The following is a 576,716-nucleotide window of genomic DNA, read 5'->3' as shown; positions in this document are numbered from 1 at the left end:
ATTTTCAGACTGCTGCATATTTTTGTGTTCAAAATAATGGACAAGTGTAGACATTGTCAGGGCAAGTTTGATAAGGAGCAGTTGGGCTTTTGGTGCATACACAAGCATGTGGCTTTGTTTTTTGACAACCAGAAAGCTGTTGAGGCTAATGAAGAGCAGATACATCTTCCTATAGTTCTGCTTTTTCAGCATGGGCAGACATGACATCAAATTTGGAAGAGGAGGGAGCTGAATTCTTCATTTCCCATTAATCTTGGCATCAACTCTATGCCTCACAGTACAATACATTATCTGCCATACATCCAACACAGGTAGAGAAGTACATTAGCTTGATGTTTCCGCTAAAATGAGTAGTAGTAACATGGTTAAAGTGTTGTCGTGAGGCTTCCGAGGACACCCCTTTGAGAAGAATTTGTCATTTAAGAACACTCTGTTTCAGGCTACATGAAGACTCATGCAGGCTGCACTTCATCATTGTATGTTCCTTTCCCTTTGTGAAGGTTTTCTTTGAAATCAACACGTTAGAGAATTAATTTATGGTTTTCCAGTGAGAACTTGCATTTTAGAACATTATTATGCAGCACATTCAAAGGAAAGACAACTTTACATGGCCACATTAATTTACATGGTCACATAATCTCTTTATAAACTCAGTATATATTATTGTTATATCCACCATGGTTTACTATTAACTGAGGGCTAGGATGGAAAAATACAGTATCAACATTATATCTATACACTAGCCTTCTTCAGACTTAACAGCAGTTACAAAACATATACCAGAGAACGATCTATTTACAACATTTACAACATTAATCAGGACAGTAGAGATAAAAAACTCAAACAATTATTCATGTCTTTCTCCTTTGCTCCCCAGAGACTTCAAATGCATATATTTTGGTTACTTATTTAATGTTGACAAGGACAAATTAGTTAGCACTGTTGTTTGAATTAAGAGACCTAACTTCTACTGCTAAGTTATGGCAGTTTTATAATTAATTTGATTTCAACGCTTGATCACTGTCTTGACTACTGGAACAGGAAATGGCTCTCAAGTGGTGTTCAGGTGGGAATATAAATGAATACATACTTTTGCCTATAAGATTGGCTAAATCTTTCAGTAGGAAACTTTAGATTATAATTAATATAATACTTTTGTAACACTTCCTAGCAAATTAATAGCTTAAAAGTCTGGAAACATAAGAATCTATCATAATATCACCCTCCAGATGGATGAAGTCTTCAGGCTTTAATCTCCTTTCACTTACAGAATCATAGAATCATAGGGTTAGAGGGGACTGCAAGGATCATCTAGTCTAACCTCCTGCCAAGATGTAGGATTTGTTGTGTCTTATACTGATGTATGTCAGTTTAAGTCAGTGGAGTAAAAGAGGCATGAGAGAGGAGAGTCAGGCCCTTCATCTGCTTAATTCTCTAGTCTTACACTTTTTGCTAAAATGTCACCCCATCAACCTAAATGTCCCACCCACAAAGATGAATATGATAGAGTGCTGAATGATATAACTGTAAAAAAAGCCTACATAAAATGAGAGAATTTGGCTTTTAACCAACTTCCCAACAAAGCAAAAATATGTAATTTTCATATTACCGCAGATTTGACAATTTTCTATGAGCAAAACATTTTTATTGTATCCTTTCCTGAGTAATTTCTCAAGGCAGAACAATGGTTCTTTCCTTGAAGAACTTAGCTTTACAAAACATTAACATTTGGATTTTAATAAAAAGAGACTTGTGGAGCGCATTAGAACGTAATACTGTCCACTAACCAAGTAATAATTCTAGCAGCAGCAAGAATCCTAGAAGTGGGGCAAAATAGTTGCTAATGACTCTTCTCTAAAGGTTTCTTTTCTCAATGATTACCAAACCTACTGCATGCCATACTAGCCAACTGATCAGTGGTACTCAACTGAGAAAGCCAGCAAAACTTTTTGGTTTGAGCTAGAAGCCAATAGATGAGTTGTCAACCATTTTAGTAGGATCTTGGAATTCTCAAAGGAGGTGAGGCCCTTCTTGAGGTAAAAAGGAGGAGGACTGGTCTCCTCTCCTCACCTACCAGAGTCAGGTGAGTTGGTGGAGCCTGTCTTCACCACCAAGACACACAGAATAAGGGAGTCCAACACATTCATGTCTTGCCTGGAAGTGCAGGGAGGACATGAGGCCTTTAAATACAGGGTCAGAATTAGAAGCAACAAACCAGAAGGATCTGCCTTTGGTAGATATCTGGCCTGGAAATGTAGTACTCATTGAATAGACACCTACTATTGTGTGTTAACTGGTGGTGTTTGAAGGATAGTATTTTACTGTTATGACTTTGTATGGCGAACCCTGCGTGCCTTTTGTTAATATTTTTATAAATAATTTGCTTTTTTTAATGCTACTTTTAAAGTATCTGAATTGCTACTTTCTGTAGATACCCCAGCTCTGCCTGGTATTGCCCTGTAATATCACAGCCCCCACACACACACACATGTTTGCACTTTCTAGTCCCAATTTGGTAATTGCAATAACAGCAAGACCTCAGCAAGTAGTGGAGTTCCTTACTGGGGATGGGCAAAATGAAAACTAGCCTCCCTCTTTAGCTCAATTTGAATATTTCTCCTGGTGTGGACCTGAGTCTGCAGTGTGAGCTAGACCCAAAGTCCTAGTACAATGTTGCAATTCCCCCAAGATCTCTTCTACTCGGTTCCCCAGGAACTCAGTTTGACTCCAGTCTCATCACTCAGGTTTTTTATTTGGTGTACAGAAAAGCTACGCTTAAGAGATCAGACTCAAGCATAAGGGGTGGTTATAAGTCATGCCACAGCAAACCTCTTTCTTTATGTACCTTTACACATTACATTGCATTTACTATACACTGCAGTCCACGTTTTGGGATTGGCTTGGTCACTTTGCAGCAATCAAGCACCGTACAGCATGCTCTGTCCATGCACTGTCCATGCACAACTTACTCTGTACCTCATCTTATGTTCCAGGCTTATTTTATCAATTGTTATTCTGTCCATTGTAAATGGTTTCCTGGGCATCCCCCCCGCATATCTTTGCTAGTACAGACATTCTGTTTCCAGCAGGCTGATCCATTTACCTCCCTGTTTCTGTCTCCCAAGAAATGAAGCCTCACCTATGTCCAATTACTAATGTTACACCAGGCCTACATGCCACGGCTTTTGTTTTTCTTTTTTACATTAGCATTTGTTTTATTTGCATTCAGAGGAGTGCGGTTAATTTTTTTTTAAGTTTGCTACCCAGCAACATATTTATCAAGACCACAATAGTTGTAATTAATTATTAATACTAGGCTTCAAGTACAAACCTCCTCTGGTCTAGCCCACCAGGGTATAATCCCACATTATAAACTTGCTCTGCTTTTTAAGTATTCTTCGGTGGTTTCAACTTTGCTTTTTATCACACTACAAAAAAACTACAAAATATAAAAGATCCTGACCTGTAAGATGAGGTAAAGAGTAAGTCATGCGTGGACAGAGCATGCTGTACAGAGATTGATTCCTGCTAAGTGACCAAGCCAATCCCAAAACGTGTAGCACAACATATCGTAAATGCAATGTAATGTGTCAATGTACACAAAGGGAAAGGCTTGCTGTGTAACTCTGGATGTGTGGTATGCCTTATATCCACCCCTGTACTTGAGTCTAATCAACTAAGTGTAGCTCTGCTGTATGCCAAATAAAGGACTGCAGTTGAACTGAATTCTTGAGGAACCAAATAGAAGAGGTCTCAGGGGAACCCCAGCATAGTCTTGACCAGTGGTTCTCAAACCAGGGTATGCATACCCTTGGGGGTACGCAGAGGTCTTCTGGAAGTACATCAATTCATCTGGATATTTTCCTTCTTTTACAACAGGCCACATAAAAAGTCAGTATAAACTAAAATTTCATATACACTGAAATGTAAGGACAATATTAATATTCCAATTGGCTTATTTTATAATGATATGGTAAAAATGAGAAAGTGAACAATTTTTCAGTAATAATGTGCTGTGACACTTTTGCATTTTTATGTCTGATTTTGTAAGCGAGTAGTTTTTAAGTTTTTAAGTGAGGTGAAACTTGGGATACGCAAGACAAATCAGACTCCTGGAAGGGGTACAGTCATCTGGAAAGGCTCAGAAGCACCAGCCTTGATTATGTTATAAGATAAGCAACTTTCTTCTCTCAATGTTTCCCAGTAGGTTCTAGGCCAGGGCCAAGAAGAAGAACATCCCTTTTGGAGTTTCCCTCCAACCCATGTCAGTTTCTCTTATCTCCTGTCTCTCATGTGGCACTGGTCTCTCCAGGGGCTTCAAGGGGAGAGGATTTAGTTCATCTGGAGGCTTGACATAGTGACTGTGTCCATATCTACTGCAGTGACATTACAGATCACTATGTGCTTGTGTTTTCTTTACTCTCTTGTAGAGCTCTGGTGTCTGGGAGACCCTGCTCTGGCTATCTTTGAACTGTAACACCAACCCTGAGCCACCCCAGACTTAATACAATAAATATAGCACGTGTGCTAACTATTTTGACAGCGCTGAACTGCCTAATAATCTTGTTCTTTCTTTGTTTCTTTTTGCAGGAGCTGAGGAAGAGTGCCCAGGCTTGATTTCATGCTTTGACTACTATAATATCGTTCCTCGTGCTGATTTTGGGTTTGGTTGCTTGGTTTTGGTTTAAGTTCACTCGTAAAGTTATTTATTAACCATGTATTGTGTTCAACCTGTTATGTCATGTGTCAGCAGAGCAAAACCCAGCCCCAGGGTAAATGGCAGGTGCAAATTACTTCTGTCAGGGAGTAGGAAAGGAATTGTGACTGAGTTAATTCCTTCCCGAGGCACCTCCTAGAGCCATACACCTATATACCGCCCTTGACACAAAGTATTGAGAAAAGTCTGAGTCTAAGTGAATGATGCTGCATGTTATTTAGTGTCCTTTGGGAGCCACTCTTCCTATCAGTTCTGCACTGGGTTCTGAATAAAGGATATGGCAGGGATCTGTCTTTCCCTACAACTTTTCCTTAAAGTTTTGGAGGATATGAAGCTCACCCTTTAAAGATGAGCTTCTGCAGGTGTGTTTCTGGTCACCCAATGCATTATTTCCACTAGCAGAAACACATTCACTTCCTGGAGCATAGTATTATGTGCTGAGAGAGGAATGCTTCCTGTTGCAGGTCACCCTTCAAACACTGTGTTTGCATAAAGAACAAGTGGGGTGGTGGGGTGAAGGGGGAGGGAGGAAACATGTAAGGAAAGTACTTTTGTGTTTGTTAACTTGGCCAAAAGCCATTTCCCCAGCATCCGGATTTCTCTCGCATAGCTCTTTCATTCCAGGCTAGTGGTGCAATTTTTCTTTTCTAACCTGTCATGGAAGAGAATTGTTTTTGCTTAGCTTTTTTTTAACATTACTCATGAGATAAGCTGATCAGACAGGAATATCCCAACCCCATATGCAGTATTGCATTATTGACTGGAGGGGGGGATTACCGTCTTCTGATATGGCTGGAGGCTGGGTACCAGACTTGATGAATCAGTGATCTAAACTGGTATGGAAAATCATATGTCTCTTTATCTAATCTTCACCTGCTTGGTGAGGGGACTACAATAAAGTAAAAATCTAACAGAGGAGAGAAAAAGAGACTTTAAAATGGTCCTTTTCATTAGAGCCAAGAGGATAAGCCTGCTGCATTAAAAAAAATATCAGTGATATGTCCTGAAGTGTTCAAAAAACATTGCACACACTGATGTAGTTGTGTTGAACCAATGAAGCTCTAACATAAGGGAAAGGGTGGCTGAAAGAGAAATCCATGCCCTAAGGCTCCAAACCTAACAATGAATTCCTGGTCACCACAAAACTAATCAATGCCTATGCAGGAGGATGAGATTGCTACAATGTCTAAAAAGGATGAAACACTGTAAAAAGAAGAGCCAAAATTTCTGTATAGGCAATTATAAAGTATGGGTGAAATCATAGGCCAAATCTGAGTAATGCTGATTTGCACCAGCTAAAGCTCTGGCCTCATGTTGTCTAATGTTGAGACCACTCAAATGTTGTGGGTTTGAAAGTTAAACAAATATTATTGGGAACATATTTCATATAAGATAGACTTTAAAAATTGATCTTAGTGCAAAAACACTAAGGGACTGCAGTAAAAATGGCAGAAAGGAAAAGAAAAATACATAGGCCACGTATTGCTGCCAGCCTGTAACAGGGTCAGAGAGATATTCTAACCAAATACACAACACACACGCTTCCTGGTAACTAGAAAACTCTGTTTTATTTGACTCACCCTTGGGAAAGAAACCTAGTGTTAATATACAAGAAATATAATTTTTCAGATTCAAAGTAGTTTTTGGAACACCACATATACTCCCCCAAAAAGACTGCAAGGTTCACAACTCAAATAAGTGTACATGTCACACAACCCCAAGAGTTATTTTTACTCAATGTTAGGAAACTCAGCAGTTGCAACACCATATGTAGTTTTTAAAGGCCTGGTCCTGCAATTCAATCCAAGTGGGTGTCCCTTTGTGTGTATGTGTGACAGCCTCCATCTTGGTTAACACATTCGGGAGTGAACTAGGCACCTCCATAGCTAAAAGCATGAGTTTATGCAGTGTGAGGAAAAGAGCCAAGGCTTATAAATGGAGCTGAAATAGACTCATATCCACTGTGAATCAGGCACAGAGAGGGACTTGTAACACACACTCAGTGGGTTACACAGGCCAAGCCCCATTAACTTTAAGTCAGGCTCTGCAGAGGCACCAAGGTGCCACCCACGTGGATCCAACTGCAGAACTGGGGACTAACACTTGTGACTGGTTAGAGATTAAACAAAAAGACAGCATATTATAAATGTGCCCCCCCCACACACACACACACCCAGTCATCTCAGAAGGAAAGCCGTCAAGAGGTAGTGTTCCTGGAAATGTGTTCGAACATTTAAAGCGCTTTGGCAGAGTGTATGAATCCTTTGTGAAAGTTCCCGTTAAGGAAAAAATGTTTTCCAACTATTTTAATGTTGCAAAAAAATATATTGTATAATACAGAGTATGTCAAAGCATTAGAAAATATGTAATGTAAGATCAAATATAAAGCCTACTGTTAAACATAGTGTTTAGACTGCTCAATCAAGCCCTCAGATCAGGAAATTCCAAGAGTTAATGGGCCAGGGTCATCCCTTGTAGCACTCCATTGAAGCTGTTTTGCATTCACATAACTCAGCCACATAGCACACAAGGAAGCATTTCTATTCCAGTTTAATGTATCAATGTTTGTGTTATTTAATGCATGTTATGAAATATACAGGATGTGCCATACGTGTAAGTTTGCACTGTAGTAGAATTATTGAGCTAAATCATCCTTGTTGTAAAGTGTTAGGTGTTTAACAAGCCAACTGAACTAAAGGAAAGATGGTCCTGAGACTGAGGAATTGGGCTGTAATTCAGGAGACCTATGTTCAGCTCCCGTCTCTTCTACAGACTTTGTGTATGACCTTTGGCAGGCCACTTAGAGTAGGTCTGCATTTACTGTAGCGTGTAGAGTGCAGATACTGCATACGCAGCTAGCACAGGTATAAACAGCAGTGTAGATGCTTTTCAGAGTAGCAGCCGTGTTAGTCTGTATTCGCAAAAAGAAAAGGAGTACTTGTGGCACCTTAGAGACTAACCAATTTATTTGAGCATGAGCTTTCGTGAGCTACGGCTCACTTCATCGGATGCATACTGTGGAAAATACAGAAGATGTTCTTATACATACAAACCATGAAAAAATGGGTGTTTACCACTACAAAAGGTTTTCTCTCCATCAGTGTAGATGCTGAGGCACTGCATGGTAGAATAGAGTACCCTATATGCCTGAATCTTAGGGTACATACCCTGCCTTTCCCAAGCAGTGTCTCCCAAATCTGCACTGCTATTTTTAGCAGTGTAATGTCCCTCTGCTTCCCCACTGCCAGAGTCTTTAATTTATTGGGGGAAAGGCTCCAGCAGCTCCTCCCTCCCAGGCCCTTTCCCCAACGCAGTGAGAGGCTCCAGCAGCATGGAGTTGCTGGAGACTTTCCCCACTGCCACCTCCCTGCTGAAGTCACATGCAACTACATATCACAGTGGGTGAAGATACGGCATGCCTTTCACTGCAGCATTTAACTACACATACCCATATCCTGGGAGGACAATATGAGGGGGAAAGGAGCCCAGGAGAACTAAAGAAGCCTTATTAAGGTTGCAGGAACAAACCAGCCCAATGTGCAGAAAGAATAGCAAATATGGCAGGTGACCAGCATGGCTTAACAGAGAAATCTTTGGTGAGCTTAAACACAAAAAGGAAGCTTACAAGCAGTGGAAACTTGGCCAGATGACTAGGGAGGAGTACAAAAATATTGCTCGAGCATGCAGGGGTGTAATCAGGAAGGCCAAAGCACAATCAGAATTGCAGATAGCAAGGAATGTGAAGGGTAACAAGAAGGGTTTCTACAGGTGTGTTAGCAACAAGAAGGTCAGGGAAAGTGAGGGACTCCTACTGAATGGGGGAGGCAACCTAGTGACAGATGATGTGGAAAAAGCTGAAGTATTCAATACTTTTTTGTCTCATCTTCACAGACAAAGTCAGCTCCCAGACTGCTGTACTGGGCAGCATGGTATGGGGAGGAGGTGAGCAGCCCTGGGTAGTAAAAGAACAGGTTAAGGACTATTTAGAAAAGCAGGACATGCACAAGTTCATGGGGCTGGATGCACTGCATCTGAGGATGCTGAGGGAGTTGGCTGATGTGATTTCAGAGCCATTGGCCATTATTTTTGAAAACTCGTGGTGATTGGGTGAGGTCCTCGATGACTGGAAAAAGGCTAATGTAGTGCCCATCTTTAAAAAAGGGAAGGAGGAGAAACTGGGGAACGAGAGACCTGTCAGCCTCACCTCAGTCCCTGGAAATATCATGGAGCAGGTCCTCAAGAAGTCCATTTTGAAGCACTTGGAGGAGAGGAGGGTGATCAAGAACAGTCAACATGGATTCAACAAGGGCAAGTCATGCCTGACCAACCTGACTGTCTTCTACAATTAGATAACTGACTCTGTGGATATGAAGAAAGCAGTGGACATGATATACCTTGACTTTAGCAAAGCTTTTGATAGTCTCCCACAGTATTCTTGCCAGCAAGTTAAAGTATGGATTGGGTGAATGGACTATAAGGTGAATAGCTAGATTGTCTGGCTCAATGGGTAGTGATCAACAGCTCGATGTCTAGTTGGCAGCTGGTATCAAGCATAGTGCCCCAGGGGTCGGTCCTGGGGCCGTTTTTGTTCAACATCTTTATTAATGATCTGGATAATGGGATGGTTTGCAGCCTCAGCAAGTTCGTAGATGACACTAAGCTGGGTGGGAGAGGTAGATACGCTGGAGGGTACTGTTAGGGTCCAGAGTGACCTAGACAAATTGGAGGATTGAGCCAAAAGAAATCTGATGAGTTCAACAAGGACAAGTGCAGAATCCTGCACTTAGGACGGAAGAATCCCATGCACCGCTACAGGCTGGGGACCGACTGGCTAAGTGGCAGTTCTGCAGAAAAGGACCGGGGAATTACAGTGGACAGGAAGCTGGATATGAGCCAGCAGTGTGCCCTTGTTGCCAAGAAGGCTAATGGCATATTGAGCTGCATTAATGGCAGCATTGCCAGCAGATCAAGGGAAGTGATGATTCTCCTCTATTCAGCACTGGTGAGGCCACATCTGGAGTATTGCGTCCAGTGGTTCTCAACCAGGGCTACGCATACCCATGGGGGTACCCAGAGGTCTTCCAGGGGATATGTCAACTCATCTAGATATTTGCCTAGTTATACAACAGGCTACATAAAAAGCACTAGCAAAGTCAGTACAAACTAAAATTTCATACAGACAATGACTTGTCTATATACTTGCTCTACATATTATACACTGAAATGTAAGTACAAAATTGATATTCCAGTGGATGTATTTTATACATATATCATAAAAATGAGAAAGTACGCATTTTTTTCAGTAACAGTGTGCTGAAAGTCTTGTGTGCTGAAAGGGGTACAGTTGTCTGGAAAGGTTGAGAGCCACTGCCCTACACACTGCCGCAAGTGTAAACAAGGTCTTAATCTCTATGCCTCAGTTCCCCATTTGTGAAAATCAATCAATGGGCATTTATCACTGACTTCAATGGAAGCAGAGTTAGGCCATGGCTGAATGCTTTTGCAAATCCCACCTATAATATTTATACATTTAATACCAAACTAATTTATTTCCATTTGAATTGTTTTTCTTTCCTCCGCAATGAGGACAATGAAACAAGCTAAGTTTGAAGCTGGCTTCAGCCACATTTTTATTTATTTGAGTGCGTATATTTAAATCAGATCAAAAGAGAATGTGTATGGTTTTTTTCACTCTGTCATAACATAAAAATAGCTGAAAAGATGTTTGTTCAAAATTCAAAAAAGAATCATCAATCATGGAAAATGTCAACTTGGAAAGAAATTGAGATAGTTAAGACCATCTCTAAAAGGAGGATTGAAATGGAGCTGGAACTCAATGGGGAAAACTCCTATGCTCAGATCTTCAAAGATATTTTTAATGAATGGGAGTTAGGTGCCTAAATACCCTTGAAGATGTGGGTCCTACTGACTTCTGTTGGCCAAGAATATTACCCATCACTCTCTGTAGAGTTTGCCACTCTGGCTGCTGTGGGTATGTTTACACTGCAGTAAAACACCTGTGGCTGGCCCATCTTAGCTGACTCAGGCTTGCAGGGCTTGGGCTGTGGGTCAGTAAAACTGCAGGGTAGACGTTCAGTCAGCCTGAGCCCTAATCAGCTGAGATGGGCCAGCCGCGGTGTTTTATTGCAGTGTAGACATACCCTGTATCACACTTACAGCTGCTTGGTTGGGGGGAAGAGGGGGAGACAGAAGTATATTTTCCCAAAACATTGAAAGAAATGAAAAATTCTCATTTCATTTGAAACTTTCTGTGACTTGTTTATTCAGGAAATTTTTAAAAAAGGTGTGTGTGGGGGGGAAACAAAGCGAAACACCACATTCTCTTGCTTTTTTATTCCCCGTCTCTCTTCCCCCCCCCCCATGGAAAAAAAATAGTGAAAGTGAATTTTCCCCCCAACTTAAACAAAATAAAATTTCTTTTAAAAAAAATCAAAATTTATCAAAGCACCCAAGAAATTTAGAAGTTGACAAGTTTTGTAACTCTTTTGCCTTCTCTTGTAGCCTGCTTTCCTTCTAAATTTGTCTTTTACCTTCCCCCCTCCCAAAAAAAATTAATCAGAGCTAGTTAAAATGGCCAGTGTCCATTATGTTTAAAAAATTCCCAACACCACAAAAGCTTCGTTGCCTATTTTTAGTGAGGGAAAAGCTGAAATTGCAACAGTATCAGAAGTACCACAAAATCTTAGAAACACTGATGTAACGCCAACTTTGGTTGACTTACATCTGGAATAAATTTGGCCCATTATTTCTGATTCCTTTTAGCCCACTCTTTGCTAGAGTATAACATTACCATCTTCCTCACAGGTACAATACATTGCTAAAGAATTTGAATATTTAGCGGCACCCAGATAGTTCTAAACCAATGTAGGCCTCACACCTCTGAACTGCAGAATACATATTATGTATTCAAGGGCTATATATTGCCTTTGATCCAGGATCTCAGTCCCAAATGTAATATACTGTAATGTATTGTAACATTATGTAGTGGACATTGCATCATTTTGTGGCAAAGGGCATGCATGTCCACGATGTGTTTTTGCAGCTGGGGTTTAGTCAGGTAGTGACTAAAGTCATCCCACTGCTACCTAAAATTATAGCACAGTTTAGCTGTCATATTGTGCCCCAGTCAAAAAATGTGTGCATGCCTGGTCCTTGATTTATTGGCATGTGCATTATATTAATCCAATGACTGATATCTATTGCATATTTTGTACAAGCCATTTCTATTCCAGGGTAATCATGGAATGCAAAGTGCTGTAAAACAAATGAAAACAAAATTGTACCCATTTTTCTCAGCCCCGAAGAATAAAGGTTTAAAAGATGGTGCCCAGTTAGATGTCATATTTTGCATTTTATTCATGCTTAGAGATCTTTTCCATCTGGATAAATAAGTGTGAAGAATATTTGTGAGCAAGACTGTATCAGTCACATATGAAAATAACTCGCCAAATTCTGCCCTCTATTCGAGCAATGCAGCAGCACTGACTTGCTTGGGAATTTAATGGATACATTGTAATTGAGGAGAAAATCTGGCACAGCATATCAGGCTCATTGCAGTCCATTCCTTGCTTTGCAGACCCAATTTGCCTCCACAGTATGTCACAAATCCACATAAGGCTCCTTAGTGCTACATTTTGTGCATGAATCTTGGATTTAGCTGACGGATGTGAAAAGAACACATGTATCCAGACACCTCCCTAGTGAATACACATGAGCAGATGCTGAAGAGCACACGTATTCCAGCTGAGGTCAGCAGTCATTTAGGCTTGAAATTAAAAACTAGACTCAAACAAGAAAAATTAGACATCAGTCAAAGAAACTGAGTTTTGAAACTAAGAATTATGAGTTGGCCGTTCCTCATCTCTAAAAGGTCAGCTACAAATAACATTGGTATTTTCAGGATTTAGAATCATTCCGCTTCTAAAATAACCTTAACTTGGCCTTTTATTCTTTTTCCCTTTTAGCAGAGTCTGCTGTACTTATGGGTTGATTAAAGATGCCCCGAAATGCATTGTTCCAAGATGCCTGAGATACCAGATGTCTCCCACCGCTACTGACTCTTCTGACATCATTAACATCTAGAATTAGAGCATGCTACAGTCTAACTTTCCTGCACGATTTGTAAGATACACATTTGAGAGTAGTTTGCCTTCATACAGACACAAAATCCACTGTTCAGGTTCACATCTCATTCCAAACTTACAGGCATTGCCCTTGAGATCACAAGAGCTTGCTCAACCAAAAAAGGGACTCTTCTGTGTGCACCGGTATCCCACCCCCTAACTCTGATGTTCTTTGCTAATTGCTGTTTTACCCTACTTACACTTAGTACATTGGGTCCCAATCCTGCAACTGCCTCTGCATGGAGAGACCGCTGCACACCCATTGCAGTCAACCTGCGGAGCCCCACTGAAGTCAATAGGGCTTTGTGTGGGGCAGGAGCATATCCACATGAAATATCCTGCAGACTTAGGGCCTTACAGTGCAATTATTAAACAGCAGCCCTCTGAAGTTTGCAGATGAAACTACCCGGTTGAGAGGTGGCTGATGCTGAGGAAGCTATGTGACATCTGTCCTTTGTTAATGGCCTGTTGATAATACTTTTTCATATGTAACAGCTCAAATGATGTTCTTGTGCCTGACCTTTCTATGTTCTTATATGCTCCCCCCCACTGTCGTATCCCTTCACATCAGTGATAAGAACTCTTGAGATTTTTATCTCAAGTCTTATCATAATACTTGAAGTTTTACTTAAAGCCTGAGCTCCTGAAACCTAGTGATTGTATGAGAATCTCACATTCCATTTTAAAAATAAAATTAATAATAAATTAATAAGAGTTGCAAGGTATTTATGTGTCAGATATGCAAAACATTTGTATGCCCCTTCATGCTTCAGTCACCATTCCAGAGGACATGCTTCCATGCTGATGATGCTCATTAAAAAAAATAATGCATTAAATAAATTTGTGCCTGAACTCCTTGGGGGAGAACTGTATGTCTCCTGTTCTGTTTTATCCACATTCTGCCATATATATCATGCCATAGCAGTCTCGGCTGATGACTCAGCCAGCACTTGTTCATTTTAAGAACACTTTCACAGCAGATTTGGCAAAACACAAAGAAGGTACCAATGTGAGATTTCTAAAAATAGCTACAGCACTCAACCCAAGGTTTAAGAATCTGAAGGGCCGTCCAAAATCTGAGAGAGATGAGGTGTGGAGCATGCTTTCAGAAGACTTAAAAGAGCAACTCTCACATGTGGAAACTACAGAACCCAAACCACCAAAAAAGAAAATCAACCTTCTGCTGGTGGCATCTGGCTCAGACGATGAAAATGAACATGCGTTGGTCCCCTCTGCTTTGGATAGTTATCGAGCAGAACCCATCATCAGCATGGACACATGTCCTCTGGAATGGTGATTAAAGCATGAAGGGACATATGAATCTTTAGTTTAGCTGGCACATAAATATCTTGCAGCACTGGCTACAACAGTGCCATGTGAATGCCTGTTCTCACTTTGAGGTGACATTGTAAACAAGAAGTGGGCAGCATTGTCTCCTGCAAATTGTAACCAAACTTGTTTGTCTGAGCGACTGGCTGAAGAAGGACTGAGTGGACTTGCAGGCTCTAAAATTTTACATTGTTTTATTTTTGAATGCAGTTTGTTTTTTGTTAACATAATTCTACATGTGTAAGTTCAACTTTCATGATAAAGAGATTGCACTAAGTACTTGTATTAGGTCAATTGAAAAATACTATTTCTTTTGTTTTTTAACAGTGCAAATACTTGTAATCAAAAATAAAGTGAGCACTATACACTTTGTATTCTGTGTTGTAATTGAAATCAATATATTTGAAAATGTAGAAAACGTGCAAAAATATTCAAATAAGTGGTATGCTATTATTGTTTAATAGTGCAATTAATTATATGATTAATTGTGATTAATGTTTTTAATTGCTTGACAGCCTTATTTTTAAGACAATTCTACTGTGTGGCGGGGTGCTTTTTTGTGGTTTTTGAGCACTTGGGGTTGGCAACACTGGCCATTGCATTGGAAATGCCTGAAGATGAAATTGGCAAGATATAAGATAAGAAATAGCAAATAATAAATCAGTTCCCAAACAGTAAATTGAGGGTATTCCAGGAGGAAGCAAGTTGGGCCTAGCAGAATGAATATGCCTTTGTGCTCACACCTCCGTATTCTGTATCAATAAAGAACATAGCATCAGGAGAATTTCCTCTTGAAATATGGGATATAACTATTCAGATCATATGTAAAACACAAATAAGAAAGTTCCTAATAATGTGGGAAATTAAAGAAGGTGATAATACACCAGGCCATTTTCTGCAAGACTCAGACAGACGTGAGTGCTAGGTCATAGGTAATTTAATTAGATTGTCCTAGATCCATAAAGGTACATAGGTGCCTATATCCCAGACTTAGTCTGGGGTTTAGGCACCTAACTCCCAGTTTTAGGGTCCACTGTAGTTCACAAAAGCTTATGGTCAAATAAATTTGTTAGTCTCTAAGGTGCCACAAGTACTCCTTTTCTTTTTGTGATCCACAAAACTCCCACCTAACCCTGTAGGTACCTCAACTCACTCAGTACCACAGTTTTCAGGGCAAATGTCCCCTACATTTCTGCCTCTGGGCACATGCACTGTTGCCTCACTCTAGGCATCCAGGAGTCTCTCTCACTCTTAAGCCCCACAGTGACCCATGAACGGAGGGAAGATAGATGTATGCCCAATATAGATGTGTGAGGTCCAATCTGGTAGGCATGCTGAGTGGCCACGTACTGAATTGGATCTCATTCAAAATCTGGAATGAGGAAGAGCCACCATCCACCTTATAACTTTTAGTCTAGTGGTTAGAGCACTCACCTGGTGTGCAGGAAATGCAGGTTTAATTCTCCGTTCAGAAGAGAGGGGATTTGAACAGGAGCCTCCCATACCTCTTAGAAGCATGTTCTAGCCACTAAGTTATGGGACAATCTGATATAGAGGTCCCTCATTCTCTCCTGCTGAAGATATTCTACTTTCGATAGCTAATTAAATAGTGATTGGGGCAGGGGACTAGATACTGAGAGTCCCATGTGGGTGACCTAACCACAAGACTATGAAGTCATTCTCACACTCTATTTCACACAATGACTCTTTAATTACCTGAGAGATGGGAGACACCTCTTCAAATCACTTCTGCCCCTCAGGCAAACAGGGGAATTGAACATAGGTCTCCCACATCCCAGCTAATTAAAAAGTCACTGGGACAGGAAAGAGTGAGAATGACTCTGAAGTTCAGCATTTAGAGTAGCAGACTTCTTTTTCCAAAGAAGTCAAGTCCTTTACAATTGCTATCCATCCCCACCGGAAGCAGGGGAGTTGCACAACGAGTGAAGAGTAATAAATCTCTCTGCCATAACAACAGCAAAGGGAACAAACTTAGTTTGAATGTCATCCAAAGCTATATACAAAATGCAGACTTCAGGGACAGCAGGAATATCCGTATGGAAATAATCCCCAGCATGTTGTGCCAGAAGCCTGACAACTGAGGACTGGAGGAAAAGACCAAAACATGTGCAAAAGTTTGAACCAGATTTATGAGGAAGTGTTTTGATAATCCAAAAGCCACAAACTCGTATGCAATATCCCAGTTCTCTTACTTTCTATCATCTAGGGCAATATTATCTGGCTAAAATGGGTAAGAGTGGTCTCATCTCATCCTTCATCTGTCAGTTGGTCTTGTGACAGAGCCATTTTAGTCCACATGTTTTAATGTCCATTAAAGCAACACTGTCAAGTAGGTGAGCACCCAAATATAAATTCTGGAAAAGGAAAATAAATTTTTAAAAGGTATTCTACAAAAGCTAATCTGAAAATGTTGAAATGTTGTTATGATCCTTTAAATTTCTATAAAAAGGTTTTTGGGTTTTTTTAATTTATATAGGGGTGTAGATTTTCCACACCCCTGAGTAACATTGTTATACCAACATAAGTTGGTAGTGCAGACCAAGCCATAGTTACTCTGCAGCGCCAGAAAGTATGAATCTGATTATGTCATTGTTACTCATACGGCTACTCAGAGAGGAAGGTGGTACTCAACATAGATGGCAAAATCTGGCCTTATAAAGCAAAACTAAGTGGTGTTACTCACATTACTGAGTGAAAGGCAAAAAGTCAGCACCGAAATGGTGAATAGTAAAGTTAGGTTTTGGTGGGGGTTAAAATTATTTTTGTTTTAATAGTTGTTTTAATTAACTCAGAGGGTTTCTTTATTTTGGGGCTTTCTTTTGTAGATACAATGTGGGATCTTAATGCTCCTTTAAGCTATGGCTTTTGGCATGAGGTGATTACTAAGATTAATGTTACAACATTCCTTTATGCTTTCATTATCATTGCCCAATCCAAATTTTCAGTTTTCCAGAAGGTTCCAAGTCCTTAAGGAAAACAGAATTTGATATACACTTTAACTGATGGGCTAAAGGTGAGTAGGTGCATATGGGAAAACATAATCACAGCTTACACTTAGGCCATTATTTAAAAGTACCACCCCCCTCCCCTGTACAAAACCATATATGCTATTAAAAACATTGTTTTGACACAATTCAAGGAAATATGGATTCTTCTGTCTAGGTTGAGACTTTTAAAGCAGCCTAAGGGTTTAGACATATATCTTTCTTCCATTAAAATTAAAATAAAAAATATGGGCCAGATTCTCAGTTGGCCAAAAGTAATATAGGTTCCCTGAAGTAAATTGAGCTACATTGATTTAAACCAGCTGAGAATCTGTGTGTGTGTCTAAATCTCCAATATTGCTTTGGAAAAACTCAGCGCTAGCTCTTTTTGGTGGAAAGGTATTGGTCAGTAACTCTGAATTAAGTCCTTTTAGTCTTAATAGCATTTCACTCATTTTGGGCCCCATGCTGTAAGCTCAGAACATGTGAAATGCCCCCTCACACCAGTGAAAGTTCCACAAATGAAGAGCTTGCAAGATTGAGTCCTTTGTGGATACAAGATAAAATATAATTTCAAAGATGCATGAAACTGGCAATACTGACATGTAGATCTGGTAAAACATTTTCCAACTTAACTTTTGTTCATTGGAAAATGCTGTTTTGTTGAAATAAAGACTTTCTATGGGAACTCGAACATGTTAATTTCAACAAAATATCATTTTGATGTATAAAATGTTCCATTTCAACATTATCGGAATTGAACATTTCAATTTTTTGTATTAAAATGACTTTTTAAATTGCATATTGTAAACTGTAATAAAAATTAAAAAGTCAAAATCAAAACATTTTTATTTTATCAAAATGAAATGTTTAAATTGACTCAGAACATTTTTTTAAAAAGTTGATTTCACAGAAACTGACCAAATTTTGGTTTTGTTCTGATTTGTAAGAAAAATTACAGAATTTCTGGTTCCCACACAGCTCTACTGCCATAGTTTTCTTCAGTTTATCCTTCAAGAGCATATTTCAACTAAAAATGGAAGAAAAGAAAAGTACAAATCCATTCTTTTCTCTGCATTTGCAAGAGCCACCAGTCACACAATCAAATAATAACAGAATTGTATAAAATCCAACAATTCACTTTCGAGTGTCATGCAGATATTTTCTTCCATGTCAGTCTTGGTAGGTTTGAATTTTAAGCCCAAATAATCACCACAAAATTCAGTAAAAAAATGCCAAATTTCACTTCCCAAAGATTTGCATCATCTGATGCTAACCATAAAACAATCCTGGTTTGATCAAAAGGTTTATGAACCTCAGTGAACTTTGTGAGTTTTGAAACTATTGAAAAATTAAACCAGAAAATATTTTCATGATTTCTTCATGAACATTTCTGGATGTTCTAGTCATTTGTTTGCTTTCATAAACTAGTAACTTTCTTGTATAAAATTTTTCAAAGAATGATGTCAAACACTTTAAAGAGTTTGAAGAGACCAAATATAAAGTTCTCTTCCCATCTACACCTGCTGCTTTATTTTTATAGAAACTCCTGTCTGCTCTTCCTATTTGAAGGAAAAGAATAATATCTGATATTTTACATAATTGAACTGCCGATAGGACAACTGCCAGACACTGAATCAGAAGTTTCAGAGACTGTAGAGTTTTCTCTCTGTCACTGACCCGAAGCCTTGTCTACATTCGAACGGGTTTGCTAGTTGTCATAAATATAAAGGGAAGGGTAAACCCCTCTGAAATCCCTCCTGGCCAGGGGAAAGCTCCTCTCACCTGTAAAGGGTTAAGAAGCTAAAGGTAACCTCGCTGGCACCTGATCAAAATGACCAATGAGGAGACAAGATACTTTCAAAAGCTGGGAGGAGGGAGAGAAACAAAGGGTCTGTGTGTCTGTCTATATGCTGGTTTCTGCCGGGGATAGACCAGGAATGGAGTCTTAGAACTTTTAGTAAGTAATCTAGCTAGGTATGTGTTAGATTATGATTTCTTTAAATGGCTGAGAAAAGAATTGTGCTGAATAGAATAACTATTTCTGTCTGTGTATCTTTTTTGTAACTTAAGGTTTTGCCTAGAGGGGTTCTCTATGTTTTGGAATCTAATTACCCTGTAAGATATCTACCATCCTGATTTTACAGGGGGGATTTCTTTATTTCTATTTACTTCTATTTTTTATTAAAAGTCTTCTTGTAAGAAAACTGAATGCTTTTTCATTGTTCTCAGATCCAAGGGTTTGGGTCTGTGGTCACCTATGCAAATTGGTGAGGCTTTTTACCAAACCTTGTCCAGGAAGCGGGGTGCAAGGTTTTGGGAAGTATTTTGGGGGGAAAGACACGTCCAAACAGTTCTTCCCCAGTAACCAGTATTAGTTTGGTGGTGGTAGCGGCCAATCCAAGGACAACGGGTGGAATATTTTGTACCTTGGGGAAGTTTTGACCTAAGCTGGTAAAGATAAGCTTAGGAGGTTTTTCATGCAGGTCCCCACATCTGTACCCTAGAGTTCAGAGTGGGGGAGGAACCTTGACACTAGTATAACTACACTAGCAAATCCTCCTTGCGCACACACAACTCAGACCACCAAAAGGTCAGTCTTTTGCCTGTATAACTTATACCAGTTCCCTAAACAAAGTCAGCTATAACAGTATAAAATACTCTTGTGTGCATTTTTTTCCTAATTGACATAGCTATGCTGGCAAAACTTTTTAAGTGCAGACCAGGCTGGAGGTTGTTGTCCAGAAATACTGTTCATCGTTTCAAGAAAGAGGGATGTCATAGATGGGATCAGGGGATTTGGTAACTATTTCTAAGGCTTTATTTGGATAAACACATCTCAGGTTAGTAAACTGAGCTAAAATACTCTTTGAGCTTTACTTGAAACATTTCACTGTGGTGTTGGAAATCCAGACATCTCCTGGAGTGTACAAAAACTAGAAAATGAGAAACAATATATTAAAACCTAGCTTTTATATAGTGGCTTTTCAGTAATAGATCTCAAAGCACTTCACAATCTTTATTTTATCCTCCCAATGCTCCTGAGTGGTAGGGAAGTACTATTATCCCCATTTTACAGACTAGTGGGAACTGGGGCACAGATATACTAAGGATTTGCCCATGGTCACACAGGAAGTCTATAGCTGAGCAGACTTGAATTGAAAGAGGGTTTTCCAAGTTCTAGGCTAATGCTCTAACCCAGTTGTTCTCAGTCACGGCCTGTGGGCTGCTTGTGACCCAATCAGCACACAGCTGTGGCCCATGTGACAGCCTCATGGCCATACAAGTAGTATATATATTGTGTGGATGGGGCCCACGTAACACATGGAGAGCTGCATATGTGGCCCACAATGGCAAATAGTTTGAGAGCCACTGTTCTAACCCCGGCCATCCTACCAGGCCAGTACAGCCATTGTCTGCATTGAGCTCAATGCCAAACTGAAACAAAAATGTAGAAGATATATTTTTTCCACATTTAATCACCTGCAGTACCACACACCTGAGACATTTGTTTTTTTTAAACACACATGGAGTCATAGTATGCTTTGTGAGACCCACTTGTGCAGCTTCATTGACTCCAGTGTTGTGACACTAATGTCACTGAAAGCAGAAATAGGCTCGTTTTAACAGAGTCCTTTTATAGACACAAGTGTTCACCTTGAATGATCTGTTACAATATGTGTTAGCTACTTATGCTAAACAATCTCTGCTACCTTGTATTTAGCTGTGACACTCTGAATACCTTGTCCAGACCTGAAGAAGAGTCCTGTGTAGCTCAAAAGCTTGTCTCTTTCAGCAACAGAAGTTGGTCCAATAAAAGATATTACCTCACCCACCTTGTCTCTCTGATGCAACACAAAAGTATACATCAAAAAGTCTATGATTATACAACTGCCATCTTAAGTATCTGATATGAATTTCAAAAGGAATTTATTGAAAACTACTCTATCCATATAATGGATTTTATTGTATTCCTCCAATATAATACAAGGGGAGAAGGGTTAACATAACAGATGATATAAATCATCAACACAACATCTTCCACTACTGGCTATGTACCTGTATATCTGGAAAGCCTTGATGCAGAGTTTATCTAATAAAATCAGGGAATGGTCAAGCCAAACCACTGTAGATGAAATATAAATGCCAGAACAAAGTGTGTGTTTGAAAGGGGTATCAAGCCAACCATGTTTAATACCTGTGTGAGAATTAGTCATATGCTTATGGTACTTCTCCTCAAGTGTTATATTGCCCTCTTTGTAGATGTGATCACAGGAAAACATCTATAGAATCAGATCTTCATGCTCTTTGGGGACTATGTAACAGTGAAAGCAAGGGGCACAGACTTTGCAAAGTAATTTCTAAACCAGCCACACTTTACTCACAGACAAACCACAAGAGATAAACAGATCTATTTAAAAGTAACAATCACCTGCATAATCCCCAAGGAGCTGACCTTGGTTCCTGGGTCTCTGTGCGCTAATAGCTCAGGGAGAGGCACTCTGTCCTGGCGGGAAAAGGGGATTAAGAGCAGACTCAGAGTCTGCTAGGTAACTAACAGGGAGAGAGGAGAGATACTATTTCAACCACCCTGTTGGCTGGGGTGGATAGCAGGTGAGCCTACTTAGGGAAGGAGCAATGTCTGAGGAAAAGGAGGGGGATAGAGTCAAACGATTGACAAGTAAAAGCCCAGGAAGAAAATCTAGCCTGACCAATAGGAAGTTCTCAGTGAGATGCCTGTCCTTGGGAGCATTGTGAGAGGGGAGAAGCTATTATGCGGGAGTTTGGAGCCAGCCAGTGCAAGGGAAGAACCTGCTGTTTCATGAGCTCCTGAGTCCCAGGCCTGCATGCAGATTCCCACTGAGACCTTGCCTCTGGGTACCTGGAAGCCATATCCCTAAGCTTGATCCTTTCCCTGTTCAAGGTAATTCCCAGTGGATAGAAATCTGGTGCGGAAATTCTCTACCCACTCAGGCTGCGCTAACCCTTCAGCTCCCTGGAAAAAAACAGTTACCACTTGGCAAGTGCTGCTCTTGCTGCTAGTACAGGGCTGTCTGCCTGCTATGACACACACATTTGTGACTGTATCTGAGCACTAGGGAAGGAGACTCAAATTAGGATTTTTATTAGAGTTGTTATAACTTGTACCTGAGACCTGCATCCCTTTGTGGTGAGGGAAAATCTTGGGAACAGAAACACCCCGATTCCTGTATGAAGAGGGTGTCTGCAAACTGCAATTGTCAGCCCCTCTGCAGCAGCTGAGAATTGGGGATTCGTCTCTGAAGCTGAGGGTCATTCGTGGAGTTGTGAATGCACCATCCTTTAGTTAGATAGTCTGAGAGACCCCCTATTCCCTGAACTGTTTCCTTAAGACAGGGAATAAGGGTTTGGGGATTTTGTTACCTGCTGCCTATTAAACCCATGGAGGGACTTACCACCTTATCCCACGTGTGAGACTTTGGGGCTGTACTGACCCAAGTCAGCCAAGCTGCTTTTTGCTGCTACTGCAGATATCATTGTCACAGGTCATCAAGGCCCCTACAAATGGGACACTAAATCTTACTTTTGTTTGATCAGGTCACTTGACTGGGAAAATTCAAGGGTATTGTCAGAGAGAGCACCAGTTACCCTGAGAAGAATGTTTAACCTGTTATGTTATATTTACTTTCTGTTTAATATAATTACTCTGTTGAATATATAATGTGTGTTTGTGTTATTTCTTGGGAGTCTCCCACTACCAGCAAGTAAGTGGGGGGTGAGCCTGTGGTTAAAATTTTCCTTCCAACCTGCCCTGATGATGCTGCCAGGAAGGAGTGAGGGGGGTGCAGGCCTGCTTCAAGTCCCTTATCAGGTGATCCATAGCTCAGTTACATGCCCACCTGCCAGGGCTGGTTTCTCTAGGTTGCAGATATGTCACATGTTTCTGTTTGAATGGAAGGCAATCTAGTTGAATAGAACTTGATTGCTGTCCATGGTTAGGCCTCTGATAGCTGCAAGAACTTCTCCTGACATCTCCCGGGAGGTTTTAGCACAAGCTGGAGGCTAAAAGACAAAAGTGCTGGCATAGAATAGTTTTACAATCAAAATGAAATTCACAAAACCAAATGGAGTTTGCAGATTGATATAGATACATGCAGATCTGTGCTGAACTACCACAGGAATTACTTCCTTGTATTTTTATTTCTAATAATCTCTCTTGGGCAGGGATCAGCTTGACATCTGTGGCCCCAGTTCAGCAAGGTACTTTAGTGCATTCTTAACTTTAAGCACTTGAGTAGTCCCCTTGAGATGAATAAGATTACTAACATGCTTGAAGCTAGGCATGTGCAGAAGTGCATTGCTGGACTGGGGCCTGTTTCTTTAAAGAGTCAAGAAAAATAATTACTTTTAACTTAACCAGCATGATGTGCACACATGTCTAACAGTGTCACCATGGGATCTTATTGCTGTAACCCTTGTCTTTCCTTGCCCCCACTCTTTAACCCATTTGCTGCATCATATCTAAATTTAAAAGGGCAACAGAGACTTTTTCTATCTGAGTTCCACAAGCAACTGTTGGGACCCCCTGATAAGAGTTTACAATAGTCATAACAGTAGCATTGTTGATGGTTAATTAATAAGTAAGAAGTCTAGAAAAGGGTTGTGTACTAGCATTCAGCAAGTACTAGTGGTGTAGCTCCTGTTTAAGTTGATAGAAATTCAACTGGAAGGGTATGAGATGCTCCCTTGCTTGCACCCCTAAATTCCGTAAATGTAACTTGACAAAATTCACCAGCTATCAGCTTCAACTCAGCAGGCTTTCTCCACCTCGTCAAACAAACTACTCATCTTTGCTTTCAAGGCCTGCACAGCCTATCTACTCTCTCATTCACTATCAAGAATTATTATTTAATTACTTAATTATTAACACCTAGAGGATCATCGGGTGATAAGTATCAGAGGAGTAGCCATGTTAGTCTGGATCTGTGAAGGCGACAAAGAGTCGTGTGGCACCTTATAGACTAACAGACGTATTGGAGCATAAGCTTTCGTGGATGAATACCCACTTCTTCGGATGCATGAGATGATAAGGTTGATAAGTAACAGCCCACATGGATTTGTTAAGAACAAATCACGCCAAAACAACCTACTTACCTTCTTTAACAGGGTTACTGAATGGGAGGAAGCACTAGACATGAGCTATCTTGATTTTAGTAAGGCTTTTGACACTGTCCCACCTAACATTCTCATAAGCAAACTAGGGAAATGTGATCTAGATGAAATTAATATAAGGCAAAACTGGTTGAAAGACCATACTTAAAGAGTAGTTGTCAATGGCCCACTTGTTAAATTTTCAAACACTCACCTTCACACTTTCTACTGCTCCTCAATGCTGCCCTTCTCACTTGGGAGGAGCTCTCTGTAAACATCTACACAGACACCTCATTGTCCTCATTCACATCTCTTTAACTTTACTTTGCCACAATACCTACAAAAAAAAAATTGAAAACACTTAGGACAGCTGATGGGCTGAGACCACAGCCTCTCTCTTTGACTAGTATTGTCTCATTGTTTCCTTTTGCTTCCATTTGTACCTACCAGTTGTGTCCTATCTTCCACTTAGATCAGGGATCGGCAAGCTTTGGCACGCGGCCCACCAGGCTAAGCTGCCTGGTGGGCCAGGCCGGTTTGTCCACCTGCTGCATCTGCAAGTTCGGCCGATTGCAGCTCCCACTGGCCACGGTTTGCCATTCCAGGCCAATGGTGGGCTGCGGGAAGTGGCGTGGGCCGAGGGACGTGCTGGCCGCCACTTCCCGCAGCCCCATTGGCCTGGAACGGCGAACCATGGCCAGTGGAAGCTGCGATTGGCTGAACCTGCGGACGCAGAAGGTAAACAAACTGGCCTGACCCACCAGGGAGCTTACCCTGTTGGGCCGCGTGCCAAAGGTTGCCGATCCCTTACTTAGATGGTAAGGTCTTTGGAGCAGAAACTGTCTTTTTGTTTGTGTTTGTACAGCACCTAACACAATTCTATTACTGGGGCATCTAGGCACAGTACAAATAACGTAGAAGAAGAATTCAGCAAAAGGCTACTGGATAGATATTTTTAATTTGCTCATAAATAATTAATAAATTTCTATTCTTATTCCTTATTCCCCTTCTTTCCACAGAGTAAGTGTTAATAAATTCCACAATTCTTAAGGGTGTGTATGTCTAGTTTTCATTATTCTCTAAAAGCCATCACATCATTTACATGCTTTATATTAACTCTTTTATTTCTGGTTTTCCATAAATAATGAAAATTGGTTTAAGACAGTGAAACTCACATTCTGTATTTGTCTAGTCAAAATCAGAGAAACAACTAATAATAGGGCTGTCTTTTAGTCATTAAAATTCTCCCAAGCCAAAAATAACTACTTGTTATCAACACTTTGATGAATCCAACCAATTGTTAATTTATAGAGCTGTCTGTTTTTGAATGGATTTACGCATGGAAATGCTTTAAAAATTTATGTGTTACAGAAATATTGTACATAAACTCTTTATTTGCAGAATGCTGTGTCCTTTATGGTGCATGTGTACCAGATGCTGGGGAAATGTAAGTTTTATTGTTGTTAATTTAAGTGATGCTCAATGAATTCTTAAGGACCTTTTCCTAGGATAAAATATTTACCTTGCAATGCAAGGATACCCCAAAAACAAAACAAACTCTCTATCTATGGAGCTGGACAACGATTTTAACAGGTCAAGGTAAAGCTTATGGGAGGGATCCTAGGGTTTTCCTTGATCAGCTAACACTTTAAAACAACAACTTCCTTTTTTTGAAAGGAAAAAAAAAATACATTTTCCACCAGTTGGATTGACAGTCCTGGAGACAACACCTCAATGCATGAAAGGACAGTTCAGTACCCAGCCCAAATCTTTCTTGGTTCATGCCCAGTAACTCCATGGCCTCCCAGCAGACCCTTACAGAATTAGTTTCAACTAGTGCCACATGTGATGGTGATTTTTGTGCTATGGATTCTTGTACCTGTACTAAGGCTATTTTAAAACTAAAAGTCACTCCAAGAATCAAAGGAGGCAAGATCCTTGCTATCAAGGCTGAATCCCCACTCTGTCACACCGAGTGCAGACTTGGGGGCCCTCAAGGATTTTAAAAATTAATACTTGCAACTCCAGGCTTGTATTACACTCCCAAGGTTACAGCTTTTCTCTGACCTTGGCTTGGTAAACGCTGCCACCACCCAAATGCAAAAAAAAAAAATCCTTTGAACCCAGGAAGTAGCATTTGGGAATTCCTCTCTGTGGGGTACCTCAAGCCCTTTCACCCCCTCCCCTTCCCCTTCCAGGGAAGAGCTGAGAAAGAAAACAAAGGAAATTAGCTATGGCTACCAGCTAATCAAACAACATGCACAAACCTCTTAGGACACCAAAAATCCAATCCTGTTCTTAAAAAAGGTAAATGTTATTACAAACATAAAAGAAAAAATTACATCTGGAACTTAAGCTTTTGCTAGATTTTAAAAGAGCAATTCCAAAAATCAAGCACACAAAATAGCTTTCTTGAGGGTTCAGCTTAAATGTTACAAGCAAACAAAAACATCAGGGGTTAGCACAGAGGGGATCCACAACCCAAAATAAAAAACAAACCTGATTGTGTCTAACTAAACATTCCCTTTCCAAATTATTTCTTGTAGGTATGGAAGATGAATTTTCATACCTGGTTCAAGCCTTACACAGCATTGCTGCTCCGTCCCAGCAGCCCAGAGAACAACAGACAAAGGGAAAGTTTCTTTCCCAATTTTAAAAATTTCTACATTCCCATTAAGAAAAGGAGTACTTGTGGCACCTTAGAGACTAACCAATTTATTTGAGCATGAGCTTTCGTGAGCTACAGCTCACTTCATCAGATGTTTACCGTGGAAACTGCAGCAGACTTTATATACACACAGAGAATATGAAACAATACCTCCTCCCACCCCACTGTCCTGCTGGTAATAGCTTATCTAAAGTGATCAACAGGTGGGCCATTTCCAGCACAAATCCAGGTTTTCTCACCCTCCACCCCCCACACAAATTCACTCTCCTGCTGGTGCTAGCCCATCCAAAGTGACAACTCTTTACATAATCAAGTCGGGCTATTTCCTGCATAGATCAAGGTTTTCTCACATCCCCCCCACCCCCATACACACACAAACTCACTCTCCTGCTGGTAATAGCTCATCTAAACTGACCACTCTCCAAGTTTAAATCCAAGTTAAACCAGAACATCTGGGGGGGGCCCGACTTGATTATGTAAAGAGTTGTCACTTTGGATGGGCTAGCACCAGCAGGAGAGTGAATTTGTGTGCGGGGTGGAGGGTGAGAAAACCTGGATTTGTGCTGGAAATGGCCCACCTGTTGATCACTTTAGATAAGCTATTACCAGCAGGACAGTGGGGTGGGAGGAGGTATTGTTTCATATTCTCTGTGTGTATATAAAGTCTGCTGCAGTTTCCACGGTAAACATCTGATGAAGTGAGCTGTAGCTCACGAAAGCTCATGCTCAAATAAATTGGTTAGTCTCTAAGGTGCCACAAGTCCTCCTTTTCTTTTTGCGAATACAGACTAACACGGCTGTTCCTCTGAAACCTACATTCCCATTGGCTCTTTTGGTCAGGTGCCCACGCTTTTTCTTTTACCTGTGAGTTTGTTAACCCTTTACAAGTAAAGCAAGCAGAGAACAGACCAAGAGGGATTTTACAGCTAACTGACTGGCTGGGTGTCCATCAAAGGAAGCCACTCTTCTTCCCCCCCCCCCCCACCTATGTATCACACTTGCACATCACAATAGCATATACATCATACTTTCCCTTCCACTGCCCCTATTTTAATTGCTCAAAACTCCACCACTAGCCTGGTATTCCAGATGTGCCCTCTGCATGATCCACCATTAGAAAGTGTCAGGGAATAATACCCAAAGAGCTAAAAATGTTAAGCCTTTCCCAGCAGATTTTCCACATGCAGCCCAGCCCTTGAAAACATTTATCTATGTACATCTCAATACAGATCAAAAATGGTAAAATCACCTGAGAAACAGCTATCATCTGTTTATTTCCATCTATTTTCCAGAATTAATCCTTGTGAGGTTTACAAGATGTCATTACTTCATGACACAAACCTGCTAATTGCAGATTTAAGTCTTGAAGGAAGGCAAAATAAAAAAGAGGGAGTGGGGGACAACTGACAACAAATTAGGATATTTCTCAACATTCCCCCTCCCCCTCCAATGGGGCCCTTGAAGATGTTCACACAAGGCCTCAAAATGGCTGAAGCCAGTGCTGGATCAGATTAGTAACAATAACATAATCTTAGAATAATAACAGTGGCGAGAGCTGTAACTCAACATGTGCCCATATCTTTGAAAGTGCCACTATGAAAGGGCCCTTAAAAAATAATAAGACCTTGGGTTAAGACAAGGTTTTCTTTTTAAAATAAATAAGTTACCAAAACAAAATTGTCATTTGATAATATCAAAGGGATAACTTATTGCCCAAAAGCATAATAATTTTGAAAATATGTTACTAAAATGCAGATGACGGTCAGTAAATATACTTCATTTTTACAGGGGTGGGAATTCTACTTCATAGTTGGCTCAAAACACACTGTGTACTGTTTGCTTCCTCAGTGTTCTTGAGCAATAGTAATCATATGCCAGGGCACAACCAGAAGTTCCCTAAGAAGGGAGGGCCCAGGGAGAAGACCCCTCTCCAGTAGGGTCCTCTGTCCTGAGGCAGAGATGATAAAGGGGTGCAGGTTGTCGTGTGGGACTGGCACATAGCTCATAGAGGACAGAGCCAGCTGCCAGCTGCTAAGACTGCCAAGCCCAACCCCCTAGTGCCAGGGAAGCTTGCAGCCTGGAGAGCTCAGGAGGAGGTCAAGTGCAGACCTGCAGCCCCCAGCATCCTGACTCCCTGTGGAAAGACCCAACATCCAGGTTGCAGCCCCTCCCTCCCCCACTTGCTGCCAATCTGGAGCAGGCGGTTCAGGAAAGTGCTGGGGTTTCCCCTCTCAGCCCCAAGTGCCAGGACTCCAGCATGGGCTCCTCCATTGGGTGAAGAGCCAAGTGACGCAGCCTGTTACCACCTGTGCAAGCAGTGAGTTCCCAGCCACAGTGCCACCCTGCACTTCTGTCTCGGGCCTGGCCAGGAAGTGAGGTGTTGGCTGTTGTGTCTCCACCCAGAGCCAGCCAAGGGAGGATCCTGTGCCCTCCACCTCATTGCACCGCTGACCATATGCAAGTGAGGAAGCTCTAAGTGAGGAAGCTGAGAGGCTGAAATAAGTTCTGAGTTCATGCTTTACCTCCCACTAAGTAAACAGGAGCTTTTCTGAACAGCTAACATCATCTCCCTTCAGATCGTTGGTTTCCAAGGAAAAAATATAACACTTATTAAGTGTAGGGCTGTGGTAGCAAGATTTCAAGAAGAGGATGATATTGTGGCTAAAACACAGAGCTGGGAGGTAGGAGACCTGATTGAAATCCTCGACCCATTGAAATGGCAAAACTCCCAGTTACTTCGATGAGCCAGGATTTCTTCCCTGGGTTTCTACTCCCTGCTCTGCCCTGTCTTGTGCAGCTTCCAGCAAGTCACTTAATTTCTCTGTTGCCTATCTGTAAAGGGGGGATAATAATACTAATTCTGACCTACCACACAAGAGTGTCAAGGTGCTCAATTAATTCCTATTGGTAGTGTATTGAGATCCTTACACACAGGTACTATACCAGGTGTCAGACATTCCAAATGTAGTTTACATTCCAAATGCATATATATTCACTTGTCTTTTCTTTGAACGTCAAGATTTATTGTCACTCAAGGAAAATATGGCTCTGGCCAATATTTGCCTTTTTGGTTAATAAATCACAATATTTACCCTCAAGAGAAGTCAAGGGACTATCTACTTGCTATGTTTCTATGGTTCTTTGGCACTTCTTTCAGCTATATATTGCAATTCTGCTGTGAAATCATGATATACCTCATTTACTTTGTGCAGTCCAAACAAAAAGTGAATATGCAAGGAAAATTACTCACCAGTAACTGTTGCTCTTCAAGAGTAGCCTCTGCACACTCATAGATTCTAAGGCCAGAAGGGACCATTGTGATCATCTTGGCTGACCTCTGTTTAGGCCACAGAATTTCCCGCAAAATATTTCTAAAGCATATATTTTAGAAAAACATCCAATCTTGATTTTTAAATTATTGTCAGTGATGGAGAATCCACACCATCCTTGGTAAATTGTACCACTGTTAATTATTGGTTGGTGGAGGGTTGGAAAGAAATTTTCCACCACATCAAATTGGCAGAGACTCTGGGGGGGTTTCACCTTCCTCTGCAGCATGGGGCACAGGTGACTTGCTGGTATGAATTGTAACTTGAAGTCTTTAAGCCATGATTTAAGGACTTCAGTAAGTCAGTAAGAGGTTATGGATCTTTACAGGAAGGGGTAAGTGAGGTTCTGTCACTTGCAATGTGCAGGAAGTCAGACTAGATGATCACAATCATAGAATCATAGAAGATTAGGGTTGAAAGAGACTTCAGAAGGTCATCTAGTCCAACCCCCTGCTCAAAGCAGGACCAAGTCCACCTAAATCATCCCAGCCCAGGGCTTTGTCAAGCTGGGCCTTAAAAAAAACAGTAAGGATGGAGATTCCACCACCTCACTAGGTAACCCATTCCAGTGCTTTACCGCCCTCCTAGTGAAATAGTTTTTCCTAATATCCAACCTAGAAATCCCCACTGCAACTTGAGACCATTGCTTCTTGTTCTGTCATCTGCCACCACTGAGAGCAGTCTAGTTCCATCCTCTTTGGAACTCCCATTCAGGTGGGGATCCTTCAGATGGTCCCTTATGGCCTTAAAGTCTATGAGTCTACTCTCACTGTTTAAAAGTATGCCTTATTTCCACTCTGAATTTGTGTAGCTTCAACCTCCAGCCATTGGATCATGTTACACCTTTCTCTACCAGACTGAAGATAACATTATTAAATATTTGTTCCCCAAGTAGGTACTTACAGGCTGTAACCACTGGTTAACCTTCTCTTTGTTAAGCTAAATAGATTGAGCTTCTTGGGTCTATCTCTATAAGGCATGTTTTCTAATCCTTTAATCATTCTTGTGGCTCTTCTCTGAGCCCCAATTTATCAACATCCTTCTTGGGGTGTGTGTAGCTTATCATTCCTGGCACTTTATCTCCTGGACTCTTCATCAATGCTGTGTCTATTGGGGCTGCACAAGGATGGATATATAAAGGATGTGCCACTCCTTAAACCCTCATTTCCTCCTTTTCCACAGCTGATGACACATGAACCTCCATGGTCTCTGGGATTTTGTGGCATAACGTAATTCTCTTCAGCTCAGTGCACCTAATACACTCAGAGTCCTTAGAGCTCAGCTTAGTCCAGAACACTGTCTGGACTTTTAAAAGGCCTTAGAAGATATACTTTCTGTTCTTCCACCTTCTTCCTGCACATTAGATATTTCATCTGCCTTGGGGAGACACATTAAATAAATCAGTGCTCAGTTTGCTGGGTATTTACCTCTTGGACCTAGCAGAACAGAACTATCCTACAGGAGAAGCCATAAAAGGCTGAGCCAGGGACTTCAGAGTATAACTTAGGCTTCTCTTCTGCAAAGGACCCAGAATGGCTGTCCTCAACACCCAAACCTCCCTCTTCTGCTAGCTGTAGAGAAGGAAATGAGGCAGATAGGCTTGCCCCTCTCTTATATAACCTGAATGGCACCATGAGGTGGTACTCAGGCAGCCCCAAAAGACAGGACTTTCCAGAAAATTTCAGATGATCAGGTGCCATGAGTGGAAATGTACAGCGGACCCAAACAAGAGTATTCTAATTGAATTTATTGCATTAGTATTTTATCAAGTTTAATTGAACTTCTGATTATACTGGGCCTGTTTTAATCAACAGTTCTGCTCTCTGACTCTATCCAACAACAACAAAATTAAGGAATATCATATTCCCCTTAAATCTCTCATCAAGAGCACTGACTCCTGTCTTAATAAACTTTTGTTAAGAACACAAGTTCTCAAGATCTCAAAAGCTCTCCTTTCCGGTGTACCTTGAACTAATTAGCAACTTAGCAGGAGTAGAAGGAAAAAAGTTCACTTCAGGCACTTTGGTAGACAGAGACAAAGAACAAAGTTTCTTCGCATGTATTAACACATTAAATAATAGAATTAATGACCTGAAGCTAAGTCAGGACCCGGGATGATTTTATGGAGTCAGTATTTAATTTGAAAACATTTATACATTGAAAATATTTAATTAAGCTAACAGGGGTCCAAGGTAACGTGGCTTTTCTGAAAGGAAAACAAGATTACAGATGAATATTTTTAAAGCATGCATTACAGTCAGCCACATGCTATATCACCACTGGAACTGAAGGGGGTTCTACATTTGTTTCCTTTGGGAATTTTGAGGGAACCTTCCCCTGCTAATATTCCCTTTTTTAAATACACACACAAACACATTTCCTTCTTCCTTGTTCTCAGGGATGTGCAGAATGTAAATGGCACTGGCTGTGAGGAATGTCCAGTTCTCCTTAATCATAAGCCTGCAAACAGGCTGAAGCAGATCCTGTGTGGGCCAGATCCTTAGCTGATGTAAATGAACATAGTCCTAATGGGTTTTAATAGATTTATGCTGATTTATAACAGTTGGGGTTATGGCCCTGTGATTCTCCATGCCCCATATTACATCTGCCACTCTTCTAACTAGGAAAGGCTGGATGCAATTCCCAACAGAGCCCATGGACACACCTCTTTGTGGTGTTCTCAGGTAGAACTGAACAAAAGGGACAATTACATTCACAACAAAATTGGAGGGGGAAGGGGATCATCATTTCATTCTGGTCCATTTCATATCCCATCTCCTTGGTTGACCTGAGTTAGGGTTAGGTTTTGGCTGGCAGTCCTGACCCTGACAACCTATGTCAGACAATAAATTAATTCTGTAGCAAACCAGTACCCATCCATAACACAGAATCATACAATAGAAATTGCCTTCTCAGAGCAGACTATTGGTCTATCTAGGCTGATGTTCCTGCTTCTAGTGAGGTAGAAGGTTGGCTTACCTAGAGGAAGCAGGGCTATTGCAAGAAATATATAACATGATAGTTCATTTATTCATTATTTTTAATATATTACATATACAGATGATGAATTAAAACTCAGAAATCAGCATCCACCCAGTCACCATCACCCGCAATGTGTTGTCAACTACAATGGAAAAAATAATCAAAGGAACAAACCTGTAGAAGGGTTTTCATGTGTGATTAATATCCAGATGCCACAAAAAAGCACCTCAAGTTGTTAAATGGATACAATCGTCTTTTAGTTTTGAAGATTAATCTTTCAAACAAGGCAGTTTGTACATGAACTCTTTCCTGCAAAATCTTCCAGAATCAAAGAGTTATTCTCTGAGCTGATAAAAAATGACAAATGTGATTGTTTATAACCAGCCCAAGAGAATTCACGCCTCCCTTTGTTAGCTGGAATACTTTAATATACCTTTACTTTATATCCCTCTTAATTGTAAGGATGTCAACCATCTCCCTATATCCCCTGCCTTGTAGAACTCTCCAGATCCATTTTTATATAGAATGAAAGCAGCTAAAGGAAAGAATCAGCACCAAGTATTTCAGTGTCAAATGCTCCTCTCATATACTTGAGTGGATCTTTTTTCAGTATGACATTTTAAGGGATAAAACATCACATATTCTCATTAATAATGTATGCTGCTACTTCACTATTCTTAATGTATCTTTTCTCAGCCTTGGGGTCATGGGCCTAATGGTATTCCTTACATAAGTGAAAGTATCAATGGGACATTTTAATGGATAAGGGGAGTGGACCGGGTCAATCAGTACTTTCAAGCTGACCCCCTTATATGTCACAGGTTCGGCACATCCCTATCCCCACTTTCACATCACAATTGTACTGGTAGTAGCCCACTTGATGAGCAAACCTCACAGTATTTTGAGGCTCTACAGGGATCTTTAGCTTAAGTAAAAGAAGCATTGCTGCAGAGTAAATGGGGAAGCTAGAAACACAAAACAGTAAAGTTCAGAGAGAGAGAGAGAAATAGAGGCAACCAGCTTAACCATAAAAGTTATTTATTGAATAACAGTGATAACTACACAAGGAGAGCCTAAACCAACATAACAGTTACATTATTAAAGGTTAATATGTGAGGTAGAAAAGAAAACAGAGAGAGAGAGAGGAAGGGATCTTACCCACTCCATGAGGCTTGAACTGGTCGGGGTTCCCAGGTGATGGTGGTAGCTCAGGGTCCTGACTGCTGGAGACAGGCAGAGCCCCCAGTATGATCAGTCAGGAGATGGAGTCCCAGTGGAACTGATACAGAGTTTCGGTCCATGCATCAGAACTCTTACTTGGGCATAGGTAGGGGTTTTTGTAGAGGCACAACATTGGTTCAAGGGAGAACACTAGGTTTGTTTATGGGTAAACTGATGACTCCAGGGTTTTCTTTAGGCTAGACAATAGGAGCTGATCACTCTTGGCTATTGGTGGTGTTTTCTTCCAAGGAGCTCACAATGCATTTAGGCTGCTTCAATATTTTGAATATCAATCAAGGATTCATTACTAGAATTGGTCTGATAACTGCTGAGCTGGGTGTGTGCAGGCATAGGTTCATTAACATCTGAAGCAGAGATCCCCCATGATGCATTGCTTCCCTGCTTTTCTGGTCCCAGAGTTCAGTGCGGTTGTCTGTTCTCCATTCTCTATGCTAATGGAGATGTCTCTGTCAAGGTTCCTCCCCCACTCTGAACTCTAGGGTACAGATGTGGGGACCTGCATGAAAAACCTCCTAAGCTTATCTTTACCAGCTTAGGTCAAAACTTCCCCACGGTACAAAATATTACACCCGTTATCCTTGGAATGGCCGCTACCACCACCAAACTAATACTGGTTACTGGGGAAGAGCTGTTTGGACGCGTCTTTCCCCCCAAAATACTTCCCAAAACCTTGCACCCCACTTCCTGGACAAGGTTTGGTAAAAAGCCTCACCAATTTGCATAGGTGACCACAGACCCAAACCCTTGGATCTGAGAACAATGAAAAAGCATTCAGTTTTCTTACAAGAAGACTTTTAATAAAAAATAGAAGTAAATAGAAATAAAGAAATCCCCCCTGTAAAATCAGGATGGTAGATATCTTACAGGGTAATTAGATTCCAAAACATAGAGAACCCCTCTAGGCAAAACCTTAAGTTACAAAAAAGATACACAGACAGAAATAGTTATTCTATTCAGCACAATTCTTTTCTCAGCCATTTAAAGAAATCATAATCTAACACATACCTAGCTAGATTACTTACTAAAAGTTCTAAGACTCCATTCCTGTTCTGTCCCTGGCAAGAAGCAGCATACAGACAGACCCAGACCCTTTGTTTCTCTCCCTCCTCCCAGCTTTTGAAAGTATCTTGTCTCCTCATTGGTCATTTTGGTCAGGTGCCAGCGAGGTTACCTTTAGCTTCTTAACCCTTTACAGGTGAGAGGAGCTTTCCCCTGGCCAGGAGGGATTTCAAAGGGGTTTACCCTTCCCTTTATATTTATGACAGTCTCCCTGTCCCATCTTTCGTGTAGATGAGGCTAGGGGGTGTGGCCTCTGTTCTCCATTCTGTATGCTAATGGAGATGCCTTAATCTTGTCACCCTTGTCAGGAGGGGTTTAGGTGTGCCTCCCAATGCCCTTCACCGCTCTCTGCAAGTCTTTTCTCTATTCGGTTTTGGTTCAAGCAGAGACTGGTTGCGGGGGTGGGTGTTTCATGAGTCAGATAGGTTAGATACTGTGCCCTGGTTCCCCAAGAATACAGAGCTGACTAATATTAGGTCACACAGGAAGTTTGTGGCAGAGCTGGGACCTGAACAGAGATGTACTGAGTTCCAGCCTTAATCACCAGCTCTTCCTTTCTTGCTGATCTCTGTAAGACTGGAATAATCTCCCCAGGACAGTAGTAAAAGCTTCGTTGCTTGGGTCATTTATTAAAATGGACTGAAGAATTCAGAGAACGAGTCTGAAATGTCACTGAGGGTTGAACTGGCTGGGGAATAGGATTTTTCCAACTCTTATTTCTGTAAGATGGAAAATGTGAGTGCAAAACAAGAGATAAACATAGTTATTGTGTAATTTTTGTACATATCTTAACACAGGAGGAGAATATAAGGTCTCTTCATATAGTTCTTAGAAAATATTGCAACTATTTGCCTGAAAGTAGCTTTTTTATAGAAATCCATACTTATCCAGGGAGATACTAGTGCCAAAATGGGGTAATGTGATTTAAAAACAATCAAAAATTTAGAATTATTTTCACCTTACATAGCTCTCTTTCAGCACATTAATTCTACTTGTAAATTTGCACTAATATGCCATAAATAAAGTGCTTACAGTGTACTCTAACCATTCGCCAATCATGGTCAGATAGCATTGAGATTCTGGGTAGGCTCTTTTGACTTGGGTTTGAATCCAAATGACAGAAAATTATTTGGGTGTAACACAGTTAAATCCATCCAAACATAATGCCCACTTAATCAGCTCCAGCAAGGCAGGAGGGAGTTAGCTCTATTGGACTAAAATAGGATTTGATCTGTTGTAAAGCCAATGTAATCAATAGTTTAAGTACTGAAATATTACAAAACTAAGACTTTCCCACTGACTTTTTAATATGGATTGTCAGACATGAAGACAGCAAAGTGAAAAAGAGCAAGTCACAATATTTGACTGTTAAATAGTTTTAAAAAATACTGTCTCTAGGGTTGCAATTTTGATTGGACATATGCCTGGAGGTTTTATCACATGACATAATCTTTAATTAAAGATTAACCTTTAACTCCTAGAGACTCCAGGACAGTGTTGGAGGGTTGATAACCCTAGCTAGATGACCTCCTGAGGTCCCTTCCAACTCTGATATTCTATGAAACAGCTGTCTCTCTCCATAGACTCATAGCTTCTAAGGCCAGAAGAGACCATCATGATCATCTAGTCCATCCTCCTGCACACTGCAGGCCACAGAGCCTCACCCATCCACTCTTGTAATAGACCCCTAACCTCTGGCTGAGTTCCTGAAGTCCTCAAATCATAACTTAAAGACTTTAAGTTACAGAGAATCCACCATTTACTCTAGTTCAAACCAGCAACTGACCCATGCCCCATGCTGCAGAGGAAAGGGGAAAAAAACAGAGTCTCTGCCAATCTTACCTGGGGGAAAATTCCTTCCCAACCGCAAATACGCAATCAGTTCAACCTCAAACATATTAGACACCTGAAAAAGACTTCTCCGCAATAACTCGGAGCCCTCCCCATCTAGTGTCCCATCTCTGGTCTTTGGAGATATTTGCAAAAAGCAATCGCAGATTGTAGGAAGTCTCATCATGCCACCCCCCCCCCCCATTAAAACTTTTCATGATCAGTCTGGAAACTAGTTAGTCTTTTTGTCCCCATTACTTCCCTTGAAAGACTGTTCCAGAACTTCACTCCTCTGATGGTTATTAATCTTTGTCTAATTTCTAGCCGAAACTTACTGATGGCCAGTTTATATCCATTTGTTCTTGTGCCAACACTGTTTGTGTTAAAGGCTGAGATAGTTGTAACTTGCACTTGACACACATGTATGTGGCTCTGCCAGCAGGGCTTGTCTGCAGTGTCATGTTGCTAGAAGGCATGGACCTGGAAATGAATGAGTAGAGAGAAGGTGCATGTCACATAATCGAATAAGAAATTATACCATGGCCTATTTTAAGCAGAAAATCCAAATGATTTCTATCAGGCACTAAATTAACCCAGTGGGGATTTCGGAGTGTTCCATGCAGGAGATTTCTTTATTCATGAGGATAATTGGATATTGGAGAAACCATCATTAATCGTTTCGTGATTTGTAAATGACAGCTCATATGAAAAGGGTTATTGGGGTGTTTGTGTATCTTTATCAAGGCAATTACCCAATTACTTAACTGCAGTAATGTTTTGAAACCCAGTTTTAGGACAGATTTGAGATTCTAAACCAACAGAAGTTTGACTAGTCAAGCAGGAATGATGCTGGCTGCATTGTTCAAAAAGCCTCTCCTGTCACTCAGAATAACGCTGGCCAGCTAAAGGGACATGGGAGAAATAATACCAGGAGAGAAGTATTGAGGGGGGGGATAAAAGAACCGTCCACCTTTAAGAAGAAAATGTGAAAATTAGCCTTGAGTTATAGTCCTCTGGGAATTAAAAAGGGTGTGAATTTTACATCTGCTGAATTTTTCAAGCACTCTTTCCTTTCTGGTGGCAAAAATACATAATTCAAAGACAAAAAAAAATTCTGCTGCTGTAAAAAAGTTCGCAAGTTGTGGGTAATTGCATTAGCACACTGAGAAAAGGGAAAGTATGCAAAAAATCCTGATTGGCATTTCTCTGTTTAAAAGGAATTATTTTCCAATACCTGAGCATGCCCAGAGGAGCTAGTCTCTGAGCAGCTGTGAAACAGAACCTTTTTACTTCAGGGTTAGTGCAGGGAGCTCATTAGCACAGCCTCAACCCTCAGCTAAACAGCCTTGTTTGCATATTGAAGCAATAGAATGTGAAGGTGTTAAAAAGGAAGAATTGCAGCCGCTACTCCTGACTGACATGTCTATCTGGGCTCTTGTGTTTACAAGAGAATAACGAAGCTGCCCCAAAGCCCCTACTGGGCCTGATTATTATGCAGAGGCTTCTTAGATTATGTATAATTGATATCCATTTTCCCTCCAGCTAACCAATGGCAGCTCTCGGGAGTAATGCTAATTTTCCTGCATCTTACCAACCAAGCAAACACTGAAAATTGTTATCTTTTTCTATGCTTAATAATTTTTTAAAGACCAAAAATTGACATTTACGGTTTTCAGCAGCACAAATGACTGTACTCTTGGTGAGGGTTTACTGCTTAATAACAACCACTGAATCAAACAGTAGAGATACAGTCAAGGCTGCTGTTAGCATAGTAGTATGTTTATTTATAGTTATATACACTACATATACACACGGCATAGTGTGTGTGTGTAGTTCCCACCTTTTCATGGCTAAGAAATATGGGCGCAACAACTGGGATGAGTAATTAAAGCTTATTTGCTACCATTTCTTTAAAAGATCTGCAAAGTGAATTATGCAGGCAAGGACATTCATTCTACTATACTGATTGTTCTCATTTTTATACTTGTCAGTGGTACCTGCAAAGTTATGGTTTAGCTAAACCACACACAGGTGTTAAAAATAAATTGAGAAGTGCAGTGAATAGAATTTTGTAAGACTCAAATTGTCCACTGCTTATTCAAACAAAAATTCCCACTGAAGTTTTTCTTGACTAAGAAACAGCCAAATTTGGCTCTTAGATTACAAATACGTTCTGTTACCATGTTTTTTTGTTTAGATCATTTTCTAATTTTAAAAATTGTTAATAAATAGGATGTTCTTGAAAGTGAAATACTAATATCTTGGGCCAGGGATAAGACAAGTGAGCAAGGTCTGTGTAAGCCTGCTAATGTACTTCAATACTGACCTTCAGCCACTCTGCTATTTTGGCCCTGGATAGCTCTTGAGCACTGTCAGGCTGTGTCTACACTACAAAGTTTGGTCAACGCAACTTACATCTGCTTACAGCCACTGACTTTTGTAGCTCACTCGGGCACAAGCACATTTGGCTTCTTGCATCAGTGCTGTGTGCTCTCATCAGGAGCGGTTGCATGGATAGAAGATGTGATGCACCCTGAGTAGATATCCTAGTGTGTGCCATGCTGCTGTATGTTGCAATGCCTTGTGGGACCTTGTTACAGTGTTTTGTGGGATACCAGCAATTCACTCAGGAATTTCTGGGAACTAGGGCTGAAGTTCCCACAATGTCACTTTCTCTGTCCCACATTGCATATTCCATCCCATAATTTGCATGCCATTTTTAAAATTCCCACAGTCCCAGGCATTGCTTTTTGCTCTCCGCCATCTCTCTGAAGCATGGACCATGCACAGCTTAGCCCAATAAAACATACATGTTTAGATATTTTAAAACATATAAAAATGTTTGCTGATCCTGTAGTTGTCATACGTCGTGGAGGTAAAAGTCAATGTTCATTTCCTAGAGTGCAGTGGGAGGGGTCAGGGTTCGTGCCATACAGCCGTTTGTATAGGGAGAAGCAACCATGGAGTTTTCTGTGGAATGGAAAGGCTGATCTCTTTGGACATTTAGCACACATTCTTATCATTCTAATCCCTATTTTAACAATACTATATATATTTAACAATACTGGCAGACCAGTTATGTATGTATCAGGGTTCCCTTGAGGCATGGGGACCTTGGCATGAGCTGGCACCTGGTCTGCCAACATCACAGTGCATTCCAAAACATTAATTTTAATTCCCAGTGATGGTTTTTAAAGTAAAGTGAGGAATCTAAAGTTGATGCCTTTGTTCTTGAAATACATAGATGGGTGTCATTTTAAAATAGGGAAGAGAGAGGGGTGAGGAGGGGAGATTTCAGGAATGAAAAGGGAAACAAACATGCTTATCAGAAATAATTCATCAATACACTTACCTGCATTCCCTTCCTCTTCAACAGGAGGCTCATCTGTGCTCACCTGGCAGGACTGTTATGACTCCAGTGGAGTTTCAAAGAGCTCCAGGGTCACCACATGTTTTGTGTCCCCCTCCTGCTTCTTGTTGGGCAGGGGGTTCCAAACCCTGCTCTCATGAAGTGTCCACAGTCACATGCAGTTTGTTGGTGGGGTCCCTCCCAAGTATGTCCTGCAGTTCATTGTAGAAGTGGTAGGTCGGGGCAGCCCCAGAAATACTGTTGCCCCCCACCCTTGCCTTCTGATTTGATTGCTGAAGTTCCTTGGCTTTCACCCAGCATTGCTGCTTATCCTTGTCATGCTCCAGGTTTATCATCCCTGCATGTAGATATCTATATTCCTTCCATTTTTCCTTAATTGGGCTTGCACAGCCTTTTCGCTCCACAGGCCAAGGAGATCCAGGACTTCTGTCCTGCTCCAGCCAGGAATGCATCTAGGTGTAGCTCCTATTCTGCACTGAGACAGCTTGCTCAATTTCCTTACAAAGGTGGATGGGTAGATGTCCTCACCAAGGTGGGCAACCACAAAAAGGTATTTCAAAAATATACTGGGAGGTGTTTTTTTAAGTGTGTGTGTGGGAGGGGTGGTTTTCACTGTTCGTGAACTAGGGGCAGTGGAGTGTCAAGGACAGAGCATTGTGGGACAGCTGTTGGAGGACTGTCGGGATTGACACAGGTAATGTAACATCTACATGCGCATTAAATCAATAGAAGTACATTGACTTTGGCTCTGTTTAATTCAGGGAAGTGGTGTTATTGCATCAATGTAACAGGGTGCCTATATTGATAGGAGACAAATTTTGGTTTAGGGAAGTTGAAACAAGTCAACGTAGATCAGCTTGACTTCGTAATGTAGACCAGGCCTTAATTGTGTGGAGATTTTTAGTAACAGACAAATACCTCCTAGAACAAGGATAAGATCACTAAACTCATATGCACATGACACCCATCTCTTCCGAGGTGAAGAACTACTTCTCTAATCCATTGTACCACCTAATTGCTGACTGACTTTCAATTCTAATCTTCTCTCAAAGAAAAATGCATGGGGCTGAACCAGGGGGATGTAGAAAAGGTGATAGTTCCCAAAGTAGGTGTACTAAATATGAACCATTAAAAATTATAAGCATTATCAGCAGACTAAGCCCCAAAATAAATATGCCTAACATACCAAAAGTCTATATGATGCATCTGTCTACTAAAGATCCAGTACAAGACTAGATAATGATAAGGCGGGAGTATCAAAACTTTACCTATCTGACTGCTGCATTGCCAACCTCCCAGAAACCCAAGGGCTGTCCTACACTACGAAAAACTAAGCAGATTGCCGCTACTTCCTTACTGTAATAAAGAGATTCAGAAGATACAGATGCCAGCATGCAATCTTTCATTATTACCAAAGTGGTCTCTACTTATATCAAACTAGAGCATTGCATGTCAGGACCTGTGGTCACTATTGGCTGTATTAAAGATGAGAGGCCAGATAAGTCAATATGGGACTCCATGTCTGGCCAATGAACCATGTCCTTGCAATAATGTCTTTATCACATGAGCAATCTAAGGAACATCCATTGCATCCCAAATGGAAATAATCCTCTATTGTCCACGTAGCCAGGCTGGGCAACCCAATGGGTATTTTTCATCTCTAAATTCTATATATGTTTCAGTGATCTGCAGAATAGTCAATGATGTTCTTCTGAGGGCTGGTGAGTCACATAGCACTGATTCTCTTCCTTGTTTCCAGGTAACAAACTTCATTATGAAATCCCTGCAAGCTCTATGGACACTTTTCAAAGACACCATAACAGAGGCCCAACTTAAATGTATACCCCAAATTAAAAAAACACAATAAAAGAACTAAAGAAGAGCCACCGTGGCTTAACAACCATGTAAAAGAATCAGGGAGAGATAAAAAGGCATCTTTTAAAAAGTGGAAGTCAAATCCTAGTGAGGTAAATAGAAAGGAGCATAAACACTGCCAAAGTACATGTAAAAATGTAATAAGAAAAGCCAAAAAGGAGTTTGAAGAACAGCTAGCCAAAAACTCAAAAGGTAATAATAAAATGTTTTTAAGTACATCAGAAGCAGGAAGCCTGCTAAACAACCAGTGGGGGCCCTGGACAATCGAGATACAAAAGGAGCACTTAAAGACGATAAAGTCATCGCAGAGAAACTAAATGAATTCTTTGCTTCAGTCTTCACGGCTGAGGATGTAAGCTAAGCCATCTTTTGTAGGTGACAAATCGGAGGAACTGTCACAGATTGAAGTATCACTAGAGGAGGTTTTGGAGTTAATTGAGAAACTTAACAGTAACAAGTCATCAGGACCAGAGGGCAGTCACCCAAGAGTTCTGAAAGAATTCAAATGTGAAATTGCTGAACTATTAACTATGGTTTGTAACCTGTTCTTTAAATCAGCTACTGTACCCAATGACTGGAAGATAGCTAATGTAACACCAGTATTTAAGAAAGGCTCTAGAAGTGATCCTGGCAATTACAGACCGGTAAGTCTAATGTCAGTACCGGGCAAATTAGTTGAAACAATAGTAAAGAATAAAATTGTCACTCACATAGAAGAACATAAATTGTTGCACAGAAGTCAACATGGTTTCTGAAAAGGGAGATTATGTCTTACTAATCTCTTAGAGTTCTTTGAGGGGGTGAACAAACATGTGGACAAGGGGGATCCAGTGGACATAGTGTATTTAGATTTCCAGAAAGCCTTTGACAAGGTCCCTCACCAAAGGATCTTATGTAAATGAAGTTGTCATGGGATAAAAGGGGAGATCGTTTCATGCACTGAGAACTGGTTGAAAGACAGGGAACAAAGGGCAGGAATATATGGTAAATTTTCAGAATGGAGAGGGGTAACTAGTGGTGTTGCCCAAGGGTCAGTCCTAAGACCAATCCTATTCAACTTATTCATAAATGATCTGGAGAAAGGGGTAAACAGTGAGGTGGCAAAGTTTGCAGACGATACTAAACTGCTCAAGATAGTTAAGACCAAAGCAGACTGTGAAGAACTGCAAAAAGATTTCACAAAACTAAGTGATTGGGCAACAAAATGGCACATGAAATTTAATGTGGATAAATGTAAAGTAATACACATTGGAAAAACCCTAACTATACATACAATATGATGGGGGCTAATTCAGCTACAACTAATCAAGAGAAAGATCTTGGAGTCATCGTGGATAGTTCTCTGAAGATGTCCACGCGGTTTGCAGCAGCAGTCAAAAGAGCAAATGGGATATTAGGAATCATTAAAAAAGGGTTCAGAATAACAGCCGTGTTAGTCTGTATTCGCAAAAAGAAAAGGAGTACTTGTGGCACCTTAGAGACTAACCAATTTATTTGAACATAAGCTTTCGTGAGCTACAGCTCACTTTATCGGATGCATACTGTGGAAAGTGTAGAAGATTGAAGTGAGCTGTAGCTCACGAAAGCTTATGCTCAAATAAATTGGTTAGTCTCTAAGGTGCCACAAGTACTCCTTTTCTTTTTATTAAAAAAGGGTTCAGCGTAGCAGCCGTGTTAGTCTGTATCTGCAAAAGGAACAGGAGTACTTGTGGCACCTTAGAGACTAACAAATTTATTTGAGCATAAGCTTTCATGAGCTATAGCTCACTTCATCGGATGTATGCAGTGGAAAATACAGTAGGGGGATTTTATATACACAGAGAACATGAAACAATGGGTGTTACCATACACACTGTAACGAGAGTGATCAGGTGAGGTGAACTATCACCAGCAGGAGGGGGGGGAAACCTTTTGCAATGGTAATCAAGGTGGGCCATTTCCAGCAGTTGACAAGAATGTGTGAGGAACAATGAGAGGGGAGGGGGTAATAAACATAGGGAAATAGTTTTACTTTGTGTAATGACACATCCACTCCCAGTCTTTATTCAAGCTTAATTTAATGGTGTCCAGTTTGCAAATTAATTCCAATTCAGCAGTCTCTCATTGGAGTCTGTTTTTGAAGTGTTTTTGTTGTAATATTGCCACTTTTAGGTCTGTAATCGAGTGACCAGAGAGATTGAAGTGCTCTCTGACTGGTTTTTGAATGTTATAATTCTTGACATCTGATTTGTGTCCATTTATTCTTTTATGTAGAGACTCCTGTTTGGCCAATGTACATGGCAGAGGGGCATTGCTGGCACATGATGGCATATATCACATTGGTAGATGCGCAGGTGAACGAGCCTCTGATAGTGTGGCTGACATGATTAGGCACTACGATGGTGTCCCCTGAATATCTTAGATATGTGGACACAGTTGACAATGAGAAAAGGAGTACTTGTGGCACCTTAGAGACTAACCAATTTATTTGAGCATGAGCTTTCGTGAGCTACATGCTCAAATAAATTGGTTAGTCTCTAAGGTGCCACAAGTACTCCTTTTCTTTTTGCGAATACAGACTAACACGGCTGTTCCTCTGAAACAGTTGACAATGGGCTTTGTTGCAAGGATAGGTTCCTGGGTTAGTGTTTTTGTTGTGTGGTGTGTGGTTGCTGGTGAGTATTTGCTTCAGGTTGGGGGGCTGTCTGTAAGCAAGAACTGGCCTGTCTCCGAAGATCCATGAGAGTGATGGGTCGCCCTTCAGGATAGGTTGTAGATCCTTGATGATGCGCTGGAGAGGTTTTAGTTGGGGGCTGAAGGTGACGGCTAGTGGCGTTGTTATTTTCTTTGTTGGGCCTGTCCTGTAGTAGGTAACTTCTGGGTACTCTTCTGGCTCTGTCAATCTGTTTCTTCACTTCAGCAGGTGGGTATTGCAGTTGTAAGAACACTTGATAGAGATCTTGTAGGTGTTTGTCTCTGTCTGAGGGGTTGGAGCAAATGTGGCTGTATTGTACACCAGCAACCACACACCGCACAACAAAAACACTAACCCAGGAGCCTATCCTTGCAACCTGTTGCCAACTCTGTCCACATATCTATTCAGGGGACACCATCATAGGGCCTAATCACGTCAGCCACACTATCAGAGGCTCATTCACCTGCACATCTACCAATGTGATATTTGCCATCATGTGTCAACAATGCCCCTCTGCCACGTACATTGGCCAAACTGGACAGTCTCTACATAAAAGAATAAATGGACACAAATCAGACATCAAGAATTATAACATTCATAAACCAGTCGGAGAACACTTCAATCTCTCTGGTCCCTCGATTACAGACCTAAAAGTGGCAATTCTTCAACAAAAAACTTCAAAAACAGACTCCAATGAGAGACTACTGAATTGGAATTAATTCGCAAACTCGACATCATTAAATTAGGCTTGAATAAAGACTGGAGTGGATGTGTCATTACACAAAGTAAAACTATTTCCCCATGTTTATTTCCCCCCCCTACTATTCCTCACACATTCTTGTCAACTGCTGGAAATGGCCCACCTTGATTATCACTCTAAAAGGGTTTTTTTCTCTCTCTCTCTCCTGCTGGTAATAGCTCACCTTACCTGATCACTCTCGTTACAGTGTGTATGGTAACACCCATTGTTTCATGTTCTCTGTGTATATAAAATCCCCCTACTGTATTTTCCACTGCATGCAGCCAATGAAGTGAGCTGTAGCTCACGAAAGCTTATGCTCAAATAAATTTGTTAGTCTCTATGGAGCCACAAGTACTCCTTTTCTTTTTATTAAAAAAGGGGTAAGGAATAAGACAGAGGATATCTTATTGCCCTTGTATAAATCCAGGGTACGCCCACATCTTGAGTACTGTGAACAGATGTGGTCCCCTCATCTCAAAAAAGATATACTGCCATTAGAAAAGGTTCAGAAAAGGGCAACTAAAATGATTAGGGGTTTGGAACGGGTCCCATATGAGGAGAGATTAAAGAGGCTAGGACTTTTCAGCTTGGAAAAGAAGAGACTAAGGGGGGATATGATAGAGGTATATAAAATCATGAGTGGTGTGGTGAAAGTGAATAAGGAAAAGTTATTTACTTGTTCCCATAATATAAGAACTAGGGGCCACCAAATGAAATTAATGGGTAGCAGATTTAAAACAAATAAAAGGAAGTTCTTCTTCACTCATCACACAGTCAATCTGTGGAACTTGCCTGAGAAGGTTGTGAAGGCTAGGACTATAACAGGGTTTAAAAGAGAACTGGATAAATTCATGGAGGTTACGTCCATGAATGGCTATTAGCCAGGATGGGTAAGGAATGGTGTCCCTAGCCTCTGTTTGTCAGAGGGTGGAGATGGATGGCAGGAGAGAGATCACTAGATCATTACCTGTTAGGTTCACTCCCTCTGGGGCTCCTGGCATTGGCCACTGTTGGTAGGATTCTGGGCTGGATGGAACCTTTGGTCTGACCCAGTATAGTCATTCTTGTGGTCTTATGTTATTAAAAGCTAGAAACACCTTAATTAAATATTAATTTATCATTACTATTTATTATATTATTACTTTTCCAGGTAAAGAAAGGCTGAGCTTGCCATAGGGATATTATTAGCTCTCCAACAGTAGGGGTGATCAGCTGCATGCCCATGAATGGGAGGGGACACAGGCTATATTAAGATGTGGCCCCTGTTGTAAAAAAGTTTGAAAACTCCCGGTATAAACCAAAAACCTCTAGAAATTTCTCTGTAGTTGGCTATGTTTGAAATGTTCATACTTTCCATACATTGTACAGATGAGAAATGATGCTCTAAGTCTGTCTAGTCAGTCACAGCAACTACTTGAAAGTAATTTGTCGTATTTCTCCCTCATCCCTTGCCTCAGAAAAACCACAGTAATGGAACATACACACCCTCTCTGTTTCAGCAAGTAACTGAAAGAGCCCATGTCACCAGGGCCATTTGTAGGGGTAAGCATAGTCGCCTAGCTTCCAACTTCTGAGGGCACACTCTGCCATGTGGCTTTCATGTAGTTATTTCTTTGCCCCACTGTGGTTGGCCAGCTGTTTTTGCATTATTTGTGGGGTGGGGGGAAGAGAAGGGGAAGGACTTGGCCACTTGGGGATATTTAGACAGCAAAACGGTTAGGTCTGCTCCTGCATGCCACTTATCTGGAAGGGGTTACCTTTGTTTTTCTAAGCAATGAAATGTCTCTATCAGCTATGAGACTCCAATACATCCAGCTTTCCTTAGTTAAGGAGCCGGAGCACTCACAGGTGTGACTGGTTTCGCAGGAGGTTTTTCTTTGGGTACCTCTACACTACGAGCACTACAGCAGCACACCTGCAGCTACGCCGCTGTAGAGCAGACATGTGGTACACTGACAAAAAGGGGTTTCCCGGCATTGTAGTAAAACCACCTCCCTGAGAAGTAGAGTGATAGAAGACTTCTTCTGGCAACCTAATTGTGTTTACAGTGGAGGTTAGATTGACCTAACTACATTGCACAGGGTGTTAAATTTTTCACAGCCGTGAGCAACGTTGCTAGGTTGACCTACATTTTAGATGTAGACCAGGCCTTTATTACAAATCTTCTCATGCACCTTAAAATAGCTGAAAGAGGAGTAAAAAGCGTACATGCCACATGTCATTATGAACTAATTTCTATAGTAACATCATTCATATGCATAGTGAAAAAATGTATCCCAGAACATAAAGAAATGTGATGTAAAAATCACTTTGGGGTCAACTTTGTCCACGGGGTGCATGTAGCTTGTGTCTGTTGTCATTTGTTTTCTGTGCGTGACATCTTTAAATAGAGAGGGGCTGCCCTTCCTGCTGCAGCAGCTGCTTTTGTTTTGTACTGAGATGCAGCCTGCTGCTAAGGAGAGATACCCGCAGTGGGCTCGATTCTGCATCATTACATTCCATGGGAGTTGTCTTTAAAAAGGAATTTCCTTTAATGGGTGTGGGATCAGTGGTCTCTCATGGAGACCTTACTTTTGTTCTTTCTTCTTTAGTTCTGTGAATATGAAATAATGACAGAAAGCTACCTTTGCCCCATCTCCTCCTGGGATGTGCTATGTCTCTCTGGAGACGCAGCCCAGAATCTTGCCTTCAAACTAAAACTTCAGAACTGTGATATAAAGAATACTGCATGATTTGCTTTATTATGAAAAACACTCTCCCAGTGTCCCTTAACCAGATGTGTGTGAAGTGACATGCTGAAAGGGCTGAGATACATTCGTCATGAGAAACAGTTGTGATAAAGGGGAGATGGTGTTAGTAATCAGTGAACTTCCAAAGGTGACAGAGAGCAGCGGATTTGCCCTCCCAGAAGAGACAGCAGCTCCATCAACAAATTTGAGAAACATCCGTCAGGGTTTGCTCCAGAGATGCATCCAGAAGTTCAGATGGTTATGTGAACTTCTTTGGTCTAAAAATCTTGCTTAAAACCTCATGAGAGAATGTTTCTATTTGCTTCTGGTTTAGACCAATTTGTACATGCAGTACCTCTAGAATAGATTTCTCTCACTGCATTTGGTATTTTCCCTTCCAACCCCAGTCAAAACCAAAGAAGAATGAGGACACACATGAAAGTGACCTCCCTTTTCACTTCTCACAAAAGTGTTAACTAATGTGACACTCTTCTCAGGGCAGCCCAGAAGCGTAAGCCAATGTATTACCCCTCTGCCTCAGCAAGAGAGAGCTTTGCTGGAGATTAGACTGTGTGTCAGCTCCCGGACACATCACTCTGCATGCCCCACCAGCATGCCAGTCTGAACGGTGCCTTGCAGATAAAAATCAGTGAACTCCAGTTCCCAAGTTCCCCAGATGTCTCTCTGCCGCGTTGAGTCCCTCCCACTGTGACATTCACAGAACTAATTAAGTTCCCTGCCTCCAAAGAGACTGTGAGCACACCAGCCTGTTAGGTTAGCCGAGGATGCACACATCACTTTAATACACCACACAGAAATAGTTTGGTAATAAAGCAAGAATAAGTTTATTAATAAAGAGCACAGATTTAATTGATACTAAGCAAAAAGAAAAGAGACAGATATGGTTACTAACAAAACAAAATACAACACACTGTCAAGTGTCTAAAGCTTGACAGAGGGCAATATGGTGTCAGGTAATTTCTCACTTATAGTCAGTTCCCAAAGACGTCAAACCACATGGTTGAAGGATCCACCTTTCACAGACTCCAAGAGGTCTGGCCTCTTTTGTCCCTTAAGTGATGGATAACTAAAATGTCTCTTTGCTCCTCAAAGTCCATTGTCTTTGCCACAAGTGCTAGGAAGACTTCCTGAGGGTGCAGACTCTGTCCTCCAATGTGCTTACTAAGCTGTTTTCCACTTGTTAGCTTAATTGCTTTGTTTACCTTATATGCAAATGTCCTTTCGTTGTCCTCTGCCTGCAATTAAGCTGATCAGACAGGTAAATCCACATTCCTTTGTCTAGGGAAGGTTTGATTTATGTACATATTAAGAATGTATTTCCAGTACACATCTATAATTTTCTATACACAACCCATCCATACACCACACAATGATATTCATGACCAGTGCTTTACTAATTTACATATGGTATCTTACAAGAGACCTTTCAGATCCACATTAAGACAACAGTGCATTGCAGCTAGGGAGTGTCAGGCCTGATATGAGTTACAGTATAGTGAGCTCTCTGCCAGTTGGCATTGAGGGGCTTTTAGGGTCACAACTAAACTTTTTAGACCTTAACCAATGGGTCAGCTTCAGTTTAGTTTGAACATTGGGCAAAACACTTGAAGTCAGTTCATATTTCATCCAAATTAGTTTGCACAACCCTAAAACAAATGTACTGTGAGCCTTTTGAAAGCAATCCAACTTTAGCATTCTCTCTTATATGTGTTAATTGAATAGTAATTGCACTGTATGCATCACCACAGATGGGGTTAAAAAATAAAAAAAAAATTGATCCAAATGTGATTTCCACCATCTTGGCCAACACACTGGAGATCCAACAGGGGGTGTCCTGAATTAATAGCATAAAAGTCTCTACCACTTGAGCTAAAGAGCCAGGAGCTCTCACATGCCAACATCAGCTATAGCTCAAGCATAACACACACAGTTTGACCAGTTACATACTTCTGGCCAAAGGAAGGTTACATACTTCTGGCCAGAGGAAGGTCAGTCTGAGCATGTGAAATTCCAGACAAGCTCCCACTTATATGACAGCTGCCCTCTTGGACAACACACCAGGGACTGATTGGAGAACCTCCCAGGCAGAAAACCTGTACCTCTGCACTGGCCTGTTGAGAGAAATGTGGGGAACCGGTATACCAGCTTTCCTGGACCCCACCCTCTTCCCATTTCTTTATTTACCCACATGTTGCAGATGTTTTGGAGGCCCCCCGAGCTCAGGGGACTAGTATAATTGTCCCTCCTTTCTCCCCTTCTCATCAGCCCTGCCTCTACAGCTTGAGCTAAAGAGCTGGGCTGTATAAATGGCAGCTTTAACAGACTCACCCCCTCTGTGGATTGGACAGAGAGGAGGATGCATAACATATACTGATAAGTGGATTACACAAACACCTTTGAAATCTGGGGAAGTTCAGATCTGGATTTGCACCCCAAGCCCTCCTATTATGGCTACTTTCATCCAACAAATCATTTGACGAGATTTGTACACAAAGAATTAATCCACACAACACTCCTGTTAGTACAATAGCTGATGACTGCTATACCTATTTTACAGGTGGGTAAACAGAGATCATATTGTGCACTGAATCTAGATATCTTAATTCCCACTCCCCTATGCTAAAGCCTCCTGCCTCTCCACTAATCCCACTCATTTTATTGGCAGTTTTGTAGATAGAAGATTCAGAAAACATTCCAAGGTGTTTCATCCCATCCATTAGTCAGCGGGGGGTGGGGAATAAACAAAAAAACCCACCTCTTCCTATCTGCAAACCTATGAATATCTACAAGTTTAAAAGTAAGTTTCATTCACCAAATCAGTTCTGGCCATTTCTGCTACATACTTTTATTCTGTGCTCATCAGTTTCTATATGGTAGTTAGTAACAGGGGTCTTTTGAGTTGCTGCTTCCATGATTACACACCGACGACACATGGCTCACAAATGAACCAACAGCATGAAAATGACTGCAGGACATGATTATAGTAAGGAATAATTGAAGGCACTTAAACCTATGGGACAGAATAAATTGTAGCCTGCCACTCATGTAGTGCTCTGTATATCTTCATTACCGTTCAGTGGAAATGCCACATGCAGAAACAAAAAGTTTACTATGAACACTAGAAATTCTCACTAGCAATAAGGCAATATAGTCCAGCTGTATAAAGAATAATTGCTTGAATGAATATTTAATGGCTGCTTAAAGAGGATCGCACAGGGAGTGAGGAGAACAAAGTTTGCCCTTCAAAGACTGTTCCGGTGTAAGGTCACTGCAATTTGTTTTGCAACTCTAATGGAATCGAGTATAAACTCCCTTTTTACTTTATAAGGTTTGCCTCACTTTAATTCCTTGCAGCTACCAGACTGACAACTGTGAAAACACATGATATTTCAAGTATCCTACAAAAACAGTCCCTGCATAGCCACACAAATACTGAGAGAGTCTTTGGTGCCTCAGCAAGTCCTCTTATTCCATGTTGCCTTGAAAAGGAGACCTTAACAAAATCAGAATGCAATAGAGACTAATGCCCAGGAACTACTGCAGCTATTCATTCTCTGTACATTGATCTGAGCGGTCACTGATCTCAGTGTCTTGCAAAGTTTTATTCAAAACCAGTTGGAAGTAGGAGAAACTCAAGGATAATAAAAGGTGAATCAAGAGTAATTCTGTCACCTGTCCAAACTCAAATTTCAGGGTCTAAGAACCTCTTATGCCTGCATGGACTCAAATCTCAAAATCCTTTGACAGTATGGAGACCAATCTCTTATTTATTTATTTATGGATGTATTAGTTTGGGGAAAGTCCTTTGCTGTCTTTCCTGTCTACCACTAGATTTTCAATCTTTCACCTGAATAGCTATGTGCATTCAACACCATGCAGACGAAGGCCACTTCCAAAGCAGAGAGCACTTTACCTGGGCTGCTTTGTGGCTCAAGATCCCTTTTTCAGGCAGCACCTCATTGCTGCAACAAACAAACCACAAACATGCTGGTTTGGTAATGAAGTGATCTGGATTTTCAGGACTGCTTGGGGCATTATACGTATTACCTGAAAGAAAAATGAGATGTGTGCTTAGCACCAGAAAATGTGCACTGCATTGCTGTCACAGTGCAGTTTTACTCTGGCATAAACTAAGCTAAATGATTACCAAGGGATTGGTAAATCTCAAAAGGTTTGGAGGTTCATTTGGGTTTGGTGTGGATGATTATCTAAACAATTGTGCTAGAAATCTAGTGAGGACAGGCAGACTTCCCAGTAAAGCTGCATGGATCTTAGAGGGTGCAGGAGGGGCTGTTTTCCATGAGTTTGGGGAAATAGTCTGCAAGGATCGGCACAAGGCTCATTCCTGACGGTTAGCGCTCGGGTTTGGATTCATATATAAACTGAACAGCCCCATCTCCTTTACCCCTCTCCCAACCAACCCCCAAGACCATCGTGACTGGCCACACTTTTTATCATTTTTAGAAGGAACGTTGTTACAGGGTCATTCAGCTTGCTTGAATTCAGTAAAATTACATCCCATACACTAACGATTGTTCTTCCTTTGTTTAGGCATAGATGGCTGTTATATAAAATAAGATGAGACTTCAGTGGGGAAGAGGTAGAATGGATAGCTGCTCTTGGCTCTGTGACCTGGTCTACACTAGGGAAATTAGGTCAGTAAAACTATGTCAAGGGGGTGTGAAAAATCCAAACACCCTGAAGTGATGCAGTTAAATCTACCTAGCCCCCAGTGTAGACAGTGCTAGGTCAACAGGAGAATTCTTCCATCAGTCTAGCTACCACCTCTCAGGGAAGTGGATTACCTACATCAACAGGAGAACCCCTCCCATTGACACAATAAATGTGTTCACTGAAGTACTACAACAGCACAGCTGCACCGCTGCATCTTAAGTGTAGACATACCTCTAGTTACAGCAGATTTTTTCCAGTGTAATTCCACTGGAGTCACTTGAGTTTCTCCTGATTTACACTGGTGTAGCTGAGAGAAGAATCCAGTTCAAAGCTTCCCTGTGATCTCAAATCCTCTCCACATACACAGATTTTGGGCTCAGGAAACAAAACCTTGACACTTTACTGGTCACATACTGGAAACAGCAGGAGAGTGAGTTTGTGGGGGGGGGGGGGGCGAAGGGTGAGAAAACCTGGATTTGTGCTGGAAATGGCCCAACTTGATTATCATACACATTGTAAGGAGAGCGATCACTTTAGATAAGCTATTACCAGCAGGAGAGTGGGGTGGGAGGAGGTATTGTTTCATGGTCTCTGTGTATATAATGTCTTCTGCAGTTTCCACAGTATGCATCCAATGAAGTGAGCTGTAGCTCACGAAAGCTTATGCTCAAATAAATTGGTTAGTCTCTAAGGTGCCACAAGTTCTCCTTTTCTTCTCTTCTTGTAGTCATGGATGCCTGTGCAAAGTGAGTATAAAATGTTACCATTCTGATTCGGTGCATTTAACACTCACTTCAGACAGGTGTAAATAACTATCTAAGGTACAAGACAGTGGAGGATCAGGCCCCAGATGAATGCGGGCTGGTTTAAATTAACAGTAGTTAGAAAAGTGAGGGTTAAGGTTAAAGCATTTCCCCTGCCATCACCCTCCACAGCTTTGTAGAGTTCACAAGGCACTATTAAAGTAGTTAGGGCAGTAGTGCCCAAACTTTCCCTCTCTCTCGCTCCCCCTTACCAGTAATGGAATGTGTCCATGCACCCCTGGGCCAGGAACGGATTCACGGCCAGACTAGAAGATGCGGTCTGGGCCGAGAGCAGGGGGCCCGAGAGCAGGGGCCAAGCCACAGCTAGGAATGAGGTCACAGCCAGGGCCTGGGGCCAGGAGCAGAGCCGGGGCCAGGAGCAGAGCCGGGGCCAGGAGCAGAGCCGGGGCTGCAGCTGCAAATGGGAGCTGGGGCTGGGGCTGGGGCCAGAGCAGAGCTGGGGGCAGAGGAGGGCTGGGTGGCGCTCTCTCACTGCCCCCACAGTGGGGGCTGGACCGGGCCCTTCCATGCCCCCCAGATTTTCCTCCATGCCCCCCTAGAGGGGTGCACCCCACAGTTTGGGGACCACCGAGTTAGACTGTGAGCTCTTTAGGTCTTTTTGTTCTGTGTTCGTACAACACCTAATACAATGCTGTCCTAGTCACTACCATAATTCACATAATAAATAACAATAATAAATTAAGACAGAGTGTTCCCCCTAAAACTGCTCTTGTGTCTAGATATTCTAGCTCCTACAGTCTTCCTTATGGGCTTTCGCCCTGTTCAGAGCCCTCCCCACTAATGGCAGCCATGGAGTAAGTTAAAGGAAGTCTGCAAGGAAGATTAAAATCAATAAGTATCCTTCATAATAAAAAAAGAATAATTATTAATTAACAATCAAATCAAATCAGAAGCTGCCATGTTGAGACTCTGACTGGGCAGAGAAAGGACTCCGGGAATTTATGAATATATGTGAGGGCAGGGAAGTTCAATGGCAGTATAATGTACATTCTGTTACTGTTGTCTGTTGTTTTTGGTTAATTTCCCAGTGGAGAAATATTTACCCCTTTCACCACCTTAGCTCCCTGGGAATTAATGCCAAATACTCATTTATAGAACATAGATTATTTTTTCAATATTGTGGTAGTCCTTCAGACCTGTGACAGTGTTTATATTATAATAGCACCTAGAAGCCCCAACTAAGATTGGGGGTTCATTGTGCTATGCTCTGTCCACACATACAAACACTCTTATCCCCAAAGAGATTAACTCTAAATTGACAAAACAGGCAAAGAATGAGAGAAAAGAACTTCAGTTCCCCATGTTGTCCAAAGATATATAGGAAGAGTGGCAGATTCAGGAATACAGCTCAGGTCCCCAATTCCCTGTTCACTGCCTTCGCCCTTCCTTTCTTACATCCTCTTCCTCTGTTACAGAATATTGTATAAAAATCCTTATATTACATACATGACCAAGATAACAATCACATACACTGATATGCTATCATATTCCGCTAAACACAGATAAAAGTGCAAGCTGTGGAATAGATTAAATTTTATAGTGTGCTTGTGAATGTGCTTCTGATCACCTACAGTAATGTGCCTCATTGTTTCCATTGTAGCTAGATAATGTGAGCCCCTTGGTGTGTGCCATTGTCTCTGCAGGAGTCCAACATCAAGATGAGTCTATAACAGTGATCTTAGAAAATGAATTTTGTATAGTATTTTTCATGCAAAATGTATTCCAAAATGCTGTACAGATTTGAATAATGCAATTAATTCTCTACTAGCAAAGAGGAAGTTATGCATATGGGAGGAAACATGTTTTCAGATGTTCTAATGAGTTAGAGATTTTTTTTAAGGTATCAGAAGCTACAGGGTAAAAGGCTTTCACAACAAAGTAGAAAAGATTGTATGAAGAGACAGAGGAAAAAAATCAGCATTAGATGGACTGACAGAATAAGGAGAGGGAGAAGGGCAGAAAAGGTACATGAAGGGTTTGGAGCAAGTTCATAGGTTAGGTTCATTCTCATGGTGTCACTTAGACAGCATAGAGACCACTAAATGCATTATGTGCCTCCATGATGTTCTGTCCTGAGCCAAATCTGACACATTACTGGATAGGATGTCTGTGAAGGGCAGGTGTCAACACCACCCAACCATTGTGGTTTAGGTCTTTTGAGGGGGTTTTTCCATCTTGCTTTCATTGGGTTAAAATTGATTCTTGCAGGGAAGCTGGCAGGTATTCGGAGCAGATGACCACACCACCCCAGAGAATGTTGGGAGACTGGCTGTGAGAGAAGGACCTGTTTAGTTAGAAAATGGATCTCTCCACTAGACTTGTCTATTAAGAATTTTAAAGACAGAATGAGTCCTGAAATAAATAGGGAGACAGCTGATGGTTTTTGAGAATAGTGGTGATATGATCCCACTTCTTAGTAGGTGTATGAAGGCAGGGAGCAGCAATCTGTGCATGCTAACAGAGAGCTGAAACTTGGGGAGACCATAAGGATGTGAACTGCAAGAGTCAAGGCAAGAGGATGTTAAGCCACAGGGACACTGTCATATAGCAGGAGGAGCAAAGGACAAGGCATCCATAGCAATAGTGGCTGAACTGTGCAAATAGACAGAAATGGAGCTAGTGGCAGTTGACCAGAGGATGCAGGGAGGGGAGTAGCCAGAGACAAGAAAGGACTGCAAATAGGTTCTGGGTAGACTACACCAGGGCCAAAACAAAACAAAAAGCCCCAAAGGATATCCTAAAACTCTCATAGATTAAATATAGATGTGTCAGAATTTAAGTTGTAAATGCATCCGCAGCACAATAAAGGGAAGTGCTAAATATGTCATGGAAAAAACACATGAATTACTGCAATGAGGGAGCAAGCAAAGATCAGTCTCAAAGCAGAAGATGCACAAACAAGCCAAACTGAAGGCTACCCAGCAACCTCCAGCATGGAGCTACAGTGTACATTCTTCCCAGGAGTCATTTGTACCTAACTGAAGGATGACGCCCATCTCGCCTCCCACTCACCGTGGAAAAACTCTCGCAGGGGCAGGACAGCTACTCACCACCACCCTACTCATGAATGTGTTTTAAAGGCATAATGTAGCCCATAATTTGGGCACCAAGACTTATTTTTGTTTCAGAACAGAAATTTGTGTAATGGTTTGAAATTTATCCTGGGGCTGGTTGTGACACTTCCCAGGTGTACGCAGGGTTGTGAGGCACCTTGCCAACACCTGCCCTTAGCATGAGAAAAACTTCTCTGTGCCTCCTGAGGGTCAGTTTCCCCAACTCCACCAGTCTCTGGCAACACAAGCACTGCCTTCCAGGACCTCCGTAGGCCGCGCTCACTTTACACAAGTTAATGATAGAAACACACCAACCTCCGAGCCCTCCAAGAGTCCACCTGCAGCGTTCAGCCCCTGTTCCTTTGGCACGCACAGAATTCATAGCTTTGCTACTCTGAAAAGAATAGTATACACCAACTTACCAGTTTCACCTCAGGATCACCACTCTGCTCAGCACCAGCACTCAGATATGTTTTTAATAAAAACAGGAAGACGTTTATTTAACCAAGAACAGAGATTCAAGTAATAGCAAGTAGATAGAAGTATTGGAAACAAAGGATTACATACTAAATTAAAATCATAACACAGCCTAGATGCTGATATTGCTCACTAGCATTTTTCAGCCAATTGTGATCCCTTTTTCATGGGCCAAGTCACACTTTCAACCCCCTGCTTGTCCCCTCAGTAAAATGATACAGAATGTAGTTCTGTACCTACAGTTATAGTCCACAAATCCATTGTCTACACTTGCAAACAGGGCTCCCTCATGATGGTTTATTTCTTCCTGTAAATTCCCCTCTATGGAAGATTTCACAGTCCCTTCATTAGCATTCAGATCAGACAGTAAATGAGTATCCATTGTGAACCATACCATACTCAGTTTAGAATCATAGAATCATAGAATATAAGGGTTGGAAGGGACCCCAGAAGGTCATCTAGTCCAACCCCCTGCTTGAAGCAGGACCAAATCCCAGTTAAATCATCCCAGCCAGGGCTTTGTCAAGCCTGACCTTAAAAACCTCTAAGGAAGGAGATTCTACCACCTCCCTAGGTAACGCATTCCCGTGTTTCACCACCCTCTTAGTGAAAAAGTTTTTCCTAATATCCAATCTAAACCTCCCCCACTGCAACTTGTCTGGTTTACATGTAGCCAGACAAACAAACATGTCTTGCCTGAAAGAAACCTGTATCTCACCTTAGCCCCAAGTCACAGACTTTAAGAATACATTTTTTAGTATACACACATAACTCCTTACCTATTATCCACACATATATTTCACCATGATTACAAGGACCAGCGTGACACAGGCTTTCAGTAGAAACCTTACATGACACTCTTTGGTGAGTTACTACGTAGATACCAAACCCAGGAAATCTCTGTAACTCAGAAGCTCCCAAGCTGTGGGTCATGACCCCAAATGGGATCATGCCATCAGCAGATGGGGTAGCGGCAATCCCTAGTGTATGAAGGATGTTATTTTGCTCCTTCTAGCATGACCTCACATGTATGGTGCATGCAAGGTCATGATGCATGGAGGATGCCATTTTGCTCCACTGTATGACATCCTCCATGCAGTGTGACTTCATAAAAGTGATGTCATGCTGTGTGGAGGACACCATTTTGTAGAGTAAAATGGCATCCCTCATCAGGTGTGACCTGACATATACAGTGCATGTGACATCATGCTGTGCAAAGGACACCATTTTGCTCTTCAAAATATTGTCCTCCGTGCTGTCTGGGGTCCAGTGAAGAAATAATTAATTAAAATGGGGTCATGCCAGCAAAAAGCTTAGAAGCCCCTGCTGTAACCCTTATGCACCCCTGCGCCCTCTTCAAGTTGGCACCAAGAAAACCCTGGGTCATTCCTGTGGAATACAGGAACTTTTGTGATGACCACTTATACGGCTGGAATGTTATTGAAATCCTGTAATTTGATGTATTCTTATGGTTCAGTTATTATTTGATACAACTCTTCTCTGCCTTTTGATGTCTAAAAAGTTAAATTAATTTTAAAGAGCCTCCTTCTGACATGCATGAGACATGCATGGCTGGGCTTGTATTCTCTTACCATTTGTATCCCTTTAATGATTTCAGCCTTCAAGGGGGCTAACAGCATTTCTTCATTTGATCAGTAGCATGAACAGTTGCTTCAAGCTGTAGCTTGCAGAGTGGAAGGGATGGGTTGTTGGCCCAGGGAGTCCTGCCATTGGGGCAACTGCAGCACTACCCCATTTACAAAAATAAGTAGGAGTGAAGAAGTCTCCATCCCAGTTTTATGTGCCCTTGAGAGTTCTTTACTGATTCAGAATAGCTCTAAATTCAGATGGTGGCTCCACGCATATGTTCCAAAGCAGTGGCTTCATTGGTGAGCTCCCTTGTTATGGCAGAGCACTGCGGGGCATTCTAAGGTGATGTCTACACTGCAGCCAGATAGATGCTCCAGCAATCGATGCACCAGGGGTTGATTTAGTGGGTCTAGTGAAGACCCACCAAATCGACTTCAGATCACTTTCTGGTTGACCCCGATACTCCACCCCGAACGAGAAGAGTAAGGTAAGTCAATGGGAGAGTGTCTCCCATTGCCCCAGCATGGTGTAGACATGACAGTAAGTCAACCTAAGCTACATCGACTCCAGCTACGTTGTTCACGTAGCTGGAGTAGCGTAACTTAGGTCAACTTACTGCGGTAGTGTAGACATAGCCTAAGTAATCATCATGTCTTGAGACACTTTAGAGTGCCTCACTCAAAACTGTGACCAACAGTCACCCTTAGGAAAGTCTTCAGTTAAATTTTCATTGGTTGTCCCAAAACTTTGCCTCATGTCATTTTGAAGGGAAACCCATGAAAGGAGGGAGGGAAATCTTTGTAAAATCATAAATGCAGGAATGATAATTGTGCTGAGAATATTACCAGTGTTTGAGAACAAGGCTAATCTTCCCCAAGTTTACACTCGGTATGAAAGTGAGATCATGTCATCTACTGTGCAACAGTGTTGCCTTAGACCATCCTCTCTTCCTATTACTTTTCATTTAAATCAGGTTGGTAGGGACTTTAAATGGACTGAATAAACATATCTGAGTGAGAGACGCACAGATATGTGTGTGGAAAACTGAGCTTCTGCAACAGTGTACAACAAGGTAATAGGCACCTAGGTTTCTCCACACATTTAAGCTTGCTTTTTGGGTTAGAATTGTCATTCGCTCATTAGGGTGAGACCACTAAAGTAAACATGAGCAAATCTGTCACACACGGGATGACCAAATAAAATCGAACTTTAACTGGACAATTTTTTCCGTTCCCTGCCCCTACTCTCCAGTCTTTCAAACTGCCATCTTTTCCCTCTAATGAAAATTCCAACTCCCCCGCCCCCCCCCCCCCCGTGCCCATCTAGTGAGTTGTCCTACCCTACCCAGAGCTCTTTTACTTTTCAACATAGATGGTGCAGCATTGACTTCTGGGCTTCTGCTGCCCATCCTTCCACTGAGATCAGATTTCTCCTAAGCTTTCAGCATTTTCTTCATTTTAGGGCACTCTAAATAAGATTGTGAGCACACTGAAAATATCCACAAACTAAAACCATCAGATGAGACAACATCACTAACAAAATTTTACAGGTATTTAGTACCTTACCTCAGGTGGGATGCTAAAATGCTTTACAAACTATATGCATGAAATACCATTGAAATACAAGCAACCTCTCTGTGCAGGGGTGGGGGTAGCAACCAAATGGCACACAGCCTGCTCCACAACTGTGAGAAAGAATAGACTTTTGGCAAGTCTTTAATCCTGTGGGAAGTGTCATGAGATCTTTCATGTTCACCCACAGTAGATGGGTCTTAAGACTTCATTTGAAAGACTAGCAGCCACTGAACTACTGGGTAGAAAATTGATGTACTTCCAAAGGATAAAGGGTTGCCTTGAGCCTACCAGTTTGTTTAATCTGAGTTCAGACTGTCTTAGTATACTAAAAACAGTGCTTACACTACAGTGACAGTTGCACTGTGGACACCTGGTTTTAGTCTGTACTCATCTACTGGATCATTGTATGACCTCAGGTAAGCCAAATAACCCCCCTGCATACGCATGTGCAAAACTTGGATAATAACAATTATGCACCTTTGTAAAGCTCTAAGACTTTTGAATGAAAATCATGATGTAAATACGAAATATTCTTATTGGACGCAGGCTGCATCGGGGTTGGGAGACATAGTAAGAAAAGGGTGAAGAGATAGGGCTTAGGGCTTCCATTCTAAACTATTCTGGGTAAAGGAAAACTGATCAGAACCTGTAATTGTTTCATGCTTTTTTAGGTCACCCACTGTGGTCTCATCACAAGGAACAAAACAAAAAAAACCTGTTTCGTTACCTCCCCTAAACCTTTAGAAGTGCTTGTGTTGGACAGCTGGGTGTTCCACAATTGATAAGTCTCTGCAACATTGTGCAAAATCCTTTACAGTCCATCAGAAAAAAATGAATAATTTCTCACTAAGATTTAAGCCAGTCCTCAGGTTACAGAATAAGCCATGTGTACATTTTAATGCAAGTCTGCCGGGGATGATTATTACCCTAGCAACTATGTTCATTGAATGGGGGGGGAAGGGGAACTCCATTAAATTCCTTGGAAGTTTTTTTCTGATATTTGTAATTGTTCTTTACACTTCCTGTTGTCTCACACTGTGATCTTCCCAACTTGTTTTGTATGTGTGCCAAGCTGTTATATGCCTCAGGCAGTTAATATCATACCACATTAAACAGTACAGAAAGAAATACAGAGAGACTATCTCAGATATTCACATAATATTTCCACTTCTCTCAGAAATTTTATTGTCAAACCCTTTCCTTTGAGGAAGTCTCAAACTAAACTCATTTTGTTGTATTTATTAGGAAAGCCCAACACCACAGACACCTATCCAGAGTGTCAATCCATCGGTGATCTTCCTGATAACACCATCCTGGCCACTATGGATGTAGAAGCCCTCTACACCAACATTCCACACAAAGATGGACTACAAGCCGTCAGGAACACTATCCCCGATAATGTCACGGCTAACCTGGTGGCTGAACTTTGTGACTTTGTCCTTACCCATAACTATTTCACATTTGGGGACAATGTATACCTTCAGATCAGCGGCACTGCTATGGGTACCCGCATGGCCCCACAGTATGCCAACATTTTTATGGCTGATTTAGAACAACGCTTCCTCAGCTCTCGTCCCCTAAAGCCCCTACTCTACTTGCGCTATATTGATGACATCTTCATCATCTGGACCCATGGAAAAGAAGCCCTTGAGGAATTCCACCATGATTTCACCAATTTCCATCCCACCACCAACCTCAGCCTGGTCCAGTCCACACAAGAGATCCACTTCCTGGACACTACAGTGCTAATAAACAATGGTCACATAAACACCACCCTATACCGGAAACCTACTGACCGCTATTCCTACCTGCATGCCTCCAGCTTTCACCCTGACCACACCACACGATCCGTCGTCTACAGCCAAGCTCTGCGATACAACCGCATTTGCTTCAACCCCTCAGACAGAGACAAACACCTACAAGATCTCTGTCAAGCTTTCTTACAACTACAATACCCACCTGCGGAAGTAAAGAAACAGATTGATAGAGCCAGAAGAGTTCCCAGAAGTTACCTACTACAGGACAGGCCTAACAAAGAAAATAACAGAACGCCACTAGCCGTCACCTTCAGCCCCCAACTAAAACCCCTCCAACGCATTATTAAGGATCTACAACCTATCCTAAAGGATGACCCAACACCCTCACAAATCTTGGGAGACAGGCCAGTCCTTGCCTACAGACAGCCCCGCAACCTGAAGCAAATACTCACCAACAACCACATACCACACAACAGAACCACTAACCCAGGAACTTATCCTTGCAACAAAGCCCGTTGCCAATTGTGCCCACATATCTATTCAGGGGACACCATCACAGGGCCTAATAACATCAGCCACACTATCAAAGGCTCGTTCACCTGCACATCCACCAATGTGATATATGCCATCATGTGCCAGCAATGCCCCTCTGCCATGTACATTGGTCAAACTGGACAGTCTCTACGTAAAAGAATAAATGGACACAAATCAGATGTCAAGAATTCTAACATTCATAAACCAGTCGGAGAACACTTCAATCTCTCTGGTCACGCAATCACAGACATGAAGGTCGCTATCTTAAAACAAAAAAACTTCAAATCCAGACTCCAGCGAGAAACTGCTGAATTGGAATTCATTTGCAAATTGGATACTATTAATTTAGGCTTAAATAGAGACTGGGAGTGGCTAAGTCATTATGCAAGGTAGCCTATTTCCCCTTGTTTTTTCCTACCCCCCCCCCCCCCAGATGTTCTGGTTTAACTTGGATTTAAACTTGGAGAGTGGTCAGTTTGGATGAGCTATTACCAGCAGGAGAGTGAGTTTGTGTGTGTATGGGGGTGGGGAGGATGTGAGAAAACCTGGATTTGTGCTGGAAATGGCCCACCTTGATTATCATGCACATTGTAGGGAGAGTGGTCACTTTGGATGAGCTATTACCAGCAGGATAGTGAGTTTGTGTGTGTGGTTTTTGGGAGGGGGGTGAGAGAACCTGGATTTGTGCAGGAAATGGCCCAACTTGATTATCATACACATTGTGTAAAGAGTTGTCACTTTGGATGGGCTATCATCAGCAGGAGAGTGAATTTGTGTGGGGGGGTGGAGGGTGAGAAAACCTGGATTTGTGCTGGAAATGGCCCAACCTGATGATCATTTTAGATAAGCTATTACCAGCAGGACAGTGGGGTGGGAGGAGGTATTGTTTCATATTCTCTGTGTGTATATAAAGTCTGCTGCAGTTTCCACGGTATGCATCCGATGATGTGAGCTGTAGCTCACGAAAGCTCATGCTCAAATAAATTGGTTAGTCTCTAAGGTGCCACAAGTACTCCTTTTCTTTTTGCGAATACAGACTAACACGGCTGTTACTCTGAAACCTATCCAGAGTAGCTCTTTATCAGGTCATTTGTAAGTGATTACTGCTATTTCACTAGTTAATCAACTTGGTAATTAGCAAACTTGCTAGGGGGTAGAGCGAAGTGTATGTCTGCATAGGATTCTATGTACTGTAATGCTCTCAGGCCTGGTCTACACAACAGAGTTAGCCCTGGTCTACACTGGGGCGGGGTGGGGGGAGTCAATGTAAGGTATGCAACTTCAGCTATGAGAATAGCGTAGCTGAAATCAACATACCTAAATCGACTTACAGCGGCGTCTTCACGGCAGTGAGTCAACAGCTGCCGCTCCCCCATCGACTCCGCTTGCTCCTCTCGTGGCACTGGAGTTCCTGAGTTGATGGGAGAGTGCTTGGGGATCAATTTATCTGGTCTAGACTAGACATGATAAATTGACCCCGATATATCAATCACTACCCGCCGATCCAGCAAGTAGTGTAGACCTACCCTTAGTTCGATGCAAAAGAGCTAACTACATCGACTTAACTATAGAAGTGTCTACACTAAAATTTCACTCCTGCGGAGGCAACTGCCCAGCTATGCTGTCTTAATAACTCCACCTCCACGAGTAGCATAGAGTCAATGTAGTTAGGACGACGCAGACAGTATAATCTGCGTCGTCCTAACTACAGTATAGTTACTGCGTCAGTATAATCTGTAGACAGTGCATTGCTTATGTCAACTGTTACTGGCTTTCAAAAGCTGTCCCACAATGCCCCACACTGACAGTATAATCAACTCAAGCTCCTGATGAGGATGTGCACCGCCAATACACAAAGCAAAGTGTAGACATGCACAAGTGATGTCATTACTATAGCAGCTGTGTGCCAACTTAAGTTAGGTTGATTAATTTTGTAGTGTAGTCTGAATTTTAGATTTAGCTGTTGCCACTAGTATCCAGAAACATTGTAAGAAGCTTTTGTATTGACATAAAGGAACATGTTTTATTCTGGTTCTATCCCATGTTTGAGGATCTGGGCCTACTACGGCCCAATTCAACTCATCAAAAATCAATGGAAAGACTCCTTCACTCACTTCAGTGGAAGCTGGGTCAAGCTTTTAAATCTACATTTGTTTCATTTCCAAGCACCTAGCATACTTTTGTAGGTAGACACAGTATAAATAAAATTCATTCTGGTTATATTACTGTATGTGGCCCTTCACTCATTGGACACACTTGTTTGTCGATAGAAAACAGAGCCAACAGATGTCTCCAACTTTGGAAAAATTCCAGAGTGGCAAAGTTACAGAGTTTTGTTTTTCCTTTTGCCACGCTGCAGCTTTTCCAAAGATTGTGAAGTTTTAGAAAGTTAAAAAATAACAAAAGAAAAAAAGAAATAAAAATGAAGAGGGTCTGTGATAATAAAGGCGGGGTGGGGGGAAGTAGCTCCCTTTGATGGACACCCAGCCAGCCAGTTAAAATCCCTCTTGGTAGCTGTTCTCTACTTGCTTTCCCTGTAAAGGGTTAAAAAGTCCCCCGGGGGGGGAAAAAAGTGGGCACCTGACCAAAACAGCCAATGGGAAAGCTAGAACTTTTTAAAATTGGGAAAGAAACTTTCCCTTTGTCTCTTGTTCTCTGGGCTGCAGGGACACAGAGCAGCAATACTATAAGCAGGAATGCTGTGTAAGGTTTGAATCAGGTATGAAAAAGTATCTTCCATACCTAGAAGAAATTATTTGGATAGCGAATGTTTAGTTAGACACAATCAGGTTTATTTCTTATTTTGGCTTGTGGATCTCCTCTGTGCTAACCCCTGATACTTTTGTTTGCTTGTAACCTTTAAGCTGAACCCCCAAGAATGCTAGTTTGGGTGCTTAATTTTTGGAATTGCTCTTTTAAAAATCTAGCAAAAGCCTAAATTCCAGATGTATTTTTTTTCCTTTTTGTTTTTAATAAAATTTACCTTTTTAAATAACAGGATTGGATTTTTGGTGTCCTAAGAGGTTTGTGCACAGGTTGTTTGATTAGCTGGTAGCACAGCTAATTTCCTTTGTTTTCTTTCTCCGCTCTTCTTCGGGGGTGGGGGGGGGGCTGAAAGGGCTTGAGGGTACCTCACAGGGAGGAATTCCCAAGTGTTCCTTCCTGGGTTCAAGGGGTTGGGTTTTTTTGGATTTGGGTGGTGGCAGTGTTTACCAAGCCAAGGTTAGAGAAAACCTGTAACCTTGGGAGTTTAATACAAGCCTGGAGTGGCAAGTATTAATTTTTAGAATCCTTCCAGACCCCCACCTTCTGTACTCAAAGTGACAGAGTGGGGATTCAGCCTTGACAGGGTCAGGGGGAGAAAGCCCTTGGACATCATCCTTTTTATGGCATTCAGTGGCAGAAAGGAATAAAGAGGGGAAGGGAGAGAAACAGGAAAATACAAAGTCAATGAAAATGCAAACATTTCAGGGTCTGAGTAAAAAACATGGAACATTATGAAAAATCAAAAGCTCTTGCAGAATGTTTCTGGTTTTAAAAGAGAGGCCATTTTTCCATCAAAAAAAGTTTTCAGCAAAAAGTCTCCAGGTGTAGGCCAACTCATGTGAACTAGTCTGGCACGACTGAAGTCAATGCATAAGGGATGGTGGGTGTCCTTTTGCAAATGTTTTTCCAGCACCATGATACATTTGAGAAGCAAATTCCGCAGGCATGGGGAAGGGATCAGGAGAGTGACCCTCAGGATGCCAGCAAACCTAAGAGGGGGCAGCAAGAGGCCAACACCATTAAATAATAATGAGCCAAATCCTGCAGTCTTGATTCAGGTAGAACTTCCATTACTTTCAGCAAGAGTTTTGCCTAAGTAAGAACTGCAAGGTTTGGCCAATATACAACAATTAGCACTTCTATTGTGCTTTACATCTTCAAAGCTTTCTAATTAATCCTCACCACATCCCTATACAATAAGTGAGAAAGTATTTTCATATCATTTCAAAGGTGGAGAAACAGACCCCAAGTGCTTGCCTCAGGCGCCACAATACAGGTACAGTAGTTGTCGAGCCGGTGGTTAGGGTACTAGCCTGGGACTCTGGGTGCAGTTCCTTGTTCATCCACACACTTCCTGTTAGGGCCTAAGCGACTCTCTCTCAAGGTCAAGCTCCTATTCATTTCAGGAGTTAGGAGACTAAATACCTTTGAGACGCCAGTTAATCTCTCTCTGCATCAGTTCCCGACTTGTAAAATGGGCATAACAGCACTTCCCTACTGCACACATGTGTTGTGAAGACAAATTCATAGACTGTGAGGCATTCAGATACTACATTAATGGAGGCCATAAGTACCATAGACAGAGCATCACATTCTGTGCTCAAACGAGGGTGACCACTAGATGTCCCAATTTCATAGGGGCTGTCCCAATATTCAGGACTTTTTCTTGTATAGGCGCCTATTACCTCCTACCTGTGTCCAGATTTTTCACACGTGCTATCTGGTCACCCTCTGGTCATCAAAGACCATTCCATACTGTACTTTCCTCACCACATTAACTGGTGTGATACATTTCTGTTGAAATTTTAAGTCATTTTTAAACATCCTATAACATGTACAGTAAAGTACCAAGTTTCGTGTGACTTATTTATTGGGTGTCCAAAGGAAGGTACCTTAAATGAGGTTTGATTTTCAGAGGGTAGGTGTTCAGCACTTTCTGACAATCAGGCCCCTTTAAGGCATCCTATGTTGGTAACCCAAAATGAAAGCATCCAAAAATCAACTCATCACTCTTGGCCTAGAAGGCTCATTTTTGCAATTACAGGAATAAAAGCTGGAAGCTGTACACTTTTGTGATGTCACTTTTTCAAGAGCAGAAAAGCTTGCCTTTCTTTTCTGCCACTCGGAGCATACAGGAATTTCAGACTTGATCCTGCTACAACAGTGGAGTTGCAATAAAATGGAACAACTTTGTCCAACCTGACAAACTTGGGAAGCCTAACAGCAGCGGGAGATAGAAGGTTTCTGTTGCCTTTCTTCCTGTTTTGCTTTGTTGATCATTTTTTCCTCTGGATATTGCAAACGAACATGGTAAAAGGAGATAGGGGCTTGAATTCACAAGATATGAGGCTTTTATCTTAAAGAAGCTAAAACTCAGTGCATCCAGAGCTCTGATGAGCACAGACAGAATACCTAGCTCGGTCTGGGGAAGTGATGTCACATTAATAACTGGCAACAATGATACTTCAGAAAAAAATTCAGAAATGCCTCCTGGACATTAAATCAAGGGATATGTTTTCATGTTAACTGCCTCTAAGCAACCTGGGGTAATAAACTACTGTATATGCAAGACTTCCAGATCGCTTACAGTGCAAGTGCTTCAGAAAATAGGGGCTTTCCAAGTACCTGGAAAGACTTGTCTGCCGGATTGTCTGTCTACAGTTTTTCTTTAAGCTATTTTGAGGATATGATCCCATCCCAGCTATTTAACTCAGGAACCTGTCAATTACATGCAGGCTAATTGAACTCTCAGATACTGCAGGATTGAGAGCCACAAAGCACAGGAACAAAAATGTGGAAAAAAGGCTTTGTGCTGTTATTTCATTCTACAAACCCAATTTGAAAAGGTCAGATTTCAGATTGCAAAACCCCACTGAAGTTTAGCTACAAAACTGGGACAGTCATAAAAATAAAATAAATCCTTTTTCCCCATCCTAAAGGCAAAAGGGAGGGGAGAGGTGGATCATTAATACTGGTTACTTACCAGGCTATAGCAAGGGCTGGCGGGGGAGAGGAATAAAACCTGGGAAAGGAAAAATGAGAGTCATTTTTGCACTGCTGAGCTAGTAATGACGGACTAGCGAATGTCTCCCCGAGAGGGGCTTTGCAGGCTTGCTTACTCTCATTTGATTTTGTTATTGGGAAGAAAATATGGGAGACAAAATAGAGTTGGGGTTAAATAACAATTGGAATAGGCTGCAGAACATCTATAAATAAATTAACTAAATATAACTTACACGGAGAGGGAGAGAGAAAGAGAGAGAACAGTTTTACCCTGGGTCTGATCCAAATTGAAACCTCCCATTGACTTCAATGGGCTTTGGATCCAAACCTAAATGGAGAGTTTCACTATAATAAGAACTACAATTGCCACCCTGATGTGTACTAAACAAATCTAGGAGTTACAGTCTACTTCCTCATGAATGGATTTTCATTACCTCGGCGTTTAATGTTAATGGATTGACTGTATAAAACAAAACTAAAAGCCAGATCCCCAGCCAGTATAAATGGTCACAAATCCACTGAAGTCAAATGGAGCTTATGACAATTTAGACCAGCTGGGGATATGAGTCTGGAAGAAGTTGACTCAATCCTCCAAAAGAGGGACAGAATTTAAAATGCTCCATGCTCTGAAATAAACTGAGAGAGTGTCTGCAAATGGTTAATGGTGTTGGTTTATCACTGACCAACAGTTGCTTGTAAGAAAGAAAGAGCAACCACATGATTTTCAATTATGATTGCCTCGAAATGTAGTCAGAAGTACGTGTGGCACACTCTTTCATATTTAGGGGATAATTGAGTGTTAATTCCACTGACCTTATTTGCAGCACCTCTTCCATCCTGGGAGCATTAGTTACTGTCAGGCAACATACTTTACATAGCTGTCTACTTAATGTTTTTCTTTTGACTGAATTTTTTACCTGAGGCATTTCAGTCATGTAACTTCAGCAATCAATTTTGGCCCAAAGCAGCATAGGCCTCAGTCACCGAGAAGCAAGTATTTGCATGCAAGCTTGCAGTTTAAGCACCAGGGAAAAGAGTGAGTCCACACAGGCTTAAGAAGTAGGAATCTGAGTAGAATCATCACACAGTCAGCTAAATTACTGGGCATGTAATTACCCTTTTTGGGGGTCTGTTAAATTGTTAATCCCTTTGCTGACTGTAATTGCCTTATTGAATCTAAATTAATCCAGTGTTTTACAAAATAATCATGCAATTCTAATGGTTACATACGAGTAATAAAAAATGGAAACTACTTTGTTTGAAACCTAATTTAGATTAGACTCTGCTGGAACAATTAGTCTTGGAAAAGGCATTCTGTGCAGAGCTTTATGGTAGGACTTTGTGGTTTGTTTGTATTTTTTAAATTTTACAATGTGTGAGGACAACAGTTTCTGTTAAAAATAATCCACTAGATTGGTACTACACCCTGAATATGACAAAAGAGTTACTGCCAAATCAGAGCTGGACCCACATCAGGAGAGACAGCTAGGGGTTAGAAATTTGTAGAAAAGTGGTTAACAAGTTAGGAGACAAACCTAAAAAATCCTCCCTTTTTCAGTACAAATCTAGATTCACTCCCAGCCATTCATTTAGAGCTGAATTTCCAAACCAAGCCAAAATCCCTGAGTCTAAAATATATAGTCATTAATACATTCTATAGTACACAGAAACTGCAGCTGGTCCCAGAAGAACATACTCAACTTGAACAAGAACCATAAAATACCCATAGGCAATCAGGTTTTATCTGACCCAGTCTGAGGCAAAAAATGTCAGCCAGGTGTTTGGTACTTAGCTCACTACTAGGAATTACTTCATTATCCTACAGCACTACTGTCATCAGAAAAAGGCCAAAGGGGCTGGAGGGGGGGAGGACATGGAAACAGGAGAAGGAGAACAGATAAAAGTGAAGCTTGAAAAAGAAAAAAAACACGTTGCTTCTTAATTGAGCTTGGAAAGGAAGCAGGAGGAGGAGGAGGATGACATATTTGGCTGTATTGTGATTTATTCCCTCTAGTGATCTATGTCTGCAGTGGCTTGAAGTATGTTGTTTTCCCTAATATGTAATGTATACCTTGTTTATCAAGTGGAATGAACAAGTTTAAGCAACAGGCAAAGCATGATGTCTGATTATAGTCAGAACCATCCTAATTTAATCTGGGTGTTCAATGAGCAAATAAACATTTTCCTAATTGTGTTGCCTGTGAAGATCCTTCACTCAAGGAAGAGTCTACTATGGATGGATTAGCGGAGATAATGGAGTAGAATCATAGAATATCAGGGTTGGAAGGGACCCCAGAAGGTCATCTAGTCCAACCCCCTGCTCGAAGCAGGACCAAGTCCCAGTTAAATCATCCCAGCCAGGGCTTTGTCTAGCCTGACCTTAAAAACCTCTAAGGAAGGAGATTCTACCACCTCCCTAGGTAACGCATTCCAGTGTTTCACCACCCTCTTAGTGAAAAAGTTTTTCCTAATATCCAATCTAAACCTCCCCCACTGCAACTTGAGACCATTACTCCTCGTTCTGTCATCTGCTACCATTGAGAACAGTCTAGAGCCATCCTCTTTGGAACCCCCTTTCAGGTAGTTGAAAGCAGCTATCAAATCCCCCCTCATTCTTCTCTTCTGCAGGCTAAACAATCCCAGCTCCCTCAGCCTCTCCTCATAAGTCATGTGTTCTAGACCCCTAATCATTTTTGTTGCCCTTCACTGGACTCTCTCCAATTTATCCACATCCTTCTTGTAGTGTGGGGCCCAAAACTGGACACAGTACTCCAGATGAGGCCTCACCAATGTCGAATAGAGGGGAACGATCACGTCCCTCGATCTGCTCGCTATGCCCCTACTTATACATCCCAAAATGCCATTGGCCTTCTTGGCAACAAGGGCACACTGCTGACTCATATCCAGCTTCTCGTCCACTGTCACCCCTAGGTCCTTTTCCGCAGACCTGCTGCCTAGCCATTCGGTCCCTAGTCTGTAGCGGTGCATTGGATTCTTCCATCCTAAGTGCAGGACCCTGCACTTATCCTTATTGAACCTCATCAGATTTCTTTTGGCCCAATCCTCCAATTTGTCTAGGTCCTTCTGTATCCTATCCCTCCCCTCCAGCGTATCTACTACTCCTCCCAGTTTAGTATCATCCGCAAATTTGCTGAGAGTGCAATCCACACCATCCTCCAGATCATTTATGAAGATATTGAACAAAACCGGCCCCAGGACCGACCCTTGGGGCACTCCACTTGATACCGGCTGCCAACTAGACATGGAGCCATTGATCACTACCCGTTGAGCCCGACAATCTAGCCAGCTTTCTACCCACCTTATAGTGCATTCATCCAGCCCACACTTCCTTAACTTGCTGACAAGACAAGAATACTGTGGGAGACCGTGTCAAAAGCTCAAAAAGAGTACTTTATATAGCACCTTAAGCACACCTGGTAAAATCCTGGCCCCATTAATTTCACCCATAGCATCACATATGCTGCACCAAGAAGTCAAGCATCATTGACAGAAGACAAGAAGTTTAAGGTGAAATTTAAAGAGAAGGTTGGGAGCGGAGAGTTCCAGATTACAAATGGAAGCATGATCCATATTTTCCTCTGGCCATCACACCCTAGAAACAGAAAAAGAGTGCATGTAAAAACCCGCAGTCACATGCACAAACATGTAAAGTGAGCATTTGTCAAAAGTTCACCTTGGTTTTAGAGGTTCCGGCACCATTCCCCATTTTAAGCATTAGGTTCTATTGCTGGAATCAGTAACACTGCTGACACTGGAATGAGCTTGTTGAGTTTGCCCACTGTAAATATGTGCAGTTACCCTTTTCAAAAGCACAGATACCTTTGAAAACATCGCTCTGTAAATATCTTGAAGAATCATTTACCCACAGCCAAAATGCTGCCATCTCAGGGATGAGGCAAGATGGCTGTTCAACAACAGGCTGCAATGAGATGGCTACATCTACACTGCACATCACTGGCAGCAGCGTTTAGGGCATGTGCAGCTATGCACCACAGTGAAGAGCAGGCTGCTTCCATGCTGTGGTGTGTAGCTACATATGGCAGTGAGAGCTTCTGGAGGGGGAAGCAGGTGGGAAAGGCTCTGGCAGCAGAATAGCAGCATAGATGTGGGAGGCACTACTTAGGCATGTAGAGAGCCAGGTAGGGTACCTACACTGAAGCTTCAGGCATGTCTTTACTCACCTAGAGCGCTGCCTCACCATCTACACTGCTATTTATACCAGGTGTACTGTATGTACTCTACACACCGCCAAAAGAAGTGTGCAGAGTAGACATACCATATATGGTTACCCTTTGGTGATGGTCTCCTAGCCAGTTCTGCCCATGTGACAATACTCAGAGTCAAGCCAATCTGAATTAAGTTTGAGAGGAGGATTACAAGATGAAAGATAAAATAGTTCACCATCATCAAAATACATGACTATAACCCCTTTCCCATCATCCTTGAACTTTATCGTTCTACCAGAAAAGCATCATATCTGTCTGGCCAGATATATACTTTTGAAGTCCATGCATTTTATCACTTTGGGTCCCATTATCTCTTACAGGCCGAATCCTGTGGTCCTTATTCAATTTTTTATTCAATGTTTTCACAGCCAATCTCCCCGACCCCAACCTCTCATGAAGTCAATGGGAGTCATCTTAAGAGATTTAGTGATATTTTTCTCGTAATATTTTTTCTCCATTATTTTACAGAGATTAGAAGATTAAACCTATGTAATGGTAACTGACCATTTTTGGAACATTGGTCCTCTATTAATACATTTGCTTTCCTCCAATCTTCTAGTATCAGGTACCACCCCAAATTCTCTGTGCTTTGTTCTAGTCGATGACTGCTTAGCTCAATGACCTCACAACCACACACACACACAGTATGTAGGGCCTATTTCTTTAAGCAATCTGGATCTGATTCTCCTCTGGATTTCTTGGGGATAGAGCAAAGGAAAAGGGAGGGTTAAAAAGTCTTTTAGCCACATATATGTCACCCCGATTTTGGGCCATCTGGGGGCCAATGTGGCCCCTAGCCTAAATTAGAATGCCCCAAAGGCTCCTCTAGTTTATGGTAGCCTCCCAATGCCAAGTGCCTGTGTCACAGCCCGGAATCTCCATAGCACCATGTGTGACTTAGCTGCCCCTTGCCACCTCCTATGCCTGTAGTTTGCAAGTGAAGTATTAATAGAGCTGTTTATGTTGCATGATGCTGCTCCTGCACTGGGGGGATTCTCACCACCCTTTGTAATGCCTGTATGACCCCTGCATGCTGCCAGAGTAGTGTATAGGGGTCAGGGCAGAGGAAAGAACCTCTTGCTATGTATGTAGATGTACCATTGTGTGGTATTTTAAGAACTGTGTTGGAATTGCAAGCTATCATATTAAGAGGGAGGGAGGCAGGGGAAAGGGTGTTCTGCTCCTCCCTGCAGGCTAGGGGACACTGTAGGGAAGTGTATGATTTGGACCCAGCAGCAGTTACATTGCAGCAAGTGGAATGAGTTGTGCATCTCTGCTTTGTATCTTTCTGTTCTTTTCTTATAATCCCACCCTCATTGCCAGTTTTTTCTGCAATGTTTACACAAAGAAATGAGATAAAATATAAATACTCTTGCTGGAAGGTTGCAACATCACACTATTTTATTTCTTAGAATCCAGAACCCTAACACACAAGAACCAAAAAAACAGAGAGAAACAAACCAGGCTGCTCCCTAAACCAGAGAAGCACAACTCACCCCACTATATTCTAGGCTGGCTGGCTGCAAACTAACTGCTGCTAGACCCAGATCACACACTTCCCTATAGAGGCTCCTAGCCTGCTGCAAGCAGGAGCCCACGCACCTTAAAGTGATAGCTTACAACACCAACACCGTCCACTATGCACCACACATTGAAGTGAACAGGAATTCTGTGCACAGAGCAGAAGGCTTGTAGGACTGGGTTCCAGGACAGTTCAAAGGAAATACCTGAGCTTATCCTCCCTGCTGAAAACAGTGTCCTGGTGTACTTTGCTTTCATAAAATACTTTTCCCCATTCATGAGAACAATAGAGAAAGGCAAAGCCCAATTGCTGTTGAAAGTATCTAATATTTTACTTCTCCCTGTTGTGCTGCACCTACTTGGCCAAATTCTTCCCTAGTAATAACGCCACTAGAGTCAATGGAGTTACGCCAGAGACAAATATGATCCAGTGTACCTTAGTATCAGTGGGAATTTTTGTACCTGTCTTAAAACAAATCCATGTCTGCACATCTCCCCTAATATAGTTGCACTAGCATCAAATACTTTGAAGCACAGCCAATGTACTTATTAAAGACTCACTGAAGAAGAGAGAATAGCACTCTCTCCTACTCTGTAGTATTTAGCACCGTGAGCAAAACACACACCCTACCTAACAAGACATAGCATTTTAAAATGGTTATTTCGTTTGCAGTATTGCTCCAAAATCTTTGTCATCAAAAGGTTTGTTTGGGTTATTTTTAGTTATTTTAAAAAACAGACGTACATATTATTGAGCAGTGATAAGAAGGCACAAAGCCATTATTCTTCCTGCAATTTACCACTGTTCTCCTCCTCCTCTGTTTCCAGCTGCAGGACCCACATGCCAAACTAACTAGGATGACAGAGTCCAGAGCTAATTGTGTTGGCAGCCTTAGAGTTGCCTCTGGGTCTGTCACATTGTCATGGGCTGTCTTGCCTCCCTTGTTCTCCTGAATGTCATTTCTTTTCCTTTCAGCATTAGTTTCCTATAATTTGCCAATATTGTATCTATTCATGAATAACCTCCCAATGAAATCCATCATGAGATACATGTAGCAGGCCATTAAGCAATCAAGGCAAATGGTTTGCCCAAGCTCCTGTATGTTTTTGGAAGTAAATCCCTCAGAAATAGAACTCTGCAGTGCACAGCCTTCTGTCCAGTGAACCCTTCTATTTCAGCCAGAATTGAAATCCACGCTGACTTGACCGAGTAATCAACCTGCTCAGTTGTCAGCAGAGATGTGAAGCAAGTCTAAATAGTACACATGAATCTTTATTCTCTCAGCCATTTCTTAGAACACTAGACTCAGCTCTTAACTGGAAACAAACTACAAAATTCAGATCAGGAGCTAGATTTCAAGTAATCCTTGGGGCTGTTCAGATCCAAATGGTTTGATTTGGCCCATTATAAATATTAGGGCAATTTACAATATTTTGATCTGAATCCTGCCTTGGATTTCATTCCCTAGGGCCCAAAGATCAGGGGTGTATCAGTCACTTAGCCTAACATATATGCTGTTACGTTATACATATGCACCCGTGCTTTCCGCCCAAGGATGTGATCCTTTACCGCCAGACTGTGACTGGTCTTTGCAAAGGTTTGCAGGGTGGGGGAGGGGAATGTAAGGAGGGGGATAGAAGCCTCCCCACCTTTGCATACATTCCCCAAGGGCTGTCAGAGCCAGAATCCTTAAGCTTCAGGGAATACAGGGACACTCCAGGCATGTAAAATTGCCAAAATGGGTAGGGAGGAGCAGGGAAAAGGTAAGGTTTTGGCCCTACCTTCCTTCCCACTCAGTCTGAGGCGTGGGCTGTGTGCACCAGGAGGAGCAGTCCGTGCCATCCCTTATAGTATGACAGAGCATGCACATCAGAGGGACTCTGCCTCCCTGGGGGTATAATCGCTTTCCAAGTTCTATTCAAGTTTCTCCACACTGTTCTAATCCCAGGCTGCACCTTGGATGGTGAGACCCATATCCACAAATGTACTTACGTGCCTAAACCCCAGGTTTAGGTACTCAATTTTTAGACACCACTTCAATCCACAAACCTCCCACGCAGCTGCTGCCTAATGCAGTAGACGGAACTCGCACAGTTTCTAACCGTTTGCAGCAAAAGTTCCACAGGAGCGTAAGTTTCTGCCCATGGGATGCTCGCTGCTGCCTCACTCCCGGTGTCTGGACACCTATCCCCCCTGCCTAACATGCTGGCTTTTGTGGCATTTTTAGGCGCTTCCCTCTCCCCATTCACTGAATAGGAACCTAGGTGCCTAAGTCAGGCAACCTGGCTCATTGTTGTTCCTCTGGGTTTCTAGGTGCCTAAAAGTTAGGCTTGTGACCATGGGCAGCAGGTGAAGCTTCCACTTGGGAAGGCTAGCCCACTGCCCCGCCTCTTCCAGCTGAGGCCCCACCTCTTCTGGCCGAGGCCACGCCCCGCTCACTGCTCTCAGCCCCCTCCATGGCTGAGAGTTTGGCCCCTCCTGGGGCGGGGGAGAGGGCTGAGAGCTTGGTCAGTGCCATGCGCGGGTAAGGGCTCCGAGCCTGGAGGCCCTCCCCCTGGCCAGGGACCGCAGCGGCAGCCCTCTGAGACCAGAGCCCCTTTCCCCTTCTGCCCACAGCTCCGCCTATGGTCTCACCCCATTCTGACTCTTCCCCCATAGTGCTGCCCCTGTTCCCCCTCCACTCCGCCTCTTCCCCCAAGGCCTCACCCCCTTTGTACTTCTTTCTGCCCTCTTCCCCTCCCCCCCAACCCCTGCAGCCCCAAGATTGAAAAAGCTCTGGGACCTCCTTCAGTCCTGGGTCTATGGTGGAGGGGAGATTTTTTTCAGGGTCCCCAAATTTACCGGGGCCCCTGGGTATGGGCTCCATGGGCCCATGCAGTAATCTGCCACTGCTGCTCCCCCGCCCTCACAGCATGAGGTCTGGGGAGGCTTAGTCTCCCCTAGACTCCATTACATGCCGCGCATGCTTGCAACACTCAGGCTAGCTGCGCCACTGTAAGCTCTCTCGTATAGCCGCTCTAAGATGATGGGACCAAGCTCTCCGGTCATCTTAATTAATCCACCCTCAAGGAGTGGTGATAGCTACGTTGGCAGGAGAAGCTCTCCCACCCCTGAGCGACATAAGTTATACAGACAAAAGTGGTCATGTAGACATAGGCACTGAGATGCTAAGGCTAAATCACTTTGTGGATCCAGGCCTAAGTGCCTGTTACGTCATAAGCTTCTCAGGGCAGAGACTGTGCCTTTATATAGGGCTTATATTACACCAAGCAACCTATAGGTGCTTAACAATAATTTAAAAGGAATCTCAAATCTCTTCACAAATGTTAATTCAGGTTCACAGCACCCTTGATACATGCAGCACACAGCAGACATTATTATACCTAAGCAATGGGTAAACAGAAGCACAGAGAGGTAAAGTGACCTGCCCAAGCAGTGGAAGATTTGGAATAGAATTGAAGATTGTTTATTTCCTATCCATTGTTCTAAATGCTAGGCAACGCTCCCTCCCTGTAGTAAAACTGTTAGCGATCACATTAATTAACTGGGGAAGAAAATTTGGTTTATTAGGTTTCCAGAAATTTTATGAGAAATCATCTCCTGCTATGAACGATGCCATCGGCTCAGCTTTTCCAGTATTTCACATGCTTGAGCTAAAAATAGTGCACATAACACATGTAAAGGGACTGCGTTCCATTCCAAGGTGGGAAATAACTGAAGAAGAGTTTCTGTAAACAAGCCCTTCCTGTAGAGTGTTAGGATGATCGGCATGAGGAGCACTTTCTGGATTGCTAATCCCACAAAATTCTCCTTGTTCCTCCCAGATAATAAAGCAAAACAGTATCACAGAAAGCCAGAAACAGGGATAAAGATAACTAATGAGTCCAGTCTACCAAATATCTTCTTAACACTGTTCGAGACCGAGATGTTCACCTCAGTTAGCCTCTTGAGGTAAAAGAATATGCATTCTCCTGCAGCCAAATAACATTCTCATCTCTCTACAACTGATCCTAGTTTAAAAGCATCTCCATTCAGAACTTGAATGAGGATGGAATAAGTTTGGGGGCTTTCACTAAGTACAGCAGGTAACTTTGCAACACTGTGCAATTATTTCAGCTGAGTGAACTGTTTGTGGCCAATTATTTTCTCCACTAATTTAATCTAGGTTTCTGCTTGTAAAATGCCATGGGGTTGCAATTTTTCTTTCATTTTGTTTTTCTTTCGTATTTTTTTGCAAATTATTTTGTGTTTAGTTGTGCCTGGTTATATAAGTATTGCTTCTGTCTCTGACTGGATGAAGGTATTGTTCTAATAAGGAGGAGGGCATGAGGAAGCCAGGGGTCTTTGAATATCCCAGGAAAAACAAACAAAATTAGAAAGTTTTTGGAAACACTTTAGACCATTCTTCTTTCTGGCCAATACAGGTCTTGTCAGAAACATCATTCCTAGAAGAATTAAGCTACTGTCAATTTTATTGTCTAGGAGCAGAGATTACATTTAGTTTCTCTCATTACATCCACATAAAGGAGAAGGAGCATCACCCTAGCTGCAGATGATTGCTGTCATTTAATTGCCACAGTGCCACCGTTCTGGCAAGATTACTACAAATATATCAAACTTGTCCTCCATTCATTTCAAATCAAGTTCAAGGGCACACTGGAACTCTCTATCATAAGAGTCAAGCTCATCTGTGGGGGAGACAGAACTTTCTCCAGGGGTTGTCCAAGACTGTGGAATAAACTCCCCCAGCAACTAAAGATCATCACAAACCACAAAGCTTTCTGCTCCTCATGCAATGTGCATTTCTTTGACCATGCCTTGTATTATACAAACATATAGCAAGAGGTATTATTATATTAAAAACGCACACATCCCTACCACAACAAAAACACTCTACTGCACACGCTTCTCCCTCTGGGGAGAGGATGAGATCAGATACTATGGTAATGAGCATGGTATAAAAACCACATAGAATAGAACAGAGAATGCTGTACCCCTGCTGAACGGTGTCCCATCCTATATCAAATATACCAAGTGCACTGCATTTACAGGAAGCTGGTTTTCTGTCATTACCCAACCATTGCCAGAAAGTAGTTACATGTATGCCTGGATCCAAACTGTGAAGGATGCCCGCAGATCAATTTAATTGCCTTTGTCAGGAGGGTTGTGCACTCTTCCCATTTGGTGTGTCAAATTGTCTGAGGGACTCTGCTTATCCCCTGTCTTTTCTATTAATAAACCTTCCCTGAAAAGGAAAGAGACATTGCGTGCCCGACATGTTTAGGCCTCAAGCAGACATCAAGGACCAGTCTTAACATCAGTACTAGCACAGCTTTGTAGTTACAACATAGCCCATTTGCCATCTGCAAATACTTCAATAAGCACACTTAAAATTAGCTTTCTACAAGCATTCATGCTGGCAAAACTTGATCGCTCTTATGTCTGCAGAAAAAGATGTGCAAATATGGTTGAAGATAACTTGTTTTTAAATGTAAGTGAATACTCATGAAAATATTTTATAGGGCTCCCTTAGGAATTGTGATGTAAAGTCCAAATCAAAAGCAGTTAAGAAGTCCATTTAGAGTCTGCATTACACTTTTTGTACCTCTTATGCAGGTTAGACCAATGGCTGCATAGTACAGATAATACACCCCAAACCAATTCAGAGACATCCAGTCCTTTGTGGCAAGGTCACTTTAGCGTCCTCATTTACAATATGTTATTTGTTTTCCTTCTCCTTTGGGCTTGGGAGGGGAGTGAGAAAGGCTTGTTACAAACTAAAATTGCAAGATGTTATGTAAAAAAATTAAATAAAAGAGCAGATTTGCGGGGAGGGTAAAAACGTTAGTGTTTCAAATCCAAATCAGACCAGCGAATTAAATATTCTCTGATGTTTCTTTACTTGAGATCTCATGTAGAGGTGCAGCATGAGACTAACACCTGTAGTTTAACAAAAGATTGTCATTTGTCTTTACATACCTTTCCTTCTCCATCACAGGTGGATCTCATCTTTTCCAGAGTGACGTTGTTCACACTGAAATTTTCACAAACAAATAAAATAAAGGAAAAGTTTGGTAATTGTTTTGCTGTCTCTCTCTCACACTCATACACACACATACCCTTTTGTTCTGTACACAACAGTTTGGCATGAACAAGATATATGCCTGTGTTTGAACAGGTGGGAAAGCCTTGTGGTTCACAGACACCTGAAAATCAAAATAAAGTTGGGGGGGGCAGTTCTGAAATTCAATTTAGCTAGTGTAATTCTTCCTGCCTTCAGGGAATGTTTGATCACCTGCAAAAAGAAAAAGAGAAATGCACTCATTTGGTCAAAACCCGAAGATACAGTTGCTTAGATGTCTCAGTCCAGAACAGCATCACCCTCTCTGGAAGTGTAAAGAAGACAAGAGAACTTACTGCCGGCCACAGAGCCTGCTTGCAGATCACAGTTGCAGTCTCCTGTACGATAGATTCACTCAGAAATATTTAGGTCAAGGATTTGGGCGCACTTAAGCAACAGTACCATTAACAATTCAAAACACTGCCACCGAAAATTATGCTTGACATTTAGCATATCATCGGGAAATGGGCAGACATGCCTTTATAATGTTAGGCCATAGCATATGATTTGTAATACAGTATCAATTAACCAAATCATCCTTCAGAGCCTTGATCATAGATTTCATACCCTCTGTTTTTATCACTGAAGAAGACATTTTACAAAAAGAAAAGGAGTACTAGTGGCACCTTAGAGACTAAATAAATTGGTTAGTCTCTAAGGTGCCACTAGTACTCCTTTTCTTTTTGCGAATACAGACTAACACGGCTGCTACTCTGAAACCTGACATTTTACAAAGGCTGCCTTGGTCTCATGTTACTTCCGTGTTGCTCAGACAGAAAAGATGTTGGGACAGACTGCTCTGAAAAGAAAATGTGGCCCCACCACAGATGAAGTTCTAGCATACCTGAAGACCTACATGGGATCTTTATTGATTAAGACAACTACAAAATGTAATTAATTTCTGTGTAGAGGAAACTGAACTCAATTAATAAACTGTAAATGCAGTGTATACAGCTAACTTCAGTATAAGATTTATTTATATTATTTGTATCGGTCATCATTAAAATGACAGTGTTTACCCACAATTATCACACACACAAGTATCTGAGATGCTTTTATTCATATATGAGGAAAAGTAAGCCGGCAGGTCTAAATACAAGAAGCAGCTGCAACACCTTAGATGTAGGCAATGCTGACTTTTTAAATGGCAACTACTAACAGCTGAATTATGATGACCTAATCCTGCATTCCTTGCACAGCCAAAACTCCCACTGACTTCAAATGGAGAAAAAGGTTGAAATGGCAGAAAAATAGGAAAATATACGACTAAGAAGCAAGTTTGTCCTATTGAATGTGTGTGATTAGTCTTGAACCATTACTAAGAAGAGACTTACATTTTCTTGCCACCTTTCTCTGAAGAGATTTGATCTTTCCTTGTAGAGCTGAATGGCTTTCCCTTCAAATCCACATTAAATAAAGTTGCAAGGGTTCATCTTAAACATAACTGCAAATGTTTACATGTTTTCCTTTTATATAGCACTTTAAATGCTATGGCACTGAACCTTTTACTCCAGAAGGAAAGCCAAGAAACAGAATGGTGGATTTCAGCTAGTTTTATGTTGAAAACAATTATCAGTAAACCAGAAAGTCTTGAAACTACTTTGGGCTTGATCCTGTCCAGTACAGGCGCATAGTATTGTGCATATATAAGTGCAATGTAAAAAGTACTTAGTAGTGTAGAGAATGCAGGGAAATGTGCAGGGCCAAGGCCACTATGAAAACTTTACCTTTCCAGTGGACTCATCTTAATTTTTCCCACTGGTGCTTCCAGTCCCCAAGCCAATTTCATGAAGACTTTGAAATACCTAGTCCTGGTGCAGTATGTAGCAGAGTGTACAATGTTCTTGCAATCCAGTACACCTCTTCATAGAGGATCCTTATGGATGCAAGTAATGTTAAGAACTAGGCACGCCACTCTCTTGACTGTAATTAAATTCTCAAGCTGCCTGTGTACCCACTTTCCTACTCACACATAAACAGGGTAAAACAAGGCCCAGCGAGAATGGTGTGTCCAAGGAAATACATGGCCTTAACCACAACTGTCATCATGCTAATAACAGGATTGTATTTACTCCCCTCTTTGATCTTATCACTGCTACAAAGCAGGAACAACTTGGTAGCTATGCATCTAACTAAAGCAGGTTCAGGATTTCCTGCAAACTGTTCTGCTCATAATTTGTTACCTTAAACTTGTCTATGCAACACTCTGCACCTAAACTATGTGGGGTTAAGCCCTTCATGGCAATTGCATGAACTTCTCTTGAGTATTACTAACATGGTTATTGGTGCATCGAGTTTTGTATACAGTAGATAAAATAGATCTGAGCACCTCTTCAAAATGGTAAGGAATTTAAATAGATAAATCCCTGGGTCTTGCCCAAAGTCTCTCCTTTCATTATAATTTTAGTGTTGTTTTCAGGCTTAACAATCTCTTCCTTCAGAATCAACTGACCAGTTCAGAAAATAAATTACAGCAGGTAAGCCTGGCTAGCCACAAGGAAATCTGTCTGTTCACCTTTTCCCAAAATATTTTCTTTATGTATAACAATAAACTTTCCACTATTTATTGTTCCCCTTGCATACAGCAATAAGCATGAGCAATTCACTGGATTTTGTTCCCTTACCATACAGGACCAAATTCTGACCTTGGTTACCCCATAAATCTTCACTAACTTCAATGGGCTTACATGGAGTAACCAAGAGCAGAATTTGCCTCATAAAGGAAAAAGTGAGTGCAATCCCAGTCAGCATATGTCCAGACTCTGGTAATACATGCAATAAATTAATCCACACATACAGAATTACAAATAGTAGCGCTGGGTCAATGCCAATATTTCCCATCCAAACTTTTAGACAGTTCAGAACTGGGGCCAAGTGTTGCAGGTGCTCAATCTCTCTAAAACGTGCTGAGCCCAAATCACAGAGTTCAACACGCTCTCCATTCCTCCCTTGAGCTTTGGTGATGTTTCAATACAGAGCTAAAGTTTGCATCTTGTACCTTTTTTTTTTTTAAAAAAAGACTGCATCTTCTGACTCCATTAGAGAAAATACTGCGTAATTTAGTCACACAGACTCAAGTGACTGCATTATACAGCTGTCCTGTCCTATATATATTGTTGTTAGGGCTTGCCTATCCGGGAGAACGTTTGTGCATTTTTCCCTCAGAACATCGCTTCCTATGCATAGCACTGCTTCAGTTATAAATGTCATGGGGTTTTTTGGGGAGGAAGGGAGAAGGTTGGGGTTTTTTTGCAAAACAGTTTTTTACAGAAAAGTTTCCACGGTATACATCTGATGAAGTGAGCTGTAGCTCACGAAAGCTCATGCTCAAATAAATTGGTTAGTCTCTAAGGTGCCACAAGTCCTCCTTTTCTTTTTGCGAATACAGACTAACACGGCTGTTAGAGTGAATTTGTGTGGGGGGGTGGAGGGTGAGAAAACCTGGATTTGTACACAAACACAGTTATCTGCAGGATAACTTCAACTAGGAAAACCTCAGGAGTGATGTAATTACCCAATTAGATACATTACAAAGCTTACACTTGCATAAACCACTTTCCAATGGAAACTAAGTTTTGACATTGACTTCGGTGGAAGCAGGGCTCTATGAATGAGAAAATCCTTACTATGTTATTTATTAACTTGTAACGTTGCATGTCCGAAGGGATGTTAAGCATTAAAGAAGGTGTTCTCATCTCTATGCGAGCCTCGTGTGTGTAATTCCCCACTCTACGCTTAAAAACAAATCTATATGAACACAAGCAACTTCCTCCTAGACAGTTGTTTACTTATTTAAAATGTATGTTTACTTAAAATTTTGCTCCCTGGGATAGCCTCATCATGACATTCATTTAATTTTAGTCAGGATCCTAAGGGATTCGACAGTCAATCTTACACTAGCTACTTCAGTAAAACCAATGTAATTCAGGACACTCAGACTGAAATAGCAGACAACACAGCACAAACGCTTGTTCAGTTCCGTTTACACTGATGAGATAGCTGAAGAGCAGATGGTTCTAGACAATGTCTGTGAATCTAATGGGCAGGTTACTATCTAGCTCTCCATCTGAGGAGATTTTATTTCCCCCAGCAACAATTGGTATCTGGATACCTTCCACACCAAATAGATTAGCAATAGTAAAGTCCCTGTCATAGAGTTGCTGGCTTTTCTCCCAATAAAGCTTTGCATGGGATAGGGTGTTTGTTTGTGGAAATGGGGGAATAGGGGATTGGTTGGTTGTGAGAATGTGCTCCTGGTTACAAGTATATTTAAGGTTTTTTTTAAGCTGCAGCCACAAAAGCCTAATTTAAAAGTGCCTAGTGCTAAAATCAAGAGACTTGTGCAGGCCCGCCGACGGGGGTGGGCTGAGGTGGGGGGACAAAGGGGGCAATTGCCTAAGGGCTCAAGCAATTTAAAAGGGCCTGGGGGCCCCCAGCCACCGCCACCACCAGCAGTGCAGCGGGAAGAAGGCAGGCTTCCCACCCATCCTCACTCTGCGCCACTCCCGGAAGCGGCAGGCATGTCCCTGCAGCCGCTGAGGTGGGGGTCTCTGCATGCTGCACCCACTCCAACACTGACTCCGCAGCTCCCATTGGCCGGGAACTGTAGCCAACAGGAGTTGCAGAGGCGGTGCCAGCGGGCAGTGGCACATGGAGACCCCCCAGTCCCCCCTGCCTAGGAGTTGCTGCCAGAGGGGTGTGCCAGTTGCTTTCAGGAACCGCCCGAGGTAAGCACCGAGCCCCTGACCTCCTCCCGCACCCAAACTCTTTCCCAGAACCTGTACCTCTCACCTCTCCTGTACCCAAACTCCCTCCCAGAGCCCGCACCCCATCCCGCACCCAAACTCCCTCCCAGAGCGTGACCCCGCACGCCCTCCCGCACCCAAAGTCCGTCCCAGAGCCTCACCCCTCCCACAACCAAATTCCCTTCCAGACCCTGCACCCCGCATCCCCTCCTGCACCCCAGCCCCTTGCCCCAGCCTGATGAAAGTGAGTGAGGGTGGGGGACAGCGAGTGACGGAGGGAAGGGGGAAGAGCAGGGGGCAGAAGAGCGGGCCCAGGAGCGCAGCCAGCAGCTCACTGGGCACCAGCCAGCGCAGGTGCAGCAGTGCCGAAATGTCAGGCGGACAGTGTCTGCGTGGGCGTGGCTTGTGCACGCATGGGGGCCCATTGACTGTTGTGCCCTGGGGACCAGAATTGCTGTTGGTGAGTCTGGACTGGTGTGAGCAAAGGACATATTTTGTTCCCCCATTTGGACTCCAGATTTAGTGCTGTCCCATATGTAGAACACCCATATGTAGAACACCAGTTCATTAAATTAAATTAGGCCTTAAAAAGGAAAAAATGGATTTCTGAGTAGAATTTATGCTGTAGAGTCTAACTCCCACTGAGCGCTATTGAAAGGCCTAAAACTATATTTGTCCAGGATTCTCAAACTCTTTCCACAGTGTGGACCACAAATGGATACAAATAGAGTGAGGAAGCACTCCCTCTCTCATATGTGATCAATAGACCATTTCTATTCCTAGTCACAATCCCAGAAGTACAATCCATAACAGCCCTGTAGCTACCGAGGGAATTGTTCACATAGAAAAGTATACTTATATCATGTTTTTTAGTGAGGATGATGTTTTATTGTATATTTCAAATCCTTCAAAACTAATCCCAAAACTATACAAAACAATAAAGTAATATGGCTTGATTTCTGGCTCTGAGAAAAATGACATGAAAACTGTAGCTCCAATGCGATGCTGAACAGCAGGGGTCCAGAAAAAATTGATATCAGGAATAAATTAAAATTGAAGGGATTCAGGCACCTAGAAACAGAAATAAAGCCACATCTAAAAGACTAATTTAATGCAAGCTATTCCAGGGGGGAAAAATGATTATGTAGATGATATGATCCGCCTTTATCTTTATTAGCTTTAGACTAGAAACATTCAACATCAACAAACCTCCCAAGATTATTATTTTTGTATCAATACCTTCCATCACTAACCCCCAGAGAACGCATAGACTGCATTGACAAACACATCCCATGTTCTTTATATGGAACAATAATAAACTAGGAGTAAAACATAAATGCTATTACAAAGGAAAATGGAGGGACAGCCTAGACAAATGTATGGTTTACTACTGAGCAAGCCAAAGAAAGTTTATTTTGAATTGAAATCATGATGAGACCAAATGGTTAGAGGATGTAAAAGGTGACAGATAATAAATTTAATGCCCTGACCTGGCAACTGAAAACATAGACAGACTACTGTGCCCCCTGCTCCCCCAGTACCTCTATTGAAGTCAATGGGACTCCTTGCAATAGCAGTGGTCTGCCAGTGTGCTATCGAATGCAGACTCCAGCCTATTTATTGGCCAGAAAAAAATTACAGAGCAAATAATTTGTGGAGTCCAATGTGTTGGAAAGATGGGAATGAATGAGAAAATGAATAATATTCTTGAGGGATATGTCAAAATTGATCAGTATTCCTAATATATAGACCACCTAGTTTCCATAAAAGGTCTAAGGGGGAAATGGGTACAAAAAGGATTAAAGAAAAAAATGGGCTAAATTCTTTCAATCAATTATAAGAAGAATATAAGTTAGAAAATCAGAACTTATCTATTTTCTGAGCCTTAGGATATTATTTACAAAATCCTGAGGCCCGGAGACAATTTAACCATAATCGGGGAACTATGGACAATATTGTGCCATTAATTTTTAAGCATAACATCTCATTGAGCTCCAGTGGGCCATTCTGCTTAAAAATGTGAAGGCATAATAAGATTCAGTGTAAGGAAATTACACGATAATTACATCTCCAATTTTAAAAAATTAAGTATATCAAATACACTCTGTTTTCTATAGAACAAAAGGGCAATATTTACAATGTGAGATTTGATTGGGGAAAGGACAAGATGACTGGATGACTGGATGATATTATGCTAACCTTTAGTAGGGCATTCAGACCCCATTGGTGATATTATTATGCCCCTGCAGAGAACACAGCAAAATCCACCCATCTATCAATCTAAAGTATTAATAAAATCACTTCTCATTTGTTATCACCATAATAAAATGAGGGACGCCATAGTAGTATGAGGTGTTTTCTGGATATGTCCCAAATCAGAAGAGCATCTAGAAAGATGATGCAGGAGTTATTTTAGAGATAACCCCACCAAATCCTGATGACTATGGTGCTGGGGCAATGTCCAGTTCACTGAATTTAAACAAAGAAATCTGTTTATACCTCTTGACTGCAGCCAGGAAGTGTATTTCACCCTAAGGCTGCGTTCATGCAATTACATCTGTGTGTGGGCCCTTATATGGCACACAAAGCCCCACTGACTTCAGGATCAGGACCTAGGCTGGGAAAAACCAATATCCATTATAGAAATGGGGATCACAAGAATAAGAGAAATGGAGTAATGTATTGCCTGTATTAGATTCACAACTGAACTCTTCAATGAAAGATTACCCAAGGGGAATGAACTGGTTAAAAATAAATTATGTATATAACGTCTATAAGAAAATCATGTCTAGTCTCTATAACCAATAATGTATGCTTCATCAGCTCTTCTGTATTCTGTTATCTTGTATCTGTCACCCTCCCCTTTACTACTTAGATAAGGGAATAACTTTTAGTGTCAATAGTTCTGTTTATCTTTAATAAAAATATTAGTGATTAAATTCTAGCGGTCCATGAAATAATTGATAAGATAACAAAGACATGGATTCCACTATTAGGTATATTAATTTTACTGGATTATTGATTTGTTCTTCATTACTATTGCTTCAGAATATACTGCCTTTACTTCAGCTGTAAATAGCCCAGGAAAACAGCACATACCTTAAAGGGAAACATCCAAAGGAGAAATTCTTTTCCTCCTATCTGAGGCCTTTCCCTAGGGAACAGACCACTTTGGGAGGTGTTATTGCTTCATGCTTGCAGCACTAAAAACAAGAATATAGAAATAATGGGTTGGCTGAGCATATTATGAAAGGATTCCCCCTATTATGGAATTCAGAACAAATGAAAGTCAAGATAAAACAAATTGATGGTTGGGAGCTTGGGGAATTTGTACTAGTTTGGGTATATTAGCTTCCTAGTTCTTAACAGCTGGCTGTCAAATGTCAATCGCCAGGTTGTTTGGGTTTATCTGATTACCCTGTACCCTTACTCCTGTTGTTGATCATTAAAATCATGGGAATGTATTAGCTCAGGCCCAAAATCTATTCTCCTGTGTTTATAAAGATCATAATAATGAAAAAACTTAAGACTTTGCTTTCCTTATTATGTATATACACACATACAATGAAACAAAAGAAACACTAAGTTTGCTTCCTTACTTGTCCTGACAGAATTTGTGCATGCACACTCATTAGAAGTTACTGGCCATTCTTGTGCAGTTTTTAATGCTAGCTGTATGATGAAGCACACCAAATGAACCACAAGTTATTTAAGAAAATTAAATAAGGAAACTTTTGAGGTTGTAGCAGGAAGACAGTCTGAAGAGAGCGCAGTCTGATGTAAATGAATAGACGGCTTCAATGAAAATGAAAGAGGAGAAAACTCCCTCCTGGGGTTCATTATGCCTCTTGAGCTGTTGGTAGTAAAGTTAATTTTTAAATGCTTTGAGGTGATTAAGAACTCAGGCATCACTCTAAATGTAAATAAGTCCTGTTTCATTTCCTCACAGTTAACTCTTGATTGCGGCAGTCACCAGCTACTTAGTCTGCTGCTGATGTATTTAAGATCCACAGTCTAGTTCAGGGGTGGGCAAACTTTTTGGGCCAAGGGCCAGAACTGGCTGGGGAAATTGTATGCAGGGCCAGTGCAGGGGTGCAGGAGGGAGTGCAGAGTGTGGCGGGGGGTGCAGTGTGCAGGAACAGGCTCAGGGCAAGGGATTGGGGCAGAGGAGGGGTGTGGAGTATACGAGGGGGCTCAGGGAAGGGGGTTGAGGTGCAGGGGGGTGCTGAGTGAAGGGGGGGCTTAGAGCAGGGGTCCAGGAGGGGTGTGGACTGTGGGAGGTAGCTCAGGGCAGGTGGTGGGGTGCAGGAGGGGTGCAGGGTGCAGCAGGGGGCTCAGGGCAGGGGCTTGGGGTGCATGGGGCTGTAGGGTGCAGCAGGGGATCAGGGTGCAGGAGGAATGCATGGTGTGGCAGGGAGTTGGGGGGTCGGGGTGCAGGAGGGATTCGGGCTCCGGCCCGGCGCTGCTTACCTAAAGCGGCTCCAAGGTGGTAGCAGCGTGCACCGGGGCCAGGGCAGGTGTCCTGGCCTGCCTGCCCTGGGCCCACGCAGCGCCGCTCCGGGAAGCAGCCGCAACCACATCCCTGGGGGGGAAGGGCGCACAGGGCTCCGTGCGCTGCCCTTCCCACGCCTCCAGGTACCCCTCCCCGTTCCCGGCCAATGGGAGCTGCGGGGGGCGGTGCCTGGAGGCAAGGGCAATGCACGGAACCCTCTGCTCCTCGCCACCCCCGGGCCACAGGGACGTGGTGCCGGCCGCTTGTGAGAGCAGCGCGGGGCCTGCAGCACCACAGGGGGGCAATCCCAAGGGCTTGATCCAAAGCCCTGATGGGCCAGATCCGGCCCGCGGGCCGTAGTTTGCCCACCCCAGTCATAGTTAACCCTTTTGATATGAAGTGAAAATCTACCAAGCCCATTTTAAATGTAGACACTCAGATCTTGACAAATTCACTCACTAGTGAAAACAATTATTTATATTTGCAAATAATAAAAGGACCTAATAAGGAGGGTGTCACATAATTAATTGGTGGGTTTTGGTTCACTAGCTAAAAGAGACATCTTTTTCCACCTCACACTGAATGCAGCTTAAAATCACAAACAGAATAGAAACTTTCAATTTAGTAAGGTGACTTCTTTAAGTTACAGTTTGAAGAAGCATTGCAGTGAGTCAACTCCATCTACTCTCATGTGCATAGTCAATAGAAAATTGCAAAAACTTTTGTATATACATTGCAAGAGGTCAGTCCCATTTCTTGCTGAAAAACCTTTTGTTAATGTTCATTTTTGAGCTCCATACATTCGTCATTGAGGTATAACAGAGAGCTATAACGGGTGTTTAAAGATATTGGACTAGGACCTCAGAAACCTGGGTCCTAATCCCAGATCTGTTACTGGCTTCTGTGGAAAGTTGTAAGTCACTTAGGCAGAAAGTTTCAAAAGTGGCAACTGATTTTGGGTGCTGTGGTTTGTGGGTATCCAAGCTGAGAAAACTTAAGGTATAAACAATTAAGATGCCTCAAGATGGATACCCCAAAAATCAAGGCAGCCACAAAATCTGGCCACTTTTGAAAATGTTGGTTTTAACTCTCTGTAGCTAAAGTCCCCATCTTTAAAATGATGGCAATTATACTTCCCTTCCTTAAAGGAGTGTTCTGAGGGTAAATCCATTACTATTTGTGAGGTGCTCCAATGGAGTCAAAGCTGCTATGTTCTCATCATACACTTTGTGAGTACCCTTCCGGGGAAACTAAAGCAGCAAACAGCAGACCGAATCTGGATAATCCAGATCCTGGTAACAAGTACTGGAGACATAATTTTTAGGTTCTTCACTTGATATTCTTCAACGCAGTGTGGAGGGGCTGTCAGCTGAAAGCACTTAGTACCAGAGAATATTGCCCCCTGTCATGGGGTTGACATTATCCGTCTCCAAAAAATGCAAGTAGCTTCTATCTTTGCCTATAATAAAGGCTATGACATTATTAGCTATTATCTTCATGGGAAATATGACAGAGCCATTTATGTGAAATCTTATATGGATGATGTGGAGGCTGTACCAACTAATTCACCTCAGTGTGACACTGTAAGAGTCAATCAGCCACTGCAAACGTTTATAAACCTCCTGATGAAGCCTGGAACACACCACCTTTACCAGTATTTCAACAACCATCCATCTATGTTTGGGACTTCAATAGCCCTCACACCTCATAAGACTAAAGAGAATCTGACAAAAATGGACTGGATCGCATAGACTGGGCTTCTATAATGACCTATATCTCTTGCTTGATCCTAAGCAGACAGCCACCTTTTTCTCTGCATGGTGGAAGCAGGGCTACTTTCCTGACCAAATTGGGTCACCTCAGGAGGGGACCAGCTATTACCAGCCTTCTCAAAAGGTCTTGGAAACTTCCCTCATAGCCAGCACAGCCCCATTCTTACTAGGACAGGAGTGACAATCCCCTTAAAAACCACTATTCTAGACTGCAGTGGAACTACAGAAGAGCAGACTGGAAACAGATACTCAGAAGTGAGAAATGAGTATATAGTGTGCATGCCACTCAATACCTCAGTAGAAAATGCCTTCACTTGCCTCTCCAAAGCAATTTTTAAATCAGCCACTAAATCCATCCTATGTGGTTACTACAAGACTTATATCCCCCGCATAGATGTGGACTGTGCAAAACTTCTAAAGCCGTATGAAAAAATCTGGTGACTCAGAGATAGCAAACCACCTAATTCACAGCCTCAATGCCCATCATAGGGAACATTAGAAAGACGTTACATCAAATATGGACATGACAAGGTCTACCAGAAAAGCATGGTCACTCATGAGCAGCACAGAAACCACCTAAACATCAGTGTAAAGTGTACCAGAACAGCATCACCACATACGTAACACAGCAAAAGCAAACAGGGATGAGACCTTTGAGGAGTCTGTAAAAAGGGAATGGCACAGATACAGACAGACTGCACCTTGGAGTGAGGAAGACATTGTTCAGCTTTTCTCCACTGAGGACTGGAGAGAGGACTGAGCTGCAAGAAAGCAGAAAAAGCAGGCAGCCTGGACAAGAATTCACCAGAAATGCTATTACACCTTGATAAGAAGATCACAAAATGGCTGTCAATGTTCATATCCCATGTCATCCAAGAGAACAAGATGCCTAGGAGATGACGGAAAGCTAGGCTAATAGCTATACCAAAACCAGGAAAGGACCATTCCCTTCCACCTAGCTACTATCCAATATCACTTCTGAACTATGCTTACAAACTACTTCTGCAAAGAATTATCCCCACAGTAGAGCAGGCAGGTTTCAGGCCTAATAGGAGCACTTGTGATCAAGTTCTTGCTCTTATAGAGAATGTAAGAGAAAGAGAAGTCAAGGGTTGTGTTTCTTGACTAGACAGCACCACATTACACCATCTGACACACTGGCCTGCTGTTCAAGATGCCAAATATGTTACCTCAATAAATTGTTATGGCTACTGAAATGATTCTTCAAAACAGACCATTCTAAACAAAACTAGGCAATAAATCGAGTTCATAGAGGATCCAGAAGAACAGACTCTCCCAGGGATCTGGTCTTGCTCCACCTTTCTTCACGATATTTACAAATGACTAGCCTCCAACTATCTCTAGGCATTCAAGTATGCAGATGACATCTGCTTCGCTTCAAGAGACGAAGACTTAAAAAAGATGGAGAACAGCCTGAACCAAGACACGGCAGCCTTAGTAGCTACTGCAAGAAGTGGAGACTTAATCCTACTATCAAAGACAGTGCTGTCAAGTTTCCATCTCTGTCATGCCAGCGCTTCATGAGAGCTCAACATCTTCTTGAATTGGGAAGAATGATTGGCACATGACCCAAAGCTTATCAAGGTAGCTCAGAAGAGTAAGCGTAGAAATGGTCTCGTAAGTGGGTCAACTTGTGCAACCGGTGCACAGCTCAGCACTTGCTCTCTACTACTCATCTGGAAAATACTGTGGTCCTGTGTGGTAAAATTCTTCCCACACAAAGCTAGTTGATATATAACTGAATCAAAAAATGAGAATACCAGGGGCTATGAGATCAACAAACACCAAGTGGCTACCAGTCCTCTTTAATATCCTGCCTCCTAACATCAGGCATTATATTGCAGCAAAGAACCTCCTTGACAAAATTCAGGAGAACCCACAACTGCCACTTGTCTAAGGCATATGGGAAGCACCTTTCCACTGACTCCTCAGCAAAAGATCAGTCTGGGCTCTGTTACCGATCATCTCTATGATAGATGCTACCACATTGTGGTGAGAAGAATGGGAACAAGCTGCTCCCTCTGTAAGAAAGTCCTTCCTCATCACTTAGCCTGATGACAGACTGCCTAGTTCGAGCTGCCATGCTATCTCTGGAGCAAGCTCAACTGTTTCAAATAAGGGGTGGTGAGGTGCACACCTGGTGCATACCCTGTGACTCAGGAACAGCCCTCTCTCTAACTGTGGTGTAGCTGAGGATGTCAACAGACCAGCACAAGATTTTTGGTTTACTAGCTAAAAACTAACCAAGATTTTGTAGTAGTAGTACAAGAGGACTTTCCAGACTCTATATTGCTGTCCTTGAGGCTATTGAATGGCTAAAAAGTGTGATGCCTACCTAAGTTCTCTTGACACTTTTGACATTTTTTAGCTTGTATCTCTCATTTGATCTCTGTACTTTACATTTTGAACTTTTTCCCATCTTTATTGTACCACTTGTGTGTTCACTATGTGACAGGGTCGAGCCAGATGGCTGTAGGAGAGTAATAGAAGGCAGATATATTAGCCCCAGGCTAAGTAGTTCCCTTTTCCCTGAGTAAGGTAACAGGGAAGGTTCCAGAACAATCAGGAACCTTCTGGAGACAATTAAGACAGGCTGATGAGAACACCTGCAGCCAATCAAGAAGCTGCTAGAATCAATTAAGGCAGGCTAATCAGGGCACTTGGGTTTTAAAAAGGAGCTCACTTCATGGTGTGCGTGTGAGGAGCTGGGAGCAAGAGGCACTAGGAGCTGAGAGTGAGAACACGGACTGTTGGAGGACTGAGGAGTACAAGCATTATCAGACACCAGGAGGAAGGTCCTATGGTGAGGATAAAGAAGGTGTTGGGAGGAGGCCAGGGAGTTGTAGCTGTTGCACAGCTGCTCCAGGAGGCACTCTAGACAGCTGCATTCCACAGGGCCCTGAGCTGGAACCCAGAGTAGAGGGCGGGCCCAGGTTCCCCCCAAATCCTCCCAACTCCTGGTCAGACACAGTAGTCGTCGACCTGGACTGTGGGTTCAGAAAAACGGCCAAGCTGAGGGCTGCCGTGAAGCTCCAAGGCGAGCAAATCCACCAATAAGCACAAGACCCACCAAGGTAGAGCAGGAACTTTGTCACAACTAATAATAGATGCTCCAACACTTTATTTATTTTAGCTTATAATAGGTATTTTTAAAACGTGTCTCTCTCGGGTTCTGTGCGCTACTGATATTAGTTAAAGATACAATCACATAAGAACTAAGCCAGACGTTTCCATACCCCCAAAACCAGAAAATAAACATTCAGAAATAAAACTACAGCTAAACAACACCCTACCTCACCCATAAATACCAGCTGATGTCACAGATTGCCTTCCTCAAAGAGATGGGTATGGCATTGTGGTCTGAAGGTCAACACAGTCAGGTTATTTCAGCCAAAGGGTGGAGTTAGTTTCAAAATTGAGGGGGCCCCAGTGGAACAGTCCTGTTGGTAGCACCCTCTTGTAAATAAAGGGCTGTTCAGCTGAGTCCCTCCAATGTTTGTGGTTGTGATAGACATGGGAGAGACATGATCTCTAAGTAGGTTTCATGCCATCCAGGGCTTTATATATCAAAACTAACCCTTTCAACCCCACTCCAAAAGGCAGCCAATGCAGATCATGGAAAGCAAAGACTCCATATTCACCTGGTGAAATACACTGTTTAAGATGTAAGCCACCATATTCTGCATAACCTTCAGTTTCCAAGTTGGTGTAAGGTGTAGACCCATGTATAACACACTGTAGTAATATAAATTTGAAATGACAAAGGCATGGGTTACACTAGCAATATCTATATCCAGCAACCTCTATTCTTGTGGTTAAGATAATGGTCTGAGACTCAGGAGCTCTGGGTTCAGTTCCTACTCTTCCACAGGCTTCTGTGTGATCTTCAAGTCACAATTTCTCTGTCTCACTTCCCCATCTGTAAAACTGGGATAACAATAACACTACCTTACCTCAAAGGAATAATGTGAAAATAAATCCATAAATACTTGGGAGGCATTCAAATGCTCTTGTGATGGGGACATATAAGTAGAAAGAAAGAAATGGTTGTGATATCCTGGCCTGATGGAGATGAAAAGGGGCTTTCTGAGACATTGCTGCTCTCTGATCATCTAACAGCAGCTGGGGACCCAACAATACCACAAGATTATGAACTCTAGTATCAAACCCTACCACACTTTCAAAGGGGAAGATATAATTTACCTCATATCTTCTGGTTTCCAATTACCACAAACTTATCTACATTAACCTTCAGACAGCTAACCCAAATTTTGACTCGCCACTACCCAAGGCATTCAACAGCACTGACTGGGTCTATAAAAGAAATACAGTCACAGGCACACGGCAGCCAATACTACCTCACTGACCTCCCAATGGCCTCATATGCTCATTGAACAAGAAAAGAGAAAAGATGAAACCTTGTTGAACATCTCATGACAGTGTGTTTGTGGGGTGGGAGGGAATCACCCAATCACTCTCTGGGAGTCCTCTCAAGTGAAGAAAAGAACCACCCAAAAGCAGTCCCATCCATTTTCATTGCATTATGCAGGCAAGTCAATAACATTACATAATGTATGGTATGAGAGGCAGCTGATAGATCTAACAATATCACCAGGAACACCTGATTAGCATCCATTTCCAGAAAATGATCATCTACCATTGACTTCACCACCATTTCTGTGCCAAATCCAAAACCAGACTGACATGGGGCAAGGAAGTCTGAGGTATCTAGGTTCTAAGAAATGTTCTCACCATAAACTTTCCTATACTTGTAACCAGAAACAGGAAATTATATATTAGATAATAGTCAGAATTTCATCGTTTCTTGAGTAAAGGTCACATAACAGTTTCCTTAAGAAAGGCTGGCAACCTGTTCTCCCTAAGAAAAATATTTAAAATCTCCATAAGCAGAAGACCTAGAATCTCGCTTCTGGTCTTCGCCATCCAGGAAAGAGAAGGGCCTGAAGGGCAGGTTTGGAAAAAAGGGTTGACCCCCAAGTAACCAGAAATTTCCTCACAATGGGAAGAACTTGAATCAGCCACCAAATGAAGGCAGTTTAGATTAAGCATGCTGTGCATTATTCAAACAAATCCAATTTTGCAGATGCTATGTTAGAAGCAAAGAAATGTTTCTTTTCCTGCCATACAGCCATTTCATTAAAATCCAAAACTCTTAAAGATGCAATCTGTCAGATTCAGTATAAGACTTCCAGCATTGGCTCTATAATCATCTCTCCCACTTCATCTATTGCAGGTCATCTGAAAACACAAGTGATATGTGAGGACAAAACCAGAAAACAGGACACCTAGGACATGCTATTTCCATGTTTGTGGAGAAAAGATTGTAAAAAACGCTACCACATCTCAAGAGAGTAGTCCAACAAAGGAATAATATTTTCCTTCACGGCCTTTTGGACATTCTCTTGTTCCATTAACTTCTGAGGGTGGACCACTGAAACTCTGTGCCATAGAAACACCTAAATGCAAAAGAAATTTTAAAAAATACTGGGTTTGGTTACAGATTCTCTCCCCCCCCCCATTTCTTAATCCCTGTTATGGCTGCGAATGCAGGGTTTTCTGAAGTAGTTCTGTTTCCTCACAGACTACTGAACTGCTTCATTTTCCCTGGTGACAATTTTAGGCACAGGAAAGGCAGATAAGCTCTGAAGTCAGAGACTCTTCTAACCATACAGTGGCTTTCCTCCATGGCATTCAGCCACAAAGCATTACCATCAGACTCCAATTATGAAATAATGGGAATCCTGGTGCCTGGCTATTGGGTCAGGCATTATCTACTGATTCCAGAGATTTTGCAAAAGACAAGAAGATGAACGATTGGTCTGGGCTGATAGTCTGGGGCACTCTTTGTGCGTTGCCAGCAGGGAGATCAAGTCTGGAGTGCTGGGCAGAGACGGGCTCCATCTTACGAAGAGAGGGAAGAGCATCTTTGCCAGCAGGCTGGCTAACCTAGTCAGGAGGGCTTTAAACTAGGTTCACCGGGGGAAGGAGACCAAAGCCCTGAGGTAAGTGGGAAAGCGGGATACCGGGAGGAAGCACAGGCAGGAATGTCTGTGAGGGGAGGGCTCCTGCCTCATACTGGGAATGAGGGGCGATCAACAGGTTATCTCAAGTGCTTATATACAAATGCACAAAGCCTTGGAAACAAGCAGGGAGAACTGGAGGTCCTGGTGATGTCAAGGAACTATGACGTGATTGGAATAACAGAGACTTGGTGGGATAACTCACATGACTGGAGTACTGTCATGGATGGTTATAAACTGTTCAGGAAGGACAGGCAGGGCAGAAAAGGTGGGGGAGTAGCACTGTATGTAAGGGAGCAGTATGACTGCTCAGAGCTCCGGTACGAAACTGTAGAAAAACCTGAGTGTCTCTGGATTAAGTTTAGAAGTGTGTGCAACAAGTGTGATGTAGTGGTGGGAGTCTGCTATAGACCACCGGACCAGGGGGATGAGGTAGATGAGGCTTTCTTCCGGCAGCTCACGGAAGCGACTAGATCGCATGCCCTGATTCTCATGGGTGACTTTAATTTTCCTGATATCTGCTGGGAGAGCAATACAGCGGTGCATAGACCATCCAGGAAGTTTTTGGAAAGCGTAGGGGACAATTTCCTGGCGCAAGTGCTAGAGGAGCCAACTGGGGGGGGGCGCTTTTCTTGACCTGCTGCTCACAAACCGGGTAGAATTAGTGGGGGAAGCAAAAGTGGATGGGAATCTGGGAGGCAGTGACCATGAGTTGGTTGAGTTCAGGATCCTGACGCAGGGAAGAAAGGTAAGCAGCAGGATACGGACCCTGGACTTCAGGAAAGCAGACTTCGACTCCCTCAGGGAACGGATGGCCAGGATCCCCTGGGGGACTAAATTGAAGAGAGAGGAGAGCTGGCTGTATTCCAGGAGAGCTGGCTGTATTTCAAGGAATCCCTGTTGAGGTTACAGGGACAAACCATCCCAATGAGTCGAAAGAATAGTAAATATGGCAGGCGACCAGCTTGGCTTAACGGTGAAATCCTAGCAGATCTTAAACATAAAAAAGAAGCTTACAAGAAGTGGAAGGTTGGACATATGACCAGGGAAGAGTATAAAAATATTGCTCGGGCATGTAGGAATGATATCAGGAGGGCCAAATCGCACCTGGAGCTGCAGCTAGCAAGAGATGTCAAGAGTAACAAGAAGGGTTTCTTCAGGTATGTTGGCAACAAGAAGAAAGCCAAGGAAAGTGTGGGCCCCTTACTGAATGAGGGAGGCAACCTAGTGACAGAGGATGTGGAAAAAGCTAATGTACTCAATGCTTTTTTTGCCTCTGTTTTCACTAACAAGCTCAGCTCCCAGACTGCTGCGCTGGGCATCACAAAATGGGGAAGAGATGGCCAGCCCTCGGTGGAGATAGAGGTGGTTAGGGACTATTTAGAAAAGCTGGACGTGCACAAGTCCATGGGGCTGGACGAGTTGCATCCAAGAGTGCTGAAGGAATTGGCGGCTGTGATTGCAGAGCCATTGGCCATTATCTTTGAAAACTCGTGGCGAATCGGGGAAGTCCCGGATGACTGGAAAAAGGCTAATGTAGTGCCAATCTTTAAAAAAGGGAAGAAGGAGGATCCTGGGAACTACAGGCCAATCAGCCTCACCTCAGTCCCCGGAAAAATCATGGAGCAGGTCCTCAAAAAATCAATCCTGAAGCACTTACATGAGAGGAAAGTGATCAGGAACAGTCAGCATGGATTCACCAAGGGAAGGTCATGCCTGACTAATCTAATCGCCTTCTATGATGAGATTACTGGTTCTGTGGATGAAGGGAAAGCAGTGGATGTATTGTTTCTTGACTTTAGCAAAGCTTTTGACACGGTCTCCCACAGTATTCTTGTCAGCAAGTTAAGGAAGTATGGGCTGGATGAATGCACTATAAGGTGGGTAGAAAGCTGGCTAGATTGTCGGGCTCAACGGGTAGTGATCAAGGGCTCCATGTCTAGTTGGCAGCCGGTATCAAGTGGAGTGCCCCAAGGGTCGGTCCTGGGGCCGGTTTTGTTCAATATCTTCATAAATGATCTGGAGGATGGTGTGGATTGCACTCTCAGCAAATTTGTGGATGATGCTAAACTGGGAGGAGTGGTAGATACGCTGGAGGGGAGGGATAGGATACAGAAGGACCTAGACAAATTGGAGGATTGGGCCAAAAGAAATCTGATGAGGTTCAATAAGGATAAGTGCAGGGTCCTGCACTTAGGATGGAAGAATCCAATGCACCGCTACAGACTAGGGACCGAATGGCTAGGCAGCAGGTCTGCGGAAAAGGACCTAGGGGTGACAGTGGACGAGAAGCTGGATATGAGTCAGCAGTGTGCCCTTGTTGCCAAGAAGGCCAATGGCATTTTGGGATGTATAAGTAGGGGCATAGCGAGCAGATCGAGGGACGTGATCGTTCCCCTCTATTCGACATTGGTGAGGCCTCATCTGGAGTACTGTGTCCAGTTTTGGGCCCCACACTTCAAGAAGGATGTGGATAAATTGGAGAGAGTCCAGCGAAGGGCAACAAAAATGATTAGGGGTCTAGAACACATGACTTATGAGGAGAGGCTGAGGGAGCTGGGATTGTTTAGCCTGCAGAAGAGAAGAATGAGGGGGGATTTGATAGCTGCTTTCAACTACCTGAAAGGGGGTTCCAAAGAGGATGGCTCTAGACTGTTCTCAATGGTAGCAGATGACAGAACGAGGAGTAATGGTCTCAAGTTGCAGTGGGGGAGGTTTAGATTGGATATTAGGAAAAACTTTTTCACTAAGAGGGTGGTGAAACACTGGAATGCGTTACCTAGGGAGGTGGTAGAATCTCCTTCCTTAGAGGTTTTTAAGGTCAGGCTTGACAAAGCCCTGGCTGGGATGATTTAACTGGGAATTGATCCTGCTTCGAGCAGGGGGTTGGACTAGATGACCTTCTGGGGTCCCTTCCAACCCTGATATTCTATGATTCTATGATTCTATGATTCCAGTAATCCATGGAGGCATTTTCACAAGTAGCCCAGACTGAGGGGTAGAGAAAAATGTTAAGGTGTGTAGGAGTCCAGAGAGCAGAAAGATTGTGCTGCTCCTGAGGAAAGGTCTAGCTATAATGACTCGCCACTAGAACCTGTTGCAGCACTAGTGTTAGCAACTCAAATGACATGGGAATCCATGGGCTGGATGTTGGTCATGAGAAAGGCTGTCCCTTTGAAACAACTGTCCTTTTGCTCAGTGGTGGCCAAAGACTCCTTGGCATTCATGACACATGAAACAATTGGCTGATTCTACATCTCTGTCCATAGGGGCACAACCAGAATTGTCCTAAGAAAGGGGCCCAGAGCTCTCTCTCCACTGCTCTGCACCCAGACCCATGCTCTCTCCCCTTCACTCAGCTCTACATATGCTCCACCTCCTACAGCTCCACCCCCAACCCCACAGTCTTCACCCCACAATGCCCCACCCCCAACCCCAATGTCCTGCACCTAGTCTCCATGTCCAGCCCCAAGCTCTTATCCAGAATGGTGGTCAGGCTGAAGAGCACCACCCGAACCGCAACCAGGCAGTTCTGGGAGCCCCAGACTCCATTGTTCTCCTCCATCTCCACTTCACCAGGAAACACCAAAAGCCTGAATCCAATCCTTCCACCCTCCTGGGGAGTTCCTGGTGCTCCCTGCTCCACTTCACCCTCAGGGCTGGGGATGCCCAGTGCCCATTGGTACCAGAAGAGCTGCAAAGGTGAGCAAAGCTAAGCAGGTACCCAGGATCATAGCACCACTTAAATTTGGCCCAGCTGCCCCTCCGTCATGGTGGAGATTGACAAGGCCACATTTCCAGCTCCAGTTAGAGGGCCCCCCATTGTATCACTGTTTGTCCACTCTATTACAACTGCATGTGTCTGATCAGCCTTTCCTGATGGGGTAGAGAGTGACAGATATTTCATGTCTTCTATATATGTGCTCTTTCTCTTAGGTTTCATTGCCTGACCTGTAGCCAGGCTGTCTGCCATCTGCTTTCAGAGATGAATACCACACTGGTATCATGAGTTGAAAACTGGTAATTACATGGTGCTTAAGAAAGGGGTTAGGCATTTGCTGCTCACTTGCAACATGCATTGTCCTGCTCTGCAGTGACAGTCCTTGCTGGTTGTTACTACACGGGTACAGGAAGCTGCCTCTTTTGTTTACATTTCATTTTCTACTTTATTTTCAAAAGAGAACTGCAGAGCTTTCTAACTTTAGCTACTGAACATTGGGCAGCTGCTTTTTGATTTAATGTCTGTCGTATCTTGGCCCATCTGGCCCTGCATCTTGGGGGTCAGCTCCTTCCTGCGGGTAGGGAAGACAAAATCTTCCTTGGACAGAATAAACACAGTGAGGAACTCCATTAACAACATCAGCACATTTGGAGAGCCTCCTGCAACCTGCCATTGCCGCTCTCTGAATTAGAACTCTCCCCTGCATCACATCATCGGTTGGGGGTACACTTTTCACACTGCACAGGGAGCAATCAGTTGTGTCCAGTTGTGGGAATTGCAATTCCCAAAAGAAAGGCTGTCAGAGACTCCTCCAAACCCAAAGTACCAGGTGTCACACAGCTATCAGATCTACCTTTCTCTTTCACAGAAGGAGAGCAAAGATATCCAAGTGACCACGACAAAACTGGAAATATCTACGGGGAATAAAACAAGCTTGCCAGCTGAATTTCATCCACTACTCAAGTGTCAAAGAGATGGTAATTTTCAAGCTAGTAACAAAGTGGTAAAATCGTTATAAAATAAATCCCCCAAAGTTGTATTTGCTCTTCTCACAGCATTGATGTTTAACCGTTTTAACCCCAACTGTGTGAAAAGGGTGGAAAGGGAGAAATTTCCTGAACTCAGAAGCCAGTAAGGCCTTCAAAAACACCTGGATATCTTAGCTTGGCTCAACACATGCCAGAATCCTCTTATGGTCCCAGAACATCTTAAATTGTTAATACCTTTGCTAGCATAAACTTCCCCCATGCATCTTGAACAAAAGCCTCAGCAGTTCTTCTATACGCCCTTACCTCCATGGTTTTGCCCCCAATTTCCATTCCCTCGCTGAAAAAACAGTTTCTCCTTAAAGTTGTCTCCAGTTCAAATATTTCATTATAGCTTTATCTCCCAAACATCTTACATACAAATGAACATCTGGATTTCTACTGCTTTCCTTCCAGCAGAGAAAGGGTAGTACAATAATATTTGGCTAATGATAATATCTAGCTAATGAGTTGGTCTTCTGCCACATTTTAACTCTTAGCTTTTATGTAGTTCAGCAAAGGAAGATTTTTTTTCCCGTTAGTTTGCAACTTTTCAAACAAATTACAGCAAATATTACTCATGTCTCACTTCCTAAACCTCACACTTGTAACTGGAAAAAGATATGGGGGTGACAGAAGTTGATCTAGTCATTTATCAACGACAGGGAGGTTCAGGCTATTCAGTGGGGGAGTACGTTGAAGCAGGTTCCCTCAATCCTGCAAACAAAAAGTTCTCCGATTGTTCACATTTGCCAAGTAAAGGTTCCCCGGTCAGCTGCCTGCTGACAGCCATTGAAAGGCAGTAGCTGGGGATATTGTACTCTTCACAAGGCATCCTGAGAAAAAAGCTTTGTTACTCCACAGGAAAGTTCATGACATCTGTAAGTAACAACTAAAAGGGCACAGCAAAATCAGTGGGAAGTGTGTATTCAGCCAGGTCTCTAATTTATACAGTTACATAAATATATGATTTATGAAGGGGTTTTTTGGTGCTTGTATCTCCTGCAAACAATAGTTTGATTCAGCAATAATGGTTCATTCTCAGGTTACTGTGCTGTGCTACATGCTAGATCTATTGTGCTAGAGATGTTCTAAAGGATATTGTTAATATAACTTTGAAAGTTAGGCACAAAATGTTCATGCAATTGCTGTGGTTGCATACATTGATCTGTGAGTGAAACTGGCCATTTGATCTTGCAATTACTGCATTTACATTCAAAGCACAGTAACTGCCTACACAAACAAGGGGTAAAATTCAATATGCAAGTTTGCATTCATAAGTGCATATTTCTATTTGAAAATAAGGCCATTCATATATTATTAGGTACATCATTTGGGAATTCTAAACTAACAATTATGATTAGTATTTATTGTACTATAGTAGCACCTCCGAGCCCCAGTCAGGGATCAGGACCCCTTTGTGCTAGGCGCTGTATAAAAAGCGAACACAAAGGTAATCCCTACCCTGTTTATTTGAACTGCTCCCACAATATGAGGAGTTGAAGTCATTCTATCAGGTACCACTGCGACAAACCCCATAGATTACCTATCAGTAAATGTGGCTTTAGAAAGGTAACTTCTGTTACATCATTCTGCAATACAATTGGGGATTCTAAATGTCTGCAGTATTAACAGTGTCCGTACAGATGTAGAGAGGCAAACAAGTGTTCATTATTTTGTAGAGTTGCTCCCATGCCCTCCTGACCCCATACCTCACTGGCATGTGCAGGGTTGGGCTGAAGTTGCTTAGCAGGTCTCTTCCTCCACACTTATCCCTCACTTATGCCTCTACCCCTCGTCCCTCACACATAGGGTGTGTTCCCTTCATCTTTTTTTCTTCTCCATTTGGCTGCTCAGCACTCCCTTTCCTGGCATCCTCTTCCACTGGCTCCCCGAGTATCTCATTGGAGAGGACAGGAGGAGTTAAGGCGAGAAGCCTGATCAGTTGACAAGGGGAAGGAGCAGCAGGAATCCAAGCAACCCACTTCCCCCACCCTTGCTAGACATCACAGATGCAGCAGAGAAGGCTCTGAGTCTAACAGAGGGATAATAGGAGGGAAACATGCAGGGTGGTCAGGGGCTGGGAGAATGGGGCGGGAAGTGAGAGAGTGTCATAGCAGATGAGTGAACAGGGGAAGAATGACATCCCCCAGAGGCTGGAGAGAGCGAGTGGAGTACCAGGGAGGATGACTGCATTAAATACACAAGTAATGTTGGATTTCCAGCATGAGATGGTCACATACAAATTGGCAGGGGGTGACTTTCCCTAATGGCTTAAAAATCAGATGGCATCCCGAAAGCAGTCCAGCACATTTATTTTAAATCTCAAGATTTTTAATGCAATCTCATTATTTTTTATGGGATGGGAGGAAGAGATGGCTGACCTGATTTCTAAAGGTGAGACATTGGCAGCTAATATAAGCAACTAAAAAGACATTGACTGTTGGCCCTTGGGGAGGGACAAGAACTTTGGGGTACTGTTCATGTCTCTCTTTTGCAAATTACTTACAGCAACCTTTCTGTGTCATTTCTTCCCCATCTTTAAAATAAGTATAATAATAGTTACCTCACAGAAGGATTCATTTTAAGAACTGTGTACAGGAGTTTGAAAAATTAAAGTACTGCACACAGTGAGTACAATTTCTTAACAACTGCTAGATACAAAAGTCTGCAGTAATGTCCTGTTCTGGCCCCCACTGGTTCATATCCTGAGACATGCTGAGAGCTCCCATTGAACTTAATAGGATTAACGGGTACGCAGCACCTCTCAGTTTTTGGCTAGAAGGGCCTAGTCCTACAAAGCACTGGGCACCCACATCTTTCACTGGCACTTAGTGGGAACTGAGGGTGGAAGCATCTCACAGAATCTCTCAGCACTTCTGCAGAATCAGGCCCTAGGTCATGTCTGAAAAGGTTTTGGAATTTTTAATTTTCACACTTCTCAAGTTCAGTTTACATTGTCTGGTTTTCTGTCTTTCAAATCAAGTCAAAGTCTTACTTTTGGCTCATAGGGATTTAAGGAGAAACACGACCTTCTTTCATTAAAAGCTGCTCTTTATCAAAGATCGTCTTGATATGTGTTATTCTGGTAACAGGGGGATCATGTAACCAGGAGTGTTTATTTTCTATCAGGCAATTAAGGTTCAGAGATATAGCCGTAATTGTATGGGCTTACTTGCAAAACTATGTGCTCACTTACACCTGAACTCAGATGGGCCTGGGCAGTCTGGCACCAGTTACCAAAGCTATTTGTATATGAACTTATCAAGGGCTCTGTGAGGGCAGAGAGAGACTATTCAATCAGGACCTGCAAACCTTGGCTGTGTAAACAAAAATCTTATCATTTTTAGAAAAACTATTGATTTTTATATCATGTTCCTCTTTCCCCTGACAAATTTGAAAGATGTAACACCGACGACTCTGATTACAGAGAAATGCAATGCAAATTTCTAAAGCAGACTTTTATTTTCTTGTTCTTCTGTGATTTCTTTATCTGCTTAATTTTTTCCATATCAAACAACTGCTCACCTGAAGTCACTTCTCTCTTGTTCTTAGCACCTGTGCAGGATACTCAGATCTAATCTCCTAGGCATGAGACTGGGTGCATTCTCTTTTCTCTGAGTGTGTGTATAAACCTTCAGGGTAGGAATATCAGGATAGAACACAAGCCAGGCCGCGCAATGGCCATCACACACTTGTTTGCTAGGCTAAACAAGCCAAGATCTTTCAGTCTCCTCTCATAAGAGAGGTCCTCCATTCCCCTGATCATGCCAGTAGCCCTTCTCTGAACCTGTTCCAGGTTTCTTGAAAATGAGTGACCAGAACTGTAGACCATATTCCAAATGCGGTTTTACCAGTGCCATGAACAATGGCATTAATGCATCTCTTTATCTACTGGAAATACCTTGCCTGATACATGCAAGGATCACATTTGTTTGTTTGTTTGTTTTTTGAACAGCCTCATTACATTGGTGGCTCATAGTCATTCTGTGATCGACTAATACACCCAGATCTTTCTTCTCCTCCGTCATGACGAGCCTCCAGCTTATAGCAGAAATTTTTATTAGCCCCTAAAAACATGACCGTGCACTTTGTACTATTAAATTTCATCCCATTTCTATTACTCTCATCCTCTAGGTCATCCAGTTCCTGTATAATGTTCCTGTCCTCTATATTGATGATGCCTCTCAATTTTGTGTCATCAGCAAGTTTCATTTGCACGCTCCTACTCTTTGTGCCAAGATCATTAATGAAAATAAACTCCACTAGTAACCTCCCTCCAGCCCGATAGCTATCCTTTCAGCACAACCCATTGTCAACCACAGTTCCTTACCCACTTCATATATCCTGTACTAATCCCTATCTTCTCCAGCTTAACTACTAATTTCCCATGTGGTACCGTGCCAAATGCTTTACTGAAGTCCAGATAAATTAGAACTACTGAATTTCCCTTGTCTAAGAAATCCATTATTTTTTTCAAAAAAGATACCCAGCTAGTGTGGCACAATCTAATTTTGGTAAACCCGTGTTGTGTTTTATCCTGTTTTCCATTTACTGCCATGTCTTTAATCATTCTTTTCTTCAGAATTTGTTCTAAAGTCTGGCATACTATTGAGATCAGCCTAATGAGTCTGTAGTTGCCCAGATCACTTTTCCCCCCTTTCTTATATATATATTTCTTACATTTGCTAGTCTGCTCGTCTCCACTCATACAGTACCATCCCCAGTTGATAGACTTAAAAATCCTCGCTACCAGACTTACAATGTCACGTGCCAGTTCATTCAATATTCTGGGATGGAGATTATCCAGTCCCCCTGATTTGAGCACATTAATCTCAGAGCTTTATTTTCCCTATAGTATGTGTTCATTTCCATTTCTATACACTCATACACATTAGCCATCTTGCCTTCCCCACCCACCATATTGTACACTAACCTTCCTTACTGAAAACTGAGGCAAAGTATTAATTTAATTTTAGTGTCATACCTACATCATCTTTAATGCCTCCCCTGTTCTCACTGCATAACAGACACACTTCTTCTCTTCTTGTTCACTTTTTATTTAGGTAGCTAAAGAACCTTTTATTATTTGTTTGAATTTCCCTTGCAAGCTCTAACTCAGCTTGACTTTTGGCAATTCGCACTTTATCCCTAATTTTTGTTTAACCTCCAAGATGTAGCTTTCTTTGTTGATCAGTCCCTTCTTCCATTCCTTGTAGGCTCTTTGCTTTCTTGCAATATTCTTTTGAGGTGTTGATTCATCCATTTAGGCCTGCAGCCTTTCCCTCCATGTTTTTCCCATTGTTTAGGATGCAAATTCCAGGTAGTTTTTGAACCTTTGACATAAAGAAATTCCCAGCCTCCTCCACATTTAAGTCCCTGAGCTCTTCAGTCCAGTTGACTGCACTTACTAGTTCCTTCATTTTCCTAAAGTCTCCCCTTTTGAAATCAAAAGCCTTAGTTACTGACCTATTTTTATTATCCTTCCATTTAATTTAAACTGAATCAACTCAATCATTTAATCCAAAGTTATTTTCAATGTCCTCACTACTTAATAAAACCAGATTTAGAATCGCATTACTTCTTTTTGGCGCAATGACTATTTCGTGAAGACATCTAACAACTATTACGTCCGGGACCCTATCATTATTAGCAACATGTGATCTGCAATCTATATGTGGTACGTTAAAGTCTCTCATAAGGACACAATTTCTGTTAGTATTTATCTCTTGAATAATACTAAAAAGAGCTCTCTATCTATATACAAATCCAATCCTGGCGGTATATAGCAAACCTCTAACACTCCCCAATAAAACCTCTTATACTGTCCTTCCGCACAGAGATGTTGACACAAATTGATTCTGTTTTATCAGTGCTTTCACTTATTTCTTTACAGTCTACCACATTATTGATGTACAACGCTACTCCACCACCTGTGTCTTTATTTCTCTCTCTCCTGAACAGCACATACCCTTCAAAATCTGTATTCCAGTCATAAGTGCTATTGCACAATATTTCTGTTATGCCTATATCCAGTTTCATGTCCTACATCAGTAATTATAGTTCCTCCAGTTTTGTTTCCCAGGCTCCTCACATTAGCATACAAACATCTCAGTTGTTTCTCTCTGAACTCACCCAATTTCCTAGCCAAATTAGATATAGTCCTTTTGCTATCCATATGCCTATCTTCTGCTGTTCCTTTATCCTTTACTATATCCTTATTTACCTGAGTTTGCTCTTTAAATTAAACCAGAATTAAAACCAGACCTCTCCCAACTTTCCCCCTGCATTTCTTAATTTAATGTTCTTCTTATCAAACCTGCCAGCCTAGTCCCAGAAGGATCAAGCCTTTGACAGCCTTTGGCAGTGAGGACTGCCAGATACTAGAATGAAAGATTAGCAACCTGTCCCAACTGGAATCCCAAATCTAAACACCCCCTAACCGTGGAACTTCCAAAATCTGAAGTTGGCCCTGAATCCAAATGTTGTGATTAGGCCATTTCCCTGCAATGGGCCAAACAACATCCCAGTTCTGAACACCTGAAAGATTTGGATTTGGAATTCAGTTTTAAACTCAAATCAAGTTTTTGTGCCTCAGACCTGCTTCATCTATCTCTTTTTCTTACTGGGTTGCTGAGGTATGCATCTCCTGAATGCACTAGCCCGTAACAGAAGGCTGAGAGAGAGGGAAGCCTGTCTTAGATTCTGCTACGTAAACAAAGCCTTATGGGACAGGGAGAGAGCTACTTAGAGAATAGGATGACTAACAGACTGTTTACAATGCAGTCTACTGTTTGCAAGAATGTAGAATACCAGCGTGACTGCTACTGAGTGGGGCAAGTTCTTCCGGTAAAAACATAATGCCAATTAACATTTATCCTGGGCTGACAAGGCTGTGTCTCGCATGTAGTCGGCTTTACTCTCTGTGAAGCTGCAAGCGCTGGAGGTTGTCCAAGATGAACGAGTTGTCTGATACATAGTTACTCAGTCAATACAACCAGCCTCCTTGTTATATATTCATCCAAGAACTGCTAATTACAAAAAGAATGACTTATACTACAAAACATATTTTTAAAAACCTCTTGAGGAAAGTGATTTTTTCTCTTGTCTGATTGCCCAAGAAAAGACTTAATAGAATAAATATCAGTATTTCCTCCTACACACTGGTTATTCTCAGCCACATCTAATCTCTCACACCTGTTCAGACTCATTAACCCTTAATGTCTGACAAAATTTTTACAGTCTCTCATGAAGGCAGACATTAATTAACTCAATTAACAGTGCAGAGCATGCAGCTGAAAATACAAAGCAGGGTACAATCTAATAGAAATGTCTGGGTGCCAAATTATCCTGAGTTCAAACTACACACTTTTCAAGGACAGATACACAGTTGGCCAATGAAACCCCTTTTTCCCCAGGCTAACAGCCAACTCCTGCTTATCCAAGTTCTTCTACTGACCTCAGACAGAGCTCATGGAGGAAGAACAGCTGGTTGAAGCTGAACCCAAGCAAGATAGAGGTTATGTTGCCGAGCCACAGAAAGCACTTTGAAGAGTTTGCAACCATGGGTCTCCTTCGGTTGAAGGCACACACCCACAATTGGCCAATTTAGTCCATAGCTTAGGAGTGCTGCTGGTTTCATCACTGGTGCTAAGTTATCACATAGCAGCATCTGCGCGTAATGCTTTCTACAATCTCCATTTGGCAAAGAGACTCTATCCCATCCTGGCAAATGACCACCTGGCCTTAGTTATTCACCCGTTCGTCATCTCTCAGCGAGTGAAGCAATATACCTGGCCATGAAGACTTAAGCATTTAAGAACATCTGGTACAGAACACCACAGCACGTCTCCTCAGCAACACTGGCTACCACAAACACATCACATCTGTTCTCTGCTCCCTACACGGTCTTCCCCTAGAATATGAAATCAAGCTCAAGGTGTTGGTCCTTATCTTCAAGGTATTCCCTGGCCTGGGCCCAGGATAGCTAAAGATCATCAGGATGAAGACTGTGGTCAACATCCTTACTTCTCTGGCACAATGAAACTTTCTGTAATAAGGGTAAAGCTCATGTGTGCAGGAGACAGAGCTTCTTTCAGGGGCTGATCTGAGAATGTGGAATTAACCCCCACAGGAATGACGGACCATCACAAACCTCACCACATTCTGCTGTAAGGGCAAGAGACATTTCTTTGACCTTGCCTTCTCTAACAAACATATAGCAACATGTGCATATATTTAAATGCCAAAACAATACACTCCATTGTACACACTTCTTTCCCTGGCGAGAGGATGAGAGAGAGAATGAACCAAATGTCACAGTTGCCTAATGCACTGCTGAAAGGCACTCAGAAATTATGGAGATGAGTGCAATATAAGGATCTTGGTAGAAAAATTGAAGAGAAATTATATTAGCAGGGTCTAGCCCTAGAAGTAAACCATTTATCCAGAAAAGAAACATCTCCTTTGAGAACATGAGAAATGGAATTAGGTTCATCACAAGAATAGTACGGATGTAGTTTGGGTTGTTCATATTTTAACAAATAAATGGCCTGGAAGAGAGGCAGAGTCTAAACTATTAGTCACAGGAGCTCAAATATACCCCAGGGTTGGCCATGGTACAAGAAAATAGACACAGACAGACACATCTAGAGAACTTAGGAAACTTCAAACAAAAATGGAATGATAACTGCCGAATCCAGATTTGTGGGGAGCAGTAGTGAATTGTTACTGATTTAATCAGAATCTTTTTGTAATGATCAAAAGACAATTTAACTGAGTTAGGGAGGTGTGGAGAAGGAAGGGCTTTAAGATGAAAGAGGATTACACAAGGACAACTATTTCTTAAAACCTGCATTTAAAGAGTTCAGGGGCTGATTCTATTTGAATGTCCTCCATTTTCTAGTGTGCTGTTATCTACAATTACTGATCTGTAATTATAGGACTCAGACAGTGGCCCATTTGCAGGAAGCCATGATTAAGTGTTTGTACTAAATTGTCCCCTTCTGTATAAGTTATTATTTTAATAGCAAGTAGCGCTGATTCTCTTTTGACATCTGCACCAGTTTCAGACTCCTGTGGGTTTACTTAGGATTTACACCTTTATAAACAAGAGAACACTCCAACCTGCTGTATTCAAATAATTGTCTGAGATATATTTTTCCTCTAAATACCAATGACATGTTGCATTTCAGAAATGACTAACTTCAGATCCTAATAAAGTTAAATGCTTCAGTTAAAAAGATTGTTTAGCTGCTATAAATACACAAATCAATTTTACTATCATACAGAGAAAGAATTAAGAAATACTAGGGAACTTTAATTTGCATTTTTATTTATATAACATCATAACTGTGAGTGGTGCTTGACAGCACGGCACACAATATAAAGTGTATTGTGGCCAGAGAGGTAAAAATTGGGACCAATTCACACTAAAAGGCTTTCCCTACCCCCATAGTTCATCTCAAATGAAGATAACGAGAACGGAAGTGTGGGGCACCTTATTAAAATAGATCAGCACAGAATTTTTTAAAAAACATGGCTGGCTCTCATGATAAAGGCCATATGTCACTTGCAGCTGCATGTCGAAAAGCAAGACTCCAAAAGCCCCAGTCCCTTAAACATAACAACATCATGCATTTCATTTGGGGGATGACCCCGCGGATCAGATTATCTAAAGAGCTGAGAACTGTTTGCTCTTCACAAAGCAGAACTATAGAAGCAAATTGCATGCCTGCCGCTTGTGTGGGGTAGGGACCATCTTTTTGTTCTGTGTTTGTACAACACCGAACACAATGGGGTTCTGGTCCATGATTAGAGTCCTGGCACTATGGTAATACACATAAAAATAATGCACGTGTAATGCTGAGAAACCCAGGTCGTCGGCAGGTGGGATCGAACCGGGGACCTCTAGCGTTTAGTGCATGAGCCTCTATTGCATGAGCTAAAAGCCAACTGCCTCTTAGCTAAGGCTGTAGAGCAGTCTCTCTCTCTCTCTCTCTCTCTCTCTCTCTCTCTCTCTCTCTCTCTCTCTCTCTCTCTCTCTCTCTCTCTCTCTCTCTCTCTCTCTCTCTCTCTCTCTCTCTCTCTCTCTCTCTCTCTCTCTCTCTCTCTCTCTCTCTCCTCCCCCCCCCCCCCTCCCTCCCTCCCTCCCTCTTAGCTAAGGCTGTAGAGCAGTGTCTCTCTCTCTCTCAAATAGTAAATAGGAAAAAAAAATCCCTGCTACAATAGGTCATCATTTCACCAAGAAAATTAAGGCCTCATTTAATGCTACCTCAGCAGCAGATTTCAACAGGGGAGGGGCTACAGAGAGAAACTAACTAGAATGGAGTGCTCCAGGAGCTAGCCCATATTCCAGCACTAGGAAGCAGAACCAAAAGCTCTTATTAAGGCTGTAACAAAATAAGCCTTGTTTTATTGCTTTGCTTAGTTCAGTCTGCCTACCTTACTGTTGTTCAGACACTGTAGAACTGTATATTAAAGTAAATTTGCAAAAGCCAGTCAGCTGTATTAATATAGAAGGAGAAATATGCAAAACTCTTGATTTTGATTTACAGTACTTTTTTTTTATGTGAATCCTTTCCCACAACACATTCTGATAGATCCCATGCTCAGACGTTATTCCCAACCAAAGCCAAGAGCCAAGTCTCACCACACAGCAGTATACCCACACCCATAACAGAACCCAGGGCTCCCTTTCCTTTGTGTGGGCACATTGGTCTCAGTGCCCCTTCACTCCCAGCATTTTGGGGTGCCATGTTGTCCCACTCCTCACTCCTGTACCCAAACAGGGATATGTGCTGTGTTTATGTGACCTAGGAGTCAATGAAATACACAAGATAATTCCACTAATACATTTCACTTAGAAATGGAACTGGTACTAGTAGAATTTTTGCCAAAGGCAAAAAATAAACCACTTGTTCTGTCCTCCCTAACTGCATAAAGATAGTAATTCTGTCTGTGAAGACACATATTTATATAGACATTATTTATATATATATATATATATATGTATAGTTAGTGAGAGAGAGTCGGCACTAATATATATATATATCAGTGGACCAACAAAATTAGGGACTAGTTCAAAGAATTTGAGCACAAAGTATTCAGTCTAATGTGTTTGTTAATGACAAACAATCAGTAGCTTTGTCAATAACTAGGTCTTGTTCAAATAAACGAAAATGATGGCTATTGCACTGAGGTTTGTGTTGGAAGCTGAAAACAGCCAGGTGAGGTTGGCATCACTGGCAAAACAGAAGAGGCAGTGGCAACCTGGCACGGGGCGAGAGGATAAGTAGGGGGAGTGTTAAAAGGCCTTAAGCACAAGTAGTTTAAACTTAAATTCAAATGAGCAGAAGATATTTTCCAGAAGTCACCCACCCATAATATACATTTTCTAAAAGCTCTGAAAACTGACCTTGGAAACCAAAAGAAATGTATATTTACAGGGACTTAAGGGACTAAAATTAGATTAATTTTCATGTGCAACTTCAATGTCCTTTTTTCTTGCTACGTAGACCTTCTATGAGTTTTCCAGATTCCATTTACAGTGATCTTCCTCATTTATAACCTTCACTGTAGGTAGTTAAATGTGAACAATGACACACAAGAAAAACTAACTCCATATCACTCAGGGGAAAAACATCTCATGGCCCCCTAGCACGGGAGACACTTATAAGGAGTCATTACCATGTGGAAGGTATCTTATTTCATTTCCCCCTCCAGTGCTTTGGCAAATACAGTTTTCCATATTTCAAAGGAAAAATCTAAGAACTCCCAAATTTCGCAGCCAGTAGATCCTGACAGCCTTCTGATAGCTGACTAACGGATGCTGCTGCACTGTTTACATAGCAAGGATGTGGGGGGAAAGGGGCCAGATAAGCAAAAGGATTTCACATCCTTGTGTGGATGAATAGCAAGAGGGGAATGTCCTCTGTTTCAGCAGTCTGCGGAGTTTATTTGAAAACAGAACTTGGTGCAGCATAAGATTTACAGTGGTCTGCTTTATTCCCCTCTAACAACTGCTGTTAATCCAAGGACTGTGTAAATGAGGCAGAGTAAAAGCATGATCCTGCCAGGCCTTGCTCGAGTACACAGTCCTCACTCTCACAAATAGTTCCACTTACGTTAGTGTGAGCATTCACATTACTAAGCTAGCCATGTGAATAAGGGTTTGCAGGATCAGGCCCTAAGACTGTGTCAGTTGTGGTTTAAGATGCCAGACACTGATTGATTACCCAGTCTATCCATTGCTAACAAGCTCTGCTCTGCGTACCAACCATCCATTCCTCATTCTATTAGCTGGGCATTTAGTGAAATTTCATTGAGGCCTTGCAGAACTTTTCTACCTGTTAACAAGAAAAAATTAAATCCTCTGATAAATAGCTACAGGAACTCATTTCCTTGACTCATTAAAAATCACCTGAGTACTTTGTTGTTGCCAATTTAAAATTCCATCTGGACTATTCGAAGGGAATCTAATTTCCTTAGTTTTTCATTTCTGATAAACTCAGGTTTTCCCCAGTTACAGAAACTGAGGGTGTTGTCTGCATAAACAAGGATCCTTTTAGCTCATTTACTTTCAGATGCACAAAACAGAGACAAACCCTGGCAATGGAAGTATGAAGCATATTTCGTGGCAGCTGAAGCTAGGATGCACTCCCCCTGTTCTATGCAGCACTTGAATTATGTCCCCCCTGTTGTGGCCATGAAACATTCATTTAGCACAGGTGAGAAGCAACTATTTTTACATTAGACATTGACCCCGGTGCTCAACTGCTCCTCTTGGCCTGTTGGGAAAACCCTGCTCTGAATTTTAAATGAAGCGGGTTTGGTAGGATTCAGTGCATGAGCTGTTTGTTGCCCTCTCCACCGCACAGACTACAGCAATGCAACAGGTTCTGTGTGTTTGATTTTTCAGGGGAAGGGAGATAAAACCAGACCTTGTTTATTTTTTAAATGGAAAAATAAACGTGGGAACGGATTACTGCTGCTCTCCTTGACAAAGTCCTAGAGATTTTCATACTAAATTAGAACTATTCCATAGGCTCTTTTGAAATATTTTGTAGAATAGAATGCAGAATTATGCCCCTGCTAAAGAATTCTATTAGGTGGCTCAAAAAATACCCTTGTAAAGGTTAGCATTCTCTTTTCAGTGTTATTGGTTATTAGAGTAATTAGACCCTAGTCGTTTGATCCCTATGAAATTCTAAAAGACTTTTCTGTAAGTGGGGAAGAGTTTGGGTTAAAAATGCAAATCCCATCACTTCCATACAAATCCAAGCCCCATCTCTCCCCTTTCGGGCTGGCTATAGGACTTTCCCATAAGGAAATGTTTAAGAAGTGTGGTTTGAACCAAACTAACCTGTACCCAAAAGGGGAAAGATGTCTAGTTCCCATACTGTGGCGATACTAGGCAGAAGAGTGGCTAGTTGCAGAAGTATGCTGCACCCTCCTCAGGGGCATGGCAGCATTGCACCATTCCGCATACGTGAAGTTTGGTTCACTGACTTTTGTGGCCAAGCCCTGAATTAGACCCTCTTCATATTTGCCCACCCCTAGAGTGTTCGTACAGCACCCAGCATAATGGGATCCAAGTCCTTTGGGCACTCCTATAATATTAATAGGTACTACTAATTATTATTATAATAGTGTTATTGTTCCCAAGAATTGCTTCCTTTCTGTCTCCTCTCTACACCAGAAGTCATGCTTTTGCACTGAACACTCTCTCCCCCTTTCATCCTTCCTGCCCAACTTGCCTTAATCTATGAGGGACTCTAAACTGCGCTCACTTTTCCCCTTCCTCATTGCTTCATCCACTCTCCCTCACTGGAGTCAGTCTAGGAAAATACTTCCTTGCAGGTTTATTGATTTAACTTTTCGGCTCTCGTTACATTTCACTCTGCTACAGCTTCATCTGTCATTCTCCCATTCTGCCTGTTTGAGTATTGTACCAACCCAGATACCTACAACTATGGGGTCAGTTCAAAAATTAGACACAGGACAATAGAAACTTTGCAAGAGCATTCTTTGAATAAGCCGTTTTGTTATGAGATTGCAAACTCGAGAGGAGTTTGGGGGCCTACGCTGTAAAAAGCAGTGGAAGAATAAAAGCAACAAGAGGCCTTTGCTGTTTCCATGCCTGTCACCCACGTGCAGATCTCCTTCTCCAAACCCGGCCCCCAGACACCCTCCTGCTTTGTCCTACATCACCACCAAATAAACAGTAGCACAGCTTAGTAGCTAAAGAAAGGAAGAAAGCACTCTCCCCTGCAAAGTACCTCACTTCTTGTGGGACAAGCGTGAGACACTCCAAGAGTTTTTTTTGTCAGCCCCCTTGCTGTACGCTTCAGAAACACAGAACATGAAGGACGATTTCATTGCCTTTTATCGTGGTTTTATAAAGAAAAAAGTTATGAAAAATAAGGAGGGAATACCCAATTCCTCAGCACCAGCCGAGAGGGGGGTGGGTGTATATAGAATTGGCTTTTTTTTTTTTTAACAGGAAAAAACAGAAAATGATTATACCAACCCAGTAGAGTTTGCAGCAAGGCATATACAGCAATCCAGCAGCCACTGGCATTTGGAAAGAGCAAATCGGACTGGGGCTCTTAATTTTGTTTGCTCCTTTGCAGTGGCTACATTACTGGTGCATAGGTCAGTCAGTACCAAAGATCATGCATTTGCCATGTTGCTTTATGCCTCCAGTAACAAGATGATCTGCTTATACTACTAGTGAATTGCAATAGTGTAGAAAGAGTTATATTCACTAGACACTAATATCTACAGTACCTGATTTACTAAGGCAATCACATTAACAACTTTTATACCACCCATGAATATGGCCCATTGCTTTTTGTGTACAAATATTTATTGCTATAATTACACTCTTTACAACGATATCTGAAAACACAAATCTCTTGTATTAGTTTCATAATACAACAGGGATGTAAATAAACTCATGGAAAAAATAATCAGACTTGATTCCTATATATGTGCAGAGTAATATTTTTAGGCCACATATAATAGACAAAAAGAAAAGGAGGACTTGTGGCACCTTAGAGACTAACCAATTTATTTGAGCATGAGCTTTCGTGAGCTACAGCTCACTTCATCGGATGCATGATGTAGCTCGCTCAAATAAATTTGTTAATCTATAAGGTGCCACAAGTACTCCTTTTCTTTTTGTGAATACAGACTAACACGCCTGCTACTCTGAAACATATAATGGACAATAACCGTTGTCTGGAAGCCGACACACACATCCCTAGTGAACTGCAGGATACACACAATAATCTGGTCTGCAGACAGTTCACCAGGGGAGCTAGAACTGGGGTTAGCAACAGTAGCATGCAAGCCAATTGTTCAGAAAGCTTCAGGCAAAGCAAGTCTATGTAAGTACTACACAAATGCTTGTCCTGAAAGACGATAAAACTTAATCTTAGGGATGAGCCAACCTTGAACCCGATTGTTCAACAAATGTTGTTAGGAATTGGCATGCAGTGAGAGCAGCTACACGGTTGAAGCTATAGCTCACGGGAATAGAAGTATGAGTGCAGACTGCAGAGCATTTAATAAGGACCCTGGACCAGCAGCTGAGCCAGCAGGAATCAGTAATAGAGAACTTGGTCCCTCGGTCTCCTTGTTGCCGGTGCACAGATTTTATTAGCAGTGGATGTGGACTAGTTATTACGACTGGCCAAAGCCTGTTTTTCAACCAAAAAAAGGGGAGTTTTCAACAAGACAAAATATTTTCTGCAAAAAATATCTGCTTTAAATGGAAATTTTCAAGTTTTTGTCAAAAAACAGAATTCCCAGAAGCTGAAATATTTAATTTGAAATCTATTTTTTTAAAAATTGGATATGCTGCTGCAGTGCCTCATGGGAGTTGTAGTTTAGTTGTCTCATGTCCCCATTCTCCTCTATGGGCTATGCTCTTCAGCCAAACTACACCTCCCATGAAGCACTATAGCTAGGGACTGCCATGGATCCACAGTACAATAGAGGGTTCCTGATGATGAGAATTGGCTAAGTTAACCAGGACTAAAATAGTTCATGAGCAATATTTGCATTCATGCCGCCTATGTAGTCATAATGACACCTGGGCCCACATTGACCAAGTCAAATGGAATCTTATGTTAAATTTTTGATTATTCTCTTATCCCCAGGACCCAAAAACATCGATTTTTCTGTGTTTAGGTCTGCATGAACAGTTGAAATCCACATGTATATAAGAAGCAGCCTTGCTCAAGTCTGGCAAATAGATCTGAAATTTTGCCAGTTTCAGTTTTGAGAACTTACAAGGCTACAGATGGGAGCATGGGGAAGAAAAGTCTGGAGGAGCTAATATGGGGATGGGCTGTAGCCCAGGCTCCTGCTGCTGCATAGCAGCACTGGCTGTGACTCAGCCCTGCCGGAGCATCACAGCCCAGAGTCAGCTGCAGGGGAAGGAAGGAAAGGGACTTCTTCAGATGAAAAATATTAGTGTTTTAATATTTAAACAAAAAATGTTACTATTTATGTAGTAACATTCTCCTGGAGTTCAACTAGTATTACTGGCCTGATGACTCACACACTAAGTACATGACAAAAACCATATGCACAGCATGTTGTCTTATACAAAATGCCGATGCATAGGGTAGCCATGGTATTTTTCAATCAGCTGTGCCAGCTGTGTAATAGCAGGTGCATTTTTTACCAAAAAAGGAATGTCGTTTTCTACCCTGAACTGCAGCCCTCGACCACGGTATTCACAAATGATGTCACCTTTCAACAGGACTTCACAGCAAGCAGCAGCTCTAAAAATCAACCTAATTCTAATTCCAATCAGTTTGTTTTTATCAGTGTACTATCCCATTGTTCTTTAGACCAAACTCAAAGGGTGCACGGTATTTTGAGGAGACAGCAATTACCAACAGAAAAGGGGACAGAGCTTGGAAGGCAGGAGCACTTGGAGTGCCAGGCCTAACTCTGCCACTGACTTGTTGTAAGACCCTGGGAAAATACTTAGGGTTTGTCAAAAGCGTGTAAATGACTTAGGAACCCCAGTTCCATTTTTAAAAGTGGCTTAGGCTCAGACTGTTAAAGGTAGTTAGGCAGCTAACATCAATTGATTTCAATGAGAGTTAGGCACCTAAATACATTTAAAAATCTAGGCCCAAATCTTGTTGAAAGTCAGTGGAATTTAGGCTTCTTAAGGGCCAGATTCTCAAGGGTATTTAGGCATCTAATGATGCACATAGGTACATAGTGTGGTTTTCAAAATCACTTAACTCCTATTGAAATCAATGGGAAATAAAGTCTGATCTCAGTTACACAGGCATAAATATGGTGTTAAGTGCACTGAAGTAAATACTCACTCCAGAATTACATTGGGGTAAATGATACTCGACTCTGCCCAGAGAATTTTAATATCCCTATTGGTATGCCATTTTAACCATACAGATTTTGGGGTCTCTGAGTGATATTCCTCATCAACCAATATATTCTATACTTTGAGACAAAGAAAAAGACAGAACTGTCCATGTTAAAACCAGTGCTGGAAAACAGAACTTCCTTAGTAATGCTCAGTGTCGGGAATCAAAGCTCAAAGAAACTCCATAGCTAGGTTGTAACTAATCTTCCATTATAAGTTTGAATCCCGCTCTAATGTCCTCTTAAAAATCTACTTTCCATCTGAAATTGCTCATGCATGTTCCATAACCAGAGAAATGCTTGTTTGGTTTGTTTTTTCTGCAAACTCTGATATGAGCTAGACAAGATATCTTACTATAAATTCTGAAAATGTAAAATTAATTGGTATGTATTAATAACCTTAATCCTTTCTTAAAGGATTTATTTTGGTTTTGGTCTGAAAAGCTATAGTTTGTGGAAAACCACTTTAAAAAAATACCTATTAGTTGTAGTTAAAGTTTATAGAAACATTTCTTCATACCGTTGAATGAAAGCTGTTACAGGAGGGCAAAGAATTGTTATTTACTATTAAATATTATTGGGAGAATAAAATAGAAATATAAGACAATATGGTGGAAAGATCTGGTTAGTTATAGGGAAGGGTATAAAAAAAACAGATCTGTACAAATCTCAGCTGGAAGAATATACATTTGTAGCTTCTTTGAAAGAACCATTGTGCTTCAATATCTTATGCTGTAGTCTAATCTTACTTACACTAAAGTAACACTATTGATTTCAGTGGAGTTACTCCTGAGTTACACCAAGATAAGCAAGATCAAAATTAGATCCATACTTTCTACACCATGTAGGTCTGAGTAACTCCTCTGGGTATATTTAGGTTAAGAAGAGAAGGGAAGAGCTCCATAGCCAGTGCACAAAGTGGGATTAACACGTGACAAACCCACTAGCCCAAGGGAGTGCTTAGCTTGAACTATATGGTATGACAGCTACCACTCCTCTGACAAAGCTGCTGCTTGATATTTAGGAATCCTTACAGTTCAGGAATTAGCACATTTCTCTTCCATCGAGAAAATATAAAGCCAGTGCTTAGGTCTGCATTAAAGTGTAGTTGAGATCAGAAATGTATCCATGTAAAAATGGCACCTTCTTACTCATTATATTTGCTTCCTGTGTGTCTGAGTCATATCTGCTTACTTTACTGACAAAATCAAGTTTTCAGTAGTTGGTTGCAAGTTGTCAGTGCTCCAGGGCCAAAAGGTGGATTTTATTCTGCCTCATACATCATCAACAATGTGCTCAGTTAAGTTTAATTTGCAGGCTCTTTGTTACATGTGACAGGGCATGGGACAGAAAGACCTAACTTGATTTTCTGGCGCATCTGCAACACTTTCCCATTAGAAAAGTCATATGAGCATATATGATGTGGAAGTTATTGAAAAATAAATATGGAACTCTGCAATATCATTGTTAGAGTAACTTCAAAGTACAGTCAATGTCAGACAATGCAGCAGGTATTCTTTAGCTGTGCAGAACAGCAAGTTAGTGTGGGGAGTAAGAGTAGGAAAGTTTAGAAGGGCGTTTACAGCACACCCAGATTCATTGTCTGACACCTCTTGCATGTTAGCATTTAAGCTGCGTTTTTAAAATAGATATTCATTTAATTATCATTATTAGCAATGATCTGATTGAATTAAAGCAACATGTAAAGGCCCCAACAGAGATTGGCACCCCATGTGGTAGGTACTGAACACACAGTAAGAGGTAGCCCCTGCTCTGATATGTTCATAATTGAAACAGACAAGACAAAGGGTGGGGAGAAAGAAGTATTATTACTCCAGTTGCACAGGTGGGAAATTGAGGCACAGATGTAAAGTGGCTTGCCCAAAAATCACACGTGAATCTGTGGCAGAGCCAGGCATTGAATCTAGATCACTTAAGTCCCAGTTCAGTGCTCTAATTTCATTCCTCACCAAAGACTGGCACTGGATTAACACGTACTATTAAAGGCATCAATTTTTTCCATTTTTCCTTATTTGTCAAAAACTAGGAGATACATTTTTGGCATCTTTACTTGATGCAGAAAAGCAAAATTTGGCAGACAATACTATTTTACTCACTCTTCAATTCTGCTCCCAAATTCTGCAACATTGACCCTAAATCCTGTGCCAGTAAGACATGTCCACAAGGAATTCATTAGAACCAATGAAATATCATCAGTGGAGGCAGAGAGAGTAGAAGAAACCCCAGTCTAGGATTCTATTTTCATCACATAGTTTCCATTTACTCTAACTGGAATTAATCACCCACCCTGAGAAGGAAGCACACCCCACATTTTTCTTTTGGTTGCAAATGTAATAAGTTAAGTTGATTTGGGTCATGTGAAAAATACTCAGATGACTACCCCAGAAGATGGAAGTGCTCTCAATCCACCGGACAGCAGTGCAAGCTTCCCCACATGCCGTCCAACCTCTGTCTCATGGCCATGGTCTGCAGGGACACATTTCAGGGCTTGTCTACACTGACAATTTACAGCACTGCAACTTTCTCACTCAGGGATGTGAAAAAACCACCCCCCTGAGCGCGGCAGGTTTCAGCGCTGTAAAGTGCCGGTGTAGACAATGCACCAGCGCGAGGTGCTCCCAGTGCAGGTCGCTATGCCCCTCATGGAGGTGGGTTTTTTATAGCTCTGGGAGAGCTCTGCACCACGACTACGCAGCCACATTAAAGCTCTGCCGTGGCAGCGCTTTAACGTTGCTACGGAAAACATGCCCTCCAGTTGAGGACAGTTTCGTTTCCATGCCTTTAGTCTGTCTGCCAACGTTACTGTTCAGTATGGACTCTGGTAGTGGTTTGTAATGTGGACATAGGCCATTAACAGGTCATCAGATGATTCATCAGTTCATAGATTATAGAGGCCAAAGGGGACAATTGTGATCAAATAGTCGGACCTCTTGTATAATGCAGGCCGTCTGACTTTCCTGAATTAATTCCTTCTTGCACTAGAGCAGATCTTTTAGAAAAACCATCCTACCTTGATCCAATCCAATGCTCCAATACAACTGGTGTACAGGTAACTAAAGAATTTCCTCTCTTCCTGTACCTTGGTGCCTTGATTAGATTTGTTCTCAGCATAATGATTTTGTTCTAAATGAGTGTCCTTTGTTCCCTCTTTTCACGCTCCCTTTTGGTTGTTAAATGCACTTCTAACTACTCTAGCCAGCCTGACCCTAGAAGCTTGTCTTCCCTTCTACTGAGATGGACATCATCCAAACTGGCCCCTCTCCATGGGCAGCAGATATCATAGGCTGTGCCTCCCCAAACAGCCATGTGTGACCCTGCCCATGCTCTGCCCCCAGGCCTCCTCCTGCTTCCTGCTCTGACTCTTCCCAGTTCCCCTGTGCTGTGGCCCCAACTCAGGCTGGGAGGGCTGGGGCCACACCACCCACCCTCCCAACAGTCTATTGTGCTATACAAAGCACTCGGGATCTTTATAGGGAAGAAGGCAGCATGCCGCATTTATTTAGAATACAACAGTTAGCATATGCTTTTCAGTCTCACACACACACACACACACACACACACACACACACACACACAGTACTGCCAATTGATATTTATAATTACCAGTCCAGAGTCTGGATCAATCTAGTGGCCAGCCAGATTGGTCGCAGAGGGGAGCAGGGCTCTGTCGGTCGCAATGCGATGCTCCTGGAGTGTGGCAAGACAAATCCAAAGTACAATGGACAAGCACCCTGGTCTTATAGTCTTTTTTTCTCTGTTGAAGTCTATGGATTTTGCTGTGTCAGTTTGTGACCGGTTACTCCTTAAGTGGTGTATCTTTTGTCGTTAACATTCCAAAAACACCTCTGAGAGGGTCATCCTGTCCTGGTTTCGATGTAATCAATTGTCTTTAGGGGTGCCAGCTTCCACCTCAGGGTCATCAATTTGCCCTTCCTCAATCATGGATAAGTTCGTGGTTCTTTGACATCAACAAATCTCAATAAATGTCTTCACTCCTCCTTTCTTGACCATCTGGTTAACAATGGCCTTCACACCTTATCTTTTCCTGATGCATACATTCCCCATTCACACAAACAGTCTTTTTACAAAGACCTTTGAGAATACAAACAGTGTCAGTTTATTCTGAATCTCCTTAACATAGACACAATACAAGATCCTGTCTTTTACTTACTAAACCTTAAAAAAAAAGAAATAAAGAGGGCCCAATTTGTAATGTATATAGGAAAACAGAATCTCATAGTCCCAGAGGGTCATTACTTTTTGCTATTCAAAAAGGGTGGCTAGCAGGATGAAATTAAATCATACATTAGTACCTTTATTCTTATAGTACAATTATAAAATCCTGCTCCTACAACTCCGGGTCTTGCGGCCATGCCACCCGCCCTCCCAACACTCCGGGGGCTGGGGCCACGCCGGTGCAGGGGGCACTCTGAGGCTGGAAGCACTAGCCTGGTGCGACCTGGGGCGGGGTCCAGCAGCCACCGTGGGTGGGCTCTGGGCTCCAGCGGGGGGAGAGGGGGGAGTGGAAGGGGCAGGGCCTCGGTTGGAAGGGGAAGGGATGGGGCTAGCCTCCCCGAGCCGGTGGTCCACACACTGCCCATGCCCCTCTCCCCATAACAGTGAACCAATGTTCCACAAAACAAAAACCTTACACCCCTTACCTAGCCATCTCTACACTGCCAGAATCTTCTGCCTTCTGTCTTTCTTTGCTCATAATTTAGGACAGATCTCTGAAAAGATCACTTGGATGTTCTTCTTCAGCACCCTTCAGAGTTCCCTGTAGCTGTCTATAATCTGCGAGGTACCCCATAAAGCAGTATCTTTAGTACCGATATACACCATCACCAGTAGATCGTTGCCTTTAAACTTCAGAAGCCTATCCGATCTTAGGGTCACATCTCGTATCTTGACTCTAGGAAGACAGAACACTATCCTATTGTCCACCTCTATATGGAAGGATGTTCTGTTCATTCTTCTCAGTATGGAATCCCCAGCAAGGACAATCTGTTTTCCTTGGGTGGATGGATATCTCTTTGTGGGCACATTTGTGGAATCATCTTACAGGATGAGCTGAGCAGCCATCTACTGGCATGTCCCATCCAGCTCTGCATTTCATTCAACCAACTGAATCTTCAGAGATTTTTTCTGCTGTTTCCACACTGAGAATATGGTAATGATTGAATAACTCTAGCTGCATGACAGGTTTCAGAGTAGCAGCCGTGTTAGTCTGTATTCGCAAAAAGAAAAGGAGTACTTGTGGCACCTTAGAGACTAACCAATTTATTTGAGCATAAGCATTCCATGCATCCTATGAAGTGAGCTGTAGCTCACGAAAACTTATGCTCAAATAAATTGGTTAGTCTCTAAGGTGCCACAAGTACTCCTTTTCTTTCTAGCTGCATGGAATTTCTCCTGGTCCTCTTCTCTCTGGTAGTCAACAGCCTGCCCAACCTTGTGTACCTGCAGCCATAGAGAAGGCCACCTGTTCCTCTTGCTTCTTGTGGTTATGAACCACCAAGCCTCCTCTCTCTGGTTCCTTGGTGGCCAATTCCCTTCTTTCTTGAAGCTGGGGTGATGATGTTCCTGAATCTGGTTCTCCTCAGCCTCTGATGCTCAGTACTGTCTGTACTTGTCCATTCATTTACTACTCCTCATTTCATGCGCCTGACTTTCATTCACTGCTCTCATACTCTGCTGAGCCAGAACCATTATGGTGACCTTGAGAGGACAAGCACCGTCTCCCAGTCTCCTAATTCACTCAAATCCATTGTAATTTCCATTTTTTTGACATTTTTCCTGTGGATGCAAATTCTTATCTGCACAGATATTCAAGTCAAACCACACATCTTATTCACTATTAATAATATGTTTCTCTTACTCCTAAAACTGTGATAGTCGGCCTGATTCTGACCACACTTACTTCATTGTAACTCCATTGATTTAAATGGGGTTACTCCTGATTTATGCTGATGTCAGAGCACAATCAGGCCCACAGTGTCTTAGCACAGCTGCTCACCTTAGCTAAAAGTTTCTTTTATGTTGAAAGAGACAGACACTTTGGTTCTGACCTAGATAAGATTCTTTCTTCCCTCCCCCCGCCCAGACAACTATGAAAGTGAGATTGTAAATCTCCTATAGTGAAGAGACTTGGACAAATCAATAATTTATGGAATGATTTTGAGAGACTTTCACCTTGGAGGAAGTACCAGCCCGATCATAATTCTGTAGATCTTGTTTGAAAATGTTTTCCATTACTAATCGAGAGAATTTTTTTCCTTATTATTTATACAAGACTCCTTTGATTTCCTGCGTGTGACACTTCAGAATGAAAATGGTGACTGCATTAATTAAAAGCAAAGATGAGAACTCTTATTCCCCCCCTCATCCTTCACTTAAAATCCAAGTAAAGTGCTGGCAGGCAGAGCTCAGCGTGTAGTGCTCCGCTTCCAGCTACGAACCCGGTTTATAGGTTTCTGTCATTCTCGCTGCTCCTGGCTAAAATCAGTGCTTAGAACAGTAACTTGGAAAGAAAAATGAGCCATTTCAGGCAGTTAAGAACAAAAGGGGGGGGGGGAGGGGGAGACAGGTACAAGTGGCATTTGAATAAGCGCTCCACAAATCTCAGACCAATACTATGTCTGTCAGTACTTTCTGAATGAGACCCTTGCAGTGCAAGTTTCATGCCAAGGTCTTTGAGAAAGAGAAGCAAGTGGGTCTGGGCTTAGTCATCCCCCCATCTACCTTCAGAACTGTGTCTTACAACCCCTCACATGCCTGCAGCCCACTTTTCCCAGTCTCCCATTTTGTCATGCAATCCTGATAATGACTAGTAGCAAGTGACTTGTAGCAGCATGTTAGAACTGCTTGTTTTCTCCTGCAGGACCTTTTGGAGATTAGAGCAGATTATTTATGAGCAGAGATTCCTGACAGCTGCAGCAAAAGTACAAGAGATGCCATTGTTATACAACCATCAACTTACTGCTCCCTGTCCATGTTTTATCTCGCTCCATAGATGGCCAATGATCTCTTGACCTTAGAGAATGGAGACAGAGGTGCTTGCTGTCCCCTCTCACTTTCCCAGGAAAAAGAATCACTAAGTTCTTGCACTTGTACTTCCAGACACTTTCAGGGGGAACCTAGCGTGAGATGTTCCAAAGGTCTGAGGGTCTGTCAGGAGGAAAAGTTACATCACTAATAAAGCCTGGGAAAGCATCCATCTGCAAACAATTCATCGAGGCTGGGTTTTTCAAAGGGGCCTAAGAGAATTAGGAAACCCAGAGTCCATTGACTTTCAATTACAGCCTTGATGAATTCAGCCCTGCTCTTGGTTTGGAATTATCCACCCACACACTTTGGTGCTTACGGATTTGTTTTGTTATTTGAAATTATTCAGTGAATGGTTTATGCAAATATATGTCTGTGGCTTGCTCACAATGTGTTTACCACTACCACTTCAAGTATCCCGTTCCTAATTCACTATTCCTGCTACGTGACTAGTCATCCACATTACATAGTATTATTTCTGCTCCCTGAATGGCTGACTTTCAAGGAATATCTTTCAAGGTGGCTGAGCAGACATCAACAATGCAAATTGACCCTGGTATTTGCCACACTTCATCATCCTCTGACCATTCTTGAAAACAAAAGTTTGCTTGTTCAAATGCTTGCCGAGCACAAATAAAAGCAGTTGTAAATACCACAGAAGAAATCATATGGTTTAAATCAAACAAATGTTTGCTGATCCTTTTTTGCCATCTTCACCCAGCTCTGGCCACTTCCTGATGCAGCAAGCAAACACTCCACTTCAATTCTAAAGACATAACCCGTTGTATCTTCCTCAAACTTCCCCAGGCTTAAATGTGATTGTGATAATGTTTTACGTTCCTGACATATCAGGGCATGACAACAAGCATGACAGCTGGGCTAAGAAAATCCAGAAACGTTATGTTTGACCCTAAAAGCATGTGTTCACTTCAAAAAAATGTTGCATAACTATTGTAATATAAATAATGGGTGTAAGCAAAGGGCCCTAAAGCACACTACAAACTATATACTCTTTATCAGCCCCCAGTGAAAAATGGTCATATCTGGGGCAGAACACAACAGCTACTTAACACAGTACAGCAATGCTACCCAACAGTTTGGAATAGGAAGTGCAACCCTTAGCCCATGTGTTCTTAATAACAGTTAGCACAATTATTTTTGCCCTTACCTCCTATTCATTGCTTTTCCTGCCACAGCCTCATAAACCATCCGACTCTTCAGCACATAGGATCCACACTGATTGTGCATACTTCCCAGATGTCAAAACAGTGTAGATTACACTATTTGACCACTTACGCTCATCCTTTGATCCGTACAAGATTATCTGAACCCTACCTTCAGGTTGAGGAAGTGTTTTGCCTAAGAATCCCCATAAATTTTTAAATATGATCAAGAATTGCCCAGGCGTCTCAGACTTTGCAAGCCACACAGGGATCCTGACAGACACTGTTAGCCATGTTGAGATAGAACCTGCACACTTTACAAGACATTCATGCCCACTGTGTGACTCAGAATGGTGCATGTGGATAACGTGCTCTGAAAGAATGCCTGTGTATTGCACACGTGCATCAGTGTGAAAAACATGGTCATCTGTGTTTCAGTATTTATGGAACGCCTATAAATAGCTCAATATTTGCAACATCAGCCATCTAAAAACCAGGGAATGGTGCTTCTGCTCGTAAAGGGCAGCAGAGTAAATCATTTGAGTTTTGAAAACTAAGCTGTTCTGGAGTTGTGACTAGACAAGAAAATTTAGGATTTATTCCCCCAAATTAATCAAAACAGTTAATCCAATCTGAAATCTCTACATCTGCAAAATGCCTCCAAACCATTACCCTGGGATGAGATTGGCATTTGAAATTTCAGGGGGACTGGTATGATTTTGGTGAAGTATGGGGTGGTGTTAAAAATCTGACATAAGACTGAAGCTAGCTTCAATCTTAACAGGATAGAGACTAGAGCCCCTTCTTAATATTCTATTAAATGTATGTGATTATGACTATAGTATTTCATTGATGGTTTCTGGAGCTGAATGAATATTGCAAATACTTAGAAGATCCTAAATTGCATGTTAGTTCACCTGTACTTGCACCACTTTCTAATTCACTAATCCACAAACTTTCATGCAAATAACTTTTGTTCACATGATTGCGGAAGAGCTTTTATTTGTGCCAATGAGATGACAAATGAGTAATATCTGAATTGCTCACTCAGGGCTTGTCTTCACTACTGTGCTAAATTGACATCAAATGCAGCGATCCCGATTAAGCGCATCTGATGAAGATGTGCTGTGTCCACGGGAGAGCACTCTCCCATCGATGTAATTACTCCACCTAAACGAAAGGCAGAAGCTATGTTGGCGGGAGAGCGTCTCCCACCAACACAGTATGGCGTAGACACTGCTCTAAGTTGGTGCAAGTTACGTCGCTCAGGGGGATGGTTTTTTCACACCCCTGAGTGACGTAACTTACATTGACTTAAGCGGTAGTGTAGACAAGCCCTAAGACATCCTATGTGTATTATTGCCTTTGTGGCCTTAGATGTGATGGGGGTCAGAGGCAGAGAGAGGAGGTACAAGAGCTGAGTTCTAAAACCCCAAAATAAATAAATAAAACGCCTTTCAATCAGGGAACATTAACAATACCATGTGATTTGGGAGCTCCACCCAGAGATTCAATAGTGTTTATGAATATCAAACAAGAGATGGAACACTTGATACTAAGTCCATTATGAAAACAGCCCATCAGGAAACTTGTATGCATGAAAATTTGTCAAACAATTTTGAACAGCGGACACCTTAGTAAAAAGCACAATCTGCGTGGGGAGAGTTCACAAATACAACAGGGCTAACACGTCAATAAATACCTTTTTCCCAACTAATAATTCAACCAGCTGTAGTAATTTCATCTGCATTTTCATCAGTTCTTATGTTTTTCACTTGGGTCATTTCTTACCCATGTGAAAGCTCTGTTTTGCTGTTTGTCTTCAGCCATCTGAGACCTTTACAGAAATTATTAATACTATGAAGGAAGCAGAGGATGATAAAAACAAGAGAAAACTGTTTCTTTCCCTCTGGGCCACATAGGGCTGTTAAAGTCAGCACACACACAGTGTTATTCTTTTTTTAAAAAAAAGCCTATTTAATATTTAGCAGATGTTGGATTCTACCTCAACAGTCAGGTTTGGGAATAAAAATATCCCACAGGGTGCCATATACAGATCCATAGATAGAAATCCAAACTATTGTACAACACCACATTTCTTGCAAAGTGAGGTAGACACAAGGAGCTGTGATTCCCTATATATATATACATACACACAGAGACATGCTCTGAGCTGATGCCTGTCAAACCAACCCTTGGTTAAGTGGCAAACGTAATGCAGCTTCCTCTCCCTAGAGGTAACTGTCCTCATTATTGAGGCGAATGAACCCCTGGGTGTATAATAGAATCTTCTTTAAAATATTCATCATATGACAGCTGATAGTTCAGCCATATTTGACCTGAACACTTCATTTTGGGGAATGCTGGAACTCTGTAGTTAATTAACTTGATATTTTGCTCACCATATATTTTTTTAAACACAGATCATTAAACATTGATGATAGTAGGTAGTTTTTTACTCTCCTAAAGTAACAAGCAGGATGTGCAGACAAGGTTTCCTCTACTGTCGTAATGTCCAGTAGCACATCTGTGCTAGCAGGCTGAAACTTTCCGCTTTCACTCAGCAGGAAAATGCTGATTTCTCCAAGGTGAGTCACATCACCCATCATGGTTCAGCTCCCTTCACACTCTTCAGAATTAACATTACAGTCTCCTACAGCCTTTATGGCATCCGGGCTTGGGCAGGTCACGTAGCCTGGGAAGAAACAGAGGCCAGAATATTTCATCGCTTCTTAGGAAAGAAAAGCTATGAAAAAAAAAGAGTGGGGGTCGGGGGGAGGAATACACACACAGAGTAAGATGGGATGATTTAACTGGGAATTGGTCCTGCTTCGAGCAGGGGGTTGGACTAGATGACCTTCTGGGGTCCCTTCCAACCCTTATATTCTATGATTCTATGATTTTTCTATCATGGGGCAGTGTCTTTTTGGGCAGGAGATTACATTTTATTTCAAAATGTTGCTGTCAACTTGAATTGATTTTTTTCTTCATTTCAAGTTTCCAGTGCAACACCCTTTAACTAATATGTCTTAAAAACAGATTCCTTTTAAAACAGATTTTACTAAGGGTTTTCCGGGCCTTTGTTTTTCTAACAGGGGTCTTCTAGGGAGCCACAACTCTAAACAGACTTGGCCTTCCCTTGCCCCAGCCCCCAGTGCAAGTACCTGCTGCTGCTTCATTTCACTGCTTCTGTTACTGGCACACACCTTGATGTAGAGCACATGGAGTTGTGTGTGAGTGGTGTTGACACACACAGCTCTCCAGGAAGCTTGCACAGTGCCTGCAAACTTCCATGAGATCCGATTTGTCAACACCAAATTCAAATTCACCATCACTGAAGTGATTCCTCAGCTGAGTAAAATTTACTCTCATTTGCCATATTTCATCCCAACAGCAGTAGCACAAGTTTCACCCCAACATCTGTCATCGCAGTCATTGTTTAGTTTTAGTCTTTCACTTGGTCTTAATCACCTGAAATCCTCTGAATCTGCTGATCTCATTATCCAGCTTTAATTAAAATAGATTTGCTGATGAATATTGTCAAGAATGCTACAGTTGGCTAAATTAACACTGGGTTAGGCTTAGCCTTTTTATCAGCTTAACCCTGCAATACTGATTGATGAGCTTTTAAAGGCAGGAATTTCTTTCTTGAGGTCAGGAGTGTAACGGGAAGAGCTGGGAATTTAGAATCTGATACATCAACAAGTATTACTGGAAGAAAGTCTGATACAACCTTACAAACCGCAGGTCAAATTCAGCTCTGGAATAAAACTCCACTGAAAGCAAGGGAGTTTCACCAAAGATGAATTTGGCCCAGTCTGTTTAAGCAGCAGGAGCAAAACTTAGGTTCTTGATCTAAAATTCCTGATATAAGCAACATGTCTAGTTGTTTGACTTATTTATTTACTTTTTTGGCATAAATTCAGTGTTTCTAGACCGCCAGTACTCCTAACGACAAAAATTAATTGCAAGATTCATCACCATATATGTCTAAATGATAGGGATGCTGGAGTGTTTTACAATGAAAACACATCCAATTTTAATGAAGTTCAAAAGAAGAAATATTTATTTATGGAATAAAGTATACAAAGATCTGCTGCTCATAGTTGCTGAAATACTGACAGCTTTTTAAAAAAAAGAGAGAGAGAAAGCAAGAGAAGGAAAGACTTCACATCTTGTAGTCAGATATGGTGAGTGGCTCAATGTTCCAGGCAGACAGGTAGAAAGCTCCTGGGTCTTTTGACACCAGTTGTGAACAGATGATATACAGCTGAAGTCTGAAGAAGCTAGAGGTTGCCTCTGGTGAAAGGGTGGAGATTTTGTGTATCAGCCCATCACAGCTGCAGGGGGAATGCTTCAACATGTCTTGGGAAAGATAGCATATATCTCCCTTTGGGGCTCTGTTTTATTAGCTGTTCAAGTTCAATGACATCATTTTAAAACTCCTGAAGTTGCTGAGGAGCAGACTGTTGGGATCCAAGTTATAAAAGCAGCCAGGAGAGATTTTTCCCCTTTTTTCGGCATATTTAGTAGTTTCTTAGGGTAAAAAGAGCATAAAGATAAAGGTCAACCTTTTCAAAACTGGATGCCTAAAATTAAGCCTGGAATGCATATTTAAGCACCTAATAAATAGAACTACTTGATTTGTAGGGGTGTTGAGCACCCACAGTGGAAAAATAAAAGAAATATGAAAGGGAGAAAAAAATCTCTAGGATGCTCTCGTAGTGCGGTCTCAGCACTGTCCTCACTGCTAGCTTCAGGAGTCCTCAAATGATGCTTTGAATCTGAACTAGCAACACGTATTCAGGATGCTCCTACAGCTGAGGGTGCTCAAGGTTACAATCCAGCCCTTAATTTTAAAGCAATTCATTATCTAACAAAGGAGGAAAGCCACTCTCACAACTCCAACAACTTGAAGTAGGAAAGTAGAGGGGTGGTTTGACCCGGCCCAAGTCCCCATGAGAGGTCCATTTTGAGTTTTCACTGTCCATACAGCTTGATGGATCTATGAATGTGACTACAGGACAGGGTTGCCTGTGATATCAGGAGAAGGGTTTGATGCCACAGGAGGTCAGTCCCATCCTTCAAGGCCAGAAAGGACCACTGTGATTGTCTAGTCTGACCTGAAAAACACAGGCCATAGAACCTTCATAACATAATTCCCACAACATATCTGTTAGAAAAACATCCAATCTGGATTTAAATATTATCAATAATGGAGAATCCACCACAACCCTTGGTAAATTGTTCCAATGGTTAATTCCTCCACTGTGAAAAGTTTATGCCTTATTTCCATTCTGAATTTGTCTAGCTTCAGCTTCCAGCCATTGGATCGTGTTATACCTTTCTCTGCTATGCTGAAGAGCCCATTGTTAAATATTTGTTTAATTAAGTCATTCATTCACATTCCCTTTGTTAAACTAAATAGATTGAGCTCCTTGGGTCTCTCACTATAAGGCAAGTTTTTTAATTCTTTAATCGTTCTTGTGGCTCTTCTCTGAACCCTCTCCAATTTATCAACAGCCTTCTTGCAGTGCTGACACCAGAACTGGAGAAAGTATTCCAGCAATGGCTGCACCAATGCCAAATATTTCCCTGTTTATCCATCCCAGGGTCACATTAGTTGTTTTGGCCACAGTGTCACACTGGGAGCCCATGTTCAGCTGGCCAGACCAGTAATATATACACTTAGTGCTTTAATAAGGCGAATTTTACAAAGCTGAGAAAACCTGAAATTGATAGGGGAAGCCAAGGGACACAAAAATAAATCCATGACCAGCAGAATTAAGGACAATAAAAAGGAGGATTTTTACTGTATTGGGGAAAAAAATAATCCTGACAATAGTATTGGTCCATTACTATATTCCCTTGTTCCACCTTTTCACTACTGGGGCTTGTTTTAAAGAAGAGGATTAGTTTCTTTAAACCGCACAAGCAGCTGTGTGATGGAATGCCAATTTTTTAAAAAGGCTCTATGGACAATCATGGCAATTACAGGCCAGTAAACCTAACTTCAGTACCAAGCAAATTGGGTGAAAGAACAGAATTAACAGACACATAGATGAACATGCTGTGTTGGGAACGAGTCAAAACAGCTTTTATAAAAGGAAATCATGGCTCATCATCTAGTCAAATTCCTTGAGGATGTCAACATGCATGTGAACAAGGGCAATCCAGTTAGAATCATAGAGAATCATAGAATCATAGAATATCAGGGTTGGAAGGGACCCCAGAAGGTCATCTAGTCCAACCCCCTGCTCAAAGCAGGACCAATTCCCAGTTAAATCATCCCAGCCAGGGCTTTGTCAAGCCTGACCTTAAAAACCTCTAAGGAAGGAGATTCTACCACCTCCCTAGGTAACGCATTCCAGTGTTTCACCACCCTCTTAGTGAAAAAGTTTTTCCTAATATCCAATCTAAACCTCCCCCACTGCAACTTGAGACCATTACTCCTCGTTCTGTCATCTGCTACCATTGAGAACAGTCTAGAGCCATCCTCTTTGGAACCCCCTTTCAGGTAGTTGAAAGCAGCTATCAAATGCCCCCTCATTCTTCTCTTCTGCAGGCTAAACAATCCCAGCTCCCTCAGCCTCTCCTCATAACTCATGTGTTCCAGTCCCCTAATCATTTTTGTTGCCCTTCGCTGGACTCTCTCCAATTTATCCACATCCTTCTTGAAGTGTGGGGCCCAAAACTGGACACAGTACTCCAGATGAGGCCTCACCAATGTCGAATAGAGGGGAACGATCACGTCCCTCGATCTGCTCGCTATGCCCCTACTTATACATCCCAAAATGCCATTGGCCTTCTAGGCAACAAGGGCACACTGCTGACTCATATCCAGCTTCTCGTCCACTGTCACCCCTAGGTCCTTTTCCGCAGAACTGCTGCCTAGCCATTCGGTCCCTAGTCTGTAGCTGTGCATTGGGTTCTTCCATCCTAAGTGCAGGACCCTGCACTTATCCTTATTGAACCTCATCAGATTTCTTTTGGCCCAATCCTCCAATTTGTCTAGGTCCTTCTGTATCCTATCCCTCCCCTCCAGCGTATCTACCACTCCTCCCAGTTTAGTATCATCCGCAAATTTGCTGAGAGTGCAATCCACACCATCCTCCAGATCATTTATGAAGATATTGAACAAAACCGGCCCCAGGACCGACCCTTGGGGTACTCCACTTGATACCGGCTGCCAACTAGATATGGAGCCATTGATCACTACCCGTTGAGCCCGACAATCTAGCCAGCTTTCTACCCACCTTGTAGTGCATTCATCCAGCCCATACTTCCTTAACTTGCTGACAAGAATACTGTGGGAGACCGTGTCAAAAGCTTTGCTAAAGTCAAGAAACAATACATCCACTGCTTTCCCTTCATCCACAGAACCAGTAATCTCATCATAGAAGGCGATTAGATTAGTCAGGCATGACCTTCCCTTGGTGAATCCATGCTGGCTGTTCCTGATCACTTTCCTCTCATGCAAGTGCTTCAGGATTGATTCTTTGAGGACCTGCTCCATGATTTTTCCAGGGACTGAAGTGAGGCTGACTGGCCTGTAGTTCCCAGGATCCTCCTTCTTCCCTTTTTTAAAGATTGGCACTACATTAGCCTTTTTCCAGTCATCCGGGACTTCCCCGGTTCGCCACGAGTTTTCAAAGATAATGGCCAATGGCTCTGCAATCACAGCCGCCAGTTCCTTCAGCACTCTCGGATGCAACTCGTCCGGCCCCATGGACTTGTGCACGTCCAGCTTTTCTAAATAGTCCCTAACCACCTCTATCTCCACAGAGGGCTGTCCATCTCTTCCCCATTTTGTGATGTCCAGCGTAGCAGTCTGGGAGCTGACCTTGTTAGTGAAAACAGAGGCAAAAAAAGCATTGAGTACATTAGCTTTTTCCACATCCTCTGTCACTAGTTTGCCTCCCTCATTCAGTAAGGGGCCCACACATTCCTTGGCTTTCTTCTTGTTGCCAACATACCTGAAGAAACCCTTCTTGTTACTCTTGACATCTCTCGCTAGCTGCAGCTCCAGGTGCGATTTGGCCCTCCTGATAACATTCCTACATGCCCGAGCAATATTTTTATACTCTTCCCTGGTCATATGTCCAACCTTCCACTTCTTGTAAGCTTCTTTTTTATGTTTAAGATCCGCTAAGATTTCACCATTAAGCCAAGCTGGTCACCTGCCATATTTACTATTCTTTTGACTCATCGGGATGGTTTGTCCCTGTAACCTCAACAGGGATTCCTTGAAATACAGCCAGCTCTCCTGGACTCCTTTCCCCTTCAAGTTAGTCCCCCAGGGGATCCTGGCCATCCGTTCCCTGAGGGAGTCGAAGTCTGCTTTCCTGAAGTCCAGGGTCCGTATCCTGCTGCTTACCTTTCTTCCCTGTGTCAGGATCCTGAACTCAACCAACTCATGGTCACTGCCTCCCAGATTCCCATCCACTTTTGCTTCCCCCACTAATTCTACCCGGTTTGTGAGCAGCAGGTCAAGAAAAGCGCCCCCCCTAGTTGGCTCCTCTAGCACTTGCGCCAGGAAATTGTCCCCTACACTTTCCAAAAACTTCCTGGATTGTCTATGCACCGCTGTATTGCTCTCCCAGCAGATATCAGGAAAATTAAAGTCACCCATGAGAATCAGGGCATGCGATCCAGTAGCTTCCGTGAGCTGCCGGAAGAAAGCCTCATCTACCTCATCCCCCTGGTCCGGTGGTCTATAGCAGACTCCCACCACTACATCACTCTTGTTGCACACACTTCTAAACTTAATCCAGAGACACTCAGGTTTGATACAGTGTACTTGCACTTTCAGAAAGTCTTTGACAAGGTCCCACGCCAAAGGCTCTTAAGCAAAGTAAGCAGTCATGGGATAAGAGGGAAGGTCCTCTCAGGAATAAGTAACTGGTTAAAAATAGGAAACAAAGGGTAGGAATAAACAGTCAGTTTTCACACTGGAGAGAGATAAATAGGGTGTTTCCCAAGGATCTGTACTGGGACAAGTACTGTTCAACATAAAAAGATTTGGAAATGGGGTGTGAACTGGTGCATCAATACAACAGCACCCCTTTTAGCCAGGCAGGGTCTTGCATCAGAGTTCACTCAGTCCGGCAGGGCGTTCAGTCAAGTCCCCTTGCTTGAGTCCCAATGGAGTGAGTGGGTTTCCCCCTTATCCTTAGAGGGGTCAGCTGGTCCTGGTGCGCAAGGGGTCTGGAAACCCCCTCAATTCTTAAGTCTCTCAGGGATTCTTAACTCTCTCAGGAGTGTTCTTAAGTCTCTCACTGAGTTCCATCTCAGTGTCCTTAAGCCAGACAGGCAGAATCAGGACTCAACTACTCCTGCTGTGCACTGAGCTCCTTCCTGCTTCCCTTGGTTTCTGTAGGTTTTTCAGCCTCTTGGTCCAGTCATCTCTTCTCAGGGTGCTGTCTCTGCATGGCTTCTCAGCAGCTTGCTGGCAGGAGTTCCCTTCTCCAGCCTGCTTGCTGCCCTGCCCCGCCCCTCTGCTTCCCAGCTCTTTTATTCTCCTAGCTGTTGGGAGGCTGCCAATCTGCATTGGCTGGCAGTACCTGCATTAACCCCTTGTTTGCTGGGCCAGCATGAGGTATATACGTCCCATGACAGGAGGTAAACAGTGAAGTGGCAAAGTTTGCAGATAGAAAATTACTCAAAATAGTTAAGTCCATCTTGGATAACTCACTTTTAAGGTGCTGTATGATCACAACACCTCGCTTCGTTCTCCATCCACAGAGTTAAGGACAAGATCGGCCCTTAGTTGTAGTGTTGAAAACATTGCTCTGGTCTTGGAGTACGAGTAGCTTTTCATGGTTGGGAAAGTGCCCGTTATATCTATGGTGTAGATGTAATTAGCTCAGTGTTTAGGAGTTAACTCAAAGCGTTAATGCAAGGCATCCTTATGTGGATTGCTTTCTAAAATATTTACCTGATTTCAAAGTACATTTGACATCTATCACATCAAACCTGCTTGTGCTAATGTACAGTGGGTGGATTACTGACCTTTGCCTGCAAGGGTTTTATTACCACCTGCTTTCTGCTGCCACAGCTATTTCCTTTGACATCCCTGACAAAATCCCATCATCGCTCCTGGGAGAAATCATGGCGTGACCCAAGAAAACTGAAAGGGGGAGTTCAAAAATGACAGCCAGGGAAGTCAAAATTGTCACAGCAGCCAGAGAAGAATATGACAAAGGATGAAGCAATTATCAGAACTCCGCCTTCTTTGTTGTAATGGTACATGCACCTGTTGTTGTTCCATTCTCAGAATTAAAGTCATTGGTTTTTTGTTTTTCTTTACAGCCCATGGAAAGGTTCAGAGCTGCATGCCGCCAGTGACCTCCATCTCATCAACAGCAGAATATGGTGGGTGGACACCCTCACACAGATGTCTGGCCAAGCTGTCAAAAGTTAAAAAGCAGCTGAGAAATTATCTCCAAAGACAGAATGTCTCAGAGCACTGGTTATAGGACACAGAGCTTTTCAGCTATACATTGCCAGCTCAAATTCACTGGTAATCAGCAGTCATTACTAGCTGATGGCTGCTTGACGGCCTATGTGAAATGATCTGGTGATTGCAGTCTACTTCTAGTGAGTATCCATCCCCTTCATAATTACCACCATGTTTGGCATCAATTGGCATTGTTATTGGCTGTCTCATAAGACAGGCCAATGATCCAAAAGAAATGAAGATTTAGTTGCCATTTCACCCCATCGGAAAAGGAGTAGGACTACGGTACGTTGGCAGAGCAGTATGGAAAGGCTTGCACGAACTGCCTCTGTGATGAGCAGAAACACAGGGCTTATGTCTGCGAGTCTGTCCCCTTCCACAAGCATAATATTCATGGAGGTTGGGAGTGGGGGAATGGAGTAGGGTTGCCAACAGTCCCTTATTACAAGGGACATCCCTTATTTTTCCATCTCTGTATAACAAGATCAGGAGTTGCTGAGTGCTGCAAAAAGTAGCAAGAAATCCCCCTGGCAAAAGTAGGTGAGTACTGCTTATTATCGTTAATATTAATAATTAATTAATGATTATTAATTATAATGATGATAATAATATCAGGAGGAAGGGTGTTGTGGGTGCTAAGAAAACAGTCCCTTGTTTTGGAAATACAATGTTGGCAGGATTAAAAGAACACCTCCACATTTCTCAGCTCGTTGTGGGCCCCATCCTGGCTCCCCTTCGCTTCTGTGATGTCCCATCCCTTTAAATGTGTGAGCACTCCTCCTTCCCCAGTGAAAAGCTTCACTTCCTGTTAGTTTCAGTTTTTCTGGCAAACAATAGTCTGCAAGTCTGTGTTTCAATCAGCTTCCTCTGTGTCTGTCTATCTTCTTCTCTTCTGGGTCCACATATAACATATTGGCAATGAGGGATTTAGATCAGACATGCGAAACCCTCAAAAAAAATGCAGAAATCGGGCTTAATTGGCTTGTGAGTTGCTTGTTGGCTAGTTTTTAGCTTGTAGTTTGCTGCTTGTTTGGCTTGTAGCTTGTTGCTTATTTTCTTTTATAGGTTCCCGGCAAGCGGGGAAAGAAGGGAAAAGCAGGGGCAAGGCGGGGAGAGAGTCAGGGTGCACGGTGGGCCCACCACAGTCCAGGACTGCACACCAGGGGGGAGCTAGTCACATCAAGTGTTGGGGTTCTTAGGGATTGGCTTGTTTTGAAATGGGATTAGCTTGATTTTTGGCTCAAAGTCGGGATGCTTATTTACCACATGAAAGTTGGCGGCTGTGATTTATATCCCACAAGCATCCAGGGCTCCTATTGCCTGAACAAGGAGAAGAAAAGGTAAGCAGTTTTTTAAAGGGGGGTAGGGGGGCTGCTGCATTTTGTTTCAAGTACAGCCAGCTAGCCAGAGAGGGGAAGTGTGCAAATAAAGATGGAACAAAGGGAAAGGGTTTTGCAGTTACTACTGGAGCTGTTCATACAAAGCAGTGAGGGGGAAGCAAGCAGCCATCTTGGCCAACCACATGCAAGTGGGCAGAGAAACAGCCTGTAGCCTGCACTGATGGTCTACACCCAGTAGGAGGAGCCCAAGTGCAGCCAAAAGAAGAAGAATTTGGTAGCGTAGACACAGCTAGCAGAGGGAAATTAGGCGCAGGTAGTGTACTGTGAAGGAAAAAAAATTCCCCTGTGGCAGAGAAGCTGTCCAGGAAACAAAAGGTCCAACAGGAGAGCAGTAGAATAGCAACTTTTGGGGCAATGCTGGTGAACTCAATGACAACCACGAATCCTGGGTGATGTACCTTGACCGTTTAGAGCAATTTCAATTTTGCTAACAGTGGTGGGTCTGAAGGCATATATGGAACTGCCACATATGCCAGACTTACTACAGCAATGCAAGAACATTCTTCTCCTACCCCATCAATGATAGCAAAATGATATTGGCTCCACCAGCGACATCAGGAAAGCTGAGTGTCAGTAGCACAGTTTGTTGCTGCTCTCAGGAAGTTGTTAGAGCATTAACAGTTTGGACAAACTTTATGTAATGCCCTGCTTGACCAATTTGTCTACAAAACGATGAAATCTCGAAAAAGTTACTGACTGTATCAGCGCTTACATTCAAGAAGGCTGTTGAAATATCTATCACCATGGAGACCACAGAAAGAATTCCTTGGACTTTAATGTGAACCGAGATGCTGACCTCCTGAATCAGCGAGTCAGAGGACACTGGGAATGTAAGGAATTTCCATGTGGCTGTTGTGCACAGATTATGCAGAGAAGGACTGCTGGGCTTGCCATGTTATCTGCAGGAAGTGCCAGAAGACAGGACACATCACCATGATCTGTCACATAGTTCAGCAACCAGCAACAGAGTAACTATGTGTCCAAGAAGACTCATAGATCCAAGACATAGATCCATGAAGACAGAAGTCGGGAATTCATAATGTGGAAGAAGACAAGAACTGCAGTGACACTGATCAAAACCTACCACCACATATGTTATTGGAAGCTGGAGTAAGAAATTGCATCTGGGTGACACTGGAGTGCCTACAAGAATGGAACTTGATACTGGAGCTGCAGTTTCACTGATTTCTTTATCTATCTATCACCAGACATTGTCACAATTTCCTCTGGAAGAAATGACCATGTATTGAAGACTTCTACCAGAGAAAAGTGAGTCCCAAAAGAGACACCAGGTTCAACTAGATAGACAATTAGTTGCTTTATCCTTGTATGTAATTGAAAGAAAATATCCACCATTATTTGGCAGATCTTGGCTTGGGAAGCTCAAGGTGAATTGGACTGAGAGCAAGGTGATCATGAAATCTTCAAGAAATACTGCACACACACTCCAAAGTTTTTGAAAGAGCTTGGACAGATAAGCAATGTGTCAGTGAAGCTCACGGTCAAGTCTCACAGCCAGCCAAAATATTGCAAGCCTAGGGCTATACCTTATGCTCTGAAACCTCCAGTAGAAGCTGATTTGGACCGTTTACTGAACTCTGGAATCTTGTCACCAGTTTCACACAGTGAGTGGGCTACACCCATCATACCAGTTATCAAGAAGGATGACTCTGTTCAAATTTGTGCAGATTTCTAAGTGACTCTTAATCCAGTTTTATATGCAAGCCAGTATCCACTACCTTGTATTGAATATTTGTTTGCTTCTTTTAATAGAGGACAATAAATTGGATTTGCTCAATGCATACCTACAAATGGAGACTGATCTGGCATCTCACAAATATCTCAAAATCAACATGCAAAAAGGCTTATTTTGTTACAGCAGGCTACATTTCAGTATCATGTCAGCACCTGTCTTGTTCCAGAAAGCCATGAATGAGATTCTGAAGGGATTGAATGGAGTTCCATTCTATTTGGATGACATTCTTGTTACAGGAAAGGATCAAGACGAACAGCTTCAAAATTAGGACATTGTCTTGCAGTGTTTAGAAGACCCTGGACTGAATGTATGTCGAGACAAATATGAGTTTTTCAAACCATCAGCTGAATACCTTGGACATGTAATTGATGCCACAGGCTTAAGGAAATCACCAAAGAAAGAAAAGTGGCTCTTTAAGCATCGCTGCCAGAGAACATGTCACATTTACATTAATTCTTAGGACTGTTCATCTACTCTGGTAAATTTCTGCCTAATCTGGTGGCAGTATTGGCACCTTTAGATAGCCTGTTACAAGCAAAGAAAAAATGGAAATGGACTGAGGACTGTGACTGTGCATTTAAGGAAGCAAAGAAACTGTTGCCATCAGCCGAAGTTCTTATGCACTTTAATTGGCTTGTGATGCTTCACCATATGGAATGGGTGCATTTTTCCGAATGTCATTGAGAAACCAACTGCCATTGCATCACAAACACTCAACACTCCTGAGAAGAACTATGCACAAAACAGAACAAGAAACTCTCAACATTATCTTCAGAATTCACAAGTTCCATACTTATCTGTATGGTGGGTGTTTTATCCTTGCTGATGGATCATCATATTTTACTTTCAATTTTTGGAACAAAACATGGAATTCCATCATTAGCCGCTGCAACAACGGGCATCACTACTTTCACTCATTCCTATACTATTCAACTCAGCATGGCAATGCTGATAGGCTGTCATGCCTAAACTTCCTTCAACCAAAAGAAATTTCAGATGGAGTGTTTTATTTTATTATGGATAGGTTACCCATTACTAGCACATACATCAACAAAGAAATGGCTAAGAATGATGTGCTTTCTCTTGTGAAGGGATTGGTGCTACAAGGTCAGTATTGGGTCCAAATAATAACCAGTTTACATAATTCATGTCACATCAACATCAATTATCTGTGAACCACAGTTGGATCTTATGGGGAAAGTGAGTGATTATTCCAAAATAACTTCAATCTCAGGTTTTGCAAGCTCTTCACAAAGGTCATTTTGGTATTGTATTGATGAAGACCATACTCCAGAGTCATGTCTGGTGGCTGGGGATTGACAAAGACATTGAGAGGAAGGTGAAGTTCTGCACTGCGTCAGCAAATTCAGCACGATCCTGGCCCCGCTCGTCTACACCTTTGGTTATGGCCTCAAAGCTCCGGACACATATTCATGTGGACTTTGCCAGACCTTTGGGAAGTTACATGGTTTTGGTCATAGTCAATGCCCATTCGAAATTACTAGAAGTTTTCAGAATGACTTTTACTATAATTCCCAAAACCATTGGACATCTTTGTACCTTCTTTAGCCAGTTTGGTTTACCATTACAGTCGGTGAGTGATAATAGACCTTAATTCTATTCTGAAGAATTTCAGAGGTTCCTAGCTTTAAATGCAATTCTGTACATACCTTCTGCTCCTTAGCATCCTGCTACAAACAGGCTAGCAGAACGCTTTGTACAGACACTTAAGCATGTCCTAAGAGCTAATAAGTCTATTTTGACTCATCAGCAGAAACTGGACAATTTCTTGTCTATAGGAATACACCATATGCTGCTACCCAGGAATCACATGCAACTCTTATCTTGAAGTGATTTTTGCATACCTGTTGGGACCTGCTGTGTCCTGATATTGCCTCACATGTGGCCAAATCCCAAGCTAGGAAAATTGATGGATGACATGAGATTTGACATTGTTCTTTTCAAGTGGAAGGGTTAGTGTGGATTCACAGCTATGGTTGTGAAGTTAAATTGGTACCCGAAGAACTTGTAAAATGCACGGGACCAGTTTCATTCACTAAAACTGTCCAACCATATTTTATGGAAACTGTCATAAATATAAAGGGAAGGGTAACCACCTTTCTGTATACAGAACTATAAAATCCCTCCTGGCCAGAGGCAACATCCTGTTACCTTTAAAGGGTTAAGAAGCTCAGCTAACCTGGCTGGCACCTGACCCAAAGGACCAATAAGGGGACAAGATACTTTCAAACCTTGGGTGGGCGGGGGGGAAGGCTTTTGGTTTTGCTCTTTGTTTACGTGGTTGTTCTCTTGGGACTGAGAGGCCAGACAGAAATCCATCTTCTCTAACCCATCCTAATCCAAGTCTCCAATATTGCAACCAGTATAGGTAAGCCAGGCAAGGCGGATTAGTTTATCTTTTGTTTTATGTGAATTTTCCCTGTGTTAAGAGGGAGGTTTATTCCCGTCTTCTGTAACTTTAAGGTTTTGCCCAGAGGGGGATCCTCTGTGTTTTGAATCTGAAAACCCTATAAAGTATTTTCCATCCTGATTTTACAGAGATATTTATGACACGCCCCCCCCAAATCACAGATAGGGTGAAACACTGGCTGTGATTTCTTCCTGGAGCTCTATGAGAAAACAGAGTTAATAAGACACATGCATCTCTCAATATACTATTAACTGTATAAAGACTAACAATATTTCCCACATCTTAAGGACGATTTGGACCAGTTGATTCTGGGAAACTTTCACGGGAAAGTCCATCAGCCACTTTGTTAGAAGCTCCTGAAATGTGTTGTATGTCGAAATCAAAATCTTGGAGAGCTAAACTCCACCGAATAAGTTTTTTGTTATTTCCCTTGGCGGTATGAAGCCACTGTAGTGCAGCATGGTCGGTTTGCAGGTGGAAACGCCGTCCCCAAACATATGGGTGTAGCTTTTCGAGAGCGTAGACAATGGCATAACATTCCTTTTCCCTGATTGACGAGTGGCTTTCCCTCTCAGACAGCTTCTTGCTGAGAAACACTACAGGGTGGAACTTTTGATTCAGTCCTTCCTGCATTAAGACTGCTCCCACACCACACTCAGACGCATCTGTGGTTACTAGGAATGGTTTGTTAAAGTCTGGGGCCCTTAGCACAGGGTCAGACATGAGTGTCACTTTAAGCTGGTTAAAGGCCTTCTGACACTCTTCAGTCCACTGAACTGCATTTGGCTTTGTCTTTTTGGTTAGGTCTGTCAGTGGGGCAGCGATTTGGCTGTATTGCGGTACAAATCACCTGTAACATCCAGCCAAGCCTAAGAAGGATTGGACCTGTTTCTTTGACTTTGGGACAGGCCACTTTTGGATAGCATCCACTTTGGCCTGTAGGGGGTTGATAGTTTCTTGACCCACCTGGTGTCCAAGGTAAGTCACTCTGTTGAGGCCTATTTGACACTTCTTAGCCTTAATAGTTAGTCCTGCCTCCTGTATGCGCTCAAAGACTTTTTATAGATGTTCCAGATGTTCTGCCCAGGAATCAGAAAATATGGCCAGATCGTCAAGGTAGGCAACTGCATATTCTCCCAATCCCGCTAGGAGACCATCTACAAGTTTTTGGAAGGTGATGGGTGCATTCCGCAGCCCAAAAGGAAGCACATTAAATTCATACAGGCCTACACGTGTGATGAAGGCTGACCTTTCCTTGGCGGATTCATCTAGTGATACCTGCCAGTACCCCTTGGTCAAGTCCAAGGTAGAGATGAACTGGGCCTGTCCCAGTTTCTCCAATAGTTCATCTGTGCTTTTGGTTCAAAATGATCCCACCGCTCTGCCACCATGTCAGGGTTCCTTCCCCACTCTGAACTCTAGGGTACAGATGTGGGGACCCGCATGAAAGACCCCCTAAGCTTATTCTTACCAGCTTAGGTTAAAAACTTCCCCAAGGTACAAACTTTGCCTTGTCCTTGAACAGTATGCTGCCACCACGAAGCATTTTAAACAAAGAACAGGGAAAGAGACCACTTGGAGACGTCTTCCCCCCAAAATATCCCCCCAAGCCCTACACACCCCCTTTCCTGGGGAGGCTTGAGAACAATATCCTAACCAATTGGTTACAAAATCATTGAAGACCCAAACCCCTGGATCTTGGAACAATGGAAAAATCAGTCAGGTTCTTAAAAGGATTTTATTTAAAAAAAAAAGAAAGGTAAAAATCATCTCTGTAAAATCAGGATGGAAAATACTTTACAGGGTATTCAGATTCAAAACACAGAGGATCCCCCTCTGGGCAAAACCTTAAAGTTACAGAAGACGGGAATAAACCTCCCTCTTAACACAGGGAAAATTCACATAAAACAAAAGATAAACTAATCCGCCTTGCCTGGCTTACCTATACTGGTTGCAATATTGGAGACTTGGATTAGGATGGGTTGGAGAAGATGGATTTCTGTCTGGCCTCTCTCAGTCCCAAGAGAGAACAACCATGTAAACAAAAAGAAAAGGAGTACTTGTGGCACCTTAGAGACTAACCAATTTATTTGAGCATGAGCTTTCATGAGCTACAGCTCACTTCATCAGATGTATACCGTGGAAACTGCAGCAGACTTTATATACACACAGAGAATATGAAACAATACCTCCTCCCACCCCACTGTCCTGCTGGTAATAGCTTATCTAAAGTGATCAACAGGTGGGCCATTTCCAGCACAAATCCAGGTTTTCTCACCCTCCACCCCCCCACACAAATTCACTCTCCTGCTGGTGCTAGCCCATCCAAAGTGACAACTCTTTACATAATCAAGTCGGGCTATTTCCTGCATAGATCCAGGTTTTCTCACATCCCCCCCCCACCCCCATACACACACAAACTCACTCTCCTGCTGGTAATAGCTCATCTGAACTGACCACTCTCCAAGTTTAAATCCAAGTTAAACCAGAACATCTGGGGGGGGGGGGTAGGAAAAAACAAGAGGAAACAGGCTACCTTGCATAATGACTTAGCCACTCCCAGTCTGTAGCTCACGAAAGCTCATGCTCAAATAAATTGGTTAGTCTCTAAGGTGCCACAAGTACTCCTTTTCTTTTTGCGAATACAGACTAACACGGCTGTTCCTCTGAAACATGTAAACAAAGAGCACAAACAAAAGCCTTCCCCCTCCCCAAGATTTGAAAGTATCTTTTCCCCTTATTGGTCCTTTGGGTCAGGTGCCAGCCAGGTTAGCTGAGCTTCTTAACCCTTTAAAGGTAACAGGATGTTGCCTCTGGCCAGGAGGGATTTTATAGGACTGTATACAGAAAGGTGGTTACCCTTCCCTTTATATTTATGACAGAAACATATGGACCAGTTGCAGCCTTGACAAGTACCAGAGTCAGGGGATGTTTCACCAAGACTTTCTATTCCTCCGATCAAATCTCCTTCTGCTACAACTCCTAATTTTGATGACTTGGTGGAAGAAACTTTGCTACCAAATCCAGTTGGTTCCTTACTCCCGACTACTGCTGTTGTTCAGGACACTGTCATCCCCATGTTATCCCAAAAGAGTCCATAAATCAGTTGTGCGTCTGAACTTATAAATTGTTTAGTCAGTGAGTTGCTATGCCAGACCAGAATAATCCCTTTTCAACCTGAGAATCTGAGGTAGTCCACCCTCAATTTTTAGTTAGGTTATATAGTGTTATATGTTAGCTATATAAACAACAATGCATATGTGTTTGGAAAGTATTTTAAAGAAGGGTGGAGGAATGTAATGTCCTGTCCCTTTAAATGAGCACACACTCCCCTCCCCAGTGAAAAGCCTCACTTTTTCTGAAGAACAATAAAGTCCGCACAGCAGACAGCTGTGTTCTATCAGCTCCTTCTGGTCTATCCCCTTCTCTACTGGGTCCAGACTTAACAATCTCCATGAGAGGAAGACAGCCAAAAATGTGGATCTGGCTGGGGAGGTGAGCCAGGGCAATGCCAGCATTAAGTCATGCTCCCTCCGTTCCTGTCAGCCTCTAGGAAATCACTGTGTAGGATCTATATTTGGAGGCGTGGAGACAGTGGGGGTGTGACAACCACCCTCCACAATATGCTTACTATCCCCACTATTGCCAAAGAGTGAATCCAATCAAATCAGTATTTTTGCAGAGGTCTCCCTTCCATGCACAAGAATATCACCATCCCATCCCCACCTGCTGAGTCTTTCATGGACAAATCTCTCTTCCTGACACAATCCCAGTTGAGGGAAGATCATGTCAGCATGGTTCCTATGTAAGAGCTATGGTCTCCAGAGCTCCAAGGAAACAGCAGTGCAGAGGCAAGGGCCTTTGGACAGATGCCCCTTCCCTCCTGTGGCTTTCCCCAGAATCTGGGACTTTAAAGCTTGAACTTTTTGTCTCTTCCACATGTGCATGCACACACAGCATACCAACAGAATTCCAAGAAAACGCCGCTGATTTAAAATTCCATTTCCCTACCCAAGAATAACCTGTATAGTCAAAGAATGGCAATCCATATTATTTTCTCATTTTCCTCTCTTCTGCAGGTTACAAGGCCACTGTGCAACGTGTAGCCGTGTTGCATACCAAACAGAATACAACTAAAAACCACCTCAAAAAGCTATTTGTCTCGACATAATGTTGCTAGAAATCAGAGTTATTTAGAACTGGTCTGCCTAAGCATCCAACATGCTGAATGCCACACCTAAATTTATTTAATATTTAATTTGCTAGGATTAGCAAAGTGGGGGGCATCTCCTCTGGCCTGTCACTGAAGCTACACCTGCTTTTTAGTTAGTTAGTTAGTTAGTTAGTTAGTTAGTTAGTTAGTTAGTTAACCTCCTACAGTCTTTACAAAATGTAATATAGACAGGGCAGTTATCGTCCAAGGGGAGAATGTTATCTCAGTAAAGTCTGAGGCTGTTATTCTGGAGTCTCCTTCTGACTTTAGGATTTCAGATTAGTCTCAGACAAGTCTATTCTCCTATTGATTCTGTGCACAGCACCCAAGAGTTACACATGCATGCTGAGGCTGAGACCAGAACAGCGTCTGACCAGTACATTGCCATTGCAACAGCAGAGAGTGTAACAAAGGCTAGACAGGTAGGGTTACCACCTGGCCAGTATTTGACCCACCTGGAAAAATTTTTTGTGGATTTGCCAGTTGCCAGAAAAAAATTTAATCTGCCAAGATTTTTTTTACTTGGGTCTAGAGATTTGCATTATTATCACAATACACTGGGACATCTAATGTTGAAAGTTTCTGTGTCCAGCTAAAGATTCTGCAGCGTTCCCACTTCCACAGTTTAAAAAAGTGTTGAAAATACAGCAGCTGTCTGCCCACCAACACGCAAGCACACCACATGTGTGCGTGAAAGAGGGTTTGAGTCACACAAGGGTAAGGAGCCGTGCAATGTTATCAGTCTTATCTATATGTGTTATCTCTCTAGATACTACAAATGGCTGTTGAAGGGGGGCGCTGCAGAGTTACCTTGTGGTTGGGGTTGCAGTGGGCTTGCCTTGTGCGGGGGAGGGTTGCCGATTTTTTTGCATTTCAAAGGTGGTAACCCTATATACAGGTTAAGTATATACTGCCAAGTACTGCCAAGTACTGCCAAGAATGACCTTGAGCGGATCACTGCGGACTACGTGGCTCTGGGAAGAAGGATAAAGGAGTTTGAGGCGCAAGTGGTGTTCTCGTCCATCCTCCCCGTGGAAGGAAAAGGCCTGAGTAGGGACTGTCGAATTGTAGAAGTCAACGAATGGCTACGCAGGTGGTGTCGGAGAAAAGGCTTTGGATTCTTTGACCATGGGATGGTGTTCCATGAAGGAGGAGTGCTGGGCAGAGACGGGCTCCACCTTACGAAGAGAGGGAAGAGCATCTCCACAAGCAGGCTGGCTAACCTAGTGAGGAGGGCTTTAAACTAGGTTCACCGGGGGAAGGAGACCAAAGCCCTGAGGTAAGTGGGAAAGCGGGATACCGGGAGGAAGCACAGGCAGGAATGTCTGTGAGGGGAGGGCTCCTGCCTCATACTGAGAATGAGGGGCGATCAGCAGGTTATCTCAAGTGCTTATATACGAATACGAATGCACAAAGCCTTGGAAACAAGCAGGGAGAACTGGAGGTCCTGGTGATGTCAAGGAATTATGATGTGATTGGAATAACAGAGACTTGGTGGGATAACTCACATGACTGGAGTACTGTCATGGATGGTTATAAACTGTTCAGGAAGGACAGGCAGGGCAGAAAAGGTCGGGGAGTAGCACTGTATGTAAGGGAGCAGTATGACTGCTCAGAGCTCCGGTACGAAACTGCAGAAAAACCTGAGTGTCTCTGGATTAAGTTTAGAAGTGTGAGCAACAAGAGTGATGTAGTGGTGGGAGTCTGCTATAGACCACCGGACCAGGGGGATGAGGTGGATGAGGCTTTCTTCCGGCAGCTCGCAGAAGCTACTAGATCGCATGCCCTGGTTCTCATGGGGACTTTAATTTTCCTGATATCTGCTGGGAGAGCAATACAGCGGTGCATAGACAATCCAGGAAGTTTTTGGAAAGCGAAGGGGACAATTTCCTGGTGCAAGTGCTAGAGGAGCCAATTAGGGGGGGAACCTTTCTTAACCTGCTGCTCACAAACCAGGAAGAATTAGTAGGGGAAGCAAAAGTGGATGGGAATCTGGGAGGCAGTGACCATGAGTTGGTTGAGTTCAGGATCCTGACACAGGGAAGAAAGGTAAGCAGCACGATACAGACCCTGGACTTCAGGAAAGCAGACTTCGACTCCCTCAGGGAACGGATGGCCAGGATCCCCTGGGGGACTAAATTGAAGGGGAAAGGAGTCCAGGAGAGCTGGCTGTATTTCAAGGAATCCCTGTTGAGGTTACAGGGACAAACCATCCCGATGTGTCGAAAGAATAGTAAATATGGCAGGCGACCAGCTTGGCTTAACGGTGAAATCCTAGCGGATCTTAAAAATAAAAAAGAAGCTTACAAGAAGTGGAAGGTTGGACATATGACCAGGGAAGAGTATAAAAATATTGCTCGGGCATGTAGCAATGAAATCAGGAGGGCCAAATCGCACCTGGAGCTGCAGCTAGCAAGAGATGTCAAGAAGGGTTTCTTCAGGTATGTTGGCAACAAGAAGAAAGCCAAGGAAAGTGTGGGCCCCTTAATGAATGAGGAAGGCAACCTAGTGACAGAGGATGTGGAAAAAGCTAATGTACTCAATGCTTTCTTTTCCTCTGTCTTCACTAACAAGGTCAGCTCCCAGACTGCTGCGCTGGGCATCACAACATGGGGAATAGATGGCCAGCCCTCTGTGGAGAAAGAGGTGGTTAGGGACTATTTAGAAAAGCTGGACGTGCACAAGTCCATGGGGCCGGACGAGTTGCATCCGAGAGTGCTGAAGGAATTGGCGGCTGTGATTGCAGAGCCATTGGCCATTATCTTTGAAAACTCGTGGCGAACAGGGGAAGTCCCGGATGACTGGAAAAAGGCTAATGTAGTGCCAATCTTTAAAAAAGGGAAGAAGGAGGATCCTGGGAACTACAGGCCAATCAGCCTCACCTCAGTCCCCGGAAAAATCATGGAGCAGGTCCTCAAAGTATCAATCCTGAAGCACTTACATGAGAGGAAATTGATCAGGAACAGTCAGCATGGATTCACCAAGGGAAGGTCATGCCTGACTAAACTAATCGCCTTCTATGATGAGATTACTGGTTCTGTGGATGAAGGGAAAGCAGTGGATGTATTGTTTCTTGAATTTAGCAAAGCTTTTGACACGGTCTCCCACAGTATTCTTGTCAGCAAGTTAAAGAAGTATGGGCTGGATGAACGCACTATAAGGTGGGTAGAAAGTTGGCTAGATTGTCGGGCTCAACAGGTAGTGATCAATGGCTCCATGTCTAGTTGGCAGCCGGTGTCAAGTGGAGTGCCCCAGGGGTCGATCCTGGGGCCGGTTTTGTTCAATATCTTCATAAATGATCTGGAGGATGGTGTGGATTGCACTCTCAGCAAATTTGCGGATGATACTAAACTGGGAGGAGTGGTAGATATGCTGGAGGGCAGGGATAGGATACAGAGGGACCTAGACAAATTGGAGGATTGGGGAAAAGAAAAGAAAGAAATATGATGAGGTTCAAGAAGGATAAGTGCAGGGTCCTGCACTCAGGACAGAAGAACCCAATGCACAGCTACAGACTAGGGACCGAATGGCTAGGCAGCAGTTCTGCGGAAAAGGACCTAGGGGTGACAGTGGACGAGAAGCTGGATATGAGTCAGCAGTGTGCCCTTGTTGCCAAGAAGGCCAATGGCATTTTGGGATGTATAAGTAGGGGCATAGCGAGCAGATCGAAGGACATGATCATCCCCCTCTATTCGGCATTGGTGAGGCCTCATCTGGAGTACTGTGTCCAGTTTTGGGCCCCACACTACAAGAAGGATGTGGATAAATTGGAAAGAGTCCAGCGAAGGGCAACAAAAATGATTAGGGGTCTGGAACACATGACTTATGAGGAGAGGCTGAGGGAACTGGGATTGTTTAGTCTGCAGAAGAGAAGAATGAGGGGGGATTTGATAGCTGCTTTCAACTACCTGAGAGGTGGTTCCAGAGAGGATGGTTCTAGACTATTCTCAGTGGAGGAAGAGGACAGAACAAGGAGTAATGGTCTCAAGTTGCAGTGGGGGAGGTTTAGGTTGGATATTAGGAAAAACTTTTTCACTAGGAGGGTGGTGAAATACTGGAATGCGTTACCTAGGGAGGTGGTGGAATCTCCTTCCTTAGAAGTTTTTAAGGTCGGGCTTGACAAAGCCCTGGCTGGGATAATTGGGAATTGGTCCTGCTTTGAGAGGGGGGTTGGACTAGATGACCTCCTGAGGTCCCTTCCAACCCTGATATTCTATGATTCTATGATAAGTACAAAGCAAAGGGCAAAAATCAATTTCATCCACTAATATTAGCTGAGTGCTGCTATTGAGGACCTGGTTCTGCTACCCTAACATAAACCATTTGCCAATGGACCATTTGTGTTAAAGAATGCTATTCACTCTGAGTAAAGGTGGCTGGATCAGGCCTATAATAAGCATTTAAATTTAGGTTCTAAGCCTGCAACTTCTTAATGAGGGCAGAGTGCTGTACTGAAGTCAATGGGACCACAGGGGTGCAACAGTCAGTTCACATGCAAGAAGTTGCAGGACTGGGGAGGTCAGACTCTTTTGAGAGGACCCTGTGTCTCCGTGGATCCACCCAGACTCTACTGCTTTTAGGGACGAAGCCAAATGCTACTTCTGCCTGGGGCAAACCATGCTCCTTTCCACACACCCCAGTAGATTAATTTATAGCAAATACCTGTCACCGTTGTAAGAGTAGCCCATGCGGAAGATAAAAGAGTCCAGAGCCTAACATAAATAACATCCTCTTATGCCTGTAAAATAAAGTATGTCCCATAATGTGCCTCCAATATATATTGCAAATGGATTGTGTGCTATTTGACGTTCTTCTGATGATATTAGGAATGCGATATTTGATTTATTTGTTGTTTAAAAAAATTAATCGATATAAGTTCTAAAGGAAAACCAAAGAGAAGAAAGAAACAAATCAATCAATGAGAAGGCAGGAAGGAAGGAACCATGGTACAAAGGACACTTCTTCCACCAACACTGGAAATAAAGGGCTAATAGTCAACAGTAAACTACTCATTTGAACTAGATATTTCAGGAGAGTTGTCAGTTTAGCCCTGAAATTAAACAGCACTGATAAGGTGACTTTCAATTTTAGCACATGCACAGGCTTGACCTTTCCTGTTCTTTACCTTTGAAGTATATTAACGTTAATCATAAAATGAATGCTTGCATCACTGACGAGAAATAAAAAATCTGATTCCTGCTAGTCAATTTCAAACTATGGATAACCTGGCTTACTAATGGAAGCCTGCCTTTTAGCCATCCACCAATTAAAATAAATTTTGTCTTCTTAGGTTAGGCCAAACATTAAAAGGTTGGGTTTTGTTTTGTTTTGTTTTTGCAGGGGTTAGGCGTTTTACGAAACTCAACAGGACAAAAGCTTTTGTGAATTATTTTCCAAAGGAAAGGGTTTTTGGGTTTTTGTGTTATTTTGATGGCAAGGAGCAGGAATTTGAAATCTCCTCCACTCTTGGAACCGAAACACAACTGCACAGTGCATGAGTACAGGCAATCGAAATGGATTGTTGCCGCAAGGTTAGTCAAATGTCAAAAAGAACACAAAAAATAAACCTGAGAAGCTCTAACAAAAAATTTGGAGAACAGGTGAATGGAAAAAAGCATGTGGAAGTTATGGTAAGAAGTGATACAGGGTGAGTGAATCAGAGAGAGAAGATTAATGCAGTATACCTGGTTATAGAACTGCCAAATAGCTCTGCATTGGATACACCATAGCAAATGGTAGAAAGCCACGATAGACAATGCAGATTACATTTTTGGGGGGAAATTGCCACAGCATTCCCAGTTACAAAGCTCCTAACATTTGACCATAGCAGTGCTGTAAAGGAAGTTCTATCCCCATTGCTACCACATCCTAGGAAGGAGCGTTCCACTAAAATTATTATCATAGTAGAGCTGGGAGACTTTTTTGGATGAACAGTTTATTCGCTGAAAACTACCGTTTCAGTCAACCCAAAATGATTCATGAATTTGACACGTAGTTTCAGTCATCCATGGAGGTTGCAGTGGTGCTGCCTTCCCCTAACTCCAGTGGTTAGTAAACTCATCTGGGATGTGAAAGATCCAAGTTCATATCCCCTTTCTGAAACAGACTTTCAGTTGACTGAAAATTCAAAAGAAAAAAAGATTTTTGTTCAACCCAACACAAATTTTCTTGAATTTTTCAGAACTGCCACCAGACCAAAAACTCAATTATTTGCCCAGCTCTAACCCAAAACTCAGTAGTGGTTTTGGAACTGAATTTCAGAGCTTCAGTAACCTCAAGGAGCATAAGAATGGTAGCAGACTGAAGCCAAGTTAGCTTGTTTAGGTGCAAATTGGCACTTCTCGTCAAAGATATTGGTCATACACTGCATTTTTAAAAGTCTAGCTCAATAGAGTCGGTGTTGATGAAATGAAAATGAAAAATGAGCTTCCTTTCCATGCACCCAGCCCTCTCATAATTCATGGCCAAGACTATATTGAGACCTTTAGAACTGCCATTGAGAAATCTTATGATGGAGCTGATGATACAGAAGAGGATGGGTCTGCCTGGTCACTTTGGTCAACAAACTGAATTGTGACTCAGCCACAGCGGATTTCTGAGTTAAAGGAAGTGAAAAACAACCCAAACAAAAAGAGAGAGAAGAAAAAGAGAGAAGGAAAAAAAGACCAGTCTATAGTCACAGAGAAGAGAGACAAGATTAGTATAAAGCTAAAGGGCTAGTCTGGCAACGAAGGGAAGACAAAGGAAAAGCCTAAAGTCAAAGGAAAGGAAACTGCACAATAGAAAGCCAGTAGACTGTGAAACAGAATAATCTTTTCATCTTGTAGTAGTGTTCAGGTGGTCTGCCCCTGTTCTAAGGCCTCGATGAAGTTCTCAGTATTAATGAATGTTTCTGAAGCTAAAAGGGGACATGCACCGGCCAGCAATTTACGAGTTAGTTCAGTAGGTCAAACTGCACTCAGAAGACTGTTGCCTCTGTCATTGCTGCGTTATCTGCTAATAAAACACTTCTGTAAGCAAAGTTGCTCCTCTGTGCTCCTTCCTCTTGCCTACACTAAGTGAGCCCTTTGCAAACTCACTCCCCACCTCCAAGAACTAGGAGACTGACACTTCTCAGGGCACCCAGGGCTGTGAGTCCTCTTGTTATCACCTACCTCCAGTGTCAGGGAGTCTTGCTTGTACTAAGTCCCTAACATAACCAGCCTGTCAGCCACTCCAATGCTCTCCTCTGGGCTATACCAGTCCTGCCTTTGCCCTGCAGGATGACAACTGATGCACCCCAGCCGAGTCATTCCAAAGCATCCCCCTGCGGTATCCACTCCCTGATGACTGGATGCCCACAAAAATCCCAGATCTGTTCCCAAAGGAACTGTGTACCCCAGTTTAACCATAGACCCCTCCACTCCTGTACTATGCACAGTGCTTGAGTTCAGTGATAGAACAAAAGGAAATGTATTTAAGAAAGATTCAAATGAAAGAAACAGTGTGAGACATGGGAACAAATGGTTACATATAAAACAAAAACATAACATGCTTTTTAAAGCCTAAATTTAACAAGATACCTTCCTGGCCAAAGAAGCTTGTCTCACCCAAAGTTCTCTCCAGCTTTTTCAGCCAAGCCTGCTTGTGAGCCTTTTTTCCATGAAGCAAACTTGCTGTTTACTTCTTAGGTGAAGGATGCCAGGGTGTTTCTTTGCACCCCTAAATATATGAGAACAGACCTTTGATGTGCACCTCAAGACAGAGTCCCTCACCCCATCCCAGCTGCTTACCTCTTCTTGTTAGTTTCCTTCTCAAGTCTCCACCAGCTCTTCGTTAGCGTTTGGCTTAAAATGCTAATAGTGTGGGCAGTTTGACAATACAATACACAATCTCTCATCCCCTACCTGGAGGAGTTTGTCTCAGGACATGTTACCTTTGAGTGACCTGCTTTTTAACAGACCATAATTTTTAGGATGTATATACACACATAACTCATCATATATTCTCATCACCATGGTTATGAAGATCAGTGTGATAGGCCTTCATTAGCGACCTCACATAACATTCTTTTGGTGAACCCAGGGGATCTCTGTACTTTCTATACCCCAGGGCTCTCTATCAGTTGGCATCCAGAGGTTTTTGAGTCACAGAGACAAAGCTCCCCTACCACCCTCCATGGATGGAACTCTTCTAAGCTTTGTGTATGGTCTTCCCTCAGCTTCGGTTTCCTATTGCTTGCTTCAGAGCTGGCACAGTGAGTGTTGGGGTTCAGAGAGAAATCACTGTGGAAGGAAATACTGGTTCTTCACAAGGTTACTCAAAACTCACTACAGGCAGGAGTCCCTAGCTAGCCCTGAATCCCGGTGCCCAGGAACTTTCCTTCACCTGAGCATAACCCCCTCTGGCTCTCCAGAAATCTATGTCTGATAGGAAACCAGCTTATCCCACCTGGTGATTAAGAATTCATGGTGTCATTTTATTGATCTTTAGCTGGTGTAATGTTTGGGTGGGTTTTTGTTTTGGGAGGTTTCGTTTTTTTCTCTATGAAGGACCGAACCCAGAATAAAAAATGTATCTGGACAGAAGCGCTGACTTTCTGATTTCTCAGAGGGGGCTCTGCCCCAGGTCCCACCCCCACTCTACCCAAGGCCCCACCCCCACCCTGCCTCTTCCTGTCCCCTCCCTCCACCTCTTCCTGCCCCAGCTCCTCCCCCTCACCTCCAGCGCCTCCTGCCCGCCGCTGAACAGCTGATCGCGGCAGGCAGCAGGAGCTGGGAGGGAGGGAAAGGAGCTGATCAGTGGGGCTGCCAGTGGGTTCTGAGCACCCACGGAGTCAGCACCTATGCATCTAGATTCCCGAGCACTGAAAATTATGTAAGCTGATTTTTTTTTTAATGGCTTCCACTGCCTTCCAATGGCACAAAACCCAGGAGGAAATTGGGCATAAAGCAAGGCCAAATTCTCTCCACCTGTGTGGTTAGAGTAAATGCACTACAGAGTTAATTCTTATTTTTTATTAACAAATACTCTTACATTCATTCTCATGTAAAAATTCTTTCCAGGTTCTAAGAGAAGAAGAGACATACATTATCTGTAGCAGCAGTTTTTATCCTAACTTCACTGAGATAACAAGAAAGCAACACACACTGAAGTGTAAGGACTTACTTGGAGATGGGTTCTGAAAGAAATTTGTTCACATTTTCAAGTGGATTTATCTAGCAGTGAAGAGCAGTTTCATTTTGAACTTCAAAAGATAAGAGGTATGTCTACTGATTCAAGTAGAAGACACTCAACTTGAGAGATGTTATAATTGGAGTTGAATTCAATTTAGTACTAAAGATTTTTTTTCCCCAAATACTTTCTACTACACCATTATATTAGATTTATTTATTTTTGGTTGCTGTCTAGTAGAGGCCCATTCCTGAAAACGCTTACTCTGAAGTACCTGGCACGGGCCACTGTCAGAAGACAGGATACTGGGCTAGATGGACCTTTGGTCTGACCCAGTATGGCCATTCTTATGTTACCTTTACTTGCCTGAGTAGTCAGTTTCTTCACAAAGGAAGGTCAATCTCATTATCTCCATTTTACAGATGGAGAAACTGAGGCACAGCACGGTGAAATGACTTTCCTGAGATCATCCAGCAGATCAATGACACAGGCAGGAATGGATCCCACTTCCTCTCACTCCCAAGTCCAGTGTTCTAGCCCTCCAACCACATGGCTTCCCATGTAGTCTATCATCTCTGCATATGCTAAATGGTCTGCGTAACCAGAGCTAGGCACAGGATCCCATGATTTCAGATGCTAGCACTCACCCTACCCCTCTCCAGTGAGCTGCATCTGCCAGATTTTCTGGCCTTTCATGACAGTCATAACTCACCATCTGTGATGCAGCACAGGACTATCTGGTCCAAAACAGGGCTGTCTGAAGAAGTGATAGCTTACTGCCGTGTCATAGCTCAAAGTGAAAGATATTTACATCTGCAGTGCTAATCCCAGCAAAAATATCAGATTTACAGTTAATTACAGGATTTGGTGTTTGACTTGTGGTTTTGTTTTTTCCACAGCCTCTACCAGTGTAGGTGAAAATACAGCAAATGAAGTGGAAGCAAGGTTTAATTCAATGCATTAATTTTGGGGCCCAATTCTCATCTACACTGAGACCTATCCTGGCAGTGTAAAAAGGCCATAAAGGGGTTTAGTATATATGTAATAGTAGGAGTAATAGTATATATGCCAATTGTGGGGGATTTCTGCACCACTGCATGCATGCAGAATTCATGTCCTCTGAAGATTTCTTCACTTCCCCACAGAAAATCACAGGGAAGCTGCAAGAGAGATCACATGCCCCTCCCCAGCACTATGGGCGCACGGTTTCTGGCACCTGGAGCAGCTGGTGGAGAACTAAATCATCAGGCAGGGGATGTCCGTGGGTGTTGTTTGGTGGAGCAGAAGGGGCATTGTCCCCCCCAAACAGAGATAAGGCATGTGGGTGCATGCAGAGTCATATGCCACTGCCCCCCTACCTCCATTTCTGCAAGCGCAGAGCTGTCCAGGGGAGGGAGGGTGCTGCTCTGGCTAGCTGACTCTGCAGCTGGATGCTGCCTCCTCGGTCCTAGTGCCGCCTGGGCTCCCGTTCTGTGTGTGCTGGGGCCAGCCTGTTTTCTGTCCGGGGTAGGGTAGGGCAAGGAGGGTGGGAGCATTAGGGGAAGAAGCAGTGGAGAAGGAAGGGGGATGAGATAAGGCAAGGAGAATGGAATGTAGGAGTAAGAGGAAGGGGGATGGGCAGGGGACAGTGGTTAGAGGAAGGGGGTGGAGCAGGATGGCAGTGGGGAAGGGATGGGGAACAGAAGGGGATAGGAGAATGGGGGGAGCAGGAGCCCAGCATGTGGTTTTCCCTCAGCAGCAGCTGGAGCTCACCCGTTAAGTAGGTCCATTGAACCCCCACCCCAATGAGCCCCCCTCACGTGAACCACCCTGATGAGCCTCCCTCCCCCCAAACCCAGAACTCCACCCTACTGAGCCCCAACCAGCTGCACCCAGATCCCCACCCCACTCCACCAAGCCCACTCCCTCCCAGCCAGACCATCATGCCAAGCCTCATCCCCACACAACCAGATTCCTGCCCCCTGCCGAGCCCCAACCACCTTCAACTGGACCCCCTGCAGAGTCCCATTGCCCTTGGGCCTGGAACCCCCCAATGAGCCCTTGTGCATTCAGATCCCCCGCTGAGCCACCTGCAGCCAGATTGCCCCACACAGAAACCTCTCACCCCACACCAAGCCCCTCCACACTTGCTCCTGCTAGGCTGAGCCTGCCTGCCCGCACCTGGTGCACCTGGCACAGAGGCGCAGGGCCCCGGGATGTTTCTGTGGCAGGCCCATCCCTTGTGCTGTGTCAGAGTTGGGTGCAGCTTCACCACCGAGTCCCTGCCCGGGGAGGGGGATCTGCAGGGTGAGCTCCCACCTGTGCAGCCAGTGGCCTGTGAAGCCCAGTGCCATGCTAGAGTCATTTATTTATTGACAAATAAAATTTGCAGAATTTTACAATATTGTGCACAGAATTTTTTTTTCTTTTTTGGGCACAGAATTCCCGCAGGAGTAATATGAATACCCGGCCATTTATGTCAGTTTCACAGAAACTGTCTGTAAGGGTGTGAGACTCACCCCTGCGGGCCTCCTGCTGGCTGTCCAGGAATTAGCTCTTTTTACCAGCTCCAGAGCGCCCTCTGCCAGTGTCCCTCCCGGACCCCGGTGCCCCTTTATCTGGGGGTTCTGCCCCAGCACTATCCCCCCACTCTCAGGGTCTCCCCTCTCCGGGAAATCCCCAGCCCCCTAATCCCACCTTGCCTCAGCGGCTACTGCCAGTCATCATCTAGCTCCCGCTCCCTGGCGCCAACTGCAGTGTAAGAGCCAGTCATCACAGGCAAGGGGGGTAGGATCTACTGCCTCTACCTAGCCCTGGGCTGCCCCAGAACCTGTTTTGGCTGCGCACAAGGCCCTGCAGCCTGGGGGGTTTACAGGCGGGAGCTCCCCAGCTCCTTTTGCCTTCCCCCCACACTGCTCTACTCAGGTAGCTTGCTCAGTCCCCAGGCAGCCAGGTCCTTCCCTCTCTACAGTCAGAGAGAGACTACCTGAACTCCTGGCTCACAGCCTTTTATAGGGTCCAGCAGCAGCCGTCTCACAGCCCCAGCCCTCTCCCAGGGATGGTTTCAAGCCCTTTCAGCCCCAGAGCGGGTCACCACCCCGCTACACAGTCTTATCAGACTTTTGGCAGAATATCTACTTTTCTCCCATTGTCAACACAAGTACTCCACTGCTGAAGGTGCACCTCAGGCAAATATCATTTAGAGTGAACATCCTATACAGGAACTAAAATTAACAGAACATATCATATATCTTCATTAGAAAACCACAGATTCTATTTAAATGCAGAGATCACCAAAACCAGAACCTTTGCTCTGAATCCTCTTCTTCCTGAACTTCACTAGCTGAAATAAAACAGAATCCAAGACCCAAATCTCACCAGGTTTTGGTTTAGGTTTTGCAAAACCCAAACCTGACTGGCAAGGTTTTTCAAAACCAAAACTCATCCTCCTCAGCCCATTTCTAATTAAATGTAATTACATCCCCTGCAGCTTGAAATAAAGGGTTGCTCAAAATGAAAGCAGCTTCTGTTAAATAGAATTACTTTCCCCTCCAGCTTGTATGATAAAAGTGCAGGGAATCAAGGGAAGCTTCTAAACAAACACAAAGGTAGTTTGTTTTATACTTTGCACTTCTGTAGTGTTTTTCATCCAACATTCCTAAAGAGCAGTACAAATATCAATTAATCAAGGCTCTTGACACACACATGATGGAGGTATTATTATTAATTAATATTATTATTAAGCTACAGCTGAAGAACCTGAAGCATAGGGAAGTAAAGGCCAACACTTTCAAAAATGGCCATTGATTTTAGCTGCCTGTGTTTATGGTTGCCCATCTTGTTCCTGATTTTCAGAAGTGCTGAACACCCTGAAATTCCAGGTAAGTTAGTGGGAGCTTCAGGTATTCAGCGTGTCTAAAAACTAGGAACAATATATTACAGCTGAGCACCCAGACCCAAATTTAGAAGCTACATATGAAAGCATAGTGTGACCTTGACCACATTGCTTGGGCAAACAATTTTGTGATAGAGTCAGGAAAAAGCCTGCAGACCTCTGGACTCCATCCTATGCTTTAACCATGTGACTAGGACATGTTTTCTCTCTTGTAGGTTTCTGGTTTAATCTACCGTACCTTCATCGTGAAGGGCATTCTTCATGCCAAAAGGGCCAAATCTCAGTCCCAAAGCTCGGTCCCACTGAAGTAAATGGGAGTTTTGACTACAATGAGGTCAAGACTTAGGCCTCAATGAAGAAAACAAGCTGGCTTTTTTTATTCTTCAGGTACTGTAATAGTATTTGTCAGATTTCCCTGCAAGACGTCACTCATACATATGAGTCATTTTATAATGAATGCTGCATTGTTGTTGAGCTGGACAGGGATGGTGATTAGTGGTTTTGTAAGTGTTTTGTTTAAGATTTGTGTCACACACACTCAGCTTCTTTTAGGTGTAGGGGACCGTTCTGGAGATCCCTTAATTGTATCTGGAAAAGTAGGAAATATATTAAACCGCAAAACCTTTTATAACCTAACACACAGGTTCTGACTTCAGCCCACAAGAACTTGGAAATGGATTTAGCTATGGAAAAATATTCTGGATTGACAAAACACTATGTTCTGAAACTTATAGATCACTGGCAGCTCTTTAAAAATAATACCCAGACAGTGAATGCAGCATGAGATCCAGCTGAGAATTTTAGCCTCGACTCTAAATTCCTGACTTTTGTGAGATGACATGAAAATCTTGTTTCTTACTTTAAACTATTCATAGTTTAAATCTTCCTTTTGGTACGGTTTAAGCAGAGGTCTTCGGGAGGTACGTCAGCTCGTCTAGATATTTGCTTAGTTTTACAACAGGCTACATAAAAAGCACTAGCGAAGTCAGTACAAACTAAAATTTCATACAGACAATGACTTGTTTATACTGCTCTATATACTATATTATATGGTAACGTAACATGTGTGTATACACACAGTATTAAACATGCTGTTTATGTCATTTATGGATACATGCAAGCATGTTAATGAGATTGAAGTTGTTGTGGTATGTATGCGGTTGCGATTAAAAATGGATGGGTTTTTAAAACGAGGAGCTGGAAGCAGCAATAATTTTGACAGTGAAAATTGTAAGAAATTCAGAATGACTGGCAAAAAAGCTATTGTCGGTTCTGTGAGGAATATATTGCTTTTGGATTCACATCTATAAATAGCGATCCACCCCAAGCTTTGTGTTTCCTGTGTGGAGAAACTGTTGAATAACAGTGTGAAGCCAGAGCATTTGCAATGACATTTGAAGACAAAACAACGTGTGCATGCTTTGCATTCCAGACTTGCTAGCTTAAAATGAAAAAAAGCTTTTGTAAACACCATACCATCTGCAAGTCGTTTTTAAGTGAAGTGAACCTTGGGGTACACAAGACAAATCAGACTCCTGAAAGGGATACAGTAGTCTGGACAAGTTGAGAACCACTGGTTTAAGCAACCTGCCATCAGAACCTGTGCTATATAACCAGTGTTATGAGGCAGCCCTGGATAATGTGGAAGACTAATGCGGGTTGATCACTCCTTTCCCACTGGCTGCGACCCTCTCTTGTTTCCCAGTTACTGATATTGACCTGGCACCCTCTTGCCCAGTGTGAATTGCTACCACACTTGCCACAAAAATCAAGTCTTTCAGTTGATTCTTCCCATTGGCAGTTTTGGCAGAATTTCTGCAGCATTTGTCCTTTCTGGATTGTATAATTTGGGGAACTACTACAGGTCTTCCCTGAACTCATGGTTTTTGTGAAATCAGCCATTTCAATTGCTAGTTACCAGATTGCTTCATTTTTCTGTTCCACCTGAATAACTAACAGTTTATGGCTGACAGTGATGAGATCTTTCATTTCTCCTTTCAAAACAGATTGCATAGCACTTATTTGTAATGGTCTTGGATGCCCTGAGGCTCTTAATTTTTGCTTGTGCTCCATTTCAATGCTACAGGCAGTATTCAATTTTTCCCAATACAATTTCATCAGCTACATTTAAATCCTCTAAGTACAGGTTTTAGGTCAGTTTTAATATTCTCATTGTGCAACCCAGTCCAGATAGACTATAGAAACTGACTTGGACCAATTCAGGCTGATATTTTAATGTAGACTGTCTTCTCTGCCACAAAGATAATTTTTTGATGGCGATCTACTGCACACACAAGGAAATCTGCCTTAGTTAATTTTTGATAGCAATCAATGGCATTTGCTTCAAAATAATGTGTTTGTGGGATCTGCGTTAGTTTGGGCAATGTGAGATCACTCTTGCCCTCCAGGTAACTTCAGAGTTTTAATCCTGGGCTGCCTGCACCAATCACACGGTCTATAACGTCTTTGTCCGACTAACCCTTCTTTAACCCATTTTCAGTTTTGTGTTCCAGACTACTACATTTACTTGTTCTTTTGTGTGACATCACCAATCTGCTCTCTAATTGTGACATCTTTCCTAACTACTGATAGCAGGTGTGGATGGAGCTGAAGCAGTGTTCCATTATTACTTTCAGTCATTGCTCTGATTCCATTTTCAGCAGCTTAGCTCTAAATTGCCCTCTTTTTTGTTGCTGCAGCACTATCTGTTCCATGTTCTTACAAAGTAGCAAAGCTTGTCTCCACTCCGGAGTGAGGTTTTCCTGTTTAACCTTTTCTGACTCTGGTTTGACCTTCCTTTTCTGAATCAGATCCTGGATCATTTGATCATTCAGATGGAGTAACAAGCACATGTCCTCATCCTCCATTGAACAGATACACGCTCTAAATGTGGCAGAATATACTTGATCAACCCTCTGCTGCTTGTGTGCCTTACATTTGCTTGATTGTGCTCTGCAATTTGCATCTGTTCTGTCCTGCTCAGGAGATCCTGCTCTGCTAGGAGAGACAGACAGCTTTCAGTCCCACACAGCAAATTTTCACGCTCTACTATTTTGTAGACTGCTCAACTGCACTCCTACAAAAGGGCCCTGAACAAACAGATCCAGTGAACCTCCTAATCTCTTCCACCCTTCATCATGAGCCTCAGCTTTTCAAAGAGACCATTGGTTATACTGGGATTCAAAGCTCTGGCTTTAGGAGCTTCTTGCGGACAGAGACCTCCTTGGTGCACAGCTACAGGCCAACCTCTTCCTGCAGCAGCAGCCGCCCCATTTTAAACACCTCTGGCCCCTGCAATGGCTCACTCAGTGGGCCCCCCACCCTATTCTTAAAGGGGCCGCTCCCATTTTTTATTATCGCATTTTTTCTGGGAAAGTCCCCTTCTTCACCTCTGTCCCGGATGTCACAGCGTTTTTGGCAAAACTGGGCATTTGTCCCATTTACTCTAGCCCTCGAGGGGCACAGAGGAATGTTCAGGCAAGAGCAAATGGGACAAATGCCCAGTTTTGCCAAAAAAGTTGTGACATCCAGGACGTCAGCTCGGACAAGCAGCAACGCCAGGCGGCTCTGACTGTCAGCCCCTCGCAGAAGGGCTAGGGCAAGCAGTGATGCCTGAACCACCTGAGATTGCCGCTTAACCAGTGTCCTGTTTTCAATTTAGAGAAATATGGTTACCCTATTTATATCTTTAACAAAAACAGATACAATCCTGAATATTCAAAATTCCTACTAAATATAAACAATATGAATCTATTTCTAAAATGCCTATTTCAGCAACCTCCCTTTACACAGCTCTTCTGTTGACTGTCTTCATGGTGCTATGACACACATGTCCCTTTGTAAAGCTGGCCCGGTCTTATAAAAATTAACATAGTTAACTACTAGTGCTCTTTCAGAGCCAGCATGCCTAGCAGTGTAAATCTAGTCACCCATCACATCCTTTGTATGTACTTTTATTTAAGCTGTTTTTAAATATGCACTGTGTACTCCACAGATTATAAGTGTGGTTTGAAACTAATGGACCCTGGCTACCAATTATTCGGAGTGAATTTCATTGTAAGTGTTATGAGGGTGAAAGAGCTGTTATGGCTCAGGAAGCAGGTGTGCACTTAAGACAAACAATCCTGAGTTACAAAATCTGGATGTAGATTTCTCCAGCGATAGTGCTGGATCTGGGAGAGGTTGGCTCAGGCCGGTTGCTAATATAGGCACATAAAAATCATTAGGCAATATCTACCTTTGTAGAAACCAGTGTTTATATTTCATTATTGATGACATTTATTAATTATTCAGCAAATCCACCAATTAAACAATATTATGGATTTATTTTCTCTGGGAATGTAGTAGCACTTATGAAAGATACTGGACTGATGGCCCTGGAGAATGAAGTCCTCTGTGATAGATATGGCATGAGTAGCAGGGTTGCTTCTCCAGTCCCACCAACACAAGTCAGCCCTTATTATCAGAGCCCAGGGGATGGTTTAGGATTATGATTATTCAATACTTGGTCTCTCTGATGAGACTGCTAACACAGGTGTCACCTGAAGCCAAGTGTGATAGTAATTTTGTGGTGTGGGTACCTGTCCAATAGAAGAGGAATGACATGACAAACATTCCACTGCATAGCTGTGAGTTAATAATGATGTTCACAGTGACCGGTGACTTGAACCACATTGGAACCAGTGACATAGATCTCCATATTCCAGTAGTTTATCTATCCATTACCTCTATCTGTTATTCCATCCTTGACTTGAACTCAGCATTTTATTTCACATATATCAGTAAACAGACGGTTAGATGGTACTTTCTATGGATATGTGCGAGATTTGAACTGGTAACTTGATTAAGTTCCTGGAAAGAGTAAATGGCAGGACACTTACCTCCAGAAGGCGAAAACATGACCATGAAGCGAGCACTAGACAGAAGCCAACTTCCCCAGCAACTGCAATGGAATATACAGACAAGCAGCCATAGGTCCGGTCTCCCAAAACTCTCCTTCTTGCAGAATGAATATTGTGGAAACTCCACCTGGACTCAAGTGCACTTTATCCCCAACAGGAGATCATGTAGTCTCAATTTATGGATCAGATAAATATGATTTAGATGAATATCATTTGTAAGGCAGGAAAGGATTGTACCAAATTGTTACCCAGCTGATAAGCATTTACTGTTGTGATGCTCTCCCTCCCGACCTTCGATAGATGATCAAACGTCTTTTTTCAGAGTAACAGCCGTGTTAGTCTGTATTCGCAAAAAGAAAAGGAGTACTTGTGGCACCTTAGAGACTAACCAATTTATTTGAGCATAAGCTTTCGTGAGCTACAGCTCACTTCATCGGATGCATACTGTGGAAACTGCAGAAGACATTATATACACAGAGACCATGAAACAATACCTCCTCCCACCCCACTCTCCTGCTGGTAATAGCTTATCTAAAGTGATCACTCTCCTTACAATGTGTATGAAAATCAAGGTGGGCCATTTCCAGCACAAATCCAGGTTTTCTCCCCTCTCCTCCCCCCCAAAAAAACTCACTCTCCTGCTGGTAATAGCTCATCCAAACTGACCACTCTCCTTAAATGTGTATGATAATCAAGGTGGGCCATTTCCAGCATAAATCCAAGTTTAACCAGAACATCTGGGGGGGGGGGCAGGAAAAAACAAGGGGAAAGAGGCTACCTTGCATAATGACTTAGCCACTCCCAGTCTCTATTTAAGCCTAAATTAATAGTATCCAATTTGCAAATGAATTCCAATTCAGCAGTTTCTCGCTGGAGTCTGGATTTGAAGTTTTTTTGTTTTAAGATAGCGACCTTCATGTCTGTAACTGCGTGACCAGAGAGACTGAAGTGTTCTCCAACTGGTTTATGAATGTTATAATTCTTGACATCTGATTTGTGTCCATTTATTTTTTTGCGTAGAGACTGTCCAGTTTGACCAATGTACATGGCAGAGGGGCATTGCTGGCACATGATGGCATATATCACATTGGTGGATGTGCAGGTGAACGAGCCTCTGATAGTGTGGCTGACGTTATTAGGCCCTGTGATGGTGTCCCCTGAATAGATATGTGGGCACAGTTGGCAACAGGCTTTGTTGCAAGGATAGGTTCCTGGGCTAGTGGTTCTGTTGTGTGGTATGTGGTTGTTCGTGAGTATTTGCTTCAGGTTGGGGGGCTGTCTGTAGGCAAGGACTGGCCTGTCTCCCAAGATTTGTGAGAGTGTTGGGTCATCCTTCAGGATAGGTTAAGAGCCCAATTAAAAGTCTATTGAAGGGAATGAAAAGAATCCCATTGGACTTCAGTGGGCTTTGGATTGGGCCCTTAGCGTCAGAGGGATTGCATGCCAAATTCCAGCCTCAAGCGCTTTGTTCAAGTTGAGTCATTATAATCATGTCACCAATAATAACAGGTTTCTAGCGCTGCGAGAAAAATGGGGCCCAGTCAGCAACACCACAAGGACTTTTATTTTGAATGGCTTCACAAACAGCAAAGTGTTTTACAGCTTCTGTTCAAGGATTCAACCCTGCAGCCCTTATGCTTAGCAGTGCTTACCCCCAGGAGTCAATGGAGCCAATCACATAACTGAGACTGAGCAGGAAGGAGGCCCCTCATGCAGAGTCAGGTCCCAAATGGTTTGCTTCTTTTCCACACCCAAAAAAAAAAAAAAAAAAAATTAATAGACAAAAAACAAATAAATGCTGATTCACAGCAAAAATGGTGATGTTTCTCTGCAAAAAAGTCTATTTTAACAAGGGGCAAATATATGAAAAATATGCACTCTGATTGAAATTCACTATGAAAACACTACTCATTTGAAGCGATGGAGGAACTTTGCTCTTAGCAAATTCTTGTGCAGGGATGGGAAGGAATCCATTAAAGCTTCTATTTTTGCAAGTAAAATGAAAATGACAACTTTGTGCCACTGTAGACCTTGACACACTTCTCCCTGAGGGCCTGATCTAAAGGCCATTGATTCTGTCCATTCAATTCAGTGGACTTTAGATCAGGCTCTTAGACCAACTTTATGTGGTATCATGTGGTGAAACACTGGAATGCGTTACCTAGGGAGGTGGTAGAATCTCCTTCCTTAGAGGTTTTTAAGGTCAGGCTTGACAAAGCCCTGGCTGGGATGATTTAACTGGGATTTGGTCCTGCTTCGAGCAGGGGGTTGGACTAGATGACCTTCTGGGGTCCCTTCCAGCCCTTATATTCTATGATTCTATGTATAAGTTTCAAGGACACTTCTGATTGGCACAAGGGTAGTAAGTAGAATCAGTGCCTACCTGCTTTCTAGCATAAATGCTGTCACACCTTTAAGGAGCTGATCCCATATAATACGGTAAGTTATGTTTTAAATATGATCATAGTTTAGCAAATTCCTACAGCTTGCACATTTCCTTTCCTGTTACTGCCACTTGTCCAAAATATGTACTTAAAAAGGTTTTGATCATATATTTGTAATGTTTGCCTGAGTATTGTAGGCCAGGAGCTCTTATGTTGTAGTCATTCACATTGCAGGGTTTAACTAGAGCAGTTAGATCTCTACTGTAAGAGACCAAAATACAGAGTAAGGAGTCTGAATACTCAAAAGTGACCAGAAAATTTATGAGTTCAAGAAGAGATACTGGATCAAGATGCAATTGTATTTAGCAAGGATTAACTAATAGGTCATCCACATTTTATTATATTATCTAAAATGTATTTAATGAAAAAAAAAAACAGATTCCAAATGACTAACATGCAATAACTGTTTTATTGAAACCAACATAATGGCATATTTGAGAACTTGTTTGAAGTGCTCACTCTGGAACAAGATCATCTCTGAAGACAGAGATGCGCTGCATCCAAGAGTGCTAAAGGAGTTGGCGGATGTGATTGCAGAGCCATTGGCCATTATCTTTGAAAACTCACGGTGATCTGGGGAAGCCCTGGACGACTGGAATAAGGCTAATGTAGTGCCCATCTTTAAAAAAGGGAAGGAGGATGATCCTGGGAACTACAGGCCAGTCAGCCTCACCTCAGTCCCTGGAAAAATCATGGAGCAGGTCCTCAAGGAATCAATTCTGAAGCACTTAGAGGAGAGGAAAGTGATCAGGAACAGTCAGCATGGATTCACCAACAGCAAGTCATACCTGACTAATCTAATTGCCTTCTATGATGAGATAACTGGCTCTGTGGATGAGGGGAAAGCGGTGGACGTGTTGTTCCTTGACTTTAGCAAAGCTTTTGACACGGTCTCCCACAGTATTCTTGCCAGCAAGTTAAAGTAGTATGGGCTGGATGAATAGACTATAAGGTGGATAGAAAGCTGGCTAGATTGTCGGGCTCAACAGGTAGTGATCAATGGCTCCATGTCTAGTTGGCAGCCAGTATCAAGTGGAGTGACCCAAGGGTCGGTCCTCGGGCCAGTTTTGTTCAATTTCTTCATAAATGATCTGGAGGATGGCGTGGACTGCACCCTCAGCAAGTTTGCAGATGACACTAAACTGGGAGGAGAGGTAGATACGCTGGAGGGTAGGGATAGGATACAGGGGGACCCAGACATATTGGAGGGTTGGGCCAAAAGAAATCTGATGAGGTTCAACAAGGATAAGTGCAGAGTCCTGCACTTAGGACAGAAGAATCCCATGCACCGCTACAGACTAGGGACCAAATGGCTAGGCAGCAGTTCTGCGGAAAAGGACCTAGGGGTTACAGTGGACGAGAAGCTGGATATGAGTCAGTAGTATGCCCTTGTTGCCAAGAAGGCCAATGGCATTTTGGGATGTATAAGTAGGGGCATAGCGAGCAGATCGAGGGACATGATCGTCCCCCTCTATTTGACATTGGTGAGGCCTCATCTGGAGTACTGTGTCCAGTTTTGGGCCCCACACTACAAGAAGGATGTGGATAAAGTGGAAAGAGTCCAACGAAGGGCAACAAAAATGATTAGGAGTCTGGAACACATGACTTATGAGGAGAGGCTGAGGGAACTGGGATTGTTTAGTCTGCAGAAGAGAAGAATGAGGGGGGATTTGATAGCTGCTTTCAACTACCTGAGAGGTGGTTCCAGAGAGGATGGTTCTAGACTATTCTCAGTGGTGGAAGAGGACAGGACAAGGAGTAATGGTCTCAAGTTGCAGTGGGGGAGGTTTAGGTTGGATATTAGGAAAAACTTTTTCACAAGGAGGGTGGTGAAACACTGGAATGCGTTACCTAGGGAGGTGGTGGAATCTCCTTCCTTAGATATTTTTAAGGTCAGGCTTGACAAAGCCCTGGCTGGGATGATTTAGTTGGGGATTGGTCCTGCTTTGAGCAGGGGGTTGGACTAGATGACCTCCTGAGGTCCATTCCAACCCTGATATTCTATGACCTGGTTTCAAACCTCTTCCTACTGGTTTAGCCTGCTGTGGCTGGCATTTTTGGACCAATTTAGTATTTGTCCATGTGGAAAAGGAGATGAAATTAAGGAAATATTCTAATCCCCCTTGCTTATATTTAAATATCCTCTTTTAAAGTGCAAAGAGAACATTTTGTTCAATTTATTTTTGAGTATCATTGCTTTACTAATTCTAAGAAAGTTATGAGATGAGATGGGGATGCTGTTAAGTATTGTTTTGCAGAATCCACTGTTGTGCACCTTGTCATTTTCTGTTCTGTGGGACACTTTTAGGACTAGAACTTTGTACTGCCCCCCTCAGGTCTTGCACAGAGTACAGCTAGGACAGGTTAGCCATTGACTTCAATGGCACTTCTCACAGCAGTAGGTGCATAGGGCCAGAATCATAGAATGTCAGGGTTGGAAGGGACCTCAGGAGGTCATCTAGTCCAACCCCCTGCTCAAAAGCAGGACCAATCCCCAATTAAATCATCCCAGCCAGGGCTTTGTCAAGCCTGACCTTAAAAACCTCTAAGGAAGGAGATTCCACCACCTCCCTAGGCAACGCATTCCAGTGTTTCACCACCCTCTTAGTGAAAAAGTTTTTCCTAATATCCAATCTAAACCTCCCCCACTGCAACTTGAGACCATTATTCCTTGTCCTGTCCTCTTCCACCACTGAGAATAGTCTAGAACCATCCTCTCTGGAACCACCTCTCAGGTAGTTGAAAGCAGCTATCAAATCCCCCCTCATTCTTCTCTTCTGCAGGCTAAACAATCCCAGTTCCCTCAGCCTCTCCTCATAAGTCATGTGTTCCAGACTCCTAATCATTTTTGTTGCCCTTCGCTGGACTCTTTCCACTTTATCCACATCCTTCTTGTAGTGTGGGGCCCAAAACTGGACACAGTACTCCAGATGAGGCCTCACCAATGTCAAATAGAGGGGGACGATCACGTCCCTCGATCTGCTCGCTATGCCCCTACTTATACATCCCAAAATGCCATTGGCCTTCTTGGCAACAAGGGCACACTGCTGACTCATATCCAGCTTCTCGTCCACTGTCACCCCTAGGTCCTTTTCCGCAGAACTGCTGCCTAGCCATTCGGTCCCTAGTCTGTAGCTGTGCATTGGGTTCTTCCGTCCTAAGTGCAGGACCCTGCACTTATCCTTATTGAACCTCATCAGATTTCTTTTGGCCCAATCCTCCAATTTGTCTAGGTCCCTCTGTATCCTATCCCTGCCCTCCAGCGTATCTACCACTCCTCCCAGTTTAGTATCAGCTGCAAATTTGCTGAGAGTGCAATCCACACCATCCTCCAGATCATTTATGAAGATATTGAACAAAACCGGCTCCAGGACCGATCCCTGGGGCACTCCATTTGACACCGGCTGCCAACTAGACATGGAGCCATCGACAATCTAGCCAACTTTCTACCCACCTTATAGTGCATTCATCCAGCCCGTACTTCTTTAACTTGCTGACAAGAATACTGTGGGAGACCGTGTCAAAAGCTTTGCTAAAGTCAAGATACAATACATCCACTGCTTTCCCTTCATCCACAGGGAAAGCAGTCAGGTCAGAGTGGACCTACACACCCACGCAAATCACATTGAAATCAACCGAGCTCAGCAGGGATGCAAATGATGTGTTTATAAGACTGGGATCTAAATCAAAGAGAAAAAGTTTGCAGGCTCAGGCCTTGGTTTACAGGTAGGGCAGTTAACAGATTTGGGGGCAGCTTCAAAATTACTATAGATTATTTTCTTCTTTAAATTAAATGGGAATTCCAGTAGAGATGTTAAGGACATTAACATTAGGGCCTAATCTAAAGGAATTACAAACCAGTCAGTTGAACTTCAGCACCCAGAAAGATAATGGAGCAAATAGTCAGGCAATCATTTTGCAAACACCTAGAAGATAAGGTGATAAGCAACAGTCAACATGGATTTGTCAAGAACATATCATGTCAAACCAACCTAATAGCTTTCTTTGACAGGATAGCAAGCCTGGTGGATAGGGAAGAAGCCACAGATGTGGTTTGTTTTGACTTTAGTGAGGCTTTTGATACTGTCTCACATGACCTTCTCATAAACTAACTAGGATGAAGCTACTATAAGGTGGATGCATGACTGGTTGGAAAACCATTCCCAGAGAAAAAGAAAAGGAGGACTTGTGGCACCTTAGAGACTAACAAATTTATTTGAGCATAAGCTTTCATGAGCTACATCTCACTTCGTCAGATGCTTATGCTCAAATAAATTTGTTAGTCTCTAAGGTGCCACAAGTCCTCCTTTCTTTTTGCGGATACAGACTAACACGGCTGCTACTCTGAAACCTGTCATTCCCAGAGAATAATTATCAGTGATTCACAGTCAAGCTGGAAGGGCATACTGAGTGGGGTCCCACAGGGATTGGTCCTGGGTCCGGTTCTGTTAAATTTCTTTAGAAGTGATTTAGATACTGGCATAGAGAGTACACTAACAGAGTTTGTGGATGATACCAAGCTGGGAGAGGTTGCAAGTGCTTTGGAGGATAGAATTAAAATTCAAAATGATCTGGACAAGGTGGAGAAATGGTCTGAAATAAATAAGATGAAATTCAATAAAGACTAATGCAAAGTACTATACTTAGGAAGGAACAGTCAGTTGCACATATACAAAATGGGAAATGATTGCCTAGGAAGGAGTACTGCGAAAAGGGATCTGGGGTTTACAGTGGATCACAAGCTAAATATGAATCAACAGTGTGACACTGTTGCAAAAAAAGCAAACATAGTTCTGGGATGTATCAGCAGGAGTGTTGTAAACAGGACACAACAAGTAATTCTTCCACTCTATTCTGATAAGGCCTCAACTGGAATATTGTGTCCAGTTCTGGGTGCCATATTTCAGGAAGGATGTGGACAAACTGGAGCAAGTCCAGAGGAGAGCAACAAAAATGATTAAAGGTCTAGAAAACAAGGCCTATGAGGGAAGATTGAAAAAATTGGGCTTGTTTAGTCTGCAGAAGGGAAGACTGAGTGGGGACATAATTTTCAAGCACATAAAAGGTTTTTACAAGGAGGAGGGAAAAAATTGTTCTCTTTAACCTCCAAGGATAGCACAAGAAGCAATGGGCTTAAACTGCAGCAAGGGAGGTTTAGACTGGACATTAGGAAAAAATTTCCTAACTATCAGGGTGGTTAAGGACTAGAATAAATTACCTTGGGAGGTTGTGGAATCACCATCATTCTCTAACCTGCTCTTAAAAATCACCAAACACCTGTCAGGGATGGTCTAGATAATACTTACTCCTGCCTTGAGTGTGAGGGACTGGACTAGATAACCTATTGAGATCCCTTCCAGTCCTATAATCTATGAATATTTCAAACACACTTACCATAAATTGCTTGTACCGGAAATGTATTCCTTTTACTGTTTTTCTGATGATTTTTTTCCCATGAAAATTTCTAACATGATACTGCCAAATTATGCATTCATTCCAAACCTGTTTTATCTCTGGATTATATGATCCATTTTAAATCATGGAGTTGGACAAACTCGAAGTTAATTAACTGATTTGTAAAACTGACCTGGACAAGGAACCAAATTTGATCCTTGAGAAGAAAGCGCCTTTTGTGCATATGGAAGGAAAATACCATCATTAATTAGAGCTTCATTCAAGGTCAATTGCATGTACCTGTTTACAGATGACCTGCACAAATCTTTGAAAACCCATTCCAGACTTTTAAAGCTCTTGTGAATACATGATAGGCATCTAGTCTACCTGAAGTAAAAGTAGCCCCAAAAAGTCTCAAGCTTTTCAGAGACTTTAACAAGCTGCTTGTACTTTTTACTGACTTACTGAAGGAAACAGAATGTAGAGGAAAATTCCAGTGAAACTGTATGCAAGCCAAAGGTTTGTTTTTGTTTGTGTGGATTAGCATTCACACATTTCCTGATACTAGACTTCCTATTAGTGATGTCTAACTTTAACCACAGATCCAGAGTTGAGGAATAACTCCCAAAGCCAATTTCCTGATTAAGCTGGGAAAGATCAAAGGTTAATTTCACAGCCTTATGGCTAGACTGCCAACAGCTACCACATAGCCATGTTTTAACTGTAACATGTAAATTTATTACAAATATTAATTAAGGGAGGTAGTGTGATCTAGCAATTACACCAAAATGGTGGAAAACAAGGTTTGTGGGGTTCAAATGTGGGTTTCATTCCCTCTGGGTGAAATGCACCTACATATAGCCTGTGTGAATGATAGGATCACCCACTGGCGTGGTATATGCCAGACCTGAAGCCAGGGTCCCTGACATCCCCTTACACAAGGGTTTGACACCACTGATTGTGCATAGTCACAAGCCAAGTATCCAAGACACCTTCCTCTACACCCAATATCCTGTTGTAGACCTCTTATGCACACTGACTCCATGGGAATAGGAGCAGGCAGTACGAGACAGACAGGTAAGACTACATGTACTAGAAAACCCACTGTCTCGAACTCAAAATATTTTTGAACTTTTGGGGGGGGGGGGGCCTCTTTTTTTAGTTGGTAGTTAAGATGGAGGATGAATATGCAAATAGTACTGAACTAGATACTGCTACAGTACCACCGTCAGCATACACTGACAGCTCTGTCCTTCCATTTAACTGTCATAAAGGACAATCCTCAGGACCGATGCTGTATTGTAAATAAAATAATAAATAGCTGAAAGGTATCAGTGGGCTTGTTGTCAGGAGGACTGTTTTAAAAAGTAAAAAAATAATGTAAAAATAGAGTTTGACACATACTAACAATAGACAGGATACCCAGACTTAAGGCTGACACTCCATGTTCAATTTAAACTGCTCTGCCTTTCCCTCCCCCATCAAGCCTTATCTACACTTGGAGGTTGCACTGATTAGTTTCAGCTAAACTAACTAATTCAGAAACTGGCTTCCCTAAATCAGTGCAACCCTCTCGTATGGATCTTCTTAAATTGGTTCAAGAGTAGAGCTGGTTGGAACCAGTTAAAGTTTAGGTATTTTTGAAATTGCTTTTGTTCTCTTCGGATTTACCAAAATTTCTCAGCAAAACCAGCAATCCTCAAATATTTCTTTTCAAAAACACCAAAATATAATGTTTCTGAAATGAAATGGAAATAGACATTCTTGTCAATTGCTTTTCAGTGATTAGCAACTGTGAAACTGACAAGAATGTCAGTTGCAAAGTTATTGCCCCTGTGTTGGTCCCAGTATAGGAGAGAGATGAGGTAGGTGAGATATCTTATTGGACCAACTTCTTTCTGTTGGTGGAAGATACAAGCTTTCAAACTGTGTACCTCGAGCAGTGTAGCTTGAAAGCTTGTACCATCCACCACCAGAAGCTGGTCCAGTGAAAGATATTTCCTCACCTATCCTGTGTCTCTCAAGAATGCCAATAGCACTTAGCTGCTCTACAGCAGGGAGCCTACCAGCTCCAGGAAAACCAGCTCCAGCCAGGGTTCCCAGGGCTGCTGCTGTGGTGTGGGGAGCCTATTACACAAACCATTATCTGGGGTTGTGTTGGCTAAGTAGAGAAGGAGAACAGATGATTAGAGAGAATTCTGCTTAGGACCAAAATATTCTTTTTATTACTCTTCAGCCTTGTCTGCAATTGTGAACAACTTATACTTTGGAACTGGACCTTGTTTCTGTTCATAAGCGGTCTGCAAAGAAATGATGATTTAATGTGAGCATTATTCATACTTGTTTAATGAACAGTTTTTACAAACATATTTGAGACAGATGAGTTTATCATGAGTGTTCATTTGAATACCGGATATTTGGAATTCACTTTTCAGCCTGTGTGACTGGTCACTGTCACAGTGTGCTCCACTCACCACTTGTCTGGCACCTCCTCCTGGTCACTCTGGAAATTCTCTGAAGGCTGACACCCCTTCCTGGGGTTGCACGCCATCACACCATCTATCTCTCAGGTCTCCAGCTCCTCTCTCATTCCAGGAACCACAGCATCTTCTTTGTGACTCAGCTCTCCAGCTAGGTCACTCAGTGTTCCCACTGCTTCTGGAGTATATCCAAGTCTTTCCATTCAGAGCCACTCTTCAGGGCTGGTAGGGGAACCCAGGCCCATCCTCTACTCCAGATTCCCGTCTAGGGACCCCCACCCCAGAAGCTCTTGACTTTACTGTCCTGGCCCTCACTGCTCCTTCCCCAGAATGCTTCCTATTCTTCTGGTTCCCCCTCCCCCGGCTCCAAACCCTCCTCCCTCTTCCGAGTGAGTGCTGCCGGAGTTTGTTGCCAGCTTCCTGGCTTTATAGGCCTTGCCTTCTCTTGCCCAGCTGAGCCTGCTTGCAATCAATCCTTACTCCCTGGCTCTTCCTCCAGGTGCAGCCTGTGGAGTTAATAGGCTGACCTGGCCACCTTAACCCCTTACAGTCCTGTGTGGGGTGGACACCCCTTCACAGCTACCCAAGCCACATTATGTGATTTCTGTTCCCTGATTTGATGCTCTAACCTTATAAATAGGTGCAATGTTTGAACAACTCACCAAGGCATTGAATCCCTCAGGCCCAGAAATGCACTAGGACAGGAAAAAAATCGAATCAATTTTTGGACATTTAAAAAATCTCTTCCTTCCTTTTTTCCACAGAACGATATTTGTATTTGGCTATGATTGTGGACCCCTGGTTTAAAAATACTTTGTTTCCTTCCTGCCTCAGGAAGAGATCAAACAGATTTATGGACTGCTAGCAGGCTTTACATTCAGTTTTCTCTTGTCACATTCACGGCCTATGCCTGTGCAATGTGTAGTGATGGCTCAATAAGGCCATCCCCTGGTGCTCATCCTCGTGCCTCGGCATCTGGCTGCACAGCAGATATCTTCCTCCATATTCTAGAGCTGGAAGATTATCAAAGTGTCTCCTTTCTGCTGCTGAAGTATCCCTCAGCCTATGTGCTTCTGCCCTCTCTTCCATCTCTACTGCTAGTGCTGATGATCAGGTATCAGACAATGCTGCTGTATTTTTGAAAATCACTCGATTTGTCAGGCTTCTTCTGCCTTACTGCTCCCAAAACCCACACACAAAACCAGTATGTATAAGGTGGCTCGATGAACATTTCTGATACAGATCTGGGCATAATAAAGTGTAACACACTAATAGAGAGAGTGTGTGCTAAATCTCCCTCTAGTGCTCCGCAAAGAGGGTGACAGCCTACCACAACGATCCGCTAACGGAGTTGCTCCTGTAGCCCAAGTGATATCAGAGAATCAGAGAATACCAGGGCTGGAAGGGACCCCAGAAGGTCACCTAGTCCAACCCCCTGCTCGAAGCAGGACCAAGTCCCAGTTAAATCATCCCAGCCAGGGCTTTGTCAAGCCTGACCTTAAAAACCTCTAAGGAAGGAGATTCTACCACCTCCCTAGGTAACGCATTCCAGTGTTTCACCACCCTCTTAGTGAAAAAGTTTTTCCTAATATCCAACCTAAACCTCCCCCACTGCAACTTGAGACCATTACTCCTCGTTCTGTCATCTGCTACCATTGAGAACAGTCTAGAGCCATCCTCTTTGGAACCCCCTTTCAGGTAGTTGAAAGCAGCTATCAAATCCCCCCTCATTCTTCTCTTCTGCAGGCTAAACAATCCCAGCTCCCTCAGCCTCTCCTCATAACTCATGTGTTCCAGACCCCTAATCATTTTTGTTGCCCTTCGCTGGACTCTCTCCAATTTATCCACATCCTTCTTGTAGTGTGGGGCCCAAAACTGGACACAGTACTCCAGATGAGGCCTCACCAATGTCGAATAGAGGGGAACGATCACGTCCCTCGATCTGCTCGCTATGCCCCTACTTATACATCCCAAAATGCCATTGGCCTTCTAGGCAACAAGGGCACACTGCTGACTCATATCCAGCTTCTCGTCCACTGTAACCCCTAGGTCCTTTTCCGCAGAACTGCTGCCTAGCCATTCGGTCCCTAGTCTGTAGCTGTGCATTGGGTTCTTCCGTCCTAAGTGCAGGACCCTGCACTTATCCTTATTGAAACTCATCAGATTTCTTTTGGCCCAATCCTCCAATTTGTCTAGGTCCTTCTGTATCCTATCCCTCCCCTCCAGCGTATCTACCACTCCTCCCAGTTTAGTATCATCCGCAAATTTGCTGAGAGTGCAATCCACACCATCCTCCAGATCATTTATGAAGATATTGAACAAAACCGGCCCCAGGACTGACCCTTGGGGCACTCCACTTGATACCGGCTGCCAACTAGACATGGAGCCATTGATAACTACCCGTTGAGCCCGACAATCTAGCCAGCTTTCTACCCACCTTATAGTGCATTCTTCCAGCCCATACTTCCTTAACTTGCTGACAAGAATACTGTGGGAGACCGTGTCAAAAGCTTTGCTAAAGTCAAGAAACAATACATCCACTGCTTTCCCTTCATCCACAGAACCAGTAATCTCATCACTCTGTGCTTTGCTCGTGAAGGTCCTGGATTTGAGTCATGCCAACATTCTGTGCTGGGAGGTCACAGCATGTGCTCATTCATGTGTAAGCCAGTGGTGTGAGGGCTGGAGGTGAACACACCTGAATGTGCCTGTGGACTCTGGAACTTTGCTGATCTCTAAAAATAAACTGTGAGTAGGGTGCGGCCAGGGGTCCCTCAGTGTGAAGGGACAGTTGTCCATTAGACTTTCACAAGTTGAAAAACCAAGGCAAAGGACACTAGGCAAGATACTGTGGGATGGGTGTCTTACTTATTATTTGCATGCTTTTCAGTTATTATTACTGTGGTCCCAAATTAATGCTGTGTTCCCTCTCCCCTCAATTAAAGAAAAGTTTTCTTTTCATTATACACAGAGTCAGTGCTTGAGAGTGGGCAATCGTTGCCTATTACGAACATTCAGGGTTGGTATTTCATTTTCCTAGGTTTCTGGGTGGGTGTTCGAGCTGGTTTTGTTTTGAAATGTTAAGAGCAACCCTTAGATATTGAATCTGGCTCTTGCTTCTGCAGGCACCAGCTGGCAGAATGCATATAAGAGTTCTTCTCTAAATATTCATGCAAACAAAATCCTGTCACAGGAGCATTCACAAGAGACCAAATGAGTGTGAACATGGTCAGATCATAACACAATTTGGAATTCCCTAACAAGTCTGTTTGATCAGATCAGAATTCCCTAATGTGTTTGTGCATCGTTTTCCCCAATGTTTCTCCAGCTCTAGCTACACCTGGATAAACCCAGTGTTACGCCACGGAAGCCAGTGGCATTACTCCGCATTTACAGTAGTGCATTGATAGAAAATATCTGGCCAAGTTTTGCTAATGAGTGGCTATTTTATCTGTTTAGTGCATGCTGTCTTTTTAATTAAACTAAAACAGAAAAACAAAAGTCCTCCTAAAGAGACCAAAAGAAACACATATGTATTTCTTTCTAAGCATTATGAATATTTTTGATCTATGGATTTCCATAGTGTTTATTTACTTTGTTCAATATTTTGAGTTGCTAGAATACATAATAAACAGTGCAACAAAAAGAAATGGAAAGTAAGTTGTCAGTGAATAATAGCTTTTGTCATTTTCCCCGTATAACACACAGCCTATGAATATACCTACTGTCAATTCACTGCGATGAAATTTGGTCCTAAGCACCACAATGTCCATTTGGATTGATCCCAAAGCCAAGGTTTCAGACAGTACAAGCTTGATATGAATGCTGGTCATATGCAGCGATAAAAAGCAACTGCAAGACCCAACATTCATAATCAACAGCTAGCCACATTGTGGATATTCCTGGACTAAGAAGTAAATAGTCTGTACTCAGTAAACTCAACTCAGCTAACTAGCATGCATGTGAAGGGGATCACTCATTGCTGGTACCGCCTAGTGGTCAGGCAGGTCATAGCAGGCTCTCTTTCTTCCCTGGTGACCCCTGTTGACAGCTGCTCTAGCCCTGCAACAGTTGGCACCTTTCTGTGACTCAGACCTCTGGCCAGGCCATGAATCGGGCCCACCCTTTTCAGGGTATACAGAGAGTCCGATAAAGGATAGCCCTGCTGTCGGGTAAGGGGTCCCAGGCCCCACCAGGCCAAGGTTCCAGAGTCATGGCCCTCCAAGTTATATGATCTTCCAGTCCAGATTCCCCTGTATCTGAGGTAGGTTTTCACCTTCAGCCCCAACCAGATGTTGTACGAGAATCTTGGCTCACCCTCTCCGCCAGGTGCGAATCCAGGGCCGTGTGGTGGGCAGCAAGTTTCTGCATCCCCAAAAAGTGCTGCATCACTGCTCCTCTGGATTGCTTTCTCCCAGTCTCCCTACAGAAAAGGGCAAAGACATAGAAACAAAATAAATTAAAGGACAAAGCCCAGACCATGCAAACATCCAGAGTCCTTTTTTCCCTGAGCAGATCAGGTAGATTCTCAATTGTCAGGAACCCCAGGCAGCTGAACCTCCCATAAAGCTCTCTCTGAATCAGGAGGCCCATAGATCTGTTCACCTCCACAAGCTGCCTGCTAGTGAGCTGCTCCACTTCCCTTTCAAGCTCCTCCTCCAGGCCGTGCATGCTTTTCAGATGTGCTGGGGTGGGGTTGCCTTGGCCCAAAGTAGCTCTTTAACCCCTTCCTTTCCAGGGTGGGGTTTGTACACCCCATCACAAGGTGGGTTTCTTTTTTCTAGTGTCTGAAGTCACTCCATTATTAATAGTGTCTCTAAGTGCTAAGGCTTTTTTTAAAACTCCATATTAATATTTAGCATGGAATCTTGACATGTCACCTCCCTGGTTTTTTCCTCTTGGTTCAACAGTGGTAGATTTTTATTTGCATTTAGGTTATTTGTTGTTTACCAACACTAGCCTTCTTCTTTCAGGTGACAGTAGACTAGGAAATATTGGTGATGAGCTGTTTGCTTAGGAAAGGTGTAGCGTGCTTGACTGTCCACTCATCAATCTCTGTTGTGCTTTTCAGCACAAAATACACAGGAGCATAAATCATATTACTTGCCTCTGGAGGCCATACCTAAATGCTGCTCTCCACTTTCAATGGGCCTCAGTAGTAAGGCAAAGTGAAAGCTCTCTTTGTTACTATAGTCTATGGGATTTGAATGGTGACAAAAACAACAGCAGATTATTGATTTAGAGCAGTTGGGGAATGGAATTCTTCCTCAGACTCCTCCCTGCCATCCAACAATGAAAAATAAAGTTATTTTTGTCAGTCTTAACTAATAGCTAAGCCAATATTTAACGTGCACCCCTAATTTGCATTCAGGCAATTTCCATGTTTTCCCCTAAACCTCTGAGTCTTTTTGCTTCAGCATGAAACCTCACCACTTTTCACTTGATTTCTCAGAGTTGTTAATTGCCTCCAATAGGGTGTTACATCTTAAAGTCTTAAGTGGATTTACTTGGTATCCTTATAATTCAGCAACTCAAGGCTGGGCCAAAATATGTTATCTAAAAATTCAGTGGTTTCAAAATTTGCGAATATTTATTTCTGAGGGAAATATAATTTCTCTTTTTTACTACACCACCACATAAACTCATCAGGAAGATTATGAGTTTGGAATATTCATGACACACTAAATATTTTACACTTTTCCAAAAGACTTTACAAACATTAGGAGTCAGATCCTGCCACCTTTACTCACAATGAATGGTAATGAATAGTGAAATAAATGGAACTACTCAAAGAGCAAGTTATTACTCAACATAAATAAGGGTAGGAAAATCTGGTTCTAAGTCATTAACCATCACAACATCTCATCAAAGCTGTTTTCATTGTATATATTCTACAGATGGAGAAACCAAAGAACAGCCATTAAGGCACTTCTCCAAGGTCACACAACAAAATGGCAGGGCCAAGACAAAAAGCCCAAGAGTCCTGACTTCCGGTCCCCCATTTAGGGTGGATGTAGCTCATTCCCAACAGTTGACATTCAGCCCTTCTTGTCCACTGTTGGGAATGGGCTACATCCACCGTAACTGAATTGGCCTCGTTAGCACTGACCCCCCACTTGGTAAGGCAACTTCCATCTTTTCATGTACTGTATATTTATACCTGCTTACTATATTTTCCACTCCGTGCATCTGATGAAGTAGGTTATATCCCACAAAAGCTTATGACCAGATAAATGTGTTAGTCTCTCAGGTGCCACAAGGACTCCTCATTGTTTTTAATGGCACAAAGGGCATTCAGCCACCAAGCAACCATTGAAAAATCAATGGGAGTTGGGCACTTAACGCCCATTTTTCCTTTGAAAAATCTGCCTCTTACCCTCTACACAATAAGCACAAGTTAGGAATAGTAACAACATTATGGTTTGGACAGGACACCTTTTTATTCATGCATTGGTCAAATATCTGATGACACACCTGTATGCAGAAGACAGAAAAATTAATTAAGAGTGAGTGAATTCACAACATCCAAAAGCTTGAAATATTTCAGCTGTACCCTTCACACAACAAAAGAGCTCGGTATTTACTCAAACTACTCACTTTACAAAGGCATCAAATAGCACTCAATGTAATTAGTCTCTTCTATATTAAACTTTTACCCTACAGAAGAGCAGATACTGAATATGGTACATCTACTTAAATTAGCTAAAGTATTAACAAAAATACTAGCCAAGCCCCTGTAGACTCAAGGTTGAGTTGTAAACTCAAAATGCATTAGCTGTTTACAGAAACTACATATTCACCAGAGCAGTGAGCAAATATAAAAGCTCAAAATATATTTTTATTCCATTCAGAAACCCTCAGTTAGGTTGTTGGAATAGTGTCAAATCATATTTTAGTAGTTTTGAAAGACCAGCATATATTCATGATTTCCACAAACTAGGCAAGTGCTTAAAATATTGGTCTTGCCTGAATTTCCACTGGAAAGTAATTCTCAGAGGAAATTTGTTATGTTACTTCCAATCTGGAGATCTAAACACAGTCTTTCCTCTAGCCTATGGCACAACCCATAGTAATTGGACCATAGGAGAGAGCAATAAAAAAAGTGAAACAAGATTCATGCCAAGCATCACCATTTGCTCAATGGCTTGCTTTATCATACCCTCCCCTCAGGTAAAAAACACCAGGTATAACCAGAATACTAAGTATTAGAACATGTGTATAAAGGTAACTGACAGATGTCATCCTTGGGTCTCCTGATGACTAGATTAGCCATGCAGATGCACTATAATAAGAAGGAGCCACCCACCTGCATGCACTCATTATGATACAGATTATAGTTACTGATCATGCGCTCGGAGAAGATGACAACCAGATCTAGCTAATAATAACTTAGAAATATTTCATGTGACCTGGAATATCTTATGAATATCTTATTTCAGAACCTTCTAAGTGCAATGAGTCTGGGTTGGGTTTTGACCTACTGTAGGATAAGCATGATATAGGTCTTGAGAGTAACTGCTTTATTTCAGATGTGCAAGCTTGATTGCTGTTGATTACCTACTCTCATCTATGATAATTTCCCTTTGACAGTAACACTCTGTATGGTTTTCTGATGGGCTGCAGCTTTTGAGAGTTGTTTTTCTGTTTTGAGAGATGAGGATGTATTCCAATTACCCTGCATCATTAGGGCAGAGGAGTGTATTCATGCCTAATACTGGGGCAGAGGACTCATTCCAAAACTCACTAGAGTAATCATGAAGCAAATTCTTCTTGAAAAGACTGTGGGGGGGGGGGGGGAAGAGGGCATTATTAATTGAGGAAGTTATTTTTTTTCACCTATGAAGGGGGAAAAAAAATCGCTTAAATATATAAAATACTACCAGCTATTGATATCCTGTCTGGCTCGTGTCAGGCTAAAGTGAATTTTTATGGTTCTATTTCTAGCTGCTAAAATTAATGAATTTAGAACCAAAATATCACCAGCTGAGCCTTAAGTATGATGACATGGTGTACCTGACCTTTCAAATAGTAAAGCCATATTTTTTCAGTGTAGTGTTGTCATTAACAATATTGTCTGCCTTTTATAAGTACCTTTCTAATGAGGTTTAACCCCACATAAAAATCCTGTTCCCTTTTTATGTTTTCATTGAACAATGAACAGCAGGTTTGTTCAATTATTATGCATGAACTCTGGAATAGCTTTACAATTAGGTCTGGTGAAAAAATTTTCATCAAAACTGGTTTTCAATGGAAAATTGGATTTTTGATTAATTCTTTTCACTACACGTCTCTGCTTCCTGCAGAAAATATTGACTGTTCAATGAGAAACCAAATACCTAAAAAATAAAAAATAAAAATTGGAAATATTACCACACTGAATCATGGGATCTGTAGTTTGGATGCCTCATGCCCACATTTCCGATATGAACCAGGCTCCCCAGCCCTACTATATCTCCCATGATGTGTCACAGCAGCTCAGCAAGAGGGGAGATCCTGGTGCATCATAGAAGATGTAGTCTAGCCAACAAACCCAGCTTATAAATGAGAATGGAGGCGGGAGGCACCTGAACTATAGTTCCCATGGGGCACCACAGCGGCATTTCCAAATCAAAATGTTCCATTTTATAATTTTCCCAGAAAGGTCAAATTTTCTGCAGAAATTTTTTTTCTAACCAGGTGTATTTACAGTGTTCCTCTGAAGTCCCAGACACCGCAGGGACTGCTAGTCATAATCAAGATGGAAACCAACACACCAAACCACAGTGTCCGTGAATGATTTAATCCACCAGATACTGAGCATTTTGTCAAGTTACTACAATAGCTTCTCCTGGAAAATGGCCACAGTTAAGATCTAACATGTTTTGTTTTTGTTAAATGGAGAAGCCCTTTGGTCGGATTTGTGTATCTCTTGTATTATATTAAAACAGATTATAAAACATTTTTTCTTAAGACAAAGTACCCTAATTCTCCAAAGAGAAGGTGAGGCTTTTGTTTTATTTTCTTGACAGTAAATCTCTGGCCTGTTTCTTAGCAGCCAAATAGCAAAAATAAGGAAATCTTCAGTCAAAATGAATTATGTAGCAGCAGGTTGACGTCATATTAATTACAGAATGGAAATAAGAGCAGAACTGATGATTTCAAAACCCTACACCAATTTGTTGCCCACAGATGTTTTCAAAATAGAGATGGCCAATTTTGGATTTCTTGGTATTAGAGAATGAAGTGGTCTTTAAAAAAAAAAAAAAAAACCCTGAATGTAGTGATTTTGAGAGGTGCTATACAGGCAGTCCTGGAAACTAAGGCCAAATTTTTCAAACTTGAGTGCCTTAAGTTAGGCTCCTAAACCTATATTTATGTTCCCTTAATAAGAGGCCTCAGGTGATGAGCTCCTACGATTGCCCTTGAAGTTAATGGAAGCTGCAGGTGCTCTGTGCCTTTAAAAAATCAGGTCATTTATTTAGGGGGGCTAATTAGAGATGATGGGAACTAACTCTAGGCACTCACATTTGAAAATACTTTTTAGAGGTTTTAATTTTTTTTAAAATGTATTTTTTTATAATTAAACTCTTTCTGTCTTTTGTCACCTGACTGATTTAAATGCATCTATGACCCACAATTCTCATGTCACAACTGGAGTCTGATACTCATCTTTACCTATTTCATTTTAATGCACAAGTTTTCAGCATGCTTTTGTGGGGCTCACCTCCTACATGGAAAGAAGGAAATGCCAGAGATACTCTTCAAGATCACAGCTGTACAGCTTTAAGGCAGCCATTTCACGGACCAAACAAACAAAGAGGGTCATATTCTGCCCTCAGTTACCCCCATGCATTCCACTAACATCAGTGGAGCTGCATGTCCATGAATCAAAGGATAATTTGGCCTCCTATTGCTTGAGCTTTAATGCTAAAACGTTAGTTTTGGTCAGTTATTCTAGTATTTTGGTAGCTATTTTTTTTAAATCTCAGAGTTGATCCACAGGGCATTGTCATTATGTTGCTGTCTCACCTTTCAGCTGATAGACAGATTTCCTGCTGGAGAGACATAATTATTTAACCGGATCCACTCATCCTGCCACTGATTTGTTTAACTTTTGTTCTTGGCAACAAGCAGCAACTTCAGGTAATTGTTTCGTTTCTCATTTGGCTAATTCTTTCAAAACACTTTAGCAAATTGACCCATGTAGTTCACTTCTAGTAAACACAGGATCTCCTGAAAGGATTAACAAAACCAAAGTACCTCAGATTTTTCAGACAACCTTTGTTTTGCTTTGGTTTTGTCCTGTGCATACTTATAGAAAAGGGTCAGGAAACAAGCTGGATTTTGTAATTCGTCATCAGCCAGGAGTTGAAAGCAGATAATGAGAGAATCAAAGTTGAGGGGTTCCTTTTATAGAAGTCACAGATTAAGACAAACAATATTGTACCTCTGTCTTTGGACTAAATAATAAAAGAAAAATTATCAGGCAATGACCTATTTTTACTACAACTGTCTCCTCGCATTAAAGGTTACGTATTGGACACTGATCCATCTGGAAATGGTCTCCCATCTGACAGACTCCATTTTAGCTCTAACTCTCTTCACAAATACATATTTTCAGTGTTCTAACTGGAACTGAAACTTAGTTTTTTCAATTATGTCTATGCTCCACATACAATATGGGTTGGGTTAACTACTTATGCTAAACAATCTGTTCCACCTTGTATTTAGTTGTGACACTCTTACTACCTTTCCCAGACCTGGAAAGAGCTCTGTGTCGCTGAAAAGTTTGTCTCTCTCACCAACAGAAGCAGGTCCAATAAAAGATATTACCTCACCCACCTTGGACCCGTCTACACTGGCAAGTTTCTGCGCAGTAAAGCAGCATTCTGCGCTGTAACTCCCGAGGTGTCTCTCTATGTGACTCTATGTTCCACATGAGAAATCTTCATTACTCTTAATATGTGCCAGTTGTATCTCCATAATACAATCAAGTCTGTAGGATATCATTACATATAACACAACATCCTTCCAATGGTAAAGAAATAACTACATCTGTGTGAATACTGCAATAACTAAGTATTCATGATTATTCACTCAGATCAAAATTGCAGATATCCTTCTAAACTGTGATCTTTTTATTCATTTTCTGCAACCATTCTTCATTTCTGCAAATATGTTCATGTAACCAAAAGTCTTGAGAAAAAGTGTGTTCACATACAGTCTCATGCTGGAAGTGTTTGCACAACCATAATCCAGACCACACCACACGATCCGTTGTCGACTGCCAAGCTCTACGATACAACAGCATTTGCTCCAACCCCTCAGACAGAGACAAACACCAGAAGATCTCTATCAACCATTCTTACAACTACAATACCCACCTGCTGAAGTGAAGAAACAGATTGACAGAGCCAGAAGAGTACCCAGAAGTCACCTACTACAGGATAGGCCCAACAAAGAAAATAACAGAACGCCACTAGCCATCACCTTCAGCCCCCAACTAAAACCTCTCCAATGCATCATCAAGGATCTACAACCTATCCTGAAGGACGACCCATCACTCTCACAGATCTTGGGAGACAGGCCAGTCCTTATTTACAGACAGCCCCCCAACCTGAAGCAAATGCTCACCAGCAACCACACACCACACAACAGAACCACTAACCCAGGAACCTATCCTTGCAACAAAGCCCGTTGCCAACTGTGCCCACATATCTATTCAGGGGACACCATCATAGGGCCTAATCACATCAGCCACACTATCAGAGGCTCATTCACCTGCACATCTACCAATGTGATATATGCCATCATGTGCCAGCAATGCCCCTCTGCCATGTACATTGATCAAACTGGACAGTCTCTACGTAAAAGAATAAATGGACACAAATCAGACGTCAAGAATTATAACATTCAAAAACCAGTTGGAGAACACTTCAATCTCTTTGGTCACTTGATTACAGACCTAAAAGTTGCAATTCTTCAACAACAAAAACTTCAAAACCAGACTCCAACGAGAGACTGCTGAATTGGAATTAATTTGCAAACTGGATACAATTAACTTAGGCTTGAATAGAGACTGGGAGTGGATGGGTCATTACACAAAGTAAAACTATTTCCCCATGTTTATTCCCCTCCTCCACCCCCATTGTTCCTCAGATGGTCTTGTCAGCTGCTGGAAATGGCCCACCTTGATTATCACTACAAAAGGTTTTTTCCCTCCCGCTCTCCTGCTGGTAATAGCTCACCTTAAGTGATCTCTCTCGTTACAGTGTGTTTGGTAACACCCATTGTTTCATGTTCTCTATGTATATAAATCTCCCCACTGTATTTGCCACTGAATGCATCCAATGAAGTGAGCTGTAGCTCACGAAAGCTTATGCTCAAATAAATTTGTTAGTCTCTAAGGTGCCACAAGTACTCCTTTTCTTTTTGGTTTACTGTGTATAGATATTTCCGTCATCTTGAGAGAAAGAAGAAATAATCCCATATACTTTAGGCAGGTAATCATAGAATCATAGAACTGGAAAAGACCTCGAGCGGTCATCTAGTCCAGTCCCCTGCACTTGTGGCAGAACTAATTATCTTCTAGACCATTCCTGACTGGTGTTTGTCTAACCTGCTCTTAAAAATCTCCAGTGCTGCAGCTTCCACAACCTCCCTAGGCAATTCATTCCAGTGCTTAACCACCCTGACAGTTAGGAAGTTTTTCCTAATGTCCAACCTAAACCTCCCTTGCTGCAATTTAAGTCCATTGCTTCTTGTCCTATCCTCAGAGGTTAAGAAAAACAATTTGTCTTCCTCCTCCTTGTAACAACCTTTTACATACTTGAAAACTGTTATCATGTCCCTCTCAGTCTTCTCTTTTCCAGACTAAACAAACCCAATTTTTTTTCAATCTTCCCTCATAGGTCATGTTTTCTAGACCTTTCATCATTTTTGTTGCTCTTCTCTGGACTCTCTCCAATTTGTCCACATCCTTCCTGAAATGTGACGCCCAGAACTGGACACAGTACTCCAGCTGAGGCCTAACCAGAGCAGAGCAGAGCAGAAAAATTACTTCTCGTGTCTTGTTTACAACACTCCTGCTAATACATCACAGAGTGATGTTTGCTTTTTTTGCAACAATGTTACGTTCTTGACTCATATTTAGCTTGTGATCCACTATGACCCCCAGATACCTTTCTGCAATGCTCCTTCCTAGGCAGTCATATCCCCTTTTGTATGTGTGCAACTGATTGTTCCCGCCTAAGTGGAGTACTCTGCATTTGACCTTCTTGACTTTCATCCTAATTACTTCAGACCATTTCTCCAGTTTATCCAGATCATTCTGAATTTTAATCCCATCCTCCAAAGCACTTGCAACACCTCCCAGCTTGGTATCATCCACAAACATTATCAGTGTACTCTCTATGCCATTATCTAAATCATTGACTAACATATTGAACAGAACCAGACCCAGAACTGATCCCTGCAGGACCCCACTCGTTATGCCCTTCCAGCCTGACTGAACCGCTGATAACTACTCTCTGGGAACAGTTTCCCAACCAGTTTTTCATCCACTTTATAGTAGCTCCATCTAGGTTGCATTTCCCTAGTTTGTTTATGAGAAGGTCATGTGAGACAGTATCAAAAGCTTTACTAACATCAAGATATACCACGTCTACCACTTCCCCTCTGTCAAAGAAAGCTATCAGGTTGGTTTGATTTGATTTGTTTTTGACAAATCCATGCTGCTGTTACTTATCACCTTAATATCTTCTAGATGTTTGCAAATTGATTGCTTAATTATTTGCTCCATTATCTTTCTGGGTACAGAAGTTAAGATGACTGGTCTGTAATTTCCTGGTTGTCCTTATTTCCCTTTTTATAGATTGGCACTATATTTGCCCTTTTCCAATCTTCTGGAATCTCTCCCGTTTTCCATGACTTTTCAAAGATAATCGCTAATGGCTTAGATATCTCCTCAGTCAGCTCCTTGTGTGTTCTAGGATGCATTTCATCAGGCCCTGGTGACTCGAAGACATCTAATTTGTCCAAGTAATTTTTAACTTGTTCTTTCCCTATTTTAGCCTCTTCTGATCCTACCTTGTTTTCACTGGCATTCACTACATTAGATGTCCAAACACCACCAACCTACTTTGTGAAAACCGAAACAAAGAAATCATTAAGCACCTCTGCCATTTCCACATTATCTGTTATTTCCCTCCCGACATTTCCCCATTGAGAAACGGGCCTACCCTGTCCTTGGTCTTCCTCTTGCTTCTAATGTATTTGTATTGTTTTCTTGTTACCCTTTATGTCTCTAGCTAGTTTGATCTCATTTTGTGCCTTGGCCTTTCCAATTTTGTCCCTATATACTTGTGTTATTTGTTTATATTCATCTTTTGTAATTTGACCTTCTTTCCACTTTTTGTAGGACTCTTTTTTGATTTTTAGATCATTGAAGATCTCCTGGTAAAGCCAGGGTGGTCTCTTTCCATACTTCCTATCTTTCCTACGCAGTGGGATAGTTTCCTCTTGTGCCCTTAATAATGTCTCTTTGAAAAACTGCCAACTGTCTTCTATTGTTTTTCCTCTTAGACTTGCTTACCATGGGATCTTACCTATCAACTCCCTGAGTTTGCTAAAGTCTGCCTTCTTGAAATTTTGTTTTCTTTATTTTGCTGTTTATTTGCTGATAATCACATATCTAAAATGATTAATAGTTAGTAGCCAAAAACATAGCCAAAGAGAATACTTTTTGAACACCCACAGAGTGAAATATGTTGACATAAAAAGTGTTTGAACAATTTCAGATAACTAAATAGTTCATAAAAATCAGCATGTGTTTTCAGGCTATTTATGAACTGAATAAAGTGCTAAATAAGTTGAATAAATTATTTGCTATTAATCATTTGTCCAGCTCTAAAGGTCCCTAGCTGTTCGCCAGAAGCTGGGAATGGGCAACAGAAGATGGATCACTTGATAATTACCTGTTCTGCTCATTCCCTCTGAAGCACCTGGCATTGGCGACTATTAGAAGACAGGATACTGGGCTAGATGGACCATTGGTCTGACCCAGTAAGGCTGTTCTCATGTGATAGTCTTGCACACTAGTACAGTGGAGACTTGTGAACTTGTTACTGTCTGAACAGGTGGTCACCAGATCTTGAAAAATGAACTGTTTAGCCACTGGGGAGAGTTTGAGAAGCCATGGAAGTGCAGTACTCATATTTCACTTTTTTATGCCCTCTTCATCTTGTCCCCACCTCAAATACTTCAAGTATCATACAGAGTGACCATGCATGAGACTACATTATCTACCATGCTGATAAATTCAATCATTACTATCAGTGTTGTGCTTGCTAGAAGAAAATAGAAGCAATAGCCCCAGCATAGAAAGGGGAAAGGACAAACCTTCGCAGATAGACCAGAACTAATTGTTACTCTCATTTCTGGAGACGTAGTAATTTTCAATGTGTTTATCCAGAACCTAGAACAATGGGGCCCTGACCTAGCTGGCTACACAATATAAGCATTAAATAATAAGAGGTTCACATTTTGGCACAAGTCACAAATAAAAATGAGTTTGATGGCCTCACCCTAAAATATATCACAATATGTCTACCCCCCGTGAGTGGATGTAATAGGGAACAACTGGCAGCCTTTATTCAGAAAGGACTCAATCCTGCAGTGGGGTAGAAGAGGATGCTAAGAGACAGAGATTAGTTGTTGGTAGGTACATAGAACATGGTGTTTTGTGACTAGAGGTGATCAAAAATGGGTGGGAAATGTTCCACCAAAAAAGCGTTAACGTGTTTCTGTCAGACTTTGTCAGGAATTACTCACACAGCTCTCTACTTTGCTCCTTGTGGTCCAGTAATATGAAGTGTGGGCAGATGGGAGCAAGCACATTGTGTTAACAGGCTAGCAGGAACATTGTGCCCAGCAGAGGCCAGGAGGCCTGAAGCCGATGGCTGAGGGAGACAGAAGGTTTCACAGAAGCCTTCAGAGACAGATCACTCAGTGACTGGTTCTGATACCAGTTTCTTCTAAACATGCTCAGATAAGCCCCAACCCCACGATAGCAGAGGAACAATTGCAAATCCTAAAAGCAATCACTGCATAGACCCTTTGCATTCACTGGATTGTATTTAAGCAACTATTCTCAGCTCCTGGGTCGTGCCCCACACACTCACCAGTGCTCTGTTCTGTGTGGACATAGAGGTTGCTCACGTCGCTTAGCAATGTATATGTTTCTCTGAACTATGCTCAAGCTCTCTTCACTGACCCTGAGCAAACCCAGCATGAGGAACACCAGCACTTTGGGAAATCCAAGCCAAAATGTGCAGTACTGAAACACAGCCAGGCTCCAGGCCAAGGCTGGTACATAGAGGCTGGTACATAGGTAACGCTGTGCAGGGGAGCCTGCACAACAATGGCCTACGCTCTCTAAGTTGTTCAACCCAGTGCCAATTGCCCCTTACTTTATAGAGCCACTAAAGTCACACAGGGTTGTTGTTTTTTTTTCCTTTTAACTTTATGTCAGTATATTAAAAATGTGAACATGTGAGGTGAATAACTTTTGACTTCAACTCCCAGATGCAGTGGGATCAATTTCCTAGTTATGTATATATATATAAAATCATTTTCCCCTCAGCAAGAAAACAAATTAATGAGCTGAGCACAGCCATTATAACATCACCACCTCCCTGACACTTATTTATAATGAAGTCAGGACACCAGAACCAGAATGGTTTGCAGTAACAGTTTTCAAGAAAGTATAAACTTGAATTCCCTCCACTTTCAGTCTTCCTGCACAGTTAACAATTACTGAACTTCCAGCCAAAGCTGCCCTGAAGGAGAAAAAGAGCTGAATTGCCAGCACAGAGGCTTAGAAAGCCAGTTAATAATTTAGTAGCAGCAAGCGATCAGGCTATTCCAGTACGAATTCCTTCCTCTCCCCACAGAAATGTCTTCCTCATGAGGGACTTTCTTTGGGAGATTTTTGCTAGAGAGGAACGCAGACAGTTCTGTCTGTAAGCAAATGCAGATTCCAGACTCCAAGAATGAATCTGGAAATAGTGCAGGGTTTTTGGTTTTTTTGTTTTCTTTTTCAAATTTATGGTGCTTACATTTTTCTTTAGGAATATTAAATCTTTTATGCAGCCCCTCTTTAAAAGGTCTCTTTTCTGCTACACTATAGCATTTTATTTATTGTCTCTTTCATTTGAAAATAATCTAGTTCTTGCACCTGTGCAAGTCCATCAAGTATGCTTTGTAAAATACTTAAAGAAAAAAAGTGTAATGAATCTCTTCGGAATCTACAATTTTAGGTTTAGATGGAGAGAGAGAGAAAGTCAGTAACTTGTGCACCCAAATCTTAACCGCACACTTTGGATTTAATCTGATCTAAGAAGAATACACTGGTACTCTTTGTCATGAGTGTGTGTGTATTACTGTGCATTATCATTGCCTGCTGGTTATTCCTGAAATCACTCAGATCTACATAGCTGCCAATGAATGTACGTACAGTGGTATTATTCTTTATTTTCCTGAAAGAAAGGGAATACTAAGCAGATGGAGTTTTGTCAGGGTTTTCTACAGAGGACATCTATTACAGTCCATGTTTAACAATATATTTATTGAAAATTCCAAATGCATCTCTCCAGAGTTTACGTACATGTTCAAAAATAGTTACGTTACAAATCAAAATAGACCAAAAGGAAAAATTAGACTCTGCCTTTTGACCAATCAATTCAGCAACATCATTGCCAGCAGAATTTGGCCAGATGTGAGGTGAAACTCAGTGGTTAAAATCATGATTTTAACCACTGACTCGCATCATTAAGAATATTACACCTGTCTCTTAATCTTACAAAGGCCCTTATTTCCCCTGTATGGACTATTGCCACATATGGGAGAGGAAATTGAACAGGTTTTAACTCACTGAGGTTCCTAGGAATTCTTCCAATGAGAGGTTGCTGGTCCCTTTTCATCCCTATCCCCCGAAGAAGCTTGAGGTTCTCCTCAAGCACCCATGGGACATAGCTTCTCTCTGCCACCTTGCCCAGGCCTGTGGAAACACTGTCCTTACAGGTGCCATGCCTCCAGGGACACCACCTACTGCAGCTGCCTAAGACCGTATTCGCTTTTTCTTGATTCCCCTGGGGGTTTGAAGAGAAGAATCCAGAGGTCCCCAGCTGGCTCCCCTGAACTTCAGTCTGCCATCTCCAGACTCCTCCCGCCATTTCCACATCACTGGAACACCATGGAACTACCACAAAGTGAGATTCCCCAGGCTAAGGTGAAAGAGGTCAATAGGCCACAAGCACGTATCTCCCCCCTTCCATACATGCAGATCCCCCTGCCCCCTGTGCATGGATGCAGCAGGCAGTATGGGGCCCAGCAAGACTTTATATATCCATGTCACTGTAAACAGACTGCACCTGTGTTTACATTACCAACTCACATGTGTCCTGGCTTCTTTAGGGCCATACATTTACTGTGCCACTTCAGTCAAAGAACATACTGGAGACAACCATCCTATGTTGATCCCCAAAGGTGCATGTGCTTCCAAATGGAAAAGTGTTCTCAACATAACTACCGTACCCACCCATTAAGACCTCCTACATCCCAAGCCAGTAGCAGCACTACTACAAGCCATGCAATCACAGGGGGGCCCTCTGGGCATCACCTGCTCCATCCAGCTTTCTGCTGGAGGCTTATTTGTAAGGACAGCACCGCTATCCAGCTCCAGCCCGGCCCCAGGCTCCCAGCAACTCTGGCACCTGTGCTCTGCTGCCTGATTCTGGCTGCAGCGTTCCCATGCCGATCCACCTCTATGCGCTGCCCCTCACCAGCTTGGAGGATGCTCTGCAACTGGGCAGGAAAGGGGCCAGTTGGCAGCCAGAGAGCACAAGGGCCAGCTGGACCAGCTGGACCAGCTGGACCTGGGTGGTGAGGCTACCTTTACAGCGGAGCCCCCAGCAGGGATCAGGAAGGAACAGCTGACACCTGACCGGCCAGACAGAAGGCCCTCGCTGGCAGCTCCAGCCCCTATGCTTCCCTGCCAGGAGGCCTATTTACCTGCCCTGTGCCGGGCCCAGGGGAGTGGGTGGGTGCTCAGAGACAGATCAACACAGGGACATTGCAGTCCAGAACCAGGCAGGGGAGTGCAGGGGCTGGAGCTGCTGGGAGCCCAGGGTTGACCCACAGGCAGAACCACAGCTGTGTAGTGGAGCCAGGCATAGGCAGAGGGAAGCAGAGTTGAGATGGGAGCAGTCTCCCCCTGCTTCCCTGGGCATCTCACAGCTCACCCACAGCCCCCATCTTCCCCCCAGTACTAAACAGAGGCCCCAGAAATGAGCTCTGGACAAACCCCAGCACTGACCCAAATCCCTAGGAGAGTCTGACTTGGGAAGAGCATGGAGCAGTGTGGTCACAAAGGATCACACTTGGTACCAGAGACAAATATTTATATAACCAATACATTGGAGTACACATTTACTACCCTTCACCTTCAAACTACACAAATACAGCAGCCTTGCAAACCCCCATTCTGAGTCTCGTGAACTCGGTCAACTCATATATTCTTTTTCAAAGTAGATACAAAGGATACACTGAGGGCAAGTCTACACTACAGTGCTACATGGCGCAGCTGCACCAATGCAACTGTGCTTCTGTAGCACGTCTAGCGAAGATGCGATGGGAGAACAGTCTCCTGTCAGCATAATTACCTTGTCGAGAAGTGGAAGCTATGTTGGCGGGAGAGTGTCTCCTGCCGACATAGCACCTGTGTGGACAGCACGAAACTTGCATCACTCAGGGGGCGGGGGACTCTTTCACACCTCTGAGCGACCTAAGTTAGATCAGTGTAGGCTGTAGTGTAGACCTGCCCTGAGAGGAACATGGAGAGTTGACAGTGGTACGGCCGCAGAGTTAAGATGGTTTAAGAAATATTAACTGTGAATTTTTGGATTTCTAAAGATAGTTTTTGAACAAACTATATTCAATTAAGGGTCTTCTCCTGAAGTAACAAAATGTTTTGACTCAAAAGGTGACCCGCAAAGTGGGGGAAAATGGATTTCTTGCTACTTTATGCTATACACAGAAGACCTACAAGGGATTTTTTTTTTAAATCAAAAAAGGATTTTGGGGTTTTTTTTGGTGGAGAGTGGGGAGAGAGGGATTGTTTGTTCTTAAACACATTCAGAATTCAAGTCTTTTCTACACCACCACATTCTACAGTGTCTGGAGCACTTGAGAAAGTAGAATATTAGAGGCAAGAGACTGAAAAAGAGAGCAACTGAAGAGATTTTTTATTCAGATTAGCCAAAGCTCTTTGACCAAGATTTTCAAAACTGACCAGTGATCTTGACTGCCAAACTTGAGTTATCTTAAGAAGGACTGATTTCCAAAAGGTACTGAGCACCTTCCCTCTCAAAATCAGGCCTCTATAAGGTATATCTAGTTGGGAACTTAAAAATCACAAGTAATCACCTGTTGAACTCCAGCAACTGAAGAACTCTTGGTTGAAATAAGATCATTGTTAAAGGTTCAAAACTGCCATAAATTCAATTAAGATGTAACAGCTCACAATAAGCATCTCTGAGATTGTCCAGAGATCCTTGATCAAAATTAAGGAAGACTAAACTTGACATTTCTGATATTTCTGTAAGGTTAACAAAACAAAAAACAAAAAACCCTTTCAGGCCTCTTACTACAGCATAAAGAAGCCAAAAAAACCCTACAATTTAAAAGATTCCTTTGCAGGTCACCTTTTACTCAATATTAATGAAGTTTTTTTCTTGTAGTTTACTATCAATTTAATTTACTATATTAACATTGCTACAAATACATTATAATTATTTTACAATAGCATTTTTGCAGAAACAATAGGATTATTTGTGCTACTAGGGTTTCCAACAGTCTCTTATTACAAGGGACGTCCCTGACTTCCTCATCTCTGTACAACAAGATCAGGAGTTGCTGAGTGCTGCAAAAAGCAGCAAGAAATACTCCTGGCGAATGAAGGTGAGTAGTGCTCGTTATCATTTTGCTATTATTTATTTATTTATTTATTTATTTATTGAGGATGATAATAATTAATAATAATAATATCAAAAGGAGGCGTGGGGCTGGGGTGCTAAGGAAACAGTCCCTTATTTTTGAAATAAAATGTTGGTAACCCTACAGAAGTCAATAGGTCTGATAGTCATTTACATTAAGGCCCCCCTACAGCAATGAAAATCAGACCCAGGTGGACTACTCACATGAACAAAAATCAGCAAATACATCAGTCTTTGCAGGAAAAGTATCTTACACATGTAGCATCGAATTCACCATAGGTAAAGTATCACAATATTTATTATAGGCCCCTGCAATATGTACTGTAGTGCACACTCGCTATTGCTATCGTTTATATAGCAGTTTTTACCATCATTGTGGTTTCTGACTTCACTGGGAATTGAGGGCACTCAGCAATTTACCAGGCAAATACAGCCCCTTAAAGTAGTGGTTCTCAACTGGGGGTATGTGTTCCTCTGGGGGTACGCAGAGGTCTTCCAGGGGTTACATCAGCTCATCTAGATATTTGCCTAGTTTTAAACAGGCTATGTAAAAAGCACTAGCAGAGTCAGTACAAACTAAAATTTCATACAAACAATGACTTTTTTGCACTGCTCTGTATACTGAAATGTCACTATAGTATTTATATTCCAATTGATGTATCTTATAATTATATGGTAAAAAAGAGAAAGTCCGCAATTTTTCAGTAAAAGTGTGCTGTAATACATTTGTATTTTTAGGTCTGATTTTGTAAGCAACTAGTTTTTAAGTGAGGTGAAACTTGGGGTATGCAAGACAAATCAAACTCCTGAAAGGGGTACAGAAGTTTGAAAAGGTTGAGAGCCACTGTCTTATAGGATCAGTCCCCTAAATAATGATACTACATATGTTGTTTGACACAGGTTGTTCACACTACAGATCCATTACACAATATAAAACGCCCACCTGTCAAATTACTGTGAATGGTGCCATACCAGTCATCTGTTTGGAAGATAAGAAAATATGCTGTATATATAAATTAAGTCATTAAAAATTGCACCCTTGAATTCCTTTTTCAGATAAAAAAAAAGTGTGAGGATACTGGTTTATCACTTTAACTATGTGTTGCTTTGAACATACCAGTGCTTTAAAGTAAACAGCAATGCCAGTTTGTTATGACTACTAAAAGCAAAACATCTCTCCAAACTAATCTATATGTTGGTGGGAATAGCCTTTGATTCAGTATTGTAATTAGCTATGGATACTGAAGAAAAAAAATACTAGAAGAACATCAGCCATTTCAAATGAAGTTAACAGTCTGGTTAATCAACCCCCAAGGCTGTCAGCCAATACATTCAGTGGTTTTGTTCAGATCACTAAGGGGTTTTTTCTTCTTTAAGTGCCACAAATTCCATCAGCCAACCAAATTTCACAAGATTAAAAAAAGGAGCAAGGACTCCAGCTCCTGCAGTTTTTGGTGGCTGATGTGGAAAGATAGGTGTTGTTTTACTAACAATGGAAGAGCTTTGCTTTCCCATAGCCAAGTTCTTTAGTACTAAAAGGGAAGATCCTTAATAAGGGCCATATTCCGCCGGGCTTTTATGTGGGTGCACAGTAGAAGTGGGGAGGGTGCAAGGAAATTTTCTGCTCTTGCAAGCCTCACAGCAAGATCAGGCAGGACATGTAGTGATCATCTTGTACCTGTTGACCTGGATGCACAAGGGGAGGTGGGCCAAAGTTCTGAATGACACAAGAGGTAGCAAAAAGCTGTAAGGTCTATTCTTTATTGGCTTAGCTTTCAGAGGCACTTACCCCTCACTGCTCGCACTGAAATTAATGAGGGCTGCAGGTGCTCAGACCATAAATGTCCACAGTTGAATCACTTTCCCTGTTTCCTCAAAAGTGCCTTCAGGTCAGCATTTTATTTTTCTAGTATATAGCAGGGAGTTTGGAGATTGCCCTGCTGCTCTGTAATTTGTGTCACGGGAGGACTGATGCTTTGCTGTGAGATTTTTGGATCAGAAGCACTGTGTAATGTGCTTTGGAAACAATTAATTAAGCCTCTTAACATCCCTATGAGGTAAGCAAGTGCCGCTGAATCCCTTTCATCCTTTTGATAAATTGAGGGATGTAGACAATAAGTGATTTGCTCAAGTTCACACAGAAAGTCTGTGGAAGAGGAAAAAACAGAATCCAGGTATCCAGACTCTGAATCGCCTGTTCTAAACACTGGACCTCACTACAGACAACACAGCCAGCTTAATCCTCAGGAGGTTAAAAAAGCAAGTTGCCTATGAAAGGCCATGTGAGTGCTTTAATATTATACCATTGGAACAAAATATATGAAGGAACTGTGATATCATCATACTATAAAAGCCATTCATCTCTAGAGTCACTGTGGAGAGTATCAACATCATGTCACAACACAAAGCATTGTTTTATGCTGGTGGGTGTAACCAAATTGGAGATACTGAATCTAAGGATTGCCTTTTAAAATAAAGTGCTTCTGCATGGATCCAGAACATGTATTTAGCAGGCAATAGAGATCATGTGACATCACTAGACTACAAAATGTTCTTTAGATTTTAGTTTATGAATTGTGAAGAGAAGGAATTTGGGTTACCGGTGAATAGCAGAAGACTCTGCCAGGCTCCTTAGATGACTGGGGAGATTTCAGATGGAAGCTCAAAAAGACGGAAAGATCTTCTTCTTTCTACAGTGCTAACTACTCCTGATGAGGATTAGAGGCAATTAGGCGAAGTTGTGCATGCTTCAAAATCAAAGTTTTCATCCTCTGGACTTCACAGCTGTTATGCATCCTGATGTCTGTAAAACATAAAAGTAAAGCAACAGAGATTTTTTTCTCGCCCGTTATTATTAGACACAGAAAGATTTTACCTATGACAAATTCAGCTATTTTGAATTTGTTAAACAATATCAAGAAGCAGCTGTATGCTTCTGGGAATATGCCCATTTTCAAAAGACTGATACTAAATGCATGTCCTTTTCAGTGTCTCTGATCGGGAGCCCACTTCCAGCATGGCGAGGAAGGATAAAATGGAATTATGCCAAATGTACCAACATAAAACCTCTGAATTCATAGCAGACAATTAAAATGAATGGGGAAAGGGACCATTTCCATCTTAAATGGCAGCAAAGGAAAAGCTTGAAGAAACAAAACCCACCACCTTGTACACCAAAGATCTTTCAATCACAAGTCAGTGCACAGCCTGCATAATATCTAGGGACGTGTGACCAAACAAAAATATGCCTTGTAAATGGTGTTTTGAAAAATTGATAAGTTCTTGGCTCCATTCCAAGTCTGTTTTTGACAGTCATTCATTTAGGATTAAAATGAAAGTTGTAACGCCTTCAGTCATAAAACACTTTCGACCTAAAATACACATTATTCGATACCAACATTTTAAATTACATTATTTACCAGGGATGGTTGTGTTTATAAGTCCATTACAGCTCTGAAGATTCTGCAGGAGGTTTTGATTCAATTTTCGTACATTTTAATTTTTGACATTGACATGTGAAGAGGTTGAGATTGAGAAGCATGAGTATATAGCCCTCCCTGCCTTCAAAATGCATAAAAGCATGAAAAGTAAGTCAATGTAAGAACAACAAAATCATTATCTGTGTGCATGTTAAGAATGAAGCCAAAATTATGGGATTTAGGAAGCCATAGGCTCATGGTAAATGTACTTTTTGTTGGTTATAGTGGCATTTAAACAAAAGTTTCAGAAAAAATTCACAGGTATTGGCTAAATTATTACACTATTTCTAGAAGAAATACTGCTAGAAGAATTACCAATTCAGGTCAAAAACTAGTGGGAGACGAACCAAACTGATTTCTGACATTTGGATCAAATAAATCATGAGAAGTACGGCTGCTTATCCAACCCCTGAAGTCTCTCTCCTCCTCTTTTCTTTCACAGTCTTTGTCTCTCAATCTTCCACCTCATTCATACATCCCTTTGCCCTCCCAGTACCTTTCTTTCTTTCTTTCTGAAACACGCACCAGAAATTCCACAACCCCCTTTTCTCTTGACCATTGTCAAGGTTCCTTCCCCACTCTGAACTCTAGGGTACACATGTGGGGACCTGCATGAAAGACCCCCTAAGCTTATTTTTACCAGCCTAGGTTAAAAACTTCCCCAAGGTACAAACTTTGCCTTGTCCTTGAACAGTATGCTGCCACCACCAAGCGGTTTAAACAAAGAACAGGGAAAGAGACCACTTGGAGATGTCTTTCCCCAAAATATCCCCTCAAGCCCTACACCCCCTTTCCTGGGGAAGGCTTGATAAAAATCCTCACCAATTTGTACAGGTGAACACAGACCCAAACCCTTGGATCTTAAGAACAATGAAAAAGCAATCAGGTTCTTAAAAGAAGAATTTTAATTAAAGAAAAGGTAAAAGAATCACCTCTGTAAAATCAGAATGGTAAATACCTTACAGGGTAATCAGATTCAAAACACAGAGAATCCCTGTAGGCAAAACCTTAAGTTACAAAAAAACACAAAAGCAGGAATATACATTCCATTTAGCACAGCTTATTTTACCAGCCATTAAACAAAAGGAAATCTAACGCATTTCTAGCTAGATTACTTACTAACTAACAGAAGTTCTGAGACTGCATTCCTGATTTGTTCCCAGCAAAAGCATCACACAGACAGCCAGATCCTTTGTTTCCCCACCTCCAAGTTTGAAAGTATCTTGTCTCCTCATTGGTCATTTTGGTCAGGTGCCAGCGAGGTTATCTTAGCTTCTTAACCCTTTACAGGTGAAAGCGTTTTGCCTCTGGTCAGGAGGGATTTTATAGCACTGTATAGGGAAAGGTGGTTACCCTTCCCTTTATTTTTATGACAACCATAAATAGGTGTCACATATTGGGTCTTTGGAAAAGGGAAGTGGCACTGCATTCAGGAGAGTGGGGCCCCTCTAAGCTCTTGAACCTTGTCTATGCTGGTCTGAATTCTAGTTTAACATGCATTAGAGTTTCTACAACCAGAGATGCTCAATTAACCCAGCCCCAGCCTTTGGAGATGCTCTAGAATCAAAGAAGGATCCAGGCAACAAAAATTCAGAGCCACCTCTGAATCTGAACATTCTCAAATGTTTAAGTTGCTTGGATCTGGAGTTTTGTTTCAGGCTGGAATTCTACCTGGAATTCACATGATTTGAGGATAGAATTGACAACAGATATCTATCATAATGATTCATTTGCAGCTGGTATTTCTTAATGTGGAAGAGTAGCGATTTTCTCCTACCAAACCAATTATCTGATTTGCAGGATAGATGGTTCAGCAGATAATAATGAGCTGTTGCGGAATCCTTTCATCTCTTCACATTTAGTCCATGTTGGTTGTAACTGAGGTCCTGTTTTCAAAATTGGGCACCAAATAATCAGCACCTAAATCCATAAGCCACTTTAAATGTTTCACACACTGAGGCTGATTTAAGCATCTGGATACTGGAGTTGGTCAAAAAGGTCTCACTGGAACAGTTTTCTGTCCAAAAATACAGTTTCATTCAAATTTAAATGTTTCATGGGAAGGTGTCAATTTAGACAAAATTTTAGACAGGAAAGTATCAAAATGAATCATTTCAACTTTCTCATTTTGTTCTGATAAGGTGAGATTTCATTTCTACTTTATCATTTTGTCTTAAATTATATTAAATATAATATTAAATTTAATAGTTCGATCATTTGTGTATTGTATTTGATAATATATTTTGACATCAAAAACAAAACAATATAATGGTTTCAGAATTTCCATTCTGCATGAAATTTGACTTTTCATTCAGATTAAATACAAAAACAAATTTCACGTCATAATTTCCCACAGAATGGAAATTCTATTTTTTGACCAGCTGTACTAAATACCTACTTAGAAGTGTAATTGAGCAGATTTAATTTGATGCAAAAATACCTAACAGTACTTTTAGGTCTCATTTGGGGAAGAGCTCAGCGTACATTAGCTCCATTGAGAATAAGGGGAGATGTTGGGTACTGATCTCTGGCCATCTCATTTGAGCCAAACATAAGCTCAGCTTTTTCTGAAAATCTGGTCCCAGTTGAGAGTGATGATGTCTTTGGAAAATCTGTCTCATTAGGAACAGAGTTTTGAATCTGGTACCTGTTTAGTGACTTACATAACATGAGGAGGTCTTCTCAGTCCAGTTCCTAATGGAAAGTTATCCCTACCATAGAATCAAAATTAGCATTCTTGTTAGGTAATCTCATCATGGAACCCCAGGGATGAAAAAGACATGAAAATTGACCTATCCTCCTATTATCCTTAGGCCTTGTCTACACAGCTAGACTGACTAGCATGACTATAGTAGAATAAACTCACACAGTGCAGTAAATATTCTAGAATAAAATCATTTTTACTCCAGAATAAAAAGGATCCACACTGGAAACTATTCTAGAATAGCTACAGTGAAATAGCTTATTCTGCTATAGCTGTGCTGGTCAATTTCCCAGTGTACACGAGGCCTTACAGGTGTCCCTTCTAGCCAAGTGGAGGTAGAGCAGTGCACTGCCAATAGCAATGGTGTACCTAACCCTGCTGTCAGGCCAGCTCCTTGCGCCAGCATAAAATTCACTTAAACTAAAAAGAAAAAAAATGCTTGTCACCTTCCATACTTGTCTAATGCACTGTCATTGACTAGGCAAGTGCCTGCAATGAAGGACAGTATGGAGATGTTAAGACTATTCAGTGACCCAAGACCTCGTATTTGCTGTGGAAGATGTTCACTGGGTTAAAATTTGCTCCTGATCTGATGTAGCACAACTTAATCATCACCTCTCAGTAATTTGATTGATGAAACAGATTCCAAATGCCTTTGAAAATATTATTTTAATGCACAAGATAAAAAATGAGCTTTTAAAGCAGATTTAAGTGGAGCTGGGCTTCAGGATAAATAAATATATTTCCTCACCATTTGCAAGAATTCACAGGAGTCTGGCCCATTTCCTTCAGAAGTCATCAGGGTGCAATAAACGGAAACCATACACAGTGTGTCATTGTGATTCTAATTCCATTAACAACTTTATTTCAACAGAATCTCTGGCCCTCCATATACTAGCTTTTAGATTCTGGGTTTTTCTGCCTGGCATTATTATTAAATATGTGCTTTTATAACAGTTCAGAATTATAGCATTCAAAGGGGGAAAAACTTCAGTGGAAGGAGTTGTAATCAGCAACATTCCAGAAAAAAGGGAGAAGGCAGGAGTATTTTAATAGCTTTTTCATATTGGTACTTGCTGTATCTTCAGAACAAACATATATGGAAATTTAATCAAGACTTTTTCAGACTTCCTGCTTCCTTTGCAACATTCTCTCCTTTTTAGGCCTGGGTACTGGAGAATACATTTAGCTCCCTGTTAATTTCCCATCTTAGATCACGCTATCCAAAGGGCATTTGAAGGACAATTGTGCCAGTTTAGCTCAGCCCAGCAGGACAAAATTGTATGGAGTAAGCAGCTCAGTGAAAAAACTGTGACAGGTATTGTTACACTTTTAATTATAGCCGGCATTTCTGAGTTTAGAGCTGGAGGCACCAACTGAAGGCAACTGTGCCATCTTGGTGAAAAGTGATGTTATTTATGACGTTACCATGAAAGGCTAATACAAATGGAAGTCTGTGACTATAATTAAAAGTTGCTGTGTTTGATGCCAGCTTTTCCTTCTACCTATCTTAGTGTCTGGCTACCTATCCCAGGCCCACCTAAAACTGATGTTAGAGCGTTGTTCCATTTGTGCAGACAGGACCAACCATGTTCACCCTCTGTTGTATTGTATAATAGTGTTGCCGACCTCTCTTAGAACTAGGGTTTGACCATGCTCGCTTACAATCAGATTTGAACTCACCTGGCCCTTTCTCCAAGTGCAACAATCATTTTCAACAGTGACTGGAGCCATGAGGCAACTGTCCCTGACAATGAGTGTCAAAAAGGGTACTGTTTCCTAGTGCAGTCATGGCCAAAGAGACAATAAACTAGTGTCAACTTTGATTTAATAATGGTTATGAATCATAAACTGAGTGCTAATATTTAAACAAAAGTGTTAGCTTCTTCCCTCTGTATATCAGCTTGGAATCTAGTTGACACACACTTCTGCAAATAATGTCACCAGCTATTCAGATATGACTGGATATAAATAGCTATGATGACTGGGTAGTTTAGACAGATTAGATAAACTTTCAGAAAAATCGCTACTTCACCTAGACTCAATCATTGTTGTTCTTCGTATTATAGCAGCGCCTACAGGCGTCAACCAAGATCAGGGCTTCATTGTACTAGGGGCTTTACCCATCATGTTAAGAGACAGTTTCTGCTCCAAAGAATTTACAATATAAATAAACAAGACAGACAGAGTGGAAAGACAGACTAACAGAAAAGAAGTACAACTATCACTATCAGTTTACTGGCGTGGAACTGAGGCACAAAGCAATTGAGTCACATAGGAAGCAGGGGTGCCAGAACGAGGGTGGGGAGAGAGGAAAGGGGCAAGGGGCACTTTTGAAAGTGGACAGGCCTGACCCATCCGCTTTTCGCCACAGACCCAGCACCCTGCCCCTCCTCTTCAGCCCCCAAAGCCACACCCCACCCGGCTAGGCTGGAAGCTGGAGCCTGGCCCAAGTAAGAGCTGCCCAGAGACCCCTGGAAGCTGTGGGGAGCCATGGACCCCCTACTTGGCCCCGGGTGGAGGAGCCTGAGAGCAGCCCCTGGCTCATATCCTCGCCTCCTGGGTGCAGGTGGAAGGTCTGCAGCTCCCCAATGTTGCCTGTGTGGCTCTTACCATTGCCCAGCTGCAGGTCTTTGGCCCCCAAGGCCCCACCCTCAGGCCAGGCCGGAAGCCAGAGCAGGGTCAGGGTAATAGACACATGGGCAACTGTGGGGAGCTGTGGACCCTCCACCTGCCCCTGGCAGGGAGTCGGGGGGGCAGGGACAATGGCTAGGGGCTGCTCCTGGCCTCCCCTACCCTAGACAGGTGGAGGGTCCCAGGGTTCCCGGCCCAGCTCTGGCTTTTGGCTTGGCCGGGGGCAGGGCCTTGGGGGGGAAGAGGGCAGGCAGGGGCAGGGCCATGAAGGAGCAGGGCCTTATGGCCTCCCTACTTTTAGGAAGAATCCATCGCCCCATAGGAAGTCTGTGACAGAGCAGAGACTTGTACCCAGACCTGGAATCTCTTCTGCCTTAAGCACAAAAAACTCAGTCCTCTTAATAATGCCAATTAATTACATGTTTAATGCATTATACATTTTACTCCTGCTGAGAAGTGCTTATTATGTTGTGAACTTCCATATTTCTGGCCTAAATAATATGGAGTAGAACAATATGCCTTTAAAAATGTAGCCTAACCCTGAAAAATAGACCTTTAAAATTAACCCCAGTCCTAGTTTTTATTTATCCTCATTCACGGCTCAGTCCTACAAGATCCTGAGCATCTCTTGAGGGTTCAGAGCACCTCCCATGACCAGACCTTCCTTGCAGTGTGGGTGGCTGGGTTTGCAGAATTAAAGGATTCAGATCATCCCAAAGTCCCTGTTCTAGGCAGTGTGCATAAGGGTGAGAGGAAGACATGTTTTGTAATTCATATAATAAATTATGTTCAACCTAAAAAGCATATCTTGCTTAAGTGTTCATGCTGCCGAATGACATTAGTACAGGCACATTTTCAAAAAATAAATCTCTAGGTCACAAATCTAGCCAAGGATGGCATCAATGTTTTAATTTTACTTGCTGTTTTAAGCTGCAAAGACACTGACAGTTTGTCCATAACAGAAGCCAAAAGAATAGAAACTTTTTACACTATGTTCATAGGATGGGTGCAGCTACATTATCAGCATAAAAAGAAAAAGGCAAATTAGGCCATAGCAGGCAAACACATTTTTTAACATTATAATCACAATGAGCTAAATTGTCACAAGTGGCTGGGCAGTGAGGTTAGCCTGTGCACTTAATTAATTATGATGATAGATTCTGGGCACAAAGCATACAAGATATTTTTGAACAACTAGACACACGTTCAAGTTGAGAGAAACTTGGTACAAACACACTCATTAATTTACCAGGTTCACATGTGCATTTTTAGTGCCCTTTTCCAAAAGAAACAAACTGTGCAAACTCTCAGCAGTTCTAAGCACAATCCATATTTGCTGCTCATACGGCATATATTCTACCCCAGTGGTTTTCAACATTTTTCATTTGCGGACCCCTAAAAAATTTCAAATGGAGGCGTGGACCCCTTTGGAAATCTTAGACATAGTCTGTGGACTCCCAGGGGTCCATGGACCACAGATTGAAAACCACTGTTCTATGGTAATGACAACCTTTCGCGGACCCCCTAGACATAGTCTATGGCCCATAGGCCCACTGTTCTACCCAGTTGGTCATATGTGTCCAATGTCAAAAAATGACATATCTCGGAGAATGTCAACACACACAAGGAATTAATTGCCACCTAGAGAACTCTGCTATTGCCATTATGCGCACACCACTGCCACTTGGTACATCAGGGCAGCAGTAAGACAGAACTCAGATCTTTATCCTGCAAAATCATAGGACCCTCTCACTGGAGCTAGAGAATAATGCTGGGTTGCTCTCTGCAGCATATTCTCCATTGTTTTTGTTCAACAATAACCCCCAGGATTAAAGTGAACCACCAAGGAAATGAAAGGGATGCAACAGTCACTAGGGCAAGCAGAAAAAAAGAAGAAAGGAAGCCACCAGGGAAAGGATTTGAACAAATGGGGTCAGAGTAAAGTTATACCACTGTCTCACTGCGAGTACTGTGCTGGAGGACACGCTGCTACCACTTGGATGAGATGCAAGAATAACGTTTTGGTTATACAATGCATCTTTTTCAGGGGCCTGGCCAAATTCTACCGCAGGTAATTATGTTTTGCTTACTTAAAATTTCCCCAGGAATTTCAACTGAAGAATTTCCTGATTTAGAAACTATTTAGTACTGAGGACACAAAATGGCATCCCAAGAGGTGACTACACGAAAATTAAGATATACATTTATTTGTTCAGGAAAAATACAAAGCTACTTATATACACACAGCATGGTCTGATCTGGATAGGTGGAAATGAACAGTCCATTATGGGGCAAGAAGTCTAGAGTACATTGATAGAGGACTTCAGTATTCACAAGTTCACCCAACTTCGACAGGTTCAATATCCTGTCATTTTGTAATAGTTTCCGGAAGAGACAAGCTTATCATGGCTCACCTGGTAGAGTTGCTGCCTAAGAATAAAGAGTTCCTGGCTCATGTGCTTACTTTGTTAATATGCATGGGGAAGACAGACAAAAAGAGAGAGCCCTTTCACGTTCAGTCACCAATGGACATGTCTGCTCTAGTGTCTGGCTAACAACTGGCAGACACAGTAGCATATGATTCAGAATTGTAACTAATCTCCTGATTATTCAGCCAATGTCTCATTTAAAATGCTAAAAGTGGATCATTATCCAAAGTAAGCAGCCTGCTGCCATTAAATATTTCCTTATGCAAACTAAAGAATTCGTACTACAGAAGGAATTCAAAAGGGCGTCATAATAATCAATTTAAAAGTCAGCAAATTTTTATTTAAAAAAGCACAAGGCTAGCTGCTGTTTATGATCAATATTCGACATGTTTGGGCCTCTCCTGCATTTCTGGGCTTGTTCCAGGAAATAAACTATTTGAGACCTTTCAGTCTCTATTCTAGTCCAAAGTATTGCATTACATGAGCAAACAAATGAAACACAGCAATTAAAGTGGGGAAGAGGTGTTTGTGATTCTTGGTATCCTGAAATGGAATTAAGTTAGCAGTGGCACTCATGTATCCAACATATTATCATCGCTGGATATTTACTTAGCAACATTGTGGGGCCTCAGATCCCTTAAATTTAATTTCTGTGGCTGTTTTAAAATATTGAATCAGTAGTGTACACACCAGTGTTGTTTGAAATGTGTCTAGTTAGCTGGATTGAATGATCAAAACAAGCTGGCACTTATTTTTATGATGAAGGGCAGTGATCTGTTCAGTTATATATGCAAATCCTATAACAAGATGGGCAAGTTATAAAGATACTGACCCCAGTACTCCTCTCACACAGGCAGAAGTCAGGAACAACACCACTGAAGCCAATGGAATTACACTGTGTGAAAACAATATAAGCAAAAGGAGAATCAGACCCACTCATATTCTATGCAAAAGGGACTCCAAAAATAAATATATTTTAGAGATGCCAAATTGGGACTATGTTAATGATTTCAGGTTGTTACATGACAGTGTACTGAGACGGAACGCCACACTCCCAGTAATTTAAGCTTTTTTAAAAATTCTGGTAAACAAAATATTACCACTTGGTAAAGGCCATAAAACTTCTGCACATTAGAGAGGCATAATGTGATTCCAGACGAAAGCAAAATAAGCATGTGCTAGACAGATTTTTCCTTTTCAACATTCTGATAACCCACTGCTGCAGCAAAGACAGCACTTCTTGCCCTGCCACTGACTGAAGGAAGAGCCTAGAATATATTAAAGATAACAGTTTTGGTTATGCAAAAATGTCTGCATGATCCGTATTCTGATGGACCAATGAGATTACCAGGTCATGGAGACATCTACCATTCATTAGGTCCACAAACTGGAAAGTAGATACCTCAGATCAAAAGGATGTTCTAGAGTGAGACAATACATCTATAATGTTATAAGGAAGTGTTTTTAAAATGCAGAAAGAATGAAAGCTGGTCAAACTGCCCAGTTATGTTTGCTATTTTACTACAGTAATAATCAGATTCCTTATTTTGAATGTCAATCCACCATAAAAGTTGCTCCATGACTTTTGCATATTAGGTATCTAAATAACTGTAGCTGAACCAAATGCAATCTTCCACTCTTGCTTTCAATATATTCTTTTTAAAGTAACTAATCAGTATCCCTTTATCTGATAGTAATTGATGTTTTTCCATGGTGTAAGATGATACATACTGTTTGTGAAATGAAAGATTCTGGTACAAGCTGTATTCAGCTTTCAGGTCCTTAACGTATGATAAAGGAAGATTGCTTACCAGCAACTCTTTGAGAGTGTCACCTCTGCATGTTTTTCTTGAGGCAAATAAGACATAATGGGCCAGACTCTGGTCTATTTCTCCACACTGAAGTCAATGGAGCTACTCCAGATTTACACCCACATAACTGATATCAGAATCTGGCCCATTATATTCAAAGCAGAAAAGCTGCTTAAAAGAATTATAAGAGAATTGCTTTTCTCCATGCAAACACAGACCTCTGGGGTGAAACTGATCACTGGGAATTCTTTGAAAAGGAGAAGTATGGCTGGGCAAATTAGTTTGGCATGATATAAGAACTGACCTTCAGAAGTAATTTAAGGGTAAGCATAATCCAATTACCCAAAATGGAATTTTGCCAGGACACTCAAATTAACACTAGAACTAGTCGGGAATTTGTTTGACAAAAAACATTGTCCTGTTGGAATGTGCTGATTTGTCAAAACCGAACCTTTCTGTGGAAATATATCAGTTTCGACAAAACTTTCATTGGGAAGGTTTCTCCTCAAGTCCAGGATGGAATCTGTGGTCAAAATGAGAAAGACCAATTCCCCAGACTATTCAATTGTCCAGTAGTTAGGGTACTCACATGGGATACCCAGGTCCAAATCCCTGCTCCAACTCAGGTTATTCGCTATTCCGGGATGGGTACGGTTCCTCTCTCTGAAAAAATCTGAAAGGTCTTGGTTTTGTTCCACATCAAAAGGAAACCAAATACTGAAACTGACATTTTTTTGTGAAAATGAAATTCCACTGTTGACCAGCTTTTGTTAATGCCCAGAATCTTCTGAAAAATTAAGTGGGCTCTCCAACAACCACATACAGTTCACATGTTGCTTTCGGGCCTGATGTAGACTTAAAAGTTTTCCTGGCACAGCTATGTCAGTTAGGAGTGTGACCAAAAAGGAAGGGAATCGCATCACTAACTGGCATAGCTGTGCCAGCAAATGCCCTAGTGCATACAAACAGTTATATTCCTTTTGTTGGCATAGTTTATTTTGCCTAGGGAACAAGTATAAGGTTCCTAACAGCATGTGGGGCATAGGTTTAGTACTGATTTAGTGAGAAAAACCAAGGCCCTATGTACACTGGGGCAATCTAAACCTGAACGATAAATGTCCATGGATTCTGCAACACTATAGTGGGACAAACTTGAAATTATGAGACAGCATCATCTACATTGAAATATTGAGGTTTTTAATTAATTAGATTGTAAACTCTTTCGGCAAGGGCCATCTTTATATTATGTCCATGCAGTGCCTAGCACAATGGTGTCCTGGTCCAGGAGTAGGGCTACGAATTCAGGGATGGCAGAAAGCTTCCTAACAGTGGGGGGGCCACCAGCACCTGAGGTGTGGCTCCACCCCCTGTGCCGCCCCTTCCCCCCAAGGCCCTGCCCCCTGCTTGCTCTTATCCCCCCTGCCCCCCTCGCTCACCCTTACGGCCGATAAAAAGTGGGAGGGCATAGCCTTTTAAAAGTGGGGGGAACATGGCCCCCTGCCCCCCATTCCAGTGCTCCTGTACTAAGTACAACCATAGTACAAATAAACAACAATACTACAATCAGTAGACAAGCCCATGTGTTCTTTATTTCATGTAATTAGGACTGGGATAAAAACATACGCTGAAAGTTTCTGCTAAAATTATCATCACTGAAATAGCTAAGAGGGTTGATATTTGAGGACTAGATTTTCAGAAAAGCTCACTACCCAAGAGCTCCCATTTAAGTACTGAAATATATTGGCCAGATTTTCAAGAGCTCGGTCCCATAAGGTGCTAGGCATTCTGACCCTGATCCAGCAATACATATAATAGTCCCATTAAAGTCTGTAATGCTACTCATATGTTTAAAATTACTCTCTTGCTCAAAGGCTTTGCTAGGTCAGGGCCAGGGTGTTCACCACATTATAGGACTGAGCCCAAAACAAGCTGTTGTGGGGATGAACTCTTGAAAATCTGCCCTAGCAACTGCTCAGGAGCCTCCAAGCTTGTCTAGATCAGGGAAAATTGCACGAGTGTGACAGGTAAATTCTACCAGCTCAAGCCCCTGTTGCACCAGTGCAGTGTGCTTACATTGGCAGTTTGCACTGCTGTAACTATATTAATGAAGTTACAACAGGGCCAGTTTCCTTAATCTAGACAATCCCTCCATGAAGTTTGCATACACACATTAATTATTACCATTCCCTCCCCTTGCTTCTTTGGCCTGAGCAGTTAGCCAATATTTGGGGCCTTGCCGGGTTCTTTCCACTATAAGACTAAATTAACTATACAAGTCAAGTATTTCTTTGGTGCTATCCCATTTACTTACAAAGAATGCACACAAAGTCCTGTTTCCCTGAACACAGTAGAAACAAACAGAAGTCCAAGTCTGCCTTTCCAGAGAGTACTGTGCTTAGAAGAAGCTCTTACTCTCAGCTTCTTCCTGGGACCACACTCACCACTGCTTCTCTTGCTTTCTACTTGCTTCCACCCCCCCAAGCCCCCCATCTGTCTCTCTCTTGCTGTCTTACACACACACCCTTTTTTCCTGTGTTTACAGTCAACCCCAAGAAAATCCCTCAGCCTTCATGGCTTGGTTTCTGATTGGCTTTATCATGCAACTCACCCAAAGTGCCTACATTTATTCATTCTGTTTGAAGGAAGAAAGAGCTAAACTGAAGAGAGTACAGAATAAGGAAGTTAGGAGGCTGTATGTAAGTGCCACACCACTCCATTTAAAGAGAAGCTGAGGGCAGATTGGATTCAATGAATTATTTGCATTGACCTATATAGTCCACTAATTTTTTCTGTTTGTGAGTTATCCGTGAACACAGTTTGATACACTGTCTGCTATTGGAAATTATTCCACGAATGGTCCCTGCAAATATACTTCGGCCCACAGGTTGCCTTAGAAATTAGTCATCAGCATGTTTCTTGGAGTACTCACTCTCTGTAATTTGCTGGGTTCGCTGTGTGCTTTGCCACCTACATTACATGGTGATGTTTTAGTTCCCTGATTTCCAGGTGAAGAGTTCTGGGTGAAATCCTGACCCTATTGAAGTCAATGGGAGTTTCTCCATGCCTGCAATAAAGTCAGGATTTGACCCTGGTGCACATTCACATGCAAATACAGAATCACATAAGTACTGGCATCACTTTCTCTTTCCCGAAACATTTTTACAAACCTTCATTCAGAGGAATGTTTGCAGAAACTGGAAAAAGGTGACTCATATACCAAGTAAACAAATATATGGTTCTTTTTCAAACAACTGTCACAGTTACCATGCTGAAGATCGGTAAAGGGTACCTGCCAAGGGGGAAAAAATCGGATTGTGCCCTTTATTGCTTATAATATATGCTTAATAAAGATGACCTAAAAATATTTTTGTAAAATAAAACTAAAAAATGTTTTCTTATTTATTTTTGACATGAGAAATTCAAGTCTTGTCAATCCTAAAAAGCCACTATAGTAGGGTGTCAAACTAATTTGATGCTAAGGACTGAATTCAATGTTAATTTAGGTTTTTGTAGGCCGAGGAAAAAAATTAGGACTCAATACTCCCCTCAATCCACAGCAATCGCCTGCTGATATCATTGGGAGATTTCCAGACAGATCAAGGGGAGAATAATATAGCAATTAAACTTTTAGGTATTATTTACTCAGTACCTTTTTGTCAGATTCAGCAGCACTCTGAGAAAAATATGTTCCCCTTTATCGCCACCACTGCTTCTGCTGTTTACTTCTTTTCCTTCATAGTTTTGCAGAGTTTAAGGCCAGAAAGGACCATTAGAGCCTCTTGTCTGACCTCCTGTAGATCACAGGCTATTCATTTCCACCCAATTCCCCTACACTGAGCCCCACAACTTCAGTTAAATCAAAGCATTTTAGTCCTCCCTGCCTCCTATTTCCATTTCCCTGCCTCTTTCTTGTCTGTTTCCTGGGTTCTTTCCTCTTCACTTCCTTCCCTGCAGCAACTCCCACCTCCCTGTGGGCTTCACTCACACCTGCTCCTCGATTCTAGCCATTAAAATGATCAGCATTCAACTAGCTAGTTGATAGTGAAATATCATTGGATCTTAGAGTGGACACTACAAGGAAATCAACAGGGGAGTTGATTTGCCTGAGTCATTGTCTCAGGCTCTCTGAAGACTCAGGCAAACATTAGATTAGAACATCAGTTTTATGAACGCCAATCTTACCAACAAAAAAAAAAAACATTTATACAAACCATTTCCCCCCACACACATACAAAAATATCCACAAGACTAATGTAGACGAAGAACAAGTTAACATCACTTCATGTTCTGATGCCTTCAGTGCACCAGCAATGGCTTTGTAGTGGTTTGAAAGACAAGAGGAAAGTGATGCAGTGCACCATACTGCAACTTATGCACTGGGCCTACTGTCATTTTGAGATGTTCAGTTTTATGAACTCCTCAATCCCCAATTAGTTAATGCTATAGGGGTTCTACTGCACTCAGTTCACATTTGGAAGCTTTTTTCTTCAGCACAACAAGAACTAGCAATGTACCTTTTAAAAAAATAAAGATGAAATTCTGAACAATCTGAATATGTCCTTCAGGTCACATACATACATCAAGCTGACCATAAGGTGAACAGCTCTGCTCTTTGGTGATGGAACACTTGGTGCAACTGTGGCATCAGGAGGGTAAAAACTGAGCAATTGAGCGGAGAAGGAATTTATAGGTATGCTATTTAAAACTCTTTGGGTCAAGGTTGTGCTACAGCCTCTTTGCACCAGCTTGGGGTGGTGGGCAGAGATTAACACTGGAACGGATAGCCACTGCAGATGTCCCAGAGCTAACTCTGCCAGCTCTGTGCCAGCTCTGCAGCAGCCATGGACTCAGGGAGTCATGGAAGGTGGGGCAGGCAGCCGGGGCACACTAAAGGAGGGAGGGGCATAGGAGGATGGGAGGAGGTGTAGCTGCAACAAACCTGCAACCCGGTGATTCTGTGACTCTGGCAAGCCCTACAGCGACATATTTTGGGGCCTCCCTCAAGGATTACATAATTAAATCTTGTTACCTAGTTGAAGTTTATTGACAGGTAAGAACTAGGGGGCATAAAAAGAAAGACCATTTATAAGAAGAACGTAAGGATGTGCTATTTTACCAAGTGGTAAACCAGTGAACTCAACTTCCAGTTGAAGTGGGGAAATCAAGTGTTATTAATATATTTAAGCAACAATTGGATAGCTACATGGGAGTAAGGGCTCATCTACCCTTACAGCGCTGCAGCGCAGCTCCACTGGTGAACTGCAGTCCTTGGTGAAGAAGCTCTCCCATTGGCGTAGGTACTCCACTTCCCCGAGAAGCGATAGCTACGTTGACTGGAGAAGACCTCCTGTCAACACAGTGCTCTCTACGCCCGGGCTTAGGTCAATACAACAGTGTAAGCGACATCGTTATACTGACGTATGTTTGTAGTGTAGACCAGTGCTTAGTAAGATCAAGGAGTATTAGTTTTGTGCTTGTAGGAACCCATCCACCTTTCAGGAAGTCCAAAGAAAATTTTTTGCTGGTCGTGGTTTTCTTCCCCCAGACTAGCTATATATTTTGCTTTCTGGTTTTACAGGCGAGCTTTCTAGTCCATCTCTCGCACAAATTGTTTTAGAAGTTTACATAATATAGGTGAAAGATTGTCAAACATTCCCAGACAAGAAAAGCACCTGGACTCTCCCTGGGTCTACAGTACATTAGGCCAAATGGTGCTGTCCTTATTAGAGATGTGTTCCATTGAAGCTAATGAGAAATTTGTTCAAGAAAGCACAGCAGAATATGGCCTTATGTAACTATAGCTCTAAACCTGCAATCAAATCCATACAAAGAAAAGGAGTACTTGTGGCACCTTAGAGACTAACAAATTTATTTGAGCATAAGCTTTCGTGAGCTACAGCTCACTTCATCAGTGACTCCTTATGTCTGCACAGACTTGAAGTAAAGGGGAGCTCTGGACAGGTGCAGGGGTCTGCATTCATGGATCCATTCCTAGCACTGAGGCCTTTGTAAGCATTAGCTAGTTTATTTCTCTGAAAATGCAGGATAGTACCCTACAGTGTATTTTCTAATGCTTCCTCCAGTCAACTTAGAAAGGCCTCAAATGATGGAACTTCCAGCTCTTCTCCTGGAAGATAATCCAGTGTGACAATGAAAATTATGATTTTCTCTAGCCTTGGGAAAGTAAACTTGTTGAATTACTCATATATAGACATATCTAGCACTTATTATGGATCGGGAAAGTAAACAGAACCAAAGGGGAAAAAAAGCTATTTTATTCTTAAAACTGGTTGTATTTTTGTTGTTTTCAGTTTTTTATACCATAAACTTTATGTATAATTTATTAATACTGGCTGAAATGTATCTTTGGCTATTTGGAGAGGGGAGAACGGGAGGTGATGTGATTAATTACAATTAATAGAATATTTGTTAAAAATAGAAAAGTTGTGGGTTTTTTTTAATGCTGAGGCCAGTATGTGATAGTTTACCCCACTGCAGCATGATTTCATTATTCCTACACTATCTCTAATAGACAAGTGTTTTGTCTAGTCTTCAATATTTCCAGGGATATTGGTTACAAAACTTTCGCTAGCAGCTTGTTCTATTGCCTAACTGCTCTGATTAGGGGTGGGTGAAGTCTGTGGAATTAGATGCTCTATGCTAGTGTCTCAACCAGTTTTGGGGAGGTTCACAAAACTAGTCTGAATTTGTGATCCAGTTTGTTTGTTTTTTTAACTTAAACCAATTGCACCTCTGTATTCTTCACCCAGTGGCTAGAAGCTTCTGCTATGTGTTAGGGATAGAAGAACCCCCCAAAAGCCAGACTGCTGTAACTTGGTGCCCATTATATAGTATACATGCTATATTTTTGCTGTGAAAATTCTCCCCCTCTTCCTCAGCCTCTGTGTTTTTAATCTGCCACTCTGCTTCTCTTTTGTTCCCAGAGCCTCTCCAATACAAAATGCAAACAAAGACTGAACCTTCAGATCTACAATGTGTTCAGAAATTAGGCATGACAAGTTTGCCTATCCTTACTTCTCAACAATGGAGTTAAAGGCTTGCTGATTCAGGCCTTGAATAACTTTTTTCCTTATGAAGCTTAAGACCAACTTCCCTTGTTCTACCCTAGCTGAACAATAAAAATAATTGATCACTGTAATTCATATATATTCCTTTGCATATCTGAAGAATTTAGCATCCAGTGACTGTACACATAAAATTCTATTTGGAGCCTCATATTAGTTCAAAATATATAATTTTTGTGAGATATGTTTCACATTACATTTGGAATAAACATTCGTCATACTAGAAAAGGATAGTGCTATCAATTATGTATTTTGTACTGAGAACAGTTAGACAATTAAACAGCAAGATGCATCAGAGGGTGTGGTTTAAGCAAATACCACTTTTGGGGCAGCATGAGGCAAAAGAAACCATTGCCCCCTAGAAACTCCCTGGCTGCTGTTATGAAATTTATTTCAGTTTTACCCATAAGTTATTTCAGTCATTTACTTTGATTGCTGGAAATTGTCAATTAGCGTTATAATGTTTTAACGCCAAGGTTCACAAAGAAGAACTTTACCACTTTGGAATATTAAACAACCTGATCCAGGCTCAGCTGCTTTCTGTAACTTATAGAATATGACAGTGGATAAATGTTTTAGAATGTTTTGTTGGCAAGCGTCAGTCAGCATTGTTAACAAGGCGCAGTGGGTAAAGTTCCACACAAAGAATATTTCTGTTCCTATGAGCCAACATTATTTCTCCTTAAAAATATATGGAAATACCTTCAAATACCTGACTACACAGTCTCCAAAGAAGGCTTTTTACCTTTGCAATTAACACCACCCTTCGCTAGTTGTTAGAGAAATCTTTCTTCTTCTACATTTTCTAATGGCACAAGCTGTCAATGTGCAATTTAATGCTCTGATCAGCTCTGGTCACAAATCGTGTTTTAACAAGAACGATTCAAGGACATTTCTCACAAATTAATACAAAATATATCCTAAATGCTTAAATCTGCTTCAAGGTTTAATGTCAAACACTTGGAGATGTAATTATTCAATCTACAACAACAAAAAATTACCTTTGAATTAATTCCATGCTCCAGTGCAGTGAAAGTCAAACAAACAAGTTACAGTTCAAGGCATTGTTTTTTGAGTGTTTTGGTTTTTTTCCCCCATCTGATTGAATGCTTAACCAAGGCGCTCACTTTCTCAGTTCAAATGTAGCACAGAGTTCACCTAATGACAACTCACGTTAATATTTAACTTGGACTGGTAGAATGGAGAATTCCCTGCACGTTGGAGGAATCAATGCACAGTGACTGGAAGAGCTAGCCCTGACAATACATTCACTTAGAGTAAGGCCAGAATTTTCCAGCGTATCGGTCTTTCTATTAAAATGAAGGCTGCTGGTTTTCCAGTTTAAACTAAACATTGCCCTGACAGTCAGTTAGAAGTCAAGCCTGGCTAATAAATGCTTATTCTTGGCACAATTTTTATCACACACTCCAAGCATGTGTGTCTACACTGTGATCTGAGATGGAGTGGTTTGTTTAGACACATCTGTGCTAGCATGGCTAAAAATAGCAGTGTAGATGCAGAGGTGGCACAGGCTTCAGCAACACAATGAGGCGCGCTGGGTCTCTAGCGTGCTTGTACAGCCTCTGCCGAGGTACAAAAGTGGGAGGACCAGGGGCCACGGCCCCCGAGGCCCCGCCCTCAGCCAAGCCGGAAGCCGGAGTGGGGTTGGGGGCCAAAAGCAGCCCCCTACCCACCCACCCAGGGCAGGTGGAGGGATCCAGGCTCCCCACAGCTGACAGTGCAGTTCTCCCCAGTCTGGCTCTGGCTGGGGGTGGGGCCCTTGGAGCAACAGCCCGGCCATGATAAGAGCCATGCAGGCAACTGTAGGGAGCCACGGTGGACCCTCCACCTGCCTTCGGCGGGGGCCAAGCAGCCCCCGGCCCATGTCTCTGCCCCCTGGATCTCTCTCCCAGGGCAGGAGGAGGGTTTGTGCCACAGTTCCTCACAGCTGCCCATGCAGCTCTTACCTTGGCCGGGCTGTGGCTCTGAGGTGCCCCTCCCTCTCCAGCCGGAGCCTGGTTGGGGAGAGCCGCACAGGCAGGTATGGAGAGCCAGCACAGAGTCATGGACCCTCCACCTGCCCTCAGCAGGGCGGGGAGCCCAGGGGGTGGGGAGATGAGCTGGGGGCTGCTCTCAGCCCTCCTGCACCCCGGGTAGGTGGAGGGTTCACCGCAGCTCCCTACAGGCTGGGCTGCATGCTGGCCTGGACGGGGGTGGGGCCTCAGGGAGAAGAGAAGGGGAAGGAGTGGGTCCACCCTAGTGAAAAGTGATGGGCCAGGCCCCCCACACTTTCAAAAAATGGGAGGGCCCTAGCCACTTCCCTCCCCCTGGTTCTGTCACCCTGGCCTGTGCTGCCACATCTACACTGCTATTTTTAGCTTTGCTAGCACAGGTATATCTATCTGAGGTGCAGTTATACTTCAGACTGAAGTGTAGACATACCCTAGGTCTACATCCCCAGTAAGTAGCTTCCATCTGCTGCACATCCATGTAATGCTGTGGGTTGATTTGATGGACTGAGGCCAAGCTTTCCCATTTCTGAAGCCCTGACTGAGATTGCCTGATGCTATGCCCCCCTTCTTCCAATCACCATTTCCAAAATCCTAAATTTCATTATAACTTGGTACCTAGGTCAGGTATAAATGCAAAGAAGCCATTGCAATCAGGTGCTGAAACAGTTAAGCAGCCTCCACACCAAACACGGGCCCATATCTCCTGCCAAAAGGTAGGCACATCCAAAGCCACTCAGGAGTTTGAACTATGCAGGCAAGAGCTTGGCTGGGTATTGCGTGGGTGTGTGAGTGAATCAGGACATCAAGAGAGAAGCATTGAGAAAACCAAACTGACAGGGACAGAAGCACTGGTAATGTGGCCCTGAAAGAAAGAGAGAAAGCTTTTCAGCACAGAGTGCACACTGGAAGAGCAGGCTTGTAACCGTGAGCTTTCTCCTGCTGTTTCATTCCCACTGTGTTCAGGGAACCAGGACTTTATGTATAATCGTTGTAAATAAACAAGACTCTATCAAAGGAAATACTTATCATCCGTTTCTATCTCCTAACTGGAACAATCAACAATATCCCCAGTCTAACTAACTGCCCAGCTCAAACAGGATAAACACTTTCCTCCCTCTTCCTCCTTGTTTCAGTTAAGTGAAAGCCTACTTCTGCTCCCACTGAAGTCATTAGAATATTTGTTATTCATTACGGGGAACAGGGTTAAACCCCAAATCACCAAACTTCAGAATACTCAAATTATAAACAAACATTCTGGTAGCTAAAGAAATTCAGCCAGGTTTTCGTCTCTTTTGGCCAACTGTAAATTACAGAGAAATCTCCAAATGAAAGCAAAGACCGACGATGAAAACCTGATCAATTGCTATCAATTAAGTTTAGATGAAAAGTCGCTCCCTTTTCAGCTCTGCCTGGTGCCCAGAAGAGAGGAGGTTAACAAATAAATCAGAAAACAAATCTAAACAAAAAACCTCCCAAATTTTACAGTTCTAGTAAGTATCCACAATTAATCCTACCATGTAATTCAGGCTTCCAGCAGTGGGTAAATAGAATTTCCAGAAGGGCTGGGCTAGAAAAGGAGTCGTCTCCACTGTTGAACCTTAATAGGAACCTTAATACAGTTTGTCTGCAATTAAAAGTGGATTTCATGTTAGTCTGACTATTTGCTGAATTTCTGGCCCCGTCTACAATGGATCTTGGAACCATGCTTGAAACCTGTTTGGAATTTGGTTACAGGCAAACATGTTTTATATACCATGTCCACACTATTCCTAATCAAACTTTATAACCATGCTATAATGCATTGTTCTAGCTCTATTTAAGACTTAAGCTATAAAGTAGCCGTGGCACAATCAATTTATTCCAAAGCCCTCTCTCTACTCTAAAAAAGTTCAAAATCCCTCCCTTCCCCCCATTGCTATCATCAGTTCAGCTCTACTAGTATTAGCCACATGATAGTAGATGGACCACCAATATTTTTAACACTGTTGTGTAGCCTTGCTCCTCTTGAACCACATTCTGAGGCCCTTAGTCAGGTTGGGTACAGCTTACTCCACAAGTAGTGCCATAAGACAGTAGTCAGTTACTAGCCGGACTGATAGCTCCATCTGTTAAGGTTGCCCAGCACTTCCCATTATAAAGACCCTCCTTTCAGCTGCTTATAACTTTGCCAGACTAACTGTCCAGGCTGAAATTTTCCATGCTGGGTGTTTGCTTCCTCTTAAATTATTTTTGAAAATTTCAGCCAAAATAGTTCAGCCATTTCTGAGAAGGCGGCTAAGGGAAAATACACTGTTTCTCTGTGTTAAAAAAAATAATTCCTGGTGGCCTTTTCTTTGGAAAGATCTAGTGCCCCATATTTTGGAGCAAGGAGTTCAAATTTGGAAGAAGGGTGGCCTCTGTGTCAAGGATGCTTGAACAGTTGCATTTTAATTTGCCCATGCCCAGTAGAGTCTTGTTAGCACTTAAAAGAGCAACTAAGCATGTTTCATCCCCTACAGCTCCTAGTTTTAATGGGTTGCAGTTTCGCTGTCCCTTCACAGCTACTGGACTGCACATGGGTTGCAGTTGCCCTGTCTCTTTACAGCTCCTGGACTGCACAGAGCAACAGAGCATGCTCCCTCCAGCTCAGGGCTACAGGGGCAAAGGTGGACTTTCCCTGTAATGGCTGCTCCAGGCAAGGGTGGGGCTGGGCACAAGAACTGAGCGGGGAGCCTGTCTTTCCTGTGCTCTCAGTGTCCTTGCCCCTGCTGGGATTCAGGCAGTGTGGAGGAGGTAGCCATCCGAATCAAATGCAGAGAGGTGTGGTGTTTAGCTGCCACTTGTAATTATTAGAACTGGGAGCACTGGCTGTTGGGAGTCAGAAAGGACAGGAAACAGGAAGGGGGGCAGGGGAAGCTGAGGAGGCTGAGTGAGAGCTACCAAGCGTGCAGCAGCAGCAGCTTGGTAAAGAGGTTTCCACTTTAAAAATAAAGTCCTGTTGAAGTTTGTTAGTACCTTGCCTGGTTGCTACAACAAGAGGACAAGAGAGGAGCCTGGGGCAGAGACTGGGACTGGAGGCTGACTGGGGTGGAGACTGGGAAAGGAGACTAGGTCTGAAAGCCAGGAAAAGGAACAGATTGAGACAGGGAGATAGTGGTGGGACTGAGATCTGAGGAGGAGCCAGGGGGGAGACTGTGACTGACAAGGCAAGGAGACTGGGACTGGAAGTCAGTGGAGTAGTGGGAAGGAGGTGGGGTGTGGGGAGGGAATTGGGACTGTCTGGGCAAAGGGAGTGGGACAAGGAGCCAGAGGAGGCAAAGACACTAAGACTGAATGAGGAGTCTGGTGAGGACTGGGCCTGGGAGCCAGTGGGGTAAGGAAATGTGTGTGGGGGGGGGGGGTGCAACTGGAAGACAGGAAGAAGGAAGAGATACAGATTGGGAAGTGGGTGAGGGAAGTAGGACTGGTTGGGCACAGAGACTCAGGACAAGGAGCTGGGCATTGAGGAGAGCCTGGGAATGGTTTGGCAAGGAGAATGGGAGCAGGAATGGGGGGTGGTCACTGAAGAAGTGAGATTAGGATTTACTGGACTAGGAATCTGGGACCAGGATCTGAAGCCAGAGCAGTGGAGACTGGAACAAGGAGCCAATGGTGGGGTAGAAATAGAACTGAGACAGAGACAGGAGAGGGGACAGGGCAAAATAGGTCAAGCTTGGGGAAAATAAGTGAGTGTGTCCACTGGAGCACACTCCTCTCAGGAGCCCAGAATGGAACACAAGATTCATGAGTCTCACCGTTCCTTTGCTATCAGCAAATATTTGTGAAACCCACTGCCAAAGGTCCCATCCCCCTCTAGTGCTGATCCTATAGAGGATAACAATCAAGGACTGCTATTAGTTATTCCATCAGTTAAAGTGGCAGAGATCTGAGTGGTAGATTTAAAGGTTCCAGCCCTGCTGATGAACCAGGCAGAAATCAATATGATGCTAAATTTCAGTTTTGTTTTGTTTTAAAACTAGGAAATTGAACACACACAAAACTACATTAAAACAAGCATTAAGGTTGCAAAGTCGAACACTCAAAAATTAGGAAATATCAGATTTAAGATTTCTTGTGCAACCTTAATTCGGCTCTTTGGGCACATGCATGGTGATAGTCTCTTTAAGTACATGATCACATACTATTTTTCTACAGGATCCCTATTTCATTGGATGGATCTGCTCTGGGGATGAATCAGAGTTGCGTAGTGAAAGAGGCTGTTCTCTGTGGGACCCCAGCCTCATTTGTTGCAGAAGTTAGTAGCAGTGTAGTGAATGAGACATCGGACTGCGGGAAAAGAAAAGATAGTATTATGGTTAAGGAGAATTAGATTCTATCCCCTCCTCTGCCAGAGAGTTTCTTTGTGATGCTGAGCAAGTCACTTAAACTAAACTTTTCAGAGGTGGTCACTAACTGTGTTTCCCCATTTTCCGGATATGTGACCTGAAACCCTTGGGTCTGATTTGCAGAAATGCTGACAACTTACAGCTGCAACAGAAGTCAATGGGAGATGTGTTTGAATATATAAAGTGCTGTATGATTAGGGCTTCTGGGGGTTTTTATTTAATTTTTCAGGATTTATTTTTAGCAATTTGAGTTTTAAGTTGAAGTCCAACAATCGGGATGGGGTGGGGATTGGTGACTGTCTTTGGGTATGCACCACAGAACCTTTTTAGTGCACGCCAGTAGGGTCTACAGAGACCAATTAATGTGCATCATGTTACTGCACTTTAGAAAATCACACCCCTCTAGTTTGCATTTCTGCTCCATATTGACAACCACTTAGATACAAGTAACTATTTTGGGTATTGTTCCAGTGTTTATTAGATAAACGCCATTTTGTTTTGGTTTTTAAAATCAGTAGTGTTTTATCAGGGTTTATACCTTAAAACCAAAAATCAGAAGCCCTATATAAAATGTTAGGTCCGAGGCGTCTCTGATTGGGGACCCAAAATTAGCAGATACTTTGACCTTAATTTCTTTGAGCAGCTGCTCCCCATCTGTAAAATGGGGATTACACCATTCCCTCACCTCACAGGAGTGTTTTCAAGTTAAAATTATTAATATTTGTGAAGTGCTCTGATACTATACCGAAAAGCACCATAAAAACGCCTTTGCGGAAGTTAACAATTCTGTCTTCAGAGCAGGGTTTGATGAATGTGTGGTAGTTAAAGCATTGGGCCACACTCTGAACAATGAGAAGAAAACAACATATTGAATAGCTGCTCATTAAGTGAGCATCATCCATTCTGTGTACTGAATGAGGGGCCTGTGGAAAAAATATAGCACATGATCATGCAATTTAAGCCTGTCCCGTAATGTGCACATACAAGAGAGCTGTGCAACCTTACTTCTGGAATTTCCTAGCTTTTGAGTGCTTGACTTTGCAACCTTAATAATGTTCTCTTAAGATATTTTTTGTATGCAACTTAATCAGGGTATTGGAATCTAGCCCATAGGGATAAAGAAAGAAGAGAGTGCTTGTTAAGGAAGAAGACTTCCCTTTTATTTCATGAGTATTGCATTCCCACTGGATGGAAGTGTCTCAGAATGGTAGAAAGAAAAGGAGTACTAGTGGCACCTTAGAGACTAACCAGTTGATTTGAGCATAAGCACACGAAAGCTTATGCTCAAATAAATTGGTTAGTCTCTAAGGTGCCACTAGTACACCTTTTCTTTTTGCGAATACAGACTAACACGGCTGCTACTCTGAAACCTGTCAGAATGGTAGAATTTGTCCATAAAACCTCAACCGCTTTCTTAAAACATTGGTGAATAAAACTTAATTTATTCCACACATTCTGAGTGTGGCCCCAATACACAGAAACTCAGACACTAATAATATTGCTCAGCAGGTAGGATCTGCACTGAATGAAGTATTTTAGTGACGACAATAACTAATCCTAGATTTGATCTTTCTTCTGTCGCAAGTTGCCACCACACCAAATCAGACACCCACTGATCTATGTGGGCAACCTCCTATGCTCTTACAGAACCCCATCATTAGCCACAACCTGTGAAGATTAAAATGGCAGATTGAGCAGTGCTCCTGTAGTGAGGTAGGAAGAGATCAGATGTCCCGTCCTTACACTGCACCACTTTAGTTGCTGGTAGGAGAAGGAAACACTGAGACCAACATTGAATCAATAACCTACAGAGGCAAAAGAAAAATATCGCAAGAAGGAGCACTCCTTCCAGGATCACCTACAGCAGCTGCTGGACAAAGAGGATGGCAGTTCAATAATACTGATTGTTTCCACAAACCATGAGACATCGTGATAAACCCTGAGGAACATCATCTTACCAATAAAGCAGCTAAGTTAAGTGACCCACTGTCAGTGCACAATGGCTGCAGGGGACTGAACCTACTTATATCTGCAAGCTAAGTCTACAGTATTTACAATGGCTAGGAGTATCCAACATACCACTCAAGAAGACCGTTGCTGGTGTCCCCTGAAGGTGTAACAGATGGAGCCCAGGGAGGAAGAAAGGAGAACGATGAGACAAGACTCCTCAAACAAAGGCTGTAACTCAAACACATGGCAGGCCAAAAGGGGCAGAGGGAAGGCAGGATGCAGCTTAACTGATGGAGCCTTTCCTAAGCTAGGGCTATGCTGGTGCTCCGGTGGTAGCACTAGTGGGAATTTGGTACGCCTGCCCCTTCTGAAATCAAGGGCGCACATACAAGAGTCTCACTATGGATTGACAATGACATCTAATGGAATAAAGGCCACCACCAGTTAATTGTGTGAGTGTGCGCGGAATTCTGGGATTTCTTCAGGTTATAAACGTTTTAGCTATCACTCTTTACTGCTGTGTATTACTTTTACATAGCCAATTTTTAAGTACCCAGAGTTACAGATGTCAGCATTTGACGGATCAGCGTGGTTTTGCTGTCTTACCCACTCTGTTGATTTGAACAATTCATTCGTTAATATAGTAAAACACATGTTCAAGATTTCAAATTGTTTAACGAGTTTTGACAAACAATTCCCTAGGTGGTCTTGAAGTTTCTGAGAAGCAGATGGATGAGGTACAATTTTATAGATTCTCTCTCCTATCTGGGTAAAGCTGCGAGGTCTGAAGTAGGCTTTAGTGCAAACAGGGGACAATGTCAGACAATAAAGAGACAATTGCCCGTGTTAGCACAACAATTAATTTTGTTTGCTGAGCACCAATCTGTCTATTTGTTACCAGGAATGTGCTAATTATTCCTGCTAATTACATGCAAAACATTCATTATCACCTATATGTGGAAGAGGACCCCTCAGGTTTCAGTGACAAATTAATTACTGTGTTTTCCTTCTGAACATACTTAGACTGTCCCTGTTGTTATCTACAAAGTAAATTGGTTAGCAGGAAGCTTGTCTCTCAGAGATGTTCTGCAAACTGAAAAGTAGATGTACAAATATTGTTAACTAGTTACTATTCCCCCTTTTTTTTTCAGGCAGCTATTTTCTGAAACTCTCATAACTATAATATTAATTTACAAACTCTTAATTCTCATAAAGTATACTGTGTGCTGTGCTATTTTCCATTATGTAACTGCTTTGAAAAATCAGAGCTTTATAGGAATCTACAGTACAGAACAATGGAGACAGACAGGATGTATTCAGCCAAAAGAAAGAATATAGCTGACACAAACCCAACGGTCAAATACTCCACAGCCAAATAAAATTCAAATGTGAAATAAACAGGAGGATGTAAGTGCCTGTAGCCATATAGATTTTCATTATCAAATCTCCTGAGTTAGGACTGGTTTACCTACCTGTATGATTATTTTCAGTTAATTTTAGTTAGATGTCGGAATGATGTTTTTGGTTGATTGTCTTCGTTCTCCCCATCCTCCCCCCCCCCCCCCCCCAAGTAAGTACATCAGTCAACCTCTAATGTCGACACAGTTATACCAATATTTATAGGGTTGCAATTTTGGTTGGATGTATTCCTGGAGATTTCATCACATGACATAATCTTTAATTAAAGATTAATCTTTAATTCCTGGAGACTCCAAGCCAATCCTGGAGGGTTGGCAACCCTAAGTATAAATGTGCACTCTACCACGGTAGCTCACTCCACTTCCTACATAGGAATAGCTATAAGGACTTTTATTCCCTCATTTAGCTGAAGCCACACTGAGGGGGTGTATCACTTTAATTATGCCAATATAATTAAAGTGGTACAAATTCTGTGTATAGACAGGGCCTTAGGGAAGGGGAGAGGTTACAATGCCAGGAGCCTTCACAGAGGGTGTACACTACCTGGACGCTCAAAACTTAGCTCTGTGGGGGCTACCAGCATAGCCATACCCAGCCAGTCACTGAGAGAGGAAGGATGAGGAGGGGCAAGCAAGGTCAGAAGATCTACCACTAAACAGATTCTCCAGTCCTTAACACATGCAATCCTTAATCCCCATGCACAGTGTGGGATACCAGTCCCATGGTTCCTACTCATTGTCCATTCTGCAGCCAAGGGAGGGAAAATTCCTTGCACTCACAGCAATTCCCATTGCCATTTTAAGTTGTCTGGGCTGGTTTCTGTGGGCAGTTTTTTGGGCCTTGTCTACATGACAAAAATATGCCATGTTTGAACAGGGGTAGGTGCACTCAAGTTAGCTGACCTGATGCTGAAAACGACAGTTCCTGGGCTACACTGATTGGAAAGTTGTGGACAGCATGGTGTGAGCTACCGCAAGTACTTCCAGTTATAGTCAAACGATAATGTTCAGCAATGTCAACAAACACTGAAAGGTTTAGTAAAATGAACTTAATATGGAAGTATGAAACAGCTGACAGAGAAAAAACAAAGGACCATAATCATAGCTAGAAACCTGTATCAGATGACACAGAATTATTCAAACTACTGTGATATATTAATAATTTCTCTTCCAAAATAGTAGGCATGACCTTTTCTGTGATCACATCCTCCCCTTCTAACCCTTTCTGGTCTACCACTTGAAAAGTATTGGTAGGAACCACTGTAGGTTCCTTTGGGTAGGCATCTAAACCTGTTCTGAGGCACCTAAATATAAGTAGCCTGGTAGGAACCACTGTAGGTTCCTTTGGGTAGGCACCTAAACCTGTTCTGAGGCACCTAAATATAAGTAGCCTGACAGTCAGAGGTGCTGAGTACCCACAATCCCTCCTGAAGTCAGCATTGCTATTACTTAGGTCTCCAGATATAGGTTCAGGTGCCAAAGTTTGAAAGTTTTGGCCTAAATCATGAACATAATATTACTGGAATTTATTTTTTAAAGAACCAATATATTTTATGATATGCACAGTGTAATTCTAGATAATCAAAATCTATATACAGTAAAAGCCAAACTAATGCAAAGTCTGCATTTATCAAAGTTGATTTAAATCCTAAATGTTTCCCTAACATTTACCTTCAAGTTTCTCAATACTCATGCATACAGGACTCCTGGAACAATATTGTATTTGCTCATACGATAGTTCTTAAACACAGATATGTATTTCCTGGCTATAGAGAAAATACGGCTATAGAGAAAATATTCAGTATCACATAATTTATCATTCCCAGGCAAGATTTTAGAAAGGGACCAGCCATAACTTGTTGTGCATAATCAGCACTGGAAGCTAAATAAATGACTATACAATTTGATTATCCACATAATTTTAAAACAGTTTGAGTGGTAGTTGGCCTATTTCCTGCTAAATGGGATTATGATTGCACAACGAGTATGTTTTAAACAGAAACAATATGTTTCTGGAGGCACAAAGCTCCTGGAATTTTGGTTTAGTTATTTTTTTCCTTGGACTATGTACCTACCCCAAGCTCTCCCTGCTCTCTAGAAGAGTGGCTCAAATGAACCATTCCCTGTTGGGGCTTATACGACCAGCAGCTACCCTGGAGACACACTCCAACATTTCCTTCCACATAAATGAGCAGTTAACTGATAGGTTAAATACATTAAGAATAAATAGTGAATAAATGAAGGGGAAGTAAATTTGTAGATGACTTGAGCAGATTGTTTCTTGCAGATGTTGTGAAAGAAGTGGATCTTGAGGAGGAATTCAAACAGGGAGAGAAAGAGAGGGGGTGGGGGGGGAACTTTGCATTCCAGCTCCTGGGAAAGAGCTCCACATACAGGGAGCTGCATGGAAGAAAGTGAGGAGGCTGTTGTGGACAAATAGGTCATCAAGGCTTGCCTCACTGGTCAAGCGAGGGTGGGGGCAGCACAGTAACACCAAGTGGATAAGTAGGGAACATAGAATTATGTGGAGCCTCAAAGCAATCACAAGAATCTTGAAATTGATGCAGTGGAGTGGAGAAGGCGTGAGCCAGTGGAGACATTCAAAGAAACAGGACATGGGGGAATATTATGGTTAGGACAACAGGGAAGAAAGGGAATTTTAGTTGCTGCCTTATGCATGAACTGAGTTACATCAGAACAGCCATTCTGGGTCAGACCAAAAGTCCATCTAGCCCAGTATCCTGTCTTCTGACAGTGGCCAATGCCAGGTGCTCCAGAAGGAATGGACGGAACAGATAATCATCAAGTGATCCATCCAGTCACTCATTCCCAGCTTCTGGCATAGGCTAGGGACACCATCCCTACCAATCCTGGCTATTAGCCATTGATGGACCTATCCTCCGTGAACTTATCTAGTTCTTTTTTGAACCCTGTTATAGTCTTGGCCTTCACAACAGCCTCTGGCAAGGAGTTCCACAGGTTGATTGTCCATTGTGTGAAAAAATACTTCCTTTTTTGTTTGTTTTAAATCTGCTGCCTATTAATTTCATTTGGTGATCCCTAGTTCTTGTGTTATGAGAAGGAGTAAATAACACTTCCTTATTTACTTCCTCCACACCAGTCACAATTTTATAGACCTCTATCATATCCCCCCTTAGTCATCTCTTTTCCAAGCTGAAAAGTCTCAATCTTATTAATCAGTCTTCATATGGAAGCCATTCCATACCCCTAATCATTTTTGTTGCCCTTTTCTGAACCTTTTCCAATTACAGCATATCTTTTTTGAGATGGGGCAACCACATCTGCATGCAGTATTCAAGATGTGGGCGTACCATGGATTTATATAGAGACAATATGATATTTTCTGTCTTATTATTTATCTCTTTCTTAATGATTCGCAACATTTTGTTTGCTTTTTTGACTGCCACTGCATATTGAGTGGATGTTTCAGAGAACTATCCACAATGACTCCAAGATCTCTTTCTTGAGTGGTAACAGCTAATTTAGACTCCATTATTTTATATGTACAGTTGGGATGTTTTCAAATGTTTGCATTTATCAACATTGAATTTCATCTGCCATTTTGTTGCCCAGTCACCCAGTTTTGAGAGATCCTTTTGTAGCTCTTTGCAGTCTGCCTGGGACTTAACTATCTTGAGCAATTTTGTATCATCTGCAAATTTTGCCACCCCACTGCTTACCCCTTTTTCCAGATCATTTATGAATATGTTGAATAGGACTGGTCCCAGTACAAACCCCTGGGGGACACAACTATTTACCTCTCTCCATTCTGAAAACTGACCATTTATTCCCTACCCTTTGTTTCCTATCTTTTAACCAGTTACCAATCCATGAGAGGACCTTCCCTCTTATCCCATGACAGCTTACTTTGCTTAAGAGCCTTTGTGAGGGATTTTGTCAAAGGCTTTCTGAACATCTAAGTATACTATATGCACTGGATATAGTATCCACATGCTTGTTGATCCCTGTCACAGAGTGTGGGGGCCCTGTACCCCACTCTCCCTGCAATTCCCCGTGGCTCTCAGCCAGCCAGTAAAATGGAAGGTTTATTAGATGACAGGAACACAGTTCAAACAGAGCTTGTAGGTACAAACAGGACCCCTCAGTCAGGTCCCTCTGGGGGGGCAGGGAGCTTAGACCCCAGCCTTGGGGATACCTCCATTTCCCCAGACGGCTCCAAACTGAAACCCCCTCCAGCAGTCTCACCCAGCCTCCCCCCAGCTCCTCCTCCAGCCTTTGTCCAGTTTCCCAGGCAAAGGTGTCAACTGGCCCCAACCCCCCTCCTGGCTCAGGTTACAGGCTCAGGTATAATCAATCCCTCAAGTGAAGTCACCCCCTGCAACAACCATGTAAAAGAAGCAGTGAGAGATTAAAAGGCATTTTTTAAAAAGTGGAAGTCAAATCCTAGTGAGGTAAATAGAAAGGAGCATAAACACTGCCAAATTAAGTGTAAAAATGTAATAAGAAAAGCCAAAAAGGAGTTTGAAGAACAGATAGCCAAAAATTCAAAAGGTAATAACAAAATGTTTTTTAAGTACATCAGAAGCAGGAAGCCTGCTAAACAACCAGTGGGGCCCCAGGACGATCGAGATACAAAAGGAGCACTTAAAGACGATAAAGTCATCGCAGAGAAACTAAATGAATTCTTTGCTTCAGTCTTCAGGGCTGAGGATGTTAGGGAGATTCCCAAACCTGAGCCGTTCTTTGTAGGTGACAAATCTGAGGAATTGTCACAGATTGAAGTGTCACTAGAGGAGGTTTTGGAATTAATGGATAAACTTAACAGTAACAGGTCACCGAGACCAGATGGCATTCACCCAAGAGTTCTGAAAAAACTCAAATGTGAAATTGCGGAACGATTAACTACGGTTTGTAACCTGTCCTTTAAATCAGCTTCTGTACCCAATGACTGGAAGATAGCTAATGTAACACCAATATTTAAGGAGGGTTCTAGAGGTGATCCCGGCAATTATAGACCGGTAAGTCTCACGTCAGTACCGGGCAAATTAGTTGAAACAATAGTAAAGAATAAAATTGTCAGACATATAGAAGAAAATAAATTGTTGGGCAAAAGTCAACATGGTTTCTGTAAAGGGAGATCATGTCTTACTAATCTATTAGAGTTCTTTGGAGGGGTCAACAAACATGTGGACAAGGGGAATCCAGTGGTCATAGTGTATTTAGATTTCCAGAAAGCCTTTGACAAGGTCCCTCACCAAAGGCTCTTATGTAAATGAAGTTGTCATGGGATAAGAGGGAAGATCCTTTCATGGATTGAGAACTAGTTAAAAGACAGGGAACAAAGGGTAGGAATAAATGGTAAATTTTCAGAATGGAGAGGGGTAACTAGCGGTGTTCCCCAAGGGTCAGTCCTAGGACCGATCTTATTCAACTTATTCATAAATGATCTGGAGAACGGGGTAAACAGTGAGGTGGCAAAGTTTTCAGACGATACTAAACTGCTCAAGATAGTTAAGACCAAAGCAGACTGTAAGAACTTCAAAAAGAGCTCACAAAACTAAGTGATTGGGCAACAAAATGGCAAATGAAATTTAATGTGGATAAATGTAAAGTAATACACATTGGAAAAAATAACCCCAACTACACATACAATATGATGGGGGCTAATTTAGCTACAACTAATCAGGAGAAAGCTCTTGGAGTCATCGTGGATAGTTCTCTGAAGATGTCCACATAATGTGCAGCGGCAGTAAAAAAAAGCAAATGGGATGTTAGGAATCATTAAAAAAGGGATAGAGAATAAGATGGAGAATATCTTATTGCCCTTATATAAATCCATGGTATGCCCACATCTTGAATACTGCATACAGATGTGGTCTCCTCATCGCAAAAAAGATAAACTGGCATTAGAAAAGGTTCAGAAAAGGGCAACTAAAATAATTAGGGGTTTGGAATGGGTCCCATATGAGGAGAGATTAAAGAGGCTAGGACTTTTCATCTTGGAAAAGAGGAGACTAAGGAGGGATATGCTAGAGGTATATAAAATCATGAGAGGTGTGGAGAAAATGAATAAGGAAAAGTTATTTACTTGTTCCCATAATATAAGTAGGGGCCACCAAATGAAATTAATGGGCAGCAGGTTTAAAACAAATAAAAGGACATTCTTCTTCACACAGCGCACAGTCAATCTGTGGAACTCCTTGCCTGAGGAGGTTGTGAAGGCTAGAACTATAACAGGGTTTAAAAAGAGAACTGGATAAATTCATGGAGGTTACGTCCATTAATGGCTAGTAGCCAGGATGGGTAAGGAATGGTGTCCCTAGCCTCTGTTTGTCAGAGGGTGGAGATGGATGACAGGAGAGAGATCACTTGATCATTACCTGTTAGGTTCACTCCCTCTGGGGCACCTGGCATTGGCCACTGTCGGCAGACAGGATACTGGGCTGGATGGACCTTTGGTTTGACCCAGTATGGCCATTCTTATGTTCTTATTTCTGCATCCCGTCCTGAGGTGACATGTACTCAGTCAATATGGGGATAGTTGAAATCCGCCATTATTACTGTAGCATTTCACAGTCACTATCGCCATCCTGGTCAGGTGGTCAGTAATATATCCCTACCGCTATATTCTTATTATTAGAGCATGGAATTACTTTCCATAGAGGTTCTATGGTAGAGTTTCATTCATTTAAGACTTTTACTTCATTTGTTTCTATGCTTTCTTTCACTTATAGTGCCACTTTCCCACCAGCACAACCTGTTCTGTCCTTCCGATATATTTTGTACCCTGGTATTACAGTGTCCCATTGATTATCCTCATTCCACCAAGTTTCTGTGATGCCTATTATATCAATATCCTCATTTAATATGAGGCACTCTAGTTCACCCATCTTATTATTTAGACTTCTAGCATTGGTATATAGGCACTTTAAAAACTTGTCACTTTTTAGCTGTCTGCCATTACATGATGAAATTGAATGGGACTCTTTCATTTGACTGTTTCTCATCAGATCCTACCCATATTTCATCATATTCCATCCTCTCATCTTTTCTAGGACATAGAGAATCTCCATTAATAGATCCTCCCCAAGGGATGTCTCTGTCCAAATGATGTGTTCCTCTGCACCTCTCGGCTTTCCCCAGCCCTTAGTTTAAAAACTGCTCTACGACCTTTTTAAGTGCCAGCAAACTGGTTCCATTTGGATAGGTGGAGCCCATCCTTCCTGTATAGGCTCCCCCTTTCCCAAAAGTTTCCCCAGTTCCTAATAAATCTAAACCCCTCCTCACTATACCATCATCTCATCCACGCATTGAGTCCCTGCAGTTCTGCCTGTCTAATTGGCCCTGCGCATGGAACTAGAAGTGGACCTGGAAGCATTTCAGAGTTGCGGGATGAGTCCTATTAGATCCTTCACTGCTCCTAGACATTCAAGTAGCAATGATGACAAGAAATGTCTTCTTTCAGCACAGATCATGAGAAAGGCTGCCTTTTGTTTTCAGAGGAAGACCTAGCTATGCTGATCCATGCTCTTGTCACCATCAGTTGGACTGCTGCAATGCAAAGTATACGAAAAGTAACATTTACATAGCAATTGCAGCTAGTGAATATGCAGTGGACCGCGTCCTAAGTAGGACATGCTTCAAACACCACATAACACTTCACTGTCCACATCCCACAACTGCTCACCTTACTGATTCTCGATCCAAGTCAAGGCACCTGTTCTTACCTTCAAAGACATCAATAGACTAGACCTATTCTCTTTCTATGGTGGCCTTTCCTTCCACAGAGTGCTGAAGTAGCTACAATCAACTGGGACAGTGTGGCCAAAAGCACACATACAAAAAAGTCAGAGAATGGATCAAGGCACTTTTAGTGGAAGTCCCAAGTCAAGCCATTTACCATCAAGAATCAGGCTGAGCTTGTGCTGAATTTTGGACATAATGCAAGATGTATTTCTCTAAACATGCTTCTTCCCACCAAATAAGAGTAGTAGAAACACCTACCAAGCAATGGTCTCCTCCGAGACAGGTACCAATCAACTAAAATAAGGGTGGTGTAGAGCATTTAGACCCATCTTCAGACAGAAATCAGTGTGTATGTTAGTTGTGTAAATGGCACCTAAACGGCATGGAGATGGGTGCAGAAGACGGGTGCATTTTATATCAGTTAATATCAATGCTAATATTATCTTAATATGATCTAACAAAAATGTTTTCCATTTCCATAGATCCTCCAAACCATCTCCATTGTTTTACTCTCATATATTGCTGCATGTTATTGAAGTAAACAGCAGTATTTAGGAATAATGAGCAAATTCATCTGTCATCATCCATGAATCAACAGACTTACAATGGAATCATAAATAGACCTACACCAAGGATTAATGTTGTTCAGATTTTCTAGAGTCAGGCAAAGTAACTATCTACTCACAGATAACTAAAATGTTACACTCCTAACAGTAGCATATGCTCTCATGTTCGCTGCCATAAGCCTCATGTAAGCTGGTAAACTGCAGCATCTGCGGGAGGAGAGAGAGATTTTCATTTTTAAAAAAGGACAATTTTTAGCATTCTAAATAGGCAGGGAGAGAATATAGCTCTAAAAATGTTATTCAGTCGTATGCTGACTTGACAAAAATTGGAGAACTTCTCTCTCTCTCTCTCTCTCTCAACACACACACACACACACACACACACACACACACAGAATCTGGTTCTCAGTCAGAGTGAATGCCATCACAGCCAGGGCAAAGAGATGCCTGCTAGCTTGGTTCTTATGAGTTATTCTGTTCTATACTATTCTATACAGGTTTTTATACTGCATTCCTCACTGTAGAATTTGAGCCCTTAGTGCATTAGCAATGTGACTAATATCCGTCACATGTTTGTTCATGTCTAAATCAATCAATGCCTAGTGGGATTTTCAAAACCACCTAGACACCTATTAGCATCATTATGCTCTTAAATACATTTAAAAATCTGTCCCTAAGGTCTTTGTGGAAGGGATTAGCTTTTCATTTTTGTGTTTACAGGCCTAACACAATGGGGACCACCTGATCCCCAGATTGGGGCCTCTCGCCAAAACTGTTATACAAATAAGTGAAAATAAAAGTTTGGAATTACTTTCAGTACATGCCTATGAGAGTCACACTGCTATTACTTTAGCAATGGAATTGGGGAAGTTTGCAACAGGCATTCTCGGAAACTAATATGACTACAAATATAGTGAAAGACAAGGTGGGTGAGGTAATTTATTTTACCAGAACAAATTCTGTTGATGAGAGAGACAAGCCTAAAGAAGAGCTCTGTGTAAGCTTGAAAGCTTGTCTCTTTCACCAACAGAAGTTGGTCCAGTAAAAGATATTACCTTATCCACCTTGTCTCTCTAATATCTGAACCAACAAGGCTACAACAACACTACATTCAAATATAGCGACAGTTTCATTTTTAGTCATTTGTGTATTTTCTCCGCTTTTGGAATCTTACAGTCTTAATTTTCAGCAAAACCACTGGTCTGTGTTCCTGATACCATCCATATATCCCTGTCTATATTCTCACAAAGGAAAAAAAGTCAACCAGCCATCCAGCACCTGGAAAGCAATCTACCCCGATAGATCTAACTATCATTCTGCCTTGACAGACTGTCAGTCAGACTGCAACAGATTGGTTCTAGCTGCTTAAGAAAATGAAGGTTTTTATTTTAAAAATGTTCAAAGAGCTCTGATCTCTCTTTACACATCACATAGTATTACACATTTGTGTTATAATATACACAGTTGTAACATCACACATTTTTTGAAGATCACCCATTAATCTGTTGCCTCCACAAGTAACATTTCAGTGTCTTTGGAGTTATTCATGCCCTTCTGCAGGTCACTCAACTGATGTGACTGAAGCTACGTTTCAAAATGTATACCAATTTTTTTTTATTGCTTGCCTTGCATGTAAAGAATACCCTATTTATTAGTAACAACTGAAGTGGCAACTTCTCTGGTGGCATCAAATACCACATGAGAAATCCCAAACTTGCTTGCAAGCTGCTTACGTTTGGATCAAAAGGACAGATATGTCAGGTTCAGAAATTGGAAGTGGGATTATTTCTTCAATGTACAGAGCGGATCAGTCCTGTTTCCTTAACGCAAGGCTCAGCAATGGGAAATATGACCTTGGAGAGATTTCCTGCAGATTTAACTGAACACCAATATTCCCAAGATTCTATAGTCCTTAAATGCTGCATAAACAGTTGCAGAAGAATGAGATTTCAGACTAGTGGCAATGTTTGTCTTGAACAAAATACCTTGAATTTCATTCAAGTATTTTATATTCAAGGCACAAGTTATGACCCACATATTTCATTAAATCTATTTAATTTATACCAAAATCCATTGCCTTTTTGTGTTTCAAAATTAATATTTCGTATGGGAATAAAATCCAAAGAAGAAGAAGAGAGACAGATTTAGGCTTAATCTTTCTTATTATTTGATAAGAAGGATTTTCTGAGTAAAGGTACAAGTCATTTGTAGTTCTGATCACTCTAGTATGCTGTTCCTTTCCTCAGAGTAGAAAATGTTTTAAATATTTAACAAATCAGACTAATTATATAGGATAATTGAATCCTTAGTATAAAGCCTGAGAGATTTCATTTTTCGAATGTTATTTGCTGCTGATGTGAATACCAGGTGGAGAGATAAAAACTACAGACCTGTTAATACTAAGAAGACAGAAAAAAATACTTTTAGTTTTGAGGAAAACATTTGACTCAGGATATAAGTTAATTATTAAGTTACATTCCTCTCCCCACCCCTGCAAAAGTTATTTTAATTGCTACTTTATGCCAAATGTGTGTTTTACTTAAGAGCAGGAATGACATTCTATTTGAAGCAATACTTAATAGAACTAAGAGTTATTCAAGGGGAGTGTTTTATTAATAAAGCATTTTCTGGTATAATCATCATATCACATATATAATATTTCACAGGATTCCTGAGGTAACCTTCAAGTAATTTTACAGAGAGAAGGAACAATTGGAGCTCCTAATCCAAAGTGTTAAAAAAATCTAATGTTGGGATTACTTTTGTTTTTTAAATGCTAAGTGATTTTATTCAAGCTGGTGGAGACGGGGGGGTGGGGGGAATTAGTAAGAGCTATTTGTTACCATGAGAGCTGCCATTTTTAAACTATTATGAATATTTGCATACATTTACATGCATTGAAAGCAAACCATTCAGAACAAACAAGGTTCACTTTATGAAGACAAACTTGCAGCGTATGATTGAGTGACAGCACAATGGCTGATTTAAACTTTATTAGTCTCCTCCATTCATTGACTATTTTCTGATGACAAAGGGTCATAAAGGATGTCTTAGGTCTCTCTGGCCAGTTTTATTTTATTTTTTTTTTTGATAAACCCTGTGGCTGCCATTGTTGAGTGAGAGAATGTACTGAGCAACTCTACCAAAACCTCAGATGCGGTCTCTGATCTTTAATAGGCAATGCTGTATCAAGCTTTCCAAAATACTGGAATAAGCAGGAAAACTGGTTTAGCAAAAAGACTTACATAGTTCTGATAACCAGTTCAACATTAAGACATGTCTGCATGCATTCCTAGTGCCTATGACAATAGCAACACTTCCTTTCAGACTAATAGGTCCTGAGCCCCATCCTTTGTCTGCTGATTAACTGCTCTATTCATTGACCAGACCACTAATTGCATGCTCCTTATAGTTACCCTACATTACTGTAAGAATTAATGAGACACAATTACAGCTCCCAGAAATCTCAGGCCTAGCCAACTGCAAAGCACTCCAACTGAATAAGAACTCCCCAAGAATAAAGAGAAAAATTCAGTCCATTGTTCACAGGAAGCAGAATGTTTTTTGTTAAAAAATTGTATTTATTTGAAGCTGTTTCATAATTAGGCCCTGGAGAAAAAAGAGAGAGAGAGAGACTAGAGAAAGGACTTGGGAACCAGCATTCATTGAGAAATCACAGTTCATGCTCAGAGACACACAGACACTTCACATATGAGAAAAAACACGAGGAATGTAGTGCATGAAAAATTACTGTTATGAATAATACAAACATATACAGAGAATCAGTTGTTTAAACAGAGCATGGGGGAAAGTAAGTGAATCATTTCCAATCCTACATTTGTCCAAGGTACCTGAAATATGTGCCATTTAAACAAAAATGTGACAGGTTACAGCCCTCGTGTTTACACTTAAGGCCTGTTTTTATTACCCCAGCCTACAATCTAGCAGGCACCAAGACCTAAGGTCATTAGCCATGAAATAAAGTCAGGTGGAAGCACGGCTCAGTTGAGCATTGTACATGTGGACTCTTCTCCTAAATGTTGTCAGGTCTTGAAAAGACGGACATGACTATTAAAGAAACTCTGGGCACTTTTAATTTGTATAGTCAACAGCAAGAGATATTCAAGGTCTTGATGCCCTGGGATGTGTTACATAAGGATTATATTCATGCACATTAATGGTTCTTGAACAACTTCTCCAATACACTAGGAACAATCAGTATTTTTCTCAATGTTACGCTAATTATGTCTTCTCCTTCCACCAATTTATCTTCAACATATTTTCATAAGATTATCTTGAAGTTATATTTATAAAGTTCCCTTATTCCAAAGTCACTGGATGTTTAAGATATAGCTTAAATATAAACACTAAAATTTTAAAAGCCCCAGTAAATGCCTCTCAACACACAATGCATAACAACCACCCAGAAATCACAAACAAAGCAGGATGTTCTATGCTGCCTTGTTCCAGAATTACAACCTTGGTCAGAGAGCATGCTGTCCCCTTCCTCGTAGAACTGTACAGAAGAATACCCACCAGTTACAACCCCATTAATTGTAGTGGTGGCTTAGATTTGTGACAAAAAGGGTGTTCTGATGCCATCACATATTAATATCACCACAAAACTCTTTCTTCGTGAAGCAGATTGTTCTCACCATGGAGCACTGAATCATGAGTGGGAAACATGGTACCAATATTAGTGGCTACTGTATAAAGGTCTGCAGTACCTCTGTCTCAGGATGGGAGTCATTATTCTCTGACTCAGAGAGCTATGATTACACTAGAGGCGAGCTCTGTTATACTGCATCCCTGGTGGGGTCATTGGCAACAAGGATCAAACCTGAAAGCATGAGCCTCTATTGCTTCAGTTAAAAGACCCAGCTGTATTACCCCAGGCTGTAGCTGGCACATCAACCTCAGTGTGGCCCAACCACCAATAGAGGGGGACAGAATGCCACACTGAAAGGTGTGAGTAGCCTGCAGCTGCAAGTTTGACAGCATTATTTTAAATGGGTCTTTCTGGAGGGCTCACCCTAGTGGTAGAAGAGAAGTCCCATCTCCATATAGTGTATTACTATCACATCCTTGGTCCACACCTCTCTGCCTTTCAGGACCCAAATACAGGACAAGGATAAGGGACAGAAGAAATGTGTTCCTGCAGAAGGCTCGAAGTGATGTGAGGTTCCTTCCTTTAGCACAAATAACATTTTCTGTTACCTCAACTTCAGCAGTCATCATTTTTGATGCAAATAGTATATAAGAGTAATAGTAAGCTAACACAAACTTTGTGTGGGCTTAAAGCAAGACTGATTTTTAGTGAGGATCAGCTTCCATACTGAGAAATATTGTGGAGACAATCCTGTCTGCTAGGACGGCTACTAAATGCCAAATTTAAGGCAGTGGGTTAGACATTTTGAGAACGTAATTCCATCCACCTAAGACTGACCTAGAACATCTTGAAGATTGATTTTTAAAGATGCTTGTGCATGCTGCAGCTTGAGGCCAGAAAAGGTCTCCTCGGCCTGATTCTATCTCATTTACACCACTTTCACATTGGTGCAGTTTTCACTTAACTGGGGTTACACCTGATTTACATTGCTGTATGTCAGCCAGATCAGAATCAGCCATAGAACTGCAAAGCAATGGGGCAAAAAATGCTCCTGATCCTGCAACTAATGGTGTGTGAGCTTAACTTTCTGCACACAACTATTTCAGTTAAATTCAATAGACTACCCATGTGTGCAAAGTTAAGCACATGTGTTAGTGCTTGCAGGATTAGAGCCTATTTCCTAGTAAACTATTGATCTAATCCAAGAATTTATCTACACTAGAAAGCATTCCACCAAACCCTTTCTAATGTAGATACATTCCTGAATAGATTAGTAGTCTACAATGAAATGGACCCTGAGCCTGCATACACTAACACCCATGGTTAACTGGTATATTTATGCCAGGAAACCCTTCTTCTGAAGAGCAATCTTATACTAGTAAAAGTTGCCAGTATAGTGTATATCTGTTCCTCGAGTGAAATAAACCCTACTGGCAAGAGGACTTTTGTTGACATAACTGTGTCTACACTAGATCTTTTGCTGGCATAGCTGGTTACAAAAAATCATATCCCTAACCTTCATTGTTATGCCAGCCAAACTTAAGTATAGACCAGGCCAAAGTGTTTCAGCTATGAGAAATCAAGTTCTGTACTAGTCATGAAAGTGAGTCTGCACTCTGCAGCCCCTCATGACCTGAGAAACCCTAAGCTTTCTAAAAGATCAAATCACATCATCATGTTTTCACCTAGTGTAATCTCTCACCAGCACTGAGGTTAGTATATACTATTTTTACCACTTATAGAGCAGGTGGAAATACCAAGGCAATCTGCAAGCCAGTTCTAGACCACATTCACAGCTAAGTAGGATCATTTATACTCCAACAAAATTATAAAAAGTGAAAGTATTGGAAACCCCAGAATTTTCCATTTTAATGTATGGTAGTTTTTGGATTAGACTAAAAACCAATTCTGAATATGTAACTATTGAACAGTTTCTCATTTTAAATCAGCTACGGTTGACTTTCGCAAGGATGACTAGATAAATAGATTTCCTTTATTTAGTTCTATTAGGTGCCTAATATTATGCCATTTTTGAAGGAAAATAAGCAGACATTGATACAATATGGAATTTTTAAACCTTGCTAGAGCTGTAAGGTGGAAGTTACTGTTATACATTGGCTTCAGAGACCAGATTGTTTTTAAATACAAGATTCGCATGTATATTCATAGGGCTAGAGTGTGGCATTTAGCAACAACCATATGGCTGAGTAGCGGCCTGGGCAGAGCCTCAGCACAAGATCTACAGGAGATTATACCTCAGAAGACACAATCCTCCCACATAGGCCCAGAGACTGTGGACAATGCTGTATAGTTCTTTAAACCACTCCAATGTAATCCTCTCCTATCTTCACTTCAGGATTCTATAGAGGTAGGGAAGTGACATGGTGCTACCTCCTTCCTACCCCCTTTGAGGTGATTTATGGAGCACAGGGATTACAGCTGTCCTTAGGCCTTACATGGAGTGTGCAGTTGGGTGACGTAGAGGGAAAGCTCCTTAACCACCTTTCCCTTCTTTCTTCCTTGTGCCATACAAGGCCTGTACATAATCTGGCACATGTCCTTCAGCAGTAGTCTGGTCTTTTGGATGGTGCCTGAAGGCTTCATGAGCTAGGACTCAAGACTAAGCAGCATGTTTTGTAACTAGAATAATAAAAATCATGAAAACAACGAGGAGTCTGGTGGCGCCTTAAAGACTAACAGATTTATTTGGGCATAAGCTTTTGTGGGTAAAAAACCCACTTCTTCAGATGCATGGAGTGAAAATTACACATGCAGGCACCAAGACATCAGTACATCAAGAGTTTCCCTGGTGCTACTGCCTAAGATCTGTGGCACACCAAGGTGGAAGCACCATAGTGGCCCGTGATGCAGGATTAACGCACTTGCAGAGTTTCCATCCCACATAACCTACAACTATGGCCAATAGATGAGACTTTCAAAAAGATACTCTTGTGTAGAATTTGAATTTAAAATCCACAGTATATCAGAAAAGTAGGAGCAATAGTGAAACAAATCTCAGGACTATCTAAAACTCAGAGTTTTAGTGTGAGGACATCTTCCATGCTTACTTCTACAAGACTCCCAGTCTTTCTCCACACACAAAATGGTATATACATCAGCAGATGGGAAAGGAGAGTCATAAAACCCAAAGATGACTTGGGCCACAGTACTCTTGACGTAATGTATTTCCTTGTTATTGATTTGTTCTGAATAATTCCAAATGAATTCTGCCTATTGTAGAAGTACCATAAGAGAACACGTTTCAACTATAGCAAAACAGCTTTAGAAACTTTGGGCATACCAATAGCAGAATTAAGATTGTTACAGGGCTTAGCAATGCACAAATTACAAATCAAGTTGCAGTGAAATTTATTTCGTGATACTGTGTATTTCCCTATAACATAGTTCCACTGTACATCTACTATAAAAAATTATTCCAGGTCACTGAACTCTAAAAACAAAACTGGTGGAATGACAAACCTCGTGACGGAAATCCACTATCTGCAGAACTTTTCTGAATTGAGATTATGTTCATGCATAAGTCTATAATATATGCTCCCCCGAGCAGCAAGTTGACCTTTCCACTCTAGATCCCATTTCATATTTGCCATCCTTAGAATAAAAAAACCTCAGAATATACCACATTCATTTAGTAGCACAAGAAGTTTGTACTTGTTGGACACAGATGATACTGCTAAATTTATATTATAGTTGGTGCTCGAGTTCAATGGAGAAGCTTCCAGCTGAAACAGACAAACTATACAGGAAATATTTTATTTTGAACCCTAAATTCCATTTTATCTTACCTCACAGGAAAATCAGTTGTTAACACAGGAATCCATGACACTGGTTTTTGGAATTTGCCATTTATTTGCAGTCTCTACTTTCACACTGTCTAGTACTTAACTGTCAAATACTACATGAGTTTAAAAAAGTTAGACGTTCTTGTCTTATCACAGAAATGTAAAAGTAAACAGTATAAAATTATATTTCCGCTAGTTAAAATTGTAACAAAAAAAATTAGGGCTCTGCCTTATTTTACTTTTCCCCAGAATATATAAACTCTTGTAATTAAACTTTTCACCTTTCCAAGTAGCTGACTGTGTATTCCTGCACAGTGGGTGGTTTTCTCGGCAGACATATTGACTTGGAACAATATACAAAGCAGAAATCCCTGAATGGAATTTATGGCTAAATTTAACCATGCATATTTTTTAATAAAATTTGCATATCTCTCTTGCAACATTAAGAGAGAAAAAAAGGCTAAATTCAGTTAATTGTAACACCATATTGCTTTGTCAAAGAGAAATAATATGAGATTTGAAGTTATAATTTCCATATTTATTGATGATGTGTGTGAAGGGAAATCTGTGCAAATATTCCTGGTGCTGCCTTAAAGAGATTTCAAGAATAGGAACATATTAACCTTTCACATGGAGCTTAGATATGGAAAAGGAGCTTCTTCTACTCAAAGATGACTTAGAGGGCAATTATAAAAGTGTTGATGGAGAGCCTCTGGAGTTCTGGGAAATGACAGCTCTAACCACTTCATCCCAGAACCACCAGATTATATTAATAAAAAGTTAACTTGTTTTGAAAAAAATGTTTTTTTAAACCTTTCAGGCTAGTGTTGAATGAAAAGCCTTTCCCACAAACAGGTTAATCAGTGTCAATTTCTTGACACCAGGTTTTTCTTTGATACATTGCCACAGCACCTCTCTACATTTTATTCTTGAAAGCAATTTAGCAGACAGTAATCAGTAGCACAAAAATTCTCTCCTTCTCCCCCCCCACTTTTCTTACTGTTTGCTATGTTTTAAATAGGGCTCTTCCCATGCACCAACTGACCATCCTTTAAAGCCTTCAAAATGAAATTTGTAGTTCTACCAACATAAATGTGCTTAATATCAGGCGTGGTCTACACATAAAATTTAGGTCAACATAGCTACGTCAGTCTGGGAAGGAAGTGAAAGATACACATGCCTGAGCAATGTACCTATGCCAACCTAACCCCCAGCATAGGCACAGCTAGGCTGACAGAAAACTGCTTCTACCGACCTCGTTGCCATCACTCAGGGAGGTGGTGTCCCTACACCAACAGAGGAAAAACTCTTCCATCAGTGTAGGCTGCATCTACACTATGGAGCTATGCCAGTATATCTACAGCATTGTAGCTATGCCTCTACAGTTTCCTTAGTATAGACATAATCTCAGCACAGCTATTCCCACATAAGAAGAGGAATAAGGCACTTTTATACCAGTATAACTGTGGACGGACCAGAGCTTGTACTGGTATAACTTCTTTGGTTAAAAAAAAGTCATCCACTCAGTCAACAGTTATATCTGTACAGAAACTGTATTTAGACCCAGCCTTAACTCTTCACTGCTGATCTCCGCTCCAACATTGTCTGCTCTCTCCAGCCTGGTCTACACTTAAAGACTACGGCCAACATACCTATGATGCTCAGGGGTGTGAAAAACTCCACACCCCTAAGCACCATTGCTATGCCAACCAGACCCATGGTGTAGATGCAGATAGGTCAAGGAAAGAACGTTTCCTTCAACCATTGCTCAGGGACATGGAGTTCCTGTAGTAATGGAAAAACCTCTTCCATCACTGTAGTCTGAGTCGAGACCAGGGTTCTCGCAACAAATTTTTGGGTGGCCTCAGAGTGCAGTCACCAACTCTTACTGGTGGCCACACTGACACCTTTTCCCTAAAATACTTGATTAACTTTAGGGGGGGGGAATTAAATATACACAGATTCACATCCAAATCATTGTAAAGTATATTTGTAAGGTTTTTTCTCAGACTCAACAAAAATAATGCTGACTTTCTGCTTCTTCCCCCCAAATCCAGGACTTCGTAGGTCAACTTAGAGAGAACCAAGCAGGTTTTAGACCACTGAGATAATGTACAGACCATATTGTTACCTGGGAGGCTGTGAAAAGTGATAAGTGATATTAACAAACATACATGTATCACTTTTCACAGATAGCTAGTAAGTCTGCTGTGAAAAGTGATACTTGCATGTTTGTTAATATCACTTTTTTCAGCAAGCCCCAGGACTCATTAAGCCCTAGATGTGGGGGCTGAAGGAGGAGACAGCAGGGGCCAGAAGCGATGGTGGGATGGATGCAGGGCCTGGGAAGGCAGCGGGGGCCCAGGGCAATGTGGGGGATGGATGCCAGGGCCAGCATAGGTGCAGGAAGTAGAGATGAAGGGGGTGCTGCAGCACCCCCAGGTTTTATGCAGGGCTGCTGGCCCCGCACCAGGACTCCACTCTGCAGCTCGGGTCTTGGGGGCTGGCCCCATGTCCAGCTCCCCAGCCATTTGCTCCGCGCCCAGGGCCCTGCTCCCAGCCCTCCGCCTGGGACTTCTCTCCCCAGCTGCTGGACCCATGCCCCGCACTCCGCTCCCCAACCCTGCACCTGGGGCTTGTGTCCTGGCCGCTGGCCCCACTCCTCAGCTGCTGGCCCTGGGCCTGTGCCGCCAGCACCACTCCCCAGCTATTAGCCCAGGGCCACATTCCCAGCCTCATGCCTGGGGCTCTGCTCCTGGGGCCCCAGCTGCCAGCCCCACTCCCCAGCCACTGGCCCCTGTCCAGGGCCCCGTGCCCAGATCCCCACTCCCAGGGCTCCACTCCCGGCGCCCCATGCCTGGTCCTCTGCTCCTGGCCCCATGCCCACCCCTAGCTGTGGCCACAGCCTCAGCCCCCTTACCCCTGTCCGGATCCACCCCCTCCCAGAGACCCAGCCCTGCTTCCAGCCTCAGCTCGCGGGGTGGGGCACAGACAGGGGTAAGGGGACTGGTTTTCGGCACCCCCACTACTAAAAGTGTTCCAGTGCCACTGGGGGGCCAGTGGAGTCAGTAGGGGCCCGGGGCAATTGGGGGGATGCATGCAGGGCCGGGGGAGGCAGAAGGATCATGGAGTGAGGGAATGGATCCAGGGCCGCAGGAGGTAGTGGGGCAGGGGCAATGGGTGATGAGTCCCACTGTGTGGCGGAGCCAGGGATCAGAACCTGCTGCCATGCAGCCAGAGCTGTGGGTCAGCGCCCAGGGCTAGTGCCTACTGCCACACAGCCAGAGCCCGGAGCTGGGCGCCGGAGCCCAGGAGCGCGTGGCTGGAGCCAGGAGTCAGCGTCTGCTGCTGCATAGCCAGAGCCAAGGATCGGCGCCCGGGGCCAGCTCCTGTCACCGCGTGGTTGGAGCCCAGGAACAAAACTGTGGGTTAGCACCCACTGTTGTGCAGCTGCAGCAGGGGATCAGCGCCAGGGCTAGGGCCGTGTGGCTGGAGCTCAGGGCCAGCACCCACCACCGCACGGCCGGAACTGGAGGCTAGATGTGGGGGCTGACGGAAGAGGCAGCAGGGGCCAGAGGTGATGGTGGGATGATGCGGGGCCTGGGTAGGCAGCGGGGGCCGACTGAAGCTCTGTGGCCAGAGCCGGGGTCAGCACCTGCTGCCCCAGGGCCAGAGCCAGGGGTTGGCGTCCAAAGCCCTGTGCTTGGAGCCCACTGCTGTGCGACTGGGGTTGGCGCCCGTGGCCAGCGCCAGGGCGGGTCAGTACCCACTGCCACAGGGTTGGAGCCCAGGGCCGCACAGCCAGGTTCCTGAAGTCCCATCGTTGGTCTAGACTGTGGGGTCAAACTGTAGCTATGTCACTATAGCACCAGTAGTTTAGACATGACTTCCCACTGCTTAGCTATTTTACTGTTTGCCAAAATTAGACCTAATCCTGCAACAGGATGTGTGTAGACAGGGCTCACATTGAGGAAGTGGAAGATTGTGGTACACTTTTAAGCTCCAGCCACAAAATAAGCTCCATTCACGTGGATCATCAAAATGAGACATTGCTCTCAGCAGATTGTGCAGACGTTCAAAGTGTGTGCATGCCTTTGTTCATTTGTTATGTGAGCTCCACAAGTTTGGCTTCCCCTTGATTGAGCATCAAGGTACTCATGGACTCTGCTTGGGCTTAGCTCTTTCTGGACTAAGGAAAAGAAAAGTGTCAGTATGTGCCAAATGCCACCCATCTGAGTAATCAAAATAGCATATCATTCCCAGTAAATTGTGCAGTTTTGTGACCCACCTTCTCCTCTCTTATGTGAAGAACTGAAATAATCAACAATGTTGACATTTAAATTATCACTATTGGACATCTCAGTTAACATCTCATGCAGATGAGTGGGGCAGCTCAAACCTCTCAGAGTTGTTGTTCAAAACATCCTGCAGACTCGCAGACATCTCTGCATCTGTTAACCTAAAATGTGAACCAAGTGTTTCTTCACAACTATAACCACTATGGATTTATTAAAAAATGAAAGGTGAGATTATGGAGAACAAGATGTCATCTCTCTCCAGATGCAAGGCATCATATGAATATAAACCCAGCTGTAAGCAGAATCTACCATCTGTGCCGTCCTACTGAAGCCAGTGAGATTCCATACAGACATAAGAATCTTCCCACGTAGGTTCCACTGCAAGATCAGAACCTTACACTGTTACAGGAGGGATTTTTGCAAAGCACCATAGACACATAAGGCGCTACACAGATAACCAAGGGGAGAAAGTCATTTTATTCTGCAAAAGTGCAAAAAAAATTTAGTGTGCAATCTCAGTAATACAGTGCATTTAAGTGGAGGTCACAATGAAAATCATGTGTGCTTAGATCTTGCCTTACTAAGGTAGCTCTCCTTCTTAAGAAAAAAGTTAAGTATGGTAACCGACAAGGATCCAATTAAGCAAGGTGCTGAGAGCCTCTCGAGATGTGCTTAGTGCCCCTCTGCTCACACTGAAGTCAATGGGTGTTGGGGCCCTCAGTTCACGGTTTGGCCATAGATCTCCAAACATCAATTCCTAAGTACAAAATGAACCGAGCAGTTGGTCATTCAAATCATAAGCTCTATGTATGGACAGTAATGAGTTAAAGATTAATTGACTTACTAGGTCACTTCATGGGGCCACAGTCAGGAAGACAACAGATCTTCTTAGAGGATCTTGCTCCACCTGAAGCTAAGTAGCAGGTATGTTGAATGTCAATAAAAGCAGGAGGTGGTAAATGGAAGAAGATGGAAAGTTATACAGAGCTTCAAACTGATGCTTTGTGTCAATAAATGCGAATAAACTGCTGTCTTTCAGTGAACTAGTTTAGAACACATGTACAGATGGGCTGATTTTTTTCTAAAATATTTAACTCCAGCTATCAGGGTGGAGGGCTGGGGTGAGGAGTGTTGTTTCTTTCTTTTTCTTTCAAGGACCTGATCCTGCAACTTTTATTCATGCAAGTTGTCCCTTTGAAGTCATTGGAACTACTGGCATTAGTAAGGATTAATCACATATGTTAGGGTTTGTAGGATCAAACTCTCTATTTTTTACTTTAAATTTCAGTAGTGACAGAAAGTTACTAACCTATCTGATCTATGCGAGATGAGTTGGTTAGTCCCAGTCCAGTTACTAGTGAACAGCTGCTCACATTATAATCAACTACCTTGTCCACAATCCTTGCAAGAGATGGAAAGGACTGGACAGACCTGGAAACCTAACTTTCCTCTCACCTCTTGACATTATCCCTCCAAGTCAGGGTTACGGCACATAAGGGATGTGAGGAATGTTGCACTGCTATTGACCATGCTGTATCTGTTCTCTAGGTTTGGATCTCTATTGTCCAGAAACTCAGAATTTAATGTTAAGATGTATTTACATTTTAAATTATTTTAAGGACCTGTAAACACCATTTAGTCTTTTGTCTTTCAACCTGACAGATTTTATGTACTCTAATTTTTCCATAAACAATTACTACCTTGAATAAATATCTCAGTGCATAGATGCAAGCCACCGAGAAGATATAGACCCACTACACAATTAATTGCCATTTCAAGACTGTTATCAGAAAACCTCACTCTTACAAGTAGTCTGTTAGGAGAATGAGGAATTCCTTTTTAAGCCATACTTCCTCCAAATTGCTAGGGCTTAGTGTACTGCTAGAACTACTTATCTGGAATTTTGCCTGACGATGATCCTTCCCTACAATTATTATAAGAAAGTATAAAGTAGTACTAGGAAAGGAGGACTATTAAAATAGTTTCTAGTCACATTAGGCAGTAATCATTCAATACATTATAGTTTAGAATTCGAAAGAGAATAGATACAAGCATAAGCTCTCTGTCTTAAATCTCATGAAAACAGCACCAAGTCTCCTCATGCTATAGAAAGTGTGGTCTCTAGGTAATGGATGTATTTATTTCAAGTTATGAGAAACACTTCTAAAAGGTTTAATTTAAGTATAAAACATTTAGTCCCATGCGCAAACATGTAAGCACAGGCATAGCTTTACTTACACGTGTGGACCAAAACGGGTCAATGAGGCTACTCAAGGGCAGAACCTCACTTTTAAGATTGCCAATCTTATGAACAGTTAAACCAGGGGTCTCCAAGTCCTGGCCCACCTGAGGCCTGAGAACCTCCCCAATGTGGCCTATGGGGCTCCAGCAATTTTGGGGCTGGGTCTCTCCCTTAGCCCTGCCTGCTGCCCCCAGGTACCCCCTCCCACACGCATCCCCCAGGCGATTTAAAATGGCCCGGGGCCCTGCCCACCATCGGCAGCGCAGTGGAGCTGAGCGGCTTCCTGTGTGCTTGCTCCACGTGGCTGCCAGCCCCTCCCTGCGGCCCTGGGGCAGGGCTGTGCCTCCACGTGCTGCCCCCGCCCTGAGCGCCCTGCAGCCAATGGGAAGCTGTGGGGGCGGTGCCTGGGGGCAGCAGCACGTGAAGGCTCCCCAGCCCGCTCCGCCTTGGAGCCCCAGGTAAGCACCGTGCCTCCGACCCCCTCCCAGAGCCTGCACCCCCATCTCCTCCCCACATACCCCTTCCCAAATTCCCTCCCAGAGCCTGCACCCTCTCCCCTTCCCACACACCCCCTGCCCCAGCCCAGAGCCTGCACCCAGCACCCAAAATCCATCCCAGAGCCTGCAGCCCAGATCCCTTCCCCCACCTCCACCCAAACTCCCTCCCAGAGCCTTAGGAAGGTGGTGGGCGGAGTTTGGGGGGGTGGGTTCTGGGTGGCATGAGTGACATTATTAGCCCACTGGGAGGATTTGAGGACTGGCACTGGCCCTAAGGTAAATTGAGTTTGAGAACCCTGAGTTAAACCATTTTTCCCAAAGGGGACTGGGGAGGGGGGAAATAGATAATGGAAATGATGTTGATGAGGAAGTTGATATCGCCTTGGTGCATTGAAAATCACTTTGCAATGGTTTGAAGGACTAAAAAGAAAGCAATGCATTGCACCATACTGCAATTTATGCACTGTACCTAATGGAATTTTGAGATGTTCCATTTCTGAACTCCTCAATCCCAAATTACTTCATAAAATAGGGAGTTCTACTGTGTGTATATATAAAGCTTTACTTACATTGTTGTTTGTAGGTTTGGGGCCTTAAATGCTTGCAGAAGGGTACAAGCACGGTATTGCTAATGAAACAAGAACAGAGAGCTACAAGTATGTTGTGTTTGTGACACAGTAACGGTGATCCTCTAAGAGGATGAGATGAAAAACAACTCAGAGGATCACAATGATCTTGCATTGAAGAAATGACACATGCTTCTGGTTCCTTTGATAATACTGGACAGAGTCTGCTGTAAAAAGGAAAACTGAACTGATATTACATCACTCAATCCTCCTTGCACGTTGACATTAGCTTAGTTTTGTTTTCTTTGGTTAGGGCCTGATCCAGAGCCCACTGAAGTCAGAGGGAGTATTCCGTTGACTCCAATGGGCTTTAGATCATAGTCATAATTATATATTAATACATGTAGTAGGTTTTTAGACATTGTAACTAAAGTTGCAAGATTTCTGTAACAGTGAAAAGAAACAGTGAACAAGATACTTGAGATACAAGATTTGCAATAGTTTATATTCATTAGAACCACCTATATTCACTACGTTATCATTCTTGTGAGGTTTATGCCTTCCTCAAAAGCATGTAGTTTTCATGCTGGGAGGATTAGGAACATTAGCTAGATCAGGAACCTCTGTTTTTGAAGATTTAATTCTGCTAAATATCGATGAATAATTCGTTGCCAAATCCTGGATTAAATCTTTGTCTCATACACCACTCTACTTGGGCATGGGACAGAACTACATTTATGTTGCTGATATTATCTGTTACCTATATCCATTATTCAATCAGTGCAATAGCTTATATTTGGTATCTGAACCCATTCAAAAAAGCAAAATTGTCACATCCCTTGAAACAGATGTGTTGGTAATGCACACATCACCAGTCAAAGTTCGGCCAATTGGGAACTAGCATTTTGAGATTTGTAAAATGCTGCAATAGCAAGGAGAACTACAACAAAGTTGAATGTAGCTGGAAACGGAGGCAGATGTCATATCAGTGAAAACTAAACAGATACCTAACAAAGGAAGAAACCCCCTACAGGCTCACTCAGACAAACTGAGTCTGTGAAATTAAGAAGATAAAATATAGGGCTGGCCAAAAATTTTCGGTTGAAACTTTTTTTTTTTAATGGAAGATTTGGTTTTCAGCTAAACAAAATTTTTTAGGAAAAGTGTCTACTTGCTAAAGAATGTTTATTTTTAATCAAAAAGCCAAACACCAATAAGCTGAAATATTTTGGCTGAAAACGGACCTAGTTCAATTTAGAAATACTGCTGCAGTACATCATGGGAATTGTAGTTTGTTTGCTTCATGTACCCAGTTTTCTCAGTGGACTGAGCTGTTCAGCTGGGTAACATCCCCATGATGCAACACAGTTAGGAACTCCTCCAATGTACCACCTGCCCTCTGCAAGAGAGGAGACCGTGGAACATCATCATGGGTTTCAGAATAACAGCCGTGTTAGTCTGTATTCGCAAAAAGAAAAGGAGTACTTGTGGCACCTTAGAGACTAACCAATTTATTTGAGCATAAGCTTTCGTGAGCTACAGCTCACTTCATCGGATGCATACTGTGGAAAGTGTAGAAGATCTTTTTATATACACACAAAGCATGAAAAAATACCTCCTCCCACCCCACTCTCCTGCTGGTAATAGCTTATCTAAAGTGATCACTCTCCTTACAATGTGTATGATAATCAAGTTGGGCCATTTCCAGCACAAATCCAGGTTTTCTCATCCCCCCCCCCCCCCACCACCACACACACAAACCCACTCTCCTGCTGGTAATAGCTTATCTAAAGTGACCACTCTCCTTACAATGTGTATGATAATCAAGGTGGGCCATTTCCAGCACAAATCCAGGGTTTAACAAGAACGTTTGCCGGGAGGTGGGGGGGGTAGGAAAAAACAAGGGGAAATAGGTTACCTTGCATAATGACTTAGCCACTCCCAGTCTCTATTCAAGCCTAAGTTAATTGTATCCAATTTGCAAATGAATTCCAATTCAACAGTTTCTCACCGGAGTCTGGATTTGAAGGTTTTTTGTTGTAATATCACAACTTTCATGTCTGTAATCGCGTGACCAGAGAGATTGAAGTGTTCTCCGACTGGTTTATGAATGTTATAATTCTTGACATCTGATTGTGTCCATTTATTCTTTTACATAGAGACATCACCATGGGAGATGTGATCAGACCAGGGATCCTGACCTTTGGAGAAGGGGAGGCATCTAAATTATAACTCCCAGGAGGGACTGCACAGCATTTCCAAATGGAGATTTTTAAAATTCCGACAGAAGTTTTCAGTATTCCAGTTTCCACCAAAAAATGGAAGTTTTCCATGGAAATTTAGAAAAAATTCAAGTTTCATTTTCATCAAAATTTTCTGTAGAAAAAATGATTTTGACCAGCTCTGGTAAAATCCCTTTCACATTGACATTCAGGCTTTAGGATCTACTACAATAGCTCTCTCCACCTGCGTGGATTTCCACTCACTTTGCGGCCTGATTCAGGAAAAAGGTGCCGCTTAGAAGTTTTAGGTACCCCATGCCTGCACACAGAAAGGTGGTGGTAACATGAAAACAGAGCATTTGTATGCTGTGACTTAACTTCCAACTTAATTTAGACCTTGTGAGGGCTGCACAGGTCTTTTAGCATCCCCTGTGGGAATCCTGAAGCCCTACTACACCATACCCAAGGGGCATCCCTAAGTGGAGATCAAACCAAGCCAGGCAAGAGCCCGAGCTTCTGGGAGTTAATAGCCAGCAAAAATTAAGGGCTTGGCTACACTTGCGAGTTACAGCGCAATAAAGGAGACCCGGGCGCACTAGCTCACTACCCGTCCACACTGGCAAGTCACGTAGAGCGTTCTGACTCCGCGGCTACAGCGCTGCTGGTACTCCACCTCGGCGAGTGGAATAACGTTTGCTGTGCCCCCACCGGAGCACCGCAGCACCAGTGAGGACGAGGTGTTGCATTATTGCACTCTGATCAGCCTCCAGAAACGTCCCATAATCCCCTTAAGTCAAGTGACCACTCTTGTCATTGTTTTTGAATCACTGTAGGAATGCGGATATGCCCTTTGAAAGCTCCATTTCTGACAGCCGGCTGCTTATCTGCTCCGAGACAAAGCAACCATTAGTGTGGAATGCTGTGTGTGAGAGAGAGAGGCAGGGAGGGAAGGGGGGGTTGCTGCTGTCTGAATTTACAAGACAGCACGCTGACATGCTCTCAGCCCCCCAAAAACCCCACTCTCTCTCCCCCCACATACACACTCCCCCCCCCCCCAATTTGAAAAGCCTGTTACAGTCACTTGCACACTGGGATAGCTGCCCATAATGCACCGCGCCCAATGCTGCTGCAAGTGCCGCAAATGTGGTCATGCCAGTGCGCTCAAAGCTGTCAGTGTGGACAGACTGCAGCGCTTTCCCTACTGCGCTCTATGAAGGCTGGTTTAACTCAAAGCGCTCTACATCTGCAAGTGTAGCCATGCCCTAAGAGAAAACTCAGGGAGGCACTAGCATTTGGGAGCTAGTTAAATTCAGGTGAGCCTATTTAGGCTTCATTGGGGGGAAAGAGGTGAGGATTATGCTAAACAGAGACTGTAAGCCCTGAGGGAAACAGACTGTGTCCCATATGATCTGTTCTTTATTATTTAAGTTTACTGTTTTTAGACTCAGTGTATTGAAATTAGCTAGAGACTTGACAAATTACTGTTAGTTTGGATTAATCCAGAAGCCCTGCACTGTCTTTCCTCATTATTCCACCTTGGCCTTGCAATAGGCTGCAGTTTAGATTTTGTTAAAGCTTCTGCAAAGTTTGATAAGAGAAACTGTATTTTAAGTGTTAATAAAAAGTTTTAAACATTCCCCCACAGTGTTGGCACCACCATTGTGCTAGAGCTAGAGAGCCAAAGGCTGAGAACAATTAGTGTCCAGATCAGCAATCCTTCTCATGTTTAGTAGCTCCTTACGCCACAAATTATCCCAATTAAAGCAGTAGGACTACTTATGGTTCTACTCACTTTAAGCATAGTGGTAGGATCACGTCCTCAGAGATCATGCTTCTTTTTCCAAGATAATTGGAATACAAAGAGTAAATAAGCTGGATGAATGATAAGAGGTGTAATTAGAAACTTGGGTAAGGATTTTCTTTAAATGTGATTTTTATCATTCTGTATTAACAAATTATTGCCATTGTGCATCCTGTATCTAAGCAGCAATTAGGAACAATAAACAAGTTAAAATGCATGCACATCAAACACTTAACAGGAGTAAAACCCATTGCTTTAAATGATACAGGCTCACTAACAGCTCAATGTGCTTCAGGAAAAAAACCCCACTAAACATAGTACCACAATTTAAAACAATTTTATATTCCTCAAGGTTCTAACCCTATTACAAGTTTCTCCTGATGCAGCTAGCTGAACTAATTTGCTTTCTAAATATTGCTCTATTTCACATTATCAAGTCAATTGGATAAATGATGTGAAGCATCATCTTTCTTTTTGTTCATGTTAATGGCATGTTTCCTCCTATTAAATGCTTGTTGGTCAGTTAATGTTCTCAAGACAAGGTGGGTGAGGTAATCTCTTTTATTAGACCAGCTTCTATTGGTGAGAGAGATGAGCTTACACAGAGCTCTTCTTCAGGTCTGGGAAAGGTACTCAAGGTGTCACAGCTAAATACAGTGTGGAACAGATTATTTAGCATAAGTAGTTAACACATTTCCAGGGGCCATTCAAAGGTGAAGTGGCCAGTTAACACCTCTCCAGTCATAGGGGGAAATGGGGGCCAGGGGAAGAGAAAAGGCTGGGGGAGGAAGAATTTGTGGGTTATAGCTTGTTTTAATAACCCATAAATCCACTGTGTCTATTCAGTCTATGATTTTTAGTACCTAGCAAAGTTATGAATTTAAGCTCTCAGGCTCGTCGCTTAAAGGTGTCGTGCAGCTTTCCCTTGAGGATGAGGAAGGAGGCCTTGTCTACATGGCCACTTTACAGCACTGACACTTTCTCGCTCAGGGGTGTGAAAAAACACCCCCCTGAGCAATGCAAGCTTCAGTGCTGTAAAGTGGCAGCGTAGACGGTACACCAGCAAGGGGAGCCGCACTCCCAGCACTGGGAGCTACTCCCCTCGTGGGGGTGGGTTTTTTACAGCGCTGGGAGAGCTCTCTTCCAGCACTGGTGCAGCGACTAAACCGCCGTGGCAGCACTTTAGTGTTGGTAGTGAAGACATATCCTGAGAGGACACATATAGAATGATCCCTTTGTGACATAGGTGATGGTGTGTGTCTCTTAGCATTTTCCTGTATGAGTTCATTCCACAGCACAGCAATTGTCTCATTCAGGGCTGTACCCAGGGCAAGCGAGGCAGCCACCCAGGGTGCAAAGCCACTTGGGCTGATGGGGCTCAGGGGGGGAGTGCCACCTCCAGACCCTGACTCACCTCAGCGAGTCACCCAGGCATGTAGTGCACTGGATGAGCTACACCAGCAATTCTCAACCAGGGATCAGGGTTTTAGGGGGGCCATCAAGCAGGGCTAGTATTAGACTCACTGGGGCTTGGGGCAGAAAGCTGAAGCCCCCCCATGCAGGGCTGAAACCCAGGGCCCCACCAACCGGGACTGAAGCTAAAGCCTGAACAAATTAGCTTCAGGGGCCCCAGTGATGTGGGGCCCTAGGCAATTGACCTGCTTGCTACCCCATAATGCTGGCCTTGGCTTTTATATGCAGAAAAGTAATCATGGCACAAGTGGGCTGTGGAGTTTTTATAGTGTAGAGGGGCAACTGCCCCACTCCTGGAGAACAGGGGTTAAAAGCAGCCAAGCTAGGCTGATTGGGGAAACAGCCATAGCTGTGGCCAGCTCAATTAGGGTCCAGCTGGCCCTGATAAGAGGACTGTGGGCCAGGAGCTGAGGGAGTCTCTCTCCAGCTGTAGAGGGAGAAGGGCTAGCTGTCTGAGAGGAAGGTATGTGAGCTGGAGCAGTGATAGGGAATAGGGTAAGGGAGCTGGGGAACTCCAGCCTGGTAAAACCCCAGGTTACAAGCCTTGGTGAAGGTCTACAGAGGTACTGGGGCTGCAGAGACACAGCCTGGGAATAGGCAAAGGCAGCAGGTCCTAACCCCTTGCTAATGATGTGACCATTATACTGCAGTTTGCCCCAGTGAGTGGGGGCTAGATGATGACTGGCAGTAGCTACTGAGGCAAGGTGGGTTTAGATGATTGGGGGTTCCCCTAGGAAGGGAGACCCAGAATGAGGGGGCATTGTTGGGGCAGAACCCCCAAGGTAAAGGGCACTGGGGTCCAGAAGGGATACAGGGCTAGTGGCAGGCAAGAGACTGGCCAGCAGAGGATGCTCCAAAGCTGGGGAAGAGTTAATTCCCAAGATGACCAGCAGGAGGTGCCGCACCAGTGAGTCTTTGCCTTGCTCCATATAGCATGTTGGGGGGAGGATGGGACCTCAGAAAGAATAAGATTGAAACCCCCTGAGCTATAGCACGTGTTGTGATAGACCTGTGTAGGGCCCAGGGAACTTGAAAAGTGTGTTGCAGGGGGTGTTTGTCATCACAGAAATGGAGATATGTCTTCAGGTTTTGCATCTGTTGTTCTGGTAGTGCCTGGTGCCGCTTTGGGTTGGTGTCTAATGGCCTATGGCAGGGGTGGGCAAACTTTTTGGCCTGAGGGCCACAGCTGGGCATAAAATTGTATGGTGGGCCCTGAATGCTCACAAAATTGGAGGTTGGAGTGAGGGCTCTGGCTGAGGGTGTGGGCTCTGGGGTGGAGCTGAGGAGTGTACTCTGGGCTGGGACCAAGAGGTTTAGAGGGTGGGAAGGGGATCAGGGCTGGGGTTGGGGCATTGGGGGGAGGGAGGGAGGGGTGCCTCAGGGGTGCAGCCTCCAGGCAGCACTTACTTCAAGCAGCTCCTGGAAGCAGCGGCATGTCCCTTCTCCAGCTCCTATGTGGAGGTGCAGCTAGGGGGCTCTGTGTGCTGCCCTGTCTAGCAGGCAGTGCTCCTGCAGCTCCTATTGGCTGTGGTTCCCAGCCAATGGGAGCTGCGGGGGGAGGACTTGGGGCAGGGGCAGCAGGCAGAGAGCCCCCTGGCTGCCCCTACGTGTAGGAGCTGGAGTGGAGACATGCTGCTGCTGCTTCAGGGAGCTGTAAGGTAAGCCCCTGACCCTGCTCTGGCGCTCCAGCTGGGAAGCCTCTAACCCTGCTTCCCGGAAGGAGCTCGAGGGCTGGATTAAAAGGCCTGACAGGCCACACATGGCCCATGGGCTGTAGTTTGCCCACCTGGTCTATGGGGACCTTGCTTCTGACTCTGAGTTTGAGGAGGGAGGTTGTTTGAAGGCCAGAAGAGGGAGTTCAGGAAAGATGTCTTTCAGGATGGCATCTCCCTGGACTATGGGTTGTAACTTTTCAATGATACCTAGTATGGGTTCCAGTGTGGGGGTGGCGGGTTAACATTTGCAGCCTATTAGAGCATTACGCTTCATTTGTATAAACTGTCAACTAGCCTCTCAAGGTTGTGTCTGCACTAGACTCTTCTGCACTGGTAGCAGATATGAGTTACAGTGTACAGCAGATGTTATTTTAGCCACCATGTCAACTAATCCTGCCCAAAGCAGGTCAAATCATCATAATTAATGGCAACTATTGCCAGTGGCCTGCCTACATTAGTACCCCCACCAGTAGAGCTGTGCAATTAGTAAATGTTAAGGATATTCCCCTGTAACCGAGGCCCAAAGGAACTGAGAAGACCAGCAAGATAAGTATTTGCTATTAACAGACCCCAGCCCTTGACAATGTATAGCAATTGATTGATTTACCAGTTGTGTCTTGGGTAGCCCACACTACCCATCCTAAAACAGTATAAAGTTTGCACAATCCAGGTGGGACATCTGCCAACTGTCAGAGGACAGCTTCAACTGGCAAAACTCGTTAGTCTGCCAACAGAGTGCCCTCTTCGGCAACCACTCTCCTCCACCACCACCACGTGGTATGTCGCCTGCCCTTGCAGGGTCATTGTCAAGTAATCCTTTCTGACCCATGTTCCTGCTTGGCTGTTTCTCAGCCAGCAAGCAGTAGTCACTAACAGACTGCAATCTCTCCCTTTCTGCCCTCCCTCCCCAACAGTATCCCCCACAGGACACGTTTTCTCCTCCTCAGACTGAGGTACTAATCAACAGGAAGATGACAATACTGGAAGAGGTCATGAAGGAGGCAGGGACTGGCATTGCTAGATTATGGCTTGAGGAGCCGCAGAGCAGGAGCTGAGGGGCACTGTAGGGGAAATGGGGAGATCTCCTATAGGGAGAAGAGTGAGGGAGGCCTTCAGCTGGCTAACTACCTTGTGCACTGGCTGAGCAAGCTGTCAGAGTTGACAGCACACAGGCCAGCACACAGTGACTGAACAAATGAAAAGATCCAATAGCTGGAACTTGAGTCTAAACAAGTTGATTGGAAATAAGATGAACACTTTTAAAAGTATTGAACAGTTTCCCTACAGAAGTGGTAGATTACCCATCACTTGAAGTCTTCTAATCAAACCTGGATATTTTTCAAAAAGTGTTGTTAGCTCAACCGTAAGTGATCTGATGCAGGAATCATGGGATGTAATTCTATGGCCACTATTATACAAGAGGTCACTCTCTAGAATCTGGATGATCATAAGGGTCTCTTCTGAACTTAGTCTATGAACTTCAGTGGAGGCTTTATTCCTATAAATTTTGGGATAACTATCCTAAATTGATTGTGGCCTCCCTATCAAAGCGAGTGTGTGGCTGTAAATGCATTTCAATTAACTGATCTCACTAATGTCTAATGTGCTGTACTATACTTTAGTATGACATTTTCTACAGGAATTTAAAAGACCATCTTGCTGCCCTCCTGGATATTGTGGAAGTGTCTCAGCTAATAAAGAGAATTAGTCAAAATACACTTTTAAAGATTATTTCAGTTGAGGCTGTTGAGATTTTTCCCTTCAAAGAATATTCAGGAAACCATTACTAGGATGTGATATTAAAACGCCTGTATCTTTGGTTATTTGGTTGCTATCCAGTAACATTCAGGGCACAAGGTTATGTCTAATAAGTTACTTTATGGACATTTTAGAGGTAATATTAGACAATCCCTTGAGAATTATTCAAATCCTTGGGCACATCAAACTAGCAAGAATTTTGCTTTCCTAAAGTAACGGAATACCTGTGACAGTTGGGGTATGGGCATCTACTTGCTAATCAATACTTTTGCAAAAGATTATACTATCTGTAACTGTTCCTTGCCTTCATCTGCTGGCTTTATACTTGTGCATGATTTGATGACTGGACATCTGTTCTGAAATTGCTCTAAGTTATTTACCTTACTATAGTGAAGCGTAACTTTTCAGAAAGCAGCTGCTTTTTTTTCCCTGAGGAAAACACACACACACACAGAGTTAAAACCTGATCCTGCATTCCTTGTATACCTCAAAATGTCCATTGTATTTAGGGGAAGGATTAGGTACACAAGAAATGCAGATTGAGCCTATTTCCATTGCTTTGAATCAATCCAAACCTTTCTTCAGCTGACTGCACAAGTATCCTCACTTACTGTATTTCTTTATTTTTTTACAGGGAGATAGTAACTGGGATTGTCAAAACAGACTTCAGGGGCTTTAGACACCTTTCATTAATAAGCCAAAGGAATGATCAAGTTCTGAATTTATAACCTGCTACAAGCTTATTCTATGACTAAGTTTATGCTGCTTTTGCTTTGAAAACTTCAATACGGAATTCTGTTATTGAATGGCTTCTGATTTTTTGTAGTGGGGTTACATCTCTTTTCACAAAATTATAAAAAAAGCAGGAAACATAACTGAGTGACAGTAAAATTTAAGCCACACCTATTACTGAGAAACTCTGTGATTTTCCTCCCCCCGCATTTCTAACAGAGTAATTCTAAACTGTAGCATTCAACACATCTCCTGAGTTTCCAGGCTGAAATACGGCAATGTAAACTTTACAGCATCTGTTGCTTTTGGAAACAGTCACTTCACATCTGTTGTCTCGGCAGTGCGGTGTCTAAGCAGGGTGTAAAAAGGTACTTTATAACAACCAGTAGTGTTCCTGTCAGAGTGGTAATTTACAGATTCATACCAGATCCTAGGACTGGGTTTCCTCATTTTTACACCCTGTAGAAAAAGTTTTAATTGAGGTACTTCTTGAAGTACGCACCAAAGCAACACCTCCTAATATCATCAGATCCAGGTCTAGTGAGTGACCTGAAAGAGGTTTTCCAAATGATTAAGGGACGAAGTTATCAAAGGTGGAAAGTTTTCAGAGTTCCTTTCCTTGTATGGGCCCAGTAATGTTGAAAATACCATTGTGCTTAAATTATCAATATTTCTGAAAGGGGAGATTTCAGAGCCTTTAGCAGACGTTTTGTCAAACTCAAAACTAAACAGGAAAACTCCTGTAAGAGGAGTTTTGTGACCTGAAATCGCTATAACACAAAATGGTAAAGCATGGTATTTAAAGGCGGATCTGCGATGTTTTGCTTGTAATTATCGGGTTTCCCTTGGGTGGAGGGCGAGGGAAGGAGAATTTGAGTGTTTGGCAAGTTACCGAAATGATTACATAGGAAACTTGTTTATTGCCTCATTACTACCCATTTCCTTCCAACTAGATAATCTATGTATTCATTTAAATCAAAAAGGAAGGGAGAGGAGCCTGTGAGCAGAAGCAGCATAACAACTGCTAGCTCTGGTTTTGGTCCTACAAATTCTCATTTAATAGCTTGACCGCCAGCTTCTGATGAAGATTTACATTCCTTCCCCCAACAACTTAATTTCCTAACACTAGATTTTTCTGGTTCGAAACCTGACAAGTCACAAAATTTGCCACTACCAAAAATAAATCCCACCGCATTGCCACCCTCCTGGCTCACTGAAACGCTTGTTCCTGCGATTACAGTAATTACAGCCCCAGCGTGAGCTCCATACAAGTGCTAAATGAAACAGCACATCAATTAAAAAATAAACACTCCATTCTAGGAGTAAGACAACCCCCTGGGATGTCCTAACAAGCGTAAATGAACCTGCCAGGCTGCCGGCCTCCCCGCCGCCTCCCGAGCTTCTCTCGTTTAAGGTGGTTTAGAAAGTGAGGGGGAAGGGTTAATTGAAGCACTAACAAGTGGCAGATAAAGAAGCCGAAATCCCCACTGCAATCTCGTTTTACCTATATCCTAGAAGTGCAACTTGAAAGCGAGCGATTAGTTCAGAACCCCTGAAACTATTGGAATCAAAAGAGGAACAGGAGAGAGAACTAATAAAACACTCACCCCCCTGCCTAGATATTGTTCCCTACTGAGTACCTGTTGGAGAGATTTGTCCAATCGACTATTTAAACCACGTTTATTTTACATATCTGCCTTTCGGAGGGAGATGCTGTGGTTTTTGGATTAATTTTCAGTCTATTTTTTATTTTCCCCCTTTCGAAAGGATATTTCCAGGTGTTTCACTGAGCCATTAAATCTCCCTCACTTTCGGGATTCTTGCACTCAACTAGACATCACTTTAGGTTCATCCAAGTAACTACGCTTTGTCTGGTAGGCAGATCCTTCCTGAAATGAGACTTGGAACAATTATTTAGAAGGTGGGTAGCAGTCCAGTGACACATCCATGGCAGGTTATATATCTCTCCCCTCTTCCCCCCCCTCGTCAACTGCTCTGAGTAAAAACTGGGGAAGATGACCCTATATTATCAATAATGTTCCCAAAAATTTCTGTCAATGCGCCCAAACCCCCAAAAAACACCAGCTGGTCTGATTAAGACTAGCGTTATCACTAATCCAGCAGAAGGAGACTTTACAAGAAACACTCAACCACCGTGTCAAGCAGTCAGATGACTAGACTTTAAACATTAAGAGTGACACTGCCATCACTTATTAAGCAGAAATTCTTCTTAATGTCACTATCTTCTCTTCTCCTCCCCCCGCCCCCATCACTGAACTCAGCAGAGACTTCTACTTTACAGTTGATACAAAGATCTGGACCCTAAAGAGGTAACAATTTGGGGGCACAAACATAGGCATTTATATAAACGACCGATGGTCTTTGACCCCCAGATACCAGTAATGACTGAAAGACTATGTCGGGATTTAGAGGTGGGTCCCCCAAGGCCTACATTGTATTCATTCAGAATTGGCTCTGACAGTCTAAGGAATAACTAAATCATGTGCAGCATATGGAGCTGCGCTCCATCAGCTGCCCTTAATCCTTATCTGTGCTGTTGCAAAACAATTCTTAACAACACTGTAAACTTGCCCTCTCTCCGGGCAAGAGACTGAGGTAAACTTGAACTTATCTGTGTTCCACTGCGTAGAATCCAAGCTCCTACTGAAACTTCCATTGCAGGGCGATATGATCCTGCCACCAAGTGTAAACAGTATCTATTTTAAGCAGCTCTTGGTGAGGAAGCACAGCCTCTCTAAAATGACACACAAAATTTAACCAGCTGTCAGTTTCACTGGGATAACTCAAATTCCATATAAATATCAGCTTAATGAATTGCTCTCTCTGGTGAGTGCATTTTTATGACTTTTTTTTTTTATATATCTCAGGCTAAAATTTTGTTTTATGCTTTATCTACTACATATCCTTGGTGGTAGCTGACATCATTAATAACTTACCCCCCCATCCCCCTTTTTTTTTTTTTTTTTTTTTGGACAGATGTATTGTATATGGCAGCCTAAAAGGTACGGTGGCTTTAGAGAAGCGCTGATTTTAAAAACCCCAACAAAATATGTAAGACCAGGAGGCTACATCTACCCGAGCACGGTTTTCTGCCACCAGTATTCCCACTTCAGCCAGTGGAGGCTATTCCCAGGCTTGTCTGCAGGTCCAACCTCCCATCTGGTTGGGATTTGGCCTTAATATTTTGTAGTATATTCTAATATAGATAGAGAAGCGAATACTTGCAATGTTTTACATTGTTTGCAGAAAGCACTGAAGATCGACGCTCACTGGGAATTCATTCTCAGGAACCCTGGCGCTTTGATAAGTAGAGGATTTTAAAACACAGATGAAAACTTATTCTTACTCCTAAGCAAAGCAGTAGCCAGAGGTCTCTGAAACCATATCACGAAAAGGAAAAGAAATGCCCCCAAACTAGAAGGGAGTCTTCTCTTCCTTGTTGAAGAATTCTCTTCACTACTTGTCTGCCAGGAAACATTTACAGCTAATAAACTGCACCTTAAAGGAACAGACATCGTCCCTAGAAAATCCTGAGGGAGAATGAGCACAGCGGATTTCGCAAACAAGGTGCGGAGGGCAGAGCGCTGAGTCCGTTCCACCTTAAGGGAGGTTGCGGGACGGCTTCCCTGCTCCCCGCCCGGAGCCCGCGTGATAGGTGGCTGGGGCGCGAGGGGCGGGGCCCGGCAGCGCTCGGTATAAATATTCATGAGAGCGCGGTGCCCGGCCTGGCGCTGCCGGGGCCCGAGAGCGAGAAGTTGTGCAAAGGGCGCTGTGGCTGCCGAGACCCAGGTGGCTCCGCAGCGGCGCGGGGGGATTACAGCGCCTGCGGCCGGACCGTGCTGCTGCGGGCTCGGGAAGCTCGCGCGGCTGCAGGGGCACCGGGGACCCCTCCCCCGGTGGTTCGGGCCGGCTGCTGGGGGCCAGGTCCGGGGCTCAGGGAGCCCTCAGCCATCTTGGCTGGGCACCGCAGGGACTGAAGGCGAAAGTTGCGGCGCCCGGCCGGGAGCGCCGCGGCCGCTGGAGCAGCGGATGCAGCCCCCGAGCCGACAGGAGAGGAGACAGCGGCTGCGAAGCCTCCCCCGAGCGGACTGAGCGCGAACGCCCCCCGCGGGCTCTACGCGCCGGTCCAGGACCCGGAGCGCTGCAGGAGGCACTGACGGGGGCTGTGCGCGGGGCTCCCCGCTGCCCCGGACAGGCGAGAAGAGGCGTCCCCGGGGCTGTGTCCTTCCCGGCCAGGCGAGCCCCGCGGAGGGTGGCAGTGCGTTCCCTGGCACCTGCAACAGCGAGCCCGGGGGTTCGCCCTGCCTGCGGCGGGCAGAGACGGGACGCGGGGCTGCCGGCAGGGCGATACACCCCGGCGGCGGGGCGCTTGCTCTCCCCGGGGGAGGCTATTCCTCCGGGCCTTTGCGGTGCCCCCGGCGCCTTCCGCTACTAGGGGGCAGAGCGGACTCGGAGCTGCCGGGCGACCGCCTCCTCTCCCCGAGCATGGAGCGGAGTTACCTGCTGGAAATCACCTCGCTGCTCGCTACCTTCTCCCTGCTGCAGCGCTCCAGCGCCGCCGCCTCCTCCGCTGCCGCCGCCGTCGCCTCGGCCAAGGAGCTGTCGTGCCAGGAGATCACCGTGCCCCTGTGCAAAGGCATCGGCTATAACTACACCTACATGCCCAACCAGTTCAACCACGACACGCAGGACGAGGCGGGGCTGGAGGTGCACCAGTTCTGGCCGCTGGTGGAGATCCAGTGCTCGGCCGACCTGCGCTTCTTCCTCTGCAGCATGTACACCCCCATCTGCCTGGAGGACTATAAGAAGCCGCTGCCGCCCTGCCGCAGCGTCTGCGAGCGGGCCAAGGCCGGCTGCGCCCCGCTCATGCGCCAGTACGGCTTCGCCTGGCCCGACAGGATGCGCTGCGACCGCCTGCCGGAGCAAGGCAACCCGGACACGCTGTGCATGGACTACAACCGCACCGACCTCACCACCGCCGCGCCGCCCCCGGCCAAGCCGCCGCACCGCGGTGGGAAGGCGGGGGGCGCGGCAAGGCCCCCCGCGGCCGCTGCGCCCCCGGCCGAGCTCCCCCGCAAGCCCCGGCCGCCTCCCCCTTGCGAGCCGGGCTGCCAGTGCCGGGCGCCCATGGTGTCGGTGTCCAGCGAGCGCCACCCGCTCTACAACCGGGTGAAGACGGGGCAGATCGCCAACTGCGCGCTGCCCTGCCACAACCCCTACTTCAGCCCGGACGAGCGCGCCTTCACCGCCTTCTGGATCGGCCTGTGGTCCGTGCTCTGCTTCCTCTCCACCTTCGCCACCGTCTCCACCTTCCTCATCGACATGGAGCGGTTCAAGTACCCGGAGCGGCCCATCATCTTCCTGGCCGCCTGCTACCTCTTCGTCTCGCTCGGCTACCTGGTGCGCCTGGTGGCCGGGCACGAGAAGGTGGCGTGCAGCGGCGGGGCAGGAGCCGGCGGAGCGGGGGCCGGAGCGGCGGGGGCCGGCGGGAGCGCCGCGGCGGGGGCTGCGGGCGGGCGGGGCGCGGCAGGGGGCGCGGCGGAGCTGCAGCCGGAGCTGGCGGGGGCCGAGCACGTGCGCTACGAGAGCACGGGCCCGGCGCTGTGCACCGTGGTCTTCCTGCTGGTGTACTTCTTCGGCATGGCCAGCTCCATCTGGTGGGTCATCCTCTCCCTCACCTGGTTCCTGGCCGCCGGCATGAAGTGGGGCAACGAGGCCATCGCCGGCTACGCGCAGTACTTCCACCTGGCCGCCTGGCTGCTGCCCAGCGTCAAGTCCATCGCCGTGCTGGCCCTCAGCTCCGTGGACGGCGACCCGGTGGCCGGCATCTGCTACGTGGGCAACCAGAGCCTGGAGAACCTGCGGGGCTTCGTGCTGGCGCCGCTGCTCATCTACCTGGCCATCGGCTCCATGTTCCTGCTGGCCGGCTTCGTCTCGCTCTTCCGCATCCGCAGCGTGATCAAGCAGCAGGGCGGCCCCACCAAGACGCACAAGCTGGAGAAGCTGATGATCCGCCTGGGGCTCTTCACCGTGCTCTACACCGTGCCGGCCGCCAGCGTGGTGGCCTGCCTCTTCTACGAGCAGCACAACCGGCCCCGCTGGGAGGCCACGCACAACTGCCCCTGCCTCCGCGACCAGCAGCCCGACCAGGCCCGCCGCCCCGACTACGCCGTCTTCATGCTCAAGTACTTCATGTGCCTGGTGGTGGGCATCACCTCCGGCTTCTGGGTCTGGTCCGGGAAGACCCTGGAGTCCTGGAGGGCCCTCTGCACCCGTTGCTGCTGGGCGAGCAAGGGAGCCGCAGGCGCCGGGCCCACGGCGGCAGGGGGTGGGGGGCAGATAGCTGCCGCGACGGCGGCGGGGGGACTGGGGGGAGGAGGAGGAGGCGGCGGCGGCTCCATGTACAGCGATGTCAGCACTGGCTTAACGTGGAGATCGGGCACCGCCAGTTCGCTGTCCTACCCCAAGCAGATGCCCTTGTCTCAAGTGTGAGAGCTGGAGAGGCCCGTGGTAGGGAGCGGGGGGCGCTGGCCTGTATGAAATGCTCCCTCACTGTTTGGTGCCATTGATGAACCCCCTAATGGTCCCCATTAGCCACGGCTTGTGCAGAACAATTCAGCCGGCAGAGGCCCCAAGCACCGGCCCCCTCCCTCCCCGTCTCCATTCATATGCAGGGAGCATGTACTTCAAGGCGTCAGCTTATTGTTGTGCCGACAGAAAAGGGTGGAGGAGGCTCAGCAGTTTCTGCAGCGAGCAGGACAAGAAGCAGCTTCGGATTCTGTCTCTGGACTTGCAGTAGATCTTCCTTCAGCAGGGGTCCTCCCCACACCCAGTCCAACGGAGGAGGTTGATGGCCTGATGGGACTGCAGGTTTTGGGTATTCTTAATGACCAGGCAAATGCCTTAAACACACACACAAATCATGTCTTAATTATACACCCAAAATAAATACGGGTTTTGCAGTAAACGATGTATTTATATAATTATTTGTTACTTTGTACAAATATGTAAGATATGTATATATCCAAAGCTATACAGTCTGTAAATTTTTTTTGTAAAAAGTTTAGAGGCTCCCCCTGTAAGAGCAAATATTTGAGTATTCTATTTTGTCAATAAAATGACTTTTGATAAATGATTTTTCCAAGCTTCCCCCTCCTCCTACCCTGCTTATTCCAGATGGTGTTAGTAAACTCTGTCACTGAAAGATGTCACTATAAGCTATATTAGCAATGCAATCCTTAATGCAGTTACTTATCTAAATTAAAATGTGAGGGCTATTTTTTTTTAAAGAAAAACAAATTTTTAGACTGACTTGTTGAATGTCCTAAAACCTGAGGTGCCTTACAATAATTCTTTGCTGCTCTATGCTTTGTAAGCCATCACACTGTATGTAAACTAAAGTTGTAGGAGGCAGTAATCTCCCACATGCCTTGTTATGTATCCTGTAAAATGGATGTTATTTTAGGAATGTGAACACTCACACTACCTTTCATAGCTATTGTCTGTCTTTTGTAAGCACCTGATTTTAGAGGGGCTGCATACTGCTAACGTGTAAAGGTTAATGTTTCAAATCCATAGATCATGTTTTACAGTAGAACAGTGAGTTAAGAATTGTTAGATTAGTCTTTCCTTAACAGATTAAACTAACAGGTTAACATCTTAACCTTTCATACTTAACTTTTGTATATCAAATATGGTCCTATTTCAAAAGAAAAGGTATTGTTCTTCTGTCAAGACTAAGCTAATTTATTTGAGCAGAAGGCTGTTGAATTAACAGAAGAATGCTTTAGCAATTGTTGAACTTTTTACCTGTCTGCTCAGTGGCTCAGAACATCATTCCTTTAAGAGGAGCTAAATGAATAGGGTTAATCTGTAGGGAACTTGGTCTCTTTTGAGTTTGGAAAAACTTTGATCTTTTCTCTTCTCCAAACATGATGTATAGTCTGAAGTTTCTTTCCCTGCTGCTGGGTTCCTCTTGTTGCAGAATTGGCCACCATGGAGCCTTAAAGTTCTTCAATTACAGAGATGTGGGGCTTTTTTTTAAATAAAAAGAGGAAGACTTGTAACAGTTAGTGAACAGCAGAGGGAAAAGGGAGAACAGCCTTTTAAACAGCTTTTTCCCTGCATTGTTAGCCAGTCTGCAGGCAGCAAGGCATGGGATGGAGCAGTATAGAAAAAAGGCATGAATGCCCTACAGGTGGTCTGCTCACATAATCTACCCAATTTAAAGCATTTTCCTTTGCAGGACAATTGCACTACAAAACTCCCTTTTCTTTTTTACTCCTAATTGAAGCAAATTATAAACTAAAAGTTTTTCTTTTAAAAAAAATCCTTTATTGCTGGGAAATTAATGACTAAATTCTGGTATGTTTTCAGAACTAGGATTCTGTAGACCATGAGAAGTAAAAGCTGCAGTAGACAGTTCTTTGCTCCAGAAAGATATTTTTATTCATTCTGCTTATTTTCTGAGAGATTAGTAATAATTTAAAAGCAATTGGTGAGGTTGTGTGTTAGCAATGAAAAGATAGCCCCAGGTCCCTTATTAACCTGTCAATCAAGATAAGAGATGGGCAGCTGCCCTACTAATGACATAGGCATCAATCATCATTGGTGGGAAAAACTTTGTCCCAGTGAGTTTTGACTTGATTTTGGTGTCCCCTTCAGGAGATCCCATTACTAAACAGGAACTTCCAGTTTTACAGTTTTCAGAGTAGCAGCTGTGTTAGTCTATATTCTCAAAAAGAAAAAGAATACTTGTGGCACCTTAGAGACCAACAAATTTATTTGAGCATAAGCTTTAAGTGAGCTGTAGCTCACGAAAGCTTATGCTCAAATAAATTTGTTAGTCTCTAAGGTGCCACAAGTACTCCCTTTTCTTTTTGCAGTTTTATAGTGTTACTTGAATCATAAAGGGGAAGAGGGTGCACAAAAGGGCTGGCCCTGCTACCTCTGTGTACAAACAATACTGAAGTGGCTCATATTTACAAGGAATACACCTCACTTTAAGACTTCTAGCTAGTGCTATTTATGCAGCATTGTAGCAAAGCCTGTATTAGAATAATATTTTATTTCAATAACAGATAGCTGAACAAGACTGTTACAGACGTGCCTTTTTCTTTAGGTGAGTCAGATTGTGGTTTTAAAAACATACTTCCTACACCATGTGCACCACATACAAAATGAATGGGGTGTTACCTAGCACTTAGGAAAAAAACCTCCATGTGGTTATGGAGGGAGTTTCCTCCCACTAAGGAATGCTTAATAAAGTCATATATTTTAGTATCTATTGCCAGATAAAATGTGGGCTCCTCTACCTACAGTCAACTCTAGAATCAAAGTTTGAAGAAACTTATTCTGAAGTATTTTTACAAGAGTTTGTTGAGTTATGTCTGCATGTGGTTGCTGTAGCAGGACACCCAAGTACTGCCATAAAAGCACTTTTAGCAAAAAGCTGTAACGTGGCTCTGTGGCTTGATCTGCCTAAGCACCAGTTGAGGGAACCTCCTTTGATTATGCACACAAAGTTTAAAAAGCCATGAAGACTTTGTAGTTAGTAGCTTACCAGCTACTTAATTGTTTGAGAAATATGCTGCCAACTAGTACAACCCCGAGTCCTCCTACTGCCTCTTCAGCACAGGTACCATTTATTTCACTTTCTTATAACCATTAAGTAGTTTGCAAAATTGTCAGTATTATTAGAGATGGAGGTTCACCTCATAGTCATAATAGCTGACTCAAAGCTAGTTAGCAGTTGGCTTTGCTTTTAGCAGTGGGAAATAGGGTCAGAGCTGAACAATGGTGCAATGACAATGAAGTGTGTCTGAAGCTAGAAAATCAAAACTCATGTTTGGGCTGGAGAAGTTATATGCAATAAGGGCTTTAGAAGAACAATAGGAAGGTACTAGAAATACAAGAAAAGAGAAATCTGAAACAAACCATACTGCATTGTTTCTCAACTCAACAATGACAAGTCATTCCACCACAATTCATCAGTGTTCAAAATCTGACTCAGTTTCCAGATCAAACTAAGCAATGGGGTACTGTGAATTATTACAGAACAGTTTAATGTGTGGTGACAATCTACCATATACCTAAAGTTACAAGACAGTTACTAAAAAATAATCACAGTAGAAACGCATGTAATGCATATTTCTTAAAAAGGACTAAAACCATTGATCAGTAATTTATACTACAGTGCCACCTCCTGGCCACATGCTAATAGATACATTGGTTACACAAGGATACAATTAATATGGTAAGCGGTCAGGATATATATGTTTAAACTGAGAGCTGATGCAAAGACTATAAATTATACAGCTTTCTACATAACTGATTATGTGACAACATTTGAAAAGTTGGATGTCTCAGTGAAGCCCCAGGGAGTTAATAGGAGGATCTTATAGCTTAGTATCCAAGCTGAGTTGGGTAAATGGGAAGAACTGTGCTTACTTTATCCCCCCCCCCCCCCCCCCAATCTATGGGCCAATGTACCTTTTAAACTTTTTCTCTTCCTGGACTCTTTTCCTTATATGGTCTTTCAAAAGGAAAATGTGGGTTGTTATCCATAATGCCAATGCAGTGCTGTAGCTTTTTAAGGAGGCAGAACTTCACAGGTGTACTAGAGCATGCTAATGAATAACAACTCACCATAGGGTTGGTTCCCTTGGAGCTATATGTTAGTCTTCTGGCCCCTGCTTGAAGTTTTCTCTGACATGAACAGTGCCAACAGCTGCCACAGATGATTATAATGAGTTAGTGAGACTGGAATTTGGGTCGGCAGGAGGGTTTTCTGTATAACTATATTGAAAAAGTATGATGTGGGTTTAAGAGCCAGGCATTCTGGGAAACTTACCTTGGCCCATGCCATAACCCCCCTCCCCACCACGCCCTTATTTAAATAGTCACAACAAAAGCAAGAGATGCTTGAAAAGAGGTGTTGAGGATAGAGTGTCTGTTGTGGAATCCTCCTGTATAATACTTTAGAAAGCAAAATATCCTGGTACTTTCTAACTCTAGAGTTCTTTGTGCTTGACAAACTTTACCAACACCCTATGGAGAGAGGTAAGCAATACTGTGTTCATCTTTACATGGGGAAGGGAACTTAAGGCTGAAGGGCAAAGTCAAGTGCCAAGCTCAGAGCGGATGTCCATGTCTGAGTTAGAGCAGGATTCTAAAGCTGGTAATCCAGACCTCAGTGAAGGCTGTACCAAAACTCCTATTGATTTCGGTGGGGTCAGGCTACCACTGCCCACTTCTGAGGCTCATGCACAGTCTGTCAATTTAATTTGTAAAAGCTCCAGAACAGAAACAGGATGTGTATCCCAAGCCTGCAATACTTTTCTTCCCAAACAGTACATAAAATGCAAGAGCTGATAGGAATGCCTCTGCTAGGGTCTTTCTGATAAATTAACAAATGCAGTGCAAGGAGCCTAAAGACTGGTGTAGGCTAAATGCTCTGCCCAATGTGGAGTAAATAAAAAGACAGATGTAGGACCTCAAGGAAAGCCAAAACGCTATGGAGTGAAGGCTGCTTCAGGCCAGGAGGAGAAAGTCCAGGCTCATAGTAGAAACAGATTCCTCCTGAGCATAGTGGGAGGAGGATAGAGGACAATTCTTACAAGATGGGTCCATTTTCAATATGTTTAAATTACCAGACAGCTCTGTCTATCTAGGTTTTTATGAGAGTGCCCATCACTGTAGTGTATTGAACTCATATAGCTGAGTGCAGTTGCCTTGAAGCAGGAACTGTGCAGTACATCATAGACATTTTTCACACTATCATAGTGTCTGGTATTTAAAATATGGAGTTATAATTTAATGTGATTTAGGTTTGACAAACTGCCTTAGAGACTACTTACTATCTCAGATCCAACACTGAATTGACCCTTCTGAAGGCTGGGATAATAATATCTTCATTCCTATAGGACAGTGGTTCCCAAACTTGTTCTGCTGCTTGTGCAGGGAAAGGTCCTGGGGGGCCGGGCTGGTTTGTTTACCTGCCGCGTCCACAGGTTCAGCCGAGGGACCTCTGCCTGCACTGCTTCCAGCAGCTCCCATTGGCCTGGAGCGGCGAATCGCAGCCACTGGGAGCCGCGATCAGCCAAACCTGTGGACGCGGCAGGTAAACAAACCAGCCCAGCGCCCCAGGTGGAACAAGCGGTGGAACAAGTTTGAGTACCACTGCTCAAGGACTTTAATCTATGGTTTCAAAACACTTTACATGCACTAATGAATTAATTCTCACAAAAGTCCCCATGGGAAGCAAGCACAGGGAAGAGATTACCCTACATTGACATTCATTCTGTTGCAGGTCTAGGAATAGGACCCATGTTTTCTGACTCTGTGTCCTGTGCTTTAAGTGGTCATCTTTTCCTTTTTTCTCACACTTGATTTTAGATCTTCTACCTTCAGTAGCCCTAAATGCATCCACACTTTCTGAGCTATGACACCAAGTCTACCAGTGGATCGGACAGCCTCTGCTAGCAATCAAACTGCTATCTTTAAATTTTACAACCTTTGGGGCATAGGTCAGAGATGCATACATAATTCATTCTGAGATCTGGAGTGATTTGAAGAGAGTAATTAAAAGAGACACAAAACAGCATATTGAATGGGTTTCTCTGGGTTCAGGCATGAGAGAGGAAGGAGGAAAATAGGTTCACAAGGTAGTACAGAACAAAGGGGAAAAGAAGAAATGAGAGAGGCTGGAAACTTTAGCCTAAATAGTCCAAATTCAAAGTGTGTTGAGGCTCTCCAGTGACTGGTTATCATTAATATGTTTATTTAATCAGGCTCACATTAAGATGCACTGCCTGAGTAATGTTAATCTGAAATAAAAACTGATTGGGAGAGCAACTGATTCTTCCTTTCCCCAAACAGCTGGTAAATCCTTATGAACAACTCTCAAATGAAAAATCCTTACAAATAAACTAGTGTCTGATGAAAATCAGTGTCCAGAACAAGTTTCCTTTGGCCTGTGGTGTGTGCATATGTGAATGGCAGGAACATGGGCTCTGGCTTTTGTCTTACTGCTGCATGTTAATGAGCAGCTAGGAGTGCCCTCAGCTGGCCCGAAGAGTGAACTTCATCCTCTTTTTGCCTAACTGCAAAGACTACCAGTTGCAGATTTATGCTCCAATTCATCAAAGCCTGCACGTACAATTATAGAAATGTGTGACTGGCAGGGACCTCAACAGATCATCTAGTCCAGTCCCCTGCACCGAGGCAGGATTAAGTATTATCTAGCCCATTCCTGACAGGTGCTTGGAGGTTTTTAAGAACAGGTTAGACAATGACCGAGATTCCACAACCTCCATAGGTAATTTTGTTCCAGTGCTTAACTACCCTGACAGATAGGAAGTTTTTCCTAACATCTAACCTAAATTTCCCTAACTTAATTTAAGCCCTTTACCTGTTGTCCTGTCCTCAGTGGTTAATGAGAACAACTTGTCACCCTCCTCTTTGTAACAACTTTTTATGTATTTGAAAACTGTTATGTCCCCTCTGTCTTCTCTTGTCCAGATGAAACCCTACTTTTTCAATATTTCCTCAAAGGTCACATTTTCTAGACCTTTAATCACTTTTGTTGCTCTTCTCTGGGCTGTGCATATCTTCCCCAAAGTGTGAAGACAATACTCCAGTTGAGTAATACTCCAGAACTGAAGACAATACTCCAGTTGAGGCCTTATCAGTGACTAGTAGAGTGAAAGAATTACTTTTTACATCTTGTTTACAACACTCCTGCTAATACATTCCAGAATGATGTTCTTTTTGTTTTAGCTGGGTTTGTTTAGTTTTTTGCAACCATATTACATTGATTCATATTTAGTTTGATCCACTATACCCCCCCCCCCAATCCCTTTCTGCAGTATTCTTTCTGAAGCAGTCATTTCCCATTTTGTATTTGAACAATTGATTATTTCTCTCTAAGGGTAATACTTTGCATTTGTCCTTATTGGATTTCATTCTATTTATTTCAGACCATTTCTCCAGTTTGTCAAGATCATTTTGAATTCTAATCCTGTCCTCCAAATCACTTGTAATCCCTCCCAGATTGGTGGTATCTGCAAACATTATACGTTTATTCTTTATGCCATTATCATCTTAGACTTCAGTGGGACTTAGGCAGACGCTTAAGCATTTTGCTATATCAGGGCCATAGGAAACATTTCTCATAATTACACTGTAAACCTGACACACTTTGTCCTATACCACTTGCATGGATAGTGGTAATGAAAGGATTTCTACTTGCCAGTATGACTCCCCTGTGGGCTGAAGGTCATGGGAGGAAGTCTTCTCCAGAAGTAACCACTTCTTAAGTCCCCGGCCCTACAAACACTTAAATATATAAGTGACTTGTAGACAGTGGAACTACTCACATGAGAAAAGTAATGCTCCGGATCAGAGCTGTGAGGAGAAGAATTTATTTATTGGAGACTAACATATTCCTATATTTAGTTAGACAAGCTCAGGCAGCTTGCTCCCTACTCAGTGCTCAAAGGAGTGATAACCACAAGGTCCTTCACCTTCTCCAACTGACTTCAATACTTGTCCTATTTCCTGCCAATTTCTCTCATTCTCTTGGCCTCCTCTGTTCCATCTCTTTCCTTTCCTCACTTCCCGGACAGTTTTTCCCTGCTTCCCATCTTTCTCCCCCTGCTGCTGGAGCTACACTTCCTTCCTCTTCCATTTTCTCTTTATCCAAACTGCTGAACTCCAACAGTTTCAGAATCTCCTGGTTCCAGAGTTACACCCTTTCACCAGTTAAGTAGGCATCACCTGAGACATTTTGCTCACCATGAATGAAATTCACGTGGGTGCAGAGGGCCAGTACAAAGTCTGTGCACATCTAAGTCCCCCCTTGGATGCTTGAGTGGTGCACAGGATTTGTGCTGGCCCTCTGTGAGGGGTGAATTTCACTATTTAAATAGCAAAGAAGGTCATAGTTTTATCATATTTTTGCACCTAAACTTCAATTCTGCTTGGAAAAAATAGTTTACTAAAGAAATATGTAACTATTATTTCAGACCTATGTTATCACAAGGTAGAGAATTGGGATATCTTACTTGAATATCTCAGAATTAAGTGCTGGGGAGGGGGGGAGGAAGAATATTACATTAGTTGTTCTTCCCTACAGGAACATGCAGCCCCAAAGGCAAGTGAGCTGCCAGCTGAGTACCTTACACCTTTCACCATTGCAAGTGTCATAGTCATCAATGTAATGCCCTAGTTTTGAACTCTAGTAAAAACTACAGAAGTAGCTGCATAACATTTTTACATACTTAGACCATAAAAGGCTTATTTGTAAAACTCCCAAAGTATATAAAATATATCTTTTTAAACATTGCAGGCTCCTTCAGTTCCTCTAGAGAGCAGCAAATAGGCTTAAATAAAGTATTAACATGAACCTGTCAAATACTCATGAAAGAGAGAAACCTGGTTTGGGAGGAGCTGCGTACACTCACTACTTTCATTATGTGCACTAGCTGGAGATCAACATGAAGCAGAGAATTCTGAGCAGGGGGACCTCTGGAGAAAAGCATTATAACCAAACTTTCTGGGAGTGGCCTCTCTAATGGAAATATTTCTGTATTATGGAAAAGTCTATTACTTCAGCTCTGGAAAGTCAAATTTTGGATAAATACAATATCTAGGACCTCAGCCTGGGATTTTCCAAGCAACCTAAGGGAAGTAGGTCTCCCAGTGAGTGCCATCCTAATTTCCCAAAAGCCATTGCCGGAGATTTAATTGAGCTGAAGTGTATGCTATTGTAAATAGGAACTCTACCCTATGTGTTGGTTCCAGAAAGAATTTGGCCATAGTCTTTCAAGAATCCCACATGTTGTAGGAGGAAAGTTACTCCTTAGATGTCTTCCTGTACACTGTTCTCTTCTTGACTTCGGATCAGAACACTGTGCTGCTAGGGAATCAAATGTAAACTCCTAAATCTGAACAAGGCTCCTACTAGATTCAAAATATTGGAGAAGCATCAACGGCAGAGGAACTAACCAAATAAGAGGAAGGTGATTATTGCTTTTGTCCCTCTTATTGAAACCTGAGCCAATATTATTGACAAGGCATCATGAAATATGGTTTCCAGTTGTAAGGAATTTGTTCAGTTGCTTGGAAGGAGGGTTTCTCTATCTAAATATTTATATGGCCCTTTATCTCTGTGGTCACCGAACATTTGAAGACATGGATTCTGTCCATCTTGAAGTGGTAGAATACTCCCCCACTTGTTCAAGAACACCAGGTTGACCACCAAGCTGTGACAGTCTTTTCTTGACTATTAGGAAGATCATATCTGGGGGAGCCAACATCTCTCCCTATTTCCAGGTTGTCTTTTGAACTTCATATTCATTTTGAGGGTCAGTCATAATATTTAGGATGCAAGACCTTTGTAAGGGTCCCTCATACTCCTGTCAGACTTAGTGAAACAGGTAACTAACATGGGGTCAAACTCTAGGATCTTGGCTGGTAAGCTAAAGTATGGACTGTCCACCTTTGTGTTGCAGCAAAATGCTTTGGCCAGAAAAGCTCTGGATTCATTCCACAATACAGCATTGTCCACTTGGCTTCCCTCTCTGTCCGTAGGGATTTAAGTTGACTACAGATGAAGTGTAGGATGGGGCAGGTATAGAGCATTAAGATGGGAGGAGGATACTGGAGCCAGTAAGGGAATAGTCTGTCAGAGGCCTCCGAAACAGTGCTATGCTGACGTCGAGAGAGGTGAGGAGAAGCGGTGTCTAAAATTGCAGGGGCAAGAAGGCTACCCCCTAGAACATCCTCTTGAATGAGCCTGGCAGTGTTTACTTCCTGCTTCAGCTTACAGTGCTCCGTAGAGAGGAGGAGTATTACCACCTTCAGTGCTGGGTTGGGGAAGACAGTAATAGGAGCCACTGCAGAAGCTCCTTTTGCTTGGTCAGACCCTCTTGCCTTTCTCCACTATTATTATTATTTTAATACCAACGAAAGTTCAGCATTGTACAAGACAGAAAATAAACAGTCTCTTGCCTGATGTGCTTAGAATCTCGAGGACTGAAGAATACAATGGGAAAGCCAGATGTGGGGATAAGTCCACTCCTCCTTCCAGTTATACATTCCCTTCCTGAGCATGTAGGAAGTGCGGGGGGGGGGGTGTTTCAGGAGGCAAGTGACATTCACCACCATCTTGATTTGAGGCCAGGTTTTCAGTATTGAGAGCTTCCTAGTGTGGCTCTGATAGCTGAGTTAAGGTCTCCATCCCTGAGCTACAGGAAACTTGTCTGCTGTCCCCTGATATTCTCAAGCTGTGGAGAGCAGCAAAGAGGAGAAAAAATGAAGCTCCTGATGCAGGTTTTTTAATCTGTGGAGTTTTTCAGGAGTAATTTACCAGTGGACTTCAGTGTCTGTGGGGAAATCCTTACTGCGTGCTGTTGGTAATACAGAGCCTTCAGTATCTTTTTTAAATTTAATTATTATTACTTATTTTATTCTGTTGTTTGGCAAACAAAGGAAAAGCAGTCGCTTGACTGAGAACCTCTTTGGCTTAAAGTATTTTTACATGTAACAGTGTGACTGATTGTTAGTCATAATATTTTGTGAAGGTGGTTATCCAAATACCTATGCACTTCTAATTAGGCAGCTATATATACCCTCTCGGTAGAAGGACTTCCTTGGGAATAAGTTTGAGTTTTGATTTGGGTCAAGGGGGGGGGAACCTAAACATTCCTCAGTCAGTGAGGATCTTGGACAAAAAGTGGAGAAGTGAGGAGGAAGGACAATATTACAATGACAAGACTATACAGTAGGGCAATGTGGGTGATTCAATGAAATTAGTATCTGTACTTTAAAAAAATTCACTATCTGTAGGTCAAGAAGAGTTTGTTATGATTTGGAACAGTTGCTTCAGAACATTGTTGCAATTCAATTAAACATGAGATTACATTGTAAAACGACTTCTTTATTGCTTAGCAGGAGATAGCCTCCCATAATTCCCCTCCATTTTTATTTTTATTTTATACACTATATTTTGATGGTTAAATTATACACTATATAATTTATAGTTAAATTTTCTTTGATGGTTAAATTATCCTAAAACAATATATGGACCAAATAACTAATCTATTGATAAAAATCATTTTAATAGATTCATAGATATTTAGGTGAGAAGGGACCATTATGATCATCTAGTCTGACCTCCTGCACAACGCAGGCCACAGAATTTCACCCACCACTCCTGCGAAAAACCTCTCACCTATAAATGTATAATTTTAGTATCCCCTTTCTCTGATCAGATAATCATTGCAATAATCACACACAGGGAGACAATTTTAATAGTTTGCTATATAACATTAAGGAACTCTACACATCTGTTAACTCAAATTTTAATAACTTTCTGCTCTGAAGCTGGAGAGACATAGAGGACAACTGCTACTATGGGTGATTACACATTCACCAGCCTATGATCAATCATAAAAGAATAGAGGGTAGCAATTTTCTATTAGACTGGGGTGGGAAGGTAACCAGACATGATTCAGCCAACGTTAGGATAAAAGGGGAGATATCGAGCTTCCTGAGGAAAAAATAAATCCATTTGTCACCATACAATCTTCAGTCAGCACTAAGCTTCCCATATTCTATGACATCTGGGACCGACCGATGAGCAACAAACGCAGCTACTATTCTACACCATGAAGTAATACTACAATATCAACTTGTTGATGGTGAGGTAATTCCTTTGTGATCTGGATCTCTTGCATTGGTTGAGTGCAAAATCCAAACTTCCCCAAAGCTTGAGGAGGACCATATCTTGTATTCTAGTTTTGGCGCTATCTTTAGAAAGTTTTGGAGCCATCTTTTTCTGACTCTCCTTCAAATCCCTTCTTTACTAAAGGAGCATGGTTAAGAAGGGATTTGAAGAAGAGTCAGAAAGCTTAGCGTTTGGTCAGTGGTAGGTTCTTTCCAACATAAAGGGGGACACTGAAATAAGTCACAAAGGCAAGAGTAGCAGTAGATCTAGCTATTTCACTGTTCTAGTTCTAAACCAAGTTCCTACAATATTTGTCACAGCAGGGTCTAGTTTTAATTTTCTGTCAGAAGGTAATATCTGACCTCCAGATAGCAACATTTCTACCCTCTCTAGACTCAGTGGACTTGTACTCTTTCAGTACCTGACCGTAATAGTCAGGGATCCTAAAACTCAGTAGAAGATATTCTGTTTCCTTCCTCTCCCTAATATAGTTGAATACTTTTGTTTCTCCTTTCAAATTGCTTTACTTTGCTGTCTCTTGCTTCTGTCATAACTTGTACCCCCTCAATCACCACATCTAATCAGCTTCCAGCCAGCCATTTACATGACTGCAGCTGTGAGTAGTATAAACACCTAAAATCATCGATGGGCTTGGAGTTTTTAATGAACAATTTATGACCTTTCCACATTTCCACCCTGTTCACTGAAACTGTTTTAAAAATTATTTAGGTTACAGCAGGTTCATCATTCTGGCGGGGGAAGCCAGCAGCCACCAGGGCCAGGTTCAATATCTAGGGGTTCCTTTTCAACCATACGGCACAAAATCAGCTTGAACCTCCACCCAGCAATCTGGGAAAATTACACACCATCCCAGGTGCCTCTGAGAAGCAGTAACTTCCCCAGGGACAGCAAGATGTATGGGCCCATGGTGCCCGTGCTCCACCAATATGAAAGCACAGGGGCCCAATTCCACAAAGTTTGGATCCAGGTCTCGTCCCCAGCCCCATCTGCCGCCCCTGTGCGCCTCCCCTAGAGCTCCCACCTGCCACACCCAGGCAATTTAAAAGGGCCCAGGGCCCCCGCCACTGGCAGTGCAATGGGGCTAAGGTGGCTTCCTGCCCGCCTGCTCCGCTTCCAGAAGCAGCCGGCATATCCCTGTGGCCCCTGGAGGGGCCGTGTCTCAGTGCACTGCCCTCACCCCGAGCTATGGCCAATGGGAGCTGTGGGAGCAGTGCCTGTGAGCAGTGCTGCGTGGAGACCCCTCCGGGCCCTCACCTAGGAGCTGCTGCCAGAGGGAGGTGTGGGTCGCTTCCGGGAGCCACCCAAGGTAAGCACGGCACCCATTGTCCTCTCCTGCACCCCTGCCCCAGCCCAGACCCCGCACCCAAACTCCCTCCCAGAGCCCGTCCCCCACACCCTCTCCCACACCCCAACTGCCTTCCCCAGCCCAGTTCCTGCACCCCAGCTTCCTCCCAGAGCCCGACCCTGGACCCCACACCCAAACTCCCTCCCAGAGCCTTCGGCAGGTCGGTGGGGGGTGTGGGACTTGGATCCCTTCTGGGCACCACCACAAATTACACAAACCTGCTACCCCTGTATTTCCCCACTCTCAAGCACAGAGTCTGAGTGTAGCAAAGAAACTTTTAATGAAAGGAGGGAAGTCACCTGACATTAGTAAGAGAAAATGCCTCAAGCAGGATTCATAAACATAAAACTGTGAGGAGGACGCCCACCCCAGAGTGGGTGGGTCAGAGCCTTCTGCCTCATGTTCTTGAGTTCTACAACCAAAAGTTCCTTTACTGCACCCCCTCCTCCCCACTCCCTCACAGGACACCACTCGCAGTGGTTGTCCTTAGTCAGTGAGGACCCAGGGTTCAGAGGTGCATCTGTGTGAGTTCATCTCCCACCTGGGGAAGAAGGCACCTTGCTTGCTTCACCATCTGAGCACTTGCTTTAGCTGGCCACCATGGTTCCTGGCTGCCCGACCAGCCAGCCGTCCGCTTACCACTTTCGCCAGTGGCCCATCACTTACCTTCTGCTGCCACCTGCCTCTCTGCTGTGACTTCTGTAGATCAGTCTCTTAGTGATTTTTAGCTCTCAGCAGGCTGAGCAGAAACACTGCCCCACCACAAGTGATTTCAGCTCTCATTAAGTACTTGAAATAAAAAAAGGCTCCTAATGAAACCTATTTAGCTCTATTTTTGAACACGGTAAACCAACCTGGGGACCCTTAGGAAGAGTCCACACCCCTCTTACTTTCACGGGGGGGGGGGGGGGGGGGGGATGACATTCAAGCCCCTGGCTTAGTGAGTTCCTTTCAGCTGAGGGAGACCCCTCAATCAGGACAAGCTCAGCATGGTTCTGCTCCCCTTTAGTCATACAATGAAGGTAACAACACTGATAACCTTTCACTACCTCTACATTCAGTACTAATGTGATTTCTAACCTAACACCAGTCAAAGCTGATCACTTGGAGCTACACAGCTCCTGTCTGCTAGATATGGGGATGAAAGTAAGTCGAGTGATTGACCGGTACGCTGGGGTCAGCTCTGGCCCCCAGAAGCAGCAGGGCTGAGGGGGCCAGAGCCAGCCCCACCCCAGCCTATAAGGTAAGTAACCCCCCTTCACCTCCACCTCCCACACTCCCCCACCGGGGTAGCATCAGCAGCCTGAGGCTCCCCTGCTTGTACTACCCTGGTCCTTTAATTAGCTGCCGGAGCCCTGGGGAAGTGGCGGGGCTCCAGCGGCTATTTAAAGGACTGGGGTGGCAGAGGCAGCTGGAGCCCCAGCCCTTTAAATAGCCCCTTGAGCCCCCGCTACCCCAGGGCTCTGGGGGCTATTTAAAGGGCCTTCGGCTCCCCTGCTTCTACCGCCCCGGTCCTTTAAATAGCCTCCAGAGCCCTGGGGTAGCAGCAGCAGGGCTCCAGCAGCTATTTAAAGGGCCCAGGCGGTAGAAGCAGGGGAGCCCCAGGCCATTTAAATAGCCGCCGGAGCCTCACAGCCGCTATCCCAGGGCTCCAGCAGCGGGACTCTCTGGAGGCAATTTAAAGGGCCTGGGGCTCCAGCCACTGCTGGGAACCCCAGGCCCTTTAAATTGCTCCCTGGGGAAGCCGGGCTGCCCCAGTACGGTGCACCTGCTCTTGCCGGTATGCCGTACTGGGGCATACCGGCTTACTTTCACCTTGGGCTAGATACCTATGCAGAGTAGGTGTGTTCAGGTAAATACAGTTTGTTCCTGAAGTCTCTCTCCCTCCCAAACTAGGTGTCAGAAGAGAGTTCATTCAGACCCCATTTACACTGCTAAGCAGGGGACTACAATCCAATCACCCCCTTGCAACTGCACATCCCTGGCCAGGTAGGAGGAAGAATTCTAACCAGGAAGTGAGTGGGCACTGCTGGGAAGCATCAATGGCATGATGAGCCAGGAGCTTCAGAGAAGCTGAATGCAGAAAGAAACCCCCAGAAACCGTATACAGAGCTGCACATGGAACGTTACAGCCAGACATGACCGTAGGATTGGGACTAATGGGGGAGCAGCAGCAACTGGACAGGGAGCCAGTGCAGAGGAGCTAGGACTAGCGCCTACAAGGCGTAGCTGCTGAAGCACCTTCACTGCTTGCCTCTCAGCTGCAGTACACCTGGCACACTACAGGTACCTTAGAGGTTTGGTGTACTCCAGCACTGAGCAGCTATAACCATTGCCGTGTTTTAACACAACTGCATCAGAAGTAAGCTTGAGTCAGGCAGATCTTCCTAAGAGGGTATTGGCGGTTTTCAGAAATTTATATTCACGTTACGCACACACTCTGAAAGTTCCAGCACTCTCCACATCAGCTGTATGTTTATAGAATTGGCCTCACACTATGGGGATTTGCAGGAGGTAAAACCAGGCAGCAGCCTGACCTGCAATTAAGGGATAGCATTATTAGTATAGGTCAAAGTTTAGTAAGTACAAACCACTGAGCAGGAGGAGGAAAAGGACTATTAACTTTATTATCCCTTTCAGACACAATCAGGCCCTTTCTGATTTATACTGGAGACTCTAGTCATTTAAAAATAGATAGGTATAAAGACAAATAAACAAGCTCCAGAGTTCTGCCACAGCGTCTGCATTATTTATCCACCTGTCTGTCCATGTATCAGTTTGAGAGACATACAAGATACATTCAATCCATGTTTGTTCCCTGCATTCCTTCTCACAGCTGATAAAATACAATGACTTACAAAAGGTTTCTTTGTCCTAATATTTGTGATATTACAGCATAATCAACACAGATCCCATTAAAAAGACTTCACGGACTAGAGAACTAAATATTTAATGCTTTTCTATCTATGATCAGTTTAATAATTAATGTGGTTCCTCTCCAGGAAATGATAAAACACATCACTGTCACACATGAAAAGCTAAACAAGCTCAACTAATATAAAGAAAAATATTATGCTTGACTACAACAATAATGAAATGAATATATATCTGAAAAGACTGTTAGAAGCCACATCAGCATAAATCTGTGGTAGTGGTTAGAAAGATCCCTAATATTCAATATCAAACATTCCAAACAGCAAAAGTTACCATCTTAATGAAATCTGCCACACGGTATTATCAAGGATTTCCATACAATCCTGTCAAAGTCACAGCAAGTTCTGCTTCCTGTTCTTCATTCCGCCAGAGGGATGTTTTATAAAATTATATTTTTACAGGCACAAAAACGGAATTTAACCAACACTGAGGTTTTGATGTCAGACTAGATGGTGTGAAATGTGTGTCATTCCAGGAGAAGTAAATGCAATATCACGGCTCTTTACACCCATTCTGATTTTTTTGATCCCAAGTAGCCAGCACTGCTACAACTTGATTGCCCAATAGAAGCTTTTAGCTCAGCTGAAGAGTAACACCCTAAAAGCTTGCTCTGACTTCCAGAAGAGTAAACCCCAAGATGGGACTTGACTTGGGGTCTCAAAGTTAGGGAAGCCTCTTTGGTGAAGGTTTGCTGTTGCCCATGTCTCAGCTGCTTGTATGGAATATGGTGCTGGTCACTTATACACAGGGGCACTTCATTACTGCCTTGATTAGCAGCAAGGCTGTCTGCTAGACAGGGCTTATTGCTGTTACTGTTGAGGTTAGAGATGGCAGTTTGCTGGGAGACGATCTTCTCTTCCTCCTGAAGTTCTTCTTCATCTTCAGAATGAAGTGAGCAAGACACTTCACTAGTATGACTGTTGTGTGTCACTAGATGTTGATGGCCTCTGTCCTCTGGAAGTGGTAGAGAATCCTCCTGCTTGTCAGCTGCAGGCTGAACTGAACTGTGCTCATCCTCTGCATGGAGACCTTCCATCGGTTTATTTTGTCCATTTCTTACTGCCATTCTTTGGATGGCAAAGGCTAGATCAACAAGGCTAAGCAGAAAAGAGAGGCCACTCACCCCCCAAATGAAAATCATCATGATCGATTTTTCAGTAGGCCTGGAGATGTAGCAATCGACCATGCTGGTACAAGGAGACTGGTAACAGGAAAAGCGTTTAGGAACAAAAAATCCGAAGAGATAATACTGTCCAGCTCCAAAGCTAGCCTCTGCCAGTGTTCTTAGAAAAAGGTGAACAGTGTATGCCCAAGAAAAATCAGGGATATTCAGAAGATCTGCCTTGCAGGATGGTCTAGTGACTGCAATGTTTTTGCAGCGTTCCTTCAAGGCTGAATGGCCAGCTAAAGCCTTCATTCCTTCATATCTATATGGCAAACAATGTGCTGTCACAACATGGATGGCTACTTTGTGCAGAACATAGATGCTGAATACAGCATAAGGTAGCAGAACAGACACTGTTTGAATGAGCCAGAATCGAAAGTGAGAGACAGGAGAGAAAATGTCATAGCACACGTTAGAGCATCCTGGTTGTAAGGTATTGCAGATAAACCGTTCTTGTTCATCTTGGTAGAGGGGGTATCCCGCTAATACTATCACCACCATTCTCAGCAAGATTACTAATGTTAGCCAGATCTTTCCTAGAGAGGAAGAAGAAATGGTGATAGACTCACAGCACAGAAAATGAAATCTAACAAGAGGCTCATATTGTTCACGCTGGATTACATTATTTATGAACAAAAATCAATTGGAATCTTTCCATTTACTTCAGTGGGCTTTGGATCAGGTCCTTAATTCTACAGTCCTTACTCCATTAAAACCCTTAGTAATATTGGGGCACGATCAAGCATTAATTGTTCTGAGTACCTCTCATTTATTTAATTTTTCCATCAGACTCTATGCTTCTCAGGACCAGATCTTGTTTTGTTAGATCTTTGCAAAGTAATGTGTACACAGACATTGGTCTATAAAGAATTAAATAATAATTTTAAAAAAACCTTCTCCAGGGCTGTGGAGTTCGGTTGGTTTGAAAAAAGGGCAGTTAGACTGAAAAAAGCTTGCATGTTATATCTTAGGAGTTTTTACTGATATATAAAATCTTTGGACAAACACTAACAACAGAAAAATTCAACCACCAGACTGGATATTTTGCAAAGGGGAAAAAAAGAAAACCAAAAAATTAGGACTCGAAACATTTACTGGAGTGGTTACTGAAACTCAGTACTACCACTATACTGATCAATATATGCAGATAGAGTTTGAAGCCAGGACATCCTGAGTTTCAGTCCTGGCTCTGCCACTGACTACCTATGGTCTTTGGAATGTCATTTAATAATCTCTCTGCCTCGGTTTCACTACTTAAAGCAAAACAATAAGGGGGGTTGAGTGATTAATATATACTTATCTACATTAACACAGGATAAAGGTTAAGGATTCAATTCTGCTTCCAGATAAATGCAATAGTAAAAATCTTTGACAAGAGTACAAGCAGGAGTGGGACCGAATTAATGGTTGTGCAGAGCCCTAGAAATCTAAAGTACTGAGTGGTTCTCTCTGGTATAAACACACGTGGTTTTACAGGCAGAGAGTTGGTAAAATAGCCCCTGTAGGTATTGTTAAAAATAACACTTTTTACAGAAAAATTATTAGGATTTTGCTTTTAGTGTATGCATACTTACAGTCTTAGACAATCGCCTCTCCTACTTGCCAAAACACTAAGCACTTTTTTATAACATTTGTGTGAATCTTAAACATTTAAATGTTTGTAAAACATTGGGGTGTTAATATTTATTGGCATGCATTTGAGATGAGCTACATACCTCTCTTATGGCCAGCAAGAGAGACAATAACAATAACACAGCTCTCAGAAATGGTGAAACTGGGCAAGAATATATAAACAACTTGATAACTCCATGAGACCGCAGAATAGGTGATCATATTGAAACCCTCCCACAACCAACTAAACAATATATTTCCTAACCACAAACTGTTTCTGATGGCATTCTTGGTGTTTTCAGTTGGCTATTCTGGTGGAGAAAAACGGCTACTATATGAAATCAAAAGTAGCCCATAACAAATAATACTCTGTACTTTTATTATGCTTTTTATGCAAGGATCTCAATGTTTCAAAACCATTTATGAATTAAGCCTCTCAACACACTGGGATGTGTTAGGGCATCAGTTTTTAATTAGAATGTACACATGAGAGAGTTCCGCTTAAAAATCACTTGATCCCTGTTAGGTTAGTACTATAGAGACAAGGTGGGTGAGGTAATAATTCTTATTGGACCATCTTCTTGGTGAGAGGGACAAGCTTTTTACAGATAACTCTGTGCATCATTTTCCCTAAGGGCTCAGTTCTGCAGACAGTTACTCAGCAAGCCATTTCATTGACAGTTACTGGGATTACTTGCTGCAGTGAGCAATGTCCTGTAATAAATATTTACAGGACTGAGCTGTAAAGGCTAAAGTCAGTTGTCTTCAGTAGTCTTTGGATCTGGCCCTAAGTCATTTGCTCAAAATTACAAAGTGAATCAGTGATGGAATCTTATTTAAAAAAAAAAAAGAAAAAAAAAAGACAAGACTGAGGTCATTGTCTGAGAAAATTAAAGGGCATTTTTAATATGCACTTGAATGCTGTAAACTTTTAAAACCCAACTATGAAAAACAAGATTGCTTAATCACCAAATAGTTTATTGAAAAATGTTTTCTTTTCTTCTCCCTATGTTATTTACTTCACTGTTAAAGCGGGCTATGTCATATAATGGAAAAATGTACTTTTTACATCTGCCTTGAGCTTTGAGTGTTTCATTACAGCTCTCAATAGAGCTGGGAGGAAACTTGGTGGGTAAGAATAGCCAGATTTGAAAGCTCCCCTCCACCCCCCTCATTCATTTCTAACATTTAGATTCCTACTTCATCTGCTATGAATATTTTCTATTTAAAAAAAAAATCAATCATCAACAGCTCTTATATCCCATAGCAAAACAATTAACTCTCTTTTGGAAGGGGGTCGTGGAATGGTCAGACTGATAGCTGGAAATGAAAGCTGATGTACAGGGAAGAAACCTGGATGATTTGGGGGGGATGAAACTCTCAAAGAAAGAGCACACCTTTTACAGATACTTACCTACAATCGTAACATTGTAGTTGAGAGTGATAATCAAAAACCCCAGTGAGTCCCAGCGCTCCATCTTTTTGAACTAGTTCACTACACTTTCAGCTTCTGAAAGCTTAAGGAGGATTCTGGCATTTTCAAAGCAAATTAGACCTAGACAGAGAAGGAAGAAAATAAATATATGCGGGGAAAACACTCAATCATGAACAACATTATTGATGAAGAATTATTTTTATGAAAGAGCTAAATAGGCCTGCTGACTTTTGCAAATTGGGAACAAACCCTCCCTAGGAAATACAGTTGATTTTCACAAAAGTTCTAGCTTCACAGATCTATTTGCTGCACTTACCTCTGTGGTCCCCCTGTCCTGACAACTGCAAGTAGACAAAAGGCAACAGGAGTAATCTCAACCATTGTGGGCTATTCTTACCCTCCCAGGGCATTCCAGCCTCCTGGCATTGCTGGGATATTTCAGTGGCAAAAATCAGACACCAGTACAGGAAATAATAGAAGCCTCTCTGTTTCCCCAAGGGGAATACAGATGAAAAATACAAGGAAAGGGGATACGAAGGGACCAACATCCCTGTCTTCGGAAGGCATTTTCAGTTTAGCAACTCTTTACTAGGAAGCTATCCCATTGCAATTTCCCCAAAGTAATTTTATTAATAAAACACACCTCCTCTGAGAGGACATCATGGTCTTGTCAATCACAGTTGCACCAAAAATTCCATAACTTGCCTTCAGCCTGAGAGGAGAGCAATCTCTACCCTGCAGGGATATGGAGGATGAAAATGATGAAATCTTTAATAGCATCTTGGAAAATAAAAATCTTCTTTTTAAAGTCATTTTCATTTGGATGAGTTCTTCCTGTCTGAACTGTTTTGCATTGTAGTCATCACTGGGAAGAGCCTAGTAGAAATTGCCTGAATTGATAATCTAAGCAGATATTTGTGACATTTAATATTTAAGAAGTAAGCCATAGCATGTAGCGTGTTAAGGCTAAACTCTACTTACACAATCTGTTCTGAGTGATGGGCATAGCAAACCAGGAGGAAATGATGACTCTAAGGCCTTGCCATGGCATGTAGACTACATGGAGCTACACACTGCAGTGAAAAGCAGGTTTTTCCACATTGTGGTGTGTAGCTACACCCAGCAATGAAAGGATCCAGGAGCAGAGGGGCAGCCAAGAAAGGCTCCAACAGTCGGGAGGCAGTGAGATACTACACTTCAAAAAACAGCAGTGTAGACATGGGAGGCCCTGTTGGGGTAGACAGAGAGCCCTGTCAGGTATATACTCAAAGGTTCTGGAGTTTCTGCATCTGGAGCAGTGCCTTACCATCTACACTGTTCTTTATACCTATGCTAGATGTATATGAAGCATATGTACTAGACACTGTCAGAAGTGTAGACGTAGCCTGAGTCACCCCTAGCTCCAGAGAGAAAATAATCTACGACTGTTACAGAGCCAAGGCTTCTTCCACTCCTCACCCTTCTTCCACCCTCACCCCAGAATCTGCTTTTCCCTTCCCCTCCATCCCATCTGTAACCCACAATGTGTGCTGTGGTTGCAAGGATAATTCACATCTGGGCCTTAAATTACTGGGGGGCGGGGAGGGGGAGGGAGATTAAAGTAGCGTGTGTATGAATCTATTTAGTGCTGGAGAAAAGTGGTGGTTTGACAGGCCTGAAAGCCTCTATTGAGCCATAGAACAGGCAAAAGTGTGAGCATGTCAGTGCAACCCTGCAAATGTATTTCTACGTGGAGACACTCTCTGCTGAGGGAGTGGAATAGGCCAAGGTTTGCCTGGACATCGGGACTGAACTATTTGTAGGTTTGGTGGAATTAGATTTTTTTAATATAACTTTGACGATTACTTTTAATCTAACACTTGATTTTTATAAATTTAAAATGTCACAGGTGTGGGATTATTATGGGGGGGCTCAGACACTGTGGGAGATCAGACAATTATTTAGTAACAGTAGACACGGAGATTCAACAAGTTAAAGCTTTATAACCATTAAAAACATAAATTGTCAACTCGTCAAAATATACAAAGTAAATTTCCTTAAACCAGACTCTAAAGTTCTCAAGCAGCATTTTCTTACTTTGCCTCATCAGTTATTAGCTATGGAAATATTTTTCATTGGTTTGTGTGAGTATAGTAAAATTGACATTTATCGATTAAAAAAAAAATCTAATCCTTTCAAGACCACCTATTTACTGAAACTGTCAACTGAAGAGCGTCAGTACAAGTTGTAGCATAACTGGGTCATGGGATGGGGACCCTGGTCCATTGGTAATGGGATAATTTCCCATTCTCCCCACCCCATATTCCCGCAATATGTAACAATTCCAAAAACATTTTCTCTAGGGGCTCTCTGAATTCACTGAGACCTAATCAGGAATGCTCAAGGCCTCAGACAGGACAGCAAGAGAATCATTTGTGTTAGTCTGCCTAAGGGAAACATAAAAACCAGTATACGCGGATGGAACTTCAAAAAAAATAAAATGATGATGAGGATTTACCTTAGTCAAAGATTTTAATCTGAAGTGATAAATATATGTAGTATTAAGTTTTTAGTACTCTTGTAGTAAACTTTTTCCAACCAAAGGGAGCTCTTTAGTACTGTACTGTACTGTTTTTATGGTGCTTGAAGTTGCGTTTTTGTGGTCTTCGAGGGAGGGGGAGAGTTAGGAGAGGGAAAGAGCGCAAATAACCATATTAATTTTGGAAAAGTAGCTACTCGTGTGAAACTTCCTTTATCAAAAATAGAATCAGGAATGTTAAGATGCTGACAGGATACTAATGCACAGCAGCTGCATTGACACAGTAGGTCATAAATTGTTCATCATGTCAAATAATCACAAGTTAAAATGTCCTTAGCCGCTTTTAATATGATAGACTATAACAGTATGTGAAGAATAAGCATATTTGTTCTTTAAAACCCTATCTGCCACCATCTTGACTGTGGCAGATGAGAAAATCTGGGCACAATGGCTCCATGACAGGGAGATGTGCTGAGATGGGTAGGTGTATTTTTCTTTTTAAAAATAAAGCATTATCCTGTAGGCTTATGAACTGTGTTGTAATCTCTGCCCTAGAGAAGAGGGGATAGGGCACAGTTAGGAGACCTGTGTTCTAATCTGCTCTATCACTACTATGCTGTGTGACTTTAGGCAAGTTACTAAGCTCTTTAAGGCAGGGGCTGTCTTTGGGCTTGTCTCTACTTACCATGGATTGACACTACAGTGATCGATCCACCAGGGGTCAATTTAGCGGGTCTAGTGAAGACCCTCTAAATCAACTGCCGATCACACTCCGGTACTGCACCGGAATGAGAAGCATAAGGTAAGGCAACAGGAGAGTTTCTCCTGTCAACCCGCTGTGGTGTAAACACCGCAATAAGTGTACCTAAGGTACGTCGTCTCCAGCTACGTTACTCATGTAGCTGAAGTTGTGTAACGTAGGTCAATTTGGCCCCACAGTGTAAACCTGCCCTTTGACTATGTTTTCGTACAATGCCTAGCAAACTAGGGCTTTGATCTCAGCTGTAGCTGGGAGGTACCTCAGTAATACACTTAACCATAAATGTAAAACTCAGTGCCATGTGGTATTTCTATGTTGCCTATGGAATTATGTAAAATGTCAGCTGATTCTTCACTATCGGTCATTTTCAAAATGTGTATTTTTGTCTTCCAAATAACTGGAGTCAGAAACAGTTTGTTTTCCCTTAATTCATGAAATATGTGAAGCAGTGATGAGAATTTTTCCACACAGCTGAAGGTGTCTTTTCCAGATGTATGATCCCTCATGTTTACTATTCATCTTGTACTCTTCCCTAGGATCCTGTCTGTCAATAGATACCAAAGCTAAATAATTTAGAGATTGGATTATTCCCATAACTGATCATCCCCGAATTTTGGCAAAGCTGAGTGCTGAAATCTGTGATCCAAGCCCACGTGAACAATCTATGTATTTTTTAAAAAAGAGGTGACTACAGGTGAAACATCACTGTAATACCCTGCAGTCGTTTCATCTCTTTTCCCTTGCAGTTCCTTAAAGAGCCACAGCACAGCCCTCACTTGAAGGGGTCAGCAATGAAATACAAGAAGGTGCAATAAATCTATTTTCAAATCCACAACTGCTGTCTGAGTTTAAAACCACTTACAACAAATTCAGGGCTTGAACCGGCAAACACTTACATGAGTGACGCCACTCCTATGAGTATCCTACTGAGAGTGCAAACAGTTGTGCACATATCAGGATGATATTTAATAATGGACAACATTTGGCAGAAGTGGTGAAAACAATAATCCATGGTTGCATACAGACCTACCTGTGCGGACCCATGTCATATTCTCTGCTAAAGGTTAATCAATATGGCAGAATGTATAATGTAATGTAAAGACTGTGCTTAGGCTCTGGGTGAGGAGGACTCAGTGCAGCTCAGGCTTAACTAGTGTAGTACACACCACATTAACATGTATTACACATGTATGGGATTCATACTGTGTACTTCATATGGCATCTGAATGTTGGGTAGGTTTGCTAATTGACTTGTGTGATGCTTTCCCCTCAAATGCGGATTACTCCTGTTCTGTTCACAGTGAGGTGTACGTATCCCAAAACACTTTGCAGAGCTGAATTCAGCTCTTAGCATAGGACAGTGGTTCTCAACTCTGGTCCACCACTTGTTCAGGGAAAGCCCTGGTGCGCCGGGCCGGTTTGTTTACCTGCCGCATCCGCAGGTTCGGCCGATCACGGCTCCCACCAGCATAGGCATAGGCAAATACAAAACCTATCAGAGACCAGATACGTTATTACTATGTCCTAGAGAGTTCTTTCACAGCCCATTGGTGCCTGGAAGGTGGTATCTAAAACAAAGAGAAGAAAGGCGCAAGTTGCTACAGAAAAACAAGACAAAATGCTGATTGGTGAGTTAAGTTTTGGGTAAAAACCCCACTTCTTCAGATGCGTGCCCATGTTTTTTACCCACGAAAGCTTATGCCCAAATAAATCTGTGTTAGTCTTTAAGGTGCCACCGGACTCGTTGTTTTTGTGGATACAGACTAATACGACTACCCCTCTGATTCTTTACTCTACTCAAGCTCTTTGCCTAAACAACTTAGGAAACCTTACTCATGCCACAAGGAGGTATGTCTGCTGGGAAGTCACCTTCCCCTCTTGTCATCACCTCCAGTCCAATATCTCCTGGAGCTTCAATCCTTTACTGGGTCTTCAGAAAGGGCCAGTTAGCCACTTCCGCATCAATTACTTTCAGGGAGCTATCTGGTGCAGCCACTGACCCTTCTGCTCCCAGAAAGCTATGGGGGAAATGCATGTGTGAATTAACAGTTCAAGTCTGGGCAGGGGTTGGGCTTGATCCTTGACCCAAACGGGTTCACCCATGCTTAATTATTAAGAAACCTATCTGGCACACAAGGTACATACAGTGTACTGTACTTTGTTTTTTTCCTCTTCTCGTATTTAGTAAATCTAAAAGCTGAGACTGTTTTAGCTATATGCCCACTGGGGTTTTATCTATTCTGATTCCTGTTTTGCCTCAAGGCAAATTGCCTTCTCAGTAACTGTTTGGAAAGGTCATCTTTCTTTATGAAGCTTGTGTTCCAAGATAATACCCTATCCAAGGAGCAGTTCTTTTAGACACTGATTCAGCAAAGAAATTAAGAACATAAACCCATCTCTATTCAGCAAAGCACTTTGGCATGTGCTTAACTTTAAACACTGTTAAGTTTGACTTCAGTGGAACTTGAGCATGTGCTTTGCTGAATCAGGATCTTGGGGCCAGCTTTCTCAAAAGTATTTAAATGCCTAAAGATGCAGGTAGGTCCCCTAGCAATATTTTCAAAAGCACCTAACCAGGTTGGGCACCCAACTCCCATTGAAATGCGTAGCAGGACATCTACTGAGGGTTTGCACCAGTGTATCTACATCAGTTCAAAAATCTCTGGTACAGACAGGGACTAGGCTATTTTGTGACTACTGTTTACATGACACTCAGCTTTGTGATTATGTTTTGTATACAGTAAACAAGCATTTGAGGCTCAAAATGCTGAACACATTCTGGGCTTGATTCAGTACTGTAGGTGAGCGTAAATGTGGGTGAATAGTGTTTACCCACTTCTCATTTGGGTAATATGGACTCTTGTTTAGGTTTGTTTAGTTTACCCACCTATTTTTTTACCACTATACCACCAGCTTGATCCTGGACTCTTATTTGTTTCTATTAGTGCCCACTATGTGCTAGGTTTCAGAGTAAAAGCCGTGTTAGTCTGTATTCGCAAAAAGAAAAGGAGGACTTGTGGCACCTTAGAGACTGACCAATTTATTTGAGCATGAGCTTTCATGAGCTACAGCTCACTTCATCGGATGCATACCGTGGAAACTGCAGCAGAAGGCACTTTCCAAACACAATAGGGGCCCAGTCCTTGACCCAGGGAGCTCAGAATCTAAATATAGACAAAAGGCAAGGGAAAGAGTGCAAAAAGTTGGTAGAAGGGGCAAAGTGGTCTTTGGCCTTGGCCTGGTAAGAAAGTGAATGGCTCCAGTTTATCCTTTTACAGGTATTGCCAGTTACTCCACAAATATGTCAGTGCATCAGCTGGCTTCCTGCCAGTGCCACAGCAGAGGGGGGTTTGAATTCAGAGAGGGGAGTAGCCTTGCTCTTGAGCTTTTTTGATTTTTGCCTGAGTAGGGAGTTCAGGATCAGCTCCTTATACAGCACTTTTCACAGTTGTCAAGTCCCTCTGTAACCAGCCAGAGACCAACCAAATACAACCTCCAAGTAATTAAACAGAACTAGGATAACAAAACACCTGAGGGACAGATTTTCAAAAGCCACAAAGAAGAAGTAAGCCCACAGCTCATTAAAAGTCAATGCTAGTTGGACACAGTTCCCATTTGTGGCTTTGCAAATCTTCACCAAGTCATAGTAGTGTGGTTTGCTTAATTTACTGATTCTCAGATCTGTTATTCCTTCTGTACACACCAATCCCATTGGCATGACTGGGAGGTATGCTCGTATCTCACAACAATAGACCATATCTGAGCATCAGGAAACTAAGCAAGGACCATAATATGATTTAAGAGATTCCTTTAGTCTACTTAATTTTAGTTGGCTCTATTGGCATTGTTTCTGGAAGGATTTTTCACATTATAAGGAAATCTTGGTACTTATACGTGTGAGGTATCAATACCATGGAAACAGTTAAAATAAGATATAAACATCTTAAATACTAAAAATAATCAAACAGGTTATAATATTGAATAGAGGGTATATTAGTATGTGGAATATCTCACTTTAACTAAATTTACCACTCAGTGCTGTATATTTTGGCTATATACCATGAAACAGAACTCCTTAAACATAGCCAGGTTTGTGGAGAGCAAATAGATTACTGTTTTCAGCATTCTCAACAAGAGAGGTTATTGTGTTGGTTCTGGACATCGGTAAATAAATCTGTCATATCAGGTTTAACACACAGGCAGCCGTTTTAGAATTAAAATAGAGTTCTTTACACCTTCTTGTATTTCATGGCTAACCATTTTAAGAAACAAAACCCATACTGTTGTCTCCATTATTGAGGACTGAGACAGCTTTTTCTTACATTAGAGACAGATGATTTGTAGTGAGATGGTCATTCAAGTCAAGCAAAGAAAACCAGGCTCTACAGAGAAATGGCAAATGTGTAAATTAAAGACTGAAGAAATAAGAAATATGGTAGCAGGTTCTTTCCTTATTTTATTTAGAATGTAAAATTCAGAATGTATAGGAATACTACTGGGTGTCAATTTCTTCTTGGATGCAAAGAAATTTCTTCACAACCAATTAAGTTCATCCCTGTGCAAAAGGCCAGCATAAAACCTATGCCTCACATAAGTCTCACATAAGCCCACAAAATAAAACTTTAAATGCTGGATAGACCTTGTGCTGCACAAAATGAAAATTTTCCTAAAAGCAGCATTTCCTCCAATACACAACAGGCCCAGTCTATTCATTTATCACATTGCGTCATAATGAGAGATCATTTGTTTGGATTGTTCTCCTCTGTTTTTTGTTTAATTATTTTTGTTTTAGGAACACTTTAATATTCTTCTTAATTTTCATTCAGATCCTTTGTTGAAAATGTTCTAGTCATAAAGAGGATGGTGACAGATTGTTCTCTATGCTCACAAGAGGTAGGAAAACAAGTAATAATCTTAATCTGCATTAAGGGAGATTTAGGTTAGAAATTAGGAAAAAATTCTGACAAAAATAGTTAAGCACTAGAATAAGTTACCAAGGCAGGCTGTGGAATTCCCATTCCTGGAGGTTTTTAAGAACAGGTTGTACAAACGTCTGTCAGGGATAGTCTAAGAGTATATCTGATTCCACCTCAGCACCAGAGGAGGACTAGATAACCTCTTGAGGTCTCTTCCAGCCCTACACATTTTTATGATTCTGTGATTCAATACTTGGTTTCTTTGAGCTATCTCATCATATACGTCCACTGGCCACACTGGAGATCATTAGCAGGATGAGCATAACGATGAGATTTCTTTAGCCTGAGCTTGATTATACTTTTTTACTTTTGAACTTGAAATCTTGAACGATGTTAATGTACTGTTTTAATAAAATAAAAAATACACACAAACCTTATATAAAACTGTCAATTGTCTGGAGTGGCTCAGGTACCAATCTCAGCACAGACTGCGGCGAACCAGGGTACACAAATCCCAAATTGGTTGTGAGTTCTATACTTAAACTTCACCAACCAAGTATCCAGTATGAACTCCTCAGGCACTGTAACAGCCTAACCATGGAGTCACAGTCCCCCTTGGTATTCTGATATAGCTTGTCTTTGTAATAGATGGTCCCTTACACCAAAGTTCAGGTTACTCCCAGTCCAAAAGGACCAGTCACTTAGCCCAGGTCAATTGATCCTACACAAAGACAATGCTTGTAGCCAGTCCTATAATAAATTAACTTAAGATTTATTAACTATGAAAAAGAAATGTTATTTACAACTTTAAAACAAGTTAACACACACACAGTAAGTTACAGTCTTAAACTCTATAAGTCCTCTAGGGCTAATCCAGGCTAAGCAGCTGGGCTCCCTTGCTCACACTTAGAAATCTTGCTCTCCCAAAATCCAAGCAGCATAGAGACCCAGTTTCTTCTTGTCAGGGATTTTTATTTCCTTCCCGCAGAGTTCAAGGTGATAGGACAAGTCTTCATGCAAGGCTGCTCTTCATGGGGGTGGAGGGAGCAATCAGCAAAGTCTTTGCCCTTTGATGTTTCACAGTGGCTCGTTTGGTTTCAGTGAGCCTTCTTGTGTGCAGGACTTAACACATGCTGTAGGAAGCCAGCCTTTACATTAATGAAGGCTTCTTTCCTGATTGGTGAGTTACAGTTACAGAGGTTTACAATTCAAACACTTATAACATGGGGTACAGATATTAAGTGAGATTAATACATTCAGCATCCCACAAGCATTTCATAAAGTCTAAACACATTTTTATAAATCTAATACCTATTTAATATAATACTAACACATAGGTGAGCCAGACTGGTTTCCAACTATGCATTCTTCAGTGTTCAGTTGGAGCCTAGGGGCCTTGGCATGAGCTGGTACCTGGTCTGCCAGCGTCACATAAACCATACAAAAAATATATGTTAAAGAAATAGTGTGTTGTATATATGTATATTAAAGAAGTGGAGTGCAGGATCTGGTCCAAGAGGTAACTATAACAGGACCGCTTTGAAATAGTGACCAGAATATAACAACATTTAACATTCCTGTGGTGGGAAGAACACCTCAACAGCCCAACACTGTGGCATTTAATTTCAGAAAGGGGAGCTATGCAAAAATGAGGAGGTTAGTTAAACAGAAATTAAAAGGTACAATGACTACAGTGAAATCCCTTCAAGCTGCATGGACGCTTTTCAAAGACACCATAATAGAGGCTCAACTTAAATGTATACCCCAAATTAAAAAACACAGTAAAAGAACTAAAAAAGAGCCACTGTGGCTTAAACATGTAAAAGAATCAGGGAGAGATAAAAAGGCATCTTTTAAAAAGTGGAAGTCAAATCCTAGTGAGGTAATAGAAAGGAGCATAAACACCACCAAATTAAATGTAAAAATGTAATAAAAAAAACAAAAAGGAGTTTGAACAGCTAGCCAAAAACTCAAAAGGTAATAAAATGTTTAAGTACATCAGAAGCAGGAAGCCTGCTAAACAACCAGTGGGGACGATCGAGATACAAAAGGAACACTTTATCATCTGTAAGTCATTGTGGAGAAACTAAATGAATTCTTTGCTTCAGTCTTCACAGCTGAGGATGTTAGCGAGATTCCCAAACCTGAGCCGTTCTTTGTAGGTAACAAATCTGAGGAACTGTCACAGATTGAAGTGTCACGAGAGGAGGTTTTGGAATTAATGGATAAACTTAACAGTAACAGGTCACCGGGACCAGATGGCATTCACCCAAGAGTTCTGAAAGAACTCAAATGTGAAATTGCGGAACAATTAACTACGGTTTGTAACCTGTCCTTTAAATCAGCTTCTGTACCCGATGACTGGAAGATAGCTAATGTAATGCCAATAGTTAAAAAGGGCTCTGGAGGTGATCCTGGCAATTACAGACTGGTACATTAGTACCAGGAAAATTATTTGAAACAATTTTTTCTGCGGAAAAGGACCTAGGGGTGACTGGACGATTCTGCGGAAAAGGACCTAGGGGTGACAGTGGACGAAAAGCTGGATATGAGTCAGCAGCGTGCCCTTGTTGCCAAGAAGGCCAATGGCATTTTGGGATGTATAAGTAGGGGCATAGCGAGCAGATCAAGGGACGTGATCGTTCCCCTCTATTTGACATTGGTGAGGCCTCATCTGGAGTACTGTGTCCAGTTTTGGGCCCCACACTACAAGAAGGATGTGGATAAATTGGAGAGAGTCCAGCGAAGGGCAACAAAAATGATTAGGAGTCTGGAACACATGACTTATGAGGAGAGGCTGAGGGAACTGGGATTGTTTAGTCTGCAGAAGAGAAGAATGAGAGGGGATTTGATAGCTGCTTTCAACTACCTGAGAGGTGGTTCCAGAGAGGATGGTTCTAGACTAATCTCAGTGGTAGAAGAGGACAGGACAAGGAGTAATGGTCTCAAGTTGCAGTGGGGGAGGTGTAGGTTGGATATTAGGAAAAACTTCTTCACTAGGAGGGTGGTGAAACACTGGAATGCATTACCTAGGGAGGTGGTAGAATCTCCTTCCTTAGAAGTTTAAGGTCAGGCTTGACAAAGCCCTGGCTGGGATGATTTAATTGGGGATTGGTCCTGCTTTGAGAAGGGGGTTGGACTAGATGACCTCCTGAGGTCCCTTCCAACCCTGATATTCTATGATTCTATGAATAGTAAAGAATAAAATTGTCCGACACATAGAAGAATATAAATTGTTGCACAAAAGTCAGCATGGTTTGTGTAAAGGGAAATCATGTTTTACTAATCTATTCGAGTTCTTTGAAGGTGCTCTATATTGTCTCAAAGTTCCCCTCTGAGGGGGCTAAACATATAGTGGAGATTTTCAACGGCACAAAAAAAAAAACAGTCAGACACTTAACTTCCATTGACTTTCAATGGGAATTGGGCTCCTCACCTGTGTTCCCTCTAAGGTGCGTGCCTACACACAAGGCCATCAAGGGTTGCGCAGCAGCCATGCACACAGGTGAGTGGGGAGAATGCGGAGGGTGGGGACAGTAGGGTGAGGTGATGTGGGGGTGGGGGAGCTTGAGGCATGTAGGGCTGGTGTGAGAGGAGAGGTGCCTCTCTCTTGGCCCCAGCTCTGGCTGGGATGGGAGATGCATGTCTCTCCCTCTCTCTCTCACACACACTCAGTCTTCCACACTCACCTCCCAACACATACTTGTAGTATTGTTGTTGTTACTTCTTGATACTTCCTGCAATGCACATATATTCTCTCTCATTTTATTCTTTCAGCAAGCTACTTTATTTTTTTGACAGGTCTACGCATTTCATAATGTTTATTTCTCTCTTATGCTTAAATTTAATTCTTTGAGTTGTGAGTTCTAAAATGCCTAGCCTGTCCTGGCTGGAGTAATTATCCCTATGGTAACTTCTTAAAAATATATATTCTATCTAGGATTTTAGTTTCTACTAGCAGCGCACATCTCCTCCAGGGAGTTTATATTAATATAGTTTCAAAAAGTATTACCTTAGACATGCCTATCAGCTGGGATGAGCACTGCCACTCAAGGGTAGAATTCTTCATAACCCTGCCCAGAGCACTCACAGTTAATTGGGGTTATCTCAAGAGGCTAATCAACAACGGGCAGATCCTGTGGAAAATATTGTACACATTCATGAAATTAAACTGTCATAACATATATGCTGAATTGTGGTTACAGAAAGAGGTCTGAATTGTGGTTACAGAAACAACCACAATTCTGGCATTTCCAGTGATTGATTTTGCAACCTAAATAAGAACATAAGAATGGCCATACTGGGTCAGACCAATGATCCATCCAGCCCAGTATCCTATCTACCAACAGTGGCCAATGCCAGGTGCCCCAGAGGGAGTGAACCTAAGAGGTAATCACGTGATCTCTCTCCTGCCATCCATCTCCACCCTCTGACAAACAGAGGCTAGGGACACCATTCCTTACCCATCCTGGCTAATAGCCATTCATGGACTTAACCTCCATGAATTTATCTAGTTTTCTTTTAAACCCTGTTATAGTTCTAGCCTTCACAACCTCCTCAGGCAAGGAGTTCCACAGATTGACTGTGCGCTATGTGAAGAAGAACGTCCTTTTATTTGTTTTAAACCTGCTGCCCATTAATTTCATTAGGTAGCCCCTACTTCTTATATTATGGGAACAAGTAAATAATTTTTCCTTATTCACTTTCTCCACACCACTCATGATTTTATATACCTCTATCATATTCCCCCTTAGTCTCATCTTTTCCAAGCTGAAAAGTCCTAGCCTCTTTAATCTCTCCTCATATGGGACCCATTCCAAACCCCTAATAATTTTAGTTGCCTTTTTCTGAACCTTTTCTAATGCCAGTATATCTTTTTTGAGATGAGGAGACCACATCTGTTCACAGTATTCAAGATGTGGGCATACCATGAATTTATATAAGGGCAATAAGATATTCTCCATCTTATTCTCTACCCTTTTTTGAGGATTCCTAACATCCCGTTTGCTTTTTTTTTTTTTTTTTTTTTACACTGCCATTGCACACTGTGTGGACATCTTCAGAGACTATCCACAATGACTCCAAGATCTTTCTCCTGATTAGTTGTAGCTAAATAAGCCCCCATCATATTCTATGTATAGTTGGGGTTATTTTTTCCAAAGCGCATTACTTTACATTTATCCACATTAAATTTCATTTGCCATTTTATTGCCCAGTCATTTAGTTTTGTGAGATCTTTTTGAAGTTCTTCACAGTCTGCTTTGGTCTTAACTATCTTGAGCAGTTTAGTATCATCTGCAAACTTTGACACCTCACTGTTTCCCCCGTTCTCCAGATCATTTAAGAATAAGTTGAATAGGATTGGTCCTAGGACTGACCCTTGGGGAACACCACTAGTTACCCCTCTCCATTCTGAAAATTTACCATTTATTCCTTCCCTTTGTTCCCTGTTTTTTAACCGGTTCTCAATCCATGAAAGGATCTTCCCTCTTATTCCATGACAACTTAATTTACGTAAGAGCCTTTGGTGAGGGATCTTGTCAAAGGCTTTCTGGAAATCTAAGTACACTATGTTCACTGGATCCCCTTTGTCCACGTGTTTGTTGACCCCTTCAAAGAACTTGAATAGATTAGTAAAACATGATTTCCCTTTACACAAAGGGACTTTTGTGCAACAATTTATATTCTTCTATGTGTCTGACAATAGAGCACCTGACTAATGACCATATGATGCCTGCAGAAGCTATGATTCTGGCTTGGGGTGGACAGGATAGTATACAAGGAGCCCAGAGAGTCCAACTCTCCTCAGGACAGGGATTCCCTATCATAGTGTTAAACAATGGAATACAAATTGAAACTTATTAAATATTTTAGATGTTTTTCTACAGTTTCGTACATATTGTATTCTGTGTTGTAATTGAAATCAAAGTGTATATTTTTATTACAAATATTTGCACTGTAAAAATTATCAGCGTAAGAAATAGTATTTTTCAATTCACCTCATGCAAGCACTGTAGTGCAATCTTTGTCATGAAAGTGCAACTTACAAATGTAGAATTATTTGTTATATAACTGCACTCAAATACAAAACAATGTAAAACTTCAGAGCCTACAAGTCCATTCAGTCCTACTTCTTGTTCAGTCAATCACAAAGAAACAACTTTGTTTACATTTACAGGAGATAATGCTGCCCTCTTCTTGTTTACAATGTCACTAGAAAGTGAGAAAGGCATTTGTAGCTGGCACTGCAAGGTAATTACGTGCCAGATATGCTAAATATTTGTATGCCCCTTCATGCTTCAGCCACCATTCCAGAGGACATGCTTCCATGCTGATGACGATCGTTAAAAAAATGCCTTAATAAAATTTGTGACTGAACTCCTTGGGGGAGAATTGTATATCCCCTGCTCTGTTTTACCCACAATCTGCCATATATTTCATGTTATAGCAGTCTTGGATGATGACCCAGCACATGTTCATTTTAAGAATACTTTCAATTCAGATTTCACAAAACACAAAGTAGATACAAATGTGATATTTCTAAAGATAGCTACAGCACTCGACCCAAGATTTAAGAATCTGAAGTGCCATCCAAAATCTGAGAGGGACAAGGTGTGGAACATGTTTTCAGAAGTGTTAAAAGAGCAACACTCTGATGCAGAAACTACAGAACCCAAACCACCAAAAAAGAAAATCAACCTTCTGCTGGTGGCATCTGACTCAGATAATGAAAATGTGTCGGTCCGCACTGCATTGGATGGGTATTGAGCAGAACCCGTCATCGGCATGGATACATGTCCCGTGGAATGGTGGTTGAAGCATGAAGGGACATATGAATCTTTAGCGTATCTAGCATGTAAATATCTTGCGACGCTGGCTACAACAGTGCCATGCAAACGCCTGTTCTCACTTTCAGGTGGCATTATAAATAAGAAGCTGGCAGCATTATCTTCTGCAAATGTAAACAAAATTGTTTGTCTGACCAATTGGCTGAACAAGAAGTAGGACTGAGTGGACTTGCAGGCTCTAAAATTTTACATTCTTTTATATTTGAATGCAGTTTTTTGGGTACATAATTCTACATTTGTAAGTTCAACTTTCATGATAAAGATTGCACTACAGTACTTGTATTAGGTTAATTGAAAAATACAATTTCTTTTGTTATTTACAGTGCAAATACATGTAATCAAAAATAAATATAAAATGAGCACTGTACACTTTGTATTCTGTGTTGTAATTGAAATCAATATACCGGTATTTGAAAATGTGGAAAACATCCAAAAAATCTAAATAAATAGTATTCAATTATTGTTTAACAATGCGATTAATTTTTTTAATCACTTAACAGCCCTAGTCCGAACTCTTTCCAATTTTTAAAAATCATTTTTGAATTGTGGCCAAAGAACGGGACACAGTATTAGAGAATGGTCTCAGTAATGCCATATACAGAGGAAATACCACCTCCCTACTTCCACTTGACGTTTCCTGATAAAACATTCAAAGATAATGTTTGCCTTCTCAGATACAGCATCCCACTGGCAGATCATGTTCTGCTGATTATCTACCATGAGCTAGAGTCACTGCATTCTAGGATACTGTCTCATCTTGTAAGTGTGACCTATATTCTTTCTTCCTAGATGTATGATGTTAGATTTGGTTGTATATAAATGCTGTGCAAAGGAGCCCACCTTACCAGACTATCCTGGTGTAACTGACCTGCCCCATTCCACCAATTTTTGTGTCATCTGCACATTTTACCAGCAATGATTTCATATTTGCTTTCAAATCATTGATGCAGATAATGAATAGCATTAGGATGAAACCAGATCCCTGAAGTATCCCAATAGAAACAGCCCATTGGATGATGCTTCCCCATTTACAATTAGTTTTTGAGATCGATAATACTACATTGTTTTTATTTTTAATCAGAATGTCATGTGGGACCAACAGCTTGTGTACATGGCACAACAAAGCATGCCAGAGGAGTATGATCTGTAAAGTGCATTAATGCTATGCATTAACACAAACTAGGTACCTTTTAGAGTGCACCAGCAGGGCTACATGGAGCTGATAGAGCACAACATGTTAGAGAGCTTTACAAATCACACCCCTCTAGTGGGGTTTGCCAGCATCTTGTACACAAGCCTCAAGTCCAATGACTTACATAAGTCAGTTACATGAACAAGTTACTTCTATCAGCCAAACTTGAGATATCAAAAGATAACCCCAGAACCTATTTTCCATAAAATTATGGTACCATCTTCTTTATGTATCCCATATTAGCCTTTTCATTGATTTTGCCCAGGATCAATGTCAGACGAACCTGCCTATAGTTTCCCAGGTTATACCATATACCTTTTCAAATATTGGTACATTAGCATTTTTCTAGTCCTGTGAAACTCTCCCTATTTTCCAAGATTTGTTTAAAAAAAAAAAAGAATTAATGCCTCAGAACTCCCGAGTCAATTATTTTAATAATCTTGTGTGCAAGTTGCCCGGCCCTGCAGATTTAAAATTGTTTAGTTGCTGTTTAACATCCTCCTTAACTACTGATAGAACAGAAAAGATTCCATTATTACGTTAATAATCATCCTGCTCCTTTCCAAATTTATTGAATACTTCTTGTCTGCATCATAATTGATAATTTTACCATTCTTGTATAAAATCGGATCCATAAAATTGCTAGGATTTAGATTGTTCCTGGTATATTTAAATAATTTCTTATTGTTCTTAACCCTATTTGGCCATAGATTTTTCACAGATCTCTTTAGCCTCCTTTTTCATCTGTCTGCATTTTCTAACTGCTGATTTGTACTCATTGCTATCAGTTTCCCCATTTTTCCATTTATGTATTTTATTGCTGCCCCTTTAACTCTTCCCTTTGAACAAGGATTTTTTTTTAAACCCAAGAAGTCGTCTTTTGTGATTGTGAAATTGTACGTGTGGAGGGGCTTGAGGAGAATTGAGCAACAAATAAATTATTTTTAAACAATTTCCCATTATTCACATTTTTATGTTTAAACATTTCCTCCCACTCTATCTGGCTCAGGATTGTTTTCAGCTTTGAGAAACTGGTGTTTAAAAGTGCCAAATATATATTACTGGATGGGACTATATTCTTTTTGCATATAGCAAATGAAAATAGTTTGTGATCACTCACACCTAGGCAAGGTCTAATATAGAATTATCCCAAGTCAGTTAGAATACTCTGTTAGAAAGTTTTCTTTATTTTTTAGAAACCATTGGCATCACGAGACCTCCAGCATATGTCCCCCAGACTGTCCCCCGATAATGCAATTTTTCTTTCTACACATTGAAGATGGATGTTTAACAAGCTGCTCATCCTGTTCCTTCATTAAATTTGGTGGTCAATAGCAGCCTCCCACCAATACCCCATGTTGTGATTTATCAGTTAGAACATTGAGCCATAAGCATTCCATGTCCTGGCCCTCTAAATTGTCAGTAAATCTAATGGCATCTCTTGTGTAGCGTCCCTCATGCCTCTTCTGCCTATTCCATTGTTCCTAAATGGAACGTATTCAGTGGTTTTAACATTCCAGCCCTGTGAATCATTCCACCAGATTTGTAGTGTCCAGCTCCTGTAACACAAGTGACATTCCCATAGCACACTAACATTACCTGTAGTGCTCTCACAAGTGTTTGTGTTCTTCAGAATGGTGGTTGCTAGGCAATTCTGCTGACAAAATGTTCACCTTCCAAGGGGTTCCACTGAAACTTAAAGCAGAAGACATGACACTAATACTGTTCATCTGGGTAAGTGGTCTGCTTTGAGCCAGAACTTAAAAACCGCCAGACCTTATCTTTTGCTGATGCATCCCCCGAAAGCCACGGTTATACCTACAAGTATCAGAATATGGGTGTGATTTGCTTGCTTTTTAAAAAAACATTTGTGACATTGAAACTCAGACATACACCTAGCAATTATTGGGAGACTCAAGGATCTCACTGTAATGTACAGAACCATAGGCATCGGCTTCCTCCAGGCCCAGGGGGGTACTCAACCCCCACCCCCCCAGGCCCCAGCCCTGGAGCTGGCACTTATGTATACAACCAACTCATCCAAGTGTAAAGTCAGCTATGAAAACACGGAAAGATAAATAGCTTCATTCTCCCAACACGTCCTTGCCAGGTTCTGATACTGGTGTTATATAATCATGCCTTTGAGACTGTATGTGTATATACTGAGTATATAATCTGACCATTCAGAGCAGTATACATTTCCATAATAGTGTCGTAATTCTCCACAAGGGGGAGCAGGAGGGTAACTTGTTTCCAGTAAGATTACTATAGGGGTTTCAAGCCTGCATAGTTAAGGGTAAGGCATTTATGAGCTGGGAGCTGTGTGAGGCTACAAATTCCTCACCACTACTTCATAGAACAAGGTGCTGAAACTCTCTCTGTGTAAGCTTTCAACTGGTCTGAACAAGCTGTCTTTCCTGTCACTCCCTAGTTTGATTCACTTTATGGGGGAGGGCCCTGTCTCAAGTCCTTAGGGTATAATAATTTGAAGATTTTTATAATCTTCCTAGATTCAGAAGAAGTCATAATGAGGTCAGAGGTTTTTATTTCAGTGCAGGTTATATAATAGAAGGGCTGTGGTGAAAGGATATTGATGTACAATAGAATCATAGAATATCAGGGTTGGAAGGGACCTCAGGAGATCATCCAGTCCAACCCCCTGCTCAAAGCAGGACCAATCCCCAACTAAATCATCTCAGCCAGGGCTTTGTCAAGCCTGACCTTAAAAATCTCAAAGGAAGGAGATTCCACTACCTCCCTAGGTAATGCATTCCAGTGCTTCACCACCCTCCTAGTGAAAAAGTTTTTCCTAATATCCAACCTAAACCTCCCCCACTGCAACTTGAGACCATTACTCCTCGTTCTGTCATCTGCCACCACTGAGAACAGTTTAGATCCATCCTTTTTGGAACCCCCTTTTAGGTAGTTGAAAGCAGCTATCAAATCTCCCCTCATTCTTCTCTTCTGCAGACTAAACAATCCCAGTTCCCTCAACCTCTCCTCATTAGTCATATGTTCCAGTCCCCTAATAATTTTTGTTGCCCTCTGCTGGATGCTTTCCAATTTTTCCACATCTTTCTTGTAGTGTGGGGCCCAAAACTGGACACAGTACTCCAGATGAGGCCTCACCAATGTCAAATAGAGGGGAACCATCACATGCCTCGATCTGCTGGCAATGCTCCTACTTATACAGCCCAAAACATCGTTAGCCTTCTTGGCAACAAGGGCACACTGTTGATTTATATCCAGCTTCTTGTTCACTGTAACCCCAGGTCCTTTTCTGCAGAACTGCTGCCTAGCCATTCGGTCCCTAGTCGGTAGCAGTGCATGGGATTCTTCCATCTTAAGTGCATGACTCTGCACTTGTCTTTGTTGAACCTCATCAGATTTCTTTTGGCCCAATCTTCTAATTTGTCTAGGTCCCTCTGTATCCTATCCCTACCCTCCAGTGTATCTACCACTCCTCCCAGTTTCATGTCATCTGTAAACTTGCTGAGGGTGCAGTCCATGCCATCCTCCAGATCATTAATGAAGATATTGAACAAACCGTCCCCAGGACTGACCCTTGGGGCACTCTGCTTGGTACCAACTGCCAACTAGACATGGAGCCATTGATCACTATCCATTGAGTCTGATGATCTAGCCAGCTTTCTATCCATCTTATAGTCCATTCATCCAGCCCATACTACTTTAACTTGCTGGCAAGAATACTGTGGGAGACCATGTCAAAAGCTTTGCTAAAGTCAAGGAATAACATGTCCACTGCTTTCCCCTCATCCACAGAGCCAGCTATCTCATCATAGAAGGCAATTAGATTAGTCAGGCATGACTTGCCCTTGGTGAATCCATGCTGACTGTTCCTGATCACTTTCCTCTCCTCTAAGTGCTTCAGAATTGATTCCTTGAGGACCTGCTCCATGATTTTTTCAGGAATTGAGGTGAGGCTGACTGGACTGTAGTTCCCTGGATGATCCTCCTTCTCTTTTTAAAAGATGGGCACTACATTCTCCTTTTTCCAGTCGTCCGGGACCTCTCCCGATCGCCATGAGTTTTCAAAGATAATGGCCAATGGCTCTGCAATCACATCTGCCAACTCCTTTAGCACTCTCGGATGCAGAGCATCCAGCCCCATGGACTTGTGCTTGTCCAGCTTTTCTAAATAGTCTTGAACCACTTCTTTCTCCACAGAGGGCTGGTCACCTCCTCCCCATGCTGTGCTGCTAGTGCAGTAGTCCGGGAGCTGACCTTGTTCATGAAGACAGAGGCAAAAAAAGCTTTGAATACATTAGCTTTTTTCACATCCTCTGTCACTAGGTTGCCTCCCTCATTCAGTAAGGGGGCCCACACTTTCCTTGACTTTCTTCTTGTTGCTAACATACCTGAAGAAACCCTTCTTGTTACTCTTAACATCTCTTGCTAGTTGCAACTCCAAGTGTGATTTGGTCTTCCTGATTTCACTCCTGCATGCCTGAGCAATATTTTTATACTCCTCCCTGGTCATTTGTCCATCTTCCACTTCTTGTAAGCTTCTTTTTTGTGTTTAAGATCAGCAAGGATTTCACTGTTAAGCCAAGCTCATCACCTGCCATATTTACTATTCTTTCTACACATCAGGATGGTTTGTTCCTGTAACCTCAATAAGGATTCTTTAAAATACAGCCAGCTCTCCTGGACTCCTTTCCCCCTCATGTTATTCTCCCAGGGGATCCTGCCTGTCAGTTCCCAGAGGGAGTCAAAATCTGCTTTTCTGAAGTCTAGGGTCCGTATTCTGCTGCTCTCCTTTCTTCCTTGTGTCAGGATCCTGAACTTGACCATCTCATGGTCACTGCCTCCCAGCTTCCCATCCACTTTAGGTTCCCCTACTAATTCTTCCCGGTTTATGAGTAGCAGATCAAGAAGAGCTCTGCCCCTAGTTGGTTCTTCCAGCACTTGCACCAGGAAATTGTCCCCTACACTTTCCAAACGCTTCTTGGATTGTCTGTGTGTGACGCAGCAGAGAGTGGGGAGTGTTGTCCTGGGAATGTGGCAGGGGAGTTTCACTGGAGATGGGATACCTGAGAGCCTGTAACCTGAGTCAGGAAAGGGAGGGGGGAATGTAACACCTCTGCCTGGAGAAACTGGAAAAAGGCTGCAGGAGAGAGCCTGCTGGAGGGGTTTTGTTTTCAGTTTTGTGCTGCTTGGTGGAACGCAGGGAACCCCAAGGCTGGGGTCTAAGCTCCCTGCCCCCAAGAAGGACTTGACTGAGGGGTCCTGGATGTACCCACAAGCTCTGTTTTAGACTATGTTCCTATTGTCCAATGAACCTTCTGTTTTACTGGCTGGCTGAGAGTCTCAGTGAATCCCAGGAAGCGGGGTGCAGGGCCCAGACTCCCCCACACTCCGTGACACTGTGCACCGCTGTATTGCTCTCCTAGCAGATATCAGGTCTCCCATGAAAACCAGGGCCTGTGATCTAGTAACTTCCGTGAGTTGCCGGAAGAAAGCCTCATCCACCTCATCACCCTGGTCCGGTGGTCTATAGCAGACTCCCACCACAACATCACCCTTGTTGCTCACACTTCTAAACTTAAAAACTCAGGTTTTTCTGCAGTTTCATACCGGAGCTCTGAGCAGTCATACTGCTCTCTTACATACAATGCAACTCCCCCACCTTTTCTGCCCTGCCTGTCCTTCCTGAATAGCTTATATCCATCCATGACAGTACTCCAGTCATGTGAGTTATCCCACCAAGTCTCTGTTATTCCAATCACATCAAAATTCCTTGACTGTGCCAGGACTTCCCGTTCTCCCTGCTTGTTTCCCAGGCTTCTTGCATTTGTGTATAGGGACTTAAGATAACTCACTGATCATCCTGCTTTCTTGGTATGAGGCAGGAGTCCTCCCCTCTTGCGCTCTCCTGCTCGTGCTTCATCCCGGTATCCCACTTCTCCACTTACCTCAGGGCTTTGGTCTTCTTCCCCCAGTGAACCTAGTTTAAAGCCCTCCTCACTAGATTAGCCAGCCTGCTTGTGAAGATGCTCTTCCCTCTCTTCGTTAGGTGGAGCCCGTCTCTGCCTAGCACTCCTCCTTCTTAGAACACCATCCCATGGTCAAAGAATCCAAAGCCTTCTCTACGATACCACCTGCATAGCCATTTGTTGACTTCCATGATTCAATGGAAGTTGTTAAAGAAATTGTGATGCTTCAGTTTTCAGATTTTTTCCAGGAGGGTCATTTATCCAGATAATGTGTTCATGTTACAAGCTGGATGGTATATCTGGGGGAGGAGTGGTCTCATTTCCTATTAGGAACAGGTAAGTATCAGACTAATGTATTCCTAGGGAGTGCAAATAACAGATTCAAAGGATATTAAACAATACATTAGCAGCAATTGCAATTAGAATTCCTTATCTAAATGCTAGTAGTACTCAAAAGGCTCAAGCTAAGGGAGCTTCAGATCTAGTTCAAACACAAAAAAAGGTCCCATTGCAATGGGGGAGGGGAGGGAATCAGATACTGGTCTGGTAGCAGAACGTGTGTCATGCTTCATTTAAAATACATTTCAGGTCCTTATTTAGAGAGCACTAGGAAAAGAGAGCTAGCAAAGCTAAAAGGAAAATGTCACAGCTGGACCCAAAGTTCTGAAGTAAACACAGAAGTTCTAATTATATTTACAGTTTAATGTGCAAAATATTTTGGTTCAGCTACCAGCTAACAACAAACCTTTTCAAAGGCTAGTGTATTGTAATGAGAGGATGGCAGAAGGGAGTGCTGTGAATTAATGATCTGGGATTTCTTATGGGGCAAACGTACTGGAAAATATTTTAATTAGGATTCAGCATTGGGTCATTACTACTCATGTGACCAATGAAGGGAATGGAAAAAATTCTACATGGCCTTCCTTTCAGTCAGCCAATCCTAACTCACAAAATATCTTATGCAACAACTTTGTGATCCACTGTTGCCCTTAAAAATGCAGCACTGTGAACTTGCATAGTGGTACGATGTGATAAAGAGCTATAGTCCAGTTCTTCTATCTTCTGGTGCAATGTTATTTTGTATTAATTCTTCACAAGGCAGTATAATCACAAGGACATCACAACTGTTAATGCCGCAAAATACTTGCCATTCTAACCACACACACAAACTTACACTTCATAGAAAAAAAAAATCTCTCAGGCTGAAGTTTTCTTAAGCTGGGTCTCAGGTTAGAGAAAGATGAACTCTGTGTGTGTATAAAGTCTGAGGTAAACCCCTTCTGTCATTTTTGAATTATGGGAGACTAGGAAAAATGCTTCTCTCTGTAAAAATACTTAAGCATATGTCACACATGGAACAATCAGAGACTGAAGTCTAAAGCATAGCACCAACATAGTCCTCAGTGAGGACTAACACTTGGTTCTATACTGGGTTCTGCTTTGACAAAGTTAGGAGCATTTGCAAATTGTATGTGCAGGAGGTTTGTCAGTTAAGTCAAGTCTGTAGATGCACATTGTCCTACCCAAGCCTCCTCAGAGGCTCCGCTAGGCTGGGGACAGTGCAGCTACACTACATTAGGGCAGGGAGCTTCTCTGGAGTATGCCGGGGATGTACACTCCTGTGTAGCATGGAATTCACTTCCATGTGGGACTTTGTGTGCCAGCCTACAGGAGTAATTCGAGCTGGGGAAGGTAATGGGAAAAATAGGGAAGGAGGAGTTGAGAGTGTTTGCTGATGCTAAGATCTTCCTTCCACTATCCATTTCACAGAGGCTATTACATCTCAGAAGCGTGGGAGGAGAAAATTCCTCCCCTCACCCTGGTGGAGCAGAGCAGTGCACAGGCTTTCCTGAGTTGTAGGGTAGGGCCCTAATCACTAGATCCTCTTTCCTCTCCCACTCCCACAATAGTCTTTCTTTCCTTTTATACCCCATCCCCTCAGAATTAAATTTGAATCCAGCATTGGCTGCAGCTTGATATAAGAAGGGCTGGAGCAGGAAATAAAACTACAGACTAATTGTAATGGCACTGATCAAAAAATTCCTTGACAATTTTTTTTGAAAGGAGGTGTCAGGCTGGGAGCTGCATGAGGATATCCATGTTCCTCTCGGATACTACAGGAAAACATTTCCAGCAACTTTTATTCTTACAAGACTATTACTTTGCTGGGGCCATTGAGAGCTGGAATTACCTGTCACATACAAGTTAGACAAAGCCAGGAACTCGAATCACTATGCAAAAATGTAACACATACAAATGGAGGCCCAGATTCTCAGCTGTGCTCCAGGAGCACTGGGCACAGCTGGGAATGAGGGGGTATGTGTGTGTGAGAAAGTGCTGGGTTTGTGCCAGCCTGGTTCCAAACTGCACTCAGCCTACAGCCCCTTGGCCCCATTCCAGCACCCAGGGATCAGCAGGGCAAAAGGATGCACCAGCCCCACACGAGGGGCTGCAAAAGGCCTGGTATAAGAGTGTGAACAAAATGACTGATTTTGCAATGAATTACATCAAGATTCTCTAAAGCAGGGGTGGGCAAACTATGGCCGGCAGGCCGGATCCGGCCCATGAGCCATTTTAAGCCGGCCCGCAAGCTGCAGCACATGGCTCGGCCCTGCTCTGGCTGGGATGCGGGGTTGGGGGCTACACCAGGCGACTCATCCCCGCTCTAGCTGGGGTGCAGGGTCAGGGCTTGCACGAGGTGACTCATCCTTGCTCCAGCCAGGGTGCTGGGTCAGGGCTGCACCTCATGGCTCAGCTCAGGCGCTGCACCATTTGGCTAATCCCTGCTCTGGTTGGGGTGCTAGGTTGGAGCCGCATCACGCAGCATGGCCCCACTCTGGCACTCCGGCTGGGGCACTGGGTTGAGGGCCACACCACACGGCTCCTGGAACTGCGGCATGGCCCCGCTTTGGCTCCTATGCACTCCAATGGGAGCTACAGGGGCACTGCCTGCAGATGGGGCAGCGTGCAGAGCTGCCTGTCCGCGTCTCCGCGTAGGAGCTGGAGAAGGGACATGCCACTGCTTCCGGGAGCCGGTTGAAATAAGTGCTGCTCGGAGCCTGCACCCCCTGCCCCAGCTCTGATCCCCCACCCACCCGCCAAACCCCTTGATCCAAACCCAGAACACCCTCCTGCACCACAAGCCTCTCATCCCCATCCCCGCCTGCATCCCCAGCTGGAACTTGCACCCCTTCCCGCACCTCTGTCCCAGCCCTGATCCCCCTCCTGCCCTCCGAACCCCTTGGTCCCAGCCCAGAGAACCCTCCTACACTCCAAACTCCTCACCCCCAGCCCCACCCCAGAGCCTGCACCCAAACCCCAAATTTTGTGAACATTCATGGCCTGCTGTACAATTTCTTTCCCTGATGTGGCCCTCAGGCCAAAAAGTTTACCCATCCCTGATCTAAAGTTAAGTACCTCTGTTTGCTTAAATTCATTCACATTTAGGAGGCATGTGTGTCATTAGTGTTCATGCTAAACATTTATTTCCACCTGAATTTTGTTAAGAAAACAAAGTGCTCATTTGTCATCCCAGAAAACATTACTCCGTATTGCACAAGCAGTTCAGCTGGGAATAACAAAAGGGCAGCTTGGAATTTTCTTTGATATTAACTGAGTGCTTTTAATTCTTACCTGCAGACCTGGGGATCTGGTCAAGGATAACTAAACACTTTCCACCGTCAAAAAGTCCTGGATTCCTTAAAGATTCATGCCTCATCTTGCAAGCGGGACAGCATCACAATTACCATATGTTCCTCTTCAGAATACTGCAGTATTTTTCAATGCACTTGAGGACAGCTCTTCACTTTTAAACAATGTAAGCAGGAAGGCCTCCATGAACAATGAGACTAGGCCAGTCTTTCCCTATGCAGACAGATGAGTTCCACAACCCACCTGGGGCGTGTGTACACTACAATTTGTAATGGGGTTCTAGCCTGGGTTAATTGATAAGATTAGAAATTGTAGCATGCACAAGCCTTTTTGGTTCTTAAATTGTTCCAAGCATCTTTCTCTGATTTAATCAGATTTGAGATGTTTCTGTGTTAATTTTCTGTATTGAATTTTTCAGATAGTTTCTCTTTTCTAATGCATCAGGCTGTGACCTGTTTAGCTTTTAGCTCCTGGAATTTTCTTAACTCTTCTTTCTTCATGATCAGCCATCATCATTAGCATGTCTTACCATTTTTGTTGCTTTTCAAACTTTTGTTTTAGCTTCAGGGGGATGTGACCAGAATGAAAGCAATATTACTGTTTTATCATATTTATCCTTAGTTAGGCCCTGATTAAGCAAAGCACTTAGCCACTTGTATATTCTTAAAACCCACTGAAGTTAAGGTTTGGAGGGCCTCTAACTCACAAATATGCAGGGCATAGTGAAAAATTTTATTTTAGTCTTCTTGTCTGGAAGTTAGAATCACTCACTAGCTTCATTAGAAGACAGCATATTTAGACTCCATTTATTAATACTCCCTTTTACAGCATAGTCAACCTGTGGAATTCATTCCTTCAGGAAAAAAAAAAAGAAATATGGTGGTAGAAGTTATTAAAGTAATGAATAATTTAATTACTAACAACATTTAAAGTTATGAACACAGAGTGATCGGTCTAATTAAATTTCATGCTTGAGGGTTCAAAATGATCCCAGGCAGAGGACAGAATCTTCTACCACTGCTTACACCCATTTGAGTAGCATTCCAGAATGAGCATTACTGGATTAAAGGCATGAATATAGCATCATTATTGGATTTCCCCCCGACACCCATCTACCCCAGAAGCTTCAAGTATTGGCCATTACCACAAGTAGCACGTTAGACTAAATCAATTTGTGTGCTGCCCAAGCAGCCAAATCTGTGTCTTCAAACATACAATGATGCTGCCAGCACAGATACCATCTGCACATGTTTCTTTATGCTTAGTGACTATGAACGTAAGAGCTGAGCTATTTAGGCATCTCAAAGAAGTTGCCAGATTGTCTAAGTACTCTGCACCTAATAGCTCCTACTCAGAACAAAGACTGGGGAGCACTTCTGAAAATCTGGCTACATTTAGGTGCCTAAATAGCTCCACTTTTTAGAAAACCCAGTCCCATTTGTGGGTGCTGGCCTTAATTATAAAAATCTGGGCCTTGGTGGTGGTGATCACATTTCAGATACCAATACAATATCAGTGCTTTCCAAACACAAGAGGAATATTTGGTTCCTGCCCTGAAGCTTTTACAATCTGAAAACACAAAGAAAGGGGATATAAAGTACAAGTAATAAGGTTGATGAGAAACACACCTTGTTAGTTTTTTTTTTTTATTATTAAATATACACTCTAAATTCCTCCTCCTCCCTATACAATTCAGCCACTCATCTTTCTGCCGATGCCAATTACCAGCTTCGCTTCTGTCTTTCCCTTGGGCAACCTCTTTCATTTTTTTCAAAGATCATTTTGCTGCTTTCTTTGAAACTTTTTATTAAGGGGCAAAGAGTCCTGTGACACCGTATAGACTAACAGACGTATTGGAGCATAAGCTTTCGTGGTTGCATCTGACGAAGTGGGTATTCACCCACGAAAGCTTATGCTCCAATACGTCTGTTAGTCTATAAGGTGCCACAGGACTTTGCCACTTTAACAAATCCAGACTAACACGGCTACCCTTCGGATACTTTTTATTAAGGCAAAGTTAAAATAAAACATTAACATACTTCATTGTACAGTGCTTATTTGGGATCACGTTAATATCTGAAGAACTTGGCTAACAAATCTGGCTTGCTAGCTGGAGAGCCCTCCTCCCCTGAGTGTGTTAGAAAGGCTGACCAAATTTCTAAACACCTACCCCTCTTTTTGGTGCTTCTCTTATGTATGTGGTAGTGTGAAAGCTTTTTCATTTTAAGACAGTCCATATTTTACTATACCACAATTCTGTTGCGGGTGAGGGGGGCCACACATTTCCAGTATGATGCAATACAGCGTCTAGCTGGTATCAATAAAAAGGAATTTGTCATTCTGTTTAAAGTACAGTTCCTTTCCTGGAGAATTAAATAAGCAGGTCAGGGGATCTCCAGAAAGTTGTCATTTTGTCATAAATCTCCTCTCTTTTCTATAGATGAACACCACCCTCCTGGATTCCCATGGTCCTGTGAGCAATGCTGTCAGGAGTCTCGCACTCCTGGCAGAGTCACTCAAGGCAGCAAGGTTGAAGGTGCAGTTCCAGATGAATAGCAATCCAATCCCCGCCCCCAAGTCCTCAACGGCAGAGCAGGTGGTCGAAGAGAAAATTTCTCTCAATGACTATGAAGGCGGATGATTTGTCTTTGTTTCCTTGCCATTGGAGTAGGAACCTCATCCTGTCAAGCACCATGTGCAACAGTTTCCCTACATTAAAAGAATTCATGCACGGGCATCTTCCATATTCACATCCAAGTCCTGTGGCAATTGGTAAGTGGCAATCGGAGCAGGATAGTGATGACTGGAGGCTTCTAATGACTGACTGGCAGTTAGATGGTCGTTTTTGTATTCAGACAGGCAGGAGTGGAACTTGGCAGCTACCACCATGACTGAACAGCCCTTTTTAGGATCCACTCTGCTCATCCTGCATGGGGAGAGGGCCAGAAAAGGTGCCTTAAACATATTCTGCCTCGCCTCCCCCTAAACGGATAACTGCGTCCAAAGGGATCACCTTACTGAGATCAAAACCGAACAATGGAACATTCAAACCTTGCTGGACAACCTGAAAAGTAACTGGCCAGAGTGAAGAACGGTGATCATGGCCAGAGAACTCAGGAGACATGACATTGACACTGCTGCACTGAGTGAGACCCGATGTGCAGAAAGAACAAAGTGGTGGTTACACTTTTTTTCTGGAAAGGGGAAGGGGAAAAAGAACGATGGATCTACAGCATTGGTTTAGCGATCAACCAACTCTCAGAATTACCAGCCAGCATCAATGAATGACTCATGACACTCCACTTTAAACTTGCCAAGAATCTGCACGCAACATGCATATGCTTGACACTGATGATGAAACCGAAGAAGGATTTTATACCAACCTTGACCAAAGTATCTCCACCATCCCCGAAGAGGACAAGCTCATACTCCTTTGCGATTTTAACCTAAGAGTTGGATATGACTCGGAGCTGTAGAAAGGCATGATCGGAAAGGAAGGAAGAAGCAAAACCAATTCCAATGAAATTCTTCTCCTGACCATGTTTCTACAAAAGAATAAATACAAGACATTGTGGGAACACCCAGTCTCTAAGCATTGGCATCTGATCAACTAAGGCATTGTCTGTGCTCATGATTGTGAAGACGTTCACATCATCAAAACAATGACTGGTGACAATGATTGTTGGACAGACCATTGCCTTATCCACTCATCACTTCCATCAAACTCACACGAAAACAACAAATGTGGAAGAAAGACTGGATGGAAGATCAACATTGAGATTTTTACAGACCCAACTAAATGTGACCTTTTCCAGCAGTGCGTCACCAAGAAACCGATGAATATCAAAACCTAAAATGGAGAGCCCTGAAGATCACTAGAAAGCACTCAAATCGGCCATCCAGGCTGTGTTAGAGGGAACACTGGGCTTCTCAACCAGGAAGCATGAAGACTGGTTTGATGAGAATGATCAGGAAATCCAAGACCTGACTGATCATAAACACAAGGCCTTCTGTGCTTGGCAGAATGACATCAACTCCAAACAGAAGCAGTTCGTCCACCATCAACTCAAAGCAGAAGTTCAAAGGAAAACCTGCAAAATGAAGAACGAGTGGGGGGAAAAGAAAGCGAAGGAGATCCAACAACTCGCCAACACCCATGACAAGCATGGATTCTTCAGTGCTACCAAAGCCCTTTATGGTCCTAGCAACCAAGAACTAGCCCCTCTCAGCTCCAGGCATGGAGCTAGCCTCCTCAGGGACAATGAATCGATCAATGCCCAATTGATGGAATACTTCAAAGATATCCTGAATCGTGACTCCAACACTGACAAAAAGCATTTTTGACTTAATCTCTCAACATTCTATGAAGGATGACCTCAGAACCCCACCAACATTCATCGAGGTAAAGAAAGTCATCAAACAAATGAAGAATAGTAAGGCATCTGGACCTGATCGAATCCCCACTGAAATCTTCAAAGAAGAAACAGAACTGGCTCACCAGCTTCACATCTTAATCCTCAAGATATGGAATTCAGAAGAAATCCCAGTTTATTTTAGGGATTCCACAATCATGAACATCTTCAAGGAAGAAGACAAATTGGATTGTGGAAGCTATTGAGGAATTACCCTGTTGTCCATCTCTAGAAAGATTCTTGCCATAAGTCTCCTCAACTCACTGCTCCCCTTGGCTGAGGAAATCCATCCAGAATCGCAACGCAGATTCAGACTCTCTCAAAGTACCGCTGACATCTTCACTGCCCACTAACTTCAAGAAAAGTGCCACAAGCAACATAGACCTCTGTACATGGCCTTCATCGACCTCACGAAAGCATTCGACTCCATCAATAGTAAGGCTCTGTGGAAAGTTCTCCTCAAATTTGGATGTCTGCCAAAATTTGCCACTATCCTCTGACTCCTCCATGACAAGTCTGTGACGGTCAACAGCAATGGATCTGGAATGGACCCCTTCCTAGTTAAGACCAGAGTTAAGCAAGGATGTCAGCAGTCCAACCTTTTCTCCATCTTCTTTGCTGTCATCCTCATCACTGACAAGCTCCTCCAATACAGAATCGCAGCAAGCTCTTCAACCTCATTCATCTCCAATCCAAGACAAATGCTATCTCTAAATCAGTCATTGAACTTCAATATGCAGATGACTGTGCCCTGTGCACCCACTCAGGCCTCAGATCAGACATGCCACGGGATGGTCAGTGAGTGCTCCTGCCAAAGACTCTCTCACTCCAGACATTTTTAATGTGCCATTATCATGGTATCTAGCCTAGGTGCCAGATACAGGAGTGAGGAAAAAAACCCAAGGAGTCTAAACTGATCCTATGCTTTGGTTAAGCTGCTCATTTGGCTGAAAATTCTCTCTCTCCCTCCTCCCACCCACCCTTTGTCACTCTGCTGGTAGATTTAGACTTTGTTATTAACGGAAGTGAGCCATCGCCATTTCCTTTCCAACTTAGTGACTGGAGAAAATGTTTAATGCTTTTAGGGGGCTGTTTTCCCAGCTGCACTCAGCTTCCCAGTTTTTCCAGCAGACATGGCAAACCAGGCTATAGCTATCAACACGCAAACTTATCGCACAGGGCATGAAATTTGCTCCATTTATTCCCAGCTGCAGCTAATCCTTATTCACAGTATATGTTCGAAAGTTCCCCTATAATGGTGAAACTCAAATTCTGGGCTTATCTTTGACCCGCATAATGCCTCAAGAAATGGTTCTTCTGCTTGCTTTTATTTGTAAAGAGATCCCATTGTAATGTGACAATGACCCAGCTGTTGTATTCAGAGAAAAAACAAACAGACAGACATGTACATTTTGACATAGCACTAACAGGATGACTGATACAGCCAGTTGGCTTACTCCTACAGGGAAATAATTATGCCGACAGAAAAAAAGTAGTGAATTTATAGGCTTATGGTCATTAAAAAGTTAGAATCTGTTCTGTAGTAAAGCAGCTTTGCTCAGCTCCACACTGAAACATTAGAAAGGATTTTAGTTTTTAATATTCATATTTTTGTATGCACTACAATACCAGAGATATTGCTAAGGGAGAATGTACATGAGGAAATGCACTTAAAAAGAACAGAGTCAAATAATTACAGGTGGTTATTATGAACTACAATGTTAGGTAGATTCATCATTGCAAGAAACATAATTTATTCATACTGCTCTGTCAAGTACTTAGCTTGAATTGGTCTCCTGCTGTTGCTTGCTCTCTTAGGGCTGCTTTCAGCTTGCCTAAGGATCTAGTAATGTTACAAAAGTAAATAGAAGTGCTATACATGAGTTTGCACACTTGAGGCAAAACAAAATGCAGAAGAGCAGCTGCTCTTCTGATATCAGAATTTCATCAGCCTTTTTTTTTTCCCCCCGTGAAGTCATACCATAGATCTGTGCCATACACAAAGGGTGGTGGGGGGGGGAGACTAGTTCAAGAGCTTGAAGCCTTTTAAAAGATAAGCTCTAGCTTAACCAGAAAATATGGTCTCGCTAAAGGAATTATTGGGTAAAATTCTAGGCTTCCTGTTAGGCAGGTCAGCCTAGATGATTAGACTGGTAATTTCTGGCCTTACCCATCTCTGCTTACAAGGTCTTCTCTTGTTTATTTATGATCAACTGCTTCTCTTCTTGATCTTTTCATCTCCAGTGAAACTTATTGCCCCTGACAATGGACAAGGCACATCCTATGTCAGCACCTCAGTTCTATGCCAGTTCCAGCTCCCACCTCCTCTTCTGTGGTCTCTCAAGGATAGGCAAATAATGTAGTTGGTGATATACCTAAGTCGGCGGGAGGGACGCTGGAGGAGAGGGAAGCTGTTTCCTCAAGAGAAAGACACCCGTTGCCTTTTATGGCTCTGAACACTTGAAATAATTATGCTTAGTTTCTGTATGAACACTTTTGGCTTTTCACATACAAACACCAGTTCTTTGCTCAAAAATATACTCATGACAGCATGTGGGATCAGCTCACAACGGGGAAATGCTGGCATGCGTTGTAATAACCATAAACACTTGGAGGAAAAATGTATTTAACTATTTATATTACAGGGATGGTGTATATCGAACTCTATACACTAGCCAGGCACTACTAAATGGTTGTTAAGGTAAGAGCTGTTGCTAAATTCTCCATGACAGAACACAAACAGAGATCAATTTAGTTCCAAGCAGGCATTTCCACCTGCAGTTTAGAAAATGTAACATCTGTGAGCAATGTGTGACTGCAAAGAATTTCTGTTGCTTCATCTGTTATGGCTTTGTCTTCTCAGGCTCTCCACTTTTGTATTTCTGTACCCCCTCCCACATAATGCTATTTTCTGTAGATAGCCAAGATGGCCAGATATCACTTTGTCATCTGCCTCCATACACAAAAAACTACACTAGGAAGCTCTTCAACTTCTGATGAGGATTTTGCAACTTCTAGGCTGTATGCCACATCCAAGGTTTATCTAGCATTAGTAAACAAAGCAGAGGATAAAGAAAGAAGTGTTAAAAAAGGAGAATGGCTGCACTAACAACCATACATGTGGTTATTCAAGTCACTGGTCCTTGAAACATGATTTGACTGTACTAGATCCAGGACATGCAGCCTCCGAAAGAGGCAGAAAATACCAACCAGTGAAAAGTCATCCGAGAATTTTCATATTTTTATTAACAGAAGGGATGGGTGTGTGTGTGTGTGTGTATATATATATATATCTGAAAAATCTGTAGGTCTTTTTGCTGCTAAACAGTTCTTTTCCATATAAATCTATTTATACATTGATTCCAACTCTTAAAAGCTTGACAAAATAAAGCTTCAAGGAAGAGTGGTTACAAAAGGACAAATACAATGGCTGAAGTTATTCATCAATTGCAACACCAACTGCTGTTTAGAGAGGGGAGGAATGGGGATGGCTGTTCTCTATGCAGTCTCTGGCTGTAAAAGGGTGCACAGAAAAACCATTACAAGATGTCTTCTACAAACATTTTCCCAATTCCCACTGTTTAGGCTATAACACAAGGGCCCTTGGGCCCCAAACAGTATACAATTCATTAAGACAGTGATAGTTGAGAAGGTCTTATATGAAGTCTCCAACTCTATTCTGTTTCTGACTAAGACAATAGCTAAATAATAAATCCAGAAATACCCCAGCAAAATTTTTAAATGATAAATTGATATTGTAGGTGTCGAAAACAAATCCACAACCCATTTGCATTGATAAAACACAGTTTGGCCTTTTTGGTTTGTTCTCTGAAAGAACACTTCCCCCTCTCATGATGATATTTGCAATCCAATGATATTTCAAAAACTACACTAACACACAGTGTAATCCTAAATAATAATTCAATTTTTAATTACATGGAATTGAATACCTTGCAAACAAATGATACTCAGATTTATCGATAAGTATTGTATCGTTGTATGTCTCTGTAGCAGACTTAGAACACACCAGAACAAAAAGCAAAGCATTCCATAACCATGTGGGAAAGAAAAGCCCACCTAAGTGTAAGTGATTCCGACTGCAAAACTGAAACTAAAGAAAAAAAATACACAGAGCAGATTTTTTTTTTTTTAATTCTTAGTGCAAGAAACAACCAAGTTAATCACAGAATCAGTACTAATTAAGGATATGGAAAATTCTCCTATACAGAGGTAGAGTCCAGTGCACAAGGCTAAAACAATATTCAATAGTCTAAACGTGACTGAGCCGGGTTTTACGGAATCCACTTTTTTTTTTAAATCAGACTGTATGTACATACATACAATAAATAGACTATACAATCTTTAAAGTAGTTTAATAAACTCCACAAAAATTATAGTAGATGCACGGAGATCTTTACATAGTTCAGAGTTCATATCTCTATCACTGAAAAAATATGGATAAAACTAATATTCCTGCTATAAAGTTAACAGAAAATTGTTTTGCAAAGTTTTGATAAAACAAATCATTTCACAGATCGGTAAAACCTAAATTTATGCTTGGCAGGGATCTCAAAGTCCAAATGCTAGGAAAATGCCCCCTTAGCTATATTTTGAATGGAGTTTCAAATGCTCTACATTTTTTCTATTTTCAAGAGTGGGCTTTACATTCGATGTTCAAGGAAAAGAAATGGACCTGGGTACTCACAGTTCTGATGCATTGGCACAATGATAAAGGATGAGAATTAGATTACTTTTAATGCCCTGAAAGACACTAGGAGAATTTATGGGCAAGACTTTAATGTTTCATACTATACATATCACTTTAGAATATTAATAGAAAACTCTGGTATTAGTACTGCAATCCTTTCAATGCCTCTCCACTTTCAAGGCATCTGATCAGCACTGCACTGGGAGTGGAACATGTATCCATGAGCTCGTATGTCTGCTATAAGCCCTAAGGGGCTTAATAAAACTAATATGGACTATCGTTTACTGGAGTAGTGCACAAAGCAAGTCAAATACAGGAAGTCTGCTGCCATTCACTTCAAGGAAACTTGAGGAAAAAAAATTCAGGGAACCCCGATTTTTCAACTGTATCTTTCTAAAACGTTCAAAAAATCTTCATAAAATCAGACACTCATGAGCATTATAGAGCAAACAAATGTTTTTACATAGATACATTATTTGATATAAAAGGTTCTTGTGTCTCTCATGAGGGAATAGGCACAAGAGGAGAAGGAAACCAATAACAACAGAAGAGTACAATAATCAACATAGCAGAAAATGGTCTTCACAGTTTGAATTTCTGAAAGCACCTACACTGAAAAATGAAAGGTTTTTTTTTTCCCCCAATTCAATCTACCTGTGATAATACCTTGGTAAAGATTAACATTCTGCTCTTCTATGAGCCTTTTCACTGGAACAATTTTTTTTTAAAGTTTTTTATTTTATACAAACAAACTAACTTTGATTTAAAGTAAACATATAAAAATTGAGGCTATTGCTTGCAACAATGGATCTGGAGGTGAAGGAATGAACTAGCTGGGCCCTACAAAAAAACTCTGTCTTTTATATAATGAATTCTTCTAAACTTCTAATGCTATGAAAATTTGCAAAAAGGACTACAAGATCTGATGGAAATTTCAACAATTTGGCCCAAGTCTCATCATCACTGAATCCTTCCACAATCCTGTCTTTATATTAAGGAAATATAAATGATTCCAGGAAGGCACACACACCTACATATACTATAAATAAACTACATAATGAAATTACGAATGATCATCTGATCTTAGTATAAACTTTTGGTTCAGCACTATGGTCAAGTTATATTTTTAAGTACAATAAAAGGAATATAAAACATAACATATGCATAACGATTATGAAGAATAATGCAAATAAGTCAGCTCACGGAGAAAAGTGCAATGAAAAAACCCACCAATACTATTTTTTCAGAGGTTTGTGCTACTGTAGATACAGACTTTGTATTTGCTGCTGTGCAGAAGAGCTGGAAAAATAACCCAGAGAAGTAGGAAAAAAAAAAAAAGAGAAGATACTAAGGAGAATAATTTAAGATGAAATAATTCAACTCCATTCCTATAGTGCACAGCCATACTTATCATGTGGTTTGGTTTCATGCCGTCACTTCTGCTGAAGAGTACAGAATATTAAAAAAATGGCACAGTCCCCTAATCTCTTTCTGCCTCTACTCCATTTTTTTTTTTTTGTTTCCTCTTCCAAGCATTTGACTAGCTGTTTCCTCAGAAAAAGGGTAAAGCTGTGAGGAATAGTGACCAAAAAAAAAAAAAAAAGAAAGTTGCTTCCAATCTCCTCTCCTGTATACTGTACTGATTTCTCCTTCCTCTCAATTTTTTATTCTTATGTGCTACACAAGGGGGAGGCACTGTAAAGGCAGCTTGACGGATCTAAAAGTAAAAACCCCAAAGTCTTGTCTTTCCCCCATTACACTCCAAAAAATTTGGATGGATGAAACAGTCCTTCTGTCGAAATATCCCAGACTCCATTGTTAGGAGATGATGGCAGGGGACCATCTAACCACAGTCAGATTGTCAGCACTAACTGACCGTTTCTTTGTAGATTTCCTGAAGTCTTTATACTTATCTTCACACAAGCGAGAGATAGCCTGAGGATGAAAAGGGGAAGAAAGGTCAGGCCCTATGGGAAGGTCAAAGAGGTCACCACTACACAAATAACAGAACCGCATACTGCTATTTTTTATATATAGGTAGGTTTATCATGTGGCAGGATTACCATGTGTCACTTTATGATGCAATGCAGATAAGACTCTTAAAAAAATAATCTTTTGACACAGTCCATTCCTCTGGAAAAGGATAAACACGGTGGGAAGTTCCACAGTCTACAGTGTTAACTTTTGAAGGTTAACAGAGACCCACACAAGCTTTTTCTTCATTAGGAAGTGTAATCCTAGTCAGTACTGGATTTACCATGGCGCCGCCGGGCCCACGCTCCAAAGGGGCCCCGGCTCTGCCTTCTCCGCCCACCGTGCTCTCCTGTGGGGACACAAGATTGGTGCTGCCGGTGCTGGGGCTCCTGCTGCTGCAGCAGGGAAGCCTCTTCCCCCAGAATGCTACCTTCCCGCCCCTTCCCCCTGCTCCTGATCAGCTGTTTGCCAGCAGGAGGCAGAGGGAAAAGCAGAGCCTCAGCACGCTCACCACTCTGGGCAGGAGGAGAGGGAGGGGCCTTGAGGGAGGGGGCGGGGCATACCCCCTCCAGCCCCCTGCTGTGAGCACCCCCACAACCTCAGCCCACACCTCCAGCCCTCTGCCCACTCTGACCCCTGCACCCTCCCTTACACATCCCCAGCCCCCTGCCCTGACTCCCGCACCCCCCCACACTTCCCCAGCCCTGACCCCTGCACCCCCCCTTACACTCCCCCAGCCCCCTGCCCTTCCCCCTTCCCCCACACACCTCCCCTGCCCTGAATCCTGCACCCCCACACACCTCCCCAGCCCCCTGCCCTGACTCCTGCACCCTCCTCATGCCCCCCAGCCCCCTGCCCTGACTCCTGCAACCTGTCATATCCCCACTCCTATCTTGAGCACCAAACGGAAGGTCCTGCACACATCCCCACATTCCCACCTGCACCCCTCGCACCAAACAGGAGCTGCCCCAAGTAAGCACTCCACACCGAATCTCCTGCCCCAACCCTGAGCCCCCTCCCTCACCCTAGCTCCTGGCCAGACCCCGCACCCCAATGTTTTTTTGTTTTTTTTACAATATTTGGAAAGATCATTAAGGTCCGCCGAGATCCTCCGCGATTTTCAAATGGTCTGTGGAAAAATAAGTCAGAATACAAGAACAATCAAGGTACCTCACTTTATTTCCATTTACTTGCTATTACTTATAGGAGGAGGATGAAGAAAAAAAATGAAAAATGGGGGCAGGGGGAGATGAGAGAATGTTCTTTTTCTTGGCTGGGTCCTAAGGATGGGCCCCAAAAATGAAGCTGAGCACAGGGCCGGAGGGCCCCACTCACTCTAAATCCACCCCTGGCTGTCACATCACCTGGGCTGGGGATACTGTGTCAGCTGATCCCCACAGTCTCCAACCTACCTGAGCAGTACAGCAGACATGGCCCTGCCCACTAGCAACTCTCCACTCCCCCCCTCCACCGCTTCAGGCTTAGCCCTCTCACTTTTAAAAATGATTGCTTGTCCCTCCCCGACCTCAGGCTTTTCTGGCAGCCCTGTTGCCAGCTATCCAGTTTTAGACTGGAAACTCCAGTAGAAAACAGGACCTGAGTGTCCGGTTAGCAGTGCTGACTGGAAACTATAAGTCTGGTTATAGGACCAACCACATTAGCCTCTGCTCCTCCCACTCCCAACACCCACCCCAGAGGGCTGGAAGAGGACTGTCCTGCTGGTGCACGAGAAGGGGCAGCTCAGTGCAGAGAGAGACGAAGAGAATGGGCTAGACCCAGGTAGGTACCAGCTCTATGTGGGCAGGGGCAGGTGGGGGGGATCCTGTTTACCTCCTCCCCAATCCTGCTGCGCTTGCAGTTTACCACCGGCCCCTCCCTTGCTCCAGGGACCAACCCTAGCTCCTGCCCAGCTGTGCTTCTGCCCCCAGTCCCTTTTATAATCATTCCCTAGGGGGCCCTATAAATATGTTTGGCGCCAGGCCCACAAAAAATTAATCCAGCCCGAATCCTAGTTATACTATTAAAAATCTAGTTGAACGGGTTGACAAAATGCTCACTGCAGACTAAGCTAAATTGTGCTTAGCATCATGTCAGGTAGTCATGGGTAAACACTACTGGCATGAGGAATTACCCTGTGACTAGCTATCATGATGCTGACCCTCCTCCTCCTTATCTACACTGACAAGTCAGTCCTGGTCATCATCATGTCCCAAGACTTTTTTTTTTTTTTAAAAAGAAAAATCTAGAGTAAATCACGGTACAATTTCATAGTGGAGCTAGGCCCCTACAGAGAAATGTTTCCCTTTTTTTACAGTATTCAAACCATTTATGGGGGGAGGGATTGCTCAGTGGTTTGAGCATTGGCCTGCTAAATCCAGGGTTGTGAGTTCTATCCTTGAGGGGGCCATTTAGGGATCTGGGGCAAAAATTGGGGATTGGTCCTGCTTTGAGCAGGGGATTGGACTAGATGACCTCCTGAGGTCCCTTCCAACCCTGATATTCTATGATTCTATGAATACTTTCGAGGGTAGGAATAGCTCAGTGGTTTGATCACTGGCCTGCTAAACCCAGGGTTGTGAGTTCAATCCTTGAGGCGGCCATTTAGGGATCTGGGGCAAAAATTGGGGATTGGTCCTGCTCTGAGCAGGGGGTTGGACTAGATCACCTCCTGAGGTCCCTTCCCACCCTGATATATACTACTATCTTAAGTCATTCTAAAGCAAAAGTGGTCAACAATTCCTGAATTTTGAGCTTGATTAAAAAACCAAACTTTTTGACATAAAATTAAATGGAAAAATTCAGGGTTTTTTTGTGACTGAAGATTTTGATTATTGAAAAACCAAAGTTTTTTTTTTTTTTTTTTTTAAATCTACAAAAACTGAAATGTCTATGAAATTTTTACTGGATTTTCAGTGAGATTTACTGAAAAGTAATATTTATACCAAAAATAATCTTAACACTACCAAAGAGAGTGGTGATTAAAACTGAAGTTTTGTTGTTCTGAATTGCACATAATGAAGAGGAAAAAAATGAGTCTTAAAATCTGTCTTTCTCCAAACATCTTGGGCCTAATTCTCCTCCCACCTACACTGGTTTTACAGGGTATAAACTCTATTGACTTCAATGAAGTAACATCAGTGAAAATTTGTGGGGGAAGATTTAGGGCCCTTGACTTGATACAACATCCATCTTCCTGAGGCCGTCACTGCTTTTAGTTAGGTTTGGTCTTCCTGATCATTTTATCAAGGAATAAGATGTGTTTGGGTTCAGACAATGGCCTTTTCCCAGCCTGTGGAACATGCCTACACTTTCGGTCTCAATCTAATTCTTTAATAATGCACAATATTTTATTCGGTGAAAAAGTATAGAAGAAGCCTTAGACACACTTATTAAATAAATGCTAACCTTATTTTGGAGCATAGGAAACAGTTTTTTCTTATTTTAAATAATTTACTATTACAAGAAAGACGTTTTCTGCATGACAAATGCTCTGTTGGAGGGATTGCTCTGAGAGCCAAAATTTATCAGCCTATCTGAAGAACCATGGGATCTTTTTATGAAACACAATGATAATGCATCATTCCTTCATTTCAGGAGACACAGGGCCCTGTTAGCTAGGTAATTTATATAATCAGTGGAAGAAAATACAGATGATGTTAAAGAATAATTTAATCCAGAAGAGACCTTGTATACACAAGAAAATTTAACATCCTTTAAAAAGAAGTCCAAAGATTATTCTAGCCTCAAAAGAGACACAAAATTCCTTGAGACTCATTAGAGCAGCTCTGGAGGCAGACTGTTTCATTCACTTTGTCCTTAGCCAACTTGAGAATGAACGCATGTGACACACAGCAGAGTATGCCTGTGGAGGTACTGTAAGATCATACAGACTTTAAAAATTCTAACTCCAGAACTGGTTTACAAAACTCTTTTTCTACATTCAGGGTCAGGATTGTAGCTGATGAGTAGGGCGCACAATAATCTGCACCCAGTCCTCCATACTCTCCAAATACATGATACATGTTGGGGAAGCCATGCAGAGCTAAGGTTCATCCTTCTGATGCCAAGCACCAGGTTTACATCCAGAGGCCCTGATTCAGGAACACTCTTAAGCGTTAAGAGCTGTCCAAAATGTTGATGTTTTTCTGGATCAGGGCCATGGATATGGCGAACACATAAAGGCTTCTTTATCTCTTCCGTTAAAGTTGTAGGGGGCAGGTACCTAAAGAAGGGAGCCAAAGATAGGTAGTCAAGAAGGAGAATGAGGAGACTGGAGAAAAAGGACAGGGAAATGACTGAGGAGCAAAAGAAAAGAAGGCAGAAGGACATTGTACATGAGCTCTGTCTCCTGTTTTGTTTTGCTTGGCAAAATTAAGTTGTTTGAAGAATGTGGTGAGACTTCTCCCCCTCTGAAATGCCTGAGAATGAGCCTGAAAAACTTCTTTCCTCAAAGTCTCATGATCCAAGGATGCATCCATCCTTTGAGTAATACACTCCCCATCTCTCTGGATGACAAATTGCTGCAAAGCAAATACTTGAAATAATTAAATGAGAAATGGGCCACCAGGGAGAGGATGTCAGAGTCAAACTCCCAGGCCAGAAGGGAGGGACCATTGTGACCACCTAGTCGACCTGCTGTATAACACAGGCCATGGAACTTCTCCAAAACAATTCCTAGAACAGATCTTTTTGGAAAAGAAAATCCAATCTAGATTTAATAATTGCTAGTGATGGAGAATCCACCACAACCCTTGGTAAATTGTTCCAATGGTTAAACTACCCTCACTGTTAAAAATGTACACCTTATTTCCAGTTTGAATTTGTCTAGCTTCAAATGCTCGCCTTTGGATTGTGTTATACCTCTGTCTGCTAGATTGAAGAGCCCATTATCAAGTATTTGTTTCCCATGTAGGTACTTATAAACTGTGATCAAGTCACCCCTTAACCTTCTCTTTCTTAAGCTAAATAGATTGATTTCTTTCAGCCTGTCATTATAAAACATGTTTACTAATCCTTTAATCATTCTCATGGTCCTTCTCTGAACCCTCTCCCATTTATCAACTTCTTGTTAAGTCTTCTTGACTTGTGGGCACTAGAACTGGACACAGTGGTTCAGCCCAGTGCCAAATACAGAGGTAAAATAACCTCTCTGCTCCTACTTGATATCCCCCTGTTTATGCAACCGAGGGCTGATTAGCCCTTTTCACTACAGAATCGCAATGGGAACTCATGTTCAGCTGATTATCCACCATGGCCCCAAATCTTTTTCATTGTCTTCCAGGATAGAGTTCTCCATCTTATAAATATGGCCTACACTCTTTTTTCCCAGATGTATACATTTAGCCAATATTAAAACTCATATTGTTTGCTTGCACCCAGTTTAAGAGCAATCCAGATTGTTTTGTATCAGTAACCGGTCCTCTTCATTATTTGCCACTCCCCCAATCTTTGTGGCATCTGCAAACTTTGTCAGTGGTGATTTTATGGTCTCTGACAAGTCATTGATAAAAATATAAAATAGGGTAGGGTCAAGAACCAATGCCAGTGGAACCCCACTAGATATACTCCTGCTCTGTGATGATTCCCCATTTACAATTATATTTTGAGACCTGTCATCTAGCCAGTTTTTAATCAATTTAATGTGTGCCACATAAATTTTGTTTTTTAACCAAAATGGTGTGAGGTACAAGCTTTACAGATGTCTAAGTCTATTACATCAACACTAGTACCGTTCCCAATCAAATTTGTAATCTCATAAAAAAAAATAACGCAATGACAGTTTGACAGGATCTATTTTCCATTAACCCACATGTACGAGTTTGGGGCCCGTCTTATAGTTCCCTCTTCCGGCTGGACCCCAGCTTGCTCTTACTGAGCCAGCACCCTCCCCAGGGGAATTCTGCCTGGAACATTCTCACTGAGTCCAGAGAAGGCAGTTTCCAGTAGGGTCAGTCGTGTTTCCTTTTTATTTTATTTCAAGTCTCAACAAAACAAGATCAAAACTTCCCTAAGTCTGTCCTTCACCCCCTGTAAGTTCATCAACCAATAAGTTCATGGCTCTTACCTCAGCCTTTTTGATAATAGGACTTTGCACAGTCTGCTTTCTGTCTGTTTTGTTTCTGGGGGCAGTAGCTCCAGCCTCTGGCAGGTATTGCAGGTCTCCCTCTCAATTTCCTGCTCTTCGTTTTATGAGGATCAGCCAAGTAAGCTGCAGGTCTTTTTCCCTGGTGCATTGAGTGAGGCTAATCAGCCAACCAGTCAGTCAGCTGCTGGCCTCTGACCTCAGTTCAGTGGTATCCCTTATACCTTCACACCATGTTGACTGACATTAATTATATTACTCTCCTTTAATTCATTATTAATGGGGTCCCAAATCAGTGGCTTAATTGTCTTGCCTCTATACACCAAAACTATAAGTAGTTTTCAACAAAATTATCTCAAGACAGTAGAGAAAGTCACCTTCCTGTTGTCTGCAGTGCATCACAAGTTATCCTTACTGATGAAATAAAATCGTGACATACAAATTGGGGTCTGCTGGAAACAAGATGCATGTGTAAAATCTCTGCCCACATGACGTTTCTGAAAGGTATTATTTTTGCCATAATACTCTTATTTGTTGCTCGCCAAGACACTTGCCATTCTAAAAAAAAGACACACAAGTACTTGTCTTCCCTTCCCCATCAGTTTGAAACTATTTTTAAATGTTCTGTTTTCTACACTTCAGGAGCTTTTGCCCCTTATATAACTGGCTCTGTAGATATATGCAGACATGATCGCAGCAAATGAGGTTATTCTCTCTCCTACTGCACCTGAACAGAATATTTATATAAAACAACACTTTATAACCCAAGTCACTTATAGGTCCTTAGTAAGAATGAGATTTGGGTTATGAGACCTTTCCGCATTTTATATCAAATAGAAACCAAACGGACTCAAAATATTTACAGCACTGTTTCAAAACCAAATAGAGGAAATAGTTTAACCATGGCAAAAGACTGGCTTAGAAAGTAAGTGGACCTGAGATGGAGCGCTCAGCCATTTGCTTGCCAAATCAGTCCATAATCCTTAGCAACCCATCATTTAGCTAGAGGAATTAATTACTTCAATATTGTCCGTTTGACAGAAATATTTCTGTCCTAGCTTTCTGTCAGATAAGATGAAAACTGGGTTTGAATAGATCCTGATAATATTTTGCATCCTTGCTCTCACATGGGAATTCTCACTGATGTGCAACACGATTAGGATTTTAACAATCCTGTATTTAAATGCAGCTTTTCCATATTTGGGAGGGGTTACAAAATCAACATTGGAAGCCACTTTCTCAAGCTGCCGCTGAAGCAAAGTCAATTTTGGCTTATAAACCTACTTGGGTTAGGAATTAAATCAAGCATTTCTACTCAGGGTAGGAATAAATGGTCAGTTTTCAGAATGGAGAGAGGTAAATAGCAGGGTCCTCAAGGAATCTGTACTGGGAGCAGTGCTGTTCAATATATTTATAAATGATCTGGAAATAGGGGTAAACAGTGACCTGGTAACATTTGCAAACAATACAAAATTGTTCAAAATAGTTAAGTCCAAAGCACACACACTGCGAAGAGTTACAAAACTAACTCACAAAACTGGGTGACTGGGCAACAGAATGGCAGATGAAATTCAATGTTGATAAATGCAAAGTAATGCACACTGGAAAACAATGCCAAGTATTCCTAATAGGAAAAGGTACAAATAAGGGCAACAAAAATGATCAGGGGTATGGAACAGCTTCCATATGAGAAGAGATGAAAAAGATTGAGACAGCTGAGCTTGGAAAAGAGACAGCTAAGGAGGGATATGACAGAGATGTATTAAATCATGACTGGTGTGGAGAAAGTGAATAAGGAAGTGTTATTTACCTCATCACATAACACAAGAACCAGGCGTCACCCAATGAAATTAACAGGCAGCAGGTTTCAAACTAACAAAAGGAAGTACTTCTTCACACAACGCACAGTCAACCTGTGGAACTCGTTACCATGGGTTGTTGTGAAGGCCAAAAGCATAACTGGGTTACAAAAAGAATAAGGTAAGTTCACGGAGCATAAGTCCATCAGTGGCCATTAGCCAAGATGGTCAAGGACTCAACCCCATGCTCTGGGCATGCTGGGACTTTTAATGTCAGGTTTTTGTAATAGGATTATGTATTCAAATAGACAGCTTCTGTAAAAAGAGCTCTGTAACACATGATTTACAAGATTCATAGATATTAAGGTCAGAAGGGATCATTCTGATCATCTAGTCCAACCTCCTGCACAACGCAGGCCACAGAATCTCACCCACCCACTCCTGCGAAAAACCTCTCACCTATGTCTGAGCTATTGAAGACCTCAAACTGTGATTTAAAGACTTCAAGGAACAGAGAATCCTCCAGCAAGTGACCCATGACCCATGCTACAGAGGTAGGCGAGAAACCTCCAGGGCCTCTTCCAATCTGCCCTGGATGAAAATTCTTTCCCGACCCCAAATATGGCGATCAGCTAAACCCTGAGCACGTGGGCAAGACTCACCAGCCAGATACCCAGGAAAGAATTCTCTGTAGTAACTCAGATCCCACCCCATCTCACATCCCATCACAGGCCATTGGGCCTATTTATCATGAATATTTAAAGATCAATTAATTGCCAAAATCATGTTATCCCATCATACCATCTCCTCCAAAACTTATCGAGTCTAATCTTAAAGCTAGATAGGTCTTTTGCCCCCACTGCTTCCCTTGGAAGGCTATTCCAAAACTTCACTCTTCTGATGGTTAGAAACTTTCGTCTAATTTCAAGTCTAAACTTCCCGATGGCCAACTTATATCCATTTGTTCTTGTGTCCACACTGGTACTGAGCTTAAAGAATTCCTCTCTCTCCCTGGTATTTATCCCTCTGATATATTTATAGAGAGCAATCATATCTCCCCCAACCTTTTTTTAGTTAGGTTAAACAAGCCAAGCTCCTTGAGTCTCCTTTCATAAGACAGGTTTTCCATTTCTCGGATCACCCTAGTAGCCCTTCTCTGTACCTGTTCCAGTTTGAATTCATCCTTCTTAAACATGAGAGACCAGAACTGCACACAGTATTCCAGGCGAGGTCTCACCAGTGCCTTGTATAACAAATAAAACCTCCTTATCTCTACTGGAAATACCTCGTCTGATACATCCCAAGACCACATTAGCTTTTTTCACAGCCATATCACATTGGCAGTTCATAATGATCCTATGATCAACCAATACTCCAAGGTCCTTCTCCTCCTCCGTTACTTCTAATTGATGCGTCCCCAGCTTATAACTAAAATGCTTGTTATTAATCCCTAAATGCATAACCTTACACTTCTCACTATTAAATTTCATCCTGTTACTATTACTCCAGTTTACAAGAAGAAAAGGAGTACTTGTGGCACCTTAGAGACTAACCAATTTATTTGAGCATGAGCTTTCGTGAGCTACAGCTCACTTCATCGGATGTAGCTCACGAAAGCTCATGCTCAAATAAATTGGTTAGTCTCTAAGGTGCCACAAGTACTCCTTTTCTTTTTGCGAATACAGACTAACACGGCTGCTACTCTGAAACCTCCAGTTTACAAGGTCATCCAAATCTTCCTGTAAGATATCCCAGTCTCTCTCTAAATTGGCAACACCTCCCAGCTTTGTATCATCCGCAAACTTTATTAGCACACTCCCACTTTTTGTGCCGAGGTCAGTAATAAAAAGATTAAATAAGATTGGCCCCAAAACCGATCCTTGAGGAACTCCACTGGTAACCTCCCTCCAGCCTGATAGTTCACCTTTCAGTAGGACCCGCTGTAGTCTCCCCGTTAACCAATTCCTTATCCACCTCTCAATTTTCATATTGATCCCCATCTTTTCCAATTTAACTAATAATTTTCCATGTGGCATGGTATCGAACGCCTTACTGAAAACTAGGTAAATTAGATCCACTGCGTTTCCTTTGTCTAAAAAATCTGTTACGTTCTCAAAGAAGGAGATCAGGTTAGTTTGGTACGTTCTACCTTTTGTAAAACCATGTTGTATTTTGTCCCATTTACCATTGATCTCAATGTCCTTAACTACTTTCTCCTCCAAATTTTTTTCCAAGACCTTGCATACTACAGATGTCAAACTAACAGGCCTGTAGTTCCCCGGATCACATTTTTTCCCTTTCTTAAAAATAGGAACTATGTTAGCAATTCTCCGATTATACGGTACAACCCCTGAGTTTACAGATTCATTAAAAATTCTTGCTAATGGGCTTGCAACTTCATGTGCCAATTCCTTTAATATTCTTGGATGAAGATTATCTGGGCCCCCCCGATTTAGATTAAACTGTTAGAGTTTCGCTTCTACTTCAGATATGGTAATATCTACCTCCATATCCTCATTCCCATTTGTCATGCTACCATTATCCCTAAGATCCTCTTTATCCTTATTAAGACTAAGGCAAAGTATTTGTTTAGATATTGGGCCATGCCTAGATTATCCTTACCTCCACTCCATCCTCAGTGTTTAGCGGTCCCACTTCTTTCTTTGTTTTCTTCTTATTTATATGGCTATAGAACCTTTTACTACTGGCTTTAATTCCCTTTGCAAGGTCCAACTCTACTTGACTTTTAGCCTGTCTCACTTTATCCCTACATGTTCTGACCTCAATAAGGTAGCTTTCCTTGCTGATCCCTCCCATCTTCCACTCCCTGTATGCTTTCTGCTTTTTCTTAATCACCTCTCTGAGATGCAAAAAGAAAAGGAGTACGGTGCCACAAGTACTCCTTTTCTTTTTGCGAATACAGACTAACACGGCTGTTCCTCTGAAACCTCTCTGAGATGCTTACTCATCCAGCTTCGTCTACAACTCCTGCCTATGAATTTTTTCCCCTTTCTTGGGATGCAGGCTTCCAATTGCTTCTGCAGCTTTGATTTAAAGTAATCCCAGGCCTCCTCTGCCTTTAGATCCATAAATTATTCAGTCCAATCCACTTCCCTAACTAATTTCCTTAATTTTTGAAAGTCAGCCCTTTTGAAATCAAAAACCCTAGTTGCAGATTTATTTTTGTTAATCCTTCCATTCAGTTTGAATTGAATTAGCTCATGATCACTTGAACCAACATTTCCTGTACAGTCATTTCTTCTATGAGGTCCTCACTACTCACCAAAAGCAAATCTAAAAAGGCAACCCCTCTAGTCGGTTCAGCAACTACTTGATGAAGGAATCCATCAGCTATCACATCTAGGAAAATCTGAGCCCTATTATTATTACTAGCACTCGTCCTCCAGTCTATATCTGGGAAGTTAAAGTCCCCCATGATCACGCAGTTTCCATTAAAAACATTAAAGAGGACTCTATCCATATCCAAATTAGATCCCGGCAGTCTATAGCACACCACAAGCACTATCCCAGGGGAGGCTCTAGTAGTTTTCTTCCCCAATGTGATTTTTGCCCAGACGGACTCTGTCTTATCCATTCCATCGCTTCTTATTTCTTTACTTTCTACCTCATCAATGATATACAATGCTACTCCACCACCTTTACCTTTATTTCTGTCTTTCCTAAACAGCACATACCCTTCAATACCTGTAGTCCAGTCATGACTACTATTCCACCATGTTTCTGTTATCCCTTGAATATCTGGTTTCACTTCCTGCACCAGTAGCTCTAGTTCCTCCATTTTGTTACCTAGGCTCCTCACATTGGTGTACAAACATCTTAATTTTTGCTGTTTGGCCTCGCTCACATTCTGTACCCTATTAGGCATGGTCATTCTACAACCAGTATAACCTATTAGACTGGCATCCACACTGCCCTTCCTCCTTATATACATTCTCCTACCCACGGCTGTATCCTTTCTTACTTCATTTTCTTCCCTCTCAATGCTAAAATCCAGCGTGGAGATTACCTGGACATCTCCCAACCATCTCCCCCAAATTCCTAGTTTAAAGCTCTCAATCGGTTGTGCCAGCCTCCATCCTAGAAGTCTATTTCCTTCCCTACTCAGATGAAGTCCATCCAGAGAGAACTGTCCTCTGCCCTTGAATGCCTCCCAGTGGCCATACATTGCAAAGCCCTCCTTATAGCACCACTGCCTAAGCCATCTGTTGATAGTCATAATCTTGTCACACCTTTGTTGCCCTTCTCTAGGAACAGGCAGAATCCCACTAAGAAACACCTGAGCCTCAATTTCCTTACGCATCTTCCCCAGCCTAGCATAGTTTCCTTTCATACTTTCCAGTGAGAATCTATCCGTATCATTTGTTCCCACATGAAGAATAATTAGAGGATTCTTTCCCGCTCCCTTTAGGATCCTTTTCAACCTCAGGTCTACATCCCGTATCTTAGCACCTGGAAGGCAGCACATGCTTCTATTCTCTGGATCAGCTCTGGTTACAGGCCTATCTATTCTTCTCAGTAAAGAGTCCCCGATCACATAGACCTGCCTTTTCCTGGTGACAGTGCTATTCTCCAGTCTATCCCCTGTTCTCTCTGGCTGCAAGTTCTTTCCATTCCTATTCTCCCTTGTAATCCTCTTCAAACCATCCTGTATCCTCCTGGGGCTCATATTTGGTGTAGTGTCCATTAACTCTTCCCCTTTTCCTATAGGACTAGCCACTCTTCTCTTCTTCCTTGCCCTTCCACCTTCAGTGACTACCTGCTGAGCCCCTTCTTCATTTTCCAACTCTGCAAACCTGTTCTTGAGCTCTATTTCTCCTTCACTAGCCCGTCTTTTCCTCTGCCTGGTTCTTTTAGTCACATGCTTCCACTGACCACTTTCCTCACCCAGTCTCCCCTCAGAATTCCTCAGTCCTGCTTCCATCTGCAAGTCTGAGCTTTCCTTTCAGATACCTCATGTCTTTGCTCCATAATCTGCTCAAACCCCTTCCTAAACTCAACCAGACTTTCCACCTGCATCTCCAAACCTCGGATCTTTTCCTCCATCAGCTCTGTCAGACGGCATTTCATACAGACAAAACTCTTACCAGGTGCCCCCTCCAGGATCACGTACATACCGCAGCGTCCACATCCAGTCATCTTTATTGTGTCTTCCACTAAATGGGTCGCTCCCACTGCTGCCTCTGTATCTGTCATAGCCTTCCCACCTAAATCCTGTTCATCTGGGAAACACAAACCACACCCAAAACACCACCACCCACAGCAAAAACAAACCCCAAACAAGCACCACAATACAAAATAACTCCCGTTTACAGCTCTGTTTGCTGGCTCCTGTGCTGCTACAGCTGTCTGTGCCGCTGCCTGACTGGCTGGCTGCCTTTATAGGACCCCTAGTCAGAGAAGCCCCGCCCCCTAATCAGGGCTCAGCTTCTCTCCCAGCACAAAGCCCCTACAAGCCTCTACACATACAAATAATACAAATACAAAACCAAATATAAATACCTTCTCCTCCAACAATTAAGATAATAGATGGTCTTTTATTGGGCATGGTTGTAATGCATGTGATCAGCCAGGAACATTCTCTCCAGTGTTATAAATGTACACACTTCATCAAGGTTTATGATTCTGGACAAGACGTTGTCATTGGCAAGAAAACAAACAAACCCCAAAGCTGCCAGTGCGAATTTGGGCTGCAAATCACGTCCAGTGCAGGGAGGAAATACTTCCCATTCTCTAAGGCTCCGCTGCCATCCACTTGGAAATGAATGCATGCAGATTTGGTCACCTCATTACCAGAAATATTTTGACAAACTAGAGGGACTTCATATATAACACAAAAAAAGCAAACAATAAAAACAAACAAACAAAAACCCCTCCAAACAAATTCAAAGAACAGTGGTCTGGAAGGACTGATGTTTGAGGAAATTAAAAAAAAAAAAAAAAAGAATTTAAATATATTTGTTAGTCACCTTTTCTGAGCCAAAAAGCAGCCAGTAAACACTTTGGGCATGAAGAAGCTAGTGACAGAGGAGCCCTCCTTAATTTGGTGAGAGCTAGAAGTGGAAAGAAGAATCTCTGCCTATTAAAAAAGTCCATTTCTACGCATCTTCCTGGTCAAGAAAACTTTGTAGCCAGCAGCTAGTAGCCAACCTCCACTTCTGCAACAGGAAGCTGGTGGAGGGAATGTAAAAGACATTACTCTGTTTATTTGAGCATAAGCTTTCGTGAGCTAAGAGACTTTCTTAGTCTCTAAGGTGCCACAAGTATTCCTTTTCTTTTTGCAAATACAGACCAACACGGCTGCTACTCTGAAACCTGTCATTACTCTGTTCGTAGGTTATATCCCTTTCTCCTACTCTTTCTCTGTCAGGTATATCTAGACTGTAAGCTCTTCCAGGCAGTCAGTGTACTTCTCTATGTAAAATGCCTAGCACAACATGGCCCTGGTTTTGGCTGGTTCCTAGGCAGTTCAGTAATACAGGTAATCAAACATTTATATAAAATGCATCAGTTAAGTTGGGAATGCGTTCCAAAGAATTCTCTCGCTCAGTTTTTCCAAAATCCTTAGTGTTGAATTGGCTGTAGTGCTGTGATCATGGACTAGAATTAGGTAAAGTGCTTTGCAGACTCATCCAAAATTACAAAGCCTGACTGAATGTGAGGCAACAAAAATCCACAACTATTTGACTGGTGTAAACAATTATGATGAAGAAGATTTTTTTAGGTTGCTGCGTAAGAGTATAACTAGGTCGGTAACAGGAGGAAATTAAGAAACAGAAGATTTAGGCTGGGTATCTCGAAAAGCTTCCTGGAACTAAAATCAATTAAGTTGTGAAAGAATCTCTCAAGAGAAGTGGTAAAAGCCTCAACATTTGGCACAGTTAAAATTAGACTGCAAAACATACTAGAAGATACGCTGTAAGGAACAATCCTGCATTGGCAGATAGACTGTCTGGATGATTTAACCTAAGGTTAAAGGTCCCACTTCTACCTCCTATGAATGCATACAATAGGAAAAAGTATAGATTCTCGGCCAGAAGAGCACTGGATAGATTGGTTTGACTGTTACCTTCAATCTGACTGTGGCCTACTAATATCCTGTACCTTGGCAAGAAAAATCTGTTTGAATTTAATCACTGAAAGACAAAGCCTCTCTACTCAGTGTCAAGTTGTGGATATATAAAATATGGTGAGATATTTTACTCCAGAAAGTCTATCAAGTATTAATGATTCAGACAAGTTTTTAACCTCATGGATCTTCTCAAAGACAGGTTACTGCTGATGGATCCTGTCCAGCCTTTGAATTTGATGAAGGATTTCACTTTACAAATTCCTTTCTCTGTTTTATTTTGTTTTCATGTCAGGCGCATGAAGTATCTGACAGGAGAGCATAGGTTTTGCCCTGCCAGATCTGATATTCTTGCTTCTCAAACACACACTAGACACTACTGTAGTATAAAGGAGTACTTGTGGCACCTAACAAATTTATTAGAGTATAAGTTACTCTGGTGCTGCCTACCTTTACATTGTATTATAGTGATTGATACTGGCAATACCACTTTTCTTTAAAAGACAGTGACAGATTTAGTTTTTCTCAAAGGAAGAAGCTGCTTTATTTAAATCTTAGAATTGAATGAGTATGTTTCTATTTTCATGGTCAATCATTCTATCAGGGGGGTACACGTTAACTATTAACTTGCTGTCTATAATCACAGACTTTATTCCTTCTCTCAAAACGTATTAGGCAAGCTCCTCAGCTGGTGTGGCTCCATTGATTTCAGGTTACCCAACCTGCAGATCAGCTCACTGATTTAACACAATGCTCAGAATCTTGGCCATGGCTGACAAGCAAACACCACATTTAGGTCAGTGGTGCAACAATGACTTTAAGACACCTTTACTGATTCTTGGCTGGCTATATGTTGGGCTCGTCCCTGTGAATAAGTTAGAGCAGAATAAAGGCTGATGTAAATTACATAGAGACACTGGTAAACAAAGGGTCCATTATGGCAGCCAGGGACTGTCAAGCAGCAGGGAAGCCTCAGTCATGTCCCCTTTTTCCCAGTCACAGGATGTGCGCATAGTCCGAGAGCCATTACACCAGGTCTACATCACTGTGGGGCTCCCCTCCTCTGGGTTGTTGACCAGCTATACTGCCTTAGAGCTGCTTTGCACCTGCACTACAAATCAGCCCAAATACATGTATTATTAAGATTGCTATCTTTTTGATCTTATTCGATTTATCTTTTAAATATTTATTTTCCTCAATAGGTACAAATTAATTCTTGATCTGCTTTTAGATAAAGAGGGAATAAAAAATCATCCATAAATGCTAAGAGACAGTATGAGCTGCCTCTGTTATGCGGATGTATTTATAGTGCTTCAACTCCCTCTCTTTTATAGAGTTTATTAAGTATTTTCTTTTCTGGAGTCTGAGAGAACAGTCACAAGCTTATAGTCAAAATTAAAAAGGCTTTATCCAGACGTTTTACCTTGTGTGTGATACAGACATGGGCAACCTGTTCCAGTAAATTCTCACCTACATTTTTCTATGCAAAACTAATTTACATTAGTTCAATACATTATAGAGCTCATTATCAGAAACAGATACCTAAACATTTAACAAAGCTATCTTTTTACACATACGATTAGTATCTTGACAGTATTTTCATACTTTTGAATCACTAGCGTAAATAACTTTGTACACATTAGAGTGGCCTGTTATCTAGGGAACAGTTATATTGTCAGCTTGAGCTGGTTCGGACATTTTGACAAATTTTTCAGTGGAAACGGAAATGAAATTTTGCTAAAATATTCATGAATTCTCTCCCCACCAATTTGCAACCACTCCAATTCCCAGTCCATCTATTAATTTCTTGTGTGTCATAGATAAATCAATTAACCTTTTGTGGCTCAGTTTTCCCTTCTGAAAATAGGGACAGTAATGCCTGAATATTTCTCAGGAGCATGGAGAGTCTGAATGCAAGGAAAGCTTTGAGATCCTCAGATAAAGAGCTTCCGGTGCAAAGCAGTAGTATTCTTAAGGGGAAGGGAAATTAAGACTAGTCATCAATCAATGGCAGATTTCAAATTAGCAGTAACGTATATACATTTTCATGTAATGATGTTAATGACATTTTAAAACCTTAAAATCAAAGGGTCAAGAGATACTCCTGCAAAATACTCAGCTGGTCTGATGTCCCTAAACACCATGCACATCAATGAGAATTTAGGATGTGCCACACTTCACAGGATCAGGCCCCATGACACATTCAAGTATTCTTATAAATCCGGTCCTGTAAGAACACATCGTGAGGTCTGACAATTTAATAGCAAAATGAGCTTGATTCTCCTCTTGCACTAATGAGATTAAGGAGCAACCCAATTGAAATCAATGGAGTAACACTGGTGTAAGAGTAAGGAGAATGAGACAGATGTCCATGGAATGGGAATTTCCGTAAGTACTTGTCAGTATCCAGATCATTACAAATATGTAGAATGAAACAGGTCTTATGCAACCAAAAGAATCAGTAAAAACTGGTTGTCTAACAGCTGATCTTTGACCAAAGGTCAATGTAAAATATACTGTAAAACTTGAAGGTACTTTCTGATGGTCAGTTAACATAACCACTAACATTTCACTGCATTGAAACCAGTCTACAAGAGTTGAAAAAACATTACAAAACAAGCCAAGAGGAAGCACATTCAGCCCAAAAACCTGTCCACAGAGCCACAAAAAATGAGAGCACTTGCAGAACAGCTAAGGGCAATAATACAACGTTGGGTTCATGAGATTCTGATTTTTCACCAATGATAGTTTGAACAAAAAACACTCCTAGATGTCTCATCAGCTCTCAACTCTGCAATAACATGAAGGGAAAACATCTTACCTCAAGTTTATATGCCCTTTCCCTGCTGAGGGGCTCCAAAGGAAAGCTCAGGTTATTTGCTTCTGCCAGGGAACGCAAATCAAAATAATACTTGGCATAAACACTGGAGGGAACATTAATGTTGAACTGCAACAACTCAAGAAACTGGCGCTCCAGCTCATTCCTGTTAACGAGAAAATAAAAGTGAAAATATATTTTAGACTGTGTGTGTGTATAACCTCCTGCCACCATCTGAATATACTTTACATCAAACTACAACAGATTGACCCAAGTATACTTCTTACTCCCAAGAGAGAATAAAACTAGTTTCAGTTTGTCACAGACATCTCTCCCAAGTGCTGGAACATCCTCTAAACCATAGTTTTTCTGAAAAAGTATTTACTCGTTTCAGCTTCCACTGTCATTTTTAAATTAATCAGGAAAAAATCAGTTCCCCATAATTCCCCGTCTTTTTTATGTATGCTTCCAATCAGACTAAATGAGGTTACTTTCCCCCATACATGTAAGCAAAATTCATACTGGGCAACAATAAAACAAGACAGCTTTGTTTACCAACATAACTGTTAGTAATAGAGACTATTATTGATATTCCCACACAAAATACTTCGTAAAGTCTTAGTTAAGGTTGTCTGACTGCCTATCACACACCAACAACGAATGGAAATAAGCCAGTAAATCAGTGGTTTTCAAACTGTGGTCTGCGGACCATGTCTAAGGGTCCATGTAAGATTCTTGTTACCATAGAGCAGTGGTGTACAACATGGGGTCTGTGGACCCCTGGGGGTTTGCGGACCCCTGGGGGTTTGCAGATTTCACCTAAGATTTCCAAAGGGGTCCGCACCTTCATTCAAAAATGTTTAGGGTTCCACAAATGAAAAAAAAAAAAGTTGAAAACCACTGCAGTAAACCATTGACATTAAAGGATTGATGATTTTCATAAATGATATTGCACAGTTCTCCACATTGTTTGAGATGCAGGCACGCAAAGTAAACAAGGTAGGTTGTCATACTGAAAACGGCCACTACAAAATACGTTTTGGAATGTTTAAGAAAAATGAATGAGGGATCAATGTTGTACATGATTACTCTAAAGCAGGTATTACATTTTATATGGAAACTGCAGAATTAAAATCTGCACGTGTGTGTTTATTGCTGTGATACATTTAGGCTACATGTTGATTGCACAGGATCAGCGTGATATAAAGTGGGCAACAGGTGATGAAGGGAAATAGTTGAGGCCGAGAGAGGAAAATGTCACCTACAGCAGCAATGAACGACAACTAACTATTTCTCTCCTCTCACTTAATACAGAGGCTGTCACCTTGCTTCCACAATATAGCCCCACTTTCTATTAAATTCCCACATTCAGTTTTTAGACATTGATACATATCAATATTCACATTTAAAAACTTAATGGGGGCCTAACTTTCTGACAGTGCTCTAATAGCTCTCTAGTAGCACTAAAGTAGTAAAAGTTTTACAGAAAATCCACACTGGCATAAAATTTAACATTTGAAGAGTTTACCAGCAAAATACAAGATTTGACTTTCTCCAAGCTAAGTCTGGAGGAATAATATAGAACATGAAGCTTGTTGAGGTAGAGAGAGAGAGTTTGTCCATCTACTGAGGAATATACCCAACTTTGACGAAACAGCACACAGCCTCAGACTTCTTTTGACTACATCTTGGCTCCCAGATTTCCAGGTAACATCAGTAGATCATCGGCAACTGACTAGCAAAACTATAGACACCTATCAAAACATACACACATTCCTCATTTGAGCTAATGTAATTTAATTTACAGTAATCTATTGTGGAGAGTTGGTAGTGCTGTACTTATGGCTACCCATCAAGTTCACCCGGAAGCTCAGACTAGCACAGAACACAGCTACATTTCTGAGTGGTGTGAGCCAATGCATTTATATACCTACAATTCAAATCTCTACATCAACTCCCTGTTTGCTTCTAGCTGCAATTCAAAGTGTTGGTATTGATCTATAAAGCCCCAAATGGTCTAGATCAGTGGTCTTCAAACTGTGGGTCACGGAATGTAAAGCACTGGGTCACGGCGGCTCTGGTCAGCACTGCCGACTGGGCCGATAAAAGTACCATCGGCCGAGCTGCCTGGCTAAGGCAGGTTAGTCCCTACCTGTTCCGACACATTACTGTTCCTGTGCTCCGGAAGTGGCCAGCAGCAGGTCTGGCACCTAGGCGGGGGGGCCACCGGGCTCTGCACTCCCATTGGCTAGTTTGGCGGTGCCTGTGGGCGAGAACCATGTGGAGCTGCTTGCGCACTTAGGAGCTGGACCTGCTGCTGGCCGCTTCTGCGGCGCAGTATGGTCTATGATGTCAGGACAAGCAGGAAGCCTGCCTTAGCACCCCCACTACACCGCTGACCAGGAGCCACCTGAGGTAAGCCCATGTCACAACCCATGCCCCTATCCCTTGCCCCAGCCCTGAGCCCCTCCAAACCCAGAGGCCCTTCCTGCACCCTAGAGCCCTGATCCCTCCCACACACAAACCACCTGCCCTAGCCCTGAGCCCCCCCAAACCCGAAGCCCCCTCCTGTACCCCAAACGCCTTATCCCCAGCCCCACCCCAGAGCCCTGGCCCCTTCCCACAGCCCAACCCCCTGCCCCAACCCTGAGCCCCCCTAAACCCCTTATCCCCAGTCCCACCCCAGAGCCTGCACCCCCAGCCCAGAACCATGCCCCCCTCCTGCACCCCAAGCCCCGGCCCCAGCCCAGAGCCCCCTCTAACCCTGAACCCCTCATTCCCAGCCCCACTTCGCAGCCCTCACCCCTGCACCCCAACCCTCTGCCCCAGCCCTGAGCCCCTCCCACCCCCCAAACCCCTCATCCCCAGCTCTGTTGGGTCACGGGCATCAACAATTTTTTTCAACTGAATTGCCAGAAAAAAAAAGTTTGAAAACCACTGGTTGTCTGAAAGACACTTTCACCCTATACCCTATCACAATTGTTAATGTTTCGACTAACAGCTGTGTTGTGTTTGTGTGTGTTAATTTCAATATTTAAAGCCCTTGGCTGCCCAGCGTTAGGCACGGTAGAAATTCATAATACAATCCCAATTACTTGAAAAGCCTTTGGATGAATTAGCTATATACATAATCATGGAAGCTGGTTTAGCAAGCTTTGAATTCTGTGCTTAGGTGTTTGGTATTCCCCTGAACTGAGAGCTCAAAGCCTGCAGAGCCAGCTCACCCAGGATCATCGAATAGGGAGCCAGCAGGCTTCCCTGAGACTGCTGGCTTTGGAGCTCCATTCATTAGGACTACAAGAAGTTTGCAAGAACAGACCGAAGATGCTCTGCAGTACTGAGTTACACAGGAGTTCCAGGGCCTAAGGACAAAGTCCCCTGGGGAGCTCAGTCCTGCCCAGCCAATAAGCTCTGCAGGAGCAGAGCTTTGGCTAGTCCTCAGAAGACAGATAGGATTTAAGGATAATCAAGAAGGTCGGTAACATTTTTAGATCGGTGAAGTTTGACTTTAACAGCACCATCATGCATTCCATCTACCATTTCTTTCTCTTGACACCAGAACATTATGTCCTTTCCAGTGCAGCTTCAAATTCTTCCTCTTCAAATGCACCTTTGACAAACTCAAAGTGATGCTAAAACTGACAATCTCCATCACCTTATGTATGACCAGTCTCAGGTAAATGGTCTGAAATATCATGGAACACGGTCAGCCTTCATTACAGCCACTCAAAACTCTTAGGTTTCAGAGTAGCAGCCGTGTTAGTCTGTATTCGCAAAAAGAAAAGGAGTTCTTGTGGCACCTTAGAGACTAACTAATTTATTTGAGCATAAGCTTTCATGAGCTACAGCTCACTTCATCTGATGCATTCAGTGGAAAATTCAGTGAGGAGATTTATATACACACAGAACATGAAAAAAATGGGTGTTATCATACACACTAAGGAGAGTGATCACTTAAGATGATCACTTAACTCTTAGCCTTTCCAATCTATGCAGGAAAAACACAGCAACTTCAAAACCATTTTTTTAAAAGTGAGATATGCTCATCAGAGGCTAAGTTGCAGAAGGAGTGAAAAGAGGTCTTTACTGCAATTCTCAGAACCCAAACGTCAGGAGCACGGGAACAAGACCATGCAGAGAAAGAGTAGCTTCGCAAAATCCATCATGAAAAAACTCAAAATAGCCAAGAAAACACTGCAAAAATGTACAACATGGAACAATTCTACAGAGGCGGGGTGGATCAGGTGACCTAGCACTGGTAGGTCTTTCCCATCTATACTTTGTATTCTCAAATCTTATCGTGTCTGATTTTGTTGGACTAGAAGTGGCATCAATCTTTTACTGATTATTTTTAATGGTAAAAGTTGAATTAAAAAAAATACCCAAAGCAGCATCTGCCATATTTCCCACATCAGTACCATGTGGGTATGTGTTTTCCCCATGCCTCCTGGATGTGCATATGACTTACCAGAACAATCAGGTTTTATTTATTTATTTTTGGCCCACGACAGTAAGCCCTCATTAGAAATGGCCAGTTAATACTGATTTAGACTAAACTTTCTTAATATTCCAGCAATGATAGGTCACATTTTATAAACCTCTTCCCAGCCAGAGGGACCCCAACATGCTTAATATAAAGCACTCAGCTGAATCCTAGCATCTATCCTTTCATTTATAGATAATTTTGAGACCAGCCATAAGCCTGACAAGCCGTCAGAACTAATTGGAAACTAAACTGGGGCTGCTTGAGCAATAATCTTGGACCTTCACTGCTTTGAGGCTGTAATCTGAGATTTAAAAAAATATGCTGTCTGTATAAACATTTGTTCTCCTTTCCCCTTCTCTCGCCCCCAGCCCCCAATGAAAAGCTTAGACACGCCAACTATACAAAGTCTCTTTAATGGTTATGCGTCAACATGATTTAGAGCATAGACCAGACACTCATGTTACAATAATTCTCAAACGTAAAGTTAACATTCAAATGTATAAAAGCTACTATAAAAATGTCAAACAGTATATCTAATTGGGATTTTGCTTGGTTTACCAACAGTTAATTAGAAAAATTCCCATTGGGTTTTACATTTTTGGTAAGATTATGAATGCTGCACCAAAATGATCAATGGAAGAAAAAATTATATTTTTTTAAACGTCTTCTTTCTAAAGTGTTCTTTTTTGTGCTTTTTGGAGAATATTAATCATATTAATATTATTCCAGAAAAGCACAATTACCACAAAACATTACAGTAAAAATAGCCATAGTTTATGAGTTATATAATTATCAAGAACATGTAAGGAAGCAAAATTCAGGTATTAGCTTTTTGCCTCGACAGTCATCATAAATCAGTTTTTCCTTCTCTCTCTCTCTCTCTCTCTCTCTTTTTAATTATTTAATAGCTAGGGATCAAAAACTTCTTAAAAAAACATATTCAAACTGAAAATTATTTAAAAACAGAAGCAATCTACATCAGCATGTCCTGAGGAAAGGCAGCTGAAAGCACTGAATAGAGCTCTCCCCGTCCCTGGCTGTAGAGAGGGCACACAAATAAGCGTATATGAATATGTCTGATTCCCAGCAGATAGCCTCTTGCTACTGCCTACAGTTAATGGATTAGGGCCAGACTGCTAAACGTGTAGGTGCCTAAAGATGAAGATAGGTGCCCAGTGGGATTTTCAAAAGTGCCTAGAGGCCCTGGGTTCAACTTCTGCTGACAACCAAGCAACACATTTAATTTACTGATTTTAGATTTATAAAACTCTCATTATGTTACTCTGAGCATGTATTAATTCATAGGATATAAACAATTAAACCAACAAAACATCAGCTAAAGTTCTCAATCCAATTTAAACAATCTCAGTAAACACCCCCCCTCTTTCTCTAAAGAAGCTAATCCTCTACAACCCGGCCCCTCAGGGAAAAATATATGATACGAACAGCGCCCACAGCTTTTACATCCATTCCCTAATGGAAAACCATTTTACACAAATACCCACACAGATAGTTTCATGTACAGGAGCAAACTGTAGTTTGCCCTGTGCAGGTGCACTGGTGAGCATTGGGGATGGTGCAGAGAGCACATTACCTCCTCTAGCATACCTGCGTAGGATGCAGCAGCCATGCTGAAGCAGTTGCTCTAAATACCAGAGAATTGGTTAGTATTGCCTGTGGTACAGAACACGTGGCCTGGTTCTCACACAAACCTGAAGACCAATACTGGGGGAATACACACTGCGCTTTTAAAGAACTGTTGTTTTCTGAGTGCATTGGCCTCTTGGAGGCATTCTACCCGATTAGCACAATGACTCCAGCCTCTACCGCTCCACTGCTATTCTCACATATACCCCAGGGCACCTCTGGTTGAACATGGTGCATGTCATGTAACTATATTATGCTTTCCAGCATCCCTACATGTTCCACAGAGGTCTACAAAAAAGTGTCTACAATACCTAACCTGCCAAAATTTCACCCCCAACAATCTACTGGGAAATATAGTGCTTACAATTCTGCTTTCTTGGCTGGCCCCTCTCTTACTGCTGGACTATACCTTTTAAAAAGATTTAGTGTTATCTTTAACTGGTATTTATCCTCCTAGACAAAAAACTATAGCATCACAGTATGATGCAGAAAGAGGTTGGAGGAAAGTGGGAAAATTTCCCATTCCAAATTGTGTTTGTGATTTTTAACACCCTGCAAGCTAACTTGGGAAGACAAGGAACAAACCCACTAAAGCCAGTATTTCTGAACAGCAACGGCTGTATCGGTTGTGGGCCAGAGGCAACTAATGGACTTTGATGTAATGCAGAAAACATCATCCTGTATAACAAATCCAAAAATTGTGGACCACTGTCCACAAGCAGAATCAATAGTGGCAGTGAATATTATTTAAAAAGACACAGGTAAAGAACTGCAGGCTTATTATTCCTCTTTTTATTCAACAACAGTTTTTAAGCATCCAGGGGGCCCATTATTTGCCACTCTTGCACCAACACACATCCCAATAGTAATGTATATTTTAAAAACAGTGCTGTAACAATTCTGTTTTACTAGAACAATAAATTGCAAAAAAATTGCAGTAGACACCATTTCAAAAATGCTACAATCCCACAGAGCAATCAGCAACAGGCATAGTTGTATTTACAGTCCCAACAAATTCATCAGAATCTGTTAACATTCCATGTCTCTAGATATAGTCTGGAGTGCACTAACTTTACATAATAAAGTCTGTTAGGGAGTATAAGAAACACCAAACACATACACACAAAATTTTCGGCATCCATAAACTGAGATAAAACATATGGAACTCACATGTCCTCAACTGTGATATCTTTCAGGATCTGGCAGTAATCCACATTCCACACTGCCTGGTCGTCCCAAACTTTGGATGCCAGTAGAATTGCACCCAGTACAATTCGCTTCCAGTTTGCTGGACAAATATCTATCTCTGCGTAAGTTAACAGTCTTTCAAGATATACCTGGGAAGACATGTTATAACCAAAACTTAGTATTTTCTTCTACTTAATAGAAATATTAGGGAAAAAATGTATTCTAAACAATCCGTTCCACCTATTTTAACTCAATGATCTGATCCCGTCAAGTCTGTTTTGGAAAGGAAAGAAGGATTTAATCCATTCATACAAAACTAAATTAAAGGTTGGATCTGGTCAATCTATGTTTTGGTTATGACTTCTTTCCTTTCTGATCTTAATCTTAACATAAGAAAACAAGCAGAGTTTGCAATTGTCTTTAATGAATCCACTCATATTAATCAGCATTTGAATGTCTTGACATAACAGTGAAAAAAACAAGGGCAGGCTAACAATGCTGTGCACGGACAATTATACAACAACTTAAACCATGGGTGTAATCCTGGAGAATCAATCATCAAGCAATATACACTTATAAAAACAGTTACATGTGATGAAAATTACACAGAACACCTCTGTTACAGTGGTCCGCACTTAAGAAGCTTATTTGCACCTTGAGAATGGTGGGATCCTAATTGTCCTACTTATATCATACTGTTTTAAATGGACTATGAATCTATATATGCCTACAGTGTCCCACACATTATAACTATGCCACTGTCACCAAGGAGAAACATCAGATACAGTCTCAGTGAAAGGATTTCATACATTTCTTCTGTTGATCAGAGATTATTTCCAAACATTCTAATAAAGACTTTGGTTATTTTTTTTACATTATATCCTTAAACACAAAAAAATGAAAAGCAATAAACATGCTACACAAAACAATAAGGATTTGTAGGGCATCACGGGTAATGTTAACGTCTTCAGAAAATAAGAAACTCTAGAGATTTAAGTGATACCAAGAACAGCAAGCATCTAGAAAAGTGAAGCTGGACCTCACAAGATCCTTAAATCAGCATGTGGTGAAGGAGCTGGCTGGGCTATTTAATCTTTAGCTATAATTTGCTGAGTTTGAAACCTACTCCGCTGTGTATAAGTTTTGTGCACATCTAATTCCTAAGTGCATGAGTACAAGTTTCGGTTTAAATGGAAGACAATATTTATTATAATACTTCACGCCACATTAACTCACTAAATATTACCCTACCATTTGGGGACTGACTACCGTGCACCCTGTGTGTCTGGGTAGTATTATTTCCATTCAGGTCACACTAAAGGTTTGGTCAATGGACATTACTTCAAACTGCACATAAAGCTAATACAGTGAAGCCAGAGAATTTTGACTTTTCCACTTCGTTCACTGACTTTTTGGTTAGGGATTCATTTTGAAAAGATTGAACACCTAGCCCACAGACACATGACTGGTTTTCTAACTGCCTGCTAACACCCAATTGCAAAGAAACGGGAATTCATGGAAATATCGTTGTTTTCAAATAAGCACAAAGACTGGTATTACTTCTGTAACTGCACAGACATGAAATAGGGAGAGCACCTGACCCTTATTGTGGTGAAACTTTTAATCATCTCAGATTACTGTATTTACAATTTGACATAAAAGAAATAACAATCAAAATTCAATAGTTTGTTGCTGTTTAGAAAGACAGAAAGACGCAACTACATTTCAGCATAACATGAGGTCCTGTGATCTCAGACCTGACTAATTCATGAATTTGTATGTCTTTACTGAATCTTTTAAAAACAACACAATTATAAATAAAAATTTGTTTTTGGAGCTCTGCTCATGTAAGCACTCCCAGTGCTATATAAAAATAAATACTATAATTAAATCACATTTTAAGAGAACAACAAACACCCACTGAAAATTATACAAAAAAGGTGGCAAATCCAACACTAGGGAAGAGATGTGTCCAGAAAGGTAAAAGTGAAGAAAGAGGACTGATCTGGATGTTGAAGAAGAATAATTTCAACACTCCAGGGCCCACCAATATGACTATCAACCTGCTAAAAGCAACCTCCAGTGATGGGATCTCTGAAGAGAAGGTGGTGAAAAATGCTTCACATGTAGCCAGAGCCCAAACTACTCAATAGTGCCAATTTAAACTCAATCTGCCACTTAGTGAACTGCCAGCGTAAAGAGCATTACACAATTACAGTTGTTCATAATGCAGACTGTGAATCTGCTTACTGGTTCGAACAAGCCACAACCAACAGGAATGTCCTGTTGTGAGCTGAGTTAAACAGGAGACTGAAATTCAGGAAAATGCAAAGTAATGCATTAGGAGAAAAATAATCCAAAAACACGGACAGATATTCAGTGGGAGGGAGAAACTTATGGAAACTGTAATGCCAAAGGGGCCTAGAGCCAAACTCAGCTGTGTTGTAAAATGGGGCAACTCCACTGAAGTCACTAGAGTTACACTTGCTCTAAGTCAGCCCTGAATTTGATCCCCACTGTGATGGTGAACAACGTATTAGATTTGAACTGGCAAAGAGATAGCAGGAAATTCAACTAATACCATTTTGAGCTTCCTATAGAGAGTCATATCGTATCACATCTAACAGGGAGGTAACAGTCCCTGTCTATACAGTTCTAGTTTAATCACAACCACAATATTGTATTCAGTTCTGGGCAGAAGCAGAAAAGTAATGACAAACTGGAGGGAGCTGAGAGAAGAGCAAGGAAAATGACAGAGCTGTAAGTAGGCATTTTAGCGTCTTGGGCAAGCAAGCATATTTTACCTCCCTACCATTAGTTTTTAGATGATCTGAGTTAGGATATTACAGAGTAATGATAATGCATTTTGTAGTAAGATGAGGCCCTGAAACATAAACCCTTGGTATCAGAGGCCCGGTCTGAGGCCTGAACTAAAGTAATGGTCAAGACTTCGCTAACAAAGCAAAGTTAAGCTATGAGCCAGAGGCAGGCCCTGCTCACAAAAGGTGGCATGAAGGCGGCTGCTAATTGGACGTATACACATACCTAAAGGGTATCAAGTACTAATAGGATAAACCTGTGCCAGGATGGCACCAGAACATTCCGGCACGAATACATTCCACAGAAATAATGAGGAACAGGCTGACCCATCCTAAAAGACAGGGTCAAAAAGATAGTATGATGGATAGACTTGTTGGTTCGAACCAACATGTACCAGGAGAGAGGCAGCACCCCAACAGGCAGAGGGGTTGTACCTCAATACGTCAGAAGTGATGTGTAACTTGTTTGTACCTGTGTATAAGAATGCATCCCTGAGTAGATGTCTTTGTCCGGTCTAGGGAGCAGTGGAGAGTCCTGCCACTGACTGAGCTGGGTCCATTGTCAAGGGGGCACATATTCGTAGTATGTCCTGTGGAGTCTGCGGGAAACTATTACTGTGCTTCATTTGACAATAAACCTGGCAGGGTGTCTTCATACCTTAACAGAGTCTGTGGTCATTGGGGGTTCTCTCGGGGTCTGCTGTGTAGCGATCTGTGCAGAGCCGGGGCAGCACACAGTGGGAACACACGCACGCAGCCGACCGTTATCAATATTGGACAGGACAGAGCACCACACTTGTGACATCTGACGACATTTATTTTTGCATATTGGTACAGTACATAGACAATAAAAGCTACTGTACAATTCTTTTAGGTGCCACATTAATTGTCACACAATCCTTTAACATTCCTTTAGTATCCTCCTACATAACCTTTAAATAAACTCATTGATAGGTACTGAAAAAAAACACGGACTGAAAATAATTGTAACAAATATGGATACTGCAATGACTTAATGGCATGAAACATATTCAGAAAGACACATAATTGTATGTGTTTATAAAAAGGTGATACTGGTTTCCACCACCTCACAGCGAGATTCTGGCTAGAATAAACAGCCACCTCTCTCGATGACACGTAGGAGAATAAAAGGGACTCAAGAGTAAACAAAGAAAGAATTTACCTCAGAGGCAGATTATCTAGCAACTGAATTACCAACAAAGCATCTGACTCTCTGTAAGCAGAGGCCACCCTTTCTCTGGCCTTTATAGAAGGGGTGGGAACATTGTAATATTTCTGTTTTTTACCTTTTGGATTGTGATTTTATTTTTCTAAGAAGAGTTTGCTTTTGGTACAATATTTATGGTTGGCTTATAACTAATTGTTTGCTTATCGTTTGCTTATCGGTACAATATTTATGGTTGGCTTATAACTGATCGTTTGCTTATCGGTACAATATTTATGGTTGGCTTATAACTGATCATTTCTCCTCCTAAAAACCTGCCAAGCAAATTGTGATTATGCCCCTTTAAAGGTGAAGGACTATAGCAGAATGGCTTGTTTATAGAAGGCCAGTTGCGAAGTATCATTCAGTTGGGGAAGCTATGTTGTGACAGCTGATCAGAGGCATGACGCATCCTGCATCTTGACAGGGAGTTAGACTAGATGACCTTTGCAGTCCCTTCTAACCCTGTGGTTCTATGACACTTGACTTCTGGCCAGGCGAGGCCCCTCTCACCTAAGTGTGGTGACAGAAGAAAGTATATGGCTGTGGTGATTGTGAAATCAGAGTATGCTGTGCTTCAGTGAGAGAAATGCCAGTGCCAGGGTTATAGTGGCTAGATGGACATATTACCCAGGTGATGGCCCCGGTGTCGTAAAGACGGTGTCAGGAATAGACTGGCTGTGTCACAGCCTAGAATGCTAAAAGTACAGGATAGAATGTCCTGTTTGGCTGGTTTTCTCTCTTATCCTGTCTCTAAGGGGAGAACTGCGTGTGCAGCTTAGTGGACATGCTTCTTCGCCAGTGCATATCTCACCGGCAGCCCCAATCCAGATCTGTGCTTAATGTGGATTTCCCTACTGTACATTTCACCTGTACTGTAAATGTCCTGTATTTTTTATCTGTTGGGGCACAACTGAAAATTGTCCCTTGCCCAGAATTAGAGGCATTTTAAAAGAAAAGCCAAGTGGTATTCAGCATCCTGGGCCAGTCTGCCCTGAAGGTGTCAGTTCCCTGATGTGTGAGCGCACCTTGCTGGCCAGCGAATGGAGCATTATTACAATGGATCAGAGGGAGGCTCCTTATTCTGTTCTCTGTAATAACCACTGAATCAAGCTGGGGCCGCAACAAGTAAGGATAGGTCGCAGTAATAGGAAAACACAGCTAAAGGAGGGAGCAGGATGTTTAATCTACTCTGAGTGTTCACTAAAAACTTAAGGTATGTTTTACCTGTGCAGTGTTTACTTTCTTTGTTTCTATTGTTGCTTCCCCTAACTGTATATCATAAGCAGCCCAGGACATCTTCATTTTTCTTTTCTGAACACTTCCTCCTAAGCATGGAAGCTCCTCTGCCCACACCCTATTTTTGCAAACAGGGCAGGTGGATCATCCCATCACAGTAATTGTTACCTCCTCTGCCACCATCTGACAGCACCTCAGCCCTGGCCTGAACAGTGGCTCTTACCTCCCTCCCCGAATTTTGCTCATCAGCCTCCCTCCTGCCTCTGCCTCCAGCTGTTTGATCCCTGGCCTGCAGTCAGTTTCCACCCTCTGCTCAGACCCTGCCCATCCCCCTCAATTTGCCCCCTTTAACCTTTTCAATCCTTAGCAAGAGCAGCAGGTTCAGCTAAGTAGGAGCCAAGCAGCACTCAACATCCTGACCACCTGCTGCCCTGACAGGGTCCTAGTCCTGGAAATCCTGCTCCCGCCGGGGTCACTGGGCCTGCGAACCTGCCAGAAGCGGGGGGAGGGCCGGAAAATAATCAGAGAGAGGGGAGGAAATATTAGGAAATATTCAAAGAGCTAAATATGTATAGCTTGGCTCAAAGAAGATTAAGGACATGAGATACAGATATTTGAAGAGTGTAAATACCAAGAAGAAAGAAGAATTATTTAGGATACAGGGAATATAGACTAGAAATAACAAGCTAATATAAATAAGAGCACATTTAGGTTGGAGGGGTAATTCTCCTTGGGGAAGGAAGCATGGCCAGCACCCTTTCCAGGGGCCTGCAGCTTTAGAATCAAGTTAGGACTCCAGAGAACACTATTTTATTCTTATACTACCCTCATCTCCATAGTATTTAAGCACCATCTAGTAGCCCATTAAGCAATCTGTCCTGTTTGGCTGGTTTTCTCTCTTATCCTGTCTCTAAGGGGAGAACTGCGTGTGCAGCTTAGTGCTCTGTTTCGGTGGGGTTTTGGTTTTTTTCAATGTACAAGCTATTATGCACTTACGTTAGAGAAGGCAGATCTGAGAAGCGTGTCTGGCACTTGGAAGGTCTGTAATGGTCCTTCGCTTCTGCGGGAGTTCCTTCCACAGACTCAGACCAGTTCCCAAGAAATCTCTGTCTCCTGCATAGATGAGCTTTACCCTCATGATAGAGAGTTAAATTGTGCCAGAGGAACGAAGTTGTTGGCTACCCTCTTCATCCCAGTGCTTCAGGCCATCTCTTAGGTATGCTGGACCCAGACCATGAAGCGCCTTGAAAATAAGGATCAAGACTTTGAACTTGACTCAATATTGTACAGGAAGCCAGTGTAGAAATTAGAGAATGGGTCTGCTGTTCCCTTGGTAGCCTGTGTTGCTGAGGAGACACAATGCAATGTTCTGGCTAGTGGAAGTTCCTGGTGAGAGATGCTAAATCAGCACCAACTTTTGGAGCTATTCCAGCTGGCTCTGGGCCCATTTACAGAGCAAGGCTTTTGGGTGATTATCACCATTGTAGCCCTAATTTTAAGCAGATTCACGGGCAGCGTGGGACCAAAACTTGGCTTCTGCTGGCACAAGCCAAGAAATGGCTCTAGGCTCAAGAAAAACAAATGCTGGGTATTTACTTGTGCAACTCCCACTGGTATTCACATCATCTGTGCAACTACGTCTCTGCACATTTAGCACTCGGGTAAACGCAGATCTGCTCACTAATTTCAATCCAATTTTTGTATCAAATAGACCTAAGATTTATTGTGCTTTTCTAATGTCTTTGCTAAGCTCATTATGTTCTAATTCTCCTTCTTCCTTAACTTACAAAAGTAATAGACCTTCTGTATTTTCCTGTCTTTAGGATCAGTTGCTAAATTAAAGGGGACTAAATCTGAATTTAAAAAGTTCATCTTAGGGAAGTATGTTATAAAATGTACTCATCTGAACATTGGAGGAAATAAATCTGTACCTGAAAGAATCAGGAGAAGCAATCTGTCATCTTTACTGAAGACTCATCTCCACGTGACTATCTCAGTAGATTTTTCTGTTACAGAACCATAAGTAATACAATATAATTACCATGTATGGTGTTCAGAAGCCAGGAGTTAAATGCCATGAATTACTTTCACCCACTTGAGAGTTTGATCCATCTTTAGAAATAGTACTACTGCCTTAACAGATTGCAGACATTCTGGAATAGCACTTTATTTCCATGTAATTGATCCCTAGGGACTTGTCTTTCTGACACTAGGTTTATGCAGATGGAAGTCCACAATGCTTCCCTAGCTAAACATTCACGGAGCTGGATTCTAAAAACTAAAAGCACTTGCTTACCCCAGGTCACTTTCCCATTCCTCTCAGTATTTTCAGAGCCTCCAAACCCCATCTTTACCCAATTATAATCACAACTAGTGTGGCCACAAGACTCCAACAAGCATGATTATGGAGTCTACAGTTTGGCTCTCAGGTTGATTGGTAACAAGACTGCCATATAGTGAGCTCAGTTCTTATTTAAACAAACACCACAGGATAGAAAATGTTTGGTGGCCCTTGGCCAAACAAGATTTGACTTTGCTTTTATTATCTGAGGCTGCAAAACAGGTCGGACCCCTGCCACACACACACACACTTTTTTTTTCTTTAAACACTAACTGCACTTCAATCTTTAAAAAAAACTTTGTTTACATATTTTGGTTACTTGAATGCTCTGCTGTAGAAAATCTTAAGTAATGCTCATTTAAAAATTTTTTTACTTTGAAATATGCTGTGCCCCCAAACTCCAGAAGCACTGGTCCTTATATTAAAACAAACAAAAACAAAAACTTCCTTGATGTATTTGCCACCTAAGCTGGCCTTATCTGCATGTCTGTATTACATTTGTTCATTGAAAATGTCAAGCCCCAGCTACATACAACAGATTTTCCTGTAGAAAGCTTGGCATCTTTGTATTTCACTGTAACCACAAATGAAATTCTTGGGTGTATCGTGTAAGCAACCTTTGGGCATTTTTAATAATACAAACATAAAACAACAGAATTGAAGCTAAAATCTCAGTCAGAATAGTAATAATTCTGGCTTTTTCTTGGCCATTTCACAGAATTTACACCAAATATCGGATTGGAGATTACACTCAGGACATTAGCAGTCTAATATTTTAGCCATACATTAAACTGCTTAGGTGATTTTTCCTAGCTGCGAATACCTTTCTGATGACACACTAATAGTTGAATAATATTTATTACATACTTCAAGACTGGAGAAAACAAACCAAGATGGTATTGATTTCTTTGCTTTGAATGAGAGCTGGGAAAAATTCAGAATTGCCATCCCATGGGAAATTCCAATATTTCAAATTTTGTTTTCCTCCCAAATTGGGACAAAATATTGAATACCAAAATTTTTGTGCAAAGACATATTGAAAAAAAATTTCTATTCAGGAATATCAAAGCATTTCATCTTAATGTTTTCTGGTCCAAACAAAATATTTAGATATTCCCAAATCAAAATGTATATTTTTGGCTTATTGAACTGACCCTAAACACTGTTTTTAGTCAGTTCAGCATTTAACTGCTCTTCCCCCAGTATGAGCAACTGCTTCATAGGAGTTACGGTTCGAGATCCAGATATTCAATTCCCATTTACAGGCCAGGCTTCCTGGCCGGACAACATGTCCTATGATGCATCTGTACTCCTGTGCCTTCCATGATACACCACACAGACTGCAAGAGGAGAGACCATGTTGTATTAAGGGAGATGTAGTCCCCAGTAGAAGCCAGCCCAATGGAGAGAAAAGGGTCTGCACTGCAAGTCCTATCAGCAATGCACCACAGTGGAAAAATGCAGCTTAATGTTAAACTGACTCAAAATAAAACCTTTTTAGGTAATTTCAACAAACCAAAATGTTCCAATTCAGGTTGAACTAACGCAAAATGAAGTATTTCATTTTGATTTTTCCCAATGGAAAACCACATTATTTTTTTTTGAAAAATTGAAAAATGTTCCTAAAGAAAACGTTGATATTGAAGAAACTGTATTTTCTGTTGAAAAAAATCATTCCAATGGAAAATTCCCAACCAGCTCTACTCTTAATGGCTGTTTTTATCATCGGACAAAATGGAGGCTACGTAGGGAGCACTGAAAAGAAATAACTTGAAATTGCCATCTCTATTGCAACACTGGCAAGATTCAGACAAGTTGTTTGTGTGGCAGATCAGATGTTTCAGTGACAGAGCAGCTGTAAGAAAACAGGAGTAATTTGGTGTTCCTTTCCCGTTCTGCAAAATGCAAGAACTCTGTTGACCTGCACAGTTCTGCACTGAAAGCATTTAATTTTGCAACAAGCTTCACACAAGGCCCAAACCTGTGAGGTGCTGACCGCCTTCTGAAGTCAACAAGAACTGAAGGAACTTGAGGGCTCAGGCCATTGAAAATCCTTCAATACTGAGTGCCTAAAATTTAGGCACCTAAATGATTCAGTGGCCAATTTCCAGCGGTGCTGAGCACTACCTGCTTTAGTCCCTCTGGGGAAAGAAAAAAAAAAGTCAAGCCACTTTTACTCAGATGCCTCAATATGCATCTAGGTGCCCAAATTAAAAAATGTTCATCTAAGAACTTTAGAAATCTCAAAACATTTAAACAAGAGCCCAGTGGAGCAATGAAGTGGTAACAGTAGAGATTAATTATGTCAAAACCAAATTTACTGCAGATTTGGGTACAGTGAAAACTAGGTATTGTGAAAACTGTAGCAGAGGTACTCTTTTAGACTAGATGATATCTTTTCTGAAAGAGATGTGGGGTCAATTAAAGGGTAGATTCAGAATGCTCATTTCATCATCCAACCCAGTCCATGTAAACTGCTCAGAAAGGGTTGGAGATGAGGGGGGGGGGGGAAGGAAATGTACTTACTTTGCTTAAAATTTACTGTCCAGTCAAAATGGCTAGTTACATGTGAAAAATGTATACCACAGTGACTACCACTGGGAAAATGAAATCCCTGATTAACTATCTCACCTTAAAAAGATAACAGAGTAGCAGATGACAGAATTAATAATTACATATTTCTAATACAAAAGTCAGCCATTCTTGAATGTTTCTGGGGAGAGAGAGAGAAAGCACAAAGGAGCAAGTGGGCAGCCAACCTATGGCTGACTGAGCTGATGGAAATCAGCTGGCATTATCAGAATGTTATAAAATTCTCAGACAAAATACCAGCAGTAGGAGCAAGACCTCCGCCAAACAAACTTAATTTCTCATCAGCCATCAACCTGAGCAGAGAAGGAAAAATGAAGGACTTAGCATCATAAAGGTAGAAACAGAGCCTTTTCTCATGATGTTTTTTCAGTACTGTGGGTCAGATTCTGATCTGAATTTTACTAGCAAAACTTCATTGATTTTAGAGGAATCACTGAATTTACATTGGTAAAGAGAGTCCAGCCTATGCTGTTTAAGGTTCCAATCCTGCAGCTGGTAGCATGCAGTTGTGCCTCTATGGACCCCAATCTGCTCCAGTGGTGGTCCCTGTGAGCACGGTAATCTGCCCGCACACTGTCAGTTGTGAGACTGGGGCCTAAATGTTATCATCCCCCACATAACACATGAAGGCACAGTTTCCATTCCAACATACATCAACAAAGTAAAAAGGAATAAATACATCTGTTTCTTCACAAGTACAAAAGTTTGGTGCATCCCAATGTCTGAAACTGAAAAGGGATTTGCATGGAAAGATTATTGTATGTACTGGCACTAAGGTAACTTTTGCTAGGCACTGAAAGATGCTTATTGGCTCGAATGCAGCCACTGAACTGCCACAAGCTTCTGTTCTAAGAGATTAGCCAGCTCCCTGCTGACTCTCTCCAAAAACAACTTCATGCTTTGCACTTGCTCAGCTGGGCACCTAACATGTTCCAGACAGACCTGGTGCCATCCATTTTGTAGAAGAGGATATCCTGGCATGATACTGCTTCTGCTTGTCCAACTTTGAAAAGAGACCAAATGTGAAAAGTAGTGAAGTAGTTAGCTCCAAAAATCTCTGAAAAAGGTGGCCAAAAATAAAAACTATTATTATTAATAACAAACAAACACACACCAGATATTTAACATCAAAACTTAGGTGAATCAGGAGAAACTCCAGTGCTCATAACCTCTGATTCTGCCTCAAAATTTCATCCAGTTTCTCCTGGAAAGAAAGATGCAGCTAAAAGACACTCAGACTATTATAGGATATTTATTTTCCACTCTCCTTGTACACTGGGCCTCACTGTTCCTTCCTAACACAGCCAGGATTCCCCCTGACTTAAGTGGAAGTTCTGGGTTCACAAGGAATGGAAGATCAAGATCATTAACTCAGAAGTCTAAAAATAAAACCACATTCCCTGAGTGAATTTGTACTTTTTCCTTTGGAAAAAAAAACCCCAAAACAGATTCCCCCCATTCTCTTAAATTTTGCTTCTTTGCAATATTTCTACTGAAGCAGAAGTCAACACAGTTCCATTTTGTTTTCTTGGGTAATTATGCATGGTCACAGATGCTACTAGTTAGGAAAGTGCACAGCTCCAAAGAAAAGCATTTGTAGTCATTACTGCAGATCAGCAGGTTTTGGGTTTTGTTTTGTTTTTTTCTTAAATCACCACTAGGTATGTGACATTGTATGGAAAATAGAGAACTGAGCCTAACAAGAGTTTTTTGGCTGTGTCTCACTGCCCAAAAAAGAAATGGGAGGTAGTGATTTTAAATTTCCTAGACAGTGAATTTAGTATTGATATATAATATGGAGCAGATTTTATGTCAGATAATAACCTAATGCTGCCACATGAATCTTTGGACACAATAGGGTATCAAACTTAAACAAAAGATAAAGAATAGCATTGTGGCAATTTACTTTTTTTAAATGACAAGATTTTATTAAATAAGCATTCAGGATAGCTTTTATAAGATTGTCACTAGCAAGAGAAATGGTGGCCAGCACGTGGAAGGGTTTTCATATCTTGAGTTTGTCAGATATTCAATAGGGCTGTGATAGCTGCAGAATTCATGTCACTAGGACAGATTAAAGAATATGCTGGAGGGACATATTTCACTAACTTAGTGCCCATTCCTCCCCTTCCTCTTAGCTCTGCTACCTCCTTCGTGATTCACAATGAGCTGTCAAACTATGGACAATGTGGCTTTCCATTCCATAAAGGACACCTTTCTATTCTCAAGAAAATCCCCTCCTATCTGGTGAAAATGGTTTCCAGACACCCAGCAAAATCAATAAACAGAAAGAAAAACAGCCTTCTCCTCCATACATCAATTTAGCAAGTCAAACAAATGTTTTTAGATTAAACAAATTTTCACTAGCAGTTAAAAGTCAGAATACGCGATGTAAATGCAGTAAAGGGAGGGCAAGTTTTTTTGCTCTACACATATGCGTGTGTACACACACACACACACGTGAGATCCTATAATTATAATGAAACTGTCCTGGAGGAATACCTGATAGAGAGACAAAGTAAATCCCTAAGCATTAGACTCTCCTTCTGAGGAAATACTGCAGGTGGGATGAACTTTCTCTTTACAGTTCTGCAGTGCTCTCTTTATTCTACTGTTGGAAACCTGACTGTTTCCAGGATAAGGAGAACTTGGGAACATTTGGTTGGATTAGTTAAATTCATATGGCAAACGTAGACTCTCTTATGTAATTACAATACTCTCATCGCTGTGGCATACTGTGGAGATGAACATGGTACAAATGCTGAATGTGATCCAGGCACTAACAAATATCTTCTTGTATCTATATTCATCTAAATTTAAAAAAATAATTTAGGCTCTTTTAGGTACTCATCTGGCCCCTATTACCATATTATCTGAGCATCTCACAATCACTTATGTATTTATCCTCACTACAGCCCTGAAAGGCAGGGAAGTGCTATCACCACCATTTTACAGATAGGGAACTGAGGCACAGAGAGATTAAATGATTTGCCCAAGGTGACACAGGAAGTCTGTGGCAGAGCACAGAACTGATGTCCAATAGACCATCCTTCCTCCCCAATTCTAGTGATCAGACTGCTTATGTGTTTGTAGGACAAAGTGACAACAAATAACTAGTGAAGACACCTTTTCCTTGAGTTATGGATAATATTAATACTGAGCACTTATATTGAGGTAGCCAATTAAACAGTGACCTTACTAGATCGTGCCACTACCACCCAACCAGCAACACAGAACCTTGAGAACAGTGTTGCAGATATGCTTGGTGGAAAATGATGACAATCGCTAGGCTTCAGCAAGGATGGAAGTACCTCCTAGAGAGGGAAGAGAACATTTACGCAGTATTCCTTCCATAAAGCCAGGTCACAGCTTGAGCACAAGCCAGCTATTCACCAAGACAGAAAATGTTATTTAAATGAGTTTTAATCAGCAATAAAATTTATTCTTTCGATTATTGTTGTTTGTGTGGTGTTATTCTGAAAATAAATAATGCAAATTAGTATTTTAATTGTCTCAACCTCAGATATTAATTTCCTCACCTATCAGTACAAGAAATCTCTTCGCAGCTTTGGAGGGCTTTGTGGAAATTAAATCTTTTTGTTTAATTATAAATTGTTTTGCTGTAATATTAAAGGCTTTAATTGAAATGTTTTAATTAAGCACTTGGAGCAGGGGTGGGCAAACTACGGTCCAGGGGCTGCATGCGGCCCTTCAGACATTTTAATCCGGCCCTTGAGAACCTACCAGGGAGCAGGGTCCAGGGCTTGCCCCGCTCTGGCGCTCCAGTTGGAGAGAGGGGTCGCGGGTTTGCCCAGCTCCGTGCAGCTCCTGGAAGAAGCAGCAGCAGCATGTCCCCCCTCCAGCTCCTACACATAGGGGCAGCCAAGAGGCTCCGCGTGCTGTCCCCTCCCCAAGTGCTGCCCCCACAGCTCCCCTTGGCCAGCAACCACAGCCAGTGGGAGCTGTAGGGGCGGCACCTGCAGACAGGGCAGCATGCATTGCTGCCTGGCTGCGCCTCCGCATAGGAGCTGGAGCAGGGGGACATGCCGCAGCTTGTGGGAACTACTTGAGCCTGCACCTCTGACTCCTTCCCATGCCCCAACCCCCTGCCCCAGCCCTGATCCCCCTCTTGCCCTCCAAACCCCTTGGTCCCAGCCAGGAGCACCCTCCTGCACCCCAAACCCTTATTCCCAGAGCACACGCCCCCAGCCAGAGCCCTCACTCCCCCCAACCCCCCGTGCCCCAGCCTGGAGCCCTTTCCTGCACACTGAACTCCTCAATTCTGGACCCACCAAAGAGCTCGCACCTGCAGCCGGAGCCTTCACTCCCTCCCTCACCCCAATCCCCAATTTCATGAGCATTCATGGCCTGCCATACAGTTTCCATACCCAGATGTGGCTCTCGGGCCAAAAAGTTTGCCCACCTCTGACCTGGAACATTACAATGGAGTTTCGTTTTGTGGGGTTTTTTTTCCGGAAAGCAGCTTTTACGACACAGGATGGGGGTTCATTTCACTCAGTTCTTTCACCAGGTGTACAGACTACAAACTAACCCACCATTGCTGCTGTCCATGCTTCTCAGGCAGCATCGCCAGGATATGCCTGCATGCCAAGGGGGAAGCAGTGCATTCACCTCAAGACACCCAACATACTTTGATCTTTGTTAATGTTTTAATAATATATTGATATATTAAAGAGGGACTGGAAAAAAACCAATAATTCAAGTCTCTTACTTAAGAGGCATTGTGATCTGCTTTCCCGGAGACATGCTGCATGCCTGAGTGTGGGCAGGCCCCCGAGAAGGAATAAGTGGCAGATGGCAGATCAGATTGTAGTCTGTTCCCACATCGGACTGCAATGAAACACAGGCTTGTGCAGGGGAGGCTGGTTTCTACCCATAGTCAACTTCTCAAAACTCAAAGCACTTGGCAGATTTTGGCTAAAGTTTGTAATGTGTCAGCAAAGCCAACTTAGGAGGGTTTAAAAAAGAAAAGAAAAGCAGATTACTTTCCATGCAGTCAGAGAGATCCATTTCTAGGTCCCCACTGATGGCAATGGTGACATATGAGGAAACGGAAATCAGAGATGAAGGGAGAATATGTAGCTAATGAATAACGTGGTATTAAAAATACTACTGTGTCATACTTCTAAAAGAAGGTTTGGAAGCACGTTACAGAGGTGGGTATTTACAGACAGTGCTACGGGAGTTCCGGCAGATTAATGGCCTGATCTGGAAAAGTGCCGAGCATGTGCGACTCCCATTGAGGTCACTGGAAGCTGCGGGTGTTCTGCACCTCAGAACATCAGGCCACGAATGTCTTGCCGAAGCTCCTACAACTCGTGAGTGGCACAGCCAGGAAGAGAACCCAAGTCACTTGAGTTCAGGTCTCAGCTTCCAATCACGAGGGATGCTCGTTAATTAAGACAAAAGAATAGTCAATTAATTCAAACGGCATGTTTAACTGCTGATGAAAATCCAATCAGTTAGCTGTGGGGTTTTATTTTTAACGATTTCTCTACAACAGGAATGGAGGACTGTTCTTTCTCCTCAAAGGTGACCAAGTTAACAAGATTCCTATGGAAACACGGAGCAGTGGTATGACAGCCTGATGCGAACCAGTCGCTACATTATTGCTATGCATAATAAAAGCCTGTCTTTTCAACTAGAACAAGGGATCTCTTTCACAACGGCTCACAGAATGTAAATTTGGATAACAGGAGTTTCTGTAAGAGTGTTCCACTGTATTTGATAGTAAGCTCTTTAAATTAAGTGCTATTTCTGCATGAGACAGAGCAATAATCTCATTGTATAAAACTATGGATAGTGGCTGGGCCAAGCAGTTGACTAGGAGCACACTCCAATACCCATCCCAGAACAGCAAGGGCTTTAGGGGGCGAACCTTGCACAACTCTTCCCATATTCATGTCTCCTACTGACCAGCATGAGTGGTACTGACAGACGCTGGAGGGAGCCAGACCCACTGGCTATTCTCTATCAAAGAGAGGGAGGGCTTAAGAGATACATGCTTCAGGGACTGTCAAAGAGGAAGAATGGGGTCAAATATCAAGGCTCTGCCTCTCCAATTTCACCTCCTATCCCCCAAAAATAAACCTGGTAAAAACTGTCCTACAAACTCACTCTGAAGAGGTGAAAATAACCAGCATGTCTGGTTTTTTAAACCCTACACCAAGAATGTAGCAAAAACTGTGCCTGAAACCTGAAGAGACTCACCAGGGTCAGTAGGATAGAAATTTCAGGCCAGATTCTCAGCTGGCGGAAATCGGACTACCTCCATTAGCCCATGAAATCAATGGAGTTATGCCTATTTAAACCAGCTGCGGATCTGGCCCTTCATCTTTAGCACTCTATTTTTAGGTAGATAAACTTCATCCTTAGCTATTCAATTGTTCACTGATCCGACATGCCCCTCAAAGTCATGTACACGACAAGTAAAAACAGCAGCCACCAACATGCTCCAGTCACTCATGCCGCCCTTGTGCATCTATAACTCTTACTAATGCCATTAAGCTACTGACAGTTGTCAAAGAGTCTTTGCTGGAAGCTATAATGATACACAGTAAACCTGACCAAAGTGGAATGGTTTCAGTATCTAAAATTCCCACATGGCCAAGACACTTACCCCACCTGAGTATTATATTGCCTGGTGGCCAGTAATGTTATCACGCTGTGGGAGCAAGATGTAAACCTGACCGTGACACATGCTATATAGATGACTGTAAAACTTCAGTAATAACTTCAATAATGTATTCTCCAAGAAAATAACTCAAATAACTTCCTTCATCTCCACAAAAAGTGTGATGAGAACAAACTCCCTAACAACGTCCAGCTCTGTACAGCTGCACAGAAACAAGCTCAAGGAACAATGGTGGATCTGTTGAATGATTGATGTAATTTCACAGACACTTACCAGGGTGACAATGGCACATTCAGCAGTCAGTTGAGCAGCACTGAATAACGTCCGAACAAAGCGGTAAATCTGTTTCTGCTCTGGGTCGTGTTTGTCATAGTCTGGTGGCACTTCGGATTTCTGGGGAAGAAATATTTTCAAACAGGTGACTGAGTCAAACACATAAGCACAGGGCAAGGCAGCAGACTGTCTCATGAAAGACAAGAAGAGGTAGATGAGTTTACCGAAAGGGGGTGAAGGTTTTCATCAAAAATATCTAAGAGCATCCTTCCGTCTGTGTCCCTGAAAAGAGAGAGAAACACTGTAATTTCACTGCCAGCATGACTGTGCATGCCTTTCACAAACTAAAACAAGTCATCATTAATTGTAGCACTATTTGTGCTGACCATCTTGGTTGTAAGACGGTTAAACTTTGGTATTACAATCAAATCCCATCTACTGAAGAACAGCAAGACACTAGATGCAACTCCACAGACATTAATAACAATATTTGGTTTATTTAAGTTAAGAACTTTGTGTAATTTTGGAATAAATATTAATGATCAGAAAAAAGGTTGTACCAACAGCAGCGGTCAAAACTCAGGACTTTGCTCCATGTGGATTTCTAATTACAGTTTAATCTTTATTCGATGCATCCTTGTTATTCTGGTCACGGGCTTCTCCTGAACAGAGACTGCTGAATGTACTTTCTATCTGTACTGAACTGTGTGCATTCAGGGAAGTTACAGCTTGGATGTTCCGTGGGGATCTGGGATCACAAAATATATTTAACTGGTGCCCAACATAGGTTTAAGCCCCAGCACCTGAAAATTAAAGGTTTCTGCTTTGCAACCTTCTAATGCACGAAATAAACATTTTCTTAAAATGCGATGAACATCTCAGCCTAGCATGCAATCCTCATCAGCTAAGAAGATATATACTTTCGGCCACATTCTTACACTGTGTGAGAGTAAGGGTATCACCTTACTCTACATATAGTCCATTAGAATCAGTGGTGAGGAAGGGTATTACAATTCTGGCGCTTTACAAAGGAAAGAGAAAAGGATTCTCTCTTTCTCCTTCCTCCGTGCTTTAGCTGCAGCCCACCGAGAAAGCATTTGCTTGGCCGTCAATACTTTGTTAAACAGAAGAATGAGATATGATAAGCATTTATTTTCTTCACTGAAAATAACATTTGGTATTTTTGTCTCTTGGGAGTGAAGTATTTTCTATCTAATCTGAAGTGTTTTGTTATTGTTTTGCTTTCTGAGCACCCAAAAGCATGTTAGGCATTTCACAAACAAGACAGACATGGTCCCTGCTTGATAGGGCTAAAAATCTAAATAGAATGAAAGATGCAAAAGAGAACAACAAACAATGAGGAAAAGGAATTGGGGGAAGACGGGATGACAATTACAACAATACAGTCAGAGAGTTGGGTTAACTATGGGAAAACTTAGCGAGGATTGGTCTGATCTATCAATAGTTTCTCTTGAAAATGTGATTGTAACACCTGATTAGAGTTCGGGAAGTTAGAAAGTAATCTAGTTTTGAGTAAATCTGGTGTGCTGGACAGAAAAAGAATGAATGAAATATTTCTTAAATAGTTTCTTAAGAACATACAAATGGCCATACTGGATCAGACCAAAGGTCCATCCAGCCCAGTATCCTGTCTACCGACAGTGGCCAATGCCAGGTGCCCCAGAGGGAGTGAACCTAACAGGTAATGATCAAGTGATCTCTCTCCTGCCATCCATCTCCACCCTCTAACAAACAGAGGCAAGGGACACCATTCCTTACCCATCCTGGCTAATAGCCATTGATGGACTTAAATTCATGGAGGTTATCCAGTTGCAAAGCAGGGGTCTGGATTCAATTCCCATTACAGTCAGACTCGTATTGACTTCTATGGGAGCATGACTGTGCTTGTAAAACCCCAACAACCAAGTATTGATAAATCCTATATACACTGATGCTTCACTTTTGATTGTGTAGCTGGGAAACTGAACTTTTAAAAAATTATTACTGTTACAGTAGCATGAACAACAGAGTGCTGTCCTCAAATTGTCCCTTTAATCTTGACTCACAGACAGTCACTTCATGTCTATTCTTTAAGAAAAATGTAATAGAGATTTCAAGAGCTTCACTTCTAGAACGGTTTCTGAAGAGTACAGCAGAGGGCGCATTTACAACATGTTGTGTATCAATGCACAGCTACAGAAGACAGTGCAGTTCTTTCTTGATAAATTCACCTCTCAGTTAGAAGAGTGAAAGAAGCAATCAAGCTTTCCAACAGGAAAACATTCAGTGCACATAGATCTCAGATTATTGACACTGACACCCTTTAGGTACAAAATCAAAACAAGAGCAGAAAATATTTTAGTTTGGTTGTGTCACTTTAAAAAAAGTGATCCTAGGCAACCATCTCCATTTACTCACCTAACCCTCACCAAGAAGGGTGAATGTTACAAGTATCACATTCATGACATGATCCTCAGGCCCCAATCCTGTAAACACTTTTACCCATGCTCATCTTGTTACCTACTATAGTTAAGAGCTACAATCTCATTGAAGACTGTGGGACTCTGAATAGGTTCAGATTACTATAAACTGAAAGAAGTTAGTTAAAATTTCCACTCTCCATCTATTTTTTCCAGTTTGTTTACTTTGCACTTCTAGGTCCCAATCCAAAGCCCATTGCAATCTATGGAGTCCTTTGATGGACTTTTGATGGGTTTTGGATCAGGCCTTTACAGCACTTTTATAAAAAGTTAGTTTAAGTGTTTCCCTGTAGAAGCTACACAAGTACCTGATAGTGTAGACCCTCACACCTGTGCAAACAGAGTCTGGCTTCAATGCAAAATTGGGCCACACTAAGTGAGGCCCTGACCCACCCAGGCACTTAGGTACATCCTTATCATTAAGCAGGTGAGTAGGCTCATTGAAGTCAACAAGATTATTCACATGGTTGAATGTAAGCACATGTTTAAGTGTTTTGCTGGACTGGAGCCTAAGTCATTTCCTCTGCTAATGAAAAGACCTGTTTAAAAACAATCATCAATAAGGAAGCTGAAAACCCCTTCTGACAATTTCAGAAAAGATTATTTAAAGGGTGCTCTCAGAAAACAGAATTGTTAAAAAAAAAAGTCAACTTACAAAATTAAACTCTTTAACAGTTTAAGTGAATAGTTAATTTCTAGATCTCTCTCTCATCCTTTTCCTAATCGTCACCTTTTAATTACCACACCCAAGCTAAAACCAAACAAACATTACCTGGTATTGGCACACCTACTTTGGTGAATAATTTTGTTCCTGAGGCTACTAATTTATTTATAATGCCACTCCCATTGCACAATATATGAGTTTTTATTTCATGCCACATCACTATTGATAATTCTTAACTACTCACTGACCCAATGGTTCCTACAGCAACCTTCACCAAAGGGCAAAACAGAAGCCACAGCAGGACACAGTTTAGATGTGTGTGTCGTAATTTGTACTCACATTTTTTTTATTAGTAAGTGACCATTGTGTGTGTGTGTGTAACTAAAATTGTTAAACAGAAGTCAAAGTTTTCTAAAACTACAACGAATTTGAACCACGCTTAGCCATCATTATAATATTGTTTTTTAAAACTCTCAATTTATTCCCAGAAAAGCAGTGTGATCTATAGAGAAACCTCTTTATTCCAGGGGTAGGAGAAGCTACAGGCTATGGAAAAAAATTAAAAAGAAACACTGAACGTTTTTTATAATGTGAGACTCATTGTTTACATACCTGTTTTTGATGTGGTAATATATTGCAAGAGCTACACTGTAAAGCAAAATATAGAGTTAATGGCCTTGGAATCGGATTTAGGATTAAATATATATATTTTTACACACACACACACACACACACACACAGCTATATAAATTTAAAACAGCACAAAGCCCAGATAACCAGTATGATCATTAACATATTTTGCTGTCCAGGATTCAATGGTAGTAAAAAACACTGTAGAAACTGAGTTAGGAGAATTTTGCTCAGCAGACAGTGTCCACTTTTCACTGTGGATAAAATGGAACATTTATACTCCATATATCAAGTCACTCACATTTCCATAAAATTTTGTCTTCCTTCTCACCCCTCATCTCCTGTACTCCATAATGTACCTTCTATTTAAAGGCCTACTCCCATTTAAGCCAATGACAAAACTCTCAATGACTTGAAAGATGCAAGATAAGGCCTTAGAAGGATTGGATATTCTCTGGTACGTAAAACAGAGGTGGGTCATTAATAAACGAGTTTTTGTAAGACCCCTGCCTGAACTCCTCCATGGACCTTCAGCCTATTATCTACTGCATTTGTAGATCAGTGGTTTTGCTAATGCTGCTAAGTTATGTGAATTACTTCTCCTGTAGTGGCTTGTGTGATTTTTACTTTTAAATCCATTATGTTTTGGTTGTCTCCCCAGTTAGCTACTGAAATACCAAGCTCCAATTTTTTTTCATTTTGCATCAATTTATAAGTTACTTATTTTATTTTAACATATTATATTATGCATTTTTCTTGCTCTCAGTCAAGCATTTATATTTTCTCTTTACTTGAAAGTCAAACTCAGAAATTAAACGTGAAAGTCTTCACAGGCAGTTCAAATTTTAGTTGTGTGCAAATATGACAAACTGATCTAATTCACACCCGAGAACAAGAAAAATATAGCTTCCTCATATTATTTGTCAGTTTTCAGCTCCTGGCTCTGAACAAACCCACAGGTGCCAGAGGTAAACACCATAAGACAAAGCAGAACCACCAACTTGTTCTGACATCCTGAGGAGCCACTAGAACTAACAGGGGAATAAAGAGGGAGGAGGGATTTTATTGTTCCCATTTATTGGCAATTTGTTCTGTCAATGATTTGTTCTGTCAATGCTAGTCTAGTATTTTCTTTTAATCAGTCTGACCTAAAAGGCTCCATTTAAAAAAGTTAATTGGTTGTTTCACAATTTCCGCTCCGAACTTCTGTAAGACAACTGTGATGCATCAGACGCCCCACATGTTGAGAAAACACCAGGTTGCAGCTATACTGTGTGTTTCTCTTTGTGGAATTTTAAATGATTCTAGGTGGCAAGCAGCCGAAAAATAGGAATATGGTAGAAAATACAATTTTTTTGCTCGGATGAAGGTAAATGTCATATATTGCAAACTGTATTTTGCTTTGGCAATATAGAATTTAGCTATTGGTGACAGATGCATTAGAAATTCCTAGATTTAAATGGCTTGATCATATCTAAAATTGCAACTTTTTTTGAAAAAGGAGATGTTAAAAAGTACTAAATATTCCCTGGACAGTGCACCTTGCTTACTGAACACATGTCCACCCACAGGAGGAAAAAAAAAGGAAAGATAATTAATAATTTGATGTGACTGAAAAAAATTCAGGAAGCTGTGAGTTAAGACTAAAAATACAGCCCAAATTCTGCCCTCAGGAACATATACGTAACTCCATTTGACTTCAGTGGAGTGGCATGTGGACACCTGAAAGCACAGCTCTACCTGCTGCCCTTAAAGGGTGGCTTCGTAACAAAACATCACCCCACCAACTGGAAAAACACCCACCGTTTGGAAACCTATGAAGTAGAGTGAGGGCTGAGTCTGCATTTCCTAACTTTGGTCAGATCCCTCAATATTTTAATTTAGGATGTTGGTGTGTTTTTAAATAATCTCTTGGATCAGATCAGCAGTCAGTGCATTTGGGATAGGAGGAGCTTGTGAACTTAAGCAGCTTTCCATCAACTTTCCACCCATCCAATCCTGGAGTTTGCCAGGGGCCAATCCAGTCCCTTTATAAAACTTAAAGCAGCATAAGGGCTACTTTTATTTACACTGGTGGATAATGGCTCTAAAGGAGTCACTCCTCCCACCTGAACTACCAAATTGCACATTGCTCTGGCCCTGCGCCCTCCTGTCCCTGACACACTCCTTCCCCTACACTGGGGAGCCAGTCCTATGCCATCTGAGGATACCTCTAAACTAGGGGTATCCTCAAGTTTATCTAGGAGGCTGCTTTAAATCCCTTGGCACTACTAGAGTGGCCCAAAAACTGAGGAAGGGCTGGGACCTAGCTCAGCAACGTTTAGGAACTGGAAGTGGCCTATATGCTGCCCCTTTGTCCTCTGGTTCTTCTAATGATATTTTTAATAAAAAAATTTAAAAAAAAACACGAGGGCAGCATAAGGCAACTGCCTTTTTACAGACATGGAAAACGCGTTAGTGACTACCAATGCTATATACTCATCTGAATGTCTGGTCTGTTATGTAAATACCTTTGCAGCATGGATCATGATTTAACACACTTTACATTAAATGGGTATACCCAACAATAGAGATACTACAGATGATTGGAATCTGAGCAGGATTCAAATAGCAACTTTTTCTTTTCTTTTTAAATTTTTAAAGAATGTAAGGTGCTTGGCCATCTAGTCTCCCATTTTCCCTCCACTGTACAGAACGTAGAGGAAAGAACAATGCTCCAAACACCAGCTGCATTTCCACATGATCTAAACGTAAAAGTTTTCTAGCAAAGACAGTAACTAACCTAGCTGTGCTGAGAATCCACGTGAAGACGAGCCAGAGGCGCACTCCCTACACAAGGCTGCCCATTGTCAGTTCATTGCTGTGCAGTACTTGCCTGCACTGAATGTGGAAGCCAAATCTGGAAGTACTGTATTTTCAATCCCGAAAAAAGCAGGAAGTTCTGGAAATCTCATCGGATTTCACAAGTACTGGATAAGCAAATAGGTATCTTAACTTTCGGGTGCTCATCCAAAGCAAACCAACCAATCTGAGGCTGGTTCACTCATCACGAGTACAACTGAAATCCCTGATCACTCCATTCTTGTGAGAACATGTGCAGTGCGGATAGTTATGGCATGACCCTAGAAGGAGCTGAGCATCAAAAATCTATTACAAAAAAAAAAAAACCTTTAGAAAATCCCAGCCATTACCTCTGCAATACATCCATATATGGCTGCACACACACAAAAACCCCACTATTTTGTAGCTTGGTTTCTGCAGTGCCTGCTTAGCAGTTGTTCAGAAATAATTAAATATATGTTTAAGTCAAAGAATTTAACATCACCCACCATTTAATTGTATACTTGAGGTTTGGTTGACTGACTGTGCTGTCATCCAGGAAAATAGTGGAGCAGGAACTGTATTTCCTCCTCAGTTGCCCAGGAGGATGCTAGGAAATAAAATGCAAAAGAATAATAGCAATTATATAATACAAAAATCTTTTTCCAAGGAGACATCACAATTAAGAAGTAGCTGAGAGAGAGAGAGAGAGAGAGAGAGAGAGAGAGAGAGAAATCACTCTCTCAAAGTTGATCATGTCTTGAAGAAATTTAGAAATGTCAAAAACAATCCTATATAAAAATCAAAATGATCCCTTCCCCACCCAATGGTTCTTTCTTAAAAGCACAAAAAGTCACAAGTAATCTAAACACCTACCCGAGAATTCATTCTGTGTCACCCCACCTGCCTTCCTAAACACTTTCAGCATCCACATTTAGAAAGCAAACATGAGCAAGTTCTGCACTCTGGTCCTCATTTCAAAAAGAACAGGAGAGAGTGCATCAATGGAAAGGAGAGGACAAAAGGGGATTTAGAAATGGACATGAAACAGGTAATGGGGAGAGTTTGAGAGAGGAAAGAAGAATAAAGCACTGAAGATTATACAATGGGGGAGAAAGGGAAAATCAAGGGGAAAATATCTTGGCGAACAGAAGGCTTAGAGCAAAAAAGCCCCCACAAAACATTTTAAAAGTATGAGAAAATATAAGTTAGTCAGTCTGAGGAACACTAGATAAAACATATGAAAACAAAAATGAATTTTTCTTTAATTAGAAAATTTGCTTTCTACAAAACTTCAGCCCTGATTCACCACTATCTGAGCAGCACTTGGACTTGGTGGAGAGCAGTGGCCACAAGGAGCCAGTCTGAAACTGAGTGATAGCTAGCAAGAATGCCAAGCTCAAGAAAGGCCTTCACCAACGGCCTTTCCATTAGCTGGTAAAAAGTAGCTTACACTTTGCCTCCCTAAAGAAAAATTTTAACCATCTCCATTATCAGCCCTCAGTTAATGACTTTCCACTGGTTTTCCCTGGCCTGTTCTCTCTGCCTGGCACTGTGACTAAGTGGAAGAGATTTGGGTCAGCAATATCAGAGAGACAACTGAATCAATGGAGCTATGCCGATTTGTAGCAGCTGAGGATCTGGCCCATGGTATCCTGACTTCCATCTCAGTGCTCCTTTCCAGATCTAGTCTATGCAATGTGCCTGTGATCTATAAATGCATCACCAGCACTCTGTTATCTCACTCTAGTTCTAAAATTAAGGTCTAGTAACTTTTCCCATTTAAGTTCTGGACCTTCTTTGGTAACATGCTGTCAAGGTTCCTCCCCCACTCTGAACTCTAGGGTACAGATGTGGGGACCTGCATGAAAAACCTCCTAAGCTTATCTTTACCAGCTTAGGTCAAAACTTCCCCAAGGTACAAAATATTACCCCCGTTGTCCTTGGACTGGCCGCTACCACCACCAAACTAATACTGGTTACTGGGGAAGAGCTGTTTGGACGCGTCCTTCCCCCCAAAATATTTCCCAAAACCTTGCACCCCACTTCCTGGACAAGGTTTGGTAAAAAGCCTCACCAATTTGCCTAGGTGACTACAGACCCAGACCCTTGGATCTTAGAACAATGAACAATCCTCCCAACACTTGCACCCCCCCTTTCCTGGGAAATGTTGGATAAAAAGCCTCACCAATTTGCATAGGTGACCACAGACCCAAACCCTTGGATCTGAGAACAATGAAAAAGCATTCAGTTTTTACAAGAAGACTTTTAATAAAAAATAGAAGTAAATAGAAATAAAGAAATCCCCCCTGTAAAATCAGGATGGTAGATATCTTACAGGGTAATTACATTCAAAAACATAGAGAACCCCTCTAGGCAAAACCTTAAGTTACAAAAAAGATACACAGACAGAAATAGTTATTCTATTCAGCACAATTCTTTTCTCAGCCATTTAAAGAAATCATAATCTAACACATACCTAGCTAGATTACTTACTAAAAGTTCTAAAACTCCATTCCTGTTCTGTCCCTGGCAAAAGCAGCATACAGACAGACACAGACCCTTTGTTTCTCTCCCTCCTCCCAGCTTTTGAAAGTATCTTGTCTCCTCATTGGTCATTTTGGTCAGGTGCCAGCGAGGTTACCTTTAGCTTCTTAACCCTTTACAGGTGAGAGGAGCTTTCCCCTGGCCAGGAGGGATTTCAAAGGGGTTTACCCTTCCCTTTATATTTATGACACATGCACTAACTCGACTCCAGTGATAAAAACTGTATGCATTTCTGTTCCTGTTTTTCCCCTATGTCTGGGCAAAAGCATTAGAAGACTTTTGCAACTTTGAAACAGATCAGGTTTTTATAATGCACATCTTGGGACGTCTTTGTTCAAATGATTTTGCAGCTTCCCCACAACTCTATCCAGGCCCCTGACTTCACCTATAAATTTTCAGGTTGCTTTACATTTTCTTGGAAAGGGTGCAAAATCTGGTATACAGCAGAAAATTACCTGCAACCTTAACTATGGAAAGGTTATCACCTGGGAGTTCAGAAATACACTTGGCATTAATTTGAGAACTTTTAATCCATCTATACCCAAGCTATTAACATATGTAATACATGAGGTAAAAAAAGTGAAAGCACTCAGTGTGATAACATGGTAAAATATACTACTACTATCTGGTACTGCGGGATGTGGAAGAAATGACTAAGCTTCACATGATTTACAACTTCTGTCCCATCATCTGCTATTTCATAGTTCTATATTAGGTTCTTCAGTACATTTCACAACCATGATGTTCACTTCTGACAGGAATAAAACCAGAGTAAGTCAGATTCATTCGCAGTGGCTCTTATTTGGTATCTGAACAAAATGAACATGTACAGACAGAATAGTATCATAACCCCACCCCCAAAACAAAAGGCTTTGAAAAATCCAATTATACTTTTTAAATGTCAAAGAACATTTTTGTTATAAAATTTAAGATAAATAGGATTGGAATAACTAAATACAATCAGTAGACTTTTCTACTGTAATAAGTAACAACGAAAAGCAATGTCATAACACCACCATCACTTTACGCTTACACAAGTAAACAGTATTTACATTTAATCTGAGTAAGTACTAAACCAAAGCCCTAGCATGGCGCTGGTAAGCACAACATTTCTGAAAGTACATACAGGAACCCACTATTCTGCATATATGAACATCGGACCCATAAAAGAGAGAGCAACATTTCCAATTCCAAGTCTGCAATGCCATCTGACCCCACTGCTATGCCAAAGAATGGATTCCCTGTCTTTCCCAACTCCCTCTTTGGAAAGACACATTTGGTTCCACATTTTGTCATCCTGGTCTATGCAAGAGGTCATTGGAAGGCACAGAGCCTCGCCAATAAGCTAAGGGCTTGTCTACAGAGCTGGTTTGGAATTTTTGGATTAAACTTTTTGGTTGGAAAATGGTGATTTATTGAAAGCACAACTTTAAGTGAGAATGTAACAGTTTCTACTAAACTTTTGTCAGGAAAGGTTTGCAATTTTTGGAAAAAACAAAGGGGGAGAGAGAGAGAAAGAGAGCTTTGCCCCAGAATAGCCAATAGCCTACTGGTTAGGGCACTCACCTGGGATGTGAGAGATTCACATTTAAATCAGCGTCTGACTCAGGCAGAGCTGGGACCTGAACCTGGGTCTCACACCCCCCATGTGAGCGCCCTAACTACTAGGCTATTGACTGTTCCAGGGTGAGTCTTGCTCTCCCTCTTTTTGTGAAAAACATCAGAAGGTCTCAGTTCTGACCTGATGCAGATCAGGAAATTTTTCAAAATCTCAAGAGTTTTCATAAGACAGGAGAACAGTTTGTTGGCCAGCTCTACTTGGCTACAGATTAAAGTAACAAGATAGGGTGTGAATTGAAAGGGGAATACCTATTCCTGAATAACCCATGTGTAGAGAAGCCTTAACAACTGCAGAGGCAAGGGAGTTCTCTACAACTTGAGCGAAGGACAACAGCCCAGGCAATAGGCCATGATCCCTAACACCTATTCATCCAATGTTGTGGCAGACTACATCCAGTGGAATGGGGAAGTGTGCTTCCGAAAGTGGTGCCCTCAGAAGTGGATCTGTTGTGGCTCCAAACAGTCCTATCAAATTTGTTGACATGCCAGAGAGACAGGATGCACCGCAGAAGAGAAGGAAGACTGGCAACCCCTATTGTAGCTCAACTTCTTCGTAGTATGGTCCTCAGCTTGCCAGAAGTCATAGGATGGCACTGGGGTTGAGGACATATGGCTTGTGGCATGGGAGCCAGAGAGTAAATCCCCAGGAAGGGTATAGAGGCCTTTGAATCTTTTAGAGAGTGAAGAGCACTGTCAGTGTGTTTGCTGAATAATTCCACGCTCTCAAAGGGCCGGTCCTTGATTGTGGCCTATACAACCCTAGGGATGCCTGATGCTTGGAGCCATGATGCTCTGAACAGTCACCACTGTGGCCATAAATCTGGCTGCAGTGTCAAAGGTTTCCAAGTGCTGCCTGTAAAGCCATCTTCGCCACCAATTGGCCTTTCTTGATTATATCCCAGAGTTCCTCCTTCCAGTCATGCAGGAGTTGAGAGAAATGGTTTTCACTCTGTCCCAAGTCAAAAAAGTTGTATTTGGCCAGTAAGGCTTTGGAATTTGCCACTCAGAGTTGTAAAGAGATAGAGCAGTAAGATTTTCTCCCAGACAGCTCAAGCCCCTTTGGATCCTTAGCCTTAGAAGTACTTTTGTTTGATTTAAAATGTTTGTATTTTGCCAAGACAACCCGGGTTGGGGTGGGGGCAGAAACATATTCAAATGCAGATTGAGGGACCAAGCACCATTTCTCTACCTGTTTTACAGTTGGTATTGTGTCTGCCACAAGGCCTTGGCTGGGTTGAGCAGCCCCTCATTTATAGGAAGGGTGTATCTGGTCGAGCTAGGGATTGTCAAATGTCAAAAACCTTTGAGATTTCTCCAAGACTAAAGTCTCCAACTCTAGAGTCTCAGGATTCTTATAAGGAGCTCTTGAAATGACATGGAGTAATCGGTGCCAAAGGCACTGCCTCACTGGCTGACAAAGGTAACAGCTCCTTTGATAGTGAAATAGGATGCTGCTGTTGCTCTTCCTGGTGATCTGGCCAGAAAAGCAGATAGGAGTGACCTCTTCCTCAAATCTGCTGGAGAGCAGCTCCTAGAGGCCGGTGAGGCAAGACCCCAGTAGGTCCAACAGAGCCACGGCACATGCTGTAGCAGTATGGCTGGGTTGTTCAGTATCAGCCAGTCCAATGCCATTCCTGCTGCACAGGTGACTGAGCCCAGAGGAAGAGCTGGCAGACATCAGTGATACTGACCACAGGTTCCAGAGAGTGTCCTTTGCTTGAAGATGGCAAGAACATATGTCCTGGTGACTGAGAAGAGGCACAAACCACCTCTGTGGGTGGTGCCACGGTATACCGCACTCTCAGTACAAGGGTTTGCATCAGTATCAGCAGGTATCTTGCATCAGTATCAGCAGGTTTCCCCAGTGGTACAGGCTGCAATGTCAGAGCTCAGATCAGTGCTGGAGAAGACTCTCTCTGTGCCATAGGCTGCTGCTTATCACCAGCCCCTGACACCATGAGGGGCTTGGTGGCTTTTCCCCTGAGACCTTAGGTGGCCTGTCTTTATGAGAGACACAAAGCTCTGTTTGGCATCTGCTTATGTGCCTCTCAGAGCTGGACTTCAGTGCTGGCATCGGCTTCAGTTCCAGGGGTGTTTATGGTGCCAACTTTGGTAGTGGCACTAATGCCAGGTCTCTCCTCATCTTCTTTTTACAGTCACCTGCCTACTAGGCCGGGCACGGGATGAAGCTGGCTTGTCTGCTGCCTGGACACTGGCACTCCTCCCCTTTGGATCCAAAGAGACCTTCATAGATTGCTCCAAGGAGGTGAGGCTTCAACTGAGCGTCTCATGACTTATGCATTATTATGGAGAACGAAAGGCACAATGAGCAACGTCTTGGTATACAGGAATCTCCCTAAGCTGAAGAGGCATCTGCTTTGTCCATCTTTCAATGTCATTAGCCCATCACAGGATGGGTAGAGCTTGAAGCCTGCAGGTTTCTAATCTGCCATGTTGAGAAGCCCTGTGTGGGGAAGTTTGTCCTGTAAATATTCCATCCAGATAGGTCAATATCACTCATGGAGGCTGTGTGCCAAAGAATCAGAAGAATTCTGAAGGCTTTATGAAGAGTGTGAAGAAATTTAGCCAAAGACAAGAAGACCTAGCAGGTCAGACACTCACAGGGTTCCATCTTGCTGCCACAGCTGATAAGGGAGATCGTGACCACCCTAGCCCTCTCTCCTTTCATACAGCAGCACAGGGGTGCAGGCATGACCCTGAAGGATGCTGCTATTCAAAAAATTCTGATCTTGTACACAAGACGAAAGCTTACTCACAGTGGGATTCACACTTACATATAGTGGAAGAACCTGTAATTTGCCCTGATAACAATTCGTTCCTGAGCTGAGACTCTCTCTGCTATTTCAGCACATAACTCATTTCATGGTGAAATTAAACATCCATGGAAAACATGGGTTTTATCAAAAAGGTGCCAAAAGCGTTTCAATTAAAAGTAACATCGAACTGCTACGGTCCCAATGAATCTGTGAGAAGCCACTCACCCTAATATCATAAACGATAAATGTGCCAGCAGATCATCAGGTGGCTTCCTAAAACAAGACGGTCTCTCAGCAGGAGTACTTCAGCCTGCCAGAGGAACAAGTTGTCTCAAGCAGAGGACATGGATGCCCTTTGGCTATATAAACACAATCCAGTGCATAGTCAGATCCATTTAGTCAAGGGCTCAGATCCACGGAGATGAGCACAGTATTCGCCTAGATTAACAGATCTAGTAGGCACTTTGTCCCTTCTTGTGGCCTTGAAAGACCCACAAAGAGGGATTTAGTAACCCTAAATTCTGGTGTTACATGGAAGTGGAACTACGAGGTCCTAACCACATCTAGGGTTTGTCAAAGCCACTCTTTAGGGAAGGCAGGAGGGTAGACAGGTGGAAAGTATGACCATGTAAAACACAGAGTTAATTTTGGGTACAGTCTTAAAAGAAAACATTGAGGAGTATCAGGAAAGAAAAATAGCCTAAACTGGGCAGTGAGCTCCAGCGCAAGGTGCTAAAGTAACAGATTCTAGTATTTAAAGACAAAACAGGAAGACTGACCTACAGACAAAGCAGTGAAGACAAAGATAATGAAGAACAAGGTTCATATTCCAGGCAGCAATTGATTGTTGAAGCTTGATTTCTAGCTTTTAACCATCCAGAAGTATATGACAGCTCACCATAAGGTATGTAAAATGAAGCAGTGTCCCAACCCATCTTTAAGAAAATGCCAGGATCAAAGGGATGAAGAAAGAGGGAGCTCTGAGTCCGGTTAGGGAACAGTTCTAGATGTGGTACTACAATTTTTTACTTACTGATGTACAGGATGTTAGGAGGGGACCAGTAGCACTACTGGTGATGCTTGTCCGAAGCTCTGCACAGTAGATTACTAAGAAATAGATCTGCTTTAGGTCGAAGATAAACCAGATTCCTAAACATTTAAATTGTGATAGCATGACTTGCAGAAAGGGGAGAGCAAGGGGTAAAACTGGACTGAAATCAGCACATTAATGGGACAGTAGTTGCTATCTCAATTGTGGGGAGGCTAGCCCCTCCCTCTCTATAATAAAATACCACAGATCTCCAGAAACTGAAACCTAGGCCCTACAGCTAAAGGAAGACCTCAAATAGCATTAGGTTCTTTTCTAAGGCCTGGTCTACACTACGAGTTTATGTCGGATTTAGCAGCATTAAATCAAATTAACCCTGCACCCATCAACACAACGAAGCCATTTTTTTTTTTTACATAAAGGGCTCTTAAAACCGATTTCTGTACTCCTCCCCGACGACGGGATTAGCGCTGAAATCGACATTGCCGTTTCGAATTAGGGTTAGTGTGGATGGTTAGAAGGTATTGGCCTCTGGGAGCTACCCCACAGTGCACCATTGCGACCACTCTGGACAGCACTCTGAACTCTGATGCACTGGCCAGGTGTACAGGAAAAGCCCCGGGAACCTTTGAATCTCATTTCCTGTTTGACCAGGCGAGCTCATCAGCACAGGTGACCATGCAGTCCCAGAATCGAAAAAGAGCTCCAGCATGGACCAAACGGTAAGTACCGGATCTGATCGCTGTATGGGGAGAGGAATCTGTGCTATCAGAACTACGTTCCAAAAGACGAAATGCCAAAACATTTCAAAAAATCTCCGAGGCCATGAGGGACAGAGGCTACAGCAGGGAGGCAACACAGTGCCGCATGAAACTTAAGGAGCTCAGATAAACACACCAGAAAACCAAAGAATCAAATGGACGCTCCGGGACAGAGCCCCAGACATGCCGCTTCTACGCTGAGCTGCATGCAGTTCTAGGGGGGGCTGCCACCACTACCCCACCCCAGTCCCTGGACTCCGATGATGGGGTACTCTCCGCCATGCCTGAGGATTTTGCGGATGCGGAAGATGAAGAGGAGGAGGAGGAGCTTGAGGAGGGCACACAGCACACCGTTCTCCCCGACAGCCACGATCTTTTTTATCACCCTGACCGAAATACCCTCCCAAGCCAAAGAAGCTGGAGAAGGGAACTCTGGGAAGTGTACCTTTTAAAATATAATACATGTTATAAAAGCAAGCATTTTTTAACCATTAAGTAGCCCTGAGAACTTGGGATGCATTCATGGCCAGTATAAGATGCAAAATGCGACCTTGTACCAAAATCACATGTGCTATGTAATTTGAATAGTGTTATTCACCGTGAAAGAGTATAGCCATTGCTCTGTAAATGTATCTTTTTAAATACTGCACTCCCTTTTTTCCCCCAGCAGCTGCAAATGTTTCAAGCCTCCCTCCTCCGTCCCAAAGGCTCTCTCAGATAAGGCGGCAAAAAAAAAAACCACACGTGCGATGACGTTCTCTGAGCTCATGCAGTCGTCTGGCACTGGCAGAGCTCAGCAGAATGTGTGGAGGGACACAATAGCAGAGTACAGGACAGTGGCTGATGAACGTGAGGGAGAGGCGGCGGCAGGAAGATCAGAGGAGGCATGATGCAATGCTGGGATCTAACGGACATGCTCTGGCGTCTAGTGGAGGTTCATGAATGGCAGCAGGATCACAGACTGCTGCTGCAGCCCCTGTTTAACCGCCCTCCCTCCTCCCCAAGTTCCCTCGCCTCCTCACCCAGATGCCCAAGAACGCGGGGGGGAGGCGGCTCCGGGCACCCAACCACTCCATCTTAGTGGACAGCCCAAGCAACAGAAGGCTGGCATTCAACAAGTTTTAAAGTGGCCTTTTCCTACCTCCTCCCACACCCCACCTGGGCTACCTTGTGAGTTATCTCCCTATTTTTATAATCAATTAATAAAGAATACATGTTTTTTAAACAATAGTGACTTTATTTCTTTTGCAAGCAGGCATGAAACTGGTTTTCAAAGCTTCTCTGATGTGCAGCACTTCCTGCTGTGCTCTTCTAACCGCCCTGGTGTCTGGCTGCGCGTATTCAGCAGCCAGGCGATTTGCCTTAACCTCCCACCCCACCATAAATGTCTCCCCCTTACTCTCACAGAGATTGTGGAGCACACAGCAAGCAGCAATAACAACGGGAATATTGGTTTCGCTGAGGTCTAAGCGAGTCAGTAAACTGTGCCAGCGACCCTTTAAACGTCCAAATGCACATTCTACCACCATTCTGCACTTGCTCAGCCTGTAGTTGAACAGCTCCTGACTACTGTCCAGGGTGCCTGTGTACGGCTTCATGAGCCAGGGCAAGGATAACTATAGGCATTTCAACATCCACAGCAGTTATTTTCTGGTCTGGGAAGTAAGTCCCTTCCTGCAGCTGTTTAAACAGACCAGAGTTCCTGAAGACACGAGCGTCATGAACCTTTCCTGGCCATCCACGTTGATGTTGGTGAAACGTCCCTTGTGATCCACCAGTGCTTGCACCACCATTGAAAAGTACCCCTTGTGGTTTATGTACTGGCTGCCCTGGTGGTCCAGTAGCAAGATAGGGATATAGGTTCCGTCTATAGTCCCACCACAGTTAGGGAATCCCATTGCAGCAAAGCCAACTAGTATGACCTGCACATTTCCCAGAGTCTCTACCTTTGATAGCAGCAGCCCAATGATTGCATTGGCTACTTGCATCACAGCACTCCCACAGTAGATTTGCCCACTCCAAACTGATTACCGACTGACCGGTAGCTGTCTGGCATTGCTATTGACACTCACTTGTGAACCGTGGGGGCTGTTCTCATCTTGGTATTCTTGCGCTTCAGGGCAGGGGAAAGCAAGTCACAAAGTTCCATGAAAGTGCCCTTATGCATGCGAAAGTTTCGGAGCCACTATGAATCATCCCACACCTGCAACACTATGCTTGTTTCCTGTGCCCAGAATCGGCGTTCCATGGCATGAGCCTGCCCCAGTAACACCATGATCTTCAAATTGCTGGGGACCACGGTCCTCATCATCGTGCAGCTGTCACCTCCTCGCCTGGTTTTTCAGGTGCTGGTTCTGCATAAACTGCATGATAATGCGCGAGGTGTTTACAATGGTCATAACTGCTGCGGTGAGCTGAATGGGCTCCACGCTTGCCGTGCTATGGCGTCTGCTCGGGCAATCCAGGGAAAAGGGCGCAAAATGATTGTCTGCTGTTGCTTTCACGGAGGGAGGGAGGATTGAGTGATGACATTTACTCATAACCACCCGCGACAAATTTTTGGCCCCATCAGGCATTGGGAGCTCAGCTCAGAATTCCAAGGGGCAGCGGGGACTGCGGGATAGCTACCCACAGTGCACCGCTCGGAATGTCGACACTTGCCACAGTTCTGTGGACGCACACCACTGAATTAATGTGCTTCGTGTGGACGCATGCACTCGACTTTATACAATCTGTTCCCAAAAATCGACTTCTGCAAAATCGGAGTACTTTCGTAGTGTAGACATGGCCCAAGCCACAACCAGCAAATGGGGGTTGAAGGAACGGGTAAAGAATTGCTTTGGAGTCCTATTTTCACAGGTCAAAAAGATGTGCTTCTGAAGCGTCCATGCAGATTTCTTTGGCTGGCGAGGATTTTAGCTCTTTCCTCCATTGAAGGTCAGGGTCATCAACGTTTTACCAAATTTAGTTAGAGGACAGAGCTGGCATATAAAACAGTGTGTATTTAATGAGATTTGTAAGGAAGAGGCATACAAAGCGGAGAAATGTGTTAGACTTGTTACAGCACCTGAATATTTTAGAATGTTCCTATAAAATATGCAGGTGCTGTAACAAGTACTTTCATTTCAGCCAGGAGCTTTTCGAGCTGTTAAAATCAACTGTTTTGTCACAGGACATTCGTAACTCTAAGGGAACACTGCTGCTCTATTTGGCACCATATTCCACCTTGTTACTTTCATAACTTCCAATCCAATAAAAGATATTACCTCACCTACCTTGTCTTCTCTCTCTCTGTGTTTATGTTTTTTATTTTTTACAGTTCTCTGTATGAACTGTTCAAATCTTAAACACAAGGTGTCTTACCCAAACCAGAACAGCTGTAAGACCGATGCTCGCTGAAAAAAGACAAAAATCACAAGCTTTGCAGATTGTATCACAGTTGTTGTTGTTGTTGTGAGAAGACAAAACAAAATGTAAACTGCTTCATGTTCAGTCAGTGCAAAAGGATAAATCCCTCTGGGGCCTGATTTAAAAATGACTGAAAAAGTTAAAATGGGATTTGCAGGATTTTGTTTTTTGTCGGTGTTTTTAAACCAAAAGGCACTGCAAATTATTTATCTGCCATCAGCTCCAGGAAAGTAGAGGCTGGTGACATCCAAAAACAAGTAGGCAAAACTGGCGTGTAAAGGTATGTCAGGAGCCAACTTACAGCAAGAGGTTAAGACTGGGACTGTTTCTGACTCAAACAGGACAGGACAAAGCCTATTCTGAGGACTCTCCATTGCGTCAGGCTATGATTTAGGCCATGTCTACATTAGTGAGTTATAGTGGCTCAGCTGTGCTGATGCAGCTGTCCCACTGTAAGATCACTTGTGTAACTACTCTATGCTGATGGTAGAGAGCACTCCCACTGACACAATAAAACCACCTCAACGACTGGCGGCAGCCATGTCGGCTGGGAGAAGCTCTCCCGCAGCCATTCTGCTGTGTACACTGCCACGTATGCCGGCAAAACTTATGTCACTTCGGGGTGTGTTTTTTTCATACCACAGAGTGACATAAGTTTTGTCAGCATAAGTGGTAATGTAAACATGGTCTCTGTTCTGATACCCGTTTTCTTCACTGAAGCAACATGATTTTATGCGTCAGTGAGAGAAACTCGCCAAAATTAGTCAAACTACACAATACCATGACTTGTAGCATGCTGCACAATATGACCGAACCCTTCAATGAATGGCTAGATGCTTATAGTTGTCTCAGTGAACAGAAGCAGCAGGAGAGACTCTCTTTGTACCGAAGCTTGGTCTACACTATGAATTTATGTCGGTATAACTACGTTGCCCGGGGTGTGGGGGTGACAGTTATACTGACCTAACCCCAGTGTAGACAGCACTATGTTGATGGGAGAGCTTCTCCCATCGACATAGCTACTGTCTCTCGGGGAAGCGGAGTACCTATCCCAATGGGCGACTCTCTCCCACTGGTGTAGGTAGTTTCTTTTATGCTGCACTGCTGTGACTGTAGTTAAGCCCTAAGTTGTACTTTGATATGGTGGCGTCTTCACTACAAAACACAATCCAGTTTAACCAATTATTAAACTCCATTGCACATAACCATCGTATCACATAGTCTGGTGCCATCCTTAGCTTATTAGGCTGACCCATATTTTAACCTGGTTCAAAAACAGTGCCCTAGCCTAGGTCTCTACTGGGGTGTAAGCACAGTTTTTGAACCCAACTGTAGTATAGTTTGGCCCCAGACACACAGACTATGCAATCCACATGAGAGCATAGTTGAGCTCCAAATGAGTTTATTAACAGTTCATAAATTTTGTTTCTGTAGCATACACAGGGCCTTCCTTAACTACTGATAACACATATCCAATTCTAGCAATGGGTTTTAGAGACTCAGGATCTCCTTGAGAACTAACAGCATGTCAGAGACCCAAGTTTACATAGCATGTAAGTGGTTATGTCGTGCAACAGCAGAAGAAGGCCTTTGCTATACTTCCAGTACAGCAATAAACACTCAGTAACTTCTTTAGGAACTACTACGAGTGCTACTCTTCCCCTTTTAAAAATGGTGAGTCAAACACAACTGACGGCTACATTCTAATATCTCACCCTTTACAAAGTTTTTTCATTTCACATCAAAATGACACTCAGTCTCCCGGTTGGTAGGGCAAGTGGATGAGGAGAAGATCTGCCTCTTGCACAGGAAAGGAGCAAAGAGCAGATTAGGCAATCTATACAGAAGAAAGTGCAGTAGCCTCTCAGTAGTCTCTAATTCATCTCCCAGTAAGTAATACTAAAAAAAAATCTTAAGGAGACAGGCACACAATATTTGAACTGGCATTATAAACCTCCACAGTCATCGTTGGCCTTGGGCATTCCAGATAATAAATCAACAGTAATATTTCAGTTAAATCCTGCTTTTCATCCCAAAGAATCAAACTGCTTTACAAACTCTGGCCCCAGTTCAGCACATGCCTAACTTTAAGCACAGGTACCCCGGTGAAGTGGATCCTGCAATGTGATCCAGACAAGACCCTTGCAATCACACAGAATCCCAATGAAGTTAGTGGGGCTTCACATGGGTGCAAGAGTCTACCTGTGTGGATCAGATTAAAGGATCAGGGCACTGGAAAACATCCATTTCTGGAATGGACAGTGGCAGCAAGTACACAATAGCAAAGAGATGAAATTTTGTTCAGGACAACACACTCGCAGCATAATTGCATGTGGAACATAGTCCATCCACCTTGGAAGGATAAAGAGGTGAGAAAAGCCTACTGGGATTTGAACCTGTAGTTCCAGAGAGTCTAGGTGGTAGAAGTCAACGTTAAGACCATCAAGCAATCCCCTCCAGCATCATCTTGTTCTTACAAAGCATAAGGGTGATCCAAACTTTAGAATCCAAAAGATGCTTAAGAGAAATGTTGTATCTTCTTCCACTGAGGATAATTCCTCCTTTAGAAATATTTCCCTTATGGAAAAAAGGTTTATTTTTAGGATGCTACTGCTCCTAAAACTACTAAGATTAGAATGTGTATTGCCAGAGTAGAAGAGAGAAACATCTTTGTAAAGTGGAGCATTTTCATGACCTCCAGGGGGGAAAAATCCTACACATCCAACTTGACAGAGAAAACAAAAATCCCCTTCCTCCCAAATCAGGTACTGCAAAAAATAAAATAAGCCTTCCTGTTTGCCTTCCTTCTGAAGGCGGAGATACTGAAGTCATCACTCCCTCAGCGAAGAGGAAATGCAAGCATCTTTTTCTCCCCTCAAGTCGTTTGACAAAGGGCAAGTCTACATTAAAACGCTGCATCAGCGCAGCTGCAATGATGCAGCCAGGCCACTGCAGTGCTTTAATGAAGATGCTCTATACTGATGGGAGAGGTCTCTCCTGTTGGCATACTTCACTCACCTCCCCGAAAAGCAGAAGCTATCTGAGCGGGAGAAGCTCTCCTGCCGCCATAGTGCTGTCTACAGTGGGGGTTAGGTGGGTATAACTACATTGCTCAGGGATGTGGATTTTTCACACTCCTAGCAACGTAGTTACACTGATATAGGTCTGTAGTGTAGACCAGACCTAAGTCACAAACTTAGTAAATTGAGACAGATAGCAGATTAAAAGACAAGTGAACAATGGAGAAGCATTAAAGATGTAACAAAAATCTTGATCATCAATTCAGTCCGAAAGGAAAACAGAATCTGCTGCAAATGCTTGAGATAAAAATTGGCTGGAGGAAAACATGAACAGCTGATACAAGGTGGCTTACCTCCCTTGTTAGCAGCTTATTCTGAAAATTCCCACTTAGGTGAGCATTGGAGTGGTATGTGGGATTCAGCACAATCCTAAATCAAGTCATCTCAGTGTCTTTTTGGGGAAGGGTGTGAGACAGACTGCTACACCAGAGAAATCATCCCTCTATTTTAATTGGTTTAAAAAAAAAACAAACAAACAAACAAAAACATTAACACAGTTGCTGGATCCTTCAAGCCCACTTAATGACAAGGTACAATAAAAACTCTGCAGCTACCTACACCAGACAAAGTTCAGTAAATCGCAGTAATTCTAGATCCCACTGTTTGTGTTTGGGTAAACGGAAATGATTCACCCAGCAGAAGTACTTTATAAAAGAGAGCATGCTAGTGTCTACGCTGAAAAGGTACATTTGAAGGGAAGAGACAACAGGAAACCAGATCAAAAGAAGCATAATTGGCCATTTGATAACCTTGCAACTAAACTGCCAGAAAACTATTTCAGGAAACTGTGACAAGTTTGCTAAATATGACAACAAAAAGGAGCCATAACTACAAAGCTCCTGAATTACAATCACATTTTGTGTAAAAACTGACATGTTTTATTATAAAAAACTAAAATAGTACAGAAAAATTGTGTTTCCCAAGATTTCTCTTTCTGATTGCAGCTTATTTGTCATACCTGAACTCACAGGAGACGTTTAAACACTAATCAGTGGCTCTCAACCAGGGGTACATGTACCTTGGGGGGGGTACTCAGAGGTGTTCCAGGGCGTATATGAACTCATCTAGATAGTTGCCTTCTTTTACAACAGGCTACATAAAAAGCACCAGTGAAGTCAGTACAAACTAAAATTTCATGCTTATTTATACTGCTCTATATACTAAAAACTGAAATGTAAGCAAAATATTTATATTCCAATTCATTTATTTACAATTGTATGGTAAAAATGAGAAAGTCAGCAATTTTTCAGTAGTAGTGTGCTGTGACACTTTTGTATTTTTATATCTGATTTTGTAAGCAAGTAATTTTTAAGTGAGACCAATCAGACTCCTGAAACAGGTGCAGTAGTCTGGAAAGGTAGAGCGCCACTATACGAGCTCAAACTATTAAAATGCTGTACAGAAAATAACAATATTCTAGGTGCCAATCTTCCTGGTTACAGGTCACAGAAGGAGAATAAGTACAGGTAGAAATTTTAAAACCTAACCATGATCTTGGAGAGAAATAACTTGCAAGAAAGGAGCGTTTTCCTCTGTATTGTGACAAGCAGCTTTTGTACAAGGGAAGCAAAACAACCACCCAGAGTTTATGTCCTCTTGCCTGTTCCCTGCAGCACATGTGGGCAAGTTAGTTAGGAAACAGATTACTTATTACGGTGCCAGACAAAGCCAACTCCTCTTACAAACATGCCTTAATAAGCATAGAAAGATGAGCCTGGTGCCAGAGAGACTAAGTAATCGATAGAGTTCACGAACAATACTTGCTTTACCCTTAAACATTGTCTATAATTTGCCACATTAAGCTGTTGGCAAATTGCAGCATCTTAAGCTATTTACTCCCATTCACTTCAAATAAGGAGATCAGTTCCCTTCTGGCCTTAAAAATCATAGTTCCTTCTGCCCTTAAAAATCTAGGAGCCACCTAAGTTTACTATGTTTAGAAGTACCCAAGCAACATTTGCAAGTGTGATCTCCAATTTTGGGTGCCCAACTTTAGAAATCTGAAGCCTGATTATTTAGGAGGTGCTGAGCACCCTCAGCTACTCCTGACATCAGTTTGAGTTATGGTTATTCAGTACCCATGAAAATCAAGCCTTAAGTTTCTGAAGTTCAGCAGCACTCCACAACTGAGGAATGTCCAAAATCAGGGGCCATTTCTGAACATTTAGGCCACTTGGCCCTTATGTTCTTAAGCATATGAAGCATAGCTAACTCCTATGGAGTGGTTACTCATCTGTAAGAACAAAACTCGTAGTTAGGGGAATTTTTCGGCAAGAAAGGAACAGTTGTCAAGAAAATTCTTTAGTTTTCCAATTTACGATAGGGATTGGTAAAAATACATTAAGGTAGAACACTGATATTCAATTATGTTACAGAGGATTACCTTAAGCACTAATGGAATCCTAGTAAACACTTTTTCCTCCCCTACATAAAAGTAGCAGTTTTAACCCTGTGTGTAGCCTTTTCATGCCACCATTTCGGTCTTCTGCTTTACCTTTTGGTCAAAGTGAAGTCTGGCAAGTAGCCCATGTAACACTGTTTAACTTACTAAACTATAAGAGGAGGATAAAACAAAGTAAAATCCAGTTTAGTAAAGGGGATGGCAGTTTTTTTGAAGCATTCACATTAGTTCTACTGTGATTATTTTTCAACCATTTAAAACATTCGTGCTGAGCACACTTTAGAATTTATCACATGGGTGAATATGTTGGCACATGTCTTAGTAGAACAATCCTGGATATTCGTAGCTCTGCCTAGGAATCCTGAGTTAGCAAGTCTCCAGCATCGCATTTTCCAGAACTGCTGTCAATAACGAACCAGCTGCTAAGACCACTTCCAGGTTTCCCCTCTCCGCCCCCTTCAGCAGATCTGATACTAATTATTTAGCCATCTCTTACTGAAAGTCACTGTTGCACTCAAGATAAGAAGGGCTCAAGCACAAGGATAACTGGGCCCTGTTAATCTTTCCTCCTCTTTATTTATTTGCCTGGGTGCTGAACAAGTCTAGCAGGAAGCAATTTCTGTACATGCATACTGCACACACACAGTACTACTGACTTGTCAACACTGTAGTGTCAAGCAGCTGCTTCTGTAGCCAGAAATGATATTTTACACAGGAAAATCACCTGACTGGTATCCAGAGGTTATCTGAAATCTTTAATTTCCATACACGTGGAGTTTGTAAATTAATTTCATTTAACCACGCCTGAAAAAAGATCAAGTTGTAGGAATTTTATTTAACATTTTGAATGCCATCAGTAAGAAGGGAAATAAGGACATGCAAATTACCATAACAAAATATTCCATCTTTCAGGCTCTACATCATTCTGTCCTGCTGCAGCTGCTTAGTCCCACATACAGTTGATGGTTTGTCATGCACTATACTCTTACACCTATCATAAAACCCCCCTGGGAGCATGCTGTCAGCCTTAAAAGGATCAGTTTTCAGTCCTTTTAAAAATGAATACCACACATTTTTCAAAGTTTCGTTATTCTTCTTCTTTGGAATATAAAATAGGAAAACTTAAAAAACCAGAAAAATACACACACACACACTTTTTTATATAAACACACTTTGGATGAGTGGGGGAGAAAGAGGATTTCTCTCAAGGCTTTGGCAAGGTTCTGCAGTAACTGTAAAGTCAAAATGTGGGGCGAGATTCTGTGCTGCTCTCCTAAGCGCAGGTCTTCACTGCAATTGGGAGGAGTGGTTGCAGCATATTTAGACATATCCAAGATCTAGCTAGACCAAAGCTTGCTTGACTAACAACAGCAGTGAAGCCGCAGCAACAGTGGCAAGTATGTAAAGTCAGGGTCTGTCTTCATTTTTACCAGAGGAATTCTCCTCCAGCTGGGATAAGCTTTTAGAGCCTCTTTATTCTACTTTAGCCCTTTTACAGGTTGTAAACGGGCCAGGGTAGGGATGAGAATCCCACCCATTGTGAGTGATGCAGTGGCAAAGCAAGTCAGGAGACAGTTAGCTGTGTTACCTGTCTGGACAATGAGGACTTAAAAGAAGAAAAAATAAGTTTTGTGTTAATGTGCTCACTGGCAGTTATTCAGCACATATCAGTAAATTTACAGGACTCCAATACTGTGCATTGTTATAATATGACTTTCAAAGTAGTTTCAGTGCAAACTATTCTCATATGCAGGTAAACAATAAAAACTAGTATTTTAGGAGAAAAATATTTGTTGGTCCAGTGTTGCCAAATCTCGCAATTTTGAAGCCTTCCATATTCTGTTTTTCTTAAAGCCTCAGCTCTTGAAATTACATAAGCAACTCAGCTTTTTATTTTATTTATTTATTTTAAATTAAATGTTTAGACCTCATGGTGGTAGAGAAAACCTTGAAAATGTGACCCAAGTGCACATTAATGGCTCAGAAACCAGGAGGCATATAAAAAGAACCTCCCAATTTTATGTTATTGACACATCTTATGATTTATTGGGACATGACTCACAATTTTTGAATATTTGGGGTTGGCAATATAGCTGGTTACACTGGGGATAATCCTTGATCTATAAAGCTCCTAAGGTGCTAAGGTAATAAAAAGAATGATAATAAAGGTCCTGATCCTGTCCCTAACACAGTCAACTGGAGTTTTGCTCTTGATGTCACCGGCAGCAGCCCCACAATGTATTCATTTGAAAAGAATAGAAGAAAGAAAAACGTAGAGGATAAATATTAAGACATCTAACTACTCCAACATTTACCATATATTACATATATGTTCTGCAATGCATCCCATCAGTTTGGACCTTAATAGCCCTTTTCAAAAATAATAGTGATACTCTACAGACTCTCCACATAATATAAATTTACACACTGCAAGCACATTTTTAAGTTCTGAGTTTTTCAAAAAAATATTAATCTGAAATAATATTGTGACCCACGCTAACACAGTGTGGCTCTCTGTCCCTTCTAGTGGCCATGCCACATATACAGGGTTGTGTGAATGCTACTAATTCCAAGCTAATGGAACTGGCCCTTTAGCTCAAATAGTGAAGGCCCATGCTTTTACATACTGAGGTCCATGGTTCAGTCCCCAGAGGCAACATTATACTCTCTCACACACAAGGGATTTACTTACAAAGACTCTTAGTTCTGCATAATATAGACAACAATGTGTATGAAGCCGCACAGGGAGACATTTTCACTTACGTGGTTTATATAGAGACTCTTGCGTTTTTCTCTCACTGCAAAAACATAAAATGTAATAGAAATATTATATGACTGTATTTTGTCTCAGTTAAGCTTCTGTTACACCATTTTTATGATCAAAAGTAGGAAGGTATCTATGTGTAACATCATTCTTGCACTAACCAAGTTCACTCATTATTTGAGCACAGAAGGAACATCTCATATACCTGGACACTTAAAGGCATTTAAATTCTGCATTGTGCTGGATGATTAAAATTCTCATCTGTTTGGATATTTCACTACGACTGCGTGCATTGGAACTCTGCCTCCTAAAATCAGTTGGTGCAACTCTGCAGCCATTACTCATCCTGAGTAGTTGTTCTGAAGTCAATGGGACTACTCAATGAGTAACTCCTACTCAACATGAGTAACCGCTGCATGATCAGGCCCACTGTTATCAGACAAAATGCTTACAAGCAAAGGAGCAAGCTAAAATAAACTTTAATGTTACAACTGATTTTATATACTGGTTTAATTTTTGTGAATAGTTTTCCTATTAACTCATCCCTTGGCCAGCCTGTGGAGCTCTGTTCAACAACTATGATAACGCTGCAGTAACATATCAACCAAATTGTGGAATTAAACTAAAAATGGTTTAATGCCATAGGTGATTAAAGGCACTTTGGTGTGCTTGGTCCTGTTCTCTATTTTCTCTCTTACACTACGCCCACCACCGTGGTATCTGAGCATCTTTCAGAAGCACCTTAAGAGACACAACTAGCATCAGTCATGTGAGAGTCTCTTTTTCTCATTTCCTCTCCCTGGGAGGAATACTACGTATGGATTTTTTTAAACACTTTTTACACATTTTGATTCTATGTCTGCACGTAATCACACACACAATTTCAGTGTATTCATATGTGCAACCTTGTTAACGGGTCGCTGTTAAAGAACACTTATTTTGTTAAGTGTATTTGATTGTGCAGTTTTCAAAACACAGCGGGGGGATTCTGATTAGCTAGTAAGCAGTTAAGCAGCTTGCTCGTCCTTCTGCTGAAATGCTGTTCTTTCTATTCTGAAGCTCCGGTCAGGGTGTTATTCCATCAATTAAGTAAATAATAAATCTAAGAAAATATCTACCATCATTTAGTTACTTAACACCAGGCCAAAGTATTTCTCCATTGTGTAATACAATGTAAGTGATGTAAATAATTTTCACAAGCTGCAGGCAGACACTTTACCAAGCACAGATGTCATTTCATAATGGCAAAATTTATTTTGTACTTGATCAAAACTTTATTTGCACACAATTAAATATCTAGTAGCATAACTTTGTTCACTGCGTTCATACTGCATGTTGTGGCATGCAACAAAATTAGTGACAAAATGCCTCTGAGCCCTGTGTCAATATTTCAGTTTATCGGCTTTTCCTGATCCCCCACTCTTCTCTTTCCATGTTCTTGCTCCCACCCTCCACATCATTTGGTGCCCTCACCGTTGTATGATTCTCTAGTTGCTGAAGTATTGCACTTACTGCTCATTCACCCATGCCATTTACCCTCTTCCAATGCTGGACAGACGGACACAGACACACCCCTCACTCTGCAGATTCTCTCTCCTTGTGAGACCCAAATTGATCTTTTTCCTCATCTTTTCCCAAAGGAAAGTAAACTTCATTGAGCTTTATTATTATTTATTATTTATATTATCTCAGTGGGGGACCACAGAGAGTCAGGCAGGACTCTAATTCTGCGCTGCCCAGCACTGACGCAAGGTGTATGATCCCTCAAGAAACCTTTGCCGGGAGCATCAGGCACAGCAGAACTCCACTCTGTCACACTTCCTTCCTATTCTACCCAAAACAAACCCCCTTCACATTAGGAATAAGGACATCTGGTACAGGAGATGGCAAAGCCACTTGTGCCAGCTTTTCACCAACAGAGTCCTTGTGCAGAGGGAATTCTTCACCGGCTGCCCAAGGGCACTTTGTGTGGTGTAAGCAGTGCAAAGTGCTCCTGTGCAAACCACAGAACTTGACCCCATTCTAATTAACTAGCATATAGTACCGCAGACAGCTACAGTTGTAGTATCTGGCTTCAAGAACGGTGGTTTAAGATGAAATGAAGCTGAACAGACTTGAAATCACAGTTTCGAAGTTCAGACTCTAAGTCCCTATTTATTTTTCTATTACATTTTTTTCACTTTTTACAAAACTTGCATCCTGGGTAGATTTTGTCAGGCATACTAACAGATGGGAGAGCTGCCAAAATTTCTTAATTTTTTTTAAATGTCAAGGCAAAATAACCTGTTCTCATTTTTGCAAGCGCACTCAAATTGTTAAAACTGCATTTTTACTACAATAGGATGAATAAATTATGCAGGATTAAAATGGGGGAGAAAAACACATTTTTGTTATTGTGCTCTCTTAGTATTCCTTTGTGCAATGTGCATAAGCAGTGTTAATGGTAGACCTCAAAAGGATGAAAGGCAATATCCCTGGGTTAATAATTACACATCGATCAAAGCCTCTCATGTTTTGAGAGTTCCTAAGTAATTTAGAACAGGAATACAGCTACGATTCCTCTTGTTAGAGGAACAAGGGAATTGACTGGTCCTGATCTAAGGGCTGGTCTACATAAAAACAGAGAGAAAAGGAGTACTTGGGGCACCTTAGAGACTAACCAATTTATTTGAGCATAAGCTTTCGTGAGCTACAGCTCACTTCATCAGATGCTTATGCTCAAATAAATTGGTTAGTCTCTAAGGTGCCACAAGTACTCCTTTTCTTTTTGCGAATACAGACTAACACAGCTGTTACTGTGAAACCTATAAAAACAGAGCACAGTCGGTTTCATTCCTGCTCATCCCATAAACTGGGGTTTCCTTTGAAGCCAATTACTTGCTAAAGTCAGCAATGCTAGTACAGTAAGTAAGGACCTAATGGAAGTGAAGGAAGGAGGCAGCTCTATCTAACTAATGAAAAGGGGGATTTCCAACACACTGAAGTAGCAATGAATCAAGTTTCCCCTAACTAATACAGGTGGGGAAATCACTATTGCAGAGGCTGACTTTAAAAACCCTGAATTAACCACAGCCTCCACTTTCAACTCAGTGTGTGCAGCATGCACACACCCTTTGTTTCCAGTCCAACACACATCCCATCCAGGAAGCTTACAAGAAGTGGAAACTTGGACAGATGACTAGGGAGGAGAATAAAAATATTGCTCAAGCATGCAGGGGTGTAATCAGGACGGCCAAAACACAACTGGAGTTGCAGCTAGCAAGGAATGTGAAGGGTAAGGAGAAGGGTTTCTACACGTATGTTAGCAACAAGAAAAAGGTCAGGGAAAGTGTGGGACCCTTACTGAATGGATTAATCAAAGACAAGCATGCCTGACCAATCTGATTGCCTTCTATGATGAGATAACTGGCTCTGTGGATATGGGGAAAGCAGTGGACGTGATATATCTTGACTTTAGCAAAGCTTTTGATATGGTCTCCCACAGTATTCTTGCCAGCAAGTATGGATTGGATGAATGGATTATAAAGTGGATAGAAGCTGGCTAGATCGTTGGGCTCAACAGGTAGTGATCAACAGCTTGATATCTAGCTGGTAGCCGGTATCAAGCAGAATGCCCCAGGGGTTGGTCCTGGGGCCAGTTTTGTTCAACATCTTTATTAACCATCTGGATGATGGGATAGATTACACCCTCGGCAAATTCACGGATGACACTAAACTGTGAGGAGAGTAGATATGATGGAGGGTAGGATAGGGTCCAGAGTGACCTAGACAAATTGGAGGATTGGGCCAAAATAAATCTGATGACATTCAACAAGGACAAGTGCAAAGTCCTGCACTTAGGACAGAAGAATTCCATGCACCGCTACAGGCTAGGGACCGACTGGCTAAGCAGCAGTTCTGCAGAAAAGGACTTGGGGATTACAATGGATGTGAAGCTGGATATGAGTCAGCAGTGTGCCCTTGTTGCCAAGAAGGCTAACAGCATATTGGGCTGCATTAGTAGGAGCACTGCCAGCAGATCGAGGGAAGTGATTATTCCCCTCTATTCGGCATTGGTGAGGCCACATCTGGAGTATTGCGTCCTGTTTTGGGCCCCACACTACAGAAAGAAGAGAGCCCAGTGGAGGGCAACAAAAATGATCAGGGGGCTGGGTCACATGACATACGAGGAGAGTCTGAGGGAACTTGGCTTGTTTAGTCTGCAGAAGAGAAGAGTGAGGGGAGGATTTGATAGCAGCCTTCAAATACCTGAAGGGTGGTTCAAAAGAGGATAGAGCATGGCTGTTCTCTTTGGTGGCAGATGACAGAACAAGGAGCAAAGGTCTCAAGTTGCCGTGGGAGAGGTCTAGGTTGGATATTAGGAAACATTATTTCACTAGGAGGCTGGTGAAGTCCTGGAATGGGTTACACCTAGAGAGGTGGTGGAATCTCCATCCTTAGAGGTTTTTAAGGCCTGGTTTGACAAAGCCCTGGCTGGGATGGTTTAGTTGGGGTTGGTCCTGCTTTGAGCAGGTGGTTGGACTAGACTTCCTGAGGTCTCTTCCAACCCTAAACTTCTATGATTCTATTAAGCTTTTTTTTGTTTTTAATACGTTCTAAATTAAGTTTAAAGATATCAAAGGTGGTACTCCTAACATGCTAGGAGGATTGTCACCAGGCTTAGCACCTTGAACAGTCCCTGTGAAGAGGAGGGATAAAAAATGAAAGACTTTTTGCATAAGCAGTTCTCTGAGCCTACCATCTGGCACCTTGATTAACATTTATTGGGCCTTAAATGGCCTCAGTTCTTAGATGCAGTGTACACTACCATGACTTGAACATTTGTACAGAGTCCTACACAATCTGACAAATCTTATGCTAACTCTGCTTACCCCCTATATAAACCATGTTATTGTAGTTTGGCATCATGAAACATTACTGAATATTTTCTCCTATCCTTACAGAGCGGATACATATATTAAATGGGCCTGAAATACAACCAGGTGTAGTGCTTACTGGTGCTGTTTAGCCCACTGAAATGTGATTGTTCTGGGCACTATACCCAGTAGCATTTTCAGGACAGTGTTTCATATGGCAGGCGAGTAAGGTGTCATTTGTTTTTTCATTATCATCAACTCAGAAGGTTGACGAGCAGGTTTTATACCTCAGCTGGTAAATTTCTAAGGCAGTTCAGCAAGGTTGACATATTGTTTTGTGAGAATAATAAATTCCTTCCTTTTCTCTAAGCTGGAAGAAGCTGCATAACTCAACAACTAACTGGGCTGAAAGCAATCAGATTTTGTAAATTAATTGTCATTTTTTAAAGTTTCTCATAACCTACAATTACAAAAAATCAGTCACTAATAAAAGAATTATAATAATTAGAGCTGATCAAATGTTTTCAGATATAACTGTGTGAAAAATTTTCACCATTTCAGCCAGCTCTAAGAACAATATTTAGCATTCAAATATTACTTTGCACTTTCAAAATGCTGTACAGACACTAACTAATTAATCCTCATGGTACCATTGTGATGTAAGGAAGTGTCACCATACCCAATTTACAGACTGCCAAGCCCAGGAAAGGATGAGGCGTGGTGTGTGTGGTTAAGTGACATACCCAAACCTCACAGCAAATCAACGGCAGAGCAACAAGTTCCTGGCTCTTGCCCTCTCCCCATTATACCACGCTGCCTTTTAATTAAGGCTCCAATCTTGCAGATGCAATCAGTAGGCCTCCAAGGGCAGAAGAGTACCCACACATAACCCACTGCAGAATCAGGGCCTAAAATGCATCGTCTCTGTAGACATTTTCAAAAACTACCAGAAAACAAACAACTAAAAAACGAGGTCACTAGAATTTCTGAAATACAAATGTGCACTTAGCTGAATAAAAATCTCAGTAAAGTATCATTTACTCAGTAAGTCTAAAACAGAGTTCATATGCCCTGAACAAGGAGCACAGAGAATGCACAACAACAACAGAAAAGCTGCTTGGAAAGTTTGGGTAGAAAATGACGTGCTTTGTATTCATTATTCACGTCTACTTCTGGCAAAAACACTAACATCACTCAAGCTAGACATTGTAGATTCAATTAGCCAAAAGTAAGTGGCTTCCATTCCACTAATTACATCAAGAGGCTCTCTAAAAACACAGGCTTAATTTCTATCAGGTTATTTTTGTCTCTAAGTAAAAAAATAAATAAAATAAATTCCAGATAAATGAAAGATACTGTCAAACCATGCTGATCAATAAAAATAAAGGGATATTTTTTATTTGTTTTTAAAACCCATCGAAGGGCTCATGTGAACTGGGATTTACAGTTTTCAACCTGTCTGGGGGAGACATCAGACTACATCCTCAGCTGGTCTAAACTGCCATTGGTCCAACTAAGCTATGTGGATGTACATTAGCTGGGAACCTGGCTCCTTCTGTTTAGTTCTGAAAGACAACTGTACTGAAAGGTTTACACTTAAAGAAGCTAATTCTTTTACACGTTATTAGTATTTGTAGCTCCACTGTATGTTTTGAACTTGTAATAGTCAACATGCTACAGGGTTCAGTTCTGTAACCATTTATTCATGGGTCTGACCTAAAGCTACCTGAAGTCAATGGAGAGACTGTCATTGACTTCAGCGGGCTTTGCCTCAGGCCCTGTGTGAATCTCTCTGCATATCCATGGGTCCAAACGATTTCAACATAGTGACTCGTATGAATTAATGTGTGGGACTGGTCCAACAAACCCCAATCATGAACCCACTCATGTGCACGACTTGATGCATGTGAGTAGTCCAATGGGGTCTACTCAACAAGACTATTCACAGGTGTCAACTTCTGTATGTGCACAGGTGTTTGCAGGATGGGCCCACACCTTTTAACAACCTTCTGACACTTAAATTAATTCAATAGGTTAGGATTCAAATAAATTAGAGAGCATAGCGATAACTATGGGCCTGATCCTGTAGTCCTTTCACAGGTAAGGATCACTTTGAAGTCAACTTAGATTTTATTGTTTTGCATAAAAGAAACAGGATCATATCTTACTGTGCATTAATTACTAACAATAAGCCACTGGGCCAGATCCTCAGTGTGTGTATATCAGCATAGCTCCAGTTAACACCAGCTAAGGACCTGGCCAATTACATTTAGCCAAACCAATCTGCCATTGTTGTGTCTTGTTCTCCTGAAGGTGGGCAAAAATTCAAACAAAACCGAAACCCCCCACTTAATATAGGTTACTGCATGCAAAGTTTAGAAATAATCTGAAAAGAGAAAACTGTAGTAAATCCAGTAACCTACCATCTGTTTGAGATTTACTGAGGAATATTGTGCTGGCCCGTGGGTGATCCGATGGGTTGAACTCCATGTTCAAATCTTGAAAGGAAGAAACAAAATTACAATATGTTAAAAGGTTTGTAATCGCCCAATGCAACAAGCAGACTTTAGCCCTTATTTGTACAAATGGGCCCCACTGGAGTGAGGACTACTTGCATCAGAAAGAGTTGTAGGATTTGGCCTTGGGTGCAATGGTTTCTCCTGGACTGAAGTAAGACAAGCAGCTTTTAGACATTTGTAATACAAAGTCGAGAGTTGTACATTTTTCATTCATTTCCCTTCCACACCCCCAAGACTTCACCAAGTGCAGGAATAGAGCCTTTTGCATGTAATATAGGAGAATTAGGTACTGTAAAACAATTATGTAGAACCATGCAGACAGTAGATGGCTTTCCACTGTTATATGTGATTACAATAAGCAACTATTGCTGTTTAAATTAAACAATTAGAACAGAGCATTTAAAAAGGCTACATTTTTGGAAAATGAACTTTTCCCGGAGGTCCACAGGAAGCGTCACAGAATGGCGTATTTCCTGCTGTGGCAACTTCATTTCTAAAAAGAATGCACCAAGATAATCATAAGGATGCCCTGTGGTACCAGGTTACAAATTAAATCAGTACCAGCCTACTTCCTCCTTTCACAACATATGTGAACTTCCAGAAAGTATTGTTTTCCTTGGCAAGATTAACGCCCTCCCAAAAGATTCTGAGATGGCCATCTTATTTTGCTGAGAAACTCTGAACAATAGTGCATGATTACAAATAACATTTTTCATGTGGCTTTCCATACCTTACTTAGAAACAGCACTGGAGAAGTAAAAAAAACCAAACCATCAGATGACCCGCAATGAGATGTGTGGTGCTGCTGCTAAGATAATTACCCACTAACCTGAACCCAAGATGCATTTCATTTTGTAATCAATACTTTAAAATTGTGTAATATGTCATTTTCTGTACAGTCATAAATAAAACCCAATATGGTTTTATCCTATTGTAGAGGTTTCCATGTAACTTCTGTTTACACCACAGCAATGTAAAATCAGTCAAAGCAATCTCCCTAACACGTAGCTGAACTCTGACATTTAAACATAGCACTTCAGCAACCAGGTGTTTCCTTTTATTCAAGTCTAAGGCCATAAGATCAGCCCCTTGTCTTTTCAGCAAATATGGATATTTTGGCACAGGTTCAGACACTGTTTTCAGGAAATATAAGAAAGAAAAACCGATGACCACATCTCTAAGCCGATCACTGCTTTAGACTGTAAATTGGTTACATACTATTGGCGCATCACTGTTGGATGAAGATTTACATCTTGTGAAGAAGTTTTCAGGCTCTGGGGTTTTTTTTTTTTCTTTCATCTTTTTTTTTTAATCTTAAGCATAAATGTATTTTGCTGAGGAAGAGCTGTGTGGTTACTTGTGACTGCTGGCAATACACTGTTCACAACCCACAAACACACACACTGAGAGGGCGGGGGGAACACTGGCACTGGCTTTTAGGCAAATTGGTTTGCTCGGGAAATCACAGTGTAAGGCAGGAGGCTGTGCAGCCCAGTCAGGAGGAGTGAGAGAATAGTCCCCATCTAGAGACAGGATAAATGGACAGAAACCTGAGGAAGCCCCTGGAGTGTACCACAAGGGGGAAAATACTGGTGCAGCTACATTACCCATTTCCCAATAGGATAAACTAAGGTACAGAGAAATTTTAAGTGAACAATCTTCAGTAATTGGTGGGAAGGAGAAAAGTGAGAGCAAGCAAGGAAGTCAATTATAAAAATCTGTACTAACATGATATCTTTGCTTATAATGTTCTGCTCTGTACCATAGCATATTTTATAAAGGAAAAAACCTAAGAGGTTCTAATTGTCATCAATTCATTGTATTACAAAAAATGCTGTAAAAATGTCACTATAAAAACTTGGAGAGGCTGAAAGTTAAAAGATCAGTCTCAACACCTTTATTATGAGATTCTCTCCTCCTCGCCCCACCCAATAGAAACACTGGTCTAAGTCCGATAGTTCTTCCTTCTCCTTTCAAGCTTGCATTTCAAACTCCCTGTGCAATCTTTCATTTCTTTTTAAAATGACAGGACATGGCGAGGTAAACTGTGTTTTTAGACTGCTGCAATTTATAAGGCAACACTGTTTTAAAATTTGTTATGAAAGGTAATTAAATGGTTTAGATACTAGATATTCAAGTGCTGGAGCTTTTCAAAGACTGTGCCTATGGTAAATTAACACACATTACTGTAAGTCCATAACTTGGACTGAGAAAAGATTCATAGATTCATAGATTCATAGATATTTAGGCCAGAAGGGACCATTATGATCATCTAGTCTGACCTCCTGCACAATGCAGGCCACAGAATTTCACCCACCACTCCTAAAAAAGACCTCACATCTATATCTGTGCTATTGAAGTCCCCAAATTGTAGTTTGAAGACCTCAAGGAGCAGAGAATCCTCCAGCAAGTGACCCGTGCCCCATGCTACAGAGGAAGGCGAAAAACCTCCAGGGCCTTCCAATCTGCCCTGGAGGAAAATTCCTTCCCGACCCCAAATATGGCGATCAGCTAAACCCTGAGCATATGGGCAAGATTCATCAGCCAGATACTACAGAAAATTCCTTCCCGGGTAACTTGGATCTTACCCCATCTAAAAACCCATCACAGGCCATTGGGCCTATTTAGCATGAATATTTAATTACGAAAACCATGTTATCCCATCATACCATCTCCTCCATAAACTTATCGAGTTTAATCTTAAAGCAAGATAGATCTTTTGCCCCCACTACTTCCCTCGGAAGGCTATTCCAAAACTTCACTCCTCTGATGGTTAGAAACCTTCGTCTAATTTCTAATCTAAATTTCCTAGTGGCCAGTTTATATCCATTTGTTCTTGTGTCCACATTGGTACTGAGTTTAAATAATTCCTCTCCCTCTCTGGTATTTATCCCTCTAATATATTTATAGAGAGCAATCATATCTCCCCTCAACCTTCTTTTAGTTAGGCTAAACAAGCCAAGCTCCCTGAGTCTCCTTTCATAAGACAAGTTTTCCATTCCTCGGATCATCCTAGTAGCCCTTCTCTGTACCTGTTCCAGTTTGAATTCATCCTTCTTAAACATGGGAGACCAGAACTGCACACAGTATTCCAGGTGAGGTCTCACCAGTGCCTTATATAATGGTACTAAAACCTCCTTATCCCTACTGGAAATACCTCTCCTGATGCATCCCAAGATGACATTAGCTTTTTTCACAGCCATATCACATTGGCAGCTCATAGTCATCCTATGATCAACCAATACTCCAAGGTCCTTTTCCTCCTCCGTTACTTCTAGTTGATGCGTCCCTAGCTTATAACTAAAATTCTTGTTATTAATCCCTAAATGCATGACCTTACACTTCTCACTATTAAATTTCATCCTATTCCTATTACTCCAGTTTACAAGGTCATCCAGATCCTCCTGTAGGGTATCCCTGTCCTTCTCTAAATTAGCAATACCTCCCAGCTTTGTATCATCTGCAAACTTTATTAGCACATTCCCACTTTTTGTGCCCAGGTCAGTAATAAAAAGATTAAATAAGATTGGTCCCAAAACCGATCCTTGAGGAACTCCACTGGTAACCTCCCTCCAACTTGACAGTTCACCTTTCAGTAGGACCCGTTGTAGTCTCCCCTTTAACCAATTCCCTATCCACCTTTCAATTTTCCTATTGATGCCCATCTTATCCAATTTAACTAATAATTCCCCATGTGGCACAGTATCAAACGCCTTACTAAAATCTAAGTAAATTAGATCCACTGCGTTTCCTTTATCTAAAAAATCTGTTACTCTCTCAAAGAAGGAGATCAGGTTGGTTTGGCACGATCTACCTTTTGTAAAACCATGTTGTAATTTGTCCCATTTACCATTGACTTCAATGTCCTTAACTACCTTCTCCTTCAAAATTTTTTCCAAGACCTTGCATACTACAGATGTCAAACTAACAGGCCTATAATTACTTGGATCACTTTTTTCCCCTTTCTTAAAAATAGGAACTATGTTAGCAATTCTCCAATCATACGGTACAACCCCTGAGTTTACAGATTCATTAAAAATTCTTGCTAATGGGCTTGCAATTTCTTGTGCCAATTCTTTTAATATTCTTGGATGAAGATTATCTGGGCCCCCCGATTTAGTCCCATTAAGCTGTTTGAGTTTCGCTTCTACCTCAGATATGGTGATGTCTACCTCCATATCCTCATTCCCATTTATCATGCTACCATTATCCCTAAGATCCTCTTTAGTCTTATTAAAGACTGAGGCAAAGTATTTGTTTAGATATTGGGCCATGCCTAGATTATCCTTGACCTCCACTCCATCCTCAGTTTTTAGCGGTCCCACTTCTTCTTTCTTTGTTTTCTTCCTATTTATATGACTATAGAACCTTTTACTATTGGTTTTAATTCCCTTTGCAAGGTCCAACTCTACTTGACTTTTAGCCTGTCTCACTTTATCTCTACATATTCTGACCTCAATAAGGTAGCTTTCCTTACTGATCCCTCCCTTCTTCCACTCCCTATATGCTTTCTGCTTTTTCTTAATTACCTCTCTAAGATGCTTGCTCATCCAGCTTGGTCTACAACTCCTGCCTATGAATTTTTTCCCCTTTCTTGGGATGCAGGCTTCCAATAGCTTCTGCAGCTTTAATTTAAAATAATCCCAGGCCTCCTCTACCTTTAAACCCATAAATTCTTCAGTCCAATCCACTTCCCTAACTAATTTCCTTAATTTTTGAAAGTCAGCCCTTTTGAAATCAAAAACCCTAGTTGCAGATTTATTTTTGTTAATCCTTCCATTCAGTTTGAACTGAATTAGCTCATGATCACTTGAGCCAAGATTATCCCCTACAACCATTTCCTCTATGAGGTCCTCATTACTCACCAAGACCAAATCTAAAATGGCATCCCCTCTAGTCGGTTCAGCAACTACTTGCTGAAGGAATCCATCAGCTATCGCATCTAGGAAAATCTGAGCCCTATTATTATTACTAGCACTCGTCCTCCAGTCTATATCTGGGAAGTTAAAGTCTCCCATGATCACACAGTTTCCATTAGTATTTACTTTATTAAAAACATTAAAAAGGGCTCTATCCATATCCAAATTAGATCCCGGCGGTCTATAGCACACCCCAAGCACTATCCCAGGGGAGGCTCTAATAGTTTTCTTCCCCAATTTAATTGTTGCCCAGACAGACTCGGTCATATCCATTTCATCGCTTCTTATTTCTTTACATTCTATCTCATCATTGATATACAGTGCTACTCCACCACCTTTACCTTTATTTCTGTCTTTCCTAAACAGCACATACCCTTCAATACCTGTAGCCCAGTCATGACTACTATTCCACCAGGTCTCTGTTATACCTATAATATCTGGTTTCACTTCCTGCACCAGTAACTCTAGTTCCTCCATTTTATTACCTAGGCTCCTTGCATTGGTGTACAAACATCTTAATTTTTGCTGTTTGGCCTCACTCACATTCTGTACCCTATTAGGCACGGTTATTTTACTACCAGTATAACCTATTAGACTTGTATCTACACTGCCCTTCCTCCTACCTACAGCTGTATCCACTCTTACTTCATTTTCTTTCCACTCTATGCTAAATTCTGGCGTGGAGATTACCTGGACATCTCCCAACCATCTCCCCCAAATTCCTAGTTTAAAGCTCTCTTAATCAGTTGTGCCAACCTCCATCCTAGAAGTCTATTTCCTTCCCTACTCAGATGAAGTCCATCCCGAGAGAACTGTCCTCTATCCATGAATGCCTCCCAATGACCATACATCCCAAAGCCCTCCTTATAGCACCACTGCCTAAGCCATCTATTGATAGTCATAATCTTGTCACACCTTTGTTGCCCTTCTCTAGGAACAGGCAGAATCCCACTAAAGATCACCTGAGCCTCAATTTCCTTAAGCGTCCTCCCCAACCTAGCATAGTCTCCCTTAATACTTTCCAGCGAGAATCTAGCCGTATCATTTGTTCCCACATGAAGGATAATTAGGGGATTCTTTCCCGCTCCCTTTAGAATCCTTTTCAACCTCAGGTCTACATCCCGTATCTTAGCACCTGGAAGACAGCACACCCTCCTATTTTCTGGATCAGCTCTGGTTACAGGCCTATCTATTCTTCTCAGTAAAGAGTCCCCAATCACATAGACCTGCCTTTTCCTAGTGACGGTGCTATTCTCCAGTCTATCCCCTGTTCCCTCTGGCTGCAAGTTCTTTCCATTCCCATTCTCCCTTGTAATCCTTTTTAACCCATCCTGTATCCTCCTGGGGCTCATATTTGGTGTAATCTCCATTAACTCTTCCCCTTTTCCTATAGGACTAACCGCTCTTCTCTTCTTCCTTGCCCTGTCACCTTCAGTGACTACCTGCTGAGCCCCTTCGTCATTTTCCAACTCTGCAAACCTATTCTGAAGCTCTATTTCTCCTTCACTAGCCCGTCTTTTCCTCTGCCTAGTTCTTTTAGTCACATGCTTCCACTGACCACTTTCCTCACCCAGTCTCCCCTCAGAATTCCCTAGTCCTGCTTCCATCTGCAAGTCTGAGCTTTTCCCTTCAGATACCTCATGTCTTTGCTCCATAATCTGCTCAAACCCCTTCCTAAACTCTACCAGACTTTCCACCTGCATCTCCAAACCTCTGATCTTTTCCTCCATCAGCTCTATCAGACGGCATTTCATGCAGACAAAACTCTTACCAGGTGCCCCCTCCAGGATCATGTACATGCCACAGCTTCCACATCCAGTCATCTTCATTGTGTCATCTGCTACATGGGTCACTCCCACTGCCACCTCTGAATCTGTCATAGCCTTTCCACCTAAATCCTGTTAATCAGGGAAACACAAACCACACCCAAACACCACCACCCACAGCAAAAACAAACCCCACACAAGCACCACAAGACAAACTCCCCTTACAAACTCCCACTCAAACTCCCCTGTTTACAGCTCTGTTTGCTAGCTCCTGTGCCGCTGCCTGACTGGCTGCTGCCTTTATAGGACCCCTAGTCAGTGAAGCCCCGCCCCCTAATCAGGGCTCAGCTTCTCTCCCAGCACAAAGCCCCTACAAGCCTCTACACATACAGATACTACCAATACAAAACCAAACAAACACAAATACCTTCTCCTCCAACAGAACTCCCACTCAAACTCCCCTGTTTACAGCTCTGTTTGCTAGCTCCTGTGCCGCTGCAGCTGTCTGTGCCGCTGCCTGACTGGCTGCTGCCTTTATAGGACCCCTAGTCACTCAGATAATTCACTCTGGAGCAGTGATAAGAAAAAAACTGATTTTTCACCAGTGCCATGGTTGGCATAGTGAGCATTCTTAGGAATACAAGAACAAATTAATTGACCTGCTGGATCAGACCCAAAGTTTATCTAGTTCAGTACCACGTCTCTGATGGTGGCCAGAACCTTTGGACACGTGTTGTGTTGTACTTTAGACAGGAACAAAACTGGGCAGCATCTCAGCCCGACCAGCTGAGATTCCATCTGCTCCCAGAATAGAGCATTTTAGTGGAATATAAAGTGTATGTCAGATGTAGACAATTAAGATTCCTAAATTTTATGGTTCTGGTGATGTCTTCTGTGCAAACTTTGGGACTGATTCTTCCCCACTGAGGACAGTAGCAGTTTTGCCATTAATTTCATTGGGATCAAGTCTGAGCGTTTTGACTCATGCTGCACACTGAGATGTTTCCCTAGCTTTCCAATATTTTTTGGCCTCTTACTATAATTTAAATGTTGCTTTTTTCACCTCTTTAGTTTCCCGTGCATTTTTATTCCATTACAGAAGATAACATTTTGGTACCATTTCAGAGAGTTATCAGGTCTATATAGCTATATAACTAAGGGTCTGATTCTGCCAACGCAAGCATAACTTTACTCACATGCACAAACTCTAGTGAGCTTACTGGGACTCCATGACACAGAACCCCCCCCGCCTGCAATCAACTCTCATGTCAGGCCCGACAAACTCATTACACATAACACATCTTACAGGATATGTATCAATAAGGAATGACATGTAAGGTATCTACAGACAGCTTGTGACTTAATCAGGACTCAGTCATTGCGAGATGTATGTATGGTGTAGCCTGATCTATAGATTATGTAATAATTATATTGATTACTTAAGAATTCCCAGTTATCACTTTGAGGGTTTACAGGTTCCTGTCCCAAGATCAGGCCCAGTATTATTCAAATTATTCCACAGTCGGGAACCCTCATCTGCACAGTTGCAACACTCACACTATAGGAACTCCTCTCTATTTATTAATAGTTTATTAATACATTTAGCTCAGTCACAAGCACTCAAACTCAGTAAGGTAGACAGATACTACAGAATGTACATCTGCACAGCCATATACTCACACCATCCCCTTGCAGAACAACCTGAAAAGTTAGCTATCATCTTCTTCATCGCCGTCACCTTCCCCCTCATCACCAGTGGCCATCATGTGGCACATCCCAAGGACTACATCTCTCTCCCCTACTGCCCCTGGGCTGGAATATAACTTTTCATATCTTACGCTGACACCACTACGCTTAATGCATATTCAGTAAGGGTATTCCCTCTCTTCCTTATTTGTATTTCCCCAATTTACTAATGTTGAGGTGCCCTTCTCTTCTGGTGAGTTTATTAATTATCTCAACTTCTTATCATATATGTCAATTCGTTGCCATGGCAGTCTTGTGGTTGGATGTTCTTTTCAAAAGTTTCCAAAATCTGGTGTTAGCTCATGTTTCTGTGGTTGGCTGATGTCATTACGGACAAAATTCCCCCTTACACTCTACTGCCAGTTCCTCAAAACTTAGGGGTTACCACTGGGCTGTTTATCTGTGCCAAAGTCCATAGGTCTCAAGCCTTGTGCTAACTGCTGAAGCCAATGTCTTACAGGATATAGGCCTGTAGGTTCCTTGCATTACTGCAGAGTATAATAAAGGCATATTTTAATAAAGGCAAGCTAGCCCTAGGGGCTATAATAGGTAATACTGAAAGAACAATGTAACTATTCTGAAAATATGCTTTATGACCTTGCAGTAAAAGTTAGTGGATAATATGTCTCAGGGATGGCCCATTCAAGCAGAAAGGAACTGTCACACCTCCCTAGTTAGCCGATAATGTTGTGCAAAGCATAACTGTCAAGCCTTGCTCCATTCCAAAACCAATGGACAACCGCAAACAATCAAAACCACTTGGAAGTTAAAAAAAATTGAATATTACATCAGACAGGGAATCTCTCTGTCTATTAATAGAGACAAAAGACTGTTTCAGTATAACACCGAGCGGGGAGAGGCACTCTGAATCCATTCACTGAGACAACATCTCGGAGCAGGGGTGTTTTCATGAAAGCTCCTGTAAAGTTCCTGTAAAGCCAGCCAACTCTGCAAGAGACTGAACTCTGGGAGGAAAAAATACTTTATCAGTTAAGAAAGGCAACTCTTAGTAAGTGTAGACCCTAGTTTAAGTTTTGTTATTTTGTTTTGTATTATAACCTTTTGTTTTCATCACATTCTCTAGTTTCTAGTTGAATCTCTATTCTTTCTTAAATAAACCTTCTTTTGTTTTATCATAAGTACTCACAAGTGTGGTATGCTATACAGGAGCATGGGGTTTAAGGTGAAACTGGTAATGGGAGGTACAGTGCTCCATTGGGTGCAAAGGATCTGGGATTTCTGAATCAGGGAAACGCTTCAAGGGAGTTGGGGACTGAGGCACAACTCCTGTTAACCTGCAAGACAAAGACAGGGCTGGCGTAGCCCGGAGGAGAGTGCCTGACTGGCTGGCATTAGGGAACTGACCCAGTTACCACAAGCAAGACTCCCTCACGCTGGAGGCAGGCAGTAACAAGATGACTCACAGCCCTGCGTAGCCTGAGAATGGTCACAGACTCATCTCATAAGTCAACTATACGTGTGCCTACATGTTTGCAGGATTTGGGCCCAAAATCTTTTTTACGCCAAACAATTTCTTCCTCAAGCACCTCCACAACATGAGATCCCACAACGGTCAATAATCCACCTCCCACTGTGGTATCTGAACACCACCACAATTACAAAAATATGCAATCAGACCAAAGACTGTATTCTTCCCTGGCATAGCATTGTGCCAAGAAAACATGACATATTCCTTGACTGATTTGCTGTCTTAAAAGCAGTTTTTTGTGGGAATGATACTGAGAAAAGGAGAGGCAAGTCTTACCTGAGCTCTCTGAGGGAAGTTGGAACATACACAGCCATTCTAAAATCTGAAAGGTGACTACAGGAAGGTCATATATGTTTGGCCCCTAGAATGGTCAGAACTGAAGTCCCTAAGGGTATGTCTACACTGCAGCTAGCCGCATGCTTCTCAGTTCAGGTAGACCAAGGGTTCTCATACTGGGAGTCGGGACCCCTCAGGGGGTTGCGAGGTTATTACATGGTGGGGTCGCAAGCTGTCAGCCTCCACCCGGAATCCCGCTTTGCCTCGAGCTGTCAGCCTCCACCCGGAATCCCGCTTTGCCGCCAGCATTTATAATGGTGTTAAATATATTAAAAAGTGTTTTTAATTTATAAGGGGAGGAGTCGCACTTATGTGAAAGGGGTCACTGGTACAAAAGTTTGAGAACCCCAGAGGTAGACCGACGTGGGCTAGCTCTGCTAGAGCTAACCTGCTAAAAATAGCAGAGTGGACAATGCAGCATGGGCAGTGGCATGAGCATAAAGCTGCCCAATAGCCTGGGTGTGAACTCGTGTAGTTAGCCCATACCACAACCTGTGCCACAACACCCACGCTGCTGTTCTTAGCACGCCAGCTTGAGTAGAGCTAGTGCATGTCTGTCTACCTGGGCTGGGAAGCATGCTCCCAGGTGCAGTATAAACATACCGTAAGGATTATAGCTGTTAAGGTCTCTTCTGATCACAGAGAAGTAGTTTGTGAAACAATTCCATTTCAAAAAGAAAAGGAGAACTTGTGGCACCTTAGAGACTAACCAATTTATCTGAGCATGAGCTTTCGTGAGCTACAGCTCACTTCATACATCTGATGAAGTGAGCTGTAGCTCACGAAAGCTCATGCTCAAATAAATTGGTTAGTCTCTAAGGTGCCACAAGTTCTCCTTTTCTTTTTGCGAATACAGACTAACACGGCTGTTCCTCTGAATTCCATTTCAGGCCATTTAAAGCCTGGACTGGGAGTTTAAATCCAAGACATGATGATCAAAACATCATCTCCTCTCAGGTATAGCAACATAAAGAAACAGGGTTTAGTTCGAAGTAGAAAACAATCTCAGCAAACCCAAAAAGCTTAGGACACGTTAGTAAACTTTCTATACTTGCATCTGACTCTGCCTCATTCTTTACTTCAGAAAGACCTAAGTTCTAAAGATCTAAGTTTTCAAACTCATGGTCAGAAAGCATTGGGCAAAATAAAACAAGAAAAAAGGGGAGGTGGTTTTTCTGGCACAGTTTTAAAGACATATCACAATTCCTTAAACTCATTAGCATAGACAGATAGAACACTGGCCCCACAAGAGGATGAAGGACAAGTATCCTAGCAACTAGCTTCTTCTGAGGAACACAGAACTTTCACTGTGTTGCAAAAGGAAAATCAACACTGTTACCTGGTTTCAAAAACTCTATATATGGCTCTCGGAATAGACAGCAGTGTTAACATCGTATTTAATTTTAGAAAAATAAGACCTTGTTTCTTATTCTTCAGCAAATAAAATTCACCATGTTCCCACTCCCTTAACAATGCTGTGACAATAAAAAAATAACGTTACTGAACACGTTTTATATTTGAACAGCTATAAAACACAATGAAATTACTTACTTCCCTCTTGATGCAATGTTCTGCCCATTATTTCATGTTGAATCGTAAGTTGGTGAAGGATAATAGTTACCACCTGTATCATATCCATAGATATCATTTTACAGACCGAACAACTGAGGCTCGGAACTGGTAAGGTCACACACTCAGGGTAAAACTACACCACGAGTTGGGTGGGATTACCCACAGAGTCGCAGTAGCTCAATGAGAGCTAGCACGATTATCAACAGTAGTGCAGCCATGGTAGCACAGGCAACGGCAGAACAGCTGAGCAGTGCCAAGTACCTAGCACACGTCTGTACCCAGCACACCTCAGCCATGCCTCCACGGCTGCTGCTGGTGCCCATGCCGCCATGGCTACATTGCTATTCAGACTTGTGCTAGCACTCCTCAAGCCAGCATGAGTGTGAGGACACGAGCAGGGGAATCACACTCCTAGCTCACCGTGTAGATACAGCCTCAGTCAATTAGTGTTTGTTTTTTTTAATGAATTTTCACAGTTATTTATGTACTAGGGTTAGAGCAGTGGTTCTCAAACTTTTGTACCAGTGAACGCTTTCACATAGTAAGCCTTTGAGTGCAACCCCCCTTATAAATTAAGAACACTTGTTTATATATTTAACACCATTATAAATGCTGGAGGCAAAGCAGAGTTTGGGGTGGAGGCTGACAGCTCACGACCCCCCATGTAATAACCTCTCGACCCCCTGAGGGACCCCAAGCCCCAGTTTGAGAACCTTTGGGTTAGAGAAAGGTCTGACTGAGAGGTCTAAGCAAGGTGGAAAGCCAAAAAACACAAGTTCTAATCCCAGATCTCCTACAGATTCTCTCTGACACCTTAGGCAACTCTGTTAACCTCTCTGCCTCAATTTCCACATCTGTAATCTGATATTACTTGTACACCCACCTCCCAGGGGTGATGAGGCATAGTACTTAGAAGATAAAAAGTATTGCATAAGTGCTATGTATTATTGTTAATTTTCACTGAAGTATGTCAAAATGGAAGACAAAAATGTACATCAATTAATATTCACACAAATTCAGTGCTGAGCACACAACAGCAGGAATGCCCAAACTACATACCTCATGCAAACATAGGCATGAATTCAGTGCACACTGAAGTCAGCAGAAAGACTCCCACTGACTTCAATGAGCATTGATAGTGCCTTCCTCTTATGCTGCCACACAAGGGAATAAGGAGGCATAAGACCTTTCTCTATCCCCTACCCCACACCCCCTCTACTCTGTGCAGTCTGTGCTTGCTTCTCTGGGTGCATGTGTGAAGCTGGCTCAGAAGAGGTGCTATTTCTCCTGCATGATGGTGAGCAGAGAGGAGTAAGTAGTGGCTGGATTCTTGGTTCCACTTCCCAACATGCCGGCCAGTGCAAGTGAGTTGATACAGGCAAAGTTGCAGACTGGAGATGGAAGTAATCTGCTACTGGTGAAGAGCCACAGATTGCTTGTCCCCTGGATCAAGGGGGAAATCAAGTAGGAATTGAGAGTCTCCTTACATTGATCTAGACATAATCTCAACTTGGTCCTTAATGCCTGAGATATGTCTGTTGTTTTTCTATCTTGCCTTCTTCACTCTGGTGGGCTGCTTATGTTAGTTTAATACTGGTTAGCCATTTAAGGGAATATTCTCATGACAGCAGAAACATAAGGTCAAAGAGTGTTAAATGGGTACACCAAGTGATGATCTCCCTAATCAGTCTCCTGCCATCAAAAGAAACAGAAACCCAAAGATTTTTTAAAAATGAAATCATAGGGAAAAAACAAAAAAACACTCCTAGCTCTTGTAGATCTCCTTCTTGTATTGGGTTATAAAATCTCTATAATTTATGTAAAGAAGTCAGTGCAGAGATACAATCTGCCTATTGAAAAACTGAATGACTCACTCTACTGTGCAGCATTTCTAACTGGAATCTTTCAAAATACCATTTTTGGAGTTGATTTCTAAAATTATGCAATAGCATATTGAGCTCTGGGAATTAACCCAGTCTGTTCAGAAGTTTCCCCAACTTTCAAAGCCCAAATAATCAGGTCAAATCATATGCCAGTGTCTAACATCTGATGAAGTGAGCTGTAGCTCACGAAAGCTCATGCTCAAATAAATTGGTTAGTCTCTAAGGTGCCACAAGTACTCCTTTTCTTTTTGCGAATACAGACTAACACGGCTGTTCCTCTGAAACCTGTCTAGAACATGTAATTGCAGCAGTTTATAAGTACAGCCATTTCCTAGATTACAATATAAAGGATGGCAATTCAAAAAAACAAGTTTCAGCCAATATTGCATGTATACGGAACCGATTACCTAGGCATTTAAGGCCACAATCCAGCAAAACACTCAAGCAAATGAGGAATACACTGCCTTTGGAGCCAATGGGACTATTCACATGCTTCAAGTTCAGTACATATTTAAGTGATTTGCTAGATCAGGGTCTTAGTGTTGAACAAAGCAAAGAAGTAGCCAAAGAAACTAGTGCAACTAGTGTTTTCTCTCTACATTCCTCCATGCGACAGGAGAGTACAAATATGTATGTTCAACTTTATTTTTAAAATTCATTAAGTAGGAATGATTCCCGGAGAAAAAAGAAAATGGAAAAGGTGCATCTTAAACTTCATTTCAGACCTAGCCAGGCTTGGGCTTAGTATGGCTCTTCCTACACGAGAGCTAGGGTCCTGCTATTGAGAAGACTCTGGCTCCCGCACTTGAGGGTCTAAAACGAGGTCTCTGCAGCAGCATTGTCCCCACGGAGCATAGATATCTTGGAGAGTTGCAGAAGGTAAGGTGACCTCTGAGGGAGCCAGGCTGCAGTCATTCAAGGGGACTGCAGATTGGAATCAGGTGCAGGAATTCCCTTCTGGAGTGAATTGACAACCAGCAGAATTGATCTTTGTGGAATATAAAGCAGGTTGTAAGTCTTCTGCTTTCTTGTGGAAGCTGTGTTTAGTCCATGTTAAGTGAGGTGCAGTCACCTAACTTGAAGGAGGCAAAAGCATGGATCACCATGGCTAGGTTCTCATCTGAGGGAGAATGATGCAAGTTTGTTAGTGAGAGAGGAGGAGAAATTCCTGGTCACTATGATAATGGCACGTCCAGGAGCAGTAATGAGTCCAGTTTGACCACAAGGTTTCAAGCCACTGTGGCAATCTGTAGTCCAATACCACTGATCGTAGTTGAGGTTAAGGTTTTCCCCTCCTTCGACTTTCATTCTGTCTTTTCTAGGTTTAAGCTTGAGAAAACTGCCCATATCTATTTACTGCTCTGTTCCACACACTGGGGCACCTTGGTGATGGTGGAAACTACAGTAAAAGCTTTTTTACCCGACATGTTGGGGGAAGGAGGGGGAGGGAAATTCCACTTAAGAGGGAGGAAGAGTTTGGGTGCGGGAGTGGGTGCGGGGTTGGGGCACAGGAGGCGGTACGAGCTCTGGGAGGGAGTTTGGGTGCAGAAGGGGGCTCAGAGCAGGAGGTTGGGGAGCAGGTGGTGTTTCAGGGTGCCGGATCTGGGGGGGCGCTCACTTCCGGTGGCTCCCCTCAATCGGCGACCTGTCCCTGCTGCTCCTAGGTGGAGGGGCAGCAGGTGGCTGTGCGCTGCCTCTGCCTCGCCCCAAGCACTGGCTCCGCAGCTCCCACAGGCCATGAACCACATCCAATGGGAGCTGCGGGGGTGGCACCTGTGGACATGGAAATAAATAGTAGGTCTTTTTCCATCTAATTTCTCTGATTCTATGATGAATTCTCATTGGAATATCCCAGTACTGAACTCAAAAGCTTTTCACTTTTAATTAAAAAGAAAAGGGTGCCACAAGTCCTTTTCTTTTTGCGGATGCAGACTAACACAGCTGCTACTCTGAAACCTGTCACTTTTAATTGTAAATGATGATAAAGTTTATAGTCGCATCTACATAAATGATACCATCAGAAAAGAGTAATTTAATTCTTCTCTCTGAGAAAAGAGAAGGAAATAAGTGATTTCTCCATATTAAGTGAAAAATCAGCATGATCCTAGAGATCAACCATTCTGTGCTATGGGAACAGAAGACTCCTCTGGCAGCTTTCCATTAATGCAAGAGCACCTCTCTTTCTCAAACTCCCACATGACAGAGAAAATGCTTGTGTAAAAATGCTAAAAGGTGCCTAATACATAATTAAGGCTGGTTTCAGAATAACAGCCGTGTTAGTCTGTATTCGCAAAAAGAAAAGGAGTACTTGTGGCACCTTAGAGACTAACCAATTTATTTGAGCATAAGCTTTCGTGAGCTACAGCTCACTTCATCGGATGCATACTGTGGAAAGTACAGAAGATCTTTTTATACACACAAACCATGAAAAAAATGGGTGTTTACCACTACAAAAGGTTTTGTAAAATTGTTTACTAAAATGGGGAGGGAAGAGGGTCCAGCACCCTGCCCCTCCCCCAACTGCAAAGATGGAGCAGGGAAGGGTTCCTGACCACCGCCGGTTGGGGAGCAGTAGGGGGACCTTCCAGATGCCACTGAGCAGCTCCGGAGTCCCTCTGCTGTGGCCGGACGCTGGGAGCTGCGGGGGTGGGGGTGGCTGCTCGTGGCCACTGAGTAGCTCCTGTGTCTGGGCTGCTGCAGGGGTCCCCCGCTGCTGGCTTCAGCAGATGTTACTGTTACTAGCGCATGCGGTCAGCAGTTTTTCACATTACAGGGCTAGTCAGCTGGGGGCCCCCAATGTCACGGAGGTTGCTGGAAGTCACGGATTCCGTGACCTCTGTAACATAATCGTAGCCTTATATATAATACATGGATATACCCACCAGTACACAGGAAAAATATTGTTTCCAAGGCTTGTGAGTGTAAGAAGAAAAATGTTGCTTCCACTAAAGGAACTCAAAAATAATGAAATCTGTAACCTCGAGAAAATAAAATACTGGAAGGATGAATACTAATGTAATTGAATGAGTCACAACATATACTTTCATGATATCAGTGTAATATACTCTGTCTTGACTCAATGTCCTGCCTACTATGTACTACCCATCATACTCCTTAATAAAAATATAAATGTCAGTTTGTTTTTAAGTCTAACCCTATTTAATGTACAATAATTAAGGAAAAATGTGAACTAGTGAAGAACAAGAGTCTTGAGCTATCTGTTCCGCATTTGCTACAGAAAGCTAAATCCCCAGTAGAGGTGTTCAAAGGTGAATTGCTAAGATTTTGCTAAAAATTGTAAAACTTGTACTTACAACAAAATCCCAAAACGGGGAGTGGGGGAGTATTTCTTGTTTGAAAATGTAATTAACACTGTATTTTAAGTCAGCTTGAAATGATAATTATTTCATATAGCCCCTAATGATCTGAGCTGCAGGCCTGCCAGTTGGAACAAATTACATCTTAAATATCATGAACACAAGTTTGAAAAAGTCGATCCATTTGAAAGCTTTATTCTAACTCCATCATTCCTCCCCACTTTCTTATTATCCTGTGAGATCCCCCCTTCAATGCAGCTGCAGTGCTAAGGGCAAGATCCAGTGGCTTGAAGTTGAAGCAAGACAGATTCAGACTAGAAATAAGATGAAAATAGTTAAATGGTGAGGGTAATTAATCATTGGAACTTATCAAAGATTGTGGTGGAGACTCCATGTGTGGCAATTTTTAAATCAAGATTGCAAGTTTTTCTAAAAGATATGCTTGAGTTCAAATAGGAATTAATTCAAGGAAGTCCACAGCCTGTGTCTCGCAACAGCCTAGACTAGATGATCCCAGTGACTCCTACGGGCCTTGTAATCTACGAATCTTGCAACTGAATTTGGATGGGTGAACTGCATGGAGGCAGATTCAGGATAGGAATTTAATGGTCTATCCACCCCTTAAACTATTTTTCTTTTAATAGGATTGCATCAGTTGTGTATATACTTTATAAAGCATTTGTATGTCACTGCATTTACAAGGGTCTTTACAGAACAGGTTTCCCAACCTGAAGAGTTTATAATTTAAAGGCAACAACAGAAAATAGCTCAGAAGAGGGAGGGACTGGAAGTGATGAGAAGGAAGGACAGAAAGAAGGTGTGATTTTATGAAGAGGTGTATTTTAAGGAGAGACGTGAATTACATGAAGCACAGTGCCCTCTCATTTAAAATAATAATCTAAAGACACAAAATAAACTTGCAGTTACAATCATATCCTGACAGACTTAAACGATCAGTTGTTGCTACACCAAATTATTTCACCTGCCAGTCAATGTTTTAATACCTTAAATGCCAGATACCAAAAGAGGTTTTAAATTACAGACTCCATGAACAATGCTGGCTGTAACCTAGCCAACAATGCTACACATTTAACCCACAAAAGGATGTCAGACTGCCTCAGCACATTTCTAGTTCAGATACATAGTGCAAGCACATCCAACTGTGAGGGGATTTAATACCCCTCTGGATCTTACTAGGACTAAGGACACTGAGGGTGTCACATCCCAGCACCCCCATGAAATTTGGGATTCCCCAACACCTCACTCTCTCATGCTTGTTCAAAGGGACCTGGGAGGTCCAGGCTGCTCAATCAGATCCACACGCTTTCTATACCAGGCAAAAAAGGGGGAGCAAGAGTGGGGAAGAGACTGTGCTGACTAAGGGATCAAAATCTCAGTGAAAGAAAATCTCGGTTCATATTTTTTGTTCTTGGAAGTAGCAAGTATGGACTGGGGAGATCCCACTTTGTGGCGACTACATATCTGGTAGTCATATAGAAGGTAGTGATTTCAATATGCTCAAATGCAGAGCCATGTGCAAATTTTAGTTATTGTGAATTTCTGACTGCATCACTAACACTCTACCCACTCATTAATTTCCACTGAGACTTATTCTGGCACTCCAAACCTGGGAGCGGCTTCAACAAGCACAAAGTTTTATACAGTTATTTTTAAATTCAACTCCTATAGAAATGTTTTCTTCTTCCCCCAAACATGGAATTCTTCCCAAAATTACATTGGCCCAATGCCCAGGAAAAGTAATGTTCAGTCCTGGATCAGTAATTATTTCTAGGCAGATATCTTGCAACTCTGCAGATCTAAATAGAAGCTTTATAGCAATGGTATGGGGAGATTTTCAGTTTCCTATTCATTCACTCATCCATCCATGTCCCTCTTCTCCTTTTACTCTCTCACACCCAGTTCTTTCCTCTAGCACTCAAAATCTTGACATTGACCGAGCCACTCATGAGTAATGTGACCATTCTAAACTCCTACTGATAAAATGTCTATACACCACGCCATTATGTATTCTGTATCTGACACGTAATTTACAGAAAAAACTATTGTAGATATAATTGAGGGTGGGGTTTTTTTTTTTTTTTTTAAGAAATGCTCTTGGTACTAATTTTGAAAACAAAAAATGCCTTTAAAGCCATGTGACTTTGTTATGCTGAGCCCCAATGTGCCTCTATAAGCAAATGAAAATAGTTTTCAATCCATAAACATGCAGAAATGTAGTCTGTCTTCAGATAGTCCAGGGTTAAGTGAAAGCAATCAGTCCTGCTGGGATCTGAGAATCTCCCCTTTCCAATGGTACTTGCTCTGCAGAGCCATGTGATAACAGACTTAAAAGTTTCAACATTTTTATATATTACACACAAATTATATTAAAAGAACTTTCTTAAGGTTGCAAAGTCAAGCACTCAGAATTTAAGAAATGCCATAATTACGGTTGCCTGTGCAATCTTAGAATCATAGAATCAGAACAGGAAGGGACCTCGAGAGGTCATCTAGTCCAGTCCCCTGCACTCAAGGCAGGACTAAATATTATCTAGACCAGGGGTAGGCAAACTTCGGCCTGTGGGCCAAATCTGGCCCCTCAGGGTTTTGGGTCTGGCCCACAGGATTGCCTCCCCATTGGTGCCGCAGGCCCCGCACCACTCTCAGAACCAGCTGGGGCCCCGGGGGGGGGACGGACCGCAGAGGGCTCCATGCTTTGCCCTTGCCTCCAGGCATCATCCCCCCTCCCCCGCCATTGGCCGGGAACGGGGAACCACGGCCAATGGCAGCTTCGGGGGAAGTACCTGGAGACGTGACAAGGGCAGCATGCGGAGCCCTGTGGCCCACCCCTGCCCCAGGGGCCGCGAAGGGATGTGGTGCTGGCCGCTTCCTGGAGCGGAGCGGCGCGGCACACCATGGGGTCAGGGCAGGCAGCCAGGGAGCCTGCCCTGGCCCCAGTGTGCGCTGCTGCCACCCTGGAGCTACTTTAGGTAAGCAGCGCTGGGCCGGAGCCTGCACCCCGAATCCCTCCTGCACCCCGGCCCCCAACTCCCTGCCCTAAGCCCCCTGCAGCACCCTGCACCCCTTCTGCACCCCAACCCTCTGCCCTGAGCTCCCTCCCACAGTCTGTATCCCTCCTGCACCCCTGCCCTGAGCCCCCTTCTGCACTCTGCACCCCTCCTGCACCCCAACCCCCTTCCCCAAGCCCCCTCATACACCCCGCACCCCTCCTCTGCCCCAATCCCTTGCCCTGAGCCCGTTCCTGCACACCGCACCCTCTCCTGCACCCCAACCCCCTGCCCCGGCCCTGCATACAATTTCCCCACCCAGACGTGGCCCTTGGCCGAAAAAGTTTGCCCACCCCCGATAGGTGTTTGTCCAACCTGCTCTTAAAGTCCCCAATGAGGGAGATTCCACAACCTCCCTAGGCAATTTATTCCAGTGCTTAACATTTTTCCTAATGTCCAACCTAAACCATCCTTGCAGCAATTTAAGCCCATGGCTTCTTGTCCTATCCTCAGAGGTTAAGAACAACAATTTTGTAGGATTGCTCCGCATGCTCCTCCTTGTAACCACCTTTTATGTATTCTCAGTCTTCTCTTCCCCAGACTAAACAAACCCAATTTTTTCAATCTTCCCTCATAGGTTATGTTTTCTAGACCTTTCATCATTTTTGTTGCTCTTCTCTGGACTTTCTCCAATTTCTCCACCTTTCCTGAAATGTGATGCCCAGAACTGGACATAATACTCCAGTTGAGGTCTAATCAGCACAGAGTAGAGAAGAAGAATTACTTCTCATGTCTTGCTTACAACACTCCTGCTAATACATCCAGAATGATGTTTGCTTTTTTTCCCAACAGTGTTACACTGTTGACTCATATTTAGCTTGTGATCCATTATAACCCCCAGATCCCTTTCCGCAGTACTCCTTCCTAGGCAGTCATTTCCCATTTTGTATGTGTGCAACTGATTGTTCCATCCTAAGTGGAGTACTTTGTATTTGTCCTTCTTGAATTTCATCCTATTTACTTCAGATTGTTTCTCCAGTTTATTCTGAATTTTAATCCTATCCTCGAAAGCACTTGCAATCCCTCCCAGCTTGGTATCGTTCACAAACTTTATAAGTGTACTCTCTATGCCATTATCTAAATCATTGATGAAAATATTGAACAGAACCAGATCCAGAACCGATCCCTGCAGGAACCAACTCATTATGCCCTTCCAGCCTGACTGTGAACCACTGATAACTACTCTCTGGGAATGATTTTCCAACTAGTTATGCACCCACCTTATAGTAGTTCCATCTAGGCTGTATTTCCCAAGTTTATTTATGAGAAAGTCATGTAAGACAGTATCAAAAGCCTTACTACAGTCAAGATATACCATATCTACCGCTTCCCCCCATCCACACGGCTTGTTACCCTGTCAAAGAAAGCTATCAGGTTGGTTTGACACAATTTGTTCTTGACAAATCCATGCTGACTGTTACTTCTTCACCTCATTATCTTCTAGGTGTCTGCAAATTGATTTCTTAATTATTTGCTCCATTATCTTTCCGGGTACAGAAGTTAAGCTACCGTGTCTGTAATTCCCCGGGTTGTTTTTATAGATGGGCACTATATTTGCCCTTTTCCAGTCTTCAGGAATGTCTCCCATCTTCCATAACTTTTCAAAGATAATTGCTAATAGTGCAGATATCTCCTCAGTCAGCTCCTTGAGTATTCTAGGATGCATTTCATCAGGCCCTGGTGATTTGAAGATATCTAACTTGTCTAAGTAATTTTTGACTTGTTCTTTTCCTATTTTAGGCTCTGATCCTACCTCATTTTCACTGGCATTCACTATGTTAGATGTCCAATAGCCACCAACCTTCTTGGTGAAAACCGAAACTAAAGTCATGTAAGCACCTCTGCCATTTCCACATTTTCTGTTATTGTCTTTCCCCCCTCATTGAGTAATGGTCTTCCTCTTGCTTCTAATGTATTTGTAGAATGTTTTCTTGTTAACCTTTATGTCCTTATCCAGTTTGATCTTGTTTTGTGCCTTGGCCTTTTTAATTTTGTCCCTACATACTTGTGTTATTTGTTTATATTCATCCTTTGTAATTTGATCAAGTTTCCACTTTTTGTAGGACTTTTTTTTTTTTTTGAGTTTTAAATCCTTGAAGATCTCCTGGTTAAGCCAGGGCGGTCTCTTGCCATACTTCCTATCTTTCCTACGCAGTGAGATAATTTCCTCATGCCCTTAATAATGTCTCTTTGAAAAACTGCCAAATGTCTTCAATTGTTTTTCCCCTTACACTTGCTTCCCATGGGATTTTACCTACTAGCTCCCTGAGTTTGCTAAAGTCTGCCTTCTTGAAATCCATTGTCTTTATTGTGCTGTTCTCCTTCCTACCATTCCTTAGAATCATGAACATTTCAAGATCACTTTCACTCAAGTTGCCTTCCACTTTCAAATTCTCAACCAGTTCCTCCTTATTTGTCAAAATCAAATCTAGAACAGCCTCCCCCTAGTAGCTGTCTCCACCTTCTGAAATAAAAAATGGTCTCCAATACATTCCAAGAACTTGTTGGATAATCTGTGCCCTGCTGTGTTATTTTCCCAACAGATGTCTGGGTAGCTGAAGTCTCACATCACCACCAAGTCCTGTGCTTTGGATGATTTTGTTAGTTGTTTAAAAAAAGCCTCATCCACCTCTTCTTCCTGGTTAGGTGGTCTGTAGTAGACCCCCCACCATGACATCATCCTTGGTTTTTACCTCCTTATCTTTACGCAGAGACTTTCAACAAGTCTGTCTCCTATTTCCATCTCAACCTCAGTCCAAGTGTATACATTATTAATATATAAGACTTGATACAATCTTTAATTATATGACCAAAAAAATTTTTTTTGCACAGGACCCCTACCTCATTCAGTGCATAGTTTGGATGATGCTCACTTAATGAGCAGCTATTCAATATTTTGAGTTCTTTACTGTTCAATGTCTGACCTCCATGCTTTACTTATTGCACACTGTTCAGACCCTGCTCTATAGATAGAATTATTAATTTCCTCAGGATCTTTTATATGGCACTCATCACGATAGTATCTGAGTGTTTCACAAACATTAATTTATTTTCTTAACTCCCCTGTGAGGTGTGTGGACTGAGGTACCGAGATTAGGGACAAAAAGTATCCATTAATTCTGGGTAATACTGAGGACCTGATTTTTCAGAGTACTAAGCATTATACAGCACTTTATATGTTCAAAGCACAGAGCCCATTGGCTTCAATTGCAAGGACAAGAATTCAGCTCTTCTGAAAAAACAGACCCTAGGCACCCAGAAAGTCAGGAACCCAGAAAATGGAAAACACACAATTAGTGACACGAGTTTGGGTTAAGTGACTTGATTAGCATCACACAGGAACTCTGTGGCAGAGGCAGCGATAGAATCCAATTATCCACGGCAACATGCCACGGCCTTAAGCATGAGACTATCTTTTCTCTTTCTGCAATTCACTGCCTCTGCAGTTTCCACAGTGTGCATCCGATGAAGTGAGCTGTAGCTCACGAAAGCTCATGCTCAAATAAATTGGTTAGTCTCTAAGGTGCCACAAGTACTCCTTTTCTTTTTGCGAATACAGACTAACATGGCTGTTACTCTGAAACCTGTCATTTGCTACACACCTTCTAACTTCTGCAGTGATTGAGACGGGGTCCTCCTTTGCTACAATTCATCCCCAGAGCAGGTCCACTCTCTGTACGGAATGAGACAAGGGTCCTGTCACGGGGAAAAAAAATCAGAGTGACACCTTGTAATTAAAGACTATCATAATGCATATGCACAAGAGGGCTGAATTAATGTTGCAGACGTTCTGTTCAAAACTTAAAAAAAAAAAACTGACAGCTGTCAGTGGTTTTCTTGCGCATTGATTCTTTATCTCCCAAAATAGTATCTGTACAATCTAGTATTCTACATGCTGCTCTGATATATTGATTATAAAGGTTCAAAATATTTGTAAACTTCTCATGTCCTATTTATTGTTTATTACTAAATGAACATGCCACTTACAATAGTCTGAAGGGCTTTACATGCACTGTGACCTACATTTCAAAACAAGAACTGGTTTTTGAGGAACTGTAGTTTAAATGCTAAGATCCACTCCCATGAATTTTTCAAAGGTATAATCTCATTTAGTAGCATTATTCCTGGTTTACATCAGACTAAGTGTCGATTCAGGCCTAGAATTCCTTACAAAATTTCTGTCTGCTGGGTCCACTCAGCACTTGATCAAGATATAAGTGTGCCTTGAAATTGGAAAGAAACTAGCAAACACGCTTCGGATGGATTAACTAGTCCATGCAGGGTAGTGTGGTCTGCTATATAGTGAGAAAATGTTCTCATTTAGCTGAGAGCAATAAACTAGGCAATATAAATTAGTGATTTAATATTTTCAGACAACTGTGAGAATCTGGAGGCAACGGCCTTAAAGCTTTGAAATTAAAGAACGGCCTGTAACACAGAAAGAAAAGGAGTACTTGTGGCACCTTAGAGACTAACAAATTTATTTGAGCATAAGCTTTCGTGAGCTACAGCTCACTTCATCGGATGCATCTAAGTCTCTAAGGTGTCACAAGTACTCCTTTTCTTTTTGCGGATACAGACTAACATGGCTGCTACTCTGAAACCTGTAATACAGAGGTTTTCATTAAAGATTATGCTCCTGACCCAGAGATCTGGAAAATCAAATCCAGAGAACAGATATGGCACTGTTCTTCTGATCCTGTCCATACTATTTCATGTAGTATAGATATCGAATAGTCTTTGCTTTTATAATACAATTAATATTTAAGTCATAAATGAAAAGGATCCAGAATTTAATTGAGGTAAAAAAACAAATCGATATTTTGTGGAAAGGATTTTTTATAATTTTTTCTTGTTTTCATAACAGCTCAAATTTGGCAGTGAGAGTGCTCCAACGTGCAATGACTGGAAAGGCCAAAAAACCTAGAGCTGTCAATTAATCACAATGAACTCACGCGATTAACTCAAAAAAATTTATCGCAATTAATCGCAGATTTAATCGCACTGTTAAACAATAGAATACCAATTGAAATTTATTAAATATTTTGGATGCTTTTCTACATTTTCAAATATATTGATTTCAATTACAACACAAATACAAAGTGTACTGTACGCACTTTATTTTATTTTATTTTTATTACAAATATTTGCACTGTAAAAACAACAAAAGAAATAGTACTTTTCAATTCACCTCATACAAGTAAAGTAGTTTAATCTATCGTGAAAGCGCAATTTACAAATGTAGATTTTTTTTCTTACGTAACTGCACTCAAAACCAAAACAATTTAAAACTTTAGAGCCTGCAAGTCCACTCAGTCCTACTTCTTGTTCAGACAATCGCTAAGAGAAACAAGTTTGTTTACATTTACGGAAGATAATGCTGCCTGCTTTTTATTTACAATGCCACCTGACAGTGAGAACAGACGTTCACATGGCACTTTTGTAGTCAGCATTGCAAGGTATTTACACGCCAGATATGCTAAATATTCGCATGCCCCTTCATCCTCCATTCCAGAGTACATGCTTCCATGCTGATGACACTTGTTAAAAAAAAATAATGCGTAAATTAAATTTGTGACTGAACTCCTTGGGGGAGAATTGTATATCTCCTGCTCTGTGTTTTACCCGCATTCTGCCATATATTTCCATGTTATAGCAGTCTCGGATGATGACCCAGCTTGTTGTTCGTTTTAAGAATGCTTTAACTGAAGATTTAACAAAATGCAAAGAACGTACCAATGTAAGATTTCTAAAGATAGTTACAGCACTCGACCCAAGATTAAAGAATCTGAAGTGCCTTCCAAAATCTGATCGGGACAGGATGCGGAGCATGCTTTCAGAAGTCTTAAAAGAGCAACACTCCGATGCGAAAGCTACAGAACCCAAATTACCAAAAAAGAAAATCAACCTTCTGCTCATGGCGTCTGACTCAGATGATGAAAATAAACATGCGTTGGTCTGCACTGCTTTAGATTGTTATCCAGCAGAACCCATCATCAGCATGGACACACATCCTCTGGAATGGCAGTTGAAGATGAAGGAACATATGAATCTTTAGGTTTCAGAGTTGCAGCTGTGTTAGTCTGTATTCGCAAAAAGAAAAGGAGTATTTGTGGCACCTTAGAGACTAACAAATTTATTTGAGCACATCTAGCACTTAAATATCTTGCAATGCTGGTTACAACAGTGCCATGCGAACACCTGTTCTCACTTTCAGGTACATTATAAAGAAGAAGCAGGCAGCATTATCTCCTGCAAATGTAAACAAACTTGTTTGGCTGAACAAGAAGTAGGACTGAGTGGGCTCTAAAAAGTTTTACATTGTTTTATTTTTGAATGCAAGTTTTTTTGTACATAATTCTACATTTGTAAGTTCAACTTTTGTGATAAAGAGATTGCACTACAGTACTTGTATTAGGTGAATTGAAAAATACTATTTTTTATTTTTACCATGCAAATATTTATAATAAAAAATAAATATAAAGGGAGAAGTGTACACTTTGTATTCTGTATCGTAACTGAAATCAATATATTTGAAAATGTGGAGAACATCCAAAAATATTTGTATAAATAGTATTCTATTATTGTTTAACAGCACGATTAATCGCGATTAATTTTTTTAATCACTTGACAGTCCTAAAAAAACCCAACATATTTCCTTTAGATTTTGTACTAGGAAGTCTGACAAATGGTGCTGTGCATATGAACAGTATGTGCACCTCTCTGTGGGCCTGACCTTACTCCCACTGAAGTCAACTGTAAAAGTTTTGCTCCTTACTTCAATGGAAGAAGGTTTAGAAGCTGACAGAAGAAGGTCTTTTCTTTGAAAAGGATTACAGATAAAGTTCTTCACAGCAATACATGGCATATTTCACTGTCACAGATCAGGGTGAGCTGTACCTCTGACACCTCTCTGGCCTCCCCCTCACATGTTAGACCCCATGCCTGCATCTCTCCCAGAGTGCAGTCCCACAATTCTCCCACTCCTAGACCTGGTTCCTGGCACAGTACCCTGTGAATTGCCCAGGATTACTCCCAACAGGTCCACTGGGTTTGGGTACCTGCAGTTATTTCCTGTCGGAGCTCATGACCAGTGATGAATACAGTGACCCAAAACAGCCTTCTTAAAACAAGTATTGTTTAATCTTAACAGTAAGAATAGCAAAGCAGAAGAGAAAAAAGAGGAGTTGTTTTTTAAACAGAGCCTACACACCTCTATCTAACCTAAAGTATGACCATCCCAAAACATTAGCGATCTATGCACAATAAGTTTCCTCAAAACCCCCTAACATCTGAAGGTCATTTTCTCCACTTTATCCAGCTGTGTCCTTCCTCAAAGGCATGTGTCTAATTAAACCCTCCTGAAGCTTTTGATTCTCCCAGCTCTCACAGGGACTGAGTCACTTTTGGGTAAAACTTGTCTCCAGGCCCAGCTGGGGACTGAGTAAAGGCATCAAAGTGAATTGCTTTGCATTGTTCCTCAAGTGTTTGCAGAGAGGGGAATATCAGGATTCATCTCCCCTTTCTTGGGTGCATTTCCTGAAAAACCTGCTAGTAAATTAATAGGCATATAATAACCACCACACCAACAGTCAAAATACAGTATTCATAAATTATTATGGGTAGCTACATGTTCTCACATCCATACCATGGGCTGCTGAACCAGAGAGTATATTTAGAGACTATGCCGGTGTATACTGCAAATTGGTTGTAGGCAAAATTAGTGACAAACCATCTTGTACTATAATATTTTTAGAAAAACATTTTAACAATCATCACCAATGACCCTTATGCTTATTTTTTAGCATAAATTTGATCTAGTTGGTATTAGTGAAACCAGGTGGAATGATTCCCACAATTAGAATGTTAAAAATCAATGGTCCTAATCTATTTAGGAACGATCGAGTGAGCAAAGGGACAGAGGAAGTTGCACTCTGTCAAAATTGGCATTACCTATTTCTGAGTCACTTATAACTTAGAAGAAAAATATCTTGAATGCTTATGGATCAGTGTCTTACTAGATAAAAAGCACAAGATGAGGTATTAGTTGGTGTCTGCTACAGATCACCAAATCACTAAGGAACAGGACTGACCACTTCTTTACGCACCTATCTTTAATGTGTAGGGGAAAAAAGCAGTGTGATCAGTGGGGACGACAATGTGGGTGACATATGCTGAAGGTCTCATGCTGCCAGTACCTGGAATTTCTAAATATTACAGATGAAAGTTTCCAAACTCAAAAAATGTTGCGTCCAACATGGTAAAATTCTACATTAAACCTTGTCTTGACAGATAAAGAGGAACTGATCAGAAAATTGAAAATTAATGGTAACTTAGTTACAAGTGATTATGACTTCATCACACTTATAATGTGTAAGCAGAATAAAGTCCAGACCAGTGATATATATACTTGGTGTTTTAAAAGGGCCAATTTTGCAATGCTGAATACAATTGAGCCAAATCAACTGGGAGGACCAATTTAATCAGAAATTTGTGAATGATATTTGGGAATTGTTTAACAACACTTTACTAGATACCCAGACAGCCATAATCAAGGAAGAAAACATACAGGTTAAAAAATGACCTGGTTTAGAAGGGAAGTGAAAGCAGCTATAAAAAATAATATATAACAAACTGAAGAAAGGGGAAGTTGTTAGTAATGAATATAAATCAGAAGTTAGGAATTGCAGAAAACTGATAAAGGAAGCAAAGTAATATGAGGAGAAATCTATGGCCAGCAGGACAAGAAGAAGTGTATTAGGAAGTAAAAGAATCTTAACAATGGTTTTGACCCATTACTGTATGGAAATGGTAGAATTTTAAATAATACAGAAAAGGCAGAAGTGTTCAATATATATTTTTATTGTGTATTTTGGGGAAAAATGAGAGAGTCATATCATATAACACACTTTCTATTTCACAAGTATCTCAGGAGGAGTAAACAGCAACTACTAATGTTAGACATTTTTAAAACAGATCTTGCATCCAAGAGTTTTAAAAGAGCCAGCTGAGAAGCACACTAGACCATTATTGCCGATTTTTAATATGTTTGGAACACTGGAGAAGTTCCAAAAGATTGGAGGAAAGCTAAGGTTGTACCAATATTTTAAAAGTGTAAACAGGATGAACAAGGAATTATAGGCATATCAGTCTGAAATTAATTCCTGGCAAGATAATGAAGCAGCTGATTCAGGGCTTGTTTAATTAAGAATGAGAGAAGAGTGATATAAATAATGCCAATCTATATGGGTTTATGGAAAATCAATCCTGTCAATTTAACTTGCTATGTTTTTGTAATGAGATTACTAGTTTGGTTGATAAAGGTAAAAGTGTTGATATAATATACTTTGACTCAGTACTGCATAACATTTTGATTAAAAACTATAAAGATAGGAAATTAATATGGCACACATTAATGGATTAAAAGATGGCTAACTGAAAGGTCTCAAAATGTAATTATAAATAGGGAATCATCATCAAGCAGGTATGTTTCTGGTGAGGTCCCCCTGTGGACCTGGTGCTACCTAACATTTTGATTAATGACCTAGGAAAAAACAAATCACTGATAAAGTTTGCAGATAACATAAAAAATGGGAGTGTGGTAAATAATAAAGAAGATGGGTCACTGATACAGAGCAATCTGGATCAGTTGATAAGCTGGGCACAAGCAAACTATTCATTTTAATATGGCTAAATGTAAATGTATATATCTGGGAACAAAGAATGTAGGCCATACTTCCAGAATGACAGGTTTCAGAATAGCAGCCGTGTTAGTCTGTACTCGCAAAAAGAAAAGGAGTACTTGTGGCACCTTAGAGACTAAACAATTTATTTGAGCATAAGCTTTCGTGAGCTACAGCTCACTTCATCGGATGCATAAAAGTGGAAAATGCAGTGAGGATGTTTTTATACACACAGACCATGAAAAAATGGGTGTTTATCACTTCAAAAGGTTTTCTCTCCCCCCACCACACTCTCCTGCTGGTAATAGCTTATTTAAAGTGATCACTCTCCTTCCAGAATGGGGAACTCTATCCTGGGAAGCAGTGACTCTGAAAAAGATTTGGGGGTCGAGGTGGATAATCAGTTGAATTTTGAGCTCCCAGTGCAACACTGTGACCACAAGGGTTAACGTGATCCTCGGATGCATAAACAGGGGAATAGAGTAGGAGAAGAGAGGTTATGTTACCTCTATATTTTTCACGCAATGTAGAGTTCAATTTCCTTCAGCTATTTTTCTTTCAATATCGATGCTTAAATGCTTTTATATTATTTATAAAGATGATCACAAAGAAAATATTCACTAAGAATATATCTATGCAAGCAAATTCAGACCTGTACTTCTCCAATGATGCAATGATCCAATGTTGATAGTAACAACAGAGAAATGGTAGTTAGACAACACACTGGTTAAAATTACCTGCTTCTGGAAAACTGCCTGCCCCTGACAGTAGAAAATTAAGTATCTAAAAAGTGCAAGTTTGGACAAGATCAAAGATATAAATCGCTAACCAAAACCAGAAATACTCATATGCTAACAGCCTAATTATTAACAGAAAATATATGGAGGTTCATTGATGATAGATGTTGATGTGTTCTCTTATTTTGTTATGTTTCCATTGCTCTACCTATAGGAGAGAGTCCAATAAAAGTTACAGAAATTACACTGAAAAAGAGAATTTATAATATAGTACCCACTTAATCAGAATGGCTGCTTCATCCACTCTCCTCCAAGAGAACCAATTTACTCTAGCGACAGTGAACAGCAGCCAGAGTCACAGCAGTGCTTCCACCTAATAGGAATGCATTTAGCCAGCATCAACGGGTCAAGTGATGTTTAACCAGGTACTAAATGGATGTGAAATTCTCCTGTCTGAGCACCTTTAAATACAGAAATTGCCCCATAAAGATAAAATGCGGTAACACACTTTTATTCAAGACAGAACGTTATCATTTTAGGTCTTCTCAGACTTTTTCCTTTAAATCAGGACTGGCAGTTAATTAGCACAAGAAAGTCCACTGGAGTGTTCCAGTGTACACACTACTGGACATGTATTGGTGCTTTCAATCTTCTTAAATGGAGTAATTGCAACTTCATGCATTTACGCACAAAAACTTGTAAGTTTTGTTCCATGATGTGGGGATTCAGGCGTTCCTAGCATGTATCCCATTATCGACAATGGGTGCCAGGTAGTTAGCTGAACTTCAAATCAACTTCTCAAAACCCCAATCAGTTGTGATCCCAAAACCAACACTCATAAGGCAGAGTAGGAGGGCCAATGATTACAATCCTAGATACTGACAGCTCTACTCCCTTCCAGGGTCACTGGAATACCTGGTCTAATCAAGCACAAAGCAGGAGGACTCGTTTATTCACGGGGTCAGAAGGGACCATTGTGATCATCTAGTCTGAACTGCATATTCACCACACCCATTACTGAAATAGATCCTATCCTTTGGCTAAGTTACTGAAGTCCTCAAATCATGGTTTAAAGACTTCAAGTTACAGAGAATTCACCATTTACATTAGATTAAACCTGCAAGTGATTCATGCCCCAGGCTGCAGAGGAAGGTGAAAAACCACCAGGGTCTCTGCCAATCTGATCTGGGGGGAAATTCCTTCCCAACCCCAAATATGGCAATCAGTTAGACCCTTAGTATGTGGACAAGACCCACCAGACAGATAACTGGGAAAATTCTCTGTAGTAACTCAGAGCCCTCCCCATCTAGTGTCCTGTCTCCAGCCGTTAGGGATTTTTGCTACTGGCAGTCACCAATGGGCCACATATCACCACAGGCAGTCCCATCATACCATCCACTGCATGAACTTACAAAGCTCAATCTTGAAACCAGTTAAGTTTTTGGCCCCACTGCTCCCCTTTGGAAGGAACTACTGGGGCCTTCTTGAGCGAGTGGGAGGTGACATGGCTAAGTAGTTTTACACTAAATCACTCTCCTCCATAGGCCTAGAAGTGTCAACTTTCCAAGAACAGTTTTATTGCACTGTACAGACTTTCAACCTTAGAACATTGACTTGACATGCATTTGACCTGACAACTGGCAATTCTGGGAAGGAAGGGGGAAAAGGGTTGTTGACATCTTGTGTTTCAACCACAGCACCCAAAACACAGCTAGATCTGAGGTGATATAGAAAGAGTCCAAACCAAAATATACAATCCAGTCATTTGCCCATTGATGGCAATGACAAGGTGGCCTCACATTAAAGACATTTGGCATTTGAAGTGTTCCAATTTTTCTGGCCCGAATAACACTCACTTTCCATTTAGTAACACATATTTCTCCTGTCCACTCTGAGATTAAAGATGGGTAAGTAAGTCAGACACTGAACTCTTCCACCTACTAACACACATTTGGACACAAGCCAATACTATCTTTAAAAGTATACATGCCTCTTTTGTAAGATGACTACAAGTGCTGCTATTTTGAAAAAAAGTTTTGTAAAAAGCGTCAGAACAATGGAAAATTTTGATTTAAAAAAATAATACACAGATTTGGAAACCATCCATGATTTTTTGCAATATTTTCTATCTCATGATCTCACTTGTATGGTGGAGCATAAGCTGGACGGGGCATTGCTTCTGGAGAGCAGGGCCTATATTTTTTGTAGTGTCCTGCAGTTTCTGAGTATGTGGATGGGCATAAGAAAGGGATGGAGAGACTAATGGGGTAAATTAGAGAAGAGAAATGTAAAACTCAGATTGTGGAGGGAGATAAATGAAAAGACAAAATACAGGAGAGGCAGTAGTGGACAAAATATAGGGAAAGAGAGAGTGAGAGAAGATGGGGAAGAGTGAGTGAGAGAAGAAAAAGAAAAAGACACTTAAGACAACTCAAGAAAAGATACAGCATGATCTATCATAGAAAAAAGAAAAGAAAAAAAAAAGTGGAGCAAAGCCAGAGAAGGCAATAAGGTATAGCAAAAGCAAAGATGAGCTAGGTACAGCTGATCAAATAATATTCAAGTAAACAGACTATTCAACCGTTTTTACTGCTATTTGACAAATAATTTATTCAATTAACACTTTTTTGGTACTCTCTGATACCTCCACAGCTAGTGAGATTCTATTTGGTGAACATATTTGACAAATTCTAATGAAATTACTTGAATAATACTAGGACTTTTTTTTTATTTAGCTATTCAACCTTCCCTAGTAATAAGTCACCTTTTAAAATGAAAAAGCTCAGGAGGTCCTCCTGTTCAAAAAACATAGTTAACTATTTCCTCTTTCTCCCCAGCTGATGCATTATCCTTCTCTCAACACATGGAAGCAAATAAATAGCATTTTACCAAGTTTGGCAAGGAGGACACAGTACTGTTCTAATTTATGCTGGAAACCAGACTGTACTCTGGTTTACCACAGGATTGTAGAAGAACAAAGGACTTAAAATCACCTTTGTCCTCATCCACCTGGCCCATAGTCTGAATCCAATCTGGAATCACTGTTCTCCACCAAAAGAATCCCTCATCTTCACTGTCTCCCCTATAATAATACTGCAACCCTCTGGCAGCTCCCAGCTTTACTTTAAATAACTAGAAGTGTTAATTTCACTTTGCTGTTTCTAATTTGTCCCTATTTTCCAGTTGCATGAAACACGCACAAGATCTGATTATGTAATCTCCAGATACGTGGGAGGGAACTGCAGTCTTGCCTGAAAAATCTCTTACTGCTTATGTATTCAAAAGCACAGCTGCATACATCTCAAAGGCATATCAATGTATCTGAGATTACAAGTGAGCCCTTACATTCTATATATTACAAAATGGACTACCAGATAAAGGGCAGAAGAGAGATTTAAATTATTTAAATTAAAAAAAAAATCTTGAACCAGATTTTCATCTGGGGTAAATGAGCACAGCTTCATTCAAGTTAATGGATCTGTACTAATTTATATTAGCTGAGGTTCTGGCCCCTTCTGGGTAGGTCTACTCTGAAAAGTAAGCCCAGGGTTCAAACTTAGGCTCAAGCCTAACCTCACTTCCATCTATACACAAATTGCGCTAACCCAGGGATCCAGAACCAGAGGGGTGGAAGATCTGAGGTCAAACTGGGACCCAGGTTCAAGCCCTACTGCTTTGCAGTGTAGATGCAGCTTTGGGAATCACCAGAAGTATTCCACAATCACACGAACCAACTTTCTTTGTCCTCTGAACAGTCAAGAGGCCGACAGTGACGTTTTCCCACCCTGCAGCACAAACAACGGGCTAGAGTAGCCACATTTTGGGAAGTCTGGTATGTGGGTGTTTGGACTCAGGCCCTCATGCAGTGTAGACACTGAAGCCCTAGGCTGGGACCAAGGGTTCAACAATTCCTAATCCAAGGTTACAAATGAGTGGAGACACTCAAGCCCTAGGTTAACAAACCCAGGGGCTGCCAATTCAAGTTCTATTAGCCATGAGTTTAGATTGTAGCATAGACAAACCCTTTGTGAAGTTATTTTAATGGTCTCAATCCAACCGCCAATGGATAAAAAACAGGTTAGTTACCTCATGATATGGGTGCAGACATGAATTCCACATAGGTATGTGCATGCCCAGTGCATCGAAACTGGAGAAGTTTGCCTACTAGTACTTGTATAGGGAGTGCTCTAGCACTGTGGCCCTAACCCCCTTCCCTGGCTCTATAAGATTGGTGGTGCCCCGGTCCCACTCAGTTTCTTTGCACAGAACAACAAGAGGAGAGACTCCAATGCAGAGAGGACGGAGGGTGGGTCGTGGAATACCCATCTGCACCGACATCGCAAAGAACAGTTACCAAACAGGTAAGCAACCATTTTCTTCTTCGAGTGGCTGCAGATGTGTATTACACTTAAGTGACTTACAAGCTGTACACGTGGGAGGTGTGTCTCAGGATCTATTTAAACAATGACTGCAGGACTGACTTCCCAACGTCTGCATCTGATCTCAAAGCAGTCATGATAGCACAGCACTTGGCAAAAGCATATAAAGAGGACCAAGTGCCAGTCCTACAATGTCCAAAATTGAAACATCACTGAGGAATGCTAATCAATGTCACTTGAGCTCTTGTCAAACGGGCCCTGCAATCTCCATGGAGGCACAGTCTGAGCTATATCATAAGCGGTTGTAATACAGCACGTTATTTACCTGGAAACCATTTGTGTAAAGACTGCCTTACCCTTCATTCATTCCACACAGGCAGTTGGAATAATGCTCTCCTCGATGCAGAACAGCCAAAGTTTCGTTGCCTCCTGACAAAGCTGGCTAGAGCAATCTTCTCACTGGTTCTTCACAGTACATTGTGGTGGTATTGTCGGTGATTATGTAAACCGCCAAGTCCCTGTTGTGATTCTGAAAGGCTTGGTAGGCACTTTAAATAGCTCGCAGATGAAGGATGTTGATATGCAGGGAAGTTTCCTGTTCTGACCATAGCCCCTTAATTGTCAATGTCTCTAGATGAACTGCCCAGCCTGTAGAGGAGGCATCCATCTTCTGAGCGCGGTGAACATCAATGATACTATTTAAATAATTAATATTATGGTACCAAAATTCATGAACAGGTGACAAAGAAAAAGGACTCTTCAAAATATTTTGGTAGTGGTCTGGTTCCTCTGCACATAATCTGTTTCGTGTTAAAAAGATAAACCCTGAAACACATACCTCTAGTTTTTAAGAGTGAAACTCCTATGTCCTCAGATTAGACCAATTTTGTTTTACTCATTAATGGATTATCTCAGGGAATGGCCCTCTGCCAATCTAGAGAGAACTGCTGGCTAATTTCATTTACTTCAGGGGGCTGGAATATGCAAATTTCTCTCTCCAGGAAACAACCACTTAACCGGTTTAATGCTGAAACTTGAGAGAATGCTTCTAAGGCCATGTGTACACTACGAAGTTTGGTGAACATCAGTAACAGCAGTGAACATCCATTAGACTTTTGTACATCCTGAGATGTACGCATGCTTGGCTGCTTGCACTGGCACTGCACGTAATCACCACGAATAGTTTCACTGATGGAGAACATGGTGCACCTGAGGTAGGTATCCCAGTGTGCCCCATGCTGTCCTCCAGTGTAATGCCTTGAAGGACATTTTTGCAGTTTTGTGGGATACTAACAATTCACCCACAGGTTTCAGAGAACCATGGATCAAGTTCCCATGATACCACTTTCTCCACCCCAGAATGCTTGTTCTATCCCATAATTTTTGCATCATTTTTAAAAGTCCCATAGTCCAGCACACCACTTTTTGGTCTCCACCATCTTCCTAATGGAAACATGGACCCTGCCCAGCTCAGTACAACTCTCATGACCACGGCTAATACAGGACACACTTCTCCTGGCATCTGTAGAACTTCCATAACTAATACTTACAACCGGGCACGCAAGGAAAAAGAAGAGATGTTCGATGATGAGTGGATGCTGATAGATCTAGCAAAAAGGCCCTGAGAGCATCTCCATTTTGCCTCTTTCCTGCTCTGATCTCTGGACTATGAATTTGTACTAATGGGAGCATTCTAACCAAGGGATTGAGGACCTTCCAATGATTTGGAAGCAACCAAGCTAGCAGTTTATTCCATCACTACTCCAAGCCAGATCCAAGAACTTTGCAATTATTGTATGTATTTGATTCCTTTACCCAATTTTAACTCTCACCTTTCTTTTTATAAACAAACCTTTAGATATTCGGTACTAAAGGATTGGCAACAGCATGATTATTGGGTAAGATCCGAGTTATATATTGACCTGGGTACGTGGCTGGTCTTTTGAGAGCAGAAGAACCCTTTGATTGATAAAATTGGTTTTAAATAACCACTCATCATTAAGTCTGGTGGTTTTGGTCATGATCCAAGGACTGGAATACCTACGGAGATTGCTTTTCTGACTTCGTTAGACAGTGTGGTGAAAGAGAAGTTTACTTCTGTTGGTAGTCGAGAATAACCACCAGCTTTGAAGTGTGTCTGCCCTATTTCTGAGCAGTGTGTCTTGAATTTGGTATTTTCAGATGTGACCCACAAAGGCACGGTGACAGGGGCCATGATCGCCCAAGTGTTCAAGGCCATTAAGCGTCTCCTGCTACAGAGGCCTGTGACTCTTGGCAATGTGTAGGAAATAGTAGACAGAAATACCAGTAATATGATCTCCGAACTGCTGTGAGGCAACAGACGGGATGCATACGCCTATTCTGGCACCATCACACAGTACCAGTCAATACATAAACCGAAAGGGATATTTTTCCATGGTTATGCGGTCACCGATGGATCACCAGGGATGCTTCACTGATATTAAAGTGGGCTGGTCAGGCAAGGTGCACAATGCTCACATTTTAAGAATTCAGGACTTCACCAAAAGCTGCAAGCAGGGACCATCTTCCTTGACCATTGCCACTGGCCATGTTGAACTATCAGTAGTGATTCTCAGGGACCGTGCCAACCCCTGGCTTGCTTGGCTCATGAAGCCATACACTGGTAGGGTTGCCAACCCTCCTGGTTTCACCAGGAATCTCCCGGAATCAGGCTCCATCTCCCAGAGGCTACTGAAGCCAAACTGGGAGATTTTAGGCCACTAAAAGTCTGGCGACGCAGCAGGGCTAAGGCAGGCTCCCTGCTTGCCCTGACTCCTTACCGCTCCTGTAGGTGGCTGACACATCCCTGCGGCCCCTGGAGGGAGGAGGCAGGCCAGGAGGTTCCGTGCACTGCCCCCGCAGCAAGTCCGCAGCTCCCATTGCCAGGAACTGCGGCCAGTGGGAGCTGCAGGGGCGGTGCCTGCAGGAAGGAGTAGCATGCGGAGCCCCCTGGTCCCTCCCAGGGCCGCAGGGACATGCTGGCCGCTTCCGAGAGTGGGGCCAGATCAGGCAGGGAGCCTGCCTTAGCCCCGCTGCCCAAAGTAATCCCAGTGTTGTTTTCTAGTTATATTTTCTGAAGTTTTTCCAGTTTTAGGCCTGATCTACACTACAAAGTTAGGTCAACCAAAGTTGACTTGTTTTGTTCTACATCTAAAGTTGTCTCCTGCTGACGTAAGCATCCTGTTACACTGATGCAATTCACCACCTCTTTGAACGACGCACAGTCACAGTTGACCTATTTTCTGTTGATGCAGTGCCAGTGTAGACTCTGCATTACCAGTGTCTGCCCTAACAGTCCAACAGCTGTCCCACAATGCCCTTGTCCCTGTGATAGTGGTTGCTCTGGTCACAATTTTGAACTCTACTCCTCAGGGGTCACAGACACTGGAATTCTCCTCCTCTCCCCCTACGTTAAACTCACGAGCTTGTTTTTGAAATAACTTTTACTGATTGCCCCCTGTGGTGAACACACCTACTAACTAGACCACCTTTGTGAGCATCTGAGCATGCCGGCTCCACGCGCACACAGAGCTGCTAGGTACATCCGTGCCGGCAAAAGGACAAAAAGTCATGGATCTCCTTGGCCTGTGGAGTGAAGAGACTGTGGAAGCACAGCTAAGGAACCACCAAAGAAATATACACCTCTACATAAAGATTGCACAGGGGATGTAGAAGCTGGGGCACAACAGATGAGCAGCAGTACCACCTAAAGCAAGGAACTTCAGCAGACATAACAGAAGGTGACGAAGGCAGCAAGTCTGTGGCAGCTCCGCAGACTTGCCACTTCTACAACAAGCTGCATGCCGTACTTGGGGTGGACCCCTACAGCACCCTGCATGTGACTGTGGATGCTTTGCAGGAGCTTGACACGGAGATCCCTGCTGTGCACAGTGAATGGGTTGAATGGAGAGAGACAGAAACCATGCAGCGAGCCAGGAGCTGTTTGAAACTGGAGTCAAGCTAGTTCCTCCAAATGAGTGCAGATGAGGCCAGTGATGAAGCAGAAGGAACCTTGGGTAAGTGTATACCTGCGTTATTCCTCAAAGCGTTTTTTTACCTTTGAGTTGCCTGAAACCTCCTGCCCATAACTTCTTCCCCATTTAAAAACAGTGTCCATCCTGTCCATGCATTTAGAGAACAAAGGCAATGACTTTTGATTGCTCCTTTTACTTTAAAAAAGTTAGAAAATAAATTTAAAAAAATAGTATGGCAGTCTGAATTACACAGTCCACATTCTCCTGTGCTTGGATACAGGTAGCAGAAATGTAGAGGCGGCATCCTCGCTTTTATTCTTTGTCTTATTATTGTTGGCCTCGGCAGGGTGGACCACAGTTCTCCCTGTGCGGGCTACTTTGCATATCTGAACAGGGATGTCCCTTGAGCAATCTCGATTAAACTTTCATGGAGAAACCTCTGATATCCTCTCCCAAACATTTCTAGGGATGGTAGCATTGTTTCTTCCCCCCATGATAAGGGGCATTCCCACACCACTCTGGGATAAATTACACTGGCACCATTGTAGTAAACAGGCTAGCAGCATACGGCAAAGGTGGCTTTGGGATGCCAGGAACTGCTATGTTCTCTGTCATCCTCAGGAGGGAGAGAACTGCCAAAATCACCACTGCCTATGAAAGTATTGGCAATATTCACTGCACTTTCCCTGTACTCGTACCCATGGGCACCTAGCCTCTAAACCTTCCATGCAACAGAGCAACCTGAACCTTTCTTCTCCCCCCCTTCCTCCCCTGGGCTGTGCTCACTGTGGCTTGAGATGTAGCGTGGTGCTGTAAAGAGGTTCTCTGACACTAAAGTGACTATCAGAATTTCTTATTAAAGGTATTTATTGGAATAATGTAAGGGAGTTTTGCACTAACTTCCCTTTTCCGTTTGACTGTAAATCTAATGCTGCATCTGTATGTTTTAATCAGCAGCCTCTAGTGTTGAGAGGTGCCCCTCTACACCTCTTGAACATCTGATCCTGATCCAAAGAAAAAAGCAGAACAGGGATAATATGTTCTGCAAGATCTTCCAGTGCTCTACAGTTGATGACAGTGAACACAGGGATTGGTGGGCCAAATGTTCAACACCAGGGAGAAGGAATGAAAATGGAAAGAGCAGTTGCTGCAGGAAAGGCAAAGAGACCAAAAGGTGCATTGGGAAATGCACTGGGATGTTATGGGTTTGCTCAAGCAACAAACGTGGATGTTGCAGAGCATTATTGAGCTGCATGTCCAAAGACTCCAGACACAGCAGCCTTTCCAATCCATGGAAAACTCCATGCTCTCTATGCCCCCCATAGCATAACAGGTGGTAGTATGGCTAGAACCCTTAACCCTACCACTCCATGCCAGGGGAAAACAAGGAGAACCGTGACCACACCTACACCAACCACAGGATCAGCCATGATGCACTCCATGAGTTCTAATATGAATGAAACATTGTAATATGTTTAATACATAAACATTAATGTTTTTTGTTTACTTGGTAATCCATACTTAAAAAACCCATCTTACAGTACTACTAAAAAAAATGGTGCCTTGTGTATTTGCACTTTCACTTTGTTTCCTGTGTCTTTGAACACAATGAAGTTCTATATATATATCAGAGTATAGTAGTTTACACCATTCATAAGAGCCTCATTACAAAATTCACAAAAGAAATCTGTAACCCACCTGTGTTTAGGCTCTGTGCACTCAAAGGCAAACTAGTTTTATAAAAGCATGATACAACACTATTGTGACTGTTAAAATGATCTTTTTAAGGCTTCCCTCAGCTGAATAGGACCATAGCTGGTTCTTCTAATAGCCCTTGTGCCGGTGTAGCCAGACAGACAGCCCCCCCCCACCCTCAGACCAGCATTGCTGGAAACACAGGAGGAAGCTGGAACAGGGCACTTAACATATATTCCAGCACAGCCTTTGAAGCTGTGAAAGCACAGGTGTGCTGCTACAATGTGCCTCTGGGAACAGATATAATGATTAAGCTCACAGCAGGCAGAGGCCCTGTGACAGACATGGCTCTTAGCCCCTACTAAATAGCGTGATGCACACACACCAACATCCTAGGTGGGAAAATATTTACCCTGATGATAGAAATGTCCAGTAGTCGACACTTATTGTTTCTCTCCCTTGCAAGTGTAAACTACTCTTGCGAAAGCTGGCGTCACCCAGACAGACCAGCCTCAATTTGGCATAAGAAAGGAGAAAGAGAATAAAGGAGTACAGAGGTATAAGTAGGGGACCTACAGCACCATGATTTTTGAGTGCTTTTCACGATCTATCTGCTGGTCAGATAAGTGACAGCCTCCCAAGGCTTCTGCAACTAAGAGGGTCCCTAAGCCTTGTCCCTTATTCGTCTTTCCGCGGAATTGAGTGACCGATCCTGGCTTGGCACCGCTGGAATCGAGAGATGCAAGGAGGGTAAGAAGCACCCACACCTGATCTCCTATCTTTAGTGTACACATATTTTGAAATAGAGCTCTATACTTTGTTTTCTTTCTTTGGGATTGTGGCTTCAGTTTTGTAACTTGTTTGTGTGTGTAACATCTCTACATTTAAATAAGTAGGCACTAGCAATTTTGTAACCACATGATTAGAATCCAATTTAATAAATTTTGGTAACCATTTGTGCATAAGCCTGACTTGTTTTCTCTGGTTTACTGTAAAGCAGCCAACACAATTAAAGAACCTCAGCCGTTTTGGCTCTAAAGTCTGGCCATTAGGTGAGAGTACTAAAAGCCTAGCGTTGAGTTGTGCCGCCTCCACAGGGCAAACTCTTGGGGCACCTGTCAGTCAGTATTGACTGCCCGCTGCGAAGGAGCTCTGAGCTCTAGCAGTTAAAGTCATGGGTGGTTAGGACCTTGGGGCATCCGTCAGCCTAGCCCGGGCTGCCCGCCGCGAAGGGACAGTGCGTCCTAGCGGTTAAAGTCACGGATGGTATAAACAGGCATAGCTGGCACCTCACCAAACATCCTTGGCCGTCGGCTAACAGCCGGTCTTTTCAAATTCAGCATACATCGCCCCTCCACCATGGTGGTAGTGTTTCCCCCTTCAACTGACATGCTATGCAGTACACCACATGAATCTTTCACACGCATGCAGATGTTTGCCTTGCTGAGCGTCACCGGGTGCTCCACTTACCACTAGGTTTAGCCTCTCTTGGCTACTCTGGGGATTAGCTTGCAAGGTCGACGCGCCCCTTCCCATGCTCTCTCTTGCTCTCTCTGCTCTGTAACCCCTCTCTTACTCCAGGAACCAGTGTCCTCTTCGTGACTTGGCCCTGCCTGCTCTGGCCCTGGACTGCTCCCAGAAGTGGCAGGCACATCCCTGTGGCCCTTGGGAGAGGCCAGGGGGCTCTGTACGCTACCTCTTCCTGCAGGCACTGCCCCTGCAGCTCCCATTGGCCACAGTTCCTGGCAATGGGAGCTGCGGACTTCCATGCGGGGGCAGCGTGCGGAGTCCCCAGCCCGGCCCCTCCCCCCGAGGGGCCACAGGGACGTGTCAGCCGCCTACAAGAGTGGCAAGGAGCCAGGGCAAGCAGGGAGCCTGCCTTAGCCCTGCTGCGCCACCAGACTTTCAGCGGCCTAAAATCTCCCAGTTTGGCTTCAGTAGCCTCCAGGAGATAGAGCCTGATTCCGGGAGACTCCTGGCAAAACCAGGAGGGTTGGCAACCGTATTTGGGGGTGGGGCCCTCTGCACGCTTGCCCTTCACTGGACCCTTCCCTGGTTATTCAGGTGAGCTGCTGTGTGGCACTCATGGCCTGAACACTGCCTGAGGACCTGTGGGCTCAAGTTCAAGGCCTGTGATCCCCCACAATGAGATTGTGGAGGGATCCTGCTGGAGAGCCCCTGGCAGCCCAAAAGCTAGATGGAGAAGGTGGTGGTAGCAGGCAGGTCAACTTGGGGACAGGTGACAGGTAAAGACTTAACTGCAGGCAGATCACCACAGGCTTCTCCTGTGAATTGGCACTTCAAAGAAATCAGCAGTAGCAGCTGAGCACTTGTAAACCTCCTGAAACTGCTGCTGGCAGCTTGAGAGGCAGGAGGCTCTGGAACAAGCCACCAGTGACGGCCTCACCCCTGTGCAGTGGATTAAGGTGGAGTCCGGAGAAGCATCATGGTTCCACAGACCAATGGGGTGGTAGGAAGGAGAAAGGAAAGCAGAACAAGGATAGACAGAAAAGCTCCCAATGAAAGCAGAAAAGCTGCACAAACCACCTCCTTGGGTTGGAGACAGGAAGCTTGGCAGTTTGGGTGTCAAACTGGCTCTTGGGGCCCAGGGCTAGTGCTTAGCAAGATTACATTGCCGATTCCTGTTACCAGAAGCCCATGAACAGAATTACCCACTGTATCCTTCCTATAAATAAATTTCTTAGTCTCTAAGGTGCCACAAGTACTCCTGTTCTTATTAGTCTTAGAGTTTTTCCTTAGTTAGATCCTAATGGCCTGTTAAAATTAACTTGAGGGTACAATTATTGTAAATACAGGAAGATATTTAATGGTTGGGGAGGGGGAGTTTATAGTGATCTTTTTCAATTGTCAGTGCAAGCACAATTAAAAATAAAGTATCTGGATATTTTTCCTCTTTTCTTTGGTGAGGGGGAAAAAAAATCCTTCCCTGCTTATGATGTTTCCATCTGGATCTTCTGTGAGAAAGCAAAGTTTGATATGTTCAGGCATCTAATGAGGATGTTTCTTATGTGTTTGCTTTTACTGAGCTATATTTTTAGGGCCTGAGTTAATTCAGGAAGATATTTGGTGAAAAAATATATGCCTGTGTTTAACAGTATCTCTCTTTCATTTTTAGATTTATTAGGAACTGGGGAAACTTTTGGGAAACAGGGAACCTATACAGGAAGAATGGGCTCCACCGTAACCAAAATGGAACCAGATTGCTGGCACTTAAAATTAAGAAGGTCGAAGAGCAGTTTGTAAACTATGGGCTGGGGGAAAGCAGACAGGTGCTGAGTAGCACGTGGTTTGGAAAAACACTTCCCTTAGGGGAGGATCTACTAATGGAGATTCTCTATATCTTAGTAAGGAGGAGAGTATGGAAGATAAAATACAGATAGGATCTGATGAGAAACAGTCAAATAAAACCAAGTATCAGAGGAGTAGCCGTGTTAGTCTGTATCCACAAAACCAACAAGGAGTCCGGTGGCACCTCAAAGGTGCCACCGGACTCTGTTGTTTTTTTTAGTCAAATGAAAAAAAGGCTCATTCATCATGTAAAGGGAGACAGCTAAAAAGTGACAAGTTTATAAAGTGCTTATATAAAAATGCTAGAAGTCTAAATAATAAGATGGGGGAACTAGAATGCCTTGTATTAAATTAGGATATTGCTATAACAGGCATCACAGAAACTTGGTGGAATGAGGATAATCAATAGGACACAGTAATAGAAGGGTACAAAATACATCTGAAGGACAGAACAGATTGTGCTGGTGCGGGAGTGAAAGAAAGTGTAGAATCAAATGAAGTAAAAATCTTAAATGAACCAAACTGTACCATAGAATCTCTATGGATAGTAATTCCATGCTCAGATAATAAGAATATAGCAGTAGGGATATATTACTGACCACCTGACCAGGATAGTGATATTGACTGTGAAATGCTCAGAGAGATTAGAGAGGCTATTAAAATAAAAAACTCAGTAATAATTGGGGGATTTCAACTATCCCCATATTGACTGTGTACATATCACCTCAGGATGGGATGCAGAAATAAAGTTGCTTGAAACCTTAAATGACTGCTTATTGGAGCAGCTAGTCCTGGAACCCACAAGAGGAGAGGCAATTCTTGATTTAGTTCTAAGTGGAGGAGAGGATCAGGTCCAAGAGCTGGAACGCTTGGTAACAGTGACCATAATATAATTAAATTTAACATCCCTGTGGCGGGGAAAACCACAGCGGCCCAACACTGTTGCATTTAATTTCAGAAAGGGGAACTACACAAAAATGAGATTAGTTAAACAGAAATTAAAATGGTACAGTACCAAAAGTAAAATCCCTGCAAGCTGCATGGAAACTTTTTAAAGACACCATAATAGAGTCAACTTAAATGTATACCCTAAATTAAAAAAAAAAACAAAAACAGAGTCAAAAAAAGAGCGACCACGGCTAAATAAAGTAAAAGAAGCAGTGAGAGGCAAAAAGACATCCTTAAAAACAGAAAGGCGCATAAACTGCCAAATAAAATGTAAAAAATATAATTAGAAAGGCCAAAAAAGAATTTGAAGATCAGCTAGCCAAAGACTCAAAAAGTAATAGCAAAAAAATTTTTAAGTACATCAAAAGCAGGAAGCCTGCTAAACAACCAGCGGATGATCAAGATGCTAAAGGAGCACTCAAGGACAATAAGGCCACTGCAGAGAAACTAAATCAATTCTTTGCATCGGTCTTCACAGTTGAGGATGTGAGGAAGATTCCCAAACCTGAGCCACATGACAAATCTGAGGAACTGTCCCAGATTGAGGTGTCATTAGAGGAGGTTTTTCGAACAAATTGATAAACTAAACAGTAATAAGTCACCATGACCAGATGGTATTCACCCAAGAGTTCTGAGGAACTCAAATGTGCAATTGCAGGACTACTAACTGTAGTCTGTAACCTATCATCTAAATCAGCTTCTGTACCAAAAGACTTGGGGAATAGCTAATGTCATGCCAATTTTTAAAAAGGGCTGTAGAGGTGATCCCGGCAATTACAGGCCAGTAAGCCTGACTTCACTACCAGGCAAACTGGTTGAAACTATAGTAAAGAACAAAATTGTCAGATACACAGATGAACGCAATTTGTTGGGGAAGTGTCAACATGGTTTTTGTAAAGGGAAATCATGCCTCACTAATCTACTAGAATTCTCTGAGGGGGTCAATAAGCATTTGATGATTTAACTGGGAATTGGTCCTGCTTCGAACAGGGGGTTGGACTAGATGACCTTCTGGGGTCCCTTCCAACCCTTATATTCTATGATTCTATGTGGACAGGGGGATCCAGTGGATATAGTGTACTTAGGTTTTCAGAAAGCCTTTGACAAGGTTCCTCACCAAAGGCTCTTAAGCAAAGTAAGCAGTCATGGGATAAGAGGGAAGGTCCTCTCATGGATTGGTAACTGATAGGAAATGAGAGGTAGGAATAAATGGTCAGTTTTCAGAAGAGAGTGAGGTAAATAGCGGTGTCCCCCAAGGATCTGTACTGGACCCAGTCCTATTTAACATATTCATAAACGATCTGGAAAAAGGAGTAAATGGTGAGGTGGCAAAATTTGCAGATGATACTCAATATAGTTAAGTCCCAAGCAAACTGCGGAGAGCTAAAAAGGGATATCACAAATCTGGATGACTGGGCAACAAAATGGCAGACGAAATTCAATGTTGATAAATGCAAAGTAATGCACATTGGAAAACATAATCCCAACTATACATATAAAATGATGGGGTCTAAATTAAATACACAGGTACCCTGCAAAAGTTGTTCATTTTGGTTCATAAATAAAGTTGTTAGGATATAGATATTCAGGCCTGCCTGTAAAGGCCTATACTTTAAAGAATTTAGGTGTATTCTTATCACTTAGCTAGTAATAGAGGTATACAAGAAAGAATCCGTGTAAGGGCTTTCTCTCACTGTGACAGTCTGAGGCCCTGTTCTTAGGCCAATGCCTTTGGCTAAGCAGTGGGACCAGCCATAAGCTGGGAAGCGAACGGTCACATCCTCACATTCCAAACTAGTCAATATGGGGCTGTTAGGAAGGTGATCTGATCTATCACCTCCAGAGAAAGGGAAGAACCTAGAAGATGTAAAAGGAAATTGAGTTTGATAGTTTTCTGTCTGGTAAAAACTCACTTATCAATAGACACAGCTGGGAAACCCTTATGTCTTTACAGATGTAGTTGTGAAATCCTCACTTCTGTATTGTTTTGTCATTATTGTTCCCACTTTGCTATTGTTTATTTGCATGGTCTCTGTCTCGTTCTGTGATTGTTTCTATCTGCTGTATAATTAATTTTGCTGGGTGTAAACTAATTAAGGTGGTGGGATATAATTGGTTAGCTAATCATGTTACAGTATGTTTGGATTGGTTAGATAAATTTCAGTAAAATGATTGGTTAAGGTGTAGCTAAGAATATTACTATATAAATTAGGGGCAAACAGGAAGTAAGTTGGGATTCGAAAATAAGGAAAAAGGAACTTGGATTTAAGCTTCCTGGAACTTCATCCCAATAAACATCGAATTGTTTACACCTTCGACTTTGGGTATTGTTGCTCTCTGTTCATGCGAGAAGGACCAGGGAAGTGGGAGAGTGAAGGAATAAGGTCTCTAACAAAAGTCATCGTGAAATAATGCAAAAAATGTAATATCTGCCTATGTTTTATTTCCCCATTACAGCTCAGATAATCATATACAAAAAGCTTTGCCCTTTCGGACAAATTTGACTTTAAATTACAACTTCCGTGTCGTCACTCCAGATTCACACAGGTATAGCATATTAATCTTAGAAAAATTAAAAGATTAAAAGTACATGTGGCAAGTAACAATGAACCAAATTTCAGTTCACAAGTTCTCATAAAAGTCCAAGATCTTATTTACCACAATCATCCTTTTTAGAGTGTGAACGGTTATAAATAGCAAATTTAAACGGAGAGGTTTCTCTTATTGTACCATGAAATGCCACAAATAATGAACATGCTTGTCACTTTGCATATTGGAGGGCTCCACATGAATCATTTCTTTATGAACAATTTGAGTAAACTTAACAGAAAGTTAGGTATTTTGAATACATTATCATAAAACCTAACAAAGCACAAGGAAAAACTCAGTTTGGCTGCTTTGAAAGTGCACAGTTCATTTGGTTGCTCTGCTGCTGTAACTCCAGGTGCAACAATAAGGCAGATAGCTACATTAATTTTCTTGATTTCCAAAACCAGGAGAATGCAAGCGGCTAAGGCAGGGGTGGACAAACTCCTCATTTCTGGCCCCATCCCGGAGCCTGCATCCCAACCAAAGCCCTCACCCCAACCCCAATTTTGTGAGCATTCATGGCCCACCATACAATTTCTATTCCCAGATGTGGCCCTCGGGCCAAAAGGTTTGCCCACCCCTGGGCTAAGGTGAATCTCATTGTCAGTGGGTTGTTTTTTTTGTTTGTTTGTTTTTTGGGGGGTCATCTGGATAAAGCCCACAACATCAAAAAGCCCTTTAAGCCTAGCTGCTACAAGACCTGATGCCCATAAAGCTTTCTTCAGAAATTGGACACCAAACGGGACAACATATTGAACAGGAGACAGGAGAGAAAGGCAACATCAGGATCTTTTCCTTTCCTAGAAGGCAAGTAGCATCTGGAGTAAAATTAATGTCTGAAGAATTTGAGATTTGCAGCAATTAGGGGAGGCTTAAGGCAGTTTTTGTAAAATGCCACTTTGTGGAGAATTAATGAATGCTAAAGAGATCAATATGCTGCCTAACATGCTGTCAAGGTTCCTTCCCCACTCTGACCTCAAGGATACAGATGTGGGGACCTGCATGAAAACCCCCTAAAGTTTATTTTTACCAGCTTAGGTTAAAACTTCCCCAAGGTACAAACTATTTTACCTTTTGCCCTTGGACTTTTTTGCTGCCACCACCAAGCGTCTAACAAATATATAATCAGAAAAGAGCCCACTTGGAAACGTCTTTCCCCCCAAAATCCTCCCCAAACCTTACACCCCCTTTCCTGGGGAAGGCTTGATAAAAATCCTCACCAATTTGCATAGGTGAACACAGACCCAAATCCTTGGATCTTAAGAACAATGAAAAAACAATCAGGTTCTTAAAAGAAGAATTTTAATAGAAGTAAAAAGAATCACCTCTGTAAAATCAGGATGGTAAATAGCTTACAGGGTAATCAGATTCAAAACAGAGAATCACTCTAGGCAAAACCTTAAGTTACAAAAAGACACAAAAACAGGAATATACATTCCATTCAGCACAGCTTATTTTCTCAGCCGTTTAAACCAACAAAATCTAACTCATATCTAGCTAGATTACTTACTGAGTTCTAAGACTCCATTCCTGTTCTGTTCCCGGCAAAAGCATCACACAGACAGAGAGCCTTTGTTTCTCCCCCACTCCAGCTTTTGAAAGTATCTTGTCTTCTCATTGTTCATTTTGGTCAGGTGCCAGAGAGGTTATCCTAGCTTCTTAACCCTTTACAGGTGAAAGGGTTTTTCCTCTGGCCAGGAGGGATTTTTTGTTTACCCTTCCCTTTATATTCATGACATGCCCAGCCAAGAAAAAAAGGTACTCGAGCCAGTGTACAGGCCTCTCGAGTCTCTTTAAAGAGGGGAAAAGTTGCCTTTGCCTAACATCAAAACACTAAAACTCTTCTCCCTCATCCTATATCATATTTAAGATTATTGGCTTCCCCACAATAACTCTACAGCCATATAGGGTTTGTGGGCTTTCGCCTAACACAGCATTGACTTAATGGGCTTTCAAACTATGCCTTTGACAGTGAACATTTTGGAATTCAGCCAAACAAACCAAATCATACATCAGAGCTTGCACCTTATAGATCAGAGACCTAAGTGCCTGAAATGCTAAGAAAGCCACTACAAAGAAAAAAGACAAGGGCTCGTCTACGCTACAGACACTACAGCAGCACAGTTATGTTCTGCAGCTACGCTGCTGTGACGACATAGTGCAGACACTCGTTACAGCCATGGAAGGAGTTTTTCTGTCTGTGCCTTTAAGAGGCAGTAGCTAGGTCAATGGAAGAATTATTCTGTCAACTTAGCTATGTTTACACCACAGCTTAGGTCACCTTAACTACATCCCTCGGGGGCAAGTCTACACTTACTGGGGATCGACGCCGTGGCGATCAATGAACCAGGGGTCGAAGACTCGCTAAATCGACCACAGATGGCTCTCCTGTTGACTCCGCTTCTCGTTCTGGTGGAGTACCGTAAGTAAGTCAACAGGAGAGCATCTCACGTCGACCCAGAGTGGTGAAGACACGGCAATAAGTCGACCTAAGCTACGTCGACTCCAGCTACATTATTCACATAGCTGGAATTGCATAACTTAGGTTGACTTACCCCCGTAGTACAGACAAGGTCTCAAACATGTAAAAAGTCCTAACCCTTGAGCAAACTAGCTACGTCAAATGAAGTTTTAAGTTTAGACCAGGCCTAGGACTGAAATCCTCTCAGATCTTTAGGTTTATTTGGCACAACTGTACTTTGTGCACATAATGGAGTGGCTTACCCAAATACTTTGATATATTAAGTGGAATAATACTCCAAACGTTGTATCATTGTATTTTGGGGGAGAGAGAAGGAACAAAACACACAATTAACAGAAAGGTACAGAAGCAGTTTAACAGCTTGGCTTGTTAATAAAAACACTTTCTCTGGAGTGTCAGAAAGTAGTGTTATTTTGATCTTTATTATCAACAACAACAAAAAAAGTATTTCTAAAGCATTATGACATTTGTTGAAAAAACTCCCTAAGAATGATTTTTCATTCTGAGATCCTATGGTTTTTCCAAAAGTTTAATCTCCTACTGAATAAAGTATTTATTATTAATAATAATAAAATTATTTCATTATTTATAAAGCATCCCTGGCACAGCCAAAACATACGGATTCTGCAAAAGAGAATAAAAAATACAAAGTGATAAAAACATCACAACCCTTTTTCCAAAATAAAAAACATCTAAAACAAATTGGTGACTGGGAAGGGGCCCCAAGTTAAAAAACAGGAAAGAACGATCAAAAAGGAAACTATTAGATGAGAGCCTTGACAATTTTGCCTTTGCAAATAGCTATAGTTACAGCAGTGTTTGTGATGTTTCTCATATCTAGTACAGGGAATACCTCTGGGGGATATATACTGTAAATACTATACTAATGCTTACCATTTGTAGAAGCATTTGGAAAAAATTTTAATGGCAATCATTTTATAAGGCCAACTAGGATTATTCCAAAACCACCTTTAAGGTTTAAGTCCTAACTAACCTCAGACACAATTTAGTGTAACACCTGATATAACCAATTAAGCCAGTTAGAATGTTGTACATATTTTCCATTCGCACTGGATAAATGCAATGCAGCTGCAACCAGGAGGGATAATTTTAAGTGTAATATTTGTTACGCAAGCAATGAAAACAGTAAATAAGTCTCTTGATTCAGGCTACAAATTAAGTTAGAAAGGTGTTCCCTTGACTTGCCATGTACAGCACCGTGCAACTAGATTAAGAACCTTTGCTCTGAACCCTCAAGGATTGGCCTGAAGAAAAAGTATCCCACTTGACGACCTAAGGCCATGTCTACACTTACAAGCTGTGCCGCTGTAAGATCATTCATGTAGTCGCGTTATGCCAATGGGAGAGAGCTCTCAGGTCGGCATCATAAAACCAGCTAAACGAGCAACGGTGGCTATGTTGGTGAGAGAGCATCTCCTAACAACATAGCGCTGTGCACACAAGCGCTTATGCTGGCAAATCTTATGTCACTCAGCGGGATGTTTTGTCACTCAGGGGTGTGAAAACAAAGTTTTGCCGACATAAGTGCTAGTGTAGACATGGCCTAAGAGTCTGATATGTTACAGATAATTCTTTTTTCCAATGTGCTAATCATCATGTTAATGATAGGCTAACAAGAACTGAAAACGTCACCATTCTGAGCATAAAACATCACAGTTAAGGTTTTCTGCCCCAAGACAGGGACACAATCAAATGGAATAGAGACATACAGTCGATGAATGGGAAGGTAATACCAGTAAGTAACATTTGCTGAAAACTTGCCCTTCTCCAGAGGAAAGGCCCAAATATTTATATACATTCTCTTCTTTTTGCACCTTTGCCTTTTTTCCCCCTTTACAGTTTATTTCTTCAATTATCTTTGCTACTGTATTCATATATTAACTCAAGCATCTTCCTTACATTAGATGTTAAGAAAAGGGGGAAATTTTGAACATTATTGTTCAGTGAAGGGGAGATGTCTGATCACGCAGTTTAGCATCTATATGTGCTATTAATTACAGGACAGTTTTGCAGTCTAAGTTACAGAATTTAGTGCATAAATGCAATTTTAAAATCCCTGTTTTTTTCATATCACACCTTCCTCTACAAATAAACTGCACACCAAAAGTACAGTGTAGTTTGGAATATAATTATACAGCAGATGAACTACATTGTATTTAGTTGGCCAACAAGCTTGTCACTACAAGAAAGTAGTAAGATCTACCAAAAGGAAGATCGGCCAGCCAGACAAAGAGCGAGTAGATCAACTAAACACAGTGGAGAATAAAGATGTAACTCTTATAAACTTCTTTACATATTCCAACTGCTTTTCAAACATTAAATAATTAAATTACAGGAGTACACAGATGAGTGGACCACTGGGAAACAGACATTTTACTGCATTCATTTTTTTAAACAGAAAAAAGAAATTAAGTTGCAAAAGAAAAAGCCTAAGAAAGTACCCAGATTTCTCCAGCTCTGAGAAATAAGAAGTTATAAAAATCATATTTAAAAGGATCTCTATCTGAAGGCTCTGGACCAAATCCAGCTGAGAACAATGGGGTTGGAAGGGACATAAGACAAAATTAATAAACACTGTGTGTCACACACATGCATGAACAAATTTGGAAGTAATAAATATGCTTATTATACACCTCTGGTCACTTCATGTGCCCTTTACCCATTAACAGTCCATCTCCCTCTTCCAAAACACCAAACTCCTCAGCAGCATTTCTTTTAAAATAATCAGCCTCCTAAATACATGTTCTCTTCTCTCTCCCAAACATGGAATCTTAAACTATACTGACCCGAGGCCCAAGACAATTCAGAGTCATCCTGGGCCAGCACAAACTTCTCTAGATATAAAATTCTTACCGTTTAAAATCCATTACCTCGTTGACCTGTAAAGCTAGAAACAGAAACTTTATCACATTGGGATGGGGAGATCATCAGCATGGAACCTAACATTAGTTTATACACACTTGGAAGATCACAGATAATTCAGTTACTTCAGGTTGTTTTCTGTAGTTTTCTTCTCTGACCCCTCCACAGCTAAGCTCCTGGTAATTAAGTCATGTGGCTTTACATGAGAGTGGATAAAAATAAAATAGTTCCAAAAAATGCTTTCAAAATTCTCTACAACTTTTCTAAAAAGTTCTCCAGTAACAAGACATAAAAGACGATGGTTTGTGTGGTTTTTAAATCAAAAATAGTTTAGGATTAGCTTCATAACTGAATCTTGGCTTCACCTCCCCAGGCTATCTCAAATTCATTCAGATAATCTTTTATACCTCAGCAAATTATTACATATTTCAGACATTATATATACACATCACTATACACACAAACACCTAAAAATCTGCATTAAAAAAAAGTCACTCCAGCACTTGGGACTGAAACCTCCGATTCAACATACTGGCTCTGTCCCACAGTGACTGCAACAAAGGCAAGTTAATTAAAACAGCCATGGTGCTGACAAGTACAACCATCTTTCTACAAAGTAGAATTCAAACACAGACATGTTAAACTGGATTTAAATGTTCTCAAGAAATAGCAACTTCTCAAGGGAGAAAACTTAAAAGATGTTGAAATTAAAAAAGAAAAGCCTTCACGCTGAAAATTAAAATGCCATCTTGCAACATCAGAAAACATCAGACCTATTAACACCACTAAACTGGGTTTAACAGCAAAAATAATTCAGATAAGGATGGCCCAACCGTAGCAAAGAATGCGTTTTTCACCCACTGGACATATTGATTGGTAGGTTTCATGGATTCACTCATATCATGGTTATTTCTGGTTTGTTTATAATCTTAATTTTGACTCAGCCAGCTAAATGTGCACATTATTAGTTCAAAAAGAAAAGGAGTACTAGTGGCACCTTAGAGACGAACCAATTTATTTTATCTTTCGTGAGCTCAATTCATCCGATGCATTCAGTGGAAAATACAGTGAGGAGATTTATATACACACAGAACATGAAAAAATGGGTATTACCATACACACTGTATGTGTTAAAAAATATGTGTTATCATACACACTGTAAGGAGAGTGATCACTTAAGATGAGAGTGTGGGGCCGGCAGGAGAAAACCTTTTGTAGTGATAATCAAAGTGGGCCATTTCCAGCAGTTAACAGGAACTTATTTCCCCATGTTTATTTCCCCCCACACTGCTCCTCAGACGTTCCTGTTAACTGCTGGAAATGGCCCACCTTGATTATCACTACAAAAGGTTCTCTTCCCCCCTCCCTCCCCCTTGCTGGTAATAGCTCATCTTAAGTGATCACTCTCCTTACAGTGTGTATGATAACACATATTTTTTCATGTTCTGTGTGTATATAAATCTCCTCACTGTATTTTCCACTGAATGCATCTGATGAAGTGAGCTGTAGCTCACGAAAGCTTATGCTCAAATAAACTGGTTAGTCTCTAAGGTGCCACAAGTCGTCCTCTTCTTTTTGCGAATACAGACTAACAGGGCTGCTACTCTGAAACCTGTCATTATTAGATCAGTTAACCACGTTTCAGTCACTGGTCAGCTTTGTTCTCCTTCCCTCAGTCTCTCTTTGTTGGTTATATCCGCTGGTTGCACTGCCTTGTAAACTCTTCATGACAGGGACTATCTCTTCCAGTGAATTTGTAGCATGTCTAAATAGGTCCCCTAATCCTGAATGGAGCCTCTGGAAACAACTGTAATACAATTAATGACATCATAACCAACTGTGTTGAAACATACAGCATGAGCATCAAGTGAATTTGTACTTTTAAAATTTTGCGGAAATCTTTCCAAGCACAGCTCATTTGTTGGATTAAGAGTTTCTCTAACCATTGATTCAAAAAACAAAAAAACAAAAAAAAAAAAAAAAGGAAGATTCTCAAAACTAAAATATGTTAAAATGGGGCTGTGATAATCAAGGTGTCAGCAGCAGTTTTTGGATGCTTGACAATATCATCAACTGCATGTGAAAACTGAATACTAGGCTGGACAGATTATAAAATCTTAATAATGTTACATTTAATACTATATACCACTGTATTTACTGGGGGGAAGGGAAGAGACTGAGATTGGAAGAAGAGTCAGAGGAAGGAGACTGGGAGTCAGCGTGCAGAAGGAGAAAGCCAGACTGGGAAGGGAGAAATGGGAATGGCTGGGCATGGAGACTAGGACTGGATGTGGGAAAGTGTGGAGGCCAGGACACAATACAGGGAGACTAGACTGGCTGTGCAAGGAAAATGGGACTGAGCCAGGGTGGGGAAATGAGAGACAGGAATGAGTCAGGGTAAGGCTGGAGGGGGGCAGGAGAAAAAGGGTCAAATTTGGCAGAAATAGGCAGAAGAGTTGGTAAACCACACTCTCCCCTAGAGCCTGAAATTGAAGTCAACATTCCTCCGCTGTCAAGCATCTTTCAAACCCACCACCAAAGTGTCTCCTACCCCTCCAGAGTGCTGTTCCACACACAGGATAACAACCTACTACTGCTATCACTTACTCCATTAGTTTAAGTGGCAGAGGCCTTTGCAATGGATCTAAAGATTCCAAAACAGCTGGTGAAGCATGAGAGTGTCCATATGATTTTACAAGATGGAATTTGTTTTTTCAGCTTCTTCTTTAAAAACCTAGGAAGATGCAAAAACAAAAACCCAAAAAAACAAAAACAAAAAATACTACATGAAAATGAGGCAGGGGACCTCGGGGGGAAAAATAGTAGGTGGTCACATAATTGAAAACTAACATAATGTGCATACAAACTGGGACCTAATGAAGGCTGCATAAGCAACCTTACTTCTGGCACTTCTTAACTTTGGAGGGCTTAACTTTGCAACCTGACTATTGTTCTTTTAATGCAGTTTGTGTGTAAATCATAAAAATACCATTGGCCATCTGTTTTGCCCTATGAAGAAGCAATGTCACATTCATATCTTTTTGCTAGTCCTATTTACTAACTTAAAGGGAAAGGAACTAAAGTTACTATTTGACATCAGCTTAGAATGAAGCAAGTTTAGGAACTACCTAGGTTTTGAGGAGGTCATTCATCACCATGGTATCTGAGCAACTTTCACAGAAAAGAAAATACACACCAAAAATACCCCTAAAATCTTTTGTAGCCCAGCAAACTTAGGCTATTGTTTGTTTGTTTTTTTAAAAAAGTGATATATATGTAAGCGTGAGGATGATGAAGTGTTTGAGAGGGCTATTCTGGGAAAATCACGCCAAACAGATCTGGATGTATGTTCCTGTTAACTTGTGTAAGAAAGTGGACAAGCCAGCACGTTCTGAACCAGATGGAATTTCCTTGGGGCATTGGGCTTCATTCCTAGATCAAGGAAATTGCAGTAGACGAGCTTACACTCTATCCAAAAGGATAAGAGGCAGTCCTCTGACCAGCAACAGATGGAAGTGGGTTTTGTTTGCTATCAAAGCAATCTGGGCATCTAAGTACAGTGGATTCAAAGATGACCTCCACAGCTGCAGACAGAACTATCTGAAGGTAACTGGGGTTCTATGGGAAAAGTTCTTGGATTGTTATTTTCTTCCTACCAGCATCACTCCAGCCTATACATCAGACTCAAATGTGTACCTTACCAATGCTTCTGAAAATTTTTTATATTTCCATTAAAATTAGTTATAAACCCAAACATTTACTAACAGAGATATTCATGGTAAACATATTTTTTTGCCAGTAACTACAGTCACCACCGCGTAAATCTGTAAATGCAACTGCTGTCCTGAAAGGAGAGTGTTTGCACTTTAATTCACTTTTACAACATGCTCTAACTGGCCTCATGCAAACCAGCACTGCATATTGTGGATTTGTTTTGTTTTTTCATTTAAACCTTTTTAAGGCAAATTCACACATCATTCCCAACAACAATGGACATAGCTATCTAGATGTTGAAATGTTTCCTTGCCACAACTTATTTGTCTTTTGACATATTAATAAAATGAAATCAATTATATAGGTAGATGTGATAGGAGGAGTGGAATGGTTTGAATGTCTCTTGCTATTTTACTTCCAAGTCTTTACCTTAGTCTTTTATTAAAAAAAAAATATCAATACTAAATACCAATACTATGACTTTATCCCAAGCAGCCCACAGTCAAAGAAAAAGGTGTGGTAAATTACACAATCCTGATAAAAACTACTGTACCTCTCTAATAGGAAAATGGAGGCATTTGTTTACTCTTAACAGTTTGTGTGTATCTTTTAACCTAATGCCATCTCCCATTTAAATGGCAGAGTCATTCCAAAACTTAATAGAATGAGAGACCTAGATCATTCATTTAATAATGGCTGAGGTAATTTAACATATCATTTCATATCAGAAAGAAATTCTTACTTATGATCTGGAGATCTCTCTTTTACATAGGAATGCAGTTTTTCAAGGTCTGGGTATTTTTTAGGTCAGATTTACTAGTCTAAGGATTAACACAGTCCATTTTAGGGCCAAATCCAATTCTTAATGATGACAATGAGAGTGTTTTCTTTCACTCTTAACAGAAGTATAGATCGGGCCTTTAGAAGTTAGCTGGCCTGGTAGAAAAAAATCCCTCCTTTGCACGCTCTCAAGTTTTGGGTAAGAGCATTCATTATTACCTAAATACTTTAAGGGTCTGATCCTATCTCCACTGAAATAAATGGCAATGTTCCCATGGGATTCCTCAGTGCAGGTCCTTAAGGAGTAAAATAAAGTTTGTGATGTAACTGGGAATGATGATGAATGCAGCAGGCCACCCAAAAGCTCTCGCTTGCAGTTGGAACCCATGTGGCACAGAATTCAAATAACAGTTGCAATTTTAACCAAGAGAAGCTAAATACAAAATTTTCCTGGGAATGCACAGAAGAATGTCAGAAGTCTGATATTAAAGTACACATGAAGAAACTGAAACATTTATAAGAAGCAGCTTAAAATGAAGTAAAAATGTTGCCAATGCTTGAAAGATGGCTTTTCACAGATCACATGGTACTATGACCCCCAGAATAACTTCTGCAATATTTCACTAAGTAAACCACCATTTCTTTCCGGGGGTAATTAATTTTTATAGGTTCCCTGATATTAATTCATGGCAAAGAACAACATTTCCCATTAAATACCGCCCGCCCCCTGACAAAAATCAGGATATACTGATTGATTACATAAGCTTCTGGGAGATGCAGCTTTATTCATCTTTGTATTTCTGGGCAATAGATACAATGGTAGGGACAGAGCAAAATGCAATTATTGCTATCAGCTATCCTGAAGTTTGCAACATGGTCAAGCAGTCCATCTAGCACCCTGCAAAGCTAGCTTGTAGGGCATTCAGAGAGACTTACGTTTATTTCTGGAATTGTGGGATCCACAGATTATAATAATTGCGGCCTCCTGATGATTTTGTCATGACAGACAATCCTATGAATATTTGCCCTGCCCACTAATATGATTAATTTGGGCAGAATCTCACCTGGCCAGTTTAGGTTAGTGAGGAAGACTCAATTAGCTGCTTCTGCCTCCCAACTGACTGCGACCAAAGAATGTTGTCCCAGATTGCACAACAAGACATTATCCACTGGGTTTGTTTCTGATCCCTGGGTAACTACCTCACATCAGTGAATTAAGAACATGCATAATACACTTATTAAATAATTTCAATGGGAGCAACAGAGCTAGAGATGGTTGACAGTATTTCCAGAGTGAGATACCATACAGTTGCTACAGCCAAAGCCATTAGGTTATCAGGTTTACGGACATGCAATAGATCAATAGGCTCTTTAAAGTTTTCTATGAACTCTTTGTATGTAAAAGGATAAGAATGCCTCATGTTAGAAGACAGTTATTTACGTTCTTTTAATCTACTCTACCTATCACTTTGAGTAGAACAAAGTCTTTACTACAACCAAGATAGCAAAGGTTGTTCAAAGTTTGTTTCCTGATAAAACTCATGTCTGCCCTGGCTTATTAGTCTAAAAATCCAAGGCCTGAAGAAGCCATTTGTCTGTTAATGAATATGCACAACAGAAGATGTCCTGGGAGGCTGGAGTACAGCCCGTCAGTTCCGATTCCTAAAATTGTGTTTATACTTTCAAATCCACCAATAACTGACTCAATTATGTAATCGGTTTTTTCCATTTCTAATTCAAATTAGCTTAAGTGCCCCTTTGCAATCCTAAAACATGTCCTTCAGCACTAATAATTTTATGATGCAGGCAAAATTATGTTCCAATTGAATTAAAGAATTGAGGTAAACTGTATCAGGCTGTTTAATCCAAATGTTCACTCTGAACAGCAATTACATATTCATTCTCATATTCAGCAGGAACCAATACATAAAGGCCCATTCGTCTTAACCTGTGAATGGTCTTTACTTTTAATTATATCAACAAAATTTAACTAGAAGCAGCTGGTTTTCTTTTGTGTGACTGATCATCATTGCTGGTAACCATCATAACATGTCTTATGCATTAACAAATGACAAGTCACATCAGTGAATCTATGAAACTTGGAATTCCCTGGTAACAAAAGCAAAATGCACACATCTAAAAAACCAAAACCAAAACACCACAATGCAGCCTTTAAGTTCGGAGGCGGGGGGGGGAGGGGGAGGGGGAGGGAGAAATTACTTTTTGGACACTGTGCTTAGAACACATTATTCACTTTCACTTGTGATCCATCTGTTCTTCGATCCTGGAAAGTTTCATGAACAGTCATAATTTTCGCAGATTTCTTCTGTGAAAGTTTAACATCAATATAATATAAATGTATTTTTTTTAAACTTTGGGAGATATGAACATTATTCCTAAAGAAAAGGTTGGAAGGATTTGATTATTTGTTTAAATTATTACTATTTAGATTCAGCTGACAGCAGCCATGGTATTAAAAAATAGGCTCTTTATTGTTGTTTATAAATCTCAATAAATGTGCATAAGTGCATTATAGACTTGTGAAAGACAACACGCTTGGCCCAGAAAAAATTTACTGTCTAAGGGACTAGTAATCCCCTATGCAGAGATGAGAGGAGAAACTCCATGGATGAAGTCCTGGCCCCACTGAAGGCAGCAACAAAACTCCCACCTGACTTCACTGATGCCAACATTTCATTATAAGTTTTCCCAATGTTTCTTTCAGGGAGGGTGGGAAGGTCAGAAAAATGGTAATGTCGAGGATTCACCCTGAGCACTTTGGGTGGGAGGAGTGGGGGCAGGGGGCAATGCTTTGTTGCTAACTCTCAACATTTTATCAAGATCTGTTTGATATTTGGTGCTTTACTTCAAGCCCCAGTTCCTGGAAGCTGTGACTATAAGAGAAAAATCAGCTTTTCTTTCATTTAAAAAAATAAAAAAAAAAAGTTTCTAGCCCTCAGGGTTAGGGCTCCATGTCTGCCACAGAAGTCACGAATTCTGTGACTTTCCGCAACCTTCATGACTTCTGCAGGGCCAGTGTGGCTGGCTCCAGGGCCAGCTGCTCAGGTAGTCCCTGGGACAGCCACACCAGCTGCTGCTCCAAAGGCCCCCAGCAGCGGTCCCGGGATGGACGGAGCCACTGCAGTCTGCAGCCCTGGGCAGCGGTCTCCAGCCAACCAGCCAGAGCAGCCACAGTCCACTGGTCCCAGGGCAGCAGTGTGGCTGGTTGCGTCAGCCACGGCACCTGGTGCCACGGATCCCATGCGCCCTCCCACAGCACTTGTGTAAGTCATGATCAGATCACCGGCCATGAATTTTTGTTTATTGCCCGCGATGTGTCCATGACTTTTACTAAAAATATCCCTGACTAAATTGTAGCCTTACTCACGGTTACAGGGAGATGGGGGGGGGGGGGCACACCTTGAAAACATGTTCCAAGTGCACCATAATGACTCAGAAAACAGAAAACAAATTAAAAGAATTCAGAGGTTTGGGGTTTTTGATCTCATGATTTTTTTAACATTGGGGGTTGGCAATATTGCAGTAGGCTCCCATATGGCCACAGGGTCTCTCCGTAGTCCCTCAATAAGTGCCGCCCACAAAACTCTCCTCAGGAGAGAGAGATCCATAGCCTGGAGATGGGAGAGGTGAGAAGTAATCTTGGAGTTCATCCTCACTTTTCAGCCCTGACCCCTCTCCAGTCATGAAATTTGGATCCCCGCATAAGAACTTCTACAGAGTTGGAGGTGTGAGGAGACAAGAGCAGGCCACAGAGCCAGTTCTCCTCCTCCCTGCACCCAACCACATTCTTTTGTGGTTTTGCTCACCTCCAGCTGTACGTGTGGAAGCTGAATGTGAGCCCTTAAGTTAAAGGGAAAGAGTGCGAAGAGAGATTTGGCTACTCTTGGGGGAGAGTAAAAGCATGCCCACTCAACCTCACTTCTTCATTCAAGCAACACCTCACTCTCTTCTCCTTCCAGCCCCACCCCCACTCTCTCTCCTTTCAGAATAAAGTCATGGGGGGTGGGGTTACCAGAAAGGCAATGTCAAAGAAGCAGCATTTATCTCTGCCGCCTCATTACTGTCTTCTCCAGTCTCTGCCCCTTTAGTGCATTTCCTGTCCTGTATCTGCAAGTCCAGTTTTTTGTGTACTGTGGGGTGTTTTGGTTTTTTTTGTTTGTTTGTTTTTTAATTCATTCCTGCTTCAAAGTCTAATTTACTTCTTGACTTTTCTCCTTTGGCCTCCATCCAATTTCTGCCACTGGTTTCTATTCTTATATTTTCTATGCTTTTTCTTCCTATTTGGTCTCTCTCTTCTGCTTGTTCCTCACTTCAGTGTACTCCATCTCACCCTCAGTCTCCCAGACACACAGTCTCTCTCTCTCTCTCTGTGCTACACTTGCATTCTCACATCTGCAGTTAGGGAGATGTGGAAGAGCACAGATTTAGGCCAAGTCTACACTACAATTAAGTCAACTTAAGTTATGTCGATGATCATAAACAGCTGTAATCACATAGCTTGTGCATGTTCACACAACGTTCCTTGTGTCGGCGGAGCGCATCCACAATTGGTGCTCTCACACCAGAGAGCAGTGCACTGTGGGTAGCTATCCAACTGTGCAACTCACCACCTTTTCCCACTAGGACAGGCGTGGGCAAACTTTTTGGCCTGAGGGCCACATCGGGGTTCCAAAACTGTATGGAGAGCCGGATAGGGAAGGCTGGGCCTCCCCAAACAGCCTGGCCCCTGCCCCCTATCCACCCCCTCCCACTTCTTGCCCCCTGACTGCCCCCATCAGAACCCCTGATCCATCCAACCCCCCAGCTCCTTGTCCCCTGACTGCCCCGACCCCTATCCACACCCCTGCCTCGACAGGTCCCCACAAAAATCCCACACCTAACCATCTGCCCCCTGCTCCTTGTGCCCTGACTGTTCCCCAGGACCCTTTGCCCCTTATCCAATGCCCCCACTCTCCATCCCCTTACCATGCCGCTCAGAGCACCAGGACTGGCAGCCCCACTGGAGCCAGCCCCACCACCACACAGTCTCGCCGCCCAGAGCGCTGGCAGCATGGCGATCTGAGGCTGCAGGGGAGGGGAGATGGCAGGGGAGGGGCCAGGGGCTAGCCTCCCCGGCCGGGAGCTCAAAGCCTAGGCAGGACGCGGGCCATAGTTTGCCCACCTCTGCACTAGGAGTTCTGGGAATGGATCGCAGTCCATCATGGAGGGGGAGAGAAGAGGGTTCACCACCCCATGATCTCATGACGCATTTTTTTCCGTCCCATCACTCCATGGACTTCTAACTAGGTTTTACACCATTTTTCAACTGTCCATGTAAACTATGGGCCCACCATCTCTGTCTGAAAGCATGGATCCTGCACAGCTCTCCTGTCTTGTGATGAGCATGATGAACACAACACAGCTAATCCTGCAGTATCTCATGAGCTGCAGGTCTGAACAGGACTCCATAGTGCTTGCCCTGCTGTGTGCCATGGAAAGAAAATGCAAGCTTGATGCTGGCATTCATGGAGCAGCTGCACACAGTGGACAGCCACGACTGGGCTCGGGAAACAAAGCACTGAGTGGTGGGAGCGTATTGTTATGCAGGTGTAGGTTGATGAGGGACTGCAAAAAACTTTCAGATGTGCAAAGCCACCTTCCTGGAACTCGGTGTGGAGCTCGCCCCTGCCCTGCTGTGCAAGGACGCCAAAATGAGAGCTGCCCTAACAGGGGAAAAGTGAGCGGCGACTGCTGTGTGGAAGCTGGCAACTCCAGACTGCAACAGGTCAGTCACTCACGAATCAGTTTGGAGTTGGAAAGTCCACTGTGGGGGCTGCAGTGAAGCACATGTACAGGGTCATGAATCGCCTCCTGCTGTGAAGGACTGACTCTGAGCCACGTGCGTGAAATAGTGGATGGCTTTGCAGCAATGGGTTCCCTAACTGCAGTCAGCTAGGAAGATGCCATGAGAATTCTCCATGCCAAGCAAAAAGGAAGGGGAATTTCAAAAATTCCCAGGTCATTAAAGGAGATGGGGCGCACACCTGTATACCTGGGTGAAGGGCAGCAGAGGAGAAACTGCTAACCAGAGAGATCATGATGGGAATTGTGGGACATCAACTGGAAGCCACTTCGGGTGGCATAAGCAAGTGCAGTGTCTACGTTGACACTACATCACTAACTTGGTCGCAAAAAACTTTATGCTGTTTGTCAGGGTGGTTTTATTTTGTCGGCGTAGCAGGAGAGTTAAATCGGCGGGAGGAACATTGTAGTGTGTATGCCTCCATTGCTTCGTCGATGAAACCTGACTTCTGTAGACATAACTGTGTAGTGTAAACACGGCCTTAGGCTATGTTGGTGTAACTTATGTCGCTCAGGGGTGTGAATAAACCACCTCCCGAGTGACATAAATCACACCCACATAAGCACTTGTGTGAACAGCACTATATCAGCAGGAGAGCTTCTCCCGCCAACACTGCGTCTGCCACTTGTGGAGGTGGTTTTATTATGCTGACAGGAGAGTCTGCATTCTGTAGCAGAGCAGCTGAGCTACCTGTCGCCTCACTACTCCCGACGCTGACAGCCATGAGGCTGATCATACATAAAGGACAGCACTGGCTCAAGGGTTTGTGCTGGGAGAAGGGCTGAGTTGGGTTGCTACATGTGACAGGAATTGTGAGGGTGCTCCTTGAGACACAAATATGCTTGGCCAGCCTGCTGTCAATATCACCAGCTCAGCTGGCTGGAGGCCTTCTGATGGATAGAGGCTTCAAGGGTTTACAAAAACAGAACCACCACATGGATTTTTGTAGAACTGATCAAAATGTCAGAAATGGTCCTGAAAACACACAAAATATTTCTATTTTACAGGGAGCCATGCTCACTTAGATGGTAAAAACCGTTGGGTAGAAGAAGTACAAGGGTCATAAACAGTAAGATCATGTGGCTGTGTTAGCTGGTTAGGGTTGTGTTATGGTTTCTTTTTTTAATTTTTAAAAACCTACACAGTTACCAAAAAGTGGAAGATGGCAGTTTATAGCCTCGTGAATGGAGAGTGTGTTAAAGAAATACAAAGGAGAGGGTGGTTCATTGGCAAATGGGGGGACGGGGGGTCAGAAACAGGGGTCTGCATGGAAGGCAAGAGTGAAAAATGGAAACAAAGCTGAGAGCAAAAGGAGAAAACAAAAGAAATGGTATAAAAATATATTTTATACAGTAATTGAAAGCAACCTTCAACTCTATTCCTTTGGTAAAAGAGGCTATTAGCTTCCACTTTGTGCATAACATTCTAACATGGAGATTAAAAAGAAAAAAATTGATTAGTTGAGGAAAAAGGGGCTTGTCTACACGACCAAATTTGGTTGACAAAACTTATGTCGACACCCAAAAGTCAACAAAACAAAAATCGCCAAAGGGCGTTCACATTTGCTCCCTCCATCGACAGATCATGTCCACATTGGGGACACCATCATCGACAGGGTGAGCAATGCACCGTGGGTATGTATCCCACAGTGCAGTCTTGTGGGAAGGAAGAGCTGATGGCTGCGCATCTTGGGATTCTCTCCAAGTTCTCCCACAGCCCCCTCAGCTGCCAAGGGCAGCATCATGAGCAGCTCTGTGAGCTCTCCGTGCTGAGGCATGGCAAAGCAGCACAGCAGTCTGTCCCCCTCTCCCCCTGCAGCAGCAATCTGCCCACTGTTGTGTTCCCAGTGCAGGGCAGGACAGAAGCATTCCAATGCTTTGCTCTTTCTTTGCTCCCCAAACGGAGGAGCGGCACACAGGTACTTCCCAGAGTTTTGAAAGGGGAGGGGCAGCAGAGATCAAAACAGGGAGCAGAACCATCAGAGCAGGCATTGTGGGATACTGGCAGAAGCCAGTTCTGTCGCCAAAACAATCAGCAGTGTCTACACGGGCTCTTCGTCGACAATACATGGGGGGGGAAGACAAAAGTCTCTCATGGGGTGGAAGCTTTTTGTTGCTAAGACTAGGCATTTTTCGCGACACAAGTCCCATTGTAGTACGTATGCTCTTGCTGTTTTGTCGCCAAAAGGCAGTTTTTGGCAACAAAACTTGCCAGTGTAGACAAGCCCAAGGACTGCAGCTACCATTCAAATGTAGTGTTTAAACTGGCACTTGTGAAATTACTTTTGGGGTTTTGTAGAGACACAAAAGGATGGCTAACACAATTTGGAAAATTATGGTAGTCAGGACACTGAGGGAATGAGGGGTTGGGAGTGGGAGCCCCTTCTCTCACCTTCCCAAACAAATATGGCTGCGCATCTCTTGTATTTTTGTCTCCAGCTTCACTGATCTCATAGATTCATAGTATTAAGGTCAGAAGGGACCATCATGATCATCTAGTCTGACCTCCTGCACAGTGCAGGCCACAGAATCTCACCCACTCACTCCTGCAATAAACCTGTCACCTATGTCTGAGCTACTGAAGTCCTCAAATCATGGTTTAAAGACTTCAAGATGCAGAGAATCCTCCAGCAAGTGACCCATGCCCCATGCTACAGGGGAAGGCGAAATATCTCCGGGGCCTCTTCCAATCTGCCCTGGATGAAAATTCCTTCCAGACCCCAAATATAGTGATCAGCTGAATCCTGAGCATATGGGCAAGACTCACCAGCCAGATACTACAGAAAATCCTTTCCTGGGTAACTCAGATCCCACCCCATCTAACATCCCATCACAGGCCATGAGGCCTATTTACCATGAATATTTAAAGATCAATTAGTTACCAAAATCATGTTATCCCATCATACCATCTCCTCCATAAACTTATCAAGTTTAATCTTGAAGCCAGATAGGTCTTTTGCCCCCACTGCTTCCCTTGGAAAGCTATTCCAGAACTTCACTCTTCTGATGGTTAGAAACCTTCGTCTAATTTCAAGCCTAAACTTCCCGATGGCCAGTTTATAACCATTTGTTCTTCTGTCCACATTAGTACTGAGCTTAAATAATTCCTCTTCCTCTCCGGTATTTATCCCTCGGATATATTTATAGAGAGCAATCATATCTCCCTCATCCTTCTTTTGATTAGGCTAAACAAGCCAAGCTCCTTGAGCCCTGGTCTACACTAGGACTTTAGGTCGAATTTAAAAGGGTGGGAGGTTGAGGCAAATCGCCTGTCGAAATAAAGGGCTTCACTGTGTGGACGGGTGCAGGTTTACATCGATTTAACGCTGCTAAATTCGACCTAAAGTCCTAGTGTAGACCAGGGCTTAGTGAAAAGACCAGCCACTTTGGGAAGATCAGAGTCTTAGCCCTGATCTTCACTAGGACTTCAGGTCAAATTTAGCAGCGTTAAATCGATGTAAACCTGCACCCGTCCACACGATGAAGCCCTTTAGTTCGACTTAAAGGGGTCTTAAAATCGATTTCCATACTCCACCCCTGACAAGTGGATTAGCACTTAAATCGGCCTTGCCGGGTCAAATTTGGGGTACTGTGGACACAATTCAACGGTATTGGCCTCCGGGAGCTATCCCAGAGTGCTCCATTGTGACCGCTCTGGACAGCACTCTCAACTCAGATGCACTGGCCAGGTAGACAGAAAAAGAACTGCGAACTTTTGAATCTCATTTCCTGTTTGGCCAGCATGGCAAGCTGCAGGTGACCATGCAGAGCTCATCAGCACAGGTGACTATGATGGAGTCCCAGAATCGCAAAAGAGCTCCAGCATGGACCGAACGGGAGGTACGGGATCTGATCGCTGTATGGGGAGAGGAATCCGTGCTATCAGAACTCCGTTCCAGTTTTCGAAATGCCAAAACCTTTGTCAAAACCTCCCAGGGCATGAAGGTCAGAGGCCATAACAGGGACCCGAAGCAGTGCTGCGTGAAACTGAAGGAGCTGAGGCAAGCCTACCAGAAAACCAGAGGGGCGACCGGCCGCTCCGGATCAGAGCCCCAAACATGCCGCTTCTATGATGAGCTGCATGCCATTTTAGGGGGTTCAGCCACCACTACCCCAGCCGTGTTGTTTGACTCCTTCAATGGAGATGGAGGCAATACGGAAGCAGGTTTTGGGGACGAAGAAGATAGCTCACAGCAAGCAAGCGGAGAAACCGGTTTTCCCGACAGCCAGGAACTGTTTCTCACCCTGGACCTGGAGCCAGTACCCCCCGAACCCACCCAAGGCTGCCTCCTGGACCCAGCAGGCGGAGAAGGGACCTCCAGTGAGTGTACCTTTTAAAATACTATACATGGTTTAAAAAAAAGCATGTGAAAGGATTAATTTGCCCTGGCATTCGCGGCTCTCCTGGATGTACTCCCAAAGCCTTTGCAAAATGTTTCTGGGGAGGGCAGCCTTATTGCTTCCCTACCCCCCCATGGTAGGACACTTTACCACTCCAGGCCAGTAACACGTACTCGGGAATCATTGTAGAACAAAGCATTGCAGTGTATGTTTGCTGGCATTCAAACAACATCCGTTCTTTATCTCTCTGTGTTATCCTCAGGAGAGTGAGATATCATTCATGGTCACCTGGTTGAAATAGAGTGCTTTTCTTCAGAGGACACTCAGAGGAGCCCATTCCTGCTGGGCTGTTTGCCTGTGGCTAAACAGAAATGTTCCCCGCTGTTAGCCACAGGGAGGGGGGAAGGTTGAGGGGGTAGTCACGCAGTGGGAGGAGGCAAAATGCGACCTTGTAACGAAAGCACATGTGCTATGTATGTAATGTTAACAGCAAGGTTTACCCTGAAAGAGTGTAGCCACTGTTTTATAAAATGTGTCTTTTTAAATACCGCTGTCCCTTTTTTTTTCTCCACCAGCTGCATGTGTTTCAATGATCACAGGATCTTCTCCTTCCCAGAGGCTAGTGAAGCTTGGAAAGAAAAAAAAACGCACTCGCGATGAAATGTTCTCCGAGCTCATGCTGTCCTCCCACACTGACAGAGCACAGACGAATGCGTGGAGGCAAATAATGTCAGAGTGCAGGAAAGCACAAAATGACCGGGACGAGAGGTGGCGGGCTGAAGAGAGTAAGTGGCGGGCTGAAGAGAGTAAGTGGCGGGCTGAAGAGAGGGCTGAAGCTCAAATGTGGCGGCAGCGTGATGAGAGGAGGCAGGATTCAATGCTGAGGCTGCTGCAGGACCAAACCAGAATGCTCCAGTGTATGGTTGAGCTGCAGCAAAGGCAGCTGGAGCACAGACTGCCACTGCAGCCCCTCTGTAACCAACCGCCCTCCTCCCCAAGTTCCATAGCCTCCACACCCAGACGCCCAAGAACGCGGTGGGGGGCCTCCGCCCAACCAGCCACTCCACCACAGAGGATTGCCCCGAAAAAAGAAGGCTGTCATTCATTAAATTTTAAAGTTGTAAACTTTTAAAGTGCTGTGTGGCATTTTCCTTCCCTCCTCCACCACCCCTCCTGGGCTACCTTGGTAGTCATCCCCCTATTTGTGTGATGAATGAATAAAGAATGCATGAATGTGAAGCAACAATGACTTTATTGCCTCTGCAAGCGGTGATTGAAGGGAGGAGGGGCGGGTGGTTAGCTTACAGGGAAGTAGAGTGAACCAAGGGGCGGGGGGGTTCATCAAGGAGAAACAAACAGAACTTTCACACCATAGCCTGACCAGTCATGAAACTGGTTTTCAAAGCTTCTCTGATGCGTACCGCGCCCTCCTGTGCTCTTCTAACCGCCCTGGTGTCTGGCTGCGCGTAACCAGCAGCCAGGCGATTTGCCTCAACCTCCCACCCCGCCATAAACGTCTCCCCCTTACTCTCACAGATATTGTGGAGCACACAGCAAGCAGTAATATCAGTGGGAATATTGGTTTCGCTGAGGTCTAAGCGAGTGAGTAAACTGCACCAGCGCGCCTTTAAACGTCCAAATGCACATTCTACCACCATTCTGCACTTGCTCAGCCTGTAGTTGAACAGCTCCTGACTACTGTCCAGGCTGCCTGAGCCATGGCATTAAGGGGTAGGCTGGGTCCCCAAGGATACATATAGGCATTTCAACATCCCCAACAGTTATTTTCTGGTCTGGGAATAAAGTCCCTTCCTGCAGCTTTTGAAACAGACCAGAGTTCCTGAAGATGCGAGCGTCATGCACCTTTCCCGGCCATCCCACGTTGATGTTGGTGAAACGTCCCTTGTGATCCACCAGAGCTTGCAGCACTATCGAAAAGTACCCCTTGCGGTTTATGTACTCGGCGGCTTGGTGCTCCGGTGCCAAGATAGGGATATGGGTTCCGTCTATAGCCCCACCACAGTTAGGGAATCCCATTGCAGCAAAGCCATCCACTATGACCTGCACATTTCCCAGGGTCACTACCCTTGATATCAGCAGATCTTTGATTGCGTGGGCTACTTGCATCACAGCAGCCCCCACAGTAGATTTGCCCACTCCAAATTGATTCCCAACTGACCGGTAGCTGTCTGGCGTTGCAAGCTTCCACAGGGCTATCGCCACTCGCTTCTCAACTGTGAGGGCTGCTCTCATCTTGGTATTCATGCGCCTCAGGGCAGGGGAAAGCAAGTCACAAAGTTCCATGAAAGTGCCCTTACGCATGCAAAAGTTTCGCAGCCACTGGGAATTGTCCCAGACCTGCAACACTACACGGTCCCACCAGTCTGTACTTGTTTCCCGAGCCCAGAATCGGCGTTCCACAGAATGAACCTGCCCCATTAGCACCATGATGCATGCATTGGCAGGGCCCATGCTTTCGGAGAAATCTGTGTCCATGTCCTGATCACTCAAGTGACCGCGCTGACGTCGCCTCCTCGCCCAGTATCGCTTTGCCAGGTTCTGGTGCTGCATATACTGCTGGATAATGCGTGTGGTGGTTAATGTGCTCCTAATTGCCAAAGTGAGCTGAGCGGCCTCCATGCTTGCCTTGGTATGGCGTCCGCACAGAAAAAAGGCGCGGAACGATTGTCTGCCGTTGCTCTGATGGAGGGAGGGGCGACTGACGACAGGGCTTACAGGGTTGGCTTCAGGGAGCTAAAATCAACAAAGGGGGTGTCTTTACATCAAGGAGTATTTCAGGCAGGACTTCACGGAGGGTTCCAATAAGAAATGGTGCACCTAAGTTATCGTTCTTATTGGAACAAGGAGGTTAGCCTGGCCTCTGATTGATACATGGCTAGATTTACCTCGCTGCACCTTCTCTGTGAGTGACTGCAGTGTGACCTAGAGGAATGAGTCCCCTAGACAGGGGAGGAGGCAAATGAGTACAAAACAAATCTGGTCTATTTCTTGTTTTGACCCACTCCATCTATCTTTTACATCTTTGGCTGGCAGCAGACGGTGCAGAAGGACTGCATGCCATCCACATCTCATGGCTGCTCGGCAGAAGATGGTACAATACGACTACTAGCAATCCTCATCTCTTGCCTGCCTGGCAGAAGATGGTACAGTACGACTGCTAGCAGTCCGCATCGCCTGCCCGCTCACCATAAGACGGTTCAATAGGACTGACTGCAGGACTAAAGAGAATGACCTGGTCAAGTCACTCCAAATTTAGTCTCTGCGCCCATGTCTGCCCAGGCGCTCCCAGCCAACGTGACCAGGAGCACCTCGGACATGACGAGGACGACTACCAGTCGTATTGCACCGTCTGCTGCCAGAAGGCAATGGGTTGCTGCTACTGTGCAGCAAAGCCGTACCGCGTCTGCCAGCACCCAGGAGACATAGGATGACGGTTACCTGAGCGGGCTCCATGCTTGCTGTGGTATGGCGTCTGCACAGGTAACTCAGGAAAAAAGGTGCGAAATGATTGTCTTCCCTTGCTTTCACAGAGGGAGGGAGGGAACGGGGGCCTGACGATATGTACCCAGAACCACCCGCGACAATGTTTTAGCCCCATCAGGCATTGGGATCTCAACCCAGAATTCCAATGGGCAGCGGAGACTGCGGGAACTGTGGGATAGCTACCCACAGTGCAACGCTCCGGAAGTCGACTCTAGCCTCGGTACTGTGGAAGCGCTCTGCCGAGTTAATGCACTTAATGCACTTAGAGCATTTTCTGTGGGGACACACACACTCGAATATATAAAACCGATTTCTAAAAAACCGACTTCTATAAATTCGACCTTATTCCGTAGTGTACATATACCCTAAGGGTACTTCATCAGGTATGGAGAACACACTATAGAACTGAAGCCTTTAACCCCTCCCACATATACAGCCAGGGCTCTCCCTACTCTCCAGGAAACAGCAACAAAAGAGGCCCAGTTGTCTACAATTCTCCAAACCTACCTCCTTTGAGCAAGATGTAGTAGAGACAGGGGCAGACAGGAATATTTTACTTACACAACAGCTAGTAGAAAGCAAGAATAGAGACCAACTTTATGTAACATGCACATATATGTGATATACCTACCCCACCCTTGTGCTGAGAGTCAAAACAATCCTTTGAGTTCTTAGCTGACAGGTTTATCATAGTCTGTCACCTGTCTGCAATAAAATAAAATGTCTGGGGCTGCTCTGACCATTTGTAGCTGCTCCAATTGCCACAGAACTTCCTGCTCTCAAAAACATGCATAATCAACCATAAGTCAGTTCAAGCTCTTGCTCTAAAAGCAAGTTGTTTGGCTTTCTCCAGTCTCTTAATAAAAGTATCAGTGTGTGCCCAATTCTGAAACCCATCCACAGAGGAACACCTCACTCACGTCAGTGGGACTACTTGTGAAGCAAAGTACCATTCAACATCAGTACAGGTATCAAAAACCTGCCCCTGTGATCCTCAAACAGCATGGCAGATAAATCTGGGTCAAGTTTTTCAGATAAACAGTTTACTCAGCAAAAAAGCAGTTTCCGCTGATCCAGAACTATTTGTGAATTTGACCTGAATAGTTTTGGCTGGGGGACGTGGAGGGAGATTCAGAGGAGGGATATGAATCCACTTCTACCACCTCCCAGGTGAGTGCCTTCATCATCAGGACAGAGAATTGCTCTCAGTCTCTTTCTCCTTGGCCCAATAAATATTTAAGTATTTATAGAAAGTGGAATAGCTTCAACAGGAGAGATTGAGAGCAACTCAGCCCAGAACACCCAATCGTCTAGCCTCGTGGTTGGACCACTCACCTGTGGGGGAAGGATCTGAGTTCAAGTCCATGCTCCAGAGTAGAGATTCAAACCTGGGTCTCCCACAGCCATTTTTGGAACTGAACCAAATCATTTGCCTGGTTTTTCAGTGTACTAGCCAAACCAGAAAAAAAAAATTTATTCACCAGCTCTAACAGCAACATGTTTTCTCTCAGAGGGGTTTCCTTGATGCTAATCTCACAGTTCCACTCTACCACTCAGTTCCTACCGCAACCACCAGTAATCTCTTTTCATTGGCTCCTGTGTAACATGAGTTTATGGTTTTCAAAGTCCTTATGGGGAAAAGTAACTGAAAAGAGCTTCCTAGCCCTTCTAGGTGATGGGAGCATCAATAAATAGGTACATTGGAGCCTCCTGGGCAGCAGTAGCTCTGAATAATTATTTCTTTTGATTTATGACATAAAAATGCCCTTTTCCTACTCAGACACTACTTAACAATACAACCCAAACAAAGGCAGCAGCAAACTACCACAAAAGCTCTAGCCCACCCCACTCCCAAAAAGTAACCCCACAGAGGCAAGATTTTCCCAGCCATTACTCCATTCTCCCAAAATGACTGCTCTGCAGTATTCCTTCAGCATTTAACAATCCTGGACTCATTTCAAGCCAGAGATACACCACAGCTGAATTCCCCTCACTGAGAATGCTCTGCAGATATTCTAGCAACGGTGTTCTTCACGGACAACCTGAGCCAGTGGTTAGGAACACAGGAATTGCCATACTGGTTCAGACACATGGGCCATCTAGCCCAGTATTCTGTCTCCAAGAGCAGCCAGCACTAGACATTTCAGAAGACGGTGTAAGAACCTCTGAGTAGGTGGATGTGGTATAATCTGCACTCCCATGGAGGCACCATCCTAATCCATAATAAAGATGGACTTTGAACACTGACTGAAGAACCATTTTTAAATCTCTCCCCCTCCCCATCTTCTCTCATTTATGTGGAAACAAAGACTTTTGTACTTCCTAACCGGTACTGAAAATGAAAAGCTAACCATTGAACTAAATTAGGGGTTTTTTTGTGTTTAACATGTTAATGTTGAATAAATATTGCCAAATAGTTCTTTAGCCTTATGTTTTACAAAAATATCTACCTACATTTCTAATGAGTTCACTACTGTAGCATCTTTTTCTGACAAAGATATTTTCTCAACACATAAGTATGTTGAACAGAAAGGGAAAAATTAAATTACAGCAGAAATGCAGGCATTGGGGGAAAAAACTACAAGTCCCATGTTATAATAATGATTTTTTCTCTGCTTTGCACACATATTGCTGGTACAAACAAGACAGAATCACATGCTAACTGCAGGCTCAGTCTGTGCTTTTGTCAGGAGCACAATCTAAAATTAATTCACTTAACAACCAATTGCTTTCAGAAGGAGGTACACAGGATTGTACTTAGAAGAATTCAGAGCTAACTGTAGGGCAGCTAGCATTCAGTCCTAAACTCTAACAGTCTTAGCGTCAAGGCCTTTATAATGAAACATTATCTTGTTTAGTACCTTAAAGCATACACAGAATTAGATTTTATATGGACAGAACTTTTCAGTAGTACCTTATTATGCCAGAAGACTTAAATGGATCAGTACATTAGGAGGGCATCTGAAGAAGAAACATGTAGATATAATGTATTTGCTCTTTGCTCACCAATATAAGACAATGTAGTTGGGCAGTGTCTTTCAAAACAGACACAAATGCAAATGCTATAATGACTTGGAAACTGCTTCAAAAGGGAGGGAGAAGGGGAGGAAAACATTTTTAAAATGGCCTTTGGAAGGAAAGGGTGAAATGAGTATGGCCTCCGAGCCAAAATCCAATTCGTAACAAGTAGGGCTGTCAAGCAATTAATCACAAAATTAAAAAAATTAATTGTGCAATTAATCACCCTGTTAAACAATAGAATACCATTTATTTAAATATTTTTGGACAATTTCTACATTTTCAAATATATTTCAATTACAACACAGAATACAAAAGTGTACAGTGCTCACTTTATATTTATTTTTGATTACAAGTATTTGCCCTGTAACAAAAAAAAAGAAATAGTATTTTCCAATTCACTAATATAAGTATTGTAGTGAAATCACTTTATCATGAAAGTTGAACTTACAAATGTTGAATTATGTACAAAAAAAAACTTTATTCAAAAATTTAAAAATGTAAAATTTTAGAGCCTACAAGTCCACTCAGTTCTACTTCTTGTTCAACCAAATCGCTCAGACAAACAAGTTTGTTTACATTTGCAGGAGATCACACTGCCCACTTCACGAATAAGGTCAGCTCCCAGACTACTGCACTGGCCAGCACCGCATGGGGAGGAGGTGACCAGCCCTCTGTGGAGAAAGAAGTGGTTTGGGACTATTTAGAAAAGCTGGACAAGCACAAGTCCATGGGGCTGGATGCGCTGCATCCGAGAGTGCTAAAGGAGCTGGCGGATGTGATTGCAGAGCCATTGGCCATTATCTTTGAAAACTCATGGCGATCCGGGGAAGCCCCGGACGACTGGAAAAAGGCTAATGTAATGCCCATCTTTAAAAAAGGGAAGAAGGAGGATCTTCTACAGAAAAAAGGGGAAAAGGAGGATCTCACTGAGGTAAGGCTGACCACAGGCCAGTCAGCCTCACCTCAGTCCCTGGAAAAATCATGGAGCAGGTCTTCAAGGAATCAATTCTGAAGCACTTGGAGAGGAAACTGATAAGGAACAGTCAGCATAGATTCACCAAGGGCAAGTCATGCCTGACTAATCTAACTGCCTTCTATGACGAGGTAACTGACTCTGTGGATGAGGGGAAAGTGGTGGACGTGTTGTTCCTTGACTTTAGCAATGCTTTTGACACGGTCTCGCACAGTATTCTTGCCAGCAAGTTAAAGAAGTATGGGCTGGATGAATGGACTATAAGGTGGATAGAAAGCTGGCTAGATTGTCGGGCACAACGGGTAGTGATCAATGACTCCATGTCTAGTTGGCAGCCAGTATCAAGTGGAGTGCCCCATGGGTCGGTCCTGGGGCCGGTTTTGTTCAATATCTTCATTAATGATCTGGAGGATGGTGTGGATTGCACCCTCAGCAAGTTTGCAGATGACACTAAACTGGGAGGAGAGGTAGATACGCTGGAGGGTATGGATAGGATGCAGAGGGACCTAGACAAATTAGAGGATTGGGCAAAAAGAAATCTGATGAGGTTCAAAAAGGACAAGTGCAGAGTCCTGCACTTAGAACGGAAGAACCCCATGCACCGCTACAGACTAGGGACCGAATGGCTCAGCAGCAGTTCCGCAGAAAAGGACGTAGGGGTTACAGTGGACGAGAAGCTGGATATGAGTCACCAGTGTGCCCTTGTTGCCAAGAAGGCCAATGGAATTTTGGGATGTATAAGTAGGGACATTGCCAGCAGATCGAGGGACGTGATTGTTCCCCTCTATTCAACATTGGTGAGGCCTCATCTGGAGTACTGTGTCCAGTTTTGGGCACCACACTACAAAAAGGATGTGGAAAAAATTGGAAAACGTCCACTGGAGGGCAACAAAAATGATTAGGGGACTGGAACACATGACTTATGAGGAGAGGTTGAGGGAACTGGGATTGTTTAGTCTGCGGAAGAGAAGAATGAGGGGGGATTTGATAGCTGCTTTCAACTATCTGAAAGAGGGTTCCAAAGTGGATGGATCTAGACTGTTCTCAGTGGTAGCTGATGACAGAATTAGGAGTAATGGTCTCAAGTTGAAGTGCGGGAGGTTTAGGTTAGATATTACGAAAAACTTTTTCACTAGGAGGGTGGTGAAACACTGGAATGCGTTACCTAGGGAGGTGGTGGAATCTCCTGCCTTGGATATTTTTAAGGTCAGGCTTGACAAAGCCCTGGCTGGGATGATCTAGTTGGGGATTAGTCCTGCTTTGAGCAGGCGGTTGGATTAGATGACCTCCTGAGTTCCCTTCCAACCCTGATATTCTATGGTTCTGTTTTACAATGTCATCTGAAAGTGAGAACAGGTGTTCACATGGCACTATTGTAGCTGACGTTGCAAGATATTTATGTGCCAGATGTGCTAAAGATTCATATGTCCTCTCATGCTTCAACCACCATTCCAGAGGACATGCGTCCATGCCGATTATCGGTTCTGCTCGATAACAATCCAAAGCATTGAGGACATACACATTTTCATTATTATCTGAATCAGATGCCACCAGCAAAAGGTTGATTTTTCTTTTTTGGTGGTTCGGGTTCTGTAGTTTATGCTTTCAGAAGTCTTAAAAGAGCCACACTCTGATGCGTACTCCACACCCCGTCCCTCTCAGATTTTGGAAGGCACTTCAGATTCTTAAACCTTGGGTTGAGTGCTATAGCTGTCTTTAGAAATCTCACATTGGTACCTTCTTTGCGTTTTGTCAAATCTGCAGTCTAAGTGTTCTTAAAATGAACGACATGTGCTGGGTCATCATCCAAGACTGTTATAACATGAAATATATGGGAGAATACAGATAAAACAGAGCAGGGGACATAATTCTCCCCTAAGGAGTTCAGTCACAAATTTAATTAACACTTTTTTCTTTTCTTTTTTTTTTTTTTTTAAACAAGCATCATCAGCATGAAAGCATGTCCTCTGGAATGGTGGCCAAAGCATGAAGGGGCATACAAATATTTAGCATATCTGGCACATAAATACCTTGCAATGCCAGCTACAAAAGTGACATGCAAATTCCTGTTCTCACTTTCTGGTGACATTGTAAATAAGAGGGCAGTATTATCTCCTGCAAATCTGAACAAAATTGTTTGCCTAAGCAATTGGCTGAACAAGAAGTAGGACTGATTGGACTTGTAGGCTCTAAAATTTTAGATTGTTTTGTTTTTGAGTGCAGTTATATAACAAAAAAATCTACATTTGTAAATTGCACTTTCACAACAAAGAGATTGCACTACAGTACTTGTATGAGGGGCATTGAAAAATACTATTTCTTTTATCATTTTTACAGTGCAAATATTTGTAATAAAAAATACACACTTTAATTTCAATTACAACACAATACAATATATATGAAAAATACAGAAAAACATGCCAAATATTTAATAAAATTTCAATTGGTATTCTCTTGTTTAACAGTGTGATTAATCGCAATTTTTTTAAATCATGATTAATTTTTTTTTTTTGAGTTAATCGCTTGAGTTAACTGTGATTCATTGACAGCCCTATTAACGAGGGATCTTTACAGGGAAGAATACATGCCAGATCAGAGTAGAGTAAGAACATTCCATCCTCAGAATTCTGGTAAGAAGGCAAAAAGAAGCTAAATGGAAACAAATACTAAACTACATACAACCCTAAGTCAGTAAAAAACTTGTTCAAGTAAAGAACTAAATTCCAAAAAAGGATTCTGACACAGGGATGTGTTAATCACAAATCTTACCTTCAGTCCTGCTCCCATAAGGCTTCTTTTTCTGTAATAGTTTCTCAAGTGACCTTTTACAAGACTAAATTAACCTCAATGTTTTTAGATACTGCAGGATTATTAAGAAATAGTTACTCCAATACAGGTGCAGTTATCCTGAAACTGTAACAGTAAACAGTGACCAAAAAGTTGTTACTATCCGGTGCTGTTTCAATGACCTATGTGAAATGAATTTGATAAGTCCAGTTCCCAACAGACTTGTCCACATTACGAAAAAACAGCCCCACAATTGATAATCCACATCAGCGGCCGTTCTCTAGAGAACCATTCCCACCTTCCTTTATACCCAAGTGGGATAACAAGCCATCTTAAAGCAAAGGGTTTGTCTACACTTGAAACGCTACAGCAGCACAGCTGCAGGGCTTCAGCTGTGCCACTGTTGCACGTCAGTGTAGACCAGTGCTTCCCCAACTTTTTACCTCATGCCCCTCCCTTACCCCATCTGTGCCCTCCTTACCCACCAGGGCCAGTAGCAGGGCCGCGGCTCCATGAATGGGGGATGCGAACAAGGGTAAAGGGGTCAAGGCCAGGGCCGTAGCTGAGGGTGAATGCGGAGTTCCAGGTGCAGGGCTGGGAGCAGAGAGCCCTGGGCACGGGCCACAGCCAAGAGCCTGGGCACAGGGCCAGTAGTTGGGCCGAGGCCAGGAGCCGAGCAGGGTGACACTCCCTCCCCACCACCCAGTGGGGGTTGGCCCGGGTCCCAACCGCACACCCCCAAATGTTCCTCAGCGCCCCCTACGGGGGCGTGCCCCACAGATTGGGGACCTCTGGTGTAGACACTACCTACGCCAACAGGAGGGTTCTTCTAGTGGTCTACGTAATCCCCGCCCCGAGAGATGGTAGCTAAGCTGACAGAAGAATTCTTCCATTTATTAAGCACTGTTTACGCAGGGGGTTAGCGTATATTAACTATGTCGCTCAGGGATGTGGATTTCACCCGAGCAGCATAGCTGGATCAACTTAACTTTTTAGTGTAGACTAGGCCTGGGTCAATTGAATCCACTTAACCCTTTTCCCAGTAGTATCAACACCTTCTGACATATGTTTCAGGCAAAATACTACCCGCCTGCTGCAAAGACATTTTCCAAAACCTTCGTTTGAAGAGAGAGTTGTGGTTTTGGGGCACATGGCAGTATGATATGGTTCTTTGTAAACAGAGCAGCTGACAAGACATCAGAATATGCTGTGTTAAGAAAGGCAAGTGCAAGACTGGGTAACCAAGAATTTGTGTTAAATTTGTATATTTCACAATAAATCTCTGGAGAATGTTTTGCATTAGGGAATGGGAAAAGAAAGGAAAGCCCTGCAAAGTCTACCTGCCCTGGCTTCAACATAATAAATTTAGAAAACATATATATAGCACCAAAACAAAAACAAACGCAGTTGATATTCATGTAGCAACCACAATGCCTTAAAAATGTCAAGAAAATTAAAGTTTAGCCCCGTTTTATTTTTTTTTCTGAAAATTCATATTCCAGATTTGCATTTAACAGAACCTGTGTTCTTAGTGCTCAGAAGCTGTAACCCTGAAATAGCTGCTTAGCAGCCAAGGTGAAATCAAAACTAGTACCAGCAGCATCAATGCTAGGCCACAATTTTTAGAAGATGTCTGTTCACTCAACAGACAAGAGGAAGAGGCACCAGCAGTAAACATTACAATGCATAATATACCTCTGCAGAAATGGCACCAAGCAATCATGAAAACAGTCTCTCTCAGATGACTTCCTAGCAGATAACCCATATCACACGACTTCTATTATAAATGGCATCCTGGTCAGCGGGTCAGAAAAACGGTCAACTTCTGAAAGTAAATTTCCCTCTCCCCCGAACAGATGATTCCCATGCAGATGAGAGTTGTCACCCATTTGTGGGCCAGTGGGTTAAGCTACCACTGCTGCTACCTGTGTTGAACCTGATATGGTGATGAAAGATGACATCCACACAGTCCAGCCGGAATCTTTTGCAAGTGATAAACTCAATAAAAAAAAAAAATACACAAATCCAGCGCAATCTTTACTATACCTTCTTCCCTTTACTTTACCAAAAGCTGCATAAGCACTCATTTGAGAGCATTTGAGATTTTATATAATAATTCCTGTTTACAGACATACAAACAATGATTCAGTGCTGTCAGCACACATGACCACTATCAGATGATGCCCTCCCAAACCAGCAAAATAATGCACTCTCATTCCACACACAATATAGATAAGAGATTTTCTTGGATTCTTAAGCTCATTTTAACAGTTTCATTGCTGGAGAGAAAATAACTGACCTCGAGCCCCAGATTCTGCCACTCCCAAACACTGAGGAGCTGTAAACCTAGATTCAGATCTGACTTTTGTAAATTGAGCAAAAACCACTGAGTTTTTTCTTCTTTTTGTGTTTCTGGTGTGGAGGTGTTTCTGTGAAATATCCATTTTCATCCAAAACACAAATACCCTTCCAAATGCAAAGGATACTATCATAGACATTATCTAAAGACTTATCTACAAACACACACAATCTCTTACTAGTTTAATAAACTGGTGTAGTTAAACTGATAAAATCTCCTGTGTGCATAGAATTCTACCAATTTAATTTGCCCCTGCAAATTTACAGAGTGCAGGCTAAACTGAAATAAGCCAGGTTTAAAAAAACAATTTAAGAACATTTGTTCACAAAGTTCCACTGATTTAACTAATCAGTTTCAAATCATGCCTTTATTTACACTGGTGCAACTGTGTGTTTAGATCAGGCCTAAGATATACTCTGAATATCATAGATAGAGGGTTCTGAGGAAGACTCTACATCCCTTCCTATCAGAGGGAAGAAAAAATGGTTTTGCAAACTTCTGTCTTGCAGCAGTGTCTGTCTGTCCTACCTAGTAGCTTCTTAATTTAAAAAAGCTGTAAGCCAACACTTCTTATTGCAGAAATGGACTTGAATTGTGCAATACAAATGCTTTGATAAATGGATTGAAAAGATTGCCTAATTCCTCTGAACATTGTGTAAGTATCTCTCTACTTGACATAGAAAACCATTTAGCAATGTCATAATGTGCTACTCAGGGAATTTCAATGCATCTTTTTGCCTTCAGAGAAACAATATAACATAGGAAAGACTATTTGTATTCCCTCTATGCTGGAGGCAGGCACAGCATTTTAGTGACAACTACGTGATAGATCAAGGTTTTAGCTCTACTTGTAACAGATACTAACACATCACAGCACTTCAACAACAAAGCTACAGCAAACATACTCCTTAACGACAGGTTTCAGAGTAACAGCCGTGTTAGTCTGTATTCGCAAAAAGAAAAGGAGTACTTGCGGCACCTTAGAGACTAACCAATTTATTTGAGCATAAGCTTTCGTGAGCTACAGCTCACTTCATCGGATGCATCCTTAACTAGAGAACAGAAGCAATGAAAGGCGTTAGACTAGGCCTTCTGTGTCCTTCAATATACCCAAGGCAGGAGGCTCTTAAGATAGGATACGACACAGTTAGGGCTTCACATGGGCTGTCAGTATTCCTGACTACTTGATCAGGACTAAAAGCAGGAAGCTTGGCTTCTGTAGAAAATGGCTGGAGCAATGGATACATCTATATGAAAAGCAGTAATGAAGAGGAAGAATTGATTTGAATTAAATTACAGCAATACACAACATCAGTATTATTGGAAGTTTAGTGAGTTAAACCCCCCAAACCCTTTCTCAAATGCGGCCGCCGTGGCTGCACATGGCCACCCAGGGCTTTTCGTGCGGCCATGACAGTCTCCTGGGCGGTGATGCGGGGGAGAATGGCAAAGCATCGGCTGCTTTTCCTCCCTCCTTGTAGCTCCTTGATGCATCGCCCTGAAAAGAGGTGGGGCACAATGCTGCAGGAGAAAGGTGAGTTTTTGACCCAGGTTGGAGGGAGGGGTTCGGGCGGCATGTTCCAGCAGCAGGACTTGATTAACCTGGCCATGCGACCCCAGGCTCTGACCGTGAAGCGGCGGGTACTGCCACACACACCCCCAGCGCTGGCCACGCTGCCCTGGCCTCCAGCTGCCAGGCTTCAGCCTCCGGCCCCTGGTTCCAGCTGCGTGGCAGCAGGTGCTGGCTCCCAGCTCCAATCCTGGGCTCCCGCCATGCAGTGGCAGGCGCTGGCCACAGGCACCACCCCGCCAGCCCCAGCCACAAGGCAGCGGGCTCCAACCGCAGGGCTCTGGCCGCCAACCCCTGGCTCTGGCCATGGGGCAGCAGGTACCAACTCCCGGCTCTGGCTTCAGTCGGCCTCTCGCCCCCAGTTCCGGCTGCGCGGTGGCGGGTGCTGGCCCTGAGCTCCAGCCACACAGCCTGAGCCCTGGCGCTGATCCCCTGCCGCAGCTGCATGGCAGCAGGCGCTGACCCACAGTTCTGTTCCTGGGCTCCGACCACACAGTGAGAGGAGCTGGCCCTGTGTGCCGACCCCTGGCTCTGGCCACACAGCTGCTAGCGCTGGCTCCTAGCTCCAGCCACGCACTCCTGGGCTCCGGCACCCAGCTCCGGGCTCTGGCTTTGCCGTGGCAGGCACTAGCCCTGGGCACTGACCCACAGCTCCGGCTGCATGGCAGCAGGCTCCGATCCCTGGCTCCAGCCATGCAGGTCCTGTTCCTGGCTCCGGGTTCTGGCCATGGGCACTGAGTCCTGGCCCTGGCCACATGGCAGCAGACACCAGGCTCTGGCTCTGGCCATGCAACAGTGGGGCTCATCACCCATCGCCCCTGCCCCACCCCCATTGCCCCGGGCCCCCGCTGCCTTCCCCAGCCCTGCATCCATCCCCCGCCATTGCCTTCGGCCGCTGCCTGCTGCCACCCCCTAATTCCCTCCCCCCGCCCCCATCCAGGGGTTAATGGGTCCTGGGGCTTGCTGAGAAAAATATTAACAAACATGCAGATACCACTTTTCAGAGCAGACTTACTAGCTATCTGTGAAAAGTGATACTTGTGTGTTTGTTAATATCACTTATCATAGCCTCCCAGGTAGCTACAAAGCAGACTGTGATATTAACAAATACACAAATATTACTTTTCACAGCAAGCCCCAGGTCCCATTAAGAGCGGGGCGGGGGGGGGGGGAAGGAGGCAGCATTATTTTTATTATTGAATCTGCCAAAAAATCCTACTAACATAAATTACAATGATTTGGATGTGAATCTTCGCATATTTAATTTTTTCTCCTAAATTTAATTAAGTATTTTAGAAAAAAGCATCAGTGCGGCCACCAGTGAGAGTTGGTGGCCGTACTCAGAGGCGACCAAAAAATCTGTTGTGAGAACCACTGGACTAGGGTTTGGGGGATTTTAACTCACTATAATTTCAAATATTGATGTTGTGTATTGCTGTAATTTAATTCAAATCAATTCTTCCACTTCACTACTGCTTTTCATATAGACGTATCCATTGGTCCATCCATTTTCTACAGAAGCCAAGCTTCCTGCTTTTAGTCCTGATCAAATAGTCAGGAACACAGAGCCCATACGAAGCCCTAATGTCCTATCCTATCTTAAAAGCCTCCTGCCTTGGCTATATTCAACAACACAGAAGGCCCTCTCAAACTTTTTTTTTTTCTTTAAATCACTTATATCACTATTAAAGCAAATTCGAATATTCAATCTCCTCCTTAAACTGCCTCTCTCAACTGATTTTTTATGTCAAGCACACTTACAGTAGTAATGTCACATTCACTGCTCTTCAGGCGTCCTTTAACTAAATACTGAAGCGCAAAACATGCTTCTCTGCAGAGATAAGAACCAATGTTATTCCAAAAGCAGATTTCTCTCTATTGCTAGTGCTTAACACAGACTAAGAAACCAAAGGGAACAGATCACAAGAGTAAAATTGGAAAATGAGAGAGGATAAGGCCAAGAGAACCACTGAAGTTAGGAGATAATTTATTTAATCCTCTGAACGGTCTCCAGATGTTAGACTAGGCCTAAAAAGCTTTTCAGCAAAGGAAGGCAAAAAGCAAACACATTCCAGACTGAATATAAAAGGGAGAAAATGAAATTAAAACTTCACTTAATGGGGGTGATTTTCCTCTCAGATATAGACCCAGTCTACAGTTAAAACTTGGGTCAACTTTGCTATGTCGCTCGGGGCCTATGAAAAATTCTGCACCGTGAGTGTCATAGTTAGATCAGCAGCTAGATCGATGGTAGGTAGATGCGGCTAGATCATGGAAGGATTCCTCCATTAACCTAGCGATCACGTCTCTCAGAGATGGATCAAACACCACAGACGGAATAACGCTTTCCACTGATGTAGGAACTGTCTACACTACAGTGATACAGCACATAGATGTAGCACTGTAGCTGTGTGGCTACAGGGGCTGTAGCATGGACATGGCCTTATTCTAAATAGAAACACTACTAACGGGTTAACGTCAAGGCAAAATCAGAATAAGGCCTAATATGTCTAAAGAATAAAATACAACTTCATTCTTTATAGCACCTGCCATTAAAATTATTTTATCCCAAAATGCTTTATAGAGTTGACCACCACAATGAAAGTTAAAATAAATAGCAGAATGCGTGAAATCAAGAGGTACAGAGACCGAGATAATGGATATGCTTTCAGATGAGATTTGAAAATAGATGGGGAGTTGATGAGCTGGACACTTGTAATCAGTGGCTTCATTTGGCAAGAGCAAATAGCTAACAAGGCACATCCATCCCAATGAGCAGAGTGCAGAGGAAAGATCAATTAGACCAACAATTCCTGTTGTCCTAGTCCTTTCTATCTATTCTATGAACAGAGACACTGAAGGATGGATACAGACTGATTTTAGAGGCGCTGAGCACCTGTAGCTCCCACTGCCTTCAGACAGGAACTGTGGCCCATATGTGTAATGTATACATGGCTTCAGGAATCAAGCAGCAGAGAGAAAAGATAGTCCAGGAGGTTAAGGCACTAGTCTAGCACTGGAGATCAAGGTTCAAGTCCCTGCTCAGACACAGACTTCCTTGGGCAAGTCACTAAGACTATATCTACACTACAAAGATAAGTTAACCTATTATACTTGCGGCACCTTAGAGACTAACAAATTTATTTGAGCATAAGCTTTCGTGGGCTTTCGTATATTTTTCGTGTATATATATATACACACACACACACACACACACAGAAGGTGGAAGTTGCCATACAAACTGTAAGAGGCTAATTAATTAAGATAAGCTATTATCAACAGGAGAAAAAAACTTTTGTAGTGATACTCAAGATGGCCCATTGAGACAGTTGACAAGAAGGTGTGAGGACACTTAACTTAAGGAAATAGATTCAATATGTGTAATGACCCAGCCACTCCCAGTCTCTATTCAAACCCAAGTTAATGGTATCTAATTTGCATATTAATTCAAGCTCAGCAGTTTCTCCTTGGAGTCTGTTTTTGAAACTTTTCTGTTGCAAAATTGCTACCCTTAAATCTTTTACTGAGTGACCAGAGAGGTTGAAGTGTTCTCCTACCGGTCTTTGAATGTTATGATTCCTGATGTCAGATAAGTGATGGTCACACAAACGCCACTCTATACCAGAAACCTACTGACCGCTATACTTACCTACATGCCTCCAACTTCCATCCAGGACACACAACACAATCCACTGTCTACAGCCAAGCTCTAAGATACAACCGCATTTGCTCCAATCCCTCAGACAGACACAAACATCTATAAGATCTCTATCAAGCATTCTTACAACTACAATACCCACCTGCTGAAGTGAAAACAGATTGACAGCCAGAAGAGTACCCAGAAGTCACCTACTACAGGTCAGGCCCAACAAAGAAAACAACAGAACGCCACAAGCTGTCACCTTCAGCCCCCAACTAAAACCTCTCCAGCGCATCATCGAAGTTTTACAACCTATCCTGAAAAATGACCCTTCACTCTCACAGATCTTGGGAGACAGAGCAGCCCTCGCTTACAGACAGCCCCCCAACCTGAAGCAAATACTCTCCAACAACCACACACCACACAATAAAAACACTAACCCAGGAACCTATCCTTGCAACAAAGCCCGATGCCAACTCTGTCCACATATTTATTCAAGTGACACCATCATAGGACCTAATCACATTAGCCACACCATCCGGAGCTCATTCACCTGCACATCTACCAATGTAATATGTGCCATCATGTGCCAGCAATGCCCCTCTGCCATGTACATTGGCCAAACCAGACAGTCTTTAGGCAAAAGAATAAATGGACACAAATCTGACATTAGGAATCATAACATTCAAAAACCGGTAGGAGAACACTTCAACCTCTCTGGCCACTCAGTAAAAGATTTAAGGGAGGCAATTTTGCAACAGAAAAGCTTCAAAAACAGACTCCAAGGAGAAACTGCTGAGCTTGAATTAATATGCAAACTAGATACCATTAACTTGGGTTTGAATAGAGACTGGGAGTGGCTGGGTCATTACACATATTGAATCTATTTCCCTATGTTAAGTATCCTCACACCTTCTGGTCAACTGTCTAAATGGGCCATCTTGATTATCACTACAAAAGTTTTTTTCTCCTGCTGAAAGAAAAGGAGTACTTGTGGCACCTTAGAGACTAACCAATTTATTTGAGCATGAACTTTCGTGAGCTACAGCTCACTTCATCGGATGCATACTCCGATGAAGTGAGCTGTAGCTCACGAAAGCTCATGCTCAAATAAATTGGTTAGTCTCTAAGGTGCCACAAGTACTCCTTTTCTTTTTGCGAATACAGACTAACACAGGTTTCAGAGTAACAGCCTTCTCCTGCTGATAATAGCTCATCTTAATTAATTAGCCTCTTACAGTTTGTATGGCAACTTCCACCTTCTCTCTCTCTCTGTGTGTGTGTGTGTGTGTGTGTGTGTGTGTGTGTGTGTGTGTGTGTGTGTGTGTGTGTGTGTGTGTGTGTGTAGATAGATATCTTCTTACTACATGTTCCATTCTATGCACCCGATGAAGTGGGCTGTAGCTCACGAAAGGTTATGCTTTAATAAATTTGTTCATCTCTAAGGTGCCACAAGTACTCCTGTTCTTATTACAAACAGTGTGAAGCATTCAGTTACTCCAGTGCTGGGGACCATATAAGTACAAAAGATAGGCAAAAGGTCAGTCAAGCTCTACATTAAAGGCACCAGTCTGCCCCACTTCCCTTCAATGAGATTTCCAGAACCCTAAAGAAAAGGTTCTTTGTATTTTATCCTCCTTACTCTCTCTTTCATCGTGGCATAGCTGCCTCAGAGGAGAAGGCGGCGGGATGTGGAATGGGAGGATAAAGGAATTACCGTAACTTTCCCTCATTATAGATAATGTTTCTCCCATTCTAACTCTCAGACATGCAGGGACAGATGGACATAGCACAACCTACCAAGCTGAGGTGGGGCTTTCCTTACCACTTGTAGGATTTTAGAACCAAAGGAATCATCCTGGCAGACAGACGAAGCACTGTCAGCTGTCTCTAAGGCCTCCTCTAAACTACCACTGAAGTCGATGTAAGTTACATTGCTTAGGGGTGTAAAAAAACCATACCCCTGAGCGACGTAATTTACATTGACTTAACGCGGTGTGTACACTGCGTTATGGCAGTCAGAGAAGCTCTCCTGCCGACATAGCTTCTGTCTCTTGTTGAGGTGGATCTCCCATCGACGTACGTAAACGTCAATTGCATCAATTTCAGCAGCGCCGATTTAGCGCAGCAGTAAAAACAAGCCAAGTGTTACGGGAGGAAGGCTTTAGAAATGGCTAATAGGGCTTAGTGTGTTTACCCACAGGCATGAAAAATTCTATCCAGTTCCTCAAAAGAGCATAAGAATTCTGCCACAGACCAGGAATTGTGTTCCCCATTAACAATGTTCAGGATGGAGGAGTGCAGGAGGAAATGAACCAGTCTCTAGATCCCTGGAGACTCTGGCTGACAGCAATGCCCAGACGGTGTTCTATGTGAGTGGGGTTTTGTTCAGGCACATTTGGAGAAGTGGGGCACTGGTGTACATGGACAAAGTCAGAGAGGAGACAGTCAAATTTGCCATCAGAGGTAAGAGAGAGGAGATCAGCAGAAACAACTGGCAGGTCGAAAGTATGGAAAGGCCATAGAAGACAGAGCTATGTTCGAGGATGCTCATATTGCCCTTACGGTACACGTCTATCTGGAGACATTTAGCTGAAGGAAGCTGAGATGACTTCATACCAAGCCTCAAGAAAGCCTCAACAACTGGCATAGTGTGAACGTGCGTTTGTTTGAATAAAGATTGAAAGTAAAGAGATACTGAATGTTATTCTGCCAGCATTAGTACTTGCCGAGTCTGATAGCCTCTATTGAAACAGACTGGCTCCGCAGAGCTATCGCTGGGCTACTCAGGATGCACAAATCAAAGCCATGACATCCCCACCCCACATTACAAATAACCGCCACATTTATGGCAACTTATTAACTCCACTGTTAATTTATGAAGAAAACTCAATGTATGTAGACAAAAAAAAGTTACATATCAGATTTGCAGAGTTTAGTCACTGTGAAGGAGCAGCTCTAAAAGGTCATAAACAGCTTTCAGCAGCCCACAACACTTCACAATTATTTAAAGGAAGTAATTGTAGGAAACTCACAACAGGCACGCCTCTCCCTGGAGACAAGCTAGAGACGGAAAAACATTACTCCACAATGCAGCACACCCTTTCCCCTCTATTGCCAAGGCCAAATAGAACAACAGAAATGTGTGACAGCACATACTGACTCAAATACAACACATAATATACAGCATATTCAAACAAATATCGCAACACATGTACTGTACAGCTCATTTCTGTCTCCTAAAGCTAATCCTCCTGATAACACTGAAAAAGCAAGAGATAAACACTCTGGAATCCCACCAGGAAGCCCAGATTCTCCAGTCTATTTGTATGCATCTGTCTCTTTACTTGACAGGACTCCAGCCACAAATACATTTGATTAGGTCAATGATTTTCAACGTATGGTCTGTAGACCTCTGGGGGTCCCCAGACTACATCTAAGATTTTCAAAGGGGTCCGCACCTTCATTCTAAATTGTTTAGGAGGCCACAAATGAAAAAAAGGTTGAAAACCACTGGAATAGGTCATTAGGTACAGAAAACAGCAGTGAGGGACACATGACAACTTCTGCTTTTACTTGATGTCCAGATCAGCACTACATTTTCCTCCCCTTTCAAAAAGTTTTATTAAAAACCAATACCTTCAATTCAATTTGGGTCCAGAATTTGTTTTTTATTTATTCACTTGTAGCCTTGTGAAACCAAACAAACAGCACTATGGTATTGCTATCCCATGCACCAAACCTACTCATCCACCCTACACTATAATGGTTATGGCAAAAAATATATATATTTATATACACACACACACACACACTTAGTTTTGGATCAGATAAAATCATTACTTACTCAGTGGTAAGTGTATTTTGCAAGGTGTTGTACAAAAGCCAGATAATGAAAATAACTAGAAGCAGACCACAAAAAGAAATGAAACTAACCTGTATAACTTCCTTGCCCAAAACGTATGAAATGCCAAAGTAAGAGAATGGAGGGAAAGAGATTTTTATAACGTTTCAATTTTAATAATGTAAATACACATTAACAACATAGGTCGAGATTTTTTTTTATGTGCAATTTTATCTTGACTCAGCCTTTTCAACCATTCTTCTTGAGAAATTAAGCAGCAAAGCATTCCAGAACAAAACAAGAAAATGTCAAGTCACCATCCTTTGACTCTTATGTTCTTTAAACCAATAAACTATCCAATGAGAAAAGGAGATTCAGCCTAGTGCCAGAACGCTGTGGCTGCACATTAAATGGTTAACTCACTCTGGCATCAGCATCCAGTTTTGAATATCAATGAAGCTTTGTATACTTATTTAGAAAGGAAAATGAATGAAATGTATATTCCGTAGAGCTGCAGTTTGTCATATATACAAGAATTCATATGATTTCATTCTCAGCTGCATCTTATTCTCAACCATGCAGAACATGAAAACCCAATCAGCAAAGTACTAAACTCACACAAAAGTGCATGCTCTTTTTATGAAGTTGATGGACTTGTACATTTTTATAGCACATCACATCTCAAAGAATCCCACGTGGCTAAGTGACTGTACAAATCAGGAGTCATTCAGCCCTAGACAGAAGTAGGGACTGCACTGGAGTTGCACCCACTCACATGAGGACTGATTTTAAATATATATTGATAGAGAGGATTAAATTATTTTGCCCAACACTGCAACGTAGCTGCCTCTGAGTTAAAACCTGACAACTATGTAATAGTGCACAGCAGCAATACTCAAGCCAGGTCTACACTACAAAGTGTTGCCAACAGAGCTATGTCAGGCAGGGGCGTTTAAAAACACACACACCCCTTTAGCAGACATTGCCATGCCAGCAAAACTCCCTGTGTAGATGCAACTATTCTGACAGAAGAATGCTTCTGTTGGCACAGCTAGTATCGTTCAGGGAAATGGTGTTACTATGCTGGGAGAAAAAAATTCTTCTCTCAGCGGACACTGACTACACTAGGAGGCTCTGCTGATATAGCTATAACAGTATAGCTGTTTTGGCTAAGCCAGTGTAGTGTCAATTAGCCCACAGTCTGACAGAAAGGCATATGTCTGGCTGCAGTCTCTACTCCCCTCCCTACCCTCCGACTATAAACACTGTTAGCTCCTGGAAGTCCAGGAAATATATGACATTCTATGTGGAAGCTCTGATAGGGCAAAGCAATTCATCTATGTTCTGGCTCTTCGTGCAACTTCCCTTTCAAGATGTATGCAAACATCAGGTGCGTAAGCGGGCACACGAATACTGTGTAAGTGCAGTATACTGTTTAGTGCATGAATACTGTGTAAGTGGCCTAAGTGACCCAGGCCTGAAGTGGCACAAAGGTGATTAATGGAAACTGACTTTGTCGGAGAAGTAACATGGGAGGTAAGGAAGTAATACGCTGTTTACAAAGCCATCTCTTCACAACAGCAGCACTAAATGGACTTGCCCCTGACAGATACACAGTCTTCAAAATGAAGCTTCTGTTTCCCATCCCACCCAGTAGTCAATGATGGATGTGATAGGGCTACTGCAATTGAAAAATTAACACAAGAGGGAGATCTGGCCTAGTGCTCTGGTTAAATTCCAACTAGGTAATTTTATTCTGCATCTTTAAAAGTTCAATCAGGCTTCAACTGCATCCCTAAACTATTGCATAGTGGTACTGGTGCTGTTATAGTGGCTGGTAACTTCCACCTGAGCAATGGCTCATTCCGATAGTGACTGATGAAGAGATCCTCACAGGTATGCAGCTTTTAATTCTGTAATGGTTTGGAGGGGAGAAAAATACATTCCAGAAATCAATAAGCGACAATAATAATAAAGGGGAAATTCAGTGTAGCCACAGGAGAGTTATTGGAGAGAAATATAGGGGAAAATGTCTTATGACCAACTTCTTAATACAATGAAGTGGCAGAAACACCTCACTAAACAAACTGTCTTATTAATACAAATGGGAATGCTCATGGAGAAGGAGAATGTGTCAGGGTGGCAGATTCACCACCATCACCAACAAGTAAAGAAGCAACATAAAACTCATATTACACCCAAACTGGTTACACAGTTTACTAGAAAAACAATGAATCAGGAATATAATGTGTTTCTGATGATAATGCTGCTTTGGTGAGGACATGTGTTTGTATGTTATGGAATTGAGGACTGATTTATGGAATAAGAGAAAGTTAGATTAAATATAATACACAAACACAAATGTCTGTTTGCTTTTCTCAGGAAGAATCACTGTAAGAGCAAAAACACATTAATAGTGAGAGCAGGTTCCAGGTCTTTGAAATCATCTCCTATTGTAATTCCCCTTCTATTAAAGATATACAATTATGTAGTAATATACAGAAGTTAATTTCCTAACTACCCAAAAGAATCTTCAAGACAATTCCTAACGTTGTGTAAGGTTGCAGGGGAGGGGTTGTTTGGGGGGTTTTTTTAATTCAACAAACCACTTCAAAGTATTGCAAAATTTGTGAATTATTTCAAGTAGCTTTGGTTGGCTGCCTAATTCTTCCTATCAACTGCAACTCTGTTGTACCTCCTAAGACTGCCTTTCTTTATCCTGGCAATAACTTCTAATTTCTTAGAAAGGTTACTTTGACTTATCTGGATAGATTTCATCTGAAAGAAAGGATTAAGAGAAAGCTCAGCCACCTGTTAATATAGCTAAGCCTCTGAAATAAGGGTTTGTGCAGTGACAGAAAAAAATACAGTTAATACCAACCAAAAAAAAAAAACACAAATTTGCAACACAGAATTCCAAACAACGGTTGCAATAAAGAGTGTAATTTAGATTACATACACACTTAACATATAAAGAAAGACACAGCCATACCAAAGCCTGTTTAAGTTAAAAACTAAGTTTTGCTAGGTTTGGGATAAATTTGTTTAAGCACACATTAAAACATGATTTTTACGGTTGTTTCTAAGCCTGAGCTACGATTTTAGCAGAAGATTATAAAGCCCTGTCCCCTTTCAGACATCACAGCACAATCTTTCTGCCTTAGCCCCAAATGAGCAGCAACTGCCCTTCAGGCTTTTGCAGGGACAATTAGCATTAGAGCCTGAACTTTGCAGTCTAGGGCCTAACATATTTCAAGAAGTTCAAGGGGCCACAATCAAAACTTTTACTATTTCCCCAGGCTCAGGCACAGCCAGCTGAGCCAGTTTCCCTGGGGCTTCCTTTCACAGCCCGGAAGAACACACTTCCTCCCTTCCTTTCACAACGCAGCAGGTTGCCAGTGGCAGTGCAGGTTTCAGAGTAGCAGCCGTGTTAGTCTGTATTCACAAAAAGAAAAGGAGTACTTGTGGCACCTTAGAGACTAACCGATTTATTTGAGCATGAGCTTTCGTGAGCTACAGCTCACTTTATCGGATGCATACCGTGGAAACTGCAGAAGACATTATATACACACAGAGACCATGAAACAATACCTCCTCCCACCCCAGCTCAGGCCAAAAATTATGCCTAGGGCTGCAGGGGAAGCAGTGATAGATAGTATCTCTTCCTCTTCCCTGTAGCAATGGGGTGATTCAAATTCTTCTGTTTAAAAATCACAGAACACAGTTCAGAGAATGCATTTTACATCTGTAATCAAATGCACATCTCCTTAGAACAGCTGCTGTCACTAGCCACAAGTGGCCCCTAGGTCACAGGTTAGGCATCCCTGTATTAGAGATATTGCAAATGTATCATTAAGTACACCACAAAATTTTACAAAAGAAAAATAAAACCCTGCCTTGCCTTCACTAAATGGAGAGGGAAGAGAGGAGAGGAGAGGGTGACTGTGTTGAAGAGGGGAAAGTTCTAAGTTTTGTTTAAATTTTATCTCTACAAATTTCTATTGCCACTGGAAAGACAGGGCTGATGTACCACAGGGTAAACTCACACATTGCTGCCTTGATCTGCGACCCAGCCTTGCAGTAACTGTGTTTACAGCCAGATGACAGCAATATCATCAGAAGTGGAAGGCACTTCTCTCCTGCACCCCAGTCACCTTATTGACATGAACTCCAAAGCATAGGTGAAAAAATTGAATGCTAGAATCATTATTAAGTACAGTCTATTTCTTTCCCCTTTAAAAAAAATAAATTATATATATATATCTCCATCCAAAAACTCCATTAAGGTTGCAGAATATAACACCAGGATAAGCAAGAGGGTCACACAGAGGCTTTAACTTATTCATACTGCACAAGTTTATTCTAAAAAACAAAAGGACCTATCATTTAAAACTAAAAACATTTAAAAAGAAAAAACAGGAATACAAAATGATGCCGCTGCACAAACATGGCCAAATTAACCCTGTTGCAGGAGCCTTCACTTTTGCCTTTCCTGACTTTTCTCTCTTACTGCAACCATACTGTTGCTTTAAGAGCTTTCTGCATTGAATTATATTCTACTTTTCACCATCTGGATGTTAAAAAATATATCAGCTCTCCAAAACAAGGTAGCAACATTGCTAAAGTACCAACTTCCCTGCTGGGCAACCTGCCGAAGAAACATCTGAAAAGCTGGATTTCTTCATAATTGCACGCATGTATGACGTACTCTATCCCCTGTGTGTGCGCTCACCCCTTTAGAACAGACAGGGAATTGAAATATACAATCAGCTACGTAAGATGCACTTATCAGGATCCCTATCTGTTTCAAAGCCCCATCTGATGAGAAAAAAGAAACAGACGTGAAAGACATAGAGATGGCTTTATGCACTCCTACAAAGCATCCTGGTTTCGTTTTTGGCAAGTCACCCTAGCATATAAGTTGGGCTGTTAGCAATGTTATCTCTTCTGCTGGAGTGAAGCTGACAACATCCACAGGTACAGACAAAGCCTTTGGCCTCTAGGTCCCTTATCTGCACCTGAACCATGTTGGTAATGTTCAAGAGTTGCTTGCCTCTAATGGCTGATAATTGGCCTAGTGAAGGTGAAATGAGTTGGAGGTGTCAACACTGTTCACTGCATCAGTCATTTTATGGTAGACAAATGCTCATAGCAGAACCACCACCATCCACAACACAAAACGGACAATAGAACCCAACTATCTTTCCCAGAGCTAGAGGTGGTCTCTCCAGATCTAGGACTGCAAGGACAATGAGGAAAGCTAGCAGTGCCAATGACTGTGCTGTACCTGTTCTTTTAATAGTTTAACTTTGTCTTCCAGAGTGGTTAAACCAAATCCTTTCACAAGTGTGAAAATCTCACTTAAAATATTACAAATATAAAATGCCAAAACTGTTCACCTTGTACTGATTATTTATTCTGGGGATTTATAAATAACATTAGTCATTCCCTTCTAAAGCCATGTCCTTGCTAGCTAAATAATGGAACCCAACAAATGAGGACACTGAAGTACTTCACCGCAGATCAGCGCCCCCTTTACACAACGGGAGAGGGATCTGAGGAAGGGGATTTCCAAGACTCCAAGAGGATCCCGCGATACATCATCTCACTGGGGAGGTAGGGTTTCAAACTTGAGAGGCTGCCACGCGTGCAGAACGTGTGACAAAAGAGCACCGTGAAGACAGCCTAACCCACTGCAGAACAGTAGTCTGAAAGACTACCTATCTTGGGGATGGTCTGCTCCCATAAAGTCTATGATGGGAGCACAGAGTGAAGGGAATTATCCAGGCCTTTAATTTTAAAAAAAGGTGAACCAAAGACAGAAAAACTGCATAATGTCTTCAGCACATTTCTTTCTATGTCGTTGTCATTCATGTATTCTGGGATGCCAAACAGGGCAAAGCTATTTCCTGAGACAGCAATTTACAAAAAGATTAAACTATCAAGCTTTGGAATAATGGTTTATAACCAGTGTGTTTATGACAAGATCAAACTGAAAAACGCCATATTGCAAAAACAGGGCATTCCCCACAGTGCTAGTGCAAGAACACAAACCATTTGATCCAAATTACAGATGTTACGAATGGTTGCACCACACAACAGTACATTTTGAGCAGCTCTCAAAAGCAACATGAAGCTCTTCGTGGCACATGGCTGCAACAGCAGAAGACGAGTGCTGTGAGGGTAGTAAATTCTGCAGCATTTTCTTCTTCATGGTAAATTAACATCAATCTACCTCCCTTTATAGAACAGAATCATGCTGTGGAGGTCAGTCCTGCTCCAACTGAGATAAATGGCAAAACTCCCACACAACTTCAATAGTGCAGACACAGGCTCAAAATCTTGCATCAGAGAACAAGAATATAAAATCAAGGATTGCACTTGGGAATGGAATTATGCTTAGGAATACATTTAGAATGTTTCCATGTTAATGAGGAATAAAATACCAATAATACAATACAAAGAAATGTATTCTACTTAGACTTACAAAGATTTTATATTTAGCCTTATTCCATAAGAAGTAAAACAGGACACATGTAAACCTGAAATAATTATTCTCTCTCCTTATCTAAATGATCTCATATATAACTTTATTTAGCCCACACCTACAATATGTGCACAAATCCTTAGAATTCGGAACATCTGCACAAATTCAGGTTATGTACAATGGAATACGCTTAACTGAATACCTTTCAATACTGTTTTCATTTGATACTTCTTGTACTATCCCATATATTTTCCACTTCCAAGTCCCTAAAAGAGTAATTTAAGGAGAATACAAAGAACAGATTAACAAGATAAAAGAAAGCATCATCCAAGGTAACTCTTTCCCCTTCCTCTTCCCATATCTGTCTTCCAAATTTCAAACTCTCCAAGACAATGAGCTTGGAGTCTTTCATTTTGAACATGACCGCTTTTTATAAGGTTGATTAGGGTATCTTTCTTTTAAAATGTTATCAGAGCAGCCATTTTTTTTTTTTTTTTTTTTTTGATGGGGAGGAGGAATACAGGAAGCTGGAAGAGTAAGTGTAGGTTCTATTTTGATTACTTAAATACTTAGTTGTGTACATGGTTGCAACACAAAGGGGGTCATTCAACACACTGTAGACTTGTATCTGAAGCTTTTTTTTTGCGGCACATATTGTCTTATTTCTGGGTATACCACCAATATTTCAAAGATGATACTTTTATAATAATCACCCAAGGCAAACAGAGGTATTATTTTATTGCCATGATTAGGACAACTTTCATCCCACTTTGACAGCATGCCTATGTCCAGCAAGATGAGCTATGCACAGAAGGCACAATTTGTCATTATTTTCAATTGCACACCTGATATTTGTTTTATACCTCTTGGAAATTAATCTCCATCAGTACATAAAGCGGACATGAGATAAATTCCCAGGTTGGAGAGGGCATCAAGGGACTTTTATAGTCAATTATATATTACTAAATTGACTGCAACAAGAAAACTTGGTTATCTTGTAAAGTTATCAGACACTGTACTTCTACTCCGTTTATTCTATATAGCTATTTGGTCAAGCAAACCATTTATAGAAGACATTACTGGGCAGATAACACACAAAACACAATATTATAGCCAAAAGCTAGATCCTGCTCCCATTCAACAGGAACAGGACAATGTCCTAAGCTTCCCTGACATAGCTTTCCATCTCAGAATCAAGAGAATTGTGCATACTTAACTCCTCCCGTATAGACACATCTAAGCACAGCAAACTGTCTGGCCACAAAACCACCCATGAGATTCATTTTCCAGGCTGTCCAGATAAAATATAGGAAAACTGTTATATGCCTTACCAAAGAGAAAAATTAAATTATTTTAAAATACAACCTTTATAATATTTAAACTTAAGCCATACCTAATGCTTTCAGTTTAACCTCATTAAACCAGAAACATTCAGAGCCACATTTTCAAACTTGGAAACAGAAAGTTAGGTTCCTAAATCAAAGTCTGCTGGCTGTCTACAACTCATGCTGAAATAACAAAGTGACCAGTGCACGCCTGAAGATGTTGAGAGGAAAAAAATGAATTTAGAAAGAAAACAGAATTAAAATCTCAAGTGGCTAAGTCACAGTCTAACAGCACGTTATAAATATAAAGGGAAGGGTAAGCACCTTTAAAATCCCTCCTGGCCGGAGGAAAAACCCTTTCACCTGTAAAGGGTTAAGAAGCAAGGATAACCTCGCTGGCACCTGACCACAGTGACCAATGAGGAGACAAGATACTTTCAAAGCTGGAGGGGGGCAGAAACAAAGGGTCTGGGTCTGTCTGTGTGATGCTTTTGCAGGGGACAGAACAGGAATGGAGTCTTAGAATTTAGTAAGTAATCTAGCTATATAGGCGTTAGATTGTTTGTTTAAATGACTGAGAAAATAAGCTGTGCTGAACGGAATGGATATTCCTGTTTTTGTGTCTTTTTGTAACTTAAGGTTTTGCCTAGAGGGATTCTCTATGTTTTGAATCTAATTACCCTGTAAGGTATTTACCATCCTGATTTTACAGAGGTGATTCTTTTTTACTTTTTCTTCTATTAAAATTCTTCTTTTAAGAAACTGAATGCTCTTTTCATTGTTCTTAAGATCCAAGGGTTTGGGTCTGTGGTCACCTATGCAAATTGGTGAGGATTTTTATCAAACCTTCCCCAGAAAAAAGGGGGTAAGATTTGGGAGGATTTTGGGGGGGAAAGACGTTTCCAAACGAACTCTTTCCTAATAAGAATGATACTGGTGTTAGACTTTGGTGGTGGCAGCGAAAGTCCAAAGGCAAAGGGTAAATAGTTTGTACCTTGGGGAAGTTTTAACCTAAGCTAGTAAAAGTAAGCTTAGGAGGTTTTCATGCAGGTCCCCACATCTGTACCCTAGCGTTCAGAGTGGGGAAGGAACCTTGACACAGCATATCAAAGATTTTTAGACACAAAAAAGTACCAGTCTCTTTTCTCTTTTCCTGCACAGGGACACTTAACATTCAACATCTATAATAATTGCTATTTAAAAAAAAAAAAGTAGTGGTCACCAAAGAGCATCAATTGCCCACCTACCTTTTATGTAGCTGTGAGCCATTGACCCAAAATTCTAAGTTTACAGAAGTAAATGTTAGAATAGCACTGATTTTTCTTCACACTTCAAAGTGTTGAGAAAGCATGTTAGTACTCATTTAGCAATCATGAGTACAGAAGCACAGTGGTCAGCCATCTGAAAAAGAAAAATAATTGGAACTAGCTTCTCTGGATTAGCTTGGCTCAACAATCAAAAAGCTAAATGTTACTGACCCATATGGGAGCTGTGAGGGTTGATAGATAGTTCACTTTTGAGAGTCCACTGCAAAGTTTAAAATAAAGTAAGCGTGGCAGTCTCAGCTCAAGTCCCTAGAAAACATCACCCAACATCACTAAATTCAATTTATTTAATTGGCAACACTGGGCAGTTCCTGGTACAGGGTATGGAAAGAATAATATTGTGCTTCTCTGAATAAGGATACTGTAGGAAAGAGTGTTGGAAACCTCACAGTGAAGCTAGTTTCTGTACAGTACACCATGCCTTCATTTGGTCTCAATTCCTTAAAACAACCGTCATCATTTCATTGCCTTCAGGGTTATAATTAGCTGGGTTTATAATTAATGCCACTTTAGTTAAACTGCATATGGTAAACCAGCAGGAATGAAGAGTAAATAACAAAACCTAGGCTTAAAAAAATTAAGACTTCAACAAAACTAATAAAATTTAAAAACATGCAACAAAGACTAACCTGACATCCTCTCAGTGTTTATCTTAATTAGGATTTTTCTATCTTTGAATAGTTTTCATTCAATTTTAGATAAAATGTTTAAATCTTATTGTTCAAGTTTTGTTAATTTTACCCATGGGGCAGGGAAGAGGGGGCAGGGGACTCTCACATTCACAGAGATTTATGCAAGGGAAGTTCATTTAACAGACAAGAGTGAAACAGGTTTCAGTTTTGTCACCGGCTCTGAAGAATGGAGTGCTTGGTTGTTGGGAGCTGACATGCCTTACCCATGAATGCAACATATTGTGGAGAAGAATTCTTCCCCCCCACCGCCATTTGATTAAATACGTGGGTAACCTATTAGGCAACTGTCAAGTCTACCACACATTTCACATTAAACAGCAAGGAGTAAAAGGGAAGATGAAAGACACTCAGTCTGTCCTGATGGATGAGATGGGAAAGTGTCACCATGGTCTGAGCAAAACTGTACTGGGGACGTTAGCAAGGGGGAATGGCCTATATTTTTGCACCCTTGGCCCTGACAACAAAGTAGTAAGAGATACTGATAATGGGTGATTGACATGGAGCACTCTTGTCCTTCTGGACCTAATGGAATATATGCTAAAAGAGTCTAAGGAAACTGGGAGAAAGCCACACAAATTGAAGTAGAAGCTTGCCTCTTCACTTCGTTCTCTTCCCTGAAAACTCTTCTTCCCCATCACCATAGGCCAAAGCTATCCCTAATAGATAGACTCAAAATCTAATAAAAGAACTCATCTAAGGCAAAGGAAGGCTGACAATCTCCCAGCTCTAGCTAGAAAGAGAAAAGAGGAATAAACATGGATAACAAAGCTCCCTGCTTTACTTTTTAATTTCTATTTCTTCCAACATGCAAGAACTAGCAAGATCAGAAGTGGGCAAACTATGGCCCATGGGCCACATCTGGCCCACCAGCCGATTTAATCTGTCCCTCAAGCTCCTGCTTGAGAGCAGGGTCTGGGGCTTGACCCGCTCCAGCCGGGGAGCAGGGCTGGGGGCTGCTCTGTGCGCACAGGCAGCGGCTCCGCGTGGATCCCAGAAGCAGCAGCATGTGTCCCATCTGGCTCCTGCCCCAAGCACCGGCCCCGCAGCTCCCATTGGCCAGGAACTGCAGCCAATGGGAGCTGCAGGGGTGATGCCTGTAGACAGGGCAGCACACAGAGCTGCCTAGCCACTCCTCTGACCACGAGTCAGAGGGGGGACATGCCTCTGCTTCTGGGAGCTGCTTGAGGTAAATGCTGCTCGGAGCCTACACCCCTGAGCTACTCCCATGGCTTCAACCTCATGCCCCAGCCCTGACCTCCCTCCCTCGATCCCAGCCCAGAGCACCCTCCTGCAACCCCAAACACCTCATACCCAGCCCCATCCCAGAGCCTACACCCCCAGCCGGAGCCCTCACCCACCCCCCACACCCAGCCTGGAGTGCTCTCCCACACCCTGAATTCCTCATTTCTGGCCTCACCCCAGAGCCCACAGCCCCAGCCAGAGCCCTCACCCCCTCCTGAACCCCAACCCTAATTCCGTGAGCATACATGGTCCACCATACAATTTCCATACCCAGATGTGGCCCTCAGGCCAAAAAGTTTGCCCACCCCTAAGATCTATAACACCCAAATTAAGACCATGAATGTTATTAAAAATATTTATTCTACAAAAGTTCTGAACATCTCCTTGTAAATGGAGATCTGACAGCCTAAAAGACACATTCTTAATGAATTTCTTTCAAGGTCTGACTGAGCACACATAATAGAAAGCCTTTCAAGCAAAAGCTTTAGTAATGTCAGTCTTTTCTCCACAAATAAATTAATTAATAAAAAACAAGATAGTTTAAACTGGATTGTAGGTCAAAATATGGCAAGCCCCTTAGCTACTTAATTTATTTCAGTTATGCACGTTTTTTGCCACGTCAGAGCCTGAATTTATAACCAGCCCGGGATTATTTTGCAGAGTGTTCAAAAAGTTGTGTGCTTTAGTGACATATCTTCCCTCCCCCTGCCCCACTCTGCACCCATATCCACCACAAGTAGGACCAGAATAGCCCAGTGTTATTCTGGCCCTCAGTTGTGCACTACCTCCCATTCTTCACCTTTAATCATAATGTAGAATTGCTCAGAAACAATCAAAGGGTTGCAGCACCCCCTTCCAAGTTTAACCTCTCTCTCTTCAGAGACTGCCCTCCTTGATTAGCACCTACAATCCTCTTCCTCCTCTCTTTCCCCCCTTCTCCCAATGACCCACACACACAACTCTGGTGTCTTCCTATCCCCAAACCACCTATTCATTCACCCCCCACATGCTGCTCCTCTGATGTACCTAACATTCAGCTGCATCTCACTGCCTAAACTGGCTGGCGCTACTGTTGTTGCTGAAGTCATTGAGGCAAGATAGCCACCCATCCAGGTCTTCCTGTTACCCACCCTGCTCCTCTGGCTGGTACTGTTCACACAGCTGCCATTCCAGAATAGCAGACTAAAATCTCTAGCCCCAGGCCTACTGGTTTGGATTATCCTGACCACACGATCTTTCTGACATAAGTAATATTTAAGAATCCTGAGTATCCTTCTCGCTGAATTACATACCACCTGCAAATATTAGCAAAGGGGACTCAGGAGAAGCTAGAATACAAGCAAGAGTTAATGCAGAACATCTCATTTTTCTCTTAGTTCTTTCTTTATATTTCAACGCAGTCTTCTCCCAACCTTCAACATCCTCCTTCTCCTTCCCCTTCTTTTCACCCCAATACTGCCTCCGTGACTAGTGCCTTCAGTCATGTCATTACTACTTGCTTTCCCACAACAAAGTCTAGGAATGCTGGCCATCATCCAGCTGCCATTACATCAGCTCAATGTCATTCAAACATCCTCTCTAGATTTTCCTTCCCCATACACAGCAAACTTCCCCACAACCCCACACATTCATCCCTGCTACCTCTGTTTAGGGTGGCCTAATTGCCTGCAGATTCCCTACACTCACTGCAGAACATTATCTCCTGAAGAAAAGGAGTACTTATGACACCTTAGAGACTAAAATTTATTAGACAGAGGAAAGCCCTCTTCTTCTGTTGGTGAAACTGAACTTACTAAAGAACTAGGCAAAAGTTGATGGTGGAGAGGAGAAAGATTCCATCTGCAGAGCAGAAAAGCAGAAATTCAATCCCATAACCTCTTAGGCAAAAAAAAGAGGAGGGGGGGGAGAGAAGAGTAAAAATGTTATACTTCCCTCACTTTCTCCACCATGTAAGTGCTGGAATTTCCTATAAATGAGAAGGAAGGGCAAATTTTTAAAAAAACTGTAACTAAAATACTTCCAAAGAGCCAATCACCCCCTGGCTTGATTCCAGTCTGAGAGGAAAGTAAACGCCAACAGGGAGAGCAAACACTGAAGGAGTGAAAAGAAAAGGAGTTCATCGGTTGCATCTGATGAAGTGAGCTGTAGCTCACGAAAGCTTATGCTCAAATAAATTGGTTAGTCTCTAAGGTGCCACAAGTACTCCTTTTCTTTTTGCGAACACAGACTAACCCGGCTGCTACTCTGAAACCTGTCACTGAAGGAGTGGACTGTTTACAGGCAAGAAAGGTCACACATTGGCCACAAACATGCTGAAGCAGAAGAGTTCTAAATGTCTCTGAGAAAAAACAGCTTCTTTGGTCAAATATCCTACTGTTTACATTGTATGTTCCCATTTAAAAGGGCATTATATTTACAGTCTTCCAAGTGTATGATACAGGCCAGCGCTGACCTCCACCCTAGGACAAGAGAAGACACTTGCATATGAAAAAGGCCTCAGGGTTTTCATCAACATTCAATCAATCAATCCCTAAGAGATAAAGGAATTTCTGCAGTATGTTTCAAACTAAGGAGTCATCTTAAGCATGCTTGATCAGTCAGGCAAGTCCTAAATGCTCAGAGCAAAAGAGGCCTGACTACAGAGTTAAAATATCCACCATTATAATTGTGGTATTAAAATACTAAACCTGTCATAAATACAACATTGAAGATAAAAGCAAAAAAAGTAAAAACCATGGACATGCTCCCTCAAGACGATGAGAAGGTATTTAGTAAAGCATCTTAGAAAGAAGTTGATAAGTAAAGAATTACTGTCTTATATCGGAGATGGAAAAAGGGATTATCATTTCTTTGCACACCCACAAAGTTAAATTGATCAAAATATTTTTGCAGATACATACATTCACAGACATCTATAAATCCAGCACCTCTTGCAGCAAAGATAGAAGAGACAGAGTTTTAAATGTGCTGCATCATGTAATTCCAGTGGCCTCTTGGGAACAGATACCAAATTTAAAGTATTCCTTTTTAATGAAGTCAGATCCTTATTAACTTTTTAAAATGAATTATATACCATCCCTCATTAAGTGATTTCTCAAATCCAATTACTTAAACTCAGTTTTGTAAAAACTACAGGACTCTACACAACAATGAGGGGGAGAGGGGAAATAATTCGTAAGTTGTAGTCACAAACTACAGATCCTGATCCAAAGCTCACTGAAGTCAATGCAAGTCTTTTCACTGACTCCAATAGACTTGGTCAGGCCTTTATAGATGGCAAGGAAGACAAAAATGTTACATACTCAAAACATTACAAACCTAATGGGTTTAGTGGATATTATTAATTTTAATATTGAATATTAATTTTACAAACCCAATGAGTAAACTAAATAGAGGGGTGAAAATCTGTTATTAGTATTAGCTCCTTGTATAGGACAAATACATTTAGTTCTCAAAGTAGTGAGAAGGGACAATACACAATAGTTCTCATTAATCCACACTATCCGTTCAGAATACAACAAATCCTCCTATGGAAATCTCTTGTTGGACAAGTCCAATATAGAAACAGACCAGTAGGAATAACTTCCTACGGTTTCTTTATTAAATCAAGAAACATTATACCACTCCCCACTTCACTGCACAACCACTGTTTTCTATAAGAGGAAAATCCATCAGAATCTTCCTCTTTTGTTGTAACCTCCTCATGGGTTTCTCAAATGAATACTTCCCAGGTTCACAAACAGTCGCACGAAGACTATATACATGCCTGCCTTGTCAGAAATCATGACATGAACTGTTTTCTTACAATGTTGCACATGCTTATGTTGCACAGCAAGCCTGGAAGTGGCAGGATTTTTATGTAGTTCATACATTGCCCCTCAATGTCAGGCCTGAATAATAAACTAGAATACAATTTATGCCATGAACTGCCTTTCACTAACCAGTTCTCAAATGAGTTTTTTCCTCAGTGCTGCAATACACCATAAAGTGTCCATGATTAACCAATCTGTGTAAAACTTTATGGCTGTCAAAACTGAAAGATTAATTAGATCACCCTTCTGCATGTGTCTCAAGCTTGCCCTGAATTAAACAAATTCTGATGTGAAGTAGATGCTAACTTCACACATTATTCACACAGAGATCGCTCCATATCTTACAAAACTTAAAAAAGCAACAGATTCTTCCTTAAGTTCTGACTGAGGGTAAATGTTGTTTAGCTCTGAACAGAAGTCCTTAACCCTAACTCATAGAACACAAACATAGGTGAGTAAGCCCTTGAGAAAGCCATGTATGGTACTGCATATTCAACGTACCAGACTTTGGCTTTTTGGAATCCTCAACTAGGGTTTTTGTTTTGTTCTTTTGTTTTTGTTTCCTTAAAGGCACCCCAAAATAAAAACATGGCTTGAGAAAAAAAGAAGAATGCTACATTACTTTTCAATAACCAGGTTATCACAAAAACCTGTAAACTGTCATCAGGTGGAATCCACTGTTTTCCTCATGCCAGACATTTGAACTCCTCTCTGACAACTGCGAATACACCTATCAGTCATAAATTACGATATTCACCTTACGCCTGACAAAGTGCAGCTGCATAAAGGAGTCCATTCTCCACTCGGATACAGCTTGTCTGGTAACATCTCTCATTTATTGGTTCCATTCACCTTTCAGAATGGAGCAACAACTTTAGGGTTTGTTTTTGTAAACATCAGAGCACATCTCAATCTTCTCTGATGAAGGTTAAGCCATGGGAGATGCTAAAGGAGGTTTCAGACAGAAATCACTTCAACGCCACCAAATCAATGCTTGTCCAACCCCACTCCCAGATTGACATCTCATTCTGGACCAAAGCAGAAAAGCTATTCCCTCAAGATCATCATCATTTCTGGTCAATCACAGACAGAAAAACTCTTAATCCAGAAAAGCCATTTAGGGAGTAGATGTGGCAAAAAGAAAGAACTCACCTTACGTAAGTTAGGAAAAAAAAGTTAAAAGCCTTCAGAAGTATGCAAAACAGTAGGAGAAAGGCAAAAGGCAAGACTAAGAGAGAAGGCTGGGGTAGCAATGCCATACTCCTGCTCTTTGTCTCTTGCTTCCAGTCAGTCCCAGAATGGGCTAGGAATGATGTAAAAACAGCACATTCAGTCTGAAGGGAAGGGCGCCTCAGGTCATGGCAGAATAGCAGAGAGCATCGTGTGAAAAGTATTCTACAGTGTCTCTGTTCTGGGCCCATCCCCAACTAGTTTCCAAAAGAAATGAGGCAATAACTCAGCATGCCCAAATGGCAGAGAACGAAAAAGAGTACTGAATCTGCTACAGTAAAACAGTGACTGACAACACTTATGTAATGGGGCATTCTCTGACTGCAAAATACAAAAGACAATATCGGAGATGGGACTATCCAGTGTGGTTGCTCCCCTTTAGCCCATGTGCATCACATCAGATAGAATGCTGTGTCACCACTATTTTTCAAAGGTGTAAACATCACTTCTTCCATTTTGCTGAAGGTCCCACAGGATTATCAGGCCAGCCCTGTGGCTTGACAGTCCCTGAGACTGAAATTCTCTAGAGACTGAACAGTTACAGTACAGACAGAAGCAGAGCAAGTGTCTTCTCCCTATCACATCAACTATGAGCTGGAGAAAGAATCTCCATGTTCATTCTCTCTGCTCTCTCAGAGACTCTGGGGATGAGTATGTGAATATAGACTCCCACTGTGCCCACACCCCGACTATTTATAAAAGAAAAGGAAGCAGCTTACTGCAAATTTTATGCAAAGGAGCAACACTGCTGCAGAAATGGGTTAGCTACTTTACAGGTATTACGAATAGTCACTTTGAAATCTTTCAGATATTTCCAGTGCGCAGCATGCGTATGCAATTTCCTAACATCACAACTTTACCAAGGACATTACTTATGTGCAGTTTAAAATCACAGTTCTAAATATTAGTTCCACTGAAATTAAGATACTGGCACATCATTTTAAAGCAAAGTAGTAAAATGACTACACTAGAAATTCTGGTTTCAGAGTAGCAGCCGTGTTAGTCTGTATTCGCAAAAAGAAAAGGAGTACTTGTGGCACCTTAGAGACTAACACATTTATTTGAGCATAAGCTTTCATGAGCTACAGCTCACTTCATCGGATGCATTCCATGAAGTGAGCTGTAGCTCACGAAAGCTTATGCTCAAATAAATTTGTTCGTCTCCAAGGTGCCACTAGAAATTCTGTCCCCCACATACATATTGCGGCAGACAGTAAAATAAGTCATCAGGCTTCATTCTGCTATGGTTCTAATTATATGAGCATTTATCTATTAGAATCAGCTTCTCTGCACATTAAGAGCAAATGTAGAGAGACACTGTGAGGGGTATCTGTGGATTAAAAAAGCAGGTTGCCTTAAAAGGGATTATGGTGTTCACATAAAAGAGTGCATATCATCTATTTATCTGGAATTAGCATCAGACTTCAGGATTTGCCAGAATTTAAAGTGTTTAAAAGTCTGTAAATAATTAATCCAGTAAAGGAAAATAATCTCTTAAGGGTCTGGGTTAAACAGGGATTAGCCTTTTCCAACACAAGCAAAAATACGGATTCACAAAACACACACAAGCACTCCTAATAGGAGGTTGGTGCTCCCATAGAGAGACAAGTGTTAATCCTGAAGCTTTGTTTGTTCATTTCCAAACAATCCCAAAGTTAGAATCCAGCTGAAAGAGTGCTGAGAACAGACTGTGTTTTACAGAACCCAGCAAAAGGCTGAAAAGGCTAGCCATTGTGTGTCACAAGAAAAAACAATTATCCTAATAATGTTGTTGATCAATGCAAATACAATGAAAGTCTTTCATATAAATTTAACACACTTAAAAATACCCAATCTACATATATATCTTAGCCTGAGAGTAACATTTAATAAAAACATTATAAAACTAACGTATTCTGTGGAGAAGGCAATGAAATTATAAATTTGAATCCTCTGGATCATTTTATTGCCTCAGAGGGCACAGAGAAACAGCCAAGTTATTTATACTTTCGATACCCATAAGGAAATTGCATTAATGATCAAGTTCCTGTTTCTCATCCCAGCAATATTGGCTTAGTAAATTATTTTGGTAGGATAATAAATATCCCCTTTGCACCAGAAGGTTTCTCCAAACCCACAAGCAACCTGCTACTTCTTTCTTCGGTTTAATAGCCTATAGCAGTGGTGCTGGAAGGGGATAGTTAGCAGGCTAAACTAGATTCTAGGCTTATGCATTAAGTGACCAATTTCACTAAATTATTTAACTTCCCTAATTTTTAACCGTCCGCACTCACATTACATTCTCTCACTGGTTCACACACATGCACATCCAGCAGTCAAGTTTTCATCCTCTACAAACCACATTTGTAGCAGACAAAAAGAGCCCAGAAAACAGGAATTAAGCTTCCTTCCAAAAATCTTGTCTACTAAGAGACTGAATGGTTATGATAGCTGCAAACAGTACTCTTGACTCCATGTGACCCAAATAACCAGTGGACAAACTCATGATCAAAATGCCACCTACCCAAATAGTTGAACAATGTAATGTTGCTAGTCTCAGAGGTAAGGCCATGCCATTCAGGTATTTGAAGAGGTGAGGGGGAATTAACACACACTTCATTTATAAGTTAGCTACAACAACACTGCATTCACTGTGTTGGTCCCAGAATATTAGAAACACAAGGTAGGTGAGGCATGTGCAGTACCTAAAAAGACTTATTTCACTTTTTGAAATTAACTAGATTTTAGGTTGATTGTGTCCTTCTGAAAACGCTTGACGGCGATGCAGTTAAAATTGGTGAATATATTCAAAAGCTATTTGCAATAAGTCTGGATTTTTAAGTGTGCTGTTAATAAATTAGTTGAGATTAGTTCTTATGTGTTACATACATATTAAGACCCTTTATTTTGATTAAGGAAGACTTTATTCCTAAATTAAAAACTTAGTATCAATTTGCAAGATAAATCAAACTGTTACAATACTATTTTCATTCTCACGGTTTTGCTTTCATGCCACTGAAATAAAACGAAACTAGATTTAGAGGGCTACGGTACATTCTTATCTCTATGTGGCCACACAACTATGAAAGGTCAGAAATATGTGAGATTAGTTAGCAGCACTTAGTTGTCATAAGGCAGATATGCTTCCTCTTCCAACTGCAACCCCTTTTTTTCCCTGCCCCCCTATTTTTCCTTATGTTCCCCAGCCCCCCAAAACCAATGGTAGTGAACAGAAAAAGTACAGTATACTCACTCATGTCCGCCCAGTACCAATATGATATGTAAAAAGATGTTAGGATTCATATATGCAGAATGAATTGTTTTTACCAGTGCCATCTGTAGCTATTGTGCATGCTGACTTGAAGAAGAGCTCTGTGTAAGCCCCAAAGCTCATCTCTCTCACCAACAGAAGTTAATCCAATAGAAGAAGACACACGGTAAATATAAATTAGGCAGAATGTAAACCAGAGAACAGGATTTGCCCAAGGACCTTGGGCTTAGCACTCCTATTTCTTGTGTAAAGTAGCATAGAATATAAAAGCTTGTACTTGAGGTCAATAGTCAGATTCTTACAGTGCCTCCTGGTGAACTCTATCCACAGCCTCCAACAAAAAGCATTTTTTAATTCATAAAAGCCTTTCCACTTATCCAGCTACCCAATATATGTTAAGACCATCTACTCTCTGGAAAGGGCTTTTTCACTTGGCTCTTTATTGACATGCTTTCCTGTCTGATTTTCTTCTCAATGTATCGACCCTCTTCTTCAACACCCACAATAGCACAGCAGAGATTAAACTGTTAATGGAAGTTTTGTGCTCTGAATTCATCTTTTTTCCCTTCACAGACAGCCATGAGGTAAGGAAATCTCTTCTTATAAGAAGATGGGGTTTCAGCTCAAGGTCAGACAGAAAATTAAACACACATTTTAACACAAGTGCTTTTTAAACATCCCTCATCCCCCTCCACTATTTACCCAATTGCCTACTCCATGGGAAACAACTGTTGGTCTCAGGACAGTTCCTACTGGGCAGGTATCTACAACATACATAGACACACACTCTGTAGGCAGTCTGAGTAGAGAAGCGAAGGACTGGATGTTCCTGGAGGCTGAACTACATCACCCTAAGAAACGGTCCTTTCAAGTCAGGGTTGGGGCAAACTAACATGGTCTGCGGAAAAGCAAGCAACAAACCCTCCCTATGCTGCACCCATTTTGTGGCTGAACAGCAAAGTTCAGTCTCCAAAGTGGTTGATGTAGTACTTTACATAAGCACTTTAATTATAAGTGAATGTTTGAACTCTTAGCAAATTGTTACACAGCTAGTTTCTCCTGGTGAAATGAGGGTCTCTTTCAGGATGACAGTTACCACAAAAGAAAAGAAAGTCCTCATGGAACTCCAAGCACAAGAAATACCCAGAACAACCCAGATTAACCTAAATGAAGTGTGCTAATCCCAGAAAATCTTTAGTTAACTCTGGGATGGGGCAGAAGCCACATCTGGTCACGCTGGCCTTTTCTAAACTAGGATTTAAGAAGGAGAGGGAGGGAATGCATTCACACCTATGAAACAGAAGCTAAATCTAAAGAAGAGTCCAACCACTACTTTGGCCAGTGGCAACACCTTGGTAAACAGGCCAGTCCAGCCACCACCACTGCTTCCAACCACTCTGCTGGAAAGGATGAGAACCCTGTGGTTCCTATCAGAGTGCTATCCTTGGAGCCTACTTGGAGCCTCCATCATCTGGATCATTGTCAAACTAATAAGAACCTGATAAACATGAAATCCTTGCTCCCTACCTCCTCCAGGACCCTTTGACTGCAGGGAAGGGAGCATTATCTGTGTGTGTTTTCCCTCCCTCCCTCCCATACCGCAACCTCCTGTTATTATGATGTGTGTTTACTATTCTGCCCTTCCCTGGACTTCTGTTCACTGGAAAGGGAAAGGAGCTGCCTCTTCTATTCCTCTCCCCACCCCAATATTCATTGGGTTTTCCTGAACTACCAAGTTGAATCTTTACTTGACTGATGGCGGCACGAATTTAACATAGAGACTTTGTATAGAAACAGTGCACCTGGAGAGAAAAGTATGTAACTGGTGAGAAACCACAGTATACATCTTGCCCAACATTTTGTTGTTGTTAAAGCCATCCCCAGTACCTTTCCAAGAGCTTCCTATTCAAATGCTAATGCCTGTGTGCTTTTGTATTTGATTACCATTTGTTTATTTACAAATTTACCACCACAAAATTTCCCCATTTTCTGTTATTCATACTCTTGCTACAGTGTCAAAAGGAAACCCCATTTTAAATGCTTTGTTTCCCTTCACTTCTGTAAGGGTCTTCCCTAATATAGCATTCCCAGCATTTATTTAAAAAACCCATTGTTTTTTTCCCCTTCCTTGATAGGAGAAGATAAACAGGAGTTTTGCTTTTTCTAGAAGTCAAAGTCCAATCTCATTAGTATGTTAATACAAAAACATGAGTACTCTATGCAGTGGACAATCCAGATTTGAGATGTGTTCTCGGTATACTTTCTAGGGAAAGAAACAAAACTTGCAACTCTGAAGGATGATTTTGTCCCTATGGAAAACTATAAAAAAAAGAGCCAAAATTTCCCTACCCTGAGTTTATTAGGAAAGTGACTAAGTGACATTGTAAGTGGTAATGAGATATAGTTACAGTAGGCTCGACAGAGGAAAGCTCAATCTACTTAATATGAAATTCACATTCTGAGGAGTGAAGATGCTGCTCGGGGCTTGAGTTTATCATTACAAGCGACCCTAAGAAAGCCTATGGTTCTGCATTCACGTTCCACTTGCGTTTCTCTACCTGTCGTCCTTCACGCTTTGATAGAGAGCTGATGAGAAGTCCAAATGACGTTCTGCCCAGACTGGTGACTGTGCCCAGCTTTCAAACGCACAATTGATTAAGGACCCAGTAGCAGTGGGACATGTGGTTATGTTGCTCATTGACTCCTGAGAGGCTTTTTTTCTTTATCCCATTCTTGTTTGTCTTCTCTTCTTTTTACAGAGCGGTTGGAAGACAGGACTGACTGCACAGCTCGTGGAGACAGGGAGAGAAAAGCAACAAAAAAAATAAATCTCTGTGGCTGCAGCTCTATTTAATTTATGGGTTCACATTAGGAATCCATATGCCTTGACAGTCACCAATCAAATCCCAGAGTTCCTAGTGTTCTGTATATAAAGATGTGGTGCTTTCTAAATAGTGATGTCTTCTAGTCCATAACACAGAGATCACTTCTTTTCTTATAAAAGAAGGATTTTACTCTAGGCTTTATCTCTAGCTCTCTGAAGTGAAGTCAACAACTAAGAGTCCTAGATAACGAGTGAAACTAGGTTTCAGAGTAGCAGCCATGTTAGTCTGTATCCGCAAAAAGAACAGGAGTACTTGTGGCACCTTAGAAAACAAACAAATTTATGGAATTTCCTATTTTGACATGATGTTTGCACTTCATTGCATTTTCCTGCCCATTGGGGAAAAAACTTGGGGTATGATCTGTGAGAAAAGCAGCAGTATATTCAATTATAAAACAAACTAAGGCTCTGGCTACACTATGAGGCTTTTAACTACACAGCTGTGCTGCTACACCCCTGCTGCGAAAAGGCGCACAGTGTAGCTGCTGTTTGTTGGCAGGAGAGAGCTCTCCCGCCGACGAAAAGCTTCCACCCCCACAAGCAGCAGCAGCTTCGTCGGCAGGAGAGCCTCCTGCCGACAAAGCGCTGTTCACACCGGCGCTTTTCATCAGTAAAACTTTGGTTGTTCTGAGGTGTTTTTTTAACACCCCAAATGACAAAAGTTTTGCCGACAAAGTAGACAAACCCTAAGCCTTTTCAGAGTAAAAGCACATGAAAGGCGAAAGTCATGACTTAAGGGAAAGGAATTGAGAAAACATGCTGGAAAGTGTATTGTCTGGCTAGCCTATTGTTTTAAAACACCACATTTCCTTTAGCAACCTATTGAAGAAATTTCTTTCGTTGTAACCTGAGTTTATTCTGCACAAAGCACTCCATGCTAATTAGGAGACATATTTTAAACTGTTAATAGAAATGGTGAAGTAACAAGACAGATCCTCAGGTGGTATAAATCAATTTAGTCTACGAAAGCCCTACTCCCAGCTTGAAGTCATTTCTGCCTTTGTCTGATTATCTGTAACACAGTAGTTTTCGAATGCCACATCTGATCAATTCCAGAATTTCAGGGAATGCTCAAGGCACCAACGAAGAGAACCGTGTGGATTTAGAGATAGGGAAGCAGAAAAACAAAGAGGGGAAAATGAGGACAGACATACCAACTCTCACGAATTTATTGTGAGAGACACCATTCCTAAGTAGAATTACGCTTTACTCACGATCTCACAAGAGAGTTATCAAATCTCAGGAATTTTTTTCAGCCCCACAAGGAGGGGCTCCCACTGTCAGCCCCGCACTTCAGGGCTCCTGCTGTAGGCCACTACCCTTCCAGCCTAGATGTGGGAGAGAGGACCCCACTGTAGCCCACCCCTCGCCCCCCAGGCCTGGGGAGGGTGAAGTACTCTGAAAGGAGCAGAGGTGAGGCTGGGAGAGCTGAACTATGTCCTGGTTGCTGCAGGTGGGCTGAAGTGAGGAGGGTGAGGCAGGGCTGTGTTGATGGTGGGTTCTGAGCAGATGGGGTGAGTGATGAGAGGGTGAACTGAAGGCAGTGGGGGTCGATGGGGGCTGGGACACTGGACAGAATTAATTGCTGGACAGGAGACAGGTAAATGTGAAGGGGGGAGAGCTCTGGCAGCTGGGGCCAAAAATCACCTTACCCAGCACATGTGGGAGAGTGGGCAACAGTAACTGTCACATGCACACACCCTGGGGATGGGCAGGGGGAGTTAAAAAAAATAAAATAAAATAAATCAAGAGACTGACCTAAAAAACACAATCCAATCTTTTTTTTAAAAAAAAAATCTTACAATTTTGGGGGGTCCGACTCATGATTTTTCATCTCTGGAAGTTGGCAATACTGTGAGGGACACATGGAGCCCCTGACATCTGTTTAGCACAGCCACAGTTACAAGCACCTTTGCAATCAACTACAGAACAACGGGTTGATTGCATCCATTAATACTTTCCAGCATACCAATACCCCTGCTCATCCTCCCACTAGAGCTTAACATGTTGACACCCTGAATGACTTCTGTCAAGGTTCCTCCCCCACTCTGAACTCTAGGGTACAGATGTGGGGACCTGCATGAAAAACCTCCTAAGCTTATCTTTACCAGCTTAGGTCAAAACTTCCCCAAGGTACAAAATATTCCACCCGTTGTCCTTGGACTGGCCGCTACCACCACCAAACTAATACTGGTTACTGGGGAAGAGCTGTTTGGACGCGTCTTTCCCCCCAAAATACTTCCCAAAACCTTGCACCCCACTTCCTGGACAGGGTTTGGTAAAAAGCCTCACCAATTTGCCTAGGTGACTACAGACCCAGACCCTTGGATCTTAAGAACAATGAACAATCCTCCCAACACTTGCACCCCCCCTTTCCTGGGAAATGTTGGATAAAAAGCCTCACCAATTTGCATAGGTGACCAGAGACCCAAACCCTTGGATCTGAGAACAATGAAAAAAGCATTCAGTTTCTTACAAGAAGACTTTTAATAAAAATAGAAGTAAATAGAAATGAAGAAATCCCCCCTGTAAAATCAGGATGGTAGATATCTTACAGGGTAATTAGATTCAAAAACATAGAGAACCCCTCTAGGCAAAACCTTAAGTTACAAAAAAGATACACAGACAGAAATAGTTATTCTATTCAGCACAATTCTTCTCTCAGCCATTTAAAGAAATCATAATCTAACACATACCTAGCTAGATTACTTACTAAAAGTTCTAAGACTCCATTCCTGGTCTATCCCCGACAAAGACCAGCATATAGACAGACACACAGACCCTTTGTTTCTCTCCCTCCTCCCAGCTTTTGAAAGTATCTTGTCTCCTCATTGGTCATTTTGGTCAGGTGCCAGCGAGGTTACCTTTAGCTTCTTAACCCTTTACAGGTGAGAGGAGCTTTCCCCTGGCCAGGAGGGATTTCAAAGGGGTTTACCCTTCCCTTTATATTTATGACAACTTCTCTCCCAGACACATCACAATGGGGGGGACACGAGAGGCAATGTGGGTGCCCACACAGCTCCTGGCATAGGGTGCGGGAGGAGAGAACAGAATTGGGGACCAGAACACACAGAGCTCCTAGCATGGGGCTGGGGGGGAAATGGAGAGCACATTGAGCGCTGGGGAACACTGGTATGGGCAGCACACAGAAGCCCTGGGAGGGAATAGGAGACAGTTGCAGGGAGTCATCCCTGAAACAGAGGGGCATGTGAGGGTGATACACAGGGATCTCATGGGGTAGAAGAGAGAGATACAAGGAGCTGCTGGTGCGTGCAGTATACTCAGCCTACTGCAGCTACGAGGCATGTGACCTCCTACTTCACAACAGCTGAGTATCATAGACTTTAAGGAGGGACCATTATGATCGTCTAGCCTGACCTCCTGCACAACGCAGGCCACAGAATCTCACCCACCCACTCCTGTAACAAACCCCTAATCTATGTCTGAGCTACTGAAGTCCTCAAATCGTAGTTTAAAGACTTTGAGGTGCAGAGAATCCTCCAACAATGTGCCCCACGCTGCAGAGGAAGGCGAAAAACCCCGAGGGCCTCTGCCAATCTGCCTTGGAGGAAAATTCCTTCCCAACCCCAAATATGGGATCAGCTAGACCCTGAGCATGTGGGCAAGACTCACCAGCCAGACACCCAGGAAAGAATTCTCTGTAGTAACTCAGATCCCACCCCATCTGACAACCCATCACAGGCCACTGGGCATATCTACCGCTAATAGTTGAAGATCTATCTCATCATATCATCCCTTCCATAAACTTATCAAGCTTAGTCTTGAAGCCAGATATGTCTTTTGCCCCCACTGCTTCCCTTGGAAGACTATTCCAGAACTTCACTCCTCTGATGGTTAGAAACCTTTGTCTAATTTCACGTCTAAACTTCCTGATGGCCAGTTTATATCCATTTGTTCTTGTGTCTACATTGGTACTGAGCTTAAATAATTCTTCTCCCTCCATGGTATTTATCCCTCTGATATATTTATAGAGAGCAATCATATCTCCTCTCAGCCTTCTTTTGGTAAGGCTAAACAAGCCAAGTTTTAAGTGAGCATTAGTGCTGGTGAAACAAATGAACCCAGGGAGGGTGAAATTCCAACAAAACAGAGATAGCATGAGCAGTAGCAATGCAAGCGGCCTCTGTGTTTCCCCACCAACAAGCCTCAAACCTAATTTGGAAAGACCACCCCTCGGAGGGCATTTCCTAACAATAATTGTTAATTTCCCTTCAGTGTTGTTTGAATGAGAAGATTCACAAATATACTAAGAAGAATTCAGGAGTTATATTGTATCATCAGTGCAAGAGTTGGAAGAATAAAGTGCTTTTGATTTTGTCACAAATATTGTTACCATCATGCACAATGCATTTAGCAACAGTTATGAACAACAAAGGTCTATTATTATTTTTAAAGTTAGTTTTCAGTATCAAGACGCCCTTTAAAAATATATTTTCATGCTAGAGACTGGCAAAGGAGAATAAATATTGACTTGAAATTGATTCTTGTTTCCAAGATCCAGATGTTGTATGTGCCAAATAAGCTAATGAGAGAATCTCCTTTAGCTTTCATTCTCAGTGCTGCCTGGCCTTTTTCTTTATCTTCCATCTTCTTAAAAGGCAAAGAATAGGTAATTTTGCAATTCTCCTTTTACTGCTGCCTGAGCCTTTTAAAAAAAAAAAAAAAATTACCAATGCCTGAAAATCACACACACTTAGACACACCCTGCTAAAGGGGTAAGTATGACAACAGCAGGATCATAAGACTAAATAAAATAATACAACTCATCCACAGGTAATTCCCAACCCTTGATAGTTTGCTGGGTCAACACCCTGCACATTAAGGTAATAATGAACCCTCTCAACCAAAGTAACAAAGAAGCTGGAAATATTGAACACAGACATATCTACACTACAACCTTAAGTCAACCTAGAAAGTGTCCACACTACTCTCCTTCTGTCGGTGGTGCGTGTCCTTACTAGAAGTGCTTCCACTTACTGAAGAGGGGCAGTGTAGGGGGCTGAGAGCCAAGGCTCTTAACTCCACACAGCTCCCCCGGGGCTTCTTGCCTCCCTGTTAAGCCATCCGGGGCTTCCCGCCTCCAGTGGGGAGACCCACACCCAGAGTCCAACTGGCTGCTGTGCTACCGGTGGTGAACCAAGAGCCCAGGGGGAGGAACCTGGCTCGGAGCTGGGAGCCTCGGCGTAGCCAGACTCCATGCAAGGAGCCTGGGCAGCAGTCCGGCTGGGGAGCTAGGCTTTCTTGTCAATTTCCCAGCCCCAGCACAGCCCAAACATCTGCACAGTAATGTTAGCCCCACAGCCTGAGCCTGGCAAGCACGACTCAGCCGACCTGAGCCAGCTGCAGTCATGCCACAGGTCTTCTATTGCAGCGGGGATGTACTCGATGAAACAGTACTGTCCACACCATGGCATCAAGTGTTTTTTAGACTTGATGGCCAAGAAGAGCTTAAGAAACTGTAACTAACTTGTACCATAACTGCTGCTGTTCGAGAGGTGTTGCACTTGTCCATGCCGCTTCATGTGTGTTCATGTCTGGTGCACTGTAGTCAGAGATTTTACTCTCAGCAGTACCCATCAGGGTAGCACATGAACACTGCAGCCCCGTGCTGCTGCATGATGGTATTAAAGGCAGAGCCACCTCCAGCTTCCCTCAGTTCCTTCTTACTAAGCAGACACTGATACAGAAGAGAAGCAGGGTAGGTCATGGAATAAACACATTCAATGCATCGTTAAGAAAAACAGTTAAGCAACAGGTGAGTAACCATTTCTGCTTCTTCGCGTGATTACATGCCCATTCCAGTTCACTCACTAGCAGTTTGATTGGAGGTGGGATCGGAGTCTAGCTGAGTAAGAATTGGAGGCCCACAAATGCAAATCTGGCATCATCTCTAGATTGCTAAGAGATGGCATAATGTGAGGCAAAAGTATGCTCTGAAAACTACATTGCCACCTAACAACTATGTAGGATAGGCACTTAAGCTAGAAGGGCCACTGCCTTGTTGAACATGCCATTACCCCACTTGGTGGAACTACATTGCCCAACTGTATTCAGGAGGATATCCAAGATGAGATCCTTTGAGAAGAGACTGGGAGTCCCTGCATCCTATCTGCAACTGCCACAAATAATTGTGAGGCTGATCTAAATAGCTTAGTCCTGTCCAAGTAGAATGCTCTCCTGATATCCTAAGCGTGCACCGTCTCCGCATCCTTATGAACTTCAGAAAGAAAGAAGGCAAGTATACTGCCTGATTGAATTGGAAGCGAGACACAACTTTTGTAAGAAACTTCGGATGGGGACGCTGGTAAACCGTGTCATTGAAAACCATACATGGAGGTCCAGACATTCGAGCATGAAGTTAACCCACTCTCCTGGCTGAACTGATTGCCACCAAAAATGCTAACTTCATTGAAAGATGTAGCAAGGAACAGATAGCTAGCGGTTCAAAGGGAGGACCCATTAGCTTTGACATCAAGTTTAAATCCTGTGGGGGAACAGGATTCTCCACCTGTGGGTATAACAGTTCCAAACACTACAAAAACATGGTCAACATAGAACTGGAAAAAACAGAACAATCATCAATCGGAGTGTAGCCTTTTATTTTATTTAGAGCGAATTTAGTAATGTTGTATTACACCACCACAGGTTCGGCTCTGGTGGCTAAAGTTTCAAGCTCAGACTGAAAGTCACCTCTGCTACCTGCTTTAGATTTAGAGCCTCTAGGAACACAAAGACCAAAGATAGTGACTACACATACATGCACAAGTAAAACGTCTAGTCTGTTTTACAAGTTTTATTGAATTTACAATTAAAGTTATGATTACCCATGCATATAGAAATCCTATAAAGACCTATGCACAAGTATAATCATACTCACATCCTAAACTTCTTAGAGTCTGATGGCTGCCTTGCCAATTGATCATCAGTAGAGGGATGGTTCCTGCTGGAGTTTTCCCATAGGGAACTTGTTTTACCCAATCTGGTAGCCCTCTTTTATCTTCTAATTCTGACTACACTACACTCTACACATTTGAATCAAGTGTTCATCCTCTTTTTCCTTATTTGTATTTCCTTATTTGTCCCCCAAGATTATTGGGGTACCCATTTTTCATAGGTTATTTGTAGTTCCTTTTATTCTCATTAACAATTATGCACATAGTGCACTCTGCAACTTGGGCAAGTGTTAGAAAAATGGGACTACCAGGTGTCTTGTAATCAAAAATTAATCTTGCAGTGAATTTTTCACAATACCACCCACTGGCACATCTTTTCCCATTATCTTGTGGCATAGGGTCATTCTTTGGTCACTTATGTCAAGTATTTCTTAAGCCTATGGCCTAGTATGGCTAAGCGGACATTTTACAGACCTCAGCGTTTCAGCGCGACTTACTTAGATATCTAATCCAATCTAAATACTAATCAATCTTATGCTTCTATAATCCTACAATTTAAATCTGTTTAGCATACAATGATTATATATGACAGGACAGTTAATCATAACATCACACAATAAATGATTGATAAAATGAACCAATTGGCTACAGGAGGACAGAAAGCCAAGACAGCTGCTAGATAGACCTTGATGGCCAGGACTTTTTGTTTTATGGATTACAGATATTCCAGAAAATGATTTATTGCAGCCCAGACCGGGGGAGGGTACATAATTCCTGTACTTAACCCACTGTGATGTGGGTGGAAGGGAAAGTACAGTCGGCCACAGTACTTTGGTGGGCTCCAGGAGAGCCTCATTAATCGGAAGTGCCAGTTGAGATGGTCCTACGGTGACCAAAATGTCACTACATCTGTGGGACAACTCACAAACCTCTTCCACCTGGATATTCAAGGCAGAAGCCACCCTCTTTGAAAGGTTCTGATGGGCCTTATAGCTATCACACAAAGCCTTCTGACACCACTGCCTTGTCAGGTGAAGAAGAGTATGAAGCCAAGATCTGCACAGTGGAGACTCCTCTGGCAATAGAGCGGTAACACCTTCCTATTCGATACTGAGCCCGGCCTCCAACTCTACCTGGTGGGGTGGGTCTTGCTACCTGCTCAAACAAGCAGAGTCGGGAGGGCATAGAGACAACCTGGAGGCAGGAGGAAATTCCAAGGATTCCAAAACAGCCACTGGGCTAAGGCTCTAGTGCCCAATTCCTTCCAGGCCATGGATCTCTACTGGCTTGACAAGATGGGCCCCTCCAGAGGTTACCAGTAGCAGTAAGTCCTTGGAGGGGAACAGTGAGGGATGAGATGCAACTGAAAGACACGAGCCAACAGCTCGTTCCGACCTGGGGGGACTGTTCCTTTTGGTGCTGGTGATCAGTGCTGACAGCCCGGAGAAGACAGCATCAAAAAGATCACTGCCAGCTTCCCTCTGTACAGCACTGAATGATGAAGCACTCATATCCGGAGGTGCCCATGGTACCACATGCTGGGTCACAGCGGTTGGCAATGCTTTACCCACAGTCAGAGGTTCCGTGCAAGACGACTCCTGAACTGCTGGTGAAACTGCTACCAACAGACTCAGTAAGTCCCATGCCACAGCATAAGATTCTAGAGTTGATGGCACTGAGATAGCCTCCTGCTGGTGGGACACCACAGGCGGCACCATTGGGCTCAAACAGTGCTACTTCAGGGGCCAGTCTCAACGGTGCCAGCACCAGAGTCAACAGATCTGCCCAAGTAGATGACTTCCTTGGGGCGTGCCTTGAACTCAAGTGCACTCAGCCTCCTGGCACCAAAGGTCAGCAAGCTTGCAGACAGATGGAGTTCTCTCCCCTAAATGCTGAATCCTTCAAGAGCAACTTGAAGTGTTTCTTCCCCAGTGCCTGGGAAGCAGACTGGCACCCGGCGTCAGCCAACACAGGGGTAATGCTCCTGACTGAACCACATGTGTTTGGCAGCCTTTCAGAGTGGGAAGGCTCAGAGAGGGTGCAGAACTGCTTGCATCAGTAGAAATTTAAGTCTGGCAACCCTGCCTCTTTGGTCCTTGGTTTGAAGTCCCTACTAACTTGACACTTATCCCAAATTTGAGACTCTCCAAGACACTTCAGGTACCTGGAATGGGAGTCACTTACCAGCAACGTCTTTTGCGGGAATGACAGGCTTGAAGCCTTGTGACCGAAGCATGCTCCACTACCAGAACCCACCAAAGGAACTGAAGAGCGTAACACTCTAAAAGGAAAACTTAATGCTAAAATCTACCTAACACTAAAAACTACAGCTAAATGAGTACCAACTGCTACAAAACAGACAAATTGGGAAAGCTTGTAAAGGCAAAACAAGATGCTCCAACAATTGTTACGGGCAGTAAGGAGGAACTGAGGGAGTAACTGGGGGCAGCTTTGTCTTTTATACCATCACGAGGCAGCAGAGGGCACAAGCCCCACCCTGACGAGTACTGCTGAGGAAAAAGTCTCTGACAACAGCATACTAGGTGTGCACATACCTGAAGGGGAATAGACACGTGCAATCACTCAAAGAAGGGAAAGATTCAATGGAACTTAAAATACATGCTGAAACTCAAGATGCCTTTCTGAATCAGGGCCTGGATCTGTATCGATTTCAGCTATAAGCACACAAACATTATGACTGTATTCTTTAAAGTTGATGTACAGATCTTTCTGGAGAACCAACCAACCAATCATGGTTCTGATTTATGTTTGTAGACCAATCTAACTAGATTTCTCCTTGCTTCCATTCTTCATTGCAACAACCTCAAATGTAGACAATACCATCAAAGTAAATGTTATCATGTGGTATTTTAATACCAGTGGTATTTGCTGGCAATCTCTTATAGATAACACCGTAACAAAGTTCAGGAAATGTGAATTTTGCAACCAGATCATTGAATGAAACAGAACACTAAATTAAAAAGCAGAATGAGGTCAATGGGACTACTTACGATTTTCATGTTACACATGCTCACCTGCTCAGCGTCTTGCAGGACTCCATGAAGAGTACACAATGGTTTTAGCCAACATTATCCGCATGCATGCCCTGATTCAGCAAAGCACTTCAGAATGTACTTAAGTCCCACTCTTTGCTGAGAGTTAAGCACAGGCTGAAGGCTTTCGGACGTAAGCATGCATTTAAGTGTTTTGTATAATGGAATGGACTTGAGTACATGGTTGTGCGTATTGCTGATTTGAGGACTTGCACGCCAAATTCCTTGTACCATTTTCCTACTGAGATCATGGTCTGAGATAATGCAGTTAGCAAACACTGAATGTCTTAAATTATTCCTGCTGTACCTGCACTGACTGCTTCACCAAGATGCAAGGAAGATTAAAAACCCATTCCTAAAACTGACACGGGACCAAGATGGTTGGCACACATTCTTGCAGTCTAGGCTAGTTTTTGTCAAGTAAATAAGACAGGCCAAGCTATACAGCTGACTATACTATCAAAGTTTGGCTGGTGTGCGGACTCAGTATGTGACATTCCCCCCCAGTGTTTGATTAGCACAGTATGATTACACAGAACAAGTTGCTTGTCGGGATGATGAGATCAACAGAACACTGTAACCGCAGGTAGGCGTAGGCAACAGCACAGACAATTTCAGCAACTTTCCACAACAATTTTATTTTAACACACTCATGTAAGTTACCTCCCTTTAGGAGGAAGAAGGGGACAAAAGAAAAAACTTCCCCATCTCAGCAATGTAACCTGTTTTGCAATGTAACTGCCAAATGGATCGGTTTGGGGTCCCAATAGGGAAATGAGATTTCTCATTTACATTAAAAGAGAAATGCAAAAATATGTGGCAAGAGAAGATTTACAGCTGGAGGTATGAAAGTTTTGCAGAGCACCAATGACAGTGACAGAAATTGAGACATTTGTTCCATGAACTGCAGGTCTTAACATTGTTACTAATGGACTGTATCTGCTGGTATTTTTTTTAACAAGAGGAAAGCAGCCTACACAGCTCAGTACTTCTTAAAGCAAGGGAAGAAAACAACTAAATTCCATTTAAAGCATAGCAACGAAGCAGATTACTCACATACATATGTTACTAGAGAAAGTGTATGCTCAAAATACAAATACTATTTCATGTCAGAAGGCACCAAAGATCAAAAATATGAATTCTTATCACCGTAGACACAGCTGTTTGATCTGATGTTGTATAGACTTGAGAAAATAAGGATCAATACCATTGCCCCTGCAATAAAACCTGCAAGAGCAATAGGAACCAGGAATGAGCAGCAGCTGTTAAAATGTAAACAATGTTAGGATGCATAAGACTACAAAACAATATTGAAATTTACAATGCCATCAAAATATATCAATAATACACTCTCACCTAGACTACTATGTTCAGCTCTGCTCATCGTATCTCAAAAAAGGTATAGCAGAAATAGATATGATCCAGAGATGGGTGATGAGAAAAAATGAGAGACTTGGAAAGATGTCCTTGTAAAGAGAAAGAGACGATTAGGATGAGTTTGGAAAGGGAATATGATAGAGATATACAAACTAACGCATGAACAGAGGGGGTTAATCAGACAGACAATCCTATTTACCTTTTGATAATACAAGAATTAGGGATCAATTTCACATCCCAGACCAGGTCTCAAGATTATACTGCTAACACTACAGCACAGTAGACAGAAAGGTGCTGCACTGACAGAAACCGTATCTTTGGAAGTGACACATTAAACAGAACACCCTTTTATAGCATCCTGCGGAGTTAAGGACCATTGTATTCTAAGAGAAGGTTGGAAGAGTAGTGATACTATTTAAGCATTAATTATTTCTTCTCTCAGTAATGGAACAGGTCAGGCTCTCAAAAAAAAAAAAATACATTAGTCACTCAAGTTCACTTTCAGGTTCTCATGGCCTACCACAATGCCTTAACGTTTGGATTGCACACACTGCAATTCAAGTATTTACTCTAGAAATAACTGTCAACTAGAATATTAAGAATAACCTGGCTAAGTTTCTTAAAAGCTTACTTTAAAAAAAAAAAAGTATCCATCTCCAGCTAAATGGAACCTGACTGTGTCCCTTTAACTTAAACATTCAATTTTGCCAAGCAGACAATTTCATGGGGTGCAAAATTTGTACTGTTATGAGCTGGGTGAAACCATTTTGTGAGCTGAATTAAAAACCTTGTTCAAGAGGATATGTGAATATACCCTTCACTTAAAACAAATGAGAGAAACACTTAAAGGGCCACACCTAAAACAAGGCCTAACAGAATATGCCCAAAAACTAACACCTTGTGGGCAAGGGGTTCCACTGGGCATTGTGCCCAGGTGGGGGGGTGTGGAATCACACAGAAACTGGGAAGAGACAAGAACAAAGAAAGAGTCAAAAAGCAAGAAAGTCCAGCAGTAGCCTGTGGGCACTATGTAACCCTGGAATAGAGAGAACACTTTTGGGTCTGTTGGCTAAAGAGGCTTGGGGCTTTAAGTTAAGTAACTATTTCTTTGGTTTCTGATTTCTCCTGCACTCAGAGAAAGACTTTATACATTCCTTCAAATAAACATGACTGCATCAAAGAAAACAACAGTCCAACAATTTCTACTTCCAACTGGAACATCCCCAGGGCCCTGAAATTTGACTAGCTACTTCGGTAGAAAGGGAAAACTACAGTGACTGCAGTGAAAAAACCTTTGAAGTATTGAAATAAAAAACCACCAGTTCACACAAAAGGTAAAATTTCACAAAACAACTGGTTAAAACTCATACTGCATGCGGGTTTTGTAGTGTCGCAGATCTCTAAGGGCTTCTAAATTACTGAAATCCCATTCTTCTCACATTCAGCCCTTTGAAAAATGTTACACACACACGCAGACACACAAGCAAAAAACAAAACAAAAAAGGGTTACAACACCAACATATATTGCATATTTTACTTCTTTCTGTGGCTGGTATCAGGATGGTAAATATATTTTGCTAAAGCAATATGTTTGACATTATAAGGATTATCCCAAAGGCCAACCATGAAAGAAGAGAGGACTTTCCACTGCAGACAGTATGATTTAAAACCTTAAAATAGTCAACTTTCTACTCCCTTCTCCCACCAACCCCAAGACTGCTAAAAATAATAGTTTGGGTGGATTTTTGTCAAGATGGAATATTAACGATAAAAAGCTACAGAGAAGGGAGTGCCAATGATAACTAACCCAATGGAAGAGAGACCAGGAGAGCTGAGAAATATGATCTGTTGTATGTGCACATGTGAGGGTAAAACTCCACTGTTCACCTGTGAAACTGGATTTTTTTTGGTTGATGTTTTGTTTTAAGCTGAAACAATCCTAGAGCCACTTGCCAGAGTCACTTGAATAAAATGTTGAGGTTTAATAGTTCAATTTTTTTTTTTTTTAAAGACAGCTATTTTGCATTTTTTAACAATCCATTTAATCCAAAGGGAAAGAGCTAAGAGGATGAGTCACTAGCAGAAACCACACTTTCGAGAGTGCTCAGGGGTATGTCTACACTGCAAAAAACACAGCAGCAAGTCTTAGAGTCCAGGTCAACTAAACAGGCTCATGCTACAGGGCTAAACATAGCAGCATACAGGTTCCCACTCAGGCTGGAGTGTGTACACTGTTATTTTTAGCCCAGCAGCACAAGCCCCAGGAGCCAAAGTCAGCTGACCTGGGCTATAAGACTCACGGCTGTGGGGTTGTTTTTTGTTTTTTTTAGTGTAGATGAACTATTCTCATCAAGTACCTTGTTAAATCATCTTGAAATAGACATAACATATCTGAACTGGGTCCTTAAAATGTACAGAGTAAGAGCATGTATCAAAGAACATTTTTAATTAATTCAAAGCTCATCACAGTTTGAGTTTCTGTATAGTTGGAAAAGTGTTTTAGTATTTCTCTTCAGCCCATATTAGCATAAAATGGCTAAAAAATTGTCCTATTTATTGTTAATTGCTACATGGATTTAATATTCACCAAAAAATTCAAAATGTGTACAAAAAAAGGCATGTCAGGGAATTTCAACTTAAGGCTACTACTGCATCCTGAACTCACCCCACGGAGTTTGGGTATTGTATAAGGCTACAGTCTGTCTACAGCTGAATCTGAAACTGTGTTAGCATCATGAAATATTGTTCTTCCTAGTAAAGTGAAAAAATGGTTTCAAATCCCAATGTACAGAGTAGAACAGTGTGTGACCTTGCATATTAAGCATCTTGTCTTGCAATAATTGCTCTTAGTCCCCAATTTAGTGTCTTCGATCATAGAATCATAGAATATCAGGGTTGGAAGGGACCCCAGAAGGTCATCTAGTCCAACCCCCTGCTCGAAGCAGGACCAATTCCCAGTTACATCATCCCAGCCAGGGCTTTGTCAAGCCTGACCTTAAAAACCTCTAAGGAAGGAGATTCTACCACCTCCCTAGGTAACACATTCCAGTGTTTCACCACCCTCTGAGTGAAAAAGTTTTTCCTAATATCCAACCTAACCCCCCCCCCCACTGCAACTTGAGACCATTACTCCTCGTTCTGTCATCTGCTACCATTGAGAACAGTCTAGAGCCATCCTCTTTGGAACCCCCTTTCAGGTAGTTGAAAGCAGCTATCAAATCCCCCCTCATTCTTCTCTTCTGCAGGCTAAACAATCCCAGCTCCCTCAGCCTCTCCTCATAACTCATGTGTTCCAGACCCCTAATCATTTTTGTTGCCCTTCGCTGGACTCTCTCCAATTTATCCACATCCTTCTTGAAGTGTGGGGCCCAAAACTGGACACAGTACTCCAGATGAGGCCTCACCAATGTCGAATAGAGGGGGACGATCACGTCCCTCGATCTGCTCGCTATGCCCCTACTTATACATCCCAAAATGCCATTGGCCTTCTTGGCAACAAGGGCACACTGCTGACTCATTCATATCCAGCTTCTCGTCCACTGTCACCCCTAGGTCCTTTTCCGCAGAACTGCTGCCTAGCCATTCGGTCCCTAGTCTGTAGCTGTGCATTGGGTTCTTCCGTCCTAAGTGCAGGACCCTGCACTTATCCTTATTGAACCTCAGATTTCTTTTGGCCCAATCCTCCAATTTGTCTAGGTCCTTCTGTATCCTATCCCTCCCCTCCAGCGTATCTACCACTCCTCCCAGTTTTGTATCATCCGCAAATTTGCTGAGAGTGCAATCCACACCATCCTCCAGATCATTTATGAAGATATTGAACAAAACCGGCCCCAGGACCGACCCTTGGGGCACTCCACTTGATACCGGCTGCCAACTAGACATGGAGCCATTGATAACTACCCGTTGAGCCCGACAATCTAGCCAGCTTTCTACCCACCTTGTAGTGCATTCATCCAGCCCATACTTCCTTAACTTGCTGACAAGAATACTGTGGGAGACCGTGTCAAAAGCTTTGCTAAAGTCAAGAAACAATACATCCACTGCTTTCCCTTCATCCACAGAACCAGTAATCTCATCATAAAAGGCGATTAGATTAGTCAGGCATGACCTTCCCTTGGTGAATCCATGCTGGCTGTTCCTGATCACTTTCCTCTCATGCAAGTGCTTCAGGATTGATTCTTTGAGGACCTGCTTCATGATTTTTCCAGGGACTGAGGTGAGGCTGACTGGCCTGTAGTTCCCAGGATCCTCCTTCTTCCCTTTTTTAAAGATTGGCACTACATTAGCCTTTTTCCAGTCATCCGGGACTTCCGCCGTTCGCCACGAGTTTTCAAAGATAATGGCCAATGGCTCTGCAATCACAGCCGCCAATTCCTTCAGCACTCTCGGATGCAACTCGTCCGGCCCCATGGACTTGTGCACGTCCAGCTTTTCTAAATAGTCCCTAACCACCTCTTTCTCCACAGAGGGCTGGCCATCTCTTCCCCATTTTGCGATGCCCAGCGCAGCAGTCTGGGAGCTGACCTTGTTAGTGAAAACAGAGGCAAAAAAAGCATTGAGTACATTAGCTTTTTCCACATCCTCTGTCACTAGGTTGCCTCCCTCATTCAGTAAGGGGCCCACACTTTCCTTGGCTTTCTTCTTGTTGCCAACATACCTGAAGAAACCCTTCTTGTTACTCTTGACATCTCTGGCTAGCTGCAGCTCCAGGTGCGATTTGGCCCTCCTGATATCATTCCTACATGCCCGAGCAATATTTTTATACTCTTCCCTGGTCATATGTCCAACCTTCCACTTCTTGTAAGCTTCTTTTTTATGTTTAAGATCCGCTAGGATTTCACCATTAAGCCAAGCTGGTCGCCTGCCATATTTACTATTCTTTCGACTCATCGGGATGGTTTGTCCCTGTAACCTCAACAGGGATTCCTTGAAATACAGCCAGCTCTCCTGGACTCCTTTCCCCTTCAAGTTAGTCCCCCAGGGGATCCTGGCCATCAGTTCCCTGAGGGAGTCGAAGTCTGCTTTCCTGAAGTCCAGGGTCCGTATCCTGCTGCTTACCTTTCTTCCCCGTGTCAGGATCCTGAACTCAACCAACTCATGGTCACTGCCTCCCAGATTCCCATCCACTTTTGCTTCCCCCACTAATTCTACCCGGTTTGTGAGCAGCAGGTCAAGAAAAGCGCCCCCCCTAGTTGGCTCCTCTAGCACTTGCGCCAGGAAATTGTCCCCTACACTTTCCAAAAACTTCCTGGATTGTCTATGCACCGCTGTATTGCTCTCCCAGCAGATATCAGGAAAATTAAAGTCACCCATGAGAATCAGGGCATGCGATCTAGTAGCTTCCGTGAGCTGCCGGAAGAAAGCCTCATCTACCTCATCCCCCTGGTCCGGTGGTCTATAGCAGACTCCCACCACTACATCACTCTTGTTGCACACACTTCTAAACTTAATCCACTTCTAAACTTAATCATGCTAGTAACAGTATTTAAGAAAAAACAAACATGCTCTAAAATTAAAATGCAGTTAAATTTAACAGCTATATACTGAGGGAGTGTAATGTATGTAATACTATTTAGTGTCAGTGAGACTTCAGCGAAGATAAAGGAAGATAAGACCAATTTATAATAATGTCTACCCTTACTGACTAGGGCAACCAAGCTACCATGTCTGCCAAGAGAATAAATATGTATTAGAACGAAAACTGAAGGCAACCTTTGTCTACCTTAGGCCTGGTCTACACTGCCGCTTAAGTCAAAGTAAGTTACGTCCCTCAGGGGTGTGGAAAAAAAATCACCCCTCTCAAGGACATAGCTTACATCGACCTAACGCAATGTCTACACCATGCTAGGATGACGGGAGATGCTCTCCTGCCGACTTACTTTCTGCCTATCAGGGAAGTGGAGTACTGAAGTCAACAAGAGCTCATTGCATCTTAACCAGACCCCCTAAATCGACACTGCTGCACCAATCGCAGCAGCACCAATTTAGGGTGCAGTATAGCCAAGCCTTTAGAATTAACACTGCAATACACTGACCGTAGTTCAACGAAGAGTAACCATCTGTCTATGAACAGAAGCTTCTGCTGATCTACGTAATACTAACCATCGTTTCTGGGATTGTGTGTGGATTTTGGGTTATGAGACTTCTTTAACCTGTATTTCATTTTAAAGGGACAGAGTTGCCTCAGTACCACAGTTGCTCAAACCAAATGATGGTTAAATAGTTTTATTGATTAATGAAAACCTTACTCAATCTATAAAGATAGGCACGATCTAATGGTCTGAGCACAGAACGGGGAGCCAAAAATGTGCAAGTTCCAATCCCACTCAGATACTGAATTCCCTATATAGCCTCAGACATATCACTTAACTTCTTTTTGCAAAGTACTTCTCTACCCCACAGAGTTGTTGTGAGGTTCAATTCAATGTTTGTAAAGTATCTGGAGGACTACCTAAATGTGTCTCTCTTAGGACATGTTTTGTCTATATACCTTTGGCTGTCTTGTTCAATAGCAGTCAAGATTCCTAACTAAACATGTATTATTTTGATACAAGCTTTCTTTACACAGGAAAGTATACGGTTCACACTTAGTCAGACGTGAGTATGTATATTTGCATAATTTCCCAAATCACAGAAACACCTTACTTCATTGAGTGAACAATGATCAAATAAAATAAAACTGAACACTGGTCAACCACAATACTCAAGTCAACTAATCCAAAACAGACCCCTTACAGTCTTTTTTCCTACAATGAAGTTTGTGGGTTCCTCTGAGCAATATTCCTTGATTCCACTGAGCTAAGTTTTGTATTGTCCATTGAACCACTCTCGTTGCTTTCAGTAGGGAGGATTTCTTTATTAGCCAACTGTCCCAGTAAAATACTGGAGTTATATCCTCCTTTAATCAGCTAGTTTCATGAATACTTTGAGATCAGTTTCCTAAGTTAACAGAAGAACACAATATTATAAACAAACTTCTTATTCCCAACCCAAGGTAGTATCTCAGGTGTTTATGGTGCTCAAATCGCTACAGACATCTAGGAGGTAAACATCTTGGCAGTCCACAGATGCAGAAACAAAACATCGTCCCCAGAGGTCTCACGATTATCTATAACCTTATGAACTACTGATACTAAACAATCTGTTCCATCGTGTATTTAGCTGTGAAACTGAGTATGTGTCCCAGACCTGAAGAAGAGCTCTGTGTAAGTTCGTCTTTCACCAACAGAAGTTGGTCCAATAAAAGATATTACCTCTCCCATCTAGTCTCTGTAATACCCTGGTACCGACATGGCTACAACAACATTGTATACATACCTGGAGCAGTGGTTCTCAAATTTATTTGATCATGCCTCTCTTCATGTCTGTAGCAGTTTACGCCCCCACCCACAGCCACACAAGTACGTATAGCTATGGCCCTACTAATTTCATTGCTGTGAAAAATGTGTGATAGACCATGAAATGAGCCCTCCCCCATGAAATCTGATCTCCCCTGCTGCTGGGAGCTGGGGGCTCCTAGCTGCTAGTCCGGCTGGGCTGGGGAGGGACAAGAGTTGCCCTTCCCCTACACAGTCGCTGTTGGTGCGGAGATCAGACCACCTCCAAAGGCAGCGCAGAAATTAGGATGCACTGCAGCAGCCCAGGAGCTGGGCTCCAGGCTTCTGTTTCCCCCTCCCTCCCTCCCGCGGCTCCTGCTGTGGCTCTGGGTGCTGAGTCCAGGGCTTCCTCCCCGGGGGCTTCTGCCTCCCCCCACTGCTCCAACTGGGGCAGCCTGGGCTCAGGGCTTCTGCGCCCCATCTCACCACTCCAGCTGGGGCTCAAGGCAGCCCAGGCTTGGGGCATCCACCCCCCTTGCCACTACAGTTGGGGCTCAGGGCAGTCCGAGCTCGAGGCTTCAGCCCCTGCAGCTGCTGCTGGGGATCGGGGTGACCCGATGGGGCTTCTGCCCTGGGGCTGGGGCACCCATTTTTCCTGGGGGGGCTCCCCAAATTGGCAAGGAGTCCCTGCCTTAATCTGTCCCTGCCCTGGACTAGCAGCTAGAAGCCCATGGCTGGAGCGCTCCCAGCAGAACGGGGAAGATCCTACCCACCTTTACCTCTGGGAACCTCCTCTTAACTACAGGAACCTGGGAGGGTGCTGCCTTCAAAGCCCAGCTCTGAAGGCAACACAGAAGTGAGGGTGGCCACCTTGAAACCCTCCTACAACAACTTTGCAAACACCCCTTCCCCAATCCCATTACAACACGGTGAAATTTCAGATGAAAATTGACCAGTTTAAAACCCTCTGGCCGTAAAATTGATCAGAATGGATGGTGAATTTGGTAGGGCCATATATCGATTTTAAAAAATAATCAACATGAAATTCACTAAGGCACCGATTCAAACAGAGCCAAGAATCCATTGTAACAAGAGCAAAAGCAATGTGGTCTATGTTTACAATCAAATATGCATACTGCTGTGACAGGATCCCCATGGTATAACCTGGAACTGAGGGACCTCTGTGCCCCCTTCACTCTCCAGCCTGGGCTGTCTCTCACATAATGCTATGCCAGCAACAAGCAGCAAAACTCCTCCAGGAGTTGTGATCGTTCAGCCATGAACATGTGGAGCCCCACACTCAGCTAAACTGCATGAATGTTCCCTGAGTCCCATGAATCATACAGAGAGGCACCAGCACATCACCCAAGCCCTCAGCCTTGAACCCCAAAATATATCATCTTATGCTGCTCAAGACTCCCTTGGACAGTGCAAACTCATTAGATGGTTCACCACTTTGTCAAAGGAAAGTGGACATGCACCAGCCTGTGTAATCTGAGATGAATTTCCCCAAGCATTTCAACCAAAGACACTGTTTTAGGTAAAATACAAAGCGATTTATTAACTACAGAAAGATAGATTTTAGATGATTATAAGTAGCAGACAAAGATCGGAGTTGGTTACATAAGAAATAAGGATAAACCTCACAATCTAAATTCTACAGAAAGATTTGAATCAAAGAGTCTCTCACTCTAACATATTACAGGCAGCTCACAGTTCTCAATTCACAGGCTGAACTCCCTTCCGAAGCTGGGACCAATCTCCCCAGTTCAAAGTCTTTGTCTTCCAGACAATCTTCCAGGTTTTGAGATGGGGGAAGAAGACAGGCTGAAATTCACTGTCATGATGTCACTGTCCCTCTTTTACACTGTCTTTCAACAGTTAGAAAGATCCTTGCTGTGACGTGGGTTAGGCAGCCCTCATTGCGTATGTCCCCTCTCTCAGAAATCTCGAGGAGAGTGGATTCTTCTTGATGGGCCACAATGCCTGTCTGGCCAGGGCTAGTTGTTCCTTTGCCCCGACTGAAAGGACAGCTATGGGTGTCTCCCAACCTCACAAAACATATTTCAGTATCACATATGGCAATAAATTTATAACTTCACATACATTGATAGTACATACAACCTCACCAGGATATTAAGATTCAATAGATCAAGACTTTTAAAATGATGCCTCACAAGGCATACTTTGTACAAAACATATAATAATCATATGACAGTGATCAATATGGGGGGTACAGTGTACTACTTTGAGGTACAGAGTATCTCAGCTGTGTCACAGCAAAAAGATTAATGTACAGATGGCAATGATTTTGTATAATGCTATGCAACCTTAACAGAAATCCATCAAAATGCACAGCACCATATGAGGACCAGGAGGAATCAGCTTTGCTAGTTATTCACTGCTATGTTTGTTTTTTTTCCTCTAAAGCTTCTCATATGCCCCCAAAATATATTGCATGTTTCCCCCCCGGCAGCTTGCTCCCCAGTTTGAGAAACTCTGACCTACAGGTACCAGTTGTCTAATTTTTATTTTTAACGAAATCAGGGAACATTAGAAAAATCATTTTTGTGCAGAAGGCATAAAGAGGTAAAGCAGGAAATTTTCTTTATCTCCTGAATTGTTCCACAGTAAAGGAAATAAATATTGACTTGTTCATTTAGGAGGAAGGTTTTGTATTTTTACGGTCACCAGTCTCAACTGCAGCAAGGAAAGTTTTCCCCACAGAACAAGTAAAAAGCCATATAGGATTTATCACATCTCTGAAAGTCAAAGTACTGATCCATCTGACATGGATCCCACTGTTATCTTACTTCCCTCTCAATAAACAGAACAGAACTGGGAAAGGAGAGAGGAGGACAACATCACTACTCCCTACAAACAATTAAACTGTGCAGAAATGGAGAAACAAAAACCCACAACCCATACTTTCCCAACACAAAATCACCATTTGCCACACACAAAAACACACACACACTTTTACAGTCTCTGTCATGCTCCCTAGAGACAGAGTACAAGCAAGGAAATTTAGGGTTCTCTGATCAAGCACATCTCCATTTTTTATTTTTTTTTTCTTCTCCTATGCAAGACCTGCAAAGCACGAACAACTGCTTCTCAACAGCGGAAAGTAATAAATTCTTCCCTTCACACAGAGAGAAGCAGGAATAATTCATAATGCATTTCTATATCCATCAGAAGGCTGTGAAAAGATCTCAAACGCAAGAACAATGTGGTAACAGTATCAAATACATCACCTTGCTGAAATACTAATGCACCATGGAAAGCACCACACTTGGTGCGACAGTGCCCCGCATAAGGCTTTATGGAAATATGCTTATGAATATATATAACTGGAATATGTTCTATGCTACGTATGCCTTGTAACATATCTATGTAAAGTTATGATCTACTGAATCTATTAATCCTATTTCTATGCATGTATCATTTTTGTATTCAAAGTTATGAATATTGACCGTGTACTGGCTTGATTTCTAAATAACCTTAGTAGAGCATCTGGTCAGTTCCTGGAGAAAGGAATTCGTAAAGTTAAGTGTCCAATCAAGAAGCACTTAAGGAACAACCTGAAGCGAATACTCACCAGCAACCACATACCACACAACAGAACCACTAACCCAGGAACTTATCCTTGCAACAAAGCCCGTTGCCAACTGTGCCCACACATCTATTCAGGGGACACGGTCACAGGGCCTAATAACATCAGCCACACTATCAGAGGCTCGTTCACCTGCACATCTACCAATGTGATATATGCCACCATGTGCAAGCAATGCCCCTCTGCCATGTACATTGGTCAAACTGGACAGTCTCTACGTGAAAGAATAAATGGACACAAATCAGATGTCAAGAATTACAACATTCATAAACCAGTCGGAGAACACTTCAATCTCTCTGGTCACGCGATTACAGACATGAAAGTTGCGATATTACAACAGAAAAACTTCAAATCCAGACTCCAGCGAGAGACTGCTGAATTGGAATTCGTTTGCAAATTGGATACAATTAACTTAGGCTTGAATAGAGACTGGGAGGGGCTCAGTCATTATGCAAGGTAACCTATTTCCCCTTGTTTTCCTAACGCCCCGCCCCCCTTCCTCAGATGTTCTTGTTAAACCCTGGATTTCTGCTGGAAATGGCCCACCTTGATTATCATACACATTGTAAGGAGTGTGATCACTTTACATAAGCTATTACTAGCCGGAGAGTGGGGTGGGGGGAGAGAAAACCTTTTGTAGTGATTAACACGCATTTTTTCATGGTCTCTGTATATAAAAACATCTTCTGTATTTTCCACAGTATGCATCCGATGAAGTGAGCTGTAGCTCACGAAAGCTTATGCTCAAATAAATTGGTTAGTCTCCAAGGTGCCACAAGTACTCCTTTTCTTTTTAAGGAACAATGCATCTTGGAATCCTCCAATCCACATAAGAATATTAAAGGAATTGGCACCCGAAATTGCAAGCCCATTAGCAAGAATTTTTAATGAATCTGTAAACTCAGGAGTTGTACTGTATGATTGGAGAATTGCTAACATAGTTCCTATTTTTAAGAAAGGGAAAAAAAGTGATCCGCGTAACTACAGGCCTGTTAGTTTGACATCTGTAGTATGCAAGGTCTTGGAAAAAATTTTGAAGGAGAAAGTAGTTAAGGACATTGAAGTCAATGGTAAATGGGACAAAATACAACAAGGTTTTACAAAAGGTAGATTGTAACAAACTAACCTGATCTCCTTCTTTGAGAAGGTAACAGATTTTTTAGACAAAGGAAACGGAGTGGATCTAATTTACCTCAATTTCAGTAAGGCGTTTGATACCGTGCCACATGGGGAATTATTCGTTAAATTGGAAAAAATGGGGATCAATATGAACAGTGAAAGGTGGATAAGGAATTGGTTAAAGGGAAGACTACAACGGGTCCTACTGAAAGGTGAACTGTCAGGCTGGAGGGAGGTTACCAGTGGAGTTCCTCAAGGATCGGTTTTGGGACCAATCTTATTTAATCTTTTTATTACTGACCTCGGCACAAAAAGTGGGAGTGTGCTAATAAAGTTTGCAGATGATACAAAGCTGGGAGGTATTGCCAATTTAGAGAAGGACGGGGATATCATACAGGAGGATCTGGATGACCTTGTAAACTGGAGTAATAGTAATAGGATGAAATTTAATAGTGAGAAGTGTAAGGTTATGCATTTAGGGATTAACAACAAGAATTTTAGTTATAAGCTGGGGACACATCAATTAGAAGTAACAGAGGAGAAGGACCTTGGAGTATTGGTTGATCATAGGATGACTATGAGCTGCCAATGTGATATCGCCGTGAAAAAAGCTAATGGAGTCTTGGGATGCATCAGGAGAGGTATTTCCAGTAGGGATAAGGAGGTTTTAGTACCGTTAGACAAGGCACTGGTGAGACCTCACCTGGAATACTGTGTGCAGTTCTGGTCTCCCATGTTTAAGAAGGATGAATTCAAACTGGAACAGGTACAGAGAAGGGCTACGAGGATGATCCGACGAATGGAAAACTTGTCTTATGAAAGGAGACTCAAGGAGCTTGGCTTGTTTAGCCTAACTAAAAGAAGGTTGAGGGGAGATATGATTGCTCTCTATAAATATATCAGAGGGATAAATACCAGGGAGGGAGAGGAATTATTTAAACTCAGAACCAATGTGGACACAAGAACAAATGGATATAAACTGGCCACCAGGAAGTTTAGGCTTGAAATTAGATGGTTTCTAATCATCAGAGGAGTGAAGTTTTGGAATAGCCTTCCAAGTGAAGCAGTGGGGGCAAAAGACCTATGTAGCTTTAAGATTAGACTCGATAAGTTTATGGAGGAGATGGTATGATGGGATAACATGATTTTGGTAATTAATTGATCTTTAAATATTCATGGTAAATAGGCCTAATGGCCTGTGATGGGATGTTAGATGGGGTAGGATCTGAGTTACCCAGGAAAGAATTTTCTGTAGTATCTGGCTGGTGAATCTTGCCCAGGGTTTAGCTGATCACCACATTTGGGGTCGGGAAGGAATTTTCATCCAGGGCAGATTGGAAGAGGCCCTTGAGGTTTTTCGCCTTCCTCTGTAGCATGGGCACGGGTCACTTGCTGGAGGATTCTCTGCTCCTTGAAGTCTTTAAACCATGATTTGAGGACTTCAATAGCTCAGACATAGGTGAGGTTTTTCACAGGAGTGGGTGAGTGAGATTCTGTGGCCTGCATTGTGCAGGAGGTCAGATTAGATGATCATAATGGCCCCTTCTGACCTTAGTATCTATGAATCAGTCTTCCTGAAGACATTCAAGATACCATGTGGACAATGGCTTCTGCCTGTAAAAACTGAGAGTCATGCATGGACATGTGACTTGTCCAGGTGACTCCAGAACTCAATCTTGGAGCTGGACTTTGCATAGGAGAGAGTCTCCACCCACAAGAGAAAGTCTATTTAAGCCTGTGGGAGACCCCTCCATTTTGTCTTCAGCTGGCTAAGGAGATAGCCTCTCCACCCCCAAGGATACCTGAAAGGAACTAGAACAAAGGACAGTAACTACAGAGGGTGTGAGTGATTGCTGGACCTGGACAAGAAGGAGATTAGTCTGTCAGAGGAAGCTTACTGGAACTGGTGAGGTTTGGTCTGTATTCAGTTTTATTAGACATAGACTTGCGGGTTTTATTTTATTTTGCTTGGTAATTCACTTTGTTCTGTCTGTTACTACTTGGAACCACTTAAATCCTACTTTCTGTATTTAATAAAATCACTTTTTACTTATTAATTAACCCAGAGTATGTATTAATACTTGGGGGGGGGGGCAAATAGCTGTGCATACCTGTCTATCAGTGTTATCGAGGGCGAACGATTTATGAGTTTATAAGGGTAAAACGGACTTATTCAGGGTTTGGACCCCATTGGGAGTTGGGCATCTGAGTGTCAAGGACAAAAATGACAGGTTTCAGAGTAACAGCCGTGTTAGTCTGTATTCGCAAAAAGAAAAGGAGCACTTGTGGCACCTTAGAGACTAACCAATTTATTTGAGCATGAGCTTTCGTGAGCTAGCTCATGCTCAAATAAATTGGTTAGTCTCTAAGGTGCCACAAGTACTCCTTTTCTTTTTAAGGACAAAAATACTTCTGTAAGCTGCTTTCAGTTAAGCCTACAGCGATTAGGGGACATGGTTCAGACCTAGGGCTTTGTTTGCAGCAGGCTAGCGGATCTGGCTCAAACCAGGGAGGGCACTGAAGTCCTAAGCTGCTAGGGCAGGGAAAGCAGGGGCAGAAATAGTCTTGGCACATCAGGTGGCAGCTCCCAGGGGGTTTCTGTGATCCAACCTGTCACACTTGGGTCTACTACTGATTTGCTCTTTTGCTCCCAAGGTTCTACTAGCTGGAAGACAGGCTCAACAGTTTCACACCATCAGGTGGCAACAATGTGTGCTTTTACCAGTATAGCTTATTTCACTCACGAAACTGGTATAAACTGCTGGTTTAATCACCTCAATAGAGGTGATATACACTGCCAGTAATATACACTAACAGCAAAAATGGTTGAATGACTAGACATTTTTTCAGCATGGCCCTCTTAACCCGCAGTCCATTATCACACGGTCGTGACGGCTTGACTCCCGACATCCGTGCATAAACGGGTCTGCACTGTATTTTACACAGTGTGAATTAACTCACTTCCTGCAAATGACATGGGAGAAATGAGAATTTAGGCAGGCTTTGAACAAGGTGCTGGTAGTCACTTGGCAAAGAAGGATCAGAAAGAAAAAAGGCATGGAGATGAGAGGGGGAGGGGAAAAAACCAACACAAAAAGCAAGGAAAGCATCAACACTGGCATCAGTAGCAAAGTGCAATATAGGAGCCAAGCTCAGTGTAGGAGCTTGAATGCAAACACAGTAGTTTTATTAAAGGCTAAGGTATCAGCGATACCTAGATGAACGACCTCTAAGAATAACAGTAGGTGCTGCAAGGTATACTGTTAGAAAGTCAGTAAATGACAAAGCTGTCTCTGAGCCAGTACTGAACCAGTGTTCCAGCACAGAGTTTAGGGGTACTAAACTACACTGTTTTTTCAAAAGAAATGTAAAGACAAAAGATCAGTCATACTTACAGTAATTAAAAATCATATGGCTCATTTTTATGAGAGATGGGGAGGTGCTAATGTGAGCAAGATTACACTTTTAAAAACAGTTTAGTCTGTGGTATGCAAGATCAAGTACCTAAACACTCCAAACTAAACTAAGACAGTGGCAAAATTGCTTTTGTGGGTCTGGGCCTATTCCTTCGTGAAACGTGGCCCTGGGTGTTCAGAAGATTGTTGTATTTTATCAGCACTCAACTGGATACAAATGAATGTATATCTTTGTATTGACTGGTTCTATGGAACAAAATTATACGTGAGACATCCTAAATATAGACACCGAAATCACACAATAGTCATTCACAGAGAAGGGGGTATCACTGCCTTAAGACTTCAGCTTTTCAATGTATGGATTTGGAATCCACCCCTACACTGTCACTAGATCCCAGTACGAACCAGTTAAAATTGCAGAATTTGGCCTGAAATGTCTACTATCAGTTATACCTGTGCAATTCTGTTGAGGTCAGTGAAATTGGAAAAATGAAAATGAGGGCAGGATACAATCCACCATTCACTCTGAAAGGAACATTCTCATTCAGTAAATCTTCATAAAGTAAACCAGACAGATTATAAAACCGTACTACACTTGAGTTTTGTACTTGGTAACATATAAAACTTCATGATTCTCACAAAGTCCAGCACACCTGAGGCACACTATGTAATCTTAATTCAGATGTTCTCACATGGCTACTACCCATTTTCACAAATAAACTCCTTTCATGGTGGATTGTTTTTCAAGAGTTTGTCTACCAGCTGCAGAAAAATTAACCCACCACAAAAAGCGTTGAATAGGTTTATTATGGATGTAGTCACACAGGGTGCAGTTATCTGATCTGCAATTGGCAATGAAAAATGGGACCCAGCAACATTAGAAAGATTTTGCAAGGGGGAAAGGAGGGGTGGAACAGAGTAACTTCTTACAATAAGAACTGTATTTCCTACCAAAAGCAAGTTATGATTAGCCCCTGCTCAACGAGCTCAGTCGGTTTCAGGTTATGACAGTGGTCTCATACCATATATCCTTTGAGGTTATCCTCTCTCCACCAAAGCTCAATAAACAAAGAGCCTACTGTGGGAAAAATCTGCGCCACCCAGGAAAATCAAGTCTGAGAGCCACCTTTTTCAGATCAGCAATCTCTCAGTTCTTTCACTAGTTAAGCCAACAGTGGATCTGTCTGTGTGACAACAGACACGCTGACATCATGTATAAATGTAGTCTAGACCACAGCTAATCTGTAATCTAAATTTCCTTTATTGAGCTAGCTTTTATAACAGCACCTAGCACCAGCACCACAACACCTGAGCCCCTTACAGAGTCCATTGTGCGATTTTCAAATCCAGAACCCCCATGTCCAAATGGAATACACAATCCAGCCCACATGTCTTAATCAGACCAATAACCAAATACTACAACAATTTTAAAGTGGACAATGTCTAGCAAAAGACTGGGTTAAAAAAAAAAAAAAAGGTCATCTAAGTAATAACAGCAATTTACCAGACTGACACATTAAGTGATCTACTGTTCTCTCTTATATTTGTAGCCAGGATACTGCTAGATAAGTCTCCTGATGAGCAACAGATATAAAAATGGGTCATCCAAATTCATGAAGAAGTCCTTAGCTCAGTGGTTCCCACACTTGTTCCGCCGCTTGTGTGGGGAAAGCCCCTGCCGGGCAGGTTCGTTTGCCTGCCGCGTCTGCAGGTTTGGCCGATCGCGGCTCCCAGTGACCGCGGTTCGCTGCTCCAGGCCAATGGGAGCTGCTGGAAGCAGCGCGGGCCGAGGGACGTACTGGCCGCCGCTTCCTGCAGCTGACATTGGCCTAGAGCAGCAAACCTCAGCCAGTGGGAGCCGTGATCGGCAGAACCTGCAGACACAGCAGGTAAACAAACCAGCCCGGCCCCCCAGGGGCTTTCCCTACACAAGCGGTGGAACAAGTTTGGGAACCACTGCCTTAGCCTATTGTCATAACTTTCCTGAAGCAAGATTTTAAAGGTTAAACCATTTCATAAACTTTAAAAGTTTCTATGAGCAATCAGTCATTAAAAAGAGTGGGTATCCTCTGACCTCTATGTTAGAATTCCTCTTTTGCTTTTGGGAAGCATATAGCAGCAAAGCAGATAACCAGTTATCCTTACTGCCTCAGTCTGTGCCTGAAGATAATGGTCTAATTAACAGTGAAACTCAATGGATTTAACTCTTCAGAAAAATGTGTTGTTGACTGATAATCAAAAAGGTGATTCTTGAAGCATTTCCACATGGCCACCACGCAGAAAAAACATTCAGAAAAGGAGTTTAGCCTTCTCACTTGGAAGTCTCTGAAAGAAGTTTGTTCCCAAACGTTTCCAAAATTCCCTTCACTTACAGACACGAAGAGTTCCTGATATCTTACAAAAATGATGCTTTTTGACAACACGGCATCAGGCAGGTATATCTGTAGGCCCAATCCTACATTCCTTACTCAGGCAGAACTTCCATTTAAGACAATGCAAGCCCCTCCACTGCAAGAGCTGCATGATCAGGTCCTGGAATTGCAATTCACTGGTACCTCACTTCATAAAAGCATTTGCAATGGTTTCAGTGCAAAGCACAGAACAACTAGCAAACCTCAAAAGGTTCTGTTTGCACAGGCTCTCAAGAGTTCATTTATTTACAAGAACCAGTTTCTTCAACAAAATTAGGCGGGCAACCATAAGAGAAGAATCTCTTTCACAAGATACCATAGCTTCTACTTAGCCTGGAAATGCCACAATAATCAGTTCTCTCACTGTATTTCAGCATTTCCTTTTTGGTCCTGCCCTGGACTAAAGCATGCAATGATGCAGGGAACAAACAGGTGAGAGGTTACATTTTTCAAACCTTAGTAACAGATTAAGATTGGTTTAAAGATGGGAGAAGGTTTAGCGTAGTTTTATTTTACAAAAGTTGCTTTGCCCAACCCTAAAAGGTAGAGTTCTATAAATCTTGATTAACACAAGAGGACTGAAGGCAGACTTGAAGGTAGAGGACAACAACAACTCATTCTACTCACCACAATGTGCAATTCCTAAAAGCGCAATTTAGGATTAGTACTTGTGAGAGAAAAAAAAACAGTGCTAGTGAATTAGCATTTCCAGAACTTGAACGTCACTGTCAAACATACTGTATCTGATAGTGATGTTCTCGCTGCAGTAACAGGTAGCAAGAAACACAGGTTAAAAAACAAAGTGGCAAAGTACCCAAACTGTTTATTTACAGTGGTACCACCAGTTTTTTTTGTTTTGTTTTTTTTCAAAGAAATATCCAATTCTTGAAGAGCTAAATAGCTCTCAAGAATATTTCACGGATTTTAGATATTTTGTAGGATGCTTGAAGAATCAAGACCTTCTATTCTCTCTTCACACACACACACAAAGAATTGACCGCAGTACTGTTCCTTCATTGTTTCATGTAAATTTTTCAAGTTATTGAAAAACAGTAGAAATATTATTACAGTGCACTATTTGTTGTTTTTTTCCATTGTGTCACCACAGCTGTTTGCTTGAAACTATATGGCAATCTAAAAACAAAAATGTACCCAGTCTCAGGAAATAAGATTCCAGAAAAAGAAGTCTTATTACATTTTGTAATCAGTCTATCGTCTTTGACCAAAGACCTCCAGTGGATCTGACTGCAACACAACAGATATGCAAAAGTGAGTATTTCAAATTAGTTTTATCCATAATTGTGTTCAACAAAGAAACACTAACTCATTCTTCATCAGTCTCCTCAATGAAAACTGATGCCTCTGACCCTATAGCTAATCAGTATCATAGGGAGGAGCAAGATTTGAGCAAACAGCAAGACAAAGGAGACAAACCATAAAATTTGTTATATGCTCTTAGAGTTGAAGGCAACTCCCCCACCTGAGAACTTAACCTCATTTGCCACAGTGCTGAGCCCGATGAAACAGAGATAGATAGTATTTATTTTCTATGTTCCACTGGTGAAGCACAGGGTCCTTTAACTGACAAGAATTTATTAGGACAGAGACAACATGCACACACATCCCATTAGTGCTTCCACTCATGGAGTACTGTTACTGATCTGAAAATTGGTCTAACCCATTGGTTCTCAAGCAGGGGTATGTATACCCTTGGGGATACGCAGAGGTCTTTCAGGGGGTACATCAACTCATCTACTTATTTGCCTAGTTTTACAACAGGCTACATAAAAAGCATTAGCAAAGTCAGTACAAATTAAAATTTCATACAACTTGTTTATACTGCTCTATATACTATTCACTAAAATATAATTACAATATCTATATACCAACTGATTTATTTTATAATTATATGGTAAAAATTAAAAAGAACAATTTTTCATTACTAGTGTGCTGTGACACGTGTATTTTTAGGTCTAATTTTGTGAGAAAGCATATTTTAAGTGAGGTGAAACTTGTGGTATACAAGACAAATCAGACGCTTCAAAGGGGTACAGTAGTCTGGAAAGGTTGAGCATCACTGGTCTAACCAAACCATGAAGAGAATTCTTGGCAAAAAGTAAGTTTACAAAGAAAGACATTTAGAATTTTCTGTATTGTCACCACATTAAAGAACAACTCCCCACCCCTCAAAAAAACCCAAACCTCTCATTTAAAACTATAGAGCAAGACCTGTTCCTACTGATGTGAAACATGACTAGATATTATCCATACCATCATGCAAAATGGTGTTCACTGCCAACCTGGACAACACTGGTGTTACAAGAATCAGCCATTCACAGGTCAACAACTGGCTCAGAAATCTTCCCCAGTTTTCTCAAACCTGACGATTACACTTTTTTTTTTTTTTTTTTTTTTTTTTTTTTAACAGTCCACTTTTGCTACTGTGGAAACAAAAATGTCTTAAAGACAACAGTCACAATTCCAGAATGTAACTTAATTAAAAGAAATAATCGTAATCTGAGGTAAAATTACTCTATTATTAAGAGCTAAATTTTAGCCAATGGTGAGAACTGGTTTAAAACAAAGTTTGCAATTGATCACAATCTATGAAAAAATTTTGAAAAAAATTAAGTGTATGCCAATGTGACTTTTTTGGCTTTCTACCAAAGGAAATTCACATCAAACTATGAGAAAGTTGATGTTTTACCACTTAAGTTTTAGAACTATTTCAGCTAATCAGAAACTAGTTTATACTTAAACATTAAAATCACACCTAAGAATAGGCCAGGTTCTAATTAACCAGAGCACACAAAAGGATATTGGTCATTATTAAGTCAATGAGAATAAAGTTTTTCCAATAATACTGCAGAAAGAGAATATTCATCACTCCATTATACCAATGCCTCATCATCAGTATAATGGAAGGAAATAAGTCACTGGAACTGAAGGTTGTTACAAGATAAATTCCTCCCACTTCCATAACTATCTGGGTTTTTCTTTATGTTTTATCCCTCAACCAGGATTGGCTTTGGCATACACATAGCAACAGATAACCAGTTGAGTCCACGGACCATCTTTGTTCAGGAAATTTGGGTGGGCCAAAATTCGCTTTTGAAATTCAAACAGTTGAGTGGATTGGATCTGGAAGCTGTGGACCAGTGTAAACAGTGTCATAGAATCATAGAATCATAGAATATAAGGGTTGGAAGGGACCCCAGAAGGTCATCTAGTCCAACCCCCTGCTCGAAGCAGGACCAATTCCCAGTTAAATCATCCCAGCCAGGGCTTTGTCAAGCCTGACCTTAAAAACCTCTAAGGAAGGAGATTCTACCACCTCCCTAGGTAACGCATTCCAGTGTTTCACCACCCTCTTAGTGAAAAAGTTTTTCCTAATATCCAATCTAAACCTCCCCCACTGCAGCTTGAGACCATTACTCCTCGTTCTGTCATCTGATACCATTGAGAACAGTCTAGAGCCATCCTCTTTGGAACCCCTTTTCAGGTAGTTGAAAGCAGCTATCAAATCCCCCCTCATTCTTCTCTTCTGCAGGCTAAACAATCCCAGTTCCCTCAGCCTCTCCTCATAAGTCATGTGTTCTAGACCCCTAATCATTTTTGTTGCCCTTCGCTGGACTCTCTCCAATTTATCCACATCCTTCTTGAAGTGTGGGGCCCAAAACTGGACACAGTACTCCAGATGAGGCCTCACCAATGTCGAATAGAGGGGAACGATCACGTCCCTCGATCTGCTCGCTATGCCCCTACTTATACATCCCAAAATGCCATTGGCCTTCTTGGCAACAAGGGCACACTGCTGACTCATATCCAGCTTCTCGTCCACTGTCACCCCTAGGTCCTTTTCCGCAGAACTGCTGCCTAGCCATTCGGTCCCTAGTCTGTAGCTGTGCATTGGGTTCTTCCGTCCTAAGTGCAGGACCCTGCACTTATCCTTATTGAACCTCATCAGATTTCTTTTGGCCCAATCCTCCAATTTGTCTAGGTCCTTCTGTATCCTATCCCTCCCCTCCAGCGTATCTACCACTCCTCCCAGTTTAGTATCATCCGCAAATTTGCTGAGAGTGCAATCCACACCATCCTCCAGATCATTTATGAAGATATTGAACAAAACCGGCCCCAGGACCGACCCTTGGGGCACTCCACTTGATACCGGCTGCCAACTAGACATGGAGCCATTGATAACTACCCGTTGAGCCCGACAATCTAGCCAGCTTTCTACCCACCTTGTAGTGCATTCATCCAGCCCATACTTCCTTAACTTGCTGACAAGAATACTGTGGGAAACCGTGTCAAAAGCTTTGCTAAAGTCACATCAGTCCACGCTGGGTGAGGGGGCAAATACACACAAAGATCTTGAAAGCATGGTCTGGGGTAAATAGTACTCCAGGTTTTCATTCAATGCTAAGATGGGAGAACTATAAAGGCCTCAAATCAGAAGAAAGGGCAGATAAATAATGCCATAGCACAATGTACACTGCAAGAATCCACACAAGGATCCTAACACTGTGTACCACATACTTGCACAGGTGGAATCCACACAAATAGAGCTACATCATGACATATTAGTATGGGGTCAATAATGCTGCATTGTGCTATACAAGTATAGGGGCATCCAAAGACCTCGAAGTTGTGGATAGAGGCATAAAACCCAAACAAACCCTCTGTCTCGCTATATAACTGCGATCACCGAAAGACCCAGGAAAAGGAGGAGGGAAGAGAAGAGATTCCCTCGGGGGACAGAAGTGAGTAAACACTGAGAGGCAAGGAAGAGGCGACGGGAGCTCCCAAGGTGTTTGGGGGGGGAGGGAGGGCTGGGTGTTTCCATGTTTCCCCCCTTGAGCAGGACAGCAGAGTGTCCCCCACTTGGCAACTCCTGTGCTTGTGGGAGATGCCTTTCCCCGGGGGCTGCCCCTGTGGCTGGAGATAGAGGGGATTTCCCCAGCCCAGCGGGGCTGTGGGGGGGGGGGGGGCTGCCCTAGCTGCCGGGAGCTCCCCAGCCCAGCAGCCCCCACACCTCTCTTACCGTCTATGTTCTCCCGGTCGCTGATGTGCTGCAGGTTGCAGCCCGTGTCCTCGCGGCTCAGCTCGGGCTCCGGGCGGTAGGACTCCAGCCGGGAGTGGGCATTCCTGCGTAGTTTGGGGCTGGAGGAGACGCAGCAGGAGGTGGTGTTTCCCATCTTCCTTCGCCGCCGGGCCAGGCGCGGGAGGATGCAGGGGGAGCCCGTCACTGGCGGGGGCGAGAAGCCATGGGCAGCAGCGGAGAAAACAACAAGCAGCAGAGGAAGAGGCGGTGGCGGCTGCTCCCTCCAGCCGCGCTCCCCGGCTGATCCCCGCGGCGGCTCATCCAAGAAGCCGTGCCCCGAGCACGTCCAGCCGAGCGGAGGGCGCAGCAGCTAAATCATCCTGCCCTGGCAGGCAGGGCACAGGCCGGCTAAGCGTGGGTCATGCACAGCCCCATTGCCAGCGGCGGAGCGGCCGCGCTCCTCCTCCGCCTCCCCAGGAGCGGGCTGGATCCACTCCCCCGGCGCACGCGGCGGCACCGCAGCCTCCCAGGCTGCCTTTGCAAAAACGGTTCCGGTTCAAGCGGGTGGCGGCAACACCTGCCCGCCGGGCGGGGAAGGGAGACGCGGGCGCGTGCAGCGGCGCCGCCCGCTCCCGGGGTGCGCCCAGCTGGGGCGCTGCTGCTGCGCCTCGGGAGAGGGGAAGCCCCAGGCGCAGGGCTGTAGCCCCTCCTCCCGCGGCGGCGGCGGCGGCGGCTGCCCTGGAAGGGAACAGAGCGGCCGGGGGCAGGCAGCGCGTGCGGGGACCGCGCCTGTCCAATCTGCGGCTGCCTTCCCGTGGCGCCGCTGCACACCCGCGCCGAGCCTCGCTCGAGGCCCCGCCCCTTGGCCCCGCCCCGCCCCTTCCCCCCAGGCCCCGCCCCCGGCCCGCCGGGTTGCGGGAAGAGCCCCCGCAGGCAGCCCCGGGCTCCCCACAGCGGCCCCCAGCTCCTCGGGCGGCTCTTACTGCGACCGAGGTCCGGTCTGGCGGGGCCGGGCCTTTCGGCGAGGGCAGACTCGGACCCGCCCCAGCCTCACACGCCGGTGCGGCTGGCAGGGGCAGCGCTTGGGGGCGGGGGAGTGGTCCCGCCGCCGCCGCCGCCGCGCTTCCCTCTCTCCCCCGCTTCCCTCCATTCTCACTCCTCCGGCCGCCCTGTCTGTCACACTCACCCCCTCTCTGCTTCTCCCTCCCGCCGTCAGATTCATGCTCCCTGCACAGAGCTCATGCGCCCGCTGCTTCTCCTCTGCAAAGCAAGAATCAGCGCCCCCCCCCCCCGAGCCCATTTTCTTCACGCCCCCCCCCTTCCCTTATTTCTTCAGGATTCTCTCCTGGCCAAAAGGGGCTTCAGGGGCGCTGGAACTGGGGGTGCCCCAGCAGCACCCCCTGGCTCTAAGTTGCAGTGTTGGTCAATGGCGTGCAGGACTCCCATTGTAACAGATTTCGGAGTAGCAGCCCTGTTAGTCTGTATTCGCAAAAAGAAAAGGAGGACTTGTGGCACCTTAGAGACTAACAAATGTATTTGAGCATAAGCTTAAGTGAGCTGTAGCTCACGAAAGCTTGTGCTCAAATAAATTTGTTAGTCTCCAAGGTGCCACAAGTCCTCCTTTTCTTTTTACAGAACAAATTGAAAGTAATAGAGATGGGCCAGCCAGACAGTCCAGTTAGGCACAGAGCTGGAGCTTGGGTATGGGAGTGAATCAGGACTAGGGGTCAGGTTTGACAGCATGGAAATCACACAGGTTGTTCTTCCGCTATTTTTGCCCCAAATGACAGAAAACTCACAGGAGCCTCTGTATTCTTAAAAAGAAAAGGAATACTTGTGGCACTTTAGAGACTAACCAATTTATTTGAGCATAAGCTTTCGTGAGCTACAGCTCACTTCATCGGATGCATTCTTAAGATGTCATATCCATTCAAACCTCAACCAGAAAATAGGCCCTTTATAATTTATGATTGATCAAACTATAGGGGCTAGCCACCTAATCCAAATTACATCCTCTGCCTCTCCACCTCGCGACAGACATTCACCAATGGCAAGTAGGAAACTTTCTTTGGCAAATAGTATTCTAAGCCGTCAGTTTCTTAAGTATTAATTTGCATAAAATTGTTTCTAGCCCTGAAGGTGACAAAGATAATCTCCTGAACATGAAGTGAGTGTAACCAATGCAGTGCTGTCTTCCTACACTCCATTGTCTCTATATTCATAGCTTTCCCAAACAGCAGAGTGACTACTCTCGGTTTTCGTGCTACGCAAGACGGAGATTGTGCTTTATATGAATTATTGTTGATTGATTGCTGTGCCGAGTGTTTAGAAGAAATTAATTGTAGATTTCCAAATGTTATTTATTTTTTTAAACATCGCATTATTTTAAGCCAATCTCATGATTTTTGGAGGCCTGATTCATGATTGTTGAACACTTTGGATTGCCAACATTGGTAGAAGAAACCTATACTTCTCAGGTTATGAAAAGAGTTTTGTCTTGTGGCTTTATACTGTGGTGGCTCAAAGCAGTAGTCTCATAAGATTTGGTACTGTTCTTAAAACCTCAACTCCTGGAGTCATGTGATTACATGAGAGTTTCAGCTTTCATCCTTTAAAAAGTACATTTCTGGACCTCATAGTTGCATAAAAATCTTTGATAACATGCTCTAAGGCACCCTAGAGGCTCAGAAACCAGAAAGCAGAGGAAAATAATCCAGTTTTTTAAAAGTAAATCTCATCTTTTAGCCAATTACAATTTTATGAGGCCTGACTCATATTTGAATGCTTGAGGTTGACAATATTGCAGTAGCACCCAAAAAGGTGTGTAACCTTTATAAATGCACAACTTTTGATGAGTTATTTGTTTACTTACCCATGGCTGTTTGTACTTTACTTTATGTACTTTAGTAACACATATTAATGGGAGCATCTTTCCTATTTTCTTCCATTGGGAGTGAATGTCTGAGTTTCATCCAAAGAAACAGAAATTAAAACTTTTTGTTTTCCTTTTTTAGGAAAAGTGTTAGCTTGTGCACTGTAATGTCTAGTACTTTCCATCATTAGCCAGGTGTCACAGTGACTGAGCTAAACTGGTCCTGTCAAGTGCACCCACCTTTCAGACTCAAACCTCTAGCTATCATCTGGCTTAGGTGGAATCATACAATTCTCCCACTCACAGACCAGGCCCTGGGTTGCCGTCCTCTGGTACTTACCATGGTTGCCTTAGCAGGTCTGACTTAGGTTCAGACCCTATATTTCTGTACCTTCTAGGACAATGACAGTGGTAAGCACTGATCAAATAGTTTTCTTCAAGCAAAGTATTATTTTTTTAGAACAAAAGCATATTAGAGAAAACCTAACAACAGTAAAACACACTACACATGTCCAGCCTAGCAGGTGTCTTCCACATGAGAACCCTAGTTAGGACTGGCTTCCTATCATCTCTTCCATGGAGCCTCTCTCTGTCTGTATGCCTCCCTTGTCAGAACTCACTGATACTGTCTGGACAGTCCCTCACCTTCTTCACAGGGATCAAGACACTTTTTAACAGTTTGTAGTCCTTTTTGATCTCTTTTGATCCTTTCCCACCCTGGCAAAACAGCTGTGCCATTTCAGCCTGGAGCCTTGATGGATGCTACTGTCTTTTGATTGTGTGCCTGGGTATTCTTATCTGGGAAGCCAGTGGGTTACCTTCCTGTACACACCCATTGAGCATTATAGGCATATAATAAACATTACACTTTTCCCCAATATACTATAATTTTCCCTCACTAACAATTATTACATAACAGTATTCATAACATTATGACATATTAGTTCATTTCTGGCACACTAGGTTCTTCGTATAACTTTATATATTGTATGTGTTTTCATCTATAACACTAAGAAACTTTGGCCAAAAACAAGCACTTATAAAATGGTACCTAAATAAACAAAACAGAAATATTTCACAGACATACATCTAGCCATACATGCTAGTAACTAACAGAGTGTGTTCACTCTTGCCAATCTGTTTCTCTTGGCGCTAAGTAAATGCAACGTCTGCTGCAGGAGATATGCCATTAAATGCAATGGGCTGGATTCATCCCTTTAATGAGAGTGTCTCAGCACCTTTTAAAAACAGTTTGTGCATGTGTAAATCTGGAGTTAGGCACCTTCTATTAGAATTGAATACAAAATTCCTACTAGATAAGATGGAAGACAGAAGAATCAGAAGTTGTTACTGGAGGTGAGTTTTGAAACAATTAAAACACTGATATATTTTTAAACTAGACATTTAAAAAGCAGCCTTTAAAAATGTATAAGACATTTTGAACAAATTAATGTAATTTTCTCTTTTCCTATTTGGTTACTTGTGTTCTCAATTTTATCTTGACTTGTATTCTTCTTGGTTTCACCCTCAAATCTCACTTAGTTGGCAGTCTATTGATAAAAGAGGCTGGTGCTACATTATGTATTTAAAAGATAATGTCAAGGGAAGAGAACATTGCCACAGGATAATGGACTCCTGCTGGTGCTACACAAGAGCTGAACCCAAAACACCTGTGAAATAAATGTCAAAAAGATATTCTTGGATGTTCAATTATAATGACTTTATTTTAGTGACATCAAATGCATGATGAAAAGGAGTACTTGTGGCACCTTAGAGACTAATGCATGATGCAAATCTTATTATTTGATAGCTCTTGGTACAGTAAAGTCAGAGCTGCTCCCTGAACCATTATTAACTTGGTTAAGTTCCATTGACTTCAAAGGAAGATCTGTTGTGTGTTTCATTTGATCAGAGATCAGCATGAGCTTCTTTCTTCTGTGAACAGCTCTATTCTGCCTACTGCAGAACGACCATAAAGCCCCTCAACACTAGGCCCAGGCCTTTGAAGATTGGCCTGCTTGGAGCTGACTAGGCTTATATGGCACTTACTCCTGCATAAGTGCACAGCTTATCCCACAGGAAGGGGAGTGGGCTTCAATAAGGAGGGTTTCTGTCAAGTTATGAAGATGGAACCCATCGGGGTTCATAAGGTTTGATCTCTGAGATCTTCCTATAACGTTCATGAAAACTTGTAAATGATTGGGACAGTCTGAGGTGGATCATTGTATTGCTTAAAATGAGAAGTCTTTTGACTCCAGGTACCACTGTTGATGTACAAGAATCTGGAAGATAGTTTTTAATCCAAAATCATTTTCAGTCTGTAGAATAAATAACATGGGAGACAGAAGTGAAAAAGTAGGAATGCATTATAAATAATAGACTGGTGGCAACCATATCTTTTTAAATGGATTACATTTTCCAGGCTCATAATTTACATCTGGAAAAGAAAATAAGCTAGAATAGAAACTTCCGTCATACAACTTCCATCCCATTCTGCCCCCTAATGGCTAACAGAGGTCCTACTTGCAATAAAACGTCAAAATTTTAGCCCCAGAGCAAAGTTTTATAAACCCTTGAAAATAAAAGTTTAAAATGAAACTTCTTGTCATCTCTTAACTAAGACAAGACAATTTGATCACCATTCAATTTCAATAATGGAAAGAATTTTTGACATGCTTCATTTATAGGGTATAATTTCTTCAGTCTCTGTGTTATACCAATAAAATAAAAACTAGCAGGATCTTATTAAAGGGGATAAGACAAAATGTCACATTTATTGTGAATACAAAAATAATCAGAGTAGGCAGTCAGTTATAGCTATAACATTTCATTCAGTTTCACATTCATTCACACTTTCATTCATACACACACACAGGTCCTGCAAATTTGTTATAGTTACCAGCCTGGAGGTTGCTCATGCCAAGTTACCAGCCAGGTAACTTGGGCATGAGAGTGGAGCTGAGTCTTTGTCAGTTGCGCGTCCGATGCTCCTGGAGGGTGGTAGCAGAACCGGACTCAAAGTTCTCAGTTTCTAGAGTCTATTTTTGTAGGAATTTATTCCTATACCAGTCTATGGGAATTTCTTCATCATGCTGTTGCTGAATTGATCAGCAGATGGCACATTCCTGACGGCTCTCTGCTGCCAGATGTTATCTTGTTCTTTGGTTCTCCCCTCCTTGAGGCTGTTGGGTGGATTCCAGTCTGCCCTCCGGGGGTCCTCTGGTTGTCTCCACTCTGCGCATTCTTTGGCCGGATACTGAACTCCTCGGCTGGCACCTCCCTGATCATTCATTTATTATCTACACCGAGCATCCATCCACAAACATCCTCTATCTCTATTTTAATTACAATTGTTAACAAAGCGAGATAAATACAACAAAAGGGTGGGGAGTCTCTGTGTGCTGTTTCTGTTGTTACAAAGTATCGCTTTGAGTCTCTCTCTGTCTTAGGATGTACTAACACAATTAGCAGCTTGCAAGTTTCACACAGAGAGGGAGAGAAACAGTTAAAATGAAAGGTTTCAGAGTAACAGCTGTGTTAGTCTGTATTCGCAAAAAAGGAGGACTTGTGGCACCTTAGAGACTAACCAATTTATTTGAGCATAAGCTTTCGTGAGCTACAGCTCACTTCATCGGATGCATACTGTGGAAAGTGTAGAAGATCTTTTATACACACAAAGCATGAAAAAATACCTCCCCCCACCCCACTCTCCTGCTGGTAATAGCTGGTAATGCCCCAACTTGATTATCATACACATTGTAAGGAGAGTGATCACTTTAGATAAGCTATTACCAGCAGGAGAGTGGGGTAGGGGGAGCTTATGCTCAAATAAATTGGTTAGTCTCTAAGGTGCCACAAGTACTCCTTTACTTTTAGTTAAAATGAAAAAATTCTTGTCATCTCTTAACTAAGACAAGACAATTTGGTCACCATTCAATTTCAATAATGGAAAGAATTTTTGACATGCTTCATTTATAGCGTATAACTTCTTCAGTCTCTGAACCAATAAATGTATTGTGTTCCTAATGGCACATTTAAATATATATGTTCCATGTATGATAAATAAGGTTTAGAAAATAAAGTCTGTTATCCCAAAGGTAGTAAGAAAAAACAGAGTTAAATAAGAGTAAATGTCATTTTTATGTGGAGATGATTGACACATCCATATTAAAAAAAAATCTAATTCTATGCTAATTAGAAATTTTAATCTGGTCATTCAACCTATTTGTGTTTATTCTGATTCATTGTGTCAAATTGTAAAGAATTACATAATTAACCTGACATAAAACTCCATCTTGGGACTTTAAAGAGGTGAATGCCCTTGAGGATATGTGGATTTTCTGTCAAATGGAGCTGAGACTAGAGACTTCTAGTTAACCTTTCAGTGCTAAGTGCCTACACATCAAGGAAGTAGAGAGAGAACAAACATCAGGGTTTAAATAATTCTGGAAAATGAGAGAAATTTATTTGAGTATTATTTAATGAGACTCCATCTACAGAGGAGAACAGACCTTTTAATGAAGTCCAAGAATAAAGAACGAATGTAATATAAATACCTACACATATAAACAGAACATAAACATTGCAAAGAGGTATATCTAGCAACAGAGTGTACACAGTCTGGCTATTCTGTTGCCACTTGCATTTAATAGACCCATTGTCAGCTAAAGGAAGAATGCTATTACACCCACTGGGCTGGATTCATCCCTGGTGTAACTGCACTGATTTCAGTTGGAATTGGTTGTGCTCAGCACTTCCAAACACCAGGCTACTATTATTAATCAGTCATACAGACCCAGATCCTCAAAGGTATTTAGGCTCCTAACCTGCATGGAAACCAGTGCCAGTTAGGAGCCTAAATACCTTTGAGGATCTGGGTCACAGCTACTTAGCTCTCTCAGACACTACTGGACTTGGGAGGGAAAGGGGCAAAGAGGGGTCTGGATAGTGTCTGCCTTTGCTATCACCGCCACTTCTTTGGCCATGGGGAAGGAAATAAGGAGGCTAGGAGCACTGCGGCCACCATTTCATATTGTGGGCTCAGTTGCCTGACTGCCAGGAGCTCTATGCCTCCACTGCATGACTGAGAACCAGCCTTCCCTTCTCCATCCAGAAAGCGCGGAGACTTTTTTGTAAATGTAGAAATTATTCCAGAATGTCTATATCCCTGAGTCTTCTCTCACCTTCTCAACCTCCTCTGGTGCGTCAATAGCTGCCTCACAAGACAACCCTGTCATAAAGGCTGACAGCTTCATCTGACGCTTTAGCTCTACACTGTAGCAGGATGTGGTGGTGGAGGGCAGTCTGCAAGTTCTTCAGCCACACTACCCCTAGCCTTAGCTAGCCTTGGGGAGACCTAATTCTTAAATCACAATGCAATATGCTTCTCCACAGAGCAATGCAACATGTGAGAGATCAGTCCAATTAGTACCTGTTTTAGGAGGTGGTATTTAATGGTTGAAATAAATAGTTGGTTAGATGTAGGTGGAGAAATACTGTGTTTACATAAGGTTTTGTTGCTGGTCAGGTCTGTTGGCATTACTTCTGCAAAAGTGTCTTAACTTGTGAACATTTTCCACTTGATTGTTTGTTTAAACCATGCAGGCAAGTAAATTAATATCTGACACATTTCCTTTCCTGGTCACATGGAGTCCCTTGCTGTGGTTATTTTCTTTAAGAAAGAAATCTCGAGCAAGAAAAAAAAAATCACTAGAACACATGCAGTGACAAAAACCACTGTGTAATCATGCAGTTAGAGTTTGTAGATGGGGTTTTCTGGTGGATCTAATTGTAGGAGCCACAAGTAAGGGTATCAAATGTTTGATCCCAAGTGGACTAAAAGTGCAATTAAGTACATCTTATAATAGTTGCAACCTTTCTGTCAGGTGTTGTCAGCACCTGTAAGGGCAGGCTCAAATAGTTAGGGGTCCCTCTTAAAACTAGAGGGTCACACGCTTTGTTGCTTCAAGGCCAAGCTCACTGCTCACCACAGGGCCTCCAGGAATTCTTCTGTTCCCTGTGTGCCCTCTCACTTCCCTCTGTATTTCAGGGACTCCCAGCAGCTCCCATCCCTCAGACCACAGACTCTGTGTACCCTCACATTCCCCCTACTGCCAGGGTCTCCCATTTTTCCCCCCGCAATAAGAGGGGCTCTGTGTGCCCCATTGCCTCCTCTGCCACATGCCAGAGACCCCGTGTGCTTTAATATCTCCTTCCCCATACTACTGTCCCCCAGTCTAGGTGCTCTGTATGCCCTTCACCCCACATCCACAGACCCCCATTCCTCCCTTTGCCCCATTATGTGGTTTCAGTGTGTCCCCCATTCTCCCCATATCAAAATCCCCTAATCCCTTTTCTCTCCCATGCCAGGGCTCTGTGTGCACTCTCCTTCCCCTCCCCCATTCTTTTTCTTTCTGTCTGGGACACAGGTCATTCAGAGTGTCGGCATCTTAGATTGTCCTGGGAGTGTAAGCAGAGCTGAGGTGAGAGGTGTTATGGTGGAAGGTGTTAATGGTGGCTCTCAACTGGTCCTTTGATCTACAGACAGTTACAGAAGTGACTGAAGCTACTGGGTCTACTGGGAGATCAACTATCACTCTGGTGTGGCGCCAAAGGCATGCCATTTCTATAAAGAGCTGCACGCCATTCTTGGCGACAACCCCACATCCACCATCAAGAGTCCCATGGATACTTTGGGGTCAGTGGAGGCAGTGGCCAGCGGACTCAACCATGATGACAAAGTGGTGGACAAGAAGGTAGAGCTGGAGGATGATGTGGAGCACATGGCTGGGTCTTCTGATGGCGCAGCAAGTCAGGACCTTTTTTCCATTCTGGAGAAGTCTAGCCAGTCCCAGCACTCCAGTTGTGGTGTGCAGGATGCAGGAGAGGGGAGTGCCAATAAGTGCTCATTTTTGTACAGTGAGAGGAGATTGAGCTCTCCTGTACATTGTTATATGGTAGAGGAGGGATAAGGGACAAAAATTAACAATAGAGCCTGTCCGTCCACACAATGGAACCATGGCGGAAAAGTTTGTTAATGTACATGAGGATGTCCTGGGAATCCTCCATAGGGATCTCTCGGAAACTGTCCTGTAGGTTGTAGTGGTCCCTTGCTCTCAAGTCGGGAGAGAGGCCACTCCGCCTCACTGCATCAGGCAGCAGCACTTGGGCTCAGACCTCGCTGGTGGCAATTATTTCTGCAGGGACCAGAGTGGCACACAGGCGAGCAGCATACGGAGCCAGTCTGAAGCCACATGCATGCAGGAGTTACACCCTTGCATCCTGGGTTACCCTTAGGGGTGAGATATTGGGTTCGATTACCCTAGCCTGTGGAAAAGGGTACCAATATTCAGAATAGGCTCCCTAGACACTTATAGTAACCCCCTTCTCAAACCACCCTTTGTCCCTTCTTGCCCATTCCCCCTTAACCTCCACCCAAACACACCATTATTGGGACTCATGCTGAACTGTGTGCTAGCCAAGGGACAGTGGGAAAGAGGTGTATGTAACTTTTGTGATTCACAGCAGTGAACACACTCACAACACTGTCTCTGTTCATTGTTTCTTTGGCTTCTGCAGATGTGCCCTTGAGAACCCACTCCTCCACACCAGCAGAGTGTGGCAACCCAGGAGGAGTAAGGAGGATATGTTTCACAAAGTGCTGCAGTCAACAGATGCAGCATATAGCGAAACAAGAGCACGGAGGGAGACTATCAATGAAAGACTCAGGCTGGATGGAGGTATGTTAGGTGTCCAAGGATCACTGTGGGCATTTGCACATTCCCCACTGGAATCTTCTGGTCTGGAAAGAAAGTCCCAGCATGCAGCTTTCTATACAATCCAGTGTTCCAAAAGATGCGTGTTTCATGCGCCTTCCCTGACCACCCCATGCTGATGTCAGAGAAACTCCGGTGATGATGTCAGAGAAACTCCACCAGCGCCTGCAAGACAATGGAGAAGTATCCCTTTCAGTTGATGTACGACGTTGGGGGCCAAAATTGGAATATGCATTCCATATATTGCCCTGCTGCAGTTAGGGAATCTCACTGTCTCAAAGCCATCAATTGTTTCCAGCACATTACTGTGAGTCAGAGTCCTTTGTAAGAAGAGGCAATTAATGATACCACACACTTGCATCACCACCGCCCCCACAGTGGACTTTCCAACTCCAAACTGATCCACAACTGACTGGTAGAAGTCTGGAGTTGCCAGCTTCCACACAGTGATTGCTACTTGCTTTTCCACTCTGAGGGCAATTCTCATTCTGATGTCCTTGCACAGCAGTGCTGGGGCAACCTCCATATAGTTCCAGGAAGGTGGCTTTGTACATCCAAAAGTTCTGCAGCCACTGCTCATCATCCCATACTTGCATCACGATGCAATCCCTCCACTCAGGGCTTGTTTCCCGAGCCCACTACCGATGGGCCACCATATGCAGCTGCTCAATGAATGCCAACAGAAATCTTGAACTATTTGTTTCCATGGCAGACAGCAGGGCAGGCATCACTCAGTGTTTTGCAGCTCATGAAATAGTGCAGAACCAGCCACATGAGTGTTATGAACACTCATCATTGGTCAGTAGCTCAGGATCCATGAGCTCAGGCAGAGATGTCGGGCGCACAGCTTACAAGGACTGTTGAAAAACAGTGCAAAATGAAGCAGGAAGCCCATGGAATTATGAGATGGAAAGCACTGCATCACAGGATAGCGAGCACGTCCCCATGATTTACTGCGATCCGTTCCCAGAGCTCCCAGTGGCAGAGGGTGACAGAGGGTGGTGAGTTGCACTGTGGGATAGCTGCCTATGATGCAACGCTCTCTCTGTCAATGCAAGAGCAATGACTGTGGATGTGCAGAGCCAACACAAGGAGTGTTGGGTGGACGTGATCCACTGATGTTATTAAAGTGACTTATCATCAACATAACTAAAGTCGACTTAATACTGTAGTGTAGACATGGCATTAGGAAGAAAAGGTCTTCATGTGTTGCTAACTGTAAAAGGAAGAGATGCATACCCATTGTCAACATGCACCAATATCAAACTATCTAAGAAGGCAGACAAAAGAAATGAAGTAGATTTATTTCTTTTTCATGATCAGACGGGATCTTCCATTTTTATAAGAGAAAACATGAATAAAGCGAAGGGTGTGGGAGGGAAAGGGTGTAGTTAATTAAAAGGACTCTCACATACTATGGTGTCCGCAGAGCGCTTCAGTCTAGCTTGCAAAATCTGAATAACTTTTGTAGTGCCATCTATAAACCCTTCTCATCTGAATCACCCCTGGGGAGAGGAGCACATGTAAGCAACAAATCAAGCTTCCTCTTTAAGAAAAGTACACATGACCAATATAAGCCTGTTTTTATTCTCAAATTCATCCCCCTGGGCATGATATCCTTCAGGGCTGGAATAAGGTAGAATCCATGGATTTGTGGATCAAGCCCTGAACTGGAAGGCACCCACAAACTACAACTCTATATGAGGAGGAGTCTGCCGTCAGAGACTGCTGGGCCTGCCATGGGTACTGGGAAGAAAAAAGCATAGCAAGGGTGAGGCTAGAAAAAGAGAAGAATGTTATGGAAAGTTCTCTTCTATCAATTAACAGGTTTGGTAACCTGTTCTTGCATCTGGTAATAAGAAGGTGCCTATTTTCTGTGCGAAGACTACTACAAACCTAGCAAACACAGAGTGGATCTGGAATCCCTGACTTTTTCCAGCATTTCATCTCTGGTCCCACAAAAGGCAGATTTTCTGGTTTATTTTGCACATCCTCAGCTAACCCAGAACTCTTTAGCCACGTGACCCTGCTAGAGGATATTATAGTTGCTATTGAGATGCTGCGGTTTCAAAGGCATCCTATGTGGCTTGAGGGAATGTTTAGCTATATTCTCCCACAGTTGTCTGTTTTATCCACCTGTAATGTCTTAGACGGTGAGCAATCTGGGGCAGGACATTTTTTTATTTTTTACTTAAGAAGGATGGTCCAGTGGTTAGAGCACTGGTCTGGGAGTTAGAAGACCTGGGTTCAATTTCCTGCTGCACCGCAGGCTTTCTGTGTGACTTTGGGCAAATCGCTTATCCTCTGTGTACCCCATCTATAAAATAGGGATAATAGCACTTTTCTCCCTCACAGGGGTGGTCTGAGGATAAATGCAGTAGAGACTGAAAAGGAGTACTTGTGGCACCTTAGAGACTAACCAATTTATTTGAGCATGAGCTTTCGTGAGCTACAGCTCACTTCATCGGATGCATACCGTGGAAACTGCAGAAGACATTATATACACACAGAGACCATGAAACAATACCTCCTCCTGCCCCACTGTCCTGCTGGTAATAGCTTATCTAAAGTGATCATCAAGTTGGGCCATTTCCAGCACAAATCCAGGTTTTCTCACCCTCCGTCCCCCCCCCCCCCCCCACAAACTCACTCTCCTGCTGGTAATAGCCCATCCAAAGTGACCACTCTCTTCACAATGTGTATGATAATCAAGTGGGCCATTTCCTGCACAAATCCAGGTTCTCTCACTCCCTCACCCCCCTCCAAAAACCACACACACAAACTCACTCTCCTGCTGGTAATAGCTTATCCAAAGTGACCACTCTCCCTACAACATGCATGGTAATCAAGGTGGGCCATTTCCAGCACAAATCCAGGTTTTCTCACCCCCCCACCCCCATACACACACAAACTCACTCTCCTGCTGGTAATAGCTTATCTAAAGTGATCATCAAGTTGGGCCATTTCCAGCACAAATCCAGGTTTTCTCACCCTCCGCACCCCCCCCCCCCAACTCACTCTCCTGCTGGTAATAGCCCATCCAAAGTGACCACTCTCTTCACAATGTGTATGATAATCAAGGTGGGCCATTTCCTGCACAAATCCAGGTTCTCTCACTCCCTCACCCCGATGCATCCGATGAAGTGAGCTGTAGCTCACGAAAGCTCATGCTCAAATAAATTGGTTAGTCTCTAAGGTGCCACAAGTCCTCCTTTTCTTTTTGCGAATACAGACTAACACGGCTGTTCCTCTGAAAGTAGAGACTGAGTTACTCAGATATTATAGAAATGGGAGCCAAATAATTAAACAAAATACACGATTCATATGGTACTTTAAGGTATACACAGTAGAGTTCTTTGATGCATGTCCCATGCCTATCTTGAAATGCCTGGTAGAGATTGATATAATTAAGGAACAAATCACTTTGAAGTTTCTGTGGCTTATGAACTCTACCCACAACATCACTTGACTGAGTGAGGAGGCAGAAGTAAATCAACTGAGAGAAGAAAATCTAAAAAGATGTGAAAGTAGCCATCTTTCTACTCTAAATAGAGCCAGTGTAAGTCACCAGAGCTTGTAATATGGCCCTGGGAAAATTAGTCACTGACCTAAAAACGCTTCCCACTGGATGTCTGTGACTACATTTCACATACTCCAAAGAAAAATAATCACTGATGAGAAAAGAACAAAAGTAGATAAAGAAACACCATATGGTGAAGTGAAAATAGATTGTGCTAGCAAGTACATAAATAAAAGTATAAGGAATATAAATATAACCAAAGTACATTAAGTTAATATTATTGGCCAATTTAAAATAGTCAAAGCCAAAACAGTAGACTTGAGCCTGCTTCTTAGTAGAAATAAAACAGAGGTTTCCTTTAAATCATCCAACATTCTCTAAGCACAACAGGAGTGGGTAATTGTACATCCCCAGTTTGCTGCAATCCCAAGCAGCACTGGCGTTTTAGAAGTTGGGACTCCTAAAGATGACCTGACATTTTTCTTTAAATCCAGCAATTTATGGCTAAACAGGAAATCAGCATATTGATTTAAAACATATTAGGCCACATACTCAGCTGGTATAAGTCACCAAAGCACTATCAAAATCAATGAAGAGGCACCAATTTACACCAGAATCTGGACCACATTTTTTGCTTTTTAGATTAGTATTGTCCACACCTGCTGCAAATCACTGGCTCTCACTTTCCAAAAATGCACTCTGCTGATTGACTCATACCAACCACAGGATTCCACTTGAGGTGGTTTATTGAGATAAAGCAAGCCTCTGTTTTTGCATTTGAATTTTATTGTTTTCCAACACTATTAATGTTCTTAGGCCTGATACACCATTCCATCACTCCAGTTTTATGGCAGTGTAAGCTAATTGCACTCAGTGATGTCACACTAATGTAAAACTGGAGTGAAATGCTGGTGAAACTACGCCTTTGTTTTCAAACTGTTCTTCAAAGGAGACGATTCAAAAGACGTTAAATCATGACAGCTCAATCACAGTTTAGGCTCAATCACTGCAAGGTATAGAGCACATTGTGATAATTTATTAAATTCTAAGAAATAATGTGGGAGCATATTACAGCATATGACTACAGGCTGCAACCCTCCTGCGTAGGCTTGGCTTGAAAACCAGAAGATATATCTTCTCAAATTCATTTTTCTTGAACAAACAGTGCAGAAAAACAATTAACTGCCTCTCTATAATTGTTGTTTGAGATGTGTTGTACATATCCATTCCACTGTAGGTGTGTGTGCACCTTGAGCACAGATGGAGAACTTTTTCCTTCGGGATGGCTTGAGCATTGGGATGGCTTGAGCACTCTGTTGTCACATGCCCCTGTGTGCTAGTATAAGAGGGTGGAGCTGCCCCTGACTCCCCTCTCCAGTTCCTTCATACCAGATAGACTACGACAGAAAGGAGAAGGAGGGTGGGTCATGGAATGGACACGTGCAACACATCTTGAAGGAAAGTTACAGAAAGGTAGGTAACTGTTAAGCAGGGCGGGGCAGCAAACAGTCCAGGCTCTCCTGCAGTCAGGTAGAGCTGTAGCACCAGTCCAGTGTAGGGGCTCAGGTAGGGGTGAGCACCAAGCCCAGTCTCTGGAGCTCAGGTCTGGGTGAGCGCCAGATGCGGTCTGTGGGGCTCAAGTAGGGGTGACTGAGGAGTGCAGGCCTCCTGTCCCAAGGAGGGCGACTACTGCCACCCCATGATTGGGGTGGCGGGGGAGACGCAGGCTCGCCCAACTCCACCATGTCCCAGCCCAGGGCCATAGCAGGGGTGGAGTGGTCTGCCACTGGGTCAGCGGGGATTCACCCGCAACAAGCTGACCTTCTTTCAGGCCTGCTCTCAGCCAGACTGTTGCCTGGTTTCCCTGGGCTGCTTCCTACTACCCCCTCGGCTGTACCTGTGTCCAGGGGTCATCCTCAGTCTGCCCAGGATGCACCACCAAGTGTAGCGGTAGAAGCACCTCAGCATCAGCAGGGTCTGGGCTGGTCCCCGTGGCAGCAGCAGTTCTCCTTGGCATCCCACTCCAGCAGTGGGGAAGATGCATCTGTCTCCTTCAGCAGCTCCCTCTCAACTGAGCTGCTGGGCCGACCTTTTATACTTCCGCTTCCTGTCCCGCCCCTTTGCTTCTGGCATGTGGCCAGGCGGCTTGTGGCGTTCCCTCCACGTCCACTTCTGAAGGAGGCCAAGCCTCCTCGCTACACTACCTTAGTGGGAAATTTAGGGTGAGGGCAGAGATAAACTTTATTGTTACGGAAAACTGTACAGGTAGGCTCTGACACTACTGCTCTCAACTTGCCCATCCTTCTGGCTGAGGTAATGGCAACTGCAATTGCTACCATTCTAGATAGGTGGAGCAGAGAGCAAGTTGTAAGAGATTCAAATGGAGGTCCCATCAATTTTTCTAGGACCAAGTTCAGATCCCAAGGATGGATAAGATCTTCCATGTGAGGGTACAATCTGACCAAGTCCTTTTTCACCAGATTTTTAATGGGATCAGAGAGAAGGGATCTACTATCCACCAAAGTGTGGATGGCCAAAATAGTTGCCAGATATACTCTCATAGAGCTAATTTAAAACTCTGATGTTTTAGGTATAGAAAATGGTCCAGTACGAGGTTCAAGGTGCATGCTCTGGAGATACGCCTTTTTTGATGGGACCAAATGAAGATGCAGTTCCAGATGAGTGCCCCTTTTTGAGGGTTTTCTACTATTCAGAAGCACTTTCTCAACATCCGTAGGAAAGGGTCTCTCCAAAGGTGGTGTTAACCATGCAGTACCCAGGCTGTCAGGTGGAAGACTTGCAAGTTGGGATAGAGGAAGCAGCTGGGGTCCCAAGAAAGAGAGAAGGCACACAGGAGGGGATCCTTCCAGGTACCTCCAGGGTAGCAGAAAAACATCTGTCAATGAGCCTGGGCTGAAACCTTCCCGGGAACAATAACAATGGCATTTTCTGTTGGTCTTTGTTGCAAACAGGTCCAGCTGGGGAGTTCCCCAGAGCTGGAAGATGGATCTAGCCATATCCCAGCATAATGACCACTCATGGAGATCAGAGAAGGTCCTTCTTAGCCATATCCCAGCATAATGACCACTCATGGAGATCAGAGAAGGTCCTTCTTAGCTGATCCACCAACTGTTCTGCTTCCCTGGAAGGTGAGCAGCTCAAAGATTAATCAAATTGATTATGCAAAGGTTCCAGAGGCAAATTGCCTCCTGGGATAGCTGGGTTGACTGCACCCCTCCCTGTCTTTTTATGTAAAACATAGTCACAGAGTTATCTGTAAGAATGAGCACATTCTTTCCTGCTATATGTGGGAGGAACGCTGAATAGGCTACTCGTACAACTCTTAACTCCCTGGCATTTATATGAGTCATTAGATCTTGAGACAACGAGAGACCTAGATTCTGCAGAGACTCCATATTAGTCCCCCAACCCAGGGATGATGTGTCTGTGACTAGAGTTAGGGCAGGTAGTAGACATAATGTTAAGATTAATGGGGAGCCCCCCAACCTCCAGAGGGTCCAATACAGAAACGACAAATGTGACATTTGCACTTGAACCACCTTGTCCAAATGATGATGACTCAGGGCATACCTGGATGCTAGCCATCCCTGCAGCTTTCTGAGATGCAGCCTACTGTGTTGAACAATCTAGGTACATGCTGCAATGTGACCCAGGAGACTGAGGCAGGATATTGTGCCATGGTGAGAGGATATTGTGCCAGGGTGAGAGGATATTGTGACAGGGTCAGGCCATGGTGAGAGGATATTGTGACAGGGTCAGGCCAGATGGCTATAGGAGAGTGATCCTATTGGGATCCAGGACGTGGGCGGGCAGAGCTCGTCCACTACAAAGGAGCCCCCCCAGCCTAAGGGGGAGATCCACAGGGCCTGGAGAACCAACTAGTTACGGGGGACAACTAATGAAAAACAGGGACGGGAGTGCGGTCAAAGGGTCAAACGAAGGGAACCGGACGGGGACACCGAGCAGAGAACTCCGGACAGCGCCCACCGCTCCTCAAAGGCATCAAGGGAGTCAGTGGACGCCGCCCAGAGGAACTCCGCTCGGAGGCGTGAACGGACAGAGGATCGGAAATAGGCCCCGCAGTCGCAGGAGACTCCATCGGCCAACCTCCTCACCCTGGTTTTATAGATGGCCGCTTTAGCCAGGGCCAGGAGGAGGTTGACCAGGAGGTCCCGCGACTTAGTGGGGCCACGGACAGAGAGTGCGTAGATGAGGAGGTGAGGAGAAAAGTGCAACCAAAACCGTAACAAAAGATTGGTGAGGAGCCGGAATAGGGGCTGCAACCTGGCGCACTCCAGATAGACGTGCGCCAGGGTTTCCTTCACGCCGCAAAAGGGGCAGGTGTCCGGAATCGGGGTGAACCGCGCCAAATACACGCCCGTGCTCACGGCCCCGTGAAGGAGCCGCCAACTGATATCCCCGGCGGGCCTCGGCACTAAGGTGGAATAGAGGCTGGCCCACCGGGGCTCCTCACCCTCTAGAGGTGGCAGAAGGTCCCGCCACTTTGTGTCAGGGCGGGACGCTATAGGAGAGTGATAGAAGACAGGTATATTAGCCCCAGGATAAGTAGGTCTCTTTTCCCCTGGTAATTGAACAGGGGTTACTCCAAGTTAATTAGGACACCTGGGGCCAATTAAGGGCCTGCCAGAACCTGTTAAAAACCTCCCCTCCAGTCAGATAGACACGCACAATAGGAGCTATCGGGAGCAGGCATGCTACTGGAGAACTGGACAGTGCAGACAATGACAAACACTGGAGACAGACCTCACAGGAACAGAGGTGAAGAGCAGGGGAAACCCTTCCCAACAGGGTGTACAGCTCTTCCAGGCCCAGAGGTTTGGGGAGAAGAGACCCTGCCAGAGGGGAGAGACTGACCTGGGTGCCTGGCCTACTGCCACTACACTCAGAGGAGTTACCAGAGCCTAAGAGGCTCCCTTCCCTCTCCCCTATCAGGGAGGCCTGGAGGAACCGCTACCCAGACAATGTGGGGGCAGTAAATCCAGGGGCGTAGGAAAATTCCCAGGGAGAGAGGAATCCCCCAGCCTGCCACTAAGAGGAAGCATGGAACCTACTGAGGTGGAGAAGGAGCTCAGCCACCCAAACCCTATAGTGTTTTGAACCTGGATTGCAGGACCAAGGCTTTGGTCTTTGTGGAAACTAAGATAACTCTGGTAAACTCTATTCTCTGTACCAATTTTATAATTGATTTGTCCCAATTTACTTGGAGCCTCCGTGCAATGAATGTGGACAGGACAGTGGATACACTAAAGCCTCAGACTAACCTCTGATCAACCAATCATCCAGGTACAGTAACATGTGGGCTCCTAATTTTCATAGATGTGCTGCCACCATTGCCATGCACTTCGTGAACACCAGAGAAGCAGCTGAAAGACCGTGAACTGATAATGGGACCCATTTGCCAAAAATCTGAGAAGCTTCCAATGGTTGTGGCATATCGCAACATGGAAATAAGCCTCTTTACATTGAGTGTACCAAGTCTCCCTGTTCCAGGGGGAGAACAACTGAGGCTAGGGTAACCATGCGGAATTTTATTTTCTTCAGGAATTTGTTAATGTCTCTTAGATCTAAAATAAGCCTGAGGCCTCCTTTTGCTTGGGGATCAGGAAGTGGCAGGAATAGAAGACTTTCCCCCTGAAGAAGCAGCTGGACCTCCTGCTGAAGGACGATCTCCTGAGAGTGGTCCCTGAAGAGGGATGGGGAAAAGGGGTGGGAAGATTCAATGATCTGATGTTACATGGGCCCAAGCACTTTAAAAGCAGGATAAGTGATTTGTAAACAAAGGTGGAAAACTGATAGACCTACTTTAACTGGTACACTGCCCTCGACCAACCCATCAAAATGCCTGTTTGGGTGAGGCAGCTGGATGGGATGAGCCAGTTGATGCTGAAGAGGAGGGCAGTGGAGGTCGTCTCGTATAACCCCCACCCTTTCTCATCAGCAAACCTTGAGAATGGGGAACAAATTGCTGGTGTCTGTATGACTGTTGTGGATGGAACTGTTTCTTCTTTGTCACCAGAGTATAGATTCCAAGTGATTTTTAATGTCACCATGGAATCTTTTAGGCTATGGAGCCTATCATCCATCTTATCTGAAAACAAGGAAGGATCATCAAAAGGGAAGTCCTGGATGGTCAGCTGGACTTCAGAGGGAGCCCAGATGACTGCAATCACAAACATTCTGTCATAGAAATAGCTGATGACATGGTTTGACCAGCCAAGTCTGCGCCATCTAAACTGCCTTAGAGAGCAGTTCTGGCAACTAGCTTGCCCTCATCCATCATTACTGCAAATGACTGCATGTCTTCTGGTAGCTTGTCTTTAAATTTTATAATGTTCTCCCAGAAGGTGAAGTCAGAGCAACTCAGGAGTGCCTGCTGGTTTGCAAACCTGAGTTGCAGACTTCCTGTGGAATAAAGTCCAAACAAGTCCAGTTTTTTTTTTAATCTTTGTCTTTTGGCATTGATGCTTGGTGCCGTTGTCTCTCCTGTTCATAGCAGCTCCCTCCACCAAGGAACCCGGGGATAGGGTGTGGCAGAGACCAATCGCTTCTGCCCCTTAAGTCCACAAACAACTCAGAGACCTTTATGCTGGTAAAACACCGGGTGCGGTTTATTCACAATGTTGGTTCCCAACAGCCTTGTAAACTATACATCATTACACCTATAGTCTTAGGCAGCCCCCAGCTCCTAGGGAAAACAAGTCAAAGCAATCAATCTCTCTCTCTCTCTCTCTCGGTCTACTTCCCCGCATCCCACTTCCTTCCTTTGCCTTTTGTACCATGTGCCTCATGGCTTAATTAGCCTTTTAGTTCCCCCCAGTACATCAATTAGGCATAGCTCTTCTTAATGAGGTCTGCTCTGGAGTAACTAATTCGAGCTGCAGTGACCAGAGTGCTGGCTCAGCTGCTGTTGCCCGGCACTCTGTCACAGAGGGTGAGAGCATATGCTCATACCCATTAGAGAGGACATAATACCTCCTTTCAGTTCAGTTTGCTGCAGGGGGTAAGGAGAATGGTGTCTGCCACAGCACCTTAACCAGCTCAATAATGGCTTCATCAATCGAGTGACTTCTGTTCCTTGGTGCTGATCTCCACACTGGGTACTGGAGAATGATGTCCTCAATGCCTGGAGCAGCCTTGATGACAGTGAACAAGACGGTTGAAGGGAGAACATAGGAACGGCCATACTGGGTCAGACCAATGGTCCATCTAGCCCAGTATCTTGTCTTCTGACAGTGGCCAATGTCAGGTGCCCCAGAGGGAATGAACAGAACAGGCAATCATTGAGTGATCCATCCCCTGTCATCCTGGAAATCAGGAGCTAGGGACAAGCAGAGCACTGGGTTGCATCCCTGACCATCTTGGCTAACAGCCATTGATGGAGCTATCCTCTATGAACTTATCTAGCTCTTTTTTTGAACCGTGTTATAGATGAAAACTCTTCAAACAAGACCTAAAACTGAATTTAGCACTAAAACCAGATAATTAACTTTAAATTAACAAATTTCGAACAATAAGAGGATATACGTACAAAGGAGTGAGGGAAGCACTTATCACAACAAGTCTGATATTGCTCCGACAACTGTCACTGGCAGTAGGAAGGAACTGAGGGTAGCTCCGCCCTGTTATACCAGCATGCAGGGCCGTGTGGCAACAGAGGGCACTCGAGCCACCCTAATGGGTGGAAAAGCGTTCTCTGACAACCGTGCTCAACACACACACCTCCAGTGGAATGGACATGTGCAAGCGCTTGAAGAAGAATTATCTCTTGTGTAAAATAAGACTGAATGTCCATGTATGAACACTTGATCATTTTCTGCCAGATTTGATTATGAACTACCAATAACTAGAAGGTTTTCACATAAAAAGAGAAAGGAGAGGAAAAAAGAAAATGCAGCAAAACAAGACCCTTTGTTGTCAATACACCCTGTGTATTAAAGTGATCTCTAAGAGTAAAAATAGGTGAACCATATTCGTCATGGGGCCTTGATGCAGGAATTACACAGTGATGTTCTATTGCCTGCATTATGCAATAAATCGGGGTACATAATCACAATGGTCCCGTCTGGCCTTAAAAATCCATGAAAAACAGTCTTGTTCCTATTTTGACTGTATATATATCCAACATGTATAAAGTTTTCTGAAACCTGGCTTTACTGGGACTTTCATCTCCTCTCTGTCTGTAGAATGGATGCCAATGGCACAGTGGTTCTGATGTTCATTTTCTAAGCAGTGTATCAGTTTTTCTATAAGCAAGATATGCTGTTTTCTCTGGATCCATTTTACCACTTGCAAAATAGTCCCCGTTTCTCAGCCATGATGAGATGTGGACAGAGAATTCCCCATACATGGCTGGAACTGTACCCAGTGTATCAGAAGCTGAAGTTAAAAGAGCATTGTATGTGTGATTTTAACATTTCCCCTAAAATGTTTTTCCAAAAAAGGTTTAATTTCAGGGTAAATCTGCCACTAATGTAGGGAAGTGGATTTCTGGCCACAACCTATCAAAGAGAAAGGAGAGCAAATGTTATTAGTGACATTAATGGAAAATACAACCTTCATCATCCATCTGTAGTATTCACGTTTATACCTATTTGGACTTCATCTGTAATCCTTATTCACATGGATAGTCCCATTAAGCCTTGCAGAATCAAACCCATTGCAGGCGAGCCATTATGAGAAAGAGAAACACATATACTGTGAGTTAAGTATTACATGGGGTCAGTGGGGGCTGTGGGTGTTCAGTACCTCTGAAGATCAGCTCAGTTTTATTTAAATGGCTAACTTTAGGCCAGCAGTTCCCAAACTTTTGAGGGTTGTGCCCCCGCCACCCCTGTCCGCACTCCCTGCCTCCCTGGGGCTGGTAGCAGAGCTGTGGCTCCAGGGAGGGTGGGAATGGATGCATGCAGACAGGGGTAAGAGGGCCAAGGCTGGGACAGCAGCTGGGGGTGAGTCTGGGGCCAGGAGTGGGGTTGCAGGGCAGGAGTGGAGCTGCAGATGGGCTGCGGAGGGGGCCGACAGCTGGACCTGTGGTCAGGGAACAGCTGGGAACAGAGACATGGCCAGTGGCCAAGGCTGGGGGCCAGGAGTGGAGCCACGCCGAGGCTGTAGTCGGGGCCAGGTGTGGGGCCGGGAGCCAGGGATGCGGCTGGGGGTGGGACCGGAGCAGAGCTGGGGGCAGGGTGGCGCTTTCTCCCTGCCCCCATGGGGGCTGGCTTGGGCCCCACCCCCAAATATTCTTCCATGCCCCCATTGAGGGGCACACCCACAGTTTGGGGAACTCTGCTTTAGGCACACATGTCTTCAGACATTGGCCTGTGTTGAATGAGGCAGGGATTGTGTGGAACAAATAGTTTGCGACCATGTAATGGTTGTACCATAGGGCCTAATCCAAAGCTCACTCCAAAGTGAATGGAGAGACTCCTATGACTTCAGTGGTCTTTGATCAGATCCATAATGCATCTGTGCAAAGGAGAAGAATTAAAGCTGGATGATCCACCTTAGTTTTGTCTCTTGTTAAAACTTTTTTGTGCTTGACTTTGAAATTTTCACATTTTTGTAATGAAGACTCCTTTTCCTTGTATCAGATGAGTCTTATATTGTATGTTACACACTTCCATTGATGTTGTAGCAAATCACTGAGGGATTTGTGTCACTCAATGTCAGTGGAACTATTACAAGACATTATTGACAGAGAAGATAAAGACACCATGAAAGGTAAAATAGAGACATGTCCATTTTGCACCAGTCATAACTTTTTGCGTTAATGCCACCAAGATCTCACAGTAGGGTTTGAATGTAAAAATGGCCAAGGCCCTCATTTCATTGGATCTATGCAGGAGCATGCTTACCCCTGCACAGAGCCTCTTTTAAGTCTATACCATAGGGCAATATCAGGTACAAGGTTCTGGCTGTTTAGATCTGGGTTGCAGAGGTTCAGTCCATCAGGGGAAGATTGGCACAAATTGGAGATAAACAACTAACTCCCAGTGAAAAATGAGTGAGGGCTGGATGCCTACCTCCCATTTGGGCCTTTGAAAATCCCCCCAATAGAACTTTAACCCAAAGTTATAATAACCAAAAGTTACATTTTTTATTTCCTTATCAAAAAGCCTGTATTTCTTCCCATTTCTAGTTTCTCCGCAGGCAAGTATTACTTTTGGTATATTCCTCACCCAGATGAGATACTGACATTCAAAATTAAGCTGGATAATATTTTTATTCTATGAAAAACTGTTTGAACACCTAAGGCCAATTAAATCTCCAGCAGTTTATTAGCACTCCTCTGCTGTGTTGTTCTCTTCTTTGAATTTATTACAGCTATTGCTCAACTTCAGCCAGTTGAACGTTTCCACATTGCATTGCTAAGCGAAGGCCAGAGCCAGAAGGGTTGAGTATGGAGGCTGAAAACAACCCTGGCTTTTTTGTCAGTCTTGTTATCATCTTTATCAATCGTGCTGGGAATCAATTTTCTGAACAATCTGATTTCACAAGCAGAAGTTGCTGGATATCTGTGGGGGTCATTGTAAACATGTATTTTGAAGTAACACATACAAGGCCTTTTGCTGTGCCAAAGGAAAAAATATCAGTGTCACAGTCTTCTTTTTGTCACAGAGAAGCCCACGTATTTTACAAGAGAAACAGTTTCCAGGTGAATGTATCAGCTCTGTCACTGAGCAAAGCTTTGCAGCTTTCTGTGCCACTTCTCCACAAGACTCTATTAACACCAGATGCACAGCCAGCCAGCCACTCCAGGTTGTTACCAATTAGTTATTTGGCAATTGCGAGCTACTGCTTTCCCTTTCTCAAGTTGTACACACTGGTGTCTAGTCAACCTTGAGTTTTGAAAATCTATCTGGAGGGCAGGGGAAGTGAGAAAGGCTGTCTATTCCATCTGCTGACACGATGGAAAAGATTCTTCAGGGAGTAGGCAGAAGAACTACCCCCTCATCATCCCAGCAAAAATTAACATAGAACCCAGTTTCTTGAGGGAAGTCCTACAAATACAAGGCCGTCTCTCTGATTCAGACATTTTAAAAAATGATGTTATTGCTCATGAGGTGTCCTGGATTGACAGTGCTAGAATATGAATGCATAATTACTGCCATATCCTGCTCCCATTTATATCACGGGTAGTTTTGCCATTGATCTCAATGAGAGAGAGTGATTGAGCCTTACATTGTGCACATGCATGTGTAGCGAGATAGTCACTCGCTTCTGCCCTGAAGGGCTTGAAATCAGCCCTGAGAGAGGGCTGTGGCTGGGAGCAAGCAGTTCCTGGGCTGATTGCGAGAAGCAGGCTCAGCTGTGGCCACACCCCAATCAAGGCTCAGCTGGCCTTTGTAAGAGGGCAGTGGGCCAGGCGTAGAGAGTCTCTTCCAGCTGTGGAGGAAGATGGTCCTGGCTGCTAGGCAGCTTGAGAAGGTACCTGGAGTGAAGCCGGGCTGGGGAAGGCTAGAGGAGCTGGGATGCTCCAGACTGGAAAAGCACCAGGCTGCAGGCCTGGCTGAAGGCCAAAAAGGGTACTGGGGTTACAGGGGGCAGCCCATGGGTAGGCAGAGGCAGCAGGTCCAAATCCCCCTTGCCTGTGATGATTGGCTTATACACTGCAGTCTGCCCCAGTGTGTGGGGGCTCAATAGTGACTGGCAGTAGCCAAAGACTGAGGTGAGGTGGGGATAGTGGGTGGGGGCCCTCTGGGGAGGGGAGACCCAGAGACTGTGAGGGTACTGCCAGGGGGCAGCATCCTGGGTAAAAGGTGCACTGGGGTCCGGGAGGGACATGGGGCCAGCAGCAAGCGGGACACAGGCCTGCAAAAGGTGCTCCAGAGGCTGGAAGAGCTAATTCCCTGAGAGACCAGCAGGAGGTGCTGCAGGAGTGAGTCTCGCCCCGTGACAGCACATCAGAACCCTACCATGCATTTAATTCAACTAGATACATGAATCAGGAAAGCACTGATTTGCAAATAGGGCTTCCTCCACGGTAGTCTATTTAGACAGGTAGTAATTCTATATTATCTTATACAAACACACTGTGTAGCACCAGAGAAGCATTAAATGCATCTTAAAAATACAGCCAGAAGAACATTATTCAGTGTCTCCTAGTCAATGAGGTATTTTGGCAGGATGGCTATAGTACCTACTAATTAAATTCCATCTTTCTCTGATGGATCATTAAAATCCATAAATAAGATAAATGTGGGAAAGTTTCCCTGAGGAGAATCAATGCTATCAAATTAGTTGGCACGATCAACTAATGTACCTCTAGAATTAACATGTAGAGGCTGCTCCAGCAAAAAACAACAGCTTGATTTTTGTATATCATTGCAACGCAAACTAATGCATTGCCCATAGCCAATTATCAATTCTATCTTAAAGTTAACAGGTGCTGTCTGAAAGTGGAAATATAGCATTGTAATGTAATGGGATGAACCTGAAACAGCTAGTCTGTGATAGCATTAGGCATAGGTCACTGCAGACAAAAAATATCATTTATCAGGGCATGGGAGAGCAAGTGCATTTCTCCACTTCTGATTTAGACTTATAAATTAATAATATAAATATTATAGACGCTGCTGTATAAAGAGACCCTTGTTGAGCACAAAGACTTAATATCAAGAGAAAAGACACTGCTGCTATAAGCCAAGTTTTTTGTATTTAACAAAATAGTTAACAGTAAAAACCATACACTTAAATAAATGCACACTCCCAAAAAGCTCTCTCTAACTAGGATTTCCACTCGTATAGTGAATTAATCGTACTGTTCTGATGAAGCTGCTAGCAGCAGTGGCAAAGCAACAGTATAAACAAATGACAAAAATAGCTTCAAAAGTTTTCCGAACTGCATTGATTATTAATTTATTAGCTTTATCGGAGTTCTTCACAAAATAATTCATCTGGAACCCAGGTAGACTAAACAATGATTATTCTGGATAGACTTGAATTTGTGGTTAGAATGAAAATTACATAATTTTGCAGCTATGGTTCTGATGTTTCACTCTACTAAAAAAAAAAAAAAAATCTTGTCCAGAATAAAAGTTGATGATTTAAGACCTTTCCTTAGGGAGCAATGAATTCCTTCTTCCCCCACTCTCAGTCCAGGTTACTGTCAATCCCCAATCCACTTAAACCCAAACACTGCAAGGCATTTTAGACTCTCCTGGCTTTGTGGATTTTGGAGGTGCCTAAGTCAACAATATTTTGCTGATGTCTTTCCCAAAGACTTATGGAAGCAGTTTGTTTAAATCCTTGTTTGTATTTTTGTGCAATTATGCAAAAGGAGCGTTTGTTTCTAAAAATCTTAATTAAATGTTTTGTTCAACAAAATGTTCTAAAAGAGTAGAGACTATTCTACTTGAGAAGTGTTACCAAAGTGTGGTTTCTGTGAGTCAAGGTAGAAAATGTCAACCGTGTAAGGAAAAGTATATAAAGAGAAGAATAATAAAATCATAAGTAACACATATATAGCGCCCTCTAGTGAGGATCCCAATGTGCTTGACACAGGTGGGTAAGTATTTTTGTCCCCATTTTTCAGATGGGGAAACTGAGACATGGAGACAACAAATGATTTGACCAAGATTACCCAGCAAGTCAGGACAGAGTTGGAAGTAGGAGCCAAGTCTCTGGACTCCCAGTCTTCTTCTATAACCCCAGTAGGTTGACTAGGTCTTTTGCTTTCCAAACAGAGGATATTATGGGTCCTCTCATGAATCCTGAATGTAGAACATCGTTTCAGGCTTCAGTATCAATTTGACTCCCTCTGGTGATTGATAACAGCAAAGCCTGAAATATTCTTAAAAAAAGAAAAGGAGTACTTGTGACACCTTAGAGACTAACAAATTTATTTGAGCATAAGCTTCTGTGAGCTACAGCTCACTTCATCGGATGCATGCAGTAGAAAATATAGTGGGGGGATTTGATATACACAGAGAACATGAAACAATGGGTGTTACTATACACACTGTAACAAGAGTGATCAGGTAAGGTGAGCTATTACCAGCAGGAGAGGGGGAAAAAAATCCTTTTGTAGTGATAATCAAGGTGGGCCATTTCCAGCAGTTGACAAGAATGTGTAAGGAACGGGGGGGGGGGGGGGGGGAATAAACATGGGGA

The 576,716-nt window shown here is 42.5% G+C and overlaps 3 protein-coding genes and 1 long non-coding RNA gene across 7 annotated transcripts; 1 reads left to right on the top strand and 3 right to left on the bottom strand.

Moving 5' to 3' along the window:
- Positions 1-72,444: 72,444 nt before the first annotated feature.
- Positions 72,445-264,121, bottom strand: LOC125631279 (uncharacterized). The gene is made up of 8 exons (XR_012667282.1): positions 261,528-264,121; positions 256,193-256,272; positions 200,584-200,786; positions 181,269-181,374; positions 168,286-168,373; positions 166,613-166,973; positions 80,848-80,902; positions 72,445-72,712 (listed from the first exon to the last, which is right to left on the bottom strand). It is a non-coding gene; the product is annotated as an uncharacterized LOC125631279 (long non-coding RNA).
- A 1,510-nt stretch (positions 264,122-265,631) lies between these two features.
- Positions 265,632-271,350, top strand: FZD8 (frizzled class receptor 8). Its single transcript, XM_048837690.2, has one exon. The coding sequence runs from the start codon at positions 266,386-266,388 to the stop codon at positions 268,390-268,392; it is 2,007 nt and encodes a 668-aa protein (XP_048693647.2). The 5' UTR covers positions 265,632-266,385; the 3' UTR covers positions 268,393-271,350.
- A 13,254-nt stretch (positions 271,351-284,604) lies between these two features.
- Positions 284,605-289,856, bottom strand: GJD4 (gap junction protein delta 4). Its single transcript, XM_048837691.2, has 3 exons — positions 289,785-289,856; positions 289,121-289,261; positions 284,605-286,631 (listed from the first exon to the last, which is right to left on the bottom strand). Exons 2-3 carry the CDS (start codon positions 289,182-289,184, stop codon positions 285,433-285,435), a joined length of 1,263 nt encoding a protein of 420 aa, XP_048693648.2. The 5' UTR covers positions 289,185-289,261; positions 289,785-289,856; the 3' UTR covers positions 284,605-285,432.
- A 33,673-nt stretch (positions 289,857-323,529) lies between these two features.
- On the bottom strand, positions 323,530-549,190 carry CCNY (cyclin Y). Of its 4 annotated transcripts, none has more exons than XM_048837696.2 (11): positions 548,402-548,532; positions 500,954-501,107; positions 402,608-402,682; positions 395,328-395,362; positions 375,432-375,532; positions 372,085-372,120; positions 368,553-368,610; positions 368,329-368,448; positions 351,167-351,333; positions 343,867-344,029; positions 323,530-326,038 (listed from the first exon to the last, which is right to left on the bottom strand). In XM_048837696.2, exons 2-11 carry the CDS (start codon positions 500,973-500,975, stop codon positions 325,922-325,924), a joined length of 894 nt encoding a protein of 297 aa, XP_048693653.1. In that variant the 5' UTR covers positions 500,976-501,107; positions 548,402-548,532; the 3' UTR covers positions 323,530-325,921. The 4 variants fall into 4 exon arrangements, with proteins under 4 accessions (XP_048693653.1, XP_048693655.1, XP_048693650.1 ...); XM_048837698.2 differs by lacking the exon at positions 500,954-501,107 and adding an exon at positions 426,402-426,495 and having other exon boundaries at positions 548,402-548,521; XM_048837693.2 differs by lacking the exon at positions 500,954-501,107 and having other exon boundaries at positions 548,402-549,190.
- Positions 549,191-576,716: the final 27,526 nt, after the last annotated feature.

Source organism: Caretta caretta, chromosome 2, assembly GCF_965140235.1.
Source record: "Caretta caretta isolate rCarCar2 chromosome 2, rCarCar1.hap1, whole genome shotgun sequence".
Classification (NCBI taxonomy): domain Eukaryota; kingdom Metazoa; phylum Chordata; order Testudines; family Cheloniidae; genus Caretta; species Caretta caretta.
This window is presented reverse-complemented; position numbering and strand designations above follow the sequence as displayed.

Coding starts and splice junctions, on each gene's coding strand:
- FZD8 (XM_048837690.2), top strand. CDS start 266,386: ATGGAGCGGAGTTACCTGCTGGAAATCACCTCGCTGCTCGCTACCTTC.
- GJD4 (XM_048837691.2), bottom strand. CDS start 289,184: ATGGAGCGCTGGGACTCACTGGGGTTTTTGATTATCACTCTCAACTAC. Junction 286,632..289,120: donor CTACAATGTTACGATTGTAG/GTAAGTATCTGT, acceptor CTTCCTCTCTAG/GAAAGATCTGGCTAACATTA.
- CCNY (XM_048837693.2), bottom strand. CDS start 548,555: ATGGGAAACACCACCTCCTGCTGCGTCTCCTCCAGCCCCAAACTACGC. Junction 375,533..395,327: donor AGAGTCTCTATATAAACCAC/GTAAGTGAAAAT, acceptor TTTATTTCCTAG/CATCCTCCTGGGCAACTGAG. Junction 372,121..375,431: donor CTCAAGTATACAATTAAATG/GTGGGTGATGTT, acceptor TTTGCTTTACAG/TGTAGCTCTTGCAATATATT.